The following is a 571,300-nucleotide window of genomic DNA, read 5'->3' as shown; positions in this document are numbered from 1 at the left end:
AAGATATACAAAGCCCTCCGTTATATCTCCTCCTCTTCTCTCTCCAATCTCTTCAACAGCCACTTCCCATTTCCAAACAGACACTCACGCACTCCCCAATCACTTTCCACCCCTAAATTATTCCTTGCTCTCCTGGACCTCCTTATCTAAATCCATGTTTTTCTTTCTGCCTTGAATATCCTTTCTCTTTTTGTGTTTCTGATTGATTCTTGCACATCCTCAACAATCAGCTTAGGAATCACTTCTGTAAAGTTCACCCAACCCCTGTCCCTGTCCAATTCTGGGCTTGTTTCCTTTGCAACTGTCTACAGTAGTACCTATCATCCTGTTGCTGCTGCATCTGACAGCCCCAAAAGTATTTATTAAATTTCCCTGACTCCTCACATTCTCATTATGCATCTCTTCTTTGTTATCGTGAAAAGCAAAAATCAGTAGCACATATCACAAAATTTAGCATTTAAACATAAATGATAAAGCATATGAAAACATATTACATATTTACAAATTAGATAGTATGAATATAGATATAGATAACGGATACTGATATAGACTTAAAGTCTTAGATATCTAAACACAGAAAGCAATTGTAATCATCCATCAGAATCATTTGCAAGTGATTGGTGAACTGTAAATTTCTGTAGAAATGATAATTATTATCCCTTAGGTTTACTAATAGTCTCATTATCTAGTTTTTTTAGGAATAAATCTTTAGTTAATAGGATCAGTCTAAATTACTGAGGAAATCAAAGCATAGCCTTGGAAGGTTTACTTTGTCTACAATAAAAAAATTAAATTTCATTTTTTCCTTAAACATAATATTGGTGAACTTGTTCTATTTTGTAATGAGTAGCTTGAGTCTAATAAAGGAAATTTTAAAATTTTGGTAGGTTAAATAGAAAAATAACATAAATGATTAAAAAAAGAAAATCAATGATTCAAACTATATCCATTTACATACTTGAATATAGTGAACAACATGTGTCTTGTTTGTCTCTGTTTTCTAGAACACAGATTGGTACATAGAAAATACGTAATAAATACTGGATGAAAAAATTTTGCACCGGGTTCTAAAGGAGAAAAAATCACAGAGTAAAATTATTTAAGTTAAAAATAAATCTATTTCCCCAATCATGATCAAGTACTTTGCTATGTGTTTACCTTGAGTTTGGATAAGTTTAATACATTATTAAATATGCATTTTATTTTACAGGAATCTTGCATCATAGATTAACTTGAGTAAGCACATTAATGATTTAATGTACAAGTAAAAGCACCAGTGGGCGGTGGAACAATTCATTTAACCAGCTAAGCCTCAGTTTCCTCCTTAATAAGATCAGGAATTTGGATGTGATATTTCTTTTGGCTCTGACATTCTAAATTTCTGTGATTCTACATTTTACTTAAATAAAAACAAGTTCATTAGACAACCTGGGTTATATTGGTTATAAATGGGAAAACATATACTTAGTTCACAGTACCAAATAATAAAAATAATTTATTTGATTATGTCCTTTGTGGTTCATTTTTAATCTTACTTTCCAGAAAGCATGCATATTTTCTTGGTATTAATTTTATTTTTATCTTGCAACTATAGAAGAAAAAAGTGCCAATTACTTTTGTAAAAGGTGTAAAAATGACTGTGTAGGAGACTTGCAAGTTATAACAATGTGGGAATTTCTGTTTCTAAATTCAGTGTCTGTTATGGTTCCCAAAGGATTGGGAAGTGTTTTAAAACACTGTGAGAGTTCTTCTTCATGACTAATTGCTATGAAGAATATTGTGCTCATATGGTATTAGTATTTATGATACAGAAAATTCAAATCGACATTTGGTAGTAGCCATCTCACATTTTTTAATTGTAAAAAAAATTTAAATTTGCTGATGCACGGTTTCTGTGGGACTACTTTTCTGAGCTTTATCTCAAACGTTGCAAACCACTGGGAATAGTATTATCTGCTCCTCACATAGTCAACAAATCTAGTGTTGGGCTAATTTCAAAAAGTTACACACACTAAAGAAAAAAATTGGTAGAAAATTAAAGGGAAATAGGAAGCCTTTTTTATTTTGATAAAAATAATAAGTGCCTAATAATTTGAGATTTTATTTTTGCTCATCTATGCAGCACAAAAGATATCGGGGAGGGGGGTTGCTCTGTTTATTTAAAATGACATTTGGTAGGCACATAAACCTTATCAGGATGTATTTTAGTTAAATTCCTTAAAATAATTCACTTCTGGGAAAAAAGCAAGCAAGAAATTTCAGCCCCCAAAAGTAATTTTTTCACGGCAAGTAACTGAAGCAAGGATTTGGAAGGAAGGTGCCATCTGAACTCAAGTTGTAGCACTGATAATTTCAAGCCCGAGGAAAACTGATTAGTGTTTGCTCATCTTGGAAGACAGGGAAGTTCTAGGTAACAGAGGGAGGAAAAAATGTAGTTTAAAAATCTAAATGTCTATACTTAAAAATAAATAACACAAATTACAAAAAGACAAAGAGGTTTATTTTCATTATCATGCAATCATATGTTTTAAAGTCTGAATTGGAACCCCTTGAAGTAATAGAACTTACTTGAGGAAATTCTAAGTGCCTCTACTGCTACAGAAAGTCCTAGTGTGTACACAGCCAGAGACAAAAGTCCTAGCTGAAAACTAGACTGAAAGTGGCTCTTTAGATTGTTGCATAACTTGACAAACGTGCTAAAACACAGAGCAGCATGCCTACAAGGATATAGTTGTTCATTATTATGCATACTTTAACTAAGCATGATAAATGAATTTTTTTTCAGAAATGCTGAAAACTTTCTAAAACATGGAAAACAGAACGTTAATGCAGGAAACAAAACTCAGTGACATTTAATTACTCTCCACTTCTTACCTCCCTTTTAAAGATTTGGAAACTGAAGCTTTGGAAGGATAAGTGACCAGATCAAATATTTCTTTTAGTCTACCACGGGGCTGGAATTTAATCTTACAACACTCGGCTCTTGGTTTTTTCTCTCCTCACTGTACTGACTCCAACACTCAGCTTTCCCTTTTTCTCCTTATATATTTTATGTGATTTTTTTTCTCTTCATTGTTCACTGGGTAGCAAGATTAATTAACCAAGCATGCATGTCTGGTTTCCCAGACAATTCTCAGTTGGTATGATTGTGTCCAGGATGTCAAGGTTTTACATAGTCCCATGAGTGTTGCGAGAGGAACAAGCAAAAGCCAGATGCCAGATGCCAGGACCTGCTCTTTTGTCTTCCTCCAGCCTGACATAGTCACTTTCTCTGGGATTCATTTTCTCTGGGATTCCCATACCTTGGAATCCATTTCTGCTTAGTACTCAAAATGATAAGAAAACTCAGGTTGAATTTCTCTCCTTGGGGATTACCTCCTGATGTTTTAATTGTTGACATCTTGGATTGCCTTTTCATATGTGATAACTTCTTGCTATAACTTCAGTCATGAAACATTAGTGAATGAAGTATCCCCAACCAATGGCACTGTGGCCCAACTGTGCAGTCTAGGGGTCAGAAGATGGGGCTCTGGTCCTTCACCTGATTTCTAATCCATCACCATACATAGACCTAGGGTGACAGATGGCTCTGGAACATAGTTGTCAAGAGTTCAAACTCCGAGTTCAAAGTTAGCATGTTTTTAGAAAATAAAACATGCTAAGAGATTAACTTAAGTGTTAATTTTAAGGGAATAACTTGAGCGTTCTGTGCCAGTTTCCTCATCAACCAAAAGAGATAATAAAAAAAAACATAAATCGCACAATCATTGTGATGAAAAAAAAAAAAAAACCCAGCAATTTACGTGAACAGTTTAGCATGTGACAAAGAGCAGCATTTGATAAAACTTATCTATTATTGTTATCATTATTGTGGTGGCTGTTTCAATATCCATACAATAATTGCTACCACTGTCTCCTCCCTCCTAGAAAGAGTTTATTGAAATCTGCTTGTACGAGCTACTAGATATATAAACTCTGGATCAGTTATTCACTCTTTCACAGGCTGGTAGTCCTCATCTGAAAAATGCAGACTGTATATGATAATTGCTTTTAAAAAATAATACTATGTGACAGTTACTAAGAGGGTGTGTGCCTGTTTTTTCCGGCCTGGTGGTGGTGTGAAGGTAAGCATTATGGAAAAATGTGTGCAAAGCAGGAGCCAGAGGAGGCAATGGGAACTAACAGGGAATTCAGAATCCTGAAAAGTTCTTAAGTAAATAATTTAGTACTGGGCATAATTGTGTATTTGGCAGTACTTTGGGAAGTTTTGTATATGTGACTTAGAAAATCAAGTGACCAAATGAAAATATAAGATATCTGTGTTACCCTGTTTAATGTAAAACAGCATCCATGGCAGTTTGCAGCTGCTTGTGGGTTTGGTATGTATTAAAAGCCCAAAGGTTTTTGGAAATTTGAATCCTCATAGCTAATAAAGAACACAAATTAAAATGATAATGTTGCAGTTTCAGTAGGCTGGGTTTTGGATTATTTTGTAATTACAATGTTATGGTTTTCTGTTACGAAAATAGCAACAATTCACTAGGCCAGTAAAGCCTAAAGTTGGTGGCTTGCCAATTATGGTGATCACATTGTTTGATTTGCTCCTGTGGTTGCATAAGAGTTTGAGTGTTTCTGAAGGAGAAACAGAAGAAAAAGAAAGCTTATTTAAATAATATTATCCAGAAGTGGAAGAAGAAGAAGAAGGAGAAGGAGAGGAAGAGGAAGAAGAGGAGGGGGGGGGGAGAAAGGGGAGAAGAGGGAGAAGGAGGAGAAGGAGGAGAAGGAGAAGAAAAGCCTTTCCTGTTGTTCGGGGCTGGTATGTCTATGGTCTATAAAGGTTCCTTCCAGAAATACAGCTCACTTGGGAGATCTGAAATGACACCATCAGTGATTACACTTGTCTTATGTTTGTTTTTCAAAATACACATATGTCTCCAAAAGATAGTATATCAAGTTGCTTATATTGTGAGTCAGTTTCTTACTAATTGTTTTTTTCTCCCAGAGCTAAAGAAGTGGCCGAGAGAGGAAGCAGAGAAGAAAGGAGGGTGTGGTACATTATATTATTGTTCAGAAATATTTACTTACTCTTGCCTCCCCCACTTAAGAAGTGGAGTATATTGCCCCACCCTTGGATTTTTTTGGGTTTGTCTGTGTGACTTGCTTTGGCTAATAGAAGACAGTGAAGTGATAGTTTGCCTAGTTTGAGCCTTGGTCTTCTAGGCCTTCTGTTTTCCTGTTTGCAGTCTTGTGCTTCTGCCATTGCCATGAGAACACCTCTGAGCTAGTCTGTCAAATCAACAAGGAGGAGGACAGATACACTGAGCAGAGCTGCTCCAGCCAAACCCAGCCTACATTAGGTGAACCCAGCTTATGCACTGAGGGATAAGAATTCGATGCGTAGTGTTATGTGTAATCTAGATTTTGTATTTGTTATATAGTGTATCATAGTGATAGATAACTGATACAGTGGGGCATGCTGAAAACCAGTTTTGCCTACCATCTCCAATTTTTCAAGTTCCTTTCTCCTTATGTTAGGTCTGGGGAAACTCGATGAAAGCAGTGTAGTATAGATATAACTCTGCTAAAGTCATTAAGCATTTTCCGGGCCCAAGTAAGACAGCCATGATTACGTTTCCTCTTGTGTTGCGGGAAGTCAGAGACCCCAAATGGAGGGACCTGCTGAAGCCAGGGCAGAAGAACATAAATTGTGAAGATTTCATGGACGTTTGTCACTTCCCCAATCAATACTCTTGTAATTTCCTATGCCTGTCTTTACTTTAATCTCTTAATCCCATCATCTTTGTAAGCTGAGGATGTATGTCACCTCAGGACCCTGTGATAATTGCGTTAACTGCATAACCTGTTCATAAAGCATCTGTATTTGAACAATATGAAATCTGGGCACCTTGAAAAAAGAACAGGATAACAGCAATGTTCAGGGAACAAGGGAGATAACCATTAGATCTGACTGCCTGGAGCCAGGCAGGACAGAGTCATATTTCTCTTATTACCGAAAATGGGTAAGAGAAATATCGCTGAATTCTTTCCCCTGTGAGGAATATTAATAATTAACAGCCCTGGGAAAAGAATGCACTCCCAGGGGGAGGCTTTTAAAATGGCGGCTCTTGGAGTGCCTGCCTTACACAGTTGTAGATAGGGATGAAACATGCCCTGGTCTCCTGCAGCGCCCCCAGGCTTGCTAGGATTAGGAAATCCCAGCCTGGCAAATTCAAGTCAGACCAGTTCTCTGCTCTTGAACCCTGTTTCCTGTTAAGATGTTTATCAATGACAATGCGTGCACAGTGGGACATGAAACTTCATCAGCAATTCTAGTTTCACCCTGGCCTTGTGACCTTGCCCTGCCCATTTGCCTTGTGATCTTTTATTGCCTTTGAGGCATGTGATCTCTGTGACCCACACCCTATTCATACACCCCTCCCTTTTGAAAATCGCTAATACAAACTTGCTGGTTTTGCGGCTCAGGGGGCACCACGGAACCTGCCAACATGGGATGTCACCCCCGGACACCCAGCTTTAAAATTTCTCTCTTTTGTACTCTTTCCCTTTATTTCTCAGACTGGCTGACACTTAGGGAAAATAGAAAAGAACCTACTTTGAAATATTGGAGGCTGGTTCCCCCAATACTCTTGAAGTATATCAAATTGCCTCCTTTAAGTTTGATGTTTTTTAGTTGTGTCTATTGTTTTTATTCCACATCATTCCATGAAGAATCTCTTAAGGCAGATGATCAGTGAGGGAAGTTTTGCTCATCTCTTTTGCTCTAGTTTTCTTGAATCTTCTCATGGTGATTTATATAAGCTGACTCTCTCTCTAAGATTGTCTATTCAAATTCCAGATCCTTAGTCTTAATATTTTCTTCTTTCACTCAGTGCTACTTGTGATTTTGTATTGTGTGGAGGGAAATATAATTACTGGGACTTCAAAAAAGTATATGACAAGGAAACAGAGTTAAGCACATTTATCCTTTTTTATCCTTTCAGACATGCTCTTTCACTAACCTGTGAAACTTAACAGAAAATTGGGCACAGGGTAATCGCATCTTGAAACTCTTTTATTCATGTGCACATGCATGAGTCATTAAGTAAACACAAAGAACTGTAAGTTAAAACATTAACTTCCTTCTTCTCTCTTTATCCAGGTGAACCCTGCCACAGTTTTGTAAAGGGGAGACCCTAGAATTTAGTTCTTTGATAAGCTATAAAGTTTTAGTATGTTGAGTGTGTTACCTGCAATAAAAAAATCTGACTTTCTAAATGTCCTCAATGTTTCAGTAGGAAAAACAGAACTTGAACAAGACTTTTCTACACATCTCTGGTATTTGCATGGTTGATTTAAAAAGAAGACCACTTGTCAATTTTGGCTTTTGTTGCCATTGCTTTTGGTGTTTTAGACATGAAGTCCTTGCCCATGCCTATGTCCTGAATGGTATTGCCTAGGTTTTCTTCCAGGGCTTTTGTGGTTTTAGGTCTAACATGTAAGTCTTTAATCCATCTTGAATTAATTTTTGTATAACGTGTAAGAAAGGGATCCAGTTTCACTGTTGGTGGGACTGTAAACTAGTTCAACCATTGTGGAAGTCAGTGTGGTGATTCCTCAGGGATCTAGAACTAGAAATACCATTTGACCCAGCCATCCCATTATTGGGTATATACCCAAAGGATTATAAATCATGCTGCTATAAAGACACATGCACACGTATGTTTATTGCGGCATTATTCACAATAGCAAAGGCTTGGAACCAACCCAAATATCCAACAATGATAGACTGGATTAAGAAAATGTGGCACATATACACCATGGAATACTATGCAGCCATAAAAAATGATGAGTTCATGTCCTTTGTAGGGACATGGATGAAGCTGGAAATCATCATTCTCAGCAAACTATCACGAGGACAAAAAACCAAACACCGCATGTTCTCACTCATAGGTGGGAATTGAACAATGAGAGCACATGGACACAGGAAGGGGAACATCACACACCGGGGACTGTTGTGGGGTCGGGGGAGGAGGGAGGGATAGCATTAGGAGATATACCTAATGCTAAATGACAAGTTAATGGGTGCAGCACACCAACATGGCACATGTATACATATGTAACTAACCTGCACGTTGTGCACATGTACCCTAAAACTTAAAGTATAATAATAATAATAATAATAATAATAATTAATAAATAAATAAAAAGAAGAGCACATTGTTATTTTTCAAAACATAGTTTTCTCTCATTCAGGTCTCCTCCCTTTATAGTGTGATAACTTGACAATTCTGAATTACAGTGTTTTTCCTTCCCTATTATTCACTATTAATAACATTAGAGAACCTTTATATGTTCTAAAAATTATTTTTTACTCCTACTTTTAATTTTGATCCATTCTTCACTTAATAGTCAAAGTGATATTTTAAAAATTAAAATCACATTGTCTCATTTTTTCACTAAACTTTTCAATCATTTCCAATTGCACTTGGAAGAAAATTTAAAGTCTTAAACATAGTCCTAAATTCTCTATTTCTTCTACTTATGTCAACCTTCCTGTCTTTTACCATATGCTCTGAAAATCCCTTTTCTGAAAAAACTGTTTTCCCATTGCAGGCTTTAGCCATTCATCTGGCTAATTTTCTTCCAGGTCTCAAGTTAAATATCACTTCTTCATAGGGTCCTTCCCAGATGTCTCTCTAATATAAATTGGGCTCACCCTATCCTTTCTGTACATGTCCTTCATGGTGTTACCAAAATTCAGGATGATATATTTATTTGTGTGAGGTTTAATATCTGAATCTCTTCCATATCAAAAGCTACATGGTTTAGGAATTTTATTACTTTCTTAAAGACTCAATTCAAGGCAACATTTCTTACAGAGAAGCATCCTTTTATGCTGGTCTTTGTTCCTCATATCAGTCTCTGTTCTTATTTCATCTCAACATTACTCAGATTAACCTTCTCCATTTTGCAAACCTTTACACTCTTGTATCAGCTCTAAATTGTTCTGCTACTCTGGCCCTGATGATGCCTTGTGTTTTTTTGTTTTTTTTTTTTTTTGAGGTGGAGTCTCGCTCTGTCGCCAAGGCTGGAGTGCACTGGTGCAGTCTCAGCTCACTGCAACCTCTGTCTCCCAGGTTCAAGCAATTATCCTGCCTCAGCCTCCCAAGTAGCTGAGATTACAGGTGCCTGCCACCATGCCCAACTAATTTTTGTATATTTAGTGGAGATAGGGTTTCACTATGTTGGCCAGTCTGGTCTCAAACTCCTGACCTCAGATGATCCACCTGCTTCAGCCTCCCAAATTGCTGCAATTACAGGCAGGAGCCACCACACCTGACTGAAGATGCCTTCAAGTTAGAGAAAATTCTATGCTCCAGAGCTTAATATCTCACCTCAACTCCATCACCTCCATCATCCTTGCCCAGACAACCTCAGCAACTAGTGGGGTTTAGATGGGGAATTGAACATTCAACCTCTAGCCATCATTGCCCAGCCTCCTAATTATTTGTGAACAGCTGGATGGCATTCATCTCATCCTATCCTTTCCATGCCTAAAAAGTATGAATTTTCCAGATAAAAATCAGAGGTGAATTAATAATAGACCAAGGCAGAGGGGGGTGAGAATCAACCTTTCCCTCTTCCTACTTGTAATAACAACATTTCTTCAGCAAAAAAAAGAAAAATGTAGATGCTTCCAAGCTTGAAGTTTTATGGTTGTTTTTTCCTCATATCACATCTATCATTAAAGGAAGAAAGGTGGAAAATATCTCTTCTACCCTGTAAAGGGATTGCTGGGGTTTGCTAATGTCCCTACGGCCTCTACCTTTCCTTCTCCACCCCCAAAAATGTGATCATGACAATCACTCCTATCTGATCTTGCCAGCAGGAGAAAGGAAACAATAATCTAATAAACTTCCAATTTCTTTCTATTGGTTCAACAAGTGAACTGAAATAATCCAACATTTCAGATTCCAGGGTGGCCCATGCATTTTTTTTTTTTTAAGATGGAATCTCACTCTGTTGCCCAGGCTGGAATGCAGTGGTATGATCTTGGCTCACTGCAACCTCCGCCTCCCAGGTTCAAGCGGTTCTTCTGCCCCAGACTCCTGAGTAGCTGGGACTACAGGCACATGCCACCACGCCTGGCCATTTTTTTTTTTTTTTTTTTTTTTTTTTTTTTTTTTTTTTTTTTTTAGTGGAGACAAGGTTTCACCATATTGGCCAGGCTGGTCTCCAACTCCTGACCTCGTGATCCGTACCCCCAAGCCTCTCAAAGTGCTGGGATTACAGGCGTGAGCCACCACACCCTACTGGCCCATGCTTTTTTAACCAGAGGCTGTGAACCTGCAATAAAAACATCTGACTTTCTAAACATGCTCAATGTTTATTCTTTAGTGTATGCATATGTCTGTATGTTTGGTGTTGGGGAGGGAGGGAGAGGAAACAAAGAAGTAGAGCACCCCACCTGAGTCAGTGAAAATGGAATTTTGTAGGGTTAGTTTATCATGATGCACCAAGGACATCCTCTTCAGCAAACTAACACAGGAACAGAAAACCAAACACCACATGTTCTCACTCATAAGTGGGAGTTGAACAATGAGAACACATGGACACAGGAAGGGTATCAGGGGAACTAGCCTCCAGTATCTCAAAGTAGGTTCTTTTCTATTTTCCCTAAGTGTTGGCTGGCCTGAGTAATAAAGGGAAAGAGTACAAAAGAGAGAAATTTTAAAGCTGGGTGTCCGGGGGAAACATCACATGTCGGCAGGTTCCGTGACGCCCCCTGAGGCACAAAACCAGCAAGTTTGTATTATGGATTTCAAAAGGGGAGGGGTGTACGAATAGGGTGTGGGTCACAGAGATCACATGCTTCAAGGGCAATAAAATATCACAAGGCCAATGGGGGCAGGGCGAGATCACAGGACCAGGGAGAAATTAGAATTGCTGATGAAGTTTCGTGTCCCACTGGGCACGCATTTTCATTGATAACATCTTATCAGGAGACAGGATTTGGGAGCAGACAACCGGTCTGACTAAAATTTACTAGGCAGGAATTTCCTAATCCTAATAAGCTTGGGGGCACTACAGGAGACCAGGGCTTATTTCATCCCTTATCCACAACAGTATAAGATAGACACTCCCAGGGTGGCCATTTTAGAGACCTCCCCCTGGGAATGCATTCTCTTTCTCAAGGCTGTTCCTTGCTGAGAAAAAGAATTCAGTGATATTTCTCCTATTTGCTTTTGTAAGAAGAGAAATATGACTCTGTTCTGTCCGGCCCCGCAGGCAGTCAGGCCCAGTGGTTATCTGCCTTGTTCCCTGAAAATTGCAGCCATCCTATTCCTTTCGGATGCCCAGATTTCATATTGTTCAAACACACATGCTCTACAAACAATTTGTGCAGATAACACAATCATCACAGGATCCTGAGGCAATGTCCATCCTCAGCTTACAAAGATGACGGGATTAAGAGATTAAAGTGAAGACAGGCATAGGAAATTATAAGAGTATTGATTGGGGAAGTGATAAATGTCCATGAAGTCTTCACAATTTATGTTCAGAGACTGCAGTAAAGACAGGTGTAAGAAATTATAAAAGTATTAATTTGGGGAACTAATAAATGTCCACGAAATCTTCACAATTTATGTTCTTCTACCATGGCTTCAGCCAGTCTCTCCATTCAGGGTCTCTGACTTCCCGCAACAGAAGGGGAACATCACACACTGAGGTCTGTCGGGGGGTGGGGGTGGGGGAAAAGGGCAGGGAGAGCATTAGGACAAATACCTAATGCATACAGGGGTTCAAAACCTAGATGATGCATTGATAGGTGCAGCAAACCACCATGGCACATGTATACCTATGTAACAAACCTGCATGTTCAGCACAAGTATCCTAGAACTTCCTAAAGTTAAAAAAAAAAAAAACAGCTAAATTTTTGAGTACAGGTAACATAAATGCCAAAAATCAGATGGGGGGGACTGAATACCGATATAAGACTTTTGGACTAAAAGAGTGATGGCATTACCCAAGAAAATATGTTATATATTAAAATAAAGTGTCAGTGGAGGGGATGCTGAGGAAAATTGACATTTAAAGACAAGCAAAGGAAACAGAGGGCTGAGAGGCAATTCCCCCTTTGTCTTTTTTGCTTCTGTATAACTTGAAAGCACAGTCTCTGACTGATTTGTTCTAAATCATCTTTTCAAGGATGTTTGTACAGCAAACATCCTTGGAAGACAGAAATGTTTCTGGAGCAAAAGGCACGCAGGCTTACTACCCAGAATAAAACGTTTGGGCTTCCTAAGCTCAGGACTCCTTTCATACTAATGCAACCCACTTTTTGTGTATGCTTCACCTAGCCCTTTTCACATCACTCTGTGGGAAGCTAGGCTCAGGGAACCAACACAAATGATTGGCTACTGTTATTGCCATTGGTAATAAAGTCCTTTGATTATGACCTAGGAGTCTTGTGTTTTCTGCCATCATCTATACCAAAATGCCAAAACTGAGATGGGGGGACTGAATACTGATATAAGACTTTTTAAAGCTAATTTGTTAGCTTGAAGTAGGATAAAAATCTCAGACTCTTGACCATTCTTGGTAAGGTACTCATAGGAAAACTAAGAAGCTAGATAAGTTGAATGGAAAACAAGAGAGAACTCTATAATATTAAGTATAATACATTGACAATAAAAGGAACATAAGAATATAGATAAATGAATTTCACTACTGTCATACTCCTACATTGTCAGCACCCAGATCAGGAAACAGAACATCACTAGAAAGTCAGAAGCCTTCCTAGTGCTTTTCCCCTACACTTTGAGTAATTCGTCTCCTGACTTCTAATAGTGTGAATTAGTTTGTTTTGGTAAAAATGGAATCATATACGATGTACTTTGTGTTAGACTTCTTTTCCTCAACCTTTATTGTTTGAGTTTGATCTAAAATTGTTGAGTGTGGTTGAATATCAGTAACTCTATTTTGTTGGTAGCATCTGACTGGATGAATATATTATGATATATTTATTCTTTCTGCTATTTATTGGTATGTTGATAATTTCCAGTTTTGAGCTAATGTAATAATGGGCATTTTGATAATTTCCAGTTTTGAGCTAATGTAATAATGCTTCTTTGAACATTTAAATATATATCATTTAATGAGCAAGTGCACATATTTCTGTTGGGTTTACACATGGAAATGGAATTTCTGACCCACAGGTAAGCATATGTTTGAATTTAACTGGTACTGCCCATCAGTTTTCCAAAGTAAGTTGAATAGATTTACATTCCAACCAACAGTCAATGAGAGACATCTTTATTTTCTATGTTCATACCAACAGGTGGTATTGTATGTCTTTTTTTTTCATTTCTGCCATGCTGGTAGGTTTATAGAATAGCCATTAACTTTTAAACATAATTATATGCAGATTCCTCTGAAATAAACAGAGGAGGATCTGACATTTATTGAACACATACTATGTACTGGTCATCACCCTTAAGGTTAAAAATCAAAGACAAATAAAATACATAATAGCCTTCAAAAAGACTATAGTGTGAGGAGAAATGAGAAAATGCCAGGGAAGCTTTCTTAAAGGAAGTGATGTTTAAGCTGTAGTTTAAACAAGAAGACATAGGCAGACAAAGTGGGGGCTGGACATAACACACCAAGCAAGCAGCATTTGCAAAAACATAAAAGCACAAGAAGGTATAGAAAACTTAGGGAAGGAAAAATTGTTCTTTATAAATGTGGCATAAGGGGTAGGTGAGGAGTACATGCAAAGATTAGCTCATGTTTGTTCATATGCTACAGAATGCATTTGTGTTTTCATTTGCGTATGTGTGATAATATACGCATTATATAAATGCATATAACATGTTTTTCTTGGTAAGTCAAGATTAAGTGTTATAAATTCAAGTTTGCAAGTATGATTGAATGTCTCTTACAATATAGGTGATATAAATCATTTAAGCTCTCTGCGCCTCAGGTTTCTTATCTGAAAAAGAGAATAATACTTACAGGCTTATTGTATTGTAGAGATTATTTTTCGTATGGCCACACTAAGCACTCAGCACATTGAAGCTATTTTGTACACATCAGGGAGTTAACTGCAGTGAGGAACATTAAACACAAAACATAGATTTTACTCCCAATGAGATTATAAGCTCCCTCAGAACAGAAATCTTTAAAGGGTAAAAGGGGTAAGTACCCATTAACCTACTCATCTTTTCATATAATGACTGAAAATAGTAAAACTTTTTGGATCAAGAATTCCATTTCCCAAATGCAGACTCCTGCCACGAGGTCATTAAGGAAAGCTTTGATTGTGAGCATTGACCTCAAATATTTAAACAACTAAATTCACCATGATGTGTATCCAGGACCCATTCCCCTTTAGGTTCAACTGCCATATATTTCTTTCTGATTACTACACACTCCAATGTTAACTAACATCTTAAACTTGATTACTTCTTGCTAAGCAAAGCTTCCACAATTACCTCAACAAGCTATATCATTCAGGAAAACAACTTAAAATTACTACACTAGTTTAGTTTAAAAAATATTATGAGCAAGTCAGGTAATAGAGACTACTGTAATGGCCAAAGGAAAATGAATACAGAGAATGTGTGAAAAACAAAACAAGTTAAGAAATTCATAGTTTATGCATTACTTTGCAAAGAGCTCGAAATTTTAGACTTGAAAAAAATAAACTGAACCTTGTTATTTACAAATTTAGGTGAGAAAACTTACAAGGATACATTTTTTTTTACCAGATTGCTAATGCCCCTGGTAACAAATAGAACTACTTTTTTTTTTTTTTTTGAGACAGAGTTTCACTCTTGTTGCCCAGGCTGGAGTGCAATGGCACGATCTCGGCTTACCACAAGCTCCACCTCCCGGGTTCAAGAGATTCTCCTGCCTCAGCCTCCGGAGTAGCTGGGATTACATGCATATGCCACCAGGCCTAGCTAATTTTATGTTTTTAGTAGAGACTAGTATTTTAGGGGTTTCTCCATGTTGATCAGGCTGGTCTCGAACTCCCAACCTCAGGTGATCTGCCTGCCTTGGCCTCCCAAAGTGCTGGGATTACAGGCGTGAGCCACCATGCCTGGCCAGAGCTACTGTTAATGTAACTTATATTGTAACATTCTGACATTCAATAATTTTATTTGGGTCAGAAGCCATAATTGGAGAAAAAGATTATTAAAAACAAATTCAACTTCAAAATGTTGAAGACCCACATTGATATTAAGAGGGAGAGGCCTAACAGAATAAAATGCAAATATTAATCAGGACTTTATAAAGAAACACAACCAATAATAATTGCATCTTATGGAAACTTTTGTTTTTGTTTTTAATTTAGTTTATGCCCAACACAGGACTTGGTCCTAGGAATTTTCTTTTTTTTTAATTTAGAAAGTTTATTTTGCCAAGGTTGAGTATGTGTGCCTGTGACACAGCCTTAGGAAGGCCTGAGACATGTGCCCAAGGTGATCAGGGCACAGCTTGGTTTCATATATTTTAGGGAAACAGACATCAATCAATGTATGTAAGACGTACATTGATTCCATCGGTAAAGGTGGGACACTTGGAAGCAGGGAAGGGGCTTTCAGGTCACAGGTAGGTGAGAGACAAACGGTTGTATTCTTCTGAGTTTCTGATTAGCCTTTCCAAAGGAGGCAATCAGATATGCATTTATCTCAGCGAGCAGAGGGATAGCTTTGAATAGAATGGGAGGCAGGTTTGTTCTAAGCAGTTCCCAGTTTGATTTTTCCCTTTAGTTTAGTGATTTGGGGGCCCCACGATTTATTTTCCTTTCACATTTCCCCCCTTTTCTTTTAAAAATCTTTTGGAGAAAGCATTTTAGAGGAAAATGAGTCTTTGGTCTCAGGCTTCTTCTGATCTCTCATGGCTAGGATGGTTTATTCCCAGATGGGTAGGACCTGAGTTATTAGGAAAGCTGATTTTTAGCAGTTTCTGAAGTCTCATGTTCTACAAAGAGAAAATAGGGGGAGGAAGGGAGAACAACAACAACAAACAAAGGAACAATCCTGGAAAATCAATATAGGCCACATTACTCTGAAGTCCATAATGCATCAGTAGGCAGGTATGAAAGTGGCTTATGTATGTAAATAGGTAGCTGTTATTTTCTTCTGAAGTTTAAGTTGTCTAGCTTCAGTTCATAGGGCTTAAAGAAAGCACAGCTTAGTTTTCAGTGCTTTCAAATTAGGAAAAATGTGGGGGAAAGGAGAAGAAAGAAGAAAAACATTGAAAACATTACATTATTTTGGAAACTTGTAACCAGGAAAAATTAGAATTCAATCCAAGCTTTAGAAAATAATAAAAATAAAAAAAATAGGTAAGACATTAAGGAGTTGTTTAATGCTTCAAGAAAACATTGTTAATGTGACACAGGGGCCCATATGCTGATCTTGCATCAGTGTGCCTTTGACATTAGCAGTGAATTTATAGAGAAACTGAACTTTTTTCATTCTCAAAATGGGCCCTTACAATCTCAACTCTTCTTACAATGCCCACTTCTTCTGTGATAATCCCCGGGGCCTTGAGTTGATTTTCAGAATAACCTGATAAGTAAGTTTTGTATCACTTTCAACAAGTTACTATGAAGAAATTCATAACAAAATGGTATGTTTAAGTTTTTTAATTTTATAAAGCCACTATATAGTGAAATAATTTTTAATAACATTTAAAAATCTAAACCTCATGAGATATTTTATTTGAAATTTTGGTGTGCTCGGACTTTGCTGTAATTTATAATTTATTCAAGCTATTTTGACAAAATCTTTTAATGCCTGCAAAGATTTTGCTTTCATATATGCTGTAGGCAAAAAATATCATATTGAGATTAAAATGCTAGATTTTTTTCATTTTCATATGTTGGTATAAGTTTATTATACTGATTTTATGGCATTAATAAAACTTGTGTATCATTTGGATATCTGGACAGATAGACCTGGAATTGTCGTAAACAGCTGCCAGGTATTCTTATATTTTATATAAAATGTATTGGCTCCAAAATTTCTTACTATATTATTCACTTCTTTTGTTTTTTTTAGACAGACTCTAGATCTGTCGCCTAGGCTGGAGTGCAGTGGCGCTATCTCAGCTCACTGCAACCTCCTCCTCCAGGGTTCAAGCGATTCTCCTGCCTCAGCCTCCCAAGTAGCTGGGATTACAGGAACCCACCACTATACCTGGCTAATTTTTTTCTGTATTTTTAGTAGAGATGGGGTTTCACTGTGTTGGCCAGGCTGGTCTCAAACTCCTGACCTCGTGATCCACCCGCCTCAGCCTCCCAAAGTGCTGGGATTATAAGCGTGAGCCACAGCGCCCAGCCCACTCATTTTTATTTAGAAGCAAGAGTGAACTGATAAAAATGAGTAGTTACCTAACTGTTAAATGACAGTATCCAAAATAGAATGGACTGAAAATATCACAAGATATAATGTAATAGGCTCACGTTAGGTAGTCTCCAAGCAATGAACAGTTATTCACTTTGCCATCTCAGAAGAAGGGCAAGCACAAAAGGTGGTGAGTGAAAACTGTAAATCTTTGCAATACTTCATGTACTAGATAAGTCATACCTAATTTCTCTGATATTCAGAATAACAAAGCATAGGAATTTTAATATAATTGTCTATAATATAGAGATATTTGATACAATAATAAGTAACTTCCACTGAGAGAACATAGTAAGAAAATAAAAGTGTTAATCAATGAAGGATAAAAATAAAATGTCAATTTCATTGGCAATATAGAGAACTAAATAACCTGGAAATTCCCCTGCTATAATAACCTAGGGAGACATGTTTCTTATCCTTAAGCTACTTATTATTTCAGCCACTATCTTCAACATTATTTTCAGCTACTTATCCTCAACAAAGGACACATGCTATTTCCACAGATAAAGCCTTGATGAACTCAGCACACCAAATTAAAAAGCACATGGGAAAATGATATATTATGAGCAAAATTTGGCAGACACACCCACAAAAGAAATGCTAAACACTGGAAAACTCTAGATAATAGAACAAGCAAATAGCCACATTTAAATACATATACTTGAATATTTTAAGACATAATTATGTAAATCAAAAAGATAAGTAATGAATATTTTTGTTGCAATATTATTCACAATACCCAAGGTAGAGAATTAACCTAAGTGTCCATCAACAAATGAATGGATAAAAAAAATGTGGTATGTATACACAATAGAACACTATTTAGCCTTAAAAAGGGGAAGGAAATCCTGTCATTTGTTATAACATGGACGAACTTGGAAGACATTATGTTAAGTGAAATAAGCCAAGCACAGAAAGACAAATGCCACATGATCTCACTCATATGTGGAATCTAAAAAAGAGGAACTTGTGGAAGCAGAGAGTAGAATGGTGGTTACCAGAGACTTGGGAGGGAGGATATTGTGCAGATGTTGTTCAAAAGTTACAAAAGTTTAGTTAAATAGGAGGAATAAGTTCAAGAGATCCATTGTATCACATGGTAGTACATGGATTATAGTTAATAAAAAGGTTTTATATTCTTGAAAATTGCTAAGAGAGTAGATTTTAAGTGTTCTCACCACAAAAAAATAAGTATGTGAGGTAATGCATATGTTTATTAGCTTGATTTAACCATTCTACAACTTATACATATATCAAAATATCATGCTGTACACCAGATATACAGTATTTATTTGTCAATATAAATAAACTTAAAAAGAAAAAGAAAAAAGAATATGATATTCTTTTAATAAGAAATAGATATTGAAAATAATGGCAAAAAACACACACACAATTACTTTTGCACCAACCTAATAGAAGATCTGGAAGTGAAAGAATAAACTAAAGTTCAGACAGAGTTAAAGAAAGTGTCAGTGCAATAGAAAATAGGTCTGAATTTCACATGAAGACATAAAGATATGGGAAATAAGAAAAATATGTAAAGATATGTAGAGATGTATCAGTTTCCCTAGGCTGCCATAATAAATTACCACAAACTAGGTGGTTTAAAAAATCCCAGAAATTTATTCTCTCATAGTTCTAGAAGTCAGAAGTCCAAAATCAAAGTGTCATTAGGGCCATGCTCCCTCCGAAGGCTCTAGGAAAGAGTACTTCTTTGCCTTTTCCAACTTTTGGTGGCTTCAGGGATCCCTTGACTAGTGGCTGCATAACTACAATCTCTCTCTCCATTTTCACATAGCTTTTTCTTCCTCTCACTGTGTGTCTCTCCTATGTGGGTCTCTGATAAGGACCCTTGTCGTTGGATTTAGGGCACGCCAGGATAATTCAGGATGATCTCATCTAGAGGTCCTTAATTACATCTGCAAAGAGCCTTTTTCCAAATAAGGTCATATTCACAGGATCTGCTGGTTAGGACATGGATATGTCTTTCGGGGGGCCACCATTCAACCCACAATAAGGGAATATAAAACTAAGTTCTAACATTATTTTTAGTATGCAAATTTTTATGAGTTAATATTTATTAGTTAATATAGCTTCAGCTATTTGTAAAGCAAAACTTCAGAAAATATGGGAAATAGACAGAAATATCACAAAATAGAATGTTTTCACTTATATCCTTTAGTCCAAGACAAAGCAAGCATATAACACATTTGTAGAGAATTTATCTGGAATAGGGAGTCAGAGGATTTCCAGAATCATCACAAAAGCTTACCCAACAATTTTGAGCTACAGAATACCCTTCCAAATGTTATTTGACACATGAACAAGTAGAAACATAAATAACTATTAGAGCAAAGAGAAAGCAATAAAATGTGTCATAGCTAGAAAATAACAAATAAAACATTGGCCATTGAAATCTGTGATATTTTGGCTAAACCAACTTATTTTTAATAGAAGTTACAAACAGAAAGAATTAAGAAAATGGGGGGAAGGAAATATTTCAACTGGTAATAGCTAAGAATTATCCAGAATTGAAGAAAAACATGAACGTATAGATTCAATAAGAACAAGTCCTAAGAAATACACACCTATAGATACCATTGTGTAAAACTTTAGAACTTCCTAAATAAAATAAGAGTATCTTAAAAGCAACCATGGAGCAAAATATGTTAATTTCAAAACAATAAAAATTATATTGAAGAAAATTATTGAACATTATAAGCTAGAATACATTGGAATAACATCTTTAGACAATAAAGAAATGTTAATCTATATTCAGAAGTAGGATTAAAATATCATTTCAGACTAAGTTAGAGGGTTTACAACTGAGGAGTTCTTGTTTGCATACACACTAAAGGATGTACATATAAAACAAATAAATAAGGACAACAAAAATAACCAAAAGATGTTTTCCTACGTAAAACAAATGGCAGGCAGTGAAGTAGTAAACACATGTGTACATTTAATTAGGCATTCACTGTATGAAACAAAATAAATATAATGACTAAATTGGAGTTATAAAATCAATATGAAAACTAAAAAACTTTATGTAGACGTTTTTTCGTAATTGTATCTTGAATGAAGAGAGATCTGACAGGATTCATTATTTTATAACAGAAAGTCTAAATTTTTCTTGGCTATGCTTACAAGTCTCTTAACTGATATTTCACTATCCTGCCTCTACTGGAATAGAGGCTAGTGTGCACAGTTGCCAGCCATTTTCAGCCAGATTGCAAATACAGAAAAGGCAGAGCATTCTACTAACCTTGGACCTGTTAGGAAGGTAAAATGGTAGGATAATGGCAGAAAAATGCATTATGGAGATTGCTGATGAGTGATTAAAATGTTAAAGCATATATCTGAAAGTGGATATGGAAAGATGATAGTGGGAATCAGGTGCTTATGAGAGGTGCTGAGGAAGCAAATAGGTCAAGTAGGGCTCAATGAGGTCTAAGCATAAAACTAATGAAATTTATTATGGTTATAGTAGATATAGTGGGTATGTAAGTTAGTTAATAGAAGATTTAATTGTAAGATTTCAGTGCTACAGCACTGTGAGGAAATATTCTTCCATTGGAGTGGATAGTTGAAGTAATGATGAGTTGAAGGTTGCTGGAGAGAAGGAGATTAAGTACTTGAGAGCCTAAAGTTTTGATAGTTAGACATTGAAATCACCAATGATAATAGCAGGATCTGGGATAAAGTAGGCAAAAGTAAGGCAGGTGTTAAAGTCTTTAATAAATAAGACAGATTTACTGAGATGATGGTAAATGGTAGTATAACAGATGACATGATTGTCAAAGGGAAAGAGGCATTGCTTGGTATTTGGGGACGTCTATCCTGAAAGTAGTGGTGGAATACACTGTGTTCTCTGAAATACACGAGATAGTGGAGCATAAGCAGTATGCCATGAGGAGGTATTAGAGAATAGCTGGGCTTTTGAAGTAGCCCAGATATAAGGCAGGGAAGTGGATGGCATATTCAGTGAAAGGAATGAGAATTTAAAGGCATTTCTCCATAACGAAGGGCTCGGAGAAAAGTCCCTAGAGGTACAGACAAAGTGAAAAGGAGAACCAGGTGAGAAAAAACATCATGGGCATACGAGTCTTAAGGCAGACAGATAACAGGAGTGGCTAATATTTTGGGCTGTGACCAAGGATTGCAGGCATATAAAGCATGTTGGGGTTGGTTATTTTAGCAGGCATCCAAATTGTTATTCTCGGCAGCTCAGTGGTAGAAAGGGACCACAGCAGCCTCCAGGTCATGAGATCAGAGATTGCAGCTTCATCACATGAGAATTACTGAAAAAATTCCCCCAGGTTATGGCACAAAGTTCTCAGAGTGTTTTAGTCTTTGGCAGTGATATAATCTTTTTTTCATCTTTTGTGAATACGTCTTCACGATATTTTAGAGGCAAATTGGGACATATTGCATTGGGACCTGGCTGCTGTATTAAGCTGAATTTCAATCTAGAAATTATCTAGCAGTCCTTTTCATAGGACTGGATCAATAGCTCGGAAATAGCAGTTCAACAAATCTTCTCCATATAAAAGCTGAAATCCAAAGAATTAAGTGTAGTTTGTCCTGGGATGGTCCTGACAAAAACTCTTTTTCTAGAGTGACAATGGGTACTTTATTTATTATTATAGTAGTCCCTAGTATAGAACAAGATAGAAATAGAATATCACCTGGCTCATGCCTGTAAGCCTAGCACTTTGAGAGGCCAAGGCGGGAGGATCACTTGAGCACAGGAGTTCGGGACCAGCCTGGGCTACATAGTGAGACACTGTCTCTGTTAAAAAGAAGGAGAAGGAGAAGAAATAGAATGCCACTTTGTACAAAAATGGAGATTTGATTTGCTAATTTTGGAAATAATTATTTTTAAAGAAGGGTTTAGATTGTTTGAAGACACCAGTGTTGTATTACTGTTCTCGTCACATGCATAAGTGCTTCATCTAATAAATTTGGAAGCTAAAGGATGAGGCACTCACTGATGACAGTTCAGGAAGTTCAATCTGAAGAATCTACTGCTAAATAAAGCCAAGGGACCTTCAATATCTCAGAGCAGTGTCCCAAATAACTTATGCTGGCTCCAGTGTACCTACAACTTCCTCAGGTAGATTATAGTACAGAGAATTAAACATTAAGGAGCATGATAGGAGCAGTCATGTAGGAGCTTGGAATAGGTGGATAGAGAGCGTACAGTTAAGGATGGTGCTTCTTAGTGGACAATTCTAGAGAGAAAGTAGTAAGATCATACCTCTTGATTATCCTATTTCAGCATCACAATGGCAAATAACCATAAAGATTATAAGATAAATAATTTATTAAAATGACCTTGGTGTATGGAGTACTATGCAGCCGTAAAAAAGAATGAGTTCATGTCCTTTGCACAGACATGGATGAAGCCGGAAACCATCATTTTCAGCAAACTGACACAGGAACAGAAAACCAAACACTGCATGTTGTCACTGATAAGTGGGAGTTGAACAATGAGAACACATGGACACAGGGAGGGGAACATCACACACTGGGGCCTGTAGGGGGGTAGGGGGCAAGGGGAGGGAGAGCATTAGGACAAATACCTAATGCATGCAGGGCTTAAAACCTAGATGACGGGTTGATAGGTGCAGCAAACCACCATGGCACATGTATACCTACGTAACAAAACTGCACATTCTGCACGTGTATCCCAGAACTTAAAGTAAAATAATAATAAAAAAGTGACCTCAGTGTTAGAGGATGCCAACTTTGGTAGAGTTATCATCATCATGGTGAAACTTTCTTAAGCGCTTAGATTAACCAGGCAGTTTTCTACGTATTTTTAAATTTGGTGCTTCCCTAAGGACCAATCTTCAATTAGACAAGGACCTTGTGCTAGAATGAAACTCAATGCACCGCTTCCTTCATTGAGAAAGTCTCACTGTGAAAAACAAAAGTTAGCTAAATTGGATACTGTGCTTAGTGATGTAGTTGGTTCACATTCTGGCATAAGCTCCTTGTAGCATTGCAGCCTGTAGTAGTAGTTCATGGACAGACAGCCAGTATGTGAAGTTGGTGTAGCATAGTTTTACATGTATCATTTAATTTAATCCTCAAATCAATGTAGTGAGGAATAATTATTAACCCTATTTTATAAGGAATTGAGATCCAGGGAGTTAGTGTAATTCACTCAAGTTTCTGCACTTAGAAAGTGCTGGTTGAAGATTTTCAATGCAAATTGACTCCCGTGTCCCCTTGTTTAATTATGGTGCTTTACTGATATTCAGGATATTAATGGGCTTTAGAAGCTTTTTCACAATACTTTTTAATGAAATATCATGTATATACAAACATATAAAATACATAAAAGTGGATATGCTTGGTTTGATTTGAGAAAGGAGGGAATTTGACATCTTACCTACTAAGACTCCATGACAACCACTTGCCTTATCCTGTGTCTCTAAATACGGCTTGGAACACTCCAGACGAGATAGCCTGGAGAATGGCATCGTTATTAGAGCCAAAACATTTTATTTTATTCATTTTATAACAGAACTTGTATACACGTTGTTACATGTGTGTACACACGTACATACACGTTGTTACATGTGTGTACACACGTACATACACGTTGTTACATGTGTGTACACACGTACATACACGTTGTTACATGTGTGTACACACGTACATACACGTTGTTACATGTGTGTACACACGTACATACACGTTGTTACATGTGTGTACACACGTACATACACATATATACACACACACACATATATATATATATCAGAGTGCACAAAATACAATTCCATTTTGCGGATGAAAACTATAGAGAACAGAACAAAAGGAAATACATATTTAAAAGTCTGGGGGAACATTGACAGAACCTACCCCAAATCCTGTCTGGGAATATCTTAACTCCCTGTGGCAATGGATCCTGTAAGTCGCTTTTTACCATGTCTTTATTGGCACAAGGAATCACTGGGAAAGCTCAAATGTGATAGAAGAAGCGTGATTCCTCAGTCTATTGCCTCTGGCTAAGTAGGCACCTGTTTATTCCATTTTTTAAATTTTTTTGGAGGGTGTTGAAGGTATATCAATATTTTTACCACTTTATTGAGAACACCATGTTAGGGTCAGTTGCCTCAGGTTTTTTTTTTAAGTGTAACTATGTTGTTTCTTTTACTGAAATGAGCTTTTCTTAAGGCCCAGAGGGATAAAGTCCGAATTGCATCTGTGATTACCGATGCTCCTAAATTTAAGTTTGCATACACTTAAGGTTCTACATTGTATTAAAGGAATCATCAACAAATCTGTTAAGTTTGCATTTCTTCCAGGCAAAAGTTAAGAATAAAAGTTTAGAGTTAACAAAGAGACATTGCAGTGTGAACATGTTTTATATAAAAATAAACATATAAACCAAGTAAAATCTTTACATATCATAACCTTGTTTTCAGTAAAATAATTTTATACCACAGGTGTGACTATTCTTAATAAGTGATCAAGCAAAATAGAATATTGATGCTAATTATTTGGCTTATCCCCCTCAAAATATTTCTTACAGTATGCTTCCACTACTAAAACCTTAACTGAAAAAGCTACAATATCATTCAAATAAATATTCCTGATTATGCAGTTTGCCATCAAAAGAAAATGCATTATTAAATATCAGAGCATTTACTAGCTCCAGTCACATTCTGCCGGATAGTAGTTACTGCCATTTGCCATTACATAATTTACACCCCACTCAGACCTAACTGCTTGTAGCTTCTAAAACAAACAAAACTGTCTAAGTCTCGGGTGCTTGCTGACACTGTTCTTTTTCTCTGGGAACCACATTCCACTTCTAATAGAGTAATTAATACTGCCTGCTGTAACAAAACAAAAAAAAAAATCTCTCATAATCTTATTGTCTTAACACATGAAAATTTTCAGCGTTTCATCAAATCTGCCATTTATTGTAAGATGCATCATTTTGCATAGACTTAAGAAAAAAACAAATTATTCTAATTAAGCGATGGCACATTGCTTTCTTATCACCTTCATTTTAAGACATACCCTGATTACAAAAAAAGTGAAAGTGTGTGTGGGGAGGGCCGGAAAGCACCTGAGACTCAGTACAATATTGCATTCTCTTTTTGCATTGTCTAGGAGGATCATGTAAAGAGCTCCACCAGGCTGTGTGTAATTACGGCATCCAGGCTCTTTCCATCTTGAGGCTCAATTGTCTCTTGGGAACTCCTCAAACCTTTCCATAGGATCCCTTCCATCTGGATTGACAAGAAACCAGGAGAGAAAGAGGGAGGTGAGGGAAGAGAGAGGGAGAGAGAGAGAGAAAGAGAGAGAGAGAACATAGAGGATAGCAGTGGTTGTTTCAAGAGCCAGCCATTTATTTTGGTTAGAATGTGTTGTCAAAAAAAGCTAAAATTGATTACAGAACAGTGAACAAAGGGAAATGATATAAACAGTACTTCACCATACAGTTAGATGTTATCAACAGTGGTGAGTTAATACTGTTAATTTTGAGACTAGTTATGGTTGGTATTTTTAGAAAAATAGATTAAGAAAACAAAAGAATACTAATTTATTTTTCTAAGTGGGAGGAAGTTAAGAAAACATACAAATATTCAAATGAAAAATATATAACTTTAGATTTGCAAATGTTTTAAAATATATTTATTTCTCTGTAATTACAATGTTTGGATCTTTCAAATGATATGTCTCTGTAGAAAGGCAGGAATTGAAGATTTTAAACTATGTCTCATTTATCTATCTAGCAAAATTTGGGTACAAATCAAAATAAAAAGGCTGTATATATACATATTAATATATTTACTACATAAAAATGTGTGTGTATATATATAAAATTGTATATATATATCACCAATGATCATTAGCATTATTGGGCCACACTATATGTCATGCAACATACTCAGTGATTTGCAATAATATCACAATAAATGTTCACATCAAGCAGATAAAGTAGGTGCAATTAACATATTGTTTCATAAATGTGGAACCTGCGGCATTGGAATTTCATGCCAATATTATGCAATTATAAAGTTGTGGAGCCAAAACAGTTTGGCTCTAGGATCTGAGTTCTTACCCTCCACAATACTAGATTATTTCTGATAACATTGGAGCATCAATTATGTGATTCATATCTAGAGAAAATAAAGTCTTGATAAATGTCATACCTCTTGTGTGTGGATGTAAGTAACTTTTTATAGCATATAATTAAGAATAGATTAGAAACACTTTATTTCTATTCCTGCCACAGATGTACAAACAGAATATAGCCATAAAAACCAGCAGACAAGTACTCTACAGAATAATTGTAGTTTTCCAAAATGTCAAGGTCAAAAAATACAAAGAAAGGCTGAGGAGCTGTTCCAGAATAAAGGATAAGGAGACTAAAGAGGCATGACAAGTAAATGAAAGCATGACGTTGATTGGATTCCAGACTTGGCGTGAAGGGGATAGATAAAAAGGAGATTATTGGGAAAATTGACAGGAATAGAATATGAGCTGAGGTTTAGATAATGGTGTTGTATCAATGTTAAATTTCCTGTACTGTGGTTACATAAAAAAATACACTTGTTCTTAAGAAATGGACACAGAATAATGTGTATATATGTATACATATGTATGTACATATACTATATATATATACATACGTATATGTGCATACATATATACACATTTGTATTATGTTTTATATATATAAAATGAGAATGTTAAAGCAAATAGGGTAAAATGCAGATATAAACAATTGAGAAATGCAGTGATGGGAATAAGGGGATTTTCTTGCAACTTTTCTGTAAGTGTGAAATTATACCAAAATAAAACACTAAATTAATGGAACAGAAGAATGTATGTTATCAATTATTTAATTCCTAAACATTAAAATATAGATTAATAAACCATCAAACACTACAGCAGGCACTAAGGATCAAATGAAATTGAAAATAAGTATCTACATCAGGAATGTAATTATCTGAGAAGAAATGCTTGAAAGTAATGAAAACCTTCAGTTAAATAGAGAAATGGGATTTATTAGTTTAATTGTTTTTTAATGAAAAAAGTATCAAGAGAATAAAAGAGTATTTTCCAACTAATAATATTATTAAAATATGTTGGCTTCATTCACAGAAAATATCCATTTTAACCATAATGTTTCCTTTCTTGTGGATTTCTGCTTTGGTAACATTTTTGAATAATTTTTTTATTATTAAAAAATATTGTTTTATTATTTAAAAAATTTACGTAATCATTCTGAGTTGTGTTATTAGCTCCATTTTGTAGATGAGTAAACTGAGGCTCATAGTCATTAAATAATTTGCTCAAGGGGATACAGGTAGCATGCTTCTTGGATTTCACACCTGCATCAGCATGATTTTAATCCCATATTTTTTCTACCATAGCCCTCTGGCACTTAGCACAAGGTCATTCCTTAAAATATATTAAATTAAAATAGGCAAGATCATTTTCAATGAAAAATGAAATGAGATTCTTCTGGATGGCAAAATGGATTTTGAGCTGTGCTTTTGTTATAAAATGCTACCCCTTTACAAATTAGAAGTTTGATCTTTAAACAATGGCTATTTTCAGTCTGTTTACTGGAGGAAATAAAAAGACTGAAAATGGAAAGAAAGAATACAAGGAATAAAGCTCTTATCCAATAATGTCCTAGACATGAAGGTGGCTGATTAATTGAAAATTTTCACTTCTCACATAGTTGGTCTGATACTGAACAGCTTCAGACACAGTTGGCTTAAGACCAAATGATACCTTCGAAGCCTTTTTCTACCCCCAAAGCAGCAATGCACCTTAGGAAACCCTCCTTGGCAGGATTCTGAAAGCTGCTGCAGCGTTTTGTATGACAAAATATCTGACAGGAACTCCTCTCACTGGGACAACCTTTAGGATCCCAGGAAATATGCCAATAGAATAAGCAACCCATCAGCCTAGAAAGATGTGCCTCCTTGGCTTTTTCATTCTATTTTACACATAATCATAAAATAAATGTGAGTCATTGATATCTGAAATACTTTTGAAGAACTACATAATTATTTACTTAACTATTTAGTAAAGACAATGACTTGTGTTCAATGATAATTTAATACACTTATTGCTCCACAATAGTTATTTTCAAAAGTGCATTAGAATCACCTGGGAGGACTCTTTAAAGGTAGATTGCTGGACTCCCTACTTTCAAATCTCTGGTTTAAGTTTTGAGTGAGGTTTGATAACTTACATTTCTAACAAGTTCCTAGAGGATGCTGCTGCTGGTGGTCTAGGGACCACCCTTTGAGAACCATTGGCCCAAAATATATGTAAAATTTTTAGATTTGTGAAGTAAGATTCTTCATAGATTTTCTATAATCACCTAAAATCTTTTGTATTCAATAAAATATAAATACACAAACATAACTATCTTTAAAAGACTAAATCTCCAGATTTCTTAACTAACCCTTGGGCCTAGATCTTCCCTGTTCGATACAGTGGCTCTTAGGTACATGTGGCTATTTAAATCAATTAAAATTATGTAAAATAATAAGTTCAGTTTCTCAGTCATACTAGCCACATTCAAGTGCTTACTAGCCACGTGTCGCTAGTGGCTACTAGATTGGACAGAGAAGAACATTTTATTCATCAAAGGAAGTTATTCTGGATAGTTAATAGAGTCTTCCTTTACTTTTGTAAGTAGCTTAAACCCAGGCCAGCCTTTTGCATCAGCAGGGCAGGCAGATCCATCTGTAGTGTGATTTCAGGCATTTGGCCTTCCTCGCCATCCCCCTCCAGCTTGAAGCATCTGTGCATAAGCACACACATATGCACACACACACACACACACACACCACACACGCACACACGATTTTTTTTTCTCATTCGGTAGTTAATATCTAAAAGCTAATATTTGTGGCTTCAATCCAGTTTAAAGACTTACAAACTGGAAAAGATTGCCTCCTACACATTCTAATCTGTGAGTTATGCTCTGTGAGTTGTAAGAGTTTCATAAAGTTCTCATTTGAGGGTACAAATAATAGAAAAAAAACATATTTTGATCCCTGGATGTTGCAAGGGGCTGACAGAAAACAGGAGAATATACCATTTATGAAGCAGTAGCAGCTTCAATTTAACTTCATTTTCTTCTAAATCAGCCTGGGTATTACTTTGCAACTTTTCTATGGTGCCGGTTGGGCTGTGAGGAGTGGAAAGCAGAGGGCTATGAGTTCCTATAAGGAATACTGTGTGCCCATGTCCCCACTCTACTACTCTTCTGTGGTACTGTGTGACATCTTTGGATCTCAGTGCCTTGTCGATAAAATAGAACCAATTGGAATGTTGTGAAGAGGACATGAAGAAAGTGTGCTTGAATATACTTAGTACACTGTCAAGACTTATGCAAATTATGTGTATTGCATTTCTCTAATGCTAAAAGTTGATCTTCCGGTTGTGAAAGAAAGCTGATAAACAGCTTCACAAGAGAGTATGGCAGTGCAACCCAAGAAATTCTCATCTTCTTCTCTGTGAAATAGACCTGTCAACTCAATGCTCTTCACAGAGCTGTGCAAAGATAAACAACAAAGTATTTCAGCCTTTTAAAGCTTTGCATATTTTACTTAGAAGCATAAAATCAATGTGTTGAGTAGGGTTGTCAGATGACCCTCAATGTCATTCATCGGCCCTTGTGTGATCTTCTGCCCATGAGTGTGAGTGGAACCCTTGAACATAAGAAGATATTTCTTCTATGATTATATTAGATTACACAGCAAAAGGAATTTCACAGATGTCATTAAGATCTCAAGTCAGTTGATGGTAAAATAGGGAGATTATACTAGATGAGTCAGACCTAATCAGATGAACCCTTAAATGACACTAGGGGCACCAAAAACATAGTTAGAAAGAATGAATAAGACCAAATATTTGATAGCACAACAGGGTGACTATAGTCAATAGTAATTTAATTGTATATTTTAAAAAATAACTAAAAGAGTATAATTGCATTGTTTGAAACACAAAGGATATATGCTTGAAGGGATGGATACCCCATTTTCTAATATGTAATTATCATATCTTGTATGCCTGTATCAAAACCTTTCATGTATTCCATAAATATATACAGTTACAATGTACCCATCAAAAAAATAAAATTAAAAAAAAAGGCACTGAGCTCTTCCTAATGCAAGAAATTTGAAATGTGAGGGACAGTCTCTGTTGCTGGCATTGAAGATGGAGGGGGCTACATGGCAAGGGTTGTGGAAGGTCTCTAATAGCTGAGATTAGCCCCAGATGATAGCCAACAATGGAATGGGGACCTCAGTCCTACAACCACATAGAACTAAATTCTGCTAACAACCTGAATGAGCTTGGAAGAGGATCCCAAGCTCCAGGTGAGAATGTAACTGGTCAGCACCTTGAGCTCAGCTTTGTGAGATTCTGAACAGAGAACTCAGTCATGCTATGGCAAACTTCTGACCTCAGAAACTGTAAGCACATAAAGATGTATTGTTTTAAGCTGCTAAATTTGTGGTAATTTGTTATAGAACAATAGAAAACTAACATTGAGGACAATCACTTGGTATTCTGAGAGAAGACAGTTTGTAACATTTTTATATTTAAAGTATTTGAAATAATAGAATGTTATTAATATTCAGTATAATTCAATTCCTCAGAATTCAGAGGGGTTAAGGGGAAGAGAGTACATAGTGAGTAGACAATAATTCCTGGGCTCTAAGTCAATAGGTCTGAGGATGTGGCCTGTAGATAAGGCTATCCAGGAACATCTTTCAATGGTTCTTGGGAAAAAATTAAAGTCAAGACCACTTGGCCCACACAATGAATTTCATGAGATTCTATGGATATGCAGCATGAAAATCAGTAATAGCCTTCCAAAACTGACTTAAAGAGAAAGGCAAATGTACAAATAAACTAATGCATTTGTGATTACCAATGTGTCAACAATATCTTAAGCTTTCTTATAATTCTTCCATTTTCCATTCAAATAACATACAATGTTCTGGAGGAGAGAGGGTGGAGAGAGCCATATTGAGAGGTGTCTATGTTCTGGAAAAATCTAACATTCGAAAAAGGCCTTGACCAGGCTACTTGTCACCTTAGGCTACACATCCAATATTTTGATTCTATGTTATTATTATTTCTTAAATAATTACTATTATTTTAATTAAGGATAGCCAATTATCCTAACATCTATCTTTGGTATTCAACTCAGTTATCTGCAAAGCCAAGAAACGAAAGACTTTGCTTATTAAAAGCCATCCTGTCTTAACATCTGAGCCACAAAAATGATCAAAAGATTGAACATTTTCTACTTTTTCTCAGTTAACTGCAAATTTTCCTCTGACATTAATATTTGACTTTCAAATGTTTAATTATACTATTTCTCAACACCAATGAATCCATATTTTTAGTAATTCTCCAATCTGATTCTATTAAAGCTGGTTCATTGATCTACCTTTGAGAATCAATCAGCAGCATCACTGATAATGAACACTAAGAGTGGCTGAGAAGTAGTTTGATCAGACCTGAGAAAGTTACCAGGTTTGCCTATGGAACCAATGTTGACAGTGAACTCCTGGTATAGGGATTTCTATAGCTTGAAAATGATCTCATAGACATACATAGTGGTGTTTCTGAAGTTTGTTTCATGAACCACCCATATCAGAATCACCTAGACAGCTTGCTCAAATGCACATGTCTTGGCCTCACCTCCAGCCTACTCAATTATAATTTCTGGTTTTAGAGCCCAGATGTCTGTATTTTAAAGAATCTCCCTACAAGATTCTTATGAACATCCAAGTCAAACAAATAATAATAAATGGAGGATAAGACTTGGAGTTGTTTGGTTTCCTTACGAGGGAGTGCCTAGACCCTTTCAATCTCAGCATTCCTTCTCTTATGAGCTTCATGAGGCTTATTTTCCTGGACTCTGCTCTCAGTTTTAGTGACAAATCTTACCTCGATATTGAGTATATTTCTACCTTCTGTCAATAATATATTTCAATTAAGAGACCATTTCCAACTTCTCTCAAGTTTTGTAAATTTCTTCAATTTCTCTCAGCTTTATTCAGAATAGCAGATCACCTAAAAGGTTTTTGAATATGCTATCACTATTTTATCCCAGGTAAGTTGAGAAGCTAGGAAGTCTGTGCTTAAGGGCTTCGCATTGTTATATTTTACAGCAGCAGAAGAAAAAATGGTAAAATTTTAAAAAGTGACTTTTCAGTACAAAGCAAGTTTCATGAAAAGTTCTATTAAGTCAAGTCATGAGATTACGTGATCAGAATGAAACTTCTGGGAACCTAAAGAGGGATAATTAACTTGTGTAACCATGGATAAAAAAGAGCCCCCCAAAAGTCAAGAGGTGACTTTTCACCTATATTTTTCATATGAAAAAATATATATGAAAAATATAGTTGAAATACACACACACACATACATGTATAAATCAACAAATTAAGTCTAGAGAATTTCTGTGACATAAGACAGTGGAGTAGGGTAGAAAAATTGGGGGCTTTGGAGATGGATAGACCTAAAATTGAATTCTGATACTGCTACAGTGTTACATTCAAACCCTATGTATCTCCATTTTGTCATCCGTAAAATTCACCTGCCTTTTATCATAGGGTTTCCAAATAAAACATAGGATGCTCAGTAACATTTAAGTTGCAGTTAAACAATGATTTTTTTAAGAATAAGTGTGTCCTATAGAATATTTTGGATATATTTACACCAAAAATTATTTATTGTTTATCTGAAAATAAAATTTAGCTGGGCATTCTGTACCTTACGAAGTTTCCTAACTCTGTCTTAGAGATAAAATTGCATACCTCTAAGGATTTTTGTAACAGTTAAATGAGCTGGCACATACAAAATGCATAAATGAATGCTTGGCAAATATTTGTCACTATTGTATACCATTCTACTATTTCTTTGCCTTAACTTCTGCCCCAGTGTGAGCACTCTGTATAGGTAGAAGCGTTGATACAGAGAGCTCTACTGGCCTTCAAATTTTCCCATCTGATAAAACACAACTTTTATAGCTAAATTTCTATTAGTTTTCATAGCTTAGCGATGAGTAAATTAATAAGAAAATAATTACTTTTCTTAGAATAAGTACATTCCCATATTTTACCTTAAAAATTATCCAAACAGAAAAGGTGAACTAAACATTCTTTTATTTACTCTAACAGGTTAATATATATATCTAATAATTATCAATGACAAGTCCTTCTTATTAATATGAAATATCTAGGTTAGAAGTAGGGTATATTACAGAGAAAGTTATTTCCTATGGGTCTATCTTAACAATTTCTGAAAAACTTTATGCAATTGCATAAGCAGCTTTTCTCATAATGCAGAAATATTTCAGGAAACCAAAACAGTAAGCCAATTTCTGTATTACTTCTTCATAAACTAAAATGATCTTTCAGCCTGAATTCTAGTTGTGATTTTGTTGACATGAACTTCTGTATAGAAAGAAAACGTTTTTGTTTTTAAATTTCTTGTTAGATACTTACATAAATAAGTCCAGATTTACTTAGTGCAATGAAAATTGGAGATTTGTTTATTATCTTTCACATCGAATTGACGATTTGATTTTCAGATGGGCTCTATTCAGCAGGTCCAATTAATTTGAACTTCCCAGCACAGTTCAGCAAATACAGCTAAGTGATTTTCAATTGTCCTCAGGCAATGATTAGGAGGATGGTAATTTTTCTGGCCTTTTTAGATCAAATATCCCAATATTTCAGATTGAATATGTCTAATAGTAAATAGACATGTAGTACTACATGCTAAAGTATCCTATACATGCTAAAGTATACATACTATAGTATGTAATAGTACATACTGTAGTACATACTATAGTAAAAACTATTTAATATTCAACACAGACAGAACAAAGGAAAATGAAACAGGGTGCCTCTGATAACTTATAACTCATTGTGGAGATAAGTTTGTAATTACTTATCTTTCTGGAGTTTTGATAATATTCTTTTATTCAAGTTCCATATTGGTTTCTCAAATCTCAAGAGATTTTCATTTAACAATTATGTCAAATTTTGGTAGAGATACTGTATTATTGATCACTGGACCGTGTGGTCCCCAACTTTTTCCTTCTTCCAAAGTTCAGGGACTTTCTTGTAAGGGGGAGGAGAATTAATGTGAAACAGATGGCCTACTCTGCTAAAGGAAAAATGGTTCCCTCAACAATTGACCCTTTCAAATTGCAATGTGGATAGTTGCAATTCATTTGTGATCTTTCTTTCTAATCCTATCTCTCCAACAGAAAAGACCATGTCTTCTAGTAGTAGCATAATTCCCACTGGGTCATATCCCTTGAAAATTTCCAAGCTTTTAGACAAAGATTGCCCTAGGTATGTGTTAGAGAATCACCTTGAAAAAGAACACAAACAAATACGGTTTATTGTAAGCTTAATTGACTCTGGCAATCTGCCAGGCACTTTTCTAAGTACTCTACATATATTGGCTCTGTTTATATTCTCCACAAACCTGTGAGATGGACATCACTATCATCATTTAAAAGATAAGGTAGGCGGGGCACGGTGCCTCACGCCTTCGGGGCGCTTTGGGTGGCCAAGGCGGGTGGATCACGAGGTCAGGAGATGGAGACCATCCTGGCTAACACGGTGAAACCTCGTCTCTACTAAAAATACAAAAAATTAGCCGGGCATGGTGGCGCATGCCTGTACTCCCAGCTACTCGGGAGGCTGAGGCAGGAGAATCACTTGAACCCGGGAGACGGAGGTTGCAGTGAGCCGAGATCGCGCCACTGCACTCCAGCCTGGGCGACAGAGAGAAACTCCATCTCGGGGAAAAAAAAATGGTAATTGGAGCATAGAAAACATAAGTAGCAACCTAGTATCACACGAAAATGAACTAACTAGTGGAAACAAGGTATGAACCCAGGCAGTCTGATTTCAGAGCCTCTGCTCTCATTATTTTTATACCACATAATTGTAGAGAGATGGTTACTCCTTCTTCATAATTCAGCTTTCTCCAATCATGAAACTACTACTATTGAGTAGCACCCAAGTTAAATCTGGTATCAAAAATGTTAGCCTAAATTATTGTTTTCCTTATTGTCTGTCACATATCTTTAGTTTCTCAGCACATTCTGCCATTCAACAAATATTTATAGAGCATCCACTACGTTTTGGGGATAACTTGAAATTTCAAGGTAAGGATGCAAATAAAATAGAGCTTGTGCCTTTAGGGAAATAACAGCCTATTAGGAGAAGTCAATTATTTAAAAAGTAAGGTCAGGGAGGTATCAGAGACACCATGTATAATATGAAGGTTTTTCATATTATAAACAAATAAGAAGGGTTTTCATTCTACCTGGGCCCCTAAGAAAGCCTTCCTTCAGATTTCCTCTTTAAAATTATATGGTGTTAAGGGCAACATTAACATAAAAAGATTTTGATTGTGAACATCAGAGATCTACAGCAATCACACACTGCCTTTACTAGTCATTACATCAAAAAATAAGCCATACAAAATATGATCTATTTATATAATTTTGATAATGCGGAGCATGTCCTACCAGTTCTCACTCATAGATTCTGCTGAGCAAACACATAAATATACATCTATGGTATCTAGTAATGCTCAGAATCTTCTTCATGTAGAGTATGACATCTTGATATCCTTCTGGTGCTCTGCCCATCTACACTAGGAAATAAATTTTCAAAAGTTACTTGAACTTATAACATGGCCATTTCTCTGCCAATCCTCTCTGTAATGATGTCTTAGAATCTTCATAAGATGTTTAAAATTATTCCATTTAAATAGACATGTTTTTACACCAGTCTAGGTACTACTAGAAATATAAATAAGTAAGCCAGCATGTTTGCATATGCAACTGTGTACATATATGTATAAATATGCATGTGGATGTGGTTTCTGAACTTTGGGAAACAGGGAAAAGTTTTATGTTGTTACTTGAGGCTATAAAGTTACCTGAGTTACCTGGTATTCCTATGCCTGATTTAAGATAATATAGTAAGTTGGTACAGAAAAAGTATCAAACCTTGAATTATATTCATAGTATAATATATAATCCTTATTTCACAAGCATATTTTTATGTACAGGTGGTTTAATCTTTTCCTATTGAATCATCTGTACATAAGAGAAAGGTAGAAATAGTTATAATAAATCATGTAATAAGCGATTGAATTTAGGGGCTATGGAAAACTTACCATAATAAATGAAGCTTATCATAGAGACTTCTGGTGCTTTCCCATATCCAGTTCTCTTTCAAGAACACAAGAGGTCTATGCATACTTACTCATCTACAGTTATGTTGGGCTATAGTGAATTAAAATATTTGTCTTGAATCACTTCTAGTCTGAAATATTTAACTTTCAGAGTAAGACTCTAGTGCTTTTCTTTCCCTATTAACCAAGTAGACTGCATGTTCCAGATGGTACAGCAAGAAGATAACAGAGCGTTCATAAGCTTGGACTACTATGTCGCCACATGAAGTATTGCTGACCTGAAGAGTTGCCCAGGACTGCAAGGAAATTTGCGTGCTGTGTTAAGCCACTGAGATTGGAGATTGTGTGTAATGCAATCCTGTTTAATACATATTTCAAGGGATATTATATAATTTTGCAATAACATGTTTTCAAATAGTCTTGGCCACTGGGGATTTTTCATTTATTTTGAATGTCTGGTAAGATTTAAAATGAAGCAACTAACAATTATGTTACAGATGTATCATTGATTACAATTCTGCAAAATGATTTCAAAGATTTTATGCCATTCGATCCTCAGTCTTTATACAAATTTAGTGAGAAAACTGAGGCATAAAAATTTAAAAGATTTTGTCAAAAGGCTCAGCAAGAGGTGGAGTACAGATGATTTTTCTTGCTTCAGCATTCCTTCTATTTTACTAGCATTGATAAATGTAGTCTTATTTTTATATGAAATAACCATATCATAGTAAATCTGATCACAGGTGGAAGAATGAAATATAGTTTGACACATTTAGGTCTTCAGTAATTCTTTAAATAATCCCATAACTGTTTTTCATGGTATTAATCTCTTACATTTAAATAATACAGAGATTGTTCTTATATCTTTGTTATGCATTCCACGTGGTTATTTGGTGTGTCCACCAAAGCAGATGGTTGGAACCCCAAATAGTCCTTCTGGGAGAGTTTAATTTGGGAAAATGGGTTCTGATGATCATAAAACCTCAGGATCATAGCTATAGCAATGATGCCTATATTACATCAACTTGACTCTATACGAGATTATCATTTTAAACAATGAAGCAGTGAGCAATTAATTATTTTCAGGAAAAATGGCTGTTACCTTTAACACTAACTAAGAGAAGAAGAAAAAGAAATTCCCCTTCCTATTCTTTTTTATCTGTACAGTTTTTGGTGGTTAAATTACAGATGGAGTATCATAGCATTTAATAAACACATTAAATGTATACACTAGCAAACGTGCTTCCTCTTCCTCCCATAATATATGCATACACACACTAATACACACTACACACACACAGGAAAATACAGACTCAGCAAATGTCCATTTATCTTGCATTTCATATACAGCAGAAAAATACTCATATTTGTTTTTCTCCTTTCTAGTTTGCTTTTCTAAACAATTCAGGATATATGACAATGAGATGACTTAGATATATTACTCCGTGGAGATATGCGCTTTCACGACATTGGCAAGTGGTTTGAGATTGATGACACAAAACTGCTCCAGCAGTTGATTTGGCATTGTATGCTCTTCTCCTCTAATGAAAGAAAGAGCTACACATGGATCATAATTATCAAGAACTATCTGTTACTGTCAGTGACAGAAGAAAATCATATTCAGTTTCACTGGGTGTATTAGATATTACTGCTGAAGATTAAATAAAGGTAATACGTTGTAGATGCAGAGGGAATACATTAAAAATTAGCTGAGATATTTATAAGATGCCACAATAGGAAGCAGAGTTTATGGCATTATCCAAGGTAATGATGTTTTGGCATTGAACGTGACTTACATATTCATGCAATGGTAAAGGTTTTTCTGTTTCAGAAGTTTCTTTTTATAGAAAAAGGAAACAAGCATGTAATCACTGGTATTAAGTGTATTACAGGAAGTAACTAGGCAGATGAAACCTTTCTGAACAGTCTCCAGTGTTGCAAAAATATGCTTAACTCATGGCTATATCATTGGGTACATGACCTATTTTTTTAAAAATCTAAATATGAAGCACAAATACCTTAAAATATTTTCAGTGTTAAACGAAGCAAAAACAAATACTGAGTTTTTGGTAAGAAATAGAGATGTATGAAATGTTATCTAAGTTCTATAAATTAGAATGACTTTACTATGTTCTTTAGTATGTTTTTAAAAATCTCTTTAAATTCAATATTATTTAACTTTGAAATGGAAATGAGATACAGAAATATCATTTACATTACTGGATGTAAATTTTCAAGTATTCATAATAATGGAGGGGAACCTGGAAAATACTGGTCTCAATTAAATTTGTATTTAGAGTTGTAGTTACCTATTCACAACCCTAGCATGCAGCTAACTCTGTTTTTCTACTGCGTTGTTAAATTATATTGGCTATACCTATGCAAATATTAGAGGACTTGAGAGTATAATAACTTAACAATTTCCTGACTGAGGAGAAAGTGAGTGATCTTCTATCACATTAATCAATTGCTACAATTGATGACACTGAGCAGAAAGAACAATCAGAATGAAGAGCCTCAGAATTCCCAATGGATACAGTATGGTTTCATTGCAGCAGCTGTTCTACTTTGTCTGTGTTTCTGCAGTGGTAGAACTTAGTCTCCCTAACCACTCTTGCACTTGTGTATTGATGTTATGCTCTGAAATCCACTTTCAGAGAGTCTATTAGGTTTTTTTTTTGCTTGTTTATTTTGTTTATTTCACTAGTGTGATAAGTAAGAGTATGTTTCTTATAAATCCAGCCAATAAGTTCATGCAAAATTGGTAGTTAGCTGTAAAGACAGAAGAGCCATCAATACGTATCCTATAGAGAAATTCCAAAACAGAAGTAGAGTTGTCTGGTGTAATTGACTTGGAGTTTAACAGGGTATAATAATAATTATAATAAATGCTATTTTCTGGTTTGTTGTTTTTTTTCACACCTTTTTCTAACTGGACAAAGTTTCTTTACATGTTTTTCTTTTTCTCTGTCATTTAGAAGGCAAAAAACTTTTTAAAACCTCTACATTTGGATGACTAAAATGTTTGACATTATCAAGAGTTAGGGATATGGAGATATTAGAACGTTTACATTGCTTGTGATTATTTAAATTTGCACAGCTGTTTTGGAAAAAAATACCTAGCAGTAAGAACTTAAGCTAAACAGCAACTTCAGCAACTAATTTTACACCTGGACATATACCCAACAGAAATAAGTGTTTATGAATGTGCAAGAAATGTACAGGAATGATTACAGAATTTGTATTCATAATAGCCGAAAGCTAGAAACAACTCAAATGTCCATCAAAAAATGAATGGGTAAATCGTGATATATTTATGCAATGGAATATTACACAATAATGAAAAAAGAAAGCTGTCATTACGTGCAACAATGTGGCTTAGTTCCACAGACATGATGCTTAAAGAAAGAAGTCAGGCAAAAAAGAGTATACACCGTATAATTCCATTTATATGAAGCCCGAAAAGGCAAAATTAATCTGTGGTAGTAGCAATCAGAATAGCGTATATCCTCGTAGGGGGAGGCTACTGGCCGTGTAGGGGCACAAGAGAGTTCTTCTGGGGCGCTGGAGTTGTTTCATAACTTGATCTGGATAGTGGTTACATATGCGAACAAATGTAAAAATCCACAGAAATTAAGATTTGTACATTTTAATGTATATCCTCAATTAAGAAAAATCTACTGGTGACTACATAAACTTCAAGAATTACTGAGTTCATACTTCTTTATTCGACAATGTTAAGAATTAAACTAGACCTTCTGGAGTTGTCCATCCCTATATATGAAAATAAATTGGTACCTTTTCTCTAGATTTTGTTTGTATAGATTGGTATCTTCATTTTAAACATTATTTTGGTTCCTGTTTTTCTTGTTGATTTAAGACTTATAGATGCTTTTTATTTCTCTTTGTGGCCACATTTTAAACAATTATTTAAAATTAAATTTTTGTTAAATGGTTTTAATTACTCCCATCAGTCTCCCTAGTTCTTGAGTTGTTTTGATTCATTTCCGAATACTCCTTCAAAGTTGAGGGATCTATTTTCTAATCCTTGTTCACATGACATTTCAGATGTAAACAAAACCTCTTCTCGGGATAGAATTCTTTTTCATCCAAAACTGTACTTATTCTTTAATTTCTTGCTTTTAATTTAAAACAGGAGGAGACTGATAGCAGTAAGGCTTTCTTTCTTTAGATGAAGTATTTTTTAAATTCTCTCTTTCTGCCTGTATGGTTGTAGATATTTTTATCATATTATTGAAAATTATATATTTCAAGCCCATATTTGGAGGTATTTCCCTTTTCAACAACTTTGGAAATCAAGAACCTGGCTTTAGACCAAAGTTTTATGTCTATATTCACATTAGAATTGGGTTTCTTATCATATTTTATGGCATTTGTTTCAATTTTTCTGGTCGCTTTATGTGATCACAAATTTTCTATATATTGGATTTTCCTTTCTCTATTTCACATTTGTCATTTTCTCTTTTTTTAACATTATGAACTGAATATTTGTGTCTCTCCAAAATTTGTATGTTGAAATTCTAGCCCCCAGTGTTATAATATTAGGAGGTGGAGCATTTGGGGGGTAATTAAGATTAGATCATAAGGATAAAGCCCTTAAGAATGGAATTCGTGGCCTTATAAGTCAGGAGAGAGTGAGCCTGCTTCCCCTCTCTGCTTTCCACCATGTGAGTATATAACCAACAGACAGCAGTCTTCCACCTGAAAGAGGGCCTTCACCAGAACTTGACCCTGCTGACACCCTGATCTCAGACTTCCAGCCTCCAGAGCTGCGAGAAACACATTTCTGTTATTTATAAGCCACCTTATTTATGGTATTTCAATATAGCTGCCCCAGGTGACTAAGATAATTTATATCCTCTTGACTTTTCCCTATTTATTTTTGAAGAGATTTTCAGATTTGTCCTCCATATTGTTGTTTCCATAATTTTGGAATTATGATTTTTGCCCTTGCCCTTTCTTATGCAATTTAATTTTTATAATCAGAATTATATTGGCCTTACTTTCCTTATGAACTAGAGCTTCCTAATCTTTGCTTCTGCATGTTACCCAGTCTCCTTTCTGGATAACTCTGTTGTCTCACTATCTCATTGCCTAATCTTACTTCAGAAATCCACATCTTCTTGAATTTAGTTGAAATGACATAACAATTGATTACTCTATTTTTACATTTCTCAAATGTTTGTTTTCTTGGCTCTTCTTATGTTTTTATATTATAAAACTTAATGTGTAAACTCCATATGTCTTTAGATTCTGTTTATTTGAACAATGGAAATTATGAACAGGCCTGGTATTTGTTTTCCCAATGTCGCAAACAAGGGCTACTTTCATCTTTCCGCTTTCTACCACTATTACAAGGCTCCCATCATTTACTAAGCTCTAGAGCTGCTTGGTAAATAGTTATCCATCAGCTATGAGACAAAAAGGGGCAGTGAGGTCTGTAGGACATCTAATCAGGGAACATTTACATCACTCCCTCTTCTCTGTGTTTGATGAAGATGGCAAAGTATAGTGTGACTTGCTTGGCTCCTTCCTACTGCTGTCCTTGTAATCAGGTAAAATACATATTATTTGAGTGGTATCATCCTCACTACACCTGCAGATGAATTTCGATTTCCTATTGCAGCCCCTATCCTGAGTCTAACATCTATCTACTCCAAGTACTGCTGATCTACTGCAGTAAAGAGGCCACCACATGGTGTCTTCTTCCTCTGCCTAAATAGCCAGCTCTTCCCTTCTGCCTTTACTCTTTTAGCCTTTTTTCTTTTGAATTTCTATTTTCACAGATCCTTACTTTATAAGATAAGCAGAAAGTTATTTCTTGGTCTCTTTCTAAGATTTATTATCATCTGCACCACATTTAACAGAAATACTTTTCATGTTCTTTCCATGTGTATAACTCTTTCCCATAACTCACATGATTCCCAGTACCCATAAAACAAAAACAACAGTTGCTCAGAAATAGCAAAGTTTTTTCGTGTCAGAATAAGAGTGATTTCTCTCAAGAGTGACCATAAAACACTGTATTTTTTCCTTTGCTGTACAATACACTTGACTTCTTAATCATCAATAAGTGAACTGTTTAAAATCTCAATTTGAAGCATAAGACATTCTGACCCCATTTCTTATCCTTCTAGGTCACTTATATCAGTACTCTTAATTCAGTGGCTATTTTTCTTTATGGAGGCCTCTCACATACAGATGATGGATTATCCATTGCCTGTGGTTGTCTATATCCCTTTCTTACCCAGCTAAGGGTCCTTGATCCATCATTAAAATCACTCCTTTGCAATTATCTTTAATTTAAATATTCTTGCTCCACTCTTTCCCTATTATACATGCCTGACTAAAGGAATCTCTCCAAATATTTTATGACTTCAGCCAGGAAGTTGCAATCAGCATAAAAATGCACACAAATATTCTACTTGGACATACTTTACATTCATGATCATACACTTCAAATACACTCAACATTGCCAGACGATCTTCTTTTACTTTCTTAATTTGACTGATTGCCCACTCTATATTTTCATAATTTGCCCTCTTTGCTCAAATAGCCAATATTTTTACATCTATCCTATCTCTCAGCTGTATTCTTTTTTTTTTTTTATTTAAAGAGGTCTTTTATTTAAATCATCTTGTATCATGTCTGACACATTTTTTTTTTTATACTTTAAGTTTTAGGGTACATGTGCACATTGTGCAGGTTAGTTACATATGTATACATGTGCCATGCTGGTGCACTGCGCCCACTAACTCATCATCTAGCCTTAGGTATATCTCCCAATGCTATCCCTCCCCCCTCCCTCCACCCCACCACAGTCCCCAGAGTGTGGTATTCCCCTTCATGTGTCCAGGTGATCTCATTGTTCAATTCCCACCTATGAGTGAGAATATACGGTGTTTGGTTTTTTGTTCTTGCGATAGTTTACTGAGAATGATGATTTCCAATTTCATCCATGTCCCTACAAAGGATATGAACTCATCATTTTTTATGGCTGCATAGTATTCCATGGTGTATATGTGCCACATTTTCTTAATCCAGTCTATCATTGTTGGACATTTGGGTTGGTTCCAAGTCTTTGCTATTGTGAATAATGCCGCAATAAACATACGTGTGCATGTGTCTTTATAGCAGCATGATTTATAGTCCTTTGGGTATATACCCAGTAATGGGATGGCTGGGTCAAATGGTATTTCTAGTTCTAGATCCCTGAGGAATCGCCACACTGACTTCCACAATGGTTGAACTAGTTTACAGTCCCACCAACAGTGTAAAAGTGTTCCTATTTCTCCACATCCTCTCCAGCACCTGTTGTTTCCTGACTTTTTAATGATCGCCATTCTAACTGGTGTGAGATGATATCTCATAGTGGTTTTGATTTGCATTTCTCTGATGACCAGTGATGATGAGCATTTTTTCATGTGTTTTATCTTACTCTTCCGTGATCAAATAGAAACTTTAAATGAGAAAACTCCCTCAGCTTCCGTTGACCAAATCTGGCATTGTGACTTCTTTTGTACTCACATTCTCTGCATTTCTTTCTTTGCAATGCCCCTACTTCTAAGGCCAGCCTCAGCAATTGCTACTCTTGATCTCAGACTTTATCTTCTTAAGCATGATATTCTTGCAATTACATACTCTTTCTTCTGCAATATCAAATCTGTCTACTACGCAGTTTCTAAAACATGCAAAATAGTATTTTATCAACAATCTTAAAAAACTGCTGGGGTATTAGTTGGGATAGGCTTAGCTCTGATGAAGTAATACATGCACCTAGATAACTCAGTGGCCAAACACAGCAAAGGTTTGTTTCTTCCTCATATCACAGTCCAACATAGGTAGCTTGGCTCTTCTTGCTGGCTCTCCTCAAAATGGACTCAGCAACCCAGGTTGCTTCCACTTTGTGGTTTTACCATCTGGAACACATGACTTTCCAGTTTGCCATTGGAGGGAAAAAATAAGTGGAAGATTGCATAGAAGACTTTTAAAACTCCTTGTTGGAAATGGCATGCATAATTTCTAACGACACTCCATTGTCCAGATGTAACCCCATAATAGAAACTTAACTGCAAGGAAAGCCGAGAAACTCACTCTTTCTATGCTCAGGAAAAGAAAATGCTGTTGTGAGCACATAACGTGTTCTCTGGCATGGTAGCGCTGAACCCACATATCACAATTAAGCTATTGCTTTATGCCTCTGTTCTTCCTAAGAACAAAGATTTTTAAAAGTTTTGTCTTTATTCTCTATTTCAACATCCTCAAATTCTTTTTTTCTCTTCAACATACAGAGATCCATTTTTCCACTCCACTAATTCATGCTCCTCTTATCAATGATCTGAAAGGTGACAAGTACAATGGTTGGATTTCTATCTTCCTCTTAGTTGTACTCCAACAACAGTCCACACAGTTGGCCACTTCCTACTTCCTGGTATTTCTTGATAAGAATCATTTTTGGTGTCCATGAAATATTAGTTCTTGTCTTCCATCTATTCTGCTGACTTCCATCTACTCTGCTGACTTCCATCACAGTTTGCTTTATAGCTCCTTTAACTCTCCTCAAGTTTTTTCCTAGGCTCTCTATTTTTTACTCCTAAGGATAACATCTGGTTTCATGTCTTTAAAAATGTATCTTCAGTATAAACCTTCTTTCCATCTCCACTGCTCTTCACTAAGAGAAGCTTATGTATTTTTTCTCACCTAGCCCAGTACAGTCGTTTCATAACTAGTCTTCTTGCTTCCTTCCTGTTAAAGTTTGTAACTCTTGTCTTCTTAAAATCTATTCCTTCTCCAAATAGCCAGAGTTACTTAGAGATCAAATTACATCAGTCCCTGGTTTACAGTCTTACAAAGGCTGACTATAAGACTGAACTCCTTAATATATATACACATTCCTGTAACACTAATATTTTACTTGCCCCTTTGACCTCATTGCATACCACTCACCACTTACTCTACTCTAGCCACTCTGGCTTTAGTGCTCTTCATTCTCACCTCGGGGCTTTTGCAGTTGTTCTTGATTCCACCAGGAACTATCTTCCCCACATCTTCTCATGCATGGTAACTTCTTGCCATTTAGATCTCATTTCTAATATAACTATCTTAGTGTGATTGTTCTTAATCATCCAGTTAAAATATTCTATATCCCCTTCCTACTATCTTACTTTCAGTTTTCCTCAAAAGTAAATCTTGAGACAAGGATTTGAGTGTAAGTTGTTTATTTAGGAGGTGACACCAAGAAACAAAAATGAAAGAGTAGGGAAAATGAGACAGAGAAGTGAAAAAAGCCTAAAAATATGTCTTAATTGGCAGGTTGCTGCTTTGAACAACTAGGAGAAAATCTTTCAGGGAAACTCTAAGAAACCGTAGAATACACCTTAGAAAGAGAAGGAGGCTATGATATTCGTATACTAACTCTCATCCCCCATTGGTTAAGGGTTGAGGTCAACTCTTCCTGCAATTCTGAGTTGTGCCTGGTCAACCACGTTCCTGTGATGCCAGAGACAACTCTAGAAAATGAGGCAAAATATGTAGTACTTGATAATTCCAGAACTACAGTCTACCATAGCTGCAGGTGATCTCAGATGTAGGCCAAGGAGATACAGGGCAGAACATCAATAGCATCTGTTACACATCCTTGTCCCTCAAACACACATGCATATCACAGGTCTACACAGCTTGTCACTTATTAGCACATTTCTATTTCTTCTCATTTATCATTATCAAAATCATCTTCTTTACATATTTGTTTGCTTGTTTATGTTTGTTCTTCCCACAAAGAATGTAAATTTTACAAAAACAAGTTCCTCATATTTTTTATTCACCATGACTTCCTTGAGTGCCTTGGACAGTGATTGAAATGCAAAGAGCAGATATCTTTTAAATGAAGGAAAAATAATATTCTTAGCAAATTTCTCACTGAAAGTACTGGGATCTTTTTCTAGAACACTCTGAATTAAGGTCTACCTTCTCATATTCTTAGAAGTTTATGATTTTCCTTTTCTTATAAATGCAGGAACTGTGCTTTCTAAACCATGACTGTCTTGCATTATGTACTGCTGGAGATGTCAGCATATTTTGAGCAGCTGATGATGCTTCTTCTAAAAAATGCCATCTGTCAGCTATATCAATCAGCAAGTGACAAGAGATATATAGAAAAATGTCTTTAAGCTCAAGTGACAGGAACATATAAGCAAGCATTACCAACTGCATACAGCTGTCCCAAGAAAGAACTAAATGTTGTACATAAGATGAATTGGAAAGAAAACTGAGATGAAAAAGAGAGAGGAAAAAAATCATTAAAATAATAGGAGTGATACATCTTAAGTAGGTTCTGACATAACATAAAAGGGAGATACATTGAAGTAAAATTTGAAGGAGCATAAGGACATGGGTTTATAGAGAAAGTACATCGGGGAAAGGCATACATATTTCCTCAGAGGTGAGTAAGAGTGAATTGAAGATGAGTAAAGATCTTAACATTAATTGTGGAGAGAACAAACTGGGCTGTGGCTGGAGTGGAGATCAATGCTGTGAAATATGACTCATTCGCTAAGCTCTTTAGACACTAACATATATGTCTGTAAGTGCTTACACCTGTGAAATGACTTCACTTGTTAGATAACTTTAGTGGGGAGATAATAGCTTAGAGTTCAGCACCTATAGCTTTTCCTCCCAAATCACTACCATGGTATTTTTATTTAGGATGAGTTGCTATGGTGATTCACGTCTTCAATGGTCATAGAGGGTACTACGATAATGCATGATTATATGGGATGGGTACAGTGAGTTAAACAAAAGCTATTTCTGAAGCAAAATTAGCTTATTACTTAAGTACAGATTCCCATTTTTGCAGATTACTCCTCAGCTTTGTTTCTTCCTTTTGTTTCCAGATCAATCTTTAATTCGGAATCTTCTGCCTTTATTTAAAGCATGAAAGTATTTGACACACAACTTCTTTAGAAAGAAAAGAAAATGTGGATGAATACCTTCAAGTTTTTTTTTGCAATATTTTAGAAATCATTCAAGGTGAATATTGTTGACAAAATGCCTAAAAGGAAGATGGGAACATTTTTAAAGGAAATTAACAAAATAATATTTTTGCTCATTTCTATCCACATACATGTACATTCGTTTTGAGGCATGGAAATAAAAACATTTAAAGGGAAAGGAATTATTTTACTATATACTTTCTCAAGTCACTGACATCAATATCTGTTTATATATTATTTTCTCTTTACATGCATGTTAAGAATTGGTGTGCAGCATGTTCAAAGCATGTCATAATCAAGCAGAAAGGGCACTCAAATCTATTCTAGTATCTACCATATTACAGCCTCACATGGTGTGACATGACTGCAGAGGGAAAGGAAAACTACTATAACCTGCTTTCTTGCTTCCTGGACTCTTTTAATCCAAGAAATTCTCTGTTTGAGAGCAGATGAAAACGCAACTGAGATGTGAAGAGGGGGAATAAAATCATTTGCTGCTTTTCCAGAGAACAGCTACAGACTTGAATGGGGTAAGATATTTCAGTGGCCCTCAGGGTAGGAAGTCATTGATCTTGAATTGTTCATGTTAGAATTTCTCAGGCCACACATAGATTCTTATCACTGAGAATAGCATTAAATTAATAATAATAGAGGTTGATAATAAATGTATGAAGTGGCGGTGGTCCAGCGAAATTCAAACCCACAACTAAAAAGGCTCTTCCAAGTGTTGGCACTGCAGCATTCGGATTGGTTTGGGGTCATCATTCCCCAGAGTAAAAATCACAATAGAATAATCTAATTTGGGAAGGTGAAGAGAGGTAGGCACAGTAGAAATTATACACAAGCAAGAAAATAAAGAAAATGAAAATAAAGGGCAGCAGTAGGATATAGGAAAAAAGAGAGAGAAGGAGAGTGGGTGGAAGGAAAAGAAGAATCAACATTCTTGGGATGATCACTAAGTTTTGACTCTGTTAGGCATTTTATATAAAGCAATTTAAAGTTCTGCTTACAACTTTATACATAACACTCTAAGGTATCTAATTTTATTTATGCATTCACTTGTCTATAATTGGACTTCTCTTCTAGTTAAGTGAACTCCATAAGGGAAAGAACTTTGTCTTTCCTATTCATCATTGTATCCCCTGAATCTAAAACTGAGTCTGACTCATGGAAGATATCTATGGGATATTTGCTAATTAAACAATCAGACAAGGTAGGACTTTTTTTTTTCAGAAAAGATAATAATTGAAGGCTGAGCTGATGATGGGAGGAACAAAGAATTTTTCACCAAAAACTTTTTTCTTATTAAAGACTGTTTTCAGATGCCTGATGTCCTGTCCAGTTCAGGGTTCTATTATCCCTGTAATGACAAGGTTCTTTTGTATCTAGGCTGTAGTTATATTTAATTCTACTATAAACTCTTACGATATTATTTCATTTTTATGCCTCCCCCACATATTGAGAACTGAGAGAGCATTTGAAGGCAGAACTATTCCTCCTTTTTTTTTTTTTTTTAACAAATAGTAGCCTCTTGGCTGTTGTGCCAATTAAAATTCCTCCAATAATACAATAATATTTGATAGTGCTTTTAATAAGTAACTTTTACACGTTGTCAGAGAAAAAGGTCCAAATTGAGTTATATTTAGAGAATTTCAATGGTTAGATTAAGAAGATAAATAAAATTTATATAAATATTTGATAAATAGGAAAATCATAATGACCTTATCAGAATAGCCATTTTATTTTTGTGTGGGGATAATTTGAGTGAAATTGATGAAAATTCATTTGATCATGTTAGCTTTTTATTCATTACAAAAATTCCATTTAACCCTGAATTGTCAAAAGCAAAAAGCTTGCTTAAATTTTACACTTCAAGGGATAATTCAGCCCTCTACTTTGTCACTTTAAACTCGGCTGCTTACACATATCAAATTAACTTGATGCTTTACAAACTTTTGTGTGTGCTGGATAAACTTGGTCTATACCTGACAAATTACTTTATCATCTCCATATCGGTTTGTAACCTGCTTTGAACTGAATTCTAATTTTCACTTCCCTATTCCTAGTTATTGATTATTGCACATTGCCTATCAATAATTTTCCCTTTTAAGCCTGTGCTGTAATTGACACATATTTATCTAGTTATTTTCCTCTTTTATAGGACATTTTGTCAGTTAATTCTGTAGCCTAAGTACCATTTTGTAAAGAAATTTTACTTAAATTGCTTATAGAATAATATCCTCCTAAAATTCGATTAATCAACCCCTTGTTTTTCTAATTAGTTATTACAGTGGTTCAAACTGCTTACTGGAATCATTCTATTCCTTTCTGTTTAAAATCTCTGTGCCATGTAGTGATCTTACAATTTTGTTTCCTTAACTCTGCCAGTCAACTCTGACTAATCTGTCTTTACAATGCATACCCACAACGCTGAACTATTTCTGTGCCTTCTGATCCAAGCTTTTCAGTCACTACTATCCTTTTCCTGGCTTAGAGAGACTGGAGGTAAGCCTGATATTTCAAATATAATACTACCTTCTTTCAATGGGACAGATCTAATAATGTTGTTATAAAGTACATTTTATGTTCTTTTTCATTCATATGCTCAGTTTGAAAATATTTTGGCTTTTGTTTGATCCATTGTTGATACACTAAAACAAAATAAGCTATGCTTAATAAATTTGAAGCTGTTACATGATACAATGTGTCATAGTTAAGATTTAATAGTAACTGATAACAAATTATAAAATTGTTTTATTCTTAAAAATTTTTTTTTGTTACACACAGCAGAGTTCATTCTTTATGGTATACAATTTTATGAGGTTTTACAAATACACGAAGTCTTGTACCTATGATCAAAGTCATGATACAGAACAGTTCCATCAACTGAAAAACTTTCATCATCCTTTTCTTTTGTAGTCAGTTCTGTCCCCTACCCCTAGTCCCTAGTAACCATTGAACTATTTTCCATTTCTATAGCTTTGCCTTTTCTAGAATGTCATAAAAATGGTTATATGACATTTATATGTCACATAAATAGTTAGAGGCCTTTTGATCTGGTTTCTTTCAGTTGGCCAAATGCATTTGAGGTTTATCCATGTTGTTACTTGTATTAATAGTTTGTTTTCTAATCAGTGTTATTGCTGAATAGTGTTCCACTGTAAAGATATACTACAGTTTGTTTATCCATTCACTGATTGAAGGACATTTGGGCTGTTTCCAGTGTATGAATAAAGGTGCTATACACATTCACATAGAGGTATTTGTGTGAATACAAGTTTTCTCTTTTTTGGGGAAAAGTGGAATTCCTGGGTTACATGGAACATGTATGTTTACTTTTATAAGAAACTGACAAACTGCTTCTGCTTTCCAAAGTGACTGTACCATTGTGCAGAGTATGTTCCAGTTGCTCTACATGCTTGTGAGCAACTGAATTTTTTAGCCATTTTACTAAATATGTGTTAGTATTTCATTATGGTTTTAATTTGAATTTGTCTAATGACTACAAATGTTGAGCATCATATTATCTGCTTTTTGCTAGCCATATATCTTGTTTGACTAAGTGACAATGAAAACCTTTTGCCTATATTTTTATTGGGTTGTATATTTTCTCACTGATGAGTTCTGAAAGTGTTTTATATATTCTGGGAACAGATATGTGATTGACAGATATGTGTTTGACAAATATTTTTTGTCCTGTCTGTGGCTTGTCTTTTCATTTTCTTGACAATGTGTTTTGCCTTCTCAGGTCTTCTACCAATCTGTGTGTTTTGGGGCAAGGGATGGGGAGTCCAGGTTGGCCCAATAAGGTTAGGTTCTAAGAGTGGGTTTGCATTCTCCCTCTGTAACCCCCAGGGGCTCTACACTGTCTTGCCAGTCCGCATTTGTCCTTTACCAATTTGTCACCTGAATTCTTTTTAGATTTTGGGCTAGTTGGTTGACCTGTGACTGAAGCTCACTTATACATCCAAATAAAATTGTAAACTTGTAGTTTGTTCAGCTTTTGCTGTTATGGTAAGGGTGAGGATTAAAGCTCTTTCTAGTTCTCTACTTCCCAAGTAGAAACTAGAAGTCCCTTGTTCTGTTTTTAATGTACATTTTCATTTATCAGTGTTGGGAGAATATAATTAAAAACAAAATCTCCTGCCAAGTCAAAAAACTTATCCACAAAGTTAAAAGTGAAAGAAAACAGTTTGATTACTATTAAATAAGCATAAAACCAGAATCTGATGCACATCATGGGCAATCTCTTTAGATTGTGAAAACGGAAAGAAAGCTTAACCTTTTATACGTCCAAAGAGATGCAACCAATTATTCTCAAGATAAGTGATAACTAGTCCTTAAATAAGAAGACTTAACAGTATTCTTTGTCACACATAATTCATCTTAAATTCACCTAGTAATTGGATTGACCATTGGTGTTTCTAATTGTCTTTATCTTAAGGAAATATGAATTTCTCAAATCTTTATGACAGAAGTTAGCTTTGTAATTTAGAACCAGGCCTGAGCCAAAGTTAGGTTTCTACCTTCCCATGGAAACTGGGAGATAGGGGTGCTATATTCCTTAATGATAACGTATCAAAAAGATGGCTCTTGGGTCCTTGAAAAGACATTTTTCGATTTAAAATTGGCAAGAGGCATATTTAGCTTTCGAAAAAATTTATGTACATTTCAAATAGGCAGAGAAAAATGATATAATTACAAGTTTTTTGCAGTAAATGTGCTTTCAAAAAAGGGAGAAGAGAAAAGCCTGTTTCCCTGTTGGCATCAGGGAGAATTAATTTTTTTCTTATTTTAAATGTGTATTTTCCCTTATACCGGCAAACATCAGGAACACTCCATTTATACAATATATTTAAATGCCTTAGTTTACTTAAATTTCACAATGTTTCCATGAGGTAAGCCAGAAAGTAATTATTTCTATTGATCTGATTTAAGAGATGAGGAAATTAAAACTCAGAAAAGCCAGTTGACTTGTCCAACTGAACACTTCTAAGAAGAAATAAAACCAAGGCCTCAAATCCAGCTTCTCTGGCGCCATCTCCAGACCTGATTGTCTAGGCTGCCGTCTCAAAAGCACATATATTGATAATTGAGTTTCTGCTTAGGGACAAAAAAATACATACATGTATACTTTGCAGTTCACAACAAACTTTTAGGATATATAATCTAGTTACATTGAATGTGTCAAAGATTGGTTCAGTTGAAACATCATTACGTTAAGAGCAAAAGGGCCAGCAGAGAGTCAATACTTACTGACATATTTATCATCATTATGTATCATCTAACCTTATTCTTTCCTTCAGTGAACATTTACAGAAAATCTGTTATGTACCACACATCACTCTAGGGGCTGGAAAAGCAGTACTATCCAAACTGATAAAGTCCCTGCCCACAGGAAGCTTATATTCTAGTGGGTGGTAGAGAGAATAAATTTTAAGAATAGATAAAATGTCAGCCGTTGATATATACAATGCAGAAAAACAAAGCAAGGAAAGAGGAGCGAAATGTGTTAGGAAGAGGATACAAAGCTTGCTTTGTTGTTGTTGTTTTTAGTTTTGCAGAGGCCTGAAGGAAGACAAAATTGTGCCATGATGATACTGGGGAAAGAGCATATAAATAGGAGAAGAATAAGTAAAAGGTTCTGAGGCAGAACAATGTCTGTGTATTCAAGTAACAGTAAAGCCAGTATGTGACTGGAGCTAAGTAGAGGAGGAAAGAGAGGTCATGGGGCTAGATGATTAAGGTCCTTGAAAGTGAAATCAGAAGCCTTTGGGTTTTGAAGATGAGTGATATGATCATTTTAAAAAGTTCACTCTGTCTCATAAGACACTGTAGTGGGACCAAGGCAGAAACAGAGAGACCAGGTAAGAGACCACTGCAATTCAGCTGAATTACTGGTACTAAATAGGGAGAAACTTCCCTGCTTTGTCTAATTTTTAAGTTTTGAAATTCCCTTTTCCTCAAAATTATTTCAATTTTTTTACAGGAGTTTATGACACCGTGTGAAGAGAACACGCTGACTTTGATACATCAGAAATGCATTTGTTTAGAAAACATTTCGTTGACATTTCTTGTAGAAAATAGCTTCACATTAGCGTAGGATAGGCTGAGACTGTGACAGTATGAGTCAGTAAGAACTCTCTGAGTTTCGTTTTTCAAGTAAGAATTTACTGGATAGTTTAACAAGTGGACAATATGTGGGGTGAAAGAGTTTACACATTTGAATTTATTTTGTTATAACATTTGGGATTATTACTAAGAGAGATACACTGAGGTAAATTCCAGTTTACTTAAGAACTGACAAAACTTGATTTAGGTTGGTCGTCTTCTCAGATATTACTGAAACATCTACCGGTCTATTAATAAACATTTGCAGAATATCTTCCATAAATTCAAGATCATTCTGCATGGTGTCTTTGTTTTTATCAAGTGACAATATAATACGTGATTCTTCAACTTTAGAATAGTCTTCAAATTCCTTTTTATGTTAAGTAAAAATCTATCCCAGTTCTTTTTAATTTTTTTATAACTTCACTAAGGTCTGAAATGCAATTTCTCTGGTCTCTCTGTTAAGTTTGAAATGGGTAACTGTAAACTTTAGATGAAAAACAATATTTATAAATGTTTTTCCATGTTTAATGTTAGAATAAAAGAAAATAAGTAATGAGAGCTCTTTTTTCACCTTTAGATTTCTCATTACCCTCAAAGCATTCCACTGTTTTATGCTGCCTTAATTGAAAGCCTCATGATCATAAATGTTAGCACACTCATGTAAATTAATGTACTTCTTGTGTGGTACTTGTTTCTTAAGAAAAAACTTGCTTGTTATTGTTTATCTTATTTCACATTAATGGGTGCTTGAGAAGCAGCATCTGTTCTCTGTTTTTTTCTTTTCTTTACTAAAAGCGCCTACCTTTTCTTTCTCTTTGAATTTATCCTTATTATTTTTAATTAATTATTATCATTTTTAAGAATCTAGGTCCTAACCTTAGCTTTTACATAGACTTAACAATAAGAATGATTAAAATAAAGGTGTCATTGACTTCTCTAGGCCACAACATAAATAAGCCCAGTCTAAATTAAAAGCCATCATCTTCCAGGCGTCCATTTCTTTGACCTAATGCCTAGATGTTTACCTTTCTCATGTAAGTATGCAAAATCAGTTTTCTTCATTTCCATACTCTTTCTAAGATCATAGAAATGTAAGTCCTTATTCTATTAATTCCCTTATTTGACATATATGTACAGCATGTAGACCTATTAATATCAGAAAATGCAAAGGAATATGCATTGTATGTTAAACTCAGATATAATTTAGAACTAGAATGAAGCTTCTAGATTATTTTTAGCAGTTCTTTTATTTGTAAGCAGAGCAAAGGCCTGAGAAGTTAAGTGGTACATTTCAGGATACACAACAAAGGATAAGTGCTGAGTTGGACTGTTTTTATCATGACTGCTGTTTGATGTTTCTGCTGCTATGCCACAAAGATCTCACCTTAATAAGTAGTCATAGTAACAGTGAAACAATATTGGAAAAGTAGGAGAATTAAGATTACATTGACGATGATAATTATGTTATTAAGCACCTCCTTGAACACGCCATTCCTCTTTCTTTCATCCTTAATTACTAAAACAGAATATAAAGCACTTAGATACAATTACTGTCTTATAGCAACTTATAAGGATGATGCTGCTTATTATATAAATAAGTTCCATAAGTATATCTAATTATGAAGCATTTTTGTTTTATAAAAAATAAAGTGGCAAAGTTTTCTTTGATCTGAAAGAGAAGAAACCAAAGGAGGGTCAGGTAAAGTTTAATACGCCCTTTTATTATTTTTTAAGAAGAGTAAAAATTTTAAGTGATGATTTCTATGTGAATTTTACAACATAGAAAGTCACAAAGGCATGAGAGGTTCTAAGAAAGAATCAAGAAAAATAGTAATTCAACAATAAACCCTATTTATTGCGTTCTTAATATGTTCCAGATGTTTCCTGGTTCTGGGCGATGAAAGAAAGTAAGACTAAGTTTTGTCTCTTAGGGACTTCAAAGTCCAACTGGAAGATGAATATTGAAATGAATAAATAATATTTAATAAACTAATTACTACAATATAAGTAGAAAACATGACCCAGAGCACAAATGAGGAAGTGGTTTACTCAACATATTAATGTCAAAAAAGGCCCTGCCAGGAAGTGATGACTAATATGGATGCCAAAAGGTCAGAGTTCTCTCGTGGAGATGCGTGGAGTGTCGTATCTTAGCAAGAGAAGTAGCAGTCTGTTTAGTGGTGCAGAAAATGGAGGCCTTGTTTGAGCAAGGGCCAACATGTTTTTTTATGAGTTCTGCTGACTAGTTTCAGGAGATGGGGATGTAGAATTAGACAGAGGACAGTACCTGAGAAATCTTGTACTATATATGTATCAAATGACTTTTTCATGAGAAGAGAAACATACACATGGATAAAGGAAACAACAATAAAAATGAGAAAACCTAGATTTGTTTCGTGGAAAATTGTTGAATCAAAAGCTCAGGATTATGGATATAATATATAGTGTAGTGTAAAGTATTGTTATAGCTTCAGGTAATACAGAAAGTGGTCCACAATTGCATCATTTACCTGACCCTTTTGAAAAGTAGTGGCATCACACTCCCCTCTACGTGTCCCTTTTCACTTGACATTTCCACTAAGAGCTTCAGTATTCTTCCTAGACATCTAGGCTCTTTGCTGTCATCATGCCCATAACCTCGTGACCTGAGGAGATCATGGGACTGTAAAGTAATTCCTTAGCAAATAACAGTGAAGCCTCTGATTTCAGAAAAGGAAGAATGTTCAAATCAACTAATTCAGAGGAGAAAATAGTTTGGTTAAAGGCAACGGAAATGGAATGGGAGGCTGATGTTTGAGTTGACAAAAAATGAGGACGAAGAAGATGTAGTGATTTGTATGAAAGGTACTAGAGACTAGGGCCTATACTAAGACCCTTAGAGCTGTATGTTAGATTAAATGTACAAAGTGATAGTAATTTCAAGCGAAGCTATTGGAACAAAACATAATAAAAAATCCAAATTGACTGTGCCTTTTCATAAGCAAAGACCATGATTTAGTGGCATTTTCTTTGTAATGGGTACTCTATAGGAAATCTAAGACCAATGCCGGATATAGATTTACTTGCATTAAACGTGCTGATTCTATGCTATTTTGAAAGGTTAAGAAAATATTTCAGGAGCCTGATGAAATGAAAAGTGTTTGCTTGAATTCTTTTTTAACTTCAACAAGTTGAATTAAACCCTAAAGTGATTCTGTAAAATAATACTTGTAGCAGACATAGTGGCATCCCCCCTGTATGTATCATCTTACCCTTACCATCTCTGTTCATGCCTGTGGACTTCAAAATTCACCCAGCTCCTGAATTTATACTTTTTTTGGGCCCAGGGGCTTGGTTTGTAGCTAGGTAGCAGGCCAGAAATGATGATCAGTTATTAGCTCCCAAGAACACCCCTCAATCAATGATTGATGGAAGTCAGTATAAATATTCCCACTTTCTTGCCTCTCAAGTGGGATAACTATGAGATATGTGTCTTCATTAGAAATAAGCTTCATTCACTCACACTGGTAAATTGCTTAATAATCACCCTTTATTGGCTAACTTCCCTTTCCTTGCTCATTTTCCCAATCTTTTATTGCTATATCTTTAATCTCCAAATTAAATTTATTTTCACTCAATCCTTACACTCAGGATCAGTTGGTTTCTAGTGGAATTCAAAGTAAGACTATATAATTTCCTTACAATGAGACATATCAAAGGAAGATTGTACTACATTATTGAATTTCTATGGTAAACTTGAGGAGACATGTTATATGTCAAATAGTGCAAAATACATAAAATAATAAAGACTATCCTAAGTATATTAACCCAGAAACTAAGTGTCTACATGCAAATGATAAAGAACAAATAGAATATCTGTTGTTACGATGATTGCAAACTCTGAAAGCTTCTTTTTTTATTTTCCATCTTTTACAAATTAATTTCTAGTTTTTTTTCTTTGTTTAAAGGGTAAGAGTAAAGTCATTGCTGGTATCGGTTTTGTAGGTTACTGTAACTTCTTATCAAAGTTATGGCATTATCAAAATTGTGTGCACCATGACTTGAATATTTACATCTGAATCAGTTAGTATTTGCTGCATGATAAACCATCCCAAAACTCAGTGGTTTAAAACAAAGACCATTCATTTATCTTGCAATTCTGCAGGGCATCAATTAAGGCTGGGATCAGCTGGTCACTTCTGATTTCAGCTGGGCTTCTTCCTAGGTTTGTGATCTGGCAGATTAGCCATAGGCTGGAAGGCTAATGGTGCCCTTGGCTGGGAGTACATGTCTCTACTCCATGTCTTCCAGAAGGCTAGTTGAGGCCTGTCCTTGTAGCTGTGGCAGGGCTCTAACAGAAAGAGAGCAGGCACACAAGGCTTCTTTGAAGCCTAGGCTTGGAAGTAACACAATGTCCCTTCTACCACATTCCATGGGTCAAAGCAAGTTAGGAGGCCAACACAGATTCTAGAGATGGGATACTAGGCCGCATTTCGTAATGGGAAAAACAATGAAGTCACGTTCAAAGGGTATGCATTCAAGAAGGGGAAAAGAATTGGGTTTCTATTCATAATCTGTTTATACATTTTCAAATTAAAACTAAATGATGATCAACTTAAAGCTGAGAAAAAGGAAGCAAAAATATACTTATGTGTTTTTTAAAATATTTCTATATTTTATAACAGTTATATATTAGTTACGATATAATACAACATATTTGTCAAAAGGAAGCATAAATTTAGAATATTTTTCTATGGATACGTTTGGAATTACCTAGGGAGGGCAGTGTTAGTCACAGTTAAGAAGAAACAAAGCCTTTGATGTAGAAGGTAATCTCACTTAACTACATGTTATAAATGACCAATGTGCCACCAACCAAATTTGTTAAGAAGAAAATGCCATTTAAAATGACTTCAAATATTTACTATGTGTCTGAGAGATTATTTTATTTTAATATCTAAATGTTAACCCCTGGAAAGGAGGCAAATTGTGTGAAAATAGTGACAGGTCCTTAATTCTGGTGTAGCTCTGCATCGTCTTCAATGACAAGTCCAATTGGCCTATTACAATAGAAAAAATTGATTTTATTCATGTAACTGATTATATCTTTTTTTCTATGAATGTCGATCACTGAAGTTTGCAGTTCTTCCAATTTCCCAAACATACTCATATATTCTAGACAAAGAATAAAGATCAGTTTAGCTTTGACATTCCTAAACTAGCCACCCTAAATCAAAATTCTACCACCAGGGTAAAAAAATGGAGGTGATAGGATGTTTGTAACGGTAATTTAAATTTTGCAATGTAGAGATGTTTCTGGCCTCTTCTTTAATTCTTGTTATGCCCCCAGATAAATTGGTAGATCTTGGAAAATTAATACTTTCTTTAAGTCATAGAGGGTCTCCTGTAAAAATGAACACTACCCTCCCAAACACATACACATACACTAGTTTCACATAGAGATCACTCTGTTAGGCATTTTGTGGCATATTTATGGTCATTAAGTATTTTTCTAGTATGAAATGAACTTCCATATAGAAAAAGGGGGAGAAAAATATAGTTGTTGGGCAGATAAGAAGTCATAATAATAATAGATACCATTTATGGACCACTATACACAAAGGTCACAAAGCTGAGAAGTGGTAGAACAGAATAGAATACATTTTTTATCTAATCTGTGTTATCCAGAGTAATCAGAGATCTTAGATATTTTTTCTTTATTCCTTAAGAATATAAAAAATTATATTGGAAGAATTAAATCTTGTAGTTTGTACAGAGATTTTTTACTTCTTTGATCATTAAGATATGACAAATTTTATGTATATTAAAATTATTATTTTTCAGATCTTAAATTTTGTAGAAAATACACGTATCTTTCCTCCTTGCACTTTTGCTTTTCCTATGCTTCAGACGTCCTCATTTCTCTCCTTTACCTTCTTACTTTAGAAAACAAACCAACGCAAAATTCCCAGGATAGCCAAACATTCTCATCAATTGGCAAAAACATGATTAGACATTAGTTTTGAAGATCTATAAGAGCATACAGGACAAAATAATCAATCACTAGATAAATGTCTGTATTTTTTACATCATTTATTATCTTTCCATTTCTGCATATATGAACACACACATACATACATACATATAGAGAGGGATTTGCTTTATAACTCCTGCTGTCATAGCTCATGGACGATGCAATTTGAGTATATAGTGTTGGAAATTCAGAGTTATTTATTTGTTCGTGGAAATAATCCAATATGGATTTGTGTGGGATTCATTTCTAAATCCAATATTACATGGTTCACCATTACTTTGGAATGTCTTTATTTACCCTTTGTTCACAACTATTATTTTTTCCTTGAGGTCTTACATTTTGTCTAAATTCTTGCTACTTAAACTGTGGCCCACAGATCAGCACTATTATCATTGCCTGGAAGCTGTCAGAAATGTAGAACCTCAGACCTCACCCCAGACACTGAATCAGAATCCGTATTTTTAAAAGACCCTCTCCTTGGATGAGTCATATGCACACTAACGTTTGAAAAGCACTGCTCAAAAATATTTCCTGAATTGAAAAAGAAAACTTCACTTGGTCATCCTAATTTGCAGATAATATACTCACTACTTTTCTCAGGCCTAGACCACCATGGGCAAACACATCTTTGCCTGGATGCTGACTGTTCAAGATGTCTCAAAATATACACTTTATTTTTTCAGACACTAAATTGAAAAGGTACCATTTTCATGAAAATGCTTTTTCTACATTAACATGTGGCATTTTATTTTCTGAGTCAAGAGCTTCACTAATCAATAACACCACACAATACCCACATTTGGCTATTTAGAGTTAAATTAACTAAAATCTAAATAAAATTTAAAAATATGTTCCTCAGTCACTCTGCTTGCATTTAAATACAGATTCTGTATTGGATAGTGCAGATATTGACCATTTACATAATCACAGAAAGTTTTATTGGACTGCAATTGTCTAGAGGCTACTACATTCTAAGTTGGGCTTTGCGACTGTCGGTTGCAACTGCTTCCAGATCAGACTGGCAGCTTCAGTGAACCAGAATAACCAGTTGAAAGAGAAAAATCTAGTTAACTCAAGGGGTTATTCCCAGTGCACTTGGTCTATTTCTGAAATATCAAGCTATTTTATGCAACTTAGGAGTGTAGGAGGAAAGGTAGTAGAAAATGCCCCATCCTCACATTCCTCTACCATTATAAGGACATCATGGCAAGAACATCCCACTGGAATGGGGACTTAGAATAAGAGCATAGACTCCAGTTCCCAATCAATCACTGAATGTGTGATACCGAGTAAGTCATTTGACCTGTCTAAGTATGTGTTTGCTCATCTGTACAATGAGGGTATTGTGTTCAGTGGCCCTTAGGATTCTATCTGTTTCTGTAATTCTCAGTCTGTGTATTAGAAACCTCTAATTCTGCTACCTGAAATCAACCTATAATTATCATGAATATCATTTAATGAAGGATGTGTGTTTGCTCTGCATCAAACACAGGTGCTGGAGTTACAAATAATTTTTCACAAAGCATCTTCTCTCAAATAAATCATTATATTGAGAGGAATTGTCTGAAAGTAAAGTCCCTTATACCTCAGGAGGATCCAGACTGAATCACTGAACTGAAGGAATGGTATGTTAAAACTTCTTTCTATTTTCATTGTTTATTATAAAACAAGTCTTGGAAGAATTTATTATAAGGATTAGTAGTAGTATGCATATATATGAGTGAAATATTGTCAAAAAACTTACTTATCAAGAAGTATACATATAAACATAGATCTCAGAGAGCACACATTTATTAGAAGTGCATGTTCATATATTTTTAAAGTTTTAGAGTAGACAGTCATAGAAGTTTGTACAGTACTTGCCTGGTGGAGAGATAGACAGGAAAACAATAATAGTGTGAGAAAACTGCTTTAAAATGACTATAGGATTCAATAAGTGCACAAAAGAGAGCACGTAACCCTGAGTGGGGGTCAGGGGCAGGACAGCTTCTTGGAAAATGTGGTTCTTGAATTGAATCATCAAAGTGGAAAGCAAACGTGATCCACACAGAACCAATAGCATGTGTGAAGACACATATGAAATAATCGGCATGAAAAATGTAGGAACTGCAACTGTTTTAATGTGGCTAGTAGCTACATTATGTCAGGGAGAGATTAGAGACAAGGACGGAGAGGAGGACATAAGCTATGAACATCAACCTATATCTATACCTATATACACCTATATCTATCTATATATGGCTTTCCAGAATAACAATTTCTCAAAGTATTTCAGCTATAATGCTTTGGCCAAAATTAATTTTTCTTCAAATAGTTCTCTTCAAAATTGGGGTAAGGTAACTTTTAAAAATAATTTGAATGATTGCCAAATCATTATAGAGGAAAAAAGGGAGCATTTTGATAATTTTGCAGGTTTCCATGTTTTATTAAAATAGCTTAAGCTTAGTGCAAACACTGAAGCACTTAAGTAAGACCTTTGAAAGTCTCTAAGAATTTTCCAAATGCTTTCAAAGATTTGACCTATTCTAAGCAGCAGATATTGTTTATCTTTCTAATTTCCAATGTTTAGCACTGTTCTTATTTTGTCTTTTTATTATTTTTTTCAAGCCTAATATTTACAGAAACATAAATAACAGGGGAATATGACTTTGATTTTTCGCAGGAGAAAAAGAAAAATATTATTTTTCTTTTTGTTTTTTTGTTTTTTTTTTGGTTGAGACGGAGTCTTGCTCTGTCGCCCAGGCTGGAGTGCAGTGGCATGATCTGGGCTCACTGCAAGCTCCACCTCCCGGGTTCATGCCATTCTCCTGCCTCAGCCTCCCCAGTACCTGGGACTACAGGCGCCCACCACCAAGCCCAGCTAATTTGGTTTTTTTTGTTGTTTTTTTTTTTTTTGTATTTGTAGTAGAGACGGGGTTTCACCGTGTTAGCCAGGATGGTCTTGATCTTCTGACCTCATGATCCGCCCGCCTCAGCCTCCCAAAGCGGTGGTATTACAGGCATAAGCCACCGCGCCTGGCCAAAAAATATCATTTTTCTAAAACACATGATGCTACTTACAGTCATGGAAATGGTTGAATGTTTATCAAACTGATAAATACCCCAATAAGTATACCAATAAAGTATAACAATTATCCAGCATAATTTTCTATATTAATCTAATTACTATAAATGTATTTATTTAACAATTACCTCTGATTAATTACAGATGCTACTATTTTTTGCTAGAGTTATTTAATGAAGAAAAATAGGTTCATGCCTGTAATCCCAGAACTTTGGGAAGCCGAGGCGTGTGGATCACTTGAGGCCAGGAGTTTGAGACCAGCCTGGCCAACATGGCAAAACCCGTCTCTACTAAAAATACAAAACTTAGCCGGGCGTGGTGGTGCACACCTGTAGTCCCAGTTACTCCGGGGGCTGGGGTGGGAGGATCACTTGAGTCCAGGAGGTGGAGGTTGCAGTGAGCCCAGATCGTGCCACTGCGCTCCAGCCTGGGTGACAGAGAGAGACCCTGTCAAAAAAAAAAAGAAAAAGAATGTGAAAATCAAAGAGACTTCAAAATAGATCTATGTTTACATTATCTTATAGGAAATAAGTATTTTACTGGGAATATATTGCCTACCCACCTGAAATACTTGAGTTTATTCAAGGCATAAGGGCACTAGACAAATTAACTTTCTTCTGCCAGGCCATAAATAGTATAAGAAACACCATTACACTTTCTTTTTTATATCTTTCACTGATTGCATATCTCTTGGCTTGGAAATGTAACTATAAAATACATAATAATAATAGGGTTAAGACTTAAGTTGCTCTAATTTTTTTGTTGGCTGGCCAATAGCATCAATTCACTCCTAGGTTTGCATTGGAGAGGAATTATGGATATCTAAAAACCCTATTAGGAAAACAGCCACTATTTATCATTTCTAATTTTCAGGTAGATTAAAAATAATATTGATTAACTCTAAATATTCAGCATAATAATGAGATTCCATAAGTTTTACTTTAACATTAAGGAAGACATCTGTACTGTAGGCTAGAAGTTAAAAAGTTATATCAATTTGCATCTCAGTAGAAGACTCTTTTTAAAATCTTTTTAAAATTTTTAAAAAAGATTCCCTGTGAAAGCGTTTCATTGAGTTTTATCACCTTAATTGACCATGAAAAGCAAGTATTTTTGTGATGTTTTCAGTTAATAACATTTAAATTACAGTCAGCAAGGCAAAATTTCCTTTCAGAAATTAAAGAACAGTCACAACTTTACTACTTATACTATTGATTCCAGGAATGGCAAAACTCTGAAAATGCTGAGAAGGAAAAAATTCTTTATATTAATATTTTGTTTTTTATAGTATATTTCTTTGTTCTCCATCCTATACAATTATTTTGTAGTATCAAAGCATTTTCAATAGGGAAACAGGAGAACAAGATGCTTTTTAAAAGACATTTTCACTCTCTGTTAACAATAGATGGATATTTGGGAATATAAAATTTTATCAAATTCACTTTTGACTATACATGACTTAGAGGACAAGCTCGAGAGACGAAGATTTCATCAACTGTGATATATTGACATCAACAATGTGAAAATTACAAATTAGCAGTAAAATATTTTTAATTCACATAATATCTTAGGATATTGAAAACTTAAACTTATGTTTAATAGAAAACATTTATTACATACTATGCACCAGTCATTGACTAAGCCATTACTTAAAATATCTTTTTTGCAGACTCTTTAAAAAATTATGTTACATCTTTTTAGCAATTAAACAAACCGAGTTTCAGAAAAAACATGGTGCAGAACAATGAGCAAATAGATGGTAAAATATTATGTGGATTTCAAAGCCAGAGTTTCTGAGCTCTGGTATACTCAAAGCCTCCTCTGTTTATTTGAATGGACATTCAAGTTTTGACTTGTCTTCCTTCCCAAATGATTAAGTTGATTATAATTTGTGGATGCCATATACACATACCTATATAAGAAAATAAATTTCTCTATCAAAAATAATGTATTGGTCAAGGGAATAAAGTACTTGGACTAAATAAGAACAGCCAGGTTTAAAATCTGAGTGTCTGTTGACTTGCTATGTAGCCTTGAGAAAGGCCCTTTTCTTGCTCTGCATATCAGTTTCCTCATTTCTTCTTGTATCCTTTAGTTCTCTGCTACAATAATACTGCAAAAACAACTGCTAAATCCCAACTGCTTACAACAATAAACCAATAAACGTTCTTTTTTTTTTCTTTTTTTTCTCACTGACAAGTTTGCAGGTCAACCAGAGGAACTTTGTTTCAGACTGTGGGCTGGGTCTAGGCCTTATCCACATGTCTTTCATTGGAAAGGAACAGTTATTTCTGGTGCACACATAGAAGGACAAGAGGCCAAGCCAAACCACACAAACACAGTTAAAGCTTCCACTCACATTATATTTGCTAACTATTCATAATCCAAAGCTACTCAGATGTTAAAGCTCAAAGTCAATGGAGCAAAGAAGAAAAATCTACCTATTGGATTAATAGACAATACCAAGTTTCAGGGCAAAAGGAATGTGTGGAGAATTCAGTTTCAGGGAGAGAGTAAAAAGTGAAGAATGACAATTCAATCTACTCTGTTCCTTTTCAGCCACTGGATATGTAGCTGTGCTTTGATATATGAAACTATTTCAACAAACCTCATTTCAAGGAGTTGCATATTTACATGTAGCTTTAGAAATGATGTGCATGTGCAAGAATCCTTTGGTGGAATTATGTTATATTATTTACAGGCTAATAAAAAATTCACATTAGAACAATATGCTTGCTTTTAGTGGATTAAATTTTAAATACATACTATGAGGCTCTGATAGCATTAATTATTCATTTCATCTACATTGTTGTTTTGCTTACATTATTTCAAGAAATAGAAATCTTATGGAAGCTCAGCAATTATATGAGTAGAAATGTGATTTTTAATTTAGTTTTACATATTTCCTTTGTTAAGTAGGGCATGTAGTTTACCGGACATTGCATAAAACGCAGCTCTCCCTATTGGTACCAAGTTGGCAGGCAATTTGGTTTTAATCCTGTCCAGAGATTGCTTGTGCGTTCCCATACATTTCAACTCTGATCTTCTAATGGTCATTTGTTGTGCTGTGATTACATGGATGAACTGCAAAGAGATCATTTGACTAAATTGTCAACTTAAGTGCACAGTATCTGTACAAGGGAAAAATGCTGCAATTCAGAATAATTTTGGTTTTGGTTTGGTTGACCTCCTACCATGTTTAAACAGTCTGAGGCCTTCGCCACATGTAGATGCCTAGTCTTAACATTTTCAACCACCAGAATCATGAGCTAAATAAACCTCTTTTTTATATAAACTTTTTTATATAAACCTCTTTTTTATATAAACTACTCAGTCTCAGGTATTCTGTTATAGCAAAACAAAATGGACTAATACGAGTGCTTTTTAAAAAGTGCCCAGAATATAGTAAAAAACTAAAACAATGTATTTCCCATGGTAGGAGGTCTTAGTGGGAGGTGTTTGAGTCTGACTTTGTTGTTTTTTCTGTTTTGGTTGACCTCCTACCATGTAAACTCTGTGCATGCTGGCTCCCCTTCTGCTTTCCTCCATGAGTTTAAACAGTCTGAGGCCTTCGCCACATGTAGATGCCTAGTCTTAACATTTTCAACCACCAGAATCATGAGCTAAATAAACCTCTTTTTTATATAAACTACTCAGTCTCAGGTATTCTGTTATAGCAAAACAAAATGGACTAATACGAGTGCTTTTTAAAAAGTGCCCAGAATATAGTAAAAAACTAAAACAATGTATTTCCATCCATCCACTCAACAAATATATCACAAATATCTGCAACATACCCATACATTGTTCTAGGCACTGGGAATTCAATTTTGAACAAGACAAATAAGAATCCTATTCTCATGGAGTTGATATTTCAGTGAGAAGGTACAAACAATAAACAGATAAAATAAACAAGAAAGGTACTAGTAATGAAACCATTTTATAAATGAGGAAATTGAATCTGAAAGAAGATAGGCAACTTGCTGAAGGTGGTAAAGCCAAGATTAGAACCTAGGATTATGGTACTTCAAAACACAGGCTTTAAACCTGCCATCATCCCAATGCTTTTATGCTCATTATGATCCCTGAAACAGTTTCCCACTGCAGCCTTCCTCTTGTACCCTTTCTACTTCCTACTTTAAAATCACTGTAACGTATTTTTGCCTTTACTGAAACTTGATTCTCGTTTGAATTGATTAAACCATTATTACAGTGGTTCTCAAACTTCACTGCATATTGGATTCACTTGGAAGTCTCTGATACAATACTGATGCTTGGGTTGCTGGCATAGATTCTGCTTTAATTATTCGGGGGTATGGACCAAGTGATTCCAATTTGCAGCCTTTTAGAATTATGGCTGTTAATACTTCTACTTTGCATGTATCTGAAAGGGTTATCATAGGGTCACTTACTTTTGAACTTTACTTTCTTTTTTTTTCCTGGGAAACTTTCCTGTAGTCTTTGGAAATCCCTGTCATTAGGAATCATTCCTGCAATTCCTTTGATACAAGTAGATTTCTCTCTCTTCCAAATGATTGCTTGCAACTTTTTTCAAAGGTCCAAGTATTCAAAGTATTTCCAGTTACTTGATGATGGTGTCTGCTTCCCACTATATGGCCTTGTTGGATAGTCTCTCAATCTCTTCATTTTATTCCAATCTCTTTACTAGCCCAATCACAGCCACATTTCTGGGAAGTGTCTCTCCATTATGTCTACATTACTCATCTGCAAGTCATCTTCACTAGTTGCATTTCTATCCAGTCTGTGCCTTCATGTGTTACCAGAATATGGAACGCTCAACTCGGGATATGAGCACAGTACAATTTTTAGTCTCATCTTGCCAATTTTATTCAGTGGTGTAATGTAATACTATTAATGAACAGGACTCAAAACAAACTCATCATTTTTCTCATATCTAGTCCACAGAACACACTTGAACATTTCATGCTCCCAAAGATTTTAGGCTATTCCCAATGTAACCACCTAAATCTGGTGATTACAAATACTTTAAGCTTGCTCAAACAGAAGTCAAGCACTGGTCCTCCATGTCTCATTACTGCAGATGTAGAGCTTTCTGAGTGTCCCTATGGAAGTCTCCTTTTAAAGAGGAAGGTGGTGAATCATAAATGTCCAAATAAATCTCTTCCCTACCCATTATTTGACTTATTTTTATAATGAAATGGAGTGGAATGCAATCCATATTTAGAACGGAATACATCCTCAACAATTTTTCCTTCATTTCTTCACCTGAATCCATTAAGATCAATCTTAGCATCATTTTAACTGGCACGAAAAGACATCATGTGCCTTACGATGTGATGGAATGAAGTATTATTGCTCTAAAAATTGAACCTAAATCAAATTATCTTCTAGATTTAACTCAGAGCTTACAGGAAATACATGGCATAAATGAACAAGGTAAATTATTAAGAAAGCACAGAACTAAAAATACGTAAGGACACGTAGGCTAGTTTCTCCAGAAAATCAATGACAAAAGGAAGAAGTAGGAGTGGTGAGCTCTTATAAAATAAAAGAGACTTAAAGGACAAAAGAGCCAAACATGAGAGGCAGATGTTTGGAATCTAATTAAAAAGAAAAAAAAAAACTAACTGCAAAAATCATCTTTGAGAGAATGAGTGAAATAACTAGAAATATTGTCTGGTTTTTACATGGCATTAAGAAATTATATAAATTCTGATAGATACAAAAATAGCATAATTGTCATGTTAAAAATAAAAATATATGGCCGGGCGCGGTGGCTCACGCCTGTAATCCCAGCACTTTGGGAGGCCGAGGTGGGCGGATCACGAGGTCAGGAGATCGAGACCATTCTGGCTAACACGGTGAAACCCCGTCTCTACTACAAATACAAAAAAAAACAAATAGCCGGGCGTGGTGGCGGGCACCTATAGTCCCAGCTACTCTGGAGGCTGAGGCAGGAGAATGGCGTGAACCCGGGAGGCGGAGCTTGCAGTGAGCCGAGATCGCGCCACTGCACTCCAGCCTGGGCGACAGAGCGAGACTCAATCTCAAAAAATAAATAAATAAATAAATAAATAAAAATAAAAATATTTGTATCATTTATGCATGCACAATATTTGCATGTAAAGAGATACAGTGTCTGAAATCTATTTAAATTTTTTCACCTCCTAAAATTTTGGAGAACAAAAAGTGCACAATTGTTGATTTAGGGAGTAGATGTAATATATTAGTTTCTCTAATTTTGTGTATACTTAAAATTTTCTGTAATGAACTTGTAATATCAAGTTTTGCTTTCTTAATTTGAGTTCCTTGTTGTGTTGTTGAGTTTTGTTGATTCTCTCACATCTTCAGGGATCTGTACATTTAAAACTCCCCCCAGGTGAGTCTGCCCATTGGCTAGATGTAATTATCCATGCAAGTGATGATTCCCAGCTGGATGTTCAGCGGCAGTTTCTCAATAGCTCAGGTGTCATATTCATCTGAAATTAGACCTACTTAAATCTTTAGCATTGGAAACAGATCTCCGGATGTGTGGCTATGCAAATCACCCTACTTTTATTTTTGAGCAATTAGAAAAATGTGGCTATTTTGGGGTTATCCTGACACTGTTGTTTTTAACTTTTAATTGATACAGACAGTAAACAAATCATAAGTGTTATGATCTATCTGATTGTAGTTTTAATTTGCATTTCCACAATAATTAGTGATGTTGAGCATTTTTTCATACATTTGCTGGCCATTTGTATGTCTTCTTTTAAGAAATGTCTATTCAGACTCCCTGCTCATGTTTTAATTGTTTTTTCCTTGCTATTGAGATGTTTTAGCTCCTTATATATTTTGGATATTTATCCCTTACTGGATGTACAGTCTGCAAATATTTTCTCCAAATTCATGTATAGTCTTTGCACACCGTTAATTGTTTCTATTGCTGTGCAGAAGCTTTTTAGTTTGATATAATCCCATTTACCTACTTTTGCTTTTGTTACCTGCACTTTTGAGGTCAAATCTAAGAAATCATTTACCCCTCACTGTACTGTCCTTTTTTTTCCCTATTTTCTTCTAGGAGTTTTACAGTTACTGTTTTTTATAGTAACTTCTTTTAGTAAAATTTTCAATAGTTCCCCTAAAAGAAATTAATCATGTTGGTTATCTCAGGCTTGCAAAGATTGTTAAAGCCTAATCAGAATATGGCATCCTGTTTGCCTTTTGATTGTATGTATTAGCATTACATCAAAGTCACCATATTTTAAAGAGGGTAGACTTTATTCATTTTCCTATGTGATAACAGGATGTCCTTTTGGAAATACAAGATATTGAAAGTCCAAGGTCCTAATCCATAATAGTGATTCTTACCAGGCAGTGTCTAGCAAATATGCCTTATCATAAGTTTCACCTGAGATACTTGTTAAAAACTCAAGCTGTGGGCTCCTTTCCTGGAGATCCCTAAAGATTTTTATTCAGTGGGTTCTGAGTGGGCCGCTTACTGTATTTTTAACAAGCTCCCCAGATGATTCTTATGAAAACCTAGCTTTGAGAAGGATTGCTCTAAACTAATGTAATTCACTCTAGGTATGGGATATGCAGACATCTTTTTACTGCCACCAGCGAGCACTGCTCCTGGGAGATGGCTTGTGCAGAAAGTGTACAAAATATCCAGCTGCAAAGACATAGCTAAAATAGTTACATCCCTGCCCAGGTTTGTTCAGCCTGACAGACTCAGCTTGCAGTAGGTCTGAACTCCATACTATACTCACCCGGGAAACTAGAAAAATGCTAGTACACAAGACAAAACACCAGATGGATATTATTTCATTGCTACATAGTACGGCTCCCGTATTTTTATTTTTAAGCCTCCTATGTGGTTCTAAAATAAAGCTAAATTTGAGAACCACTGATGTTGAGTTACATAGTAATCAGTTGCAATTTTAGCTAATACTGTGCTTCTTAAAGAGCATGAGTTTAACAGCGATGTCACTGTCCCAGGAGGTATAAAAGACAATAGCTCAAATTCCAATCTCATTCTTCCCCAAAGATTTATGTTGTATGTTCATCTGTGTTGTATGGGATGAATAAGGTAGGTTTGGACTTAACTTCTTGGTCACCTTTGACTAAATTTCCCCTTTGGTGACTTTTGTTCTGTATCCTCTGCATTATATATATATTTTCCTTTTTATCCAGGCATTCAAATTAAATGTGGAATTCAGTCTCTTTCCCCATTCAATAAACCTTTATTAAATAAAAGTAGACTGGACTAAGAGGAGTTTAAGTAGTTTGTTGCTTAATGACATACACACACATGCACACACACGCACACACACACTCATGCACACACACGCACACACACACTCATGCACACACACACACACACACATATTTAAAAATATTTACTGAACGGTCCTAAAACACTCAGCTACTCTGCCACATTACATGAATATTGCAACTCTTCTCTGATCTTGAGAGTAGAAAACAAAATACAGAAAACCAAATTTGGAGTTGCCCCATTGCTTTAAATATAATATAGATTAGCTCAAAACACCACTCCATGGTATGTAGAAAGTCCAAACATTTGTATAAAGCTTCTCAAGGCCAATGTTATCATGCGTACTTCTGACCATAAACTGCATTTTCCCTTTAAATTGGTCCAGTTGATGATGATCTAAAGAGTCATTCATGTATTCCCTGTTCTGCACCATGCTGAGTTAGATATAGAACTCAGTTCATTTCATTCGTCAGCACAAAAATCCATTGGATAGCAAAATTTATTGAAATATGGGGCAGATGGGGGGATTTGCAGAGCTGCAATGTAAAAGTAAAACCAAATAATGGAATATCTGTATAAAAGAAAAGTCTTTCCATAATTTCTACAACTTAAGCTTAAACCTTGCAAGTTTTGTTGCCTATAGAATACTGCAAACATTGGCCTGGTGGTGAATAAGTTTACCCCAAATATACTTTATTTTATATATATATATATATGCACATATATACATACATATAATGTATATAATATAGTTAAAATTGCTATGTGGCAAATTTTGACTTAAATTTTAAATTTCAACATTTTCTAAAATGTATAGGTTTCAAAGACTAAAATGCCTTTTGTCTATTGAATACTTGTCTATTGAAGATTAAAGAATTGTGGACAAAGTTGAAATTGATGTGTATGAGCAGGATGAGGAAATAAGTTATTTGACATTCAATAATTTTTTTAAATGTAAAAATGTTCATAAACAAAATTATGTACAAATTCCAAGATGGGACATTTACAAAATGGGAACTCAGACGGCCAATAAACATACAAAAAGATGTTAAAACACACAAGTTACTGAGGAAATGCAAATTAAATCCCAATAAAATGCAAATTATAAGCACAGTGAAATACTATTTCATATCAATTATGCTTAGAAAAAAATTACTAAGTTTTATCAAAGACGTGAAGAGCACAATTTAGTTGACATGAATTTCTCTCTAAATTAAAACCTTTTAAAATTATCCACTGGATTAATTCCGTGTCAAGATAAGAAACACCACCGAATTCAATAAGCACTACACAATTTATATATTACATTGCATTGACCATGTATCTTGTTTCTTTGTTTCTTTAATTGTTGACAGTCTTCCCCTTAAGTATGTAAACCCGCTCAATGAAGTCAAGAATCATATTCATCATATCCACTGGATCATAAATATATTCCTATCACTTAGCAGAGAGATCCACATGGTTTCTGTCAATAATATTTTTGAATTGATAAATAAATATAATTTTTAACATTTAAAAAATTCATTATCTTATGGTAAATTGACAATTTATAATTGTTTATATTTATGTGGTACAAAGTGATTTTATGATGTGTGAATACAATGTGGTGTAATTGAATCAACCTAGTTAATATATACATCACTCCAAATATTTAATATTTCTTGCAGTAAGATCATGTGAAATGCACACTCTTAGCAATTTTGAAATGTACAATGCTCTATTATTAACCATATACACCATGCTGTGCAATAGAGCTCAAAAATAAACATATTTCTGCAGTGCAACTGAGATTTTATATCCTTTGACCACCAGTCCCCCTTCCTCCAGCCTCTATAACCACTATTTTACTCACTGCTTTTATGATTTTGATTGTTTTAAATTCCACATATAAGTGAGAACATTCAGTATTTGTCTTTCCATGCCTGGTTTATTTCACTTAGCATAATGTTCTCCAATTCCATCCATGTTGTCACGAATGACACAATTTACTTCTTTTTAAAGGCTGAATAGTATTCCATTGCATATACATATTTTCTTTATCGATTCATTTGGCAATGGACACTTAGGTTGCTTCCATAACTTGGCTATTGTGAATAGTGCTGCAATGAACCTGGACGGGCAGACATCTCTTCCACAAATTGATTTCTAATCTTTTTAGTAAATAACCAGAAGTGAGATTACTGTATCATATGGTAATTCTATTTTTAGTTTTTTGAGGAACCTCCATACCATTTCTTATAATGACTACACTAATTTACATTCCCAACAACAGGATATAAAAGTTCCCCTTTCGGGGCGAGGTGCGGTGACTCACGCCGGTAATCCCAGCACTTTGGGAGACTGAGGCAGGCGGATCACGAGGTCAAGAGATCAAGACCATCCTGGCCAACATGGTGAAACCCTGTCTCTACTAAAAATACAAAAATTAGCTGGGCATGGTGGCGCGCGCCTGTATTCCCAGCTACTCAGGAGGCTGAGGCAGGAGAATCACTTGAACCCAGGAGGTTGAGGTTGCAGTGAGCTGAGATCATGCCCCTGCACTCCAGCTTGGTGACAGAGCGAGACTGCATCTCCAAACAAAAAAAAAAAAAAAAAAGCAGTTCCCTTTTCTCCATATCCTTGCCAGCACCTTTTTGGCAATAACCATTTTGGAAGGTGTGATGTGATATCTGATAGTGGTTTTAATTTGCATTTCCACAATGATTAGTGATGTTGGGCATTTTTTTTTTCATGTATTTGCTGGCCATTTCTCTTGAGAAATGTCTATTCAGACTCCTTGCTCATATTTTAACTGTTTTTTCTTGCCATTGAGATGTTTTACCTCCACATATGTATTTTGGATATTTACGCCTTATTGGATGCATAGTTTGCAAATATTTTCTCCCAATTTATGGGTTGTCTTTGCACACTATTAATTGTTTCTTTTGCTGTGAAGAAGCTTTTTATTTTGATGTAATCCTGTTTGTCTATTTTTACTTTCGTTGCCTGCATTTTTGAGGTCAAATCTAAAAAATCATTTCCCAGACCACTCTCCTGTAGGTTTTCCCCAATGTTTTATTTTAGGAGTTTTACAGTTCAGTTACTGTTCTTATGTTTAAGTATTTAACTTGTTTTGAGTTGATTTTTGTATGTGTTTTGAGATAAGGGTCCAATGTCACTCTTCTGCTTGTAGATATCTAGTTTTCCAAGCACCATTTCCTGACAAGACTATTCTTTTCCCATTGCATATTCTTGACACTTCTGTCAAAAATCAATTGACTGTATATGCATGGGTTTATTTCTGGGCTCTTTATTCTGTTCCATTGGTTGATGTGTCTGTTTTTTTTTTTTTTTTTTGCCAGTATCACGCTGCTTTAATTACTAGAGCTTTAAAGTATAGTTTGAAAAGAAGTAGTGTGATACCTCCATCTTTGTTCTTTTTGCTCATGATTGCCCTGGATGTTTGTTTTTTTTAGTGGTTCTATGTGAATTTTAAGGTTGCTTTTTCCATTTCTATGAAAAATGATATTGGAATTTTGATAGGGATTGCATTGAATCTGTAGGTTGCTTTGGGTAGTGTGGTCATTTTAACAATATTAATTCTTCCAATTTGCTAAAGTCCTGAATATAATTTGCCATGAAAAGTGTATTATTTGGGGAAAGGATGAGGCTATTGGGAGGCTGAGATGGGCAGATCACGAGGTCAGGAGTTCCAGACCATCCTGGCTAACACGGTGAAACCACGTCTCTACTAAAAATACAAAAAATTAGCCGGGTGTGGTGGCGGGCGCCTGTAGTCCCAGATACTCGGGAGGCTGAGGCAGGAGAATGGCGTGAACCTGGGAGGTGGAGCTTGCAGTGAGCCGAGATCGCACCACTGCACTCCAGTCTGGGCAACAGAGCCAGACTTCGTCTAAAAAAAAAAAAAAAAAAAAAAAAGATGAGGCTATGCTGAGGTCTGTATTAAAGCTAGTTAAGGAACTAGCATTACATTTCTGTTTCAACATGTACACCAGAGTGGTTAAGCAAAAATACAGCTCAATCAAATTCAGTTCAATTAATAAAATATTTTATTTTTGTCAACTTCATAACTTTTTAAACTATATTTGGAACCACATCCCTCATTCCAAATAATTCTTCTTGATCTTATATAAGAAACCACCACCTTAAGGTCACCCAATAAAAATGTGTTTTATATTCAATGGCAGCGACAGCAACCCACCACAATATCTTGTTAGCCTCAGGTAGAGGTAAAAATTAAAAAGACTACATATATATAGTTCAACATGGATGAACTTTGAAGACATTATACTAAGTGAAATAAACCAGCCCAAAAAAGACAAACACAGTTGTCCTCTCAGTATCTGTGGGGGATTGGTTTCAGGATCCCCTGTGTATATCAAAATCCACAGATGCTCAAATCCCTTATGGTGTAGTATTTGCACATAACCTACTCACATGCTCTTGTACACTTTAAATCATTTATAATACCTTGTAATACCTAATATTAAATATTTGTTATACTGTATTGTTTAGGGAATTATCAAGAGGAAAAAAGTCTATATATGTTCAGTAGAGATGCAACCATCCCTTTTTCTGAGTATTTTCAATCCATGGTGAGTTGAATCCACAGATGTGGAGTTCACAGATACAGAGGGCTGATTGTACTGTATAATTCCACTTGTATGAGGTACTCATGTAGTCAAATTCATAGAGACAAAAAAGTAGAATGGTGGTTGCCAAAGACTGGGAAGGGAAAGAAGAATTGGGAGTTTTTGTTAGAATGTATAACCATTCATGCCCAGTTTCAGTTTTGCAAAAGGAAAAGAACTCTGGAGATTGGTTATACAACAAAGAACAAAGTGAATGCAATTAACAATACTGAACTATATACTTAAAAATGGTTAATATAGTAAATTTTGTGTTCTTTCTATTTTACCACAATTTTAAAAATTATTTAAAAATGCTCCATCATTACTGACTGAAATGAATTACAAGGTTGAGCATCTCTAATCTGAAAATCTGAAATCTGTAGCGCTTTAAAATCCAAAACTTTTTGAGCATCAACATGATGCCACAAGTGTAAAATTCCATACATAAATACTTAGCACAAACTTCGCAAAAAGTCATTTAAAATATTGTATAAAATTACATTCAGGCTATGTGTATAAGTTGCATATCAAAAATAAATTTTGTATTTAGACTTGAGTTTCATCCCCAAGACGTCTCATTGTGTATTTGCAAATATTCCAAAAGAAAAAAAAAATCCAAAATCTGAAACATTTCAAGTAAGAGATACTCAATTTGTATTGTTATGGTAGTTATAACTATTATATTATATATATATCATTACTACTTATATATCTTACATTATAAATGCATAAATTTCATAAAACATTAATAGTTACATTAAATATTTGAGCTATCATTATAGCATTGAGGAAAAATCAAAATAAAGGACTAAGTAATTAATCTGAAAGTTTAGTTCAATGATACAATTAGCTTCTGCTTTCCTATGGCCTTTCTCTGATACCAGTGATTCTAAAAAATTCCGAGTGAAAAATTATCCAATGAAACAGTTCTGAAGACTATTGTCAATTAAATATTTAGTATCTTTTCTAATTTTGTTTTATTTTAAAATTGGGATAATCTTTTTTTTAAAAAAAGTGAGATGTTTATTATTTCTGAAGAATTTTAATTTGCAGACTGATTACATTGCAGAGACAGCCTACTAATTCCCTGGTAAAAGGCTTGTTTGCACCAAAAGCCTCTGCCACCAGGAAGGAATGATATTTTATATATATATAGGAACCCTACAGAAAGCAGAAAAAAAATCATAAGCCAATACTCAAATCTCAGTCTTAAAATGTCCAACATTCTTAAAAGACAAAGCTGTTTTTAAAAGTACATTGAAACTAGTACATTTTGAATGGTTTCTGCTCTAAGTGTGATGGTTATAGATGTATATGTACATTTTTTCACATATGCCACTGCTGTTACCTGGGTCCTACTATATTTGCTCATATCTTCCTCCTTAGACAGAGGAATTTTGGTTAAACTTGGTTTCCATGGAATTCTTAATTATATTTTTCCTAAATTTGAATAAAGAACTAAATGTGTAAATACAGAATCAAAAATATTTTGAAAATATAAATATTATAAAATCCACAATAATTTAAAGTGTGGGTTTATTTAATGAAAAAGTAAAATATAGACATCAGAATATATTTATCAATAAAATTCTACAACAGTAGTTCGCAACTGGGATCACTTTTATCCCCAGGAGATATTTGGCAATGTCTGGAGACATTTTTGGTTGTCAGAATGATGTATGAAATGGTGATAGAGGTTGCTACTGGTACCTAGTAGGCAGAGGCCGAGGACAATGCTGAATATGCTACAGTGTGCAGGACAGTATTGCCAGCAACAAATAATTATCCATCCCCAAATGTTAATAGTGCCAAAGTTCAGGAAGCTTGCTCTGGAGAAGCTTCCCATTACAATGTACAAAGGCCAACACATGCAATCCATAATAAAGCTACTGTAACATAACTTGGAAACTGTCTCTGGAGACTATTGTACGGCTTGTGAGCAGTTCAACCTTCTGTGGACTAAAAACAAAACATAATGTACAATCTCTTTGATTGGCCCAATCACAAGGATGTCCCACTTGTGATCCTCACCATTCATAACACAGTGGACCTATTAGAACAAATTATGATGAACCAGGTGTCTAGTCTACTGGGTCTTACAAGGATGTCCTTCCAGTGCTGTACACAACAGCCAAACTGCAGCATAGTTCAGTGTCCTGACTCAAACATTTAAAGGCTTTTGAGGATGGTGCCTCAAGGTAGTAGCCCTCTCTGGAGATCCATGATGGCTATGTGGATATTTACAGGCATGCCACAGAGATCTATGAGTGTTCCCAGCAGAAGCCTAACTCCTCTGGCTTGGTCACTGTAGCCAACTTTATCAACGCTGTGGATCAGATATTTTCATTTGCATACATCACCGCCGTAAAAATTTCCTCAGTTCTCCCTGAGAACTATCCTAACAGTGTTCTGCAGATCAGGACTGGAAGCAGCAACATTTCAAAAGGTATACAATAAGCACATGGCTCTATGAAAAATAAAGGGACTGCTGCACCCTACCATGTCAGAGACCGTGACTGTGTGTTCATGCTTGGTTTCCTGTCCCTTCTACTCGTGGAACTTATTAAGAACAATCTGTTTCTTTGTGTGCAACTCAGCATCAGCCAGAATGATATGCTGTATATCCTAAAATAAGCAGTGAAGGGCTTTGAAAGGAAGAACTATGACTTTCTGTTTTAAAAGAGCTTGACGTCTTTTATCAAATGCATGGAATTATTGTAGCAAAATATACTGAATGGAAATCTATATGTCATGTATTTTGAATGCTCCATTAAATAATGTGCTTTTAAAAGAAGAAGCAATTAAATATAGTTACCTCTCTATGACAGCATGTACTTCTTTGGAGCATAGTTAATCGCGAGGCCATCTCCTAAATCTCAATCCCAAAGCATCCGTTTGTTCACCTGAAAACTATATATTTAAACACTAACTAGTATCATTATGTTGGGAAAGTCAAGATCAGTTTTCTGGGCTTCAGTTTTATCATTTCTAAAACTGGAAAAAGGAAAGAAGCTGAAAATACTGGAATCCTATTATATAACATTTTTTCCACCTATATCACTCTAATTCGTATGGCAAATGATAATAATTCTTAAGTATATCTTATTACCCAGATTATAAATCCCAGAGACATTGGATAAACATTCTCTTATTTTTTTATTTCTTCAACATCTACCACAGTGCCTGGCAAAACATATGGTGAAGTCAACTAAACAACAACAAAATAATCTTACAATGAGTCTGCCAGCATATTTATATGATTACAAAAAGCTAAGCAAATCAAAGGTTAATTTTTCCTTTTTTTTTTTTTTGAGACGGAGTCTTGTTCTGTTGCCCAGGCTGGAGTGCAATAGCGCAATCTCGGTTCACTGCAGTCTCTGCCCCCCAGGTTCCAGAGATTCCCCTGCCTCAGCCTCCTGGGTAGCTGGGATTACAGGCGCACGTCACCACACCCGGCTAATTTTTGTATTTTTAGTAGAGACGGGGTTTTGCCATGTTGGCCAGGATGGTCTCGAACTTCTGACCTCAGGTGATCTGCCCGCCTTGGCCTCGCAAAGTGCTGGATTTACAGGTGTGAGCCACCGCGCCTGGCCCAAAGGTTAATTTTCTAGAATAATAAAACACACACACACACACACACACACACACACACACACACACACACACATCGGGGTATAGCAAATATTTAAATTGAAGATGACAGTGAGAAAATAAATAGAAATGAAATGAACAGTGGACCTTCCACCTTGGTCAGCCAGGTTTTGGTTTAAAAGTAGGCAGAACATGACACAGAGCTAGCCTGGATTGAGGACATATGACTACAAATGTTTTGTTTCTTCACTTCAATGATCTACTTCTTTGGACCTCTTTCTCTAATATGATTTTCCATTCTTCACTCACTACTTTCTCAACTCTGGAAATATCTGTTGAATGTTGAAAATATTTAGTTGTTTACCATTCACACACTGCACTGCATGCAATGGGTCCATTCACTGTCATGGTTTTACCCTGACCATTAGGCTACACAGATCTCTCCTGGAGCTACACACTAAGTCCAGCTGTCTGCAGGCACTTTCACTGTAGCACATAAGAACACTGCACTAACCTTTCCTCAATCAAATTTTTTTCCTTCTGGATTATTTTACATCTTGTTTAGTTATACCACCATCCACCCAATTATTCCAGCTAGATACCTGAGGCTTATCTTTTTTTCAGCTTTACTGACATATGAATGACAAATAAAAAATGTGTATGTTTAAGGTGTACAATTCTGTTTTGCTACATAAATATATTGTTAAATAATCACCACTATCATATTGTCTGACAAAATTCAAAACTCATGTTTAAAAATTCTCAAAAATGTAGAAGCAGAAGAAAAATTACCTCAACATGATAAAGGCCATATATGAAAGACCACAGCTAACATCATATTTGATGGCGAAAAACTGATAGGATTTCCTGTAAAATCACAAACAAAGCAAGGGTACCTGCTCTCGCCACTTCTATTCAACATAGTACTGGAACTCCTAGCTAGAGTAATTAGACAAGAAAAAGAAATAAAAGGCATCTGGATTGGAAAAGAAAATGAGGCTCATCTTCAGATCTCTTTTTCTCTCAACTCTGACATCTCATTTGTTGTAATATGCTGCCATTTCACCCTCTAAATATTTGTAAAATGAGCTCACTTCTATTCGTCTACATAACTTTTTAATTTCAGGTTTTAATCTAACTCTTCAGTATTACAACAACATCCTAAGTATGCTTGTTGGGTGAGCAATCAATAATTAATGTTCCCTCTCACTCGACCTGTGTAAACCCACCTTGCAAAAAGCCACCAACATGATCTATTTTAAAAGCAATAAAGCAATATTGCAAATAATTCATCGCTTAAAACGCTTCCATGGGTCATAATTTCTCATAGAATAGTTCCAAAAATTTTAAATTATCATATGATTTGGCCCAACTTCCTTTTTTGTCCCTGTTACTGGTCATTACCTATTTTAGACTTCAATAACCCAGAGTGGCCATTGTTTTCTTCATACACTATATAATTTTGCTTTACAAAGACTTTTATTATAATGCACTAATGATCAAGAATATCCTCTTCCCAATCTCTACCTCATCTCTTTCCTGTCAGCATTCCTACAGCCAATGCTGACTCATACCATGACTCAGTACATGGGTTATTTCCATGCTGAATTCCTCATCTTAAATGATATTATATGCTTCTCCCAGGCATGCGATAATATTATGTACACATTTTTATTATGTCATTTACTATATTGTTTTATTATTTGTATTTCATCTCCAGTGTTTATCACAATAAATTATAATTGCTACTTAATGCTTATTGAATGCATACATCGTCAAATGAAGAGAAAAGGAAGGAAGGAAATAAAGAAGAAAGACTGATAAAATCAAAGGAAGGAATTCTTTTGTAGGCTATTTTTGAAATTAGAGTCTCTTTTCTCTCATTTGTGTGGTCTTTTCTCATTCTTAGATTCTACCATTTGGGGGAGGATAGAGGAGACTCTAACAATGGACTGATATTTTGCTTTTTGTCCCACAAATACCTTATGTCTAGATATGTCAGATAGTTTGATACAGACCTTATATAAAGTTATTTTCTTCCCAGTGTTAAACATTTGTATTCAAAATGCTGATTTCTAAAATCAGAATCTTCCTAACTATTACTTTTCTCTGGTCTCTTGATTGAAAATCAGTAATGCTTTTCATGGCAGGTAGGTTTGCCTATTAAATTTATTGTCCAGCTTTATTATACTTTAACTTGCAAATTGGACAGTGCTTGCAAAGAGAGATTTTTCTAGTCCTCACAGCTCTGTAGCCAGGTCTTCTTTTATTCAGGAGGTAATACAGCAGTCCCCTGCAGCCAGACAGAGGGAAAGTTGAACACTCAGGGCTTTTGTTTCATGTCCCAAGCCTCCACTGTTACAAAATATGCAGTCTCACGGCCTATTTATTGCCAACCACAGCCGTTATTATGCATTTTTCTATCATCATAGACAAGTATAAATAAAATTAAAAAGCAGATAAAAATGGAAAATGGCATGACACAGATAATTTAAATGAAAAAAATAAAATAAATTCTGAGAGTGGAAATGAGACATAAATGTCATTTCTATATTTTGAAGAGTCCAATTATACATTCTGTTTTTATACTAGATATATTATAAAATTATAAAGCTACTTTAAATCCACAAAAGCAGTGAAATTTAAACATCAAGGTTGACAGTCTTATTATGTAGTACATTTGCCCATCATCAAGATTGCTTCAGAGATGACCAAAGAAAATATATTCCTACCAACCATGGAAATTTCTGGTCCCCAAACACTTCTCTGAAGATTCTACAGTCCAGAATCTATTTATTTAACGAATCCAAGAAATTAAGCTTCACATACCAAAAAAAACAAAAACAAAAACAAAACGAAACAAAAAAACCCCGAAACAAAAACAAAAACCAAAAAAAGCAAAAAACAAAAAAACTGTCTCTGGATTTCTGCTGCACAATTTCCATCAAAATTCTTACTCAAGCCAGGTCTTACATATCCCACTTATCCAGATTTCAAAGGACTGTTCTGATATCAAAACAGGACAGGACAGGAAATTCTGATAATCAAAAATTCCCTAAGTATTCAAAGTTCTACTTTCAAAATTTGGTATCAACTTTTAGGAAAAAACCTTCATTAATGCTGTGCATTTTCAGTTTTTACTAATTAACATTTCCACAGTGAAGGAAAAAGTAGCAATGAAATCACCTCAAGTTAAGGAACATATTAGGGTATAAATTTTTTTAAGTTATGTAATAGTGAACTCTACCACACTTCATGATCTTATTGAGCATTCAGGTTTTTTTTTCAGAACTGGAGGCAATCAGAAATTAGTCCGCTCTTCTGATTTGAAATTAAATGGTTTTTACAAAAGTCAATAACTAAATCTTTTAGTTCTTTTCACCTCAGCATCTTGTCCCAATATTTATTATTTATTTGAAGAGATACATCCTCCTTTCCCTCTAACCAAAATAAAATTCTCTTGTACTCCAGAAATCGATTTGGATCTGAACACCCTAAATGAAATGAAGTGGTATTCTCTTACATAAAGCCACATCTCTCTACCCCTTGTCATCCATCCATCTATCCCTCTATTAATTTAATTAAGATATGGGTATATATTCAACACTTGCTTCATTTCCAACAATAAATAGGAGACAGCAAACTTTTGGGGCAAAGGGCCAGATAGCAAATATTTTAGACTTCACTGGCCATATAATCTTTGTCACAGCTATTCAACTCTGTTGTTGTAAAATAAAATCAGCCATAGATAATAGGCAAATAAATGGGAATGGCTATGTTCCAATAAAACTTTATTTAGAAAAACAGGTGGTGGGCTGGATTTGGCCCTTAAGAGGTACTTTGTTGGGCCCTGCATAACAAGACAGACACTACATTGTGTATTGTAAGCAAATATAATCATAGGGATGTAAGTGATAATAGGAAAAGGTAAGAAAATACAAAAGCAAAGCTTTTGGAAGTTGGTTAAATATCCTAGCCATTTGGATATGGGCTGTTAAGGTAGTATATTCATATTTCATCCAGAATTACAGAGTAAGAGAGAATGAGAGCAAGAGTGAAAGCAAGAGAGTGAGATGGCACTCATGTACTTGGGAGAGGGGTTGGTTAATACAATAATATTGTGGTTTTCTCTAAAAGTTAAAATATATTATATAATTTATTAAGAACAGAACATTAAGCATTCAGTTTTTGTTTTAGAAACAATAACCTCAACATATACTACAGTATCCTATAATAATGGAAACATTATTTAAGCAAAAGTAGGACTTTTCAGAAAGAATAAAGAACTTAAACCAATAAGCAAAAAACAACCCCATTAAAAATTGGGCAGAGTTGGGAGACCGAAGTGGGCAGATCACGAGGTCAGGAGATTGAGACCATCCTGGCTAACACGGTGAAACCCCGTCTCTACTAAAAAATGCAAAAAATTAGCCGGGCGTGGTGGCGGGTGCCTGTAGTCCCAGCTACTCGGGAGGCTGAGGCAGAAGAATGGCGTGAACTCGGGAGGCGGAGCTTGCAGTGGGCGGAGATCATGCCACTGCATTTCAGCCTGGGCAAAAAAAAAAAAAAAAAAAAAATTGGGCAGAGGACTTGAACAGATGCTTCTGGAAAGAAGAAAACATACAAGTGGCCAACAAACATGAAAAAATGCTCAACATCACTGATAATTAGAGAAATAAATCAAAACCACAATAAGACACTATTTCACACCAGTCAGAATAGCTATTACTAAAAAGTCAAAAAATAACAAATATTTACATGGATGCAAAGAAAAGGGAAAGCTAATACACTGTGGGCGGTAATGTAAATTAGTTCAACCTCTGTGGAAAACATATGCAGATTTCTCAAAGAATTAAAAATAAGACTACCATATGATGCACCCAGTAGATACTGGGTGGTATCTACTCAAAGGAAAACAAATCATTTTATCAAAAAGACACCTGCATGCATATATTAATCAAAGGACTATTTACAATAGCAAAGCCATGGAATCAACCTAAGTGTCCATCAATGGTAGGTTGGATAAAGAAAATGTGGCATATATACACCATGGAATACTATGCAGACATTAAAAAGAACAAAATAATATGTTTTGCAGCAACATGGATGGAACAGGAGGCCATTATCCTAAGAGAAGTAACTCAGGAACAGAAAACCAAATGTGTCAAGTACTCAATTATAAATGGGAGCTAATCAGTGGGTACACATGGACATAAAGATGGAAACAATAGACACTGGGGACTCTAAAAGTGGGGAAGGTGAGAAGGAGGCAAGGGTTGAAAAACTGCCTATTGGGCACTGCGTTTACCTTTTGAGTGAAAGGTTCACTAGAAGCCCAAACCCCATCATTATGCAATATACTCATGTAACAAACTTGCACATGTACTCACTGAAACTATATTTTTTAAAAAGAAAGAAATACAACAATAAATCCTGTATAATTTAAATTGCCTTACAATTATTTTATCAAACCTCTGATTTCTTGAATGCAAATGATGTACCCAACATATAGTAGTCACTCAATAATGTTTCTTGTTTTGTTTTGTTTTGAGACGGAGTCTCGCTCTGTCGCCCAGGCTGGAGTGCAGTGGAACGACCTTCGTGCACTGCAACCTCCACCTCCCCAGCTCAAGTGATTCTCCTGCCTCAGCCTCTGCAGTAGCTGGGATTACAGGCATGCACCATCACGCCCTGATAATTTTTGTATTTTTAGTAGAGACAGGGTTTCACCGTGTTGGCCAGGCTGGTCTCGAACTCCTGACCTCAAGTGATCCGACCGCCTTGGCCTCTCAAAGTGATGGGATTACAGGCGTGAGCCACTGTGCCTGGCCTAATGTTTTGAACTTACTAATGAATTAACTCTCTTTTTGCTTATCTTGAATAACCTTCAGATTTTTAATATCTACAATGCTAACAGAAATTTTAATAAACATTTTCATGATGTTTCATTTTTGAAATAGAGTTTTTTCGAAAAATAAAAAAATGAAAGAGTATTTGATCATCTAAAATAGCTTGGGAGGCCAATATTTTCTGTATGACAAATAGATTGTTCCTAAACAATTTTCATAAAAGACTTTTCAGGAAAAAAATTTTGGTCAAAATCTTCTCATTTTATATTAAAATTAAATACACAAAATTAAACTTGAAATCCCGTTTTCAAAAAAGTTTGAGTAACTCCAAAATATTTACAGCCAAATTACATGGGATTATAAGATCTGATGCAGATTTGAACATTATATTACTACATTATGCCAACTGGTGAGACAAAAGAGTAAATGTAAAATATTATTTATTCTGTATATCATCATTATTTTTTTGAATCCTTATTATAAACAAATGTTGGCTGGTAGTAAACTATTTGAAAATGTAACCATGATGATGATAAACATTACATAGTGTTGAAGTTCCAAAGAGCAGCTTCTATGAGTGTGAAAATAAATAAGAAGCAGTCAGTTTAAGTTTACTAAATACCTGAAGAACCTCAGCTACGAAAATCATCCAATTCAAACTTAAAGGGTAGGGTAAGGTTTTACGGATAAGGTTCAAACTGTCATTTTCCATTCTCTTGGTTTTCATTAATATTTGCTAGCTACGCTTCTCAGGGTAAATCTTAATCAATTTTTTTTTACTTTATTAAATACATTATATAGAGTGTCTAAGTATATTAGTCATACAATACATTTTAGTTACACAGTCTCATTTTTTCTTATGTCTCATTTCTAGCTCTTGTTTTCATTATTATACCTTTTTTTTAAAAATCCAGAAGTTGTTTCTTCCCATTATCAATGGAAATACACACCAACCCTACTGGCCAAATATTTTTAAATGTTCTTTAAAACGGATGTGGTACATTTAGATTATGTTACTTTTATCTATAAAATGTTTCATTTCGAAGTAAATGGGGGATTGAGTTTATCTTCATCTTGAAATTTAATTACATATATGTTATGACATAAAACATATGGATAAAAATCCATGGTCATAGCTTACAAAATGCTCAATTGTGGATTGTTTTGAATACTTATATTGTTTTTAGTAAACAGATTGCATTTTGGAAAATTTTTTAAAGAAACATCATGAGGAGTAAAAGGAATTTACCTGTCAGTTTCTCAAAACCAAAAAGTTTATTACACAGTGTCAATATGTTTTAAATAATTATTTAATATTTACTCTTGGTCAGGTGCTAGACTAAATGAAGTGGCTACCCTTGTCTGGATACCTGGGGTTCCTCATCTTGCACCAAGAAAATGTACGAGATGGACACACATGAGTTTAGGAGTGGAGGTTTAATAGGCAAAAGAAAGAGAAAGAAAGAGAAAGGAAAACAGCCCTCTCTAGTGAGAGAGAGGGGACTTCTGAGATGGCCTGTGGCAGATGGGCCCTATTTTATAGTCAGGTTTGAGAAGGGGGTGTTTAATTTACATAGGGCATCAGGTATGAAGTTTACATAGTGCTCTGGGAAGGCTGGCTGCCCCACCCTAATCTTAATATGCAAATGAACTTTCCCCTTGGCCAGCGCCGTCTTGTCTGCTCCTTACTGTATACCTGACTGACAAAGAGAAGGGACGTTAGAGCCGCCATCTTGATCATGATTAGCATAACTGTCAGCATCTATGTCAGCAGCTTGTTTTACAGGCTGCTCTTTGTTAGAAAGGAAAATGATTTCGGGCTGCTTTTCATTAAAATAAAAACTTTACTGAGGACTTCCATACCCTCACTATCTGCCTAAGTAATTTCTTCTTAACTCCTGTGTCATAGAGACACAGCAATGGAGAAGTCAGCTATGAGCATTTATGCACTGTGGAGTTCACAAACAACTAGGACAGGTCATTTAAAAATAAACAGTTATGCAAATATTTAAATAGTTGCAGTTGTGAGCGATGCTTTAAAATACAGAGTGTTATGAACAAATGAAACTGGGAGATTTGCCTTATTCTGAAGAGAAGTTAGAACTCACACTGTTGGGTGTAAGGGAAGAGTAGCATATGAGGTTGAAATGAAAATATTATTTAGAGACAAGGAGATCCTGCATGTATGCCCCATGCAAATTGTCTTTGAGATGACCAAATTGCCTATGAACTCACCTCTTCCACCCTGTGAACTCCTGAAATTGAGACTTTGTCTTCAAATATGATTCACTATACCATTGCTATGCACTGAGAAGTTACTGTTAGAAAATCTGAAAATGAATGAATCTTCTTGTAACAATTTGGAGTTGGTAATTAGGTGCAATTGTCCTTACTACTTTCCACTCCTTCTTTTTTCCATTCATCACTATTGAGTTTCTTGAAGTTGATAACCGAAAAAAAAAAGCACTAATTTAAGCCTCAGTTAGGGTGATAAAATGTGTAATTGTGTAATTTGGTTACAAAAGGGGAGTACAAGATATTGCTGAATGGAATATTTATTTTTCTGACTGAAATTCAAATCAGAAATTACTATTCTCAGCAGTTAAGTTTCAAAATGACATAGTTCACTGTGCATTAACCAAGACGGCCCTAATGTTCCCTTCAGCTTGATTAAATATGAGACAGGTTTCTTCCTGACTACAGGCCCCGTCCTTATTTTCTTAGATAATTTTCTTTAGAAAACTTTCAATTGTAAATTCCTTTCTCTGGCTCTTTGAGATGTAAATCTTTTACAAACTAGGGATATCTTCCTCAAGAACCTGTGAGCCATCCCTTTGAAATGTAATCATCCAGAAAGACAGAGCCTTGGTCTCCCAGACTCTGTGGGAGAGTAAGAACCTAACTTAGATAAGTGCCAATTAGCAAACACAGATAGCCTAATCATACAGACACACCTCCCCCATTCTATCTTACTTTTCTATTAGCTCTCTTTAGCATTTAAAATCCTCTTGCCTTTTGTTGAGTTCAATCTCCCTTTCCTATTGCAATAGTCTTGAATAAATTTTTCCTTCCCCGTTTAATTGGTCTGGTCTAATTTTTCTTTTACAGTATAAAAGAAAAGCTGTTCCTCTTTAATGTTATGTAAAATAAGATCAGTTATTGCACCTATACCAGGGACCATAATCGACATTACACTAAACATATCAAAAGAGGTGCTATGCTTTTTGTACAGAGAAATTACAACATAGACTTTATTATTAAAGTCCATTCTTGGAAAACCCAGCAAGGTCTACACAATCAGAGCTTTGAAAAAAGATATATATCCCAACGAAGATTTTGTGGAGTGGAACCATAGCAGCTTTTGACACTCAGAAGAGAAAGCCAACTGCTTAACTATTATTCTAATTCATTGATTAAGAGGGAAATAGAACATTATGCATGCATATTAAATTGTATACAGTTTAAATTCTAGTTTGGCCTCTGTCATTCTCAAGAAATTTTAATTTTATTTTCTGTTATCTTGCTCAATTTCTCTACTCTAGATATTTTTTTGTGGGTGCATGAGTGATCATTATAAAAGTAGATAAGCTTTCTTACATCATCTCCCCCACACATATGAGATATCACTGTGTCAACAATATTTCACTTTCATTTTGTTAATGTGTGGAGTCTCTGGATTAGCACTGTGCAACAGGACTTTTTCTAATGATGGAAATATTGAAATACAGTAATCCCTAGCCACATGTAGCTATTGAGCACTCAAAATCTGGCTAGTGTTACTAGGGAACTAAATTTTCAACTTTATTCAGGAATAATTTTAATTTAAATGTAATAACCGCAGGCCAGGTGCAGTGGCTTATGCCTGTAATCCCAGCACTTTGGGAGGCCGAGGTGGGCAGATCACCTGAGATCAGGAGTTCGAAACCAGTCTGACCAACACGGAGAAACCCCGTCTCTACTGAAAAAAACAAAATCAGCCAGGCGTGGTGGCACATGCCTGTAATCCCAGCTACTCGGGAGGCTGAGGCAGGAGAATCGCTTGAGCCCGGGAGGCGGAGGTTGCAGTTAACCGAGATCGCGCCATTGCACTCCAGCCTGGGCAACAAGAGTGAAACTCCATCTCAAAAATAAATAAATAAATAAATAAATAAATAAATACAACCACAAGTGGGCTAGTGACTACTATACTAGACAATGCACTAGATATATATCATAGATCTTTCTCTTTGTCAGTAAGTTAGAACTTGCTAGAATGTTAACTATGCAAAGCTCTCTACAACACTATCATAGTAGAAAATGAGATACATACCCATATAGATCAGTGTTTCCCAATATTAGCACTATTGACTTTTGGGGTAGGATAATTCTTCAGGGTGTGTATGGAGGGAGCCTGTGCATTAAAAAATGCCTAGCCTAGCAGCATCCCTGGATTCTACCACTGAGATGACAGAAGCACCTATCATTCAGTTATGGTAACCAAAAATGTCTTCAGATATTACCAAATGTCCCATGGGGCTTTAAGGAGCTTCCACTGGACCACTACCTTTAAGTCTGATTATTCTTGGTAGAATTCTGGCCCTTCTTCAGGGACTCTTTCTCCAAAATTACCTGGCTCAGTTAAGGAAGCTTGTTGACATGTCCCCTGGGCCAGATATCTGAATATATGATGGTGTAGTCACAGTTGGAAAGAAAATACTGCAGGAAAAAGGGAAGTGGAGAACTAATTCCATTACAGACATAAGAAAACACTAAATTTTAAATTTAGATACTTTTTTTACACTTTTGACTTTGCAAAATGACCTGGTCTGAATTTCCTAATGTGTTTGATTACTTGGAATTACCATCCATTTATAGAGTTTCTAATTTCATATTACTTTGGCACATTTAATTTAACAAGTATTTAAACAGCCTTCTTAAATCTCACCCCTGTGAGACAAGAATAGAAATAAAAATCTCTTCTAAATCTGTCTAGGGTCAGCGTCACATTTACAACCTGAAATGAAAGCAAATTAGCTCAGTACAAGTGAAGAGTCCATGTGTATGGCAGCAGCTAGGAGGGTGAGGAAGATATCATCTATGGGCATAGACCTGGATATAAAAATTCTAGAACAATCATATGCAGCCTTAAAAAGAAGAGGCTCTCAACCCAGAATATGTGTGTTCTAGTCTGATCTGGCATGCTCAAGCTGTGTAATCTTTGGCAATTATGCTCCCTTAGCATGAATTTTCTTATCTAATTGCATAAAGCAAACCCTATGCAGGTCCTTCATCTTTGATTTAGCATTGAGAATAAAATGAAATGTTGTGAGTGTTTGTAGCATTGTGAATACAACTAGATAATTATTTCTTTACAAGCTCACCAATGTAGTCTGGGCTGCAATAACTTATAGTTATATTCGTAATGAAGGCCTACGACAGTATAATAACTACCCATGCTTTCTTGTAGTACATAGTACATTTTCATTTTCAGTAAGATATTTCTCACTTATCTGAAAATTTCAACTACAGTCTACTAAATCGGAATTGATTGCACGAACTACCATTTATCAGTGTGCTAGTGTCTTATTTTTATTTTTCATCTGAAATATATGATACCTTTGGTAGTTTTTAACACAACATTTTAAACTTTTTTTTTTGGAAACAAATCAGCATGTGTTTACTAATGACTTAAGCACACATCTCACTGTACTAATTCCCACAGAGCGTAGCAAATGCTTCTATGGTTTGTTGGGACTCACCTTAGATATAGGGCTACATATGATAATAAGGAGAATATAATTCAATTAAACAATTATCAAATGCCCTTCATTTGCAGGTGATTGTTAAGAAAGCAGTATAAAACAGGCCACAATTATATTCAAAAGATATTTAATTCTGCAGATATTCATAAATACATTTCAGATTTGAAGTTAGTTGTTCCCCTATATCCAAAACAAAATATGAGAAAGGAAAATACACATAACTTAAGCTAAAAGAAGGTTTTGACTTGAGTTGAAGAATGTCATTTTGAAAATTGTGATGCTTTGAAATTAAAAACAAGAATGCATATTTTTGGAGATGGAAAAGGGTTTGTGAAAAAATGTGATTAGTTTAAATAAAATCAAGAACTCAAGTTTTGGGGCAGTAGGCTAGGAATTGTGCATTATAGATGAAATTGTTACACAGTGGTAAAACATGATATTTGAAATAAAATACGTGTTTTGAACCTTGAAAAAGTGGGCTACTTTTAAGAAAATGTGGAAAATAAGTTTATAGCTATCATTTCAAAAATAGCACTATATTTTTCATTTATAAAATTGGTATCATATATAAAGCAGGGCCTATGGTATGAATGTTTCTGTTCCTCCAAAATTCATGTTGAAACTTAATCCCCAATGCAACAGCATTAAGAGATGGAGCCTTTAGGAGGTGATTAGGCCATGAGGGCTCCACCATCATGGAAGTGAGTAGCGTCTGTATAATCGGGATTGAGAGAGAAAGTTTGTCCTTTTTTGCCCTTCTGTCCCTTCTGCTATGTGAAGACAGCATTCATCCACTCCAGAGGATGCAGCAACAAGGAGCTACATTGGAAGCAGAAAGTAAGCCTTCACCAGACATCAAATCTACTAGCACCTTGATCTTGAACTTCCCAGCTTTCAGAGCTGTGAGAAATAAATTTCTGTCATTTATAAACTGCCTAGTCTGTGGCATTTGGTTTCTATGGATATTTTTTGAAATGACTGGAGAATAAGTGAGCAAAAGAGTTGACTTAGTTATCTTCTCCATTTATTTGGATTTAAAAAGTTTGACTGCCTTGATTAAGTGTACTACTATGATGCACACGTAGATTGAGTCTGTTAATAAACAAAATAAAAAAACAAAGGATTTCCCACAGAGTTTAACATTTATTTACTGTTACGTGAATTTAAAAATATTAACATAAATATTTTGATAATGCGATAATTTAAATTAAATGAAGTACATCTACAATGGAATACAATACCCAAATTCTAGGATTGATATAATTACGAAAACTTTTACTTCATTGTTATTGGAAGACACCAAATATTTGCATTAATAAATGCTGGCCAGCCTTGGAAAGTAATTTCATATGTTGGGAAGACAGAAAATAACTGTAAGGTATGAAGTTACTTGAATTAATGCAGTTTTATAGAAAAGCTTTTATTATAATGGCTAGAAGACTTCTTAAAGATGGGGAAGAAGTCAATCAACTGGGAGTTTGAACTTTGCAACAAATAGAAATCTAAAATCTGCACATTCTAACCAAACAAATGACAGAAAATCTTTTTTTTCCTGGTGTGGGTGGAGGAGTAATTATAGGATAAATATCTAACTTTTACTGAATATCCACTTTATGTCAGAGACAATACAGATACATCATATGCATTGCTTTACTTAAAGTTTATGAAGCAAAGGTGACCTGCTTCTGGCACTTGGAATTACATAAAACTTTATGTCCTCAAATGCTGATGTCAGCAAGAACCTAACTCTTGCTTCTTGAGTTGAATAGCCCTTCTCCCAATATAGAGTCTAGGTCTGCAACTTTTTTACTTGTTTGTTCATGGCACATATAACCTTGTGCTTGGTGGCCTTTTGTGCCAATAGATATTCTCCATAAACATCGCAGAATATCACTGGGTTTCTAATAATATTTGACTTCCAATGGGATGTTGCCTTTTCCTCTTAGGTTGTACATTGGCTCTTAAGCACATTTATTTGTCCGCTCCCTAGTAAACAAGCTCTGTAACCAAGTAATATTGAGAGGAGCCTTTCTTGCTAGGCTAATATCCTCAAAAATTACAGATATGTATATCTCCCAAGGTTACAGGTGCCTCCCTTTTCGTATAGGCATAATTGATAAGGAACATGTAAGAAGAAGGAGGAGAAGGTGAAGGTGAAGAAAAAGAAGACATAAAAATAAACAAAGAGAAGAGAAATAAGGAGAAGGTAGATTTCAAAGATGAATTGCTTTATAGAAGTATTTGGCAGATTTTTCTTAAATAAAAAATCTAATATGCTTTAAACTTAGTAGATCCATGCAAGGTGGATCGAGTCTTCTCAGTTTCCAATATTCTTAAGGCTATGCATAAGGCTATACAGTGAAATACAGTGTTATGACACATATTAGCCATACATCATTTTAGTGACAATAGGAATGATATCTAGTAAATTCTTCTCAAAATAATTTTATTCGTATATCCCTAAAAATTTGCTATTTTTTGTTTGTGTGCTATTGATTTAAAAATAGATGGCATGGCTGGGCGCGGTCTCATGCCTGTAATCCCAGCACTTTGGGAGGCCGAGGTGGGTGGATCATTTGGGGTCAGGAGTTTGAGACCAGCATGGCCAACAAGGTGAAACTCTGCCTCTACTAAAAAATACAAAAATTAGTGGGGCATGGTGGCTCGTGCCTGTAGTCCCAGCTACTCGGGCGGCTGAGGCAGGAGAATCGCTTGAACCCGGGAGGCGGAGGTTGCATTGAGCCGAAATCACGCCACTGCACTCCAGTCTGGGCAACAGAGCGAGACTCCGTCTAAAAAAAAAAAAATAGATGGCATATGATGTACCAGAGAAAAACAAAAGAAATGAAATATTTTTTCTGTAATAATGGAAAAACACAGAGCCACATCACATATGTAGAGCAAGAATGAGGCACTATATGAAAATTTAGAAAACAAAAGACAAATATATCAGTAACAACCAGAAAAAAATCCACCCTATGCATTTCTATTATAGAGAAATTACACATTTACACAAAAGTTAGAATGGCTGATACAAAGGTAAGGAGGCAAAAAATTTACAATTATTATCTCAGGTGTAGAAATTACAGAGACCACAATGGAAAATTGGAAAATGTAAATTAACACAACTAGATACCACTTTATTCCTTTCTGAAGTTTTGGAAAAAAACTAGAGAGTGTGAAAGGCCTAGTATTGGTTAAGAAGATTTATAGATTGTTAATGAATACACACATCAATGCAATTACTTTAATCATCAAAATACTTTTTGGCAATGGCTGGCTATTGAAAATGTCTTAACCTGGCTACAGCAATTCCACTTACAGAGAAACTCTTTCTCATATTTAAAGGACATATGTATAAAGATGTTCATTGCCAATTTATTTCAAGAGTAAAAACTTTGAAACAATCTAAATGTCCATAATAATAGAAGAAATTAATAAATGGTAGTGAATTCATACACTGAATACAGCTACTGGAAATGAATATCAGCATCGATAAATTATTAAAATGTGACTGAAAAATTTAAAAGGCAAAATAATATATACAACATACTACCCATTGATACATGTCGAAACAATATCACATATAAAATCAATATGATGAGTCTTACAGCACCAGCGTAGATGGAGTAGCCCCATTCCTTCTGGGTCCCCCCTCTTAAAACTAAAACAAACTGTAAACATACAACAAGGAAGCATAGGACAACTCTGAATGGTGGAAAAAAGAAGGTGGACTTTTTAGGAAACTTGGGACTTGAGGACCGACACTGTGGTAAGTTCCCTGGGTTTCCTTATTGCCTCCCATATATCCAAGATGGGCTTTCTAGGAGCCTCCAACCCAGAACCACCAATAGGCACAGACAGAAAAATCTTCAAGAAAAACCTGCACTGCTTAGCCAAAGGACTGGAAATGTGAGACCTAATGATAGAAAACATTTTTGGCAATACCAGCCCTACTCCATCTGAACACCAAAGAGAAAACTGTACATCTCCTTTTAGGGATTTCAGGGAAGCCAACATGGAAGAGATCTTCTACCCGCATCCTGCAGAAACAAGTGGTTGTGCTCTGATTCCCTCACTCAGAGGTGTTGGTGAGACTAAGCAGAGTTAAAATTATACCCATGCCTAGTGGAAGTGGGTAGAACTGCTGTGATTTACCTGTCAGGGTAGTGTTGGTAGAACTGATCTTCCTTTGCCCACTAATGGAAGAAAACAAATCTCCAATTTCCCTGTGCTGATGTATTAAGAGTGGGACCAAGCAAGGGGTTATTCCTATAATCCCCATTTGGTGGAAACAGATGGGAGTTTTATTCCCCTGCCAGGATAGTGTTAGCAGGGGCCAGTGGCAAGATGAACCTCCACCCCTATTTAACATGAAGACTGAACAGAGCAGTACAAGACAGGACTAGTGAGCACTCTACTTTCTCTCCATTCATGGTATCATGGGGGCTTAGTGAGGATATTTACCTCCACGTCCACCCAGTATCAGTGAGGCATAATGAGGCAGTGGGAAGCAGGATCACTTGACACTCTGCTCTCCATTATCCCCTTTCCTGGTATCAGCTGGAACCATCAGGGAGCTGAATTTCCACCCCACAGCAATGAAATGGTGTTACTCAGCCCTCTGCTTAGCTCCTCTCTTGGTGATGTAAAGCCCAGTTGAGAGATGAGCTTACATCTCCACTCAAAGGCAACAAGGGTGCGCAAATCAGTGCTCCCGTTTCATAAGGCAGGTGTTGGAAGCGCCAAAATGAGAGTTGAATTTTCGCTCCACTCATCTGAAAAAGTTGTTAGTAAACATTCTGTATGAAAACAGCTCAATAGAATTTACCAAATTTAAAGAACAAAGGCAAAACTGACTTTTAAAAAGTGAACCAAGTCTCAGGGACACGTGGGACAATAACAAATGAGCAAACATTCATATCACCAAAATTCAAGAAGGAGAAGAAAGACTGTGACAAAAAAGCTTTCAAAGAAATAAATGGCTGAAAATTTTTCATATTTGGCAAAAGATACGAACTTACAGACTCAAAAGCTCAGTAATTCTCAATATAAACCCAAAGAAATCCATGCCAAGACATATCAAAACTAAGCTTCTGAAACCTTTTCTTAATGCGTTTTAATAAAAGTTTAATTTGAAAATCTTCAAAGCAGACAAAAAGAAATGACATATTACTTATAGGGGAATACTACTTTGAATTACAGTGGATTTCTCATCTGAAATCATGGGGACCAGAAGGAAACGGCACAATATTTTTCAAACACCGAAACAGCTTTCAACCATGAATTCTACAACCAGAAAAAGTGTCTTTCAATAAGTAAAAGGGAAAATAAAGATATTATTAGATGAAAGAAGACTAAGAGAATTTGTTGCCAGCAAAACTACCCTTAAAAAATGTCTAAAGAAAATTCTAGGCTGGGCACGGTGGCTCACGCTTGTAATCCCAGCACTCTGGGAGGCCGAGGTGGGTGGATCACCTGAGATCAGAAGTTCAAGACCAGCCTAGCCAACATGGTGAAGTCTCCATCTCTACTAAAAAATACAAAAATTAGCCACGCGTGGTGGCAAGCACCTATAATCCCAGCTACTCGAGAGGCTGAGGCAGGAGAATTGCCGGAACCCGAGAGGCGGAGGTTGCAGTGAGCCAAGATCATGCCATTGCACTCCAGCCTGGGTCGACAATAGTGTGACTCTGTCTCAAGAAAAAAAAAAAAAGGAAAATTCTAAAAGCAGAAAAAAAATGATAACAGAAAAAGGCTTTGAATTTCAGAAAGAAAAAAACAACAGAATGAGTTAAAAAGGCATAGATGAAACTAACTTTTTAAATCATTTCCTAAATAATCTTGGATTGTTGAAGCAAAAATTCTAACACCATTCTGTATGATCTTTAAGGTTTATAGTGGAAAGACTTAGCAGCGGCTCACGCCTGTAATCCCAGCACTTTGGGAGGCCGATGCGGGTGGATCATGAGGTCAAGAGATCGAGACCATCCTGGCTAACACGGTGAAACCCCATCTGTACTAAAAATACAAAAAATTAGCTGGGCGTGGTGGCAGGCGCCTGTAGTCCCAGCTACTCTTTCTATATCTGAAAGATATAGAACTGTAATAAAATGAGATATATATATACCCATTCATAGCCATAAAACAGAACAGCTTGTAAAATACAATTTTATCACAAAACCTGCTGTAGATAATGATGCATCAACATCTTAAATATTATCAATCTAGTAAAATATACAGCTCGGGAGGCTGAGGCAGGAGAATGGCATGAACCCAGGAGGCGGAGCTTGCAGTGAGCCAAGATAATGCCACTGCACTCCAGCCTGGGCAACAGAGCGAGACTCCATCTCAAAAAAAAAAAAAAGAAATTATACCTTAAAAGTGAGGGTAGTAAAGGGATATGAGTGATAAATTTGACTTAACAAAAATTTAAAACTTTGCTCTGTGAAAGATCCTGTTAAGAGGATAAAGAGACAAGCTATCCAACAAAGAACTAGTATCTGGAATATGTAAAGAACTCTCAAAACTCAACAGCAAAAAAATAAAAAATGATCTGATCAGAAAAATGGACAAAAGACATGAAGAGAAATTTTAGACATTAGGGAAATACAAATTAAAACCACAATGCTACAGACCCACTAGAATGACTAAAATAAAAAGTCTTGATAATACCAAATGCTGGTGAGGATGTGGAGAAACTAGATCACTCATACATTGCTGGTGGAGATGTAAAATGGCACAGTCATTCTGGAAACAGTTTGAGAGTATTTTTTCTAAATAAAACCAAATTAGCAATTACTATACAACCCAGCAATTACGTTTTTAGAAATATATCCCAGAGAAATAAAAACATGTTCACACTCAAACCTGTAGACTGATATGTTGCTTATAGCAGCTTTATTTGTAATAGCCCCAATAGGATCAACCCAGACATACCTCAATGGGTGAATGGTTAAACAAAGTGTGCTATATTCATACCATGAAATTACTATTCAGCAATAAAAAAGAATGAAGTATTGATATACAAAACAACGTAAATGAATCTTCAGATAGTTATGCTGATTGACAAAAGCCAATATCCAAAAGGTTAAAAACTATATGAATCTATTTATATAACATTTTTGAAATGACAAAATTATAGAAAGGGAGATGAGACAAATAGTTTGCAGGAAACAGGGAAAGGAGCATGGTTGTTATAAAGACAGCATGAACATGAAGGATTCTTATGGTGATGGAATTGTTCCACATCTTTTTTTTTTTTTTTTTTTTGAGATGAAGTCTTGCCCTGTTGCCCAGTCTGGAGTGCAGTGGCACGATCTCGGCTCACTGCAACCTCCGCCTCCCGGGTTCAAACGATTCTCCTGCCTCAGCCTCCTGAGTAGCTGGGATTACAGGCACCCGCCACCACGCCCAGCTATTTTTTGTATCTTTGGTAGAGACAGGGTTTCACCATGTTGGCCAGGCTGGTTTCGAACTCCTGACCTGGTGATTTGCCCACCTCGGCCTCCCAAAGTTGTTCTATATCTTGACTGTATTAATGTCAATATCCTGGTTGATAGGTAGCATTAATGGTTTTCAAGATGTTTCCATTGGGGGAAACTGGGTAAAGGATACACAAAATCTCCCTGTATTGTTTCTCATGGTTGCTTGCGAACCTATAATTACCTTAAAATAAAAATTTTAATTTAAAAACCAGTATAATTCATGGTTAAAATTCCAGGATCTCGAGACAGACTACCTGGGTTCAAATTTTGACTCTACAAATTCAAATTCCTAGTAGTGTTATCATAGGCAAATTTATTTAGTCTTTCTGTACCTTAATTTCCTCGTCTTTAAAATAAGAATACTAGAATTAACCTCATAAGGACTTACTTACCACAGCTTAAATAAATTAATGTTTGTAAAGTACATAGAACAGTGCTTCTTACAGATTTATACTCAATAAGTGTCAGCTATATTTACCATGATTATTATGGTTATACATGTTTATGCATATGAATGAATGGATATTAAAAATTTTTGAAAAGCTTTTATGGGATGGGTGCATACCAACTATAATATGAGTTACTTTTTGTGGTAGAAACTGGACTGACATGAAAGATAAAACTTTATTTGTGCATATTTTATATAAAAAATTACACATATAAAGCAAATATGGCAAAGTATTCAGTAAAAAATACGTTTTAGTTATTCTTTATCTTTTTTATATGATTATATAATTTACAAATTTAAGTTTTGCTCTTGAAAAACAGGTAAATATATCTTATCTTTGACATAAATATTGTATATTATGTATGTATTTTAATTTATTTTATATTTTATATGTCTTAGGACATCATGTAATGCATAAAAAACACATTTTTTATAAGCTCATTGCATGATTAAGTCTTAAACATTTTCCAGAAATAAACTCTTTTCATTGCATTCTCTTGATTTTCAGTTACTTTATAACACAGAGTATATTACATCTAATTTTACTTTTTATTAATGACTGAAGAAACATTACTAAATAGATTTATTTTATGGCTATAAATTAATAGTATTCCCTGACCTGAATTATTAAATTTTTCTGAGCTTAAATTACTTTCTGAATTATCCGAATTGTAATAATTTTTGACATAGTTGTTGAAATCTGATTTATCCCTCTTTGTCAGTTGTCACCCTCAACTGAAGGTATCTCTCAGTTTTTTCTTTCATCTACACCTATGATATTTCCCTTATAGTACCAAGATCTTAAGGTTGAAAATAATAAGAAAATAAACCAACAACCCTATTTAATATTTTAGACATTTTTCTGAATTAATGGCCTGACTGCACTTGCATATATCTTTTTTTCTTCTAGAAAAATGTTTCATAGGATTAGTTATTGCTATGGTCTCTGAATATGTCCCCCAAAATTCATATGTTAAAATTGAATCACTTACATTATAGTATTAAAAGATGCCTTTGGGAGATGATTAAGTGATGATGGCTCCGCCCTCATGAATGAATTAGTGCTCTTATAAAACAGTCTTCAGAGAGCTGCCTGACTTTTATGTTCTTTCTGCCATGTAAGTACACAGCATTTGTCCCCTCTGGAGGGCACAGCAACAAGGTGTTATCTCAGAAGCAGAGAGCAGCCCTTACCAGACACCAAATCTGTGGGCACCCTTGTTCTTGTACTTACAGCCTCCAGAACTGTGAGAAATAAATTTCTGTTCTTTATAAATTACCCAGTCCCAGGTATTTTGTTATACTAGCAGGAGTGGACTAAGACAGTTATGCTTATTCTCTCGCCTTCTATACACTGATGTCACTAACTGCCATTTAAGTGAAATCAATAACTGTCTTTGTCAACCATGGTCAATATCATTAACATTTTTTGCAGACCTAAGTCAAATTCAGAGTAACATTTATTAAAATATGATATTTTAGTTACTTAATGTGTATTTTTTCAATAATTGTATAACAACACAAGTAAACCTTAAATGAATGATAATCTACTCATGCTAGCCCACATATAATGTGTTAATGTATTAGTAATATCATTGTCCTTTTTGATCCAATTCTTTCCTGTTCTAACAATATGTATAGGGTGTCTAGTTAAGACCAGGCATTTTTATAGGCACTAAATGCACAGAAATAATTCACATGATCCCTGAAATTCAGGTGGTTACCATTTTGGACATCAAGTCTCATAAGCATTGTTTATTTTAAACTGATAAACAAATGGGAAAGTACAATTATATTTATTGTTGAACTTAAAATGCTAAAATTATTATTACATATCTCATTCAAAAATAACATAAATTTTAGATAATATATTCTGATTATGTCAAGAGTGCTGTCAAAAAAGGCAAGTACAAAGAGGTAGAGAATAAAATAGTGGTTACTGGGGGCAATCATAAGGGGAGAGAATGGGGAGATGTAGGTTGGAGGACACAAAGTAGTAGATACATAGGATGAACACATCTAGAGATCTAATGTATAATATGAGGACCATAGACTATAGTTAATAATATTATATTGTATTTGGGATTTTTGCAAAAAGAGTACATTTTAGGTGCTCTTGCCACACAAAAAAAATGGGAAACTATGTGAGGTGATGTATATGTTAATTTGCTTCACTATAGTAAGCATTTCACTATCTACATGTATATCAAAACATCATGTGGCACACCTTAAATATGTACAGTAAAAGTTTAAAAAGAAAAGACCATAGAAATAAATGTATTTAAGATCAAACCATGCATAATCTATTGCATTAGTTATAAGAATCTCCCTATGTTGCCGGGCATGGTGGCTCACACCTGTAATCCCAGCAGTTTGGGAGGCCGAGGCGGGCAGATCATCTGAGGTCGGGAGTTCGAGACCAGCCTGATCAACATGGAGAAACCCCTGTCTATACTAAAAATACAAAAAATTAGCCAGGCTTGGTGGCACATGCCTGTAATCCCAGCTACTCCGGACGCTGAGGCAGGAGAATCACTTGAACCCGGGAGGCGGAGGTTGCAGTGAGTCGAGATCGTGCCATTGCACCACAGCCTGGGCAACAAGAGTGAAATTCCATCTCGGAAGAAAAAAAAAAAAAAGAATCTCCCTATGTTTAATAAGTAGTAAAAGAAAAGAAGATTTATAAATGCAACAGTTTATTAATGCAATCTGGCAAATCATGGTTGTTACAAGAAATATTTTTTATTTACTTATTAAATGTTTCTTTCAGAAATGTAAATTGCTCACTTAGTATATAAAATAACCCACTGGCCTTGTATTAATTTGATCCACACTATCTTTATCTCTATTTCTATATAAGTCTGTCTGTCATCTCATCTCTCTCATATATATATATATATATATATATATATATATATATATATATAAAACTTCTGTTGTTCAGAAAACCTCAGTCTCCTAGGTCTGTCTGTTCCATTTGGAGACTTGCAGACTACAACTAAATAAAGCATGCAACCAGTAGATTTCTATTCAAAAACTATATGAAGCTTTGTTCTTTCACACATAGTAGCAGAAAAAAACACTGCTTAAGGAATTTTATTATGATAAAGTACGTGTTATGATAGAGGAATGTGAATAGTACTTTAGGTCAACAAAAGGAGAATAGTTAATCTGCCTTCCAGGAGTTATGGAAGTCTACTTGGAGGAAATAATTTTTGAGTTAGGTCTCAAAAGTTGATAATGAATTAGTCAGGAAAAAGACAGGGGGGGTTCTAAAAAAAGCAAACTCAGGAGAAATGACACATAGATATGAAGCTGCTGGTTATCAAGGTCTAAAGCGTTCAGTATTTCTATTGCACAAAAGTGAGTGCTGAAAAGTTGCAAGAAATAAAGCTGGAGTGAAAAAAATAAAAAAGGTTTCTGATTACCTAAGACTTTTTACATCATGGCAAGTACTTTGCTTTTATCTTTTGAAGAAAAAAGAACCACTGAAGGTTTTTAAGTATAAAAGAAGCTTGGTTAATTTGAATTCCACATAAATCACTTTGAGAGTGGAATAGCAGGATGGATTTGCAAAACACCACACTGGAACAAGAGATCATTTTGAGGGCCACTGAAGTAATTCAAGCTGGAGGTGATAATGACCAGAACAGTAGTGTTTAAAAATGAAAGAGTAGTTTCCAGAAATATTTGGGTAATAATATTGACAGAAATTGGTGATTAGTAAAGAATAAGAGAAACAGAATAGTTCTATTGGCTATCCTAGTAAATTACCCAAAACTTAGCAGCTATGAAACAACAATAAACATTTATTATCCCATACAGTTTCTGTAGGTCTGGATTCTAGAGCAGCTTACCTGGGTGGCTCTGACCCGAATCTTCTCACATGGTTGCAATCATGATGTCAGCTAGTGCTGTATGTCAGCTGGCTTGACTGGAGTTGGAGGATCTGCTTCCAAAATAACTAATTCACATAGCTGTTAGCAAGAGCTTCAGTTCCTTGCTGGTTACGGCAGGAGAACTAATTTCCTTGCCAATGAACAGCTCCATAGTGTTGCCTGAGTGTTCTTATGAAATGGCAGCTGGCTTTGCCTACAACCTGTGATTCAAGAAGGAAACGGTATAAGCTGGAAACCTTTTTACAATCTAGCCTCGAAATCATTTGTGCAATATCTCGCTGGTTATACAGGTGGGAGGTGACTACACACAGCATGAATACCATGAGGCAAGACTCTGCAGACACAATGGTCAGTAATGAACCCCACATTTTTTTCTTGGGTGTTTAGGTGGATTATGGTGACATCAACAAGATAATCAACAGAAGAGGGGCAGGGATATTGTGGTTGGTTGCTTGGTTTAGTGTCTCTGTGTGTGTGTTTCTGGAAAGTATAAGGTAATAAGTTAGATTTTTGAAATTATACAGCAAATGCCTAGTTATATGCTTAGGAAATGTAAGAATACATTTAGTGATGGAAAATTAATTTGGGTACCATCAGCATTTAAATGGAACATAAAATCTTAAGTTTAGCTAAATACATCCAAGTAGAGCATAAAAATAAGATGTGAGAAAACAACATTGTTTTTAAAAATTGAGCATGAAAGGAATTAAGCAAAATGATTAGGGGGTAGAAACAAAAAAGAACACTGTAGAAATAAATGAAATAAATAATTTATGAAAAAGAGTAGTCAGCAGTGTCAAAGAAAGCAGAAGTATCCAGTGAACTAAAATATACCCATTGGATTTGGCAATACATATGCTATTAATAATGTTGTCAGAGCAATTTCAGATTTGGGAATGTGGGGACAGAAAACAGATAATCGAGCGTTAGGTACAGGTAAATTAAATAAAACTGTGCATAATTATGTATCAGTTATGTTCCAGTCTGGAATCAGAGATCCTTCAGAATACTTAAGACAGAAGAAATTTAATACTGGAAATTGATTATGTAGGAGAAGGAATTGCTGAAAAACCAAACAGGAAATGATGAGGGAAATCAAAGATTAGCCATCTCAAAAGCTACTACAACACCTTTGCTGAAGAGATAAAGAGGCTGGGGTTACTAAAGCCCAGTAACCAGGATCTCCTGGAGGAATTTTGAATCATTTCCTGTAGGAACTGGAGCCATAGAGAAGCAGCTAGTGTTGAACATGCCTCATTGGCAGATTGTGAAAAATACCCTTTCTTCTCCCTTAATTCTCCTTTCTTCTGATAGTGTCTCCAATTGGCAAACTATAGTTAAAACCAGCTGACTCAGGAATCTGGGAGAAGTATTTCTCCTGGGGTCAGCCCCCATGTGATACAAAATGGGAAGAGGAGAGAAATATATATGAGAACAAACAGAGGAGCAACTAACAAAACTTTGTTTTTAACTAGCCAACCTTGTAAAGACAAACCAAATTGGAAGCCCCATGTGAGAAACTTAGTAGAACTTTAATGCATAATGAAAAATAAATTTCACTGAAAATATTTCAAAGACCAAGGCCTATGCTCTAGGTAAAATACCTATAAATTGAAGAGTTTTTATCTCAGCACATTCAATGTAGAAAGATTTAGCCTAACTTGAAATAATTGGGCTTGATATTATCTCTCATAATAATGGAAAGCATTAAGAATTCCCTGCACAGAATACATTCATGAAAGATTTAGAACTCATTTTATTTCTAATTAAATATTGCCTTTCTTTTTGATTCAGTGAATTTTTCATTTTTTAAAGATATAGAACTGTAATAAAATGAGATATATATACACATTCATAGCCATAAAACAGAACAGCTTGTAAAATACAATTTTATCACATAACCTGCTGTAGATAATCATCCATCAACATCTTAAATATTATCAATCTAGTAAAATATACAGCAGTGTACAATTGTAGTGGTCATTGTTGAAGGTCTCATAACATGCATTCTCCTCTACCTAAATCCTGACAGAATCTTGATTTAGATCAAACATTTAATAATCTCATGTACTTCAGGAGAATCTGATCTCATAAGACTCAGTGACATGAGCCTGACTGGCTTACGCTAATTAGTACACAGGGGATACTGTACAAAAGTGGACAAGTGACATAAATGGATAATCAGGAGAGGAAATGGTCTTTTGGAGTACTGGAATGCAAGGGTTGTCTCTCGTCCTTTGCAAATTGTTACATGCTTTTGTGGGGGCCAGAACTGCCTCAGCCATCTTGCTACCAGACTAAACATGGAGAAAGAGCATGGGTAAAGTCAAGATAATTTCAAGTAAATGAAGCATAAGTTATTCGCTTAAACCAAATCTGAAGCCTGACGTATAATTTTATTGTCGGTTATGTGGAAAAAAAAGTGATTTAATATTTAGGTCAGTTCAGTTTGAGTTGTGTTTTCTTTCACTGGCTGTGGAAGACACCTTAAATCAATGTATAAAGTGTATGTGTGTGTGTGTGTGTGTGTATTAGTTCCTAAACTTACATCTACATTTCATTTTTTTTTTTTTTTGAGAAGGACTCTCGCTCTGTCACCTAGGCTAGAGTGCAGTGGCACAATCTCGGCTCACTGTAAACTCCGCCTCCTGGGTTCAAGCGAGTCTTCTGTCTCAGCCTCCCAAGTAGCTGGGATTACAGGTGTGTGCCAATACTCCTGGCTAATTTTTTTTTGTATTTTTAGTAGAGACAGGGTTTCACCATGTTGGCCAGGCTGGTCACGAACTCCTGACCTCAAGTGATCTACCCACCTCAGCCTCCCAAAGTGCTGGGAATACAGGCATGAGCCACTGTGCCCAGCCTATTTTATTTTTAATTGATGAATAATATACATATTTATGGGTACACTCTGATGTTTTGATGTATGTATATATTGTGGAAAAATTAAATCAAGATAATATATCTATCACCTCACCTATTTCTCATTTTTTGTGGTGAGAACAATTAAAATCTACTCTTTTAGCAATTTTGAATTATACGATACATTATTATTAACTATAGTCACCATGCTGTGCAATATATCACTAAACTCTTTTTGTAAATATAATGAAAGGTGCTGGCCCTTTTCTAAGTAGGAAAAATATATAATACATCAATACACACAACAACTTGTATGCAATATTAGATTCTCAGACTGAGTAATGTCAATAGGGTATCATTTATTCAATACCAAGATACAGTTTAAGAGAAAAATCACTAGAGTTAATGAACATCATTAAAAAATTTTGAAATAGGTGAAACAGATATCCCTATTCTTCAGTGAGGGAAAATATATCATCAAGTTCTTGGTCTGAGACACTGGCTTGGAGAGATGAAATGTTAGTTCAGAGATGATGACTATAAGCTCATTCATTCCAGTATCCCTGAACATGTGACTCGTATAAGTTTTGTAACTGATTTTAATGCTGAATTTGTTTTAATTTTGCATACTCAATGTTAGAACTTTTCAAAGATACTCACATTGTATATATTAATATATGATTTATGTAAAAGAGTCTATACTTAAATACCCTGAGGGAGGGGAGAATTAATTTGCATTCATCACACCTAAGACAAATAGTTTTCAGTTACTTTTGGAAATACTGTATCATACATTTGTTCAAGTTTCTGATAATAAAACTGCACATGGATACAGATACTAAGGCCAGATTAACAAAATGAAAGACACATAATTGAATTGTGAGCATGTTGCAAACTTACAGTTTTACATCTACAATAAAAATTAGGAGAATTTGATAAATTTTGTCTTTGATATCCAACAAATGTTTGTTTTATAGGTGAATGCACTGAATGTTATAGACAGAACTCCTTTTGTAAGGTGACCAGCAATGAAAATTAGCATATATATTCAGACCACATTGGACATTTTTTATTGCCCAAACTCTTCTTCTAAGTCTTTGAATCCCCCATAATGTTTTCATATATAATTTTATACCAGCACGGTGTTATACTATTTTGAGGAAGAAAACCAAACCTTTTGGCTTTGTAATCTGTAATAAGGAGTTAAAATGTATTAAGGAAACAAAAGCTTTTCTTGTGATAAAGAATTGTCTGCTGCTTCTCTGGTGTTGTTATGTAACAAGAACACGAATAATAAAAACATTAATAAATCTGACTAACTTATTTATAGCGCATTAACAACTGGACAATTGGAGGGAAACACATAAATCAGGAAAAGTGTCCTCTAGCTATTTTCTCTATAGACTAGCATTCCTTTTTTTTTTTTTTTTTTTTTTTTTTTTATCTAAGAAATTTTATTGCTCAGAACCTTCACTCCCTGGGCAATGGCAAGAGCTTCGGAGACCAGCCCTTGGGGACAGAGTCAGAGGCACTGGGTGGAAAAAAGAGCAAGCGTGTGGCACATTTGGTCCATTGTCGTGTGTGGGTATGGCAGAGGGAGGGAGGACTCTAGATGGCCCTGCATCTAGGGCCTTCTAGGGACCCAGATATACCTCCTTGGGCAAGGCTCACATGCCAAAGCAAAGCAGACGAGGCCAGCCTGGCTTGAGGTGAGGGCTCAGTACCTCTTAGCCTTGCCCTGGGGTTCTTGGAGCTTCCGGAAACTGAGCCACATCAGGCCCACGTTGATGGCATAGGTGGTGATGCAAACGATGCAGCAATCATAGAGCACGAAGAACAGAATTCAGGCCAAGTAGACAGAACCAGCGAGAGACAGCAGGGAGCTCAGCAGCCGCAGGACAGAGGCCCAGCGCGTCCGCAGGCAACCTAACAACTGTACTGTGTATAAGACGCAAGGGAATATGTTATCGGATTGATTGAGGATGCTGTCCTGTCCCAGCACGTGCTCCACCAGCCCGAAGCCCCTGCCCTACCTGGAGGAGAAGACGCGCGGACAGCTAATGGCGGTGCCCACGTCGCAGAGAGCGCGGTAATCCCGGTCCCGGGCGCGCGCCGCCTTCACGTGCAGCGCGCATAGAGCGACAGCACTAAGCCAGGCAGAGCGCGAGCCGCACCCACCCAGCCAGGGTTCCCCCAAGTACTCTCCATATCTAAAGGTCCCGCCCGAGGTGCCCGCGGAGAAAACCAGCCGCGGAGCAGGGGCGGGGTGGGGCCTAGCATTCCTTTTCTTATGATTAACAAATTTGTACATGAATGAGAAGAATAGTTAAAATGTTTAGAGCTCTAAAGTATTCTCATTCAATGCTGAAGTTTAGGTTTTTGGTATTAGACCGCCTACTTATAGGGAATTTTTAAATGGAGAAGGAATAATTTTAGCTATTCCTGGGAAAGGCTGTCAGTATTTTTTAATCGACAAATTAAAATTGTAAATATTTATGATATATAAAATAATGTTTGGATATATGTATACATTGTAAAGTGACTAAACTAATTAACATAATCATTACTCACATATTTATCATTTATTGTGGTTAGAACATTTGAAATCTACTGTGGTAGCGATTTTTAAGTATATAATACATTGTCATTAATTATAATCACCGTGTTGTATAATAGATCTCCTGAATTTATTCCTCCCATCTAACTGAAATTTTGTACCCTTTGACCAACCTCTCCTCAATACTCACCTCATTCTTAGCCTTGGGTAACCACCATTCTACTTGCTACAGCTGAGTTTAACCTTTTTAGATTCCACATATAAATGAGATTATGTGGTATTTGTCGTTCTGTGCCTGCCTTATTTCGCTTAGCATAAAGTCCTCCAGGTTCATCCACATTGTCACAAATGACAGGAATTCCTTATTTGTTAAGGATGAATAGCATCCCATTGTGTATATGTACCACATTTTCTAAATCCATTCGTTTTGATGAACACTTAGGTTGAATCTGTGTCTTGGTTATTGTGAATACTGCTGCAATGAACATGGAAGTGCAGATCTCCCTTCAACATACAGATTTCAGTTACTTTGGATATATACCCAGAATTGGAATTACTAGTCATATGGTAGGTGTTTAGTTTTTTGAGGAACCTTCATACTGTTTTCCATAATGGCTGTGCTAATTTACCTCCACACCAACAGTGTAAAGGGTTCCTTTTCTTGACATCCTCACCAATACTTGTTACCTCTTGTCTTTTTTAAAATAATAACTATTCTAACAGATGTGAGGTGATATCTCACTGTAGTTTTAATTTGCATTTCTCTGATGATTAGTAATGTTGAACGTTTTTTCACATAACTGTTGGTCATTCTCATGTATTCTTTTAAGAAATGTTTTTCCAGGTTATTTGCTCATTTTTAAGTGGGTTTTAAAAAGATCCCAAATAACCAACGCAATCTTGAACAAAAAGAATAAAGCTGAAGGCATCAGATTACTGCAATCTAATCAAAGACTTCACAATCTACTGCAAAGTTATAATGATCAAAAGAGCACAATACTGGCACAAAAACAGACATATAGACCAATGTAATAGAGAGCCCAGAAATAAATTCATGAATTTACAGGGAATTGATCTTCAGGAAAAATGTCAAGAACACACAACTGGGAAAAGGCAGTCTCTTCAATAAATGATTTTGGGAAAACTGGATAACTATATGCAGAAGAATGAATGTATACCCATATCTCGAACCTCATACACCATAGTCAACTAAAAATGGATAAAAACTTAAACATAAGACCTGAAACAGGAAAGCAGAAAAACTACCAGAAAATAGAATGTAGAGAAAAAGCTTTTTGACATTGGTCTTGGCAAAGATTATTTTGGATACAACCCCAAGAGCACAGTCAACAAAAGCATAATTAGACAAATCGGACTGCATCAAACTAGAAAGCTTATGCACAGCAAAGGAAATAATCAACAGAGTGAATAGACAACTTATAAAATGGGAGAAAATGTTTATGAACCATACATCTTAAAGAGGTTAATATCTGGAACACGTAGGGAACTGAAACACCTCAATAGCAAGGTGTCAGTATTTTTTAGCACGTAGATACATTTAAGGGTGAACATGTGCTTTAAAGAGGGACACATCAAGTTTTGCTGTACATCTTAAATTCCTGTAGTATGCTTTGCTTGTTTATTATACAGTTAACCCTTGAAAAATATGGGGGCTAGGGGCACCAAACCCCATGCAGTAAAAAAATCTGAGCATAACTTTTGATTCCCCCAAAACTTAACTGCTAATAGCCTACTGTTGACCAGAAGCCTTACTGGTAATGCAGTCAACTAACACATATTTTATATGTTATATGTATAATATACCATATTCTTACAATGAAATAAGCTAGAGAAAATAAAATGTTATTAAGAAAATTGTAAGGAAAAGAAATATATTTACTATTCATTAAGTGAAGTGGATCATCACAAAGGTCTTCATATTCATCTTCTTTGTGTTGAGTAGGCTGAGGAGAAAAATGGAAAAGGAACGGTTGGTCTTGCTGTTTCATGGGTGGCAGAGGCAGAAGAAAATCCATGTATAAGTAGATCCATGCAGTTCAAACCCAAGTTGTCTAAGGGTCAACTGTACAGAAAAACATATACATAAATGGTCTATTAAATAATAGAGCAAGTTATGTCTGACTATTAACAAAATCTGAGACATGATGATAAATCTAAAAGCATCAATTTCTAAATTTCCATGTTATATGAAAAAAATTCTTACTTGTAAAAAGGGGTTAAATATTAGATGAGAGTTTAAGTCAGTGATTTTATTCTTGGGGAAATCACTGTGGAATACTAAGAAGACGTGTTTTGAAAGAGCTTAGTATCTGTGCTTCCATGAACCTCCATTTTTCATAGATTTGAGCTACCGCTATTATTTTACCATCTGATACTTTTTTGACATTCATGTGGCAAATATTTCAAATGGGACATTATGTCTTAAAAGGATAGATAGCTAAAAAGGAATATGAGATATCCTCCTCTCTTCTTTTCACAGTAATCACAACTTGGCCTTTGATCTGACTTGAGATTCTTCATCTTCTCTACAACACAGTGGGAGGAGGCTTCTTCTGTTGGAATTAAGTAGGGCAAGATGCCATGTGGCAGTAATAACTGCTTCCATCTCTCCTAATGTGGAGTCTTTAGATACCAACTATTTGATAAAGACAGGTGTATAATACATTTTCTGGATTTTATCTCCATTTTTTTTTCTGAGTTATCATATTTTTTTTTTTGAAAAATTTCATGTCAGTGAACAGGAACAGAATATTTACAGAAAAATTTCAGAGTTTTTTTGTAAAGATGCACCCCTAGTGATGAAGTGTTTGTGCCAAGAATGATAAGGGTAGTTTCCCTATTGTTCACACAGCAGGTTGTCATCTTTTTCTTCTTAATAGGGAAAGGCCTTATCCTTAGCAATGCTGCATGAGTTGTTCAGTTACTTGGCAACAATAACAAAAAAGACACAAGCAGTAAAGGGCTCATCATCAACATCATGACAAATAGTAGTGCCTCAGCTGGTTTTAATGGCCATATGGAGGCATTAAATTTCTTGTTTTCAAGTATTAAATCCATTGCATATGATCAGATTAAGCCCTGGTATGTGCAGACATTTGAAACATTTCAGCTGTTGTATTTGAACTAGTATATAGAAAAAAGTGAATAAGTATGAGGCACTTATCTGAATAAGCAAAGCACCCCACAATGTACAAGACAGACATAGATTTTTTCCAATTTAAATACCAAGATACATATTTCAGGCACATTCTTACAATCATGGCCAGCTAATATTATGAAGCAATATACTGTATTATGATAATGCCTGTTGTTAAGGAATTAATAAATAAAAAGAAATACTTTCTTAAAAAATACTGCCATTAATAAGCAAAGAGTTAAAACCAATTAGAATGTGGGGGAAATCCAATATGGCATCCAAACACTAACAAATGAAAATACCTGTAATAAAAGTGAAAAACATAACCATACTGAATGCAGGAGGGAAAAGAACTAACCTAAATAACTTTGGAAAATGGGAAGTTGACTTTCAAAAGAAAGAGACATAGGTGACAAGGAATCCCACCGTCCTCTTAAATGTTAAATGGATACTAGGTAAAGGGAGTAGGAGAGGTCTCTTTCCCATAGGAGAGTTTGAAACAGGGCTACGAAGGGAGTGGAGACAGGGATTGGAGTCAGCATGAAGGCAAGGCCTGTGCAAGTTACTAATGAGGACAGTGGGTTGAAGAGAGGGCAGCCAGTCCTGTGCTGAAAATGGAAAAGAGATGAGTGGATAGGAGGACAGAATGTGCCTGTATGTGTCCAGGTGGGAGTGGGGTGGGTAATGAGGGGTTTGAAAACAAGAGAAGGGATGGCAAGGTAGGCTAGGCATGCAGAGGTATGTGACCACATTTCTGCAGTGCTGGAGAGCTAAGCGACAAAATTGGGATACAGTGTATTGGGCAGATGGAATCCACACAGATAGATGCTTGTGCAGGAATGTCAAGTCCATGTCTGAGGAAGAGTCTTCTAGCACCAAGATTTCCCAGTAGTGCTTAGGGAACCCCAGTGATGTGTGGGTTTAAGTGGCCTCAGGCCTGAGTGGGATGAAGGGGCACTGAATAGACAGGACAATTGGCTTGCAGTTCCCCCACCCAGACTTCTCTGCCTTCAAGTCAGATATTTGATTTATGGGGAAGGCTTAAGTTGGAATAAGAGGTCCCACATCTAAAATATTGACAACCATGTTATAACAGTTATATACAGAATATATCATGGAATCCTGGCCTTTGGGGGACCTGTGCTCTATAAACTTGATGATCTCTCTCCCCAGGTCTTCCTGATTTTCCTCACTAGCTGAGAATATCCTGTATAGACCCATTCCCTAGCACCTGGTGATTCTGATCAAATCTTTCTTCCTCAAAGTAAAGGGAACTATCTTACTGACATTTCAGAATTTTGAAGCATGCCCAGGAAAATCCTGGTACCCAAGACATCACTAAAGGAATCCCACTTTCTATAGATGAGAGATTAAGTTAATTTTCTGCTCAACCTTCTTAGAAAACAGGGAAATTAAAATAACAGTGAGATCATATATTATCACCCCAAGGTTTGACCAAAATTTAAAAGGTTGATAAAATAAAATGCCTATGAGAATGTAGATTATCAACATACATTAATATGCAAGAATATGAATTGGTACAGCTTTATTAGAACAGAATTTCAGAAATATTAATAAACATTTACAATCATCACATTTTTTCCACTTTAATCCAATTTACACTTTGCTATGTCTTTCCTGTAAGAAAACACGCATATTTGCCCCAGAATTCATGGTCAATGATGTTGATATCACTTCTACAAATGATAGCAGCAAATGAGAAACAACTAATGTGTCCATCAGGAGGAGATTGGTTAAATTAATTATAGCACATACACACTTTAGAATTCTAGGGGTAGTTAAAAGAGTGAAGTGGATCTATATGTACTCTCACAGAAAGATTTTTGCATTCATTTCATTCAGTGACAATGGCAAGAGGGAAAAACAATATGTACACTGTTATCCATGTATGTTGTATGTTAAAAACTCACAATGTACTTTTTACAGCACATTATGGAAGGAAAAGCCTAGAATACATTTTAAAACAACAAACATTATTAATTGTGATTACTTCTTAGGAGAGGTATGAATTTTGATGAAATGTACTAACTAAGGGGAATTGTGATTTATGCATATTGTTAGAATTTTGGGACAGTGAGAATATCTGCACTATTACTTAAAACCAAAATTTTCCTTAGGAGTAAACAGAAAGACAAGGGGCAGTGGAAGAATGCTGAATTATTTCTTCTTTTCTTATCAAAGCCACCACATCTGCCATGGAACCATTTTCTAATCACCTAGAAAGACTCCTGGGTTTTTAGGGATTTAGCCACAGTAGATGTTTGCTTACACACTGATTCCAGTGGTCTTTCCTCACTGACTGCCTATAGAGGAGGCTTTGATTTTAGACTACCTAGGTAAGTTTACTAACTGGTGTATGTGTTCAGAGGCCAGTCTCAAATAATTAACCCCATTAAAATTCGACCTCAAACCTCAGGATGGTTTCCAAAATCTTCTCTCTAGTCTCCGGCTTATAAAGCAAGAACCAGTAGATTCTGTGCCAAATCAGACTCTCCCATCTAGCAGATTTGAAAACGCTTTGAGTGTGGTGGATGCGTGTAGCGAGATGAAGAGGTGTCCAAGCTTCACTGCTTTAAGTGAACAGTTACAATACAAGAAAGGGGCTGCTTCTGTCAAGGGGGTCCACACTTATGAGAGGTGAAGCCGGCTGGGTTTCTGGGTCCGGTGGGGACTTGGAGAAGTTCTCTGTCTAGCTAAAGGACTGTAAAGACACCAATCAGCACTCTGTGTCTAGCAAAAGGTTTGTAAATGCACCAATCAGCACTCTGTAAAAACGGGCCAATCAGCACTCTGTAAAATGGACCAATCAGCAGGATGTGGGAGGAGCCAAATAAGGGAATAAAAGCTGGCCACCCTGGCCAGCAGCAGCACCTCATTTGGGTCCCCTTCCATGCTGTGGAAGCTTTGTTCTTTGCTCTTCACAATAAATGTTGTGGCTGCTTACTCTTTGGGTCCACACTACCTTTATGAGCTGTAACACTCACTGCGGATGTCTGTGGCTTCACTCCTGAAGTCAGCAAGACCACGAACCCACCGGGAGGATAAACAACTCCAGGGGCACCACCTTTAAGAGATGTAACACTCACTGTGAAGGCCTGCGGCTTCACTCCAGAAGTCAGCGAGACCACGAACCCACCAGAAGGAAGAAACTCTGGACACATCTGAAGGAACAAACTCTGGACACATCGTCTTTAAGAACTGTAACACTCACAGCGAGGGTCCGCGGCTTCATTCTTGAAGTCAGCAAGACCAAGAACCCACCGGAAGGAATACATTCCAGACAGAGTAAGGGGCAGGACTTATAGGCAGTTGGAATGTCAATTAAGTCTTGGAGAAGGCAGGTGAGTCTGGGCTGTGTGTTCCTCTAGGAGCAGGTGCAGGCTCCAGAGAAGGATGCAGTGCAGCTGACCAGCAGGTCAGTTCCATTTTGGACAGGTGGGCACACTGGGGAAGACCCAGGGGAAGGGCACAGTAATGTGAGAAAGTGCTGGACTGAACCCATGTGAAGGGACCAGGGCAGAGTCAGCTCTGGAAGAATCTGGGGCCAAGGGAGGGAGGACTCCAGGCCAATGAACCTCACAGACAGTCCCAGATTGTGTCTGAGTCTCACTCTCATCTTACTTTTTTTTCAGGCCTGCTTTTAGTGCTTCCGCCATAGGATCTTTGTTTTGATTGTCTGAGAGACATCTTGGAGTACTGAGAAGAGAAATGAATTAGTAGACCCAAGATCTGCCTCAGGCTGGGAGGAGTGGAACAGTGTGAGCTCTAGAGGAATTCAGACCAGGAGTCTAGTCCCATCCTGTCACTTACTAGCTGTGTGAAGTAGACGCATTACCCAATTCTGTGAGCATTGAGTTCTTCATTGGTGCAGTGGATTTGATAAGCCCAGTCCCCTAGGACTGTTGGACTGTGTGTGATGCATGTAAAGTACCTGGTACAGTGACTGGTGTGCATTGAGACATTAAAAAGTGACATTTATTACTATGATTTTGTTTTTACCCTAGGTGATACCACCCCTTCAAATGGGATATTTTTGGTTTTGGTTTTGTTTTTTAATCCACGAGAAATAAATGTCCATGAATATGCAGTGCTGTAGGACACAGAACACCAAATTAGCCAAAAATTCTCCCTAGCAAGAAAGAAAGAAAAAAAAAACTTCAGTAAGTCTTCCTCCTTGCAGGGTATATTTAATTTGGATGTTGGGGAATCCTCCCCATCTGGATGCAACTCAATGTTTCTGGAATGTGTGTCAAAATCCAACTGTTACCCTCCCTCCCACTTGCTCTTTGATCCAAACCACCCCTATTTTCATTCATTTAACCCCTATCAAAATACAGCCCTCCCTTAATTTTCCAAATTATACTGAAATTAACCTAGTTAAAATGCTCTTCAAATGCACTCCCCAACCCAAGGCAAAAAGTGCCAACACAATGGCCTCTGGGCATCCCACCTCCCTTGAGGGCATCACCCTTATTTCTCAGAAACTGGATGGAGATGAAACACGTAGAACACCTAGTTTTTGCACTGGGACAATAGCACAGGGCGTTTTCCATCCCTGCACTAGGTGGAGAACTGCCAAAAGCCAAAAGCTAAAGGCAGTTCTCCATTCCAGACTGTCTCTTAACTCTGAGACACACCACCAAGGATCCTGCCCCTCTCACCACTCCCATACCCTCCTCTGATCCGCCACCCAGCTTAACTTAAAATTATTTCCCCTTGAGGGACTTAAAAAAAGCCTCTTAACTCTAAAGTGTCATAAACAACATTAAATATGTAACCAATATTATTCATACAGCTAGATTCTAAAGCTAATTAACCTTTTTATAAAATAAATAACATTTGAAAACTTTCAACGAAAACAAAAGATAAGTGTACAAGTTACTCACGTAGAACAGGAATACAGATATAATACGTACTATGTTCCCTCTAACACCGCCAGGGTCCCCCACTAATTAAAAGATTGAGTGTTCTCTTCAAAGTGAGGAAAGTGCTTCAGACTTCTCTAGGGGTGAAGCTGCTGGAATTGACCCTGGAACGTGCACTGGCCCTGGCACTAGTAGGAAGCATAGCTGCAAATCTGCCTCGGACTCTCTCTTCTTCATCTCGCAAAGCTTCTTCATACAAAGATGGAAAGGAACTGGGGACAGTATCATGGATCTTGGCCAAAAACTCAAGGATTCTCATCTTACTGGTTTCTGCATGGGCTCTGGGACCCCGCAGAAATTCATACCGCACAGGATCACTGTTGAGTACCTGCCGGTGCTCCAGGTGTCTTTCCTTTACACGAAATTTTGGGTGATGAGCTTCTTGGGCTCCCCATAGAAATAGTGGTTCTTTCTGGCATCTATTCCCATTACATTAAGCACCTGCAAGATATCTTCCTCAGTGGCACAGTTGCCCTTCATAAAGATCACACACAGGATAGTCATCAGGAGGCCAGTCTTGGGCATGATCTCCTCACCACTCAGCCTTGCCTCACAGGTGCGATTCAATTTGCTGATAAGGGTATAGTAGTGCCTGGTTGGATGGACTTCCTTCACATCAATGCCAAAGGCCAGCACCATGACCTCAGAGGTTTTCTTGAGGATCTCATGGAAGTGTGCCTTGTCCTTTTTGATGACATACTTTAGCATGTTATGCTTTGTTATGGGCTCCTTCATGTTGTACTTGCGCAGCAGGAACTGCACCAACAACATTGCCTTCTGGTCTAGAGGGGTTGTGCTCAAAAGATCAGTGGTGGGTGGTGCCTGGGAGGTGCTTGGTTTTTCCTCTTCTTGGCTCTTGGCACCTTCATCAAATTTTGTGCATGAAACACTTGCAGAAGTACTAGTAGTGGATGGGGCTCTCTGAGGGCCCGGAGATTTCCTACTTGGCCCAGCACCAGGGGAGCTCTGGAGATTAACACCATAAAGAGGACAGGAGGAAGTAGAGGGCCTTTCTTCCCCGGCTGCAGTGGCCTAAGCACCACAGATATCCTGGGTCTCACTTCGAGCCTGGCCGCGTTTGTCACGGGTACACAGCTTACTTTTCTGACCCCGAGGCATGATTACTCTGGGCAGGAAGTATAGGCAAGAGAGCAAGTAATTCACACACCTTGAAGAGGGAGAATGAGATGGTGTGTACACCTTCAGCAGGGAGAGACCAGGTGGGTTTTAACCAAAACCACCTCTACAGGCTCCTACTAGGGCCTGCCAGAGCCAATAACAAGAAAAGGATTCTATGGGACTGCGCCTCTATCCTAGATTATTAGGATTTTCAGCCCCACCCCCATTAGACTAAGGCTCCCACCTCCCTAAGATCCCCGGTGGCAAAGAAGTGGCTCTTCAGCTTGAAAGCCCTGCCTGGGGCCTCCCAGGGTAGACTGCAGGGGTCTGACATCTGTGTGACCACCCTCTGTTGTGAGGTTGAGATTTACTGGACTGGGATTTCTCCCTTTGCTTACCGGAATCCACCAGCTTCAGATCAAAGTCTTCACTTCCTGAGACCCCAAAGCAGAAATGAGAGTGTGGTGGCCCTAACAGCCATGCCTGGAGCTACTTAGCTTGGAGGGGTGGGGTCAGGGCGGAGTGGATTCCGGTTCTGAGTCCTTCCTCAGGCCCAGGGGAGATTTGCAACTTGGCCCAGTACTAGGAGAGCTCTGGAGATTAACACTATAAAGAGGAGGGGAGGAAGTGGAGGGCCTTTGTTTCTCCAAATCACCTCTCTCCTCTGAAGAGCCTAGGCTGGCTTCCTCAGACTACGGGTCTCATCTTCCTGAGACCCTTGAGGTGGAAGTCAGAGGGTATCTCATGCTGATAGCTCTGCCCTGGGCCTCCCAGGAGTGAAAGCAGGGCTGGGGCTCAGCACTAGCTGGGCTCCTTGCCTCTGGGGTAGGTTGTCCTATCAGATTTCCACCCTGGGTGTTGGGGGAGGGGAGGAGTAGGGAGTTCTCCTGGCTTTTTCATTAAAGGCTTTGTGGGAAATACCTACTCCCTGAAAGCTCTGGGTCGTTTCCATACTGAAAACCTTGAGAATGGGTCAAAGTCTCAGGCTAGATACATATGGGGAAGCTGCACCACAAAACAGCATCCCAGTTTTGGGTGGTTATTAAGCACAGCTTCTAGAATCATGCTGTTCAGCCAACCCAAACTTTTGTGCTGTCGTGATATTACCATATGGTACTGACACACAGGGTCTGAGGCGCCATCTCAGATTGTATTATTCAGTGAAGCAGTATAAATTCATTGTCTCAAGGCACACACTGGGAAGAAGCAAGGGCCAAACTTCAAAATCTTTCCTCCAACTAATTCTGTCATCTGCTTCTATTTCCGGCTACGGACCCTGTTTCCACTTGAGGGTATGCCCCCACCTGTTTCCCACACATAAGTAATGGTTCAACCCAGACTTCTTGTCCCTCAGGAATTTCTCATTTTTGCTTCTTTCCTGTTGTTGATACTGTTATCTCATTCTTTCTATAGTTTCTCCAGGGTTGATTTTGGAAAATACTAGCCAAATTCTGGTTGCCATCTTGAATGCTACATGTAAGGTAGTGCATTGGTCTGCTCAGGTTGCCATGACAAAATAACATAGACTGTGTGGCTTAAACAACGTAATTTTTTTTTAACCTAGAAATTTATTTACCTCCAGGTTCTGGAGGTTAGAAGTCCACGATTAAGGTGTCCTCAGGGTTGGTTTCTGCTATGGATTCTCTTCTTGGATAGCAGACAGCTGTCTTCTTGCTGTGTCCTCACATGGATTCTTCTCTATGTCCTTGCAAAAAGAGAACTTTGGTTTCTCTGCCTTTTCTTAAAAACCAGTCTTTTTGGATTAGGGCCCCACCCTTATGACCTCATTTAAACTTAATTATCTCCCTAAAGGTCCTATTTCCAAATAATGTCACATTGGGCATTAGGGCTTCAACATATGAATTTTGAGGAGGATACAATTCAGTCCACAGCTGGCAGTAAATCTGTACATAATTTAAGGAGGATTGGCTTCTTTGTAATATTCTTTTCCCCATAAGTAAACACAGGACACTGATCTATTTATTTGGGATTTTTATAGTGGCCTGCAAAAAGACTGTGTGCATTTTTGTTAGGTTTCTTTTTAGGCAAATTTGGATATTTGCTGCTATTATGGTTGAGATATTTTCAATTATTTGTTCTTATTACTTAGTGATTTTGTATGTCAAGGCTCCTGAGTTTGCCATAGTGATATATACAACAGCTTTCTGAAGTCTGTTATTTGTTGAGTATTTTGTGCACTGGTTCATCTGGATTTTCTAATTAGAAGAGCATATTGTCACCATTTATTATCTCTGTCCTTTCAATATTCGCACCTTTTATTTTAATATTTTTATTGCTCTGGTTATGTATTTCAGTTCACTTTAAAACAGTAGAGACGCTACCATACATTTGTGTCTTGGTCCTCATTTTAATGGGGATGCTTTTAACATTTCACCTTTCTGTAAGTTTTCTGTAGATTTTAGGAAATGGAAATCCTATTCCAATGTTATTTTGTTTTTTTTTTTGTACCATGAATCAGTGTTAAATATTTTTTTCCAAAGGCTTTTTCTGTACCCCAGGAAATGATCAAATGCCATTCTCCTCTAATCTATCATTGTAGATAAATCCCAATCAACCATTTTTTCCTAATGTTATATCATTTTTGCATTTCTTGGATACAGCCTACTTATTCACTCTTACATTAAATATGTTATGAATTTATTTAGGATAGATGCCTCTGTGTGAGTGAAACTGGCTCATGTGATCTATTCTTGGGGTGTCCTTATTTAGTCTTTCTATTCAATAAAACTATACACCAAACAAAAGAACATAAAACAACAAAAGCAATGATTACATGCTAAAAGTGTTTAAATCCAAGTTAGACTTTAGATTAGTTAATCATATTATACCAATGTCATTTTCTGCGTTTTCATAATCGGACTATTATTATGTAAGTTGGTATCGTCAGAGGAAGGTGGGAGAAAGGCGCGTAGTAACTCTCTGTACTATGGTTGCAATTTCCACTAGTGTAAAATAATATCAAAATAAAGGATTTAAGGATTTCTGGTTTTAGCACCAACATACAAAGGGCTTAGGAGTTATCTTTTTTATCTTTACAACAAGAAATAGCTGGAAAAATGGAAAACCAATGACTTTCCTTGGACCTAACAGAGAAGTGAGGTCAAAGAAGTCACAAAGCAACTTGCTACGCTGAAATCTGAAGAGACAGGCACATTCAGATAATTACAGTTATTTGCTTACCTGGAGCAGAAGCTACTGAAAGCCATAACAGTGGAACCAATTAGTTCATTAGTAATATTGACAAATTGCTATAGGCTGAATGCAGACTAGTGTGAGATTGCAAAAAAACACCTAGGGGTTGCTATCACAGAAGGGACCACACTAATGCAGCCTTTCCCTCCAGGAACTCCACCAGGTTCTCACAATGAGGACCTGAGAGAAATCCCCTGGTGGTTCTGGCAGGGGGAAGGAGAAGAATAACCATTATATAATCTTTCCAGATCCTTCCATATTACAGAGGTCTATTCTCCAGACTAACACAGAAACCTTATCCCACTTAAGGGAATTAATTTCCACCCCACTATAGCTCCTTTCAGCCTTCCTGTCTTATGTAATAAAAAAAAAATAACATAGTCAACATGTGACGAGGATAAAAAAAAATAGATTGGTAATGATGCAACCAGGTAAGGAAGCAAAGGGCTGGAGTGGGTGGGTGGGGTGTTAATACTCTTGGAGGAGGGACGGAAATATTTGTGATCATTCCCCCTAAAAGCAGGATTACTAAAATACTAAGATTTAATTTTTTAAAAAATTATAGAACACTTTCTTTTTCCCACATCCTACCACCACAGAAACAAACCTCTAGTATACTAACAGTGGATTACAGCTGAAAGATCTGCAAAACACAGCTGCTCTCTGAGGACCAATACAAAGAGAAACCCTAAAGCAAAGAGAGGATAAAAAAATCAAAGACACTAGAGGAATGTGAGGCCTCTAGTACCTATACTATAACAAACATTAAACACAAGCCAACTCCTAACCATGTTAATATCAATCATCACACTAAAAGCATATGTTCCCTGGTACCTAACACTGACATATGTCTGGCTTTCAACAAAAAATTATAAAGCATACCAAAAAGCAAGAAAGAAAACAATCTAAAGAGACAAAGCAGGTATCAGAACCAGACTTAAACATGATACAGACGTTTAAATTATCAAACAAGAAAACTTAAATAGGTATGATTAGAATTTTAAGGGCTCTAATTGAAAAAACAGATAACATGCAAGACCAAACGGGGATTATGTTGGCAGAGAGATGAAGACTATAGGAAAGAATAAAAACTAAATGCTAGCAATCAAAAATACAATAAGAGAAATGCAGAGTGCTATTGACAGGCTTATTAGTTAACACGACACAGCTGAAGAAATAATTACTAAACTTGAAAATAGGTTAGTAAAAACCTCACCAAATGAAACAGAAAGGGGAATAAAAAGAATTAAAAATTAACAGGATATCCAAGAACCATGGGATAATATAAAAAGGTATAAATACAAGTAATTAGAATGTCAGAAGGAAAATAAAGAAAGAATGGGGCAGAAAAAAATACTTGTCATGATAGTGTCAAAGGATTTTCTATCATCAGTGACAGACAACAAAGCATAGACGACCCAGTCAGCTCAGAGAACACCAAGCAAGATAAAGAGCAACTGTAACAGATTATACCTAGGATATCATATTTTAACTGCAGAAAAAAAAGACAAAAATTATGAAGAAAGTGGACTGGAATTACTTTCCTACAGAAAAGAAAGATTAAAATTATAGCAAAATTCTCATCGGAAACCAGGCAAGCAAGAACAGAATAACGTGAAATCCTTAAAGTGTTAAAAGAAATAAAAGTTCAAACCAAGAATTCTATAACTAACATAACTATCTTTCAAAGGAGAAGAAAAAGTAAAGACTTTCTCAGACAGACAAAAACTGGAGCAATTCATTGCCAGCATACCTGCTCTGCAAGATGTTAACTTCATCATGCAGAAGGAAACTGATATAGGTCATAAATGTGGATGAACATAAATGAGCATCAGAGAAGGAATAAATGCGGGTAAACCGAAATATTTATTTTTTTGTCAGTCTTTAAAAATTATTTCTTTAAAGCATTAATAGTAACAATGTATGGGTTGATTATAGCATATGGATAAGTAAAATGAATGACAACAGTGTTACAAGGGATGGAGGGAGAAACTGGAAACATACTGTTATAAGGAAGGTATACTACATGTTAAACAGTGTAGTGTTATTTGAATGTGGGCTTAAATTATTTAAAAACATATATTGTAAACCTTAGGAAAACCACTGAAAAATTTTAAGTATGAAGTATTTATCAGGAGAAGAGATTAAATAAAATCATATAAAATGCTCAAGTATAACCAGACAATGCAAAAAAAAAAAAAAAAGCAGATAGAAAAAAAATGCAGCAGATAGAAAACAGACATAAAAGAACAGATTTTAAGGCTGGGTGTGGTGGCTCACGCCTGTAATCTTAACACTTTGGAAGGCTGAGGCAGGCAGATCACTTGACCTCAGGAGTTTGAGACCAGCCTGGGCAACATGGTGAAACCCCATCTCTACAAAAAATAGAAAAATTAGCCGGGAGTGGTAGTTTGCACCTGTAGTCCCAGCTACTTGGGGGGCTGAGGCAGGAGAATCGCTTGAGTCCAGGAAGCAGAGGTTGCAGTGGGCCAAGATCACGTCACTGCACTCCAGCCTGGGCGACAGAGTGAGACCCTTTTAATACAACTATATTAATAATCACTTTAAATGTGAATGCTCTAAACACAATAGCTAAAAGGAAAAATTTGTCAGATTGGATACAAAAATATAAAAGATTCAACCACATGCTGTTGATAAATCTACTTTGTATATTAACACTCAGGTTAAAAGAAAAGGGGTAAGGGATTTTTAGGGGAGTGAAACTATTCTGTATGATACTTTAATGGTGGATACATGACATTATGCATTTGTCAAAACCTGTAGGACTGTACAACACAAATAACGGATCCTAATGTAAATTATGGACTTTAGTTAATAATCTATCAATATTCATTAATTAATTGTATCAAATGTGCCACACTAATGCAAGATGTCAATAGTAGGAAAAACTGCGTGTGACAGGGGAAGGGGTAAATAAATGGAAATGATATTTCTGGCTCAGTTTTTCCATAAACCTAAAACTGCGCTAAATATAAAATGTATCAGTTTTTAAAAAGCAAAGAAAATCCACATATATGGTGGGCAAATAGCCAGCTTACAGTATTTGAACTAAATTTGTACTATAATTGAACTAAAACACATTGGATTCACAAATTTCTTGTCTTATTTTTAGCAGAGTCCCTGTACAATGGTTATTGCCCACAAACTAACAGCTCCAGATCATCTGCCACACCTTCCTTGTCCAACATTCAAGGGTTACCTTAGAACACCCAAGATCAGGCCAACAATTTAGAGGTGATGACTAGTGACATCTATTTAATGTTCCACAATGCTGTCTCCTTCAAGAAAGTGTCCAATGACCTCCTCACTTCAAAAAAGGGTCACCTGCAGAAAAGGAAGGAGTTTTGAGATGATGTGATAGATTATGTTGTTAACAACATACCTCTCAACTGGCTGGTAGGTTCCCTTTATTCTCAGCTGACTGAGTCTCAGAATGCTCAAGACCAAGGTGCAGGGAAGAAAAGGACAAGCCAGGAAATATATCAAGCTGAACATAAAACACAGCAAACTTGTCCCGTTAGCCAATGCATGGTACAGCCAGCCAGATGACTTTCTTTGATGTTGAAATTAACCTGCTAGGCAAATATGATAGGTAGCTAGAAATGGGTCTTCAATTGTAGTCATTTCCAGCTACATAAAGATCTTTAACGTTTTTTGATTAAGCAATTAAGTTCTGTTGCTTATCCGGCTGTCAAGAAAAGAATGACAGACTTGTCAGAGCCTAGTCAGAACTCACTTATGACATTTATGATTTTATTCTGTGATCATTGTGTTGCTACTGTTAGTGTATGACTGTAATAAATAGAAAAACATGGCTGGGCGCAGTGGCTCACGCCTGTAATCCCAGCACTTTGGGAGGCCAAGGCGGGTGGATCACGAGGTCAGGAGATCGAGACCATTCTGACTAACACGGTGAAACCCCGTCTCTACTAAAAATCCAAAAAAAAAAATTAGCCTGGCGTGGTGGTGGGTGCCTGTAGTCCCAGCTACTCAGGAGGCTAAAGCAGGAGAATGGCGTGAACCCAGGAGGCGGAGCTTGCAGTGAGCCAAGATTGCGCCACTGCACTTCAGCCTGGGGGACAGAGCGAGACTCCATCTCAAAAAAAACAAACAAACAAACAAACAAAAAACAGAAAAACATTCATATAGGCTGTGGTATGAATTGATGTCTGTTCCAGCGTTGTTCATGGTTTGTCTTGTAATGCATGCTTGTAAAACTTGATTTTAGCTTTTAAAAAAAATTCTCATGTAGGAATGCTACTTTGAAATTCAATAAAATATATTTCACAGTAAGTCAGTTTAAAAAAAGTAAAGGGATGGAGACAGATATACCATAACAACACTAATCAAATAAAACCTAAAATAGCTACAGAAATTTTAGACAAAACAGATTTCAAAACAAGGGAAATTATCAGGGACAAAGAGGGAAATTATGTAATGATAAAGGGGTCTATTCCCCAAAAGGACACACCAACTCTAAATGTGTATGCATCTAACAGAGCATCAAAATACATGGAGCAAAAATTGATTGAAGTAAAAAGATATAGTATTATAGTATATTTAATACATTTTCAGTAATTTATAGACGGCAGACAGAAAATCAGCAAGGATATAGATGACCAACGTGACTTAACTGACATGATAGAGTATTCCAACCAACAGCAGCAGAATACACATTATTCTTAAGCTCACCTGTGACATCCACCAAGTAGACCACATTCTAGGCCATAAAACACACAGTAACAATTTTTTTTAAAAAAATACAAATTGCACAAAGTGTGTTCTCAGATAACAGTATAATTATATCAGAGATCAATAACAGAAAGATAGCTGGAAAGTTCCCAAATATTTGTAAATTAAACAACGCACTTCTCTACAACCCAAAGGTCAAAGAAGTTTCAAGAGAAATCTAAAAATATTTTGAACTAAATAAAAATGAAAATCCAAATAACCAAGTCTTGTGGATTGCTGCTAAAGTAGTTTTTCTAGAGAAATTTAGAAGATCAAATTCATGTATCAGAAAATAAGAGATATCTAAAGTAAATAACCTAAGCTTCTACCATAGGAAACCATAAAAAGAGGAGCAAATGAAAAATAAATAGAAGAAAGTGGATATTTGTTAAAAGAAGCAGAAGTAAAACAAATAAAAATACAGAGCAGAAATAAAACAAGAAAACAATAGAGAAAAGCGATAACATCATCAAAATAACCTAATAAATTATTGGCCTCTAGCCAGGATGATCAAGAAAGATAGAGAAGAAATAAACTACCAATATCAGGAATAAAAGGGGGTCATCACAACTCACAACTGATCTTATAAACATTGAAAAAATATTAATGGAATACTACAAACAACTCTGCTTACAGATTTGATAACTTAGACAAAATGGGTTAATCCCTTGAAAGACACAAACTACCCAAATTCACATGAGTTGAAATAAATAACCTGAACAGTATTGTATCTATTAAAGATATTTAATCAGTAGTTTAAAACTTTCTTTAAAAATAATCACCAGGTGCAGATGGTTTTCTTGGATGAATTCTACCAAACATTTAAGGAAGAGAAAATACCAATAATCCACAATATCTTCCAGTAAATAGAAGAGACAAAATTCTCAATTCTTTTTATGAGGCTATCATCACTCTAATACCAAAGCCAAATAAATACATTACTAGAAAAATAACAACGGCCCAATATCACTCACGAATATAAAAAATATCTTTCATAAAATATTAGCAAATAGAATACAGAAATATGTAAAAAGAATGAAACACATCATGACCAAGAAGGGCTCAGTCCCAGAATGCAAGACTGAGTCCATATTTGTAAATCAATCAGTGCAATTCATATTAACAGATTGAATATAAAATAAATGTAATTATATCAATACATGCAAAACAATAATTTGAAAAATTTAATACCAATTTATACTTACCACATCTAAAAATTAATAATACAAGGGAATTCCCTTAATTTGATAAAGGGTATATAAGAGAACTTATCACTAACACCATACCTAATGATGAGAAAATGAATATTTTCCACCTAAGATTGGGAATGAGACGAGGTTGATTTTTCATTATTCCTATTCGATATAATAATAGAAGCCCTATTTAGTACAAGACAAGAAAAATAAGTAAATAAAAATTATATATATAGGAGAAGGATAAATAAAAATTGTCTTTTTTGCAGAGGAAATGATTGTCTATGTAGAAAACCCAAAGAATCTAAAAAAAAACCCTTTCTGAAACAAGTAATTATAATCACTTTGCCATTTACCAACAATAGAGAATTGGAATCAGAAATTAAAAAGCAAAAATATTTACAATCACACAGAAATACTTAGGTATAAGTCTAATAAGATATGTATGGAATCCATATGCAGAAAACTACAAAACGCTGATCAAGGGAAATTTAAATAAATGGAGCAGTATTTTCTGTTCCTGGAATGGAAGACTCACTATTGTTAAGATGTCAATTCTTTCTAACTTGATTTATAGACTCAATGCAATTCCACTAAAAATCCCAGCAAGTTTTTTGTAGACAGCAACATACTGACTCTGATATGGTATAACAAAGATCTTAGAATAGCCAATGCAATACTGACTAAGAACAAAGTTTGAAGACTCATACTATGTGATTTAAAGGCTTAATATAAAGCTATAGTAATCAAGACATTATAGTGTTAGTGAAAGAAAGAACAAATAGAATGGCGAATAAGATGCCCAGAAATAGGCTCACACAAATACAGCAAACTGATTTGTCACAAAGGTGCGAAGGCAAATAAATGGAAAATGATCATTTTTTTCTCAGCAAATAGTGCTAGAACAGTTGGATATTCATATGGAAAAAAATTAACTTAGACACTAAACTGAGACCTTACACAAAAAATTAACTCAAAATGGATTATAGTCCTAAAACAAAATGCAAAACTATAAAACTTCTAGAAGAAAACATAAGAGAAAATCTATGAGTTTGGGTTTTGGAATGAGTTTTATTAATATATACAATACCAAAAGCATAGTTAATAAAAGAAAAAACACTGATAAGTTGGACTTTATTAACGTTAAAAAGTTTTGCTCCGTGAGAGACACCGTTAAGGGAATAAAAAGACAATACTGGGAGAAAATATTTGCAAATCATATCACCGATAAATGATTGGTATCCAGAATGCATAAAGAACTCTACAACTTCAAAAATAATAAAACAAGCAACCAGTAGTGGGTTGAATGGTGACTTCAAATAGATATGTCTATCTCCTAACTCCTGGAACTTGTGAATGTGACCTTCTTTGGAAAGTTTGCAACTGTAATTAGGTTAAGGATCTCAAGAAGACATTGTTTTTGATTTAGGTTGAACCATAAGTCCAATGACAAGTGTCATAGAAGAAAGATCAAGGGAGATTTGAAACACAGACACACAGAAGGGAAGGCTATATGAAGGTAAAGACAGATGCAAGTGATGGGTTTATAAGTCAGGAATGTGAAGAATTGCTGGGTAGCCATCAGAAGGTAGGAGAAAGGCATTAAATGGATTCTTTCTGAGAGCCTCCAGAAAGAATCAACATTTCTGACACCTTGATTTCAGACTTCTGGCCTCCGTATCTGCGGGAGAATATATTTATTTTGTTGTAAGTCACTCAGTTTGTTATAGTTGTCCTAGGATACTGATACACAACGTTATTTTTTAAATAGGTAAAATATATGAAAACATATTTCACAAAAGAAGATTTTTCTATGGCAAACAGGCATATGAAAGGATGCACAACATAGTTTTTCATTAAGGAAATACAAACTAAGACAATTATTTACTAGTACACACATATTAGTAGGGCTAAAATATCAATTACTGGTGAGGATGCAACTAGATCTTTCACACATTGATGGTAGGGATGCAAAATGGTACAGCCACTTTGGAAACAGTTTGGCAACTTCTTATAAAGTTAAACCTAGTCTTACATGGTCCAGCTGACCAAACACGTGAAAACTTAACGTCAACACAAATAATTGCACAAAAATGCTTATATCAGCATTATTCATAATTACCAGAACCCAAGATGTCCTTAATACGTGAATGAATAAATTGTGGTGCATGCATACAACGGAATACCATTCAGCAATAAATAGCAATCAACTATAAATCCATACAATAACATAGATGAATCTTAAATGTATATTGGTAAGTGAAATGAGCCAATCTGAAAATATTACATGTTGTAAACTTTATGTGACACTCTAGGAAAGGCACAACTACAGAGACAATAACAGATTCAGTAGCTTTCAGGGGATTGTGGGGAGTGGTTGAATAGATGAAGTACAGGGAATTTTTTATGATAGTGAAACTATTCTGTATGATACTGTAATGATGGATATGAGACGGATTGCATTTTTCAAAGCCCATGGAACATTATAATACAAAGAGTGAACATTAATGTATACAAATAAAAATCAATTTAAAAATCTGGGTATCGGAGCATGGAATGCAGACTGCAACAAAAGAATCTAGCTGTATTAAAAGTGTATAAAATGATGTCACTGAAAGTAATAGGGAAAAAGAAGTGCTGACCTAAGTAACTTAGGAAATGAGTGGAGACTGTAAGACTAAAGAAAAAAAAGGAACTGTACAAAGACATTATACTTGTTTCTCACAAGGCCAACAATCTGAAATCAATATTCTAGGACTATATAAATAATTATGTATACAGATGCTAGACAGTTGGGGCCAATTTTGTTATGGAGGTAAGTAGAGGAGATGGCTAAAATGAATTATGTGATACTAGAATAGAGCTAGAAACATCAGTAAGAGTAATGTTCAGCTTAATATAGGTACAGATGGATAAATATTGAAATAATTATAGATCTATGTTCATATACATTTAGTATACAGAAGTTTTCCAATATCTAGCTGCTAAGAAGGCTTAGAAGTAAGACTGCAGCACCAATGAAACATTTTGATCTAATAAAGTAACCTAATACTGGATTATAACCTGGGGTATAAGATAAATATCCACAAGTTCATACTGATATAAATAAATGATTGAATAAGTAAATCAAGGAGAATATGCAATTTTTTTTTTTGAGACGGAGTCTTGCTCTGTTGTCAGGCTGGAGTGCAGTGGTGCTATCTCGGCTCACTGCAACCTCCACCTCCTGGGTTCAAGTGATTCTCCTGTCTCAGCCTCCCGAGTAGCTGGGACTACAGGTGTGCGCCACCATGCCCAACTGATTTTTGTATTTTTAGTAGAGACAGGGTTTCACCATGTTGGCCAGGATGGTCTTGATCTCTTTACCTCGTGATCCACCCCCCTCAGCATCCCAAAGTGCTGGGATTACAGGTGTGAGCCACCGAGTCTGGTAAATCTTTTCTAAAGAAGAATTCCAAATAATTTGTGTGGATAGTCCACCCTCAATGACAATAGGGGAAAGTGAATATTGAGTGTAAGAGAACTCTGTCTTATCTTTGCAACTTTTCTCTAAATATAAAACAATTTTAATTTTATTTTAAAGAAAGGGTTTAAGCATTGCATGAATATTGCAACTTGTGGCACATTTAACTACTGTTCACCAGTGCCCAGTTCTCCCACTCAGCCCCCTCTGCTTGGGGGCCTCCCACGGCTGACAGCAGGGGCAGAGTTCTGTGGAGTTTGCTGTTCTGATGTGGGAAGTTCCTTCGGACCTTACTCAGAATCCTTACCTTAACGTGTGGCAGAGCCTGGACGCCTCCATCTGCTGACTCTCAGCTCCCAGAGTCCTCACTGAGGGAATTCAGAAGGTACTAAATCAAATGATCCCTGTCTGGGATCTAACAGGGCTGAAATCAGGGGTTGGACTCTGTGGGAGTCCCTCCAATCTGTGGTGGGTGGTTCCCTCAAACTTCACTCAGAGTACTTATCTTGCCTAGAACAGGGCCTGGACTCCTCCATCTGCTGACCCGATGCCTCCTCACGCATATCAAAGCCTTCACTGCCCTGAGGTGTCAGAGGCAAGGTGGAAGAAAAGAGAAACTACTTCCTGTGTCCCCTGCTTAGTGCCTCCCAGGGCTGATGGAAGGGGTGGTGCTCCAAGCTGACCTCCTCTGTTCTAGACAAGGAAGTACCTGCAGTACTCATGTTTTGAAAGAACTACTGGACAGTACTGTGCTCTCTCTGTTGAATTGAATGAGCCAGCCTTAGACAAAGGCTAACTCCCCGTCTTTCTAATCATTGTCATTTCCCAACCCCCTGTACTTAGTTTAGTTAAGGGGCCCCTGTACTTAACAATCATGCCTGGAGCTCCTGAGGCTGACCCCAGGGGTGCAGGGATGGGGGGGTTGGGGGGGCCTGTGGGCGGGGCAGTATGTTCCAGTGTTAAGTGGTTCCCTCAGACCTTCCTCAAGGTCCTCATGTTTATTTCTGCTGAGGCTTGGAATTCTTCCCTTTGCTGACCTGAAGCTGATACCCTGGCCCAGTGCTTTCACTTCTCAGTAAAAGGTAATAAAATTTATTACAGATCTTTTGAAAATGTTGAGAATGCCTGGTACAGATGTTTTTTACATTTTAATTCAATCAACTCCACAGAACTCTGCCCTCTGTCAGCCATGGGAGGCCCTCAAGCAGAGGGGGCTGAGTGGGAGAACTGGGCTCTGGTGAACACACATATCACCATCACCCCCAGTCAGTTTGACAATGAACTGCATCATCTGCAGTAATTCTCCACCCATCCTGCAAGATGTTTATGCCTGGGGCCAGCCTCCTACCCTAGGCAGTATCTGGTGGCAACACAGACCACTTAACAGAGCCACAGGACATATGCCCTGTGGCAGCAAATAACTTGAGAACCAAGGGAGACAGTCAGAGGTAGGGAGAGCATCGAGATCTTTTTCTCAAGACATATCCACATTGAAACCTTTATTTGCAGAGTCACTGAGGTACTTAGCCTCAGGGAATTCCCCCTCCAATTTTCCACTGCTTGCAGCTACACACCCTCTCCCATTATTCTGGTACTCCCTGGCCTATTTCAACTGTCATCATTTGCCGTCTTTCCCATACACATAGCACCAACCTCAATGGTGGAAGGGTACTGTGTACAAGAGAAGAAATGCCCTTCTCCAGCAGGAATCAAGGCAGCTCACAGCTGCAGTACAGTGGCAAAGAAGTACAGCCCACCAGAATAGTGAAAAGCTCTCCCAGTTTCCATCAAGAACGTTATTCAGTGACACAGGGGAGCTAGCTATACTTTGCCTGACAGTGAGTAGGGCAGATTGTAAGTTAGGGTAAGGTATCAGGCATGCCTGTGGTGATTTTCTACAATAGATCTTCCCACTCAGATCACTCTACAACTTCAGATGGGTAAAAATGATTCAGAAATTTGTCAAGCTGCTCACGTGAGTTGTTCAGGACCCTCCAAGATTCCACACCTTTTCATTTTCTGATTCATTCTCAACGAAATGCGGAACTCTGCATACAGATCCTTGACTGTCAGTCTGCCCTAGGCTCCCTGAGCTTGGTTTAGCATGTGGTCTTTCTCATGGACTCTGGAAATTATTCTGTCTCCCTCCTGATGTTTCTCACTAACTGAAAGTGCCCTCTCTGGACATTTCCTGGGACTTAGTCATTCTGACCAAAGCCGTGCTTCTCAAAGTAAAAAGAAATTTTCATTGACATTTCAGAATTTTAAAGCTTGCCCAGAGGTATCCTAGTACAGAAGACATCACTGCAGAAACCCTGCTTTGTAAAGATAGGGGGTTGAATTAATTTTGGATTACCATAATTAGAAAACATGGAAATACAAAATAACAGTAAGAATGTATTTTCACCCAAAAGAATGAATAAATTTAAAATTGATCAAGTCAAATTCCTGTGAGAGTATAAGATATTCACATACATTAATACACGAGAATATAAATTGGTATAGCATTATCAGAATGGAATTTCAGCAATATTCATAAAAGCTTACAATCATCACACTATTTCCACTTTAATTCAATTCTCAGTTTTCCATGTCTTTCCTACAAGAAAACACCCACATTTGCCCAATAATTTATGTTCAGTGATGTTGATATCAATTTTATTAGTCATAGCAAAAAATGGAAAACAACTTACATGTCCATCAGGAGGAGAATTTTTAAATCAATTATGACACATACACATTTTAGAATTGTAGGAAGTAGTTAAAAGAATGAGACATATCTATAGGTGCTCTCACAGAATGATTCAGCATTTATTTCATTAAGTGACAAGTGCAAGAGGCAAAAGAATATGTACATCTTTGTCCAGGTACATTAAAAACATACAATGTATTTTGTCTAGTATATCGATTTAAGGAAAAGCCTAAAATATATTTTAAAATAATATGTACAAGAATTTGAATTGTGGTTATTTCTGAGGGGAACTGAATTTTGGAGGAATGCAGTAAGGAAAGGGGTTGTGATTTAGCCATATTGTCAGATTTTTTTTTGTATCATGAATGTATGCACTATTATTTTTGTAATTAAAATGTTTCAATAAGACAGAAATAGTACCTGTGTATTGTTCATATACGATAACTGCAAGAGGATTTAATGGAAGAAGCCTAAAATCTGAAAGCCTTAGCACAAGAAAAGCTTTTGTCTCATGCACTTAAAATCTGATGTGGGTTAACAGAGGGATTCCACTGTTAGGCAACCCAGGGATCCAGGCTGTTTTTATTGTAGTTTCGCCAATGCACTACAATGTAGCAGCACTGTTTCTTTTTATATGTCAGTTGCAAGGGTAGTCAAATAACTCTTCCTGACTATAAGTGAACTGGGAATGTAGTCTCCTCCTCCCAGGAAGGACAACACTTGCAAACTTTCCATAAACAGTTACATAGTGGGTGATCAGCGAGGTGTAACTTTCACAATTTGTATAAAAGTCTTCTTCATTCATGGAGAAGTTTCTGAGAAGGCCAAAATTGCGTTGCAACTGGCTAAGTTTTTCTAGTGCCTACTATGTAATAGATCTTTTCATGTTTTATGCTATTATGCTAACTTTCTTTTTTCTTTTCTTTTCTTTCTTTCTTTCTTTTTTTTTTTTTTTGAGACAGTCTTTCTCTGTTGCCCAGGCTGGAGTTCAGTGGCATGATCTCGGCTCACTGCAACCTCTGCCTCCCAGATTCGAGCGATTCTCTTGCCTCAGCCTCCCAAGTAGCTGGGATTACAGGCATGCAGCACCACACCCAGCTAATTTTTGTATTTTTAGTAGAGGCAGGGTTTCTCCATGTTGGCCAGGTTGGTCTCGAACTCCTGACCTCAGGTGATCCGCCCGCCTTGGCTTCCCGAAGTGCTGGGATTACAGGCATGAGCCACCGTGCCCTGCCACAATTATGCTAACTTTCTAAAGGACTCTTTAAGAATTACCAACAACTATGGTTTACCCTTCTTTACTCAGTAGCACCGTTCTCCACTTACCTTTACAATAGTCTCAGTATACTGAGCATTTCTTTCTTCCTTTCACTACATGATCAAGATCATAATTTCGGAGTGTCTTCTATCTATCACTTGATGAATATGCCTGAACACTTATACAGGTGTCTTTACACATAGTGAAAAACCAGGATTTTCCCTTGGGGCAGATGCAGACAAGAGTTAGCTGAAACATGGAGATTATTTTTACATTTCTCATAAACTCTAGAAGGCTAGGGAAACATTTTCTACAGTGTTGGTAGACTGAATAATTGCTACAAAAGTATATATATGCACTTATCCCTGAAAACCATGTGTATGTTATGCTACGTGACAAAGGCATTTTGCAGATCTTATTAAGATTATTAAACTACTTTTTATTTTATTTTTTTAACTTTTATTTTAAGTTCGGGGATACAAGTGCAGATTTGTTACATAGGTAAACTTGTGTCATGGGGGTTTGTTGTACAGATTATCTCATCACCCAGGTATTAAGTCTAGTACCCACTAATTATTTTTCCTGATCCTCTCCCGCCTCCCACCCTCCACTCTCCAAAGGCCCCAGTGTGTATTGTTCTCCTCTGTGTGTCCATGTGTTCTCATCATTTAGCTCCCACTTGTAAGTGAGAACACGTGGCATTTGGTTTTGTTCCTGTGTTACTTTGCTAAGGATAATGACCTCCAACTCCACCCATGTCCCTGCAAAGGACATGAACTCATTCTTTTTCATGGCTGCGTAGAATACTATGGTATACATGGTGCATAGAATATCATGGTGTATATGTACCACATTTTCTTTATCCAGTCTATCATTGATGGGCATTTAAGTTGATTCCATGTCTTTATTATTGTGAATAGTGCCACAATGAACATACACGTGCATGTGTCTTTATAATAGAATGATTTATATTCCTTTGGGAAACCACTATTAAATTAGGTACATTATGTTGAATTATCAAGGAGGGCTCAATCTAATGATATGGGCTCTTACACACAGAGGATGTTCTCCGGATAGAAGTAGAAAAGAGATACAGCAGAGGAGGAAGTTAGAAAGATTGCAAGTGTAATAAGGATTCAACCTGCAATTGCTGACACAAGATAAATGCAAAGAATAGAGAAAGGTCTCAAGAAATTATGGTTGCCATAGACGAATGCAGTCAGAAAGTAGGGCCTTTGTCTTAGAAGTGCAGGAAATTGAAATCTGCCAACAACCTGAATGAGTTATAAAGGGGATTCATCCCAGAACCTTGCAATAAGAGTACAGGCTCTGAGAGTTCGGTATGGGCCTTGTGAAACCCAGAGCAGAGAAATCAGCAGAGCCAACCTAGATTTCTCACCCAGAGATGTGACATAATAAAGGTGTGTTGTTGTAAAATGCTAAATTTGCAGTAATTTGTTACTGCATTGAGAGAAATCTACCACAACTTCCTGGAAGGACTACAGGGTTCATTACAGTCCAGTCTTTTTAGATGGTTGCTAGACAGTGACTTCCTTGATCCTTCCTCATTTACCACTTATATGGGAGGTTTTGGTTTTTGGCCACTTGGTTAAGCTCATTCATCAGTGCCTAGTCTCAAATAGGTCACCAGATTAAACTCTCCTGTCTTTGTCATCCAATTTTCTGTCTAAAATCTTTAGCTTCAGAGTTATATGCCAAGAACCAGCAGATTTTGTTTCAAATCTGACTCAACTCACAAGCAAATTTGGAAAAAAATTTGGTTGGAGTGGAAGCACCCAGAACAGATAAGCAGGTACGTAACGTTCACTGCTTAAGTAAACAATTACATGGAAGGGGCTGTTGTTATCAGAAGTTGCAAGCTGAGTGATGTGGCAAACAGAGGACATCTGCAGGGAGTTGGAAAGCTCTAAGTCAGGAGAAAGGAAGGAAAGTTATTCTGGGCTTTCTTTCCCATAGCGAGCAGGGTGCAGCCTTCGTGGAAGGAAGCAGGGAAGAGCTGGACAGCAGGTAAGGATCCAGATTTGGGCACAAGGACTCACAGGGGCTGACTCAAGGAAAGAACAGTGTAATTTGGGAAGTGCTGGATCTGGTCCCATCTGCCAGCACCTGGGCAAAATCAGCTCCCAAAGAACCCTGGAGCTAGGGGTGGATGGGCCCTATGAAATGAGGCCCACAGGCAGTCTCCAAATGGTGTTCAATTCTCATTTTCTCCATTATTTATTACATCTGGATTTAGTACATTGGCCCCAGGTTCCTTCTTTTCATTGCCCAGAGACATAGTGTGGTAGTGAGAAGAGAAATGAATTCAGAGACACAAGTCAGCTTAGTCAAGGAGAGGGAACAATGTGGACTCTAGACGAATTCAGAATAGGGGTCTGGTCCCAGTATTATCACTTGCAAGTCAGGGAAACTCGGGAAAACTGCAGTTCTATGAGCCTCAAATTCTTCATCTGTGAAGTTGGTTTGATAAACAGTCCTCTTGCTCCCTGGCTCATGTATTTGGCTTCTCAGTATACCGTACTGTAAAGTACGAATGTTGGAATGTATCTAACTTATGCAAGGCATCTGGCACACTACCTTATATTGGATTTTAATAAATTACGGTTATTATTATGTTTATATTGACCCCAAAACCTACCAATTTTCCCTCTTTTTGTTTGCTTTGTTTTATCCAGGAATTGTCAGATAATTTGCAGCCCACTAGCATATAGCACAACAAATCAGCCAAAATGTTGCTTAGCAGGTTAAACTAAGTTACACGCTATACAACTTTTTTGAGGTTATGTTATTTGTTGTTGGTATGGGGGAGTCTTATCCAGTTTCATGCAACTCAGAGCTCCTAGAAATTGTGTCAAGGTCTACCTCAGTCCCTCCCTTCCAACTGCCCTTCGCTCCAAACCACATGTATTTGCAATTATTTCACCCCATAAAAATCCAGTTTTAGTTTATAGTTTGCCAAATTATATACTAGATAACCTAGTTGAAATGCCCATTTAATGGATGGGCTGTGCCTCTCCCAAATCACTGCAGATTGCCAGCACAGTGGCTTCTGAGCTTCTTATATGAGTATCACCATTATTCCTGAGACCCTCCCTTGTGGTAATAGGTGTAAATCACATTTTCGTGCACCTTGTTAAATCATCTTTTTGTGCATTGCGTTCACCCACACTGAGATAAGAGCACAGGACGTCTTCCATTTGTGCACTAGGTGGAGATTTCTCTCTGGTTTATTTGTGACCTAAAGGTGACTACTAAAAGCAATTTTCCATTCCAGCCTTCTCAAGTCTGAGACACACCATCTGAGGTGCTGGCCTCTGCCCACCGCTCTCAGAGGCTCATCTGACCCACAACTCAGCTTAATTTAAGATTATGTCACATTGAAGGACTTGCAGTTTCCCAACCCCAACCCTTTGCCACAGGGCATTTACACTCAGCTGCTCATCTGAAACCCCAAAGTCCTCACACCTTCTTTTGACTTGTCCTTTTGGTTAGATTGTCTCACTGCTATGGATGGAATGATTGTGTCCCCCAAAAATTCACATGTTGAACCCTGAATCCCCAATGTGATGGTATTTGGAGGTGGGGCCTTGGGGAGGTAATTAGGTTATGAGGGTAGAGCCTTCATGAATGAGTGCTCTTATAAAGGGATGAAGAGACCACAGCTTTCTCTACCATGTGAGGATACAAGGAGAAGATTGTTAAGCATTGAGAGAGCCTTTACTGAGAACCTGACCTGGAAACTCGATCTCAGACTTCCAACTACCAGAACTATGAGTAATAAATGTTTGATCTTTAAGCCACCCAATCTATAATTTGTGATAGCAATCTGAACTAAGCCGTTCACCATCTTCCTTTCATGTTAGCTACTCCAAGGCTGTTCATTTCTATGGGTATAGATGATTCTTGTTTATCTTAGCACTGCAAGTACTAACACAAGCCATCCAGAGCAGATGCTCAATTATTATTTGGGGAAAAAAATAAACCCCTGAGAAGGAGGTCTGATTTATTATGATTTAATTTCTCCTACATTGTTGAATAAACTAAGTATATCCAGGTATGTATATACAAATGGATTTTACCAAAAAAAAAAGACTAAAGGTGATAAATGAAACCAAGAATTTACAGTCTTTTATTTTTTCCCCACTTTTGATCCCAACTATTACAATTCTGCGTCCTTTCACATTTCCGAAAAAAAAATACCAAATTTACTGCCATATCTTGTTTCAAACAACTAAAATGGAATGTTCCTTATTTGTTTCACAAAATAATAAAACTCTTACTCTTACATTCACAGCAATGTTTAAGTAATGTCATTCATAAACTTAGTTTCTAAAGTTACTCAAACCTTCTGATAAAAGGAACAATATTTTGAAAAAACTATCCAGGAACTTATTACAGAACAAGAAAACAAACATGTTATACACTGTGTTGCCTCCAGTCCCACCCTGACCTTCCACAGCTTAGAATGTGGACTTTTCCTTTCAACCACAAGGCGAAAAATGTCTTGAGTTCTACTAGGGGTGGGAGAATCTGCTAAATATGGCCTTGGAACGTGCATTGGCCACAGCCCTAATGTGAGCCCTTGCTGCAAGTCTGACTTGAGCTCTTTCTTCCTCATCTCTCAAAGCCTCTTTATACCAGGTTGGGAAGGCACTGGGGACAGTATTGTGGATCTTCGCTAAAAACTCTAGGACTTTCATCTTGGTGGTTTCTACATGAGCTCGTGGACCCCATAGAAATTGATGGCGCGGAGGATCACTGTCGGGCACTTGCTGATACTGCAGGTAATTTTCTCTCACAAAATCTTGGGTGATGATCTTCTTGGGTTCCCCAAAAATGAAGTGCCTCCTCCCCTCATATAACCCCATCACATTCAATACCTGCCAGATTTGTTCCTCAGTGGCACAATTACCATTTGTGAAGATCACACCCAGGATAGTCATCAGCAGGCCAGTCCTGGGCACACGTCTGTCATCACTCAACTTTGCATCATAGGTTGGTACCAGTGTGTTGATAAGGAAATAGATGTGCCTATCTGGATCCATTTCCTTCAGGTCAAGTCCAAAGACCATCTCCAGGTGATATGAAACTTTCCCCAGATCTCACTGAAGTATCTCCTGGGAATTTGGACTATATCTTTCAGCATAGCTGCCTTTATAATAAGCTCTTTCATTTGATACTTGTACAGAAGGTAATGCACCAAAATAAACACCTTCTCATCTAGAGGGCTTCTGGTCATGTGCTCATTGGCAGCCAGGGCCTGTGAGGATCTTGGTCTTTCCTCCGTTTGGTTGTTGGTGCTTTCATTAGATCTTACATACGAAACAGCTGCGGCAGTAGTGGTGGTGCATGTGGCTCTCTGAGGCCCGTGGGGATTGCTGGTTGTCTTGGCAGCAATTGAGCTCTGGATGGTACTCCTGAAATGAGCAGAGGAAGAGGAGGAACATTCTCTTCCCACTCTTGCAGTGGCTTGAGCACCCATCAGAGGCTCTGGCTCTTCTCGAGCCTGACGGCGTTTCTCACGGGCACGAAGCTTACTCTTTGACCCCGAGGCATGATGACTTAAGACAGGGTAGTAGACAGTTAGACACGTGAGCTCTGTGACCTAGAGGAAAGAGGATGAGATGGTTGGGTCACTTCAACTGGGAGACACCTCCGTGACTTTATTGAAGGCCACCTCAGCAGTTTTCCTTGAAGTCACTGCTCTAGGAATCCCATAATGCTCCTATTCCCTGATCTGCTTGTTCCCTAAGAACATGTGGAATTAACTAAGACTTAGGTTGTCACTACTTGCCAGATATGCCTAGGACTTACTGGGATTTAGAGAAGTGGCTCTGTTCTGGGGCAGGAGTTCATTCTCTCAGTTCACATTAAGGATCATTATCTCACTTCTGTTATGACCTGGGGTCCCTCTGATCTACTACTTTGATGCTGACCCCTCACTTCAAAGCCCTCATCTCTCTGTGATCCCAGAAGGTGAATTCAGGGAAACCTCATCTGACCACACCTGCCGGAGACACAGAGACAGATGAAAGCACAGGCCAAGCTCTGTGGGACTCTCTATCCTGGGGTAATTAGGGTTCTCAGTCCTCACTTAGTGATCTCACCTTTGCTTTTGCTAAGGCGTGGGACTCCTCTGTCTGCTGACTTTAGAGCGATCTCCTCTGGGCAAAGCCTTCACATCCTTGAAAGCCCTAATGAGAATATTTGGCAGACCACAGCCTAATATATCTCCTTCAGGTTCACTCAGGTTTGAAGGTCTGGATAGGGCTCTGTGACTCCCTGCTGTTCCGGGGTGGGTAGTCCTCTCAGTCCTTACTCAGTGTCCACACACAGACTTCCAGAAGACTATGGGCCTCCTCCCTCTAATGCCACAAAGCTGCCCCTCTCAGACTAAAGACCTCATCTCCCCGATCACCCTCCCACCCAGCCCCCGATAAGTACAACATGAGGGAGTGCCTTGCCCAAAGCCTCCCAGGGCTGACAGCAGGGGTGCGGCTTTGTGAAGCTCCCTTTGTTAGGGGTGGGTTGTTCCCTGAGACCTCACTCAATATTCTCACTTTAACCCCTAACAGGGTCTGGAAATCATCCTGCTACTACTGACTTGACATCACTCTGCTCCCATTCCAAGGCATTCACTTCCCTGAGACACCAGAGGCAGAAGTCAGGGTTCCTTGCATCAATGCACCTTCATTCACCTTAGCTTTTCAGGACTGAGTGTATGGCGAGGGCTCTGTGAGGCCCCTCTGCTCGGGGGTTCGGGGGTCCGCTCAGATCTCACTCAGGGTCTTCCCTTTCACTCTTATTAGAGGCTGGGTACTCTCCCTCTGCTGGTCTGAAGCCCGCACCCAGGTCCAATACCCTTACCGGCTCAGTCTCCTTGGGGGGCATTTAGAAGGTACTCAGAGGTCGCTACCTCCCACGATTCCTGTCTTTGTTCTATCGGAGCTGAAAGCAGGAGAATAACTCTCTGGGAGCCCCTCTAGTCTGGGGTGGGTGGTCCCCTCACACCTAACTCCGGGTCTTTACCTTAATTCTAGGCAGGGCTCAAAGCTCCTCCCTCGACTTAAGTGAGTGATGCTACCCGGCCTCACCCCAACACTTCCCTCAAACACAACAGGCGAAAGCCCGTGTGCCTCAGGTCCTTCCGCCCCCATCTGGGGCCTCCCCAAGGTTGACCGCAAGGGCGGGACTTTGCGAGGCCCCTCTGTTCTGAAAACGGGGCGGACGAGGGGGACTCCCTTTACTCCTGTTCTTTCAGGGTCTTTGCCTTTACTCCTGTTAGGGCCTGGGAACTCTCCCTCTGCTGGTCTGAAGCCCACACGCTAGTCCAATACCCTCACTCGCCCAGTCTCCTCAGGGACTATTTAAAAGGTATTCAGGGGTCGCTACATCAGAGAGTCCTGTCTGGGTTCTATGGAAGCTGAAAGCAGGGACGGAATTCTCTCAGAGCCCCTTTAGTCTGGAGTGGGTGGTCCCCCACACCTAACTCAGGGTCCTTACTTAATTTCAGGCAGGATCTGGAACTCCTCCCTCAGGCGACTGGACGCCAGCGCTCTCAGACACTTTCACTTCCTGCGACCCCACGGCTGGATATCGGGGTGCAAACCCTTCCGGGAAAGATTGGGGGTTTGTGGGGCTGGCACTGGGGCGAGGCGCTGTGGGGTTAACTGTTCTGGGTTGCGCGATTCCCTTAGAACTCACATAGGGGCTTTTTAGTGACTCCCGGCCAGGTCGCCTTCTGGTTACCAAGTTAACCAGCCTTAAACCAGCAACCTACTCACATCACCCTCGTTTCCAGAAGGCGAAGTGAAGGGGTTCCTGAGCCTCACAGCCATGCCAGTGCCTCCCAGAACTGACAGCAGAAGCCAGCCACTGTGCTGCCAGTCTGTTTTCAGTGGGCGGTTTCCTCAGAAATATACACAGAATCCTCACCTTTACTTCTATTAGGTCTAGGATTCCTCCTTCTGCTGGCCTGAGTCTGACACAGTGGTCCACAGTTTTCACGTCATAGTTTTAGATTTTATTACATTTGCTGCACATCAGGGACTTTTTTCTTTGTTTTGTTTTGTTTTGAGACGGAGTCTCGCTCTGTCGCCCAGGCTGGGTGCAGTGGCGTGATCTCGGCTCACTGCAACCTCCTCCTCCAGGGTTCAAGCGATTCTCCCACCTCAGCCTCCCGAGTAGCTGGGATTACAGGCACTCGCCACCATGCCCGGCTAATTTTTGTAGATATGGAATTTCACCATGTTGGCCTGGCCAATTTCGAACTCCTGACCTCAGGTGATCTGCCCACCGCGGCTTCCCAAGGTGCTGGGATTACAGGTGTGAGCCACTGTGCTTGGCCCAGGTGATGACATTTTGAGAGTGGCTAGTACAGAAACTATTTTTTGTTTGTTTGTTTTCAATTTGTTCAGGTTGGGGTAATTACAATAATAAAGAGATCTCTTTGTGTCTCACATATACCTGTCACCCCCAGTCAATTTAACACCATTTACACTGCTTCTCCATTCACCCTCGAAATGTTTGCATAGCAAATCAGCCCCCTACACCACTTGGTATCTGGTGGGAAAAGGCCACCAAACACAGCTGAAGGATATATTTATTCTGGTGTAAAAAGAAGGCAGGAAAAGTGAGAGGCAATCTGAGCTAGGGATAACATGTGGATCCTTTTTCAAGACATGTCCACATTCAACCTTTTACTTATAGAGTCAGTGAGGTAGTTAGTCTCAGAGAACTCCCCCTCCAGTTTCTTTTTCCTTGCAGTGACACACTCTGTGCCACTACTTATTGGTAGTACTTGCCCTGTTTTAACTGTCTAATCGCCAATCCCACCCACTTGTACAGCTTCCCACCCACTTGTAGCAGGGTTGAGAGCTGTCTTGATGACTGAAAAGAAAGATTGTATCTTCCCTTACAAGATACAATCTTTCTTATTCTCACTGGAAAGGGTGCACTGAACCACCAGAGTAGTGAAGAGAGCTTTCCCAGAATCAATTAATATCGTCACTGGGTGATGCAGGGGAGTAAGTCATACCCTGCCTGAGAAGTGGGAAGGGGAAAGTCTAATAGAGCATGCCTTTGGGCCTTTCATCCAATAGATCTGCGTACTCAGATCACCCTACAATTTCATGCGGGTAATGATTCAGATTGCCAAGCCTATTCATAAAAGTTGTCCGAGACACCACCGGTTTCCTCACCTTCACTCCTTCTGGTCCCATTACTATCCCATGCTGAACTCTGGATGCAGATCCCTGACCACTCCCTACCCTGAGTTCTCTGGACTTGGTTTAGCTTGTGATCTCTCTCATGGGTTCTGGAAATTGTTCTAGTCCCCGGTTCTCTTGATGTTCTTCACTAACTGAGGTTTTTTTGTCAGGGCACATTTTTCTGGACCCTGGTCATACTGACCAAGTTCTTTCTTCTCAAAGTGAAGAGAAATGTTTTCTTGACATATGAGAATTTTAAAGCAAATGCCCAGAGAAATGTTAGTGCTCAAGACATCACTACCGATGTCTCACTTCGTATGGATGAGGGATTAAGTTCATTTTCTGTTCAACCTACTTAGAAAATGGAAATTAAAATAGAAATAGCAGTGAAACAATACAACTTGGCTAAACATTTCTCCCAAATTTAAAATTTATCAAAGAAAACACCAGTGAGAGTATACAACATTTTTGGAATGAAAGTTCAGTAATATTCAAAAAATTGACAATCACCACATTCTTACCATTTTAACTGAATTTATACTTTTCTACATCTTTCCTGTAATAAAACATCTACATTTACCCAAGAAGTCATGTTCAGTAATGTTTATTTCAATCTTATTAGTCATAGCAATAAATGGAAAACACTTTATACATCCATCAGTAGAAGAATTGTTTAATTAATTATGATACATATGTCCCTTGAAATTCTTGGTAGTAGTTTAAACAGTGAGGTGGATCTATATGTGCTCTCATGGAAAGTTCCTGCATCCATTTTATTTAGTGACAAATGCAACAGGTACAACAAAATGTACATCAGTATATATATATATATGTTAAAAGTTCACAATATATTTTCCTACCACATGTATATAAGAAAAAAGCCTAGAATATACATAAAAATAAAAGACTCAAGGTTTTTAATGGTGGTTACTTCTGGTAGGGAATAAATTTTGGAGGAACAGAGTAAGGGAGCAGAATTGTGATTTATCCATAGTGTTAGAATTTTCTTAAGCATCAAGAATATTTGAGTAATTAATATATTTGAGTAAAACTAACAACAGAAATAGTAACTGTGCAATATTCTGATAGTCACTGCTAATGGATGTAATGGAAGAAGCCTGAAATCCTAAAGTCTTAGCACAACAAGTTTATTTTTCACGCACATAAAATCTGATGTGAGTTAACAGGGGGTCTTCACTGTCAGAGGACCCAGGGATCCAGGCTACTTCCATCATGTGGCACCACATCTCATCATGAGAGCTCCATATTTGCTGCTGAATAGACCAGAAAGCATAGAACTGACATACTGACTCTCAAATGCCTTGGCCTGAAAATGACAAGCATAGCTTCTGTTTATATTTCAGTGGCCCTTTCTAACAACAAATGGACTGGGGAATATAGTCTCCCCATATGCCCAGGAAGGACAGCAAAACAAGTGGATGGAAACTTGTCTCTCCCACAATCTATTACCTATTAGGTGCTCAATAAAAAGCAAATATGAAACTTTGTTTTGACAACAATCTCTATTCTTGGAAAAGTTTCTGAGAAGGCCAAAATTGCCTTGCAATTTGGGAAATTTTTCTAGTGTGTATCATGTGACAGTTGTTTTCAAATATAGGATCACACCAATTTTCTAAAGAGCCATGAAAATCTCAGCAAGGATGATCTTTTGTCTCTCATCACAAAATAGTACCTTTCTCTACTGACCTTTGCAATAATCTCAAAATATGGAGGATGTTATTCTTCCTTTTAGTGCATGGTCTAAATAATACCTTGGGAGTCTCTACTACCACCTGATTAACACACCTAAACACGTGTGCAGTGTGTCTTTACACACACTGAAAAGTAGGATTTTCCCTTGGGGCAGATAGAAACAAAAGTCAGGAGAATTATGGTGAATTATTTTATTCTTTTCTTATCAAAGCACTGCCAAAGACACATTGTCTACATCAATAGTAGGCTGAATAATTAATTGCTCCAAAAAGATGCTTATACAATTATCCTTGAAAAATGAATATGCTTTGTTATATGACCAAAGGCACTTTGCAGAAGCATTAAGGTTATGTAACTGAACTTAAAATAAAAATATTACACTAGGTTATTCAGGAAAGTCCGATATCATGACACGAGAATTTACAGGCAGAGAACTTTCTCTAGTTGGAGGCAGAAGAGAGATGCAGCAGACGGGAAGTTAGAGAGATTACAAGTGTGAGAAGAATTCAACCTACAAGTGTTGACTCAAAATGTATGAGCCCACATTCAAGGACTGGAGAGACGCCTGCCAACTCCAGCTGATGGTCAGCTAGGAAATAGGACCTCAATCTTATTACCACAAATAACTGGATTCTGTCAACAACCTGAATGAGTTCAGAAGGAGAATCTTCTCAGAGTCTCATAAGAAGACTGCCAGCTGAAAGCTTGATTTGAGCCTTGTGAAAATCTGAGTACAGAATCTAGCAGAACCATTCCATCCTTCACACGTACAGAAATGTAGACAATAAACCCTACAAAGGTAATAAATGTGTGCTGTTGTAAACTACTACATTTGTGGTAATGTGTTACAGCTACCATAGAACTACTACAACTTTCTGGAAAGACTACAGAATTTGTAAGAATTCACTCTCTTCAGATGGTTGCTACACAGTTATTTCCTTGGTCTTTCCTCATTTAACACCTAGGAGGGAAGCTCTGAGTTTTGGCGCTTAGTTGAGCTCATTCATCAGTGTATAGATTCGGTGGCAACATTCAAAAAGTCACCAGTTTAAAACCTCTTCTTTTTCTAATCTCACCTGCTTTCTAAAACCTCTTCTCTACTTCAGGATTATATCTCTGCTTCAGGATAAAATATCAGTTGATTCTATCCCAAACCAGACTCTCCTCACCAGCAGATTTGAAAACACTTTGAGTGTGGTGGAGGCACCCAGAGATGAAGAGGTATCTAAGCTTCACTATTTGAAGTGAACAATTACACAGAATGGGCTGTTGCTGTCAGAGGGAATCCAAGGTGAGGGGTGGGGCTTCTAGGCAGTTGGAAGCTTCTATGTCCAGGAGAAGGCAGGCAAGTCTGGGCTGTCTATTCCTCTGGGAGCAAATGCAGGCTCCAGAGAAGGACACAGTAAAGCTGGCCAGCAGGTCAGTTCCAGTTTGGGCAGGAGGGCACAGTGGGAAGACCCAGGGGAAGGGCACGGTAATGTGGGAAAGTGCTGGACTGAACCCATTTGAAGGGACCAGGGCAGAGTCAGCTCCGGAAGAATCCAGGCTAAAGGTGGGAGGACTCCAGGCCAATGAACCCCACAGACAGTCCCAGATTGTGTCTCATTCTCATTCCACCTTCCTTTTTAGAGCCTGCTTTTAGTGCTTTGGCCACAGGGTCTTTCTTTTCTTTGTCTGAGAGACATTGTGGAGTAGCGAGAAGCGAAATGAATTAATAGACCTAAGATCTGCCTCAGGCTGAGAGGACTGGAACAATGTGGGCTGTAGAGGAATTCAGACCAGGAGGTCTCATCTCAGCCTTGTCACTTGAACTCGAAAATTCTGTGAGCCTCAAGTTCTTTGTGAAGTGGGCTTGAAGAAGTCATTTTGTTCTTTGGCTAGTGTATACCTTGTGAAGTCTGACTTTTACAATGTAAGTTATTTGTGTAGGGCAGCTGGCACAGTGTTAGTGTGTACTGGGTTTTTGATAACTAACAGTTTATTCTATTATATTTTAGATTGCTAACACTACCAACCTTCCCCTCTTGGAAATTTTTAATTTATTTTTCATCCTGGAGATATTAAGAGAATATGCAGCCCTCTAAGACATGGAAAACCAAATCAATCAAAATGCTTCTTACCAAGAGGAAGTTACTTACTTGATAAGAATCTTTTTGAGGATATACATTTTTTACATTGTGTGTTGGGAGAATCTACCCCAGCTAGATGCAGCTCAGCTGGATGCTCCTAGAAAATGTGTCAAGGACTTCCTCCTTCACTCCCATCAAAACACCTATCCCTTGCTTTAAGTTTGCCAAATTACACTCAAGATAATCTAGTTTAAATACCCTATTAATGGAATGGACTCTGCTGTGAACAGGAATGTGTCTCCCAAAAGGCACTCCAACAGTATTGTGAGGTAGGACCTGATGAGAAGTAATTAGGCCGTGAGAGATATGCCCTTATAAATGGATTAATACCTTTATCACAGGAGTGGGTTTGCTTCAAAAAGTATGTTTGGTCCCCTTTTCTCTTGCTTTCCCTCTCTCACTGCCTCACTTTCTGCCATGGGAAGGCCCAGCAAGACATCCCTCCCTTGATGCCACCAAACACCTTGATCTTGGACTTCCCAGCCTCCACTACTGTGAAAAAAATTCTTTTCCTTAAAAGTAACCCAGTCTCTGGCATTCTATTATAGCAACACAAAATAAAATAACACAGGCTCTGTCTTTCCCAGGCCAGAGCAAAGAGTGTCAGTAAAGTGGCTTCTGAGCATCCCATGTTAAGATAGTATTACCCTTATTTCTCAGAAACTTGCTGGAGATGATGTGTATAGAACACGTGGTTTGTGGTCTGTGATCAACTGCACTGGAGTTAGGAGAGCACAGGAAACCTTTCATTCCTGCCCCAGGTGAAGATTTCTTTCTGTTTTATCCATGAGCCCAAGCAACTGCTGTAACTACCTGTCCATTCCAGACCTTAGTGTTTCAACCCTGGACATGTCTTCAGACAGGATGGCCACTGCTCACCACTCTCAGAGCCTCATCTGACCAAGCAAGCACAGTGGCTCACACCTGTAATTCCAGCACTTAGGGAGGCTGAGGCAGGCAGATTGCTTGAGTCCAGGAGTTGGAGAACAGCCTGGGCCACAAGGCGAAACCCTGTCTCTACTAAAAGTATAAAAAATTAACCAGGCACGATGGCGTGCACCTGTAGTCTCAGCTACTCAGGAGGCTGAGGTAGGAGAATCACCTGAGCCCAGGATGTTGAGGCTGCAGTGAGTTGTGATTCCCACCACTGCATTTCAGCCTGGGTGACAAGAGTGAGGAAAAAAAAACCAAAAACCAAAAAAACCACACAACTGATTCACACTGAAAGACTTTCAATTTCCCAAACCTCCAATCCCATTTGCCTTAAGGCATTTACATTTGATGCTCTCATCTAGATAACCCTCTTCCTACATTCTCACTTTGTTTGACTTGTCCTCTAGGACTTAGTGGGTATCTCACCATATTCCTTATGTAACATCTTCTCCTAGATTCTAAAACCCAATGAGCACAGGTAGATCTTCCTTATCCTGACATCCTAGCACAAGGCCATCCAAAGAGCAGATGCTCAATTAATGTTTAAGGAACAGATGAACCAATGTGCAAAAGGTCTAATTTATTACAATGTAATTAATTATATATTCTTGAATAATGTAAGCATATCCTGGCATATATCTTTTAATTTTACATAACAACAGAATAAAAGTCAATAGGGAATGTAATAATTAGCCATCTTTTACTGTTTTCTCTATTTTTTTTTTCTTTTTTGAGACAGAGTCTCGCTCTGTCACCCAGGCTAGAATGCAGTCGTGTGATCTTGGCTCACTGCAAGCTCCGCCTCCCGGGTTTACGCCATTCTCCTGCCTCAGCCTCCTGAGCAGCTAGGACTACAGGAACCCGCCACCACGCCTGGCTAATTTTTTGTATTTTTAGTAGAGACGGGGTTTCACTGTGTTAGCCAAGATGGTCTTGATCTCCTGACCTCATGATCCGCCTGCCTCGGCCTCCCAAAGTGCTAGGATTACAGGTGTGAGCCACCGCACCCGACCCTCTTTGCTCTATTTCTTGATCCCATTTATTACACTCCTAAATTATTTCACATTGAATTAGGAAATGCCTAATTTACTACCATGCTATCGTGTTTCGATCACTAAATAAATGGAGAGTTTCCCAATTAGACTTATAAAGCAATAAATCGCTTACTCTTAATCTCACATACAGAAAAATTTGAGCAATGTCATTCATAAACTTAGATAGTGAAGCTACTTTAACCATCTATTAAAGGAACAACATCTTCAAAAATTCCAAGCCATCACATAGAACATTAACACAAACATATTATTCACTGTGTTGTCTCCAGTCCCACCCTGACCTCCCACAGCTCAGAATGTGCATTTCTTTTCAAACACAAATGAAGAATCTCCCTCAGACTTTACTGCAGTTGGGAGGACTTGCTGGACTTAACCTTGGAACGTGCACCGGCTGTGGCACTAACGCGAGCCTTGGCTGCAACTCTGGCTCTGGCTCTCTCTTCCTCATCTTGTAAAGCCTCTGTATACCAGTTTGAGAATTCACTGGGAGCTGTATCATTTACCTTGGCCAAAAACTCAAGAACTTTCATCTTGCTGGTTTCAGCATGGGCTCTTGGGCCCCATAGGAATTGATAGCGTGGAGGATCACTGTTGGGCACTTGCTGGTACTCCAGGTAATTTTCTTTCACCAAATCTTTGGTAAGGAGCTTCCTGGGCTCCCCAAACATGAAGTGCTCAATTCCGTCATATAACCCCATCGTGTTAAACACTTTCCAGACTTCCTCCTCAGCGACACAATTGCCATTTGTGAAGATAATACCCAGGACAGTCATCAGCAGGCCAGTCTTGGGCACGCCTGTTTCATCACTCAGCTTTGCATCACAGCCTAGATCTAGTTTGTTGACAAGGACATAGATGTGCTTATTAGGCTCCACTTCCTTCAGGTCAAGACCAAAGATCAGCTCCAGGTGCTCAGAAGCTCTGCTCAGGATTACAGGGAACTGGCTCTTGGACATTTGGGTTACATTTCTCAGCATATCTGCCTTTGTAATGGGCTCTTTCATTTGGTACTTGTACAGCAAGTAATGCACCAATATAATTACTTTCTCATCTACAGGGCCTCTGGGAAAGCTATCAGTGGCTTCTAGATCTTGTGTGCATATTGGCCTTTCTTCCATTTGGTCGTTGACTCCTTCGGGATGTCTTGTGTGTGAAGCAGCTGTAGCAGATGTGCTGGTGGATTGGGCTTCCCGAAGTCCATGGGGATTGTTGGATGCCCCATCAAGTGAACTCTGGAAAACATCCTTCAAACAAGCAGAGGCAGAGGGGGGAGATTCTTCCTCCTCTTCTAAAATGTCCAGAGCATCTATCAAATCTTCCAGCCCTCCTCGGGCCTGACGGCGTTTTTCCCTGGCACGGAGTTTACTCTTCTGACCTCGAGGCATGATGACTCTGTTCAGGTGCAGCAGCCAAAAAGGCAGGTGATCCCGTGACCTGGAGAAGAGAAGATGAAATGGGGTGTGCCCATTCAGCAGAGAGATACAACTTTAGCTTTATTGACGGCCACCTCTGAAAGTTTTCTTGGTGCATTACTCAAGGAAAAACAAGGCCCCTATTCTTTGATTTGCCTGCCCCCTGAGTACTCTGTGAAATAACTAGGATGTGTTTTAGGTTGCCACTTGCCAGATCTGCCTGGGGCTTACTGGGTGATGACAGCCAGGCCTGGCAGGTCCAGGCTTTGTGGAGGCCCCTTTGTTCTTGGGTAGGGACTCTTTTCTTAGTTCACATTCAGAACTGTCCTCTTGATTTCTGGCAGGTTCTGGGATCCCTCTACTCTACTGACCCCTCATTTCAGTCCCCTCATTTCCCTGCTACCCTGGTAGAGAAACTGAAAGGGAAACTCATCTGACCACACCTGCCTGAGGACATCCAGGATGACTACAATAGAAAAGCTCTGAGGGACCTTCTATATTCTGGGATCCTTAGTGTTCTCATTCTTCACTCAGGGTTTTCACCTTGGCTTCTGCTAGGCCCTGGGACTTCACCCTGTGATGGCCTGAGACCTATCCCCTCAGAGCAAGGCCCTCACATCTCTGAGTTACAAAAGGAGAAAGTGAGAGAGACCTCAGCCTAACATATCTACCCCACAGTCCCTCAGGGTTGACAGCATAGATGGGACTCTGTGCTGTCCCCTTTTGATCTGGGGTGGATGGCTCCCTCAGAACTCAGGATTCTTTTTACTCTTCTTAGGGCTTGGGACTCCTTCTCTGCTGACCAGAGGCTGACACTCTGGTCCAACGCCCTCCCCTCCCTGAGTTCTCACCAGAATTCAGAGGGTGCTTCATCAGGCCCTGTCCTGGACCTGTCATGAATCCATGGGGCCCGTCTTTTGGAGTGGAAGTCCCCCTCAAACTTCACTCAAGATCTTTGTATTCCCTTTTGGCAAGGCCTCAAAATAGCTCCTCTGACAACCTAAACCTCTTCACTTCTTTGAGAAAGCAGTAATGGAATTCAGAAAGTGTCACAATAGCCACTCCAACCTGGGACCTCCCTGGGCTGAGAGCAGGGGCAGACTCTGTTATGAACCCCTCTCTTTTGTGGTGGGTGGTTCCTTCTGATCTCACTCAGTTTCCTCACCTTTACTTCTGTTAGGGCCTGGGACTCTTATCTGCTGGCCTGAGGCTGTAACCTTGGTCCAATGCTGTCCTCTCCTTGAATTTCCAAAGAGGGAATTCAGAGGGTGCTATATAAGAGGTTTTTTTTTGCCCAAGGTTGGCTACCACTAACAGCAAGGGCATGGCTATTACCCTTACACCTCACAAAGGGTCTTTATCTTACCTCCTAGCAGGGCCTGGAACTCCTCCCTCTGCTGATTTAACACCTCCCTCTGGCACCAGTTTTTTAACTTCCCTAAAAATCCAGAGGTGGAACTCAGAGACTTTTATATCTGGCCACTCCATTCATGGGCTTCTCAGGCCTGAAAGCAGAAGCCTGGATGCTGTGGAGCCCTTCTGATCTGGTGTGGATAGTTGCCTCAAATATTAGGGTCTTCACCATCACTGCTGGAAGGTCTGGAACCCTGCTCTCTACTGGTCTGATGCCAAAGCATGGTTCAATGCTGTCACCTCCCAGGATCCTGGGAATTCAAAGGGCACTACATCAGAGGATCCCTGTCCAGGGTCTCCCAGGGCTTACACAGGGCTGGGATTCTGTTGGTCCTTCTCTCTTCTGGTATAAAGAGTCCTCAGATCTCAGTTAAGGTCTTTAACTTAACTCCTGACAGGACCTGGAAATCTCTGGAACTCTCTTTTCTGCTGATTTGAGGCTACCCTGCTCAGACTAATGCCTTCATTCTTCTGAGAAGTTAGAGTCAGAAGTTGGGGAAGCCAATTCTAGCCACCCCCATATGGGACCCAGTGCTGAGAGCAGGGGTGCAGCTCTTAGAAGTAAGGGGGTGGCTTGTGTTTTGTGGGAGTAGGGAATTCTGACAGAAGTTGCATAGGGGTCTTTCATTGACTCTGGGGGGCCTGGGACGACTCCTCCTCCTGATCTGAGTCATTCAGCTTTAAAACAAAGCCTTCGTCCCCAACCACTTCACCCCACAGTCCCATATCCCTGGACTACAGAGGGTGAAGTGAGGAGGCTTCTGGGCCTAACATCGAGGCATTGGCTTAGAAATGTTAACAGCAGGGGTGGTCTCTGTGCTGAGCAGTCTGTTATGGAGTGGGTGACTCTTTCAAAACTTCATCAGGGTCTTCATTTTTATTCCTTTTAGAGACTGGGACTCCTCCCTCTGTGGATCTGAGAATGACACCCGGTCCAATGCCCCTACCTCACAGTGAGAAATGATGTAAATTTTACTACAGATCATGTAATAACTTTGCAAATGGCTAGTGCAGAATCCCCCTTTATAAAAATTTTCAGTTGATTCGAATCAAGTCAGGATTATAACAGTAAAGAAGATAGAGATTTGGACTCCACCTATACTTGTTACCTGCAGTCCATTCAATAAGGAGCTGCAGCATCTGCAATGGTTCTCCATCTACCCTGGAAATACTTGCCTTGAAAACCAGCACCCTACTACAGTGTTTGGTGGCAACAAAGGCCACCAGACACAGCAACAAAAAATCAGCCCTCTGTTCTGCAAAGAAGTCAGTGATGTTAGGAAGTATTCGGAGTTGGGGATAACATCTGGATCCTTGTTTAAAGGCATATGCACGCTCAGCCTTTTAGTTACAGAGTCAGTGAGGTAGTTCGTCTCAGGAAATCCCTTTTCCAATTCCCCCCTCCTTGAATCTACACTATGCCACTACTCATTGGTACTATTTGCCCTGTTTTAACTGTCATTAATCACCAATCATGTCTATTTGCACAGCTTCAACCTCAGTGGTAGGAGGGCCACATACTCAAGGGGGGCCACATATACAAGGGCCACATACATTCTTTCTTATAGGCATCAAGACAGCTCTCAACCCTGCTACACTGGAAAGGGTGCCCTGAACGACCAGAGTAGTGAAGAGATGTAGCTCTCCCAGGATCAATTAATATCATAACTGGTATTAATTGACGCAGGGTAGCAAGCCACACTCTGCCTGAGAAGTGGGAAGGGAAGACTCTAGCAGAGCACGCCTCTGGACAGCTCAGCCTACAACTTCATGCTGGTAATGATGATTCAGAGATTGCCAAGGCTATTCAGAAAAGTTGTCCAAGACACCACCAGTTTCCTCATCTTTACTCCTTCTTGTCCCATTGCTACCCCACGCTGAACTCTGGATACAGATCCCTGACTACCCCGTGCCCTGAGTTCTCTGGACTTTGTTTAGCTTATGATCTCTCTCGTGGATTCTGGAAATTGTTCCAGTGCCCAGTTTTCCTGATGTCCTTCACTAATTGAGGTTTTCTTGTTAAGGCACATTTCCTGGAACCTTGTCATTCTGAGTAAATCCTTTCTTCTCAAAGTAAAGAGAAATGTGTTATTGAAATATCAAAATTCTAAGGCATATTGTGGAGCAATATGTAAACAGTTATCAATGTATATTTAAAACTCACAGTAACCAGGTACAGTGGCTCCCAACTGTACTCCTAGCTGCTTGAAAGGCTGAGGTGGGAGGATTGCTTGAGCTCAGGAGTTCTAGGCTATACTGAGTTATGATCACACCACTGCACTCCAGTCTGGGCAACAGAGCGAGGCACCGTCTCTAAAAGAAATAAATAAGTAAATAAAAATTAAGAAGAAAAAGGAGCAAACAAAAGCAAAAAAACCCTCACAGTGTATTTTTGTTGCACATGTATATAAGAGAAAGCCTATAATACATTTAAAAATACTACATGCAGGATTTAAAAAATGTGGTTACATATGAGGAGGTATTGAATTTTGGAGGGACATAGTAAGGAAGCGAAATTTTGATTTATCTGTATTAGAATTTTTGGCAACAAGAATACATACACTATTTTCTTGGTAATTAAAATATTTAAATAATAATAACAATGGAATTAGTAGTTGTGTATTGTACAGATAAAGTATGTATGAGATGTAATGGCAAAAGGCTGAAATCTCAATGGCTTAACACACTAAAGGTTTATCTCTTATGCAAATAAACTTTGATATTAATTAATAGGGATTTTTTGCTGTCAGGTGTCCCAGGGATCCATGCTGCTTCTATACTGTGGCTCCATATCTCAGCATGGAAGAGAAGGCATGGAGGTGGCAGACTGGCTCTCAAACACTTTGATCTGAAAGGGAAAAGCATGCTACTGTTCATATTTCAGTGTCAAGGGGGGTAGTCACATGACCTTTCCAAACTACAAGTGGACTGGCAATGTAGTCTCCATATGAACCAAGGATAGAAAGCAAGACACAAAGTGGATGAGCACTTGCAGTCTGTCCAATTAACTATTATAATAGTAAAAGCTCAATAAAAGCTACTACTATAAATTTGTTATGAAAACACCCTTCTTAAGTCTTGGAGGAGTTTCTGAGAATATCAAATATCTTTGCTAAACAACAACATTTTCTAGTGTCTATATGTGACAGGTAATTTCAAATCCAGAATCACACTAATTTTCAAAACGATCCTGTAAATCTCAGCAAGGAGGGTTCACCCCGCTGCACTCAATAACACCTTTCTGCACTGACCTTTTCAATGACCTCTATAATCTCAAGAGACTGAAAAATTTCTTCCTTCTTTTGATGTATTGTTAAAAACGTAACTTGTGAGTCCTGCTACCCACCACCTGATGAACATGTACACCTGAGCACATGTACAGGTGCCCTTAGGCGCAATGAAAAACCAGGATTTTCCCTTGGCGCAGATACAGACAAGAATCAGGAGAATGATGGCGAATTATGGTTTTTCTTTTCTTATCAAAGCTGGCATGTCTGCCAGAGAGACATATTCTACCTCTGTGGTAGACTGAATAATTGCTCCACGAAGATTCACATATCCTCATTCCTGAAACCCATGAATATGTTATGTTACATGGCCAAAGGCACTTTGCAAATATAATTAAAATTATGAAACCGACCTGAAAATAGAGAGATTACACTGGATTGCCTACATGGGCCAAATCTAATTAGATGAGCCCTTACAAGCAGAGAAGTTTCTCCACCTGGAGGCAGAAGAGATATGCAGCAGAGACAGAAGTTAGAGAAATTCCAAGCGTGAGACAGGTTCAATGTCCCAAGTCTGACTCAAAAGTAGAGGCCCACATGCAAAGACTGGACACAGGCCTGGAGAAAATATGGCAGCTCCAACTGATAGCCTGAAAGGAGACTTACTCCTCACTCTTCTTACAACCACAAAGAACTGGGTTCCTCATATAATGACCTGAATAAGCCTGAAATGGGATTCTTCACAGTGTGTCCCAATAAGAAGCCAGGCTTTGACAGCTTGATTTGGGCCTGTGTAACCCTAAGCAAAGAAACCAGCAGAACCAACCCATACTTCTCACCTACAGAAGGGTGATCTAATCAATATGTTATTTTAAGTGTCTTACTGTATGGCATTTGTTATGTCAGCATAGAAATCTACTACATGCTCCTAGTACACCAGGATTTATAGGAATCCAATTTCTGGACATGGTTGATACACAGTTATTTCCTAGGTCCTTCCTTATCCACCACTTGAGACAGAGGCTTCGATATTTTCACCATTCACTTAAGCTCACTAGTGTATGGATTCAGTGCTAGTCTCAAATAAGTCACCAGATTACATTCTCCTCTCTTTCTAACTTCATCTGCTTTCTACACCTCCTCTCTAACTTCAGAGTTATCTTTCAAGGTTAGATTCTGTTCCAAGTCTGACCTGACTCACAGGCAGACTTGGAAAAAATCTTGAGTGTGGTGGAATTACTCAGAGCAGATGAGCAGGTATGTAGTGTTCACTGCCAAAGTAAACAATTACATGGAAGGGGCTGTTATCAGAGAAGTTCCAAGTGAGTGATGTGACAAAACAGAGGACATCTGCAGGGAGTTGGAAAGCTCTAAGTCAGGAGAAAGGAAGGAAAGTTATTCTGGGCTTTCTTTCCCATAGGGAGCAGGGTGCAGCCTTCATGGAAGGAAGCAGGGAAGAGCTGGACAGCAGGTAAGGATCCAGATTTGGGCACAAGGACTCACAGGGGCTGACTCAAGGAAAGAACAGTGTAATTTGGGAAGTGCTGGATCTGGTCCCAGGTGCCAGCACCTGGGCAAAATCAGCTCCCAAAGAACCCTGGAGCTAGGGGTGGATGGACCCTACGAAAATGAGGCCCACGGGCAGTCCCCAAATGGTGTTCAATTCTCATTTTCTCCATTATTTATTACATCTGGATTTAGTACACTGGCCCCAGGTTCCTTCTTTTTATTGCCTAGAGACACAGTGCAGTAGTGAGAAGAGAAATGAATTAAAAGACAGACATGTGCTTCATGCAGGAAGGAGTGCAACAGTGTGGGTTCTAAACAAATTCAGACTATGGTTCTAATTTTGACACTTAATGAACCACGTGAAGTCAGGAAAATTGCAAAGCTCTATGAGGCTCAGGCTTTTTGTGAAGTGACCTTGATAAGCCTTGCCTTGTAGGATTTCTGGGTTGTATGTAATGTATGAAAACTCTGGGAAAAGTGCCTATTATTTATTGCATATTTAATAACTAGCGTTTGTTACTATTATTAGTTTGACCCCAGGCCCTATTGAAATCTCTGTGATTGTTTTTAAAGCAAGAGATGTCCGAAAATATGCAGCACTCTATGATACAGCACACAAATCAACCAAAAATGCCGCTTAGCAAGTAAAACTCAGTTATTTACTTTGCAAATTTGAGGATTTCTTATTTATTGCGGGTGTGGGGTAGTCTTCCCCAGTTGGATTCAAGACTCCTATAATTTATGTCAAAGACTAATTCCTTCCATCCCTTCAACTATCCTTCCATCCAAACCACCCCTATTTTCATTTCTTTCACTCGCATCAAAAATCTAGCCCTCACTTGAGTTTGCCAAATGATACTAAAGACAACCTAATAAAAATGCCCTTTTAGGAACAACACACACCGGGTCCTGTTGGGGTGTGAGGGGCAGGGGGAGGGAGCCTAGATGATGGGTCAATAGGTGCAGCAAACCACCATGGCCCATGCATACCTATATAACAAACCTGCACATTCTGCACATGTATCCAGGAACTTAAAGTACAAGTTTTTTTAAAAGCCCTTTTAATTAAGTGGGTTTAGTGGGCTCTTGTTTCTCCCAGGCCAGAGCAAATAATGCCAGCACAATGGCTTTTGAGCACATTCATGTCAGGTCACCCTTGATTCTCAGAAGGTCCCTGGAGCTGATGTGCATAAAACATAGTTTGTGGACTGTGCCCAACTGCACTGGAAAAATGACACTGGAAAAGGATGCAAGACACCTTCCATTCCCATCTTACAATTATTTCTGGTTTATCTATTACCTCAAAATAACTGCTAAAAGCACTTCTTCATTCTAGGCATTAGTCTTTTTGAGGATCTGGCCCCTGCTCTGTACTCCCACAGCCTCAACCAACCCACTATCCAGACTAACAAAATTGACTGACACTGAAGGGTTTGCAGTTTCCTAAGGCCCCAAACCCACTTGCCTCAGGACATTTTCACTTGACTGCTCTGATCTGGATCTTCCCACCTTCTCTTACTCATCCTTTACTTCTTAGGGTATATCTCACCATCTTCCTTACATGACAGCTGCTCTTAGACTCTACAATTCAGTGCGTGCCCTTGGGTCTTGTTTATCCTGACATTCCCAGTACCAGCATGGCGCCTTCCCTCCAAAGAACAGATGCCCAAGTAATGTTTGAGAAATAAGTGAGCCAGTGTGCAAGAAGTCAGTTTTATTATGATGTTCCTTCTCCTACATTGTTGAATAAACTAATCATATCTAAGTATCTATCTCTTAATTTTACAGAACAGACTAAACATAACGGAATGAAAGCATTTATCATCTTTTACATTTTACCTCTATTTCTTCATCCCAACTATTTTACTGCTTTTTTAAAAAAATATTTCCAAGGAAATGGCTAATCCACTACTATGTTATCTCATTGGAGATCACTAAATAAGATGGAAATTTTCCCATTTTTTTCTATAAAATAGTAAAACTCTACTCTAAAACCTCACAAACATCAATAAATGTATGACTTACTATCACTTATAATCTTGGATTCTTAAGCTACTTTAACCTTCTATTAAAAGGAACAACGTTTAAATATCCAAGTTACCCAGAACATGTTATGTACTATGTTATAACGAGACACAGCCAACCCTCCACTAGTGAAACACTGACTGTCCTCTTCAAAAACACAGTAAAGCATTTTCCTCAGCCTTCACTTGGAGCAGGCAAGGCTGCTGGACGTGGCCTTGGAACGTGCACTGGCCATGGTGGCAGTACGGGCCCTGGCTGCAATTCTGGCTTGGGATCTCTCTTCCACATCTTTCAAAGCCTCTTCATAATGGGATGGGAAGGCACTGGGGACTGTACCATGGATCTTGGCCAAAAACTCTAGGACTTTCATCTTGCTGGTTTCAGCATAGGCTCGTGGACGCCACAGGAATTCATAGCTTGGAGGACTGCTGTTGGGCACTTCCCAATACTCCAGGTACTGCTCTTGCACTAAATCTTTGGTGAGGAGGTTCCTGGGCTCTCCATAGATGACGTGCTCCTGTCCCTCGTATACCCCCATCATATTTAGCACCTTCCAGACTTCCTCCTCAGGGGCACAATTCCCCTGGCTGAAGATCGCACTCAGGATGGTCATCAGCAGGCCATTCTTGGGCAAACTTCTGTTAGGATTCACTCTTGTGTCATGGCCTAATTCTAGTTTGTTGACAAGGACATAGATGCTCTTGTTGGGATCCACTTCTCTCACGTCAAGGCCAAAGACCAACTCCAGGTGATCAGAAGCTCTCCTCAGGATCTCAGGGAAGAGGCTCTTTTACGTCTGGATTACATTTTTCAGCATATCTGCCTTTGTAATGGGCTCTTGCATTTGACATTTGTACAGCAGGTAATGCACCAACATAGCAATCTTCTTATCTATAGGGCCTCTGGGCCACTGCCCAGTGGTAGCCTGGGCCTGTGAGGCATTTGACCTTTCCTCAACTTGGCTGTCGATGCCTTCATTAGATGCTGTGCATGAAACAGCTGCAGCAGTGGTGATGGCTAGAGCTATCCCAGGCTCTTGCTCATTGCTGGGTGTTTCGACAGCAGATGACCTCTCAGGACTATCTTTGAAATGAGGAGATGAAGTGAGGGACTCTCCTTCCTCTGCTACAGTGACTTGAGCACCTTCCACGTCCTTGGGCTCTTCTCGAGCCTGGCGGCGTTTCTCACGGGCACGGGGCTTACTTTTCTGACCCCGAGGCATTATGACTCTGCTCAGAGGTAAGTAGTAGTGTGAGACAGATGGCAGGTGATGAAGTGACCTCAAGGAAAGAAGGTGTGATCCTCCAGCAGGAAGATATCACCTTGACTTTATGGAAGTTGCTTCTGTAGGTTTCTTTGAGAACACTGTTCAAGGATCCTATGAGGCTACTCTTCTCTGAAGGGCCTTTCCCCTGAGGAATCAGTGGAAGTAACTAGACTGTACCTTTGCTGAAGCCTGCCAGTATTACCTGCATCTTACTGGGACTGATACAGTGACTGGCAGGTCCAGACTCTATGGAGCTTCCTTTTTTTCTGGGGTAGACGATGTTTCTTTCAATTCACATTCAGGGCCATCACCTTGACTTCTGGCAGGACCTGTTATCTCACTGCTGAACTGTTTTGATGCTGACTCCCTCATTCCAAAGCGCTCATATCCTTGACTCCCCAGACAAGAAATTGAGGGGGAATCTCATGTGACCACATTTGCAGGGGGACATTGTGGAATGGCAGCAATGCAGAGATCGGTGAGACCCTCTTTATCTTGAGGTAATTAGTTTTCAGTCCTCAGTCTTTACTTTTGCTTCTTGGAGGGTCTGATTGCCCTCCTTTTGCTTACCTGAAACCTATCCCCTCCAAGCAAGGCCTTCACATCCCTGACATTCCTGATAAAGATATTAGGGAGGCCTCAGATGTATCTTCCCCAGGGACCCCTATCAGGAAAGACAGCACTCTTAGGGCTCTATGAATCCTCTTTTACTTCTGGAAATTCAGGTTCCTCCTAATGACTCCTCACCTTGACAGCCTCATACCTTCCCCTCTGAGGACTTGAGGCCTATACCAATCAGAGAAAGGCCCTCTTCCACTTGATATCCCAGAGTATGCAGTTGGAGGGAGGGGGTGGGGTGCGTTCAGAATGACAAATCTGCCCAGGGCTTCCCAAGGCTGACCACAGAGGCAGTGCCTAGCCCCATCAGTCCTCACTTTGACTTCCATAAGGGCCTGAGTCACCTCCCTCTAATGACCTGCCACTGACTGCCCTATCAAATCTATGTCCTCATCACCCTGTGACCACTAAGGATAAATTGAGGGATACCTTAGCCGAGAGTCATGCTGAAAGGCTACCAAGGCTCATAGTAGTGGTACTCTGTTGGGTCCCCTTTGTTCTGGGAAGAAAATCCCTTCAGTCTTTGCTCTGGGTTCTAAACTAAACTCCTGGTTACCCCCAAAGACTCCTTCCACTGCTGACCTCAATGCGCTAGCCTTAGTTTGTACCCTTCCCCACGACCACCACCAGAATATGAAGCGAGGGGTCACCTGGGCCTTACAGCCACGCTAGGGACCTCCCAGAACTTACAGGAAGGGCAGGATTCTCTAAGGCCGCCATCTTTATGGGAAGCTAGTTTCCCCCACAGCCCACACTGGGGCATTTCATTAACACGTGGCAGAGCATAGTGTGTCCGGAATTGGTGGGTTCTTGGTCTCAAAAGCTGCGGACCCTCGTGGTGAGTGTTACAGTTCTTAAAGGTGGCGTGTCCGGAGTTTGTTCCTTCTAATGTTCGGATGTGTTCGGAGCTTCTTCCTTCTGGTGGGTTCGTGGTCTCACTGGCTCAGGAGTGAAGCTGCAGACCTTCGCTCGTGGTGTTACAGCTCATAAAGGCAGTGTGGACCCAAAGAGGGAGCAGCAGCAAGATTTATTGTAAAGAGTGAAAGAACAAAGCTTCCACAGTTTGGAAGGGGACCCCAGCGGGTTGCCAAGGCTGGCTCGGGCAGCCTACTTTTATTCTGTTATCTGGCCCCACCCACATCCTGCTGATTTGTCCATTTTACAGAGAGCTGAGTGGTCTGATCTGACAGGGTGCTGATTGGTGCATTTACAATCCCTGAGCTAGACACAAAGGTTCTTCACCTCCCCACTAGATTAGCTAGATACAGAGTGTTGACACAAGGGTTCTCCAAATCCCCACCAGAGTAGCTGGATACAGAGTGTCCATTGGTGTATTCACAAACCTTGAGCTAGACACAGGGTGCTGATTGGTGTGTTTACAAACCTTGAGCTAGATACAGAGTGCCGATTGGTGTATTTACAATCCCCTAGCTAGACATAAAGGTTCTCCAAGTCCCCACCAGTCAGGAGCCCAGCTGGCTTCACCCAGTGGATCCCGCACTGGGGCCGCAGGTGGAGCTGCCTGCCAGTCCCGCGCCATGCGCCCGCAGTCCTCAGCCCTTGGGTGGTCGATGGGACTGGGCACCGCAGAGCGGGGGGCGGCGCTCGTCAGGGAGGCTCCGGTAGGACAGGAGGGGGGGTGGGTGGGGTGGGGGCGGTGGGCGGGGCGGGGCGGGGCGGGGGCCGGCGGCGGGGGGGGGGCGGGCGGGGGGGGGGGCGGGCGGGGCGGGGGGGGGGCCGGCGGGGGGGTGGTGGTTGGGGCGGGGGCGGGCGGGGTTGGGGGGGGCTGGCGGGGTTGGGGGGGGCTGGCGGGGTTGGAGGGGGCTGGCGGGGTTGGGGGGGTGGGAGAGGCTCAGGAATGGCGGGCTGCAGGTCCTGAGCCCTGCCCCACGGGAAGGAAGCTAAGGCCTGGCGAGAAATTGAGCACAGCAACTACTGGCCCAGGTGCTAAGCCCCTCACTGCCTGGGCCGGGGGGCCTGCCAGCTGCTCTGAGTGCCGGGCCCGCCAAGCTCATGCCCACCGGGAACTTGCGCTGTCCCGCAAGCACCACGTGCAGCCCTGGTTCCCGCCCAGGCCTCTCCCTCCACACCTCCCTGCAAGCTGAGAGAGCCGGCTCCGGCCTTGGCCAGCCCAGAAAGGGGCTCCCACAGTGCAGCGGTGGGCTGAAGGGCTCCTCAAGTGCCACCAAAGTGGGAGCCCAGGCAGAGGAGGCACCAAGAGCCAGCGAGGGCTGTGAGGGCTGCCAGCATGCTGTCACCTCTCAATAGGACTCCTTCCCCTGCTGCCCGAGGCAGACACCGTGGTCCAATACCCTCATCTCCTTGAGAGGTTAAAGGTGGAAATTCCAGCTACCCCTACTTAGGATCACCCAGGCTTGAGAGCAGAGGCTGGGCTCTGTGGGGACCGGTCCGCTATGGCAGAAAGGGAGTTTTATGGAACTCACCCTTTATTGACTCCTGGAGGGTTCTAAGACCCTTATCTCAGGTGGCTTGATGCCAACACCTTAGTCCAATGCTATCACTTCCCTGACTCTCCAGAAGAATAATGCAGAGTGCGATACCCAAGAGGATCCCTGCCCGGGGTTTTTTCGGCTTAAGGCAGAGGCTGGACGGCATGGCGTTCTTTCTTTTGCGGTAGGGGTTCCCCTCAAACATTATTCAGTGTCTTTGCCTTACCTCCTGGCAGGGCCTGGATGCCTTCCTCTGCTGACCAGATACCAACCGCCTCACTGCAAGGCCTCACCTCCCACGGACGGCAGAAGCGGAAGTGTGTGTGACATCCGGGCATCCTGCCCACGGACCGAAGGGCTGCCAGCAAGGGCGGTGTGGCGTGACTTTCTGTGGCGCCCCCTTTGTTATGGAGTAGTAGTAATATTAAGTCCTCCTCTAGGAAGTATATCCATGTTTTCGCTCCTAATTCATTGATTAAAGGCCCCTTAGGGAAATAATAACCCTTTATTGACTACTGGAGGGTTCTAAGACCCCAATCTCTGGTGGCTTGATGCCAGCACCTTAGCCCAATGCTATCACTTCCCTGACTCTCCAGAAGAATAATGCAGAGTGCGATACCTAAGAGGATCCCTGCCCGGGGCTTTTGCGGCTTAAGGCCGAGGCCGGACGGCATGGCGTTCTTTCTTTTGTGGTAGTGGGTCCCCTCAAATGCTATTCAGTGTCTTTGCCTTACCTCCTGGCGGGGCCTGGATGCCTTTCTCTGCTGACCAGATACCAATCGCCTCACTGCAAGGCCTCACCTCCCACGGACGGCAGAAGCGGAAGTGTACGTGACATCCGGGCATCCTGCCCACGGCCCGAAGGGCTGCCAGCAAGGGCGGCGTGGCGTGACTTTCTGTGGCGCCCTCTTTGTTATGGAGTAATAGTAATATTAAGTCCTCTCGGAAGTAGATCCATATTTTGGCTCCTAATTCATTGATTACAGGCTCCTTAGAGAAATAATCACCAAACAATAAGCTCTGGACAGTTTTGCAACATAAACCGTTACGGATAATGGGTTTGCGTTCCAGGCTTGATGGGAGAAGAGAGGCCGCAGCACAAAGGTAGGGTGCCCAAGACAGATTCTGAGATGTTGGAGTAAGTGCATTATAACTATGGGGTCTCTTCACTGGCGAAATGTAGACATTGCGAACTTTCTGTTCTAAAAGATCTACTTTCTATAGAGAAGCCATAGATGTACACAATTTTGTGAGACCCAGATCTCTTGACTTTATCTAACATTGCATTGTATTGTGCAGTGAAATTCATTTTAATTATGGTCTTATTTGTTCCACCAAATATATTATATGCATGTTCTATTACTACTGCTTTGTGTGGCAAGGCTTTTGATTTTGCTACAGTGATTTATACACCGCTTTTCAGAAGTCATTTATTGATTTGGATTGGGTGTGGTCTTTTCCTTTGGATTTTCTAAAATGATGATCACATTTTCACCAAATAATTTCTATTTCTATTAAATATTTCCAAGTTACATTTGTTTTTATAGTCTTATCCTCTGGCCATGTATTCAGCATACATTTATGTCTGGTTCCTTGCTTTAATGAGAATGCGTCGAGCGTTCAGCATTTCACATTTAAGTTTGTTTGCCATAGGTTTTAGGAAATGAAAGTTATCTTCTGATGTTAGTTTGTGGAATGTTATCAAGCATTTGTGTTGAATTTTTTGTTGAAAAATTTTTCTGTACCTCAGTACATGATCGAATGCCCATTTAAAAAAATGTAATGGCCGAGCGCAGCTACTCGGGAGGCTGACACATGACGATTGCTGGAGCCCAAGAGATCGACACCAGTCCGCAACATAGTGGGAGTCGGTCGCTATAAAAAATTAAAAAAAAAATTAGACGGGCACGGTGGCGCACGCCTGTAGTCTGAGCCACTCTGGAGGCTGAGGCCCAAGGATCTTTTGAGTCCAAGCAGGTCGAGGTTGCTCCAGTCTGGGCGCCAGAGCAAGACCCATCTCAAATAATAATAATAATAATAATCTAATCTGTTAGTGTGAGAATATTTTAGGCAATTTTTTTCTAATGTTGTATTATCTTTACATTTCATGGATACAGACTTTTTTTCCATTGAATTAACTGCAATATTGGACCTGCTATGTGTTTATTGAGGATCTTTGCCTCTGTGTGGGTGAACTTGGCTCAGTTGTTCCCCTCCCCGCACCTAGGTTATCCTCAGCTGTTCTTTTTGTTTTGTTTTGTTTTTTTGTTTTTTGTTTTTTTAATCAAAGAAAGCTAGCCTGGGAAAGTGAGTTGAACATCATAAGATGGTGGTTATTTTTGTGTTTACATAAGATGGTCAGCTTTTCACTGCTTATTTGGTAGAACTGGTCCCAAAATGCCTGGTCCCAAAACATTTGAGGGTGGCTGGAGCTTTGATCAGTTTCATTTTGCGTTTCGCAATTACAGATTTTTATTTCTATTTGGATTAATTGGGCCATTCATATTTTCCTAAATAATGGTCTGTTTTCATTTGGGGTTTCAAATTTAATGATTATATATATTCTTTTTATTGTAGAAATTCTCAAATATATTCTACTGTAGAGAGAATATACCTGGAACTCAGAATCATCAACACATGGCCAACCTGGCTTCGTCTATACTCACACATAACACCATGTCTGCCAGTGGAATAATGTGAAACAAATCCTAGGCATCACATCATTTCATCTTTAAATATTTCAGTATGTGTTTTTAAAGACAGAAATATTAACTGATAACACTACCCCACCTTATAAAATTAACTCCTTCATGTAATTAACTGTTCAGTTATTTTCACATTTACCCACTGACATCATTTAAGTGTGTTTTTTCTTGAACCCGGGTCCAAATAAATCTAATCATTATCACTGCATTTTATGACCATTAATTTATACATTCTTCCCCCCAACACACATACATTACTTCTTTATCCCTGCAATCTTTGTTTTTACAAAAAAACAGATCTTATGCTCTGTTCAGTTTCACATGGTCTGGCTTTTGCTTTGTGCAACATTAATGTCATTCTTCTCTGTATTTCTTTCAATTGGTAGAGGTTTTATCATATTAAAATTTAATTTTTATTCTCTCTCGTTTTATTTGGAAAGATCACTTTACAGGTGATGTGAACTTTCATTACGAGGAAGTAACTTCCATTATGAGGGGGACCGAATATTTGTCTCCCTTTTTGTTGATGTTGGCAGTCTTTGAAGATTAGTATATTTATCCATTAATTAATTAGGGTTTGCAAAATGTTAATTTTTCTAATTCTACCATTCCTTCTGATTTCATTAGATGAAATATATCTTTCTGTAGAAATCATCCCTTGTCTATCATTTGTTAATGATATTTACAGTGTTCTCTTATGGTATTCAAGTTCCTTCTGCACCTATTTTTGTACAGTATTTTAAAGCTACTATCAGTTTTCTTTTGTAATTGAAGATGACTATAAAATTGTCTCCTATATAAATCTTTTAAAAGAATAGGCTTTTGTTAGTTGGCTCCACTGTCTTAATTAATCATTTCTGCATTTATCTTAGTTATTTCCTATGCTTTATTTCTTTGGGTTAAATATGGTTTTATTTCTCTAGCTTCTTGAAGTTTTGCATGTTTAAAATATTTCTGTTTTTTTCTAATCAGTTTATTTAAGGCTGTAAATATTCCTTTGTGTACCACCTGATTTGTTTCCCACAGGTAATGCTATAGAGTTTTATGTGCAGTGCTTGATTATTTTACAAGCTGAATATATCTCTGTATTCCTTATGCTCTTAGAATTTTTTGAATATGTGTGCGCAAATGCTAGTGAGTGCAAAAATTATTTTGGGGAAGGATGTGAAGAAGAGAGACATAGTTATTTAGAGGAGGTTTCAGTCTCCCAGGGGTGTTTTGTTTTGGTTACATATAATATAAAAGACTTGAACACATTTTACTGCTAGTGACTCAGTTGAGGCTTTCCTGTGAATGAAATGGTCTCACATTAGAACAATCAATATAATTAGCCAAGTATAACTGTTAAAGATTATCCAGGAAAACAGAAATTACTTTAAATACATAAGTCAGGTTGAATATGATGCACAAAATTGGTTACTCAAGTGATGGAGAAGCCAAACGGGAGAGGCGGGCAAGCCAATATTTGGCAGCTTAAGAAATTTTCTTCAGTCTCTAGGATAGAAACAAATAAAGGAGATAATGTTAATGGAGCCTTGGAGTTGGGGTCAATAGGATCTGGAACTAAGGTGGATAAGTATGATGAGGGTGAGAGCCATGGAGAAGATGTAAACCTTGAAAGCAGTTGAAGGCACCTGATGCAGAGAGAGAAAATAAAATATAAACTCTAGCTGCTTCTGTCCTCCTGTACTGTACTAACCTGCTGGTGCCTTCTGTTGCTTGAACCATGATGGCAGCCAAATGTTGGAGAACATAGGAAGTGCAGCCTACAATCATCTCCTGAACACTGGAGAACAGAGCAAGGAAAGAGAGAGAAAGGGATCTGAGGCCAATCAGGTCAAGGACTGGCATATTGCCTTGACATATTGTGAGAAAAATCATATCTAAATTGATACAGAAAAGTATTTTGTAAAAATCAGCATTAATTCATGATAAAAAGAGATGTTATCAAAGTAGATAAAGGATATCTACCAAAATCTATAGCAAATATTCTACTCAGTAGAAAAACATTGGCTATTGGAAAATAGATAAGAATAGCTGCTATCACTATTTTTATTCCACATTATAATAGGGGTTCCTGCCAATGCAGTAATGGGAAACAGATGAAATAAAAGGATTGGAAAATAAGATGATTTAGATGTCAGTTCTCAAATTATCTTTAATCAAAATCCCAGAAGGATTTTTGTAGAAGTGAATACACTGACTGTAAAATTAATATGGACATGTGATCGACCAAGAATAGCCAAAACGACTTTGCAAAACAAGAACAAAATAAGAGGACTAATACTACCCAATCTCAAGACTTATTATAAAATTCAAGTAATCATGACAGTGTGGCATTTTTGTAAAGACAGGCAAATAGATCAGCGAAACAGAATAGAAATACCAACAATAGACTTCAGCATATAGAAGCAGCTGATTGTCAGCCATGGTGCAAAGGCAATTCAGTGAAGAAGGGATAATCCTTTCAACATAGGATGATGGAACAGTTGGAAATACACACACACACAACACAACACAAAACAAAGCAAACAAAACAAAAACTTTCAGTCCACTCCTTTCACCATATAGAAAATTAGCTAAAAATGGACCACCAACTTAAATGTAAAATCCAGAGCTATAAAACTACTAGGAAGGAAACATAAGATAAAACCTTTGTGATCTTTGGCTGGGCAAACATTTCTTAGGCACAACTCCAAAAATACAATCCATAAAATAACAAATTGATTAATTTGCCTTTACCAAAATTGAAAACATATTTTCTTCAAAAGGCACTGCTAAGAGAATGAAAAGACAATCTATAGAATGGGATAAAATTTTTGTAAAGCATATATGTGAGAAAGGAGTTGTAATCCAGCACTTAAAATAATTCTCAAAACTCAATAAGAAAATAAACAACCCGATATAAATGGGCAAAAGGCTTGAACAGACAGTTCAAGAAAGGACAGTTATAAATGTCAAAGAAGCACATAAAATGCTCAACATCATTAGGCATTAGGGAAATAAAAATTAAAACCCCAGTAAGATACTATTACACACCTATTAGAATATGTACAATTAAAATGACTGACTGTACTAAGTATTGCCAAAGATGTGAAGGAACTCTCACACCTTGCTGGTGGGAATGTAGATTGGACATCCACTTTGGAAAACAGTTTGGCAGTTACTCAAGAATTTAGACATACACATGCAATATGACCTAATTGTTATACTCCCAGGAAATAAGGGCATATGTCTGTGAAAAGATGTGTATACAAAAGTTCATGGCAGCTTTATTTGTAATAGTGAAAAACTGGGAATAACCCAGATGTCCATCAATAGGTCACTAGATAAACTGTATTATATACAATAAAATATTATTCAGCAATAAATTGAATGAACTATTGATACACGCTATAACATGGATATATTTCTCAATAATTATTCTGTTAGCCAGATAAAATAGTACATACTATGTTATTCCGTTTTTATAAACGGAAGATGAAAACTAATGCATAGTGACAGAAAGATGATTGCCTGTGGACAGAGAGGAGTGCAAAAGAGCTTACAAAGGAACATGAAAAAAGTTTTGGGGGTGATGGTGATTGACATATTCATTGTCTTGAATGTGATGGTGGTTAAATGGATGCATAGATAAGTCAAAACTTATCAAATTGTATGCGCTTTATTGTATTCCAATTGCATCTTTGAAAAGCCATTACAAATTCTGGAACAAGCAAATCTAATGTACAGTTGAAATCAAAACTGTAGAAGAGGGGTCATGTGGAGGTGTTCTATTGTGATTAGCTTGGAAAGACGTGATTGATCTTTATGATGCACTAACATTTTACTCTATATTTTGATTGGGGATGGTTTACACACATGTATGCATACGTACATTTAGGTTCTGGCATATGTCCTATTAATACTATTTCATAATAATAATAATACACATATTGTATCAGAATAGAATCACAAGGATCTTTGAGGAAAACAAATATCCAATAAGCTGTATATGCGTTATGCTTAATTAGGCACTTTATTTAATTTGTTAATAAGCACAGGTCAAATATTACTTATTTTTAGCTTTTTTTTCTTTTTATTATTATTATACTTTAAGTTTTAGGGTACATGTGCACAATGTGCAGGTTTGTTACATATGTATACATGTGCCATGTTGGTGTACTGCACCCATTAACTTGTCATTTAACATTAGGTATATCTCCTAATGCTATCCCTCCCCCATCCCCCCACCCCACAACAGTCCCCGGAGTGTGATGTTCCCCTTCCTGTGTCCATGTGTTCTCATTGTTCAATTCCCACCTATGAGTGAGAACGTGCGGTGTTTGGTTTTTTGTCCTTGTGATAGTTTGCTGAGAATGATGATTTCCAGTTTCATCCATGTCCCTACAAAGGACATGAACTCATCATTTTTTATGGCTGCATAGTATTCCATGGTGTGTATGTGCCACATTTTCTTAATCCAGTCTATCGCTGTTGGACATTTGGGTTGGTTCCAAGTCTTTGCTATTGTGAATAGTGCCACAATAAACATATGTGTGCATGTGTCTTTATAGCAGCATGATTTATAGTCCTTGGGATATATACCCAGTAATGGGATGGCTGGGTCAAATGGTATTTCTAGTTCTAGATCCCTGAGGAATCGCCACACTGACTCAGACTGCTGTGCTAGCAATCAGCGAGACTCCGTGGGCATAGGACCCTCTGAGCCATGTGCCCGTTGGAAAAGCGCAGTATTAGGGTGGGAGTGACCCGATTTTCCAGGTGCCCTCTGTCACCCCTTTCTTTGACTAGCAAAGGGAACTCCCTGACCCCTTGCGCTTCCCGAGTGAGGCAATGCCTCGCCCTGCTTCTGCTCGTGCATGGTGCGCTGCACCCACTGTCCTGCGCCCACTGTCTGACACTCCCTAGTGAGATGAACCCGGTACCTCAGATGGAAATGCAGAAATCACCCGTCTTCTGCGTCGCTCACGCTGGGAGCTGTAGACCGGAGCTGTTCCTATTCGGCCATCTTGGCTCCACCCCTCTTATTTTTAGCTTTGTAGATGCCCAAAATTTGAGTAATTTCATTAGATTTTCAATTTCATATAACCGTGATAGTATTGTATATTACTCAACTGATTTTTGAAATCTCAGACATTTTAAGACTCACTTTATTGCTTAGTCTATAATTGATTCCTAATATTTTTGGTCATAATTAACCAAATTCCAAATTTCACAATAACAAAAATAACAGGGTGAAGGTGCTTTGTAATTAATGCTAAATAAGTTCTAGGTGAGTAACTTTTTGAAGCCAGAACTATTATAAGACAATCATATAGGTGGCGTAACCATGTAATGTTACTAATAAACATCCATTAATACCATAATGGGGCCAGGAGCGGTGGCTCACGCCTGTAATCCCAGCACTTTGGGAGGCTGAGGCAGGTGGATCATGAGGTCAGGAGTTCAAGACTAGCCTGGCCAAGATAGTGAAACCCTGTCTCTACTGAAAATACAAAAATTAGCGGGGCGTGGTGGCGGGTGGGTAGGAAAATCATAGCTCACTGGAATCTTCAACTGCTGGGTTCAAGTGATCATCCTGCCTCAGCCTCCTGAGTAGCTAGGATGACAGGTGAGTGCCACCACACCCAGCTAATTTTTTTTAAAAAAAGTTTTTGTAGCGATGAGGTGTTGCTATGTTGCCCAGGCTTTTCTGGAATGCCTGGTCTCAAGGGATTCTCCTGCCTCAGCCTCCTAAAGTGGTAGGATTACAAGCATGAGCCAGTATACTGGGTCTAGAATTTACTTTTATCATGATTTCTTAACCTCAGTGAGCTTGGTGTTCTGTTAAAATGCAGTACTATAAGCAGACATGTTAAAATAGTTGTAAATTCAGTTTGATAACTGATGTCAAAACCGTATTCCTTGTTTTACTTCTACTCCTCACTGTATTACATATATCAAATTTTAATGGGCTATTTTAAGCCAGTTAATTGGCTTGAAGTTTGAACTGGTAATACACATTAAGTTTATCATAAAGCAAAACAGGAGAAAAATGAAAAAAAAATTAAATGTTATCTATGTTTACATCTTCTAAAGTCTATTAATAGATTTTCGTTTACAAACAGGAAAAACAGAGATATGTACTTGCTGTCAAGAGCTGTAAAGAGTCTGAGACTTTGCCCTTCTTGCCACCTAACAAGTTAGCCTGTCACTGTTTCATTTATGCTGGCAGAAGACACAAAGCTCTTGGGTAAGAGACAAAAAAACTGTATTAACCATAGCAGTAGTACTAGCATTTTCTTCCACCTATCCCTTAAGCCACAGTTCCCATAGGGTATCAGCATTTTTCAGGGTATCAGCATTTTTCAGAGTATCAGCATTTTCTTCCACTGATTCCTCAATCCACAGTTCCCACAGGGTGACGTGAAAAGGTCTGGGTGACACAGGCACATGCGGTAGATTGCGTTACAGGAGAGGAATCCTGAGCCTAGGAAACCTGATTTTGTATAATGGGCAGCAAATGTAGTTTCCCTGTGATCTGGAGATGTTATATGTATTTTCTTTTTCTTTCTTTTTTTTTTCACAGTACAACATGTTACTTTTAATTATATGATAAACACATGTAAATCAGTAGTTATCCAAAATTGATCATTTACTTCATCCAAAAACATATTTAATTTGCATTCTTTTTTTATTATACTTTAAGTTTTAGGGTACATGTGCACAACGTGCAGGTTTGTTACATATGTATGCATGTGCCATGTTGGTGTGCTGCACCCATTAACTCGTCATTTAGCATTAGGTATATCACCTAATGCTATCCCTCCCCCCTTCCCCCACCCCACAACAGTCCCCGGTGTGTGATGTTCCCCTTCCTGTGTCCATGTGTTCTCATTCTTCAGTTCCCACCTATGAGTGAGAACATGCGGTGTTTTGTTTTTCATCCTTGTGATAGTTTGCTGAGAATGATGGTTTCCAGCTTCATCCATGTCTCTACAAAGGGAATTAGATTGTCTCACCTAATTCATTTTCTAAACATCCATATGAATATCATAGGTTTGGGAGAAAAGAAACAGCAGGACATCAGTTAAAATTCACATAAAGAAATTGGTTTGAATTGTTATATGTTTAAGTGACAAGTTGCCAAATGCATTTATTATTGTAAAGCTTATTTCAGATGAGTTTCTTCAACAGAAAGTTATAGCTTAAGCAAATTGTAATAAGGTCCCTTCTTTTTCCATTTTATATATAAAATAAAATATTTTGTGAAAATATGGGTCACTAAATGAAATGAAGCTATAAAGGACAGATAGGTGAATATAATGGAAGCAGTAGGGTTGGGAAAACTTCCTTCATCTTACATTTTACATATAATTATCATTAGTGTGTGACAGATAGATGTTCTTAATTCTTCTTACCTCAAGGTTCTAAAATTTTCAATGGCACAATAGTAAGCATTCATTCTCCTCCATAATGAAATATATTGCATGGTCTCTAATATTCTATGAAAAAGTAATCAATGAGGTATCATGATACGTGACTCCTTACCAGTTTTCTAATGGGAGTAACTTCTGGTTACAGGGAGATGAGGCATTAAATATAAAATTTGATGTAAAGATTTAAAGATTTACAATTTAACATTCTAATAAGCATTGTGATAACCTCCTTACAAAAAAAATCTGAGTGGTCGTCATTACTTAGAATTCAAAAGAAAATTTCTCTATTTGTATTTTTGAACCCACTAGTGACTTTAACAGATAAAATTTCTTATTATGGAGGTTGAGGGGATGCTTCTGGAGCAAATAGTCATCAGATCAACTCAAATCACAGGTACACACAAAACTGCTAAAAATCTTCTGGTTATTATGTCACTTATCAGAATGTGTTGAAGCTATGTTTCAAAACCAAATATAGTAACATTAAAACTGCCTATAAAATTGTCCACAACATATCAGCTCTGCTGCTAAAAATCCAAAAGAGTATAAAAATAAACACTGAGTATACCATGTTAGGTTGAAGATCCCTTATGATTACTTTTTATTTCTTGCTACAAGTTTGTAAACATGCCAGTAATTACAGCACTAAGTGAAAAAAAATCTCTTATGAACTGACCATGATCAAACAAATACAAAAGTCTACATTTTTAAAATATCAAATCAAATTTCTTTTTAGCATTGACATAAAAACAGGCAGTGACTAGAGTTGCATCAATCCTTCCCAACTGTCTGAAAAAATATGTGCACTGTTACAATAAAAGCAGTTCACCAGCTGTTTATGTAAAAATTATTTGATGAAAAACAAGCATGGCCATATGGTGCACTAGCTCTGCTGTGGGAGCATGAAGAATAATTTTGTAGGCTGTAGTACATAATGGTCATGCTAAGTAGGGTGTCAACTATTGCAGGCACATTACATTAATAGTTAATCTGTCCTTTTATCCTCTAAGTACTTACGTTTCTTAATAGCTTGTAGTTTGGAAACAAGTTAACAACTCACTGATTAAGAATTAAAATTTTGGAGTTCATGACCAGCCCGACCAATTTGGTGAAACCCCGTCTCTACTAAAAATACAAAAATTAGCCGGGCGTTTTGGCGCATGCCTATAATCCCAGCTACTTAGGAGGCTGAAACAGGAGAATCGCTTGAACCCGGGAGGCTGAGGTTGCAGTGAGCTGAGATTGAGCCATTGCACTCCAGCCTGGGTGACGGAGCAAGACTCCGTCTCAAAAAAAACCCAGTAAAAATAAAATTAAAAATAAAATAAAATTTTGGAAATGACAAAATATTTGATGTAATGTCGACATACATAGTATTCATTTGTTAAATATATTGTTTAAATCATATATTAACTGAATGATATGAATGTGATAAGGGCAGCTGGTTCTCATTTCTAATGAGAAGTTCCAAAAGTATGAAGGTACTACGCTGATTTAGAAAAAAAAAAAAAAACCTAGTTAGAAGAGGTACTTCATGTAAGAGCCAAATTAACATACACCCTAGAGTGTTAAGAATTGTACCTTACTCACCTGTATATATCTATTGCTGTGTCTTGCACATAGTAAACATGAAGTAAATATTTGCTAAATAGAATCCTTTTAGAAATAATGAGATATAAATGCCACCGGCAGACCCTTGAGCCTCATAAGTTTATTTTGAAATTCTGGAATACATCCGAGAACAACTCTTATCCATTACTTACACTGCGCACGTGAGTATTTATTAGGTTATGAAATCCCAGTATTTAACTCTCATATCAATATTTCCTTCTTGAGTTGTTTACATATTGAGAGCCAGAGTCAACTGAAAAAGAAAAAAAACTGAAGAGCCCAGCTCTCATTCAGCAAATCAGCGTACTTGACTTAAGATCCTTTAAAAGAGGATGGAAACCAAAATGGAAAAGGAAAAAGTGAGGCTAGAATCCAGTCACTTACATTTGTATGCTTTGGTCAATACCCTGACAAAAAGTTCGTTGACATGTGGCACTGTCATTAATAATTTCAAAATGTCAGTTGAGTGTCATGGTGACATTAATAACTGAGAAAGAAACCACAGCAGAGATAGTTCTGTAAGAAAGATGTTGCAGATGTGCCATCTATTTCTAAAATGCTTATTCTCTATGGTTTTCATGGTTCATTTGATACATGAATATCTAGTTTAAACTCATGATCGATGTGATTTTTTCACTTACACCAATTCCAAGCCAAATGTATTAATTTTTAATTTCAGAGAATTGGAATGCCACATTAAAGAATTTCAGATTGGTAGTAATATCCTTGTTTACAAGTGGCAAACAAAACTAGTGTGTAGGTGATTATGACTCAAGATTTATGATAAGAATGCTACAAACTCTGGTATGGATACCTACCTAGTATTAGTTCATGGAATATAACAGTCATAATAAGGATGTATTAGGAAAATCACTTGAAAGAACATTTTAGGGAACAAAATAATTAAGTTGATAGAGACACAGATAGGGAGCTCTCAAGGCTTAATATTTGAATGATGAGTCAAATACTGGAATCACAGAAGTATCAGTACTTTAGTAAATGACAGTAGCAATGGAGCAAAGCTCACAAGATTAGAAGAGACTGTAAGATATAAAATTATTATCTATGATATTAATGTTTAAGGAAGATTAAAGTTTTTTAGTTTAGTTTGTTTTATATATTACAAAAACCCTATCAAAAAGACAGTTTTCCTGGAGTGCACATCTTTTTATTGATTTTTACTATGGTATGTGACTAGAGTGATTTTTATCACTTTACAATATGTTTTTATAAAACAAGAAAGCCTGCTGTTTATTTGTTGACTATGAGAAATAATATCTTTAGTAAAATGTTAGATATATATTTAAGATTTCAAGGGTACACAGAAAAGTTGAGAAGGCAACAGTTTGAATGTTAAAATATATACTCACCCAGAATGGAACAATATGGGTAGTGTGAGGTAATGGGTGATATTATATGGTGAAGTACAATTCTAATTAGTGAAATAAAAGTCATCTGGTATTAAGAAATAAAAATACATTTGAGGTAGTGGTTGAGATTTCTTGATTTATGAATATATATTTTTAAATATTCATTATATGCTATTCAGATATTTATACTTAGATGTTTATTTTTAAAAGTAAGGAATTGTTCAAAGAAGAAATAAAAATTATCATAATTTCCCAACAAGAGATAGCCAATATATGTATTTTAAAATTTATTAACAATATTTTAAATTTTCTGTCATATTAGTTGCAGATACTTTCCCATATATATTTTTATATATGGAATTTTTATTTATATTTATATTTATTATTATTATTATTTGAGATGGAGTCTCACTCTGTCACCCAGGCTGTAGTGCAATGGTGCAATCTCCGCTCAATGCAACCTCTGCCTCCCGGGTTCAAGCAATTCTCCTACCTCAGCTTCCCGAGTAGCTGGGATTACAGGTGCCTGCCACCACGCCTGGCTAATTTTTGTATTTTTAGTAGATTTTTTTTTTTTCTTTTTAGAGATGGGGTGTTGCATTGTTGCCACGGCTGGCCTGGAACTACTGGGCCCAAGCAATCTTCCTGCCTCAGCCTCCTGCGTAGCTGGGACTACAGGTGCACCACTGCACTCTGCTTCCATTTTATATGATTTCTGTATTTGAGGTCATAAAGGTTGTTCTTTCTTCCAAATGTTCTTTACTATTATTTTAAGACTTTTTTAACCTTTAAATTTATAATACATTTACCAGGAAAACATCGTAAACTGGTGGTCTGCAGGCTGGATTTGGCCTGGAATTTTTTTTTTTATTCACACAGTGAAGTTTTTGTGGTTGTTGTCATTAGTTTGCCTTAGTTTTTTAATGTGTGTGCTTATACACTTATTACTCAAGTATAATGTACATAGGAACAGAAATGTGAATAAATCACAAATATACAGCTTGATGAATTTTCATAAACTGAACACGCTCATGTAACCATCATCCAGATCAGGAAAAAGAACCACATCACAGTACTGTAAAAAAAAAAAAAAAGAAATTGTGCAGACATGCCATCTACTTCTAAAACTCAGGACCCTCCACACACCTCCTTCCAGTTGCAACTCCTTCCCAAAGATAACTACTATCCAACTTCTTAAAGTTCTAAAAGATAAATATGCCAGTTGTAAAACCTTATGTAATTTGAAACGATGGAAGTTACTGTGTTTAATATGATTATTGGCCATTTTGATATCCTCTTTTGTGGAGTTGTTAATCAAGTCTTTTGTTCATTGTTTCTATAGGGTAGTCTCCCTTTTACTTATTGCTTTATAAAAGTTATCTATGTATTTTGGAAATAAGAACTTTGTTGGAAGTTTATAGTCAATCTATCTCCACTTATGCCAATCTTAATATATTCTAATTGATCAGTTTTTACCATTTTTGATTATTTTTTGTCCTAGTTAAAAAATTGTTGCCAATTCCATGGTTATGAAGATGTTCTACCACATTTTCTTCTAGACACTATATTGTTTTACCTTTCACAGCTAGATAGAGAACTCATCTGGAAGTCTTTTTTATTATGCTAATTAGAAGTCAAGGTTAATTTTTTCCTCATAAATATCTAGTTGATCCAGGACTATTTACAAAAAAGACAGTTCTTTCCCTACTGCATTCCAATTTTCATAAATCAAGTGACTATATATGTAGGTATATTTCAAAACTCTCTAGCCTTTTCCATTGGCCTACTTGTCTATTTTTCCGCAAATATTGTATTGTCTTAATTACTGTAGTTTGGTATGTAAAATAGTATCTGATAATTAGTGACAATTCATAGCCATTTATTTTTTTTCTTTTGAAACCTTATGTCTCCACTTACAGTATATAAGTATTTTTTGCCTCATTGAACTGGCTGGAACAGCTTTTAAAATGATAAATAGAAGCGATAACAGTATTATTAACATGCATATTTGTCTTGTTTCTGATGTAAGAAAGAAAACTTTCAATGATGTTTGCTGTGGTAATTTAGATGTTCTTCATTAAATTCAAGGCATTTTATTCCTTTTCTATATCAATAGCTTTTATCAGTAATGAGTACTAAATTTTGTAAATACATTTTCATCATTGATATATATGATTTTCTTCTTTTGTTCCAGTTCAGTTTATGAATTAAAATGTTTGATATTTTTAACGTTAAATAAATCTTGTATTCCTGCAATAAAACCCTCTGGTCAGGATGTATTATCTTTTTATTTATCTTTTAATCTATATTTAAATTTTATTTATCTTTATTTACATCCGCTTGGTCATGATGTATTATCTATTTTCCTTTCTTTTTTATTATTTAATTTTTTATTTATCACTAGATTTTAATTTGCTGATAATTTGTTTAGACTTGTATCTGTGCTTATGAAAGGAATTAATTTTAATACTTTTTCATAATGTCTTTTTCAGGGTTTGATGTTATAGTTATACTGCTATTATAAAATGAGATGGGATATGTTTCCTCTTTTTCTGCTCTTTAGAAGTACTTTTGTGTAATGTTGGTTTTGTTGTTCCGAAGCCATCTAATTCTGGAGTGTGCTTTGAGGGAATTTAAGTTATGGATTCTGTTTCAGAATTTTAAACAATGAAGTTGTAAATTCATTATTACACATCTTTTCTATTTCTTTTTTTTTGGTCAATTTTAGTTAGGTGTGCTTTTCTAGAATTTGGTTTAATTTTTCAAGTTTTCCATGATATTGTTGTTGATGCTATCATATAGTATTTTCTATGTGTGTTGGATCTGTAGTGATATTTCTTTTTCATTCTGACAGTGGCTTTTTCAGCGTTTATTTTTCTTGATCATTCTTGCAAAGAGTTTATTTATTGAATTTATCCTTTTAGAGAATTAACTTTTAGTTTGGTGATACTAAGTTATGGATTTGAACTCTATTTCATCAATTTTTGTTCTTATTATAACATTTTGCTTTATTTTCTTTGGGTTTATTTTATTTTTCTTTTGCTATTTTCTTTTCTTTTCTTTTCTTTTTTGTCTTTTTTGTCTTTTTCTTTTTCTTTTTTCTTTTTTTTTTTTTTTTGAGATAGAGTCTCGCTCTGTTGCCCAGGCTGGAGTGCAGTGGCTGTGATCTCAGCTCACTGCAACCTTAGCCTCCCGGTTTCAAGTGTTTCTCCTGCCTCAGCATCCTGAATAGCTGGGATTACAGGGGTGTGCCACCACGCCTGGCTAACTTTTGTATTTTTAGTAGAGACGGGGTTTCACCATGTTGATCAGGCTGGTCTCAAACTCCTGACCTCGTGATCAGTCTGCCTCGACCTCCCAAAGTGCTGGGATTACAGGCATGAGCCACTGCGCCTGGCCTGCTATTTTCTTAATATGGGTATTATTTTATTGTTAGTTCATCAATTTTTACCCTTTCTTACTCTCTAACATATGGCTTTTAAACTGTAAACTTTCCTCTAAGTATATGTTGAACATTATACTCTAAATGTTATGGTGTATTTTATTTTTCAGTCATTTCAAAATACATTCTACTTTCTGTTTTTTTTTCTTCTTTTCTCTGTGGTTTATTTAAAGTGCATTTATCAATCTCCTAAGTTCCTAAGTTAGGGAGATTTTTAGGTATTTATTATTGATATTTACATTTAATTACATTGTGATTAGTGACTGTAATTTGTAATTTTCAATTCTTTCAAATTATCTTAACGTTATTTTATGGCCCAGAATATACTCGATTATTTAAAGTGTTTCCTGTCTGTCTGAAAAAAAAAATGTGTGTTGTGCATGTTTTGGAGAAAGTGTTTTGTATATATAGTTTACATCAAATTTGTTAAAACTATTAAAATATTCTCTATTTTGTGTTTTATTTGATCTGCTTGATCTACCAATTCAGGTAGGTATATTAAAATCTATTATTATTATTATTATTATTATTATTATTTTCTGAGACGGAGTCTCGCTCTATCACCCAGGCTGGAGTGCAGTGGAGTGATCTTGGCTCACTGCAGCCTCCACCTCCTGCGTTCAAGTGATTCTCCTGCCTCAGCCTCCTGAGTAGTTGGGATTACAGGTGCCCGCCACCATGCCCAGCTAATTTTTGTTTTTTTAGTAGAGATGAGGTTTTACCATGTTGCCAGGCTGGTCTCATACTCCTAACCTCTGGTGATCCACCCTCCTCGGCCTCCCAAAGTGCTAGGATTACAGGCGTGAGCCACCGTGCCCTGCATCATCATTATTTAAAATTTTTCTTTGTCTACTTGTAATTTTGTCCATTTTTGCCTGTGTATGTAGAGTCCATTTCATTTGAGGTGCAGTAATTTAGAATAGTTATGGCCTTCCAGAGAATTACATTTTTGATCATTCGGAAGTAATTTCTATATATCTATTATTGCTTTTTGGCTTTAATATGTATTTTATCTGTTATTAAGATAACTATACTAGATTTGTTTTGATTAGTGATTACATGATAAAACTTTTCCTATACTTTGTCAACCTTTTTATATCTTTTTATTTCACATAATTCTCTTGTAAATAGCACATAGTTGATTTTAAAAATCAAGTCTGAATTGTTTTCTTTATTTTGGCAGAGTCATTCTATTTCCTTCATTAGCTAATGTGTTCACTTTACAAATACTAGTTATTATTTGCATTCTTATTGTCCCACTTGTTTTAGGAGTCCCTTTTTCTGCTTCCTTGCATTATTTTGAATTGCACATTTTTATTATTCCTTATCCCTCTATGATGCTTTTAGTTTTATATTCTTTGATTCCTCTATTCATTTTTCTCTAGAAACTACAACATGCGTGATAAAATTACCAAAATCTTTTATTTGTTGATTATTTCACTGTTCTCTTAGAAAACACTGGAAATGTAGACTCTTCATTACAATTACTTCCTTTGTTGATTTACATACTATTATTTTTGTGGATTTTAATTGGTTAGTAATGGATTTTTTTTTTTTGGTCAGTCTATGTCTTTATTTCACATCCATCATTGAAGGATACTTTTGTGAGAAATAATTTATGTTGGTAGTCATTTTAACACATTGAAGTTATAGTCCTTCAGCTTCTGGATTTTATTGTTGTTGTTGTTGCAAAGGCAGCTGTCCTTTTGACTGTTGATGCTTTAAATGTGATCCCTTCATTAGCTATTTTTAAGATGTCCTTTGTATTTTGTGTTGGTTTTTTGCAGGTATATTATAATATGCCTATGTCTGATTTTCTTTTGTTTATCTTTCATGCAATTTGTTGTGATTCTTGAATGTGTGGATTGATATTTTCTGTTAGTTTTGGAAAATTTGTAGCCCTTTTTTGTTTCAATTTTTTTCTTTCCTTATAAACTTCAATTAAATGTGTTTTAGAACTTTTCATTTTATTCTCTGTTTCTGTCTTTTTTTCTGTATTTTCTCCACTCTTTTATCTTCATGATTCATTCTGGGTAGTTTCTTCTGACCCATCTTTCCAAATCATAAATGTTTCAGCTATATTAAATATGCTGTAAAATCCACCTTCCATGTTCTTAATTTTCGTCATTGTATCTTTCAGTTCTATGATTTCTGGTTGGTTCTTTTAAAAATTGTTTTGTCAGTTTTTACACTTTCTTATTTCTTGGTAAATATTTTAAGTTCAATACTTACCTCCATGATCATAGTTAGCATAACTATGTCTGTTAATTATAATATCTATGTTCATTGTGAGTCTGTTTCAATTATCTTGTCCCCTCATGTGCTAGGTTATGATTATGTATTGATCATTTCTGTACACATTTTTAGATATTTTATTGTGTTCTGAATATGAATTTGATGCCTAGATTCAGGTATTCGTCCTAAAGCCTCTAGGGAGGATTTTTTTTCTGCCTAGTGTTTGGAGGCACTAGCAATGTATTATCACCATAATCCAACTTCAGGGTTTGAGATTTTCTAGAGACCAAATGACCTGAAACTGAGCTTCAGCTCATGCGAGGGCTTATTTCCTTCTGTTTCACACTTATTCCTGTATGCAGGTTTGCAGGAACTATTCTAAATAAAGTATACCTTACAAGACTGCTCTCCATCTTGGCAGGACCTGGAATTCATCTTTTGATCACCTGCCCTTTGAACCTATCACAGGCATTACTTGGCCCCTCAATAACCTGTGAAAACTGGCATCAAATACTGCAAGTACTGCTTCACTTCTGTGGGTTTCTGTCTTCCCCAAGATATTGTCTCTTCACTTCCTCATCATTTTGCTACTTTCTTATTATATATTTTTCTTGTCCATACTTTTAGTTATGTAATTGGGGTGGAGGTTCTCAGCTATGTAATCCATCATTTCAGTAAACTTTATTGGGCTTTTCTCAGTCATCATTTTATACTATTGATACACAAGGGTTGGAAATGAGTGTATGTTCCACCTCCAGTAAGGTTTCCTCTGCCTCTAAATTTGTTAGGGCAAAGACTATGTATGAAACTTTCTCTAGAAAATACAAAAATTGGTACATATTTAGCAACGGTTATATATAGAATGTGCAAGAAAACTTTTTGTCACTTTCTGTTAGCCTTTAAATTCTGTTTTCTGTTTTTAGGCTTGAAAAGATACATTATTATCACACTAATTCTCTTTAATGTAAATCTTGAAATATGTAACAAAAAATTAAGCACAAAGCTTAAACACATTTGGCTGCTGGCAGGATGGATGATTCTCCTTGTTTGCCTCTAGAAAATCATACTGGAACAAACTGCAATAAAAAAAATACTGATATACTTGGCATCTTGAACCATGCTGCATTTCTCATCTGGGCATTTAATCACTTTATTTAACAACTTTTAATAGTAGCTATCATGTGAGGGTATAGAACATGCAGTTCCTGTTTTCAAAGATGCCAGAGTCTCGTGGTAGAATTGTTCAGTAAAGAGATACGTGTAAAAGAGTGTAGTGAGTTACCTGGTAGGGGCATTGACAATCAGTTCTCAGAGTCCTGATGATAAAAGAGTCAATTGACAACAGCACAGCTTTGAGAAACTGATGTATCTTTCCGCTTATCCTAGCTAAGGATGTGCCTAAAAGCTTATTCCAAAGCCAATCCCTCTTTATCCCCTCTCTTCTGCTTTCCAAGGGAGAATGGCATCATTTCTAGGCTTTCTTTACTACTGCATGCCACATTCACAAGTAGAATACTAAAAATATTTAAATAAAAATCATGAGCAAAAATGGCATATAAAATGTGGAAAAAGGGGACAGAAGTAAAAGTAATCAAACACATTGTTTTTGAAAAATTATCAAAGAAAAAACAACGCATTAAAGATATAAAGCAATTTTTTTCTTTGATGACTTTACAATCTTTAAGGTAAATTTTAAATACTTTTCTGAAATATTTCAGATCTTATTTCCTTTTATGCATTAATTTACTGGCAATTGTAATTGTAGATATTGAGTTTATTACCATACATAATATCATGAATTTCAAATTCCTTCAAAAATGAACCTTCAAATAAAAGTGAGTTTTTTGAAATAAACTAACTCATGGCATCACTTCAACTCAGAGACTTATAAAGTCTGTGGTAAGAATTATTTTGATTACTTTTAATTAACTTTGGGCCTATGCAAGTTAGATATATTAACAAAAGGATTTGATTATTTTAAAAAAGATAAAGGGCCACCATTTGGAGGAAAGTACAGATTCAAAACAAATCTTCTTCAGTAAATAAAGGGATATGAAACCAAATTATTTGGACTCTACACTGCAATAGAAAACAAAGAAAAGTAATAAAATGAATTAACTTAGATCAATGCTGATACTCCAGTTAGCCATGTATTCTTACATATTAATTTCTTTCCATTATTCCAAAAGTGTTAGCAAATGAATCTCATTTTAAAATATACTTGCATATGTTAATTTCAGTCTGTCTTCCAAAAATATGAAAATTTGCCTTTAAAAATTAACATGACTAATCTAAGAAAAGTATGTTAAAAATGTAGGTTCATATATTAAATAGTACAAAGACAATATGGTTGAGGATTACTTCTTTTTCATCATATAACACTTCTGTGTTTACTTATATACCCTGATGACTTTTGATGAAAATATAGTTTTAAAGTAGGAAAGCTTTTCTAATACTCATGCTCATGGCCTCATAAAATTTCCTTTTGGTACCACTGATTATATAATATTTATCAAATGTAGATAGAATTAAGCTCATTGATTTCATGAGCATGTGAGGAAATTCACTTTGTACATCTATGCTGAGAATTAACATATACAAATCAATATATACAAACTGTTGCATCTCTCTTTTGATAATGTTATTTCATTTAGTAGATATTAAAGTCCTTTTTAAATTGGACGATGGAGTTATTAGGTAAAGGGAGGAGCAGAAAGAAATGTTAATATCTTTGTTTCAACCTACATTTTAATTTTTGTCTTATAATTATGACTTTTGGATGATATGTGCCTTGTCACCTACGTGTCTGATTATTAAGTAACAATTTTAATTAAAAATATATGTATCAGTCAGGGGCCAGGCATAAAGGTAATTTAAGCTATGGAGTTCAATAGAGGGAATTTAAATTGGGAATATTAATGTCAAAAAGTGTTAGAAGAACTGAAAGGGCAAAAAGAGGACCATGAGGCAATCTGGCTGTCAGCACTGAAGGAAACAGGCCCTAGTGCTAGAGAGGCAAAGATGTGAGGTGCTGTTACCAGGTGATGTTACCAGGTAGCGAACAGAAGTAAGGGCCTTCTGGTAGGAGCCAGAACTTAAGAAGGGGGAGGGCCTCTGGAAGCTAGAACCACATGGGAGAAGCAGCCATAGCCAAGAAGGCCATCTGAAGCAGTGAGAGGTGGGAGAAATACCTTAGATTCTCCTCCCCATTCATCCTCAAATATCCTGCCAGTAGCTTTCAGTGGCAGAATTCAGTCAGAAGCTAATTGGTAAGTAATTGGTAAACTAATCAGTAAGGGATATGTACTTGTGGGGCTCGGTCACCCAATACACACAGTAGAGCAGGAGGAAAGAAGGACATGGCTCTAAGTGCATGTTGGCCGACAAACAGAACAGTATATTCAAAATAGTCAGTAGAAAAGAAAAAAATAGCATTATATAATATTATTTATATAACGTTATTTATAACATAACATAATCTCAAATTTAGAGAAGATTGGAAGAAATCAGACTAAAAAATGACAAACTTTAAATAATTGCATGGCTTTGAGGTAGTAGGAAAAGATTTTTAAATAAAAAATTTAAACAGTGTACCAAAAGGCACTTGATAAAAAGAAATGTTAACCTCTTCTGAAAAATTAATAAATATAAATATAAGGATTCTTGCTTATATGTGATAAAGAATACCTTTGTAACAGCTACATTGTGAAGCACTGAATTTACATTTAATTCTGAAATTAGACAATGCTGATATTGCTACTGTATTTCTTGGTATTGCTCTGCTAGTCCTGGCCTATGGAACAGTGTGGCAAAACAAAATGAGATATAGTTATGTGAAGGTAGTGAAGAAAATTACCATTATTTCCAAATAATGTTATCTACATAAAAACTCAGAAGCTTATATGAAAAAATATTTCAACTTAAAGCGCATTTGATTACTGAGAACAAAAAATAAATAACAGTTGCTAATAAAACTTTTATGTATTATCACAATTAATGTGGTGGCTGGGAGCGGTGGCTTATGCCTGTAATCCCAGCATTTTGGGAGGCCGAGGCTGGCGGATCACTTGAGGTCAGGAGTTTGAGACCAGCCTGGCCAACATGGTGAAACCCCGTCTCTACTAAAAAAAAAAAAATACAAAAATCAGCCAGGCGTGTCTGTAACCCAGCTACCAGGGAGGCTGAGGCAGGAGAATCTCTCGAACCCGGGAGGCGGAGGTTACATTGAGCTGAGTTTGCACCACTGCACTCCAGCCTGGGCGACAGAGTGAGACTCTGTCTCAAAAAAAAAAAAAAAAAAAATTAATGTGGTAATATAATGAAAAAAAAAACCTCCATTCATAACAATAACAAAAAGTAAGTACCTAACTACCTATAATACGTTGGAATAGTCATAAAAAAAGAATATAAATTTCATGGAAAATTTTACATAACTTTAGATGAGACCTAAAATGTTAAGTAAATAGAGACTTATGTCAGGTTTTTGGATTAGAAATCTTATTTTAAATATCAGATTTCCTCTTAAGTTAATGGGTTGGTTTATTACAAGTTTATTCACATTCTCACTGGGATATTTTGGAGGGATAGTATTGAAAATGATGCCAACTCGTATTTAGAAAATAAGTTAATGATTGAAGCCAAAAATATTTTGAGAAGGAGAAGTATGAAATTTTAAAATGTAATATCTATTTTCAATTCCACATGACAGGCTGAGCAACTGTGACTATCACCCCTGGCTTCCCATATCCACTTAAAATTGCAGACAGCATATTGGTGCGTGTGTGTGCATATGCAAACAAAAGAACATAATAAAATTGTCAATTAAGAACATTTTATATATGTAAATAAGAGAGTTATTGGTAGATAGAAAGTTGATGGGTTCGGATTGAAAGGAAATTTAGAAGTGCCAAAAGTGAAGCAAATACCGGAGGTTAGCAGATTTTCTCAAGGAAACCCTGGGGAAAACAAAGCTGAGAGTGCACAAATATCAAAGCCAGACTAAGCAGTAGGTCAATCTTCAAGATAATTGTTGTAAGAAATTTTATTGAGAATAACTGGATGTTTGTGCCCCCGTGTCTCCCGCTCATCAACAGAACAGCTGGTTGTAGTGAATTTTGTACTCAAAATAAAGCCCAAGAAATTCCTCTGGATAAAATAGTCTGTTCTAGGGCGGGTAGTAAGGGGATTGTAGCTTGAGAAGGAAGCCAAGCTTGAGTTGGGACAATCCTCAAGAGATTAAAAAGCAAACAATGTTGAACAAAAATAAAGAGAAATATATTGGATATGTTTCTTTCCAAAGTAAAACTCTTTGGTTTGGCAATTATTAAGACTTTGAGCCTACCTTCTTGCCTTCTCACCATTCACACAAAGGTCAATACCTGTCCCAGAGTGTAACTTGTTTACTTACGTAGAATCTGTGGTCAGGCTTAATTACAGAAAAGTCTTGTTGGAGAAACACACCCATGACCATTGTGGAATCCAGCATGCTATGCTGTACTTCATTTGTAAATATTAATAGACCAACACATAGGATAAGACATTTGAGGAAAACACCGAGTGTGAAGAAGGGGGACAAAAAAGAACAAACAGAATAATATAATTAACAGATGAAAACATTCAGAAGAAAAATAATTCAAGGAGAAAATAAATTAAACCCGAATGAGATCATGAGAGAAAATTATGACGAATATTGTTTCCATGAAACAAGAGTGATTGTCCATGCAAACAGAAGAAGATACAACAATTAGAATACGTTTTTTGAAATGTAAAATTCAATAAACTGACTAAATTACAAATGTATGTAAGTTATGGCTGAATTGCAGATCTAGACAATATCCCAGAATAATCAATACAAAATCAAGGCAAAATATGAGACTGGTGTACAGATTCAGGTAATTCCAGAAGGAAGAGGAACTAATGAACTAAAAATGTCTCTGAACTATAGAAACATGTAAACTTTCAGATTTAAAGGATTCATTTACTGCCTATCAGGATAAATAAAATAAGTCCACGCTTAGCAAATTTCATCACCAAGGTCAAAATAAAAATCCAAAACATTTCATAGAGGGAAAAAAAGTTTGTTTACAAAGAAAGGAAAATTTCAGGGAGGTAACTAGCATTCTCATAAAAATACAAACTCTTCAAAGAAAATGATACAATAGCTTTGTATTTCTATGAAAAATAACATTTTAAAACTACAAGTATATACTCAGTTATATCATTAATAAGTCAAGAGTGTCAAATAAATATGCTTTCAGACACTTAAGAGCAGAGAAACCTAATGCCTATGAAAAGTTGCCCAAAACATATTCCAACACAACAAAAAAGGTGGCGACATGTATTATAAGAATAATTGGTATCATAGTATGGTCTAAAAACTAAAAAATGCTGAAGTTCACTTCAAAGAAAATCTATTATATGTTTAGAGTATTTTTTCACTTTCAGCAGGAAATAATGATTCAAGGTCTAGTGAATTGTACTACTTAATTCTATGACAGACATGATTTGGCTAATTGAATAGAAAGTGCTGTTTGTTGCTTTTCACGGTTTAATGTCAGCATATAGAGGAAATCTTTAAAAATTGCAGATAGAGAAAAGAGTATAAATATTACAAATGTCACACCATACATATATGATGAACAGAAACGGAAAGTATGGGAAAGGATGGTATACAGAAGCATGTTAATTCTGATTTCTTCTTTGAATAGCAGAGTTATGTTCTAGAAGTGAGATCAAGAAATGCAAGTTTAAGTACATTGTTTAAATTTTACAAACCAATCGTCAGAAAAACTGAAAAGAATAAATGCAATACATTCCTCTCTTTACCCAAAGAAGAGACAATAAAAACTGTTTTATCTTTGGCAAGTAAAACTATTTACAAAGATATAATTATCATAAGAATTAAACTCAAAAACCATATCTGTGAGTGACTCTAAATTGTGTGTGTGAGAATGTGAGTGATGCAGGAAAGAAGAGGCTGTGACTTTTTTGCTTTAGTTTCTTCTATAATATTTTATTTTTCTTAAAATTTACATGCATTATCTTCATAATGAAACATCATTTCATAAGGTTTGAACTTTCTAATAATGTATCAACAAATTATTTTAATTGAAAGTGTTACCAGTCTGAGGATGAAAAAAGAAACTGTTAAAAAAAAAAAAAAAGGAAAAGGGCCTGATATAAAATCTAAAATTTCTGTAAGGAAAGGAAGTATTTGTTAAGTAAACATTGCTAGACTATTTAGAAAAGTAATAAATACAGAGCCATTTCTCATGAATCATATGTGCATATTTATATTTTTATGTGCGGAAATATTTTTATTTTTCTGTGGTATATTTTGCTTTATCATGCATTAGCATAATTATAAGGGCAGATGAAAATTATTTAAAGATTTTGGTCATCTGTAATTCTTATCTTGTGATTACCCTTTTTTAATGAAAATAATGATTTATAAATTTTATTCAATCTAAAACAAAGTCAGAATGTGTAGGCCATACATAGGAGAGAAGGCATCCCCCCAATACCCCAATAACTTATGGAAAAATAAAATAAAATAAAAGAACAGCTGTGGAGATAGGAAACACTCCTGTAGGTATTTCTTAAAATATTCAAATAAAGTAGAACCTTCTTTTTTGTTTGTTTAGTTGTTTTTTCAGCTTCATTGAAGTATGATGGACAAATACAAATTTTCTGTGCATGAAGACAATGTTAGGTGACAGAAGGTATATATTGTCAAATTTCATTTTTTTTAAATACCACAAACAAAAATATACAGCAAATACTAAAATAGAGAGCAAATTAAGTAAAATATATTTGATCAAAGTTACTAAAGGATGCTGTCATTAAGGAACACTTTATAAAGCAATGGAAACTGACTTTCATATAAATAATTTATGAGTTTACATTTGTAAAAGAATATGGATGGTCAGTAAATATATAAAAAAATTAAGTCTCGGTAGTGCCCACATAGTTTTAAAATACCATCTAGGATAATCAGATTAGCAAATGTTAAAGTTATAAACACATTTTTGGAAATGAGCATTTTTTTCATTTCTTGTAGGGGTATGTATAATCATAACCTTTCTGAAAACCCATTTGCAATAAATGTTTAATAGCATTAATAGGGCTATTGCTCATCAGTATAGCAAGCATTTATCATCAGTCCTGTGAAATACAAAGAAATACAGTCAAAGACATGTGCAAAATGGCCATTATATTATGCTTTATATAATAGCAAAACAATGGCAAAATAAACTTCTCCAAGTAGTGAAAAAGAAATGTATAAATACATTAAGAAAAACACTATTTTCTAAAAAAAAAAAAAAAAAAAATCTGAAGCAAGGACTAAGTTGCTTGCATTTCAATTAGGATGTGCCAGCTCAGTGCTGTGATGATGAGGACAAGAGGGAAATGAGTTAAGATCCAAAGCAGTGTCAAACAATGTATCGCTATATTTGCTACTGCTTCAGACAAGCCACTAAGAGAGTTCACTGTGACAGAACAGATCACTCAGGAAGCATATTCACTTAGCATCTGAGACTTCTCTGGAAGGGTAGCCAGTCCTGAGAGTAGTCCACAGGAGAGAGAAAACAGGGGTACTTGTCGGCCCTTCTCTCTATTGTTTCTTATTTTCTATTGGCCAAAGGCTATCTTGGGATAGCTAATCCCCCAATACCGATTTGGTGGTCACTCTGGAAGCCAGATTCTGCCCTTAACAACAAACTGTACTGTTCCATCCGAGTCCAAACAGGGATGACATGATCTGGAATGGCTTGGCCACCAGCCAAAAAAGTGAAAAATTAAAATAGTCAAGGAAATATGAAAAGGCTTACAAGATTGGCATACCAATAAAATATAGTTGAATAATTATCATAGAACCTTTATAATCAACTTTTCTAAAAATGAAGAATGGCACAGAAATCTTTATGAAATTATGTCAAATTTTAAAAAAGCAGGAATGTTAGCTATGAACCCAAGATCGTGAGATAGATATGTGGGTAGATAGATAGGCTGATGGTTAAATTGATAATCTAGAAATAAGTTTATTACCAGTGTGTTGCTTTCTGTGTAAGGTATTTTTACTTTAGGTTCATTTTTTCCAAATAGTGACTGTGATATTCTAAAATTTCACCATGATTTTGTATTAATTTTATAATTCTAGTAAACAATAACCATTAGCACACATGAAAAAAAATACAGCTGAAGTTGTTACAATGGGATCTAGTTTTACTAAATTTTAATAAGCTATTCTTCAATATACATATAAAACTTCAGGAAACTTCAGACACATGAATATAAACTCCATGGGGATGCATAAAATATGGAGTTTAAAAAACTAGTTGATGTGACAGATGTTCCTTTTCCATCCTGTCAGATAAAAGTACCATTATACCATTTTTAGAAATAATTTTTTTAGTAAAGTTCACTAAACAAATAAGCTACATTGATTTGGCATACTAATAGAAAAAAATAAAAAAAGATTCACATTTATGGTCCCAAGAACCCTTAGAGACATAAAATAAAATTATCAGTTGTAGTTCAGCCTTTATTAAACTAATCTCTGGTACTTTGAATCTAGAATATGTAAGGAGATTGGAGAAAATTCAAAGGCATTTAATAAAGGGGGTATCATGATAACAATTTACTTTTGGATGATGGATGGAAAAGGAGACGTAAGCATTTTAGCCTTTCTGTAGTTTAACCAAATCTATATTCTTCCATCTTTTTTGATCAGATTTACACAAAACCACCAAAATGAATGTTTTCAAACAAAACAAAAGCCAGCCTTCTGTCTAAATACTTTTGGAATTAGATGGTGAGAAAATCTTACAAATGTCAATAAAATCTTCTAAAGCCCAATTATAGATATTGTTTTAGTTGTGCTTTCCTTTCTATTACTTTGTTTGTTTGTTTTCTGAAATGTTCACCAGCACGCTGTGAGCCCTAAGTAATGCTCCTGTAGCAAAAGAAGAAAAACGAATGGGTAAAAAAAGAGGGATCATAATCATAATAGCAGATATTTAATGAACATCTTATAATTGCCAGCTATAATTCTCAGTGCTTCACACACATTATTAACTCATTTAATATTGACAAAACCTATGAGGTATATGAGGTGAATATTATTATTGTCATTCCCACTTTACAGATGGGAAACAGGCAGAGGTCAAACAGGCAGATCCAGGATTTGAACTAAAGAAGACTGGCTCCGGAGGCTGTGCTGTTAACCATTATAGAACATGCTACCTCTCATGGTCACTTAGGTACTTGCTGAAAAAAACAAATTATGCATTACATAGAAGATAATCTGCCACAAAGAATCTCTTTGGCTTCTCTTTGGTGCAGATGCCTAATTATAGCTGACCAAGAATATGTTTATGGTACAGATATCTACAGAGCTGAGATCTTACATCTGCTTTCCTGGTCCTTCTTTCTCTAAAGCACTTGCCAACCCATGAAACAGAAGTAAAGTAATCATGCTGATTTGTCTAATTGCTCTGTTTTATTTCTTAGTACACTTCCCATGAGTAATGACTACTAAATATTATAATCCTTTAGTCTATTGATTTTACCATTCCAAGGTTTAATTCCAGGAAGTATGACATTGAAGTAGGCAAATTTAGCAACAGCATATTTATAGTTTATACAAATCTTGAATTTTCAATTTATTATTAATTTCAGAGAAAGAAAAATTATAATTTGTTTTCTTAGTCATATATTTTACTACCAATAACATGTAAACCATTAAGAAAGTATGTAACTTTCATTTTTGCAACAAATAAATTTATAATTATAATTATAAGTTACTAAATTATAACTTTATCAATGGTTAAGCTTCAGAAATGAATGTTTGGTTATTCCTTTTAATTTAAATATGGGGAGAGGAAAATATAATAAAATTCAAATGAATTGATAGAAGTAAAACAGTACTTCCAGACTGGTATGGCACTCACATCTTCAGTATAAGGCTGACTGTACACCCGAAAAAACATCTAAAAATTAGGGAAGATCCAATAATGAGCTCTTGAAAGAAAAATTCTATCGTTTAAACAGAAGGAAGTAGACTCAAAAAATATGTGGCCTTGACATGCTCTTTGGTTACATATATAAATGAATGTAGAAGGAAGGACAGGACTAATAATATATTTTCCTTTAAGAGGTATAGGAAGTCTTGTCATTGCTTACTCAGCTTTCTAACTTTTAAAATGAAATGAAATACATGTAGATAAAAATAACCCAAGATCTATCTCAAAGGACTCAAAGTAAAGTAAATCAGTGAATGGTGTTTGTACTCCTTAAATTAAGATTAATAATGATAACACTGGCAAAGGCAAACATTGGACTTGTCAAATTAAAAGATGAACTTCCTGAAGAATCAAACATGGCATCTTGGTGTACCACAACGGGAAAAAAATACTACAGCTAGAGAATATTTCATTCTTTCATTCTATAATTAAGAATATTGAATATTATTGAACATCCATTATTGTGGTACTATTTCATGATAAAAAGTACAATACATTAATTATTGCCTTATTGTTGGATATTTAGATTTTTGCCAATTTTTCTTTTATTGAGATAGGATAAATATCTTTAAACATCCCATAGTTCTGATGATTTATTCAGAATACAGCACAAGAGGTTTACTGGGATAATTTTTATAGGTGATGTAAAAGTAATTTCCATTGACCTGTTAGAGGAATAAGTTGTGACATAAGTTATCATTTTTTGAACACAACTCAGCCATGAAAAGAAGTGTTATCTAGTATTTTGGTTATCACTCCACTTGAGTTATGTAACTTGGAAACCCTTACACAGTTGGATTTGCAATTTCCATTTGAAACATATTCACAAACATTTCTGTATGACACCAACACTGACTTCACTAACTCAAAAAGTGATTTTTTAAAATATGTTTTAAAAAAGTTTTTTATTACATTTTTTACAGGACATGACTTGTCAAGAATGAGATGAAAGTCAGGAAAAATTGCCTGTTTGCTTGATTGATATATAGATCATGGGACAGTGCAAGCTAAAAACATGTTTGTGGCCAAATGTATGTAATATAAACTGCTAATCCTAAGAATAATATTATATATTTTATTTATATTTCCTTCTGTTTTGCTTAAATTTAGGATGCAAATATGACCTGGTTATACATCAGTATGTATGCCTTAAAAGTAAGCTGTCAGTCCTAAAAGTAGTTACTCTGTGCACTGTTTACTAAAATATGACATACTGATTAAAAGAAACAAAGCTAAGCAACAAAAACAAAGAACAATTCTCAATGGCCCAGCACACTTACTGAGAATAAAATCCAAAGCTCATACCCAGGCCTACAACACTATACAAGGCCTCATGCTCTGGCTCCTGGACTCCTTTCCAAGCTCATCTCCTGTCACTCTTCCCAGTACCACTACCTTTATCACCATCCCTCTTTCACTTGTTGTTCCCTCTATCAGGAACCTTCTTGTAGATTTTCTTATGGTTCAACCTCTTAAATTTTTCAGAGCTCTTGATAAAGGGCTTCCCTAACTATCTCCATCATTCCATAAGCCTTCAACTGCCTTGTTTTAGTTTTACAGCATTTACCTGTACCTGGCATTATGTTATGTGTATGCTTCTTTGTCATTTTCTTCTTCCAATGAAATCTAAGCTTCATTAGGACAGAGGCTGTTTTCTTAACCACTCGCTTCTATTACATTGAACATTGTTTGTCACAAAGTAGGTTCTCAGTGAATATATATCCAAGGAGTAATATAACATATGATCTACTGGGAGTCAAGAGAGACTAGGTAAAATATTTATGTTTTCCATGTGAACTCAGCTTTGTGAAGTGGAGAAAGAAGTCAGCAAATTATTGCATAAATTAATGTATATAATCAAGTGATAAAATTTTAAAAATGAATTGTGTGTTTTGTATAGTAATTATTTCATGAAAAGCTATTATTAAATCAATGTCATGGCATTATAATTATGACATCTTTTATATGTTGAGCACATTGTTGGGTTATTTGTTAAATTTTAACTATTTTCCTGATAAGTATCTACTACTTTCCTCACCATTCTCTCCCTATAGACATTCCATTAAAATGCCTCAATTCATTGTTTCAGGAGAGGGCTCAGAAAGCAGAAAAGAGACTTTAAGTCTCTTCTAGATTTAGACACATAAAAGATAAAGTTCTTACATAGAGAATGTGTTGAACATTGACAAAATGGAAGAAAAATCACAATGAGCAGCGTTTCTTCATTTTCTTAATTTTCTTTACACAAAAATATGTTCCAATTTTTAGGGTAGGAAGAAGACAGTAAGTAGAGTGATATTCAAAATATAGAATAACTGATGTTGGTCTGCTGTTGACCTACCAGGCACATCTGTTGGTTGTATACAATCTGTGTTAGCTATTTTGAAGGTAACCTGCTAGACAAGAGTCTACATGTTAGAGTGTCTCTGAGAAAAGGGCAATCACTGGGAAAGGAGAAAGTCCGCAGGGAAAAGAATGGCTCCAGAAAGGGCCTAGACACCCTGAATCTTCAGTAACCTAACCAATAACTGTCTGTTGTAACTTTTTAGCAACTTTAAGTACCCAGGAACTTTGACCAAACCTCCAGGAAAGAGGATAAAGCCCCAGTTGACTGAGAACAAGTTTCCACTGCTCCAGGAGAATGGGGATCTTAAATATAAAATAAACTGGTAAAAGAAAAAAATTAAATAATTGTATTTTGTGCTCAGCTATACTCTATACACTGGCTATGCACATTACATATACCCAGTGGCAGATCTGCCGCAAGAGTAATGAAGCTTAAGCTTCAAGGCCTCTCCTTTGCACCTGTTTCTAGTAATTCTCTGAATTGTAGTGTGTGTGGGAACCAGTTTGCACGAAAAGCATTTCTCTACAAGCATTTCAGACCTCAGATGAAATGAATCTGAATTAAGTCTCCAGCCATTTTTTAATTTCTTTCCTTATTAACACACACACACACACACACACACACACACACTTCCTAACCTAATTATAAATGTATAATTTTTTAATTTCTTATTTTTTAGTAAGGTCCTAAAATTGTATAAGTTTTAGATTCCACCTAACCTGGACCCACCCTTGTATATACATAGAACTTTTGAAGGATAGCCACCAGGTTGATAAGTGTATTGACTTTGGAGAAGTAATTGTGACAGACCAAGGAGGGACAGGTTTTTCAAATTTTACCTCATATGCTTTCACAATTTTTGACTGCATCGTGTTTTATATCTCTCCTTTTAAATTCTCTGATAAAGAGAAACAAGATTCTCATTTCTTCAAAATAACTTAGCTTCCAATAAAAACTGCCAAAACAAACCAAAACAAATGAAATAAAGTATTTGAATACGTAAATGAGAGAAACTGATGCCACAACTTCCTCATTTTATCTAGAGCCAAATTTTTATAAAGGTTGCTATTATTTTTAGCTTTATTATTGTATAATTTATATATAAATTATGTTTATTATTCACAAAATTTTATGAATTATGTCAATTCAATGGGCTTTTAAGTGAATGTATAGACTCATGCAATCAGTATCACAATCCAGAAACACTCTTATCATCCCCCCAAAATTTCCTTGAGCCAGTGTGCACTCCATAAATTACTATTTTTAAAAATTTGTTTTTATTTAAGAGCTATTGTCTTCACTTCTCCTTATTTAACTCCTTTTGACTTCTGCTGCTTCTCTCATTGAAGCGTTCCTTGCCATGATCAGTAATAACTTCTATTGTTATTGTTAAAATTAGTGGATGTTTTTCAGCTTTTATCTTACTTGATCTTTCAGTTATTCTTGTATTGTTGGGAATTCTTTGCTTTATAAAATACTCTTAGATTTTGTGGCAGTAAGTCATCCAATATCTATTGTTTCTTTCCTTTCTCCTTGCTAATAGAAACCGTAGGTTAGATGTTACCCAGTGTGGAGCTCAAGTATATAAATTACAAAGAACCCTTGCATTTGGCGGGGTGATGTAAGAAATTGACTAACCATTTCTGGGAAAGATTATGATTTCCTGATATAGATGCCACCTCTTCTTGCTTCCCTCACTTTCTTCTTCTTTTCTGGAACAAAATAGCTTATCGAAGTTTTATAGATCATCTCCCACCACCATCATAAGAATGGCTGAGCATAAAACTAGAAGCTCCTTGGCATATTGAGGTCATCACGTAGCCTTTATAACAGTCCTGAACTGCTTATCTATAGACTTGTTGAAATGAGAGAAAATAAACTTGCATCGTGTGAATCCCCTGATATTTCAAAATTATCTTACTAACATCTGATTGCATTCACTAACTAAAATAGCTTAGATGGCTTTTTTCATTTTGAACCTATGGGTAATAGTGCCACCTGGAAGAGTCTTTATAGAGAAAAACCAGGGATGTTATCTGATGACTATTTCTGAGAATATCCTGTCATGTGAATCCTCTTCTACTGAAAGAATGCAGTTTCAACATTTGGTTGTCCATGTCTAGTAGCTAAATATATGTGAGACCATGGATTTTAAGAACTACAATTTTGTACATAAGAACAGACTGGTGTGCTAAGTCAGTAAACAACTTTGTTTAGAAAATCAAAGGTACCATTTGCACATTAGCATTATAGCCCTGGGGGGAAATATCGTTTGGCTATCCAAGATACCAGGATGAAGTTCTTTTTAGAACGATTCTCTCTCTCTCTCTTTCTCTCTCTTCCCTCCCCCATTAATAAGCCCAAAAGAGGATATATGGGGATGACTAAAAGACGACCAATACTCATTTTTCCCACTTTGCGATATGGATTCTTTTCACTGTTTTAAATCCAATGAAACAATATATTTTGGCTATTATAAACATACAGACAGAAACAAAAGGCTAAAGAGAGTATCATAAGAAAATTTCAAAATAGGATTTTCATGTTTATGTAGTATATACTGTGTGAGGAAACCAGCATGCCTTAAGTTGTCGATGGGAGTTAAAACTGAAACAAATGCATATGAGGACATCTTATACAGGAAAAAAAAAACCCTTAATCTTTTATATATCATTTAGCCCAGCAATGCTATTTCTGTGTATTTATCCTAAAATAATTCTGCAGAAGCCTATTTGGAGCAGAACTTGGTATTAAAGTTAAGATCTTGCTTAGCTATCATTCTTATGCACCAGCCAGGCAGTGAATGAAGCAGGATGGGGGAAGAGCACTCTCTTTCCTTAAAACATAGCAGATCTCTGTTTTCCACAATTAAAAGTTTTTATGAAACTTTTTATTTTGATGAAAGCCCTTAGCTACATCCTGTATTTTTCTCTATACCTACTGCAAAGTGGTTTGTTTGTGACCTAGTTTGATAATTAAGGTCAGGGACAAATTGCTTCCTATATTCTGTACAGTCATTATCAGAATGGCATGCCATACTAATTTTCCTAGGAAAATGTTTAAGATGTCAAATTTAATAAATCTGAAATCCTGTTTTTATTAACGATATGGGAAAATCCACTACCTATAATTAAAGCCAGAGGGAATATTTGAATTGAAAATTATATATTTTTATTGATCATAAAATCACTCAAGGAAATACTTAAGTACTTATATAACTTATAAACATTTTTTCAGGTATTTAAAATATTCGTGTTTTGTGAACGAGACCTCTGAAAGTGATTCATTTTACTATCTTCACTTTTTTTTTTTTTACCAAGAAGCCAAGTAAGAAAATCTTTCAATGCAGCATGATCGGGGACTTTCTTTTTGCCCCGTGTAATGAAAGTATGTATGGACATTTATTCCAGAAAACCATTACTTATAAACACCAATCAGCTTCCTTCCACCTGATGTGAGATTCTTCGGGGAAGTCTTATCAGCCACAAAAACAGAGGATGTAGCCTTCCCAAAGCTATAGGACTCAGCAGGTTTTAGAACTACTGAACTGTATGACCCTCTGGGATTTTCAATTCTTTTTCATTGCCTTTTCTCTATTCAAATATCTTATTGGGGTCTTTATATAAAGGTGATACCTCAGGGTGAATTGCCAGAAGCTCAGCACCTCACTCTTTCATTTTGGCTATTTAATCTAGGAGATCAAAATCCCCTAGAACTTCCTCAGCCTGGGATGCCCAGCCTAAATCTAATTTGTTCTTGAGCACACTGAAGCCAGATGATTTGCACAGTGAAGGTTAACCCATTTTTCTCTGCCCACCTTCCACCGTGCTTCCCCACTCAACAGTAATAGGGAAAGTTTATGCCTATCTTTTATTGGCCATGACCATCACATCCCTTAGATTTGTAAATATGTTCTTCCTCTTTTTAAAAATGACCGGAATAGGAAAACAGTTATAAATATGTTTTCTGTAAAATTTTAAAAATAATAAATCAAGTGCTCAAAAATCATTTGCATATCTCAGTGTGTTTTGATGAAAGGATAATGGAATTTCAAAGTATCCTAATATGCACCTGGGGAGGGCAGTGTTAAGACTTATGCAAAATTTCACAATTTAATGTGGTAACGTTGCTAATATGAAACTTCTAAAAATCCCAAAAGGAGAAAGGAATGTGAATGGTTATGGCATAAAAGATAAAAAGTCTTCTGCCTCTCGTGCGAATTAGTCTATTTAATAGAAGAAAAGACTTGCAAAGATGGTACAGCAAACTATTGAAGTTTTATAATATGGGTCTAAAGGTTACTAATAAAATGCTATGAATAAGAAAATATGTATAAAATTACAAAAGAAAACGACATTTCTCCTGGAAAATATGTGGAATGACTGGTGAAACAGAGTCAGTAAAGGAATACTGAAATACATAAGACAAACTGCATCATATGTGCAAGGAAGACTGCTACAAAGGGTGGAAATTAATCCAAGGATGTTCCTTGATTAGAGAGGATTGACAGGGAAGAGTAGAAAGCCTTGCATAAAACAGTAAGGTGATTATTTGGCATAGTGTAGTAGAAGCTGAGTATTGAATACATGTTCTTCCTTGTTGAGACCTCATTCTCCAACTTGAGCTAGGGAATGAGGAAACAGAAGTATGTGCTCCCTTATGATTTCAAGTGTTTTGTTGTTGTTGTTTTTAAAAAGAACAGCGCCTTCCCATAAGAATAATTACCTTCATACTCCACCCTGTTCCATAACCTATCACTGCTCTAGAAGCAGGGAATGATAACCAGGTATCTTACAGAGAGACAGAAGATTAATTCAAGATCCTAAAATTACAAAATATTGAGAAGGATAGTAGAAACAGTAAGAAAAGTAAGAGGAGATAATTAGATGTTTCAAAAATACATCCAACAGAAATTTCAGAAAGAGGAATAAGTCAGCAATAATAAAATAGCATCTGATCAAAGTGAAGAAAGTCATGAGTCCTTAGTTGGAAAGGGCTCATTCTATATATGAGCCCTGTTTACCTCCATCCTATCAATGAGAACTATGAAATAATGTGGAAAAGTACACCTGGGAAGTTCTTATGCCCTAGGTCTGGGAATGGAATATATATTTCCACTTACATCTCTACTGTCACATGGTCATACATCACTGAAAGGGAGGCTATGAAATAAAGATGAGCTCTGTGTTCAGAAAAAAAAGAGAAAATTTAGTTTTGGTAAACCATTGGCAGTTCCTCCCATATTCTATACTTCAGACTACTAAATATCCATTTGGACTCTTCTGTTTTAATAGGAGGAATACTTTTGCCCATTTGTCTCTGTGTCCCTTGGCTCTAACTTCAGGAAGATCTTGCAAGTCCATTATCCTACTTGGCCAAATCTGAAATGGATGTTGGGGCACTGGGGATTACACCAATAACCATACACCTTACACATATGCTAAATAATTATACTTAAAATATTTACCATACCAAGTCCTTACTCAGTCGCTTTATTTACATATTTTTTGCTTGCTTGTTTACAGTTTCTTTACCACCATCCCATCAGTGATTGAAAAATATTAGATAATGATATAAAAGGATATTCAGAATATCTTTGCGGTGGATAAATGCCTAATATGAACCTGTGGTAGGCAGCCTCTGAGACAGCCCTAAATGATATCCTCCTCTTGGCATTCATGCCTTTGAATGTGAGTAAGGTTTAGTGACTCACTTCTAGTGAATAGAACGTGGCAGAGGTGATGACTTGAGAGACTAGGTTACAAAAAGACTGCAGCATCCATATTTTGCCCTCTTCCACTCACCTGTTTGCTCTGAGGGAAGTCAGCTGTCATGTTATGAGCTGCCCTATGGGGTGGCCTACTTAACAAGGAACTATTGTCTTTAGCTGTCAGCTAGTAAGGACCAAAGGCCTGCCAACACCCACATGAGTGACCTTGGAAGCAGTTCCTTCCCCACTTGAGCCTTGAGATGACTGCAGCCCTGGCTGACACTTTAATGGCAGCCTCATGAGATACTCTGAGTTAGATAACTCAGTTAAGCCATATGAAGATTCTCGACTCATAGAAAATGTAAAATTAAGATTCAAATGTTTGTTGTTTTAGGCAACTAAGTTTTGGGTTAATGTGTTATGCAGCTATTGATAACTAACTCAGACCCTCTTTGAGTAAAATTTTATAAAATAGATGTGCTCTTATATCCTTAAATTATGTTTCATGAAAAGGTTCAAGAAGTTGTCAACACTGCTTATCTTCAACAACAGAGAATGGATAACTGGGGAATTAATTTTACTTTACACTTTATATTGTTCTCCACTTTTTGGATATTTTACCATGAAAGTGGATTACTTTTTAATCATCATATAAAATAACTAGTTAAAAGTAACCTTTGTTTTAATGAGGAAATAATAACTACATCACATGCTTTTTAGAAAAAAATTAGGACACTATATATTAAAACCTATGGAGTGTGCTCTAAATCACACTCAGAGGAAATTTTATAGAGCTGAACGGATTTGAAATAAAAAAGAAAAATTAAATATAAAGAACACAGTTTTCTGTTTAAGAAGAAACAAAAGAAATAAAACTTGGATGATTTGAAATAAAGCATTAATAAATATAACTGGAGAAATTAATGTGGTAGAAAAGAAACTGTCTGAAAAAAAAACACACAAACCAGTAATCTTGACCAGTAAAACCAAAATCTGCTGCTGAGAAAATACTGATAAGATATATAAAATATTGACACACACAAACAAGAAAAAAGAGATAAGGCACAACAAATTTACACCAAGAATGAAAAAACTCCAATGATTGCAGATTAGAAGTATTCCCATTAACATTAAGAACCAACAAGGATGTGTGCTAACACTGCTACCATTTGACACTGCTTAGGAAATCCCAGTAAAAATAGGAAGCAATAAAGGAGAAATAATAGTATAAATATTGCAAGAGAATAAATAAAAGCGTAACTGATTAGAGATGATATGATAGCACATATAGACAGTTTGAGATCACACAGTTAATAAATGATTAGAACTAATATGAGAGTTTAACAATGACCATTTACAGAAAGCTCACATGTGATTCCTACACTTAAGAACAATTCCTTATTGTTTTTGCTCTTTAACTGTCTCTAAAATAGCAATTACCCTGATGTGGTTTCTGATTCCAGTGGACAATTCCAGCCTTTAATAATGATCCTATTAGACCCATTCTGTCCTTTAACAGATATCTGTACTCACTTAGACATCGAGGGAACTATTTTGCTGAACTTTTTCTTTATATATCACTCTGCACTATATTGGAATGGTCATTTTCTTATGTCAGGGCATGTAATACTCATTACAGAGATTTCTTAGGTTGTACTCCACTGTGTTTGAGAGCCAGTGTTAATCTTACCGTGTTTCTAAGAGTACTAGAGCACTGCTATCTACTATGGTACTCTGCAGAAGGCTTCTTTCCTGATGACCCTGGGAAGGGCCTGGATTTGTATATCGCTGGAGTTGTGAGCACTCTGTCAGTGTACATGTGTATGCATAATTAACAGAGCTCTTTAAGCATTTTGGTGGGAAGTTCCAATTCCATATTGAATTCTAAACGAAGCTGATTTGATATGCACATGGATACCATATAATGTCTGTTTCCTACATCAGACAGACACCCCTCCCCTGTCTCTAGTGAAGCGAAGTTTTAATGCACTTAAAATCAATTTCTAAGCTACATCTGTATTTCAAATAAAATGTCCTTAAGGTGATGGCCAAGGCAAATTATTTGTTTTGTTTTGTTTTTAGAGACAGGGTCTTATGCTGTCGCCCAGGCTGGAGTGCAGTGGTGCAACCTTGGCTCACTGCAGCCTTGACCTCCTGGGCTCAAGCAATCCTCCCATCTCCGGCTCCCGAGTAGCTGGGACCACAGGCACACACCACCACTCCTGGTTAATTTTTGTATTTTTTTTTTTTTGTAGAGATGGGGGTCGTGCTATGTTGCCCAGGCTGGTCTTGAACTCCTGAGCTCAAGCGACCCACCTGCCTTGGCCTCCCAAAGTGCTGGGATTACAGATGAGAGCCACCATGCCCGGCCTGGCAAATTCTTTTAGTTACAATTTTATTTTGAAAATTATGAATTCCTTGAAAATATATTTTCCTAGGAAGTCCGTTTTCCCACTTTCTAAGAAAATTATGTCCAAATTTTATCCTCTTTTCAAAACTTTTTTTCAAGAAAATTCTCTCCCCCACAGAAGTCTAAGCCAATGGTCCTACCTCATATTTTACTGGACATAAAGCAATAACATCAGTCTCCTAACACCCATCTTCCCACCACCAAACCTGTCGACTCACTTGACTGAATTTACTTTGTCTGGCTTGATCCTAGGAAAGGCCATTATTCCACTAGTTTCTAGATCATATATCTTCTCAAGAGCTGGAATCCTGGAGTTTTCCACTCCTTCCTACATCAATGATATCTCTCTCACATTTAGATATCTACTATCAACAACTTTTTTTGCTAATATATTTCATCTTAAAACTTCCCTAATTCTACATGTTGTTCCAGCTGTAACTCCATTTTTCTTTTCTTCTACATAGCTAAACTTCTTGAAAGATTTGCCTACACTCACCATTTTTACTTCCTCTCCTATATACCCTTCAACCAACTCAAATCTGACTTTCACTCCACTTCTATGCTGAAGATATTGACAACATTTTACAAACTGCAAAAATACATATGTTTTGTGGTAAATGATCAGTGTTTTTAAAAAAAGCAGTGATGTGTGAATATTTTCTAAGTCCTTATTTAATAAGTACTTTACAATTTTCTTTGGTGATAAGTCTCCCTTTAAAGAAATTTCTTTTAGGAATTTACTAAACATTGTCCTTTAAAAATTTCATCTTTATTTCAATTTACAGCTTTTATTTGACTTTTATTAGAAGCAGCTTACCAGAAGCACATCATTGAACAAAACAGTCAGAGTGATAAAAGAAAGAACATTTTCAAAAGGTCACAAATAATGAAAATTACTCAGCATGAATCACAAAATAAGTAGAGATTTCAAGAACCAAAGGAACTGAATTATTTCTACTCATAAGATAAACATTACTAGAATCATGATAGCTACTATAGTTAGGGAGTTTTTCCATGGATATTTTTTGCATGTAATAATTTCTTACTGCTTTGAAATAGTTTTAGATTTCCAAAGATTGTTCCCACATATCCCTCACCCAGTTTCCTCTAATATTTATGCCTTACATTACCATTGTATGTTTGTTAAAACTAAGAAACCACCACCAGTTCATTACCATTAACTAAACTACAGACTTTATTCAGAGTTTACCACTTTGTCTACTAATGCCCTTTCTGTATTCCAGGATCCCATCCAGGCTACCACGTTGCATTTAGCCATCATGACTCTTTAGACTCCTCTGATCTGTGATAATTTTTCAGCCTTTCCTTGTTTCTCGTAACCTTAAAAGCCTTAAGGATTACTAGCCAGGTATTTGTAGAATGTTCTTCAATTTGGAGTTGTTTTGTACTTTCCTCACGGCTAGACTAATGTTATGGTTTTTGCAGAAGAATAATCATAGAGGTTAATGTCCTTATCATTATATCATATTGGAGGCATATGATATCAACGTGACTTATCACTGGTGATGTGAACCTCTATCACTTGGTTAAGTGGTGTTCATCCCATTTCTTTACATAAAATGACTACTATTTCCTCTTTTTATACTCAGTGCTTTAGACGCAACACACTAAATTCAGCCCACATTCAAACGGGGAGGGGAATCAAACTCCGTCTCCTGAAGAAGGGATTATCTACTGTTATTTCAAATTATTCTGTAGGTAGATTTGTCCCTTCTCCCTTATTTATTTATTTATTTAGTACCAGTGTGGACTCATGAATATTTTATACTTCGGGTTGTAGTCTAATGCCACATTATTTGGGATTTTTTTGTCAATTTATTACAGCTTTGGCCATCGAGAACCCTTTCAGTTGGTTTATGTGTCCTTTTGATATACTCTCATCCTTTTGTTTTATGAGAATTTTCTGGCTCTCTAGCACTACAAGACGCTCCAAGTTCCTCTTGTATATTCACTGCCCCAGCTTTAAAATCAGCCATTTCTCTGAGGATTCCTGGTTCTTTTTATCGAAGAATGGAGTTAGAAATCAAGATCTGGGTGCTGGGTGTGATCATTGCTGCTGAAGTGTCACTGCTCCCAGAGCCTCTCAGTAGAGAGAACAAGAAAATATATATATGTACTCTAACCCACGTATATACACATTTCTATAATTATTTCTGCATCTGTCCATCTCTATATATATAATATATAATATATATATGCCAGATATATATATGAAATGAGAGGAGATATATATTATATAGATAGATATATATCTTCTATATAATATATAATATATATAATATATTTACATATATAATATATTTATATATATTATATATATAAATATACCATCTATCTATATATATATACTAGGGCAAGAACCTCGGGATACAGAAAGCCCTCTGTCCTTGTGATAAGGCAGAGGGTCTAATTGAGCTGATTAATACAAGCCACCTGCAGATAGCAAAACTGAAAGAGCACACTGTAACACACACCCACTGGTGCTTCGGGAGCTGTAAAATGTAAAACCTCAACCTTAGACGCCGTTGTGGGGTGAGAGCCCAAAAACACTCCCCGCGACCTGCCCTTCTGCATGCTCCGCCTAGGGGGTTGAGCGGTGAGACGCCAAAGAAGCAAGCCACACCCGTGTCACATACCCAGCGACGGGATAAGGAAAATCTCCTCCCATTTCATATATAAAGCTAATTGTGAGTTCATAGTGATATCTCTAACTCTAATCTGGTACTACAGAGTTCATTTCACCTTTATTCCTTGCTCATCTGGAATTTCCCTCTCTGACAGTGAGAATCCTCGTTCTCAACATGCATCATCAATTTACTTATTTATTCAACCCCAGACATACATGCAGGTTGAGAATTAGTGACCACAACCCCAATGAAAAATAAATTCAGCAACTAGACTTCAGTTTCTATGTACCATTACTTTTGTCTTCAGCTTTCAGTTTCCTTCAAAACAGCATTCGGCAAAGTTATTTATGCCAGCTTCTTTTCCCCCACCTGCTTCGGTGAGGTTATGTCAAACACTGTAATAAAGGCAGATTTAGTTGTCATAGTCTATATTCCATCTTGAGATCCCCTGATATCCTGCTGAATTTTTTTACTATGCATACATTAAAGTGTACTCTTTTTTTGACGTACAGTTCTATGAGTTTTGACAAGTGCGTTGAGTCATATATCCACTCAGTGTTTTCAGTAACATACAGATCAGTTCCACCATCCTAAAATTCTACAGATTTTTGTTGAGGGGGGGCTACTATGAGAAAACACTTGGAACAAAATCTGTTTTCCTTTAAATGCTTGGTTTTATGTGATGATGTTAAGGTCAGTTTATTTCCATATTTCCAAAAACATGTTTAAAACTTTTACAAATATCCTTACTCACCAATAGTTCCTAATTGCAAACTTTTAAAAAATATTTAAGTGTGACTATTAATTATCAATTATGTCTTTTTTAAAATTGTGTTATTTCATTTTTATTCAAAGATAATCTAGTTTTACATATGTAAAAAAATCTACTGTAAAGTGTTAATAAGGGTTACCTTTGAGTGATGAGATTATAGCTGATTTTGCTTTTGTGTGTGTGTGTGTGGTGTCTTTTCTATGCAAGTATAGGGTGGGGGCCGAAAGCTCAGATTCTGGAGTGGGAATATGTACTTGGCATTGTCCCTTGTGTGAGTCACCTCTGTGAGTTATTTATTTATTTATATATTTATTTATTTTTATTTATTTTTTATTTTTTATTATTATACTTAAGTTCTAGGGTACATGTGCACAACGTGCAGGATTGTTACATACGTATACATGTGCCATGTTGGTGTGCTGCACCCATTAACTCGTCATTTGCATTAGGTATATCTCCTAATGCTATCTCTGCCCCCTCCCCCCACCCCACAACAGGGCCCGGTGTGTGATGTTCCCCTTCCTGTGTCCAAGTGTTCTCATTGTTCAATTCCCATATATGAGTGAGAACATGTGGTGTTTGGTTTTTTGTCCTTGTGATAGTTTGCTGAGAATGATGGTTTCCAGCTTTATCCATGTCCCTACAAAGGACATGAACTCATCCTTTTTTAGGGCTGCATAGTATTCCATGGTGTAAATGTGCCACATTTTCTTAATCCAGTCTATCATTGATGGACATTTGGGTTGGTTTCAACTCTTTGCTATTGTGAATAGTACCACAATAAACATACATGTGCATGTGTCTTTATAGCAGCATGATTTATAATCCTTTGGGTATATACCCAGTAATGGGATGGCTGGGTCAAATGGTAATTTTAGTTCTAGATCCTTGATGGATCGCCACACTGTCTTCCACAATGGTTGAACTAGTTTACAGTGCCACCAACAGTGTAAAAGTGTTCCTATTTCTCCACATCCTCTCCAGCACCTGTTGTTTCCTGACTTTTTAATGATCGCCATTCTAACTGGTGTGAGATGGTATCTCATTGTGATAAAGGCAGATTTAGTTGTCATAGTCTATATTTGATTTGCATTTCTCTGACGGCCAGTGATGATGAGCATTTTTTCATGTGTCTGTTGGCTGCATATAAATGTCTTCTTTTGAGAAGTGTCTGTTCATATTCTTTGCCCACTTTGTGATGGGGTTGTTTGTTTTTTTCTTGTAAATTTGTTTGAGTTCTTTGTAGATTCTGGATATTAGCCATTTTTCAGATGAGTAGATTGCAAAAAATTTCTCCAATTCTGTAGGTTGCCTGTTCACTCTGATGGTAGTTTCTTTTGCTGTGCAGAAGCTCTTTAGTTTAATTAGATCCCATTTGTCAATTTTGGCTTTTGTTGCCATTGCTTTTGGTGTTTTAGACATGAAGTCCTTGCCCATGCCTATGTCCTGAATGGTATTGCCTAGGTTTTCTTCTAGGGTTTTTATGGTTTTAGGTCTAACATTTAAGTCGTTAATCCATCTTGAATTAATTTTTGTATAAGGTGTAAGGAAGGGATCCAGTTTCAGCTTTCTACCTATGGCTAGCCAGTTTTCCCAGCACCATTTATTAAATAGGGAATCCTTTCCCCATTTCTTGTTTTTGTCAGGTTTGTCAGAGATCAGATGGTTGTAGATGTGTGGTATTATTTCTGAGGGCTCTGTTCTGTTCCATTGGTCTATATTTCTGTTTTGTTACCAGTACCATGCTGTTTTGGTTACTGTAGCCTTGTACTATAGTTTGAAGTCAGGTAGCGTGATGCCTCCAGCTTTGTTCTTTTGGCTTAGGATTGTCTTGGCAATGCGGGCTCTTTTTCAGTTCCATATGAACTTTAAAGTAGTTTTTTCCAATTCTGTGAAGAAAGTCATTGGTAGCTTGAGGGGATGGCATTGAATCTATACATTACCTTGGGCAGTATGGCCATTTTCACAATATTGATTCTTCCTATCCATGAGCATAGAATGTTCTTCCATTTGTTTGTGTCCTCTTTTATTTCATTGAGCAGTGGTTTGTAGTTCTCCTTGAAGAGGTCCTTCACATCCCTTGTAAGTTGGATTCCTAGGTATTTTATTCTCTTTGAAGCAATTGTGAATGGGAGTTAACTCATGGTTTGGCTCTCTGTTTGTCTGTTATTGGTGTATAAGAATGCTTGTGATTTTTGTACATTGATTTTGTATCCTGAGACTTTGCTGAAGTTGCTTATCAGCTTAAGGAGATTTTGGGCTGAGACAATGGGGTTTTCTAAATATACAATCATGTCATCTGCAAACAGGGACAATTTGACTTCCTCTTTTCCTAATTGAATACCCTTTATTTCTTTCTGCTGCCTGATTGCCCTGGCCAGAACTTCCAACAGTATGTTGAATAGGAGTGGTAAGAGAGGGCATCCCTGTCTTGTGCCAGTTTTCAAAGGGAATGTTTCCAGTTTTTGCCCATTCAGAATGATATTGGCTGTGGGTATGTCATAAATAGCTCTTATTATTTTGAGATACATCCCATCAATACCTAATTTATTGAGAGTTTTTAGCATGAAAGGCTGTCGAATATTGTCAAAGGCTTTTTCTCCATCTATTGAGATAACCATGTGGTTTTTTTCTTTGGTTCTGTTTATATGCTGGATTACGTTTATTGATTTGCATATATTGAACCAGCCTTGCATCCCAGGGATGAAGCCCACTTGATCATGGTGGATAAGCTTTTTGATGTGCTGCTGGATTTGGTTTGCCAGTATTTTATTATGGATTTTTGCATTGATGTTCATCAGAGATATTGGTCTAAAATTCTCTTTTTTTGTTGTGACTCTGCCAGGCTTTGGTATCAGGATGATGCTGGCCTCATAAAATGAGTTAGGGAGGATTCCCTCTTTTTCTATTGATTGGAATAGTTTCAGAAGGAATGGTACCAGCTCCTCTTTGTACCTCTGGTAGAATTCGGCTGTGAATCCATCTGGTCCTGGACTTTCTTTGGTTGGTAGGCTATTAATTATTGCCTCAATTTCAGATCCTGTTATTGGTATATTCAGAGATTCAACTTCTTCCTGGTTTAGTCTTGGGAGGGTGTATATGTCCAGGAATTTATCCATTTCTTCTAGATTTTCTAGTTTATTTGCATAGAGGTGTTTATAGTATTCTCTGATGGTAGTTTGTATTTCTGTGGGATTGGTGGTGATATCCCCTTTATCATTTTTTATTGCATCTATTTGATTCTTCTCTCTTTTCTTCTTTATTAGTCTTGCTAGTGGTCTATCAATTTTGTTGATCTTTTCAAAAAACCAGCTCCTGGATTCATTGATTTTTTGAAGGGTTTTTTGTGTCTCTATTTCCTTCAGTTCTGCTCTGATCTTAGTTATTTCTTGCCTTCTGCTAGCTTTTGAATGTGTTTGCTCTTGCTTCTCTAGTTATTTTAATTGTGATATTAGGGTGTCAATTTTAGATCTTTCCTGCTTTCTCTTGTGGGCATTTAGTGCTATAAATTTCCCTCTACACACTGCTTTAAATGTGTCCCAGAGATTCTGGTATGTCGTGTCTTTTTTCTCATTGGTTTCAAAGAACATCTTTATTTCTGCCGTCATTTTGTTATGTACCCAGTAGTCATTCAGGAGCAGGTTGTTCAGTTTCCATGTAGTTGAGTGATTTTGAGTGAGTTTCTTAATCCTGAGTTCTAGTTTGATTGCACTGTGGTCTGAGAGACAGTTTGTTATAATTTCTGTTCTTTTACATTTACTGAGGAGAGCTTTACTTCCAACTATGTGGTCAGTTTTGGAATAAGTGCAATGTGGTGCTGAGAAGAATGTCTATTCCATTGATTTGGTGTGGAGAGTTCTGTAGACGTCTATTAAGTTGGCTTGGTGCAGAGCTGAATTCAATTCCTGGATATCCTTGTTAACTGTTTGTCTCATTGATGTGTCTAATGTTGGCAGTGGGGTGTCAAAGTCTCCCATTATTATTGTGTGGGAGTCTAGGTCTCTTTGAAGGTCTCTAAGGACTTGCTTTATGAATCTGGGTCCTCCTGTATTGGGTGCATATATATTTATGATAGTTAGCTCTTCTTGTTGAATTGATCCCTTTACCATTATGTAATGGCTTTCTTTGTCTCTTTTGATCTTTGTTGGTTTAAAGTCTGTTTTATCAGAGACTAGGATTGCAACCCCTGCCTTTTTGTTTTGTTTTGTTTTCCATTTGCTTGATAGATCTTCCTCCATCCATTTATTTTGAGCCTATGTGTGTCTCTGCACATGAGATGGGTCTCCTGAATGCAGCACACTGATGGGTCTTGAATCTTTATCCAATTTGCCAGTCTGTATCTTTTAATTGGAGCATTTAGCCTATTTACATTTAAGGTTAATATTGATATGTGTGAATTTGATCTTGTCATTATGATGTTAGCTGGTTATTTTGCTCGTTAGTTGATGCAGTTTCTTCCTAGCGTCGATGGTCTTTACAATTTGTCATGCTTTTGCAGTGACTTGTACCAGTTGTTCCTTTCCATGTTTAGTGCTTCCTTCAGGAGCTCTTGTAGGGCAGGCCTGGTGGTGACAAAATCTCTCCACATTTGCTTGTTTGTAAAGGATTTTATTTCTCCTTCGCTTATGAAGCTTAGTTTGTCTGGATATGAAATTCTGGGTTGAAAATTCTTTTCTTTAAGAATGTTGAATATTGGTCCCCACTCTCTTCTGGCTTGCAGAGTTTCTGCCGAGAGATCCGCTGTTAGTCTGATGGGCTTCCCTTTGTGGGTAACCCAACCTTTCTCTCTGGCTACCCTTAACATTTTTTCCTTCATTTCAGCTTTGGTGAATCTGACAATTATGTGTCTTGGAGTTGCTCTTCTCAAGGAGTATCTTTGTGGCCTTCTCTGTATTTCCCGAATTTTGAGTGTTGGCCTGCCTTGCTAGGTTTGGGAAGTTCTCCTTGATAATACCCTGCAGAGTGTTTTCCAACTTGGTTCCATTCTCCCCGTCACTTTCAGGTACACCAATCAGATGTAGATTTGGTGTTTTCACATAGTCCCATATTTCTTGGAGGCTTTGTTCATTTCTTTTTACTCTTTTTTCTCTGAACTTCTCTTCTTGCTTCATTTCATTCATTTGATCTTCAGTCCTGATACCCTTTCTTCCAGTTGATCGAATTGGCTACTGAAGCTTTTGCATTCATCACATAGTTCTCGTGCCATGGTTTTTAGCTCCATCAGGTCATTTAAGGACTTCTCTACACTGGTTATTCTAGTTAGCCATTCGTCTAATCTTTTTTCAAGGTTTTTAACTTCTTTGCGATGGGTTCGAACTTCCTCCTTTAGCTCGGAGAGGTTTGATCATCTGAAGCCTTCTTCTCTCAACTCGTCAAAGTCATTCTCCATCCAGCTTTGTTCTGTTGCTGGCGAGGAGCTGCATTCCTTTGGAGGGGGAGAGGCGCTCTGATTTTTAGAATTTTCAGCTTTTCTGCTCTGGTTTTTCACCATCTTTGTAGTTTTATCTACCTTTGGGTCTTTGATGATGGTGACGTACAGATGGGGTTTTGGTGTGGATGTCCTTTCTGTTTGTTAGTTTTCCTGCTAACAGTCAGGACCCTCAGCTGCAGGTCTGTTGGAGTTTGCTGGAGGTCCACCCCAGACACTGTTTGCCTGGGTATCAGCAGTGGAGGCTGCGGAACAGCAAATGTTGCTGCCTGATCGCTCCTCTGGAAGCTTCATCTCAAAGGGGTACTCAGCTGTGTGAGGTGTCAGTCTGTCCCTGCTGTGGTTGCCTCCCAGTTAGGCTATTCGGAGGTCAGGGACCCACTTGAGGAGGCAGTCTGTCCTTTCTCAGATCTGAAACTCCATGCTGTGAAAACCACTACACTCTTCAAAGCTGTCAGACAGGGACATTTAAGTCTGCAGAGGTTTCTGCTGTCTTTTGTTCGGCTATGCCCTGCCCCCGAAGTGGGGTCTACCAAGGCAGGCAGGCCTCCTTGAGCTGTGGTGGGCTCCACCCAGTTCAAGCGTCCTGGCTGCTTTGTTTATCTACTCAAGCCTCAGCAGTGGCAGGCGCCCCTCCCCTAGCCTCGCTGCTGACTTGCAGTTCGATCTCACACTGCTGTGCTAGCACCGAGCGAGGCTCTGTGGGTGTGGGACCCTCCTAGCCACGCACGGGATGTAATCTCCTGGTGTGCCGTTTGCTAAGACCACTGGAAAAGCACAGTATTAGGGTGGGAGTGACCAAATTTTCCAGGTGCCATCTGTCACAGCTTCCCTTGGCTAGGAAAGGGAATTCCCTGACCCCTTGCACTTCCCTGGTGAGGTGATGCCTTGCCCTGCTTTGGCTTACGCTCAGTGGGCTGCACCCACTGTCATGCACCCACTGTCTGACAAGCCCCAGTGAGATGAACCCAGTACCTCAGTTGGAAATGCAGAAATCACCCGTCTTCTGTGTCACTCATGCTGGGAGCTGTAGACTGGAGCTGTTCCTATTCGGCCATCTTGAAACCCTATTTCCAATTATAAGTCTTAACAGAGTAACACTGAAGGCCCAAATACTGTGTCTTAACTTGGTAACTCTCACTACAAAAAAGAGGAGCTTGTCTACAGGATGCAAGCTCTTAATGGTTACCTATCATGAATCTCAGTCCCTCACAGTGTTTGTTATACCACTATCTAGCAAAGAAATATATATTCAGCGTTCCATTAAGACGTGAGATCTAATTTTGAAAATTCAACCCTCTCATTTTACTGTTGAGATTAAGATTGAGAAAATTTAAGATAGTGAAGTTCCTAGAAGTCAATCAGAGGATGGCTAAGATTCAGTCTATTGTGAATTTATTGCATTATGCTTTTGGCTCACAACATGGTAAAATAAGCACTGCTGACAGTCACTGTTGGACTTTGACAAATATTCAAAAGTTTTTTGGCCTACCGTTTAGCAATTATGCTCCATTATATATTTTTTTTCATCTCTATTCTTTTCCACACCTGTCCCCTTAAGAAATGGCTGCCTGAAGATTTCTTTTTAAAAGTATAGTTTGGCATCTCTCACAACTTTATGCAGATAAATACTGTGCATAATTAGGAGACAATTATAATATTTCATAAAGGTCATGAAGACCTACACAGCACTGTCCTGTAGACAACCCACATTGGATGAAAATAATTGGTGTTGAAAAATTAAAGCTAAAGGGGCAGCTTCGCCTGCTTATTGAACTGATGGAATTGTTAGTTTTGCCCAGTATCTCATAGCTGTCTGGTGGTTGTATTCTATTGCTTTCTTCTGTGTGCTAATAGGAAACATACATGCATAAATTAAAACCATAACAATTACTTCGTTTTCTAGAACCTAAAATGCATATCTCAGAGATATTGCACGTTCAGTTCCACACCACTGCAGTAAAGTGAATATCACAATTAAGTGAGTCACACCATTTTTTTGCTTCCCAGTTCATATGCATGTTATGTTTATACTATACTGTAGTCTATGAACTGGGCAATAGCATTATGTCTTAAAAATAATGTACATACCTTAATTAACAGTATTTATTAATAAAAATGCTAAAGATCATCTGAGCCCTCAGAAAGTCATAATCTTTTTGGTGGTGGATGGTCTTGCTTTGTTGTTGATGACTGCTGACTGATCAGGATGGTGGTTGCTGAAGATGGGAGTGGCTGTGGCAATTTCTTAAAATAAGACAACAATGAACTTTGCCACATGAATTGAATCTTCCTTTCCCAGAATATAGTGCTTTCAAAAAATGTGATGCTGTTTGATAGTATTTTACCCACAGTAGAACTTCTTTCAAAATAGGCATCAATCTTAAACCCTGGCACTGCTTTATCTGCTAAGTTTATGGAATATTCTAGATCCTTCATGTTCATTACAACAATGTTCACAACGTCTTCGCCAGGAGTATATTCTGCCTCAAGAAACCATTTTCTTTGCTCATCCTTAAGAAATAATTCCCCATCTATTCAAGTTTTATCAAGAGACTGCAACAATATAGTCACATACACAGGCCCCACAATTAATTCTAGTTATCTTGCTGTTTCCACTACATCTGCAGTGACTTCCTCTACTGAAGTGTTGAACTCCTCATAGTCATCCATGAAGGCTGGAATCATCTTCTTCTAAACTCCTGTTAATGTTGCTATTTTGACCACCTTCCATGAATCATGAATGTTCTTAATGGCATCTGGAGTGGCAAATCCTTTCCAGAATAACTTCAATTTACTTTGCTCAGATCCATCAGAGAAATCTCTGTCTATGGCACCTATAGCCTTATGAGGCTTATGTCTTAAATAACAAGACTTGAAAGTTGAAATGGCTCCTTGACATAGGGGCTGCAGAATGGATGTTGTGTTAGTAAGCATGAAAACATTAATCTCCTTGCACATCCCTATCAGAGCTCTTGAGTGACCAGGTACATTGTCAATTATCAGTTTTATTTTGAAAGGAATCTTTTTTTCCTGAACAGTAGGTCTCAAAAGTGAGATAAAATTCTCAACAGTGAATAAACCATGCTGTAAACAGGTGTACTGTCATCCAGGCTTTGTCATTCCATTAACAGACCACAGGCAGAGTAGATTTATCATAATTATTAAGGGGCCTAGGAATTTTGGAATAGTAAATGAGCATTAGCTTTAACTTAAAGTCACTAGTTGCCTCAGCCTTTAATAACAGATACAGCCTGTCCTTTGAAGCTTTGAGGCCAGGCATTGTCTTCTATTATCTATCTATGGAAGTCCTAGATGGCATCTTTTAACAATACAAGGCTATTTTGTTTACACTGAAATCTGTTTAGGATAGTCACTTCCATCAAGGGTTGATATGGTTTGGATGTTTCTCCCCTACAAATCTGATGTTGAAATGTAATCCTCAGTGTTGGAGGTGAGGCCTGCGGCGAGGTATTCGGGTCATGAAGGAAGATCCTTCATGAATGATGGCTTAGTGACATCCCACTGGAGATGAGCGAGTTTTCCCTGTGAGTTCACATGATATCTGGTTGTTTAAACATGTGTGGCACCTCTCCCCTCTGTCTCTTGCTCCTGCTCTTGTCATGTGACATGCCTGCTCCCACTTTACCTTCTTCCATGAGTAAAAGTTTCCTGAGGCCTCACCATAAGCCCAGCAGATGCTGGCATCATGCTTGTACAGCCTGTAGACTAATGAGCCAATTAAATGTCATTTCTTTATAAATAATCCAGCCTCAGGTATTTCTTTATAGTGACATAATGGACTAACACAGAAAATTGTACTGAGGGCGTGGTGGCTCATGCCTGTAATCCCAGCACTTTGGGAAGCTGAGGGGGGCAGATCAAGAGTTCGAGACCAGCCTGGGCAACATGGTGAAACGCATCTCTACTAAAAATACAAAAATTAGCTGGACATGTGGCACATGCCCATAATCCCAGCTACTTGGGAGACTGAAGCAGGAGAATCGCTTGAACGTGGGAGGTGGAGGTTGCAGTGAGCCGAGATTGCGCCACTGCACTCCAGCCTGGGCAACAGTGAGAGAAGAAAGAAAGAAGGAAGGAGGGAAGGAAGGAAGGAAGGAAGGAAAAGAGAAAATTGTACTGAGAAATGGGACATTGCTACAAAGATACCTGAAAATGCAGAAGTGGTTTTGGAACTGGGTAATGGGAAGAGGTTGGAAGAGTTTGGAGGGCTCAGAAGAAGGCAGGAAGATGAGAGAAAGTTTGGAACTTGTTAAAGACTGTGGTTGTAATGCTGATAGAATTATGGACAGTGAAGGCCATGCTGATGAGGTCTCGTTTGGGAATGTGGAAGTTATTGAGAACTGCAGTAAAAGGTAAATCCTGTTACACCCTAGCAGAGAACTTGGCTGCATTATGTTCATGTCCTAGAGATCTGTGGAAGTTTGAACTTAAAAGCGATGACTTACCATATCTGGCAGAAGAAGTTTCTAAGCAGCAAAGTGTTCAAGAAGCCTGTTAGAAGACTGGATGCTTTTAAAAAGCTAAATCAGATGTAGGAGCAAAGGAATGACTTAACACTAGAACTTGTATTTAAAAGGGAAGCAGAGCATAAAAGTTAGGAAAACTCACAGCCTGGCCCTGTGGTAGAGAAAGAATCCAGGCAGGCTGCAGAGCAACCACTTCCTAGACACAGTAGCATGACTAAAAGGCAGCCAAGTACTAATATCCAAGACAATGGGAAAAAGGCCTTGAAGGCATTTCAGAAGTTTTTAAGACAGCCTCTCTCATCACAGGCCCAGAGTCCTAGGAGGAAAGAATTGTTTCAGGTACCAGTCCCAGTGTGTTACTGCCCTACTCAGCCTCAGGAAACTGCTCCTCACATCTTGGCTGCTCTGGCTCCAGTCTTGGCTCAAAGGGGCTCAGGCACAGCTCAGGCCACAACTCTGGATGGTGCAAGCCATAAGCCTTGGCAGTGTCTACGTGGTGTCAAGTCGGTGCATGGAATGCAAGAGTGAAGGAGGTTTGGAATCTTTCCCCTAGATTTCAGAGGATGTATGAGGAAGCCTAGGTGCCCAGGAAGAAGCCTTCCACAGAGGCAGAACCCTCACAGGGAGACTCTACTAGGAAAGTGCAGAAAGGAAATGTGGAGTTGGAGTCCCCACAAAGAGTTCTCCCCACCAGTGCACTGCCTAGTGAAGCTGTGAAAAGGGGGCTGCTGCCCTCCAGACTCCAGAATGGCATAGCCATGGGCAGCTTGCATCCTGAGCCTGGAAAAGTTACAGGTACTCAACTCCAACCCGTGATAGCAGTCACAGGGGCTGCAACCTGCAAAGCCACAGGGATAGGGCTGCCCAAGGCCTTAGGAATCCAACCCTTGCCCCAGTATGCCCTGGATATGGGACATGGAGTCAAGGAGATTATTTTGGAGCTTTAAGATTTAATGCCGATCCTGCTGGGTTTCAGACTTGCATGGGGCCTATAGCCTTTTTCTTTTGGCCAGTTTCTTACTTTCAGAATGGTAGTGTTTATCCAATGCCTGTACCACCATTGTATCTTGTGAATAAATAACTTGTTTTGATTTTATAGGCTCATAGGTGGAAGATGAGTCTCAGATGAAACTTAAGACTTTGACCTTGATGCTGGAATGAGTTAAGACTTTTGGAGACTATTGGCAGGGCGTAATGGTGTTTTTCAATGTGAGAAGAACATGAGACTTGGGGGACAAGAAGTGGAATTACATGATTTGAAGATTTATCTCCTCTAACTCTTATTTTGAAATGCAATCCTCAGTGTTGGAGGTGGGGCCTGGTGGGTGGTGTTTGGATCATGGGGGAAGATCACTCATGAATGGTTTAGCGCCATCCCCTTGGTGATGAGTGAGTTTTCACTCTGAGTTCACATGAGATCTGGTTGTTCTGGTTGTTTAAAAGTATGTTCCCCCCACCCCCTGCCACCTTGTTCCCCTTTTCGCCATGTGATGTGCCTTCTCTGGCTTCACCTTCTGACGCTAGTAAAAGCTCCATGAGACCTCACCAGGAGCTGAGCAGATGAGACAGTGCCATGCTCTTACAGCCTGAAGAGCCATGAGCTAATAAAACCTTTCTTTACAAATTACCCATCCTCACATACTTCTTTATAGCAATGCAACATACAAACACAATGGTTTTAGCTATATTTTCTGGATAACTTGCTGCAGCACTTGTTGCTTTACTTTGAACTTTTATGTTATGGAGATGCCTTCTTTCCTTACACATAATGAACCAACCTCTGCTAGCTTCATAATTTTCTTCTGCAGCTTGCTTACCTCTCTCAGCCTTCATAGAACTGAAGAAAGTTAAGGCCTGCCTGACTCTGGATTAGGTTTTGGCTTAAGGGAATGTTGTGGTCGGTTTGATCTTCTATGCAAATCACTCAAACCTTCTGCATATCAGCAATAAGGCTGTTTCAGTTTCTTATCATTTATGTGCTCACTGGAGTAGTACTTTTAATTTCCTTCAGAAACTTTTCCTTTTCATTTACAACTTAGCCAACTATTTGGCACAAGATGCCTAGCTTTTGGCCTATCTCAGGTTTTTTGATGCTTTCCTCACTAAGCTTAAATCATTTCTAGCTTTTGATTTAAAGCGAGAAACGTATGACTCTTCCTTTCACTTGAACACTTAGAGGCCATTGTTGGGTTATTGACTGGCCTAATTTCCATAGTCTTGTGTCTTAGGGAAAAGGGAGGCCATAATAGAGGGAGACGGACACAGGAATGGCTGATCGGTGGGGCACTGAGAACACACACAACATTGATTAAGTTCATCATGTTATAATGGGCACAGTTCATGGTGTGCCAAAACAATTACTATGGTGACATCAAATATCACCAATCACATCTTGCCTGTAATCCCAGTTGCTCAGGAGGATCACTTGAGGCCAGGAGTTCCAGAACAGCCTGGGCAACACAGCGAGACCCCACCTCTAACAAAATTGTGTAAAAAATAGGCTAGCCAGGTGTAGTGGTTCAGGCCTATAGTCCCTCCTACCTGGGAGGCTGGGGTGGGAGGATCCCTTGAACCCAGGAGGCTGCAGTGAGCTATGATTGCACGATTGCGCTCCAGCCTGGGTAACAGAACCAGACTGTCTAAGAAAAAAAAGAAAAGATCATCAATTACAAATCACCATAACAGATAAAATTATAAGGAACATTTGAAGTATGGCAAGAATTACCAAAATGTGGCAGAGGCATGAAGTAACCACATGCTGTTGGAAAAATGATGCTGATAGACTTGCTTATTGCAGAGTTGCCAAAAAACTTCAATTTGTAAACAAAACAAAAGCAATATCTGCAAAGCACAATAAAGTGAAGTGCAATAAAACAAAGTATGCCTATACTACATCAGATTCATTGAGAGAGACAGAGACAGGGAGAGAGAGAGAGTGAGGGAGAGAGGAAGCCAAGGAGGATGACTAAGAGGAAGTTGCCCCCCGGCCAGGACTAGGATGAGGTGTAGAGGCTGTGTCCCCCATCTCCAGGGCTGGGCTGAGGACTGGGCGCTCCTGCAGCAAAGCCAGCCTTGCCAAATAATGTCTCTATGAGACCAGAGGACTTTCTTTTCTTCCAGGCAGGTTTGGATTTGGGGTGGATTTTAGTTTTGTTTCTCTCCTCTCTTCTTTTTTAGTGATGTTTTATCTTTGTTATTTTTATTTTATTTTTTGAGACGGAGTCTTGCTCTGGAGTCGCCCAGGCTGGAGCGCAGTGTGGCGATCTCGGCTCACTGCAACCTCTGCCACCCAGGTTCAAGCGATTCTCCTGCCTAAGCCTCCCAAGTAGCTGGGATTACAGGCACGTGCCACCACGCCCAGCTAATTTTTTGTGTGTTTTTAGTAGAGACGGCGTTTCCAGCATCTTGGCCAGGCTGGTCTTGAACTCCTGACCTCGTGATCCACCTGTCTTGGCCTCCCAAAGTGATGGGATTACAGGCATGAGCCACTGCGCCCGGCCAGTGATGTTTTATCTTTGATTCACTTTTAGCCCTCACCCCTGGTTGTCATCTTTCTTGATCAACATCTTTTCCCGATTCTCTCCCCTTCTCTACCCAGATCTCTTAGCTACCCTCCAACCCAGGGAGCAGCAGTGTAGACAGGAAGCCACAGGCCTGAGACTCCATCTGCTCTCCTTCCTAGAACCTGGAGCAGGCCAGGAGAAGGAGGTGGTGTTCTCCAGCTCCCCAGCACTGAGGAAGAATGGGATTCTTACCATGTCATCCTTCCCTTTCTCTCCTGCTCCCAGGACTGGGCCACTTCTGAGTGATTCAGCGGGTCTCAGCTCAGCTCACACTGAGAATATAAGAGTGTGTGTGTGTGTGTGTGTGTGTGCGCGTGTGTGTGTGTGTGTGTGTGTGTGTGTATCAACTTCAACTTCTCCCTTTAGGACCCATAATTCCTCCAGATGGCAAATATCCAAGTTTAAGTAACCAGGGGATTTATTCAGTCCAAAGTATGTGGGGGAGGTTGCATCAGTCAGGGTTCAATCAGAGAAACAAACACTCTGATTGAACAAATATAAGATGATACACACATAGGGGTGATACACACATAAGAAGGGACTTATAATAGGGTCCAGGCCTTATTGAATTGTGGAAACCGCTTAATCAGTCTCAGCGAGGCTTTTGTCTTTGCATCATATGCTGGAACCTGAAGACAGCAGGGAAGTCAGGAAGAGGAGATGATGCACAGTAGAGGAAGCAAGGATAAATGGAATCCATGAGGAATATCTGGGGCTCACAAGGACTGACTGGGACCCATGTTGATCTTTCACTGCCTCCAAACCTCCAATTTCAATGACATGAATGTCCTGCCAAAAAAAAAGTGGGCGTTCTTTTTTATGGAGCTGGTGAAGAAGGAGGAAGATATGAGGGAGAACTGGAGCAATTGTGGGCCCAGCTGCTGCCCCACACCAAGGTAAGTCAGGATATAAGCAAAAATATTCATGAGCTGAGGCAGCACCTTTCTGAGCATAAAACAAATGTGGCTACTACTTTACCTTTGCCTCCCAAATCTTTTACCAAATGCCTCTGGTAGCACAAGCAATCTCAGAACCATTCAGGGAACTCTGAGTAAAGTTTTAGTTTAGTTAAGTGAGCAGGATATAAATCCCCCAGAGGCAGACCTTCTAAACAGCAGGTGGAAAAAGAACTGCGTAATTTATCTGCTTTCACTTTTGCTCACACTGTCACTTGAAATCCCAAATGATTTTTTAAAAATGTTTTGTTAATATTATTGCTGGTATGTATCCCATGAAGTTATACGGGGTGTCCCAAACTTGGAATTCTAGTTTATAACACTCTTCTTACTGCCCATAAATTCTCTTTTGGGACTCTTAAGATCCTTTCCTGACAGCAGACCTTGGTAGGGGCTTCTTGAGGCTCCCAGACCCCCGGGCAGTTGTCCATAACTTTGGATCTCAGTGAGCAGGAACTTCAGTCATTACGTTCCTTTCTAAATTCTAATCTCATTATGCAAATTACTCTACATTTTCCCCAAAACACAGAGATAATACTCATTTTGAGAAGTATTATCAAAGAAAAGCCATTGTCAGGACACAGGATGTTTCATTACATCCTTCTTTCCCAAAAGTCTGCAAAGAATGGTGTGGTATAGTTCATGGGTGTTGGGGGCAAGGTGATCTTCTGAATTCATTCACACAAATAACACATATAAAATAAAAACAAATATTTTTATTGAGCAGTAATTGGACATCCAGTACCCTTATTTAATTTATATTAAATGAGGCATAAAACAATTTTTAAAGCAATTTAAACAGCAGAGAGAATTTTAAGCAATGTGAGGATGTCAAATAGGATTTTTCTACCAATTACACCAAATGGTTATGTGTAAGTATAAACAATCTTTATTGCAACTTGTTCTTAAAAGTTAATTAGAATGCGTTTTCAAATATGAGAGATTTTTATATCAGTAAGCTGGCATTTATAGGACATGCTTGTCCCAGGAGGACTTCCTGGAAGGTAACCCTGTGGGAGTTCCCAACCTTAAAACTTCAAGAAAACTTAATGCACAGAGTAAACAATGTCATGTGATCAAATTTAATTTAGTTCTTACCAGCTACAGTGTACTCAAATTTTTCAAAATTATTAATATATGGATTCAGAAAATGTAGGCAATCCCACGTTATTTATTCTAAGGAGATGAATTATCTGGTTAGGAATTAATCTACATAGTACCTCTCCTCTTTTCCTTTTCTGAGACTGTGTCTGCGTATGGCCAAGTGTTAAGAATTAATCTACACACTACTTCTCTTTTCCTTTTCTGAGACTGTGTGTGTGCGGCCAAGTGTCAGTATCGACAGAACAAAACTGTAGTTTGTCTTATTTTCTAAAGAAGAAACACATTTCTGAAATTTTCAGGTCAACTGAGGAACTCGATCTTCAGAAAAAATTGTTAAAGATGAAAAAAAGTAAAAAGGTAACCGTTTTCAGACTGTCAGATTTGAGTAGATGCATCTAATAAGGGTATTAATTCTTTCAGCAAAATTCAGAAAATTTAGAGGTCAACTATAAGGGAACAAAGGAAAAGAGGCATAAATAAGTTGTGTATGCACTCATGTAAGAATAAGGGGTAACAAAAGAGGCGTAAAGAAACCAAGAGGAAAGGAATGAGAGAAAGAATGTGTGGAAGAAAGAAAGGAAAGTAGAGAGGAAGGAATGGAAGAGACGGTTTTCAGCATATATTATGGAAAATAGAAGACAAAAAGCAAATCTATTAATCTATTGACAATTCTAAATTAGTCAAACTGAATTTTAAAGTCCAGTGTACTTAGGTGGCATGTAGCTGGACTGGATATGAGGCCTTCAGGATGGCATGCACTGCACTCGGTCTTGGACCTCCTCCTCAGATGTCTCTGAAGTGCTGGAAGACTCATCCGATTCTTCATCTGGAAATTCAGCTTCACCACTTCTCCAGTCCTGGTGACGACCTCTCTGCGTCACGTGACGCAGGAGGAACCAAAGCATGTACTGGTCAAACAGGCTGCCATGGTGCAAGCTGTCTTCATCTCGTTCCCACTTGTTCTTCTTAATCACCTTCTTTAACCCAGTAAGCTCAGTGGCAGCTTTAGCTGTGGGTGTCCAGATCTTGACATCATGATCTAGGCCACTGCACGCCAACACAGGTAGGTAAGGGTGGGGTTCAAGACAGTTTATTGTACCTTCTCTGCTCCCCTTTAGGAACTGGATGATTTGGCAGGATGATTTCTCCCAGAAGAAGATGTGCCCGCAATCACTACCGCTCACTACAAACTCACTCCTGGGGCCATAGAAATTAACACCTTTGACTGTGGTATTATTTCTGTGTCCCTTAAATCTCTTACTGTATTGAGCACCATCACTGTGAGAGGAGTTGAAGAGGTAAATATCGTCATCATTGTAGCTGGCTAGCAGCTCTGTGCCATCGTGGCTGTACACAACGCAGGTGATGTTTGTTGGGAAATCACAATTAACCAGATGATGAGGAGTGAATTTCTTGAGCACGCCATTGTTTTCTTTCTTATCAATTTTCCTCTGGTCATAAATCCTTACAAACTGATCTTGTCCACCCACTGCAAATTGGTAGGTATTGGCGGGATTCACAGTAATTGTATACAGTCCCACTTTCTTATCATTTTCTCTTGTTACCACAACTTTTGAAGCTGGCCGGTCTTGTCTGAGGTCAATGGTGAAGACAACAGCATCTTCACCTGAAGTGAGGAACTTATAAGGAGAGTCAGGCTCCAGAGCCAACTTGTGGGCAGGTCCCCTGTGCTGGGCCACACACTTAGTATTGTTGAAATATGATGCATTAATTAACTCTGCTACCCGTACCTGCCCATCACGGGCACACATGGCCAGAGTGGAATCACCACAGTTAGGAAGGAACTTGGCCTGGAAGACATTATTTGTGTGACCACTTTCAAAGTTCAGTACTGGCCTCTGCCGCACCCAGTCCCACACTATCACCTTTAGGTCATCACCGCTACTGGCCAGCCGGGTGCCACGCTGGTTAAAGTGTACAGTATTGACACAGCCGACATGGTCTGCAAGACGATATTGCAGGCGGAAACGCTGCACAAAGGCTCTTGCCCCACAGGCCTCATATACAAAGCGGGGACGTGAACCCAGCTGCCGCTGGTGAAGAGCAGTAACGACCTGCCAGCGAGGTCGGGGCAGGGCAGATGTCTCTGAGGAAACCCACTCCTCCAGCGCCTGATCCTCCTCTAACGAATACTGCTCATGGTTGCCGCCACTGCCTTGTGGACCCGCCCGAGGCTGTTCTTCTTCCTCCTCCTCCTCCTCCTCCTCCTCCTCCTCCTCCTCCTCCTCCTCTTCCTCCTCCTCCCCTCCCTCCTCTTGTATCTCTTCGTCTTCCTCCTCCCTTTCTGTCTCCTCCTCTCCCACTAAAGGGTAATGGAATAAACTTTCACCACTCATGAGGAAATGCTCAAAGTCCTCCAAGCTCTCAAGTTCGATGTCTTCACTTGCGCTTTCTTGGTCTGAGCTTCGATTTTCTGTGCTGGCATCGTTGGGGAATCCACCATCCCTGCTATCACTGCCATCTCCGGTCACTGTCACACTCAGCTCTGAGGTCGCTATGTCAATGTCTGAGGAGGCCTCTGTCGCCGCCACGGCTCCAGACTGCTCCTCTGGGCTGCTGAACAGGCTTTCAGTCCCTAAGTCTGGTAAGCCGTCTGTGCTGCCTTCTTGGTGGGACATCTTGAACGATGTTTGCTGTAGTAGATCTGGAACTGCAAAGGCCAGGCCCCTAAAAGCTCTGGGAAGAAAGTTGGCCTGCGGTTAGGACTGATGGTAGTGAAGGAAGTAAGCGCGTGGCAATCAAACAGCAATCTGATTGGCTAAAGGAGACTAAATAAACTATTCTGCCAAGGCAGTTGCCAGTATGGGATCCCATGAGGTTCAAAAAGCTTCTTACCTGCTCGCCGCCTCGCAGCATCCAGACTGCTCTAGTTTTTCCAGGCCCAGAGCCCCACCCCGACAGGCATCTTACACTGTGAGTAGCTGCGGGTTTTTGAAGATCGAAACTTGCTGCACCTTGGAAAATGTTCTTATTAGAGAACCATGAGCAAAAGTGATCCTCCTTAAGCAAAATAGTTTTTAGAAGCCTCTCAGTGTTTTGCTTGAAGGTAATGTACTCTATAAAATGAAGATGTAGGCAAGAACAGTGAAAAGTCAGCTAAGTGTCCCATAGCTAGTGACTTTTTGACATACAAGAAATATCTTAAATCGAACAGCTTAAGGGAAACCTTGAGTGCTCTAACTAGTAGAATCGATATAGGGTTGCCAGATAAAATACGGTATGCATAGTTAATTGCATTTCAGATAAAGGATGAATACTTTTTTTAGTATGAGTAGATCTCAAATGTTACATTAGATATATTGCCACTAAAATTTTATTTATTATTTATCTGAAATTCAAATTTAACATGGTGTCCTCTATTTTTATTTGTTAAATCTGGCAGGCTCCTTTAGTGAGAAGAATTTAGACCCTCAGTGTAATGAAGGCTGAAATCAACTGATCAATTGAAAGTGGACACTGAAATGAGTAATTGCTTCACCTATTTGAGATAGAAGTAGTACTTCCTTTTTTCTTATTCCACCAGAGTTCCTATATATTTATTTAGAGTTAATTCAATTTAAGATACTTAGGGAACACCAACACAATTTTGTGAAAAAAGGAAATTATGTGATGTCATAGAACTATAAAGTCTTTTACATATCACCCAGAACATGTCCGAGGCTTCTGTGGGGCCTCTAAGGAACAGAAAACAGCTCTACAGAGACAGTTAATTGGCATTACTGTGTTAATTTAATAGTTTCTCTGAATGAATTATCTAAGGTGATATCAGCATATTTTCAAAGGGCTACAGTAAACTGCTAACTAAGAAGGCCAGAATGAGGAAAACAAAGTTTCCCTCAGAATAATTGCAAGATAAATGCAAAATTGATTAAAAATAGAAGTATACAGTCTTCTAAAGAAAATGGATGGTTCCAAGGCCAATAGTAACAGAAAGATATGTAAACAGTATTCATAGCAACTTGTAAAGTCTAGCGCAGCAAACTGAAAACCACTGAAAAGCCCATCAAGAATAACATGGATAAATAATGGAATAATGTATGGAAGTGAGAATGACTAGACTAGAATTAAATACATGAGCACGGATGAATCTTTAACACAATGATGAGTGAAAACACAATTAACAAGGATAGTCAATAATTTCAATTTTTTGCAAGTCTATATTGTTTTCATATAAAATAACATCATTTAAAAAGGCAAGGAAGTAATTGATTCACAACTCAGGATAATGATTAAATTTCAAAAAGAGAAGAAGGTTGAAATCTGAGAAAGATGTAACTTCAAAAATTCTTGGCAATATTTATATCTTATCCTGAGTATAGGTGTCCAGTTATTCTTTTTATTATTTATTGCTAGGCATATACATTTTATGTGTATGATATATTGCATAGTAATTCTTTAAAAGAATTCATGTTCATAAACAAGGGGTCTTGCTCAGCCATGGAACACAAAAACAGGAAACCTAGAGCATCAAACCCTAACATACCCATAAAGGAATTGTCCAGGAAAGGAAGTGTCTTAGTCCATTTCGCTTTGCTCTAAAGGAATAGCTGAGGCTGGGTAAGTTAAAAAGAAAAATGGTTTACTTGGTTAAAAGGTCAGCAGGCTGTACAAGAGGCAGGCACCAAGTTCTGCTTTTAGTGAGGAACTCAGGAAGCTTTAATCATGGCAGAAGGAGAAGGGGAGCGGGAGTGTCACGTGGTAAGAGAGGGAGCAGGAAAAGAGGAGGTGCAAAACTCTTTATAACAATCACATCTTGTGAGAACTAATAGAGTGAGAAATTACTCATTACCTGGAGAGAAGGCACCAAGCCATTCATGAAGGATCTATCCCCATGATCCAAACACCTCCCACCTGGCCCCACTTTCAACACTGGGCATCAGTTTTTTTGATAGCTTTTAATTGTGCTTTTCTTCAACTTAGTTCATTAAAATATATTTATTTTAAGCATCCTATAAATAAAGTGACCACCAACTAATGTGGGATATAGGTCACCCCTCAGCATGATATTTGTTTTAAGCAGTGTTTCTTATAGGAATTTTATTGATTGTACAGTAGTTACAATAATGTCAGATATAATGGTGTATACAATTTAAATGAGATAGGCCTGTTAAGAATTTACATAATATAAAAATATACATATTAAAAGTTAGCCAAGTGGACAGATGCATGTAACAGGGAGAGCAGGTAACAGGAACCCCTTTAATTATCAGTCAAGGGCCCAGATGCAGGAATCTTATTTTCCCCTCTATGACAGTAAACAATGTTCATTAACAGATACAGGTCTTCCAGATACACCTAAACACACAGGAGTAAGTTGTGAATTGCTGCGTGTACAGTCTAAAGTGGTGTAATTGTGATCTTCCTGTGATACTCCCGAGAAAAAGTAAATAGTGAACCCCATGCAAGTAGTAGGAAGCATTGGTCTTTTATCATAGGTTGGACTTGAAGATGTTTAACTCCTGACATTAATATTTGTAAACAGGCCAGGCCTGGTGGCTCACGTCTATAATCCCAGCACTTTGGGAGGCTGAGGTGGGCATATCATTTGAGGTCAGGAATTTGAGACCAGCCTGGCCAACATGGTGAAACCCCATCTCTACTAAAATACAAAAAATTAGCCGGATATGGTGGCACACATCTGTCATTCCAGCTACTTGGGAGGCTGAGGTGGGAAGATCGCTTGAGCCCGGGAGGTGGAGGTTGCAGTGAGCTGAGATCACACCACTGCACTCCAGCCTGGGCGACACAGTGAGACCCTGTCTCAAAAATAAATAAATAAATAAATAAATAAATAAATAAATAAATAAATAAATAATAAAAGCCAGGCATGGTGGCTCATGCCTGTAATCCCAGGACTTTGGGAGGCTGAGGTAGGTGGATTACTTGCAGTCGGAGTTTGAGACCAGCCTGGCCAACATGGCAAAACCCCCTCTCTACTAAAAATACAAAAATTAGCCGGTCGTGGTGGCGTGAATGTGGTCCCAGCTACTCGGGAGGCTGAGGCACAAAAATCGCTTGAACCCGGGAGGCAGAGGTTGCAGTGAGCTGAGGTCGCGCCACTGCACTCCAGACTGGGTGACGGAGTGAGACTCTGTCTCAAAGAACAAACAAATAAAATATTTGTAAACAGCACATGTCCCCTTTTGCTATGTTTTCTCCAAAACTGGCATGGACTTAGGGTGGGAGAATTCTGATGGTCATTTGACCTAACAGTGAACTACTGAAATACTGTTTAAAATGTGAGAACCTTTCAAAAGAATTAGTCAGGTGTGATAGCATGTGCCTTGTAGTCCCAGCTACCCGGGAGGCTGAGACAAGCGAATCCCATCCCTTGGGCCTGGGAGATCGAGGCTGCAGTGAGCCGTATTTATGCCACTGCACTCCAGCCTGGGTCACGGAGTAAGACCCTATCTCAAAAAATAAAATAAAATGAAATAAAAAATAAAAGTGTGAGAACCTTTTAATACTATTTAGTTACACACTTTAAAAAATGGGTATCATCCATAGCTATAAGCCAAAAGGTAGAAGGGAGTGCATCTTAATTTTTATGCTTTTAGTTTTACTGTTTTATGGTTTCTATGGCTGTCCTAAAGAATGACACTGGTACACTGCTGGTTTGTTTACCAATGCAGACACTAGTTTGAGCACTTAGATCAGACAAAACCCGAAATAGAAGAAATGCCACTCTTTTTCTCTGGGATCTTCTAAGAAACTAGACTAAAATTATGAATTATTAAAGTTTCCTGTTGAGTGGTGGTGTTTTTATGTATGTAACTATCCAGAGAACAAATCAAATAGCTGTCTAACACTTGCAAGAGCATAGACTTTTAGTATACTTCTGATAGGAATCAGGAACCTTGAGCAGCAGTTCACAGTCAGAGTTGTTTTCTTTTTCTTTCTCTTGGTTTTTTTTTTTTGTTTGTTTTTGTTTTTGTTTTTGTTTTTGAGATGGAGTCTTGCTTTGTGGCCCAGGCTGGAGTGCAGTGGCGTGATCTGGGCTCACTGCAACCTCTGCCTCCCGGGTTCAAGCGATTCTCCTGCCTCAGTCTCCCGAGTAGCTGGGATTAGAGGTGTGTGCCACCCCACCTGGCTAATTTTTCTATTTTCAGTGGAGACGGGGTTCCACCATATTGGCCAGGCTGGTCTCAAACTCCTGACCTCAGGTGATCCGTCCACCTCGGCCTCCCAAAGTGCTGGGATTATAGGTGTGAGCCACCATGCCTGGCTAGAGTTGTTTTCCTACACACCCCATTTACCCTGCGCTTGTGCCAACTACTATGGCATATGCATTTTGACGGATTATGCTTCACAATGTGTGCCTAAAGATCCTCTTAGAGAGATTTCTCTAGTTGAGTAAAAACCCCTCTAAAAAAGGTGGCAAGTTCTGTGAACCTAAAGAGAAGACTCAGTGTCTCTCTGAATACCTTTAAATTACTGCTAGAATTGGAAGTTCCTATTTGGGGGAAAACAATATTAAAATAACGAAGATCTATTTTATTGGTAACTTAGAATACAAAATATTTTATTTTAAAAATTCTAAAATTTGAAAGCAAGCTAGCCTAGGTTAAATAATATAGTTTCTAGACCTGAGTGTGCTCATCTGGAGCTCAGTTTTTCTGTTTAAATACAAGAACAACTTCCTAACTTCCTAGGTGGGAACACTATGTTTTGATGATCTGTGATTAGATAAACTGATCCATCTCAGTTGGTAACACTCCTTTTTTTCTTTGGTAATGGTGTAAACTTCTAGAATAAATGCATTTTTATCTAGTTTTACAGTGACAATTTCCAAAATCTATTGGGAGGCATATACCGTATATAGGAAGCCATCTTCATCCTTCTCACTCCTCATACACCTCTGAAATCAGCGAGGTGGCGCTCATCATTCTGTGCCCAGTCACCAACAGGAAGAAGGCTTGATTAGCTAGCACAAGGAACTTTGTTTTATCCAGAACAGGCAGCTGCTCCTCACTCTTGTATCCTATTATCACTGGGATTCTGGTTGGATGCTGCTCTCCGATAAGTGAGACATCTACTCTTTGTCTTAAGGTGCAGGCTGCTTGAAGGTCTCCTAAGCCATGGTGCTGGGGCATGGGGGTGGGGGCAGGGGCGGGCTAGGCTAAGGAGGCAGGCTGCAGAGACCCTGAGGGTCTGGTGGCTCTGGGGAGGGGAGGAGAGGGAGAGCGGCAGTGGCTCTGACTCTGTTGGGGATCAAATTTTAACAGAAGATTTGAGGGGACAAATATCCAAATTATATCAGGAAATCTTAATCGGCTTTGGATATATCTTGACCCATTGCAAAGAACAGTTCCAGTGTTAGAGGATGAATCAGGTTACTTTAACCTGATGCTATTTTATCAATCTGCTTTTCATATTTGCTTATTAGGCAAATTTGGACTATAAATTGGCTTTTCATTTAAGTTTTTGTTTAAGTTTGGCTTTACATATCATCGATTCACTTTATATATTTCCATTCTCATTCATTAATCCACCGTGCATTTATTTAGGACTTCTATGTGCCATGTACTAGTCTAGGTACTGATAATACGGTGGTGAATAAAAGTGGCATTCCCTTCACTCATGGAGTATGTAGTATAGTGGATGAAAGAGAAAACAGACAAATTAATATATAGATAGACCAGATGAAGCAGTAATGAATATTATGGAGAGAATTAAAGCTGTGTAAGTGCATATAGAATATGGGTTGTTATTTTAGATAGTACATTCAGGAAGGACTTCTTATTGGGGTGACATTTAAGTAATTTAAGTAGAGGGCAAATGAAAAGAGAAATAGATCCTTAAGTACCTAGGGTAAGAACATTCCTTATAAAGTGATATTGAGTGCAAATTATCTGAAGTAGGATCACAATGTGAGTGTTTGTGGAACTTCAAGGAGGCTGTGATTGAAGCAGTACAAGCAAGCTTTAGGGAGAGTGACAGGCAATGAGATTGGAAGAAGCCATGGCTAACTAAACAGAACCTTGTTGACCATTATAAGGAATTATAGTGCTTTATTTTATTCTAAGTGTGCTGGAAAACCTTTGGGAGCTTGCCAGTAGGGGAATGCATTGTATGAGTTACTTTTTAAAAGGATGACACCAGCTATTGTGTGGAGAATAGCATGGGAGGAGAAGAGAGAGCAGATGTACTAAACTGTCGCTCTAATCCAGGTGAGAAATTAAACTGGCTTAAACTGGTGTTGGAATGGTGGAGGTGGAGAAAATTAGTTAAGTCTGGAATATATTTTGAAGTGGAAAAGGCAGCATTTGCTGATGAGTTCAATATGGGTGTGAGGTGAATTAGGCTATTGGCAAGAAACACATACCAGTTGGGTAATTGCAAGCAGTTCAGCAAGTGGGCTCCTTACAAAGGTGAGAGCAGGCTAAATCACAAGGTAAGCATACGGACATCATTGCTATTACGAACAGGAAGACATTATACCCCTAAGCCAAAAGGTATAGAAGGCAGAGAGAAGTTATCAAAAACCTGAGACGAAAAGGGGAGTGTGGAGAGTCTGGCGTGACATTAGCCATCCGTCTGTGAACCCACAGAGAGGCAGCCAGGGAAATAAATTCCCCAGATTTATTCTCCTTTCTCTGCTCTCCTGCTGGTGCTTCCCACTCAATCACATTAAGAAGGGAGGAGAAGGAATCCGGATGTGTAAATGTAAGCTATCCAGCCTCTGGTGGGCAGATAGGAATCAATGGTAACTCCTAAGTATTTGACAGGAATAATGGGTTAATGGTGGTGACATTTACTACAGTGAGGATTAGGGATGAGGATGGGGAATCAAGAGTTCTGTTTTATTTACATCAAGTGTAAAAATGTCCACGAAACATTGAGAAAACAGAAGCACTGAGTTGGCAATTGGATACACATGTCTGGAGTTTACAGGAAAGATTATAAATATAGATATAAATTTAGAAGTCATTAGCCACTGGGAGTAAAGGAGATCACCTAGGGAGTGAATATAGTGAGAAAGCAAAGGTCTGAGAACTAGGCATTGGAAAACTCCAACATTTATTTTAGGAAGAAAGGAGAAAACAACCATATGGAGCAGAAGGAGCAGCCAGTTATGTAGGAGAACAATATGAGAATATGAAGAAAGTGTAGAAATTATTTTACAAAGTTGAGTGTGATTGACTGTGCCAAATATTGCCAAGAGGTTAAAATAAAGCCTTGGAAGTGACCACTGAATTTGGTAACAGGGAGGTAACCAGTGACTTATTGTAACTCTTTTATAAGACTTATGAGAAAAAAGCTTGGCCAGGAATGTTTGGGGAGAGAAAGGAGAGGGAAGAAGTGATGATGGTGAGCGAGGAGAGACAACTCTTATAAAGGGTTTTGCTGCAAAGAGAAGAGAATTAGAGTGACAACAAAGGGAAATGGGGTCAATAGATTTTTTTTTAAATCAGATTTATCACACGATGTCATATACTAATGATAATGATTCAGTAGTGAGGGGGAAGCTGTAATGCAGGGAGGACAGGAGAAATTTCTGAAAGTCTTAAATAGGGGAGAGAAAACAGGATTCAACGCACAGGTGGAGGGGTTGTAGCAGGAGAGGAGATGAAATATTTGGCATGGAGGCAGGCAGGTTATTAGATCTGGTGGTGAAAGAATATGCACATTATCTTCTAACTGTTTCTGTTCCTGAAGTGAATAAAGAAGCAAGGAAATCAACTATGAATGAGGAGGAATAAATCTATGCTGGAGCTTTGAGACAGAAGAAGGTTTGGAAGTGCCAACTCAGAGAATGAGAGAATTAGTCCAATAGAGAAATGGAGATTTGTTGCCTGGAAGCAGATCAGGCCACTTGTAGTTTCATGACACAAACATAAAGTGAGACAGCATTGCTATTTGTTTTTCTCTAAACATTTCAGATACTTGAGGACAGGAATGGTGTAGGCAGATACCTGGATTGAAGTAAATTCCAAATTCTTTTGCTAGTTGAGGATGACAGAGAGTTGGGGATGGGGGACAAAGGAGCTTAGATTTTACATAGTGAAATTTTATAATAACAAACCATGAAATTTAACTATATTTAAAAGGGAATTAAGGACATGAGGAAGAAGATGGAAATGGCAAATATAATAGGGTCAGCAGATTGGAGGTCCTAGAAAAGTCAAAGTTTGCTCTGATCAGCAAATGTGTTCAACTAGGCCTGCAAGTACATATGAAGCTTAGGAGGATAGGATGATTCAGAGCACTATCATGTGTACTCAAGCTATTAAGGCAAAACAATTTGATTAAAAGAGTAAAGTAGTTCACTTTAAGATGTGACTCAATTTTCTTACAAGCTATTTCCTTAATCTAAGGGGAACTTCCTATTCTGGGGAAGATGTTTTTTAGACAAAACCTTCCAGTGCCACTTGAATATCCCAGGACATTACCGTAACTACTCTTGGAGACCAGTAGTATGGCAGCCTGATTCTGAAAATATCAATCAAAGAAAAAGATGGGTTATTAATCTGATTGCCTTGGTGGGTTTAAGGATTTAAAAGACAATCATTTCTAAAATGCTGTATCGCCTTCCTTATGCAGTGGGCTTGTCGTGTTTTCTGCCCTCACGGAAGTAACATCCTAGTGGGAAAGATACATTTGCAAACCAGTAATGATTTTGAAGTGCAATGCATACTAAGATTAGTAGAATTTTTTTGTGTGAAGATTTCATAAGGTGTTGGCAAAACTTACATTTAAATGTGCTTCCTAGATTTTAGAAACACTTATTCAAATTTCTGGGAAGCCCATTAACTTCAGATTGTCATTTGGAAACAAAAGAGGGCAAAAAAAAAAAAAAAGATTCTCTATATTCTAGAACAATTTCTATTAAAAACAATTAAAATAGCCAAATGTATGCTAATTGAATTATTAACAGAGGGTCCTGTGAAAGTGCAGTGACAGGGGATACTGTTTTGGGGTAGACATAGTGTTTAGATTGGCTTCCAGGAAAGATATTTGAGCATAACACTGAAAGCAAGAACAACAGAGCAGCACATAGCCACCTAATGTGAATTTTCTTCTGGGCCCTTGTGTATGCATTCCCGTGCTCCTCTGGCTCAGACTCACTTTGTTTCAGTCCCTTTTCTGTCTGGTATACAACAAGGTGGGAAGCAGGTGGAGGTTGACACATGGTCTGTGACAGGAGGGAGGAGAGAGCATGACATATTTTGGAAAATGGGAAGTCTTAGTATGGTTGGAACACAGAGTAAGTGTAAGCAGCAATACAAGACAAGGCCAGCTCACAACTTGGCGTGTTTTAATGCAGCATTTCTCAAACCTTTTGGTCTCAGAGTGCCTTTACACTCTTAAAAGTTATTGAGAATCCCAAAGGGTTTGCGTGTATATGAATTATATCCATTTATATTTGCCGTACTAGAAGTTAAAGCTGAGAAACTTTTAAATATTTATCAATTTATTTAAAACAATAATCAACCCAATACATGTTAACATAAATAATATATTTTATGAAAGATTTTTTCCCAATGAACCAAATTTAATAAGGAGATTGGCATTGTTTTACAATTTTGCCTATTTTTATTGTCTGGTTTAATAGAAGACATCTGGATTTTCATATCTGCTTCTTCATGCAATCTGTTGCAATATCACACTTTATGCAGTGTCTGGAAAATTCGACTGTACATTTGTGAGAGAATGAGACTGGAAAAAAAAATATTTTAGGCTTACCATAAAATAATTTTGACCCTGCAGAGCCACTAAAAAGGTCTCAGAGACCACCCTCAAGTTCCCCAATCACACTTTGAGAACTGCTGCTTTCTTATAAAGGCATATTGATAAGTTGAATTTTAACTAATGCACAGATAATTTAGGCAAGGGATTACCTGATAGGATTTGCATTTTATAATTATTGCTTTCAGGGTGGGAAATAAATTGGAGACAGGCAAGGCAAGATGATTGGAAATTAATTAAATTTGAACAATTTCTCACATTCTATCTGAAGTAAGTATTTTTACAAACTTTTATAAAATGCCGGTAATACTTTGTATGTGTCTAGTTTGCTTTGCTCAAGAGAAAGTTACTTGAAAGCAGGTATTGCTTTTGATTCATCCATATGACTATCGCTTTTGGTAATGTGTACAGAGTAGGCACCAAGTAAAGATTTGTTGAAAATAAATGAAAGAACCAACTAAGTGGCTATCAGAATAGTGCAGATAAAAGATGATATAGTCCTGACCTTAAGGGCAGTGGCAAAACAGAGGAGTAAATTCAAGAGATGTACTGAATTCATTGTTGACTGCCGGGAAATGTCATTGACCTGCTTGATAGATAAGGGCTATGAAGGAAAGAGAAGGTACACCATCATGTCGGCCATCTGTCTGCTTCATGTGGCCCTGATTCAGGAAATATTGAAGGGACAGAATGGGGTGGAGTATGAAGGGGTGACTTTTGGTTTCATTTTGAATATGAATTCCAGATGCCTATAGGACTTGAGCCACCCGTATCACCTGAAGCTGTTTTAAAGTTACATAAGTGCCTTATCTAATTAAGCCAAGATCATAGTATATTCTAATATTTGTTTTCAATACTTTAATATTTTAGTATTTGTTTTTAGTACTTTTGATGTTTTAGTGTTTATTTTTAATGTCTTAATATTTTAAATATTTAATCAGAATTCTTGGATTTTTGCTGGCCTAAATTTCCGATTCTATTAGTGGGTGCCGATTTACTGTCAAACACCTGGGATTAATTTGGCTGCTACACAGTGGATGCTATTTTGCTTTCTGATTCACTGTAATGTGCTTCTAGATTCCATCCAGAGTTTGGGAAGCTGAATTCTTCCTACAACTGTGTGAAGGAATCTGCAGACCCCATTCTTAATATGCATGTATGGTAGAAAGTAGAAGACACAGCATTTGACTTATTTACAGAAACTGATCGAGTCTCCTGTCACCATCCTCCCACTTTGCAAGTCCTAGTTAAAGTTGATGACACATTTAAAAGTACAAATATCAGCAAGTATGGATTTTAGTAGTTCACAATTCATTAGATAGACAACATGTGATTGAAAATAAAGAAGCATTATGCAAAGAGTATGTTTTGAACAACTTAAAATGAGTTCAGAAGGTAGCAAAACAAACTGGCTTTATGTTTCCAAGAGAGTAGCCCCAACAGACAGAAAGGAAGCCTTTAAACAGTAAAAGAATTTAGTTCTCATATCCTTTATTGCTGCTTATCTTTTCATCTGGTTGGAGTTGCTGTTTTATCTAGTACTTCACTATTTAGCACCATCCTGTCTTTATATTTTGATTCCAATCTACTCTGCAAGCCTAATTGTTGCCCTGTCCCAGGAGAATGTGAATCATTTTAAAGTTAGAAAGAGAAGCATCTACATAGATAGAAAATAATTGTAATTTCATTATAATTACTCTATTTGTTTTTCTCTTAATTATGCTGAACATGTATCAATATCTCCAAAGAATGAGTGATTACCACCTGTCATAAATGTGGAAGGCAGCCCCCAACTCTAATCACTTTCATCACTTCAAATTAAAACTATAGTGTTTATGAAAGTTTGAACTCTTGATATTTCTATTGGTTGCATAATTTAGTGCGTTACAGAAATTGTACCATTTAAGAAAAATAAGATATACTTTGAAAAGTATATTGTGTTTGCTTTTCGCCAGTTATTGTGTGTTTCATAAAGCACATATTGAACACATAAAACTGGACACTCGTGAATTTCATTAGAGATATTAATATAATTTAAATGGAATACAGGACATTATTTCTAAGACTGTATAAGGATACTCATGGTAATATATGAAATACAGATATAAAACTAAAACACACAAAAGTTTCTGGTGTCACCTAACAGAATTTTTATGCTCCCCAGTAGAAAATTAGGCAGATTAGTTTAAAAAGTAACCAAAGGTATATTTATCAAACATGTTATTATTATTGAGAGTGGTGCCACAATTTCTTTCTCCTCTCATTTACACGCTGAAAGGAATTTCTGCTCTTCTCTGTTTTGGAAATTCTGTCTTTATTCCTAATGTGATACTTCAGACTTTGAAATATGGTGGGCGACATTTTACTCTTGGACAGAGTCATGGTTCACATGGTACAGACCCTGTTGCTCTCTCATTTGCCTCAATGCTCAGGCATGAAGAGCACTCTTGGGTTTTTTGTTAACGTGCTTGGACAGTGCCCAGGATCTAGTAGGAATGCTGGCTCTCCTTCTTACAGGTACTCTCTTTCACCACTGATTCTGTGTGTTAGTTGGACCAGGCATCTGCAAACAGCGATATTTTTACTTCTTTCTTTCTGGTTTAGATGGGGTTTAATTTCTTTTTCTTGCCTGATTGCCCTTGCTCGTGCTTTCAGTACTATGTTGAATAGAAATGCCAAGGGTGGCCATCTTTTCCTCGTATGGGATCTTAGAGAGAAAGCTTTCAGTTTTCCCCCTTGATTATTATGTTAACTGTGGGCTCTTCATAAATGAGTTTTATTGTGTTGAGAAAATCTCCTTCTATACCTATTTTGTTGGGATTTTTTTTATCAAAAAAAGATGCTTAACTTTGTCAAATGCTTTATCTGCATCTATTGAGATGATCATGTGGTATTTATCTTTTATTCTGTTAATGTTGTATATCACATTGACTGACATAGACAAATGGAACAGAATAGAAAGCTTAGAAGTAAATCCAACCACACATGATCAACTAATTTTTGATAAGGGCACCAAGACCGCACAATGGGGAAAGGATATTTTCTTCAATTCATGGTGTTGGGAAAGCTGGATATCCACATGCAAAATAATGAAATTGAACCCTTATCTTATACTATACACAAAAATCAAATGGAAATGGATTAAAGGCCTAAATATAAGAAATGAAATTGAAATTTCTAGAAAAAAATACATGGGGGAAAACTCCTTGACATTGGCCTTGGCAATGATTTTTTGTGGCATATCATACTACAAGCTCAAGCAACAAAAGCAAACATAAAAAGTGGGATATATCAAACTAAAAAGCATCTGTATAGTAAAGGAAACAACAAAATGGAAACACATCTTATGGATTAAGAGAAAATATTTGCAAACCATATATTTGATAAAAGCTAATATCCAAAATATATAAGGAACTCACTCTAATCAATGGCGATAATAAAAATAATACCGAATTAAAATATGGCCAAAGGACATGAATATACATTTTTTCCAGACGTAACTAAATATGGTCAACAAATATATCAAAAGTGCTCAATATCATTAATCACCACAGAAATGCAAATCAAAACCACAGTGAGATATCACCTCACACCTGTTAGGATGGATATTATCAAAAAGACAAGAGATAACAAGTGTTGTTGAGGGTATGGATAAAAGGGAAACCATGGCCGGGCACGGTGGCTCATACCTGTAATCCCAGCACTTTGGGAGGCCGAGGCGGGTGGATCATGAGATCAGGAGATCGAGACCATCCTGGCTAACACGGTGAAACCCAGTCTCTACTAAAAATATAAAAAATTAGCCGGGCATGGTGGCACACACCTGTAGTCCCAGCTACTCAGGAGGCTGAGGCAGGAGAATCGCTTGAACCCGGGAGGTGGAGGTTGCAGTGAGCCGAGGTTGCACACTACACTCCAGCCTGGGCAACAGAGCGAGACTCCTTCTCAAAAAAATTTTTTTTAAAAAAAGGGAACCTTGCACACTGTTGGTAGGAAAGTAATTTGGTATAGTCATTATGGCAAATAGTATGGAGATTCCTCAAAAGATTAAAACTAAAACTATCATATGACCCAGCAATCCCTTTTCTGGTTATATACCTAAAGGAAGTGAAATCAGCAACTTATGGAGATATTATTGCAGCATTTTTCATAGTATCCAAGATATGGAAACAATCTAAGTGTCTGTTGATGGATGAATGCTTAAAGAAATTTTGATAGAGTGTATATATGTGTTTATATATATACATATACACATATTTTCTGCTATGTGAGGACATAAAGAGGAAGCTAATCAGCTGGCACCTTGACACACACACACACACACACACACGCGCACACACACAGGAAAATTATTAAGCCTTAGAAAAGGAGATCCTGCCATTTGCAGCAACATGGATGAACCTGCAGGACATTATGCTAAGTGAAATAAGCCAAGGACAGAAAGAAGAATATTGCATGATCTCGTGGATATGCAGAATCTAAAAAAAGCGGAATACATAGAAACAGAGTAGGATGGTAGCTACCAGGGTAGGTGGGAGAAGGAAGTGGGGAAATGTAGGTCAAAGGGTACAAAATTGCAGTTATGTAAGAATTCCAGAGATCTTATGTACAGCATGAAGACTATAGTTGGTAACATTGCATTGTTTACTGGAAATTTGCTAAGTCAGCAGATTTCTGGTGCTCTTATCACAAATAAGGGTAACTATGTAAGGAGACACATACGTTAATTTTCTTAATTGTAGTAGCAATTTCACTATGTGTATGTAGATCAAAACGTCATGTTATACAGCTGAAATATATACAATAAAAACAACAACAACAACACAGGACCCAGGACCGGGGTTTGAATCATGGTCTTGCCCGTTTCCAGTTGTATCATCTTGGGCAAGCTGTATAACATTTCTATGTTTCTGTCTCACTGTATGTAAAGTGATATCAGTTATACCAATTACTTCAGAGAGAATTGTGGGATACATAAATTAATATAAACTGATTAAATTATTTAATTAACATTAAATAAATTAATAGTTTTGAAATGCTTAAAACATTTCATGGTACATAGTGAGCACTATGTAAAGGTTAGCTGCCATTATTAGTGTCAGCCTGTTATGTACTGTGTATTTGTGTCTTCCTAAAATTCATATGTTGAATCCCTATGCCCTAATGGGATGCTGGAGCTTTTGGGAGGTGATTCGAGTCAGATGAGGTCATGAGGATGGAGCCCTTATTTGGTAATGCATTTATTAAAAAAGAAGGAGACCAAGGATATTTCTCTCTTTCTGCCATATGAGGATATATTCAGGAAGAGGGTCTTTGCCAGGAATCTAATCAGCTGGCACCTTGATTTCAGACTTCCTAACCTCTAGATCTGTGAGAAGTAAATGTCTGGGTTTTGTGTTTGTTTGTTTTTTGTTTTTGTTTTTGAGACAGAGTCTTTCTCTGTCGCCCAGGTTGGAATGCAGTGGTGCAATCTCGGCTCACTGCAACCTCCGCGTCTCCAGGTTCGTGCCTCAGCCACCCGAATAGCTGGGATTGCTGGCACGTGCCACCACGCCCAGCTAATTTTTGTATTTTTTTTTTTAAGTAGAGACAGGGTTTCACCATGTTGGCCAGGCTGTTCTCGAACTCAGGAGTTACACCTCAGGAGTCTTGACCTCAAGTGATCCACCCGCCTCGGTCTCCCAATGTGCTGGGCCTACAGGTGTGCCATGCCCAGCCTAAATGTCTGTTGTTTAAGTCACCCAGCCCACAGTATTTTTATTACAGCAGCGCAAACTGGCTAAGACACAGCCAGAGCAAGTTCTGTGGTCACAAAGTTCAAGATACCGTACTTGATTCTAAATATTTTAACATTTGTGTCAAAGGCTTGAACAGTGATATTAAAGGCCTGTGATACGAAATTGGGAGCTCTATCTCTGACGCTAGGCTAAAGTCAATGAAATGAAATATGTTTAGGTCCCCCAAAACAAAGGTTTACATGCCAAATATTTGCCAGCATTGTGATATATTTATTTTAAATATATGAGTGCCATGTTGTGATCTGTTTCACAGCTTGCATTGCAAATACAGCTAAACAAACTTTAGTAGTTTTTTTTTTTTTCAAAAATAAAATATGTGGCTGTGCGCAGCTGTAATCCTAGCACTTTGGGAGGCCCTGGCGGATGGATCACCTGAGGTCAGGAGTTGGAGACCAGCCTGGCCAACATGGAGAAACTCCGTCTCTACTAAAAATACAAAAATTAGCCAGGTGTGGTGGCGGGCACCTGTAATCCCAGCTACTCCGGAGGCTGAGGCAGGAGAATCGCTTTAAACCGGGGGGCAGAGGTTGCAGTGAGCTGAGATTGCACCACTGCACTCCAGCCTGGGCAAAAGAGTGAAATTCTGTCTCAAAAAGCAAAATAAATATGTGATTCAGTGATATAAGATGAATAAGTTCTAGAGGTCTGCTGTACAACATTATCTGTGGTTAACAATACTGTATTGTGTACTTAAAATTTGTTAAGGGTAGATCTCATGTTAAATGTTTTTACTACAATATATAAATAAGCAAGCAAACAAACAAATAAATAATATATGTGATTTCAAATATCATAGGACCAAACTAGCAGAAAATCCAATATCTTTTCTCCTCTCACCACCTTCACCTCCAACTTGTTGAAAACTTAGGACTTATAGAGAACTAAATATCTGCAGGTGTCATGGGAAGGGTGGGTCATTCCAACTTCTACACCCACACGAGGATTATGTAGTAAGTGCCTTAATGTTTTGTCTTATCATTGCTACATAAAGACATTTTTGACAACCAGTCCTATAACATTATGAATTCCACCAGTAAGAACCTCTGAGGGAGACTGATCCATTCCTGCAATGCTTATCTCAACCATGAAGCCTCTTACTTTGAGTACCCATGGATACATTTCTTAGGACTCAGTATTTTTCATCTCATGTTCAGCTAGGAGTACAGCATCAAAATTGGTTTAGGACTGCAGTGGACTGAATGCTTGTCTTTCCCTAAATTAATATGTTGAAATTCTAACCTCCAAGGTGATGGTATTAGGAGGTAGCAGCTTTAGGTGGTGATTAGATTGTAAGAGTAGAGCCCTCATGAATGGGACTAGTGCCCTTTTAAAAGAAACTCCAGAAAGCTAACTTTTCCCTTCCACGATGTGAGAACTGAGATAGAAAATACCATCTATGAACCAAAAGCAGGCCTTACCAGACACTGAATCTACCTGCACCTTGACCTTGGGCTTCCCAGCCTCCAAACAGTGAGAAATAAATTTCTGTTGTTTATAAACTACCAATTTTATGGTATTCTGCTACAGCAGGCCAAATGGACTAAGATGGGATGGCAATAGGAAAAAAAAATTAAAGATCAGTTATTTGCTGCCATATGGCTGTGGTCAGCAGAGAGGACTGAGTGCAAAGGAGCATGAAGGAACTTCTGTGCACATGATGGAAATATTCTATTTATATCATAATTGCCTTGATAGGTATATGACTGAATACATTTCTTAAAATTCATCAAACCATACAATTAAAATGAGTGGATTGTATTGAATACAAATTATACCTCACTAGAGCTACTTCCCCCATGTCTTCTTCATGCCCACATCCTAAAGAACTGAAGACTCCCCACTTTCGTCTTGCTAAACATGAAGTGTCTTATAGTACTCCCTCTCTCTCTCTCCAGGGAGCTTTATATTCCACCTATTTTTTAACCTTATGTTTTAAGTTTAATTTAATAAATTATTCTTTCAATGGTTATTTCAAACATTTTCTTGTTTTACTTTCTTTTTACATATGTGGAGGGATGTCCTTTCCTCTTAAAAAAATTCACTTGAGAAGATATTTAATGAATCCTTACTAAATGTCAGGCAGTTTTATAGGCACTATGGATACAAGAGTGAGGAAGACAAATAAAAACCCATGTCCTGATATATTAATATTAGATGATATGCTAAGTAGAAAAGTAAAGCAGAAGATAAGGATAGGAATGACTGGATGGGGTTATGTTTGTTGCAATTTTTTAAAGTCTGGACAAAAAAGACATCACAGAGAATGTACTGACTGAACAGACTTTAAGAAGAAAAAGGAAGGCACATGGAGATATACCTATGTATCTATATCTATATCTAATAGTCCACGCAGAGAAAGTAGCAAACATGACTTTTCTGAGAAGAGAGGATGTCTGGAGTGATTGAAAACTAGCACAGGGGCCGGAATGGCTGGAGCAGACTCCAAAAAGGGAAGTGTAGAAGACATGAGGCCTGACAGGTAGCAGGAGGCCATATTATTTACAGCCATATGACTCACTTGAAAGGGTTAAGGCTTTCCCTTAAATAGGATGGTGAGATGTCTTGCCAAGAAAACTGACTTTGGAACAAAGGTTTGTGTGTGAGTCACTTATTGGAGGAAATGTGCTCAGAAAGCAGCAGTGAGGTCCAAAGGAGATTCCAAGCAGGGAAAAGAGGAAAGCAAAACAACAACAACAACAACAACAACAAGACATTGAATTGGCCGTTGCTACAAGTGACTAGTGGTTCTATCCATGGGATCATGTAAAAAAATTGTGTTAAATGTGCCCCAGGAACATTCACGCAGGGGGTAAAAGGGAGGAGTTTTTATCCTTGAGATTCCATAATTTTGTTGAACCTCCCTAAGGTGCATTAACTCATCGGCAGTTCTGTGTTGCATATTTATTGTAGCACTTCACACCCGAATTTAGTAGGCAAGCCCAAAGCAGGAGGTGTGAGACATGCAAAGTAAGGTTGAAATGTAATGTTCTCAGGATATTACCCCATGAAGTTGGTCAGAACCCAGGTAGAACTAGTCATTGCAATTGTATTTCTATAGACAAGATACAATTGGAATGTGAAATTTATAATAATGGTGCATTTACAATAGCATCAAAAGATGCCAAATGCCTAGAAATAAATATAATTAAACATATCCAAAATCTCGTCACAGAAAACTATAACTGAAGGAAACAGTGCAAAAAGAGATTAAAAATACAAAAGTAAATGAATTTATATACATGTTCTTAGATTGGAAGACTCATTATTGAAAAGATGCCAATTTTCCCAAAATTGATTAGTAAATTCAATACAATCTAAATAAAAATTTTAGCACGGTGTTTATATGTGTGTTTTGGGGCTAGGAAAGGAAATTTGAAAAATTGTAAGTGATTCTAAAATTTTAAAAGAATACAAGTACAGATAAAATATATTTGAAGAAAAAAAGTTGAAGAATTTGTAGGCATCAAAATTATGATTAAGATAGTGTGCTGTTGATACAGAGACAAACAAATAGATCAACGAAATAAAACAGAATCCAGAAGCATGCCCACACACATAAGGACATTCAAATGATTAAAAAATGGGCATAAATGAGTCATAGAAGAATATCTTTATGAGCTTTGGGAAGAGGAAATATTTCCCAAAAGATAACGGGAAAGATTGACATATCGGATTATTTTAAAAGGAGGAACTTCTGTTCATCAAATGATACCATTTAAGATTTTTAAAACCAGTATATTTGCAACCCATATACACAAATGAGACATATAGATTAATGAAAAAAGTTGGAAGACCCAAGTGAGAAAAGGGACAATAAATTTTCAGTATCCTCTATAAAAATATAAAAATAGTTTATGATCCTATGGAAAGATGCTCAACCTGTTTATTAACCAGGGAAATTCAAACTAAAACCACAATGAGATGTCCACTAGAATACTACAATTTAAAAGACTGAAAACATCCAATATTGTTGGTAAAGAGCTTTCATTTACTTCTTATTAGGGTGTGTGGTGAAAAGAACTATTTTGGAATATTGCTTGGCAGTATCTATTAAACTTGCAGATATGCAGATCCCCTGATCCAACAATACCACTATTCAGTATATACCCAACAGAAAGCACACATATGCGCATGAAAAAACATAGGAAAGAATGTTCATACAATCATTATTCATGATATCCTCAACTTGGAAACAACCAAAATGTCATGCAAGAATGAAATGGATAAGTGAGTTGTCTGTACATACAAGGACACGCTATACAGCAATGAAACAAGGACTGCTACTGCACAAAACATTATGGATAAATCTCACAAACACATAGAGCAAAAGAAGCCAGATAAAAAAGAACTCAATTATGTGACTGCATTTGTAAAGTGTTCCAAAACAGGAAAATAATCTGTTGTTGGAAGGCAGGACAGTCATTACCTTTTCAGAGAGGGGAGGGAGTATGATGGGGCCTCTGGAGCAACAGTAATATATTATTTCTTAGTCTGAGTGCTTTATGTGGGTGGGTTTACTCTGTAATAACTAATGCTCTACACATATGATTTGCTTAGCTATGTATATATAATACATAATATTTAAAAGCTTATAAAATTGTTGTACCTACCTTAATGTGTTCCTAAAAATAAATGAGACAATACATGTCTCATGACTGGCACATAGTAGGTGCATAATTGATGTTAGCTAATGGCATAAAGAAAGGAACTACATAATCTTTGGTTTTAAGTAGAACTGTAAATTAGTCTAGAGAAAGAAAGAGTTGTTAAGAACTGATCTCCCAAATCCCATTCAGATTACGAGGTTATGAGAACTGAGAGGGGGGAAAATAATCACTTTGCCACTGAGAATATTTATTATGGGGAAAAGGACTAGAGAGAAATGCCCTGAAGGGCACGGAAACCTGAATAATAAGTGGCAGTTTTTGGTCTATGTTGTGATATAAGTTATCAAGCTTGTGTTAGACCAAGTAGGGTACGCAAGCAAGAGAGTATAGCTATATAGATTTAGATAATACCAAACCATTAAGATAGGTTGCTAACTCATTTCTCTTGTTCTTTTCAAAGATAGCTACATTATTGTCAGAAAATAAATTGAAAGAACATTTGTATTTGCAGTGTTTTATTTTTTAACAGCGGTTCTGATTTATATTTATAGATATATTTATTTCATATATTTATCTTATATATTTACACTTAAAAGATGAGCAACCGATTTCTTGTTCTGAGTATTTTCATAACATACTTTGAATTATTCTGATAAACTTATGTTTTAGCTTCAAATATTATTTATTTATAATTTAATTTGCAAGTTATATTATTCTACTTGTAACACTATCCTCTTATATGTGTTCAATTACATTTAAAATGCAATTTATAATATTTATCTTTACAATTTTTAACCATGTATATTATTGGACCCATCTAGATCTTTATAAAACATAATATATTTATATTTTAACTCTGAAAATAAAGACTTAAAATATAAATATATTATGTTGTTAAAATGCCATCATCTATATTCAGCAGGTCAAATTTATTATCTGTCATTATCACAAATAAATCTTTTTGGGGCAGATAAAAACAAAATTCTCCAATTCTAGCTATTATTAACTCTCAATGCAGCCTCCATTTGGGGATTGCTGAGCTAAGAGTCTATCTTAATACTTAAATAGTATTTGCAGTATTTTTGAAGGGAAATGCATTCCTTGGGCATTTTGCATGTCCTTGGAAATGAGATTAGTATTTGATTTTTGTTTTCCTAAATATGACCAATGTAACCATCACTGGGGATGAATCTTACAGAGCTGCATGCTGAAAGATTCAGCTAAAAATTCTGACTTGGCTTATATAGTTTTCTCTTGTGGATGGAGTCTTTCTGTCTTGCAATTAGAATGTACCACAACTTACTATCATGTCTCTTATTTTTAAAAAAAGAATTTATAAATATGGAATTGCCAACATGAAATCTGGATGCAATACTTGATATGAGTCTCATAACAATATTATATTTTATTTGTTTTCTGTAATAATTATTTAGAGTCAAATATGTTTAAATATTCAAGCTGTTAGTCCGTTTTCTCAGAAACGGAATATATACACTTACTTATAGTAATGTCATATAGGTAGTTCTTCTTGGCTAAAATATGACTTTTTTCCCTCTCACTTTAAAGTATATGTGAGATGGCTGAATTTGAAATAAAAATATACCTAGAATATACAAACAGGCTGTATTTAGTTAAAAACCTGGCAACAATCTATCAAATTGTTAATAAATGTGAATATAAATCTGTTACTTGGAGAATTGATTCTGTAGCTGTGAAGAATTGAATGTGCTTACATCTTTTGTATTTTAAAAAAAGAATTGACAAAATAGATTTTTATAACATTTCTTTTCTGTTGCCTGATAAATTTAATATATTCCACTAAAGTTAGTATACAGGTAACCCAGTACAGTAATGACTTCTGGAGTAAAAAGGTTTTTTTCCCCTTGTTCTTCCTAGCAGAAAATTAAAGAATTTTTATATTCCAAACAGTTACAAACTCAGTTTTCCAGTAGTTTATCCCAGTCTTCAATGATATATGAAGTAAACAAGGGATACTGTTCCCCCACGAAGAGGTGGAGACAATAATTAACGTTTATTAATTACTGTTTTTTGTCTTATAGTTGAGAAATATATAAAGCCTCTTACATCAAATGTATCCAGTAAATCTTATTTTTCTTCATATGTAATCGTATCATCTAAAACCAAGTAGAAACATAAATTTAATCTACTATTTAAAATAATTCTTCAAAATAGAGAGCAGGGCCATATTCCTATGATTATTTTTTAAGAGTTAATTTTTTGAGTAGATAATATATTTATTCAAAATCATACAAGATGCATGTTTGGAAGTCTTGTTGCTATCCACCCTCTTAACCCATTCTACTGCACTGTGTACTGATAAATATTTTTATTGCATTTTTTCTTATCCTCCTAGTGTTTAATACAAATATATGCAAATATGAAAATATATTCACTAGCTTCATTTCTTAGGAAAAAAAAGGTAGCACACCAAACAATATTTTATCTTGTTTTTTTTACTCTAAAATGTTATTGGAGATCACTCTATCTTGGTACATAAACGCTATACTCATTCTTCTTATTGATGCATAATATTCTATTATGTAGATATAGCTCCAGTTATTTCATAAATTTCCCATTGATATACACATGGTTTATTTACAGTTGTTTACTATTACAGTGTCTCAATGAGTAATCCTGTTCATATATCATTTAGAATGCATGAGCATTTTTGCAGGACAAATACCTGGAAGAGAAGATCTGTGGTCAAAGGGGAATTGCATTTGTATTTTGGTAAATAATGGCAGATTGTCCTGGATAGGATTTGCACCATTTTCCACTCTTAGCACTAATGTATGAGAATGCTGTTTTCCCATAGTCTCAACAGCCATGCTTTGTTAAAAATTTGGAATATGATAGGTAAGGAAAAGCTTCTCTATAGAGTGTGTTTGCATTTTTTAATTTATAAAAAACTCAGAATCATTTTCTATTTTAAAATTCAGTTTGTATTTGTTTTTCTAAGAATTATTGGTTCATTTCTTTGCCCATTTTTCTGTTGTGTTGTTGGTCTTACTATTCTTGATTTCTAGGAGTTTTTTTTCTATTCATTAAGCAGGTTAGTCTTTTGTCTGTGGTACAAATCGTAAAGATATTTCACAGCTCTTCATTTGTCTTTTGACTTTGCTTTTGATTTAAAAAATAATTTAGAAACATTTATTACTCTTTTCATTTAGGCCTTCTGGATTTTGATTTTTGGTTATTTATAAATTTTATAATTTATAAATTAACTTTGGGGGAATGGACATCTTTATATTGTTCAGTCTTCCTAGATAAAACATGGTATAGTTTTCCATACAAGTATAATTCTTGCATCCTTCAGAAAACCTATAGTTTTATTTCAGATTTGTTTCTCTATATATTTTCCTGTTCTGTTGCCATTGTAAATGAATAAAATCCTTTTAATGATTTTTAATGGATTTTGTTTGTGCAGATGTCTATTGATTTTTGAATACTAATTTTATAACCCAATAACTTATTTTTTTTCTAGTAGCTTTTCAGATCATTCTCCTGGGATTACAGTTACGCTTTCTTATTATCTGTTACATGAAATACTTTTACCTCCTTGTTTTACATTGTTATATCTCTAATTTCTTTCCCATATTAATCTCATTAGCTAATGCACCTTATAAAATGTTAAGTAGCAGTTGTGATAGTGAGCATTTTGTTATCCTCCTGCTTTTATCTGGAACACAAGCAGTATATTATAATAAACATGTGCTTTAAGATTATACACATGCACACATACACACACACACAGACAATCCTCAACTTACAATGGTTCAACTTGTGAATTTTTGACTTCATGATGTTGTGAAAGTGATACACATTCAGTAGAAACCACACATCCAATTTTGAATTTTGACTAATTAAAAATTCAAAATTTGAAGTATGCTTTCTACTGAATGTGAATTATACATTCTTAATTATAGAATAATATTTGCATTAGAGGGTTTTGCCCAATTTTAGACTAATGTAAGAGCTTCGAGCACATTTAATATAGACTGGGCTAACCTATGATCTTCAATAGGTTCGGTTTATTAAATGCATTTTCAACCTACAATATTTTCAACTTATGATGGGCTTATCAGAACGTAACCACATTGTAAGTCGAGATTCATCTGTACATAAATCATTTTAGTGAAGTATCTGTTGAATTCTATTTTATCAAGGTATTTTTATTTTGTTTTCTTTTAAAAAAGGACAGATTTGAATCCAGTAAAAATGTCTTTTCAACATTGTTAGAGATCAATCATAATAATTTGCATTAAATTGCATAAATGAGATGCCTCAATGAGAGATAAATGAAAATGTTCTGTGGTTTTCCTTTTTGTGCATTTTTCAGGTTATGGATAAAATGTCATTCATACTTGATGAAAATAATTTTAATATATTTCAGCTTTCTATGTACTCATGAATAGGTGAATTACCATCAGAATGATCTGTTCTTTATGGATTTGGTAGGATTTCATGTGAAACCATCTGAGCTTGGTGTTATTCACAGGGAGGAGGGCATTATTTTATTTACAAATTTCTCCAATTATCTAGGGAAATTATCTGTTTCAAATTTCTCTTCTGGTAATTATTCTTCTGTTGTATTTTTCTAGAAAATTATCCATTTAATTTAGATTTTTTACATAGGGCTGCATAAAATAGTTTGTGAGTGATTTTTTAAAATTATGAGTTACTTGATTGCCTCCTATTATTTCTTATTTTGTGTTTTAATGCTTTCTTTTTTCTTTCCTCTGTGAGCTAATCTACTTTATTATTTTAAACAATCTTATGTTTTCTTATTTTGCAGATTTTGTTTTCTAACTAATTTCTCTTGTCCATCAATTCATTTTCAATCTTTGTTTTATTCCATAGATTAGAATTAGGTTTGCTTTGTGTTTCAATCCTAAACTAAAAAATTATTAGGTGAATTATGTCCATTTGTATTTATTTAAATACGTTTAGTATTTTGTAGTTCTACGATATTCAGGACTTTAAAAATCCTTGTTCTATATATATTTATATGACATCCTTAGTCTTTTCTTTGTTTAAACATTATGTATCAGTACCTTATTATGAGCAACAGTGAAATTAATTAGCTTTTAACTTTTCCTTCTTTTTGTTCTCATGCACCATTTTCTTAAATTGGATTAGCTTTAAAGTATTTGCTGCCATTATATTCAACATTATACTGGAAGTATCAGACAGTGCAAAAGGATAAATGGAATGAATGGATAAATAAATGAAAGGCCTACAATTTGATTGAAAAATAAAAAAGCAAAGCCATCTTGATTTGCAGATAATCTAATTATGTATGTGGAAAACCCTTTAAAATCTGTAAGATAGTTATTACAATTAACAATCACACTTTTCAAGCTTACAATTTATAAGACCAATACAATACAAATACAAAGACCAATACAATATAAACAAATTAATCGTATTTCTATAAAATAAAAATATTTAAGAAATAAATTTTAAAACTCAAATTTTAATAAAGTAAAAAATAAACTATTTATAAATGCATTTAATAAAATATATGTAAGGTCTGAACACCAAATTACAAAACATGGGTAACATTAACTTAAAGAACACACACATAAATACATATAGTTTTCATAAATTAGAAGACTAAATTTTTTTGAAATGTCAGTTCTTCTCAAATTGATCTATAGATTTAATGGAGTCTTAGTCAAATTGATAGGTTGATTATAATAAATATATGAAAATAAAAATAATCGGCAGGGCGCGGTGGCTCACGCCTGAAATCCCAGCACTTTGGGAGGCCGAGGCGGGTGGGTCATGAGGTCAGGAGATCGAGACCATCCTGGCTAACAAGGTGAAACCCCGTCTCTACTAAAAATACAAAAAATTAGCCAGGCGCGGTGGCGGGCGCCTGTAGTCCCAGCTACTCGGGAGGCTGAGGCAGGAGAAAGGCGTGAACCCAGGAGGCAGAGCTTGCAGTGAGCCGAGATTGCGCCACTGCAGTCCGCAGTCCGGCCTAGGCGACAGAGCGAGACTCCGTCTCAAAAAAAAATAATAATAATAATAATCTACAATAGCTGAAATAGCTTTGAAAAAGAATAACTTTGGGGAACTTTTACTGTCTGATTCAAGACTCACTATAACGATAAAATAATTAATGCAGTGTAGTATAGGTGTAATAGACATTATCTAAACGAAACAAAGTCAAGATTCCAGAAATAGACCCACATATATATGGTGAAGTGGTTTTTGACATAGGTATTAAGGTATTCCAATAGGGGAAATATACATTTTTAAATAAATATTATTGGAACAATTGGATATCTGTATGGTTAAAAAAAAACCCTTGACTCAAAATCATATATAAAATTTAGCTTAAATGAATTATAGACCTATATGTAAGATAAAGATACAAAACCACTTGAAGAAAACACAGGAAAAAAATCTTTGTCATATTGACTTTGACAAAGTTTCTTAAGCAGGATATAAAAAAAGCATAATCCATAAAAGAAAAAAAAACACAAATAGACTTTTGTTCTTTTACAGACATGGTTTAGGAAACAAAATTGATTGCCATACACCGAATGGAAGAAAATATTTGTAAATCATAAATTTAACAAAGGCCATGTATCCAAAAAATATAAAGAACAAATTTAATTCACTATCAAGAAAATAAAATTTTTGACCTGGCACAGTGGCTCACGCCTGTTATCCCAGCACTTTGGGAGGCTGAGGTGTGCGGATCACTTGAGGTCAGAAGTTTGAGACCAGCCTGAGCAACATGTCAAAATCCCACCTCTACTAAAAATGCAAAACTTAGCCAGGCATGGCGACATGCACCTGTAGTCCCAGCTACTCAGGAGGCTGAGGCAGGAGAATCGCTTGAACCCAGGAGGCGGAGGTTTCAGTGAGCCAAGATCGCACTGCACTCCAGCCTGGGTGACAGCAAGACTCCGTCTCAAAAAAAAAAAAAAAAAAAATTAAATGGGTAAATGATTTTAAGAGGTACTTAACAAAAGTACCTCTTAAAATACACTTTCTTTATATATGTTTTATATTTTAACATATTTTCTTTAACAAAACGAAATAGATCTATGGCCAATTATCATAAGAAAAAGTGTTCTATGTCATTAACCATGAGGAAATTAAAATTAAAGCCACAATGATATATTCACTAGAATTGCTAAAATCTAAGAAATGGAAAACACTAGGTTTGGACAAAGATATGAAGCAACTGCATTTCTCATACATTGCTGGTGGGGATGCAAAATGTTGCAGCCATTTTGAAAAAAATTTGCCAATTAAATATCACTGTTATATGCACTTTTCATGACCCAGAAGTTCCACTCCTAGATGTTTGCCCAAGATAAATTAAAAAATAGGTCTACAGAAAGACTTTGTACTAGTCAAAATTCTTCAGAAAAACAGAAGCAATAGGATATATGTGGGTGTATATGCGTGCCTGTTTTATGTATACATATATAATATACATACATACACACACATACATATGTAATAAGGAATTGTCTGAGAAGCACCAAGACCTGCAGTTAGCAAGATAGAGGCCCAGAAGAGCCAATGGTGTTGTATTAGATTGAGTCTGAAGTCCGAAGAACCAGGAGAACCAAGATTTTAAATTCCATTTGGAAAGCCAGCAGGCTTGAGACCCAAGAATAACCAATGTTTCAGTCATGGTTTGAAAGCCAGAAAAGAGTAATGTTGCAGCTCAAGCAGTTAAGCAGGCAGTGTTCCCTCTTGTTCTCAGAAAGGCTGGCTGTTTTTTTTTCTACTTAGGCCTTCAGTTGATTGGATCAGGGCTCCCCCAACATTAGGGAAGGCAGTCTGCTTTACTCAGTCTACCGATTGAAATGTTAATCTCATCCAGAAACACTCTCACAGGCACACTCAGAATAATGTTTGACCAAGTAACTGGGCAGCCTGTGGCCAAGTCAAGTTGACACATAAAATTAACCATAATAGGCTTATACACAAACTAGAAGTAGGGGAAGTATCCTAAAAGTGGTGATTGAATAAACAAATTGTGCTATATTTATACTATGGAACAAAACGACCAAAATATTGATATACACAAAAACATGAATGAATCTCAAAAACATGATGCTATGTTAGAAAATGAAACATGAAAGACTGCATAGTACATGATTCCATTTGTATGAAATTCTAGAAAAGGCAAAACTATAGTGACAAAAAGCTGATCAGTGGTTACCTGGGATGGAGGATGAAAGGAGGAAATCTAATTCAAAGAGTCACTATGGAATTTTTGGATCTATATCATGTTTGTGGGAATGGCTACACAAATACATACAATCACCAAAACTCATAAAACTATACACTTAATATGTGTTGGTTTTATTTTATGTAAATTATTTCTCAAAAGTTAGGAAAAATGATGTTAATTATAACATTGTTAACAATAGTAAAATAGAATATTTTATAATAGAGAAATGACTAAGTTATGGCAATTCAACGGAATAAAAAATTATGCTCTCATGAAAATTATAGGATTGAAAATGCAATCAGAACTGTACATGGTTGGTAGACTATGCTTGTATGTACTTTAAAAATTTCACATTTCTCTAGAGACTGAAAGGAGAACATGGGTATTTTTAAATAGTTGTTCTAGGGAAATAAAACATTATATATCTTAACAAAAGCAAAAATTGACAAATGATATCTAATTAAAGAGCTTCTGCACAGCAAAAGAAACTATCATCAGAATGAACAGGCAACCTACAGAGTGGGAGAAAATCTTTGCAATCTGTCCACCTGACAAAGGTCTAATATCCAGAATCTGCAAGAAACTCAAACACATTTACAAGAAAAAAACAACCCCATTAAAAAGTGGGCAAAGGACATGAACAGACACTTCTCAAAAGAAGACATTCATGCAGCCAACAAACATATGAAAAAAAGCTCATCATCACTGATCATTAGAGAAATGTAAATCAAAACCACAATGAGATACCATCTCATGTCAGTTGGAATGGCCATTATTAAAAAGTCAAGAAACAACAGATGCTGGTGAGGTTGTGGAGCAGAAGGAAACTTTAACACTGTTGGTGGGAATGTAAATTAGTTCTGCCATTGTGGAAGACAGTGTGGTGATTCCTCAAAGAGCTAAAACCAGAAATACAATTTGACCCAGCTATCCCATTACTGGGTATATACCCAAAGGAATGTAAATCATTCTATTAAAGAGATACATGCACACATATGTTAACTACAGAACTATTCACAATAGCAAGGACACGGAATCAACCCAAATGCCCATCAATGAAAGACTGGATAAAGAAAATGTTGTACATATACACTACGGAATATTATGCAGGCATAAAAAGGAACGAGATCATGTCCTTTGCAGGGACATGGATGAAGCTGGAAGCCATTATCCTCAGCAAACTAATGCAGGAACAGAAAACCAAGCACCACATGTTCTCACTTGTAAGTGTGAGCTGAACAATGAGAACACGTGGACACAGGGAGGAGAACAACACACACTGCAGCCTGTCGGGGGTGGGGTGCGGGGAGAGAGTATTAGAAAGGATGGCTAATGCATGCTGGGCTTAATACCTAGGTGATGGGTTGATAGATGCAGTAAACCACTATGACATACCTTTACCTATGTAACAAACATTCACATCCTGCACATGTCCCCCAGAACTAAAAATAAAAAAAGAATAACTGTAATCCTAAAGCAAAATAAAATACTTGGATATCACAAGTTTTACAGCTCAGAAATACATACAGTCTCAGTTTCCCCTGTTTTTAAAATTGAATGACACATTTCCTATGGGAGCTGATGAGAAGGCTTGGAAAGCCAGTGATATAGTGACAGTGGCACATTAAACTCTTACAAAAGTGAAGATTTTATAAATATGAGCAAGTTGTAAACATAAAGAAAAGGTTGTTTGCTTTATTTCTGATTATTGTTGTGTCATTTTATGACAAGATTTCTTTTTGTGCTTTTCAATTGCTTTGTATTTTTCATGACCTATTATAGTTAATGGGAAAATGTATCTGACACAAACTAATATTCAAGTACTTTTATTAGGTACACTATTATTTGTAATGCCTTCACAGTTTTACATTTTAGTTAGATTCTTCCTGTGCCTAAATCATTCTCTGTTAATGACTTAGGCACTGGAGGCACATTAAAGCTTTTTAACCACTAAGCAATCACAGGTCTTCTAGGAAATTGCTGCTGCCATGCATAATTTGCTACCCATGCCACTCACCTGTGTCAGTAGCAATTAGAGATTTCCCCACTGATTCCACACCGTCCTGAAAGAGTTAATGGACCTCTGCAACAGTGCAGCTTCCTAACAGGATAAAATAAATTGTTTTAGTGCAAGTCTAATCAGATTTCTTAATAAGGATAATAAACAAACCAAGTCATTGGATTTTAGTTTGTCCAATACTGATGAAGGGAGAACATAACAAATTTAAGTTTAAGGTTATGCAATGTGTAGTTCAAACATATTTGACAATAATAATGTTAAAAGCTCTGAGATAGAAAAGCAAAAATATTTATATCCATTCTGAAGAAAGGACTATCATTAATTTAGCATTAGTCATCTCTGAAAGTCTTATGTACTTGTAGTTAAAGTTATTGAGGCAGAAATGACCTGGGAGCATGAATACTTAGTTTTTATTATGACATAGCTTGACGCAGTGATGCCCCCAAGCTCTTTTCCTGGGCCACTTTATTTTGCATCAATAACTTCCCCTCATGCATTATTTATTTAGTTTTTATTTAACTGACACTTATTGTGCTAGGTACTGTTCTACGTTTTTGACAAATATTAAAACATTACTTCTTATAATAACCCTATGAAGTGGGTATTACTGATTTCTATTTTACAGATGAGAAGGCAGAGATCCTGAGGTATAAGTAACTTTCTCCAACTTGTAAGCCTGGATCCTAAATCTGTGCTCTTAACCATTGAGTTAAAGTGTCATGACGTTTATTAGTTTTTCCAAATTCCACCACAGATTTCAAGAATAGATCTAGTCTCAGTTCCTTTTTTTTTTTTTTTTTTTGAGACGGAGTCTCGCTCTGTCGCCCAGGTTGGAGTGCAGTGGCGCGATCTTGGCTCACTGCAAGCTCCGCCTCCCGGGTTCACGCCATTCTCCTGCCTCAGCCTCCTGCCACCAACCCAGCTAATTTTTTGTATTTTTAGTAGAGACGGGGTTTCACTGTGTTAGCCAGGATGGTCTCGATCTCCTGACCTCGTGATCTGTCCACCTTGGCCTCCCAAAGTGCTGGGATTACAGGCATGAGCCACCGTGCCCGGCCTACTCTCAGTTACCTTTGACTCCCATTTCCACTCAAATATTATTTTCCCTACAAATTATTGTACACTGTATCTTGTGAAGGGAAAAATATTAGTGTCATAGTAAAACCATTTTAAGTCCTCAACACACAGGTGAGAAGCTATTTTCTGAAAATTATGTCTGAACCCAGAACTACTTGTCTTTAACTAAAAAAATAAAAATAAAAAATAAAAAAATCCATGTGGTTTCTACTTTAAACATGTTTTATAAGGTGGCTGCAGGGTTCTTACTCAAAAGACTGAGGCAATATGGCCTCAAACCTGATAGAATCCAGGGCACTGACATTTGCAATTACTTCAAATTTTGGAAGAGTAGGGAAAATGGGGAGGCTAGAAAGACCTGTCAATATATTCAATCTCAGAAAACATGATTTTCTCAAATATCTGTATGCTTGTTGCTATTACTTTTGCAATCACTGTAGTTTACAGCACCTTCTGTAATGTAATGTTGGCTGCCATAGAAGTAATCCACCAAAATAGAATACCTTCTAAATCTTAGTGGTGTTAAAATGTAGTCATTTTATACAATGGGAATAAACATTTCTCTACTAAACTAAGCATATTTAGAGAAAAGTTTTTGAAGTTAAAAAATGGCTGGGAAAGAAATTGCTAAGAACATTTCTTTGCCTTATTATGACAAACAGGAAAAAGATGTTTTAGGTGCACTTTTAGAACAGTCTCAAGTAAAAAAAAAAACTCACAATGAATTACCATACATTTAGAATCTGGTTTGGTAAAATTAAAGGTTAACAATAATTCTAACCCCTTGATTTCTTAGACTGCTCTATCGTTTTAGGTGTTTAATGAATGAGAAGCAGAATTAGTGTTATTTGAGAAACCATTAAAAATCATTTTGCATTTTCCTCTCTTTTTTTCTATTATAAAATGATTCTGTTACTGTAAGCAGAGCATGGAATAGGGGTAGGCAAAGCTGAAGATGTTTATCAGGGATGGGTAGGATAATTAAGATCAAGTGGATGATTTAACATTTCCTAACATGGAAAAATAGAAGAAATCTAAAGGAGAGTTGTATATGCTTCTACACCACCATCTACCATTCTACCTATATAAGGGTCATACTTCACCCTAAATTCTATTAAAATGGATGAACTTTCTTTTTTGATCAACTGATAATCTCTATACTTGTATATTGGATCCTCTCAAGGCTTGCCTACTCAAGAATTTAATTTCTGATATTACCCTCTTTTCTCTTAATATCAGTGGCCAGCAAACTAAGGCCCACAACCCAACCCTGCCTTTCATCTGTTAGTAAATCAAGTTTCATTGGAACACAGCCATGCCCATTAATTTACATGTTACCTATGGTTGCAGTTATGACAGAGATCATATGGCTGACAAAGTTTATAATATTTAATATCTGTCCCTTTAGAGAAAACGTTTGCCAACTGATGTCCTACATCTTCAATTTTCTTTTCCCTTGGTTAGATAATTTCTGCCAGCAAATAAACAATGTATAATGTTACTTCTAACATTAATACCTTTTTTACTCCAATTTTCTCCTTCAATTACTGCCCCATTACTCTGTTCCCCTTTACAGAAAATCTCCTCAAAAGGTTTGTGTATGTCCTAGGTATTTCTGCCTCTTATTACCTATTTTTTTCTTGAATCTCCTGAAGAGTTTCTTTCAACTACTTCATACACACTGCTCTTTTAAGGTAATCAATAATGTACATTAATCCAATTTTACCAGCCAATTTTCAGTCCTCATCTTATTTCATTCATTAGCAACATTTGGCATTATTCTAATCCAATTTTCTTGAAGCATTTATTTGATTCTCCTCATACCTTCCAAGTCCATTATTTTATTCTCAGTCTTTTTTCCTTGTTTCTTCTTATTTTCCTGGCTCCTAAAGCTGTGAAATGTCTCCTTTCAGTCCTCAGACTTTGTTCTTCTTTACATAAAATTATTCCCTTCATAGTTTAATCCAGTATAATTCACTTAGATGCCATACATTCTATACACTGGTGATTGCCAAAATTCTCTTTCCAACTCAGACCTCTTCCTCAAATTCTGTACACTGGTCTGCCTCAGCATATCTACTTGGATCATAAATAGGGATTTCACTGTTAATTAATTCAAGACAGACTCCTTACACATATTTTCTGATGGGTCCACTTTACTGAGGCTCATGCCTTTGCTCAATCCCAAGTGAATACAGTCTATCTCTATAGAAACAGACAATTATCTATTTTAAAGCTTCCACTAGTGGTTTCTGCTTCCATTTTGGAGAAGCAAGCGCCTAACATATTGATCCTCCCACAAATATGAGCTATAAACATTAGACAAAAATAAACAAATAAACCCAAATACCTGGGGCTCTAGAAACTGTACAAATACAAACATTTTTAGAAGGGACCAAGTGACCAGCACTGTGCGAATACCCTGTATTTTTACAGTTTTACCTGAGAGTAGCTGCAGTCACAGAAGCATGGAAGCGGCTAAAACTCTGATGGTAAACTAGAAATGTTTCTGGTAGTCAAGTGAACACAGAACCCTGGAAGGAAAATAATCAAAGAAGAGAAACCCTAAATTTTGTGTTTAAACTCACTTCAACCTGTGAAACATGCATATGTAGGGAAAACTGGAAACAGCTTTCAACAACTGAAATTTGAGCCACTGACCCCTTCAGTTAGGATATTTTGCAGTTTGGGTCTAACTATTTTAACTACTTACTGGAAGAGAAACAAATTGGTACTGTTCAGAGCAATATAACATAATTCAGAGTGTCTACAACATGAAATTCCTAGTGGCCATGACACGATTTGAAATTATGTGACATACAAAGAACCAGGAAACTTAGACCCCACTTCAAAGGAAAAGACAGTCAACAGATGCCAATTCTGAGATGACTCAAATGACAGAAATATGTTAATTGGATTAAATACTCCAAAATAAAATAATGCCAAAATCCGGTTCTTGGAAAATATCAACAAAATTCACAACCCCTAGCTATATTAATAATAAAAAATGATAGAAAGAAAATCCCAATATCTTGAAGGAAATAATGAATATTACTGCAGATCCTATATCTATTAAAAGGATAATAAAGGAACATCATGTACAACTTTATGCAAACAAATTCTAAAACCTAGATGAACAGAGAAGTCCCTTGAAAGATTCAAGCTACCAAAACTCACTCAAGAAGAAATAAATAACCTGAATAGTGCTAGATATATTAAATAAATTGAATTCATAGTTAGCTAACTTCCCCCCAAAACCCTCCATGTTTCTGGTGGCTTCTTTGTTGAAATCTAGTGAACATTTGAGAAATTATACCAACCTCAGACTCCTTAAGAAAATTCAATGGAGGGAACACTTTTCACCTCATTTTATGAGGCCAGCATTACTCTAATACTAAAATCACAAAATGATATTATAAAAAACTGCAGATCAATATTCCTTTTTAATTATTTTCTTTAATTTTTATTCATTGAAATCAATTTTATTGTGTATATTTGAGGCTTAGAACATGATGTTATGGGATATAAATAGTAAAGTGGTTGCTATAGTGAAGCAAATTAGCATATCCATCATCTCACATAGTTACTTTTGTGTGACAAGAGGAATGTATATATATACACATATAAGCACTTCTAAAGAACAAAGTCAAATATATATATATATAATACACACACACACACACACACACACACGTACACACACACACACACACATATAGATGTAGGAAAATTATTCACCCATAAAAAAGAAGAAAATTCTGCTCTTTGCCACAACAGAGAAAGACCTGAAAGACATTATATTAAGTGAAATGCGCCAGACACAGAAAGAAAAATATTGCATGGTCTCTTATATGTTGCATGGTCCAAATGTTACTGAATCTAAGTCCACCATATATAAAATAATAATACAACCTGACTAAGGAGGGTAATTTATCTACAGAATTCCAGTTTTGTTTAATACTGAAGTAATCAGTTAATGTAATTAGCAAACCATATTAAGAGAACAAAAGGAAAAATAATTTTGTCTTTTCAAATTATTTTCAATTTTTATATTTTTAATTTTTGTGGGTACATAGTAGGTGTATATTTTGTCATTTTACGAGATGCAGAAAAATCGTTTTACAAAATCAAATAGCCATTCATGATAAAAATATTCATCAAACTAGTAATAGAAGACAACTTCCTCAATTAGATAACGGGCATCTACAAACAATGAAAATCCTACAGCTAACATCATACTTAATGGTGAAAGAGTAAATCTTTTCTTCTAATGTCAGAAACAAGACAATGTCCCCTTTCAACACTTCTCTTAAACTTTGTGTTGGAGGCCCTAGCCATAGCAATGAAGGAAGGAAAAAAATGAAAGTGATAAAATGTTAAAGGAAGAAGTAAAACTATATACACATGCAGGTGAAATAATTGTTAAAATAGGAGAATGCTGAGGAATCTGCATATAACTTCTAGAAAAAATAAGTGACTTTATCATGGTCAGAGACTAGATTAATATACAAAAATGAATAAAATATTAGTTTGTATTTACAATAGTACCTCAAATCATCAAGTACTTATGATTAAATTTAACAAAAGACACGAAAGACAGAAGAATTGAGACTAGAGAACACTGACAAACAGATTAGAGAATATTTAAATAAATTAAGAAAAATACTCTAATTCTGGATTGGATGACTAAAATAGATAATATACAAGTTACACCCAAATTTATCTATATATTCAACACAAAACCAACCAAAATTTCAGAAGTTTTAAAAATTTATAGAAATTGGAAAATTGATTTTAGGATGTATATGGGAATTGAAAAGACCAAGAATGCCTGCCCAAAGCACTTTTAAACTGAGGAACAAAGTCAAAGGACTTACACTACTTGATTTGAAGAGTTACTCTAATGGTGCAATATGACATTGGGCTGCAGGATAGGCACATAGTCAATGAAACAGTACAATGTACAGAAAATGGATAGAAAATCACTGGGAAAAGAATCTTCAACTACGTTTGAACAACTGAACATCTATGTGGAAAATAATTGAGCATAGGCCCTTAATGCAAACCATATACAAAAATTAACTCAAAATACATTTCATAGAAATGTGAAAGCTAAAAATAAAAAAAACCTAGAAAAAGTAGGGCATATTATTTGCAACGATTTATTAGATAGGACACACAAAAAGCATAATCATAAAGCAAAAAAAAATAATTGGGCATTTCCCACATTTAATCTTTTGCTTTTTGAAAGACATTGTTAAAAAAAAAAATGAACATGCCAGCCACAGAAACAGTCCATGAACATGCCAGCCACAGAAACAGTCCACAGACAAGGACTGGTGAAGAGACAAGATTTTGGCCCCCATGATCTTTAACCCCTTTAGCCCATGGTGTTACTTCTGTGATTTTTATGTTACATGGCAAAAGAGACTTTGTAGATGGAATTAAGATTTGCTAATCAGCTGACAATAGAATTGAGTGGTTATTCTAGATTATCCAAGTAGGCCTAACGTAATCACATAAGCATTTAAGAGTGGAAAGGGAAGGAAGAAAAGTCAGTCAGAGAGATACAGTGTGAGAAGAACCCCATCACGGTTGCTAATATTTTATTGTTTGTGGTGTAGTTTAAAATCAACTGGTTCCTTGCCTTATTTTTCAGATAGACCTTGAATCAACTGTAAAGAAGTTCAATTTTTTATCTCTCACTATGCACTAATCAACAAAATAAGTTAATATAATGTTATAAAAAAAGTGTTACAACAAAATGTACGGAAAATACAAACACAAATGAAAGTCTTTAAGGTCCAGTGAAGAGAACTAGCCCAGAATCTAATAGAGTGGAAAGGTACCAACTTAAGAAGCAGGTGGAACTGGTCGGGCGCGGTGGCTCACGCCTGTAATCCCAGCACTTGGGAGGCTGAGGCAGGTGGATCACCTGAGGTCAGGAGTTCAAGACCAGCCTGACCAACATGGAGAAACCCTGTCTCTACTAAAAAAATACCAAATTAGCCGGGCGTGGTGGCACATGCCTGTAATCCCAGCTATTCGGGAGGCTGAGGCAGGAGAATTGCTTGAACCTGGGAGGCCGAGGTTGTGGTGAGCCGAGATCACGCCATTGCACTACTCCAGCCTGTGCAACAAGAGTGAAACTCTGTAAAAAAAGAAAAAAGAAAAGCAGGTGGAACTAGAACTATGAGAAACTCAACTGAGCTAGTGAAGAAAAGAAAATGAAACACTAGAGGCATTTTCCAGTAATGGAAGAGTAAATGGGTAGTAGAAAGAAATGCTACTTGAGATTGGGAATATTAAATAGCAGAGATAGCAGTGTTTTGAGGAGAAGGGGAAGATACTGGTCCTCAATAGATCGGTAGGGGTTTAACCTGAAAATTCTTCTGTAGCAATGCCTTTGGCATCTACTAAATATCAGTCTATGTAGACTGAAACAAATGGGTAGACAATAGTACAAATATTCCTTGAAACATCCTTGAAAGAAGATTGCATATATATAAACCATTATAAAACCAGAGACAGTAGATATAGCTAAGATAATACAAGATTGAAAATACATCTTATGAGAGTTGAGTGTAGCACTATGTGACAGAAAGGCGAAACTCCCATCCAAGAACTAACCAGGCATGACTCTGCTTAGCTTCTGATATCAGACACATTCAGAGTGGTATGGGTATAGATGTCAATGGTGGACTGGATAAAGACAACGTGGTATATATACACCATAGAATACTATGCAGCCATTAAGAAGAATGAAATCATGTCCTTTGCAGCAACATAGATGCAGCTGGAGGCCATTATCCTAAGCAAATTAATGCAGGAAACAATAGCGCATGTTCTCATTTGTAAGTGAGAGCTAAATACTGAGCACATATGGACATAAAGATGGGAACAATAGACACTGGTAACTATTAGAGAGGGAAGGGAGGCAAGGGTTGAAAAACTAACTATTGGGTACTATGCTCAGTGCATGAGTGAGGGGAATCAATTGTACCCTAAACCTCAGCATCACTCAATATATCCAGGTAAAAAACTTTCACATGTACATCACAAAACTAAAATAAAAGTAGAATATTTTAAATAAAGTAAAATAAAATAAGAAATGTGAAACAGAGAAAACACATACTAAAAGATTTTGAAATTGGTGGATAGGAAAGAAAAGCACCTCTAATAAGATGCCATTTTTATTTACCCTAACTTCCATAATCACAAAATTCTACTTTGTCAAAAAAGCCACAGTGTTTCAAATAACACTCTCAGTAACTAATGTATCTATAGTTTTATTTTCCCTCCAGATATTATAACCCCCTAGTGCAAATATTAACATATTATGGGAACACAAAGCCCAATTTAATCCTAAACTCATAGACCACGGATTCCAAGCAACAGTAATAGGCTGATTAGCATCCTAGTGAAATGAAAGCCAAGATGATTTCCATATATGCTCCTTTCCCTAGATATTACCGAGTCTTCATTCTGGGTTGCAACACTCGATTCTAGTTTACAGAACTATAATTTAGCTTCAAATTACTTTTTTGGTATTTTTCCATCATTATATTTGAAATTTTTCAAACATATAGAAATGCCATATCCATATAATCACCACCTAAATGTTATGATTGTTAAGATTTTGCTGTTTGCTTCATCATATATCTGTGTCTCTAGCCATCTACCCATTTATCCAATTATCAATCCACAATATCTTTGATCAATTTCAAAGTCAGTTTCAGATATCAGGAAACTTCATCCCTAAAAACTACAATATGCACATTATTTATTTTTAAACAGGATGATTGAGATATTAACATTCAATAAAAATCATCCATTGAAATTATACAAATCAATAGTTTTTAGTATATTCACAGAGTTGTGCAGCCATCACCACAATCTAATTTTAGGACATTTTGCCACCCGAGAAAGAAACCCCATGCTCATTGGTAGTCACTTCCCATTTCCCCCCATTCACCTAGCCTTAGGCAACCACTTTCTGGCTCTACTCACTTGCCTATTCTAAACATTTTATGTAAATGAAACCATACAATATGTGTTCTTCCGTGACTGGCTTATTTCATTAGCATAATGTTTTCAAGGTCCATTCATATTGTAGCATGTATCAGTACTTCATTCCCTATTTTTGCTGAAAAGCATTCCATTTTATGATATACCACATCTTATTTATCCATTCATCAGTTGATGGATATTTGGGTTGTTTCCACATTTTGGATATTATGAGTAATGTTGCTATAAACATTCATGTACAGGTTTTTGTGTTGGCATATGTTTCCATTTTTCTTGGATACATAAATAAGGGTGGAATTGCTGGGTCATATGGAACTCTATGTTTAACTTTTTGAGGAACTGCCAAACTGTTTTCCAAAGCAGCTGTACCACTTCACAAACCCATCAGCAATGTATGAGGTTTCCAATTTCTCCACGTCCTTGCCAACACTTTTCATTGTGCCTTTTTAAATTTATAGCCATCCTAGTGGGTGTGAAGTAGCATCTCATTGTAGTTTGATTTGCATTTCCTTAATGACTAATGATGTTGAGCATCTTTTCATGTGTCTATTGCCTATTTATATATCTTCTATTGAGAAATGTCTATTTAATTCCCTTTCCCAGTTTTTAGTTGGTCTTTCTTTAGAGGAAGAATCAATAATGTTAAAATAGCCATACTGCCCCAAACAATTTACAGATTCAATGCTATTCCTTTCAAACTACCAAAGAAATTCTTCACAAAATTAGAAAAAAAAAGTATTTTAAAATTCCTATGGAATGAAAAAAGGAGCCCAAATAGCCCAGGCAATACTATGCCAAAAATAATAATAATAATCATAAAGAAACTGGAGGCATCACGTTATCCAACTTCAAACTATACTACTGGGATACAGTAACCAAAACAGCGCGGCACTGGTACAAAAAACAGGCAAATAGACCAATGGAACAGAATAGAGAGCCAAGAAATAAGGCTGCACACCTACAAGCATCTGGTCTTTGACAAAGCTGACAAAAACAAGCAATAGGGAAACGAGGGTCACCTATTCAATAAATGGTGCTGGGATAGCTGGCTAGCCATATACAGAAGACTGAATCTGAACCCCTTCCTTATACCACATACAAAAAATCAACTCAAGAAGGACTAGAGACTTAAATGTAAAACCTAAATCTGTGAAAACTCTGGAAAATGCCTAGGCAACCTAGGCATTCTGGACATAGAAACTAGCAAATATTTCATGACAAAGATGGCAAAAACAATCGCAACAAAAACAACAATTGACAAATAGAATCTAATTAAACTAAAGGGCTTCTGCACAGCAAAATAAACTAGCAACAGAGTAAACAGGCAACCTACAGAATGGGAGAAAATATTTGCAAACTATGCATTTGATAAAAGTCAACTATCCAGCATCTATAAGGGACTTAAGTAAATTTACAAGAAAAAACAACCCCATTAAAAAGTGGGCAAAGGACATAAACACACTTTTCAAAAGAAGACATTCATGCAGCCAACAAGCATATGAAAAAAAGCTCAGCATCACTGATCATTAAAGCAATGCAAATCAAAACCACAATAAGATACAAGTTTGCATTCAGTAGGATGGCTATAATGAAAAAGAATGAGAATAGTAAGTGTTTACAGGGATGTGCAAAAACTGAAACCTTCATATTTTGCTTGTGGAAATGTAAAATGGTCCAGTCACTTTGGAAAACAGTTCTTCAAAAAGCTAGTCATGGAGTTACCATATGATCCTGTAATTTTACTCCTAGTTATATACCTAAGAAATGAAACATATTTCTATACAAAAACTTGTATAGAAATGTTTATTGCAGCACTAGTCACAATATCAAAGACATGGTATCAACCTAAATGCCCATAAATGGTAGATTGGATAAAGAGAATTGGTATATATACACCATGGAATAGTATGCAGCCTTGAAAAAGAATGAGATCATCTCCTTTGCAGGAACGTGGAGGGAGCTGGAGGCCATTTTCTTTTGAAAACTAACACAAGAACCAAAAAACAAATATTGCATTTATAAATGGAAGCCAAAATGATGAGAACACATGAACACTAGGAGGGAAAGAAGAGACACTAGGGCCTATTTGAGGATGGAGGGGAAGAGGGAGAGGATCAGAAAGAATTCTTATTGGGTACCATGCTTATTACCTGGGTGACAATCTGTACACCAAATCTTTGTGACATGCAGTTTCCCTATATAACAAACATGCATATCTACCCCTGAACCTGAAATAAAAAAATTAAAAAATTTCATGTCTTAATTTTTGAAATTTATTTTATTGCATATATTTAAGGTGTTTAACATGATGTGTTGCTACACACATACATAATGAAATCATTACTACAAACTAACAAATTAACACATTCATCATCTTCTATAGTCACTTTTTTAGGTAAGAGCACCTAAAATCTACTTTCTTGGAAAATTTTCAGTATACAATAAAATACTCAACTATAATCCTTATGCTGTACATTAAATCTCCAGACTTATTTATCTTACATAAAGGAGTGTACGCTTAGACATGCTTCTTCCCATTTCCTCCCCCTCTTCATACCTGGCAATCACAATTCTACTCTAATTCTATTTATTTGACCGTTCAACAAAATTCCACATTTAGGTGAGATAATACACTATGTTTCTTTCTGTGTATGGCATATTTTATTTAGAATAATATTCTCCAGGCTCACACATATTGTCACAAATGGTAGTATCTCCTTTATGAGGCTGGATAATATTCCATTGTGTATATATATACACACACATATATATGTATATATATATGTACATATATACGTATATATACGTACATACGTATGTGCGCACGTGTGTACACGCACATGTGCGCGCGTGTGTACATGTGTATATACATATGTGTGTGTGTATATGTATATATATATATATATATACTGCAGCACTATTCACAATAACCAAGATATGGTAATAGCCTAAGTGTCCATCAATTGATGATGTGTATCTTGATTTATACATATATATATATACACACACAATGTGTTATCTTTACATTATGGAGTCATAAGAGTTCTTTATGCTGATCCAAGTCCCTTATCACTATATGATTTGCTAATATTTTTTCTCATTGTGCGAATTTTCTTTTCACTTCCTTTATGGTGATCTTTGGGTGCAAATATTTTTAATTTTGATGAAGTTCAATTTATTTTTCCTTTATTGCTTAGATATGTACTTTTGGTGTCATATCTAAGAAAACATTGCCTATTTTTCTAAATACAATACAAATAAATATAAAGATTTATTCCTATGTTTTATTTTAAGGCTGTTATTGTTTTAACTGTTAAATTTATGTGTATGATGCATTTTGAATTATTTTCATGTGTGTGCATGGTGTGAGTTCAGGGTCCAACTTCATTCTTTTGCATGTGGATATCCAGTTCTCCCAGCACCATTTGTTGAAAATAACATTATTTGTCTATTGAATTGTCATGGCGCTCTTTTCAAAAATCAACTGACCGTGATTGATTTTCAAAAATCAATTGACCAAAAATAAATTGACCATAAAGTAAGGGTTTATTTCTGAGCTCTCAGTTCTATTCAATTAATTATCATGTCTAACCTTATGCCAGAACTTTACTGTCTTGGGTACTTTAGCATTGTAGTAAGTTTTGAAATTGGGAAATAGTGTCCTTTGTCTTTGTTCATCTTTATCAAGATTGTTTGGGGTATTCTGAGTCCCTTATATTTCCATATAAATTTAGGATCGGTTTGCCAATATCTGCAAAAATGCCAGCTGCGATTTTGATAGAGATTGTAGATTAATTGGGAAACATTGCTATCTTAAGAATATTAAATCTTTCGTTCTGTCAACATGGGATGTGTTTTCATTTATTTAAATCTTTCATTTCTGTCGAACTGTTTTGCAATATTCTGTGTACAATTCTTGTACTTCTTTTGTTAAATTTATTCCTAAGAATTATATGATTTTGATTTATTGTAAATGTAATTGTTTTCTTAATTACATTTTCAGATTGTTCATTGTTATTATATAAGAATACAATTGATATTTGTGTATTGGTTTTGTATCCTTCAGCCTTGCTGAACTTGTCTATTAGTTCCTATAGTTTTCGAGTGGATTCCTTAGGTTTCCTGTACACAAGGTCAGGTCATCTGAAAATAGAAAGAGTTTTACTTCCTTTTTAATATGAAATATTTTTATCTATTTTTCTTACCTAATTTCCCTGGCTAGAACTTCCAATACAGCGTTTAAGTGGCAAGAGCAGACATTCTTGTCTTGTTCCTTATCTTAGGGAGAGAACATTTAATTTTTGACTATTAAATGTGATGTTAGTTATGGATTTTTATTAGATGCTTTTTATTAATTTGAAGCAGTTATCTTTTATTACTAGCTTGTTAAGATGCTTTATCATGAAATGTTGTTGAATTTTGTGAAATGTTTATTCTGTATCTATTAAGATGATTATGTGTTTTTTGCTATTTTTACCTATTAATATGATATATTAAATCAATTGCTTCTTAGATGATAAACCAAACTTGCATTCTTGGGGCAAAACTTTTTCAGTGATGATGTGAAGTTATTTTTTTATGCTCTATATTCAGTTGTCTAGTTTTTTTTTTTGAGGATTTTGGATCTATATTCATAAGGAATATGGTTTGTAGGTTTTTTTTGTTGGTATCTTTGTCTGGTATTTGTATCGGGGTAATACTGGACTCAAAGAATGATTTGGGACCTGCTCCATCTTCTATTTTTTTTTTCAAAGAATTTGTGAGGGAATTGGTATTAATCTTCTTTCATTGTTTGGTAGAATTTACAGTGGAGCCACTGGACCTGGGAATGTTTTGTGTATTAGTGGCAGAGGAGTTAATTACTAATTCAATCTCTTTACTTTTTATGTCTACTCAGATTTTCTATTTCTACTTGAGTCAGTTTCAGTCATTTATTGAAAGCTGTCTATTTCATCAAAGTCATCTAATTTGTGGCATGCAGTTATTCACATTATTTTCTTAAAATTATTTTCTCGTATCTAAGGTCGGTAGTGGTATATTCTCTTTCATTCCAGATATTAATAGAAGACAAGTCTTCTCTTTTCTTGATAAATGTAGCTAAAAGTTTGTCAGTTTCTTTTTCTCATTTCAAAGCACCAACTTTTGGTTTCATTGATTTTCTTTGCTTTTTTTTCTCTAATCTCTGCTTCATTTATGTTCACTCCAATCTTTATTATTTTGAGTCTCTTGCTTTATCTGGATTTAGTTTGCTCTTATTTTTCTAGTTTCTCAATGTGGAAGTTTATGTTACCGATTTGAGAGTTTCTTCTTATTTAATAAAGGCATTGCAGCTATAAATTAAGCACTACTTATAGCTTTTCTTTGGACACAAGTTTTGGTATGTTTTTCCTTTTTTTACCTAAAAGTATTTTCTAATTTCCCTTGTAATTTGTCCTTTAACTTATTGGTTATTTAGAAGTATACTGCTTAATTTCCACATGTTTATTGATTTCTCATATTTCCTTCTGTAATTTATATCTAATTTAATTCTTTTTTAGTAAGAGATCATATATTTTATTAATTTCAGTCCTTTCACGTTTATTGAGGCTTGTTTTATAGATTGGCATATGTTTTATCCTTCAGTGTATGCTTGAGAAGAATGTATTCTGCTTTTGTTGGGTGGAGTGTTCTCCAGATGTCTGTTAGGTCTAGTCACTTTACAGTATTGCTAAAGTCTTACATATTCCTGTTCTTTTAACTTGTTCTATCCACTATCAAACTGTTTGGATTACTTTTCTCTCTAAAATTTGTAGCACTGGATACAATGCCATGATAATCTTCCCTGTTCCTTTACTTTAATTCATTGTTTCTTTGGACTCTTTAAAAATTAAAGCATGTTAGGATCTTGGTGTTGAATTAATAAAAACTCTGCCCTGAATTATACTCATCTCAGTAAGAAACATCCCATAATGAAGCTTCCAAATGAATTTTAGTTTGGAACTATCATGAAGAAGCCTCCTGAATGAGATTTTTGCAGGATGAGAAATTGAGAATATAAATTATGGATTTTAATTTCTTTTAAATTCTTCCTCATGAGAGGAAGGTGATTTTATTTGTGGGGTTTATTCAGGACTTTAACTTACAAGGAATTTTAATCTGTGGACTCTAATTTCTTCCCAAGAATTTTATATGGGAGTGATGTGATTTTTATTTAAGTTTAGGGTGGCTTTATATTGACATTTTATTATTAGAGTATTTTAATATTGTCATTTTATTCTGTTGCAGAACGTTTGGCAATGTGGCTAGAAATAATGTGCAGTGAAAAAAGAAAAATAGTGAGTGAATGTTGGTCTTGGCTACAAAGTAGACTTAGAACATAATAAACGTAATATTCAGTTCCACTTCAGGGGTTTCAGGTGGCAAAATTCGTATTTCCCAGTAATTCCCCTGGAAGGATAACCAAAGAAGCAGTGATCGCTATGCAAGAAATAGTCTCATAAAAGTGAGAATCAATTTTCACTTTTGTTTGAATCAAAAGAATCAATCAATTCTAACAGGAGAATGCAAAACTGTTGCTTGACTATAAGTCAATGGTTTTCCCCAATGGTAAATAAAGCAAAGAGAAAAAAAATATTAAGGGCAAAGGTTCTTCCCTACTCCTTATATATCCTTTCCCCTCCTATGAGGATGGATTTTTTTTTTTCCTTAACACTTATGACCCATTTCCAGATGTGTTAATACTCCTCAACACATAAAATGCTTTAATTTTCATTCCTCCTTTTTCAGTTAGTTTCATCTATCCTGTCAAAGTTACAGCACTCAGGAGAACTGGTCCGTTCTCCAACTTGGGAGTGAAAGGCAAAGATTTAGATACATTGGTCTGAAGGCACAATCTTTCATTGGATGGGTTGATCCAAGGTTTAGACTAGGGGCCAGGAAACTATCAGTCCATTTTGACTCTTATGGTAGGCTACATGCTCCAGCCTAGATTTTATCAGTATAAAATAAATATAGGTAATATTTTGGCCCCATGTTCCCTTTTCTTTTCTTTTCTTTTTTGGACAGTCTGTCACCCAGGCTGGAGTGCAGTGATGCAATCATAGCTCATCTCGATGTTGAACTCCTAGGCTCAAGCCATCCTTCTCCCTCAGCCTCCCAAGTAGCTAGGACTACAGGTGCACACCACCATGCCCAGCTATTTTTTGTTTTATTTTTATTTTTGTAGAGATGGAATATCCCTATGTTGCCCAGGCTGGTCTCCATCTCCTGGCCTCAAGCAATCCTTCTACTTTGGCCTCCCAAACAGTGGGATTACAGTTGTGAATCATACACCCTGCCTATATTTTGGCCCTTATCTGCTTAACCTTTTCATTTATTTCCCAGTGGTCTCAGAACCTGAGCATGGAAGCAGGTGCTATTTAATGGATTACCTTAACACTTCAGAAACTCACTACTTTGATGCTACCACTTCGCTTGAGACATCATCGTCTCTGGCCTGGGTAATTGCAATAACCTCACAATCAGTTGTTCTCTATCCACATTTGCTCCTCTATAGACCCACTTTTTGCCATGGAAACCAAGTCATATCATTCTGTCAGTGCTCAAAACTTTACAGAGATTTATTTTTCTTAGAGTGATAGTCATATTCCTTAAAAATGCCTATAAGGCCTTTCCTCTCTCCTGAGTCATCTCTTACTTTTCCCTCCCTTGCTGACTGTATTATGCCCACTTTAATATCACTGTTATACTTCGAATGAGACAACAACATTTCTGTCTAAGGCATTTGCCCTTTTTGTGCTGTCTTCCTGGAACATTACTTTTCTGCAAATATCCACGTGGTCCCTCACATCCATGAATTCTTTTCTAAATTATCCCCTTAACATGGGAGGCTTTTATAAAGACACTATGGAGTATAACATCTTTTTCCACCCCCAGCACTATCTTTACACTGAATCACATTTTTTTCAAAACATTTCTTGCTTTGCTTATTAGCTATTTATTTATTAGTTTTCTGCCAATTTTTGTTATAATATAATCACCATGGCTTTTTTGTTTGGTACTTTTGGCCTAGTCCCCAGACCAGAGCCTGAGATTCCATAACTCCTCAACAAATATTTGGACAATGAAAACCCTTTTGATAGATACTGTGCTGAGAAAAAGGTTTTAATTAGAAAAGGGACATTTAAAATAGTCAAAAGAATAAATGTAGAATATTTTGCACAGTGTCTGCCCCACAGTAGTAGCAGGTTCTCAGAAAGTGTTAGTTCCAGCTTTCTCTGCATCAATTCAATTGTTTCATACATTTGAGAGTTTGAGTTTTCCTAGACATAAAGCAGAAAGAAGTCATTTTTTTTAAAAGTCAGACGGTGTACAGTTAAGATTCATTCAACAGCAAGTGACCAAATATGCAAATAATAGTGGCTTAACTACTACAAACATATTTTTTAAGAAAAAGTTTAAAGTAGATAGTCTATGATTAGTCCAAGGCTCAAGGGCCCAAGTCATTATCTCTGTAAATCTCTTGGTGAAATGGTAGCAACATGACTGTAGCAAATATAACATCTTCACACTGAAATGTCTCAAACTGGAAAGAAAGCAGTTGTTAAAAAATGAAGATCCTCTCATGTGTCCTCTCCATTTGTATGGAGGAGATTCAGTCCTACAAGTTCTCTGGTAGCCAAACCCCCATATGCCAAAGGCAAGAGACATTGGTAACTTGGCCCAGTAGGCTCAGGAAGTGACTATCTGATATTTTTGGCCTCTATGCTGGGAGACAAATCAAGACAGAAAAGGGATGCAACAGTTGTTGCATCAACAAACAATAGTGCCTTCCAAATTAATAACATATATAAATAAAACAAAACTTTTCTTTGCATTTCATGCCTCAATATTAAAGAAAGTTTATCAAATAAGGAAAAAAATCAAGATAAGCATCATATAAACATTTTCTTGAATTTAAATCATTATGAATAGAATTCCTTTTTTCCCACCATACACACTGGGAAAAATGTATCCTGCATAAATGACAAGGAAACTGTAAGGATAAAATCAAATAGTTAATAAAAAAAATTTTAAATTCATAAAAATTCAACTATAAGGTTTTTTAGCTCTTTTGCTCCTGAATGCCAAGAGTTCTTATATACACGTATACTTATGACAATTGTATGATTCTTATATATTTATGCGAATATCATTGTTCTTTCATTCTTTTTCTTTCTCTCTTTCTTCTTCCCTTTCCTTCATTTACTTTGTTTCCTTAATTGTATTAAAAACAATATTCTCCCTCATTGCCTAGTAGATAGCCTGATTATAAAGAGTTATTCATTGACTGACTAATTAGACAATGATTCATTCTAGTCTACAAAGTAGCTAGCTTACCTAGAGACAGTCTATTTTCAAAATTTGAAGAGTCTCTTTTTTAGACATTAAACATTAAGGGAAATAGCTAATATTTAATTGTGTTAGTAAAAAAATAAAAAGAGTAGAATAATTGACAAACTAGGTAAAATTTATCTATTTTGTTGGGTTTCTGTTGAATTGCTTTGTAGAGTTCCTGAAAAATGTTACAATCCTCCAACTCTGCACATTTTAATATATAAATTTAACGGAACACAAAGAACACTTACTGAAGGTGTACAGAATATGTGTGTTTCTAATTTTATCACACATTATTGGACATCATTCTCATTTCCCCAATCCCCAAAGCTATTAGGAAACATAAACAACTTTATGTAAAGGCTATACATATCCAGGCATCTGGTTTGAGTGAGAGGATTATATGAATATTGAAAAATACTATAAAATAGAAATATTGAATTGACATAAGTAGATTTGCTTTAAGATTTAATAACTTAACTGTAGCACATTTTTATCACCTCTATAAAGTTCTTTCTAAGCCTTTCCCTGTCAATCATACTGGTGAAAATCTATGACCTCTGTTTACTTTGCGGAAAATTTTTGCCTGAAAAGAAGTACCCTTCTGCTTTTACCCAAGTACCAGGGGTTAGGTCAGGTTAAAAGAATATTGTATACATTTAAAAGAAAATATGTTAAAACTCTTCATGGCACATGCAGTAGTGCCCTCTTCAGCCCCTTCTGACCTGATAAAATGATAATGCCAGATTGATCTTCCCAATTTAGTTGTATAAATAACCTTTTGGGGATATTATTCTACAATAAAAAAAATCTGCTGCTTTAAAGGACACACGGTTTTCCAACTTCCCTCTAAGTGTCTTCACTGCCATTGTGTTTTTTGTCTAGGCTGCCCTATGGAGTCTATTTAAAGAGAGATTCAAGAATCAAACCCACTGACAGTCTTTCAGAAGGATTTGCTATTGCACTTGACAGGAAGAGGCTTGTCAATCATTTGAAGACCTTTTGCTTGAAAAACTAATATTTTGGAGGAAAAGTAAAGCAAATCTTGAGGGCCATTTACTCACAACTTCTTCACGTTTATATGCCTTAAATTATTCCTCCTGCTAAAGGAGTATCTGTATACAGACTTTGGAAAACTATGAGTATTTATTAAATAGCAAATATGAGGACTAGGTATCATAAAATTATGGAATTAAAACAAAGTGAATTGTGCAGGTATCAAATCTAAATGCTCATTTATTTCATTTTATTAAAAACATAGCTGAACAGGTGTATCATATTGTTCAAGAAACCACAGTTAGAGTCAGGCTTGGCTGTATTCTTTCTAGCATGCCATCCAATGCCTTCCATTTCAATTTTCTTTCTCTTTCTTTCTTTTTCTTTCTTTCTTTCTTTCTTTCTTTCTTTCTTTCTTTCTTTCTTTCTTTCTTTCTTTCTTTCTCTCTCTCTCTTCCTTCCTTCCTTCTTTCTTTCTTTCATTCTTTCTTTCTTTTTCTTCTTTTTTTTTTCTTCTGACGGAGTCTAACTCTGTCCCTCAGGCTGCAGTGCAGTGGCATGATCTCAGCTCAGTGCAACCTCTGCCTCCCAGGTTCAAGCGATTATCCTGCCTCAGCCTCCCGAATAGCTGGTATTACAGGTGCGTGCCACCACACCTGGCTAATTTTTGTATTTTCTTTAAGTGCAGATGGGGTTTCGCTATGTTGGCCAGGCTGGTCTCAAACTCCTGATTTCAAGTGATCTGTCTGCCTTGGCCTCCCAAAAGTGCTGGGATTACAGATGTGAGCCACCACGCCTAGCCCCATTTAAATTTTTGATAGTAATATTAACCTACTTATATTGAAGTATAAAAATTTACATTTACATGTGAATTCAAATGTAAATGTTAAAATGTAATATTTGAAATTTGAAAAATAGTTCCTAGTACACTGCTGAAGATAAACTGGAGAGATTCTATTATAAATTCATATCTATAGGCATTAAAATACCTATATTAATCAGGACACACGTGTTGGTTAATTTAATTATAGAGAAGGTTATTATATTTATAATGGTTATTCACTATGATACTATTTTATGCCAGGCACTATGCTAGCCTGTAAACGTTTTATTTTGAGAAGTAGGTATTGTTATACACATATTTTAGATGAGGACATTGAGAATCAAAAAGGTAAAGGGCTTGTCAAAGATACCCATGTAATGAGTGACAGAGGACTGATTCCATTTCAAATCTGCCTGATTTCAGATTCCAAGCTCTTATCCATTTTGATAACTCCAAAATACCATTCTGCAGCCCATTCCAATAGTGAATAAGAACTTATTTTGTTCCTGGTTTAATTTTAAACTTGTTCATATACTTTTGTTTTCTATTGGCAAGTAAAGTTGCTCTGCATAAATTCTTATATATTACCATAAATGCAACCTGCAAAAATAATAGTAACCTTCATAAAAGGTCACCCTTAGCCTTCTCTTAACAGAACACAGAATGGTATAGCAAGGAAGAATCTTATACTTTATGAAGTAAACATCCAGTAATTTTCATAAGTGGAAACTGAGGCCTATTACTGTGAAGGACCATGAGGTTAATTAAGTTTTAGGAGGGTGCAAGCTCACACAGAGGGCCAGATCTGAAAACCAAATCTCCAAACTGTTCTGTCTGCTCTGTGTGCTGCACAAACTGATGTGGTTGAGGTAGAAAAGAAGAAAGAAAAGAGCAATTTAAAACCCATTATGTAAACAGAATTCAACTCTATGAGGTGGTCCTTCTTGAATAAAAATATCCTACAGTGTAGTTGGAGTGTTATTATACAAGGCATGTTTACGTTTCAAGTGCAGTCATGTTTCTGTTGTCATTATAATGAGAGACAAGACTGGCATGCAATGCTTAAAACCTCATAGATGTGTGACAAGAATAATGTATATGACTATCTCCAATCTAATTCATATCCTTGGATACCTGAAAGTTTTCTATGAATATTATTTTAAAATTCAAGTTTGTTTTCCCTTATTAATAGAATTACCAATGCACAAAAAAGAAAAATATGATCTTAAGTCTTTAATTAGGTAGACAAAAAGAATCTTTTCAAATAATTGAACTTTCAATGTTAACTTGGCAGTAGTTATTACTTGATATGTTTTAAAGAAGCAACAGTAACATCATCTTTCACATATGCATCAATACTGAACTGCATACTTGATAAGAAACATTGCTCATCTAAGATTTAATTACCTACCAACAAGATCAGTTTGATAGAAATGTTAATATTTTTAAAGTTTTCAAATAAATATAAGCATGGTTAAATGGAGATAAAGATAAAAATAGAGGAAATTATTATTTTAAAAAATAATTTCCATTTTTATGTTAGATTCAAAGAGTACATGTGCAGGTTTGTTACAAGTGAATATTGCGTGATGCTGAGGTTTGAGGTATGGATGATACTATCACCCAGGTAGTGAGCAGTAAGTGGTTTTTCAGCCCTTTCCTCCTCCCTGCCTTCCCCCATCTAGTGGTCTCCAGTGTCTATTGCTCCCATCTTTATGTCCACGTGTGCTCAGTGTTTAGCTTCCACTTATAGTTGAGAACATGCAGTATTTGGTTTTCTGTTCCTACATTAATTAGTTTGGGATAATGGCCTCCAGCTGCACCCATTTTGCTGCTAAGGACATGATTTCATTCTTTTTTGTGGCTACATAGTATTCCATGGTGTATATGTACCACATTTTCTTTATCCAATCCACCATTGATGGGCATCTAGGTTGATTCCATGTCTTTGCTATTGTGAATAGTGCTGTGATGAACATATGAGTGTATGTATTTTTGGTAGTTTGATTTATCCTCCTTTGGCTATATACCCAGTAATGGGATTTCTGGGTTGAATGGTAGTTATGTTTTGAGTTATTTGAGAAATATCCAAACTGCTTTCCACAGTGGTTGAACTAATTTACATTCTCATCATCAGTGTATAAACGTTCCTTTTTCTCTACAGTCTTGCCAGTATCTGTTATTTTTTAACTTTTTAATAATAGCTATTCTGACAGATGTGAGATAATATGTCATTGTGGTTTTGATTTGCACTTCTCAGATTATTAATGACCCCATTAAAAAATGAGCAAAGGGCATAAACACATCTGAAAAAGGAAATTATTAAAAATATGATAAAATTATAGAACAGGTTTCTATATGGACAGGAACATAATAAATGAAGGAAAATGCTTATTTTAAAATTAAACCATTTAACTAAGGTAAAATAGGAGGGGATAGAAGTTATATATCAGGTGAGAAAACCTGAATCATTCTAATATGAAGACTAGTAAAAGTATAAATTAATAATTTATGAAGAGCTTGCTTTTCTTTTTTTCAATAATATTTAATTTTTAGTTAACTCAGAAACTCATAGATATGCACTAGTGGCTACACTTTATAAATTTCCTGATTCAGAGAGCTAAGTTTCTGGTTTTTGTTAATGAGCTCCACAGTTTTATTGATGAAACAAAGCATGAGGGAGTTTAATGTCCATTAATTTTAAGCAGCTTCAAAAATATCCTTTCAAATATCCATGTGTGCTCAGTATTTTTAAGAGATAGAGTCACTTACTGTTAGAATATTCTACTAAAATGATACAGGCTTTTCTTGGCTCATAATATAATTCACACGCGAATTAATCAGTAATGTGGTTAAAATAATTGTTTTATACACTGGCACATATATTGCATAACAAAATATCGAAGTCTCTTTCTTTTATATTATCCTAGAACTCTGCAGGGATTCAGGCAAGCTTTCTCAGTTTCAGCACTATTAACATTTGGGGCCATATAGCTCTGCTGATGGGGGACTATCCAGTGCACTGTAGGATGTTTAGCAGACTTCCTGGCCTCTACCCACTAAATGGTAGTAGAACTCCTTCTCCCTATATTATGATAATCAAGAGTGTCTCCAGAAACTTTCCAGTTGTCCCCTGGGTGACATAGTCACCACAGTTGAAAACTACTAGGTTAAGGATATAAAATATCTCACCAAAGTAGATAAACAACTTTCTCTAAGTCTCTGATTCTTCACTGCTTAGAGTCATGAAACCTTTGAGAATCAAACTAACTCTTTCAGAAAAATTTCACAGAGAAGCAACATTGTGCTTATTACATCTTGGTGATAAGGACCTTTTAAACCCATCCATGCTCTTTTGTTTAAAAGTCTTCTCTAGATAATATTTATGAATAGATTTGAATGAAAATAAAGAATAAATTGTGAAGATTAGAGAAAACACATTGTTTAGGCACTTAATACATTAAATTCTTTTACAAAACCCATTGGGACACCAAAAATTCATTTCAACTGCCAATCTTATCATATCCTGCATGTCTGTAAGTGAGTAAATCCTGTCTGTCTCATGATACTATGAAAAGTCCATGTCAGGCTATTATTTTTCCCTTGACATTCACATTAAGTTAATATTTAACTGTAAGTACATATCTCCAAGAAGCCAGAAATCTGAATGTAACATCTTCAATGACAAGCAATTTTGTAGTAAACGTAGGTAGGTTCATACACATAAAGTGAAAAGGAGAGCTATGTTATCTGGAAGATATTTGGAAGATGCCAGTCACTTTTTGAAATAAACTATACCTCTTTCCACCCAGAATAATATTCTACATCACTACTCTTATGTTCCTAGCTGCTTAAAAATATATTCAACCACATCAAATATATTGACTGTATGTTCAACAGAAGCACGTTATGATCAACCTCTTCAAAATGGAACTAGCATTTTTCAAAACTCGAATCTAAATCCTTGTCCTTATTTCTACTAATGACATCTTCACATTTTTAATCTCCTAGGCTTCAAATGTGAAGAGAATTCCATTCACTCTTTCTCACTAAGCACCACCTATCCTCCTTCAGGCTGTCCACATAATAAAATGGGTTTTAAATTTTGACAATCTTAGTGTGAATTCAATCTCTGCCACTTGCTGGTATGCAATTTTTGGCCAATTATGGACACAGCATTCTGAGGCATCCCTTGTTTATAAAATAGAAATAATAGTACATATATCATAAGCTAATTCTGATTATTTTCATTACATGCAAATCTTTGGATATTCCATCACTCAATATCTTCATAATAACATCCACACTTTTAAGGAAAATAGGACAGAGAAACAGAAATAGATGTTTCAATGAAAATTAGCTATCATCATTAATTTTTTGGTACCTCTCTTACATACAACCACATCTTTCCATCAAATAACCAATAGTCTAGCAGTGGCACATATAAAATGATTTAGGTGGAATTTTAAAACTGTGTTTTATTTCTTAATGAATTGCAATTATGTCTATTTTTTATCATCTTGACATGGATTTAAATTTGCCATATAAGTGTTTAGGAAACAGCATTATCTCTCATCTATATTTCTCTTAAAACAACTTTTCAGAAATAAGTGAGACAAAAAACCCACATCTATTTAACATAAAAAATAATTTATAGTATAAAATCAGCTATTTTATGAAGAATTATAACCTTGTTAGATTCACATGTTAATGAATTGCTGCAATTTGATTTAGATCTTAAATGTTTGATATTTTGTTAGCTTTTTTCCTCAATATATTAAATGTCATTCTGATAGAACGATAAATGTGCATATATCTAAAGAAGTTTCAGGTAAATGTGCAGAGAAATACAGAAAAATTGCTTGGCACAGGGAAATGTGTTTTCATCCCTCATTTTAAAAAATGCTTATTTCAGTGGTATTTGATGACACATGGGAATATTAATAGACATGAGCCTTTATGCTCTCAATTTGTAGTTCTCATCTCAGTCAAGAGAAGCTTCAAATTATTTCTAATTTAGGGATATTAGTTGTTCTAAAAAATGACTTTTTGTGTCGATTCAATTGAGTTGTAAATAGTTTATACCAGAGTGACTACTAAATGTGTAGGTACAAAAGAGAAAAAGAGCAAAACTCAGTTTGGTATGCCATAGCCAGTGAAGGGCACGGTAGAAACAATGAGAAAAGAGAGGAGGTAAAGGCCAGATTAGAGGATTTGTAAGCCATTATAACGATCTGGCATTTTATTGTGCTTATAGTAAAAGGCTGTTTTTTTTTTCTCCTTTTAGTGGTGAGCAATTTGATGTAATTCATATGTCAGCAAGATCACCTTAAAAAGATCTGGTGGTCAGACCTTGGTGGGCAAGAGTGCCGAACTCTGGTAAGATAAGGCCAGAGAAATGAAAAATTGTATCTCTTTCTACACTTTGAAATGTATTTGTCTGAGAAAAAATTAAGAGCCACAGTCAAGACATGCATTCTGTAGATCATCACATGCTCTTTAATTCCCCGTACTTTTTTTAGCCAGCCTAATTTACACATTTTTGTTATTGAAATGACTAAGGATGGCATTTGAAGTTGCAACCCAAATAAATATTCAAACTAGCAAAGACTATACTATTGCTCATTAATTGCATGCATCCAAGCTCTTGACCTCCTCTAGTTTATCTTCTTTTATTATTTAAAAAATAATGTATGTGGTAAAAAAGTAAAAATGTACAAAATTTACACCACAGAAAGTCATAATTTAACAATATTAATATCTTAACATTATTTTCTGTCATGATTTAGTCCCTCCGTCTCTCTTCAGAAGTATCCCCTACTGACAAACAGTGTCTTATGTATCCTCCAAAAAAGTCTCTTGAATATATGCATATATAATTATATGGAATATATATGTTTTCTTTACTTTTAACATGAATAGGACTATAATAGCCTAATTCTATTTCTTTATTTTTACTGAGCAATATATACTTTTGTTCCTATTTTCTTATTTTTCTTTATGGCACTTAATCACTACGTTGCATTATATGACATTCATTATGTGTTTGTTTTTCTGGTTAATGTCTGCTTCTCTCACTACATTTTGAAATCCATAAAGACAGGAACATTGTCTTGTTCATGGCTGCATCAATAATGCTTGGAAAGTAGTATGAACTCATATATTTGCTGAATGTATGAATGAATGAATCATTTATATTGTCTGCTGTCAGCCTGTATCCTATTCTTCCTAATGGCTACATGGCATTCCATTGGACAAGTAACAGTAATTTATACAACCATCTTTCAATTGCTAGTTATAAAGGCTATAATGTGGCAATGTATTCTTGTACGTATATCTTATGGTGGGCTGGGTGCGGTGGCTCACGCCTGTAATCCCAGCACATTGGGAGGCTGAGGCGGGTGGATCACCTGAGGTCAGGAGTTCGAGACCAGCCTGACCAACATGATGAAACCCGTCTCTACTAAAAATACAAAAAATTAGCTGGGTGTGGTGGTGTGCACCTGTAGTCCCAGCTACTTGGGAGGCTGTGGCAGGAGAATCACTTGAACCTGGGAGGCGGAGGTTGGCAGTGAGCCAAGATCATGCCACTGCACTCCAGCCTGAGTGACTGAGCGAGACTCCATCGCAAAAAATCAATCAATCAATCAATCAGTCAATCAATCTTGTGGTGTATATGTGAGTACATTTGTTATATATGTATTTTGTGTACATTCATTCAATAAAACCCTAAAGGAAAATTGATAAATCAAGGTACATGTGCTTTCAAATTTTGCAGATATGGCCAAATTGTACTGATAAAAGGGGGAATGATTTAGAATCATAGCAAAACACTTTTCCCATATACTTTTGAATCATCAGTCTGGGGCCTCTGATGCCAGGAATAAACTGAACACATTAGGGAAAACATTAACAAGATATTTCATCTTTTGGAGATTTGAGTTTCTTATCTAGAAAGTGGGGTGATAATAAAACCTACCTTGAGTGTGATTTCAAAAAGAGGAACTTATTTTTGGATTAAAAAAATAGCAAATGAAAACAAACAAACAAAAAAGACCTCCATGTAGTTACTTATCAAATATACTTAGATATTAATAATTTAGTCACAATTTTCTCATTGTCATCATTAGAGACTGTACATTTTCTCTTATGGGGAAAATATACTTTGAACATTTTAAAGTTTTCTAACTGGACTTTTACAATAAATATGGCTCACAAGAGATAGTTATAGAATATCCTTTTTTTGTTATTGTTAGACAACATATTTTAGAAGAAAAAGCACTAGGCAATAATAATAATACAACAAAAAAGCTACTATTTTTTGAATAATTATCATAGATGGTCATCATATTAAATGTTTTGCAAATATTTATTTGATACTCATAGTTGTCCTTTTGGGTTGTACATTATTATTTCCATTGTATGAATACAAAATAAAACAAAGCAATGCACAAAAGCTTTAAATAGCTTATCCAAGGCCACAGACCTAGCCTTCAAGTTAAGAACTGTGAGCTCAAGTCCTACATTTCCCTTGACTTGCTTAGGTGAATTAAGCAATTTAATTTCTGTGTTCATATTTTGTGGTCTCAAAAATGAAGAGGAGAGATTGGATGGTCATATATGTTCCTTTGCAATTCTAATATTTATAAATGTGATTGCTGTAAAAAAAAGATGCTAAACTTCATCATCATGAGCCCATTCTATTTTTTATCAATTAGATAATTAACCAGTTTTTCATGTGACTGAAATCTTTCTCTATTTTATCTAAGCCCATTTCTTTTTATCTGATACTCTACATACAGAACAGTTTTCCACTCAAAAACAATAATTAATTCACTCTTTTTATTCTATTTTTTGAAGAGGCAAAAACTTTATTTAGCCATTTAATACAACCAGATTTCTCCCTTTCAGTATTTAAAAAAATTCTTTGGCATACAATTAAATTTCTTCATATTTTTAATTAAAATATAGACTCAAATTAAATCTAAAACTCTAATAACAGTTTCAGCTAGAGAACTAAAGACAGATACCTTTATAAAGACAGAAGGATCTCTTATTCTTTTCAGAGACAGGGTCTCAGTCTGTCACCCAGGCTAGAGTGTAGCACCTCCTGGGTTCAAGCAATCCTCCTGCCTCAGCCTCCCAAGTAGCTGTGACTACACACATGCACGACCAGGACCAACTATTTTTTAAACTTTTTTTGTAGACGGGATCTTCCTATGTTTCCCAGGCTGGTCTTGAACTCCTGGCTTCAAGTGATCCTCCCACCTTAGCCTCCCAAAGTGTCGAGTTTACAGGCGTGAGCCACTGTGCCCAGCCCTGATTTCTTAATGCCTTAGTATTGTTGTATTTTTAACACTTCCCAGATTCGTGTGGATTTTATTATTATAGTGCTGATATAGTTTAAGGATGACTCTTAGTTGCCTTTTGCTATTTAAAAAGAATTTCAGTACTTGCAACTAGTTGTTGATATTAGTTTCTCTTGCTACCTTATTTTGAAGTTTTGAATATCTGTTTGTATTTTTCCTCATTCAACTTTATTCACTGAACAGGTTTTCCCCCCTAATTGCTTAAGTACATTTTATTCTAAAAATAACAATGTGATCCAGAACTTTGATAAATATATTTTACTTCATTTATACAGTCATTTTCCCTCTGTGCAAAGATTTTATTTTATTTTCGTGGACACATAATAATTGATACATATGTATAGGCTACACAAGATATTTTGTTATATGCATAGACTGTGTAATGATCAAGTCAGGGTATTTGGGGGTGTCCATCACCTACAACAGGAGTCCTCAATCTCTGGGTCATGTACTGGTACCTGTCTGTGGCCTGTTAGGAACCAGGCCACACAGCAGGAGGTGAGTGGCCAGGGAGCATTACTGCCTGAGCTCCGCCTTCTGTCAGATCAGTGGCAGCATTAGATTCTCATAGAAGCGTGAACCCTATTGTGAACTGCACACGCAAAGGATGTAGGTTGTGTGCTCCTTATGAGAATTTAATGCTTGATGATCAGAGATGGAAGAGTTTCATCTTGAAACCACCCCTCTACCCAGTCCGTAGAAAAATTGTCTTCTACAAAACCGTTCTCTGGTGCCAAAAACGTTGGGGACCACTGACTCAGAGCATTTATCATTTCTATCTGTTGGGAACATTTGAAGACTTTTCTTCTAGATATGTGGAAAAATACAATACATTGTCATTAACTATAGGACCCCTACTCTGCTTTTGAACACTAGAATATATTCCTTTTATTTAAGTGTACATTTATGGCCATTAACTAACCTATCTTCATCCCCTACCCCTTCCCAGCCTCTGGTAACCACCATTCTATTCTCTATCTTCATGAGATACACCTTTTTTTTTAGCTCCTACATATGAGTGAGAATGTGCAATATTTGTCTTTTTTGCCTGGATTATTTTACTTAATATAATGACCCCCAGTTCCATGTTGCTGCAAATGAAAGGATTTTATTTTTTTTATAGTCAAATAGGATTCTGTTGTCTATATATATCACATTTTCTTCATCCATTCATCTATTTATGGACACAGGTTGATTTCATATCTTGTCTATTGTGAATAGTGCTGCAATAAACATGGGTATGCAAATATCTCTTTGATGTACTGATTTCCTTTCTTTTGGATATATAACTAGTAGTGGAATTTCTGGATCATATGATACATCTATTTTAATTTTTTGAGGAACCACCATGCTGTTTTTCATGATGGCTTTACTACACTGCGCTCCCACCCGCAGTGTACTAAAGTTTCCCTTTGTCTGCATCCTCACCAGCATCTATTTTGTTTTTGTCTTTTTGATACTAGCCATTCTAACTGAGGTGAGATTATATCTCATTGTGGTTTTGATTTGCATTTCCCCGATGATTACTAGTGTTGAGCATTTTTATATGTTTGTTGGACATTTATATGTCTTCTTTTGAAAACTGTCTATTCAGATCTTCTGCCCATTTTGAAATCCTATTATTTGATATTTTTTGCTATTGAGTTATTTGAGTTCCTTATATATTCTTGGTATTAATCCATTGTCAGATGGATAGTTTGAAAATATTTTCTCCCATCCTGTAGGTTGTCTTTTCACTCTGCTGATTGTTTCCTTTGCTCTGCAGAAGGTTTTTAGCTTGCTGTAATCTGATTTGTCTATGTTTGCTTTTGTTGCCTATGCTTTTGAGGTCTTACACAAAAATATATTTGCCCAGACTAATGTCCTGAAGTGTTGCACCAATGTTTTCTTCTAATACTTTCAAAGTTTCAGGTCTTACATTTAAGTTTTTAAACCATTTAGAGTTTATTTTTGGTGTGTAGTGAGCGATAGGGATCTAGTTTTATTCCTCTGACTACGAATATCTAGTTTTCCCAGAACCATCTATGAAAGAGGCTATCTTTCCCCAATGTATGCTCTTGGTATCTTTATCAAAAATAAGTTGGTTGTAAATGCATGAATTTATGCAGTTATTGATACAGTAATTGAATGAAATTGTCTTATGGTAGAAAGTCTTGTCACCCACAAATTATTTCTTTACCCCAAATTATTATTAAACTACTGACAGATATTCTGTAAGGGCCTGCCCATAGTGTTCTCCTTTCTTAAGAATGATAGAGGCAATATCAAACTTCTTTGTCACTTAAATTTTTCCCACCTCGATTATTTTTTACATATTTCTTTCAGATAGAATTGGAAAACAAAAACTCGTCTTGATTTATTCATGAGGTATCAATGTCAAAGCAAGAAGTTTCTTTATAATACTCTAAATTGGAGGGGATATACCATGGAGTCTAAGTTTAGTGCACAATGCTGATGAGAGGATATCACATCCTGTTCTTAAACTGATTGGTTACAGTGATTCCCAGGAATATTGACCAAAAGGGTCTCATCATAAACAGAATGTGAAAGTAAACATGAGTTGACATTCTAAGAAGGAAAAATGTAAAGATAGATATAAGAGATTAATGGAGGAAAGTCACAATGTTTGTAACTGAGCTGGCCTACAAAAGATCAGTAATATCATGAGTGAGTGAGCATTGGGTCACTAAAATGCTAAAAACAAGTCTGCAGGATCATATGTAAGAGCTCATATCTATGTAGATGGATAGCTTGGACTTGATGGCCTATACAATTGTATATATTTAGTTCACATCAAAGATGTCCTACCATGTAGAACATTATATTAAGCGGAGTCATATGAAATTGACTTTTAGCCACTTTTGACATACATTCATGATACATGGTTCCATCTACTGTAATAGGATTCACCACACATTCTGAATGCCCTAAATATAGCATATTTATGGTTCTGATATTCATTAGGGAAGTTGTATATGCTATCAGTCTCTGGACTAGTCTCAACCTCTTTTTTATCATCCACCTGTATATTTTACCTATTTGTGCCACTACGAAGCCTACTTTTGCTGGGCATAAGCCAGTTTCTGCAATTTAAGCCTGCAACAATTTATTGAGTTTTAATACATGTAAAATTCTGCTTTAGTCTTTTTTGATGAAAATAGATGCTGGGATAGGACCTATAAGTGTCTAATGTATCTCAGATGATGAGATCCTGTGACTCTGATGCTCAGAAAATGGCCCTCCTTCCCATACTGCTTCCCCTTTGTTTCCTAATGACAGCTGTGCAAATCCTACCTGTGGTCATGTTTGCTGTCACTTCTTCTCCTTTGGTTCCAGACATCGTTAGCTCTTTGAGGGTAGAGATAATGGCACTGTCTTCTTTGGATACCTCTCACTACTTCACTTGGTATTCAGTGCAAAGTATTCAATGAAAAAAGGTATTCAATGAAAAAAGGTATTCAATGAAAGGTCATGCAGTTAATGCAAAGAACTCTGATATTCTTAGTCTTGCCACTAGGCGGCGGTATTTTGACATGACAGTGAGGTCTCCACTATAGGTGTATCCTAAGTTAGACATAGGCTCTGAGATGAGGATGTATGTTTGATTAATTTAAGAAAATGATCCAAGGGGAGGTAGTGGAAGCCAAGGAACAGTGCAATCTCAGGTGAACACCCCTCAGAGGATAGCTTCAGCACGATCCTCCTGGGGAACTCTGGAGAGTAAGTTACGTCTGAGTTATCCTTACACCAGGCAAGGGAGTGAACTTTCATACTCCTACACTGTTCAGCCCTTGATTAAAGGCCACCCTGGGAGGGATGAGCATATCAACTCCCAGATGTCCCAGATGCTTTAAAATCTCTTCACCTGTGGGCAAAAGCCCCTTCAGCAGCTTGAGGACTAAAGAGCTGTGCATTAGTACTGATGCTTGGAAGGGAAAGGGAAGTAAATGGTACAAAAAGGGATTTGAAAGGATCTTGCAGGAGCATGAACATTAACAGCCACAAGGTAGCTAATACAGCGACTATCAGAAAGGGCTTCGTTACTACTGTGTATGCTGATGAAAGAACAACTTAAATAAAGCTTTAAGAAGTGTATAGAAGCCTAATTTGGAAGGCGAAACTAAAACTAAAGTTATGGTGAGCAAATACTATTCACTTCCCATATCTTGTTAAATGATGGTTCGAATCCCACAGCCACCATACCCCTCTTCATGCCACTTGAATGAATAATATGGAGCAGAATGGTGAAGAGCAGAGATTGACAGTGGGAAGGGCATTTGAAGCTCTCAACAGTGACCACCGGCAAATTAGCACAGATAAAGCCAATTATTTTTCCTTTTGTTTCATGTCATAAAAAGAAAGATTTGCCAGTATGAAATTGAAATTTAGATTAGGAATGCTCAAAGCTAGGAGGACAAAACTTTATAGAAGTACTCAATGTTCAGCTACTAATTAGTCCTTTTTGAAGATATTAGTTTCAAAGAAGCCTAGTATGTGTTTATAATGATCTCTGGACAAACTGTTACATGTTTATGTGAAGTGTGGCTGGGTATCATTGTAATAGTTGCCAGCTACTGCTTGTTTGTGAGGACTAAAGTTTTAAAGGATTATTCAAATGGAGCAGTGACCCAACTCAGAACCTCCTATTCAATATCTTGTGGCTCTAACAGGAACTATTAAATATGTCAGAAAGACAAAGAGTCAATATAAAGCACATAAAACTTTACAGGATTTTTTTTTTCTTGAGAAATACAGTCTTCTTCCTTTAAATAAAGGACTCTAGGAAGACTCTTGGCAGCTTAAACAACATATAAAAATACTCATTTTGCCAACATCGTGAACTTGCATTGACTTGAATCACAATGACCCATAATCTTTTGTCATATGGAAATTTAATCTCTATTAATCTACAACTATAAACAATATAATTCCATTATATAAATGAATTTTATTGACAAATGTAAGGTGTTTACTCATTAAATAGAAGAGTTTTATCAAGAAGGTCTAAACCAGATAAAATAAATTACTCTAAAGTAAAAGGGAATAATCTGTCATTATTGGATACTCTTTAAAACAAATTATTGTATTTTGCTTTCTCATATATCCTTTACAATATTTGTGTTGTCCTTCCCTAATTTCATAAGAAATTCCTACATTCAGAGACCATTCTTAAAATTCATTTACTAAATATATCATCAATTTGACCTTAAAAAAACTATTTTAAATGTCTGGAGAGTCTCATTGTAAAATTAAAACCAGCTGGGCACAGTAGTTCATGCCTGTAATCACAACACTTTGGGAGGACGAGGCAGGAGGATCACTGGATGTCAGAAATTTGAGACCAGCCTGAGCAATATAGCAAGCCCCTGTCTCTACAAAAAACGAAATAAATTAGTTTGGCACGGTGGTGCATGCCAGTAGTCCCGGCTACCTGGGAGGCTGAGGTGGGAGGATTGTTCAAGCCCAGGGCTACAAGGCTGCAGTGAGCTATGATCACACTACTGCACTCTAGACTGGGTGACAGAGCGAGACCTTGTCTCAAAAAACAACAACAAAAAAAATGAAAACCAAGAAACGCGACTCCGTTTTATTTTGATATTCTATGACCACAAATAATTCTCTGAATTTCTGCAATATGTTAGTAATATAATAAAATTAATTTTTGTAGCATAAAAATAGGCTCTGGGAATTTTGAATTAGAAAATATGTAGTATCTGAGCAATCATATAGTTTAGACCACTTATAATAAGAAATCTGGGGTCCAGAAAGATTCAGAGAGTAAATGCTTAAAATGTTGACTATTTCTGAAAGTTATTTTAATAGCAAATTGTTCATAGAATCGATATATTACTTCAGCTACGACAATATAATTTTAATCCAATCACATAAGGTAAATATAGAGCTCTTAAGCAAAATGTATTACTACTGACTGATATATTTTATGTAACAAAATATTGTACAATAAATAATTGACCTGATTGAAATAGATGTACTGTATATTTTTGTTGCTTTAGTGTGTTTTAGTTAGTGAGATATCATTTTAGAGTGGACTTCCCAAAGGACTTGAATTACATTTAGGGCGGTGCAGCTCTAATGACCTGGTTACTTTGTCACCCATTCAAGAGAAGAGACCTAATATCTCACAGTCTAGAGATAAAATATTACGTCAGACCTATTCCCTGTCTCTACTTCTACTTATTGTTTCTACTTTTGCCACCACTTTACCCTCTTTCTACACTTACCTTTATTGTACAGTCTATAATGACTCTGCTTACTTAACATGTGGGGTGTGTGTTTGTGTGTGTGTGTGTGTGTGTATTTAATTTCTGCCTTTGCTATAAACTGCTGTGTCAAGCCCAAACTTACACAGAAGACTTGATTGCTTCTTTTATTCACTGCTGAGTAAAAGGCTTCTCCATTAGCCCAGCTCAAAGGCATGAGCCAACCTATAGATATCTACCTCTAAAACAGTACTCCACCTTTGTTCAGTAATCGTTGGCTAGAGAACCTCTTGATTTTTCTCTAGCATTATCTTCAGTCCAAGCTTCAGCAAAGTTATCCCTGAATGACTTCATCTCCCCAGAGTGTGCTACTAAGTGAACAAGAATGCAGATTTAACCTTCTGAATCCAGCTATCCAATCACCTAAAACTGACTAAATCAAGTTTCTTTTCATAGACAAAGAGTTTTCAAACATATCAAGATCTCAAATGTATCTCCACTTGCTTGGCAATGCTTGAATTCCTTTAACTATAGGACACAGCTTTTCACTTAACAATTGAAAGTATTAAAGTGCCAGTTCTTGGCTGAGGTAATGCAAGAAGGTCAATTAGTCAGTTGTTCAACTATTGTAAAGGCTTGAGTTTTGATACTTTCCAGTTTCAGAGAAAAACTGGACACTGGCATTGGATGGGCAAACAAAAAAAAATAGAGAAAGGGACAGATAACCTGTGAAGTATAGAAAAAAATGTAGAAAGGGAAGGCCAAGCCTCAGTGAATACAATTTTCAGTACTTAAGATATTTTTTAAAATTATTATTCTTTACTTCTAACTTTGTGCAAAAGGAGAGAAGTGATTTACAGAGTGTTTTTATTGGTTTTTCTCATACACATTCATACTCACGCTTACTTTAACAATGCTATTGTGATCCTGCGTGACTGCCAACAGTGGTTGACATGCTTTATGAAGTCTTTTTTTTCTAACTCAGCTACATTGTAGAACGGTTTTATTACCTTGGGACTTGCAGGGCAGGAGCAAACTTTCACAATCCTGCCATAGAGATATGACGACTCTTAGGCTCTGTGCTACTATTCAGTCCATAGGGACCCTGACAAACTCACATTCTTATAGGTCATTCTGATGAACCTCTAAAGTGATGACTTTTTGCAGTAGGATCTAGGAAGAAAGAAGTAAATGGCACCCTAAATGTTTGACTGTGGTGCCAGGGATGGATAGAGAGATAGTTTTTTTACTACCCCAGGAATTTTTTTCTGGAGTCTTGTTGATCTGATACAAAATAAAGGATATATTTACACATCTTGATTTCCTTACCCACTTAACATTCTTGGGGGACCCCTTGAGATATTTGAGAAATGTACCATTTAATGTTGTTCTAGCTAGATCTATTTGCTGGATAAAGCAAAAGCCTGTCCATTTTAGTGGGGCTCAGAGCAAAGAAAGCCACTCTAGCTGGTCTAAGGTACAGGACAAATAACTTTGCCAACTGATCCTTATAAAACAGCATATGCTGTGGTGCTTGAAGTGTCAGAGGCAGGTGGCAATGTGCAATCAAGCCTACTATAAACCTTGAAAGAAGAATAGTGGATGAGGACCCAAGACTTCTGTAGCAAAGTCAGGCCTGCTTTACCAAGTTTATTTTCTTCTTGAGAAGGAGCTCTGGATCAGCTCACAAAGGCTGAATATTTGGCCCGGGGAACAATGGGGATATCTGACCCCAGCTGCTTGTCATGAACTGGATGCAATCTATTACTCCTAGCCATAAAATCTGGTATACTCAGAAGCTCTTAAATATCAAGTGAAAACAGCACTGAGCCCAAGCAGGTTCTAAAGGCATTAGTAATTTGCACAGGCAGATAGCTCATACATCCAGAGTGCCTTACTCCTGCCAAATTACTTCCCCTTCTTCAAACCACATCTGTGGCTTGATGGGTAATTTCCTATGACAAATTAAATAGGAAAAAAAAAAGCTCAAACTGGAATTACAGAGAGCTTTGCTTTACAGCAAAAATGAACTACCACAGCATTACAGTACCAAGGAGGACCCCTCAAGATAAATGAGAAATAGAATCCTTCCACCAAGAGGGATTCAAATAGCAATGAAACACTATTGATCTTTGGCTCCTATAAATATTTGCTCCCTTTAACTTATCTGACATTATTCTCTTTTCTCTTTTTGTCTTCCTCTCACATTTCTAGCCATCCCATCCCTGTCCTTTCTGAAGACCAGTCCTCCTCTGCATAGCCATTATTGAGTTCATCATCTTTAGTTCTAAACTCTCTTTTCCTTTCATCACACATTTCCGTCCACATACATTCAAACTAGGCAATTTTACATGACTTCACTTGTCATAAACACAATGATGACACTTTCATTTACATCTTTAGCCTAGGACTCTGAGCTCCAGATCTACATACATTTTTCATTATGGAAAAATACATATAATATAAAATTTACCATTTTAACCACTTTGAAGCATATAGTTCAGTGGCATTAAGCACATTTACATTGTTGTGCAACCATCAGCAACATCCATCTCCAGCACTTTAAAAAAATCTTCCAGAACTGAAACTCCATACCCATGAAGTAACGCCCTTCCAGCCCCTGACAACCACCATCCTACTTTCTGCCTCTACAAATTTGCCTGTTGTAGCTTCTTCAGATAAGTGGAATAATACAATATTTTCTCTTTAGTGTCTAGCTTATTTCTCAAAGCACAATGTTTTTAAGGTTCTTTCATGTTGTTTCCATGTTGTAGCAAGTATCAGAATCTTATTCCTTTTTAAGGATGGATAATATTCGATTCTATATATACCACATTTTGTTTATCCATTTATCTGTTGATAGACATTTTTGTTGTTTCCACCTTTTGGCTACTGTGAATAATGCTGCTGTGAGCATTAGTATACAATTATATGCTTGAGTCCCTGCTTTCAATTCCTTTGGGTATATACTCAGAAGTGAAATTTCTGGATCATATGGTAATTCTATGTTTAAGTTTTTGAGGAACTTCCATATCATATACTTTTGATATATTTACATTCCCTTTATATTTGAATGTGACATAGACACTTCAAAATAAAATAAAATAAAACGTTTTGTCTTTCCTCCAAAACATAGTCTTTCATTAGTGTTCTCTTGGAGAATGGCACTGCCAACCAGGCACAGAAGCAAACCAGAAAATAAGAAGTCACCCTTGATATAACCCTCCTTCTCACCTTTCATATCATCATCTTGTCAGTTTTAACTCTGAAATATTTTTGAATGTATTTATTTCTATCTCTATAATCATATGTCTAGAAATAAATCTCATTATGGTTCATCTGATTATTTTAACAACCTCCTAACAGATTTATCTACATCCACTCTTACCTCCTTATTAGCACCGCTCCACAGTATGGTCAGAAAGTTCACATGTGATATGATTTTCTTCAATTAAGAAAACACATCTGCAAAAGCAGCAACAGTTAGAGTCAGTGTCTCATTAAGGTTATGATAATCTACTGTTCTTCAAGTCCAATAAATATTCTGTTACCCACCTGCTAAAAATGTTCAGTAGTTTAATAATGTTAGGATAAAGAGCACGATTCTTAATCTGGCCTGCAAGGTCCTGCATGACCTGGCCTCCACTTTTTCCACTTTTCCTACTTTTCCTAAGCTTTATTTCTCACAAACCCCTGCCTGATTTTCTGATCTCCCATCATACTAAGCTTCCTTAGGTTTTTAATTAATTGTTTCCTACTTGGAACAGGGCCATAGTGAACAATATTCTCTTCAACTGGGAAACTATCCTCCATTCTTCATCACCACATGGAAGCTATCCTTTACTTCTAAGATCAGGTGAAACTCCTCTCACAGGCTCTCAATACATTTCTCTTTTTCTTAGCTTATCATAGAGACATTTCTACATTTTATTTGTTTGGGGTTTTGATTAAAATATATTTTTCCTATTAGAAAATAATTCTCAGGAGTGCATCAACCATGTGTACTTTTTCAAACCTTTATATGTCTAGCAGTAGAATAGTTCCTGGCACAGAGAGAACACACAGTGTTTGTGGGATGAAGGAATGAATCTGTTTATGTCTCTGTGTTGCTCACCAGAACTCAACCGCCTTTATCAGAGAAGAGCAAGCCATTGATTTATTCACCTTGTTATCTCCAACATCTGGCATATTTAGCGTTGAACTGAACACCATAATTTCAATTTCAACAGGGTTTTTCGAATTAGCCATGACATACCCTTGTCAACAGTTAGGTTTCTGCTCCTCTCATAACAAGGAAAATCCTACAAACTACATCCCTTTTCCTTTGTAGAGTAGTTGGCTCTCTCTTCTTTTTCCTAGAGGAAGAAGACAGCATTTTGTTTAGGCAAAAAAGTAAGATTAGCAAAGAAAAGTCTGGAGAGAGCTGGTAAAGAGAGCCAGTCTAGGCAAACTTGTCCCCGGGGGATGCAAACTACTTCTAGTTGTCTCAATTTGTTGAAATAGAGAAAAATGCATGCACGAAATCGATACATGAATACCGAATGCCAAGAGCTACAATAATTTTCTCCAGTTAAGAAAACACATCTGCAACAGCAGCAACAGTTAGAGTCCTTGCCTCATTAAGGTTATGGTAATCTACTGCTCTTCTTCAAGTCCCATAAACATTCTGTGCTGACCAAACTGCTGACAATGACCACTCCTACTTATTTGGACTCTTTCTTGGTGGTTCCAACCTCTGCTATTCCTCCAGGGATGTCTTATTCACTGTTTTGGCAGAAAACATGAGGTTCAAAGCCTATTTGAAATTTCCTAAGGTAACATAGTTCCATTGTTAAGATTCTAATATTGTATAAGTAGACATACATTTATTCATATATACATATATATGTACACAAATACTTACATATACTTGCATATCAGACCATGTAAATTCATGTTGAAACTTCCTTTGAAATTTCAGCACTTTAAATTGCTATTCAAGACTATAGTGACATATGTGTCTTCAAAAATTAATGTTAATCAATGCCTTTTATAATTGTACCTGAAATATTTGGATTTCCCTGCCTCAGCACCTAGTAACTCAGGTGAGTAAGCATAAGTTACTATGAGACGCCTACAAAGAGATACAGAGTACTCAATTGTGGTATTACAGGGGAGACTTCAGTGGAATTGAGGACTGATTGCTCTGGGCTTGGGAACTGACTCAAGATTAGAAATGGGGTGATAAACTGTGACTCTCTTTCATGTTGGCTTAAGGCAGGACTAAAATTTTGTTTTCTTTTGGTCTACATTTAGTTATGCAAATTAAACCAAAACTTAAGGTACTTTATGATTAATTAAGCATAGCCAGAGATCTTTGCAAGTCACAGCATCCCTTGACAGCGGATTACTCTGCTTTCTGTGCTACCTGCTGTGATAACTATGTCCACTTTGTTTCTAGTGGTTTACTGTGCTCTACAAACTTATGATCCCATGAAGCTCAGGAAGACAGTCAAATTGCATTTCATCCTACCAGCATTCCTGGCCTAAAGCCAATAAAGCACTCTTTAAATCTTTATGTGTTGTCATCACCTATGTCTTTCTCAAGGCTTTGGTGAAGCAAGACTCTTTGGGTGTGAGAGTGGCTATGTGAGTCACACAGCATTCTTATTCTTAAAGAATTTAACTACCTTCTATACCATGTCAATATGATTTAAAGTGCTTAACATAATGACATTCAAGTTTGCACTAGTCAACTAGAAAACCATTAAAATTTCAACCGGCTAACCAACTAGCACACTGAATACATAGCTTCTACTAAATTAATACATGTAAAATAATCAGTCTGGTTTAGAAATACATTACACCTTCCTTTGTCCGGCATTTTCACAATCTGTTTTCATGATTATTTGCCAAAATTTTACAATGTTTTTTAGCAAAATCCCTCAAATAGCTTTGCTTGAATGCTTCTTTTAACTATTTTTGCTCCGTACTTCAGTATCTCTCCCCACCAGGTCATGTTGAATTTGGATGCTGATTCCCAGTCAAGCAACCATTGTGACAAAAAGGGACATGTTATCTTCCTCAACCAAGAGATGGGGGACAGTTTATGGAGGCAAAGGTGATATAATGGAATTTTAGAGAGTGTTTTGGATATTTCAATTCTTCTGTGTCTTCTAAATCTAACCATTACATTTACTAAAATATTACTCCTTTTCAGATCAAGATTCCAAATTTCACATTTTTAGAGTTTGACTTTAAATGATAAAAAAAATTACTTGGAACAAGAAAGAATCACATGGAATATTCATAAAAGCAATTCCAATTTCATTCTCTTCAGTACCTATGAGTGAGTGTAGTTCACTTTCCATTGGGTGTTAAAAAGGGCAGGTCCCTTGATTTCTCAGCTTACTCTTAAAAAGCAGAAAGTCCTATGTTCACACTAAGTCACAAATAAAGCCTCAATTCTGAATTGAGAGCACCCGGTCCAAAATACTGTTCAATCCTTTCATCTCAATTTGTAGATAAATCTTCTTTGACCTTTCTACAACCGCGGCCTGCTGCAAGTGGAAACCTGTAATTTGAAAAAGGGAGTATGGGTGGCATCATTTTCTCTCCCTGCCTAACATTTCTACTCCACCTTCAGATTCCTGAACCCCTGCCAATGTCAAAGCATTGGGAGAGATGAACAGTAAGGGAAATAGGAAAGTTCTCTCTTGACTGACATTATTGTACAACGGCTTCATGCTCTCTGAACATGAACATGAGAAAGTCAGTGTGCACATCTTTATAGGTTTTTCAGAGGTACTAACTACTGCTGGGCTCTCTATCTCTCCTTGGCAGAGGTGATGCATTCTATTTCTCCAGCTTCTATTCAACCTTTAGGCCCTAGTTTTCTAGTATTTTGCTTTTTCTAATTTTGTCTAAGCAGAAAAAGCCCACATAATTAATATTATTGACTAATATGAATTTTATTTTTACTAGAAATAGGAAGGGGGGCACAATAAGTAAAATAATACCATCAGTATTTATTTTGGAAATGTAATAAGTTACACTCATACACACTTTCACACTTTCTTTAATCTCTTAATAATGACAGGTCTGTATTCCAGTTTTACAGACAATTAAACTGTTAAACTGAGGCATAAGAAAGTTAACTTGCCAAATGTCACTCAACATAATAAGTGGAAAGTATGTCTGACATAAACATCCATGCTTTTAACTACTATGTTATTCTAATTCACTAAGCCAATAATTAATTTGATTCTGATAATGATCCACATTTGGAAAAGTTTGGAAATTTGTGAGTTGTGATGGGTGATTTAAGGGTGATTAACCCCATTAATATATACATGTACTATATACGCATAAAATAAAAAATAAAAGGTGCAAGCTGCCTGGTCTGGTATTTCAAATCTTCTACTTTCTAGCTGTGCAAACTTGGACAAGATGCTTAAACTCTGTGCCGCAGCTACCTTATCCATAAAACACTGACACATATACACTATTGTATTTTATGAAGGGTTGTTATGAAAAATAAATGAATTAATACATGTGAAGTACTCAGAAAAGTGCTTGACATATACATGTAGTATATGTGTGTGTGTATATATATATATACACACAACCACGTATATATACACACACATATGTATATTATATATGCATATATGTGCATGTATACATATATATGTATATATAAGGTAGCTCAAAAAGTGTTCTACATATAGAAGGATTCAGTAGAGGTTAAAAATTATTATTATTATCCTTACTAATATTATACCTAACCCCAAATCTTTTTTTTTTTTTTTTTTGAGATGGAATCTCACTCTGTCACCCAGGCTGGAGTGCAGTGGCACTATCTCGGCTCACTGTAACCTCCGCCTCCCGGGTTCAAACGATTCTTGTGCCTCAGCCTCCTGAGTAGCTGGGACTACAGGCAACTGCCACCACGCCCGGCTAATTTTTGTATTTTTAGTAGAGATGGGGTTTCGCCGTGTTGGCCAAGCTGGTCTTGAACTCCTGACCTCAAGTGATCTGCCTGCCTCAGCTTCCCAAAGTGCTGGGATTATAGGGGTTAGCCACTGTGCTTGGTCCCCAAATCTTGTCTAAAATTCGGGTTGATATTTGGATTCATTAGAAGTTTTCAGAAAATAAAGTATAATAATATAAATTTAACATAAGTATTTAAAAATACTTCCTAGCCAGCTTGCTTTAGGAGTAGTGTGTGCATATTACTGTGTGAGTGTGTGTTTGTGTGTGTGTATGTGTGTGGTGGGGTTGGGATGATAAAGTTACCCAAAACTTCTTCAGGGCTTGTGGGGACTCTGATAGGCCTCAACTGTGCATTTAAGTGAAGATGTCCTAAGGAGAAATTTCATCTTTCTTCAATGTAAAGTAGTATAGCAGCAGTTGCTGGCTTCGTAACTAATTCAAATAATGTGCAGACATTTTTTTCTTATCACTCCAACTGGAAATTCAAATTTGACACGAGAAAAGGCAATGTGAGAGATTTTGAGCAAATAACTGTGAATTACACTTTATCTGAAATTGAGGGATTTTATTTATCAAATATAAAGTTTCGCCCTGTAGTTGTCTTGGCCACAAGTCTTCAGACTGCATTAGTCAGAAATAACTTTTTGCCAACCTCTTTTATTCCTGCTATAGGTGAAGGCCATTTTCTCAAAGTGATTAACTGGCAGTAGTACTCAATCCATTTATCCTTCTTAGGCTTTCCTATTGTAATGCATTGCAATACTCGCCTCTCTCTGTGAAGCTACAAAGAGGCAGTGGCTGTGAAAACTTGAAGGTGGAGTTTCTTAAAATGAAAGTCGAAGACCTAATGAAATTGTTCCAACATTATGTTGGGAGTGTGTAGGAAAACGTAGTGTTCTTCATCTTCTTGAGTGGTATGCTTGGCAAATGTTGTATTTTAACTGATGGCAAGCCAGGGAAAATCATGCGAATATCACTGAATAATTAATTAGTATAGCCAAAGGAATGTTTAAAAACGATTACCCAAATGGCCCGGGCCCTGTGCTTGGCATTACCTCAGTCCTTTGACTACCTTTAGATAAGCTGATCTGTACAAACTGTTGCCCTCATGGAACATTTCCATCCTAATAATATTGACAGATTATTTTACAGTAAATATATTTGCTTAGAAGCAAACACTGTTTGATATGGAATCTTTATATATGTGAAAATTGCTTTGATATATTTCAGCATGCTTCTCTCTAGTTTGTCAGTTTCTAACATTGTATACAGAATTTTGTTTTCCCTTAGGAAGGTATTTTCATTCTGAAGATTTTCATCCTATATTAAGATAGGCTGTTTATGAGCTTAATTAAAACCACTTTTAGTATAGCCTGTACATTTCAATACTTCATACTGGGTTCACTGTTTTAAAAATTGACATGCCTTGAGATTTCAGTGAACTCAATTCATGACTTATTTTGAAAATGATGCTCCCTAATTATATTAATACTACTGAGTAATTGTGTATTTCAGTTAGAATTATTTTAGTTGAAAGTGACAGAAAACACAGACAAAATTATATTTAGCAAATGGGAATGCACAGTCCGAGAAGCTGTGAAGACCAGGTATGGCTTTTCAAGATCTCGAAAATATCTCTGGGTCTTGGATTTCTTCTGTCTCTTGGTTCTCCTTCCTCTGGATTGACATCATTGAAAGTAGGTTTTTATCTGACTGAGGATGGAAAACTATTATCAAAAGAGAGTGGAATCGATGCTGGACAGATAAAAATGTTCACTATAATATTTAGAAATTGATTCTTTTTGTGTATTCAAGAGCGCTTCCCCTTTAAGGATGTGAATTTGGAATATGGCAGAGAAGAGAGTCCTAAGCTTTAAAGCACATTAGAAATTGCTGATAAAGCATTCTTACTAATGTCACAGGAAATATTACTTAATAGTACTTAAGGATTTAGTAAATTAAATGAGAAGTATATAGCAGTTATTTGAGGCAGAATAAAGATGAATTTGGTGAAAAAATAAAAGTTATCAGAAAAATCAGAAGGTTTATTTTTTAACAGTTACCAGACTGTATGTAGAAAGGTACTCAGTAGCAACCAACTACTGGTAGAATTTACCCTGTTATTGTGGTAGGCACAAATTAGTATGACCACCTGGATTACAGATTGTTAAGCGGCCATGCCTGTGATTATGTTAACATAACAGAATCCTCTGTATTTTGGACAAAACATAACCCACATTGGGTAATCTCAGAACCTCATACCACCCCCTCCCCAGTGTGTTTGACCTAAAGAATGGACACAGAACCTGTTTTAGTCCATTTGTGTTGCCATAAAGGAATGCCTAATGTTGAGTAATTAATAAAGAAAAGAGATTTACTTGGCTCACAGTTCTGCAGACTATACAAGAAGCATGGCACCAGCATCTGTTTCTGATGAAGGCCTAAGACTGCTTCCACTTATGGCAGAAAGGGAAGGGAAGTGATGTCAGAGCGATGAGAGAGGAAGGAGGAGACAGGAGGAGGTCAGGCTCTTTCCAATAACCAGTTCCTGTGGGAATTGAGTGAGAACTCACTCACTCCTAGGAGGACAACACCAACCCATTCATGAAAGATCCCTTCTCATAACCCAAACACCTCCCACCAGGTCCCCCTCCAACACTGGGGGATCAGATTTCAACATAAGACTTGTTGGGGCCAAACAAACTATGTCTGAACCATAGCAAGACCCAAGCTGGGTTATGTAGATTCTTTCCTTGATATTCTTTAAACGGTGATGAAAGAGCTAAACCAATTCTATCAGCACCCGTCACAACACTAAAAGGATGTAAGCTCAAAAGAGCCTGCAGCAACAACCCACTTCATGGGAAGATATTGTTTTGAGAGCATAATTTGGCACTTGAAGACAAGCAGAGATGAGAGATAGAGGGGAATGCCCCATAGCATTTTGCTTACTAATTCCGGTGCTCTTTCAGGCCAGCTCCAACTCACCCTCTCCAGATAGTCCAGTCAATAAGCAGGACTTTAGCATAATTGAGTTCAGCTGTAAGTTTGTTACTTGAAATCGGGGCCCTGACTGAACCAATCTCTTAGAAATAAATGAAAACATCAGGGAATATTTTAAGAAGCACTAAACAAACAAACAAACAAACAAAAATAAAACCAAACAAAACTCAGGAAGTATGGTAGTCACAAACTAAAAAAAAAAACAAACAAAAAAAACACTATAAAACAAAGATTATGTAATTGAGACTAGAGAAATTTGTTTCTTGCTTTCTTTTTAGAAATATTGGGTAGGTTATAGAACTAGAAATACCATTTGACCCAGCCATCCCATTACTGGGTATATACCCAAAGGATTATAAATCATGCTGCTATAAAGACACATGCACACGTATGTTTATTGCAGCACTATTCACAATGGCAAAGACTTGGAACCAACCCAAATGTCCAGCAATGATAGACTGGATTAAGAAAATGTGGCATGTATACACCATGGAATACTATGCAGCCATAAAAAAGGATGAGTTCATGTCCTTTGTAGGGACATGGATGAAGCTGGAAACCATCATTCTCAGCAAACTATCGCAAGGACAGAAAACCAAACACTGCATATTCTCACTCATAGGTGGGGATTGAACAATGAGAACACTTGGACACAGGAAGGGGAACATCACACACCAGGGTCTGTCATGGAGCGGGGGCGGGGGAGGGATAGCATTAGGAGATATACCTAATGTAAATGATGAGTTAATGGGTGCAGCACACTAACATGGCGCATGTATACATATGTAACTAACCTGCACATTGTGCACATGTACCCTAGAACTTAAAGTATAATAAAAATAAAAAATAAATAAATAAATAAATAAATGAATAAATAAGAAATATTGGGTAAGTTATTTAGACTAACCAAAACTGGGTAAGTAAATAATCATTCTCTGAGGAAAAAATATAATGGTAGAGCTCTGTGAATGAAGCTTGTCTTAGAAAGAGATTCTAACAGTCAGTGATAGTTTTGGGGATTGGAAAGGCCGAGACCAGGGATACTTTTCAACAGAAAGCTCCATAATATTAAAAAGCAATAAATGTTTTATATTATTAATTTGTTAAGCATGTGATCATTTTCCCTTTACTGTTTGACAATACCCACTTTTTATGATGGAGTGAGGCAACATGAATATTATTATTTTAAAAGATAGGCATTTCTCCTACGATCTTGTTTTGTAAAATTGGGAAATATAGACTATTCTGTGTTATGCTCACATCCTATTGGGCCCTCTTTACTATCTGTGTGCACATGTCTTTCCAGTGAGCTCTTCACTCTTATCAGCCAGTACCTATGTCTGTCTGAAAAATCCCCTCTGGCTGTAGAATTCTTTTTTTTTTTTTTGAGACAGAGTCTCACTCTGTGTCAACCAGGCTGGAGTGCAGTGGCACGATCCCGGCTCACTGCAACCTCCACCTCCCGGATTCAAGCGATTCTCCTGCTGGGATTACAGGCGCCCACCACCACGCCTGGCTAATTTTTGTATTTTCAGTAGAGACGGGGTTTCGCCATGTTGGCCAGGCTGGTCTCGAACTCCCGACCTCAGGTAATCCGCCTGCCTCGGCCTCCCAAAGTGCTGGGATTATGGGCGTGAGCCACCGCGCCTGGCCAGAATTGCTTTTTCTGAGTAGAGGAAACCAGAAATGTCTGGTAATTTATGATCTCCAAGGCGTAGTTCTTAACTAACTGACAGCTGGTCAGCTGTTTGCAGGGTTATAAATATTCCAGTCCCTTTTTCCTCTGGTTGAGACAACTCTAGGTGTGAGCCACACTGTGTCCAGAAAATGGTAACTTTAAGACTAACTCAGTGTTACCCTCTGTAGGACTTTGCTTGACATGCTTCTTTCTGGCATTTTGTTTTCCTCTTTCCTATTTCTTTCCCATTCACCTACCATCTTTTTTCATTGTTCGTTTGCTTGTTTGATTTCCCTTACAAAGACTGCCTGATAAGCCACTTTCATACGAATCCTCATCTTCGAGTCTGTTTTTGAAAAACCACACTGAGTACAGGATGCATCTTATATGCTGACAAACATGTTAGCTGGCAGGATGTATGTAGGATTAAGTCTTATTTCATTTTTTTCTCATTTCTATAGGCTATTTGTCCCTGGTAGAGATACTTTTTCCCCATGCCCAGCAATCTTGTGATTTGCATGTTGGTAAAAATGTAGTGATGGCTTACGTGGAAAGGGACTTTCCTTGCTTGGGAAGAAGCCTTACTGACTGGAACTACATCTTTATCTTGAAAGCCTTCAGAACCATAGCCATCACATTAAGAAGGAGCACTCTAGACTGATAACATATGCCTTGCAAATCTATTCTTTATTAGTGAAAGGACATCATGGTTTCTATCAATTCAGTTTGTATACTTGAGATCAAATTCATGCTATAGAAGTCTGTACCTTTTATATGTAAAATAACAAAATAGCAATATTTGAAGTGAAATGTGATAAATTAATCAGTATGGTAATGATTATTCAAGAAAAGAATTACTGGGCATTATCTTTCATAACATAAAATGCTCACAGAAGAATAAAGATGATTTGCTTTCTATTTTTAAGTATCCTGATAAGCAGTTATTCTCTTTTTCAATCTTCCTTATTATTTAGTATTTTTAAACAAAGCCATAACTCCTAATAACTGCTTACTAACAACATATTTGAGTCAGCCAGAATTTGATTTGCTCAAGCTGACCTTGACTTTTGTGGCTTCTAGTTTGTCTTTGTTCTCTCACAGTTACATATAAGCTATCTAGTACTGTGTCCTTCTCTGCCTGAATCTCCTTGATATTATAAAACAGACCTCTAAAACCACAGTTTGACTTATTTTTCCCAAAATAAATCTTACTTTTAGCTTTATTTTTGCTTAGTACATTTCTTTATTTATTTGGGGGTTATTAAAAAGATGGTTTGCATATTTACTCATTGAACTTCCTGTACAACCTAACCTAGTTGTAGCTTAACAGACAAGAAAAGGTGTGTTTCTACTTATTCTTAATAATCAAAGGATTAACAACAAAATAAAGAACCAACCAGTCACTCACAGAATGAAAATCAGTAGGTCAACATCTGTATCTGTCAGGTGAAACCTGCAACATTTTTTATGGGTTACCTTGTATCGTTCCTTTAACACCGCCCCCCACCCCACCCCTTTCTCTACTCTCCCTCCCCACACACATCATGAACTTTTTAATTGTAAAGGCTCACTATTCCAAGTGTGGTTCTTGAACCAGCAGTATCTGAAAGTATCATTAGGAAGCTGGTTCAAAGTTCAAAATCTTTGGTCCCTACCTAGATATACTAAATCAGAATCTGCATTTCAACAAGTTTCTTCCATTGATTCATATGTACATTAAAGTTTGAAAAGCACTAGTCTAAAGGACAGGGTCTAGTCTTCATTGTGGAAACAAATGAGCCCCTTTAATCTCTTGTGTGGATAATATGTTACAATGAAAGGAAATAGCATTGGACTTGTATTCATTTTAAAATGACATTAATGTGTAAATATGCCATAGAGATAAAAGATGGCACATGATGAAAACAATTCTGTTACAAATTGTCCAGGGTTTTTGCCTTACATCACAGAAGCATAGAAAACAAAATTATCTTTCAAACCAGAATTCAAAAAAATTATAATCTTTCAATTGCTTATATAGCACATTCTACAAAATAATATTGAAAAACAAATATGCTGTGTTACAGGCAGGTTTTTCTGAGTTAGAAAGATCTAAATTATTCAGCCTATCTTGACACTTTTACACCATAGAATATTTTCCATCCAGGTTAAAATATGGTATCTGTTACTTGGATAGATCTGACTTAAAATCATGTAAGCTGTTTACTTGGAAGGTTAAATGGCTCTTTCTTATACTATAATATAAAGTAGTAAGTGTCTCTTATAGCAACTACATGTATTCAAATATAATATTGGCCTTTCCAGAAGAAACATTTGTGAAATAAACCTCCCAATTTTCTCTGAGGTTCCTTATTAAATAAAAACTGTATTTGCTTTATTGTCTAAAATGTTAGAGGCTTTGCAGAGGTTGCACACAATTTAAGAAAAGACTGGTTTCTTATTTTTACTGCAAACTTGCATAAGTAAGTAATATTGTAAACATACACAATTTTAATATTTGTTTTAAGAGGAAATTAACGTCAGAACACAAAAAATATAATTATTGATGAAAGAAGCTATCACTCATTTTTATTACTATTTAATTATTTGGAAAACATGACACATGAGCTTTTATTTCTTAATAGTACATATACAGGTATATGTCAGATATATTGCAGGTTAGGATCCAGACGACTACAATAAAGCAAATATCACAATAAAGCAAGTCACATAGATTTTTTGGCTTTCCAGTGCATATAAAAGTTATGTTTACACTACACTGTAGGCTATTAAGTGTGCAGTAGCATTATGTCTAAAAAATGTACATACCTTAATTAAAAATAATGTATTGCTAAATAATTGCTAATGATCATCTGAGCCCTCAGCGAGTCATGATCTTTTTGCTGGTGGAGGGTCTTGCCTTGATACTGATGACTACTGACTAATTAGGGTAGTAGTTCCTGAAGGTTGGGGTGGCTATGGTAATTTCTTAAAATAATACAAGAAAGAAGTTTGCCATGTTGATTGACTCTTCATTTTACAAAAGATTTCTCTGTAGCATGTGATGCTGTTTGATAGCATTTTATCCACTGTAGAACTTCTTTCAAAATTGGAGCCAATACTCTCAATCCTTGGCACTACTTTAACATCTAAATTTATGTAATATTCTAAAGTCTTTGCTATCATTTCAACAATGTTTAGCCATCTTCCAGGAATAGATTCCATCTCAAGAAATCACTTTCTTTGCTCATCCATAATAAGTAATTCTTCATCCATTAAACTTTTATGATGAAATTGCAGCAATTCAGTCACATCTTCAGGCTCCACTTCTAATTCTTGTTCTTTCTATTTTCACCACATCTGTAGTGACTTCCTCCAATGAAATCTTAAACCCCACAAAGTCATCTATCAAGTTTAGAATCAATTTCTTTTAAATTTTTTGGTAATATTGATATTTTTAAATCCTCCCATGACTTATGAATACTTTTAATGACATCTAGAATGGCGAATCCTTTCCAGAATGATTTCAATTTGCTTTGCCCAGATTTATCAGAGGAATAATTATCTATGGAAGCTACAGCATTATAAAATATAAAAGTAATAAGAATTGAAAGTCAAAATTACCCCTTGATCTATAGGCTGCAGAATGGGTGTTGTTAGCAGGTATGAGAACAATATTAATCTTTTTGTATATTTCCATCAGAGCTCTTGGGTAACTAGGTGCATTGTCAATGAGCAGTAATGTTTTGAAAGAAATCTTGTTTTCTGAGTAGCAGTCTCAATGGTGGGCTTAAAATATTTAGTAAACCATTCTGTAAATAGGTGTTCTACCATGCAGGCTTTTTTTTCTATTTATAGGGCACAGGCAGAGTAAATTTAGCAAAATACTTATAGGCTCTAAGATCTTAGGAATGGTAAATGAATTCTGGCTTTAACTTAAAGTCACCAACTGCCTTAGCCCCTAACAAGAGAATCAGTATGTTCTTTGAAGCTTTGAAGCCAAGCATTGACTTATTCTCTCTGGCTATCAATGTCCTAGACGGCCTCTTCTTCCAATAGAAGGCTGTTTAATTTACATTAAAAATTTTTTGTTGACTGTAGCCACCTTCATCAATTATTTTAGCTAGATCTTCTGGATAACTTGCTGCAGCTTCTCCATCAACACTTGCTACTTCATGTTGCACCTTTTATGTTATGGAGATGGCTTCTTTCCTTGAACCTCATGAAATAACCTCTGTTAGCTTCCAGCTTTTCTTCTTCAAGTTGATCACCTCTCTCAACCTTCACAGAATTGAAGAGCGTTAAAGCCTTGGTCTGTATTAGGCTTTGGCTTAAAGGAATGTTGCGGCTGGTTTGATCTTTCCAGACCACTCAAACTATCTCCATATCAGCACTGAGGTTTTTTCCCCTTTCTTATCATTGATACGTTGACTAGAGTAGCAGTTTTAATTTCCTTCAATACCTGTTCCCTTGCATTTACAACTTGTCTAACTATTTGGCAAAAGAGGCCTAGGTTTTGGCCTATCTCAGCTTTTGAAATGCCTTCCTCACTAAGTTTGATCATTTCTAGCTTATGACTTAAAATGAGAGACATGTGATTCTTCCTTTCACTTGAACACTTAGAGGCCATTGTAGGGTTATCAATTAGCCTAATTTCACCCAGGCATGGTGGCTGACTCCTGTAATCCCAGCACTTTGGGAGGCCGAGGTGAGTGGATCACCTGAGGTCAGGGGTTTGAGACCAGTCTGACCAATATGGTGAAACCCCATCTCTACTTAAAAAAAAAAAAAAAAAAAAAAAATTAGCCAGGTGTGGTGGCACACACCTGTAGTGACAGCTACTCGGGAGGCTGAGACAAGAGAATTGCTTGAATCTGGGAGGTGGAGATTGCAGTGAGCCAAGATCAAGCCACTGCACTCCAGCCTGGGTGACAGAGCAAGACTTCATCTCAAAAAATAAAATAAATAAAATATAATTAGCCTAATTTCAACATTGTTGTGTCTCAGGGAGTAGGAAGGCCCAAGGAGAGAGGGAGATAGGGGGAAAAGCTATCAGTGGATAGCTATAGGGTAGAGCAGTCAGAACACACACAACATTTATCTATTAAGTTTGGTGTCTTATATTGTTGTGTGTGGCACTCCAAAGCAATTACAATAGTAACATCTAATATCACTGATAGCAGATCACCACAACAGATACAATAAAAATGAAAAAGTTTCAAGTATTGTGAGAATTGCCAAAATGTGACACAGAGACACAAATTGAGTCCATGCTGTTGGAAAATGGCACCTACTTACTTGCTCAATGCAGAATTGCCATCATTCTTCAATTTGTAAAAAATATAAAACAAAACAAAAACTCTCACAATATCTGCCAAGTGCAATAAAGCAAAGCACTATAAAATGAGTTATGTCTATATACAGAGAATCCTTCCCTTTAATGAGTTTTGGTTGTTGTTATATTTTCTTTAATTGCATTACTTTCACTCTATGGGATACCATTGTGAACTGCTGGTAGATTGCCACTGTCTGCTATAATTTATTTTATGCTATGTCTTGAAGCTCAGGTGACCAAGATTATTTTCATGTGCCATTTGCTAATATTACTTTAACAAATATTGCAATACCTATTATATGAAGAATGTAAGTTTGATAATAGGAATGCAATAGGAAATAAAATATCTCTACCCACAACTCATATTCTAATTGGAGATGAAGGTCAAGTAAAAATATAATTATTTTTATATATTATAAACCTTGAATCATCATAGGCAAATATGAAAGGTACACTGAACTTCTGTGCATCAGATCAATTTTTTATTGCCCTATTTTCTGCAACACAATGTTAGGAATAATCTCCTAACACTCTTATATGGGTCATCTGGATTATAAATTTACATGGCTATTTTGTAAGATATTTGGCCACTTCACAAGTGTTTTGAAATGAGTGTTAAATCATTTATTTTGAAACAATAGTTCCACACCTAGGAATTTCTAGAGGTAACAATTAGACATGTGCACGAAGAGATATGTAAAAGAATATTCACTCCAGTATTGTTTGTGATAAAGAGAAAATGCCACAGCTACATAATGCTATGCTACCATTAAGATGATGTTGTAGAACATATTTAATGGCATTGAAAGGTATAAATAATATATTAAATGATAAATTTACAAAAGAAAGTGGATAATGTTATCTCTCTTTTGAAAGAAAATATGTGTGTATGGATGTGTCTAGAAAACTTCAAACAACATATGTATCAAAATACCTCTAGATGGTAATATTTAGAAAAAATGGAAAAAATATCCCTATTTTCTTTTATATGTGTGCATATATATTCTTCCTAAGAATAAATAGACTAATTTTTATGATTTGATGCTTCACAGAGGACATTTTGTTTCATATTTATCCCTATGGATAACTTCTAAAATTATTTATAGATCATCTCCTGCACAGACGCAAATCTTTACAGACATAATATCTATATTTCTCTATCTCTTGCTCTTCTTTCTTCACTTGCTACACCTCTCCCCTGATCTTATCATCCCAAGAATGGATTATAATATTTATCCCTAAGTGTCCTAAATATTTCATTAAAGTATTTTGAAATTGCCGAAATTTGAAAATATTTATTGATTCTATTTCTAGTATATTTAAAACATTTCCATATCTGTTCTCATTGCATTCTATTTTCCCAAATTGTCTTAGCTAAAAAAACACTAAGTTTATTTCAGTGTAAGAAAAACTGAGTCTCATATAAGTTTCCAGACATCCCAGGAAGTGGTTATTTACTCAAAATCTTCACAGTATTTTTGTGACTCTCTTGCCACAGCATGAGTGAAATATTTCTCACTGATATTTTCCTCTATCATGTGAGAAAGGCGTATTACTGTTTCTCTGTATGCAGGACATACATTTTTCAGTGTCAAGTTGGGTGGTTAATGAAACTTGTTCATTCCATTTTCCTAAAAGCTAAGCACTTATAAATATTTTTCATGATTCTCATTATGATTTACTGTATCTAAATATTCTTTTTAATTCCAGTAATAATATAGACTTAGATAACATTAAGTTAACAAGCATATATTAATCCCCTACTACAAGATAGCATAATATCAGGAACATTGGGAAAACAAATAAATATGAAAAAAAGAAAACACTGGATTAGAGCTCTGAGAGGTCTTCAAGGTGGCTGACTGACTAGAAGCAACCAACACTCATCTCCTCTACAAAGAAGTACCAAAACGACAGATCGATAACCACAAGTCAAATGGAAGTTCTAGCAGAGAACACTGGAATTCACCAATAAAGTGATAGAGACCCTCTGAGGCACAGAAATGCAAGATGGCAGCATAGAGAAGGGAAGCAGCCAACCAGGATTAGCTCAAAGCCAACAAACTCCTCATTTTGGGGAAAACTTAAACTGTAGATCTCCAGCAATCCACATTTCTACCACAGATGCCTGCAATCCTAACTAGAGGAGAGCCCCTCAGCAGTCACAAGCCCTAAGCCTATTACAGAGAGCTGCCTGGAGTCCACATGACTGCATTATCCCAGACAGGGAATTCACACTGGGTCTGACTCACACCCCAGCACCCAGGCTGCAGCAGCACAGTGCCATTTTGAGAGCAAAGCCACCACCAGGTGACATCATGCTCTGGGCCAAATAGCCCCTGCATTTCCACATGCCTAGGTCCACACTGACATCTTCCTACATCCACTCAGAGGGCTACAGTATAGGAAAACCAGCTGGAATCAATAATACTGCTGTCTCCCCAGCATCTGAACCCATGCTGTTTACTACACCCCAGGAAGGAGAATGTTTGGCACATCAGGGAGGCTGCCCTCAGGATACAGGGAACTAAAGTACATGCTCCCCGGCACCTGAGACTTGCCTGCCTGGGGCAGCAGCCACTGACATTGACCCGGCCCAGTCCAGCAGTAGAACCACCCTACATCTGTGCACTGCCCAGAAGGCCAAGGACTGGCCCATCCAAGGCCCAATCCCTCCATCACCAGTGCCCACGTGCACTAACCAGTGGCCTGAGGACTGCACATGCGACATGCCCATCCCCAGAAAAATCACTCCACAGCCTCCACAGGAAAACCACACCTTGAGCCACTGAGGAATTCACAGTAACCAATGTTAATTACAACTGAAGAAATCATACAGAGACTACACTACTTCAGGCACTAGAACCCAGAGCCAAAGCACCCTACCCAACTGAAGCTACAGACAAATCTACAAAAAAAAACACAAAAACCTCCTTCTCTATAAGCTACTCAATAAAATTAGAAGAAGCAACTGTTAAACCAGATACACAGATAGCAACATAGGGATAAGCTGGGCATGGTGGCTCACACCTGTAATCTCAGCACTTTGGGAGACCGAGACAGGTGGATCACCTGAGGTCAGGAGTTCATGACCAGTCTGGCCAACATGGTGAAACCACATTTCTACTAAAAATACAAAAAGTTAGCCGGGCGTGATGGTGGGTGCCTGTAATCCCAGCTACTTGGGAGGCTGAGGCAGGAGAATCACTTGAACCCAGGAGGCGGAGGTTGCAGTGAGCTGAGATCGCGCCGTTGCACTTCAGCCTGAGCAACAAGAGCGAAACTCTGTATCAAAACAAACAAACAAATAACATAGGGACACAAGAAACATAAAAAAGTAAGGAAACATGCCAACTCCAAAGAAGGACAATAATTCTCCAGCAACAGATCTTAAAGAAAAGGAAATATATTAAATGACTGAAAAGAAATCCAACGTTATGATTTTTTAAAACTCAGTGAGATACAAGAGAACACAGAGAGATAATACAAAGAAATCAGAAAAACAATTCATGATCTAAATGAGAAATTCAACAAAGAGATAGATACTAAAAAGAACCAAATAGAAATCTTGAAACTGAAGAATTCAGTGAATGAAATTTAAAAAAAAATGGAGAATTTTAACAACAGACTAGATCAAGCAGTAAATGTTCTGACCTTGAAGAAAGGTTTTTTGAAATAACCCAGTTAGACAAAATAGGAAAAAAAAATGAAGAGAGCTCACGTGACATATAGGATATAATTAAGTGAAAAAACAGAGGGTCTTTCCCCACCAAATATCACATTTCAAAGGGTTGTGATTGGCAGCAAGACATAAGCGAGTTTCCCTCTCTCATATATGTGAAAATCCATTCTATAGGAGGATGGAGATAGGAGGTAATATGTGCATGTACATGAACATGTGTGTGAATTCTCCTGACAAGATGTAGGTAAAAGCATAGTTTTTGTCTCAGATAATGACCCCTACCCCTAGCTCAGCAAGTTGATTTGTAACTGAGCTTTAGAGTTAGAGGGGCTTTAGGCTAAAAGACAAGGATCATCCTTTGATTTGCACATTGAATACATGAGTTTCATGTAATTGAGGTCTTCAGCTAAAGCAGTGCCCTTTAGGTACTCTGAGAAGCTCCAACATCAGGAACAGGAGGTAACAACATAGGGTTCAGTATTAGCACAGCCATGTGGGAGAAAGTTCATTCTCTTGCACTGTTGCAGGCCATAAGCATTAGTGAAAGGATTTCAGGTGGAGAAATGGAAGAGGGCCTCTCAGGGGTACATTTGAGACTCCCACTGGGGGTATTCAAACATATATCAGAGAGATCTAGGGGAAAGGAGTTGGAAGTTCAGCCTCAGCAGGTGGGGGCGAGAATTATTAAAAACTGTGTTAATAATAGGATTACATTTTAATCCATCAGTTAATGACGGTTGAGGAAACGGTTAGAATTAAATGTTTTCATTTCTTTTTCTAAATACTTTTGTAATATAGGTAGATTTTATCCCCATTTTTACAGGTAAAAACCAAATAAAACTGGCCTCTGTAGCATAAAATAACTTGACCAAGGTCATTCTGACTGTTACAAACCCAGTGCTGTTGTGCTGTTTGAATACAGTGGTGTAAAAGCTCATAATACTGCATTCCTTAAAAATAATTATTGAGCATTTATTACATATGATGCTCTTTCCTCAACAGAACAAACACACTCAGCCATGCTCTCAGTTTCCTAGCATCCCGTTTGCATTCAGGTTTGCATTTAGCAAGATTCTGAAATGCTTTTGGTGTGAGATAGGGGAAGTGGACCAAGTGTGAGATTCAATACAATTTTTAATCTTAAAAAACATAACAGTGTCTATCTAAGAAAAGGCTTATACATTTTTTCAGATAAGCTACAAATAGACATTCATTTTGAAATTTTAGTATTTCAATTTCTATGGCTACTAATCTTACCCCCAAATTAAACATGTCTGTTCTCTGTGTATGGCTTAACCCTGGGGAAGAAACTTGTGACATGGAGATTAAATTGATATCAGTACCTATCATATTTAATTTTGCCCTGTTGTTTTCATGTGTAGTATAGAATATTATGCTCTTTTAACAATTTGTGCTATTTACTAAGGCACACTTTAAACAATGAGGAACAATATGAAAATAATTTAAAATTAGCACTAATCCTGTGGTACACACTTACTTTTCGGATTCAAGTAAACCTCTTCAGGTTTCTGAAAACAAATGTTTCAGAAAAAAGAAAATATGCAAAACTATGAAGCCAACACAAACATACACATATTCTAAGACCACATTGCTGTGATTGCCAAGAAGGCAACAAAAAATGCACGGATTAGGGGTCTGCTTATATTTCTACTGCCACTGGAACAATTAACTTTGTTCATTAAAGTTCTCTGTCATTATTACAGCTATTTGTGGCTTTTGATTAATGGTATTTGATGTTACAAAACTACATCCGGGGGTATATATATTTAATAAAATAGAATCAGTTATAATTTTTATATGTAATGTTTGTTGTCAAAGAAGAGGGTCTTCCTTGTTCCGAGGAATAATTATTGATCACAAAAGAACTATAAATGGAAATTTAATTCATTAATTGGCCTATGGTTCTTCCCTGCTGAGGACATTATCCTTATTCTGTCTCATGTATAAATGAATTTTAAGGATGAGATGGCTTAGAAATGAATAGTATTATTTCAGCAGAACTTTTGTTATGCTCTATCCTTACTCATTATCATTATGACTGAAAATTATATCCCATATCTTTATAATCTCTTTACTAAATATAGAAGTATTCTTTTAAACCAGGTAGACTAGAGTATTTGAGAAAAATTGCATAGTACTTAAAATCTCTTTAGGTGTCAATCATTGTTTTATCCCTTGCTGGTAGGGTGATACTAGACAAGTTACTTAACCTCTCTGTGCCTCAATTTCTTGATTGTAAAATAATGATAACAATAATACATGGGGATGCTCCAAAGATCAAATGAAATGATGACTGTAACACGCTAACAAAGGAGCATAGGCCATAGTGTGGATAGTAGTTTACGTTATTGGTTTCAATTTTTCACCCCTCCTTTCGGCGTGTATATGCGTTAGGGTTCTCTAGAGGGACAAAACTAATAGGATATATTGGTTTATTAAGTTAATAAAGGGGAGGTTATTAAGTATTAACTCACATGATCATATGGTCCCACAATAGGCTCTCTGCAAGCTGAGGAGCAAGGAGAGCCAGTCTGAGTCCCAAAACTGAAGAACTCTCTCTTTTCACATTTTTCTGTCTGCTTGTATTCTACCCAGGCAAGTAGTTGATTAGATGGTGCCCACCCAAATTAAGGGTGGGTCTGCCTTTCCCAGCCCACTGACTCAAATGTTAGTCTCCTTTGGCAACACCCTCACAGACACACCCAGGGTCAATACTTTGTATCCTTCAATCCAATCAAGTTGGCACTCAGTATTAACCATCACATCATGTAACTTTTCAGTTCCTCCCACTAAAGGGATAATGTATATCTTCCTTCCCCTTGGCTTTGACCCATAGAATAAACAGAAAGTTAGTGTTCTGGATCTTAGCCTAAGCCTTGAAGTTTCGTATGTTTCACTTACACATTTATGCCTCTGCTAATCCTAAGAAAAGAATATTATTTTGTTAATACAGCTAATGGAAAAGAGTTACTCCAGCCAACCCATTACCTGCAGTGAGAAATAGGGCCACCCTAGCTCCCACAGACTGAAAAAGAAATAAATTGAACCTACCTCCAGATTAGGCAGCACCCATGAAGCCCAAAACACATGAATAATAATAGTTTATTGTTTTAAGCCACATGGAGGTAGTTTTTTTATGCAGCAAAAATTGACAGATACAGTATACAATCAATTAGATTAGCTATTGTTGTGGTTATCATTTACTATTGTTTGAAAGGGAAGCCCAATAAAAACAAATAAAGCAAAGCAGTATGATCATTAGTAAGGTACAGAACTCTGTTTTCTAAACATGAGGTTTTTAAAGAAATAATGTTTTATCTACTCTCGTTTGTTTTCGGATACCGCTGTTGGCAGACAGCACCTTCTTCAGGAAAAGGAAATGTAAATGCTTGGGAGAGTTTTGTCCAATCTGCTACTTCTCCAAGGAAAATAGAATCCTATAATAAACAATCTTGTGATCACAGATGTATAAATGTAATGGCGATGCTACAAATACATCACACATGCAAACTTCAAATACATATCTCCCTCCTACATATTCTTCCACAAATATTCTGCTGCATCTCTCAGAAGGAATTGCAAGCATTTCATCTGGAAGCCTCAGTGTGTAGCTCTCCCCAGTGAAACCAAGGCAAAAAAACCCATTAGAGCTGTAACAAAGGGTAGGGTCAGGAGACAGAGGTTTTTTATAAAAAATTAAAGGGCAAAGGGAGAAGAAAAATGAAGGCAGAGGTACTTAACTATTTGAACTCACAAATTTGAAGTTTTAAAAGCATATAAAAATAGATGCCCTTCAGCTGAATGCGGTGCCCAACTTGGGTTTCTCCTTCTAGGGTGGGTACTGCTTAAGTATTTAGTTAGCATGTAAGCTGGAATAGTTAGTGAGTTTTGGTATCAACGACTACATGATAAAACTGGCTTAAAATACAGATAAAATATTTACTATAATCCTGAGCCATTGTGACTAAATTCTCCAAGAAATGTGGAACAATCTTATCATAAGAGATAAAATAATAATAATAATAGTTTAACAATCAGTCCACCTTTAAGTTGAATTGTGTATTCCAGAGGAAATTGCAGTTTGTTTCTATATATTGCTTTGCCCTTCAGCTCAGCTGTTGGCCCTGCATTAATATTCAGGCAGCATCAGTGCCAGTCTTGGTGATTCACTGAGGTATTATGAATATGCAAATGAGCAAGAGCTTTTTATGTCGATGGTTTGTCTTTCTTACATGTTTGAAGAAATAATTGGAACCAATCAGCTACTGATAACTTGCATATAGATGACTATTGCTTTGGAAGCTAAAACCATTTAATAATTTGTCTTATTCCAGCCCAAAGGTTTGATTTTAATCAATCTCTTGAAACAGTACTCCTAGTATCTCTTAAACTGACTGAGAGGTTAAAGTGTCATATTATTTTAACTTTCTGGATTATAGTGACAGTATTTTGGAGTGAGCACTGTACAAAGAGTTTAATATGCATACTTTTTTACTTGTACTTTTAATTTTTCCCTACATCTTTATCTATTTTCCTTGAGTATTTAAAAACCAGAGGAGTTTGTGGAGTATACTAGGTAGATGAACTCTAGAGCTTCCGAAATGTGGAGATAGAATAGATAGATAGGAGAGAGAAAAAATAGTATGTAGGCTGGACCTTATCTACCTGCCTAGTTTCTCGTATTCATCAATAATTAATGCTTGATTTTAAAATCACATTAATGTTACGTTAATGACATATATTAATAAGAAAAAATAAACGTTAACAAGATGTATAATTCATTTTAGATAGAAAAATAATAACATTTATGAAGAAAAATCAAAGTATAAGTAAATGAACTAGGTGAATTTTAATATAAATCTTGTTAACATATTATATCTTGATAGAGATTTGTCATGCAGTTTAACAATTTTAAATTTTTTTCTGTAGCAGTGTGACACACTGAAAAAAGTCACAATACAATATAGAATATTTCTATTATTGTGCCCTGCAAGTGACTAAAACATTTGTGATTATTTTCTTTTGATGTTCTAGCACTGTCTTGTTTCCACGAAGAAATAACCTTCTAGTTGCCACAGCTTGTTGATTGTCTATAGAGAACTTATTTATGACTGTGTGAAACAACCTGCATTCTGCTAACATGTAGTCATTTTCATTTAATGAAGAAATTATTTCAGATATAGGAAATACTTTTGAAAATAAGATTATATAGTTATTTGATTCCTCTCTATCTATAAAAATGAGTTACATGTTTTATATTAAAAGGCAAATACCAGGTAGTTCATGTTAGGTTATGTTCTGGTTTTTGTTGTTGTTTCTGCTGTTTTTTGTTTTTTAATCTCTGTTTGAAACAACAAAGGTTTAATTATTGCACATGCTACGTGTATCACAGGTTGGTAGAGGAGCTCTATTCATTATAATGTTGAGGGCCCTAGGCTGACAGAGGTTCCCAATTGGCACATACTCCCCTACTTAATCATGCCAGAGAGGAGCAGCTCTGGAGGTTCTTGAACCAGCAATTCAATGCCCAAACCCTAAAGTGACACATATCATTTCTGACTACAATTAATTGATTGAAATGGTCACATGGTCACACCAAGCTTTAAGGGATGGAGAAGAAAATATATTCCCAAGTGCCTGGAAGGAGAGGGGAAACGGAATATTTATGCACGTTAATAATTTCAGTCCCATGACACTGCATTTGTATATTTGTCCCATAATTTGCAATGTCCAAGTCATTTGGACATTGACCAAATGATTTGCTAATGTCATATTTCTAATTAAAGGAAGAAAAAACATAATCCTCTCAGGAATATTCACTAACTGGCAGAAAATGAGACATTAAAATCTTCCTGGAAATATATGTTGTGTGTGTGTGTGTGTGTGTGTGTGTGTGTGTGTGTATACATATCTGTGTGTTATCACTGCATGCCCCATGATTGACTAAAAGTTCTATATATGTATATATTATTTATTTGGAGCTGGATTGAGTTGAGGCTAGATATACGTGTACTCAGTAGGATAGTTTATTAAAAGAGGACCTTAAAATTTAATGAAAATATAAAGTATTGGAGAAAAACATATTTTCCAGAACCGCTTTTTAGAAGAATGTTAAATACAATTACAGGGCTTATTTTGTTTTAGGAAGCTACTTGGGGGGTGACTACTGTAATGAATTTTTAAAAAATAACCATAGGTGATCACTACATAATTTACTAAGAATGTGGAACCAATGAACTAGATCTAGCTGCTATCAGCCAGTGGGGCATGGTAATTTAGAGCCAGGGATTTTTGACAAGCAGATTTGCCTTTCTTCTGACCTATGCCCACATAACAGTCAACTTGCCCTACAAATAAAAACTGAACAAATATTAAAAGAGTAGTGGTTTGTATCAGTCAAATTGTTCATCCTGTGGCTGAGGTATTATATTGCCCATTAATCTCCAGAATATGACTTTGCTGATTTGACTCTCTAAATAGCAACTACCTCCTTCCTCACCATTCCACGCAGTGCATCCCATCAAATATCATACAGCTGGTCTCAGACAAAAGAACAACATTGTTAAGTCAATTATACTGTGAATTAATGCATTAGGTCTATATAAGAAAATATAGCTACATAAAAAGAAAAATGCAGTGAATATAAATGGTCTTACTCTCTAGCCATTTATCCCTCTCTTATTTTCCATTTTATAGGGACTGAATTCCTAGTAATCATAATTAAACATTTTTATGATGGTTGTAATTTGCCTAAAAAATAATTCAGTATAGATAGTTTGTGTATTTTAACCAGGAATTCCCATTCCAGGGACAGTCACATATCACTTTTTCATTGAGGATACCCTCCTCCACTCCAGAGGCAATGATCACAAACACATTAGCTCTCTTTGTCTTTGGTCATATCCAGAGGTTTTAGCAATTACCATATTTCATATCAGAAGTGGGTTTTCATTGATTGAATTAGTGGCTACCTTATTAATTAGCATGACATGTTAGTAATGGTTTTTCTTTGGTAAAATTAAAAGCTTTCATCTTGTATGAATTGTCTAAATTAGTGTAAAGACACTCCTCAATCTCATATAAACAGGACATAAAAATCCGGCAAAGTTAGCAGCTTCTACCCTTAGAGTTTGTGCCAAAGATTTGGTCTGTAAACTTCTCTGTATCAGGTCTCTGCTTTAGAGGATTTTTGTTGCTTGATGCTGTTAAGAGTAACTGAGTCCTACTTCTGGGACGCTGTTCGGTGTTTAGTCAATCTTTCTTGTAAGCTGAGAGGGTCAAAGCTCCTGAAATAACAGACAGCTGGGACTTCATCAAGCTTATAGAACAAGCTGTATGAACCATGTTTTCCTCTTTGCTAATAAACACCTCTATGATAATAAAGCTTGTTCTAGGACTTGACTTCATACAAACCTGGTTGCAATGTTTGAGGGAAGTAGCTAGCTTTTATTCATATAGAAGATTCAGTTGGCTACTGTTATTTGTTAAAAGTAAATGAACAAAATGAAACTCCTAAGAATTCTGCATGTTCAATTTTTCTTAGGTTCATGCCCAGCATACTTAAATATAAATTAATATTAATATTAATATCAATATTAATTAATAGTATCTCCATATTTACTACTTGACATAGAGTAGTAAAAGTTGACTTCACTTATTAGAGTGGTCTTTAAAAAATATGTTGTTGTAGTAGTTTACATTGACTAAATAACTCCAATGGCTAATCATTATCTTCATCTCAGAACATGAGCTTCCATGAAAAAAAGGAAATGAGCAAGTTATACTAGAAGATCGTATTAATATAGATCATAAGATTATCTGCCAGGCGTGGTGGCTCACGCCTGTAATCCCAGCATTTTGGGAGGCGGAGGCGGGTGGATCATGAAGTCAGGAGATTGAGACCATCTTGGCTAACACGGTGAAACCCCGTCTCTACTAAAAATACAAAAAATTAGCTGGGTGTGGTGGTAGGCTCCTTTAGTCCCAAGCTACTCTGGAGGCTGAGGCAGGAGAATGGTGAGAACCTGGGAGGTGCAGCTTGCAGTGAGCCGAGATCGTGCCACTGCACTCCAGCCTGGGCGACAGAGCAAGACTCCGTCTCAAAAAAAAAAAAAAAAAAAAAAGGTTATCTACTTTTTCATTTTTATTATTTAAAACAAATGTATCATCTGAAAGATCATTTTACATGCAAGAAGCCATTGAATTAGGGTTTTAATGAAGGACATACACATAAAAATGAATAAAGTTTGTAAAAATAATGAAAAATCACAAATTCTTAGATACCTGTATAAAATAAGGACCACTTCCATAACTCATTCTATGAAGCCAACATCACCCTGATACCAAAACCTGGAGAAGACACAGTGAAAAAGGAAAACTACAGGCCAATAGCCCTGATGAACATAGAAACAAAAATTCTCAGTGAAATACTAGGAAAATTAATCCAGCAACACATCAAAAGGTTAATTCACCATGATGAAGTAGGCTTCATTTCTGATATGCAAGTTTGGTTCGACATATGCAAATTAGTAAATGTAATTTACCACATACACAGGATTAAAAACAAAAATCATATGATCATCTCAATAGATGTGGTAAAAGCTTTTGATAAACTCCAACATCCCTTCACAATAAACACCATCAATAAATTAGGCACTGAAGGAACATACCTCAAAATAATATGAGTCATTTATGTCAAACCCACAGCCAACATCATACTGCATGGGAAAAACTGGAAGCATCCCCCTTGAGAACTGGAATAAGACAAGGATGCCCACTTCTCACCACTCATATTCAACATAATACTGGAAATCCTTGACAGAACAATCAGTCAAGAGAAATAAATAAAAGGCATCAAGATAGAAAAAGAAGAAGTTAAACTATATCTCTTCATGGAAAATATGATTCTATACCTGGAAAATAGTAAAGACTTCACCAAAAGGTGCTTGGAACTGACAAACAAGTAAAATTTCAGGATACAAAATGAATGCATGAAAATCAGTAGCACTTCTATACATCAATAACATTCAAGCTGAAAGCTAAATCAATAATGCAACCAATTTACGATAGATGCAAAAGATAAAATAAAATACCTAGCAATACATCTAACCAAGGAGGTAAAGGATCTCTACAAGGAGAACTGCAAAACACTGCTAAAATTAGTCATAGATGACACAGTCAAATGGAAAAACATTCCATGCTCATGAATTAGAAGAATCAATATCATTTAAATGGCCATAAGGCTCAAAGCAATTTACAGATTCAACATTGTTCCTATTAAACTGCCAACATCATTTTTCACAGAACTAGAATAAAAACTATTCTAAAATTCATATGGAACCCTAAAAGAGCCCTAATAGCCAAAACAATCCTAAGGAAAATGAACAGAGCTGGAGGCATCACATTATCTGACTTCAAACTATACTACAGAACAACAGTAATCAAAACAGCGTTGTCCTGGTACAAAAACAGACACATAGACCAATGGAACAGAATGGAGAACCCAGAAATAAAGCTGCACCCCTACAGCCATTCGATCTTCAACAAAGTGAGTAACAAGCCTATGAGGGAAGTGCTCTCTATTCCATAAATGGTGCTGAGATAGCTGGCATATGCAGAAGAATGAAACTGGACCCCTACCTTTTGCCATATGAAACAATTAACTCAAGATGGATTAAAGATTTAAATATAAGACCTCAAACTATAAGAATCCTGGAAGAAAAATTGAGAAGCACCATTCTATGCATCAGCCTTGGGAAAGAATATATGACTAAGTCCTCAAAAGCAATTGCAAACAAAAACAAAAATTGACAAATAGGACCTAATTTAACTAAGGAGCTTCTGCACAGCAAAATAAATTATCAACAGAGTAAACAGAAAACCTACGCAATGAGAGAAGATATTTACATACTGTGCATCTGACAAATGTCTAATATTAAGAATCCATTAGGAACTTAATATAACAAACAAAAACCAAACAACCCCATTAAAACATGGGCAAAGGACAGACGCTTCTCAAAAGAAAACATACATGTGGCCAACAAGCATATGAAAAAATGCTCAACACCACTAATCACCAGAGAAGTGCAAATCAAAACCATAGTAAGATATTATCTCACACCAGTCAGAATGGCTATTAGTAAAACGTCAAAAAACAACAGATTCTGGTGAGGCTGCAGAGAAAAGGAAACATTTACATACTGTTGATGGGAATGCAAATTAGTTCAGCCACTGTGGAAAGTAGTTTGGAGATTTCTCAAAGAACTTAAAACAGAACTACCATTTGACTCATCAATCTCATTACAGGGTATGTATCCAGAAGAAACTAAATCATTCCTCCAAAAAGACACATGCACTCGTATGTTCATTGCAGCACTATTCACAATAACAAAGACATGGAATCAACTTAGGTGCCCAACACTGGTGGATTGGATTGGATAAAGAAAATGTGGTACATATACACTATGGAACACTATGCAGCCACAAAAAAAGAATAAAATCATGCCCTTTGCAGCAACATGGATGCAGCTGGAGGCTGTAATCTTTAGCAAATTAACACAGGAACCAAAAACCAAATATCACATATTCTCACTTATAAGTGTCTGGGCTGGGGCCCAGACATCAGTATGTTTTAAACATTTCCGGGTGATGTTAATATTAATACACAGCTAGGTTCAAGAAACTTGGTTCCAATATGAGCCAATATACAGTACTAACCCACTTGCCAGCCAGTAAATATAACTTTCATTTTATCTTCTAGGACAAAGATGTATGAAATAATAAAATCATTTGATTTGAAAGTTCTGAACAATTCCATTTTACATAAATCCTACTTCGGCTTATTATACTAACAGTTGTGCTTTGTCCACCTTGTTCTACCTGTGTATCAGTAACTGCCTCGAACACCTGAGACTTGTAACATCAGTACTGTGTCCAATCAACTGAAAAAGACAGATTGTGAAAATTGTAAGAAAACTATATTCATTGTGCAATTCTAAATTCCTCTTTTAAAATGTTTGCATATTTTTGTTCATGATATACATTTCCTGATAACTGTATGCAATTCCAAAAAGTAAAGCAGATATATACATATATATATATATATAAATAATACATATATATATATGTTTGCTTAACTAGGAAATGTTACTACTGACCTTTGAAATCAGTTCTAAAATAAAAATCATGCCTCTATTCTCTTTTCTCCCTGCCTCTATTCTTTCACAGAGGTATCATAATCCTGAATTTAGTGCTTATAATAATATTTTTTCATTTTCTTTTTCCCATATTCACATATCCCTAAACAACATAGAATATTATTTTGTATATTTTTATGTTGTAATTCCCAAATGTGATAATAATGTTTGGAATGTTCTCATTTTTATTTCTTTAAACATCTTATACATACTTATTTTATAATCTTTATCTGCTAATTTCAATATCTAAGTTTCTTGGTCATTAAAAAGTATCCTTTTTTCCTCCCTCATTTTTGCTTATGGTACTTTTTTTCTTCTGCTGCTGTGTAACTTTGGATCCTGAACTTTAATTCAGGGAATCTTGATATGAAGTCAGCCTGTGAATTCTTTTTTGCCATTACCTTCTTCTAGAAAGGCAGTGTATTTACCTCTGTCATGTGGCCCAAGTTACAACCAATTCAGAATGTCTTCAAGTGAGTTTTGTGGTATAGAATTTTATGGACTATGTGGGTAGCAAAAAATAGGAACTCATATCATAAGCAAGGGCAGGAATGAAGTTATGAGATCTCATTGTTAACTTTAGAAAAAAATTCTTCCCTGAACCCAAGTCTAGAAAGACAATTTTCCTTGTCATTGGCCTCTGACAGGAGGTTTGTTTTTGTCCAATTCATCTTTTTTATAGAAAGTGTAGATTTTGCCTTTGTATGGGGTCTTTCCTGTTCCATCTTTGCCTGTTCCCTGTTCCACTCCTTTCTGAGAGCTAAGGACTTATCTCCTTCTCCATTCCCAGCTGTAAAGGTGCCAGTCTCTTGGATACTAAGAAAGAAAAAGAATTTTTCTAATTTTTTAATTTTTTATTATTTTATGTTTTTAGGTTCTGTGGTACATGTGGAGGATGTGCAGGTTTGTTACATAGGTAAATGTGTGCCATGGTGGTTTGCTGCACCTATCAACCCATCACCTAGGTATTAAGCCCAGCATGCATTAGTTCTTTTCTCTAATGCTCTCCCCACCTCCACTCTTCCCCGACAAGTGCCAGTGTGTGTTGTTCCCCACCCTGTGTCCATGTGTTCTCATTGTTCAGCTCCCACTTATAAGTGAGAACATGCGATGTTTGGTTTTCTGTTCCTGCGTTAGTTTGCTGAAGATAATGGCTTCCAGCTTCATCCATGTCCCTGCAAAGAACATGATTTCATTCCTTTTATGGCTGCATAGTACTCCATGGTGTATATGTAGCACATTTTCTTTATCCAGTCTTTCACTGATGGGCATTTAGGTTGATTCCATGTGTTTGCTATTGTGAATGCTGCTGCAATGAACATACATTTGCATGTATCTTTGTAATAGAAAGATTTATATTCCTTTGGGTATATAACCAGTAATAGAATTGCTGGGTAAAATGGTACTTCTGGTTCTAAGTCTTTGAAGAGTCACCACACTGTCTTCCACAATTGTTGAACTAATTTACATTCCCACCAATAGCATAAAAGCATTCCTATTTCTCCACAACCTCGCCAGCATTTGTTGTTTCTTGACTTTTTAATAATTGCCATTCTGAGTGGCATGAGATGGTATCTCATTGTGGTTTTGATTTGCATTTCTCTAATGATCAGTTATGTTGAGCTTTTTTTCATGTTTGTTGGCCGCATGTATGTCTTTTTTTTGAGAAGTAGCCTGTTCATATTCTTTTCCCACTTTTTAATGCGGTTGTTGGTTTTTTTCTTGTAAATATGCTTAAGTTCCTTATAGATCCTGGATATTAAACATTTTTCAGATGGATAGATTGCAAAAATTTTCTCCTATCTGTAAGTTGTCTGTTCACTCTGACGATACTTTCCTTTACTGTACAGAAGCTCTTTAATTAGGTCCCATTTGTCAATTTTTGCTTTTGTTGCAATTACTTTTGGTGATTTCATCATAAAATCTTTGCCCATGCCTATGTTTTGCATGGTATTGCCTAGATTTTCTTCTAGGGTTTTTATAATTTTGGGTTTTACATTTAAGTCTTTAATCCATCTTTAGTTAATTTTGGCATAAAGTGTAAAGAAGGCATCCAGTTTCAATTTTCTGCATATGTCTAGCCAGTTCTCCCAGCACTATTTATTGAATAGGGAATCATTCCCCCATTGCTTGTTTTTGTCAAGTTTGTCAAAGATCAGATAGTTGTAAGTGTGTGGGCTTATTTCTGGATTCTCTATTCTGTTCTATTGATCTATATGTCTGTTTTTGTACCAGTACCATCCTGATTTGGTTACTGTAGCTTTGTAATATAGTTTGAAGTTGGGTGGCATCATGCCTCCAGCTTTGTTCTTTTTGCTTAGGATTGTCATGGCTATATGAGCTCTTTTTTGGTTCCATATGAATTAAAACTTTTTTTTCTAATTCTGTGAAGAATATCAATGGTAGCTTAATGGGAATAGCATTGAGTCTATAAATTGCTTTGGGCAGTATGGTGATTTTCATGATATTGATTCTTCCTATGCATCAGCATGGAATGTTTTTCCATCTGCTTGTGTCCTCTCTGATTTCCCTGAGGGATGGTTTGTAGTTCGCCTTGAAGAGGTCCTTCACTTCCTTTGTTAGCTGCGTTCCTAGGTGTTTTATTCTCTTTGTGGCAATTGTGATGGGAGTTCATTGATGATTTGGCTCTCTGCTTGTCTGTTGTTGGTGTGTAGGAATGCTTGTGATTTCTGCACATTGATTTTGTATCCTGAGATTTTGCTGAAGTTGCCCATCAGCCTAAGAAGCTTTTGGGCTGAATCAGGGGTTTTGTAGATATAGGATCATGTCATCTGCAAACAAAGACAATTTGATTTCCTCTCTTCCTTTATTTGAATACCCTTTATTTATTTCTTTTGAGTGATTGCCTTGGCCAGAACTTCCAACACTATGTTGAATAAGAGTGGTGAGAGAGGGCATCTTTGTCTTGTGCCAGTTTTCAAGGGGAATGCTTCCAGCTTTTGTCCATTCAGTATATTGGCTGTGGGTTTGTTATAAATGGCTTTTATTATTTTGAGGTATGGTCCTTCAATACCTGGTGTATTGAGAGTTTTTATCATGAGGATGTTGGATTTTATTGAAGGCCTTTTCTGCGTCTATTGAGATAATCATGTGGTTTTTGTCTTTAGTTCTGTTTATGTGATGAATTATGTTTACTGATTTCCATATGTTGCACCAGCCTTGCATATTGGGAATAAAGCTGACTTGATAGTGGTGGATAAGGTTTTTGATGTGCTGCTGGATTCAGATCACCAATATTTTATTGAGGATTTTTCCATCAATGTTCATCAGAGATATTGGCCTGAAGTTTTCTTTTTCTGTTATATCTGTGCCAGGTTTTGGTATCAGGATGACACTGGCCTCATAAAATGAGTTAGGGGGCGGGTGCGGTAGCTCATGCCTGTAATCCCAGCACTTTAGGAGGCTGAGGCGGGCAGATCACGAGGTCAGGAGATCATGGCCATCCTGGCCAACATGGTGAAGCCCCATCTCTACTAAAAACAATACAAAAATTAGTTGGGCGTGGTGGCACGTGCATGTAATCTCAGCTACTTGGGAGGCTGAGGCAGGAGAATCGCTTGAACCTGGGAGGTGGAGGTTGCAGTGAGCCGAGATTGCGCCACTGCACTCCAGCCTGGCGACAGAGCAAGACTCCATCTCAAAAACAACAACAACAAAAAAGAGTTAGGGATGAGTCCCTCCTTTTCAATTGTTTGGACCAGTTCCTCTTTGTACCTCTGGTAGAATCAGCTGCCCTAAATAGCAGTACTTTCAGTTTTATTTTATCAGTTGGTTTCCAGCCTCCTCTTCATAGATCTATGGCTCCTGTGGCTTCCCCTTAGCTTCCTGAAAGCTGAGCTATGTAATTAAATACCTGTTGGTCATATTTATCCAGCATATCTCGGTGATTTGTAACAAGAGGTTTTTTCAGAGGAGTTAGCCTGATTTATCAATGTAAACAGATGTGACCTATATTACTGAGGGTCTTGATGATGAAGCTTCTGGTAATTAAGTGTATCATCCACCTTTTCATCTATTCATTCACTTGACATACAGTAATTGAATATCTCCTCTGTGTCTTTCCTGTGTACCCTGGGGATAAAGTGATCATTGAAAACTGTTGCTACTGTCAAGGAGCTTATATTCTAGTGAAAGAGACAAACAACAAATTAAACGTGTATGTGTGTATATGTGTATATGTGTGGTACACAAATGCATGCTATACACTATACACACATATACATGAACATACAATATTTTCAAGTAACTGTCAGTTCTCAGAAGAAAAGGAAATCAGGGTCATGGGTTAGAATGTGGCAGGTGATATTTTAGACATGGTAGTCTCCTCAGAGGAGGAGACATTGATCAGATAGAAAAATAGTGAGTGAGCTAAGTAGATGGAGATGGGTAAAATGAATGCTTCTGGCAGAAGCAATGTTAAGTGCAAAGACTTCATGATAGGGATTGGGACGTTTTTATGAGGTTCAAGAAAAACTCTGGAGAATATAGATCCTTTTATAGGAAATATAGTTTTGGAACACTATATTAGCATGTTAGTCACCAAGTAGGTAGAGATGTCCTGGTTATTTCACTCATAGTCCAATCAATTCTTCAGCCAAAAAAATCAAACACATATTAGGTATTGTATGAGAAATGAAAGCTAAACATCAGGAACACGATGTGTTCATAGTTTAATTGGGAAGAAGGCAAAGGATAACCGTGTGGAAAGTCACAACGTAATCTCAAGAGATACTTTAATTACTATTATCCTATAATTTTCAGGAAAATAACGTTGGACATTATGTTTTACTCTTTTGAATTTATTAATAATTTTAAGAGCTTTAAAATTGTAGCTATATTATATGTGTATGTAAGCATTAATTGGATGTATTTTTATCAAACTGCTGGAATTTACCAAAAATTACTGGGATTCTTTTATCTGTCTCTATTGGTTTCTGACCACTACGACATCAACACAGATTAACTTTTTTCTCAAAACAAGAGTACAAAAAAAGAATAGCTCTTTTACAACAAACATACATAGACATTTTGCAAAAGAAGACATACAAATGGCCAACAGGTATATAAGAAGGTGCTCACCTTCACTAATCATCAGGGAAATGCAAATCAAAGCTGCAATGGGTTATCACCTTACACATGTTAGGATAGCTATTATCAAAAAGTCAAAAGATAACAACTGTTGGCTAGGGTGTTGAGAGAAGGAAACCCTTGTGAATTGTTAGTGGAATGCAAATTGGTACAGCATTTGGGAAAACAGTGTGGAGATTCTTCAAAAAATTAAAAATCAAACTACCATATGATCCAGCAATCTCACTACTAGTTGTATGTCTGTAAGGAATAAAATGATTATCTTGAAGAGATATCGACACCATTCTGTTAAAATGTAACAGAAGCACAGTAAAGGTGTCTGCATATACATAGCAAAATATCATATTAAAAGGTAAAATGGTGAAGACATCTCTTGACTTAAAAACCAACAATATGGTAGAGTTAATAAATGATGGCATGGTTTTAGTAACGCTATGATGCTTGTCATATCACCTGCAACGTCCAAGTTGTACATCACTATTATTGAGAATATATGTTCTTTTCAAAATGATTACATGGTTCTGATAGTGTATCAATTATATTTGGAAAATAACTGAAAGCTTATTCTGCATATCTTATTATTAAAAATAAAAAGTTATACTAATTTTAGGGGATATAAATGTACATTTTACCAAAGGGTGAGGAAACCTGGGGAAAGCCCAGCAGTGTCCTTGAGTTGAAGAGATAGACATGGAAATATGGGAAGATGAAGGTATCTGGCGTTTTGATGGGAGAGTAGAAAAGAGAGAATTGCAGTGAAAGAAAGCTCTGAGGATCTGCAGAGTCCCATCTCCCTGAGTCTTCATCTGTGTTCTTATCAGAACATACATGTGAGAAAGCTGCCTGAAGCCTAGGAAAGAATTATCTGAAAGAAGCAAGTGGAAAAATCTCCAGGGCTCAATCGGAGCCAGAAAAAAAAAATTGCTGTTTTCACAAGCCAGATTAGAAATACACTATAATACATGAGATATAGGGTGCACTTGTCAGAAGGATGTTGACTCAGTTGAGAGGCAAAATTAGATCTAGACTAAAGGCTTATGTGGTCCTGCATAAGAAAGTCAAAAACAAGTTTAAAAGGATCAAACCTCGGAGGAAAAACTGGAGAAAACTTTGTTAAGATGTACCCTTATCAGGCCAGGCACGGTGGCTCACGCTTGTTATCCCAACACTTTGGGAGGCCGAGGTGGGCGGATCACGAGGTCAGGAGATTGAGACCATCCTGGCTAACATGGTGAAACCCCTTCTCTACTAAAAAAAAAATACAAAAAATTATCCCGGCATGGTGGCAGGCACCTGTAGTCCCAGCTACTCTGGAGGCTGAGGCAGGAGAATGGCGTGAATCCGGGAGGCAGAGCTTGCAGTGAGCCGAGATTGTCCTACTGCACTCCAGCACGGGCGACAGAGCGAGACTCCATCTCAAAAAAAAAATTTAAAAAAAGTACCCTTATCAAACTGCTTGAAACTAGTGATAAAGAGAAAAATTTAAAAGTGGCCAGAGGAAGGGCAAACACACGTTATGCAGAGTAAAACAAAGATAGAAATACAGCATACTTGGCCGGGCGTGGTGGCTCACGCCTGTAGTCCCAGCGCTTTGGGAGGCCGAGGTGGGTGGATCACCTGAGGTCAGGAGTTTGAGACCAGCCTGGCCAACATGGTGAAACCCCGTCTCTACTAAAAATACAAAAGTTAGCTGGGCATGTTGGCACACACCTGGAATCCCAGCTATTCGGGAGGCTGAGGCAGGAAAACTGCTTGAACCCAGGAGGTGGAGGTTGCAGTGAGCTGAGATCAACCATTGCACTCCAGCCTGGGCTACAAGAGCAAAATTCCATCTCAAAAAAAAAAAAAAAAGAAAAGTAAAGAAAAGGAAAGAAAAGAAAAGAAAAGAAATATAGCAGGCTTTATGTTGGGAACAGTTCAAATAAGAAGACAGTGGAGCAATATCTTTAAATTACTGAAAAAAATAGCTATCAGACTTAGTTTATAATCAGCAAAAATTTCAAAAATAAAAGTGAAATAAAAGCTTATTTCAATATACAAGAAGTGAAAGAATTCATCACCAGTAGATGTGCAATTTTAAATGAAATCCTTTAGGTAGAAGGAAATGTTAACAGATAAAAATCTGCATCTACACAAAGGAGTGAAGAAACCAGAAATGGTAAGTATGTGAGTAAATATAAAATGATGTTTCCTTATATTCTGAAGTACTTTAAAAGATAATCAAATCTTCAAATAAAAATAATAAAAAGATTGTGTTATCTATAACAGCTATGGAAATAAACTATATGACAATAGCACAAAGGCAGGGAAAATGGAAATAAATTGTACTATTTTCAAGCCCTTCTATAAATGAAGTAATATAATATTAATTGAAGGCAGACTGTTATAAGTCATCTCTACTAGAAACCCTAAAGTAAAATTTCACCAAACAAGATGTACATAAATGTATATGAACATCATTAGTCATTAGAGAAATTCAAATTAAAATGATAATAAAATACTCCTACACTTTTTATTTTTTCTTGTAAAATACCACTACATATTAAAAAGGCTAAAATAAAAACAAATTAACTGAAAATATGAAGGGCAGACAAAGATTTAGAGTAACTGGATCTCTCATACATTGCCGTGAAAATGTGAAATGATAGAACCAATTTGGAAAATACTTTAGTAGTTTTTTATGAAGTTAAACATACACTTGCCACATGACCCAGAAATCCCACTATTAGGATTTACCTAAGTGAAATGATGATATTCTTGAATATTTATAGCAGCTGTATTCATAAGTGCCAAAATTGGGAAATGATGACAATATCCTTCAACTGATGAATGGCTAAACTAGTGTAGTATATCCATACAGTGAAATGCTGCTCAGCAATACAAATGAATAAAATACTTATTTATACACATAAACATGGATAAATGCAAATGTATGTTAGTAAGTGAAAGAAGCCAGACTCCCAAATCTACACACTGTATGGATTCATTTATATAACACTCTGGAAGAGGTAAAAGTACAGTGACAGAAAATTGATGCGTGGTTGCCAAGTGCTGGGGATGGGAGAGGTAATGAATCAAAAAAACTTTAATAACAACAAGTGTTCTCATTGTTCAATTCCTACCTATGTGTGAGAACATGCAGTGTTTGGTTTTTTGTCCTTGCGATAGTTTGCTGAGAATGATGGTTTCCAGCTTCATCCATGTCCCTACAAAGGACATGAACTCATTGGTGGGAGGAGGGGGGAGGGATAGCATTAGGAGATATACCTAATGTAAATGACCAGTTAATGGGTGCAGCACACCAACATGACACGTGTACATATGTAACAAACCTGCACGTTGTGCATATGTACCCTAGAACTTGAAGTCTAATAAAAAATAAAATTAAATAAATAAAATTTTAAAAAGTGATAAATAGTACAACGCCTGAAACATCTGAAAAAATCAGTTGATACAGTGTTCAATGAAAGCCAGATGTAAAATAATATGTATTACGATTAAAAATGAGAAAAGTTCTATGAAAAATGCCAGTACAGTTGACATCCAAGTGGCAGCTATAACAGAGCCTGTGGATGTTACTTTTCTCTTACTTTTAGGCTTAGAGTTAATTTCATAATTTAAAAAATGTAAATTGAAAAAAAATTAATAAAAACAAGAAAACAAGCCCAAGAGTCCCAATTTTGAACCCACACTTGCTTGATACCAAAGCTACTATGTAACCTGTAATTATATATATAGTTGTAGATACTTAGTAGGTGTATATATTTATGGAGTACATGAGATATTTTGGTACAGGTATGCAGTGATGCAATGTGAAATAAGCACATCATGGAGAATGGGGTATTCATTCCCTCAAGCATTTCTCCTTTGAGTTACAAACAATCCAATTACACCCATTAAGTGTTTTAAAATGTACAATTAAGTTATTATTAACTATAGTCGCCCTGTTGTGCTATCAAATAGGTCTCATTCATTCTTTCTACTTTTTGGACCCATTAACAATCCCTACCTCCCTACCAGCCCCTCACTACTCTTCCCAGCCTCTGGTAATCATCCTTCTACTCTCTATGTCCATGAGTTCAGTTGTTTTGATGTTTACATCCCACAAATAAGTGACAACATGCAATGTTTGTCTTTCTGTGCCTGGCTTATTTCACTTAACATGATCTTCAGTTCCATCCATGTTGTTGAAATGACTGGATGTCATTATTTTTATGGCTGAATAGTACCCCATTGTACATATGTAATTAACAGAGATCCCGTGATGATATAAGTTCAAGACTAATTAAGGAGAGGGAAGTATGAGAGTAATTATTTGGGTAACTCATATTCTAACAACAGAGTTTTTGTTTTACTTACTTGGTTCTCCTATAGTGCTACTCAGACCACCATTAGCAGCACCTGGGAACTTGTTAAAGTTGTGCATTCTCAGGCTCCATCCCCAGATCTATTGAATCAGAAACTCTTTGGGTGGGGGTGGATTCAATAATCTGTGTTTTAGCGAGTCCTCCAGATGATTCTGATGTGCACTAAAGTTTGAGACCTACAGATCTACATTAATGCATTAGTCCTCATTATTTAAAACAATAAATGCAAATGATTGGGCTGTTCTTGACTGTTCATCTGTAAAGCCACTTGTGAATTGAAAACTGAAACCTCTCATTTCTCCCTGCCCCTCCACAATACATTGTTTATACCTTTATTAAACACACATTTCCTCCACCTTGTATTATATTTCATTCCTGACATGTCTATAACCTTCACTAAAACACCAGCTCCATGGGGCATGGATTCTCATATTTCAAGATTTATAAAGCTCATAGCCAGCATAATCTGAGTAAGGGCAAATCCAGCTGGCCATGAAGGTTAAAATAATTGGGAAGTGTCGGTTTCCAAGGTACATAAAGTTCCAGGCTTGATTCAAGTAAATCAATTACATTTAGTAGCCATCATCTTTCCACAATCACCAAAATGAGTGTGGGAGTGTGGCAGCAATGAAAATGTTGCTCTCAGATCTTCTGCTGTGGGGAGCATAACTGATCAATGACTCCAGCTGTTGAGATCTGAGTCCATTACCATACTTTTCACAGGCTCTTCCTAGCCAATGATGGTATGTACCAGAGTACTAAAGCAGGGATATTCCAGCAAGATACAAGACTTCTCTAGTGAGCAACTTTGGCTCAAGGATTTCTCATCAGCCTTGCTAATACTTTCCTTAAATTACCATACAATCTAAGACTTTTCCTACCTAACCTTCCTTCCTTCCATCTCTCCTTCATGGTGTTGAAATTGTATTGTGGTCTGATAGCTCCCTCCTCCTTTCCTTCATATCCATTTTTTTCCCAATAAATCTTGCTTTGTTTAATCCTGTCTTAGTGTCTACTTCTCTGAGAATGTGAGCTAACTTTGAGAGGATCGTGTCTGGTTTGAATTCCATTAATAGTTGTGCTTCCCTAAGCAATTGTATTGTTTTTAATGTATGGGGAATATTACCTGGAGAAACGACTACTTCCTCTTTGCAGGTTGGCTGCTAGAAAGTTGAGAACAAAAGTATGACTCTGTGTTATGAGCCAGTTATTGCTTTTCATTAAATTTTGAGCCCCCTTTTATTCATAAATGATTTTATTTCATTTTTAATTTAATTTTACAGATTTTTGTAAGCTGCATTAAATAATTTCTGAATGAAGCCCGAGTAAAGATAATCCAATCAATACTCAAATTTGAAGAAGCTGCCATGTTCATCCAGTTTTATGGGCTATGTACTCCATGGCTTGAGCTGGATGCTCAAATCGAATGATGCCATCTGAAGTTGTGTGCTGGTCCTGGTTGGCACATGCCCAAAGGTGGAAAGAACATCCTAATGGAAAACCCACATAGTGACATGTGGAAATTCAGTCAAGCAGACAATCTGATTGGGTAAGAGCATATATTTGGGTAGTGGTCACCATACTAGAAAATTAAAAGTTAGAAACCCACTTCTCAAAGTTAAGCTAGTGTGATCTGGAGATCCCTGAAATAGGGATGCCACAATGGAGAAAATTTCAGAAGCCCTGAGTACTGGTGGTAGGAACTCCATAGGACATAACAGATAAACCTGAAACAAACTGGCTTAAACCAAAATGTTAATTTAATAAGCCATGTAATCAGATTGTTCAGGAGGAGACAGGCTTTAGATTAAGCTCTGCATATGACTCAAACAATGTTATTGGGACTTTGAGAATGTACAGATGTCATTTTTTGCTGCTCAGAAAGTGAAATGGCTTTCTAATTTCGGAGAACCTTTAAACTGAGATTCTCAGTAGGTGATAGTGCATCTCCCAATGACAGGTGCTTAAAGGTAAAATCTGTCCTCTTCTCGTCTCCTAGTGGCCAGAGCATGGAAATCAATACTCAGATATTATCATCAAGGATTCTCTTTTTTAGCCTAGTGACCTAAAGGAAAATGATTTTATGATTTGCTTTTCTGCATCTAGCTATGGTGCCTGTGTGTCATGGAGGAGATTGTGGACAGTGGCAGCAGATACATTTGTAAATAAGATTTTTTTTCTGCAACATTACTCAACTCTTTAGTTCCTTCTCATTTCCTGGGCCTGATTCTCTGGTTCTCCCCTCAACTCTTTGAGCTACTAGTAATATTCTTCCAGTAAAATTCTTCTCTATTTAATTTTCCAGAATTAAATAGAGATGTGTTCAGGTTTGAGATGCATTCAGACCACCTGATATACCTGGCTCTCTATATCTAGTTTTCAGTCTCTTTTCCTCAATATTAGAACCAATGCAACAGCCATTACATCCTGGGGATACACACTTCCTTGTTCAGGTTTAGCACAAAACATGTCTGATTTTCTAGGGAGTTACATAAATGAATGAATAAACACAGTTTTTAATTCTTTATATCTTTGGATCAATTTGAAGTAATGTACTGATAGCTCAATGTTAGCAATTGATTTAAAATGCAATTGTAGTAGATTTTAGCTTATAATGAAATGGGTTTAATAATAAATTGTTATTATAAAATAAATGCTTTAGAACTCAGAGGAATATGTTGATTCTAAACATGAAGATTGGACCATGAACACAGATAAAATGTAAGGTCCAGGTGCCTAAAGGAATTTATTTCAGCACTAGGCTTTTCATGCAACATAGCTCTTAAGAAAATAAAATATGTCAAACACTATGAGCTTTTATTGACATTAATAGAAATTTCTGGCCGGGCACGGTGGCTCACACCTGTAATCCCAGCACTTTCGGAGGCCACGGTTGGCGGGCAGATCATCTGAGGTCAGGACTTCAAGACCAGCCTGGCTAACATGGTGAAACCCTGTCTCTACTAAAAATACAAAAAATTAGCTGGGCGTGGTGGCAGGCGCCTGTAATCCCAGCTACTTGGGAGGCTGAGGCAGGAGAATCGCTTGAACCCGGGAGGCGGAGGTTGCAGCGAGCCAAGATGGCGCCAGTGCACTCCAGCCTGGGTAACAAGAGCAAAACTCCATCACACACACACACACACACACACACACACACACACACACACACACGTAAAAGGAAATTGCTTTCATACGTTAGGTGTTGACTATTGCCCAAAAATATTAAAATAATACTACTTCAAAAAAAGTGTCACTTTCAATTTGAATTATTGATAATTGAAGCATTTTCTTTTTCTTGTAAGTGTTAAACCTGGAAGTAGAATGGCTAGTGGGAGCAAATGTTGAATTGGCCGGAAGAAAGCTGTTTGCCATATTCTTGAATACTTTTATGGCAATGAAAAGAATTACTTGACTCTTTTGTGTCTGGGCCTCCTCAAATCTTAATAGCATTTTATTTAGTAAGGTTGGTTTTGAGGAAAACATTAAATTGAGTACAGTGAATGCTACTGCTCCTGGGACTGATGCATGATTACTATCAACACAGCTATATTTAGGTATGATACTTTAAAATCATCATGAAATTCCTTGGGCGGGTATTAAGAACTACTCATTATAAATGTTGATAGTTTCATTGAGAAGATATTTCAGCTTAGTCACTCACTCCAAATAATATTTATTTTGCCCTATTGACTATTAAACACTGTACTAGGTCCAGCAGTTGACTAAGTAAAAGTATCTCCACTCAGTCAACTCATGGTATGGTCACAAGGTAAAAATAATTAAAAATCAATGTTAAACAGCAATGATAAAAATTATGTAATAACTCAGCTTAAGGGACTAGAGTGATAATAAAAATAACAATGTCAATATATCTATTACACTACGCATAAGAGCTAACATTTACTGCATGCTTACCATGAAACAGGTACTATTCTAAGAGCTCTCTCTCTCTTTCTCTCTCTCTCTCTATATATGTGTGTGTGTGTGTGTGTGTGTGTGTATATACATGGTTTGTGTATCCCTTATCTGAAATGCTTGAGACCAGAAGTGTTTCAAATTTCAGATTTTTGGAATATTTAGGTATACATGATGAGATATCTTGGGGATGGGACCGTATTCCAAACATAAAATTCATTTATGTTTAATATACACTTTATACACATAGCCTGAAGGTAATTTTATGCAATATTTTGAAATAATTTCGTGCATGAAACAAAGTTTTCATTGCATTTTCACTGTGATCCATCACCTGAGGTCAGGTGTAGAATTTTCCACTTGTGATGTCATGTTAGCACTCAAAAGGTTTCGGATTTTGAAACATTTCAGGTTTCAGATTTTTGGATTGAGGGTGCTCAGTGTCTATCAGTTTATTTAATTATCACAACAATCCTATGAAGATGTTCCTATTTTCTTTACAGTTAGGAAACCAAGGCACCGAGAGGTTAAGTAACTTTCCTGAGGTTATGCAACTAGTAAGAGGCAAAATAAACCAACTCCAACAACCTCGTTTCAGAGTCTGAGCCCATAACCACAAGGCTATATTGCCACTCTGAGGCATCAGAGATGCCTTTGCAAAGGAGGTAACATATGAACTGAATCTGGAAGGATATTTAGGATTGAACCAGGCAGATGCAGGTGAAAGACATTTCAGGGAGAGAGAGTAGCATGCATATGGGTAAATAGAACAGGTTATATCCAGACTACTTACAAGTAATTTATTATGTCTGTAGCCCAAGTAACGTTTGAAGAAACCAGAGGTGGGGAGACAAGTTAGGACGTTATAACTCTAATCCAGTTAAGAGATAATGAAGGACCAGACTATGTTAGTGCTAGCATATAATATGTGGAATGGAACACATATTATGTGCTAAATTCTGTAGAAAATACAAAACTGAATGGGACATAAACTTGTCCTCGAACAGTTTATATTCATTTGGATATAGAGATGGGATATAGTCGATTCATCAAATTTTCATGGAAATACTAGCTCTGACAAGGTTGTCAAACAGCCTCTCCAATAAAACAAGAGGGAAAATTGACCTTCACCAGCAGAAAGAGAGAAAAATATGCTAATTTTAACATTGATAAGTGTAGGATCATTTTAAGGATAAAACATGATTTCCATGACTACACAATCAGAAATAACCAGCTTTGAAGCGGTTGCCAGAAAAAATTTCCAAGATTTATTATGGACTCAAAGTTAAATTTGTCAGCAATATAATTCTTTTAAGAAACGAGGGATGAAAATGGGATATGTACACTGAAGCAGAGGCTCTAAAAACAGCAAGTTTTCTTCCCACAGCTGTTAGCAGTGGTCAGATATTATGAGAATATTATGTCTGCCCTGGGGATTTGAAATTGGTATCGGCAATTTGGAAAGGGTACAGAATGTGATAAAGGTCTTAGGAAATAGGTGCACCGAGCAAGGGTTAAAGGTAGCTCAGAAGCTACACTGACCCCTGCAAATGTGCCAAGAACAGCCTCACATCTAGAAAAGACACAGGCTCTATTGGCTTATATTCTAAAAGTTTCAACTAGTTTGACTGGAAATTGCTTTGAATATACATTCTTCTTTTATGCTGTACAATTTCCTGGAAAATTAAATACAGCATGCATTTTAATGAAGTGCCGTAAGTATTAAAATTAAAGATGGAAGGGCTTGGGCATCAAGAAAATTATAATTTTTCTCCAATATCATTATCTCAACCCAATTGAACACATCTAGGATTTTATATCACTATTAAAATACTTTGAAACAAATTAACATTTACTAAAGAAGCTTTATGACCTTTCATTTAGAAAATTCTGACTTTGCAATTTTCATGTTACACTAACAATCAAGTATGTTTACTCACAGAAGTTTAACTCATTAAAACCATTCTATACATACATATGCATATGCATACATATACACTTTTACATCATAGATATACGGACTTCATTAACAAACATTGGCTAATGTTTTCAATATACTTTTATAAAGTGTTTATTGTATGTTAGGACACCTTCAAGGTGTTTGGGATATATCAGTGAAAAAACTAGGCAAAATTTACTGCCTTCCTGGAGTTGACATTCTACTAAGATAAGGTAGACACTGAAAAATACATACAGTAAATAAATAAATGATCTAGCATGTTACAACTGATGATTGCTGTAGTAAAAAAAAGAAACCAAATAGAGCAGAGTTAGGGAAATCAGGAGAGCTGGCTATGCTGAGAACAAGGTACAGTATTAAATACAGTGGTCAGGAGTAGGCATCTTTGGGGAGGTGGGACTTGAGCAAAGACACAAAGGATAGGAGAAAGACAGACACAAGGGAAGTACACAATACTCTTGTGTAAGGATGTTCTAGGCAGAGGAAACAGCTAGTGCAAAGACCCTCAGGCAAGACACAAGTGCAAAGACCCTAAAATGCCTCGTGTTTGTGAGCAACAGCCAATGTGCCTGGGACAGAGTGAACAAGGAGTACACAAAAGATGAAATCAGAGAATTAGGGGATGAAAACCATGTAGGGTCTTGCAGGCCATGGTAAACCTTGACCTGTTCTGAATAAAATGGAGCTGCTGGAGGGTTTTGAGCAGAGACATGACGTGATTTCTGTTTTAAATGGACCATACTGGGGAGAGACATCAGCAAAATGGCAAAATAGGACTTTCCTGCACTTGTTTCTGCAAAAAAACTTCCATTTGAACAATTATTCATGCACAAAAATACCTTTACAAGAGATTGGGAAACCAAGGAAGAGATTACAGCACCTGGGTATAGCACATACATTTTTAAAAGACACAATTAAGAAAAGCTTCCCTCAACCTCCGGCAGCGCAACATGGAGGGAGAAACTTTCTGCTTGAGGGAAGAAGAGGGAAGTGAGCACTTTGCTGTGAGGTCCAACACTGGACGTGCCCCATTAAAACCCAGTACTGGGCAGGCCCCTATGACCCCAGACTCCAGGCTTTACCTGAGATTGAGCTTCCCAAGGTCTGTCACAGGAACCAACTAGGATCCTGCAGCCCCAGGCATCAGATGAGCTGCACTACCACCAGGCTGACACCAGTAGCCCCAGGCTCAGTATACCAAAACCTGTGGGACAGAGAAAAAGTAGTTCTGAGAGGGAAGTGTATACCAATAATTGCTTACATTAAAAATGAAGAAATAGTTTACTACGAATTTAAAGGGTACATGAATATTTGGGAAATTTGACTATAACCACTGTAGGGATAAGTCAGCTATTCTGATTAGTAGGAAGGAGTCACATTCTCAGTGCTACAAAATTGTCCTACTTTAAGTTATTCACTGTGGGAGGAAGATACCTTTCTTCCAAGGTTGAATAATACATATAGTCTGTGCTGCCTAAAAATGTGTCTACTGGCCACATTTGGCTATTTAAATTTAAATGAAAATTAAGTAAAACCAAATAAAAATAAAAATTTAGTTCCGCAGTCAAAATAGCCATATTTCACTTGCTTTATAGCCACACGTGGCTAATGACTATGCATTAGATGGAGCAGATAGAGAATAATAACATTTTAATTCATTTTATTTCTTTCTCTTTCCTAAATTGCTCTGGTTGGGACTTCCAGTACTATGTTGAATAGAAATGGTGAAAGTTGGCATCCTTGTCTTCTTCCTGATTTTAGAGGAAAAGCTTACAACTTTCCACCATTAAGTATAATGTTAGATTTCAGCTTGTCATCTATGACCTTTATTATGTTGAAGTACATTCCTTCTATACCTAGTTTGTTGATCAGTTTTATCATGAAATAATGTTAAATTATTTCCAATGCTTTTTCTACTCCTATTAAAAAGATCATGTGATTTTTAGTATTAATTTCGTTAACGTTGGGTATTACATTCATTGATCTGCATATATTGAACCATCCTTGTAACCCCAAGGATGATGCAATAGACGAATGTTTGTGTCCTCCACTCCCCAAATTTCATATGTTGGAACCTAATCCCCAATTTCATGGTATTTGAAAGAGTGGTGTTTGGGATGTGATTAGGTTATGAGAATGGAGCTCTTATGAATGTGATTAGTGCCCTTATAAAAGAGACACCAGAGACCTCTCTTGCTCCTTCTGCCAAGTGGCGAGGCAGCAATAAGACGGCCATCTCTAAATTGGGAAACGGGGCCTCACCAGACATAGAATCTGCTGGTGCCTTGAGCTTGGACTTCCTAGCTTCCAGAACTGTAAGAAATTAATTTCTATTTTTTTATAAGCCACTCAACCTATGGTATTTTGTTATAGCAATTTGAATAGACTATGATGAATAAACCCCACTTGATCATGGTGCATAATATTTTTAATGTACTATTGAATTTTGTTTGCTAGTATTTTTTGAGGATTTTTGAATCTATATTCATCAACGATATTAGCCTTTAATTTTCTCTTCTTGTAATATCTTTGTCTGGCTTTGGTATTATGTAATGATGGTATCATAAAATAAGTTTGGCAGTCTCCCCCTCTCTTCAGCATTTTTGAAGTGTTTGACAAGAACTGGCATTCATTCTTCTTGAAATGTTTGGTATAATTCACCAGTAAAGCCATCTGGTCAGGGGCTTTTCTTTTTCAGAGGCTTTTGATTGTTGATTCAACCTCCTTACTCATTATTATTCTGTAAAGATTTTTACGTCTTCATAATTCAGTCATGGCAGGTTGTATGTATATAGAAATTTACCCATAATCCTAATAATAAAGAAGTAAAATTATTTCTCTTTTCAGATGTTATGATCCTATATACAGAAAACCTAGACTCCACAGAAGAATATTAGAACTAGTTTTTAAATTCAGTAAATTTGCAGACTACAAAATCAACAGAGAAAAATCAGCTTTTTACACACTAACAATGAACTGTCCAAAAAGGATATTAAGAAAACAGTCCCTTTTACAATAGCATAAAAGAAAATAAAATACTTAGGAGTAAACTTAACCGAGGAGGTGAAAGACTTTTGCACTGAAAACTACAAAAGATTGATAAAAAAAATTTACAGGAAACAAGTAAATGGGAATATATCCTATTTTAATAGATTGGAATAATTGATGTTAAAATGTCCATACTACCCAGTGGCCTACAGAGTCATTGCTATTCCTGTCAAAATTCCAATGGCATTTTTTTACAGACATAGGAAAACAATCCTAAAATTCATATGGAGTGATAAAAGACACAGAATAGCTAAAATAATCTTGAGAAAGAACAAAGCAGGAAGCATAATACGTCCTGATTTCAAAATATATTATAAAGCTAGAGTAATCAAAACAGTTTTGTACTGTCATAAAAACAGACATACAGACCAATGGAACAGAATAAAAAGCCCAGAAATAATCCAATGCATATAGTCAAATGATCTTTGACAAGGGTGCCAATAATGCACAATGGGGAAAGGATAGTCTTTTCAACAAATGGTGTTGTGGAAACTGGATATTGATGTGAAAAAGAAAAGAAAAGAAAGAGAGAGAGAGAGAAAAGGAAGGAAGGGAGAAAGAAAGAAAGAAAAAAGAGAGAGAAAGAAAGAAAGGGAAAGAGAGAGAGAAAGAAAAAGAGAGAGAGAAAGAAATTTAACCTCTACTTTAAACCATACACTAAAATCAGCTTAAAAAGAAATACTGAAATGTAAGGGCTGAAAATGCAGAACTCCTAGAAGAAAACAGGAGAAGAGTTGCTACACATTTGTCATGGCAGTAAGTTATTGGCTATGACACCAAAAGCACAGGCAACAAAAGGAAAAATAGACAAGTGGGCCCACATCAATCTAAAAAGCTTCTGCACAGAAACAATCAACAGAATGAAAAGTCTACAGAATGGGAAAAAATTTGTCAACTGTATATCTGACAAGGGATTAATATCCAAAATATATAAGAAACTCATACAATTCAACTGCAACAACAACAAACAACCCAGTTTAAAAAATGGGCTAAAGTCTTGAAAATATATTTCTCCAAAAAAGACATACAGATGGCCAACAGGCATATGAGAAGGTAATCAACATCATTAATCATTAGGGAAATGCAAATCAAAGCTACAATGAGATCTATCACTTCACACATAATAGGATAGCTACTATCAAAAAGACTCACACCTGTAATCCCAGCACTTTGGGAGGCTGAGGCGGGTAGATCAAGAGGTCAGGAGATCGAGACCGTCCTGGCTAACATGGTGAAACCCCGTCTCTACTAAAAATACAAAAAATTAGCCGGGCGTGGTGGCGGGCGCCTGTAGTCCCAGCTACTCTGGAGGCTGAGGCAGGAGAATGGCGTGAACCCGGGAGGCGGAGCTTGCAGTGAGCCGAGATCGCGCCACTGCACTCCAGCCTGGGCGACAGGGCGAGACTCCGTCTCAAAAAAAAAAAAAAAAGACAAGAGCCAACAAGTGTTGGCAAGGGTGAGGAGAAAACAGAACCATTACACACTGTTGGTGGGAGTGTATATTGGTACAGTCATAATGGAGAAAAGTATGGAGGTTCCTCAAAATTAAAAAATAGAACTATCACATGATCCAGCAATCTCACTTATGTGCATATACACAAAGGAAATAAAATCAGTATCTCCAAGAGATATCTGCATTCCCATGTTCATTGCAGCATTATTTCAAATAGCCCATATATGGAAAAAACCCAAGTGGGCATCAACTCATGAATGGATAAAGATAATGTGGTTTACATATCTAGTGGAATATTATTCAGCTTTAAAAAAAAGAAAATCCTTTCATTTGCTAGATCATGTAGGAAATGAAAGGACAATATGCTAAGTGAAGTAAGCCAGCCATAGGACAAATACTGCATGATTTCACTTATATGAGGTATCTATAATAGTCAAATTCATGGAAGGAAAAGTATACAAAGTGATTGGCAGGGTTGGAAAGTGGGGGAAATTGAGAGTTGTTCAATGGGTATAAAGTACGTTATGCTAGATGAATAAGTTCTAGAGATCTGCTGTACAACATGGTGCCTATAGTTAACAATATGGTATTTTATACTTCAAAATTGAAGAGAGTAGATCTCATGATGTTATGTATTCATTGTTTTTTTTTTTTTTAGATGGAGTCTTGCTCTGTCACCAGACTAGTTTTAGATGGAGTCTTGCTCTGTCACCAGACTAGAGTGCAGTGGCACGATCTCAGCTCACTGAAACCTCCAATTCCCTGGTTCAGGTGATTCTCCTGCCTCAGCCTCCCGAGTAGCTGAGATTACAGGCACGCACCACCACGCCCAGCTAATTTTTGTATTTTTGGTAGAGACAGGGTTTCACCATGTTGTCCAGGAGGGTCTCGATCTCCTGACCTCGTGATCCACCTGGCTCAGCTTCCCAAAGTGCTGAGATTACAGGCATGAGACACTGTGCCCGGCCCATATTATGTATTCTTAACACACACACATGCATACACACACACACACACACACACACACACACACACACACACACAACAAAAACAACAATCAACCAATGAAACACACACAAAGGGATGCAACAAAACTTTGGGAGGTGTTGAATATGTCTATTACCTTGAGTGTGGTGATGGGATCATGGGTGTTTGCATATGTCCAAACTCATCAAATTTTACACATTATATATGTGCCATCATTTGCATATCAATTATACTTCAGTAAAGCTGTTTTAAAAAGAAAAAAAAAAGGAATATTTCACCATGCCAGAAAATTCTATTGGATAGCACTGGCTAGGTACTTTTAATGAACATAATATATTAAACATTTGCCGGATGTGCCTAATATTCCTCTTTCTAGATTTTATAGGCTTGGATAATTGTAGAAAAATAATAAGAGAGAAAACACAAGCTTCGTACTACTTATGTATTCTAATGAAATACCAGCCTGCATTTTTCCCATTTCTTTTGCATTTGTCTTTCACAGCTTTTTTTTTTTTTTTTTTGGTCTTAACATTTCTTGGTGCTATTTTTTTCCACCACCTAGAATTAGAAATCAATTCTTTTGTTTCAAATGTGAATTCCCCCTCCCCTAATTATAAGCTGCTACTTCATGTAACAAAAGAATTGATTTCTGAAAGCTCTAATCAGACATTAGCAAAACTAACAATTGGAATTAACATTCAAATTTATGTCCCTTATAAGCTTTAATGGCCAAGACTAAGATATAGACTTAATTTTAGACTCTTATTCACATTTATCTACTTTTTGCCTTTAAATCAATCCTATATGATAGCAGGAATCTTTCTTTGCCTCCTATATTTCAGCTTGCTTTCTCATCCTTTGTGTGCAGTGTTACTTAGACTTCTTGATAACTGAAACAAGTATGTATTTATTCATGTTACATGGTGACTTATCTTCATAAGAAACAAATAAAAATATTACATATCAAATTAATTATTTTAACATGAGTCTGTTTAGATACTTTAGGTAATTTTTACTCAACATCATCTTTTGGGGCTGGGATAATTTGATGTGGCCTAGAAAACTAGCTTTGTGGTTTGATCATTTTCCTCTTTACTCTGAGATCCACCTCCTCTTCCTTTCACGTGCTATGCCCTAAACTACAGATCACAGAAGGATGACTCCTGCAAACTACATTCCCAGATTCCTCTCAAATTGCTTCTTTTGGGCTCACCTAACAGGGAAGCACTGGCTAGAGATTGGAGGTGAGAAGCCAGGGTAAGCCTTCTTCTTGGCTTCTGGAGGTATCTCTGTCAGTGTGTATAGCAATTCTGTGGTTGCAGAGCCCACAAGGCAGCGCCTTCCTCTGAGGTCCCAGCTCCCGTCTTGCAGCTCCTTCTATGATTCTAGCTCCCGTCAGATGAGCACTTCTTCATGTCTCCAAATTCCCCTTGGTAGCTACTCCTGCTGCTCCCTCAAAAAGCCCTTCTTTTAAGTTTTCAGCTCCTGTGAAGGGAACTCAGATCTTGGGCTCTGGTAACATCAGCTACTTCTCTTTTATTTATTTACTTATTTATTTTTCAAGTTATTTTTTTTTAACTTTTATTTTAGGTTCAGGGGTATATGCACACGATTGTTACATAGGCAAATTGTGTATCACAGGTGTTTGGCATACAGATTATTTTGCCACCCTGGTAATAAGCATAGCACCTGATAGGCAGTTTTTTGGTCCTCACCCTCCTCCCACCCTCCACTCACAAATAGGCTCAGATGTCTATTGTTCCTTTTTTTGTGTTCATGTGTACTCAGTGCTTGGCTCCCACTTGAAAGTACGAACATGTGGTATTTGGTTTTCTGTTCCTGGGTTGGTTTACTTAGGATAATAGCCTCCAGCTGCACCCACGTTGCTGCAAAAAACATGATCTCATTCTTTTTATGGCTGCATAGTATTCCACGGTGTATACGTACCACATTTTCTTTATCCAGTCTACTGTTAATGGGCATTTAGGTTGATTCTGTGTTTTTGCTATTGTAAACAGTGCTGCAATGAACTAACATGTGTGTGTGTCTTTATGATAGAACAATTTATATTCCTTTGGGTACATACTCAATAATCAGATAGCTGGGTCAAATGGTAGTTCTGTTTTAAGTTCTTTGATAAATTCCCAAACTGCTTTCCACAGCGGCTGAATTTATTTACATTCCCACCAGCAGTGGTGTGAATAATGGAATAAGTGTTCCATTTTCTCTATAACCTCACCAGCATCTGTTATTTTTTGACTTTTTAGTAATAGCCATTCTGACTGGTGTGAGATGGTATCTCACTGTGGTTTTGATTTGCATTTCTCTAATGATTAATGATGTTGAGCACTTTTTCATATGCTTGTTGGCCACCTGAATGCCTTCTTTTGAAAACTATCTGTTCATGTCATTTGCCCACTTTTTAATGGGGTTTTCTGTTTTTGGCTTGTTAGTTTGTTTAAATTCTTTAGAGATTCTGGATATTAGACCTTTGTTTGACGCATAGTTTGCAAATTTTTTCTCTCATTCTGTAGGTTGTCTGCTCTGTTGATAGTTTCTTTTACTGTGCAGAAGCCCTTTAGTTTAATTAGATTCCATTTGCCAATTTTTCTTTTTGTCACAATTGCTTTTGGCATCTTTATCAGAAATCTTTGCCAGGGCCTATATCCAGAATGGTATTTCCTAGGTTATATTCCAGGGTTTTTTAATTTTAGGTTTTACATTTAAGCCTTTAATCCATCTTGAGTTTTTTGTATGTGGTGCAAGGAAGGGATCAATTTCAATTTTCTGCATATAACTAGCCAGTTATCCCAACACCATTTACTGAGTAGGGAACTCTTTCCCCGTTGCTTGTTTTTGTCAAGTTTGTCAAAGATCAGATGGTTGTAGGTGTCCAGATTTATTTCTGGGTTCTCTATTCTATTCTACTGGTCTGTGTGTCTGTTTTTGTACCAGTAGCATGTTGTTTTGGTTATTGCACCCTTGTAGTATAGTTTGAAGTTGGGTAATGTGATGCCTCTGGTTTTCTTCATTTTTCTTAGGACTGCTATTAAGGCTCTTTTTTGATTCCATATGAGTTTTAGAATAGTTTTTTTTTTCTAATTCTGAGAGGAATGTTCTTAGTAGTGATAGCAATAGCATTTACTCGGTAAATTGCTTTGGGCGGTATGGCCATTTTAAAACATTCATCCTTCCTATCCATGAGCATGGAATGTTCCTTCTATTGACTCTCCAGCCCTAGTAATGGAAGCAACTTCTTGCATTTGATAACCTCTGGGCTATCTCCCCTCACCCTGTTATTCTGTGAGGTCTTCTAACAATTTGGTACTACCTTCCCATATGAAACTCCCTTTGTTGAAGTACTTGACATGAGTTATCTTTTCCTGACTCTACTGTGACTGATAATCCCTGATATTAGTATGGTATCTAAAAGTTGCAGGTAGGCACAATAATAATTGGTCTTAGAGTCAGAAGAACTATGTCTAAACTCTGACAATTCTAATTCCTTAGTATGTAACTAGAGAAAATACATGTACTCTGAGCTTCAATATCTTCACCTGTAAATCTTAGAAAATAATTCCAATTCCATTGGTTGATCATGCATATTAAATGAGATAACATAAGTAAATGCACATAGAAACTACCTAGTAGGAGGTACTTGATGAACATTAAGAAGTTTGTGAAAGTATTTTCTTCCTTCATTTTAGGAAGCAATTTCAATGTTGTAGCTTTAGTACTTGGACCTTTATCTAATTGGCAGACCTCAAACAAAATTGGTGTGAAAGGAAATCTAATTCTTTCCATTCACACGTGTTTAAATCTGCATTGCTATTTTCTTGGAGGTTGTGTGAGGTGTATCTTGCTGTTTTAAAAAATGGTGTCTAATTAATCATGAAATAAATCATACTCGGGCTGCTATGCAATCTTTTTTCTTTTAAATATAAATTTATTTGGTTTTCTTTGCCAGTATTGATTTTTTTTTGTAGGCAGTAAGTAGAAAGTTGTAACACAAAACTTTCCCAAATTTTTTTTACCCTTTTCATTTATATTTAAAACCTTGTTGTTATAAATGTTTTTCATTGAAAAACCCTCAAAAACTTCTCTTTTAGGACTTTGATTTGTAATATATATTAAAAATAAAACAGGTATATTTACTAAAAGCATTCCAGTTTTTTTTCCATTTATGCAGTATTTCCAGTATGACTTTTTAGGTTTACAGTAAATTAATACAGCCTTTTCCATCTTCTCTGCATTCATATTTCCTCTCCAGTATGGATCATGTTTCCTAACAACAAGCAATCTTTTACAATAAACTATATATTCTAGGATTTTTCAGTTTTTTTTCCCCTGAAGGGCAGTGAGAGAACTCTATCCTCAGTTCTATTAAACTCTCTCTTCTTACTGTGACCAAACCAGCCCTTTCTGGTAGCCCAAAAGTAAGTGGTGTGAAATGTAGACTGTATTATGATCAAAAAGTTTCCAGCAGTGAGCTCAGTTTACAGCCACCAGTCATTGAAGTCTATCTCTTGTCACCAGCAAATACATTTATAACTTCCTTGTTCTAAGCAAAAGTGTTTCCTTATAATTGGAGCAATTCCAAGTATTACAGAATTATGTTTTAACCAACTACTTTGCATTTTAATTAAATTTTATGGTGGACTACAATATACATGGGGGAAATGCACAAAGTAGAAATATACAGTACAGCCCTTTCTCATACAGTGAACTTCTGCTTGATGACCCTCAAGCTTAAGAAATAAAGTCATCAACCCAAATAACTCCCATACACCCTGTCAAAATCACTATTTCTCTCTGCCAAAGATAACCAGAATTGTATGGTAGTTATTTCCTTCTTTTCTTTGTGATTTTATTTCCTCAGTACATATCATTAAACGTTATTTAAGTGTACCTGATTTTTAAATGTTACCTGAATGGAATAATCCAGAAGTATCTAGGTTGCTCTAGTCAGCATTATGTTAGTGGGAAATATGAACGTAGCACTAATTCACTTATGTTAATGTTTCCTAGCATTTCATTGTTTGACTTTCTACAATTTATTTATCAATTTTACTTTTAAATGAGTTTGAGATTATTGCCAATTTGAGATATTACATGTAATGATGCTAATGATGTTCTTTTTATATATTTTTATTTTTTATCTTTTTTTTTGTAGATGGAGTCTCGCTCAGTCGCCCAGGCTGGAGTGCAGTGGCGCGATCTCGGCTCACTGCAAGCTCCGCCTCCTGGGTTCACGCCATTCTCCTGCCTCAGCCTCCCTAGTAGCTAGGAATACAGGTGTCCGCCACTACGCCCGGCTAATTTTTTTGTATTTTTAGTAGAGACGGGGTTTCACCGTGTTAGCCAGGATGGTCTCGATCTCCTGACCTCGTGATCCGCCCGTCTCGGCCTCCCAAATGATGTTCTTATACATACTGCTTGGTGCACAAATGCCTACACTCTGTTGAATAGAGATGTAAAAGTAGAATTTCTGAGTAACAGGTGATGTACGTCTTCAAATTTGGTAGATAATACCAAATTTTATTTCAAAATACTTTAAACATATATTCTTACTAACATCTTTTTTTTTTGTTGTTGTTGTTGTTGAGATAAGGTCTTACTCTATCACCCAGGCTGGATTGCATGGTGCAACCTCAGCTCACTGCAGCCTTGACCTCTCAGTCTCAGCAATCCTCCCACCTCAGCCTCCTGAGTAGCTGGGACTACAGGCATCTGACACCGCATCTGGCTAATTTTGTTTATTTTTTGTAGAAACAGGATCTCACTGTGTTGCCCAGGCTTGTCTCGAACTTCTGGATGGAAGCTATCCTCCTGCCTCAGCCTCCCAAAGTGTTGGGATTACAGATGTGAGCCACAGTGCCTGCCCCAGCATCTTAATAGAACTCCTATTGCACACATCCTAGCCTACACCTGGTATCTTATACACGCTGTATGGGTGTGGGGGTGTACGTTTGCGTTTCTTAAATTTTAGTGACATCTTACTATAATTTTAATCTGCATTTTGTTGATTACTAATGATTTGAGCCTATTTTATATATGGCTATAGGCCACTTTTTTCCTTTACTGTGGTGGGTGGGCAGGAGGAGTTTAAAGTGTTGGTTCAATTTTTTTTCCTGTTTTCTATTAGGTTATCAGGATTTTGCTTGCTTATTATTTTTTCCTATTTTTGTTATGTTAAAATACACATAATATAAAATTTGTTATCTTAACAAAAAATTATTTTCCTTCTCCAATTTATTGGTATAGACAAAGTAACCATTTTAAGCACAGAGCTAAGTAATCTTAAATACCTTAATAACATTGTGCAACCATCATCACCATCGATCTCCACAACTCTTTTCATCTTGTAAAAGTGAAACTCTATAGCATTCTACTCTCCACACATTAAAAAATATCTCCCCATTCTCCCCTCTCCCCAGCCTCTGGCAACCACCATTCTACTTTTTGTCTCTATGACTGTGATTACTTTAAATATCTCATATAAGTAGAATGGTACAGTATAAGTATTTTTGTGACTGGTTTCTTCCACTTAGTATTATGTCTTCAAGATTCATCCATGTTGTAGCATACGACAAAATTTCCTTCCGTTGTAAGGTTGAATATACTATTGTATGTATATATCACATATTGCTTATCTATTCATTTATCCACAGACACTTTATATGCTTCCATATTTTAGCTGCTGTTAATAATGCTGCTATGAGCATGAGTACATAAATAGCTCTTTGAAGCCCTGTTTTTAATTATTTGGGGTACATATCTAGAAATGGAATTGCTGGACCATACATCAATTTTATTTTTGACTTTTGAAGGAACACCAGTTTTCCACAGCAATTATACCATTTTACATTATCACCAAAAATGTACAAGTGTTACAATTTCTCCACAGCCTTGCCAATACTTGATATTTCTTCTTGTTGTTGTTTTATAGTAGCTACCCTGATGAGTATGAAGTATTACATCATTGTAGTTTTAATTTGCATTTTCCTAATGATTTGTGATGTTGAGCATTGTTTTGTATGCTTCCGGCCATTTGTATATTTTCTTTGGAGAAATATTTGTTCATCCCTTTGCACATTTTCTTCACATTATCTTTCATCAGATATATGGTTTGAAAATATTTTCTCCCATTCTTTGGGGTGCCTTTTTACTCTGTTGATGTTGTTTGTTGATATACTAAATTTTTAAATTTCCACAAAGTTTAATTTGTCTATTTATTCTTTTGTTACCTGTCCTTTTGATATTATATTTTTGGAGTGTATCCTCTGGCTATATTTTTGAAAGTGGTACTACCGAATCAAAGTTCAAAGGCATTTTTTAGATTTTGTCAAATTTTTCAACATAATTACACTATTGTACTATTCTGTAGTCCCATTAGCAAGATATGAGAGTGTCTGTTCTCTACAGTCTTGCCAACAGAGGGTGATATTGAGCTCTCAAATTTTTGTCAATGTATATATGAGAAATTTTGTCAATTAGCTTGAATTTACATTCTCCTCATTATAAGTGAAATTTAGCATCTTTTAATAAGTTTAATAATTTTTGTAACTTTAAAATTGTTTTAAAATTCGAAATTTTTCATGTCTTTTTGCCAATTTTTCCATAAGTTTATTTATTTAGGTTGTTAAACTTCATCTTTTAGATTATTTATTAAGACATTAATCCTTTAATTGTAGCATGTATTGCAAATATTTTAGTCTTTTTTTTACTTTACCTATATTTCTTTTTCTTTTTTTTATCATGCAGTTTTTAAAATTTTAAGCAGTAGAAGTTATCCTTTCTTTTACTGCACCTGGACTTTGAGTCATAGTTAAGATAGTTGGTTTTTCAGGAATTTGAATAGGCTACTAGTGAATTATTTCCTCAAACATTTTTATTGGAAGGTGGAAAGGAAGCAGCTGCCATTTTGTAGATAACATGTAGTGATCAGCTGACAGATCTCATTAGCATGAAGCAGCGTCTAGACCTGAATTACACTAGCTTCTTTGAATTTCCCTTTACTTTTCCTGACTTCTGTGCCAACTTGTGCTGGAGTGTCAGGTCTGCTTATGCTCCAGCATCAGATGTGGAGGGAGAACCTTTAAAAGACTGTTTACCCAGTTCCCACAATTGGGAAACCCAGATCCCTGTAACAAATCTCTCTGTCTCTGTCTGTCTGTCTCTCTCTCTCTCTCTTTCTCTCTCTCCTATCTATCTATCTATTATTTGTCTGATCTATTTCTGTGCTTTTCTGGATGAGGCCTCACTTATAGAGAAACGGTTTCTATTGGTAAATTATTTTGTGGAAAAGCTGAAAGGCTTATCCCTGTTTGGAGATTTACAGTAGCTATTGTATTAAAATCTCTAAGATAACCTGGAATAAATAAATCTTATGCTATATTCATCAAAACATTGTCATACTTTCTTGACTTATTACCAAAACCACACCTAAAATTGTTTCATATCTCATAGAGCTAGTTTTCCAAATAAAATTTTTGTGGAATATAGGTAGATGGATAGGTAGGTAAGTAAATAGATAGATAGATATAAGATAGATAGATAGATAGATAGATAGATAGATAGATAGATAGATTAGATATAGATATAGATAATATCCTGAAGCTATATCTTAATCCAGAAGAGATCGGCTTAATTATAAAAAAATTGAAACATAAAGGCCATACATTTTGCATAGTCTTTGTTATTTAAAAAAAAACTAAACCTTTTCCCAAAGCTTTACTACTTTTGGTCTATGATCAATAAAGCTTAAAATCCAATCATTATTAATTTGCCTCTCACTTTTCCACTAGTATTAACAGAACTTACAATAAATAGGAGGACTGAGTTTTGAACACGTATTCAAGTTGATCACTTCACATACACAACCAGCCAAGAGGGCGCATGGGGGTTCAAATCAATTTCAAGCTCTTCTAAATGTTTTTTGCTTCACGGGGCAGAGCTACATCTGCCTGGAGTAAGGAACATCTTTTGTAATTAGTACAAAGGCTCCATCTGCACTCCAAGATGAATGACAATGGGGATGTGCATACCTGGAGAAGCGTCTATGTCTAATCTGAACAAAGGTGCCATAGCTACTTGTGTCTAATGCACCTAAAAAGTCTATGAACGTTTTCTCATTTTCATTTTGCCAAAAAGAAAATTGTGTTTTGAAGAGGATAAGTAATCTATTTATAATCCCAAGCTAGTAAGCTGAGTCCAATCCCCATTTTTTTCTTTTCCACTGTAATAGACTATCTTTTTACCCGTGTGTTACCCCCATGCAGCATTTCTTCCTGTGTTATGTTGTCTAATTATTTCTAACTGCCTGCTTTCTTGTGCATTCTCTTAAAAATCTAGATTATGATTCCACTGTGACAAATGGGAAATGAATGTTTTTCATCCTACTGTATATTGTTCAAATGTTTTCTATGTGTATGTCATTTTGAAGTTAATTCTGTAATTTTATTTTGCAAATTCATTTTGCATATTTTATTGAGTTTTCTCTAAGCTCCTGTGTTTTTCTAGCAGCTTTATAACTCTCTACAACCAGTCATGGAATAAAAAAATATACCTAAGCATCCTCTAAGAAGTTTCAAAGCCATATGATATGATAACATAGAATGCTTCCATATGTTAGAACCATAATAACAGAAGTTGCACACTAAAAATTGTTTTACTTTTGAAATAGTGCCCATTTATATTCCACATTATTGAAGTAACATTATACTTTCAATAAACATCTCTAGACATAATTATCTAGTTCCTCTGTCCCATAAAGGGTGGCAATCACTTTATTTATTGTCTAAATCATAAAAGGCAGTGATTTTTTAAAAATTCCCTAAATAAAAAATATCTAATAAGTGAGCAGTTAACAGATGCACTGACTAATCACTAGGTAGCTGACAACTGGATATTTTGGGAATATGTAAATATCAGTGGATCATTTGTAATAAAAAACAGAAACTTATAAAAAGGGATAATAATAATTAAAGAGGTAAGATAATGGAAGATTCTTTTTCAACATGTTTTCATTTTCTTAAATATGTTGTGATCCTAAATAAGCAAATTAGGGAACCAGGTTGATTACTATGTAAAAATCCTTGAATCATATGATTCATTTCATAGCTTTTAAGACTCCATGAAGGATAATGTTTAAGACATGTTAGGCAGAACACCAAGTGGTATAGATTTAAAACAGGATCTATTGGGAGAAAACTTACAAGCAGAGAAGTGATAGAGCACATACATTTCCCTCAGCTCTACCTATCCCACAGTGAAAGCTGAGCACAGCTCTGCACACAACACAATGTACTAGATAGGAGGAATCTTCCTCCCAAACCTCTAAATATCTATATATTTATAATGAAGGTCAGGGCAAATCTATGTAACTAAGTAACAGAGGAACTCCTTCGTCAGGGAAATGGGCTTCTTAGAAATGAGGAGTTCATGAAGCCCCATAACTGGTAGCAGCTTGTTATTTTGATGAGTTAAATCAGACTACTTGGACCATTCTTCTAATCTATTAAAGGAGGGAGTGATATTAACCCAAGAACCCTCCAGATTTGTTGCTTTTTATGTATTTAATCAGTCTAGCTTGAAACCTCAGTAGGGTAGTTCCATGGCTTACAAATAGAATGGTGTATTCAAAATGCAATGTATAACTTTTTCCACAAAGAGAATGTATTTTCCCTCTTGGGAAAATCCATTTTGTATGGTTTTGATACGGCTAATCTTGCCCCCAATATTTTCTTCCTCTACTTTCTGGGCAACAAGAATTGAGCCAGTGATTGCTGCAAGATCCTGTGTTCAATCCGTTTTCCCTAGGACAATTACCCCCAGAGATATCATGGACAAAGAGCCTCTCTCTGATGGGGATGTTAATCTGTAGACTATGGGTCTAGGGCAGCAATTCCTTCCGCCTTAAGAGAGAATCAACGTAATACGATAAGTAGTGGCAAGAGTTGGAGGGAGAAAGAAAAACTAATGACATTGTTTAAGCTTTATGTTTAGTTACGACTGAACCCAAGTCCACATTCTTTTGTATATATAAATAAATTCCCCTATCAGCTTAAATTAATTTCAATTGAATTGCTCTTTTTTGAATATAACTGGAGTAATAATTTTTTAAAATCTGCTACTACCATTTTTGCTATCAGAATTAATTATTCCAATTCTCATAGAGACTATGAGACTTATATTTCCAATTTTCAGGTAATTGATTTTTTTATTATAATAACATTATGACTGATGGTCGATATTTTGGAAGTCAAAAAACTTAATGTACTTTCTAAGAGAGGATTATTCACTATTGGAAAGGCCAAAAAGAGCACTGTATCACAACACCTGAGGAGAGCATAAAAAAACAAACTGAGAGAATACCATAATACAATGATACTAGAAATAACAGCAATAGTATCTTTAGCCACAAAATAATCTAGAAATTTCATATCTATTTTTTTATTTGAAGAATATGATATAAAGCAAGGATTCAACCATTTATGTCCCTAAGAGGGGAAAAAAGAGTATTGACAAGGTATTCAGTTTAGTTTCACAAAATATTCTGGCTGAAAAAAATTTAAATGTCTTAGTTATATTGCTATTCTTTACTCCATAAATCTAATATATCTTCCATCTATCTATCTTATTATCTTCTCTATTTTTTAAATAAAAATATTAAAAAACACTGCCATACATGTGAAATATGAAGGAAAAAGAAAGGTTTCTAGTGCCATTTATTTTATTATTTATTTCTGAAGTTCATAAACTTTAAGAGGTTTTAATGACATTGTAGATCTTTGAATATTGAGGATTTAAGTGATTAGGAACTTAGTATTTTAATATTCTCCTCTGATCTATGTTTCACTGATTCTGTTCAGAGTTAATTAGAAAAAGCTTAAAATTGATAATGAACAAAGTTTTATTTTTATTAGAATTATGCTGAAGAGTTAGCATATAATGCAGACTTCTTGAATTGCAAAGTCTTGGTGAACAGTGAATCTATTTCCAGGTCACTTTTTCAAGTCAGAAAATATAGATAGATAGATTAGATAGATAGATAGATAGATAGATAGATTGATAGAATCTACTATTATTTTTTGTGCGTTTAATCATAATGCAAAAAAATTCAAAAATATTTATGGCTTCTGACAAAGCAAAAATTTGAAGGTATTCAAGAATATAGTCATTTCTTCTTTAGTATTTCATGTTTTAAAATTTATTGATTATAATTATAAATGTTTATAAAATTACATTGATTCATTATGTTCAAATGTGTTCTAAACTTTAAACGTGTTCATTCAAAAGAAGTGTGACTTTTTAGTTCTAAGGCAAACAAGAATCAGAAGTCTTTTTCAAAAAAACTGCAATGACTACAATAGGGATGAGTTGGATATCTGTTTGGCCTCTCATGTCCAGCATTCATTAATTCCTTTTTAGAGTAACAGCACTACAATTCCCTTTGGGCAAGGGGCACGTCTTCCTTTTCTCTCACACATCTTTCCCCACCACTGAAACCTCTAGCATCATTGGATCTAGCAAACAACATGACCCAAAAATGCAGAGATGCTTACATTATAACTTAGACTTGCTACAGAGCACTTCTTTGCTCTGGGACTAACTCAAAGCTAGCAGCCTTTTGTATCATTGTGTATATGGGCTAAAGCAGTGTCTCGGGGTATGGAACGTTTCCTATAGAATCTGAACTTATTCCAAAATTGACCACATAGTTGGAAATAAAGCACTCCTTAGCAAATGTAAAAGAATGGAAATCACAACAAACTGTCTCTCAGACCACAGTGCAATCAAATTAGAACTCAGGATTAAGAAACTCACTCAAAACCGCTCAACTACATGGAAACTGAACAACCTGCTCCTGAATGACTACTGGGTACATAACGAAATGAAGGCAGAAATAAAGATGTTCTCTGAAACCAATGAGAACAAAGACACAACATATCAGAATCTCTGGGACACATTTAAAGCAGTGTGTAGAGGGAAATTTATAGCACTAAATGCCCAAAAGAGAAAGCAGGAAAGATCTAAAATCAACACCCTAACATCACAATTAAAAGAACTAGAGAAGCAAGAGCAAACACATTCAAAAGCTAGCAAAAGGCTAGAAATAACTAAGATCAGAGCAGAACTGAAGGAGATAGAGACACAAAAAACCCTTCAAAAAATCAATGAATCCAGAAGCTGGTATTTTGAAAAGATCAACAAAATTGATAGACCGCTAGTAAGACTAATAAAGAAGAAAAGAGAGAAAAATCAAATAGACACAATAAAAAATGATAAAGGGGATATCACCACCGATACCACAGAAATACAAACTACCATCAGAAAATACTATAAACACCTCTATGCAAATAAACTAGAAAATCTAGAAGAAATGGATAAATTCCTGGACACATACACCCTCCCAAGACTAAACCAGGAAGAAGTTGAATCCCTGAATAGACCAATAACAGGCTCTGAAATTGAGGCAATAATTAAGAATCTACCAACCAAAAAAAGTCCAGGACCAGATGGATTCACAGCCGAATTCTACCAGAGGTAGAAAGAGGAACTGGTACCATTCCTTCTGAAACTTTTCCAAACAATAGAAAAAGAGGTAATTCTCCCTAACTCATTTAATGAGGCCAGCATCATCCTGATACCAAAGCCTGGCAGAGACACAACAAAAAAAGAGAATTTTAGCCCAATATCCGTGATGAACATCGATGCAAACATCCTCAATAAAATACTGGCAAACCGAATCCAGCAACACATCAAAAAGCTTATCCACCAAGATCAAGTTGGCTTCGTCCCTGGGATGCAAGGCTGGTTCAACATATGCAAATCAATAAATGTAATCCATCACATAAACAGAACCAAAGACAAAAACCACATGATTATCTCAATAGATGGAGAAAAGGCCTTTGAGAAAATTCAACAGCCCTTCATGCTAAAAACTCTCAATAAACTAGGTATTGATGGGCCATATCTCAAAATAATAAGAGCTATTTATGACAAACCCACAGCCAATATCATACTGAATGGGCAAAAACTGGAAGCATTCCCTTTGAAAACTGGCACAAGACAGGGATGCCCTCTCTCACCACTCCTATTCAACATAGTGTTGGAAGTTCTGGCCAGGGCAATCAGGCAGCAGAAAGAAATAAAGGGTATTCAATTAGGAAAAGAGGAAGTCAAATTGTCCCTGTTTGCAGATGACATGATTGCATATTTAGAAAAACTCCATCATCTCAGCCCAAAATCTCCTTAAGCTGATAAGCAACTTCAGCAAAGTCTCAGGATACAAAATCAATGTGCAAAAATTACAAGCATTCCTATACACCAATAACAGACAAACAGAGAGCCAAATCATGAGTGAACTCCCATTCACAATTGCTACAAAGAGAATAAAATACCTAGGAATCCAACTTACAAGGGATGTGAAGGACCTCTTCAAGGAGAACTACAAACCACTGCTCAATGAAATAAAAGAGGACACAAACAAACGGAAACACATTCCATGCTCATGGATAGGAAGAATCAATATTGTGAAAATGGCCATACTGCCCAAAGTAATTTATAGATTCAATGCCATCCTCATCAAGCTACCAATGACTTTCTTGACCAAATTGGAAAAAAACTACTTTAAAGTTCATATGGAATCAAAAAAGAGCCCACATTGCCAAGACAATCCTCAGCAAAAACAACAAAGGTGGAGGTATCACGCTACCTGACTTCAAACTATACCACAAGGCTACAGTAACCAAAACAGCATGGTACTGGCAACCAAAACAGAGATATAGACCAATGGAACACAACAGAGGCCTCAGAAATAACACCACACATATCTACAACCATCTGATCTTTGACAAACCTGACAAAAACAAGAAATGGGGAAAGGATTTCCTATTTAATAAATGCTGCTGGGGAAACTGGCTAGCCACATGTAGAAAGCTGAAACTGGATCCCTTCCTTACACCTTGTACAAAAATTAATTCAAGATGGAATAAAGACTTAAATGTTAGACCTAAAACCATAGAAACCCTAGAAGAAAACCTAGGCAATACCTTTCAGGACATAGGCATGGGCAAGGACTTCATGACTAAAACACAAAAAACAATGGCAACAAATGCCAAAATAGGCAAATGGGATCTAATTAAACTAAAGAGCTTCTGCACAGCAAAAGAAACTACCGTCATAGTGAACAGGCAACCTACAGAACGGGAGAACATTTTTGCAATCTACCCATCTGACAAAGGGCTAATATCCAGAATCTACAAAGAACTTAAACAAATTTACAAGAAAAAATCAAATAACCCCATCAAAAAGTGGGCAAAGGATAAGAACAGACACATCTCAAAAGAAGACAGACACATGCAGCCAACAGACACATGAAAACATGCTCATCATCCCTGGTCATGAGAGAAATGCAAATCAAAACCACAATGAGATACCATCTCACGCCAGTTAGAATGGTGATCATTAAAAAGTCAGGAAACAAGAGATGCTGGAGAGGATGTGGAGAAATAGGAACGCTTTTACACTGTTGATGGGGGTGTAAACTAGTTCAACCATTGTGGAAGACAGTGTGGCGATTCCTCAAGGATCTAGAACTAGAAATACCATTTGACCCAGGGATCCCATTACTGGCTATATACCCAAAGGCTTATAAATCATGCTACTGTAAAGAACATGCACACGTATGTTTATTGCAGCACTATTCACAATAGCAAAGACTTGGAACCAACCCAAATGTCCAACAATGATAGACTGGATTAAGAAAATGTGGCACATATACACCATGGAATACTATGCAGCCATAAAAAAGGATGACTTCATGTCCTTTGTAGGGACATGGATGAAGCTGGAAACCATCATTCTGAGCAAGCTATCGCAAGGACAGAAAACCAAACATCGCATGTTCTCACTCACAGGTGAGAATTGAACAATGAGAACACTTGGACACAGGGCAGGGAACATCACACACCGGGGCCTGTCGTGGGGTGGGGGGACGGGGGAAGGATAGCATGAGGAGAAATACCTAATGTAAATGACGAGTTAATGGGCGCAGCAAACCAAAATGGCACATGTAAACATATGTCACAAACTTGCACGCTGTGGACATGTACCCCAGAACTTAAAGTACATATATATATATGGGTCAGATGGGTAGATTGCAAAAATGTTCTCCCGTTCTGTAGGTTGCCTGTTCACTATGACGGCATATATATATATATATATGAATAAAAAGAATCTGAAGAAGTTTGCCAGGCTTCGCACTTTCTTCTTCATGATAAGAGACCCATGATGTAATGTTTCTTCTTTTATTTTGAAAGGTATATTCTAAAGCTCAGATCCATAAAAATCGCTTAGATATGGCAGTCCTGTGAATATTCCTTAGATTTATATCCCATCCCCGTAGTGTACCTGTACTATCGGTACTATTGTCTCCGTTGTGATAGATACCTCTTGATCATCCCACCTGATCAACACAATATCATTGAATCAATGTTCAGACAGTCCAAAGCTCTTCAGACACATTATAATAGAGAACAGTACAGTTAACATAGCCCTGAGGCTAAAGTGTTAATGAATTCATTTGTCTGTTCCACAGGAATTCAAATCGTTACTGATGTTTTTTTTCCGATTAAAAAAGAAAGAACACCTTTTCCAAATCAGTGGTCTCACACCATGTACTAGAGGCCGTATTAATCTGCTCTAACAATGATACCATGTCCAGCACAGCACCTGCAATCACGGTTAGTACTTGTTGAAGTGTGCCATAGTCTACAGTTATTCTCTTGGATCCATCCAATTTCTGCAGCAGCCAGGTTGGTGAATTAGAAGTACAGTGGGGACCACAATCCTTGTAGCTTTAGATCCTTAGGAGTAGCCTTACTTTCTAGCATTCTTTCCAGATGCGTTAGTGCTTTTGATGTACTCTCTTGGCCAGAGAGGAGGCAGTTTCAGAAGCTTCTGTTTGGTTTTCCTTACTCTGATAGCACTTTCCTCAAAAATGTTCTAAATTCAAACTATCAAAATATGGACAAATTCCATTAAATAAAAAATATCATTGCCAATGAATTAATTGCAGCACTGTACATTGTGGATTTTTGTCAAACACTCTAACATCATGATGTTTCCTTCGTTAAAATAAGTATTTATTATATATATAATTTGAAAAACATCACGCACACACACACACACATGCACACACAGGCACACATATACACACATCCAGTCCTGAACTGGAGAATAGGCCCATTATAACACTTGCTATGACACCAAACTTACCCAAAGGATATTGGGCACTTATTAATGTAGTTTCGAATCCCACATTTAGGCATATGGGTGTAGGTTCTTAGGTGTTTTGTTCAAGTATTTCGTCTTAAGAGTACATACTTATTGTAGGTATGATTTTTCTCTTATTTGATCATTCCAGAACACCTGGAATAACGTCATGAAGCCTAAAGGCATTCAATGAATAGTTTTTGATGGTAGGCATTATTTGAAACAGTTGAATATCTGGTCTATGCTATCCACCCAAACACTTTAATATATATGGCTTAACAATATAGCAAGCCTGATTTCATTTTAATGGTGCATTATCTGGGTGATTGTGATTTATTGTAACAGAGTGTAAATTCAACTATTGAGTCTTTAACAATAAATAACGAAGAGGTTTGTAATAGAGAAAATAAAGCATTATGTTGATAGAGGCAGAATTGAAATGGTGACAAAATACAGCAATCTACTATCAGACAACATAATTAAAGTTTAGCTGTGGGGTGCCAGAATTCTATTATTTTAAGATGATTTGGGTGTGTGAGTGTGTAAGCTAGAAACAGTTGTTCTCTACTGGAAAACAGTATTTTGGTTTCTTATTATAAAATAATAACTATATACATTTTCTATAAGAGCATCAGACATATGTAATAAACTTTAGCACTAAAACCAAGAGGCGTTTGGCAGGGAATCCAGTGACCTGAGAATGGGAACACTGATGATGACCTGTAAAGAATTTGAGGGGCCTGCCAAGAGACGCTTCTGGAAAACTGGCTTTTGCTTCACCTAAACGTGCCCTGGACACACAGGAATTATTGTGGTTTGTTTTATACTAGCTGTTTTATATCTAGCTAATAGGTTGAAATGTAGCCAGAATTTTCAGAATAGACCATTATCATCAGGGACCTGGAGGATGTAAGTGCTGTGAGAATAATAATGTTAATTCCAGTGGTGCCTTCCACAGCTTTACCTCCTATCAGGGACTTCGGGAGACCTGGAAAGTCAAATCTTTTCCCAGGATTGTTTACTATTCTGTACTTTTGGTAAGCTTGTATCTTTTCTCGATTAAAGAAATTTATACCCCATAACATTTTTTCACACCATCCTGACAGCTTCAGTGCAATATTTAACTTCTGTTAATTTTTAGTTTCTTCATCTGTAAAATAGAGATAAGGCCCTTGTGAAAAAGATACAAGATAATGGATGGGAGGCTTTGCCCATAGTTCGTGATACATGGTAGAAGCATAATACATGTTAAGTCTCCAGTATCACTTGTTCTTCGGATAAACAACCAAATAGAGGCATAATTATAACTTTTGGGATGTCAGCTAAGTTTAAGAGAGTCCCTTTTCTCCACGAAGTATTGCCTCAACCCCTCTATCTAGTTGTGTGTGCGGCTGAAACCATGGTAATAGTACGCAATGTCATTCTATGTACTATTGATGGGACCAGTGTTGGACACCAGGCCTGAGCTGAATTAATCAGATTCTCTCTCCTAGGAAAGTGAAATTGCCATGCAGTTTGGCTCTGTGAAAGGCTGGAATAGAGGGACTTATAAATCTTAGCCAGAGAAGGAACCTTCTTCTGTCTTATTTGCAAAACATCACAGAGAAAAAAAAAAAGATGTTCAGGATAATAAGACTGAAGAAGATAGAGACGCAGAAAAAAATGGAATGGAAGAGGATCAACTACATGCCTATAACTTTCCTAATTATTGGTTCTGGTCTTCCCTTACGTGCAGACTCCCTTTGAATTTTAGGAGAAACTGCAGTATCCATTCTGTAAATATGCATTGTTGCTTAAGTTAGCTGGAGTTATCCTCCATCATGTGTATTCAAAAGAAATTTAACTAAAGCAAAAAGTAAAATGATGCTCACCAGATTATATTATTTACCAGTATAAATATTTTAAATTACTTCTTTTATTTTATTTTATTACAATACGACATCAAAGTCTACATGATCAGTATGTAAAGGACTTAAATAAAACATTTTAGTAACATTCCCTATTTAATTGGTTATTTTTATATCTAAGTAAATGACAATTTTTAAAACATTTTCAGCAGTGAAAACTGTTTAATTTTGAGTCCAAAATAAAGTCTTTTACTTGAAATCTAAATAAAAGTAAATTAGAATTGCTTCGAAAATATGTTAGCACTCTTGTTACTATAGAACAAGAGAAATATAACTTTATATATTTACCTAACAGAGAAACATAACAAAGATTTAAATTAAATCGTTATCTCTAACATATATCATATAAACACTGTCATCTTTTCCTTTAGAAGCAAAGAACTATGTCATAACTTCTTAGTCATATTATTACATATTAACTATGTCATAACTTCTTAGTCAATTTAGAAAGCTAAATTATTCTTCAATTTCTAACACTTTTTTCCAAGTTGTAGTCAATTTCATAATCCATTATCTTGATATAGCTACTGGAGTATTTAAATGTTGGTTAACACAAAACAAAGAGAAGAGGGAAACAGAAACTAAAACTAATGAAGTTAAAGAAATAAAGAAATAGGTCTTGGAAAAATCACCAAAAATAATACAGTGAAAGAAGTACTGGAAAGAATTTCAGAAGAAAATTAAATTCAGTGTAACAAAGAAAATCATGGTTATTTGTGAAAATATGTGCAGAAGATAACGTCCACTGAGTTAAAAACCATGGTTTGCGTGCAGCAAGAGTGCTGAATCTTGCATCTGTGTCATGGTAGGTTAGTATTCAAAGTGAAAATGCCATGAAACACAGTTGGAGATTAAATAATTCTCTGTTAAATAGTCATAGATCTTGTTTAAGAGACTCAGCCCGTCTTAGAAGACTCTATGAAAAATAATGACAACCACTGAGACTACTGAAGCTCTGTTCTCGAAAATGTAAGAGCAAATCTCAGAGGAAATTGGATATCCTATACAGGAAATGATTCAAGAAATAGCTACTTGAAAATAAGTCATATTTCATTATTTCTGGTACCATTTGGTAATGCAGGCTCCACAAAACAGAATTACTGAAGTTTGCTTTTATCCAAGACATAAGAACCAAACCCACATTATTTATTTTCCATTCTGCTGTATGGTGTTCTGAAATGTTTAATTCTTCCTCTGTACCTTCATAAACAGCATAGTAAGCAAAATAGTATTTTGTTATAATTTATAAACATTATCAGTTGTATTGATTTTACATGGCTATGTTTTTTAAGTTCCTAATCTTGTTTTTACTATATTTCTAGCCTCCTTCCTAGATTTAACATTGTCAACTGTCACATTTTTTTGTACAAGTATTCCTGCTGCTGAAATTTTCTTTACTCTAATTTGATGTTTCTAATATATTTATAGTTCGGGGAATCAGAAAACCAAACTATTGTAACTGGATTTTGGGTAGGATATGAATACAGGTAACTTCTTTTAGCACCCAAGAAGTTTTCTAGAGTTAAAGTGCATTAAAACAAGCAAACGGGCTGTATTTTGACTGTTCAGAGGAAATTTTTAAATTTAATTTCTCTATCACAGATTGACTAGGAAAAGTTTACCAAAAAAATCAGTCACTAGAAGTGTGATGTACTCATGTAGGAAATAATTAACCAAAATTTAAGGAAGAAAGTGACACCAAATATTTGAACTCAGAAAAATATACTACTAGGAATTGGCCAGGCACGGTGGCTCACGCCTGTAATCCCAGCACTTTGGGAGGCCAAGGCAGGCAGATCGCCTGAGGTCAGGAGTTCGAGACCAGCCTGACCAACATGGTGAAACCCCGTCTCTACTAAAAATACAAACATTAGCTGGGCGTGGTGGCAGGCACCTGTAATCCCAGCTACTCGGGAGGCTGTGGCAGGAGAATCGCTTCAACCTGGGAGATGGAGATTGCAGTGAGCCAAGATTGCACCACTGTACTCCAGCCTGGGCGACAGAGTGAGACTCTGTCTCAAAAGAATATATATATATATATATATATATTCCTAGATATATATATAATTCCTATATATATATATAATTCCTATATATATATAATTCATATATATATAATTCCTATATATATATAATTCCTATATATATATATATATAATTCCTATATATATATATATTTGTATCTAGGAATTAAAAACAATGTACAGTTCTTATCTGTGAACTTCTCAAGGTCCGCCTTCCACACCATAGTAATGCCTGTAATACACATGACTTCATTAAGTTTTTAAGACAATCAGTACTTCCGTGGCTCTTCCCAAAAAAAAAAAAGTGCACTGTCTCTTTGTGACTTTGTTTATATCAAGCCCACACCCACTCTTCTTCATCTATTCAACAGACTCTTTCCCTCAAGGAAGTGGTACCAAATTAAGTCAGTCTGTGCTAATCAGTGTTAATTCTACCAAATCAGGAAAAGGATTGGAAAATGCACCTAACCTCAGACCCCTGGGACTGTCCAGTTTCAAGAGGTTAAGATAGAAAAGTCTCATTCCCTGTACTTCAGTCTCCTCTTGCATTTATTTCACTACTTGTTTTTCTCAGAGCACTACACACTATTTTATTCTTCATTTCTGATTAGCTCCACTGACAGCAAGAAGTCAGGTATGTCGCTCTTTTTTGAAATGAAGTACAAGATTATTCAGTAAGTCTTCATTGTAAAAAGCACCTGCAAAAACCTAGTCCACTAGAACCCTTTTCTAATGCCTGTGGCAAACATCTTAATGCAGTACTTACTATTATCTGAATAGATGAGAGCAGCACTTTCACTATTTTGGTAGATGCACAAAGATGAATTTAACCCACATATTTTATCTTCAGTGAAGCACATCTTCCCATAAAAAGGGACGTGCTTCAGTGTTGCCAAAGTCTGCAGGACTCCAAATCTCCAAATCCCCAAATATTAATACAATATATAATATTATATGTATATATGACTTAAGAAAAATAATTTTCAAGTTCACAAAGACATTCACAAAAGTTTCTTCAATTTAGTGCCTTCACATAGTTAGAGCTGAAAATTTTCATTTAAGCCCAAACATTCTTCTCTATCAGTTATACAATATTATTGCATATTGATTGTATCATTCAAAACATAATAGTTCAAAGTTCTTTGAAAGAGTAGGATGGTAAGAGTGACTAACGAAATCTTGGCTCATTTTGGTGATTATATATCTTTATGTGCAGTGAGGTTTTGCATATTACATCCAACTTCCAGATGACAGCTTCCCAAATATATCCCAGATATATAACACAGGTCCAACCTCATAGCCATCTGACTCTAGACACTTGAACCAATGTGTATCTCTACTCTAAAATTTCTGAAAGGAAGCTATGTAGGAGTTTCAAAAAATATTTCACAAATAAAATACCCTAGAAATACTGATTTGACATCATTCCTTCTTCCTAAAATTTTACACTCATTTAGTTGCTAAGAAAAATATATCTTTACCTTTGTAGCTACTCAACATTCTCCACTGAATTTGTTCACCATCAGACTGCCTATTATTTCTTCCTCCATTATCCACTGTCTTACAGAAGCATGTCTTGAATTTTTATGTCTGCTTACCAGCCATGTAATATGCTGGAATGAATACTTGTAGAGGGAAGCAAAGGGAGGTCTCTACTTTCACTTCAACAGTTTCCCATAATATTCATGGAAAAGTTGGTGAATGGAATTCTACACTTTGTCACACCAGTTAGAGACAAAGATTTTTGTTAAGTGATTTTTCTTGTGTTTTCCAAATTATATCATATATATAACATTCTTCATTCATTCATTCATAAGATATTTACAGAGTTTCTGCAACGTCCATACCTCCATACTAGTCACTAGAGAAAGTGAATATAATAAGGTGGAAGATGTAATGTGTGGTCTGCATCCTTCATGAATGTATGGCTGAGTATGAAGAGACAGTAACAGCTTTCTTAGGTAAGAGTGATATGATATGAGATCTGGAAATGGCCTGCTACCATAGTTTACACCTAGAAAATCTTCTCCTTGGCTGGCACTTTAATGCCCTAAAGTATGTAATTTATTATTGTGCATTGAATTTCATCTCCAAATGTAGTAAAAAGGAACAGTTCACTGTTCATGGCAAGTAAAGATATAAGGTAATGCTTTAGCTACCTTAAGAAAGATCAGGCCCCCAAAGTCCCATATCTTCATAGCTGATGTTATTAGAGAGTGTGAAAAGCTGAAGGGAGAAAAAAACCTGTTGCTTGTATGTGAATGCAAAAGGCTGTTATGTTGCTTGTTTCTCTGGTGGAAGGATTCAGTAAAAGTGTACTGCTGCTGTCAAATATGAGATATCAGAGAGTGTCATAAAACATCATTGTGTAGTTATTAAAATTATTTTAATCAATCAGTGGAAAATTGAGGAAGAGTATTATTCTATAGCCTTGTGAAAAGATATGAGTGCCAATAGCTACTCAGTTGTTTTAAGTGCTACTGTGTGAAAAAATTTTCAAGATAAATCTCTCAACATGTCAATGAGTATAAAAATACATTACAAATGGTTACAGAGTGCCTTTAAATTGCTATAGCTTTTAAAGCTATCTAACCTTCCAAGTCCCCAACTGATAACACACATTTCATATTCAGTTGAAACAAAATAAAAATGTGCACCTATGGCTATCAGTGTTGACTGAAATATAGTTGAAATACTTCTGTTCCAGCACACCATGCTTCAGAAATATGCTTTATATATGTTGTAGGTTTGTTATATCAGTTCTTGTTTTATTATTTTTGCTTCTAGCTCTATGAAAACTTCTTAGCTAAATCTCCACTAAGTGATATACAACCGTAGTCCCTTTGCTTGAATTAAAGTGTCAAATGTATTTAGTGCGATTTTATATTTTGAACTTTATAATGCAGGCCATGAATAATTCACTTTGGTTGAATAAGTGGAGAATAAAGGTGAATAAGTGAATAACTAAAATGATGCTTTTAAAATAGGGTCCCCGGGCACTTAAAATTCTTAAGCCGTTTTGTAGGCCAAAAATATAGTGTAAAAAGGGTACTCTAAGGTTTAAATGATTGTGATAAAGATCTCAAAAATGAGCACAGAAGCTTAAAGTAGAACAGTTAAACAGAAAGCAATCACTCCAATAGAAAATATATGAAATAATACATGTACGGTAATAAAAATGTCCAAATATGCTGATGATAACATAAAAAGTTAAAACAAAAAGACTGCATTTCCCTTAAAGACAGTAGGAAGGCTGCTGTCCAGGGACCTACAGAGAGTTCCAAATATCACAAAGCAAAACAAACGTTTCTTAGAGGACATGTAATTGTCTCTGTCACTTGTAATTTTGTCATTATAAAGAATACTTTATAAAATGTAATTGTTTTCAAAAATATAGCTGTTTTAAATTATTTTGCACATTAGCAAATGAAAGGATTGTGTTGTCTTTTATTTTAATAGACAATACTGAATTTATTGGTAGAAAAGCATTTTTCAAATCATAAGAAAATAATTTTAATTTTTACTTTTACATTTCCTTATACTCATGTTTTTTTAGTGAAGAGTTCAAATTATTTGCACTTTGAACGCAATTATATTTTTTAATCTTTTAGATCACTTAGTGTAACACAAATCATGTGAATTTCAGTCATAACAACACAACTAGCAATTTTTCTAACATAAAAAGGACAAAATTAGATGAGTAATAAAGACATAATTTATAAATTGTATATCTATTACATAAATTATGATTATTTCATACAACTCTTTTTTTAGGAGTTGTGATCAATTTGTTGAGACTTTCTTAGGACAATAAAACATGTCTTGTCTTGCTGACAATAAGGGTCTGATAAAATAAAGGTACATAGAGAAATAAGATGATGAATTTTGATGCCAGAAATTTCTATGAGACTTAGAATCATATTAGGTGTTACAAATATATTTTCAAAGCTGTTTCTTTAATTTTAAGATTAGAAAATTTAAAGAACAAGTTTTTCAGAAGCTTTCATTCTTAACCAAAGAGCTTTCAACACTACTAAAAACAAAAGTTCAGCCAGGCGCGGTGGCTCACTCCTATAATCCCAGCACTTTGAGAGGCTGAGGCGGGTGGATCTCCTGAGGTCGGGAGTTCAAGACCAGCCTGACCAATATGGAGAAACCCCGTCTCTACTAAAAATACAAAATTAGCTGGGCCTGGTGGTGCATGCCTGTAATCCCAGCTACTCGGGAGGCTGAGGCAGGAGAATTGCTTGAACCCGGGAGACTTGCGCTACTGCACTCAAGCCTGGGCAACAAGAGCAAAACTCTGTCTCAGAAAGAAAGAAAAAAGAAAGCAGGCCTACATATCTTTTTCTCTTCTGGTATCTGGTCATAAGCAACTCCCCAGGAATCCGTAAGTGTTATTTGAAAGTGAGGTAGCAAAACAGCAGGAAGAAACATTAGAAAAAATAAATTTCTCCCTTCCTGAACTGCAGTTTCTTTGCTGGTGCCTTCCTTTAGCTAAACCCTACCAGAATACACAGGACTTGGTACCCCAGGAGATGAAGTCTACAGGCATCCCCTTGGCAGAGAAGGATGGGGATTTGTTGCAAGTGTAGAGGGGGAAGAGCAAATAACCATCACAAATTGAATATGTTAAACTGGGTCCTGGGTCTTACAATGACTCAAATTGTTTTTTTTTTTTTTTGAGACTGAGTCTCACTCTGTCGCCCAGGCTGGAGTGCAGTGGCACGGTCTCTGCTCACTACAACCTCTGCCTCCCATGTACAAGTGATTCTCCTGCCTCAGCCTCCCGAGTAGCTGGGATTACAGGCATGTGTCACCATGTTCGGCTAACTTCTGTATTTTTACTAGAGACAGGGTTTTGCCATGTTGGCCAGGCTAGTCTTAAACTCCTAACCCCAAGCAATCCACCCGCCTCGGCCTCCCAAAGTGCTGGGATTACAGGCATGAGCCACCACGCCCAGCCTAATAACTCAATTCTTAATTCTGCATCAATGCAAAATTAGAGAGGGCATATTTACCTGGGTAATATTTAAATAATATCGTTCCTACATATGTGGTTCACATAATATTTCCCTTTTTTCAAAGATTACTGGCCTATATGAGTGAGGGTGTGAATTTGATAGTAAGGGGAACTGGAGAAAGAAAGATGATTTCACTGTGTTCAATCCATTTTTGCCAAAGACTCTTGGAAAAATATAAGCAAGTACCACGTTAAAATTTCCAGAGCCCAGCCTGGGCAACGTGGTGAAACCCCGACCCTACAAAAAATACAAAAATTAGCCAGGTGTTGTGGTGCACACTTGTAGTCCCAGCTACCTGGGAGGCTGAGGTGGGAGGATTGCTTGAGCCCAGGAAGTCCAGGCTGCAGTGAGCTATGATCACGTCACTGCATTCTGGCCTGGGTGACAGATGGAGACCTTGTCTCAAAGAAAAAAAAAAAAATCCAGAGCACTGTAACATGGGATGGCTGACTCATTATATTTCATAAAGAACAATGAACTTTCCATGATTAATATTCTCCCATGAGATGACATATTCCTTCACTATTTGGTTAACCACCTAGTTAATATAATCAGAGCTTTTGATTTCCATGCACCCTAGAAGCAATTCTTAGAGCACCATTAGCTTAGAGCTTTAGCTAATGACAGATTGCTTCGTATAATTCTCACAAAGCTAAATCAACTTGTTGGTTGTTATACAGGACAGTCTGAACAAATACAACTCTGCACTCTTTTCCTTTAGTGACCATTCATTTTTGTCTTATACTTTCTAGAAAGTTTCTTTATGTCATAAACTCTTTCTTTGAAGATAAAATTTTCGGAACATGCTCCTGAGATGCTTTAAATTTATTTTCAATGCCTTGATCTGATATCTACAGTGTGACATTTTTGTTTCATGCAAATTAAATAAATCTCTCATGCTACAATTTATGAAATACTGAGATGGCCATATTTTTATTATAAAACTCAAACAAAGTTTGAGACGTCTTTCTTTTGGTCACTATACCCTTGACAAATGAGTAAAAGTCATTTTCTAAAAAGAAGGATATACAGATCATTTTATCTAATATTGTACATTTTAACATTTTAATCCAACACATTCTTCAGCCTTCATTCAGTGTCTTCTTGTCAATTTATTTTGTTTTACTGTATTTAACTGTTTTATTCTGATACACACACACATCGACACAATGATGTACAAATCAATGATTCATCATAAAGTCAACAGTCTGTAACCACTGACCTAGATAAAAAAATATAACACTGCAGCACCATAAAAGTTTCTCTTGTGCCACCTTCTGGTTACAACCATCCTTCCTTATAAAAATAACCACTCTCATGTCATTTAGAATAATCATTCATTTGCTTTCTTGCATAATTGTACCGAATAAACGACCAATCTTAAATACTTAGGTTTAAACTTGGATTTTTCTTTTCGTAAAGATGTTATTATAAGGGATCTTTAGTTTGACATTATATTCCTGAGAAGTATCTATGTTATTGCACACAACATGTTTTATCAATTTTCATTGTTTATAGTTTCATTGTAGCAATTTGTATAATAATGAATTGTTTCATATAATTCTTGATTTGAAATTTGGATTAACTATGGTTTGGATTTTATAAATAATGTTAAGACCATTCTTTTACATGTCTCAGTGCACGGGGCGGGGGCAAATTCAAGTATTGAGCTGTCCAATTAATTGTGTGTACTATTCTATGAAATTTAAAACCTGTTTATAATGTAACCACCACCACCATCTGGATGCAGAACATCTCCATCACCTCCCAAAATTCTCTCATGCTATTACTTTATAGTTATACTACTAATTCAATTTTTTTCATGATGTAAAAATACCTAACAGGAGATCTACCCTCTTAACAAATTTTTAGGGGCACAATAAAGTATTTTTAACTCTAAGCACTAGATTGTGCAGCAGATCTCTAGAATTTATTCATCTTTCATAACTTAAACCTTACACCATTTGAACAGCTCCTCATTTCTCCCTCCTCCCAACCACTGGCAACCACCATTCTACTCTCTGTTTCTATGAGTTTGACTCCTCCAGATAGATACCTCATATAGGTGGAATCACATAGTATTTGTCTTTCTGTGTCTGTCTTATTTCGCTTAACATAGTATCCTCCAGGTTCATCAATATTGTCACAAATGACAGGATTTCCTTCTTTTTAAAGGACGAATAATATTTTATTCTGTATATATACCACATTTTTTTTTATCCATTCATCCATTGACAGAAATTTCTGTTGTTTCCGCATCTTGGGTATTGTGAATAGTTCTGTGATGTACATGGGAATGCAAATATCTCTTTGAGATCTTAACCTCAATTCTTTTGGATAAACACCCAGAAGTGAAATTGCTGGATCATATATATATATATATATTTTTTTTTTTTTTTGAGAAACTTTCCTATCGTTTTCCATAGTGGCTGCACCGTTTTACATTCCTTCCAACAGTAGACAAGTGTTTCCTTTCTCCACATCCTTACCAACACTTATCTTTCATTTTTCTGATAATCATCAGCAAATCAGGAATTATTAATAATTACCAAGGTAGTTATGTTGTTGCAGGATAAATCAGAGATGGGAGATACCGAGCAGAGTTAAGGAGAACCTTTAATTATTAAGGTGATCACTGGCTCAGTTGGACTAGGGTCCAGAAAGTCTGAGCCCCGAACAAAGGGATCAGTCACCTTTTAAGCAGTTTGTGGCAAGGGTTACGTGCTGCATGCAGGAAGCGTACTTGCAGAAGCGAGAACAAAGGCAGTTATTTACTCTTTTACATTTGTTACACCATATGTCTTACAACCTTGGGAATACATGCTTTTGTAGCAATTGCTTATCAACCTTGTGACTTTACAGCCCGGCTAGCGGGGGAAGCAAGAACTCACTGTGCCTCAAGGAATGTAGAACAATGGAACATAGATAAGCCTCTCTGGGCGTAGAGGAGGGATAAGCAGCTAATGTTCTCTCTTAACCCGCCCCATCCCCTCGGGGGGGTTGGGTGGGGGGGGTTATATTACATTCTACCTTCAAGAAAAAGAATAAATTTTTCGACCATTATACTTATAAAATTCATAATTCCCCCTTCAATGTAACAGTGTCACACTGACTTTTTTATGATTGAAGTTTGTTGTTTTAGAAGGAAATATTTTTTCAGCCAAAGTATATTGTTCTTTTCAGCCATTTCCACCTTCTCTAATTCCTACATCCTTCAAATTTTCCAATTCATTTACTCCTCCATAGGGAGAATATTTTATTTTTCTTTGAGTATACCTTGTACAATTTTTGCAGTCATTGATAGTATAATTAATAATTTATATGAAAATAAGATTTATAATTTGAATATTTGAAGGTTTGTTTTTAGAATCAAGTACATACCCTTAAATCCCAGCTTTGAGAAAGAGTCACATAAACTTGCCATAATGCATGAGCAATATAAAATAATGTCAGAGGAGAGAATACTACTTTCTGACCTTCACACAAATTCTCCTTATGCACCATTGCTAGAGGGCTGAGAGCCCTTCAAACTTTCTGACCTAAGTAGCGTGGCTGTAAATGTCATTCTTATTCATAGCAACATTTAATGCTTTCCTGGGTTTTGCTAAACTATTTACCACAGTGATATATTGCAGAATTGAATTCCACAGCTTGATGGTGTACTGCATAAAGAATTGTATTGTTCATCAGTCTAAAATGGAATGCGATTCATTCTCATTGAGAGTCAGTTTGTTTCCATGGTATGAAAATGGGAGGAGAAAACACCTTATGTTTTCAGTAAAACATTCATTACTTTTATAGCTGTTTTCCTTTTCATAGTTTACTTCTCTCCATTACTAAGTAAATCACACTATAATGCCTCCCAGACATAATTTTTATATTTATTTTGGCCTTTTTACCCAGCTTTAACATTTGGCCTGATTTTAATCTGTCACATTTTACATAATATTCCTTATAAATTGACTACTGAGTGAAACAGTGAAACCGATGCTCAAAAGAAATCTACAAGCACCACAAGGAAAAGTCATCAGCAATATACAGTTAGGAATAAATCAGAATTGAAAATTCAGAATTTTTAAGTTCTGTTCATGTGAATGCTCCATGTTATTTTTCCCTTCCTATATCTGCTAAAAAGTTAGAAGGAATTTCTTCCACCAGTTTAAATACATTGTAAAATGTATATGATTTTAAACAAATATTTATATATAATCATCATTGTAATAAGCTCTTAGATAATATTTATTTTACATATGTGAAAGTCAGTAAAAATATTTCATGTTAACTCCAAATCCAAATGGCCTTCAGTGAGTATTCTTTGCAAAGACATTTAGACTTAGCACTTATGCTCACAAAAATGTTCCAAGAGCACTTTTCTAATAACAACAGAAAACAAATACAATTATTTTAGCTGCCAAAAAAATTGTTGTTGATAAGATTATTTGTGCATTGATTTTAGAACCAATGGTATAAGAAAATCTTAAAATATTTCCTATATATAATGTCACTGAAAACAATGTTTAAAAAGGATTAAAAATAAGAGACATATCCCAATTGATAAATAATGTCCATAATAATATTGATACTCAAAAAATTAACTTGAATATTTAATTTTTGTACACAAGTTTAGATGGTAATGACAGTTCATTACTAATGAATATAATTGTTTTTATGGGATTCTTCTCATGTATTAGTTCAGACCTTCTTAATTTAATCTTTGTTATCAGAGATAATTCTATGACTGCTAAATTTGGAAGGCTGCTAGGTGAACTTTTTCATAGCAAATATATTGTTTTTCACCCGTTATACAATGTAATTGCTAAAACAGATCAAATGTGTGTATATTAATAATCATATCAAGATCTCTAACCCCTCCAGACTACAATGATATAGTAATTTAACAAGAATTGCTTTGTTCTTCTACAAGCCTGTCAGATCTAGGTTTTAATTATCTTCTCACCACCTCTAGGCCTTTTCATATTCAGACGATATGTAAATTAATGTAGTCTTTCATTTTGAAAGAGTTAAGGGATACGAATTTCTCTAGAATATTGCTCTCTTACCTGTCTTAACCATACATCTGCCTTCCTGTATTCATAATGAAAATACGGAATCCTAATTCTGGAGAGTAAAATCAGTAGGAAAATAAATCCTGCTCTCAACAAAATAAACATTATTAAAACTTAAAATCTTCAAAGTATAATGGAAGAAAAATTAGTTTACAAATTAACTTTTTTACAAATTTCAAAAAACCCCACAATATTATGTCTTCATTCAAATGATTTCTGTGTTCAAGAACCTTTTTTTGTTTGTTTTTGTTTTGTTTTGTTTTTTTGGAGATGGAGTCTCGCTGTTGCACAGGCTGGGGTGCCATGGCACAATCTCACCTCCCTGCAACCTCTGCTTCCTGGGTTCAATGATCCTCCTGCCTCAGCCTCCCGAGTAGCTGGGACTACAGGCACGCACCACCATGCCCAGCTAATTTTTGTTTTGTTTGTTTGTTTGTTTGTTTGTTTCAGTAGAGATGGTGTTTCACCATGTTGGCCAGGCTGTTCTCAAACTCCTTACCTCAGGTGATCCACCCGCCTCAGCCTCCCAACATGCTGGGATTACAGGCATGAGCCACCGCACTCGGCCTCAAGGAACATTTTTAAAGCAGTGTTCTAAACTTGAGGCTACAACCCTGAACTAAAAAGACAAAGCTCCTGTTTTTGTCTGATTACATCTTACATGCTAAGAGAGGGAAGCATAATAAATTATGAAACACATGAATTTATATATAATAAAGAAAATGAAATGGAGTTATGACAGGAAATGAATGAGGAGCAAATCTAAGGAAATCAGAAAGGGTTGCTCTTACATGAAAGTTGAGCAGAAATCTGTAGCAATGCAGTGAAACATAGATATCTCTGGGGAGAACATTCGAGATGGTCAGGGCTAATTCCAAAATTTAGAGTCTGACTAAAATGATGGAATTACCATTAACTGAGATGAGAATGACTAGAGAAGAGGATTGGCAAAAATCGAGTTTGGAGTTGGCCATGCTGCTTTTTTTAAAGTGTCTATTAGACTTCCAAAAGGAAATAAAAAATAGACAGAAAGAATCTAGCATTCTAATGAGCGACCTATATTGCATTGTAACTTTGCCAGTCATCAACATGTAGATGGTATTTGAGGCCAGGAAGCTTGATGTGATCAGTGAGGGACTGAGTAAATATGGAGAAAAGAGGCCTGAAGACTGAGTCCTGGAGCTTTCTGATTGTTGGAATCAAGAATAGGAGGAGAATAGAGAAATAGAGCCTAAGAAAGAGCATTCATGTGATCAGAGGAAAACCAAGAGAAAGTGTTGTCCTGGAAGCCAAGTGAAGAAAAATTTTAAACTAAGAGAGAGTGAAAAATTGCATCATATGCTGTTAACTGTCAAATAAATACATAGTAAACTATATGTATTTTAAGTACATATAAAAAAGTAAATTATAATAATATTGCATGGTACATCATTTTAGTCATAATTGTAAGTATAGGTTGCTTTGTATTTTACTTTGAAATTGACCTAAATATTTAAATTTAAAATGCTTGCCCTGTTATTGATGTTACCATATTACAACTTTGGAGAACGTGACCAAATGAAACTACAATTAAATTATAGGTTTTATAAGCAAGACAAAGTAAATATGACTATTTAGAAATTTTTTAGCAAATATTAACAGTAACTGGTACTTAGATTATCCTCATTTTCTCTTAAGGAAATTTTTGAATATCTCAAAGAGTTAACGTATACATTTGATAATTTTCTACCAAAAATAATTTTATTTGATTTAGAAAGGTATTTACTGATAGTATGCACTGAAGAATATGCTAAATTGTTAGCCATTTTAATCTAATTAGGTGTGAGAGTCTGTACGTATATATATATATTCTCAGTATTCTTTCAAGATTCTGAGTAAAGAACATATTAAAATTTAAAAATAAGCTACAAAATGACTGATACCATTTGTCATGTCTTATCTATATGAATTTTATTTTCTTAAAATCATTTAGCCAAAATAAAACTCAGAAAAATGCTGAATTATGGAGCTAGAATGATAAACTGACTGCAATTGTTATCCTTTATGCCAATTTTGTAAGTTATTTTTATCAGAATAACCCTATATTTTATTGCCTGACTTTGTAAAAAAAGTTATAGATGTGTACTTATACATTAATACTAAAAATATATCAGTTTTAAACATGGTGGATACACATGAGGTTTCATTACAATAAGTTTGAAACTACTTTCTTTTCTTTCTACTTCCCTTCTGACCTTTGACAAATCTATGCACTTATATTTTGACATTTCAAGTGACTTTATTATAAAAAAATTTAAGGTATTTCTTATGTGCAGTAATGTCTGCGTCTAGCTAAGCACCCAACAAATAACAGGCTTTCAAGCTTTTTTAATGAATAAATGGTAGCACCATTTTACACATTTTGTTACCTTTAGCAATTAGTCAGTATTAAACCATTAACATGAGTGATGGAGCCCAGGGTTCTGTCTTCTAGCATCTGAGGTCCCTTGCCTCAGAACTCTGCACCCAAGTGGGATACATGCCGCTCTCTCCATTCTGCACAGCACCTTGGCCCTGAGGCAGCCTGCCTGTACCTCGCATCGCCCAGGGTCCCTGGAGCAAGCATCTGTTTTCTGTAGTCCTTCTCTACATAGGCCTGGACAAGCAATAGGCCTATGAAGTCCTCGGGATTCCCTGATTCTGGAATCCAACACTGAGGACCCTGCTCCATGCAAAAGGCAAGTGTGAGGCTGCCTCACCAAGACAGCCACCCTAACAGCCCCTGGTCTTCCATCAAAACCAGCACACTCCACAACAACCAAAAGGTGGAAGCAACCCAGATGTCTGAATAGATAAACAAAATGTGATCCAGTAAACACAGGGAATATTATTCTGCCTTGAAAAAGGAAGGACATCCTGACACATGCTATGACATGCATGAAGCTTGAGGACATTATGCTAAGTGAAGTAAGCAAGTCACAAAGGGACAGACACTGTATGAGTCCACTTATAGGAAGCACCTAGAATAGTCAAATTCATAAAGTCAGAGAGAAGAATGGTGGTTGCCAAGGGTGGGAGGAAGGGCAAAGGGAGTTGTGTGACGGGTACAGATGATGAAAGATGAAAAGAGTTCTGGAGGTGGATGGTGGTGATGGTTGCACAACACTGTGAGCGTAGTTAATGCCACTGAACTATGCGCTTAAAAATGGTTGAGATGGCTGGGCACGGTGGCTCATGCCTGTCATTCCAGCACTCTGGGAGGCCGAGGCAGGTGGATCACCTGAGGTCAGGAGTTTGAGACCAGCCTGGCCAATATGGTGAAACCCCGTCTCTACTAAAAATACAAAAATTAGCTGGGTGTGGTGGCGGGCACCTGTAATCCCAGCTACTTGAGAGGCTGAGGTGGGAGAATCGCTTGAACCTGGGAAGTGGAGGTTGCAGTGAGCCAAGACTGTGCCACTGCACCCCAGCCTGGGCAACAGAGTGAAACTCTGTCTCAAAAAAAAAAAAAAGGTTGAGATGGTTAATTTCATGTTATGTGTGTGTTTTACCACAATTAAAAAACAATGCCCACTGGCCAGATGCGGTGGTGGCTCACACCTGTAATCCCAGCACTTTGGGAGGCTGAGGCGGGCAGATCACGAGGTCAGGAGATCGAGACCATACTGGCCAACAAGGTTGAAACTCCATCTCTACTAAAATACAAAAAAATTATCCTGTCATGGTGACATGCCCCTGTAGTCCCAGCTACTCAGGAGGCTGAGGCAGGGGAATCGCTTGAACCCAGGAGGCGGAGGTTGCGGTGAGCCAAGATCATGCCATTGCACTCCAGCCTGGGCAACAAGAGCGAAACTCTGTCTCAAAATAAATAAATAAATAAACCAAAAAAAAAAAAAACAAAAACAAACAAAAAAAAACAATGCTCTCCTGCACACCTACCTCCTGGGGAGAATGGCAGGGCCAGCACCCTTGACAGGAACGTGCCCCGGCTCCATGCCTCTGGATGTGGTGCGGCAGCACATGCAGTTCCCCAGGGGGACGTGAAAGGAGGCTGTGTGAGGATGCCAGATGGCAGAGCTGAGGCCCAGGTACTATGACGAGGCAGGAGGAGGGGGCCCCACAGCTCATCCTGCCCCACGCACCTCACTCAGCCCTGGACGGGGCCAGGCAGCAGCAGGCGCTACTCCTCCTACCCATCTGCATCGCCCTCGCCTTCTCTCTCACCACGGTGGTCAGCAGCCACTGGTGTGAGGGGACCCGGTGGGTGGTGAAGCTGCTGTGCCAGGACCTGCCAGGAGGGCAGCACTGCGTTCACTTCAAATGGGACAAAAGCAGCGATGGCAGGATGGACGACAACCAGGCTGTGCTGTACATTTGGGAGCATTTTCCTGTAGTTAATATTAGTGTGTCTGCATACTGAAAGTTAGGATTTAAGCTATGTTGATTGAAATTTTCTTCCCACTTAAACTATTGTCTTCTTAAAGACAGGGAACATGTTAACATTTCAGTCAGACATAGTTAAAAAGACTAATCTAAACAAGAACAAGACACTTTCCAGCATCACTACGGTATGATACAGTTTCTTAACTTCCCTGAGCCTTCGTTTATTGTTTTTTACCTGTATGCAGAGAAATATAATGTATGCTCTGCTTTCCAGATATAGATATTATAATGATAAAATAAAATAATACATATAAAAGAACTTTGCTACCTATAAGATACCATGAAAGAAAGATGTTTGTTTATTACTACGCTTTCAATAGCAGTTTCTAACAAGATGAAAAGGAGAGTGGGGAGAGAGAAGGGAAGAGGGAGAGAGAGGTAGAGGGAAGGGGGAGAAGCAACAACTTACTGCCTTATTTTTATAAATGTAGAGAGCATCATAATTCTGTAAACCACTGTTCTAAGCCAGTCTCCTCAATGGGGTAAAAGAGGATGATCAGGGAATTGAAAATGTGGGAGGTTTTGGTTATCATAGTATCTGGAAAGTGTTATTGCATTTATGGGATTGGGTAGCTGCTATGCTAAACTTTCTGTAGCCTGCTGGATACTAACACACACACAAATTACCCCACCCAAATGTTATTGGCAAATAGCTAAGCCTAGCAAACATTTTTTGAAAAACTTTTCTTTTCCTATTTGAATTAAATAAGTTGAATCACACACCAGTACATGTATTTTCAAATTCAGGATGAAGAAAAACCCCCAGCATTTATGATATACCAAATATAGTCCTACTGGTATGCTTATATGATAAAGTATTTTATAAAATGTAATGTAACCTATCAAATTATTTATTTATATATATATATATATATATATAAAATGTAAAGGCTTTTATAAACATTTAACATAAATGTGTTATGGTGCTGGCAAAGTGTGGTGGCTCATACCTGTAATCCCAGCTCTTTGGAAGGCTGAGGTGGGAGGATAGCTTGAGGCCAGGAGTTCGAGACTAGCCTGGGCAACAAAGCAAGACCCCATTTCAATTTTAAAAATATGAATTTATTATGGTGCTATGTAGGTCTAACATTATAAGATGAATTATCTCTATTCCGTCTTAATATTTGAGATAGTGTAGGAATATTTTCATATCAATGTATTAGAAAGTTCTGGTGAGAATATACTTTACTAGAAGTGCAGCATTGTGTTTAAAAAGAGAAAAACAAGTAAGATTTCTCATATTGTGCCCCAGGCAACTGTAAAATTTTCTGTAAAATTAAGAAACAAGACTATTTCCGCTCAGTATTATTTAAGGTAACTTTCAATCACAGAGGGATGAATCCAGTTGTCTTCATACTAGAAAGATCTCTGCAATTAAAAATTAACCCCACTCCCAAAATCATTGTTGAAATCAAAATATTGATTACATACCATAGACTCGAGTCATTCGCCTTCCTCTGCATTTGAACAGTGCAAGACGTCTTCTAAATAACCTTGTGGGGAGGATGTTCAGCTTTTGCGACTCCACAGAACAAAACTATCTCTCATGGTTCTTATTGCAGTTTACGTGAGTCTTTCCCACGCTGTAAGCAAGTAAAGTATCCAAATGCACCATTTTATCAAGCGCTCCATGGTCCAGAGGCAGGATATTTTGAAAGTTTGTGGCTAAAGTTGTGGCTCTCTAGTTCCATCCTAATCTAATTTTGATAATAGGACCTTACAGTTTCTAGTACTTGTAGAAAAAAAACCTAAATTAATTCATTTTCTTCTTGGATTCCAGTAATTGTTTGGGATTTGTCTTCTACCAGTTGCTTTTGAGAAAGATATTGATTTCTGGATTTCTTTAACTAATCATTGCTTTCAAGAAAAGCACTGCTCATGTCCATGCAGTTCACACCTATTTTTACAGTGATTCAGTCTGGAAAGTGAAGAGGCAGAATATAAATGTTAAAGAAATATTACTAATGGTAGATATGGTAATATCATCAGTTCAGGAGCAACTTTGCTTAGTTTGTCCTTTATGTGCTCTACAGGTTCAATTTAATTGAAAGGGGGAAAGGAGTAAGAATCAAAGTTTTGAATTTACACACATGGTTTATTCTTTTAATATATGACATTTTGATTAAAATACTTTCATTTCTGTCAAATCCAACATTACTTAGAGCCAAGTTTAGTTTTTTGGAAAACTTGCAAAATCAATCTTCTTCCTTCCTTTTTTATGTGCAAATCATGGGAAGATAAAATTCAAATAAAATGTTTCTAGACATAGTGACTTGATAATTTCTTTCTGTTTGGTAAATTGATCTTTCATGTTTCCCCACAGGATATAAAATTTCCAGAAAAATATATAAGATGGTATGAAGCTATGAAGCTGATTAAATATGGTATGTAGCAAATAAATTTAATTAATTCAAAATAATATTCATTTCACCATATCCAAGGCTGGGCCTACATGGTAAGTGCTTGCTACATTTATTCTCCAAATTCTTTCTTGCAATGCATTTGCCTTATTTACTCCTTTCCTTCCCATATCCACAAAACATAGTTTCTCTGTGGATAGCACATTCATGGCCTGATAAACAGCTTTCTAATACAATATATAACCTCTCTGTAAACATTTTCTTAAGCCCATGACCACTCTATAACATTGTAAGTTCTCCAGCTGATAAATGGGAAGTTGTTTAGTATATTCAAGGCATAGTTAAGGAACCAACCATAATCTTTGGTCTGAGAATTGCATTCTCTATCATGGATCTCTACCACTAAATGAGTGACACTAAGAACTTGTCCTGATTGAGGTAATTTCTTTCATTTCCAAAATGTGAGTGATTAGCCATTGTCTTTCCAATGCTTACAAGTAATCTGGGTATATACTTTTGAAAATAAGAATTTTCTAGGAATCTCAATTTTGATATTCAACATACAGATAAAATGTGTGATGTGTTTTATATTACTTAAGTCATTTCTATAAGTTATTTCAATAAACTCATTCTCGGTGTGTGTAAATGGGAATAACAGGTTATATTGTCTTAGAAGCTGGTTGGTGGGGAGGGATGAATTCAATGAACTCCTCTTCCCCATCTCCACTTACTTCCACAAATCATAGTTTATATGCATTGGTGTGTAAGTTGCTCTTTCAGGTAGTTTAAAATAGTACTTCTCATAATGCCTTTTTCTACTGGTCTCACACCTGTCAGAATGGCTACTGTTAAAAAGTAAAAAAACAACATATGCTGGTGAGGCTGCAGATAAAAGGGAAGGTTTATACATTGTTTATAGGAATGTAAATTAGTTCAGCCACTGTGGAAAACAGTTTGGAGATTCCTCAAAGAGCTTAAAACAGAACTGCCATTCAACCAAGCAATCTCATTACTGGGTACATACGCAAAAGAAAATAAATTGTTCTACCTGCACCCTATGTTCATTGCATTACTATTCACAGTAACAAAGACATGGAGGGAACCTAGATGTCCATCAGCAGTAGATTTAATAAAGTGGTACGTACACACCATGAAATACTATGCAGCCACAAAAAAGATAGAAATCGTGTCCTTTGCAGCAACATGAATGCAGCTGGAGGCCATTATCCTAAGTGAATTAATGCAGGAACAGAAAACCAAATGCCGTACCTTCTCACTTATAAGTGGGAGCTAAACATTGAGTACTAGTGGACATAAAGATGGCGAAAATAGATACTGGGGACCGAGGGAGCAAGGGTTGAAAAACTAATTATTGAGGACTATGTTCGCTACCTGGGTGACGGGATCATTTGTATTTCAAACCTCAGCATCATGCAATATACCCATGTAACAAACCTGCACATAGACGCCCTGAATCTAAAATAAACTTTGAAATTATATATATATATATATATATATATATATATTTTTTTTTTTAATGGAAGTACTGAAGTCACTTCAGTAATAGAATAGTTTGGGTTTCCCAAATTCTCCCAGAGCACATAGTGCTTTGCTGACTAGTTATACGACTGAGGGCCCTAAGGACATGCTGGATGAATGGGGAGAGGGGTAGACCCCATATTTTCAAGATTTATCCACTGCCCTTAGTAACACATTGTGTGGGTAGGAATTTCAAACTACTTCTTATTTTAACCTGTGATTTTGACCACAGTGAAAAAGCAGTACATATACTGAAGTCCCTTTGGGGAAGTCAGTTTGTCAACCCACTAACTAGCCTCTTGTTATATATTCCTTCATATATTAGTTCAATTTTGGATCCCTGAGTGTTAGTTTTCCAACAATATTGTGCATCCTAATAAAATCAAAGTATTCTAAGTTATTTGCATGTCCCTTTATGTCTACATTTTAACTATAACATTTCAATGTATATTCCGTAATGTATAAATGAACTGAACTGAATGTGTAAAAGAGAAAAATACCAAGAGATACAAAATATTTAAGGTGAAGAGTATATTGAAAACCACCCCAGGGGCCTACTAATTCTTTCTTCAAAAGCCAAGCCAAACATTCTCTTTTATGATTTTATCTTTATTGTTGCTACGTTACAACCCATAGTATCTTGCATTTCACCTCTTATATTCTCTCTAAAATGAAAGCAATAAACACAGTAAAAAGGAACTTCTTGTATGGTTCTTTTATTGACACTTTTCTAAGGATTTTGCAAGTATGTACTACATATTTCTTTAAATGTAACTATGTATTTTAATATAAGGAAAGCATGTGAACAGGTTATTATTAAAAATCCTTCATAGATATTTAAATAACATAATTTTCAATTTTTTTTTCTGTTGGCAAGACATTTTAAAAAGTTTAATTCAGGGTTTTATGGTGTGGTGATAGTGATAAGTACATGTTTTTATTATGTGATTTAATTAGGTTTCGGAAAAGATAAAGTTGAAAATAAAAAAAAATCTTGAAACACAGGTCATTAAGAACATGGAAATCAAATGATATTTCCAAAAGCTCAAGAAATATTTAATGGCAAGTTTGAATGTCATGTCCAGGAAAGAGCAATTAGAACAGGACAGGCCATCATCATGTTAAGGTTAAATTGTCTAGAAACAAACTCCCCATGATCTGCAGGAATATATTCTATTCCTGGTTGCTAAAACCAGGAATTTAAACCATCTAAAACTTGGTATTTTTTTCAACCCTCCTTTTTAGCACCAAGAGCAAAGGTGAAAAGTGAGAATAAAACCACAAATAATACTAATACACTCCTCACCTTCAAAGAACAGACAGTATAAACAGGCATACAATTTAACAAGCAATTTCAGGAAAGCACGTTAATTATGAAAGGACACGGCAGGATAATAAAGTGAGCCAGGATGTGAGAATGGGTGGCATGTCAGAAAAGCTATCCTGGAGGAATTGCTGTCCAGTGGATAATAGAGGAGTGAATAAACCATACCATTATGTTGGTGCAAAAGTAATTGCATTTTTTGCATTAAAAGTAATGGCAAAAACCACAACCACATTCGCATCAACTTAATACTATGAACAATCTTATTACTACCTTTAGGTGACAGACATAAATACTGACGCTGGGTTTTTATAAAACTGAACATATATATATATACCTATGACCCAGTTGCAGTACACATATGTTCAACTTTAGTAGATACTACCTAACAGATCTAAACACGTTTGTCCCAAATTACACTCTTTCCAGCAATATATAACAGTGTCATTTGTTCTACAACCTTGTCACTACTTGGAGTGGGGGGTGAAATAAGATAAAAGGAGGGTGGACTCTGTTAGCAGTGGAGTTTGGAGCTGAATAGAGTGTTCCAGGCTGAGGGACAGCACATGCAAAGGCCTGTGGAGAGGGGAAAATGAGGTTTATTTGAGCAACCAAAGATACCCTGATGGTGTGTGTTAGTGGATGAGCACTGATAGAAAATAAGATTAAATAATAAGTAAGCATGAGATCATAAGAGGCCTTTCATGTCACATGAAGAGATATAAAACATTTTATAATGGCTTTATATTGGCTTCCTTAAAGGTAACAGAAGCCAATGAGAGGTTTTCTTACTGAGAGTTCACTAAAGGGGTGAAGATGGGAAGTGGGAAGGTAAGAACCACAAGGACCATTTAAATTGAAACAGTGATAAATACAGGTGAGAGTGATAATGAGACCCTGCACCAGAGTACTGGTAATTGGGGATTTGGTAGCTATATAACAGGCAAAATAAATAAAATCTACTAGATTTGGCAGAGAAGGAGTTTGAGTATTGCTCATGTTGAGTTTCATGTGCTTCTGTGATACTTAAACAGAAATATCCCTTCTATAGAGGTAAAACATGACAGGGCTTGAGGCCCAGGAAAGGGTTCAGCACTTGTGATTTTGACTTGTGAGGCATCAAAATTTAGATGGTGGTGGAAACCATGGGAGTTAATGTAGATGCTGATGGAGTATGAGTGAGAAGAAAAGGGAATCTAGGACAATCTGGGAAACACTACCAATACAGAATCAGTAGACAATAAGAATGGGGAACCCATAGAAGATATGGATGTACATGCAGTGGTGTAGTAGACAGTTAAGAGGTGAGCTGTCTTGGATTCCAAGGAACAAAATTGATTTCACAAGAGTGATATGATGGACAATATTAAGACTGAGACTACAAGTAAGATTAGGACTAAAATAAAGCCATAAAACTCCATGAAATTAAGATTATGGGGGGCTATTATGAGAGCAGTTTCATAGACGATGAAATAGTAAGAGCTAGATTTGGCATGAAGGAGACACGAGGAAGAAGAGACAATAAAAGTAAACCAGGGTTTGCCAAATGCTCTTCTATATATTTTTTAGTTCACCTCAAATAATTGAAAAAAAAAACAATATTGTTTTTCATAAAGTTCACCAGGGTTCTCAACCTCAATACTATCACCGTTTTACACTGGATAATTATGTACTGTAGGAGGCTGTCTTGTGCATTGTAATAAGTTTATCACTATCCTTGACCTCTATCCATTAGATATTAGTAGCACATTCTGCTCAGCGTGACAAACAAAAATGTCTCCAGATATTGCCAAATGCTCCTTGAGGGGCAAAATCATTCCTCATTAAGAACCACTCAGCTAAAGTGATTCCAATTATAGAACGATACCATTTTTATGTTAATTCTTTTTATGAAATGACAATAGCATATTGGACATGTGTGGGTCTGTGCACATGTGAGTGCCTGTGTATTTAACTTCCTTACATAGAATAATTTTTCAAATGAAGTTGGTGTCTGAGTTTTCTTTTTGAACATTTACTGTTTATATAAAACTCAAAATTCTAAAGATTACTAGTGTAGTGCAAACAATGTATTTCAAAACTTTAGTAATAAGAGTTATTTTGAGTAGGAATTGGAGAGGCATATGAGATAGTGTTTTTTTTAAATATGGGATTATTGAGCATATTCAGATGCTATTTGGAGGAATCAAGCAATATGTAGAGATTGAAGTTATTGAATATGAGAGGCGCATCAAAGACAGCAGAATATCCCTGAATCTGTGAAAGGGTGAATAATAATGGGATTCAATAGTCAGGCAGAAGTATTCAACTTAGGAGGAGGAAATGGTGTGTGTATATGTGTGTGTGTGTGTGTATAAACAGACTTGATTTTCTGTTTGGTGAAATGAAGTTGAAATGTAGGCTACTCAAAGGTTCTATTGTCTTCATGAAGTAGCAAATAGTATCTTTTGCTGATAACAAGGCAGAAGATGAGAAAGCTGTGGTTTTAAATGATTGATGCGAATACATGAAGAATGAGTTACTCAGAAAAAATGTAGTAAGATTACCAAGCAATTTAAAGTTGGTAATCATAAATCTGTAATGAAGCCAACTTACAATGTTGGATGCTTTTTCAAGGATACTCAGCTGCTATAGTGCAAGCACAGAGAATGTAGATCACTGAGTTCCTAGAGGTTTGGGGTCTTTACAGATCCATACTTAACATACAGGGACAAAATATTTAAAAATGTTACTGGCTACATGGAAAGAATTTTAATGTATACACAACTTAAAGAGCCAGATATTATTTAGAGCAGCACTCCTCAACCATTTTAGCACCAGGGATCGGTTTCATGGAAGACAATTTTTCCATGGACTGGAGCAAGGTGGTTGGGGGATTGGGAAGGCATTACATTCTCGTAAGGAGCGTGCAACCCAGATCCCTCATATGCACAGTTCACAATAGGGTTTGTGCTCCAATGAGAATCTAACGCTAATCTAACAGGAGGTGGAGTTCAGGCAGTAAAGCTCGCTCACCTACCGCTCACCTCCTGCTGTGCAGGTGCAGCCTGGTTCCTAACAGACCATGGAAGGGTAACAGTCCATGGCCCGGGGCTTAGGGACCCCAGATTCAGAGGGCCAGGCACACAATTTGAAAGCAAGACTTCATTTCCTAGCTTTTCCCACTGAGAGGGCCCAAAAAGAGGGTAAAGAAACAACAGCTTAAAATTGTCCAGATCTTGGTTTCTAAACACCATCCCACAACAAAAGGAACTAGGTATCCTTGGAAAAGCAAGTGATTCTAGGGCTGAAATAGGAAAAATACAAGATGAGTCTTGAAAATCTTGTGACATTATGAAGTAACAAAATGAACAAAAGGGAACGGGGGATTGTTGAAAGAACATAGTAGCCAACCTTTAAAAAGATCCTAACTGAATCTGCCAAAGACAGAACCATTTGTGCACACACACAAAAATGATAGCACTGGATTTTAACCTACAGGAGAAAATGAATACCCAGAAGTCTATCTGGATATAAATAAATCACCAAGTAAATAAATAAATAGGGAAGAAGGCATAGAAAGAAAAAGAGAAATAGAAAATTCACTTTTAAGCACACACCACAGTAATAATTGCTACAGACGAGATCCAATAATGAATACTAAAAATAGTAAGTGAAGTTTGATGAGAAACAGAATTTGCATAGACTCAAAATATCTCCACAAAAAATAGTTACTAACTACAGAAAGATCTTAACTTTACAGTGGAGAAACCTGGCAAAAACTACCTTAACCAAATGATCATGGTTAACATAACCATGTTGATATCATGGTTATGTAATTTTTTTAAAATATGGGATTATTGAGCACAATTGGGATGCTACTTGGAGGAATCAAACGATACTTAGAGATTGAAGTTACTGAGGGTGAGAGGCACATCAAAGAGAGCACAATATCCCTGACTGTGAAAGGGTGAAAAATAATGGGATTCAAAACTCAGGCAGAAATATTCATAAGAAGTATTCATAAGAAATGTTGATATAATGAGCCCCACTGATGTGATGCACTTCTGAGGCACAATATCATGTTTGTGGTATTCTTGCCAAAAGTGCATAACTTCATTCAAATCATGAAAAAACATCTGAGAAACCCAAACTGAGGGCCAGCTATAAAAGAACTAACCAGTATGTATCATTAGTACCGAGATTATAAAAAACAAGGGAAGACTGAAGAACTGCCAGACATTGGAGGAGATGAAGAGACACAACAACTAAATAAAATATGGGATAGTACATTGGATCCTGAAAAAGAAAAGGGGCCATTAGTGGAAAAATTGGTGAAATTTGAATACTATGTATAGTTCAGTGAATAGTATTGTACCAATATTAATTTACTGTTTTTGGTCATTATTATGTAAAATGTTAACTTTAGGAAAAGCTAGATGAGAGATATTTGGGAATTGTACTTTTTTTGCAAGTATTCTGTAAGCATGAAATTAGATAAGAATTAACAATTCAAAAATATAATTGATTCTTCATGGTAGGAAAGGAAGCAAAGACAGTCATTGCCTGAAACATAGTGACCTCAATAAACAATTTTGGAATGAATGAATAAATAAAATAATGAAAGAAAATTACCTAAATCCTAGAGTACTACTTCAAGTGAACAACTACATCTTTTAAAATTAGACCAGTGACTCAAAATAAAATAAACCCACGTCTTTCCCAATAATTTATTTCAGAACAGAAAATCTAAGTCAAATATTAAATTTAAAAGTGTATTAAATCCAGCCAGGCACAGCGGCTCACGCCTGTAATCCCTGCACTTTGGGATGCCGAGGTGGGCGGATCACTTGAGGTCAGGAGTTTGAGACAAGCCTGGCCAACATGGCGAAACCCCATCTCTACCAAAAAATACAAAAATTAGCCGGGCATGGTGGCCGGTGCCTGTAGTCTTAGCTACTCCCAAGGTGAGGTAGGAGAATCACTTGAACCCGGGAGGTGGGGGCTGCAGTGAGCCAAGATGGTGCCACTGCACTCCAGCCTGGGCGACAAAGACCCTGTCTCAAAAAAAAAAAAAAAATTGTATTAAATCCAAGCTGCTAGAACAAGAAAACTAATAGAACAAATGGAACAGCAGCTTTTACTTTGGAGAAAGGCAGTACCATTTTATCACGGAGGCCTCAACAAATGAAAATACCCAGAATCAACTAATAGAGGAAGCAGTGATATTTAATTCCCAAGTAAAGATATATTAGAAAAAGTCACTTTAATACTTGTATTTACACAACACATGGAAACAGAGATATTAAAATCCAAGAATCACTGCTAGTGCTAACCTAATATACCCAGCAGAGAGGAAAGTAAAACTGAGAATTTTGACATCTATGTATTTTGTTAGCACTGTGAGAAGCAAGAAAATGAAAACAATAAAAAACATGAAGAGTACTTCTAGGTTCCCAAGTTAATGCTGCTGATGGACATCTGAAATTATGGCTGTATAGAACTGAGTTGCCCAATATGTTTGCCATAAGCCGTATAAGGTCACTGAACATTTGAAATGTGGTTAGTCATTGAATTATGTTGTAAGTATAAAATACATACCATATTTGAAGACTTACTATGAAAAAAAGAGTGCAAAATGTTTTATGAATTTTTATATTGATTACACATTGGAACCATAATATTCTGGATATATTGTGTTGATAAAAAAATTAATTTCACTAATGATTTTACTTTCTAAAATGTGACTACTAGTAAATTTAAAACTATTTCCGTGGTTCACATTTTATTTATGGCTGTATTATATTTATATTGGATAGCACTGGTGTAGAAAATGAAAGAGAGCTAGGTAGGAAAACAGTATTTTTAACAGCATTAAAGGGTTCTATCAGTAAAACTCTAACATTTCTTTTTAATATTTATTCTAACATTTATATTTCCTTTTAAATTTCCACTGGAACCACCTTTTCACCTCAGAACTGAAGTGTTCATCAATTATGTATTAAGCCCTTAATTCAAAGACATGATGTTCTAGAAGAACATGTTGAAGCCGTTGCTAATGTATCTGATTATGTACCCTGGCAGTCCTTCAGGGCACGGGATAATCTGGCCCCTAGGGATTGACAGACTTTATATGGCACTTTTTTTGTTTGTCTTTTTCAGTGTCCAGCACAGAATTATGTTTGAATGTCTCTTAAAAGATTCCGTCACTTCTACTAGACTCACCCAGTTTCTGGGGGCTCTGGGACAAAAGGAGCAGAAGGGGGAAATAGCTTTACTCTTCTCTGTGTTTAAACCTCATCTTCCTTACTGCTCTCAATCCAAATGAGGCAAAAAACATACCCATCTCATTGCCTGTCTTTTTCCCCATTGAAACCAGGGCACAGATAGTCCTGATTAACCAACCCTCTCTTGCTCCTTTCACTTGACACGACTTAGCCCTTCTGTGACAAGGGCCTTGTAAGGAAAAGACATTTAAATCTAACAAGCCATAATTAATACACCTCACTTGAGTCCTAGATTAGTCATTAGCAAACTCTTTGCTCTCATGACTCCTGTACTCTGGTCAAAATTACTGAAGACCCAAAAAAGCTTTTATTAATGTGGATTATAACAAACTATAGTTAGCATATTAGAAACTAAAAGTGAGTGATTTTAAAAAAACATTTAAGTATCAATTCATTTAAAATGATACTTACAAACCCATTTAATATATTTATAATATATTTTATAAGAAATATTAACTATATTATTTAATATAATAATTATATCATCTTTAAAATAACTATATTAAAAGAAAAATTAGTGAGAAGAGGGCACTGCTTTATATTTTTAAAAATCTCTACATCTGGCTCTGTAGAAAACAGCTGGAACTTCACATTTGCTTCTGCATTTAAGCTGGTGCAATGTATAGCTTTAGCTGATGTATATGAATAAAATATAGCCTCACAGATAGAAAGTCTGAAAAGAGAGGAGTACTTTGGGTATTCAGTCTGTTTTGGTATATTTGTGTGTGTGTGTGTGTGTGTGTGTGTGTGTGTGTGTGTGTGTGTGTATTTCTCTGAAACTACATCCAAATAGGCAAATAGCAGTTTCTTTTTTATTTTATTTTAAGTTCTGGGGTACATGTGCAGGACATGCAGGTTTGTTACACAGGTAAACATGTGCCATGGTGGTTTGCAGCACCTATCAACCCATCACCCAGGTATTAAGCCCCACATGCATTAGCTATTTATCCTGATACTCTCCCTCCCCCTACACCCCCAACAGGCGCCAATGTGTGTTGTTTCCCTCCCTGTGTTAATGTGTTCTCATTGTTCAGCTACCACTTATAGGTGAAAACATGCAGTGCTTGGTTTTCTGTCCCTGTATTCATCTGCTGAGGATAATGGCTTCCAGCTCCATCCATGTCTCTACAAAGGACATTATCTTGTTCCTTTCTATGGCTGCATAGTATTCCATGGTGTATATGTATCACATTTTCTTTATCCAGTCTATCATTGATGAGCATTTGGGTTGATTTCATGTCTTTGCTATTGTGAATAGTGCTGCAATGAACATACATGTACACATATCTTTATAATAGAATGATTTGTATTCTTTGGGGTATTATACCCAGTAATGGGATTGCTTTGTCAAAAGATATTTCTGGTTCTAGGTCATTGAGGAATCGCCACTGTCTTCCACAATGATTGAACTAATTTACATTCCCACCAACAGTGTAAAAGTGTTCCTATTTCTCCACAGCCTCACCAGCATCTGTTTTTTTTTTTTTTGACATTTTAATAATTGCCATTCTGACTGGTGTGAGGTGGTATCTCATTGTGGTTTTGATTTGCATTTCTCTAATTATCAGTGATGTTGAGCTTTTTTTCATACGTTTGTTGGTCACATAAAGGTCTTCTTTTGAGAAGTGTCTGTTCATTCCCCTTGCCCACTTTTTAATGGGGTTGTTTTTTTCTTGTCAATTTGTTTAAGTTCCTTGTGAATTCCAGCTATTAGACATTTGTCAGATGGATAGATTGCAAAAATTTTCTCCTTTTCTGTAGGTTGCCTGTTCACTCTGATGATAATTTCTCTTGCTGTGTAGAAGCTCTTTAGGTTAATTAGATCCCACTTGTCAATTTTGGCTTTTCTTGCAATTGCTTTTGATATTTTCTTCATGAAATCTTTGCCCATGCTTATAAATGGTATTGCCTGGATTTTCTTCTAGGGTTTTTATAGTTTTGGCTTTTATGTGTAAGTCTTAAATCCATCTTGGGTTAATTTTTGTATAAGGTATAAGGAAGGGGTCCAGTTTCAATTTTCTGCATATGGCTAGCCAGTTCTCCCAGCACCATTTATTAAATAGGGAATCCTTTCTCCATTACTTGTTTTTGTCAGGTTTGTCAGAGATCAGATTGTTGTAGATGTGCAGTCTTATTTCTGAGATCCTTATTCTGTTCAATTAGCCTATGTACCTGATTTTGTACCAGTACCATGCTGTTTTGGTTACTGTAGTAACCAAACCTTGCAGTATAGTTTGAAGTCAGGTAGCTTGATGCCTCCAGTTTTGTTCTGTTTGCTTAGGATTGTCTTGGCTATACAGGCTCTGTTGTGGTTCCATATTAATTTTAAAGTAGTTGTTTTTTGTAATTCTCTAAAGAATGTCAATGGTAGTTTAATGGGAGTAGCACTGAATCTATAAATTACTTTGGGCAGTATGACCATTTTCATGATGTTGATTCTTCCTATCCATGAACATGGAATGTTTTTCCATTTACTTGAGTCCTCTCTGATTTTCTTGAGCAGCAGTTTGTAGTTCTCCTTGAGAAAGTCCTTTGCTTCCCTTGTTAGCTGTATTCCTAGGTATTTTATTATCTTTGTAGCAATTGTGAAGAGGAGTTCATTCATATTTCCCTCTTGGCTTGTATACTGTTGGTATGTAGGAATGCTTGTGATTTTTGCACACTGATTTTGTATCCTGAGACTTTGCTGAAGTTGCTTATCAGCTTAAGAAGCTTTTGGCCTAAGACGACAGGGTTTTCTAGATTAAGATCATGTCATCTAAAAGCAGAGACAGTTTGACTTCCTCTCTTCTTATTTGAATGCCCTTTCTCTAATTTATGAAGTTATTAATTACCTTCCTCAATTCCTATTTTATGTCTTTAATATTTACATATAAATCTTGCTTTTAATGTTTTTATTATATTATGTAGTAATCCTAACATTTGCAAGTTAGCATTTTGTCTCCACATTTTCCAGGGGAAGGAAGAATGCAGAGCCAATATGTTCTTCTATTTGGTCCCTCTGTCAGGCACAACTCCGTAAACTTTTCTTTGATTTAGCAAAGATTTACAGAAGGTTCACTGTGACCCTGCTATTGGCTGGCAATACCAAGAGACATAGCTGCTTTGTACCATCATATTTGAGTCATCCAACTAACTCCCTCACTAGGCTTTTCTAATTGTAATTGACTTCCTTTGGAGTTTTTCCACAGGGAGGATATCTGCTGGTCTGGCTGACCTGATTCTCCAGTTAGCTTGACATTTGTATTTCTCGTTGCAAATTAATAGATCAGTATTCAGATTTACCCTGAAATATCCTGGGAGTTGCATAGCATGGACCAACATCCCTACGTCTGATCAACACTAAAGCAGTTTCTAAATGGAGATCATGATAAATGTATTAAGAAATTTCCACTGGGTGAGAGCCTTCTAGCAGCCAGTTTTCTCTGTTAATATGCTTATATGTCACAATGTCATTTGTCACTTTTCACAGAGCTCTGACATAATATTCAAATAGTTGAGATATAATAGATAGTTTGAGTTCAATGTTACGTAGAAAAATCACTATTTCCTCATAATGGACAGTTTATTTCTTTATATAAAGCCATTTTGAATAAGCTTAATGTATTTTTAATATAACCAGGAAGCCAACCTAATTGCTATTTCCCCAGAAATTACTTTTTATAACTCACTATTAATGCAGTAAGGTTTTTAAAAGTTTTTTTCTTTCTATATTTTTGCACTGGCTTATTTGAGGTAAATTTTAAAATTTTGTGTTGAAAAATAAACCTACAGTGATTATTTTTTGCTGAGATAAAATATAGCCAGGTTTTCCAGATGTGGAGGATAATCCAGGGGTTACATAAAATGAGATAATGTTTTCCTTTTTAAACCATCACCACTAAAGACTTAGTATTAATACTGCATAGCACTTTTCAGTGCACAAATACTTGTAATAAATATTGTACCACATTTCTCTTAATATAGCCGGATGTATGAGTAGAAAAAATGTTATTTCCAATCTAGAGGTAAATGAAGATAGGTCCAAATGGTTCCATGACTTGCCCAAGTTCACACAGCTGGTAAGACTCAAGTTGAACTGTGTCTTTAACCCTGCATATCCAATTTCTCTGTACCTTCTACTATTGGTACCTGGAATTACTAATAGCAATACATTAGACAAGTTGAATACGTTATATATTTTTGAAGGAAAAAGCCACAGATGAACAATTCAAATGCATTTTAAAATTGCAGCTACATTGCATTGAACTAAATTAATGGGTAATCAAATTACTACACATACTTTGACTTATTAATGAAGATGTATTAGGTGCATTGTCAATAGAACACTTGTTTTTTACTTGTTGCTGTGCTTGTGGCAATTTTGTGTACTGTTTCACCCAGATCTTTCAGAATTTGTTCCAACAAATTCAAGATGCTTTGCTGTTTCATCAGAATGGATAATATTAAGGTACAATCCAGTGTATTGAATACATAAAGCATGCAACTTTCCAAACATTACTAGCTGTTGGTGATGTTACAGGTCCCACTCACCACCACCAACCTAGTTCAGATAAATTCCTTTATACATGAATCCCATGAAAACAGGAAAAAACAAAGCATGATACATATATAATGGCATGTACTATATTACCAAATACATTTCTGACTGGAATTTCTGCTTTGACAAGCTTCAATGGAAACCAAATCTCCCATTACAATGTTTTATGACTCATAAGTGGTAGAACTTCCCAAAGACTAGCTCCTGGCTTCATATATTTCAAATCTTGCTTCTCTTCCCATATCCACAAGCCTTCAATGCTAAGTTCTTTAGAGCACATTTATATCACAGTAATGATACGGGAGTGCTGGGAAGGGAAGAGTGTGGTCCCTTTAAGTGATATGGGGGTGGACAGGGAAGTGCTGGGTAGAGGAAGGCATAGTCCCTGGCTAGGACTCCACCTCCACTGACCTAGGTGAGGATAGGCACTCCTACTTTCGAGCCCAAATGTTGCATTTTCCAAGACAACTCTGGCCCTCCACACCCCCATCCTGGGCCTGTAAAAACCCGAGACCCTAGCAGGCAGACACACAGGTGGCCAGACATCGAGATGAGCACATCAGCGGAAGAAGACACAAATGGCTGGACGATGAGAGGACATCGAGGGAGCACGTTGGTGGAAAAGCACAACGACAGATGCTGGCATGCCAGCAGGCCATCAACCAGAGGGATGAGGCCAAGTTTGGCCTGGCTGGAGCAGTCAGAGGAGAGCCGGGGCCGTCGAGTGCCCCAACTCCAGGGGAAAACTATCTCTCTTTTGGTTCCTCCATCGCCTGAGAGCTACTTCCACTCAATAACACTTTGCACTCTTTCTCCAAGCCCACGCGTGATCCGATTCATCCGGCATAGCAAGGCAAGAGCCAAGGATACAGAAAGCCCTCTGTCCTTGCTACAAGGTAGAGGGTCTAACTGAGCTGCTTAACACAAGCCGCCTAAAAGAGCACCCTGTAACACATACCCATTGGGGCTTCAGGAGCAGTAAACATTCACCCTTAGACATTGCCGTGAGGTCGGAGCCTCACAGCCTGCCCATCTATATGCTCCCCTAGAAGTTTGAGCAGCGGGGCACTGAAAAAGCGAGCCAGACCCCCATCGCACACCTGCGAGAGGGACAAGGGAAAATTTCCCATTTCAGTAAGACCTCTGGTCCTGCATATACCTGTCACAACACTAAATCGGTCAGAACAGTGGACTATAGAAGTTTTCTTGGAAGCCATTGCTACACTACATGGGATGGCTAGAAATAACTTTACTTGGACATGACTAAAAACCACAAACATGTATCACAGTAAACCCAAAGTAAATGTTTTTCAATTCACCTTCACCTTAGCCATATCTCAAAAGTTTCTTTGGCCACACCAGTGGCACCTGAGAGAAGGAAAATGTAACAGGAAGACATGTTACACTGGAAAGAAACAGTGAACTGCATAAAATAACCTTAATTTGCAAACTGTATAAAACACATGGTCATGTGAACACATTGCTATAAGCTCTCATGGGCCTTGGAAAAGTCAGGCAAGTTCAGGGCCTTAAAGTTGCAGCTTTAGATTCAGGGAGATTTTGCTGCTGCCACATGCCCATATTTGTTCTTCCTGTACTGTCGATATGTAACATGACCATGAGTAGATTTTTCAAAATCTACCTCATATTCTCTCTTGAGCTAAAAGGTTCTTTATACCAACCTATTGGCTCCTCAGGAAGCCCACTGAAGCCAGGCATGGTGGCTCATGTGTGTAGTTCCAGCTACTCAGGACGCTGAGACAAAAAAAAAAATCACTTGAGGCTAGGAGTTCAAGATCAGCCTGGACAACACAGGGAGACCTTGTTACTATAAAAATTTTAAAAATTAGCCTGGCATGGTGGCATGCACTTGTAGTCTCAGCTACTCAGGAGGCTGAGTCAGGAAGATTACTTAAACTCAGTAATTTGAGACCAGCCTGGACAATTTAGTGAGACCACAGCTATAAAAAAAAAAAAGAGAGAGAGAGAGAGAGAAAGAAGTGCATAGTCTCCAATAATTATGTAATACAACGTTTAGCATACATACCCTTAGGTGACCCAAGGTTCAAATAGCCCTCCCAGGCTAAGAATATCTTAGCGCTTGCTGATTCCTGAAATGCAGTGACTGGGGTCCTTTCCAAATGTGTTTCCCTCACTCCAATGCATCTCCTACATGCTGTATTTTAAAAGTTCAAGGGTTGGTGAAAATCTATTCCCCTAGTTTAAGAAAGCCTAAAGATTGCTTCATTTTCAAACATCCTCTATCTTCTGTCACCAATGGCTTAACTGATCTGCTCTTGATGACTTTTTGGTTACTAGATCTGCAGACCCTGAGCAGGCATTTCCATAATCCTAGCCATATATTTATTCATCCAGGGCCTAAAGATTGGCTTCAAATGTGTTCCTCAGCTAGGGCAACATTGCTGTCATTCTACCAGAAATACTCTCTGAGTAGCCAGAGGCCAGCTTAAGAGAGTGGATTAAAACACTGAGAAATTCACATCAACTGTCCCCTGTCACTGTCACTCTACCTGCTGATGTTTGTGTATGTCTCTCTCCGTGTGTGTGTGTGTGTGTGTGTGTGTGTGAGAGAGAGAGAGAGAGAGAGATTTCTTAAATACCTGTTCTTTTATTTTAACACCTTAAGAAATGGGCAAAGAGTACAGATATCAACCATGTTTGGGGTAATTAAGTGAAAATAATCTTGTACTCGTGACTTGTGATGCTGAAAGTGTGTTGGTAGCTATATTTACATATTTCTAAAATTTTTTTTTTCAAGTTGGGTCCATAGGAACCAAATCTTTTGCTTTCCTGACCTTAGACAAGTAAACCAATAGGAAATAAGACCCTACTTCTGATGTAGTAACACTGGGAAAGATTGATCCCAATAGAGGAAGATCATTCTAGGAGAACTTAGTCTTTTTCATTGATTAGAAATAACGCAGTATGTAACCTGCTTATTCAGATCATGCTTTGAGACTCACAAAATTTTTTCAGAAAATGTAACCAAAGTGGAAGGTCTAAGTAGACAAGCCACGGAGAAAGAAGAGAAGGGTTACTACCAGTGACATGTCACAGGACTCTTAATAAATAGGTCTGTGTCTCAGTACCCTGAGAATTATGAATCAGTATTCACTGACCCATATGAATGGGCTAAGAAATACTGGGCTATACTCCATTTCTGCCCTTTTCCCTCCTGCACATGTCCGACAACCTTCTCCATCACAACACTGTAGCTTTATTCTTGTAAGAAAACTAAATCAGGAATCATTCTTTCACATAAAGATATGAAACATAAGACTTACCTTTTTACTAAAAACAGGTTGTGGCAGAACTCTTATTTATCCTATGATGATGAAAAAATTGCATTTTAACTCCACATGGTCTCTATAGCATGGTGTGGTCATACTTCTCACATGGAAGCAAAGGGCTTCAAAACAAAAATAGCAGAAACTGCCATAAAGAGACGAAATTGCCCTGTTTAGCATTTTGGTCTTTCCCGGTGTCCCTGGCTGAGCTAACTATGGTGGACAAGAAGCCTGGAAAATACTTGGAAAAATTATTGGAAAAATACTTAGAATTGCTTGACTGTATGATAACAATCAGACCCTCTACATTAACCCCAGAAGCTATAGCCACAGCCACAAACAATTAACCAGAGTACTCAAGGACACTTACAGGTTAAAGGAATACTGAGGAGCATACAGAAAAAGTAGTAATGTGAAAGAAAAGGGGATTGTGTTTCCTTCTTCTAGTTATTGATGGCTACAAAAATAATTACACAACTAGTGACTTACTAAAACAATTTATTATCTCTTACAATATTATAGGTCGAGAAATTGGGCAGGGCTTGGTGAGACAATTTTTCTCCTCTACATAGCACTGATATGACCAATCCATCTTATTTAGCGGGTTGACCAATCCATCTTATTTAGCGGGTGTGTGGACTAGTTTGGGGGATTCAAGATGGCTTCACTCACATGCTACCAACTTGGCAGGATCACTGAAAAGCTGGGCTCAGCTGGGTCTCTCTCCATATCTATGTAGTCTTTGCATGTGTTTTCCCAACAGGATAGTTGGATTTCTTATTATGGCAGCTCTGGACTTCAAGAGGAGGTGGTAATTGCTACTTCCCTAAAAGATTAGGCCTGGAATAAGCCATAATATTACTTATTCCATATTCAGTCAGTTAAAGCAGTCACAGACCAGCCCAGATTTAAGGGGAGGAAATCTATACTTGACCTCTTCAATATCTGCAATATCTGGCCATTTTTAACCTACTACATCTCTCTTTGGTAAAAGTTGCTTAAGGCCAAATGTTAGCTGCAGAACTCGAAATCATGATGTCAGAACCATTCGCAATGCCAGAATTATTGAGGATAGCCCTCTCACCAAAAACTTCAGAACTCTAGCACTGATTATAAAAGTCTTAGTTAAACTCCACCACACCCAACACCTATAAACAAAGGCATTGTTCTAGTTCTGAAGAGAGCTGACCTTTGACAGAGGGAAGTAGGTGATCATATGGCTTTTGCCTGGGGACCTTTGGAGGCAAAGGTCAAATCTTTCCATCTATAAAAATATATGGGAGAAACCAGAAAGAATCTAGAGATGATCAACTGAATAGATTAAAGGATAGGAAATTACTTCCCTCAACAAAAATAAAGGAGTCTAGGCTATTGAGCCACAACAAAGCAAGCTATCCAAGATTAATAGATGTCTTCAAATATATGAGAGGATTTTCTCAGTAGGAAATTAAGCAGTTGTTCCACTTAGAAAGAGCTGTAGTAAGAGGAAATGACTTATATTGAAATGGATAAGAGAGAGGTAGGAGCTTTCTGTCTATTAGAGAATCAAAGAACATGAAACCAGATATTCCTAAAGCAAAAGAGGTTTTATTGGGTTTTGGAGTTAGTGTATTATTATTGAACTCTAAATTTATGAGAAAAAAATAAGTAACAGACTGAAAGGAGAGGGAGGATAATACATACAAATGGGATGTGGCTCCTGATATTAAATTGCTTACAGTCTATTTGGGAAGATAGTAAATGTGCATTAAGTAAATATTTAAAAGTAACAGAGAAAATTTGTAAACATACATGAGCTCCCACCTGAGGAGAGCTGCCCCGAATAGGCTGCTCCAGACCTCTATGGAATATTTATTCTGTCTTTCTTTTGGTTGCTGCAGAGGCTTCCCTTGCCTTCAGTTGTAGGAAGAGTTATGGAAAAAGGAAAAAGGGAGAGAGCTTCCCCTGAATTCTTCACAAATGCTCTCCAGTAATTTACAGGACACTGCAAAACATCCACATGCCAGACAGAAACTGCATGGGAGGGAGGGTTGTCAGTTGTTAATATTGTAACAGTTATGGAAATAGTAAATAGGAAGAAATGGGATAGAAGTGTCCAATAGATATCCCTCTCCCAAAGTGCTGATTGGTTGCATGTTCACAACTGAATGTGCCCAAACCTCTCCTCACTCAATACTGATCTTTCTTTCATTCTTAGCACATCTTAGTTCACATCCTATTTTTAAGTTTTTAGGTCATAGTACTGTCCACTTACTTTTCTACTCCTTCTCCCCTAGCCCCTGCCCAAAAGATACCATTGAACTACCACCCAGAAGCATACATTAGGGAAATCATAACTTTTAGAGGTAAGGAATGGAACAAAGCAGATGTTCCCTTCCCCTACCAAGTTTCTGGAGGTGCAGAAGGAGGTGCGACAGGAAGAGAGGCACTGAGCATACCTGTTTTTCCAAAGAAACGAGAGCTATCAGATATTTAATGGTTTCTGTGTATAAGGGGCTTTATATATTTTAGGTTTAATCATAAGAAAATTGTCCTTTTTTAAGCTTCAAAAAGTTGAATCTTGGCAATTTTTATATGATTCAACCTAAAAATATTACATTATACTTTAATCCTTATAACAACTCTGGGAGAAGGATATTATTAACTTTCTTATACATAACACATTTAACAAAACTGAGGCCCTGAGAGTCGAAATAACTTTAAGATCACACAGATACTGAGAAAAGAAGCTAGCGTATTAACAGAGTTTTATTCAATTCCAAAACCCCATCCACTATCCCTATTATGTTTGTGTCATGTTGATACCCATTCACATTTTAAGTCAGGTATCTTTAATTTTGCATACTTTTTGAAAGGCTTATCCCTATATTAAGCATACTTTCTACATTATTTTAAATTAGATAATCTTACTGGAGTTAAACAGCTGTATTCTAAACAGTCTTTGTCAATACAGCTACCTGAATTAGACAATCCCTTATACAAGAAAGTGTATGGATCTTGCCAAATAAGTCCCATCAATAATAAAGTCAATGAAGAATAGAAACAAAACAAAACAAAAAAAGGTATTGGCCATGACTATTGAAAATCTGGATTCTTGCCTGAACTGGGATATATGATTATAAAATAGAAATACATCCTGTTGGGACTCAGATTCAAGTTATCACTTTGTTAGGTCAAATTGATGTTTGCAGGTGTCTGGGTTGTACCATTTAGAAAGAGCCAGAGAGATCCAAGGTACAGGCAACAGAAACAAGCCTGAAAGATATCTGAGAGCTCATAAAAATATATCTCATTTTTAATATAAAAGAGGAACACATTCTTGGGGTTGGTGGTGGTAAGAGAATGGTTTGAACTATTGGTAGTATGTATTATAGAAGTCTAGTCAGGTATGATTTCCTTAGGGCAGGGCAATATCCTCTTCATCTTTGAATCCCTAACACAATGGTTTGTTCATAATGGGCATTTAATACATGGATAATGAATTAATTGGTTTCTAGGAAGCAAACTCTTCTCACAGCAAAGGTTAAAAATTAACTCTGTGTGTGTGTGTGTGTGTGTGTGTGTGTGTGTGTGTGTGTGTGTGTGTGTTTGAGTTCCAAAGGCTTGGGGAGCTATGATAAAGAAGAAAGAATTAGGTGGGAATTGAACAATGAGAACACATGGACACAGGAAGGGGAACATCACACACCGGGGCCTGTTGTGGGGTGGGGGGAGCGGGGAGGGATAGCATTAGGAGATATACCTAATGTTAAATGATGAGTTAATGGGTACAGCACACCAACATGGCACATGTATACATATGTAACTAATCTGCACATTGTGCACATGTACCCTAAAACTTAAAGTATAAAAAAAAAAGAGTCAGAAAAAAAAAAACAGAAATGGAGTGCCAACTAGTTCATGTATCTGGTACTTGCTCTACAAACTTCTTAATTGAATAAAAATATCACAAAGACATTGAAATTAAAAATCCAGATTCTAGCTGTTATAACTGAGTTTTAGTTTAAGTTACAGTCCTGTCTAGAGAAAAAAATAGATTTGTAGTATCATTACTCAGAAATAATGACTTACTAATTTAGATAATACAGTTTTTAAAATTATTTATTTAAAGATAAGACTTTGATTCATGTCATGCTTTCAGGCCTAGTTATGCTTCTCAAAAAATGTTGCCATGGGCAGAGGTAAAACAGATCAGCTAAAAGCTTTGAAGCTTGATTTGAAGGTAAAAGTTTTACAGAAAAAAAACCTGTCTCCAAGACAAATCAGCAATATTACTTTAGGGAGTTTACTACTCCTGTCTATGACATATACTTCCATTTCCAAAAAAAAATTTTAGGTTATAATGGGTGTTTAATAAAAATTATAGAAGGCCATTGTTTTGGGCTGATTTTCTGCATTAGGCTCCAACAGACCAGATTAAAAACCAAAATGCAGTTACCCATGCTAACATTCTATGTCACCAAACTCAAACTAAGTTATTATCTGACCTTCCCAGAAATCAGGAGAAAGAAAACCAGCCAATGTCCTAAACAGGCCAGATTTTTTGTTGTTGATAAAAAAAAATAATTTACATATTTATGAGGTAGATGTATTTGTTACATGCATAGAATGTATAATAATCAACTCAAAGTATTTTAAATCTTTAATCAGCATGATAATAAAGTTCCTTCTGTTTTAATACTTAACTAATCAGCTATTTTTCTATTGTTCTGTCTCCCTGTCTGTCTTAAAACAAAACTAGCTTTGAAATCACTAATACACTCTTTATTCTTTGCTTCTGCTTTCTTCAGCCCCTCTCTGTCTATAAAGCCAACCCTTTCTACTCAATTCATTGGAGCACTTATTCTATTTTATGGAATAAAGTATCATATAATTCTAGAATTGCAATAAAGTTAATTTAGGTCTTTAAATAAAATCTGTTATAATTTTGTCCTTTGACACTGTTTTCATATATATATATATATATATATATATATATATATATATATGCTACAGTGGTGATCCTTAGACAAAATAGATTTGAAGTCTAACACTGTCTCTAGAGGGAAAAAAAGGTCATTATATAATGAAGCAAGGGTCCATTCAGTAGGGACTTATAACAATTATAAATATATACCTACCCAACATCAGAGCACCCAAAATATAAAGTAAATATTGACACATCACAAATAATAAATTGACAGCAACAAAATAATAGTAGGTGACTTTAATAACCCACTTACAATAAGGGATAGAACATCCAGACAGAAAATCAATAAAGAAACAGCTGACTGGAGCAACATTATAGAGCAAATGGAACCAACAGACATATACAAAACTTTCCACCTAAAAGCAAAATAATACACATTTTTCTCAAGTGCACATGGAACATTCTCCAAGAACCTGTTAGGTCACAAAACAAGTCTTAACAGATTTAAGAAGATCAAAAATCATTCCAAGTATCATCTCGGACCACGGTGGAGTGAAACTAAATTAAATTAACTAAATTAACAGTAGGAAAAGTGGATATTCACAAATATGTGGAAACTAAACAACACACTCTTGAACAACCATTGGGTCAAAGAGAAAATCAAAACGGAATTTGAAAAGTACCTTGAGAAAAACAAAGTGAAAACACAATATACCAAAACCCATGGGATTCAGCAAAAGCAGCACTAAGAGGGAAGTTTATAGCAATAAACGCCTACCTTAAAAAAGCAGAAAGATCTCAAATAAACAACCTAACTTTATACCTCAAGGAACTAAAAAAAGAAAAACAACCTAAGTCCAAAGTTAGCAGAAAAAAGGAAACAATAAAGAGTAGAGAAGAAATAAAATTGAGAATATTAAAAAATAGAAAAAATAAAAGTTGGTTTTTCAAAAGATAAATAAAATCAACAAATCCTTGGCTACACTAACTAAGAAAAAAGAGATAAGGTTCAAATAATTAAAATCAGAAATGCAAAAGGAGACATTACCATGTATGTCTCAAAACTCAAAAAGGATTTTAAGGGTCTATTATGAATAATTATATGCCAACAACTAGATAACCTAGAAGAAGTGGAAATATTCCTAAAACACATAGCTTACTAAAACTGAATCAAGATGAAATAGGAAATCTGAACAGAACAATAACAAATAAGGTGATTGAATCACTAATCAAAAATTTCACAGCATAGAAAAGCCCCGTGAGAAAGGAGAAAGTAAGGAAACAGTTAGGCAGATAGTTAGAGCAAGGTCCTTGGTAGAATTCTTTCTAACAAAAGAGCAGCCTGAAAACTCAAGCTGCAAGCACAGATAAGGAGGCAAGGTCCAACATAAAACATTTTTGTTGTAACCAATAAGTTTCACATACACACAGTGGGCTCCAGTGGATACATTCCTTTCCTTTTTTGGGCATACTCAGATAAGAGAACTTCCACAGGGTCGGGGGGGCGGGAGTTGGCTAAGACATGCTCGCAGCTGCACAGATAAGAGGAGTTGTACAGAACTAAACGTATCTGCAATAGAAAATTCCATCTCCTAACACATGCACAGTAAGGGAAACAGAGTTACTTAGAACAGTAACTCATGCTAAGGGTCCACATGCACACTAGAGGGATGGGGTGGAGCTGTCAGAAATCCACACCTTATACAAATTAAGACACCCAGCCCTAACCTGTCTTTTTGTGCCTTATGCAAAGAGATCCCCCGGCCCCACCAAGTCCCTCAAAAAAACCTTTGTAGTCAACTCTGAAATGGCATCTCTCTCAGGCCCCCTCTCCCCAGTGGAGAGCTTCCCTCTTTCGCTTATTAAACTTTCACTCAAACTCACCCTTGGTGTCCACACTCCTTGGTCGTGAGACAAAGAGCTTCAGGTAATACCTCAGACAATGAGACTGCTTCACCAGGACCAGATGGCCTCAGTGAAACACTTAAAGAAGAATTAATACCAATCCTTCTTAAACTCTTCCAAAAAAACAGAAAAATGAGAATAATTCCAAACCCATTCTATGAAGTCAACATCACTCTGTCATAAAAATCAGGCAAAGACACTACAAGAAAACTACAGACCAAAATCCCTGATAACATAAGAGTAAAAATCCTCAATTAAATACTAGCAAACTGATTTCAACAGAATATTAAAAGGATCATACACCATGACCACATGGAATTTATCTCTGACATGTAGGATGGGTCAATATATATACACAAAGCAATCAATGCAATGCAACACATTAAAACATGAAAGAAAAAGAACCACATAATCATCTCAATAGACTCAGAAAAAGCACTTGACAAAGTTCAACATCCATTTATGATTAAAACTCTCAACAAAGTAGGCATAGAAGGAACTTACCTCAGCACAATAAAAGCCATATATGAAATAACCCACAGCTAATGTCATAATCAATGGGGGAAAATGAAATCTTGCCCTCTAAGGTCTGGTACAGGGCAAGTGTATTAGTCAGGGCTCTCTAGAGGGACAGAACTAATGGAATGAATATATATAATATATAATGTATTGTTAAAACTATAGTTTTAACAACACATTAATTGTATTGTTAAAAAATAATTGTTAAAACTATAGTTTTAACAATTGGGAGTGATTCCTAATGCCTATAATCCCAGTACTTTGGGATGCTGAGGTGGGAGGATTGCTTGAGGCCTGGAGTTTGGGACCAGCACATAGGGACACCCCCGTTTCTACAAAAAATTTTTTTTTAAAATCACCTTTCTGCAGGGTTTTCCAGGATTGAAGAGAGTTTTAAAGGAAGCATGGCCCAAAATTACTAGTTGTTCATTATAGACAGCTGTATTCTTACAGAGGAATTTTTTTTTCATTGACAAAAGGTTTGTTCCAGACTTACAGGGTCAGACATAAGCCTATTATTCCAGTATGTGAGATGGACCCATTGACCCATTTCCAGTCTCGCCATTATCCACTCCAATACATTTTACATGGTCTATTCAAATAGACTCCCAGATATGCTGATGTGGCATAGAAGCCTACGTTCTGTGTGTGTGTGTGTGTGTGCATGTGTGTGCGTGCACGTGTGTGTAAGAGAGAAAGAGAGCACGTGCACCTCAACTGTTACATAAGCACTCATTCTTTTTGATACTTAAAATTCACTTTCCTTTACCTTTCAATTCACTGAAATTCAAAATTTTCAGAAAATATGCTGATATGGTTTGACTCTGTCCCCACCCAAATCTCACCTTGAATTGTAGTTCCCATAATCCTCACGTGTTGTGGGAGGGATCCTGTGGGAAGTAATTGAATCATGGGGTGGTTATCCCCATGCTGCTTTTCTCGTGATAGTGCGTTCTCACGAGATCTGAAGGTTTCATAAGGGGCTTTCCCCCTTTTGCTTGACACTTCTCCCTGCTGCTGCCATGTCGAGAAGGACCTGTTTACTTCCTCTTCTGCCATGATTGTAGGTTTCCCAAAGCCTCCGCAGCCATGCTGAACTGTGAGTCATTTAAACCTCTTTCCTTTATAAATTACCCAGTCTCAGGTATATGTTTATTAGCAGCATGAAAACGGACTAATACATATGCACAAACATTGAAGTAAAAGCATTGAAAGTACAGCCAGTGTAAATTACTTAAGAGTAAGAGACAGCCACTGGACCTTTTTTAGCTTAACAAATATACAAGCTATTAAATATTGAAGCTATTAGAGCAAATCAAATGAAATGTCTACTTATTGCGAAAAAATCAAATACATACTGTATGAGAAAGTCATTTCCTAGTAAGCAATATATAAGTGTGTATTAAAATGATCTATTATTATTCACCTCTACATAAGCATATTTGAAAACTACTTTGTATTAAGTCTAAATGGGGAGTGTATCTGCCATTTAAGGTAGAAATTAAAATTCAATTTGCCTTTCATAAGTAAATGTATTTCTCTGTAGCAATATTGCTTAAATTGACATAGGTTCTTCAAAGAGCATATTGTATTACATTTTATGTCAGGTAACTCTGCACCAAAGAGGGAATGCCCAAGACATGAAAAATCAGTGCATTTGACATATTTGGATTGAATATTGAAAGAGTCATATCCTAATATCAAAAGGTCAAATTACAGAAAAGGCTAGAAAAATGTGAGAAATATGTCTATGGTCCCCCCTCAAGGCTAGTGGAACTCTGGCTGAAATTTTACCTTTCATTTTGCAATAAACTTTTTTGGCATGAAATTAAGTGACTGTCACAGACAAGAGTTATTAAAGGACAAAAAATCATTTTAAACAATACCTAAATTTAAGAAAAATGTTAAACAATAAAAACCAGCAGGCAAGAAAGAAAGAAAGATGGATAGGTGGATGGATGGATAAATATATTTTTTTTTCTATTTTTTTCATTCAAGGCCAGGTGAACCTCTCAAGCTATACAATTTTATGTTTCATCCAGAGAAACCAGTTCGTACTTCTATTTGTAGAGAATAATAAAAAGGCAGCAAAAATATAAATATATGCAAATAAGAATATAACCGAAAAGAGAAAATTAACCCTGCATATGTTATCTATCAACACTTCATATTCATGCCCCAATTGTTGAATGTTTGGAGACTATTCAACATGACCACAAGCTACTTAATGAAATATAACAACTATTAAGAAGGCCTCTAAATTGCATCAAAATATAACATATGCAATAGACATGGTGATGAGACACCCAGATTTTATGGAAGGAAAAATCTGATGCTTAGCTTTCGAGAGAGAAGTAAGAAGACAGACTAGCTATCAGCTCTTTCCACTTTTGCTTCCGAGGCAGAGAATACCTTTATCAAAGTCGCATACTTCTGAGGGCAGCCCACATCTGGTGGCTGGGTCAGTGGCAGGCATAAAGGCCTGACCATTTTGGCCCAAATCAGGACAGTATGATAAGCAATTGTTGCTCCAGAGCTCCCCGCCAGGTTGGAGAATGCTGTCAGGCCTGCATTTCAGTTTGACTTCTCCCTCTGCCTCATCTTACTCTTTCCACCTCCTTTAACAGAGGTTGATTCCTAATAAATATTTTGTACCTCAAACTCTGTTTCACATCTCCTTCTGTAAAACCCAATCAGCAACCGTTGGTACCAGGAGTGATCTGAGAAAGCAGGCAATAAGATGGTGTTTTAGAGCTGGGTCACTCACCACCCTACTGGCTACGAGGAGGACTCCTGGTGATAAGTGATGATAAGTGGACCGTGGTGAGCTTTTGGCACAAGGTGGCTGTTAAATTGTTAAAACTTTCACTAGTGGCAAATCAGGAGGGTACACCCTCCTAGCAGGTGCAATGCACTAGAAATGCCCTAGCAGGTGCAATGTACTAGAAATGGCCTAGCAAGTGCAATGTACTAGATGTGTGTTACTTATGGAGAAAATATTAGATAAAAGGATAGTGGAGCACATGAAAATATGCTCAACATCATCAGTCATTAGGGAAGTGCAAATCAAAACCACAATGAGATACAAGTTCACACTCAGGATGGTTATAATGAAAAAGAAATACAATAGTAAGTGTTTACAGGCATGTGAAAAAACTGAAACCTTCATATTTTGCTTGTGGAAATATAAAATGGTCCAGTCACTTTGGAAAAAAGTTCCTCAAAAAGCTAACCATGGAGTTACCATATGATCCTGTAATTTTACTCCTAGTTATATACCTAAGAAATGAAACATATTTCTACACAAAAACTTGTATTGAAATGTTCATAGCAACATTATTCATAATAACCAAAAGTAGAATCAACCTAAATGCCCACCAACTAATGAATGGATAAATAAAATGTGCTGTATCAATATAATTGAATATTATTCAAAAATAAAAATATATGAAGTACTGAAACATACTACCACATGTATGAACCTTAAAAATGCACTAAATGAAAGAATCCAGTCACAACCCCCCCATGCATATTGTATTATTTTATATCCAGAACAGATATATTCATAGAGATAGAAAGCTAATTAGTGTTTTTTTAGGGTACAGAGTAGGGGTGACTGCTAATGGGTATGGGTTTCTTTCAAGGGGAACAAAAATACTATAAAGTTAGATCATGGTGATGGTAGTGCAACACTGCGAATATACTAAAAAACACTGAATGTAGACTTTGAATTGGTCAATTATATATAACATAAGAATTATATCTCAAAAAAGCTGTTAAAAGATTAAACCCACCCTGATCCTGGAATGGGGTGAGGATCCCTCATTTAAAAATAAGATAATGGGATTGGGTGGCTATAGCTAAATGTGATTGATGCGGTACAATAACAAACAGCTGAGAGCAAGTAACAGAATTAAAAGCCAGGTGTGAAAGTCAGCTGACCTTTTTGAGAGTAGAGAAAGAAGCAAGAAATGGCTAGCACATAGAAGACTTGGAAAGACACACAAACTCGAAAGATAAGAGGGAACCTCTACAAAGATTCAGGGCCAGCCATGCCCTTAAAATTGTAGGAGTCCACTAGTCCCGTGCTGGGACATTCCCTCCAAAGTAAAGGACAAGTTGGTCTTTTCAAGTCTAAAAGCAGCATATTTCACACTTTGGAATACTATTCCCACCCAATTATTTTGTGACATAAAAGGCTGCCAGCTTTGAAAAGAACTCAGAGGATAAAAGGGCTCTGCAACAGTTCCATACTGTAGTGCAAGCAGTCTTACTGCTTAGGCCATAAGATTTGGCAAACACTTCATGTTGAAATCATCAACAGTGGGAAAAGGTGCTGTATGGAAATTGTGGCAAGCCCTAGTAGAATAATCACAATACAGGCTCCTAGAGGTCTGGAACAAGGCCATGGCATCAGCAACAAATTATATTCGTTTAGAAAAACAACTTCTAGTGTGTTACTGGCCCCTGATAGAAATGGAACTATTTCCCATAGAACACTAAGTGTCCATATAGCCAGAACTACTGATCGTGAATTAGAGCCTGTGAACATCATCAAATCTGACTGAGTAAACCCAGAAAAAACATGTAATGTGGAATGGCAGTGGTGCATCCGGGATAGAGCATGAATAGGAGTAGTAGCCACAAGTAAGCTGCATAGTAGCTATCACCGTTACATCAGTATCACTCCCTCAGCTCACAGCTATGACTACATGGGAGAATTCTACATTACCAGCTGAAGGAAGAGAATAAAAAGCCACCACAGATTTGTTTACTCATGGACTGGCTTAGTATGCGGGCGCAAGTTGATAAGTGGATTCTAGTGGAATTATAGACTCACACATAATGACCTTGACAGACAGGGGTAAAGAAAAATCCTCCCAGTGAACAGAGGTTAAGGCAGTTCACCTTGTCATCTTTTTTTTTTTTTTTTTGAGATGGATATCTTGCTCTGTCGCCCAGGCTGGAGTGCAGTGGCATGATCTTGGCTCATTGCAAGCTCTGCCTCCTGGGTTCATGCCATTCTCCTGCCTCACCCTCCCAAGTAGCTGGGACTACAGGCACCCACCACCACGCCCGGCTAATTTTTTGTATTTTTAGTAGAGATGGGGTTTCACCGTGTTAGCCAGGATGGTCTCGATCTCCTGACCTCGTGATCCACCTGCCTAGGCCTCCCAAAGTGCTGGGATTACAGGCATGAGCCACCGTGCCCGGCTGTCATTTTTTTTTTTTAACGTGGAAAGAGAAGTTGCACAAGTTTAAAGTATATACACACTCATGGACAGTGGCAAATAGTCTGGCTGATGGTCAGAGACCTGGAAGGAGAAAGATTGGAAGATTGACAAAAGTAAGTTGTTAGGTAGAGATGTGTGGATGGACACACAGAGTGGGCATAAAGTATGAATTGGAGCTTTTTGTATCACGTGTTAACACCGAACAGAAATCATCCTCCATGGCAGAGGCATTAAACAGCAAAGTAGACAGTGACCTACCTGACTAGTTGAGGTCAGACTGCCACTGTCATTAGCCATCCCAGTCCTAGAACTATGGCCACGTGAACGATGTAGCCACGGTGGCAGAGGTGGAGGCTATGAATTTGCCCAACAGCATGGACACCCACAGATCAAGACTGTCATTGCTACTGCAGCCAATGATTGTTCAACATGGCAGCAGAAGCAACAACAACAAACAGGTTATTAGCCTTGATATGTTCTCATACCTCTCACGGGCCACAAGCAACTTGTTGGTGGCAAGTTGACTACAGTGGGCCCCTTCTAACCTGGAAAGGCCAGTGGCTTGTTTACATAGGAACAGACACTTATTTTGGATATGGGTTTGCCTTTACTGCCTGAAAGGTCCTCAACTAGCAATCCTTGTTCAAGGGTTTATACAATGTTTGATCCCCTGGTGTGTAGCTTCACATAACATAGAGGCAGACTGACCATCTCTTTACAGCAAAGGTCGTGTGGGATTGGGCCTGTATTAGTCCCTTTTCGCAATGCTATAAAGAACTACCCATGACTGGGTAATTTATAAAGATGAGAGGTTTAATTGACTCGCAGTTCTATGGGCTGTACAGGAGGCATGGCTGGGGGAGGCCTCAGGAAACTTAAAATCATGGCAGAGGCTAAAGGGGAATCTGGCACGTCCTACATGGCTACAGGAGAGATCCATGATCTAATCACTTCATACCAGGTCCCTCCCTTGACACATGGGGATTACAATTTGAGATGAGATTTGGGTGGGGACACAGAGCCAAACCATATCAGGCCCTTGAGCATAAGATCTACTGGCCATATTACATATTTTATGATCCAGAATCTGCAAGTCTAATAAAGTGTTGGAACACAGCCTGATGAAAGCACAGCTGAAGCAGCAGCTCAGACACATGGACACAGGAAGGGGAACATCACACTCTGGGGACTGTTGTGGGTTGGGGGGAGGGGGGAGGGATAGCACTGGGAGATATACCTAATGCTAGATGACGAGTTGGTGGGTGCAGCACACCAGCATGGCACATGTATACATATGTAACTAACCTGCACATTGTGTACATGTACCCTAAAACTTAAAGTATAATAATAATAAATAAAAAATTTAAAAAAAGAAGGAATACTCCATCCCCCAGCATATTTTATATGCCCAAAATTAACAACCTTTATATGATATTGTGTTCCCAGTAAACAAACTATCTGGAAACTAAGAAGTAGAATCAGGAGTTGTCAAACACTTATTATACCCAATGACCACTGGAGGCTGTTATGCTGTCCACTCCTGCAACTCTAGGCTCTGCCTGGTTAGACATCTTTTTTCCCAAAAGAGGGCACAATTTCCCCAGGGACAAAGCAAGAGTGGCATTGACTTATAAAGTACAATTGCATACAAAAGGAGCCACTGTCTTGGCAGGAGAACCTGACCCTGATCCTGAGGAGGAAGTAAGGCTGCTTCTACAGTGGTAGCATTAGAGGAATGTACATGAATTCGAGGTGATCCACTTGAGTACTTCTTGGTACCCCCTTGTGCAATTGTGACTGTAAAGAGGCAGTTTTTACAGTCTGTTGTGGCCACACTTTTACAGGAAGGGCAGAGTGACCAGGCACTCAAGGGTGTCAGAGTGAGGATCTGCGTCATGCCAGTGCATAAACCACTAAGCCCAACATATATGGTAGTTGATGGTGGGGTTATTTAAGATGAAAGTGGAGGAGGGAAATGAACAGCAGTTGTGGTCCAGAGTCCCAGTGTAGCAGCAGAGACTCTAGTTTGTCTCACTAACCTCCTTCATCTAAGTTCCTCTTAGAGATGGCCACTGGAATTTTCTAGGCGCTCTTTCCCAAATGTGCATAGAGAAGTATATGTATGTGGAATAAAGTGTGAACTCTGATAGACATGGAAATGCAATACCCGGATCCACTTATAAGGAAGGGCTTGCTGCTCTTCCACGTGGAAGCCCATACAGGGTTGCCCTCAGCTACATAGAACTTTTTCGTCAGGTCACGTCCTTCCCAGAAGAGCCCATATCTCTCACTGAGCAAAGCGGGAATGTGAAGGCACAACCTCTACAGCCCAACATGAGATACTCTGAAAAGCATTACTCCAAAGCTTCCAGCATCACAATTCAATTTCTTCCTCTCATCTTCACTAATAAGCATCTTGTTTCCAAACTCTTTCTCAGCAACTACTCTTATAGAATCTAACCTGGGACAATAAATTTAATAGCTATTTTTACTCGGATTGATGTATTTATGGTAGTAATGCTTACCATTGTATTCCTTTCATTTGGTGAGATAGTCTCCTAGAATATGAAAATGACATTATTTTGACGAAATTAACCTTTAAAATTTAAATAATTAACATATTACCAAGCTAAACATTTCAATTTTCACATTTGTATTGTCTTTGTGGTGTCAGAAAGGACTACACTAAAAGTTGTTGGATCAGATCCTGAAAACAAGATTATCTAATGAAAATTATCTGTAGTATTTTGATCATTCAAACTGATAGAAATAATTTTGGCACAAAAGAATTTACATTGGAGCTTTTTGTCTGTTTCAATTATTTTCTACTCCTTTTACCTGAATACCTAGAAATATTTCTAAATCACTTGCACAATTCAAACAGAACAAATTACATTTCAGTTTGTGGAACCAACTTTTATATATTTTTTCTATACTACTGATGAGAATACTTGAAAATATTTCAAAGCCATTTACTATGTGAAAAATAACACCAAGTTAATATATTTAGGTGTTATTTAGGCCTGAGTACTTTGAAAGATAAGATAAAGTTAATGTTGGTGTTTAAATTATCCCTGTTCCTATTCTCACCAATATTTACCAAGCATTCCCTTTAAAGGATGCATTTGGCAGGTGAAAAGCACGGATGACCTGTCCCACAGCACATTCCTAACAGCTGCATCTGGAGCTGATGTTATTTTCCTGGCTGCATTAGCATTCAGCTGTGTGATAAATATCAACTGCTTGGGATTTCTAAGCTTTATACACTTGCTTGGGTGATTTTGCACTTCTAGTCTTCGACTCTTTATCATGTTCTTATGGCACTTCAGTTAGAATTCTTCCTTTAAGTAAAATTTTATGATAGAGAAGGGGATGTTTCATCACATCACAGCTTGCATTTTCAACTTTTCTGCATGAGTGAGAATCATAATTTGGAAATAATCCACAAACAACTAGACCATTTTTCAGCATCAGGAATGGTGGTGGCATAAGAACCAAACACTTTTATCAATAATCAGATAGTAAGTTTGCAAAGTCAATCATTTAACACTATTATAATATAAAAAATGGCTTGTGTTTATATCGCACATTACACTTAATGAAATGCTGGTACATACATCATATAAAATGATCCTCAGAAATAACATGTGAGCTTTTGGGGTAGTCTTTAGTATCTCTGTGTTATAGAAGGAGGTGCTGGGGCCCAGAGAAACTGATTTAATTAGGGACAGTTTAATATAAATAATTATTAAGCTATAATAAAAGAGTGATTTATAAGACGTAAGAGAACTCTATATGGTAACCTAGGGCTGGGAGACAGTACCCAATGAGCGACAAACTTGGAAGGGAACCACTTTCCCAAGGCTAGCATGCAGACTTCATTGGAGAAGGTGAAGTTTCAGCTCACTGAATGGCAGAAAAGTACACTTGTCTCTCCGGGCCAGAGCTGGTCAATAGTCACTGATCAAGTAGGAAGCCAACCACCAGGGTATAGGCAAACCACATCTGGTGGGTGGGTTCATGGGTGTTCAGAGAAAGTGGGGGTGTCAGTGCTGAAGGGAGATTCAAGCACGTGATGTTAGTGTTTTAAGGGCCGAGGAAGGTGATCACCAGGCAGGGCTAGAGCTGTGAAGTCACCTAGGGACTGCACACTGTGGCATGTGGCTGTGGTAGAACACCACTGGATGCTCCCAAACTCACACCTCTCACCAACAGCACAGCAGCTGGAATCAATAGAAGCCTCTTCCTCCTGCAATGTCACTACAGCGACCTCTAGTGAGAAAGTTTAACATTGTATTCACTGCAAAAGAGAAATCCTTACAGGAATTCTATCCATTATTGCAGAGTAGGTATTAAAGGATAAATCTGGAACTGAGATGGAATAAATAACAATCACAGAAACCTATCAGGAGCTCAGTGTTGGTCTCTTAAGCTGTCAGGTTTGATATTTGACAACAACAGTAGCTAAATGATCCATGTTGAATGAGACCCATGCATTGCCTTGATCCCAACCAACATGTCTACTTTTTTCATAAGCCCATTGTGCCAACATTTGAAAAGGCCAATGTCAGAACCTGAATGAGTGGATGATTTTATGGTAGATGTTCTCTCTTAGGGGTTGACATGCAAAGCAAAGATATTCACATTTTGTGCCCACTCACACGTCAATCTGCATGCCTCTATACCAAATGTCTTGGCTACATCTTCTAGCCTTTTTTTCTGTTGGGCCTCTGATCAACAAACCAAGTTATTCACAATTGCCATGAGTCCATATATTTTATCTCTGGACACTTATATTTTATTCAAAGTGAATGCCCAGTTACAGCATCTCAGCCATTGCCTGTCAGGTAGATTTTTTCCTTACTGCAATCTTTCAAGGTTACCCCTGCGTTAAGATGCGTGTAGCACAGTCCATTTTCAGCCTGTATGCATCCACAGACTGGGATTGGCTGATTCATTCTCTATCAGGTGTTCATATGGGATCCTCTGTGTGGCCATAGATATAAACAGAAAGAAAGTTTCTGGTGCAGCTATGGTGTGTGATTCAGAGGTCTGGCACAACTGAATGTGTAGTTTTCTTGTGCCCTCTGTTCTGGTGCATGTCTGCTCCTTGGTGTATTACTTCCTTCTTAATTAATTGCAAAAGAACCCACCTGACTGTAGGATTTTGCGGGTCTGACAGATCCTTCTCATGATTGGCAGCTGTAATCTCGTGGTAAGAAATTTGATGACTAAAAGTCAGATGCTCCCTCTCTAACCCAGCAACACACGAGGAGCTGTTTTTCAAATGATGCATGATTTTATGCTGCAGACTGCATGGCTTTCCTCCAAAATTAAAGGGTTCTAAATTGTGATTCTCTTATTGGAGCTTGCTCTAGAATCCATACCATATCTTTTTACACAACACATGCTTCTAGTACAATAGGGTTTGTTGAATTGTATAGCACGACCGCTTGTACAATGGTTTCGGCCTGCTGCAAAGCCCTTTCTTGACCTGATCCTCACTTAAAGCTGCCAGCCTTCCTTGTCACTTAGTAAATGAGTCAGAACAGTCACAAATGACCTTGGGGTAGCAAATGTGCCAGGGTTGGAAAATCAACCTTTTCTGAAGCTCTGTTTATGGTATAATTAAGTCTTGGACATAATCCTCAGTTTTTTCTGCCCCTAGGCTACAGGAGATGAGAATCTTTATGTGCTGTAAGGGAGATCCTCTGGTTTTCACAACTCACTTTATATAGGTAATTGATCACCTTCATCCTTTCTTTCAGTTTTTTAATGCAAGGGTCAACAAACATTTTCTGTGAGGCGCCGGAGAGTAAATATTTTAGGATCTGAGAGCTACATATGGTTTCTATTTGAATTTTTTCTTCTTTTAAAACCTTTTAAAATGTAAAAACATTCTTAGCTTGAGGGCTGTAACTTCCTCTAGTGTAACAATGGCCCCTAGCAATAGCCATCTGACTCCAATGTCCTTATAATGACTATTTCCCTTGAAACCCTTACATGCCAGAGGCATTGCATCCACTAGTGCATTCTGTTCAACCAATATTTCATTGCAGTTTTTCACGAGTGAAAGTTTTAACAATTTTTCTAAGCCTCATAGTAACCACAAAGCAAAAACCTATAAAAGATAAACTAAAAATAAATAGCATGGAATTCAATCATACTACCAAAGAAATCACTTAATCACAAAGAAAGACAGAAAGGAAAAAAGGAAGAAAGTATAATGGCTGTAGTAAACCCTTACCTATCAATAACCTTGAATGTAAATGGATTGAACTCTCTAAACAAAAAACATTGAGTCAAGAAATTCACTTCACTTATAAAGACAGGCATAGACTTTATGTGAAGGGATGGAAAAATATTCCATGCAAATGGAAACCAATAAAAAGCAGGATTAGCTGTACTGATATCAGATAAACAGTAAGTCATCAAGAAGATTTAAAAAAAAAGACAAAGAAGGTCATTATATAATGACAAAGGAATCAATACAGCAAGGGGATATAGCAATTATAAACACATATGCACCCAACACCGGAGCCCAGAAATATATAAAGCAAATATTAGTAGACCTAAAGGGAGATCACTTGCAATACAGTAATAGTAGGTGACTTCAACAACCCACTATAAACAATGAACAGATCATCTTGATAGAGAATCAGCAAGAAAACATCAGAGTTGAACTGAACTCTAAACCAAAAGGACCTAGCAGACATTTAAAGAATATTCCATCCAACAGCCATAGAATACACATTCATCTCAATAGCACATGGTCATATATATAGAAAATTCTAAAGACTCTACCAGAAAACTGTTAGAACTAACAAATGAATTCAGTAAAGTTGCAGGACATAAAATCAACATACAAAAATCTGTAGCATTTTTATACACCAATGGTGAACTAAAAAAGAAATCAATAAATCAATCCCATTTACAATAACTACAAAAGTAAAATAAAATAAAATACCCAGGAATAAGTATAACCAAAGAATTGAAAGATTTCTAAAAGGAAAACCATAAAATACTGATGAAAGACACAAATGGATGGAAATATATTTATGTGCATAGATTGGAAGAATTAATATTATTAAAACATCTATACTACCCAAAGCAATCCACGGACTAAATGCATTTTCAATCAAAATACCAATGACATTGTCACAGAAATAGAATTAAAATTTATATGGCCTTGAATAGCCAAAGCAATCTTGAGCAAAGAGAACAAAGCTGGAAGCATCATGCTACCTGACTACAAAATATAATACAAAGCCATAATAACCAAATCAGCATGATATTGGCATAAAAATAGATGTATAGACCAATGGAACAAAATAGAGGGACCAGAAATAAATCCATGTATCTAGAGCCAACTGATTTTTGACAAAGGCACCAAGAGAACACATTGGGGAAAAGATAGTTTCTTCAATAAATGTTGCTTGGAAAACTGGACATTCATATGCAGAAAAATGAAACTAGGCCATTATTTCTCACACATATGAAAATCACCTCAAAATGGATTAAAGACTTAAATGTAAAACTCAAAATTATAAAACTACTAGAAGACAACATAGGGGAAATGCTATATAAATTTGTCTGAGCAAGGATTTTTTTTATAAGACTACAAAAACACAGGCAACAAACACAAAAATAGACAAATGAGATTACATCAAACTAAAAACATTCTGTACAAGAAGGGAAACAATCAACAGAATAAAGAGACAACCTACAGAATGGGAAAAATATTTGCAAATTATGCATTTAACAAGGAGTTAATATTTAGAATATATTGGGAATTCAACTCAGTAGCAAAAAACAAACAAACAAATAATCTGATCAAAAAACAAATAGCCAGTAACTATGTGACAAAATGCTCAACATCACTAATCGTCAGGGAAATGCAAATCAAAAGCACAATGAGATACCACTGCACCCCAGTTAGAATATCTAGCATCAAAAAGAAAAAAAATATAACAAACACTGGCAAAGATGCGGAGAAAGGGAAACTCTTAAACACTATTGGTAGGGATATAAATTAGTATAGCCATCATAGAAAACAATACGGAGATTTCTCCAAAAATTTAAAATACGACTACCATATGATCCAACAATTAAACTATTGGGTATATATCCAAAGGAACTGAAATCAGTATGTCAAAGAGATACCTGCATTCCCATTTTTATTGCAGCACTGTTCACAATAGCCAAGAGATGGAATCAACCTAAGTGTCCATCAATGGATGGATGGATAAGGAAAATATGGTGTATATACATAATGGAATACTATTTGATATAAAAAAAGTAATGAAATCCTTTCTTCTGTGGCAACATGGATGACTTTAGAGAACATAATGTTAAGTGAAATAAGCCAGGTACAGAAAGACACATAAAAGCATACCTCAGAGATATTTGGGGTTCAGTTACAGACCATTGCAACAAAGTAAATATTTAAATAAAGTGAATAACATTTTTTTCGTATCTCAGTGCATATAAAAGTTATGGTTTCACTTTACTGTATTCTATTAAGTTTAAAATAGCATTATGTCTAAAAAAACACATACTTCAATTAAAATGCTTTATTGCTAAAAATGATAATGATCTTCTCAGCCTTTGGTGAGTCATAATCTTTTGCTGGTGGAAGGTCTTGCCTTGATATTGATGGCTGCTTAGTGATCAGCGTGGTGGTTGCTGAAGGTTGGGGTGGCTTTGGCAATTTCTTACAATAAAATAAAATTTGCCACACTGATTGACTCTTCCTTTCATTTGAACAGTTACAGGTCTTTGTAGAGTGATTAATATGCCTAATTTCAATATTGTTGTGCTTCAGGGAACAGGAATGCCCAAGCAGAGGAAGAGAGATAGGGGAACAGCCAGGGGGTCAGTGGAGCAGTTAGGACACACACATTTATTAAGTTCATTGTCTTATATGGGTGTGGTTTGTGGCACCACGAAACAATTCCAATAGTAACATCAAAGACAAATGATCACAGGTCACCATAAGAGATATAATAATAATAAGCTTGAAATATTTCAAGAATTACCAAAATGTGACACAGAGACACGAAGTGAGCACATAATATTGGAAAAATGGCTCCAATAGGCTTGTTCAATGCAGAGTTGCCCCAAACCCTTAATTGTGTAAAAAAATCACAGCATCTGCAAAGCACAATAAAATATTGTTATGCCTGTACCACATGATCTCACTCATACATGGAATCTAAGAAAGTTAATCTCACAGAAGTAGAGAATAGAATAGTAGTTACCAGAGGATGGGAAGGGGAGAGGGGAGGGAAGATGGAGAGAGGTTGGTCAATGAATACAAAGGTGCGGTTGGATAGGAAGAATAAGTACTAGTGTTCTATTACATGGTAGGGTAACTATAGTTAATAAAAATATATTATATATTTCAAGATAGCTACAAAAGAGGATCTTGTAAGCTATCACCAAAAAGAAATGGTAAAGGTTTGAGTTGATAGGCTGGGTGTAGTGGCTCACATCTATAATCCCAACACTTTGGAGGCTGAGGTGAGATGATTGCTTGATGCCAGGAGTTTGAGACCACCCTGTCTCTACATAAACAAATTTACAAACAAGGTTTGAGGTGATGGACATGCTAACTACTCTGATTTAATCATTATACAATGTATACATGTATTGAAACATCACATACACCCCATAACATTCACTATCATGTGCCAATTATTAACATAATTTAAAAGTAATAAAAAGTTTTAACAATTGTACTTCAACCAAAAAGAGACTATCAGGCCTTCATTTATTACAAGCTACTTATTGCCTGCCAACTGGCTGACAAATGATCCATTTCTAAAATCCCACTTTAGAGTTGCTTTCTAGGACCATTCCTGATGCTAATTATCATAGAATGAGTAGAAAACAGATTCTGTCACTCTAAGATTTGTGAGGAATAAGGGCATCAGCATTGGAGAGAAAGGGAAATTGAACTGCAATAAAGTTGCAACAGAAGCATCAGCCAATGTAGTGGGGAGCTCTGGAGCTGAGATGGACCTTCAATCTAGAGGGCAAGTGCTTTATATCCCAGTTAATGGATGTGGGCTGCCCCATGGGAGGACTCATGACCTTGGGTGAGGCAGCTTTCTTTGGTTAAGGGTAGCTTCTGGAGAGGCACTTGGATGTCTCTGTAATGCTTAGGTCCCCTGGGGGAATGAGTGCCTTGGTTCTAAAGGGAGAATTTGAGCGGTTTATGACAGCAGCCATTACAATCATTTATCTGTAGATCAGTGGGAAGAAGCTGTCTGAATTGTGCAATATGTATGTATAACCCCTTTTACTAAGATATATTAGTGAGTCTTTCATTACTCTCCTCAGTGATGTTTTCTCATTCATTCTCTTATTCATTAAGGTTGTCATTAAATCTATAGCCTGGATATGGAATGCATTTGACTTTAATAATAATACTAATAATTATCAAGCCAAATATCTTTTGTCCTGGCAATCTCTATATTTTATAAAAAGAGTTCACTCACATTTCCTTATTTAAAGTTTACTTCCTAGAGAAAACTTAGTACAGCTATCATAGTACTATAGACTATTATTTTCAACTGACTGGTATGAATGGCAGTTAGTTAAATATCATTATGAAAATACTTTCAATGTACTTGTGATCAATAATTTTATTTCACAAACTGAAAAAGCAACCACTGCATGTGTCTTATGCATTGGAAGTGTCCTAGTTCATCTACTTTTCAGATTACAGAAAAAAAAATTTTAAGAGTGATTTATTTCATAATTAAAATAGAATAAAATAAAGGGATATTTCTCTTATATACTAATTCATGCAATTGCCACTAAATAATGCTACCTCCTACTGATTCTACAATAAAAATACTTACCTGTGTTCATTCCTAGAACTACTTCTACAGTTACTGAGAGAATTAAGAACACTTTCTATACTGCAAATGTGGAGCTACAGCCTTGTATTTCGCTTCTGTTGTGGGTCTTTTTTGGTGTACGGACATATATAGTGTAAAAGAAATAAAATTTCAAGACCTTCCAAATTTATTACGCTAAAGGGAAAAATTAAGCCCCGAAAGCTGACTGATGTAACAGGACTGTTTTTCTTCTCTGGGGCATGACCATAGCTTCCTGATGTTTGTGTTGAGATGTTATTCATTAACTAGACTCCCTATCCTTTATTCAACCTAGATGAAATGACATGGAGATAGAGATTATTGTGATTGTTATCTCTTTATAGCAGAATGTTAAACAGCCCCCTTAGAGTATAATCAATAATAGCCAATCAAACCTTATATCTGTATGTTGACCTTTGTATGGAAAATGTTGTAACACTGTTCAGTACCTCTGTTTTGCTTACATAAATTATCCTCATTTTTCCCCACACCTCGTGTACCGATCACCATTCTTTGGTGTAGCTCTGCTCCAGGACCTGATGGCCACCCTCACACTTTGCACTTGAATAAACTCTTTTAACTGGATCCTGAACCTTTTGATTATTTTAGATTGACAATAGTATAGCTATTTCTCTCTTCTATTTGTACAATAACTCTTCTTTGGCTAAAATCCTTAATGCCTCCACACCATTTTGAAGAAAGAGTCCAGACATCTAAGCATACTTTTTATTAAAAAGGACTCTTTTTAGTTAGGGGATATTTTTCAGTTTTAGCTCCTCAAAAAACTCTTTATTACAATCATTGGTAGACCCTGAATATTTACTAACTCCTTTAGACCTCTACACAACTTATTGCTTCTCTTTGGAATGACTTCCGGTATCGGAAAAATTCATACATATATTCAATAATCAGCTTCATTATTATGTCCTTTATGAAGTCTGTCAATTCTCCCTTACTCCCTGCTCCCCACGGTTCCCATGGCATCTCTATTAGTCCATTCTCACACTGCTATAAAGACATACCTGAGACTGGGTTATTTATAAAGAAAAGTGGTTTAATTTAATCACAGCTCCACAGGCTGTACAGGAGGCATGCCTGGGGAGGCCTCAGGAAGCTTATAATCATGGTGTAAGGTGAAGAAGAAGCAGGCACATCTTCACATGGCAACAGGAGAGAGAGAGAGAGAGAGAAAGAGAGAGAGAGAGAGAGAAAGAGAGAGAGAGAGAGAGAGAGAGAAAGAGAGAGAGAGAGAGAGAGAGAGCAAATGGGGAAGTCCCACACAATTTTAAACCAAAAGATCTTGATATGTTTTGGTTCTGTGTCCCCACCCAAATCTCATCTCGAATTGTAATCCCCACATGTCAAGAGAGGGAAGAGACTGGATTATGGGGACCACTTCCCCCATGTTGTTCTCCCGATTTTGAGTGAGTTCTCATGAGATATGATGGTTTTATAAATGGTGGTTTTTCCTGCACTCTCACATGTTCTCTCTCTCACCTGCTGCCATGTAAGATGGGCTTGCTTCCTCTTCTGCCATGATTGTAAGTTTCCTGAGGCCTCTCCAGCCATGCAGAACTGTGAGCCAATTAAAACTCTTTTCTTTATAAATTACTCTGTCTTGGGAAGTTCTTTATAGCAGTGTGAAAATGGACTAATACAGTAAATTGGGACTGGTGGGGTACTGCTGTAAAGATACCCAAAAATGTGGAAGTGACTTTGGAACTGGGTAGCAGGCAGAGGTTGGAACAGTTTGGAGGGCTCAGAAGAAGACAGAAAGATGCAGGAAAGTTTGGAACTTCTGAGACACTTATTGAATGGTTTTGACCAAAATGCTGATAGTGTTATGGACAATGAAGTCCTGGCTGAGGTGGTCTCAAATGGAGATGAGGAACTCATTGGGAACTGGAGCAAAGGTGACTCTTGCTGTGTTTTAGCAAAGAGACTGGTGACTTTTGCCCCTGCCCTAGAGATCTGTGGAACTTTGAACTTAAGAGACATTATTTGAAACTGGAACTTATGTTTAAAAGGGAAGCACAGCATAAAAGTTTGGAAAATTTGCAGCCTGACAATGTGATAGAAAAGAAAAACCCATTTTCTGGGGAGAAATTCAAGCCTGCTGCAGAAATTTTCATAAGTAAAGATAAACCAAATGTTAATCACTAAGACAATGGGGAAAATGTCTCCAGGGAATGTCAGAGATATTGGTTATAGCCCCTCCCATCACAGGTAAAGAGGCCTAAGAGGAAAAATGGTTTTATGGGCTGAGCTCAGGGCCTTCCTGCTCTGTGTAGCCTCAGGGCATTGTGCCCTGTGTCTCAGCCACTTCAGCTCCAGTAGTGGCTAAAAGGGACCAAGGTACAGCTCAGGCCATTGCTTCAGAGGGTAACAGCCCCAAGCCTTGGCAGCTTCCACATGGTGTTGGGCCTGTGGGTGCACAAAAGTCAAGAATCGAGGTTTGGGAACCTATCCTTAGATTTTACAGTATGTATGGAAATGCCTGGATGTCCTGGTAGAAGTCTGCTGGAGGAGCAGGCCCCTTATGGAGAACTTCTGCTGGGGCAGCACAAAAGGGAAATGTAGGGTTAGAGCCCCCACACAGAGTCCCCACTGCAGCACTGCCTAGTGAAGTTGTAAGAAGAGGGACACCGTTCTCCAGACCCTAGAGTGGTAGATCCACTGACAGCTTGCACCATGTGCCTGGAAAAGCCACAGACACTCAACGCCAGCCCATATAAGCAGCTGGGATGGGGGCTATACCCTGCAAAGCCACAGGAGCAGAGCTGCCCAAGACCATGCATGCCCACCTCTTGCATCAGCATTAACTGGATGTGAGACATGAAGTCAAAGGAGATCATTTTGGAGCTTTAAATGATTGCCCTGCTGGATTTTGGACTTACATGGGGCTTGTATCCCCTTCGTTTTGGCCAATTATCCCATTTGGAATGGGTGTATTTACCAGAATGCCTGCATCCACATTATATCTATGAAGTAACTAACTTCCTTTTGATTTTATAGGCTCATAGGCAGAAGGGACTTGCCTTCTCTCAGATAAGACTTTGAACTGTGGACTTTTGAGTTAATGCTGAAATGAGTTAAGAATTTAAGGGACTGTTGAGAAGGCATGATTGGTTTTGAAATTTGAAAAGGCATGAGATTTGGGAGGGGCAAGAGGCAGAATGATATGGTTTGGTTCTGTGTTCCCACCCAAATCTGATGGTTTTATAAATGGTAGTTTTTTCTGCACTCTCACGTGCTCTCTCTCTCACCTGCTCCCATATAAGATGTGCTTGCTTCCCCTTCCACTATGATTGTAAGTTTCCTGAGGCTTCCCCAGCCATGTGGAACTGGGAGTCAATTAAACCTCTTTCCTTTATAAATTACCCAGTCTCAGGAATTTCTTTATAGCAGTGTCAAAACAGACTAATACAGATCTCATGAGAACTTACTCACTGTCACAAGAACTTACTCCCTATGATGAGAACAGCAAGGGGGAAATCCGCTCCGATGATCTAATCACCTCCTACCAGGTTCCTCCCCCAGCATAGGGAATTACAATTCAACATAAGATTTGGGTGGGGACACAAAGCAATACCATATCAGCATCTAAAAAACATTTCTGTCATAGCATTCCTCATGACTTTTTGTAAACTTGGCTGTCTCTTCTACTAATTTCTAGTCTCTGAACACAGGGTATAGCATATTCTTTTGTTGTCGAGATTGCCTTTAATGATAAGTGCGCACAGCCAATTGGCTTCCATTATTATTCACTGGAAGAATGGTTTTGGTTAACTGAAGCCATCACACCTGAAGACACTAGGTTATATTCCCTCTTCCAGCAGCTCTAGCCAATGACTTGTTGATGCAGGGATATGATGACTAGAACCATCCTCACCCCCAGTCTGTACACTGGAAAACCTCTGTGTTTTAGTTCATGCACCTTAGCTACTCATGGAATCAAGCCGAAGCTAAATGTATCCTGAAGCCATGTTTTTTCCAGCTTCTTCATCCCAGCTATCCCACTCCCATCTCTCCCTTTCATTCATATTGTGCTGAGACAGAGATTTTAAACTGCTAAAATTTTTAAACTCTAGACCTAATATAATGCTGTTAAGGCATAGGACATTCAAGAAATGTTGGCTTAGTGGAAGGAACTGAGTAATTAAATCGAATATGTCTAATTACTCGTGTCTTTACTGCTTCATTGCCATGATGCCTGGCTTCTCTCTCTGATTTCCTGGTCCTGAGAAAATAGTGATATCTCAGTGGGCTCCTAATAAATACTCAGTTTCAGTTGATGTTTTCTTATCAATCTTTGAGCCACATTTGTGCTTCACAGGTTTTGAGTTAATAATCTTCTTAACTCTTTTTCTATCAATTAGGCTAAAGCTATCTGGATTATATGACCAACATGTAAATCACATATAAGGGATCATCTTTTAGAAAATGCAGAAAAGTAATGAAACCATTATATTGGAAATGGTTTTACATCAAAAATTAAAATTGGTTATCTTAAGGTTTTATTCACTCCAAAAATAGGTTTTATTGAGTTCATACAGTGTTTAAAGATGTTTTGACCTAGTTACCAACACTTAAAAATTCAAACTTCAAGATGTTAAGTCACACATAAATTGAAAGATCTAATATTATTACTCTTGTATGGTGAAGGGCAAACTTTCCTTTTGCTCTCTGAAGGTTCACTAATAAATTAACTGACTAAAATAAAATTAATAGAAAAGGCATGCAAATGTATTAATGTGCCACAGAGTCATACAAAATATAAGAACTCAAAGAAATGGCCAGATAGTTGCTTTTCTATCATCTTGAAGTTACAGAAAGAATGGAGGCTTGGATCCTGGCAAAACAGTTTATGGTGGCAAAAGAGGTTATAGAAAGGAGAGAAGAGGAGGCCTGACAAGCAAAGGTGGTCTTGTGATGTAGAGGCAACTTCACAGGTAGCAGCTCTCAGAGACACTAAATGATAAAAATTACTTTCAGGCTTTTAAAAGTGCCAGACTCTCACTTAATTTTTCATAGATCAGTAAAAAAGGGGGACCATAGAGAAAACCTGGCTGTATCAATGCAGATTTTCTCTACAGATACAAATCTCTCTCACAAAAGACAGCTTTGTAGAGCTACTTCTGTTTTCAGGCCCTCTGAATAGCCATCTCAAAATATGTCAAAGAAGTATATTGTTGGGGGTCAGAAAACAATACCCCAAAATGAAGGCCTCAGAAGTAACCTTGGAAGTTTTTTCTCTGACCATCTCTTGCCCTCCTGTCTCAGTCCCATTCTCCACAGAGGCTAGCCATAGAAACTAGAATCCCTGTTCTTCAAGGCAGGTCATAGACACCAGAGCTCCTTTTCCCCAAAGCCAGTCATAAAACCTAAAAATACTATTCTAAATTTCCCTCTGCCTTTCTGTGCTGAACCTGGCCATAAAGAAATTATCTGACCTACCCTGTTTGACTTTAGGTTGTAAGACCCCCATTCCAAAGAGGGTCCCTCCCATACCCAGAAGGATAAAATACAGGCTCAGAGAGACCAAGAATAATCCAGACAGGCCATTTTTTTTCACGGAATTAGAAAAAAACTGTTCTAAAATTCATATAGAATCAAAAAAGTCTCTGAATAGCAGTCCTAAGTAAAATGAAGAAAACAAAGCCTCATGCTACCCAACTTCAAACTATATTACAAGGCTACAGTAACCAAAACAGCATAGTATTCATACAAAAACAGACATGTAGACCAATGGAATAGAATAGAGAACCCAGAAATAAAGCTGCACACCTACAACCATGTGATCTTCAACAAAGTAGACAAAAATAAGCAATGGGGAAAGGACTTCTTATTCAATAAATGGTGCTGGGATAGCTGGCTAGCCTTATGTAGACTGAAACTTGATCCCTTCCTTTCACCATATACAAAAATCAACTCAAGATGAATTAAAGATTTAAATGTAAGATCACAAACTATAAGAATCCTAGAAGAAAACCTAAGAAACACAATTCTAGGCATTGGCCTTGGCAAAGAATTTATGACTAAGTCCTCAAAAGCAACTGCAACAAATACAAAAATTGACAAGTGGGATCTAATTAAACTAAAAAGCTTCTGCACAGCAAAAGAAACTATCAGCAGAGTAGACAGAAGACATACAGAATAGGAGAAAATATTTACAAACCGTGCATCCAACAAAGGTCTAGTATCCAGAATCTATAAGGAATTTAAACAAATGAACCAAGTGAAAAACAAATAACCCCATTAAAAAGTAGGCAAAGACTTTGGGAGGCCGAGGCGGGCGGATCCCGAGGTCAGGAGATCGAGACCATCCCGGCTAAAACGGTGAAACCCCGTCTCTACTAAAAATACAAAAAATTAGCCGGGCGTAGTGGCGGGCGCCTGTAGTCCCAGCTACTTGGGAGGCTGAGGCAGGAGAATGGCGTGAACCCGGGAGGCGGAGCTTGCAGTGAGCCGAGATCCCGCCACTGCACTCCAGCCTGGGCGACAGAGCGAGACTCCATCTCAAAAAAAAAAAAAAAAAAAAAAAAAAAGTAGGCAAAGGACATGAACAGACACTTCTTAAAAGAAGATATACCTGCGGCTAACAAACATATGAAAAAATGTTCAACATACTAATCATCAGAGAAACAGAAATCAAAACCACAATGAGATACCATCTCATACCAGTGAGAATGGCTATTATTAAAAAGTCAAAAAACAAAATGTGCTGGTGAGGCTGCAGAGAAAAGGGAAGGCTTATACATTGTTGGCGGGAATATAAATTAGTTCAGCCACTATATAAAGCAGTTTGGAGATTTCTCAAAGAACTTAAAACAGAACTACCATTTGACCCAGTAATCCTATTACTGGGTATATAGCCAAAGGAAAATAAATCATTCTACCAAAAAGGCACATGCACTCATTCATTCATTGCATCACTATTCACAGTAGCAAAGACATAGAATCAACCTAGATGCTCATCAACAGTAGATTAGATTAGATAAAGAAAATCTGGTACATATGTACTATGGAATACTATGCAACCATAAGAAGAGAATGAAATCATGTCCTTTGCAGCAACATGGATGTAGCTGGAGGCGGTTATCCTAAGTGAATTAATGCAGGAACAGAAAACAAAATACCACATGTTCTCATTTGTAAGTCAGAAGTAAGCACTGGATACACACATGGACATAAAGATGAGAAAAACAGATATTGGGGACTACTAGACAAGGGAGAGAAGGAGGGAGGCAGGGACTGTAAAACAACCTATTTGGTACTGTGCTCACTTCTTGGGTAACGGGACCCTTTGTACACCAAACCTCAGCATCATACAATAAACCCATGTAACAATCCTGCATATGTACCCCTTGTATCTAAAATAAAAGTTGAAATTATAAAAATAAAATAAAATTTTGGCCAGGCACAGTGGCTCATGCCTGTACTCCCAGCACTTTGAGAGGCCGAGGCAGGTGGATCACCTGAGGTCGGAAGTTCAAGACCAGCCTGACCAACATGGAGAAATCCTGTCTCTACTGAAAATACAAAATTAGTCAGGCATGGTAGCGCATGCCTGAATCCCAGCTACTCAGGAGGCTGAGGCAGGAGGATGGCTTGAACTCGGGAGGTGGAGGTTGCCGTGAGCTGAGATCGCGCCATTGCACTCCAGCCTGGGCAACAAGAGAGAAACTCCATCTCAAATAAATAAATAAATAAATAAATAAATAAATAAATAAATAAAATAAAAAATAAAAAAATTTATTTCAGTGCAAAAAATATATATAGACAGGCCTTGCTGGGTTTCCCCACTCAGTCTGTTAGCATTTGATCATACTCTTTTTGTCAGATCATATTTCTACATGGCTGTCCGTGCTTTGTTGAAACCAAACACAAAAATTGACAATTTCCCCTGTGCCTTTGGGTCTTCATTCTGAAAGGTCCCATGTATACACATTAAATAAACTTGTATGCCATTTCTCCAAATAATCTGCCTTTTGTGAGTTGATTTTTCAATGAAGCTTCAGAGGGCCAAGAGGAACCTGCAGCCCTTGGCCCCTACAATATTTTGGGATGAAATATTTTGGTTTCCTTCACTCTGATGACAACAATGGATATCTGTTCCCTGGTTCACCATAGTCCTGGATATTCTTTATTGTCTTACATTCAATCTGTTTCTTCGTGTGTGTATTATTTTTCTAAATTGTTATTATTTTTTAATTAACACATAATAATTGTACATATGGGGGACTTAATGTGTGATATTAATATTTCAGTACATGTACACAATGTGTAATGATCAAATCAAGGTAATTAGTATATCCATCACCTCAAACATTTATCATTTCATTTGTGTTGAGAACATTCAAAATCCACTCTTCCAGCAATTTGAAAATATGCAATAAATTTTTATTGTAGTCATCCTATAGTGATATAGAACACTAGAACTTATTCCTCCTATCTAATTGTACTTATATATCCATTAACCATCCTCTGGCTTTTCCCTTCACCCCCACACCCTTCTTAGCCTCTAGTAACCACTATTCTACTATCTACTTCTATGAGATCAGTGTTTTTAGCTTCTACATAAGTGAGAACATGCAGTATTTATCGTTCTGTGCATGCCTTATTTCACTTAATATAATGTCCTCCGAGCTCATCCATGTTTCTTTTTTAAGGGACCTGTTTGGCTGCTTCTGCATTAGAACCCTTAAGATATACTGGGAGCATATGGACAGGGATCATATTCCATCTATTTCCAAATCTTTAGCAATTAGCGCAGTATCTGCCAAAATAGGTGTGCTGTAAATGTTGTTAAATTTACCGTTTAGAGGGAAGGAAAAATGTCTTTTGGAAAATAATGTACTTTTCAACTCAAGTAAGAGAAGCCTATAAAATATCCCAACTGCAGCAGAAAACTAGGCAGCAGTAAAAAGGATGGCACAATTGAGAGTTGTAACAGACAAGAGGTTTGTGGCTTCCAGTGTCAGTGTCAGTTCTGGTATCACACAAACAAGTGAAACAGCGATTAGGAAGAGAAGTAGTAACAGTGATTGACCTAGTAGCACAGCTGATTAATTCTGTATCCAGGAAGAGAGATTTTAAGGACTGAAATGAAAGCAACTGCAAGCAGAAGGACACTGACAAATGACCACAATTAACATTTCTGATAGCCTAAAGGAACTAACACAGCATGATAAAATGTGGAACACAGAAGGTACAACAGGTGAGAGCTACAGGCTTCAATACAGGATTGAGACCTCAATCTAGATAAAGGCTCTACATACAGTGCCTTCTGGATGTTGGCAACACCAACATCCCTTAACAAAGAAGAATTTGTTTAAACTTTACACTGGATATATATCACATAATTTTCTGCACTTAACTAAGATTAACTTTACTAGCTAACTGTGTCTGTGTGCATACACACAGACACAGAATGTAGATTCTCTCAAAAAAATTTTGATGATTTAATCTTCAAATAAATATTGGAAAGATTGCCTTCAAGCATTGTTAGAAAGATATAGTTTAAAAAGATGAAACCACATGTATGTAGTATTCAATATTCAGGTGTTAAATAAGATAGGTTAGGAAGTACATCACAGACAGAAAGGCACCATACTATTAGTCCATTGATTGTCTCTCCCTCTAGTTTTTGCTTTGTATTTTATTTTCTCTCTGCTTGTACTGAATTATTTTCCTTTTATCTAATAATCTTCTGCCATAGGTCAATCAATGTTTTCAAGTTATAGCCAAGACCAAGTTGCCTGTTTAGTTTTCTATTAATTTTTGAAGCTCTTCTTCCCCCCAAGAAAACCCCATAAATTTCTTAATCACACACATGCAAAAACATTTTTGATATAAATCAAATATATTTTCAATTTAAGAGGAAGTTCATCACTATAAATAACAGGTATGGGTAGTACAAAAGTCACTGCTGGCGGGGCATGGTGGCTCATGCCTGTAATCCTAGTACTTTGGGAGGCCAAGGCGGGAGGATAATTTGAGCCCAGGAGTTCAAGACTAGCCTGGGCAACAAAGCAAGACTTTATCTACAAAAGCAAAACAAAACAAAACAAAAGTCAGTGCAGTTTGATCAGTATTGGTATACTTTCAGGTACACATTAGGATTACATTTCCCTGACACTGCTTAAGTTCGGCATAGATTTGTGCATTTATTTGACCAGTAAAATGTGAAATGTAAATGAAATATGTCTCTTCTGTGGCGGATTTAAGGGACAATAAGTGATTTTCAAAAGTCTCTTCTCTCTGTCAAGTCTATCATGGAAGAAGTTATTGAGAAAGTACTTTTATCAGCCTGGGTCCCTGAGTGTATAAATATGAGCAAAGCCTTTAGTTCCCTGTGTCATATAGCATGAGTAAAAAATAAATTTTTGGGCCGGGCACGGTGCTCACGCCTGTAATCCCAGCACTTTGGGAGGCCGAGGCAGGCGGATCACGAGGTCAGGAGTTTGAGACCAGCCTGGCCAACATGGTGAAACCCCATCTCTACTAAAAATACAAAAATTAGCCGGGCGTGGTGGTGCATGCCTGTAATCCCAGATACTCAGGAGGCTGAGGCAGGAGAATCACTTGAACCTGGGAGGCGGAGGTTGCAGTGAGCCAAGATCATGCCACTGCACTCCAGCCTGGGCGACAAAGCAAGACTCCATCTCAATAAATAAATAAATAAATAAATAAAAATTTTTGTTGTCTCAAGCTACTAAGGCTTGGGGTTTGTTTGTTACAACAGCATAATCTACATAATCTAGCCCATTCTTACTGGTATGACTAATTAAATTGCAAAGAGTTGTGGTACTAAAACTCCACTGTGGTATACAGGTAATTAAAAATATTATTTGATAGCTCAGAATTTCTGCATGACAAATAGGTAAACTAGAGGGAAATTTGCATACAAATAATATTGGGCCAGATGACCCAGGAAAGTGAATTTCAAACTGTTCCAGGGTGATGTTTAAGGGTTTCTTTGAATCTCTTCAGAGATCACCTGAAGGGACTGGGGAGGTGGAGGGTTTTTTGTAGACCCTAATCACACAAAACATCTGTTTCTGGGATTATCTGAGATAATTTGTTCAAAAATAGGGTTTCCAAGTATTATTATATTTGAGCAAAGGATCATATGGTGAAATAATATTGGGAAAAACATTCTTTTGAGGATAATGGATAACATAAAATGCTGTTGGTAATACATATCAATTTCTCACCAGTTGCTAAATATGCCAAGCTTATCCATACCTCAGCGTCTTTGCATGAGCTGAAACATATTTCCTCTCCTCACCAATCTCTGCCTTACATATTCCTTTGCAATCTTTAATATGCAGAAAAAATTCTGCCTTCTCTGTAAAACCAGCCCAGATGCATGTGTGGAAATACATGTGCACATACAGTAGAATATATGCCACTTTTTAAAATCCCCTGTCATGTTCCTTCATCAGTGCATTTACCACATTATGGTGTAATCAGTTTGTAAATCTCTCTCCTTTGCCAGATTATGAATGGCTTACAAAGAGTCTAGAAAGATATAAGTAGTTTGAAATGGCTAAAATTGTATTTAAACAATAAAACACAATTTAGCTTCTCAATTCATTTTGCTCCATTGTTTTAACCAAATTGTCAAACTTTAACTAGAATTTCCAACTCTTTACCATATTCCGTCATTAAATATTTAACACAAAATCCTCATAGGCTGTAAAATTAGATGTTATGTAAATGATTTACTACCACACTTTTATAGTTGATTTTTTTCTATTTCTGTGCTTAAACTGTAATTAACAAAGGAAATAAACAATCTGAAATAACATAAAGTGAAGACTTTATTCTTTATGATTTCATATGTGCCCTACCCTTTCCTACCAACAGAAAGACTTCTAACCAATGCTCTATTCACTTTTGTTTTGACTTTTACATGTTGTTGCTCTTACTGTAAATTCATTTTTTATATGTTCAGTAAAAACACAATTTTTAAAATATGCCAACTATACAAACTGTCACATTGATTCCATTTACAGAACACCTCTACCTGCCAATAAAAATGTTTACAGTTTGCAAATAGCAATTAAAAAAACCTCTTATTTTGGGAGAGGGTACGAGAAATAATCATAAGTTTGATATGTATTTATCAAATGAGAAAGGCAATAAACAGTTTTGGTTTTTATTCCCAAGTACTTACATGGGAAGAAAAGGCATGAGGGTTCCCTCAAAGTGATAGATGCAGGTGGCAGATAAGGTGGAGGGTCCCCAGATAATCTCTGACCCGCCTGTGCACCAGGAGAACGGGGTGGAGCCATGGGACGTTCATGCCTTGTGCAGGGGGCTTGAGCTGGGCCTCTTCGGTTCATGTATGGTGGGCTGGAATTCAGTCTGTGAGATGGGAGCCCACTGGCAGGATCCCCTCTCACCTTGCTGAGAGTTTTTTTTTTCCTATTTTTCCTTTTTGCCCAGTCAATTCTGTTCTACTCACCCTTCAATGTGTCCACACGCCAGGTCTTCCCTGGTCGTGTGACAAGAACACAGTTTTAGCTGAACTAAGGAGTAAAGTTCTGCAACAAAAGTTTTATTTTCATTTCAAAATATAACAACTAAAAATAAGGTGGCCTATACCATATCCTCCTTAGAGGTGATTCTGTAAGTGGTGGATTTTTTTATATTCTGTTATTTCCATAAAGAACTAAGAAGTATTAAAAAGCTATATTTTAACTCTTAGTTTCAAACAGTAACTAACCATTCCAAAAGAAGAACACTAGAAACCTAGTTCACCTTATAAACAGTCCTGGCCAAGGGCCAAGCTTGAAGTACATTGGTCAAAGTAGAGAGTTTAAAAACATAGTTAATTAATTTATTGGCTCATTTATTTATTAATTAGTTGGGTTTCGTTCCTCAGTAGAAGTAAATAGAATGTTAAACGAATAAGAATTTAAAAGGTGATAAGTACATTTTTATAGAAGGTAATAGTCTATCTGGGATGCCATATTTATGGAGGTAGTATTTTTATAGCATAAAACCAATGACAAAGACGACTTTTAGTAAGAATGTTTAAATTATGATGATATTGGAGATCAGTAATTATATATGTCCCTCAGAACAGAATGCAAATTTTTCCCAGTAACAAATTGCAATGACAAAATTCTACAGTTCAAAATATTACATCTTATTTGTTCTTTATATTAATGAATAATACGTAACTGTGTTTTTATTTCATTATTTCAATATATATTTGTGGACTCCTACTATGCCTCAGGTATGGTAAATATTGGAAACTTAAAGATCAATAAGTCTCTTTTACTTGCGTGAGCTCAGTAAAGAAAGATAAATAAATATCTGAAATTTGATGTTATTTGCTTTATAGTAAATACATGCACCAGGTCCAATGGTATCTCAGCAGAACATACAACAGTATAGCACTCTGGCACCATGAAGTTATTCAGGATGGCTCCGAAGAATATGAGGAAGAGGAGGGGTGAGAGTAGGACAAAAAAGCAAAATGTACCTTTAGGTAAGCAGAGGCAAGGCTGTAAACAGCTGTGAAGCCTTGCCAAGGTGTTAGAGGTTTTCCTATAGCCAGTAGTGGGCTACTGAAGAATCTTAATCAGGGAAATGGTATGACATGATCAGAACTGCTTTTTAAAGCCATCACTCTGGTGACAGTGGCAGTAAATGGTAACAGTAAATGTCATAATTATGATGGCGATGTGATAAGAGATGATTTAATTTTTCTTTTTTACCCTAGAGTTCTCAGATTTTTGACACTGAATCTGTTACTTGGTAATATAAATAGATGTGTTCTTTGAGTGAAAAAGATGACTTACATCTAATTGTCTACTTTTTCCAATAGAAAGCAAGCATAATCAAGACTGAGCATAAATACATATAATTATGATTTGCCAATTAAAAATATTAACAGAAAAAAGACCGAGCTACATACATCTTGTTCACCGCTCTAGTCCCAGTGCCAAATACATAGAAAATAAATATTTGTTGAATGAATGAATGTTAGTGTAAAGACTAGAGAGTTTAAAGTATTTTCCGCATAGAATTTGGTGAATACAACTTAGGATGCTGCTGTGTTTTTTACTGCAGTGACTGATGTAATCAATAAGTATAGGAACACAAAAGAAGCAATTGGGTTTCAAAAGAAAAATAATATGTACAGCTTTGAACATTTCAGTATAAACTCCCTATGGAAAATTGAGAAGAAAGCATCCAGTAAGAAATTGGTTAAAAGAGTAAGGAGCACAGGGAAAAATCTGGACTTGAAATATAAATTTGGGAATCCTTAACTTCCTATGTGGTAGTGTAAGCCACAGAACTAGATGTTATTATTTAGGGAATGTGTAGACCAAAAAGACCAGAAACCCTAGGGAAAATCAGTGTCTTCGAAATCGCCTGAAGAAGTGCTTCTAATATCACAGAATTCAGTATCATCAAATTCAAGAAATACGGTTTCTCACGAGAAGAACTGGTGAACAATGTCAAATGTGAAAGAGAAGTCAAGTAAAATAAAGGCAGAAGATAAAACTTTGAACTTGGAATCATTTTGTCATATAATTCAGGCTTAGAGCAAAAAGAATGTGTTACCCAAACCACCTTTACCTGGATTTCCCAAATGTTAAATTTGGTGAATAACAACTACTTCGTTATTCTCTACTTATTTGTAAGTATGTATGCATGCACGTATATATGTATCTATCTACATATTTTTGAACTATCTGGGACTTTTGAGAATAAGTTGCAGTTATGATGCTTCTAAATACTTACAATGTGTTTTCATAAAAACAAGAACATTCTCTTACATAAACAAAGTACAATTATCAAAGTCGAGATATTGACATCAATGCAAAAACACTTTTTTTTTTTTTTTTGAGACAGGGTCTCTCTGTAGCCCAGGCTGAAGCACAGTGGTGTGATCACGGCTCACTGCAACCTCCACCTCCAGGGCTCAAGTGATCCTCCTGTCTCAGCCTCCCCAGGAGCTGGGACTACAGGCCTGTGCCACCACACCTGGCTAATTTTTGTGGGTTTTTTGTAAAGAAGGGTTTTTGCCATGTTGCCCAGGGTGGTATTGAACTTCTGAGCTCAAGTGATCCACCTGCCTCGGTCCCCCAGAGTGCTGGGATTACAGGCCTGAGCCACCATGTGCTGGGATTACAGTGCTGAGCCACCACGCCCAGCCTGTAAACACTCTTTATTCAAATTTTGCCAATTGTTCCTTAACATCCATTATAAAAAATAAAATTCAGTCCAATATGCAATTCAGAATTACAATTTGAACTTAATTGTTCTGTCTCACGCATTTCCTTTAATCTGGAAGAGTTTCTCAAGCTTTAAGTATGTTGATATTTTTGAAGAGTATAAACTATTTTATACCATGTCAATCAGTTCAGGTTTTTTGTCTTGTTTAAATTGACCTTGTGCATTTTTGTCAAGAATACACCAGATATGATATATCACTGTCAATGTATCATAGCATGAAGTACACAATGCATATTTGACTCACTAATGACAAGGTTAACATTAATTATTTGGTGAAAGTGATATGCATCTGGCTTCTTTATTATAAGGTGGATATTTTGTAATTAATAAATATCTTAATACTATGTAAATACATTTCCCCATTTTTACTAATCTAATTTTTTTTTATTTTAAAAATGTTTTCACTAAATTTTTTGTAGAGATGGGGTATCCCATGCTGGAGTGCAGTAGCATGATCATACATAGCTCACTGCGGCCTTGAACTCTCGGGTTCAAGTGATCCTCCTGCCCCAGGCTCCCGAGTAGCTGAGATTAAAGGCATACACCACCAGGCTTGACTTTCTTTCTTTCTTTCTTTCTTTCTCTTTCTTTCTTTCTTTCTTTCTTTCTTTCTTTCTTTCTTTCTTTCTTTCTTTCTTTCTTTCTTTCTTTCTCTCTCTCTCTCTCTCTCTCTTTCTTCCTTCCTTCCTTCCTTTCCCTTCCTTCCTTCCTTTCTTCCTTTCTTTCTTTTTAACTTTCTTTGAAACAGAGTCTCACTCTATTACTCAGGCTGGAGGGCAGTGGTTCAATCTCGGCTCACAGCAACCTCCGCTTCCCAGGTTCAAGTGATTCTCATGCCTCAGCCTCCCAAGTACCTGCAATTACAGGCACGTGCCACCACGCCCAGCTAATTTTTTGTATTTTTAGTAGAGATGGGGTTTTGCCATGCTGCCCAGGCTGTTCTCGAACACCTGACCTCAAGTGATCCTCCTGCTTCAGCCCCGCAAAGTGCTGGGATTATAGGTGTGAGCCACCAAGTGCGGGCCCTGGCTTTGCTAATTAAAAATAAATAAATAAATAAATAAATAAATAAATAAATAAATAAATAAATATGGGTCTCACTATGTTGCCTAGGCTGGTCTGGAACTCCTGGGCTCAAGCAATCCTCCTGCCTGAGCCTCCCCAGTAGCTGGGATTACTGGTGCAAGCCACTGCACCTGGCTCCTTCATTGATTTTGGTATCTGTTTATAATTCCTAACAGAAACAAGTGCTGCTATGATAGCTGCCAAATAGTGATTTTCTACTTCCATCATCTCTTATATTTATAACAAAGAGCTTTGCTTTCTCAGTCATTTATTCATTTACTCTTCCATTAATAGGACTCATGGGTTATTTTTCTCTATGGTTTATAATTCACTGCTATCACCATTTATTTGGCTTCTCAAATTGTCTCAGATTTGGCTAGTGGAAGCCCTTTCAGATTGGTGCCTGTGTCCTTTTGATATGTTCCTTTCAATTCTCTGAGCATTTATTTACTTTATGGCATAGCGGGATGTTCCAGGCTCATCTTATACTTTCCCAGTTCCAGCCCTGCAATCTGCCATTTATCTAAGGAGCTCTTATTCCTTTTAGTAAAGAATAGTATTTAGAAACCAAGATATGACTGTAGGTGCACTCATTGCTACTACCCTGAGTGTGCTTATTGCCCCACTAGAGCAGTCATTGCTTTAGACTCACTCAATGAAAATTATTAGGAAATATATATATATATATATCGATATCAATTTATCTATCCATCCCTCTATCTGTATTAAAATCATGTATTTATAATTTAACTTCCAATTCTTTGATCAGGTTAGCAATATAACATCTCATGATAATTTTAGCAAGGTTCAAAGCTTTTTAGCTAGTGGCTCATCCTTTGTGATTAGAATTCCTTTTCGATATATGGTGCCTAGAGACATCTAGGTACACAATGCCTGTTATCTATCCCTAGCACATATCCCTGAATGTATGAACTGTAACTTGAAAATAAGCCTCCCATTATGGCTTGTACACTTTTTATGGCCTTAAGGACCAGAATCTATTCTCAAACACATAGATGGAAAACAGATGTAGCCCCTCAAATACTGGATTGTTTATCCTTGTCTTTTGTTTATATCTCTTTGATTAAAGCAATGTTCCTGTGGGTATAATGTTCTCTATTTCTCAGACAGTTTTTGGCACCAGGAAATCAAGGAAACACACTTATTTACAGATTATTTTGCATAAACTATTCAAAGTTTCTAGTGCTTTTATATTTCCAATTTTTATTGTTGGTGTAGTAAAAGAACATTTTCTATATGGCCATATTTTAATGGGATTAATTCAACATATGTGTTCTGATATGGTTTGGCTTTGTGTCTGCACCCAAATCTCACCTTGAATTGTAAGAGTCCCCATGTGTCATAGGAAGGACCCAAGGCGGGTAATTGAATCAGTGGGGTGGGATTTTCCCATGCTGTTCTCATGATAGTGAATAAGTCTCATGAGATCTGATGGTTTTATAAAGGGGAGTTCCCCTGCACATGCCCGCTTGCCTGCTGCCATGTAAGACATGACCTTGCTCCACATTCGCCTTCTGAATGATTGTGAGGCCTCCCCAGCTATGTGGAACTGCGAGCCAATTAAACGTCTTTCCTTTATAAATTACCCAGTCTTGGGTATGTCTTTATTAGAAGTGTGAGAACAGACTAATACATGCTCATTCTTACACACTTTCAGAATCAGCCACTACATGTCAGGTTATGCTACTGTAACAAAAACTCCACAAATCTTTGTGATTTAGCATAAGAAATTTTGGTTCTTGTTTACGATACATGGCCAATACTGGTCATCAGGGGAGAAATGGGAAGTCTGCATTCACTAAGCAAACCAGACTTCAAGACTCTCCCTCTCATCCTAAGCTTTCATGATCACCTCTGCAGGGAGGAGAAAATGTCTAGAATGATAGACTATTTCTTGTCTTCTGCCCAGGGGTAGCATATATCACTTTCACCTACTTTTCATTTGCAAAGCAAATAATATGACCGTACCTCAATTCAATGAGTGAGTGTAATTCTACAATGTACCTGTAAGGCGGACAGCAGGAAATATTTGAACTGCTCAGGTGACTACCACAATCCACGTTCTGGACAAAACATCAATTTGTCTCCATCCTGTAGGCAAAGTGAATATACTCTTTCCTTGAGGCACCACACAAGAGTTTTTTTCAAGTCCAGTAAAACTTAAATACAATTACCTCTGGCTGAAGATCAGTAATCTCCACTACACCAGATGACGTGCAGTAGCCCACATCAAATCTGCTTGCTCCTCTTGATTTGAAAACTTATGACCAAAGGTAGGATTATCTGCTCTACACTCAACCAATATATACTTGTGGAACAGGGACAAGATATATACAATAAGTTCTCCTGTATAGAAAACAGAAGAATGGCGGGGTTTGGGGGGGGAGTATACAGCAATCATTTATGCATTTTAGTTCTATGATCTTGCTGGGAAGATCTTGCAAGGGACTTCTGTACATTGGGTAGATAATGTTTTTTTTGTTGAACTCCAGTTCTGCTCCTTAGGATATTGTCCTTCCCAGCAATTGGTTCTTCCCCTGAGAGGCCCTTCCTTTTCTATTATTCACTTTGTTCACACCTACATTGGGCATCTAAGAATATGTTCTCTTTATCCAGTTATTTTCAAACTGCTTTCTTTTCATATAAAATTGGAGAACCAAATGTGATTTTGTCTGTTAGTCTCTTTTATTCCAGGCTCTTTCCAAAAACAATCAGCAAGCTTCTATTTAATTTCACTAAGCTGTGTGTGCCAATGGTCACACCCATTTTTTGCTTAACAAAATTCTTCTATTTGTTATTGTTCCTTGATTTTTAGACTCTGTCCCTATACCCATGAACTTAATTCTGTGTACCATGAGACTACAATGTTATTCTCTTTTTCCCAAGATATTTTGTTTAGCTGAAGGGAGTTTCTTTGTATCACAATCTTTATTGTGAGGTTCAGATACTTACTGTGATATAATTTGAACAATTCATATGTTTCAACAATTTGTGTGATGACCAATTCTTGATTTAATCCTTCATGCAATTCACTTCTGAGTTTTAATCAGCCCTTTGTTGCTCAAAGTATTGCTTAAAAATATCTATCACTAATTGGTTTTGAGAATCACTTGACTTTTCAACCCTACATGTCCTTAAATTTAAGGATTTTCTATACTTTTTTCATTCTTGCTTGCAAATCATCTGATTATTTTGTGTGCTTACCAATTTCTTGTAACACCTTGTAAACATAACCAACAGCAACCAACACTCATTACTAACATTTTATTCTTTCTTTTCTTTCCTTGGGGCTGTAAGTTCATTAGGTACCTGATCTAATTTTTATGTTATTGCAGTTGAGAGTTTTGCCAAATATTACACTGATGCATATTATCAATCAGCTTCCTTTTTTCTTTCAGTAATAATTTCTTAGCCCTTCACTGTCTTGAATGTAGGCTATTTTAGGGGTTTTGCTATAGGAGAGTCATACTCTTTGGAGTAGTTCAGTGCCATCCAGGATGGGCAAGATTATACTGCAATAACAATAATCCCTGCTACTGGAAGAAAATAAAGTTTATTTCTTACATATGATATATGTCAAATGTAAATTGACAGGGGGTCTTGGCTTATTGTTACTAAACAGGGACCTGAGATGACAGAGGCATCATGTACTTTTATGATCACTTTAGCAAGAGAAAGATAATGAGGCCTATAATTCCCTAGCCCTTCAAGCTTTCACACTGAAGTGTCACATGTCACTGTTATATTTCATTGACCACAACAACTCACGTAATCATAGGGCAGGAAAGTGAACCTACTACAGGATCAGAAATTAGGTAATAGGATACAATTGCACTAGTTGTTATAGCACTTTCTTCCACTAGTGAATTCAGTTTTCAAACTCAAATTCTTGCATATACATTGACACAATCCTGCATAGTATTATACCTAACTGAATGACGCTCAGTTTATTTAAAGGTGATGAGAGGTTAAATGTAGTCACTAGGTTGATCAAAATAAAGCAATGCAGTTCAAAAACTGGAAAAACAAAGAGTGTTGTTAAAAGATCCAAGTGTCATTTCCTGAAAAATAAAGAATAATACTTGTTTATTACTGGGGTGCTAACTTATTATTGCTAAGACATAAGATATTTTTCACTTCAGTTTTAAATTCAATTTCATTGTCATTAAAGTTATAAACATTAAACTTGTACATATACATAAACATATATGTGTATGTGTGTGTGTGTGTATATATATATATATATATATATATACACATACACATAACCACACACATATATGTATATATACACATACATATATATGTAAAACAGAATTTTATAAGAATCCTTGAGAGGAAGAATATTGTCGAAATTAATGTTTTTAGAAATCAGAATACTATGATGTTTAATACCATCTTCCTGTGTGAGAAACATACATTCTGGTATACACAAGAGCATAGTAAACAGAGAATATGCTAAGGTGAATAATAAAGATGAGCAACGGTCTCAATAATTTCTCAACCAATACATTGTTTCTTGTAGTAAATTACATTTCCATTCTTCATTTTTTAATCAGAAGGAGCAAGTGACTGCTTTGAACCACAATTTAATAATTTAATTATAATTTAATAATTAATTAAATTAAATTAAAAATTAGTCTAATAATTAATTTAATTAAATTAAAAATTTAATTTAATAATTAATTAAATTAAAAATTTAATTTAATAATTAATTAAATTAAAAATTTAATTTAATAATTAATTAAATTAAATTGGAATTTAATAATTCCAAGCACTAGACCTGGCACAGTGGCTTATGCCTGTAATCCCAGCACTTTGGGAGGCCAAGATGGGCTGACCACCTGAGGTCAGGAGTTTGAGACCAGCCTGACCAACATGGTGAAAACCTGTCTCTACTAAAAATACAAAAATTAGCCAGGCATGGTGGTGGGCACCTGTAGTCCCAGCTACTTGGGAGGCTGAGACAAGAGAATTGCTTGAACCCAGGAGGCAGAGGTTGTGGTGAGCTGAGATCGTGCCACTGCACTCAAGCCTGGGTGACATGAGCGGAAAAAAAAAAAAATCCGGAGGTTCCAAGATGGCTGAATAGCTCCAGTCTACAGCTCCCAGTGTGAGCGACACAGAAGACAGGTGATTTCTGCATTTCCAACTGAAGTACTAGGTTCACCTCACTGGGGCTTGTCGGACAGTGGGAGCAGGACAGTGGGTGCAGCCCACCGAGCGTGAGCCGAAGCAGGGTGAGGCATTGCCTCACTCAGGAAGCAAAAGGGGTCAGGGAATTCCCTTTCCTAGCCAAAGGAAGGTGTGACAGATGGCACCTGGAAAATCGGGTCACTCCCCCACAATACTGCACATTTCCAATGGTCTTAGCAAACAGCACACCAGGAGATTATATCCTGTGCCTGGCTTGGAGGGTCCTACACCCATGGAACCTTGCTCATTGCTAGCACAGCAGTCTGAGATCGAACTGCAAGGTGGCAGCGAGGCTGGGGGAGGGGCACCCACCATTGCTGAGCCTTGAATAGGTAAACAAAGCAGCCTGGAAGCTCAAACTGGGTGGAGTCCACCACAGCTCAAGGAGGCCTGCCTGCCTCTGTAGACTCCACTTCTGGGAGCAGGCCATAGCTGAACAAAAGGCAGCAGAAACCTCTGCAGACTTAAATGTCCCTGTCTGACAGCTTTGAAGAGAGTAGTGGTTCTCCTAGCATGGAGCTTGAGATCTGAGAACAGACAAACTGCCTCCTCAAGTGGGTCCCAGACCCCTGAGTAGCCTAACTGGGAGGCACCCCCCAGTAGGGGCAGACTGACACCTCACACAGCTGGGTATCCCTCTGAGACGAAGCTTCCAGAGGAACGATCAAACAGCAACATTTGCTGTTCAGCAATATTCGCTGTTCTGCAGCTTCCGCTGCTGATACCCAGGCAAACAGGGTCTGGAGTGGACCTCCAGCAAACTCCAACAGACCTGCAGCTGAGGGTCCTGACTGTCAGAAGGAAAACTAACAAACAGAAAGGACATCCACACCAAAACCACATCTGTACATCACCATCATCAAAGACCAAAGGTAGATAAAACCACAAAGATGGGGAAAAAACAGAGCAGAAAAGCTGAAAATTCTAAAAATCAGAGCACCTCTCCCCCTCCAAAGGAAAACAGCTCCTCGCCAGCAATGGAACAAAGCTGGATGGAGAATGACTTTGACGAGTTGAGAGAAGAAGGCTTCAGACGATCAAACTTCTCCGAGCTAAAGGAGGAAGTTCGAACCCATCACAAAGAAGCTAAAAACCTTGAAAAAAGATTAGATGAATGGCTAACTAGAATAACCAGTGTAGAGAAGTCCTTAAATGACCTGATGGAGCTAAAAACCATGGCACGAGAACTACGTGATGAATACACAAGCTTCAGTAGCTGATTCGATCAACTAGAAGAAAGGGTATCAGGATTGAAGATCAAATGAATGAAATGAAGCAGGAAGAGAAGTTTAGAGAAAAAAGAATAAAAAGAAATGAACAAAGCCTCCAAGAAATATGGGACTATGTGAAAAGACCAAATCTATGTCTGATTGGTGTACCTGAAAGTGACGGGGAGAATGGAACCAAGTTGGAAAGTACTCTGCAGGATATTATCCAGGAGAACTTCCCCAACCTAGTAAGGCAGGCCAACATTCAAATTCAGGAAATACAGAGAATGCCACAAAGACACTCCTTGAGAAGAGCAACTCCAAGACACATAATTGTCAGATTCACCAAAGTTGAAATGAAGGAAAAAATGTTAAGAGCAGTCAGCGAGAAAGGTCGGGTTACCCACAAAGGGAAGCCCATCAGACTAACAGCTGATTTCTCGGCAGAAACTCTCAAGCCAGAAGAGAGTGGGGGCCAATATTCAACATTCTTAAAGAAAAGAATTTTCAACCCAGAATTTCATATCCAGCCAAACTAAGCTTCATAAGTGAAGGAGAAATAAAATCCTTTACAGACAAGCAAATGCTGAGAGTTTGTCACCACCAGGCCTGCCCTGTAGGAGCTCCTGAAGGAAGCACTAAACATAGAAAGGAAAAACTGGTATCAGCCACTGCAAAAGCATGCCAAATTGTAAAGACCATTGACACTAGGAAGAAACTGCATCAACTAATGAGCAAAATAACCAGCTAACATCATAATGACAAGATCAAATTCACACATAACAATATTAACCCTAAATGTAAATGGGCTAAATGCTCCAATTAAAAGACACAGACTGGCAAATTGGATAGAGTCAAGACCTATCAGTGTGCTCTATTCAGGAGACACATCTCACATGCAGAAACACACATAGGTTCAAAATAAAGGGATGGAGGAAGATCTACCAAGCAAATGGAAAACAAAAAAAGGCAGGAGTTGCAATCCTAGTCTCTGATAAAACAGGTTTTAAACCAACAAAGATCAAAAGAGACAAACAAGGCCATTACATAATGGTAAAGGGATCACTTCAACAAGAAGAGCTAACTATCCTAAATATATATGCACCCAATACAGAAGCACCCAGATTCATAAAGCAAGTCCTTAGAGACCTACAAAGAGACTTAGACTCCCACACAATAATAAAGGGAGACTTTAACACCCCACTGTCAACATTAGACAGATCAACGAGACAGAAAGTTAACAAGGATTTCCAGGAATTGAGCTCAGCTCTGCACCAAGCAGACCAAATAGACATCTACAGAACTCTCCACCCCAAACCAACAGAATATACATTCTTCTCAGCACCACATCGCACTTATTCCAATATTGACCACATAGTTAGAAGTAAAGCACTCTTTAGCAAATGTAAAAGAACAGAAATTATAACAAACTGTCTCTCAGATCACAATGCAATCAAACTAGAACTCAGGATTAAGAAACTCACTCAAAACCGCTCAACTACATGGAAACTGAACAACCTGCTCCTGAATGACTACTGGGTACATAACGAAATGAAGGCAGAAATAAAGATGTTCTCTGAAACCAATGAGAACAAAGACACAACATACCAGAATCTCTGGGACACATTCAAAGCAGTGTGTAGAGGGAAATTTATAGCACTAAATGCCCAAAAGAGAAAGCAGGAAAGATCTAAAATTGACACCCTAACATCACAATTAAAAGAACTAGAGAAGCAAGAGCAAACACATTCAAAAGCTAGCAGAAGGCAAGAAATAACTAAGATCAGAGCAGAACTGAAGGAGATAGAGACACAAAAAACCCTTCAAAAAATCAATGAATCCAGGAGCTGGTTTTTTGAAAAGATCAACAAAATTGATAGACCACTAGAAAGACTAATAAAAAAGAAAAGAGAGAAAAATCAAATAGATGCAATAAAAAATGATAAAGGGGATATCACCACTGATCCCACAGAAATACAAACTACCATCAGAGAATACTATAAACACCTCTATGCAAATAAACTAGAAAATCTAGAAGAAATGGATAAATTCCTGGACATATACACCCTCCCAAGACTAAACCAGGAAGAAGTTGAATCCCTGAATAGACCAATAACAGGCTCTGAAATTGAGGCAATAATTAAGAATCTACCAACCAAAAAAAGTCCAGGACCAGACGGATTCACAGCCGAGTTCTACCAGAGGTAAAAAGAGGAGCTGGTACAATTCCTTCTGAAACTATTCCAATCAATAGAAAAAGAGGGAATCCTCCCTAACTCATTTAATGAGGCCAGCATCATCCTGATACCAAAGCCTGGCAAAGACACAACAACGAAAGAGACTTTTAGACCAATATCCCTGATGAACATCGATGCAGAAATCCTCAATAAAATACCGGCAAACGGAATGAAGCTGGAAACCATCATTCTCAGCAAACTATGGCAAGGACAAATAACCAAACACCGCATGTTCTCACTCATAGGTGGGAATTGAACAATGAGAACACTTGGACACAGGAAGGGGAACATCACACACCAGGCCCTGTTGTGGGGTGGGGGGACGGGGGAGAGATAGCATTAGGAGATATACCTAATGCAAATGACGAGTTAACTGGTGCAGCACACCAACACAGCATATGTATACATATGCAAAAATCCTGCATGTTGTGCACATGTACCCTAGAACTTAAAGTACAAAAAAAAAATTCCAAGCACTATAACATTTAACCATCAAATGTTAAATATATCTATGATGGGAAATTATATTGCTTTAATTATTGTAGACTCTAGATTCTAAGGACTATGTTTATCATACAAAATTGATCTTTTTCAATATTCTTTAAACAAATCATTAGCCTTTGGATAATTAACCCATTGCTATACACACACACACACACACACACACACACACACACACACTCAGTAGACAGAAAGCTAGCTAGATAGCTAGATGATTGACAGAGATATATTACACATTTATATATTGTATATTAATTTGTAAGCATAATTTAGATCATCTTAAAGGCTGTCTAGTCCAGCAACATTTATTAAGATTTAAAAGCAGAGCATCTGGAAACAAACTGCCTAAGTTCAATTCTGATGCCATTAAGTCTTAGCTGTGTTGTTATCCTTCTTGTGGTTCAATTTCCTTATCCGTATACTTTGTATCATAACATCCTTTATTTCACTTTCGTAAGGAGCAATTAGAAAAATAATGATTTCACAGGAAGCATTCAATGTCTGTTTGCTAATATCATTATTATTTATGCAAATCCTACAGGCAGTTTATGCCTATTTTTCTTTGAAATTTTCTTAAAATAAAGGATGTCTTTAGTATATTCAGTGAAAATACACTGAAAAGCCTTGTTCTTCTATGCTTTTCACTTGTTAAGGTCGATGAGTACATGAACGGGCTAGTAAGTGCAAACATCAGTCATGAGTCTGCTCCCTATTTCATCATTGTTCATGAGTACAGGTTAAGCTTATCTACTTGCTTCATGTCAATACTCAATGGATTCTACTAAAAGAAGAAATAAAATGAAAAATGCTACAGACTACTAAGAAGAAGGGAATTCTGTCATGTACTACAACATGGATGACATGTTTTGAGGACATTATGCTAAGTGAAATAAACCAGTCACAGAAGCACAAATGATGTATGATTTGTCAAATTCATAGAAACAGAGTAGAATAATGGTCTCCAGGGTCTGGTAACAGGGGAAATGCGGAATTGCTTTTTGATGGCTATTAAAATCCAGTTTATTTAAAATGAAGAAGTTCTAGAATTTTGCTGCCCAACATTTGCCTATAGTTAACAGTACTGTAATGTACACTTAGAAATTAAGAGAGTAACTCTCATGTTATGTGGTTTTCTTTCCACAATAAAAAAATTATAACAATAACAGAAAGAGCAATAAAGTATGACAAAATGAAATAAGAGGAAAAACAAAACACATGCACATACATACACATACATATACACATACAAAAGTACACACTGGGGGCCGGGCACGGTGGCTCACGCCTGTAATCCTAGCACTTTGGGAGGCCGAGGCAGGCGGATCACCTGAGGTCAGGAGTTTGAGAGCAGCCTGACCAACATGGAGAAAACCCGTCTCTACTAAAAATACAAAATTAGCTGGGCCTGGTGGTTCACGCCTGTAATCCCAACTACTCGGGAGGTTGAGGCAGGAGAATTGCTTGAAGCCAGGAGGCGGGGCTTGTGGTGAGCCGAGATCGCGCCACTGCACTTCAGCCTGGGCAACAAGAGCAAAACTCTGTCTCAAAAAATACACACTGAGTTCCAAACACTAATGCTTCTGAAATATTTATTAGGTGAAGAGAAGCATTATTTGGCAAATTTGCATAAAATATTTCCCAAACATATGTCCCCCTTTCAGCAAAACATGTCTACAAGGAGATTTCTTGAAATCTATTATCTTGCATGTATCAGTAGCAACATTAATCCATTTAATTTACAAAAAAGGCAAATAGGATGCTTAGTATATACATATATACCTTTTTCGTTCTAATAAATATAGACGCATTTTCTAATTCTAAAGTTTTACTCTTTTTAGAGGTTTTTGTGAAAAATAGCAAAAGTATGTGTAGCTATGAATGTCAAAAATAAGACATTAGTTTTTCATTTCCTACAATTGTGAGATGACAAAAAATCAATTTATATATAAATATTTTCATGGTGTATACTGTGAATATATTTATAAAACTCCACAAAACATCAGTCTTTAACTAAATAGTGAAACCACGTATTCCAATATTTCACAGCGTTCTCCATAGTTTTCTGTGCAACTGTTGAAGTGTTCCTTCTTTTACCTTCTGTTGAAATGCTTTATGGAGATTAAAGCTTAACTTCAGAACTTCAGAGTAAGCAGCAGAGAATGAAATAGCTTGGAAGAGACAGAGATGTGTAAAATCCTAAGCTGTTTCTAAAGATGTATGGCAAAGCACAGGATTGAAAATTGAAGTTGAATGTGGCAACTTAACAGACACAGAAGAGTTTTTCTTTATACAGTACAACCAAATTTATTTTAGAAGATGTTTTTTGAAAGAATTCTGGTGACGGAAAAATTATTTGAAACTTGGAAATAAGGCAAAAATATGGGCAGCAAGTCTACTTGATGTCACATGGTGGTAATGGCCATCTGAAGATTATGTAAAGAAATGTATTTAATTTGTATTAAATCTTAATTGAATTCATGTGTATATATAAGAACAAATGAGTTTAATAAAGTTTACAATTATCGTTTTTATAACTTAATAATTTCATAAAACACTTGAATGTATCTGTTGGAAACTTATACTTACACTGCCAACTGTTACAGGATATTGTGAAAATATTCATATGGAAATAAACTGTTTTCCCCTGACAAATCCAATATATTCTTAGAAATGCACATATCTGCCTGAAAGTTCTCATATTTTGAGAACAAAATCTGACTGGATTAAATTCACATTCTCTCCAGAAATTTCTAGGAAGAAAATGGCCTACAATTCTTGACACCTTTATTTCTGAATTTAGATAGATAACAATAGAGACGTATTATTCAGCTATTGACACAATTTCTTAACATCTAACTTTATCAGGGCAAGAAGTATTTCTTTATTATTTAACAGATAGGATATTGTTATATACAGCCTATCATACACTTGCAAGGTCAGAAATGGACCTTTGTATTTTATTAATGTTTTGGACATTTTTTATTTGAAGACAGAAGAAATTATTCATTCTGTCAACTTAAAAGGCATAACACAGCAGTACTGATTGAAAATAGAAGATATTTGATGAAAGATAAGAGTTAAAACGATTCTTACCTTAATTTAGCCATTTATGAAACTTTCAAAATGCACTAATATTATTTGACAGAAATCATTTAGTTCTGCACTTGCCATTGATTACATTAAGGTTATGAAACTTTCAAAATGCACTAATATTATTTGACAGAAATCATTTAGCTCTGCACTTGCCATTGATTACGTTAATGTTCTCTACAGCTTTTTAAATCTCTCAATGTAATTCTAAATATAAACCTGCTAAATAATGAATATTGGGGTTTAATATTCATGACGTTAATCTTCTCCCAAAATCAAACCTTGAAATCAAGTTGTCTCTTTTAAAAAATATTATTAGGAAGTTAAAAAATTGACTAAATTAAATAAATTGATTTTTGAAGACAAAATAATGGTCAATTTGATTGAAGTTTTACATTAAACATTTGTTTTGTTGTATTGATAGAATTTTCCAAGTGAATATAATACATAAAATAGAGAAATAGTAACTAAATGGGAAGAATGTTATATTTTTAAAAACCAAATTTTACATAAACATTGGAATTTTCTTTCATCTAATTTATCAATATTTTAATGCATCCTACATTTGACAATTTGGTTTTACCAATTTAATATTTCAAAAAAAGTATATAATTAAAATATCATAAGAAAAAATTTATTCACACATCCTTTTTCATTATTTTTTGAAATTTATAGATGACATGATAATTGTTCGTATTTAACCTTTAAAAAAATCAGATTAAAAGCCTCAAATTGGTTTCATCTCTGGCTTGGGCTAATTCTGAACTTAATGCCTGAAGTTGCTTCTTAACACGCGCATTTTTCTGTGTTTCTGTTACACGTTCTTCCTCGCTTCTATGGTTCATTACCCCTTCATTTGATAATTCAGCACTAGCCTCAGCATTATTCTCATCATGTTCGTTTTCTGTCGGAGGAATGACTGGTGGTGGAGGTGGAGAGAGGGTAGACATCACAGTTTTTAACTCTTCTTTGGTCTTTTCCAAGTCTTCCTGGGTTGCAAAAGCTTTGTGTTGCAACTCAGTAGCTTCCTCTTCCTTTTTCTTCTTGGCTTCTTCTAGAAGTGCAATCTTGGCAGTGAATTCAGCAAGTGCTGCTAGCTGCTCCTGATTCTTCATCTGGTCGGCAGCTTGTTTTGCTACGGCAGACTTCGCCTCTTCAGCAGCTCGACGCTCCTTTTCAAGCCGCTCTGCTTCTTCTTTTGCTCGTTTTCATTCTTGATCCAGTTCTAGAGCTTTTTGAGTCTGTTCTTCTAGTTATTTCTGGGCTTTAATTGTCCGTTCTTCAATCTGTCTTAGACGTTCCATTAGCTCTTCCTTTTCACGTTCTATTCTTTCCTTTTCCTTTTCTGCTATTTCTCTTTTCTTCTTTTCATTCTGTAATTGTGCCCTTTCCAACTGCTTCTGATGTTTCCCCTCCCTAGCCTGAGACTTCATCTGTTGTACTTCAATAGTATCAGGCTTCCTTCTTCGCATGTATAGTTCATGGTTTCCCATACATAAGGCCAAAATCCCCTTATGGATTCTCAGATGAGGTGCATAAAAAACAAAATCAGGTGCCTTTTTGTCTATTGGCTTTATAGCAATTTTTTTGTCATTAAATGAAATATTTCTGATTTCACTCCAGGGAAAACCAATTTTAGATGTCAACTTGTCATCATGCTCATAAATATTCAGACTCAAAGCATCAACACCTAGCCACAATTCAGTTCCCTTTTTATTTTTATTCTTATATTTATTTTATTACTTATTATTATTTTTTTTGAGATGGAGTCTCGCTCTTGTCACCCAGGCTGGAGTGCAGTGGCACGATCTCGACTCACTGCAACCTCCACCTCCCGGGTTCAAGTGATTCTCCTGCCTAAGCCTCCTGAGTAGCTGGGATTACAGGTGCAAGCCACCAAGCCCGGCTAATTTTTTGTATTTTTAGTAGAGACGGGGTTTCACCATGTTGGTCAGGCTGGTCTCGAACTCCTGACCTCGTGATCCGCCTGCCTCGGCCTCCCAAAGTGCTGGATTACAGGCATGAGCCACCACGCCTGACCCCCTTTTTGTTTTTCATTTCAAAATAGTTGACACCATATATTTCTAGATCTTGTGCAACCTTCAGGTTTTCCATCATAGAATCCTCCCTTAGCATTCCTCTATGTTCTTCATGCCAGTTCTGTATTCTTTCTTCCCACTGTTCTTTTGTTAGTTTGTGTTGTTCCAATAAACACGCTGGGGTAGGATTCTATCATTAGCCAGGTAGCCTGGCTTATGAATCTCTTTATTATAACCTCCATACTTGGCTTGGACAGCATAGGAAGCCAAAAGAACTGCAGTTTCTGGCGGGCAATATATTTCATCCTTTAAGATGGCTTCTTAAACTTGCAAGAAGAGTCTCTGGGTTATTTCTTGAATTAATTCCTCAGAAACATCTTCAGGAAAGAATTTAGCTCTAAACTAGAACTGTAAAGGATTCACTTTTTTAACATCTTGCTGTGTCACCTTTTTATTTAGTTTAAGCCATGTAGGATAACCTTTGCTGTCTACATACTGCAGCCCAAAAAAACCAGACCTCACGCAAACCAACTGTTTTCACCATCTGGTCAAAAAGTTGTCTGCCAGTTGTATTGGGCACAAAATGATGTTCTTCATGCTGAGAATGTTAAAGCAGGCCGTGATAAGTACAAGACTCTGCGACAGATTCGACAAGGCAATACAAACCTGTGTATCGATGAGTTTGAAGCAATGTGAGAGCTGTTATTTTGCATATATGTTCTGCATAAGCTGAACCACCAACAGAGAAAAGCAGGCCTTTGCGGATACGGTGGAATGCATCCCACCTCGCCAAAGCACTTATACCAGTTTGACTGTGCTAGCTAAAAGACAAATTTAAGGGGAGCTCTTCAACATTAAGGAAGTATGATATCATGCTTGGTTTTCTTTTTCTTTTGGTCCAGGGAATGGAGAATGGTGTTCCATTGCTTCCTTTCACATTCTTTCTTTTCTTTTTTTTTTTTTCTGTTGAAGGTTAACACTAATTAGCATGTCTGACAAATGCGTATGTGTGGTTTCAGTTCTATGCACATTTTAAATGATAATGGTGAACATTTTAATGGATTTCCCTTGCCTCTTCCATATTTAACCTGTATATATTTCCACATTCTCTCTCGCTCACATTTTCTCAGTGTGCCCTTCTCATATCTGCCATGCCCATAGCCATAATTCCACCATCATACAGATCAGGCAGTGTTTAAAATGATGGTAAGCAGCACAGTAGACAGTCTTGGATCATTATGTAGAATATGTTTATGAATAATGAAAAAGATTAGAACATTTAATAATGTATGTACAGCTGGTGGTTAGTTTTTTTAATCCAAATTTAATTACCTAATTGGATATTTGACATTTGGTTATCTAATCACAGTCATCTTTAACAGCTACATTGATTGGTGTATTATCTCCTGTAATCCTTTGATGGCTTTTTTTGCCTACCATTTCACAGAGGTTTGGACAGCAGTAGTAGTTCCCTAGGAGAGTTTGTTGATGAAACAGTCTCTGCATGATTTTAAAAGTCTTGTTCTTTTATAGACTGATTTAGAAAAACAGATTATTAATAAAACAAAGTATACATTTGTTGGTAACTGATTTTAATTATTTTTTAAAACCTGGACCTTTCTGGAAGGGCAGCATATAAAAACGTCAGTCCTGAGGAGGGGATGACAATACTACCTCACTACTACACCTCTGATGACTGGTTGTTCAAACACAACGGAGTGTGTAAGCTATATGTTTTATAATTCATAACGATAGTCTCAATCATCGAGAAATACTTTTGAAATTTCATTTTCCCTCAGAATATCTTAAAGTGCCAAATGTTTAACTGCCTTTTTATTGAGCCAAACTGTGGGATTCTGATTTGTATTAAAATTGTAAGCTCCTCACTGGTATACTATCATCTTGGAGGGGTGTCGTATGGCTGAGGAAGAGTGAGAGAGAGAATAAGAGAGAGAGAGAGTATGTGTGTGTGTTTGTGTGTGTGTGTGTGTGTGTGTGTGTGTGTGAGAGAGAGATGCTAACCTTGTAGCATATGAAGAATGTCTGTACCTTGATATGATAGTTACATAATCATTTTAGTATATTTGGTTTCTAGATCACTGTGCTTATTTTTTTCCAGTATCTAACTAAAAATACTTAAATTTGGTTTGTTAATTCTATTTTAGAAATTATAATTTTAGTTTATATTAATTTCCATTATATCTTACTGAAGAAATCTTTCCAGTTAGGAGGCTCTAATATTCACATGTTCTAATACTTTGTTTACTGTAAAACAGCTAAATTTGGAGATAACGTAAAGCCTTGTTTACTCTGTGGGGTTCAGCTACTTTCCATTTGGTGTTACACACTCAAATTTACATTTATCTATTAAAATTGCCATTTTATTAAACATTTTCATACACAGTAGATTCAAGTTGTGTCTGAAAATAACTCTTGTACTTTTTTGATTTTGCTGACTTTAAAAGGATTAATCTGGGCAGACATTATGAAAAAGAAAGGTTGCATTTAATATATTTTTTGAACTTTGTAGGACAAAACGTAGCTGGTTAACCTTGAAGTGACTGTTGTACCATAGTTGTGCACATGCTTCAGAATCCTATGGAAGAGAATGTTCCTACCTGCAGTACATCAAAGGAATGGATGGTGGACCCTTACTATTCATGTTTTGAAACATAAATGTTCACTTTAAAGCAATTGCCATAATACATAAAAACCTGAACTTTCATTGGATTTCCTCATTTTGAATTATGTGCACTACCATAGCTTGAAAAATTATCAGATATATTTTGCTGTTTATGATCTATTTGTAGATTAGGATTAAAATGGATTTAATCCATTTTTAAGATTGTGTGAATTTTTCTAAACAAGAACCATTTGCAATATGGATTTCCTTTTGTTTGTTTGTTTGTTTCTTTGAGACTGAGTTTCGCTTTTGTTGCCCAGGCTGGAGTTCAATGGCACGATCTCAGCTCACTGCAACCTCCACCTCCCAGGTTCAGGTGATTCTACTGCCTCAGCTTCCCAAGTAGCTGGGATTACAGGCATGCACCACCACGCCTGGCTAATTGCAATATGGATTTTCAAAGAGATTAAACCAATTATAACTTATCATTAGCAGTCTTGAGCACATGTTCATATAGTCAATGTAAAAATACACTTATGAGTATTTGGTAAATCCCAGTAGGCTTTGACCATTAGCATAATTTTGTGTTGTACAATTAAGTTACAATTACATCTCTAATTTTGGATAATATTCATTGGTTAACAATAAAGTGACAAAAGCTCATGCCAAAAAAGCCTCAAATTAATTGTAAATATTTATGGTGTACAGTATGATGCTTCAATGCATGTATATATTATATAACAATCAAATCAGGGAAATTACCATATCTGTGACTTTAAACATAAATTTTTTGTGGTGGCAACATTCAAAGTCTTCTATCTATCTTGAAATATATGCTAGATTATTATTTGCTGTAGTCACCCTACTGTGTAATAGAACACCAGAATATTCTTCCTAACTGTAACGTTGTACCCACTGACCAACCTCTTCCATTCCCCCTCTCCTTTCTACCCTCCTCAGCCTCTAGTAACCACTATTCTACTTTCTCAATCTATAAAATCAGCCTTTTTAGATTCCACATATGAGTGAGATCATGTGGTATTTGTCTTTTTATGACTGGCTTATTTCACTTCACGTAATGTCCTCCATTGTTCATTTGTGTTGCCACAAATGGCAGGATTTCACTCTGTTTTTTTTTTTTGTTTTTTTTTTTTTTTTTTTTTTTTTTTGAGACGGAGTCTCGCTCTGTCGCCCAGGCTGGAGTGCAGTGGCGGGATCTCGGCTCACTGCAAGCTCCGCCTCCCGGGTTCACGCCATTCTCCTGCCTCAGCCTCCCAAGTAGCTGGGACTACAGGCGCCCGCCACTACGCCCGGCTAATTTTTTGTATTTTTAGTAGAGACGGGGTTTCACCGTTTTAGCCGGGATGGTCTCGATCTCCTGACCTCGTGATCCGCCTGCCTTGGCCTCCCAAAGTGCTGGGATTACAGGCGTGAGCCACCGCGCGCGGCCGATTTCACTCTGTTTTATGGCTGAGTAGTATTCCATTGTGTGTGTGTGTATGACAAATGAGGGAAATTACCATATACACATATGTGCACATATGCACACACATATGTACATATGTGCACATATGCACACATATATGTACATATGTGTACATATGCACACATATAGGTACATAGCACACATACATGTACATATGTGTGCACGGGTACATACATGTACATATGTGTGCATGCACACACATACATATACATATGTGTACATATACACTTTTCTTTACTTATCTATAGATGGGCATTTATGTATTGGCTATTGTGAATAGTGCTGCAACAAGCATGGGAATGAAGATATCTCTTCAACATACTGATGTCATTCCCTTTCGATATATACCCAGTAGTGGGATTCCTGGATCATGTGGTAATTCTATTTTTAATTCTTTGAGGAACTTCCATCACCAATGGTGATTCAGAGTTCTCCTTTCTCAATGGCCCCACCAGCATTTGTTATTATTTTGTGTTTCAGATAATAATCATTTTGACTGGGGTAAAGTAATATATCAATGTGGTTTTGATTTGAATTTTCCTTATGTTTAGTGATGCTGAAAATTTTTTCATGCATCTGTTGGAAATTTCAATGTATTATTTTGAAAAATGTCTATGCAGGACTTTGTTCCCTTTTTTTTTTTTTTTTGAGACTGAGTCTTGCTCTGTCACCAGGCTGTAGTGCAGTGGTGTGATCTCAGCTCACTGTAACCTCCATGTCCCAGGTTCAAGTGATTCTCCTGCCTCAGCCTCCCAAGTAGGTGGAACTACAGGCGCACGCCACCACGCCCAGCTAATTTTTTTATTTTTAGTAGAGACAGGGTTTCACCATGTTGGCCAGGATGGTCTTGATCTGTTGACTTCATGATCCACCCACCTCGGCCTCCCAAAGTGCTGGGATTACAGGTGTGAGCCACCATGCCCACCCTGACTCATTTTTTAATAAGATTATTTAGTTTTATACTATTGAGTTGTTTGCATTCCTTATATATTCCAGATATTAACCAAATACATAGTTTACAAATACTTTCTCCCATTCTGTAGGTTGCCTCTTCACTCTGTTGATAGTTTCCATTGCTCTGAAGATGCTTTTTAGTTTGATGTAATCCCATTTGTCTATTTTTGCATTAGGTGCCTGTGCTTTTGAGGTCTTACACAAAATATCCTTGCCCAGCCCAATTTCATGAAGAGTTTCCTCTATGTTTTCTTTTAGTAGTTTCATAGTTTTTGTTTTACATTTAAGTATTTAATCCACTTTGAGTTGATTTTGTGTATGGTGAGAGATAGGGGTCTAGTTTCATTCTTCTGCATGTGGATATACAGTTGTCCCAGCACCATTTATTGAAGAGACTGTCTTTTCCTCCATGTCTGTTATTGGCATTTTTGTCAAAAACAAGTTGGCTGTAAATGCATGAATTTATTTCCAGGTTGTGCACTCTGTTTTATTGGTCTGCGTGTCTGTTTTTATGCCAGTACTGATCTGTTTTGTTTACTGTAGCTTAGTATATTTTTAAGTCAGGTAGTGTGATGTCTCCAGCTTTGTTTTTTTTTTTTTTTTTTTTTTTTTTTTTTTGCTCAAGATTGTTTTGGCTGTCTGAGGTCTTTTGCATTTACACATGAATTTTAAGATTTTTTTTTCTGTTGCTGTGAAGAATGTCTTTTTTTTTTTTTAACAGAGTCTCACTCTGTTGCCCAGGCTGGAGTGCAGTGGCATTATCTCGGCTCACTGCAACTTCCGCCTGCCAGGTTCAAGGGATTCTCCTGCCTCAGCCTCTCGATTAGCTGGAATCGCAGGTGCCCACCACCACACCCAGCTAATTTTTGTATTTTTAATAAAGACAGGGTTTCACCATGTTGGCCAGGCTGGTCTCGAACTCCTGACCTCAGGCAATCCACTGGACTCGGCCCCCCAAAGTGCTGGGATTACAGGCATGAGCTGTCATTGGTATCTTGATAACGATTACATTGAATCTGTAGATTGCTTTGGGTAATGTGAGCATGTTAATAATATTAATTCTTCCAATCCATGAACACGGGATATCTTTTTATTTATTTGTGTTCTCATCATTTCCTTTATTTTCTGTGACAGTATCTCACTCTGCCACCTATGGTGTAGTGCAGTGGCATGATCACAGCTCACTGCAGCCTCAACTTCCAGGGCTGAATCAATCCTCTCACCTCAGCCTCTTGAGCAGTTGGAACTACAGGTGTGCACCACTATGTCCAGCTAATTTTTTTTTATTTTTTATGTTTTTGTGGAAGCAGAGTCTCATGTTGCCCAGGTTGGTCTCAAACTCCTGGACTCAAGCAATCCTCCACCTCAGCCTCACAAAGAGTTAGGATTCAATTTCTTTCATCAATGTTTTATAGATTTCATTGTAAATATCTTTCAGCTCCTTGGTTAAGTTTATTTCTAGAGGTTTTTTGTTGTTGTTGTTGCTATTGTAAATGGAATTGCTTTCCTGATTTCTTTCTCAGATAGTTCACTACCGGCACAGAGAAAAGCTACCACTTTTTAACCACTCTTGTCTTCACTTCACAGTTGGCAAATAGTTTTTACATTCATTGACTCCATTTTTATCTACATAAGTTGCCTATTAGATAGTTTGGACAGGTAAAATTATCGCCACTTTTACATTTTGGATAAATAATCTCAGGCACAAAATATATAAATGACTTTCCTCAAGGTTGCTATGCAATCAAGTGGCAGAGCCAGAACTTATTCTCCAGTTCAGATCTTGAATAGAAGGCCCTGGAACACATAGTTTATGTTTAGAAATAGTTTGTTATCATAACACATTACCTTCTTTAAAGCATTGATAATTTAACTTTCTTCTAATTTATTAGAGCATGCAGTTTTTCTATTTTATTCAATTTAGTAAAATATTTCATAAGTGATAACTAAGATTTTATATGGAGCCAAACTGTTCTGTTCCTCTAATGCTTGGAAATATGAAATATGAACAGCTGTTTGAATGTACACATGAAAAATTTCAATCTGTGTATAAGGGAAAATTCTAGTGATTCCAAGGATGAGATAATTAAATCAATTTACCTTTGCAAAGGGAAACTGCTCTGGGAATTATTTAAGGTGGTTAAATTGCCTAGCTTTCCCTCCACAAGCTGTCAACACTAAAGAGATTAAGACTTCATTTGCAAGCTTTATTTTTAATGTAAAATGACAGTAATTGACATTTTAAAACTGTATGGTACAGTACTCTACATGACACAAGCAGAAACTTGTACAGCTTTGGAGCCTAGCTGTTGTACATATTTGCTCCACTTGTCTATTACAAGATCTGGGGTTTTTTAGTAGCTGAATCTTCTGAATATTATCTTCTCTATTAGAATGCAAAAACACTGCTTGTGATGATACTAAGGAAAATCAACTTAAGGACACAGAGTACACATTACTTCTGACTCCTGATCTTCCTTTAAAACTGAAAGAGCTAGTACTCTTGAAGTATAATATTCTATGAACCACTTGCCTATTTACATAATTTGCTTTTCAGTGCAAAGTATTAGGCCCTGACCCAGATTATCTCAAAGTGAATTGTCAGCAAGCCAATAAAATATTGAGCAGATGGATGTCATTTTTCAAAATTAGGCTTTCTTTGACAATAATCATTCTTGATGTTCTATGATAATAAGAATTCAGTAGGAAGAATTCATCAGGCATTTCCTTATGTAGACAGGTATATAGCTTACATAGAAACCAAAAGATGACTGACAAAAAGCAGAAAAACTGCTTCTAATTTCAAAAAAGAAATTTGGCTACATATATATATATATAGTAATACAGCTCCTTGAAGTCCAAGAAGACTTCAAGATATATATATATATTCAAGATATATATATATATATTTCTCTTTGTTAAGCATATTACAAAATCCTTCCTTTTTATTCTATATGTGAGTCTGGGAAGTTTTCATGCCCATTCTCAGTTTCTATGTATTGTAGTTTTGAAGGCATAAAAAGATAATCGTATTTTATAAAGAACAATCTGCCTCTTCAATTAATGCCCCATGCTAAATTTGAAATTTACATCCTACACACCACTCTGGTTACAAAATAATTAATTTGATTCAGATGTTTAATTAAGCATGACAGGGAGGCTTTAGTTTTAAGTTAAGAGAGAAAAAAAAAATGAAAGAGTTGCCTTGGAAAAGCCTAGAGCATATTTTGCAGAGCATCTTGGAACAAACAGTTTTAACTGAAAAAGTTAGCCTATTCCTTTGATGACTTCATTAACAAGTCAAAATATTCAGACCCATGAGGCCTATGACAGAGAATACTCTAGTAGCTGGATGTAGGACACATAGAATTTGGGCTTTTTGATCAAATTTTAATAAATATATTTAATTAAGTAGGCTTTGCATGGGGAATTAAAAGAAAGAAAAGTGCCTCTTATTTATTTTTTGAACCAATGTTTCCTCATTCTATGTTAACTGAAAGGATCTTTTATTTATAGATATTATTATGACTTCCATAAATAGTAAATACATCCATTATACACATATTCACTTTCTTTTTGCTCTATTTTATTGTACAATCTCTTTTTATTGATGTTCAAAACGGTAATTAAAGCCAAGTCTTCATGTTTTCCCCTTTACTAACACTTACATTTTGTTGTAAGCAAAAGAACAAAAGAGTAAATCTTATCATGGTGATTTACTTGATTCTCAATTTTACTGACATTTACATCTGTACCCACATAGAATGGGAAGAAATAAGTGAACATTCACAGAAATGGCATAAATGCAAAGTTGAATTTTTAAAAATGCAATGTTCATTAGACAACCTGCAATTGTTTTCGTATTTTTTAAATTTTCATTTACAACAATATTTCCTGTAGAATTATAGTCACTATTTATAAGTCACAAAATGTCAAATTGGCTGACGAATGTTCTCATATCTCAGATTTACAACAATAGCTATGCTCAAAGTTGAAAGAGGTTTTTAAACAGACAGCAGTTTTATACAAATCCTTACAAATAACTCATGGATACAAAGTCAGGTGCTGAACTTAGTTTAATAATATTCAACTGAGGGAAAGGAGGGAAATCCATGGTAGTCACACAGGTACATGGCATGATGTTGAAATCTCAGCTCTGGGGAAGATGTTTCAAATCCCAAAGTTTCTGATTTTCTCACATGCTCTATATCTCCTCTCCAGCCCTCCTAAAGGCCAGTGAAAAGCCACCACTGTTACTAGTGACAGAATGTTGTATCTATCACCTAATATCTGATAGAAAAAAACCACTTGAACTATTGTTCTATTGACACAGTATTCCTGATATAATAGTAGGTTGTGTGACCATTCTCTATCTATCTTCAAAAATGTCTTAGGATTTGAATCTAGTCCAATCTTACTTGCAACATTAATTCAAGGAATTATGGGTGTGTGTTGGATTCTATTAAGTCCTTCTGAGTACTGGGAACTAGACTAAGCACCTACACTTCATTGTCAAAGTGGTTTATCAAGTAATGAGTAATTAGTATTGATGAGATGCAACTGCACCAGAAAATAGATACTAATTTTGTACTCTGAAGGAGCTATGTGATTAGCAAGGTACAAAAGTCGAAGAGACTTCAGAGCCACTGAGTTTCTGGAACTGAAGTGGTCAGTGCCAATCCAATCTCATCTAGTATGAGACTTAGCCTATTCCTTTGATGACTTCATTAACAAGTCAAAATATTCAGACCCATGAGGCCTGTGACAGAGAATACTCCAGTAACTAGATGTAGGACACACATGTTCTAAGGATGGAGTGACCGGGGCATGGGAATTTGTGCTTATGAATCACAAAATGATGATTATGTTGTTGCTGTGCATGCTGTGTTGCTGTCTGTCCTGTATTCCTTCTTCAAGTTAATAAACTTTATGTTGGGTAAAGTCTAACATGTCTCATGAGTTTGTCAATCCGGACTTAGTGCACTCTCTCTGGTTGATCAGAGTGGACACTGTATACATCTATTTCACTGAACTTCTACTTCATATTAAAAGTGTATCTTTGGCTTTCCCATTTGATTCTAGTTTTTCCTGCTTCTCATGTTATTCTTTTGTTTCAATTTGAAAGCCCCTGCTCCTTCTCCCATCCCTTAAACTTGTACATTTAGCACTGAAGTGAATAGATCAAAATTGTTAGACTTACACACATCTGGATTTGCATCCTAGCTTTGCAACTCAAGGGCAGTTTTAGGTGGTGAAAATTAGTTAACCTTTGGAGTTTCAATTTCTTATTGGTATACTAGGTCCTATATATCTCATAATTTTATTCAAATTGTATAACACATATAAAGTTATTTTGAATGTATAAATGGCTTAATGAATGAGAACAAACCAGTAAATATGCTTACATGAACTTATATGTTGCAAAAATTAAGAATAACTGCCATCTATCTTTGTATCTTACAGTACCTGAGGCGGAGGGGCCCTGTATCTATTAAGGATATACACTGTGTCATATATTTACATAGATTATATTATACAAACTGTCAGTATAGACACTATATTCATTTTATATAGGAAAATTAGAAGCTTTGAATTTTTTAATACTCTGAACTTTATTAAATATAATTGCTAGGAATTGAGGGCAATTTATCAATTTTATCAAGAGCATTGTGTCAATATAATCATAATTAATTTTCAAAACAACTCTGTAATTACTGTTATTATCCCATTTCACAGATGAAAGAAGTGGATATTTAGAAGAATTATTAGCATGTAATGAAGCAAGTATTAAAATTCAAGTGTGTATGACTCTAAAGTCTATAATCTTTTAATTAATAATGCTGCTACAAATGAATTCAGTGACTAGAACATAATATGGAAATAATATATATTTGATGAATGACTACATAACACTTTTATAGTTTGCGCTTTAGGAGAAATATGATTTTATTCTCATTCTCTAGTGGGGGTGCCACTTCAATCAACCTGTGGATGACACAAAAACATCTGGCTGATATTCCAATCACTTTATATTAACATTATTTATTATAGAGAGTTTTCAGCACCTTGAACCCCTAAAATAAAATTCAGAATGTCCTGTGTTTGTCTAAGACCAGGTATAACAAGGGAAAAATATTCTGATTTTACATGTGAGATTTTTAAGTGCTTCTTTTGGATAGAGATGAAACTGTTATTTTAGCGAATTATATTTAAAAACACTGCTACAACATTGATTATAATATCTTGAAGAGTACAAAAATTCAAATATTTCAGGTAAAATAGGATAGTAGACAATTACGTTACAGAAAAGTGTGGGAGGACAGAAAGTAGAGTTTCTTTTATTGACATAGAAAACTTTGAATGATGTAACAAAGCCAAAGATAGATGTTTAAAAAAGATTGTATAAGACAAAGGGAAAAAAAATGCTATTTGTCATAGGAAGAATTGTGTCCCCCCAAAAGATATATGAAGTCCTAACCCTAAGCACCTTGGAATGTGACATTACTTGGAAATAGAGTTTTTGCTGATGTAATCAAGTTAAGATAAGGTAATTAGGGTGAGCCTTAATCCAATATAACAAGTGTACTTATAATAAAAGGGAGAATCGCTTGAACCCGGGAGGCAGAGGTTGCAGTGAGCCAAGATTGCGCCACTGCACTGCAGCTTGGTGATAGAGTGAGACTACTTCTCAAAATAAATAAATAAAAAGAAAAGGGAAATCTGGACACACACGCACACAGAAGAATGCCAACTGAAGACAGATACATGAGAGAAGACAGCCATGTGAAGATGAGGTAGATTGGAGTTATGCTGCTACAGTGAAGAAAGGCCTAGGGCTACCAGAAGTTGAAAGAGGAAAGGAGGAATTCTGACCCAGAGGCTTCAGATAGAGTGTGGCCTTGCTAATATCTGATTTCAAACTTCTGGCCTCCAGAATTTTAAGACGATAAATTTATCTTGTTTTAAGTCACCAAGTTTGTGAGACTTTCTTACAGCCACCCTAAAAACTAACACAATATTTAAAAAATCTTGTTTGTAAAGAAAAATATCTCTACACTTATCTTTTCATGGACGAGGGTGTACAAAGTTCTTTTGGAGTGGAGAGTTGTGGAACTCTCAATTTGCACTCTGTAAATATCTTAACATGGGTATGTTCTCATTTTTGACAAAGATTTGAAGTGAGAATGAAAATTTTTTCACTGATTTATAAATGTGTGATAACATTTTTCTTTGTCTTCAATGATAAATATTTTTTTCTCATTGCTCTGTTTATTCGAATATTGATCTACTAAGAGCAAAGAAAGGTTATGCTAATCTATATATTCCTCTGAATTACCAAGGTTATTTCAGGCCTTAGCCTCAGTTATTTGATGATTCTTTTAAATTCACATTTCATTTTGATGTGTGGTCCTGACCAGAGCATATGACCAGAGCACAGTGGTTTAAATAGCATGAATAACTTCTTTGTGTAAGTTACTTATTGCTGTGTGACAAATTACCCCAAACTTTACTGGCTTAAACCAACAACATGTATTGTCTCACAATTATTGTTTCCCTGACATGAGGACCTGTCTTTAGAGCATCTCACAACATGGCCATTTGCTTTATCATCAAAAGGGCAAGAGAGAATAACAGCAAAATACACAGTTCCAGCAAGATGGAAGGAACAGTCTTTTGTAACCTAATCGACTAGTGACAACCCTTCACTTTTGTCATATTCTGTTCATTAGAAGAAAGTCACCAGGTTCAATCCATATTCAAGGAAAAGAGATTGCACAGGGATATGAGTACCAGGAAACAAGGATCACTGGGAGCCAAACCTACCATACTATTGTGTGATCAAATGATAAATATGCCTAATATGATTAAATGATGATATATCTATGTATTGAAATAAAAGATAAATAATAAGAAATAGCTTTTCATAAACTGAAATCAGTAAGTAGGTATACTTTTCTTATAGAATACTTTTTAATAAGTAATAAAGGAATTACATAAATTGCAATGAAAAAGTGAAAGAGACTGAATAAGAATTGCAGGTTGGAATTCTGGCAAATCACATATCAACGCCAAGTATTTAGCCGTGAGTTTTATATGTTCTGTATTGGATGACAGCAAAAGCTTTTAAGTCATACATCTATGGGTTCGTATCTAGGGTCAACCACCACTTACCAGTTGTTTTTTCATCTGTAAAGTGAGGGTCCTAATTCCTACACATCAGATATTTAAATCTGACCTCACATATAAGGTACTTAGCCTGCTTAAATAATTTCATGAGTAGTATTATTTTAAGATGATCATTTGCTCTATAATAAAAGACTTGGGAGAATGGAGTTATTTAAACAGAGGAGGTGTTTTCATATCAGTGAAAATAACTATTAATGTCAGGAGTAACACTGGGCAGAGGTAGAAGCCTCATTTATGTCAAACAAAGATGCTAAAAATCATTATACAGGAAAAAGTTCTGCCAGAAACTGAAACAAAATGGAGCTTAAGGTAAGGACAGGGAACAAATTTGGGGAGTTGACAGTTCATTCAGGTGTAAAGAGATAGAATCATGAAATATTGTAGTGATCCTGACAATGATGTCTTTCTACCTAGGGACTGGTTTTATGGATGTTCAAATACAAGACAGTTTTTGGCCTATTTCATCCTAAATATTCACCTTGAAATCAGGTAGATTGTTTGCTACTATGAGTCAGTCCAATTTTTCATTCCTCCCATATCCACTCCATGAGTGGTTTCTTTCAATGGTAAGAAGTGGAACAAGGGGGATGCAATAAAAATTTGGAGTGATGAGATAGTGCCAGAAAAGGACTTCTATCCATTTCCCTTCAAATGTTTCCCTTATTTTGTTTTTCATGGACTGATTGGCCCATGGACGTAAGACATATGGACATGGACATAAGACTGATTGGCCCATGGGCATAAGAACAATAAGTACACATGTCCTACTATTTGTCAGGCATATTCATGAATAACATGTGTACCATATTACTTATGACTTTATGAGTCAGTGAGTATATCATTTGTATAAAAGCGAAATCTGAATATGAGAGGAGTTAGGAGATATGCCTAAAATCACAGAATTTGTCATTAACAAATATTGGGATTAAAAATAATTTTTCTTGCTGCAAGGAATGTGAGTTTCCACTACAATCCTTGTACTTATAAAATGCTAGAATTAGGGTCAGATTTGACTGATTAAAGAGATAACCAAATCGTTTAGGTTAAAACAATTTTATTCACTTAGCGTTAATTTGCATTTGATTTATATGTGTTTCCACGTTGCAATTTTTTCCACCCAACACAATGTAATTAATATCACACACTAATTTTTGCAACTTGCATGGCAAAGCCAGAAAATTCAAATTTATAAGCACCATCAATCACCAGGTTGATGTTTCCTTATGTACAATACAATAAAGAAGAGAATGTCATCATATTCTTTTTAATTTCTGAATATGTTAAAACTCTAAAGAAAATAAATTACATTTTCTCTTTTTTATATGTCTAGTGTGTTCTTTTAGTAAAACCACGAATGAGGAGTCTATACTTGTATTTAATCTTATAAAATGGCAAGGTAGATAACCCACAAGCACATAGTTACTGGAGCTAAATAGATAAGCTAAAGATAACTAGAATAGCTAAAACAAGTCTGAGAAAAGAAGTAGCTTAGAGGACTCATACTACCTGATTTTAAGACTTGCTATATAAATATAGTATGATATTGAGAGAGATAGACACATAGATAATGGAACAAAACAGAGAACAAAAAAGTAGACCCACACCAATATGTCCAATTGATTTTTTTTTTGCAAAAGTGAAAATGCAATTCAATGGAGGAAGGATAATCTTTTCAACAAATGGTGTATGACATCCCGAGGCAAAAAAATAACCTCAACCTAAACCTCAGACCTTATACAAAAATTAATTCAAAATGCATCACAGATGTAAATACACAAGGTAAAACTATAAAACATTTAAAACAGAACATCAGAAAAAAATTTATGACCTAGAGTTAGGCAAAGAGTTCTTAGACATGACACCAAAAGCACAATCAATAAAAGCAAAAAAATGGATAAATTGGGCATCACCAAATTAAATTTTTTGGCCCTGCATATATCCTGTCAGTAAGATTAAAAGAGAAGCCTCAGACAGGGAAAAAATGGGAAAATCATATTTCTGACTAGGACTATTTAAAAAATATATAGGGAACTCTCTGAACTCAACAGTAAGAAAATGAAAAATCTAACAAGAAAATAAGCAAAGGCTTGAACAGACACTCCACCAAAGGAAATGTTAGACATGGACTTAACTGACTAATGAAACAGAAGATGAGGATTTCTAGAAAATATTTGTTTTACTGATATGAGCACAACCCTCTTCTTTCTCCTCTTTCTTCATATTCCTGCTCAGAAAATGTATGCAATGTATGGAAGTACAGTATCCACCTTGAAATCAGAAAGACAAAACTCACTTGATTAGGATGGTGGACCAAGAAGACAAAAGGAAACTGATACATTGATGATATCAAGTTATTGTTTCCCCTATATTTCCGAGTTATTTCCCCTATATTTAGAGTTAAATTTCCTCTATTTCCCTTGAATATCTTTCCCAAAACTGTAGAAAATAAATACATTGGCAATGTGAGTTTTCTGTATTGTTTGAGAACATTCAATTCTGCTATAGGGGACAAGAAAACAAATGGAATAGATGAAACTTACATGAAGTTTTAAACATAGATTTTAAGTTAAGCAAGTAGCTTATGAAACTAGGTGAAGATCACAGAATTTGTTAAGAATCAATAAATAAGCGTCTTATAAGCCATCAGCAAATTGCATAAGATGTGTTAACTTTAGATATTAACTTAGTAACTGGTTGAAGAGTCCAACCCCTGGTAAAGAACACATCTGTAATTTTTCAGGTCTACCATAGGCAATTATAAAGGCTTTACCTGAAAGGCCTTGCTGGGGAAAGCCCCTCTCCCAACATGAGACTTGCTGCACATGCACAGCCAATATATATATATATATATATATATATATATATATATATATATTTTTTTTTTTTTTTTTTTACAGAGTTTCACTCTGTCACCCAGGCTGGAGTGCAGTGGCACGATCTCGACTCACTGCAACCTCTGCCTCCCAAGTTCAAGCAATTCTCCTGCCTCAGCCTCCGGAGTAGCTGGGATTACAGGTGCCTGCCACCACGCCAGGCTAATTTTTGTATTTTTAGTAGAGAAGGGGTTTCACCTTGTTGGCCAGGCTGGTCTCGAACTCCTGACCTCAAGTGATCCACCCATCTTAGCCTCCCAAAGTGCTGGGATTACAGGTGTGAGCCACCGTGCCCAACCATATTGCCATTTTTGAAGGTAGTTGCAGTCAAGGTTTAGGCCCTTCTGCAGGTCATGCTCTTTCACATATTTATATTCCTTGCCCCAGTGCCTTCATTCCGAGGTCTCCTTATCTACGGCCTTGGGCAAAGACCTTCTTTAGTCAGCTCTGCCAAGGCCTCCTTATGGGGGTATATAGAAGGGAAATCTTGAAAACACGATTCTCCACTATGACTCAGTACTCAGAACTTTCCACTCAGCCCTTCCCCCTTGCTTCCTCTCAACCCCATGCCAGGGTCCATAAAACTGGAACCTTCTGTCCCAGGCTTCCTCAACAGTGAGATGATGCCCACATTTACTCCCATTCACCTGACCTTTGATTGGTGTGCCAATCACGGAGAGTTGGTGATTTCTCCAGGTTTGATCTCTTGCTTATACCATCACAGGAAGCGATTAAAGAGCTTAACTCTCATTTTGGGCTTATTTCTCTAATCAGCTACTTGGACACCTAATCAGACACCTCAATGGTCAGCACTCTCTTTCTCAGCTCAGTTGAGCTCCTAACACTGGTAAAACATATACACATGGAATATATAATGGAAACAAGAAAGTTACTTATAGATAGAAAGGGATGGAAAGGCAAAGTCATAATCATGTCGAATTTGAGCTCATGTATGTGTTATCCCTAAATCAATCACCCATCGGTCACCCAGTATGGCCCCATTCTGGCTCCACATGACATCTCCTTAAGCAACACACACACACACACACACATACACACACACAGCAGAGGAGGGGAGGAGAAGAGGGGGAGGAGGAGGGGGAGGTAGGACGAGGAGCTGTGGGGGGCAGGGAGAGAGAGAGAGAATGCCTCTTTATAAGGCTAATTGGTGAGCTCTAGCTGATGGCCAGGTATATGTATCTGTCCTTACATAGCTTCTATAGAGCAAGCATGTATTTGTCACAGGAAATTTCTTTTAACTCATTTACTCAAAACTCAATGATTGTCCTCATAACCAACTTTCAGAGGAAAGGAGATGCAGTAGAGATAGAGAAAGGCATATGAACATTGCGCAAACCATGATTCAGGCAGCTTCTGAAGGTGGAAAGCCGTCGTTCCTCTCCCATTTCATATCAAAAGTATCTTAAACAAACTCCCTTCTCTCAATGTTAACTCTGTTATTTAAATGAATTTACTAAAATGTGATTCAGGGACCATAATTTGGTCTATTAATCTTTTGCTTCTATGGGACATCTGGTAAAGCTAGCCTGGTATGTATGTGGATGCAACTGTTGCACCAGGGCTATTTCCCAGGTAATAACAGTTAATACAAGAAACTTTCCTTTGAGACTTACCTCGTTTTTATATGTAGAATATTAACTGCCACTCATTAAAATTTTTTCTGCAGTTACGGTTTTAATAAACGTTTTAGCCCAAAAGTAAATTAGAAGACTGTGTTTCTCTCCTAATTCCCAGGGAAATATATTGAATTTTGCTCTTTTTTTGAAATGTCCAGGTTTCAGATAATCATCGTCACAAAAATTGATATATCTACTACTTGGAATTTATGTCAAAGCCCTATGTGACATGCTACATGGCCGATCTGTGAAAATTCCAACAGTGTATAAAAAATTATTTCCTTTTCTAAATACTATTTCTCTCTCCTTTCCTTTATTTCTCTCAATAAATGAAACAATAATTTATATGATCTGTATCTTTCCTATTTTTACCAATTGGTATATTGATTTCTAAATATTGATGCTTCCCTTGATTGCTTAATTTTAAATTTCTTGCTGTATTTGTAGCAGATTATTGAGGCACAAGTCTTTTATTTTTTGGTGGATTACACTATTTTAATTAAAATTTGTATTACGAGACAATTGTAGATTCACAAGTATCTGTAAGAGATAATACAGAGACATCCTATGGTCCCTTTACCTATTTTCCTCCAATGTTAACATCTTGCAAAACTATACTTTAGAAGAACACATAGAGGAAAAAGCCCATGAAATTGGATTTGCCAAGATTTCCTGCATATGGTATCAAAAGCACAGGCAACAAAAGTAAAAATACACAAATTGGACAACACTAAACTAAAAAATTTATCCACACCAAAGGAAACAATCAACAAAATGAAAAGGCAACCCACAGAATGTGAGAAAACATTTGCAAAGCATATATCTAATAAGGGATTGATATGGTTTGGCCCTGTACCCCCCCCCACCACCAAATCTCATGTTGAATTGTAATCCTCAGTGTTGCGGGTGGGACCTGATTGGACATGATTGGATCATGGGGGAGAATGTGTCCCTTGCTGACTCATGATAGAGTTCTCAGGAGAGCTGGTTGCTTAAAAGTGTGTAGCACTTCCCCCTTCGCTCTCTCTCTTCCTCCTGCTTCGCCATGTGAAGAAGGCGCTTGCTTCCCCTTTGCCCCACTGCCATGATTGTAAGTTTCCTAAGGACTCCCAAACCATGCTTTCTGTACAGCCTGCAGAACTGTGAGTCAATGAAACCTCTTTTCTTCATAAATTACCCAGTCTCAAGTAGTTCTTTATAGCAGTGTGAGAACAGACTAATTCAGGGGTTAATATCCAAAATATACAAGGAACTTATACAACTTGATAGCCAAAAAATAAATAACCTGACTTTAAAAGGGCAAAAGACCTGAGTAGTCATCTTTCCAAAGAAGACATACAAATGGCCAACAGGTATATGAAAAGGTGTTCAACTTCACTAATCACCAGGGAAATGCAAATCATAACCACAATGAGATATTACCTCATAACTATGAGGATGGCTGTTATCAAAAAGTCAAAAGATAACACGTGTTGGTGAAGATGTGAAGAAAAGGGAACCCTTGTACACTGTTTATGGGAATGTAAATTAATGCAGCCTCTATGGAGAACAGTATAAACATTCCATAAAAAATTAGAAATATAACTACCATATGATCCAGCAGTCCCACTCTGGAATATATGTCTAAAAGAAATAAAGTCATTATTTTGAAGAGATTTCTGCACTCCTATGTTCATTGCAGCATTATTCACAATAACCAAGATATGGAATCAACCTAAGAGCCTGTTGATGGATGAATGGATAAAGAAAAGATATACACACACACACATATATAGTGTACACACATACACTGGAATATTATTCAGCCTAAAGAGAATGAAATCCTGCTAGTTGTGACAACACAGATCAACCTAGGACATTATACTAAATGGAATAAGTCAGACACAGAAAGACAAATACTACATGATCCCATTTATATGTGGAATCTAATAAAGTCATACTCAGATGCAGAGTAGAAGGGTGGTTACCAGGAGTAGAGGATAGGGGAAATGAGTAGATGTTGGTCAAAAGGTACGAACTTGAAGATATGAAATGAACAAGTTCTGGAGACCTAACATACAGCATGCTGGCTATAGTTAATAATAATGTGCTGTATGTTTGAAATATGCTAAGAGAGTAGACCTTAAGTATTCTCACCACAACAAAAAGAGTAACTACATGTGTTGTTGATGGCTATGTTAATTAGCTTGATTGTTACAGTACTTTTACAATATATATGTACAGCAAAACATCATGTTGTACACTTTGAATATATTTTATTTCTTTGTCAATTTTACCTCAGCAAAGCTGAAAAAAGCACAATGAGATATCACCTCATACCTCCTAGCATAGCCATTATCCAAGCAAACAAATAAACAGAAAATAATTGTTGGTGAGGATGTGGAGAAATTGGAAGCCTCATGCACTGTTGATGGAATTTTAAAATGGCACAGACACTATGGAAAACGTTCTGGTGCTTCCTCAAAAAATTAAAAATAGAACTACTACATGATCAAGTAATTCTTCTTGTAGTTATACACCCAAAAGAATTGAGCAAGGTCTTGAAAAGATATTTGCACACTTATATTTATAGCAGTACTATTTACAATAGCCAAAAGGTGGAAGCAATCCAGTGTTCACTGAGAAATTAATGAATAAACAAAATGTGATATGTATATATATACACACACACAATGGAATAGTATTTAGCTTTAAGAAGGAAATAAATTCTGACATATGCTACAACATGGATGAACCTTGAGGACATTATACTGACTGAAATAAACCAGTCACAAAAAGACAAATTCTGTATGATTTCACTTACATGAATCAAATTCATAAAAACAGAAAGCAGAGGCCGAGTGCGGTGGCTCACGCCTGTAATCCCAGCACTTTGGGAGGCCGAGGCGGGCAGATCACGAGGTCAGGAGTTTGAGGCCAGCCTGGCCAATATGGTGAAACCCCGTCTCTACTAAAAATAGAAAAATTAGCCGGGCGCGGTGGTGCGCGCCTGTAGTCCCAGCTACTCGGGAGGCTGAGGCAGAAGAATCGCTTGAACCCAGGAGGCAGAGGTTGCAGTGAGCGGAGATCGCCCCACTGCACTCCAGCCTGGGCGACAGAGTGAGACTTCATTGGAAAGAAGAAAGAAAGAAAGAAAGAAAGAAAGAAAGAAGGAAGGAAGGAAGGAAGGAAGGAAGGAAGGAAGGAAGGAAAGAAAGAAAGAATAATGGTGTTTGCCAAGGGCAAGAAGGATGGGAAATGGGGAAATGGGGAGTTTTCTAATGGTACAGAGTGTTAGATTTGCAAGATGAAAAAGTTCTGGAGATTGTTTGCTCAATGATGTGAATATATTTAACACTACTCAACTAACACACTTAGGAATGATTAAGAAGGTACAGTTTATTTTATGTGTTTTTCATCATTAAAAAGCCCTATAGTACAATACCACAACCAGGATCTTAGGAAACCAACATTGTTACAATCCACAGTTTTACTTATACTTCAGCAGGGGCGAGTGTATTTAATTGTGTATAATTCTATCGCGTGTAGCTTCATGCATCTACTAAGAATCAAGATACAGGACAAAATAATCATCATAGATATCCCCTATTTTGCCTTTGCATAAGCACACCCACCTCCCTCCCAAAGAAGCTTCCCTCAGTTCCACAACCTTATCTCACTCCCATGGAAATCACTAATTTATACTCTCCTCCTGAAACTTTGTCTTTTCAAAAGGTTAAAAATGGAAACTTACAGAAAATAACCTTTTGACATTGGCTTTTTCCAGGCAACATAATTCTTTAGATACGTATCCAAGTTGTATGCATCAATAGATTGTTCCTTTTCATAAATGGTAACTTTCAAGCCTTTCCAGTGAGAACGAAAAAAGTTGCCGTCACTTTAACAGGAAGTTTTTCAGTTTCTTAAGATGTTAGTCATTGACTTAGCATAGCACTCAGCCATTACAAAACTAGATTTCTACAGAAGAAATGTGAAACATACTTCCATCTAAGACTTGTAAGTTAAGGAGCGTAGGATCATTATACATAATAAGTAAAAAGTGGGACGATGGGGGTGTCTTTCAAATTCTGAATGGTTAATCGAAAGGTGATTTGCAGACAGAAAGGGCTATTGAGAAGAAACAATGTTTTGATACATGCTGCAAGACTAATGATCCTCAAACACATGCAAGCGAAAGAAGCCAGCCAAAAAGGACCACATATGACATGAATTCCCTGTATAAGAATTTTCAAGAAAAGGCACATCAATAGAGGTATAAAGTAGATTAGTGATTGCCCAGAGTTAGAGGTAAGAAGGAAATGTGGCAGGGAACAGGAACAAAATTTCTCATGCAACGACATAATTTCTAAAAGTTAGATTCTGCTGAGCGTTTCACAGCTTGGTGTATTTACCAAAAAATCATGAAATTATACATTCAACATGAGCAAACATAATGCAAATCATCCCATTAAAGTTTTTTAAAACATCAATTGCATTTCTATATAATAACAATGTATAATCTGAAACTGAAATTGAAAAAAATTACCATTGTCAATAGCATGAGAAGGAATAATTGATTTAAAATTAATATCAAATGAGGAAGACTTGTACACTGAAAACTACAAAATATTACTGAAAGTAACAAAAGATGATATAAGTAAATGGAGTATCATTCCAGATTCATGGATTAATGACATGGCATACATATCAATACTCTCAACTAGATGTACAAATTCAAGGTCATCATTTTCAGAAAAGCTATTATGCAAATGACCAAGACACAGGAAAATATGCACAGGAAATACAAATTTAAAAGACAATGTTAACCACTTTCACACAGAAAAATTGAAATAATAAAAACCACAAGAAATAAGTGTGGTCAAAGACATGGAGTGAATATCATCCTCACAAAGTTGTGATGGGGAAGAAAATTATAGAAATAATTTGACAATTTCTAATAATGCTAAAAAAGTTGTCTTATAGGAAACAGCAAGAGCACAACTAATAATACATACAAAAAAATGAAAACAATTCCCATGATAACATGTAGACAAAGATCACAGCAGCATTATTCATGATATCTGAAAAGAGAAACCGCTGCATGTCCTTCAACTGGGGATCAGACAAAAAAATAAAATGTATATTTATAAAGTGCAATACAATACTATGGAATACAAATTCATGTTAATGGATTAGAAAATTCAATATCGTGACGATGCCAACAGATTTAGGTATACCTACAGATTCAAAAACATTGCTATTAAAATCTCAGCCTCACTTTTTCAGAGAAATGGAAGAGCTGATATTAAAATTCATATGTAAATGCAAAGGTCCTAGGAGAGCCAAAACAATCTTGATTTAAAAAATAAGTGAGAGGATGAAAAATTCACAATTTCAAAACTTAGTACAAAGGGACAGTAATCTATAGGGCACAGTATTGACATTAGGATGGAAATATCAACCAATGCAACAGAATACAGAGTGCATAAATACATCTATTCATTTTTGATCAACTGAGTTTTGACAAAGATTCCAAGACAATTCAATATAGAATGTTAATCTCTTCCACAAATGATACTGGGACATTTGGATATCCATATGCAAAGAATGAATATAGAACTTTAGTTTAACCATGACACAACCATAGATAAAAAACAAAAAATACATATAAAGGTATACGTCAAAACTCCAAAACCATAAGAATAAAATAGAGCAGTACGTCTTTGAGCCCCTGAAACATGCAATGATTTCTTACAAAACACTAAAACAACTCATGCAAAAAAAAGATCAGAATTCCAAAATTAAAACATTTTGACCTTCTAATGGCCACATTGATAAAGAGCAATAAAATTAATTTAAATAAAACTATATTTGCAAATTATATGTGAGGTAAACAATTTATGAATATAAAGAACCATTTCAATGCAAAGAGAACAGAACTAAAACTGTATGTAAAGGATTTGAGTAGACATTTCACTTAAGAATATACCAGTTGTGAGCAAGCCCAAGAAAAAATGACCAATAGCATATATTTTTAAGAAAATGCAATGACAAATGCCAAGTCATAACCACAAAAGCACAATTATTTTAAAAGCACACATGCACATACTCTTAGAGCATAGAAAATAACAAGTATTTTCAAAGATGTGGAGAAACTAGAACTCTCATATCTTTCTGGTGGAAGTGAAAAACGTAGCCACTTTGGAAAACAGTCTGTCAGTTTCTTAAGATATTAAACTATTAAACATCAACTGTGCATAGGATTGAACAATAGCAAGAGTCTTTTTTTTTAATTTTTATTTATTTATTTATTTTTGAGACGGAGTCTTGCTCTGTCGCCCAGGCTAGAGTGCAGTGGCTCAATCTCGGCTCACCGCAACCTCTGCCTCTCAGGTTCAAGCGATTCTCCTGCCTCAGCCTCCTGAGTAGCTGGGATTACAGGTGTATGCCACCCTGCCTGGCCAATTTTTGTATTTTTAGTAGAGATGGGGTTTCACCATGTTGGTCAGGCTGGTCTTGAACTCCTGACCTCATGATCCGCCCACCTTGGCCTCCCAAATTGCTGAGATTACTGGCATGAGCCACTGTGCCTGGCCGCAAAAGTCATTTTCTATACAAGAGAAGTGAGACAAAATTCCACCCAAAGACTTGGAAAGTGAAGGTTTATAGAAGCATTATATGTAGTAACCAAAAAGTGGAAAAATTTGGGATGTCCTTCAACTGGTGAATGGATAATCAAAAGTGGTACATAAAAAGAAATAGGATTCTACATTAGAAAGGAACAAAATTATGAGACATCTTACAGTGCTAAACATCCTAAAAAATCCTGCAAATGAAAGAAGCCAGAAACAAAAGCCCACAAACTGCAGAAAAATCAAATTAATACAAACAGAAAATAGATTAGAGGTCACGTTGCCAGGGGCTAAGAGTGGGAAGCATGAGGATGACTACTAATAGATTGTAGGGTTTTCTTTCCTTTTCTTTTCTTTTTTTTTTTCTTTTTTTTTTTTTTTTTGAGATGGAGTTTCAGTCTCCCAGTCTGGAGTGCAGTGGTGCGATCTCAGCTCACTGCAACCTCTGCCTCCCAGGTTCAAGCGATTCTCCTGCCTCAGCCTCCCGAGTAGCTGGGACTGCAGGGGAGCACCACCACACCTGGCTAATTTTTGTATTTTTGGTAAAGACAGGGTTTCGTCACGTTGGCCAGGCTGGTCTTGAACTCCTAACCTCAGGGGATCCACCTGTATCGGCCTCCCAAAGTGCTGGGATTATGGGCATGAGCCATTGCACCTGGCCTAGAATGTAGGGTTCTCTATGCAATAACAATTCTAGAAATTACCTCTTGGTGAGGTTTCACAACTGAGCATATTCATTTAAAATTGTTGAATTGTACATTTAACATGGGCAAACTTTATGTTATGTAAATTATCCCATAAAGGTCATGTGAAAACATCAATCTCGTTTTAATTTAATTTAATTTATTTTAGACAGGGTCTTGCTGTGTCACCCAGGCTGGATTGCAGTGGTGTGATCACAACTCACTGCAGCCTTGACCTCCTAGGCTCAAGTGATCCTCCCACCTCAGCCTCCCTGAGTACATGGGACTATGGGCATATGCCACCATGCCTGGATAATTTTTTTATGTTTTATTTTTTTGTGCAGACAGGGTTTCACTATGTTTCCCAGGCTGGTCTCTAACTCCTGGGCTTAAGAGATCCTCCCACCTCAGCTTTCCAAAGTGTTGAGATTACAGGCGTGAGACACTGCACCTGGCCTAAATGTTATTTTAGACTAACCAAAAAGTTAATAATAAAAAATATAGAAAACAACAAGTGTTTTCTCAGGATGTGGAGAAACTGGAACTCTCATACTCACCTGGTGGAAATGAAAAGTTACAGCCATTGTGGTAAATAGATGGTCATTTTCTTAACATATAAAACATGGAACCGGGCGTGGTGGCTCACGCCTATAATCCCAGTACTTTGGGAGGCTGAGGCGGGTGGATCACCTGAGGTCCGAAGTTCGAGACCAGCCTGACCAACATGGAGAAACCCCGTCTCTACTAAAAATAGAAAAAATTAGCTGGGCATGGTGGCGCATGCCTGTAATCCCAGCTACCTGGGAGGCTGAGGCAGGAGAATTGCTTAAACCTGGGAGGCGGAGGTTGCAGTGAGCCGAGATCATGACATTGCACTCCAGCCTGGGTGACAAGAGCAAAACTCCATCTCAAAAAAAAAAAAAAAGAAAGAAAGAAAAAAGAAAAACATGGAGTTAGCAAAGGATTCAGCAATTGCAAAATTAGGTTTCTACAGAAGAAAAGTGAAACTTAGGTCGACCCAAACATAGTAGGTGATGGTTTATAGAAGAATTATATGTAATAGTCAAAAGTTGTAAACAACTGGAATGCCTTAAACCAGTGAATAGACAAACAAAAGTTGGTGTGCCCATACAATGGAGTATGCATCCACATTAAGGAGAAAGAATGTTGTGATAAAGGCTACAGGGATGATGATCTTCAAAACCATCATGATAAGTGAAGGAAGCATGAAACAAATGATCATACATTGTATAGCTCTGTTTAGAAGAACTGTCCAGAAAGACAAAGCAATTGAGAGAGAAAATGGATTTGTGGTTTGCTGGGCTATAGGTGAGAACAGAGTGCCTGGAAACAGGCCCAAGGTTTCCCTTTGTTATAGTGGTATTTTCGAAAATCAGATTTTGGCAATGGTTGCACAACTCTGCATACTACAGAAATATGTTGAATTTTTCACTTAATATGGATGATTTTTTGCTATGTAAATTGTATTTCAATAAAGTTGAAATTTTAATTCCATTTCTCTATACCAGCAATGCTAAATCAGAAACTGAAAATCAGAAAACATTATCACTGTTAATGACATGAAAAAGAAGAGAAGTATTTGGTAGAAAGTCGATATCAGAAAAGCAAGATTTGCACAATGAAAGGTTAAAAAAAAACACTGAAAGTAACTAGAGATCATCTAAGTGCATGGAATAACATTCCACGTTCATGGATTTGAAGAGTGTTTTGTTAGAAGTCAATACTCCTCAAAGAGATTTGCAGTTTCGAAATCATCATTCTCAAAATGCCTGCCACAGTGTTTTACAGAAACGGACAAGCTAAACATTGGACAGAAATGCAGAGTAGGCAAAATGGCTAAAATAATTTTAAAAGGAAAACCAATGATAGAAGAACATTCCAGATTTCAAAAGATACTACAAGACTACACTCATTTACAGAGCATGGTACTGGCACTAATTTAGACATATAGCTCAAGAGAACAGAATTGAGACTGCTGAAATAAAAGCCATGTTACCAAAGAAATTCAATGAGGAATTGGTAGTCTTTTACAAACCAAAAGAATGCCCCACTTGAATATCCACATGCAGAAAGATAAATATGGACAGTTCACACTGACAAAATATTAATTCAAAATAGATCATAAACAAAATGGAGGAAAGTATCTGTACAATATTCAAGAAAATCACCGAGTAAATGATTTAGAATAAAACAAAAAAGTACAAATCAAAAGTAAAATGCAAAACATTTTTTAATAAAAGAAAATACAAATCAAAAGTTAAAACATACTTTAGCAAAATTAAAAACTTTTGACCTATAACAGTTTACACAAAGGAAGTTCAAAGAAAAGAAATTCAGGGGAAAAAATATCTGCAAAGCTCCTAACAGGTAATAAAAGTGAGTCCAGGCTATATGAAGATTATTTTCATAGCTCTTGAAGGTAATCTTTATATAGCCTGGATTTATTTACTGCCTGTGTTCACTTCTAAGTGAGATAAACAATGAATACACATGATCATACAGACAGGAACAGTAGACATTGGAGACCAAATGGTGGGAGGGTGGAAGTTGCTTGAGGGATGAAATACCAACTATTGTATGAAATATCTAGTATTTGTGTGATGGCTACACTAAAAACTAAAAGCCTGGCTGGGTGCAGTGGCTCACACCTGTAATCCCAGCACTTTGAGAAGCCGAGGTGGGCGGATTATAAGGTCAGGATTTCGAGACCAGACTGGCTAATATGGTGAAACCCCATCTCAACTAAAAATACAAAAGTTAGCCAGGCGTGGTGGCCGACGCCTGTAGTCCCAGCTACTCGGGAGGCTGAGGCAGGAGAATTGCTTGAACCCAGGAGGTGGAGGTTGCAGTGAGCCGAGATCACACCACTGCACTCCTGCCTGGGCGACAGAGCGAGACTCCGTCTCCAAAAAAAAACAAAAAACAAAAAACAAAAAACAAACAAACACACAAACAAAAAAACCTAAAATCCCAGGTTTCACCACTATGCAATATATCCATGTAACACAACTACACTTGTACCCCTACATCCATTGAATTATTTTTCTTAAAAAAGCCAAATTATGGTCAGAAACACCCCACCTCAACAAAAGATTACTTTCAATTGAATAAGTGGAACACAACCAAATTTTATAAATTGGCAAAATTTGAAGAGACATTTCATAAAAGCACAAAGATAAATGACAAAGAAGCACACAAAATGTCCAGTCATTAATTAATACCAAATGCAAAATAAGGCCAGGAACAGTGGCCTTCCCAAGGTGGGAGGATTGCTTGAGCCCAGGAGTTTCAGACCAGCCTGGGCAACATAGTGAGACCCCCTCTCTACAAAAAAATTGAAAATTAGCTGGGTGTGGTGGTGCACACCTGTAGTCCTAGCTACTCAGGAGGCTGAGGTGGGAGGATGGCTGGAGATCAGGGATTGAGGGGACAGTGAGCTATGATTGTGCCACTGCAATCCAGCCTGAGGAACAGAGGGAGACCCTGTTTCAAAAAAATAATAATAACAATGCAAAATAAAATGAAAGGAATATAACATTTTTGCTCTGAAGAGCTACTATAATAAAAAACACAAGACATAAGTGTGGACAAAATATGGAGTCACAGTAGCCCTTCCACACTGGTGAGGGGAATGTAATATTTTACAGCTGCTTCAGAAAATAGTTTGGCAATTTCAAATAATGATTTCAGACAAGATACAGGAAAAGCAGGATTAGTAAACTACACAAAAGATGTGAAAACTTCACCCAAATAACATGGACATGAAGGTCATGGGAGCATTATTCATAGCATCAAATAAATGAAAAGAAACAAATGCCATTCAACTGGAAATTATATACATATTTTAAAAGGTACATCAATACAGTGGAATATAATTCTGTGGAATGCAAATTCATGTTCATGGATTAAAAAGTTTACTATTGTTAAAATGTCAACGGAATTGAGCAGCTCTACACATTCAAAACCATCACTATTAAAACTCTACTTGAGGTCGGGCGTGGTGGCTCACGCCTGTAATCCCAGCACTTTGGGAGGCCGAGGCGGGCAGATCACGAGGTCAGGAGATGGAGACCATCCTGGGTAACACGGTGAAACCCCGTCTCTATTAAAACTACAAAAAATTAGCCAGGCACGGTGGTGGGCGCCTGTAGTCCCAGCTACTCGGGAGGCTGAGGCAGGAGAATGGGGTGAACCCAGGAGGCAGAGCTTGCAGTGAGCCAAGATCATGCCACTGCACTCCAGCCTGGGCGACAGAACGAGACTCTGTCTCAAAACAAACAAACAAACAAAAACCTATTTGAATTTTTTGCAGAAATTGACAATATAATGTTAAAATTAATATGGCAATACAATGGTCCCAGAAGTGCCTAAAGAATCTTCAAAAAGGGTGGGACACAGTGGCTCATGCCACTAAAACTAAAAACCTGGGCTTTTCATTTTTAGTGTATCCATCACACAAATCTCAACACTTTGGGAGGCCAAGGTGGGAGGATCGCTTGAAGACCAGCCTGGGCAACATAGCTAGACCTTATATCTACTAAAAACAAAAAACAAAAAAAAAAATTAGTGGGACATGGTGGCGCGTGCCTGTAGTCCCAGCTACTGAGGAGGTAGGCAAAGAGGATAGCTCGAACCTGGGAGATGGTGGCTGCAGTGAGCTGTAATCATGCCACTGCACTCCAGCTTGGGCGACAGACTGAGACCCTGTATTCAAAAACAAAACAAAACAAATCTTGAAAAACACCAAGTGGGAGGACAAATATGCGTGTACATCTTTATTCCCCTGACATTGCAAAGGCTGCTTAAACACAATATGAAAGCGCACACACACACACACACACACACACACACACACACACACACACACAGAGGTAATTTTGGCTTCACAAAACTTTGTAAAAAAGCCTTTGTGTTTTAAAAGCATACATCAAGAAAGTGCAACGGTAATTTACAATATAGATACAGCATTTACAAATCATATGTCAAATAAATGGCTTGTCTCCAGAACATGAAAATAACTCTTTTGCCTCAGGAAGAGCACAGATAACTCAATTAAATATAGGCAAAATAATTTAGTAGACATTTTGCTCAAGAAGATACACAAATGGGAAATAAGAATATGAAGGAATTTTCAATACCATTTTTTAGGAGGGGAAATGCAAGGTAAAATGCCATGGAGATACCAGATAATACACACTAGAATGGTAATAATAAAGCACTAAAAATAGCCAGTATTGTTGATGATATAGAGAAACTGGAACCCTCACACATTGCCAATGGAAATAAGTTACAACAACTTTGGAAAATTGTTTGGAAAATTGATTCATAAAATATTAAACAAATATTTAGGACAGGATTTAAAAATTGAAAAACTTAAATTTCTATCCAAGTTAAAGACTTGTACCTGAAGTTTTATAGCAGCTTTATTCATAATAGCCAAGTCCAGAAAAGGCAAATCACTAGAGTTGGAAAGTAGCATGAAACTACCAGAAAAACATTGAGATAAGTGACTGAAGTCACTCAAAAATAGAAATTGCATGAAATGCCTAGAGAAGGAAAATATACAATGGGTTACTGGTTGGCTAAGGCTGTGAGTGTGAAGGAGAAGTGACTGCAAACAGGTTCAAGTTTCTCTTTGCTATGGTAGTATTGTTAAAAATTAGATTTTTGAGATGATTTAAAACTTTGTATATTTATTAAAATTTAACACTTAAAAACAGTGAATCTTATGCTATATAAATTACATATCAATAAAGTTGCTAAAAATCAATTCAATTTCTCTATATCAAAAATGTAAAATCAAGGCCGGGCGCAGTAGCTCACACCTGTAATCCTAGCATTTTGGGAGGCCAAGGTGGGCGGACCACTTTAGGTCAGGAGTTCAAGACCAGCCTGGCCAACATGGTGAAACCCCATCTCTACTAAAAAGACAAAAATGTAGCAGGGTGTAGAGGCACCTGCCTGTAATCCCGGCTTCTCGGGAGGCTGAGGCAGGAGAACCGCTTGAACCCGGGAGGCAGAGATTGCAGTGTGCCGAGATCATGCCACTGCATTCCAGCCTAGGTGACGGAGCAAGACTCCGTCTCAAAAACAAAACAAAACAAAACAAAACAAAACAAAAGTAAAATCAGACATAGAAATTGAGAAGACATTGTCCTTGTCAATAGCAAGAAGAAGAAGAGAATAACTGGTGTAAAATTAATATAAGTATAGCAAAATGAGTACACTGTAAACTTCAAAATGTTACTAGAGGAAACTAATGATTATCTAAATAACTGGAGAGACATTCTATGTTCATGGATTCGAAGAGTCGCTATTGTTTTGATAGCAATAATCCTAATAGAACTAAAGATTCAACCCTACTGTTACCAAAATACCAGTTGGCTATTTTGCAAAATTTGACATGTTGCTACTAAACTTATGGCAATATAAAGGGCACAGAATAACCAAAACAATCCTGAAGACTAGAATGAATTTAGAGAACTCACTCTAACCAATTATAAAATTTAGTATAATTCTACAGTTATCTAGGTAATATAAAACTGACCTTAGGATAGATATATAGATTAATGGAATAAAATTGAGAGTGACAGCCTGGGGAAAATATTTGCTAATCATATAGTAGATAAGATAATTGAGTCCAGAATATATAAAAACCTTCCAACAATAAAGGAAAATCACAAATAACCCAATTAAATGTGGGCAAAAGGCTAGAACAGACATTCAAGAAGATATACAATGGACAAAAAGAACATGAAAAGGGGACAATGGCTATGTTCAAAAATGAGATTTGTGTGATGACTTCAAAACTTCATTAATTTATAAAAAATCATTGAACTGAACATTTAAAATTGGATAATTTATGGTATATAAATAATACCTCAATAAAATTGCAGAATGATTGCATTTTTGTATACTAGCAATGAAGAAACTTAAAATGAAATTGAGAAAACACTGAAACTTAGTATTAGAAATCTCTTTGTTATGAAACACATTCATATCTGCTACTTTCATTTCAAATATTGAAATCCTATTTTTGACTCTATGTATCCTTCTTTTATTTATTGTTTAAAAAAATCTGGCTGGGTGCAGTGGCTCATGCCTGTAATCCTAGCACTTTGGGAGGCCGAGGTGGGTGGATCACCTGAGGTCAGAGGTTTGAGACCAGCCTGGCCAACATGGTGAAACCCCCTCTCTACTAAAAATACAAAAATTAGCCGGGCATGGTGGCTCATGACTATAATCCCAGATGCTCGGGAGGCTGAGGCAGGAGAATTGCTTGAACCTGGGAGGTGGATGTTGCAGTGAGCCGAGATGGTGCCACTGCACTCCAGCCTGGGCGACAGAGTGAGACTCTGTCTCAAAAAAAAAAAATCTAGAGTGGAACATAATACGATATTATTATAACGGTCTAGATTTTTGCTAAAGAATTTCTACCACAAAAAAAAAAAAAAAAAAAAAGAGAAAAAGAATTCCTGCTCAATTGAATGAAGGTAATGGAGGGTTTATCCTACTGTCAACACATTCATTTTAATAGAATGCATTATTTTTGAAAACCTTGTAATATTTCCTAATTGCCCACATATCCCTTTGTGACTTCAAATATTAAAATATGAGATAATGCTTAATACATGCAGTTCTGATTAGCAGTAAACAATTAATATAGGATTTTTTGTGTCATATAATTATGATTTAACATTGCCTAAAATTATTCGTGTAGAAAGATTAAGCTAAATTAAGGATGACCAGAAGATTAATCTTTAAAATGGTTTATTGATTCAATCTATTTTATCAACTTGTTCATTTGTATTTTTAATCATACTATAGAATAATGAGACATTTTGAAGTATTTTTACTTTATTATTTGGATCCCAGATGATGATATAACCACTAAAGGTATATGTAATACAGAAGGATACTTAACTTCAACTCTAATTAATTTTTATATCAACTACCTAAAAATGAAAGGACTTAGCTAAAGGAACCTCTCCCATAATTTGCCTTTTCAGTGGTTATGTTTTCTTCACCATCCCTTCTTCATTGTAGCTCACCAGTACCCAAGGGCCATAATGTAAATTTTACTAAAATATGTGGAACTTTTGTTTGCAACAACATGCATGCAAACAATTGAATGCACTCAAATATTAGCACGAGAGTTTTATTCAGCAAAGCTTTTAATGTAGTTTTACTTTTCCAGTTCTAATCCCAAGATTGAGAATACCTATGTCTATGTCATCTCGCAAAAATCAAACACACAATATACTATATCATAAAAGCCTTGGTAATTAAGGAAATCGTGTGATCATTTCCATTGCAGGTTCTACACAATAATTTCAATTATTTTCTCATTATGAAAATCCTAAGTGTTCATGACTTAAAACCCTTCAAATATAAACTGCCTCTCTAGTCAAATTAGGTTGTATCTCCATTTCAGTTCTCTTTGTAAAGATATAACTCAAACTCCTACTGATATCCTTTTTACAGTTGGATTCTTTTTCAATGTTTTTACATTCATACCTTTCTAATCATTTTGCCTTTGTTCATACTTTCTCCCCTGCCGCCTTGTATGAGTTTCCTCTCTTCTTTCTCCTTCAATACATAGTTCACTACAGGTTAACATTTCTTAGAATTGCTTTTATATATAATGCACACACTGTATGTCTGTGTGCCTAATATAGAAATATTTCTTGCACAAAAGGGAATCATCTAAAACATACACATAATTTGAAAATAATGTTTTATGAAAATAAAATATAACTTGCACAGTATTCTCACCATATTTAATTAGGTACTCATTGTTTCCAAATAAGACTGATTTGATTCTAATTATTAATATCTATAAAGAATACAGGAGATATTTTATTTAGCAATTTAGAAATATTAGTCTTTGACCATCAACTTAGGGATGAGGAATTCCTAATTTCAGGGATCAAATTTTCTAATATTTTCAAGTTAACACTAAAAATTTTACAACTTTTATTATTATTATTTAATCAGCTTTCTCAGGTTGAAAGATTTTACAACTTTTAAATATAAAAGGATTTGTGAATCACTGAAGAAGGATTTGAATTTAATCTGAAAACCACCATGAGAACAAAAATAATTTTTAAATGTTTGAATTTTATTGAATACTAGTTCAGGCATTGTCAAGAGATGTGTATACACTATACAAATGCCTTCCTATATCTATCAGCATTTTTGCTTTTTTGCTGTAACTGATAGACAAGTAATGTTTAATAATCCTCCAACTCTATTTGAAATTGCTAATGCTTGGTGATCTGCAATGCTAAGATACTCAAATCCTTTAATACCGTTATCAAAAAACAATTTTTAAAAGAATGCACCTAGATGCCAACAATATGCCTATACCCTTGAAATAACATCTAGAAATGCCAAACATCAGAAAGATCTGCTTGAATTTTCCTATACACTCATTTAAAGTCTAACATATTCTCAGTAATGTTTCTTATTCTGGAGTATTCAACAACAGAGCTTCTAAATCCATGAAGGCCACAGTTCTTTTCCTTCACAACCCCTATGCATTTTTCTACTTGACTTAGGCCTATCCATTTGAAGGAGAAATACACTGTTTCGTGGAGGTGAGATGACATCTCAAAACTTAAAATTGGTGTATAAATGGTGTATAAATGTGTGTATAAAATAAATGTATAAAATTGGTGTATAAATGGGAAGGAAGCAAGGAAACCTTTATTGTTTGTAGCTAGCCACACCTTCCACTCAGACACCCAAACGATGTCTGTGCACAATAACATTTCCTGTCAAGCTTTAAACCTAAGTAAACAAAGCCCAACTGGACAAAAGTAAAGTGGAAAGAAAGCTATTCAAATATTGATAAAGATTAATTTTTCAACTAAATTTCCTAATTTGATGTACTATAATTTAACACCAAAGTACCTCTTAGTTTCGTTAAAATTTTTTGCTACTTAAGCCATTCAGTTAAGCTTTTCTTCCCCATCACAAATTATACAGTATTTTACAAAAATGTAAACTACTTTTATTCATTTACTACTTGAAAAATTACCTTTTCATTATATCTTGTATTCATAAATTGTGAACATTCCAGGCCCATGTACATGTTTTTCTTTGTAACAGGACGTTATTATCTTGTCTTATGCATAGAGATGGTTGGGCAGTTTACTCGCTTCTGTTTGAGGTTGAGGTTGAACACTATCTTTTATTGATATGATTTTGCATTTGACATCCATAAATTTTTACCAAATTTGATATGTTAAAGTGTTATAAAATGTTTAGGGTGAAACAAGTAAAGACGTTCGGGTAAATGCAATGTCGTTTTAAATGCTCTCTACAAAAGCAATTGCCAGCTTATAGATGACAGCTATTTGTGGTTTTATGTTACCACTGAATTAATGAAAACACAAACATAATGAAAATACACAAAAAAACACACAAGCAAACACAAAACAATACAATTTTGAATTACTCTTTCAGGCATGGGGGCTTGCTTGGTACATAAATGAGAAGCTATTGTAAATATGGAGTGGTAATCTCAAAATAACAGATTATCTTATCTTGACAGATATTGCTTTTGACATAAAGGAAAGAGAAAAGAGTTTAGAATGTTAATGAGGTGAAAATGACGTGAATTTATCTAATAACTTGCAGTCAAGGGAAGTTATCCTCTACATTTTCAAGTTCTTTCTAACGTTCCAAAAAACCAAAAATAAGATTGTTCTAAAATAACTTGTAGTATTTTTTGTAAAGGAGCATTCTCAAAGTACCAAATACAACATATTCAAAGATCAGATTTTCTTTTCTGGTATTGTGGAAGTTGTTGAATATCTCTAGTGACTTGATTCAGATGGATGTCCACATTTACATTCCCTACACTTTGACAATATTACAATGTCATAATTTAAAGGTGAGTTTTGAAGGAAGAATAAGGATAAGAGGAAATTATGTCAAGAACTTTAAAAGAGCTCTTTCTTAAATGAGCTTTAATTAGCTCATTTCCATGGAATCTAATGGAGGTCATATTTTCTGAGCACTTAAGTTTGGAATTAGCATTTGACTCACTGAATTACCTCTAAAATGTAAAAAAATTTGATGTTCTCTTCTCTGTCATACCAAAATTTTAACATAGGACCACATTTACCACCACAACCTAAAAGATTTGTTACGTTTCTAAATTCATTCAATTTGCAATATGATTAAAAAGTTTAGTCTGGGAGGGGAAAAATTTGGTATCATTTAGAAAGGCATAACTCGATTTAAATTTCCTAAACATTATGAAGCATCTAGTAAATGTGAAGGAATGTGGGAAATAAAAACACTAAGATGAATAATAGAAACTCATAGACAACTAAGTTTTCAAAACTAAGTTATTTTAAAGATTTTAGAATGGAAATGCTTATCTTACCAAGAAAGCACATTCATCTAAACAAGATCACAAATGACACATCTATAATATGTCCAAATCAACTCTTTGCTAGTTGATCACCCAACTGAGCAAAATTAAAATAAATCCAGTTCAGGTTATTATGAATTATAAATCCAATCCAGTCATCCTAACACATAGACTTTCCCATTATTTTTCTGAAGACATCCAAATTCAATAGATCCAAAATGAACTTTTTATCCTTTTCCCAAATTCATTCTTTCTCTAGTTTTTCTAGCTCAGTGAATGAATAATAATTCACCTTTTTGACAAAGACCAATCATTTATGTCACCTTCCGTTACCTGACCTATCCCTTATCCAAGCATCACTAAGTCATCTGAATAGCTTTAAAATTTTACCCAACATTGCCCAAACTAGCATCGCTTTTTTATTACAATAGCCTTTTGGCTATTATACCAGCATCTACTTATACTTCTTTCTAGCTCATTTTCCACATGTTAAAAATGTTTAAATACATATTTAAAAATACACACATCTGAACATTGCTCAAAATCCATGAAAGGCTTCCTATTGTTCTTATGATAAAGATGAAAATTCTTTAATTAAATTAATTAATTAATTAATTTTTTTGAGACAGAATCTTGCTCTGTTGCCCAGGCTGGAGTGCAATGGTGTGATCTCAGCTCACTGCAACCTCCATCCCCTAGGTTCAAGTGATCCTCCTGCCTCAGCCTCCTGAGTAGCTGGGATTACAGGCGTCTGCCACCACACCTGGCTAATTTTTGTATTTTTAGTAGAGACGGGGTTTTACCATGTTGGCCAGGCTGATCTCTAACTCCTGACCTCAGGTGATCCGCCCGCCTTGGCCTCCTAAAGTGCTGGGATTACAGGTGTGAGCCACTGCACCCGGCCAATACCAAAATTCTTAACATGGACTAAAGCCCTGTAAAATTTGGCATATTATGTACTTCTTCTCATGCCATTCTCCAAATTGCTCTCCAAACTTCAACAACATCGACCTTGAAGTTTTGGAAAATCACAAGCACACATTCTTCCTGAAATGTTCTCTTGTTTGTCTAACCACATTTTGACTTAGTTAATACATATTCATATTTCAGACTTCAGCTCAAATCTAACATCTTCGAGAAAAGCCTTCCTGACACATCCCTTCCTTAACCAGTTTGAGTGGCCTGGTGTATCAGTTAGGGTCCAGTAGGTCAACAGAAGAAATGTAATATAGAAGGCAAGTTATGAAGGTGTTAGATGAGCTGAAAGAATAAATAGAAGATGAAACACTCATGGATTTGCACCTGCAGAAATTTGCCACCATGACTAGACCTAGAATAAAGTCTAGGGAAGTAACAGTGTTACCAGATGTCAGGAATTGAGGCCACCAAAGGGATATCTGAAACACAAAGGTAGTAGCTGCCCAGTCGAAGCTAAAGCCCAGGAGGAGACAGAGCCACCGCCAAGAGACCCACCTGAAGCAGAGAGAAAATTATCCTGGCCTGTCTCTGCCTCAGACTCTCCAATTTTCTGCCCATGCCTTCCCTTAGGCAAGCTCATAAAGTAGCCAGATAGCAAAGGAGCATGCATGATGTTGTTTGCAGGATCAACCTTCGTCATGTAAACCAGAACAAGGAAGGAGAGAGAATGGATTTGAGAGCAAACAGGCAAATAACTGGCACACCCACTTATATGCTTCCAAGCATTCTCTAATTTTCTCAGAACTCTTCATGATTAATATCCATTTTCCTACTAAAATATAAGCTCCTTAGGAGAAGAATCATGAATGTCTTTTTAGTGTTGTACCTCTAATGTCTTGCATGGTCCTCAATAAATGTGTTGAATAAATATATTTAAAAATCATTTAACCAATCAACTAACTGTTGTTATAGTCAAAACAATGGTTTAGCCACTAAAACACAGTTAATGTGGTGGTGTGTTCCAGGTACTCTTAACATGTTTGGAGACCATGAGCTTTGTTTAGTGTCACATGAAAAGTCATGAGCTCTTTCACCAGAAAAATGCACATAAGCACAAAACACTTTACATTGATTTTTTGGCTCATAGGCCATCCAGAGATTTCTTGTACTTCTAATCCAGAAACAATGTGACCCTCTCTAGGTGGGTGTGGAATTGTTTGGGTGTATTTTTGTTTTCACAAGGTCTGAGACCCACTGCTGTCGTATAGTGAAAGGGGACTGGATAATATAAACTTTTTGCAGAGAAATGTTCTCCTATCCAAAATGCTAACCATGAATCCAGGAACCTCAGATTAAAATTATGCTGCAGAGGAAAATTACTTGTCCATCAAATTCAAAATTATGTTTCCTCTTTGGCGACAAAGAAATTCACCATGAATACCACTTCCTTTTAAATTGGCTACTGGAATTATATACAAATTCCATATTTATAAGTGTTTAATTTATGTAACAAATTTCACTGAGCTTTGATAAATTTACACATAATGGAAATGTAAACACAGAAAATGCATATAGTAGTGAAGATTTGTTTAGGACTTTATTAGTTACCTATTTCTCCATAGTGAATTACCCCAAATCTTAGTGCCTTAAAACAATACACAATTAATTGCTCAAAGTACCTGTGGATCAGGAATCCGGGTGCAGCTTATATCTATCTGCTGGCTCAAGGACCACTAGGCTAAAACAAAGGTGCCAGCGAGAAATGTGACTTCATGTGAAAACTCTACTAGAGGAGGATCTGCCATCATGCTCACTTACATTATTGGACTCAGGATGCAGTTCCTCAGGAGAACTGTTTGACTGAGGGCCTGTTTCTTGTTGGCTGCTGGCCAGAGGCTACCTTCAATTTCTGGCTACATAGTCCTCTACATGGCATCTTGATTCATCAGAACAAGCAGGAGAGAAAAACCAGAGAGTGCCAGAAAGAGAGAGTGAAACAGAGAAACATAGAGAGAGAGAGAAAGACAAAAGTCACAATCTTTTACAGCTTCACCTTGAAAGTGACATCCCCTCACTTTTGTCATATTCTATTCTTTAATCACTAGGTTAAGCCCATACACAAATAAAGGGGATTATACAAAGGCATAAATACCAGGAGAAAGGATCACTGGGAGCCATTATAGAAGGCTCTTATCACAGTGATGAGACCACAATAGCAAAAGGAAATAACTTCTTGAAAAAAATGTAAAAGTTGTCTAATTTTAGTTATCTTTTAGATGCTAAACAATGTTTTTATTCCTAATTTTTTAAATATTGAATTTCCTCTTCATCAGAAAACAAAAAATGTAAAATATCACTTAGGATTTATTTCCACTTTGGCTCTAATAATTCCTAAGTTCTCTATATATCTTGGCATTATTCTCATGGTACATTTAAAAAGAGGGGATTATGTTTAACATTTTATGATAAAATAAACTTGAATGAGTTATTACAGAATAGTTTGACTATTTTACCCCTGGGAGTGATAATACAATTTTACTTTTGAGAAGTCCTTTACAACTCATTAGCTTATGAATTATGTATCTTTCACACAAAGAAAGCAAATGTAATCCAAACTCTTTATGGGTGAGACATTCTTTATTTCTCTTAAACCTAACTAGAGATGCCTTCAGATATTTCATTATCCTTAAACAATTAAATAGCTCTAGTGAAAGTCAACTTTTTCTTCTTAGCAGGCAAATTAAAAAGCACCTTTTATGTATAAATCTACTCTGCAGCTTGTATATGCTTTAAAAACAAGAGGGTTACATTTACATTTTAAAAATAATCTTTAATCGTTTGCATCCTACATAATTAGAACTGCTACTGTTCAAAGTAGAGGTGAGTGTTAATACTTTATTTTAGGATGCAATTTCTGCCTTACCTGGAGGTATAGAGTTAACAATATTTTAAGCTCTGCATAAAGCTGGGAGAGAAACTGCTTTCTTGGATATCAAGCCTAAAAATATCCATCCCCAAAATAACAGAATGACACAGCAGAATTGGACACATGAGACTAACGATTCATTGAGAATCTTAGTTGGGAGTGAACTCAATTAAATCAATGGGGTCATGGCAACCAGACCACATATCCCTACTTGATGAGCTAACAATCCATATTCTAGGCATTTTCATTCTAAAAAAAACGGAAAGATATAGTAGAGAATGCTTACTTGAAGTTTAAGATGAAGAACAATTTTTAGGCTTGTTAGTTGTCTTTGAATGACTGTCCCCTCTCATTTCGCATTACTTACAAAAAGCCCATAGAGTTTCCTCCTCCCTCTCTATACACTGTATCATCCCCTAAAATACAGTAGATGCAGGGTTTGATGGCAAAATGGGTTTGGAGAAATTCTAGAGTAAGGGTTTAAAAGAGCATTGGGTTAGCAGTAGAGGACTGGGCAAATGCCTGCACAGAAAGAAGTCAAAATAAAGTCCAAGTAAGGCAGCTAAAGAGGCCGGGCGCAGTGGCTCACGCCTGTAATCCCAGCACTTTGGGAGGCTGAGGCGGGTGGATGACGAGGTCAGGAGATCGAGACCATCCTGGCTAACACGATGAAACCCCGTCTCTACTAAAAATACAAAAAATTAGCTGGGCGTGGTGGTGGGCGCCTGTAGTCCCAGCTACTTGGGAGGCTGAGACAGGAGAATAGCATGAACCCGGGAGGCAGAGCTTGCAGTGAGCCGAGATCGCACCACTGCACTCCAGCCTGGGCAACAGAGCGAGACTCCGTCTCAAAAAAACAAAAACAAAAACAAGAGAAACACACAAACACTCTAAATAAGCCTATTATCCATTTTGCCTAGAATCATTCTTGTTCAGAACAAGGAAATCAAATTCCAGACCTGTCCAGGTCAGTCACCATGCTATTTTAATTCTACTTAATGAAAGCAGGAGGTGGTATAGTATACATCTATTCCTTTCCGGAAAAGAAAGGCAGGAGATCTGGGGAAACAAGTTCAGCTTTTGTTCATCATTATTTCTAGGAATTGAAAAGTAATGAGAGAACACAAAATCTATCATCCTTCTTTCAATGAGTTACCTACTTTCAACTTGTCCTAGGAAGTAACACTGTATGCAGTAGAAGAAAGATGAGTGCAACAATTCTCAATTTGGCCATTCACAACTTATAAAACACAGTCTTTATCTGTTCATATATTGGTAAAGATTTTCCAGAATTAAACAGAGACAAATCTAAAAAGAAAGAAAAACAATGCTGCAAGAAAAAAAGTAGCACAGATGGTAAAATTAAAGTGACTTGCCAATTTTGCAGTGTTTCTTTCTTATTGGGCATTGATAACTCCCCTTTTAGCCTTGAGAGTTACCTTAAGCTTTTCTGGTGAAACAGCTCCATGGCATGAAAATATTCAGTCCATCATTTCTAAAGTCCTTCCAAATGCTCTCAGCAGATCATCATTAAGTCACATTCACATAGAGTGAAAAGATTAAATAATCATTGTACTCTACCACACCTCTATTATTATGATATTCTGTGTATGTACCTCAATCTCAACTCATCCAAACTAAATTAGTCTTTCCCCCTAAATATGCCCTTTTCTAATTGAAAGGCATCAGCATGCACCAAGTTGGTAATTGCTTTGTTTTGTGTGTCTACTTGCCCTGCTCACCCTCTTTCTAATTAATCAGGAAGTTCCGTTAATTAAAACCTTTATATATTTCTTGAATTTATCAACTTCTCCTTATCCTTACTGCTAACATTGCAGTTCAGATCACAACCATTTCTCACTAAGATTTCGGTAACTTTTTTTTATTAAGACCCCAGCTTGTTTTCCTTCTCTATTCACCACACAGTGCCCATAGGATACTGCCATACTCATTTTTTCAAGTAGTCTCGGTTACATAATTTTTATGATCTAGTACCTGTTTTTCTTTCCTCTCTAGTTGCAATCCTTTCTCCTCTTGTCCCCTTTATACCCGCCTCCCTATCCCACACACATCTGTAATACTAATTATTATGCTTCAAGTCACAACTTAATCATTATTTTCTCTGGGAAGACTTCCCTGATATGTTTAGGTTGTCCCATGTGCCCCTATAATGTGCTTAATTGTTTCCCTTCCCAGGCATAAGATTTGAGAGGGACAGAGGGTAGGCATTCATCTTTGCATTCACCAATGAGTCACCAGCAAATTTACTGGCTCACAGGAAGTAGTCAACAAATACTCACTGGATCCTTGAAATAACTTCATTTAACTTTCATAAATATCAGTTCCAGCTTTAAATGTCTAATCACTGACAATGTGTTGGTTTGCATTTAAACACTACTGCAATTAATTTCGTTAGTTGAGCATGAAATCCATTTTCTGATATTTTCAGTACTTGTATGGCAAAATTTAGATGCAAAAATATTTTAAATTTTATTTTCCAAGTATGGTTTCAAAAAAGAAGTCGTATTATTATTCCAGCCACATCACAAAGGAAACTGAGGTAAAAGAGGAGTTAGGTGACCTGTTCAAGCGACACACTAATAATCCAAAACAAATCCAGGACTAAACCTCTGAGTATTACAAGCCCAATATGATTGCTTAGCTGCTGATCTGTGCTCTTTAACCTTCATGGGGGAAGAATGTACTTTGCAAAACTGTTAGACCCTTGAAAATGAATGTGACTTTTGTTTATAAAAGACATGTAAATATCTTCAAATATAAATTGGCTCTAGTCTGGTAACAATTAGCAAAACTATAAAATTTTGAAAAGTGAATTAGTAACTAAAAAAATTATATGTGATTTGGGAAACTTAACTTTGGTGATCAAAATGTCCTTGCAGGAAATTTCCCAACTCAAAGTAGAGTACTTACCTCTAAGGGAAGTGAGTGACATAATCCTAGTGTCCTCAGCAATTTAAAGTCATTTTGCTTAAATAGTAACTCATGAAAAAATCGACTCTGGCCCCAAGCTATAAGTGAAATCAAGTGACTTGACCTATTTTCACAAGAAAACCAATTAAAATAAGACACTGAGAAGTGGCAAGATCACCTGGAGTGCCATGATTTCTTGAGGAGGACTCCTATTACACAACACTCACTGTCTTGCTCTAAAAGGAACCTTAGAGCAGCCCCTCTTCCAAAGCATCCAAGGCCCAGAGCAATTCAGAGTCCCTTTTTTTGAGGTTCTCCTTTACCGCCTTCACTTCATATAGTGCCTGGGCCAGAGAAGTAGGTAGGAGTCACTCGTGTCTTTTGTGTCACTCTCTCAGAACTCTAAGCAGTGCATAAACACATCCCAGACTTGATAAATGTGCATTTAATACCTAACCATTGAGCCAATAAGAACAAAAAGCCTATCATTTCTTGGACCCATTTGCCTTTAAAAGGAGCATAATATGTTAAAGAACATTTTTTGTTGCTATTCAGGTGTAAGATTTTAACATGAACCAACATGTTTAAATAACAACGTCACCAGTAACCAGTGTTTTATACCTGTTACCTCTTCTAATCCCATAACAACTAAATGAAGTAGGTAATAGTTCCACTTTAAAGATGTAGAAATTGAGGCCAAGACATAGTAAGAATATTGTTCATGTCACATTACTAGTGCCTGATACAGCCTGAGTTTCAACTCAAGGTATCTATTTTTGTGTTTGGGCTCCTAACCACCAAGCTTGCATCCTCTCACAGACACAGATAAGGACAGAAATGTGGATCTGGATATGTACGCATATGTGGGTGGGATAAAAATATGGATGCAAATGTAGAGATAGATGACTATAACTATATGCCACTATATCTGTATTTATCTTTTGAATATAAAATAAATAGTAAATATATATCATTGCACTTTTTGCAATGTACTTTTTAATTTTCATTTCCTTGTAAGCTTTCTTCTTTCGGTCCTTTGTTTCACTAACTAGGTTTCTTCCTTTCTTTCTTTGAACTATTTTCTGCGTGGGGATAATTGCTTCTTGTACAATGAGCAACTGACACTTCCCTGAAATAACTGAGAATACCCGAGGGACACATTTATAGTCAGAGGCTTTAGGTGTTAAAATACCCTCGGGACTCCAATTGAGCCTGAACATTAGAGCCCTAGGGAATGGATATGTCTTATCATTTTTTTTTGCTTTCCTTTGCTACTTATTCTTAATAAATGGCAAAGACTCCCATAAGTATACGCCCAGAGCAACCTCAAGAATATTGCAAAAAATGCGTATTCTTCCTCTCTTATTTCCATTGTTGAATTAAAATGAAAAGCAGGCTAATATTTCTGAAGGCAACAGAAGTACACATGACATTGATATTGGATAATTAGACATGTATAATTTTAGCATAATGGGGGATTTCTGTAAAGATATTTAGAATTACTGTATATTAGAATGATATTTCTCTTTTAGATATGCAACTAGAGTTAGTTGTTGTGAAGATTAAAAAAAAAATGCAACCCCAAAAAGGTAGATTAATAGTCAGTTACCAAAGAAATTATAAATGCCATGGTAAGGTCAGATATGTTTGGCCTGGGAAGACACGCACTTAACTTCAGATGAAAGAAAGCAATTTAGCATATATGTGAGCTCTCATTTTCTGACCCTGCCATTGAAAAGAGAATAGGAAGAAAGTAAAACAGGAAGGTTTATTTAAGAGAAAAGGCAAAGAAAAAAAAAAAGAATCTCACTGATGTAAGTTGAAGGATATTAGAAAATGCCATCTGTGGAAGTTGTTACATCTTCATACCCACAGGTCTTTAAAATTAAAGCAAAAAGAAAAACTGTTCAGGATAATAAAACCAGTTTAGGCAATCCAGTTATAGCTGTGGATGGCATTTGCTTATATGTGTGAAAGCAAGAACAAAGTTATCAGTTAGATAATATCAAATGAAAAAATTTAGAAATGGTTTTTCACATACAAAATTTTTAGAAATGGTTCTTCCTATGCATTAGAAGTGATATTGTGTGAGTGAATAAACTGACATGCTCCATAATGTGATTATCACAAAGAATAACCCTATCAATGAATGCAAGGAACAAACTGCTATGAAAACTATGTCTACAAAGACTTCTTATGAGTTCAGAGTGGGAAAAATCTAGAAAGAAAAAAATGCATTTGGAAAGAAAAAGTGTTGCAAAAAGCGAAAGGGTCAAGATAGTAGTACTGAAGGTAAATTAAAGTAGCACACAGTTGTAAAACTAATGTTTCAAATAAAGCTTATCACAGTCAGAGGCATGAGAAAAAAAGGAGAATAAAATTTAAAGTTAGTTCACCTCTATTTAAAGCAAACATAACTAAAATGCCCATTAATGATAGACTGGATAAAGAAAATGTGGTACATATACATAATGGAATACTATACAGTCATAAAAAGGAATGAGATCATGTCCTTTTCAGGGACATAGATGAAACTAGAAGCCATCATCCTCAGCAAACTAACGCAGAAACAGAAAACGAAACACCGCATGTTCTCACTCATAAGTGGAAGCTGAACAATGAGAAAACATGGATACAGGGAGGGGAACATCACACACTGGGGCCTGTCAGTGGGGAAAAGGGGAGGGAGAGCATCAGGACAAATACCTAATGCATGTGGGGTTTAATACCTAGGTGACGGGTTGATAGGTGCAGCAAACCACCATGGCACACGTTTACCTATGTAACAAACCTGCAAGTTCTGCACATGTATCCCAGAACTTAAAGTAAAATTTAAAAGAAAAGAATATTTATACTTTGAGGTTAAATACTTTAAGGGAGAGAGATCATGAAGTAGAAGCACTTTATATCTAATTGTCCTCTATGTGTACTATTAAGAAGAAAAAGAGGGGGATGGGGGATAAGAAGAGATCTATGGAGACATATATTGCCTGTCCAAATGCTTAAGAGTCTAACTTGATGATTTTATAACGTAGACATAAAATGTGACTTCTGTACCTATTTAAAGAGAAGGGAAAGAGAATGGTGATGTGTCTTGTAGCAAAGAGCTTACATACACAGATTCTTGAGTCTGACTACCAGGGTTCAAATCAAAGCTCAGAATATTTACTCACTGTGGAAATTCAGACAAGTTTGTTAACCTCCTTATCCTCATCCAGAAATAAGTTTAGGAAAGAACGTGAAAAAAAACAGGTTAATGAAATCAGATACCAAATTGATAGATTTTAATAATATGAGGAGGAATTGAATTTTTTATCATGAAATGTTTCCACTATAAGAAAAGGGTGATTTTTACACATTCTTTGATGCATTCATTCATAATAGTCACTGAACACCTATTGTCTTCTAGATAATGCAATGCAGAAAAAAATAAGATGGGCCGAGACCTATCTTTGTCTTTTTTGGGCTGGGGGAGTGGGATGAGAGCAGAATAAGACAATAAAAGTAACTAAATGTGGTAATTCTAGATTGAGAAAGTTCTGTTGAGAAACTGAAATAGGGTAATGTTAGAGTATGAAGAGAAGTGGTTGCTGCCTCAGATTTTGTGGGCAAAGAATTTTTTGAGGGACTGCTTTTTTAAATGGAATGTGAACCATGAGGAAGGAGATATGAAAATATAGGGGCGTGGAGGTCTGGTCAGCAACCCTTAGAAGGGAAAAAGATATGCACGAAGGACAGTGAGCTGGAACAAAGTGCGGGAAGAAAGGTGAGATGGGGTGAGGCGGTGGGGCCTGGTAGAATGCTAAAGAGTGTAGATTTATAGAAAGTAGTATGCAAGCTCTGGGTGCTGTGAGAACGGACTGCAGGAAAACAAAAGGGAATTGCTAAAACAACAAATTCACTTCTTCATTATTTTTCTGGAGAAGGGCCTGATGATAAATGCCACGTATTGTATTTACTGTAAATATGAAGAAATCCTGATTAATAGAAATCTTGAACCACAAAAATTCAAATAAGCTGGTTTTACTATATCAGACATGAAAAGACGACCATACAACTTGTCTTTTGAGATTTACTATTTGCATTTTAAAAACTTAGTAGATGATAAGAACTGAAAATTATTTCTGGTAGTCATTCTCAACCAACTGTGATTTTGCCTCCTTCACCCAGGGTATATTTGGCCCTGACTGAAGATATTTTTGGTTGTCACAAGCAGGGAATGTGGTGTTAATGACATCGAATGGGTAAACCACAACTACCCTGCTATACCTACTCTCAGTAATCAACCAACCAATCAAACAACAAGCCCACAAATACAGGCATTTTTAAGGCATAAAATCTTCATTAAAATTCACTTTATAAGGTCACATTTTGTGATAAATATAATGCTTAAGAGGCATCTAAAACATAGGGAACCAATGCAGTTATTGTTCTTAAAAGGTCATGCAATATGTATGAGTACTAAGAATTTTTATCTTTGTTTTACATGTTACTGTATGTATCACCTACATGGCCCTGAAAGAGCCAATCTATCAAGAGGAATCCTGAGTGGCTAACTAGTCCTAAATTTAAAATAGAGCCAAGTGGCCATTTGCTCACTATAGACCCCACACATACTCTTTGAATTCCCAGAAAACCCACATGTCTGTTTAACTTTGGGACTTTCATAGCTGACTGTTTATGTTCACATGGCCTGAAACTACCAGTAGTATATGGCCGGCATCAACGGATCAAACTCAGCAAACATTGACCAATTAGAGCTCAGCAGGGATCAATCAATCAGAACTAAGCAAGTTGGAATCCTTCATTTGCATAAAGGTCCTGAATAGGAACCTGGGTAGGAACTTTCTCTATGAAAGCTAAATCCTCCCTTGGTTTTCTACAATGCAATTTCATTTTACATTGAAGGCTGTATCTCCCTGGTTTGCAAGTTGTTCTTTGGAATAAACTCTCTTTCCTCTAAATTCTCTTTTAGAGAATATTTGTTCTCACCTACGTATTTGATAAACCCCTTATATTAGAAGTTTTAAAAATTATAATTTTAATTAACTGTAAACAAATGTTTGATTTTTTTTTCTGAATGATTTTAATGTGTAATTCAAAAATACATTCTTACACTATGTCAGCCCTCCTGCTTAAGAAAGTGATAGCAGATCAGGCCAGGCACAGTGGCTCACGCCTGTAATCCCAGCACTTTGGGAAGCCGAGGCGGGCGGATCACCTGAGGTGAGGAGTTCGAGACCAGCCTGGCCAACATGGAGAAACCCAGTCTCTACTAAAAATAAAAAATTAGCCAGGCAGGGTGGCGCATGCCTTTAATCCCAACTACTTGGGAGACTGAGGCAGGAGAATTGCTTGAACTCAGGAGGCGGAGGTTGCAGTAAGCCGAGCCATTGCACTCCAGCCTGGGCAACGAGTGAAAACTCCGTCTCAAAAAAAAAAAAAAGAGAAAATGATAGCAGATCAGCAAGCGGTAACAAAACATAAAAGGTTGTTTTTCAGGAAGAATGAACTAGATCTTCACACAAGTAGTAACGTGTCCAATATCAAGACTAGCCAAAGTGTTTAAGATTTCCCCTATTTATCATGAAATTTTTGTTTCTGTTTCTGACTCAATTCAATTTTCTCATCAGACATCAAACATATTCAAGGCACCCCTTTAAATGTTAATTGAATTAAGGCAAAAATGTTAAGACGAAATAGACTGCTCCTTATAAAATGAAAATATATATTGTATGACGTAAATATATCTTATACTGTACTGAAGAAATGAAGATGATTCTATCTCTAGGCAAAAATTGAGCATTTTTAACTCCAAATTATGCTCATTACTAGTACTTATACAACATGGCTATAGGGTAATTAGTAAGCAGAGAGCTAATGTTATTCTTGATGATCAAGGTAGGAAGAGGAAGTAACATAGTCTATTCAAATAGAGAAGAAAAGATCTATGAATTACAGAATTTAAAACAAAACTGGAAATGAGTCTGGAAGTAACTATTTGAACAGAATTAAAAAGAGAGAACATGGCACTGAAAGTCAGTGCCTAAAATTTACATGAGCTTAAAAGAACATTTTCCCCTTTTTCTTTCCTCTGCTTAATTCATGAGGTGTGAGCAGATTTTGGAGCTTCCAAGGAAGCCATGCGCACAGCTAGTACTGAGAATGTACTAATGCTGACAGAAACTGCTTATGGATCCAAGAAAATACTTGCATGATTCTTACCTCTGAGACACTGGGAAGACAATAACCAGGACTGCTGCAGTGTACACATAACAGGATGATGTTTTCACCTGAGAATAAAAGAAGATTTTAACTGTCCACACATTCTAATACTCTCTGTATAGAGTAGTCATACATCTCTCTTTGCCCAGGGAAGTTCTTGGTTGTACTTGTCCAAGCTTATGAAAGAATACAACATTGTTCCCAATTCTTCATTCTTCCCTCTACCGACGCCCTTTGTTATATAAGTTTGCTATGATCTCCCTGTCTAGGTGGAGTATACTTTTACACCTCTTGATTCTGGTCTTGTCCATGAACTTGATTTGGTCAAACAGAAGTTTGAAATGGGTTGAACGTTTTAATACTAGAAAATAAGGGTTCTTTCAACACTTGAGAGTGGATGGAAAAGCTGCAGTTTCTACCTGAGATTTCTCTCAGGGTTGGGGAAGAAATATTCAACAAAACTTAGAGGAAAACATCCACCTTATTCAATACACGAGTTTTCATGCAACTAAAAGGAGAGTATTGTTTCCTAGTTTACCATCAATAGAAAGAAAACTATCGAAAAAGATGGAATTTAGGTATCAGAAGAAATGACATATGTATTTTGTAAATTAAAAATATCTCCTGATAAGACTATCTAGCTATTCCATAAGAGGACTGAACATAAAGTTCAAATTCACTGTTTCATCTCCAGTGCCTGGTATAGGGCCTGGCCATAGGGGTTTCTCAATCTGTGGACTATCTGTGGAATAAATAAATGGATTATTGGAAATCATCCTATACATAATGCTTATTTGTTCATGCATTTATACTGCAAATAATTACTGAGAAACTATGTGTACCATGCCTATGGTAGATGCTAGGGACACAGCAGTGTGCAAAATAAGGAAATTACCGCCTTCATGTAGTTGATAGTCTGGTTTCAGAAAACAGAATAAATGAAGTTCAAAATGATCACATGATGCTAAGAACTACGGAGAAAATATACATCGAAGAAAAGTGATAGGTGAATTGGAATGGGAGGCCCCTGCAATTTTAAAGAGGGGGTTAGGGAAGGTGTCACTAGAAAAACAAGAACATTTGAATAATTTTTTAAGAAAATGAGCATGTTAGTCACATAGATAATGAGAAATAGAGTGTTCCAGGTAGAAAGAAGGACAGATACAAAGGTCCTGAGGCAAGTGTGCCCAATGTACTTCAGACACAGCAAGATAGCTAGTGTGGCTGAGGCAGAATAAGGAAGAAAGAGACTACGAGGTGAAGAGCTCAAGTAGATCAAGGGGGCCTGATCTTATTGGGATGGATAGACTATAGTTAGAATGTTGGCTTGTGTTCTAAGGTAAAAACATTAATTTTTAGCGAAGAAGTGGGAGAGTGTGACTTCTGATTTAAAAGAATCATTTCTAGCTATTGTGTTGAAAATACACTAGTGTAGGGAAAAGGTGAAAGCTAAGAGAAGAGACTATTAAAAATTTGCAAACCAGAGATGATGGTGGATTTGACACTGGTAGTAATAATGATAACAAATGTGATGAGAAGTGGCAGGATTCTGAACACGTTTTGAAAGTCAGACAGACAGTATATATTAGAAGACTGAATGTGGGGAGTAAGAAAAAGGGAAAAGTCAAGAATGACTTCATATTTTTTACCTGAGCCACAGGAAAGATGGAATTGACACTGCTTGCCTTGTGTTTCAGATATTCCCATAAGAGATGCCATAAAAGGCAACATTCCACAGAATAAGTTAGCTAGAAAACTTGTAGTAAACATGTAGGTGTGTTTTACATTAATTATTTTGATGTTGAAAATTTTAGATGAGATATATTTGAATAACCATATTTTAATGCCATTTCATAAAATCAAAAATCACTTTGTTTTTCCCACTATGAAATGCTCTCTCCTCTTATAGATAGAATATTTAGACATCAAAATATTTCATATATAGTCATGTGTCGCTTAATGACGGGGATATGTTCTTAGAAATGCATCTTTAGGCAATTTTGTCATTGTGTGAACGCCATAGAGCATACTTACACAAACCTAAATGGTATAGCCTACTACACACCTAGGCTATATGGTATACCTTTTTGCTCCTAGGCTACACATCTGCACACCGTGTCACTGTACTGAATACTATAGGCAGTTACAACACAATGGTAAAATTTATGTATCTAAACATATCTAAACATAGATAAGGCAATGCATTGGGCTGCAATGTTATGACAGCTAGGTGATAGGAATTTTTAAGTTCCACTATAATCTTATGGGACCAATGCCATATATGCGGTCCATTGTTGACCTAAATGTCTTTATGTGGCTCGTGACTGTATAAACATTTCATAGGATTTTACTGTACCTAAAATTCAGAAATGTGTGACTCATTCCTTTTTTTGTTTTCTAAAGAACTCTGGAAATATAAAAATTAAACCCATCACTTCTCGGACTTTTGGCTAAGATCAAGTGTAAAAATTAAACCCTAGTGGTCTTAAGATGTGGATGAATTACAAGATCCTTTTGTAAAACTATTTATTTTCAGAACAGAGTCATGAAGAACTAAATCTTACTACCCTATGGTCATGGGGAGGAAATGTGAGAGGGGCAAGCATGCAAAACAAAAGAGGAATTCTTAATCTTAAGACTCAGTCTGCACATTTTTATTTTGAACTGGCCTCAAATATTTTTCTTCACATAATAAAATGAAGAAACACCAAATAACAGTCATAGTTGGAATAAAAACTACATTGTTGTAAACATCTGCTATAAAAATTTATATACTGTCTGAGAGAGAGCACTGCATATTGGGAAGAGCAAAGTGCCGAGTTGGAACTATAAAAGAACTGGTTTCAAGTTCTGGCATCATCACTTACTACAGGGGTTTGAACCAAATGTTTAACTCAGTTTTGGAGTTTGAAGCTTTTTCCTCTCTAATAAGGTAGTAATAGTATTTTTCTTAGGTCACTTTTTATGAGGACTAAATGAAAAAGTAAATAGTGTATATTTAAAGGATTTACACAGCTCCTAGAATATTTTATTCTTATTACTTTGCTCCCTGTAAGACAACAGTAAAAATAAAAAATAATAATGTTAACTGATGAAGAAAACAGGACATTGCTCTACTTATCGCACCAAATAAAGACAGGAACTGAAAGAAACTACTGCAGAAATAGCACTAAGAAATGTGAATATGAGACTTTTAGATTGTAGAGACTTTAGTTAACCTAATTAAGATGAAGGAACCTTAGTTGGCCTAAGGGAAACTCCCAGTGACGAAATTGTGAGGACACAGAGATTTGTGCTGAATGCCTCTCAGAGAATGGAACTTGAAGGCATATTCAAGGGATTGACAGTATTATAATTGATTTTGATAGAGACTTCAATATAAACACAGCAGAGAAAAATTAGACCATTAGCATACATGTCAGTATTATTATTGTGTATTTGCACATACTGTCGTGTTGAAAGAAGATTTGTTTAGTACACATATCATTCTCATATGTCATTTATTAATTTTATGTTTAAATATTATTTATAATTTGTAAATGCTTCTAAACCAGCAGTTTCCTGGCATTGACTTAAATTTTCCCATGAAATAATTGTCATTTTGTATTCAATTCCCCAAGTGCCTTAGCTGTACTGTCATAAGTAATATTCTTGAACTATACTCTACTGTAGGCCACATTGCAAAAGAGGTGTGTGGAAATTTTTCTTTTCTACTTGAGAATTATCACATATCTCCAGTGCTATGTAAAATGAAGTGATTGCTACAAATGGGACTCTTCAAGTCCAAATGTGCTTGATGTGCCCCAATTCTTGCTTTCCCTTGCAATAACAGGGTTAATGTTTTGGAAAAATATATTTTAAAAGAAAACTGCAAAACTTGCTGCTACATCAAAAATCAACTTGGCTACTATTAAAATTATATTTAACAGAGTTGCCATATCCAAGCTTCTATTTTTCAGTTGGCTATACACAGATGTGGATCTAAAGGAGGAAGTGCGTGACTTCCATCTTGTCTTGATAATTTTATGTTGATTACAAATTATATAGATGGAAGAAATGTGAAATAAAGTGTAATGACGGCCAAGAAAAGAAGGGGATAGCATAGTTCAATGGCTGAGAAAACCAATTTTGGAAGCAGAAAGACATGTTGAACACAGAGTTCCTCAACTTATTAGTGTGTGACCTTTGGCAATTTATTTAACTTCTCTAAGTTTATTTCCTGATCCTAAAAAGATTACTAATACTTCTATATCATTGGATCATTATGTAAACTAAGTAAGAAAGTAACTCCAACATTCTTGTCAGTGTCTTGAACATAATAAGCATTCAAGTATTATTAGACTTGATCAGTTATGTTATTACCTTTCTTCATAATAATAAGTAATCAAGTATTATTAGTTGTTGTGGTTATTATTATCATTATTAAGAAAAGAAAATAATTGATCTGTGATGGCCAATACTTTCTCGGCTAATTTCAACTCACAGTTTTCCTCTGGCCCAGTCCTTACCTACGAATGACGAGTGTCCTTATGGAGTGGGAAAATTTGGGGAAATGTTTTCCCCATTGTGCTAAAAGATAGAGCTTTAGGATGAGCTAAACAGACCAGAGGAGTTAACCAACTCCTTCTTAAAACAATCCTCCCCAAAGGATGTCTAAGTGAATGATACAGATTCATGCCAAGCCTTATTGGGAAGATTGAATACCATTTCTCTGATTTTTGCTAATGGTCTATAGGCCACTTGCTCCTGCTTCTTTTTTGGACCAGCCTTTTCTTGACATAGAATGTGAAATAGGAACTTTGTCAGGACACAGGTGATTACAGTCTCTTTTATCAAAGTTCCTAAGTTTCCATTCCCAAATACCTGATGAGAGAAAATGTTTCAGAGAAACAAAACCCTTTATAAAAAAATCATATTCTAATTTCTAGGCTTCCATTTGTAAGCTGGGTGGCAGCTCCTTTTAACAAGTATAGTAATGGTTACATAGGCACAATCTTTTGGGGCAGAATTCTGGGGAAATCACAAGATTCCTGCCAGAGCGACGCTTTTCTAGACAATGGAGAACAGTCCAAGAGACTCGCTTTTTTTTTTTTTTTTTTTTTTTTTTTGAGACTAAGTCCTACTCTTGTTGCCCAGGCTGGAGTATAATGGTGCGATCTCGGCTCATTGCATCCTCTGCCTCCTGGGTTCAAAGCATTCTCCTGCCTCAGCCTCTCGAGTGGCTGGGATTATGGGCACCTGCCACCACGCCCAGCTAATTTTTGTATTTTTAGTAGAGACAGGGTTTTACCTCTTTATCCAGGCTCGTCTCGACCTCCTGACCTCATGTGATCCACCCGCCTCGGCGTCCCAAAGTGCTGTGCTGAGATTACAGGTCTGAGCGCACCGCGCCTGGCCTGAGACTCGCTTTTTAAGAGACAGTAGGGGATGGGGTGTTGGGGGGCAATGGAGAGAAGATTCAGTGTGCTTGAGGTGGGGGAAAGTGAGAGGTAACAGGGCCTCCAGAGGGAATAGGAGGGAACCCTGCCGCCCTCTGGCCTCTCCAGAGCCTTGGCTCCGCCCCTCTAGCCACTATTGATTGGCAGTCTTCTATCAGGGGTGCCCTCTCGGCCACCATCGTTTTCAAAATAACAGCGGCTTCCATGCTGTACCGGAAGCAGTGCCGTGGAGAACAGACCTGACGGGGCGAGGCCAGAGGACGCTATGGCAGGCCTGAGGTACAGTGTAAAAGTCTATGTCCTGAACGAAGACGAGGAATGGAACAATCTAGGCACCGGTCAGGTCTCATCCACCTATGACGAGCAGTTCCAGGGCATGTCGCTGCTTGTTCGGTCAGATTCAGATGGGTCGGTCATCCTGCGGTCACAGATACCTCCAGACAGGCCCTATGGGAAATACCAAGAGACACTAATTGTTTGGTATGAAGCTGAGAACCAGGGTTTGGTGCTAAAATTCCAGGACCCAGCCGGCTGCCAGGATATTTGGAAAGAAATTTGCCAAGCTCAAGGTAAGGATCCGTCTATCCAAACCACAGTGAACATTTCAGATGAACCAGAGGAAGACTTTAATGAAATGTCAGTAATTAGTAATATGGTTGTGCTGCCTGACTGTGAACTCAATACACTTGATCAAATTGCTGACATAGTTACCTCAGTTTTCTCGTCACCTGTTACGGATAGGGAAAGACTGGCTGAGATCTTGAAAAATGAGGCTTATATTCCAAAACTACTGCAACTGTTCCACACTTGTGAAAATCTAGAGAATACTGAAGGTTTACACCATTTGTATGAAATTATTAAGGGAATTTTGTTCCTCAACGAGGCATGTCTGTTTGAGATAATGTTTTCTGACGAGTGTATCATGGATGTGGTGGGATGCCTTGAGTATGACCCTGCTTTGGATCAGCCAAAAAGGCATAGGGACTTCTTGACCAACGATGCGAAGTTCAAGGAAGTTATACCAATAACTAACTCTGAACTTAGGCAAAAAATACATCAGACATACAGATTACAGTACATTTATGACATTCTTTTGCCTGTGCCTTCCATATTTGAAGATAATTTTCTTTCTACACTTACAACTTTTATTTTCTCCAACAAGGCTGAGATAGTAAGCATGCTGCAGAAAGATCACAAATTTTTGTATGAAGTTTTTGCACAGTTAAAGGATGAGACTACACATGATGATAGACGGTGTGAATTGCTATTTTTTTTCAAGGAGTTATGTTCATTTTCTCAGGCATTACAGCCTCAAAGCAAGGATGCACTATTTGAAACGTTGATACAGTTGGGAGTTCTTCCTGCTCTTAAAATCGTAATGATCAGGGATGATTTGCAAGTAAGGTCAGCTGCTGCAGTTATATGTGCTTATCTAGTGGAGTACAGTCCATCCAGGATCCGAGAATTTATAATTTCAGAAGCTCACGTGTGCAAAGATAGTGACCTTTTCATTAATGTAATAATTAAACAAATGATCTGTGATACTGATCCTGAGTTAGGAGGTGCTGTTCATTTGATGGTAGTTCTGCATACTCTACTTGATCCACGCAACATGCTGACAACACCTGAGAAAAGTGAAAGAAGTGAATTTCTACATTTCTTCTACAAACATTGCATGCATAAATTTACAGCACCACTTTTGGCTGCCACCTCAGAACACAACTGTGAGGAGGATGATATAGCTGGATATGACAAAAGCAAAAATTGCCCCAATGATAATCAAACAGCACAACTGCTTGCTTTGATATTAGAGCTACTTACATTTTGTATACAACATCATACATTCTACATAAGAAGCTATATCTTGAACAAAGACTTGCTAAGAAAGGCCTTGATATTGATGAATTCAAAGCATACTCACCTGATTTTGTGTGTTCTTCGCTTTATGAGAAGGATGATTTGCCTTAATGATGAAGCTTATAATAATTACATCATCAAGGGAAATCTTTTTGAGCCAGTTGTAAATGCTCTTCTAGATAATGGAACTCGGTACAATATGTTGAATTCAGCTATTCTTGAGCTATTTGAATACATAAGAGTGGAAAATATCAAGCCTCTTGTTTCACATATAGTTGAAAAGTTTTATAACACACTTGAATCGATTGAATATGTTCAGACATTCAAAGGATTGAAGATTAAATATGAAAAAGAGAGAGACAGACAAAGTCAAATACAAAAGAATTTACATTCTGTACTGCAAAATATAGTAGTTTTCAGAGGTACCATAGAAGAAATTGGGCTGGAAGAAGAAATATGTTTTATGGAAGATGCAGGAGAAGTAGTTATGCCACCACTGGAAGATGACGATGAATTTATGGAGACCAAAAGAACCCAAGAAGGAGAAGCAGTTATGCCACCACTGGAAGATGACGATAAATTTACGGAGACCAAAAGAACCCACCAAGAAGGAGAAGCAGTTATGCCACCACTGGAAGATGACGATGAATTTATGGAGACTAAAAGAAACCAAGAACATGAAGGCAAGGTAGACTCTCCCAAAAGAACATCTTCTGGTGACTTCAAATTCTCTTCATCTTATTCTGCTTGTGCTGCTATTGGAACAGGTAGCCCAAGTGGTAGCAGTGTGGTTCGTTTAGTGGATCATCCAGATGATGAAGAAGAAAAAGAGGAAGATGAAGAAGAAAAAGAGGAAGATAAAGAAGATGAAACATCCCCCAAGAAGAAACCTCATCTTAGCTCCTAAAATCTATATGGGGCACCCTCAAAATGTGGCTCAACAAAAATTCTATAAACGTCCATAAGCTAAAAAGACTGATTCCACAAGCTTTTTCATGTGAACTTATAATGATAAATCACAGATATAACGAGTTAAGAGGGTTTAATTCTGTAAAAACAAAATTTCTCATAATCTTAAAAAAAAACAGTAACCAGAACCTGGGTGATAAACTTTTTAGCAAGAAAGTCTTAATTTGTGTCACGATTTGGGGGAGGAAACCATCTTTGGGAAGGAAAGTCTTAGTTTGGAATGGGGAAGAACCAGGTCGATAATGTTAATGTAGTTTTGTTCTAGAGGTATATATTAGAAATAATAACAGTTCAGTTAAAAGCCTACAAATTACTTGTATAATGGTACTAGCCATGGTATTCTTTCCTTCAGTTACCTTTTTAACACAAAAGTTTATGTTTATATGAAAAACAAAGTTAACTATAAAAAATGTTAGTCTCTTCAGACATTTCTATAAAGATATAACAAAATTTAAGCTTATAAGTAATTGGAAGGAAGTAGCTTTCAGAGTGTACTTTCATTCATTAAAAAAGCAAGCTGGATTTACAATGTGTGGTTATTTGTTTTTATTAAAACAATAGAAATGTATTCTCTCACTGTTCTGGAGGCTGGAAGTCCAAAATCAAGGTGTCAGCAAGGCCATGACCCCTCAGACACTGGATAGCATCCTTCCTTGCCTTTTCCTAGCTTCCTTCCATGGGTGGCCATGGATTCTTGGAGGTGATTGGCTTGTAGGTGTATTAGTCCAAACTTTGCCTGTGTGGTCACATGGCATTCTTCTTGTGTCTATGTGGTTGTTTATATAACTTTTTTTTTTTTGAGATGGAGTCTCACTCTGTCACCGAGGCTAGAGTGCAGTGGTGCAATCTCGGCTCACTGCAACCTCTAGCTTCTGGGTTCAAGTGATTCTCCTGCCTCAGCCTCCCACATAGCTGGAACCACAGGCATGCACCACTATGCCAAGCTAATTTTTGTATTTTTTTGTGGAGACGGGGTTTTGCCACGTTGGCCTGGCTGATTTCGAACTCCTGACCTCAAGTGATCCACCCGCCTAGGCCTCCCAAAGTGCTGGGATTACAGGCATGAACCACTGTGCCCAGCCTATTATAACTATTTTAGATAAGAGATGGCAAACATCAGTCCAGTAGTATTTGCAAAATTTTCTTTTTTTTGGAATGAGAATTTCTTTTTTTTATTTTTTATTTTTTAAAATAATTTTATTGATCATTCTTGGGTGTTTCTCAGAGAGGGGGATGTGGCAGGGTCATAGGACAATAGTGGAGATAAGGTCAGCAGATAAACACGTGAACAAAGGGCTCTGGTTTTCCTAGGCAGAGGACCCTGTGGCCTTCCACAGTGTTTGTGTCCCTGGGTACTTGAGATTAGGGAGTGGTGATGACTCTCAACGAGTATGCTGCCTTCAAGCATCTGTTTAACAAAGCACATCTTGCACCGACCTTAATCCATTTAACCCTGAGTTGACACAGCACTTGTTTCAGAGAGCACGGCGTTGGGGGTAAGGTTATAGATTAACAGCATCCCAAGGCAGAAGAATTTTTCTTAGTACAGAACAAAATGGAGTCTCCTATGTCTACTTCTTTCTACACAGACACAGTAACAATCTGATCTCTCTTTCTTTTCCCCACATTTCCCCCTTTTCTTTTCGACAAAACCGCCATCGTCATCATGGCCCGTTCTCAATGAGCTGTTGGGTACACCTCCCAGACAGGGTGGCGGCCAGGCAGAGGGGCTCCTCACCTCCCAGATGGGGTGGCTGGGCAGAGGCAGTCCCCACCTCCCAGACAGGGCGGCCGCCGGGCAGAGGCGCTCCCCACCTCCCAGACGGGGCGGCCGCCGGGCAGAGGCGCTCCCCACCTCCCAGACGGGGTGGCTGGGCAGAGGCGCTCCCCACTTCCCATACGGGGTGGCTGGGCTGAGGCGCTCCTCACTTCCTAGACAGGGCGGCTGCCGGGCAGAGGTGCTCCTCACTTCTCAGACGAGGCGGCCGGGCAGAGGTGCTCCTCAGTTCCCAGACGGGCCGGCCGGGCAGAGGCGCTCCTCACTTCCCAGACGGGGCGGCCGGGCAGAGGTGCTCCTCACATCCCGGACGGGGCGGCCAGGCAGAGGCGCTCCCCACTTCCCAGATGGGGTGGCAGCCAGGCAGAGGCACTCCTCACCTCCCAGATGGGGCGGCCAGGCAGAGGCGCTCCTCACTTCCCAGATGGAGTGGCCAGGCAGAGACGCTCCTCACATCCCAGACAGGGTGGCGGCCGGGCAGAGGCACTCCTCACTTCCCAGACGGGGCGGCCGGGCAGAGGCGCTCCCCACATCCCAGACGATGGGCGGCCAGGCAGAGACCTCCTCACTTCCTAGACGGGATGGCGGCCAGGCAGAGGCGCTCCTCACTTCCCAGACTGGGCGGCCGGGCAGAGGGGCTCCTCACATCCCAGACGATGGGTGGCCGGGCAGAGACGCTCCTCACTTCCTAGACAGGGTGGCGGCCGGGCAGAGGCTGCAATCTCAGCACTTTGGGAGGCCAAGGCAGGTGGCTGGGAGGTGGAGGTTTTAGCAAGCCGAGATCACGCCACTGCACTCCAGCCTGGGCAACATTGAGCACTGAGTGAGCAAGGCTCCGTCTGCAATCCCGGCACCTTGGGTGGCCGAGGCGGGCAGATCACTCGAGGTCAGGAGCTGGAGACCAGCCCGGCCAACACGGCAAAACCCCATCTCCACCAAAAATACAAAAACCAGTCAGGCGTGGCGGCGCGTGCCTGCAATCCCAGGCACTCGGCAGGCTGAGGCAGGAGAATCAGGCAGGGAGATTGCAGCGAGCTGAGATCACGGCAGTACAGTCCAGCCTCGGCAACAGAGGGAGACCGTGGAAAGCGAGTGAGGAGAGGGAGAGGGAGGGGGAGGGGGAGGGGGAGAGGGAGAGGGAGAGGGACCAGTATTTGCAAAATTTTCTCTAGGATCTTGGGAGTGAGTAGAACAGAGTGCATTCTACTTCCTAGATATGTGACTGATAACTTCGAAGTCATTTCCTGATTCCTTAATGAAGTTTGTCCTTCTTCCCAAAGCAGCAAGTAAGTTTTAAATTGTAATTTATAGAGTAACATATACAAAAAAATTGTGCTGAATGAAGCAGTATTTAATATCTAGGAACCATTTTGGACCATGAAGAAGTTATCTAAGTGTTAAAATCACCACACCGTACATAAAGTTTTTTCTATAAACGGGTATAACATGAAAGGTGCTTTACTAAAGAGTGTATGCAAATATATTTCTATAAATAAGTTGTAGTAAAGGATTAATAGATTTTATTTTTAGAGGAGCAATTTAACCATGTCTGTTTTTCCTGGAATCACTTAAACTGAAAAGCAGTTTCTCCCATTTTGAAGATTTAGAATTAATATTAATTTGGGCTATTGTTTGAATGAGATGAGCTGTCTGTTTAGATAGAAAATGTAGTTTTCCATAAAACAGACATTTATTTTGTATTTTAAAATACCACTGTACTTTTTTTTTACCATTTGGTAAGATTTATACTGAAATATAAAATTCAGGAATTAAGTATGACCCTGTAATTTCAAGAATAAAAGAGACCATATTGTTTACTGTTGTTCCAATAGGAGACACAGCTTATGCAAAACTAAAAGATTCTTCGGTTAAAGCTACAAAGGGAGTATATTCCAAAAATGACAAACAATAATTGCATCAGATATAAAGTCTACTAAAGTCCATGACCTCTGGAGATATACATTGCAGAGAACATGATACAGTGGGGAAACTGCATTTTCACACTTCTCAAGCCATGCTAGTTAATTTAAATATTGTAATAGGATTATTCATGTTGCAATTATATGTCAGAAAAGGTAGTTTGTTAGAAGAGCATTTCATGTTTTCTATCTGGCTAGACTATCAAGGGGATGGTTATCCCCAGTACACACATAGACAGAGTTTCGTTTTGAGAAAATATATACTTAAATCTTTATTATGGTGGAAGTAGCGCTGGTTCCTTAATAAAGCAGCTAAGTACAACTAGACAGAGAAGAAAATTTCTGTGTTTTTTGTTTGTCTTTGAGACAGAGTCTTGCTCTTTTGCCCAGGCTAGAGTGCAGTGGCATGATCATAGTTCACTGCAACCTCAAACTCCTGGGCTCAAGTGATTCTCTCGCCTCAGCCTCCTGAGTACCTGGGACGACAGGCATGTGCCACTGTGCCTAGGTAATTTTTAAATTTTTTGTAGAGATAGGGTCTTAATATGTTGCCCAGCTGGTCCTCAAATTCCTGGCCTCAAGTGATCCTCTCACCTCAGGAAAATTTCTGTTTTGATGTTATTTCTGTTTATTCTTCTCCTATCAGCTAGTTTTAATGTGCCATTTAAAAAATTGACACTGTAGGGGAAAAAAAGAGAATATTTGCATTTTTTGCTCTCTTTTTCCCAGTGAGTTTGTAAGGAAAGATGAAGGAGGACATAAATATAATGGGATGGAAAAATGAATAAAATGTTTTTGAAAAAAGAAGAAGAAAAGAAAGAGAAAAGGACAGGCATTCTATGGAGCTGTGTAACCTCTATGAGCCCTTGTCTAGTCTTAGCTACTTAATGTTAGGGAAACCAGCATGACAAGCAAAATGGTGCATAAGCAAATTGGCCGTTAGATGGCATAACCTGCTATTAAGGGAACATTTAAGAGGGCAACAAAATGCAGAAGAGCAATCCTTACTGTCTACACAGTTAATGAAAAATTAACCAAAATGTTCAGTCTCTCTAACCATGGTGAGTGAGAAGATACCATGTCAAGAAAGTTTAATTTCATCTTTAAATTTTCTAGAAGTAACTTCAAAAGGAACTTTAAGTAGGTTATTGATGATATGAAAAGAAGAAACACTTTGAAACCAGTCCTGTATTTACCATAAAATCCAGGTGAGCATTTTTGAAGAGGTGTTCTGGACTCATCAAGGTTTTAGCTTTGAACACATGACTTCTAGTAACTTTAATGGTTTAATGACTTTCTAAACAACAAAAAGGGAGAGGGTGATATAAAAGATAAAGCAAAAGCCTCATATTCAGACAGCCCTTGATGATAATGCAAGCCCTGATGCTTACCAGTTCTGTGACCTTAGACAATTTACTTATTTTCTCCTCTAGCTACAAGTTCTCCATCTTGTTTTAAAAATTAGAAACTATATGTAAATTACCTGGAACATGTTTAGCACTCAAGAAATAGCTGTTAAAAATCATTAGCAGCCGCAGCAGTAGTATAATTATTTCTAAGAAGATGAGGGATAAAGCCAGCTATAACCACTTATATCACAAGTTATGCTCATAAATTAATAATCTTATATTCTGGATGAAATTGACAGCAACATAACAAATTAAAAATTAAAGAGTCAGTCCTGGTTGGAGGATAAGTCTGTGTATGTATTGTGCCCTGCTGAGACAAAACTGAAATAAAAACATAAATGCAGAAAGAAAAATAAACTCTCATATAGCAATGAAGACACTTGGGTAGAGTGATGTCTGGCATGTTAACCAAGGAATGGGTGCTAGATGACAGGAGTGAAGAGTGAAATTGAAATTAGAGGAGTAGGAGCAGAAGTGGGGAGGGAATTGAACATTTGTAAAAGTGACAAGAGTCACTAAGCCTTATTCCCTCCATGCTTCACCCCAGCAAGCAGAGCAGTCAACTAGAATGTATACCTAGATAACAGACCAAATGTCCTTTCCCTAAAGCAAATGAAATAACAAAGCTGAGGGCCCTGATATGGATGTTGCCTCAGAGTTAAGCCCTTTTCTTTAAGGTGTTGGAAGGTCAAAAATGCTGAAAGTTTACCACCCTTAAAGAACAAGTCACAGTGTTTTCAGGAAAGAGCCACATTAATGCCTGGCTCTTACCTGAGAAGTACAGTCTGAGAGTATAAATGGTGCCCTTGAAAAGAAAGTTTTTACAATTGGTAGGGCAGCCCTGTCCAAGGAAAGCAAGTTGAGAATGCTAGCAGCTAAACCTTAAGGTTCCCAGTTCAGTTAAAATAATTGAGGCTAGTCCTTGTTTGGGAGATTTATTAAAGTGCAGTCAACCCAATATGCTTGTTTGTCCATGCTCAGCTTGGGGACATGACATTAGTCTATTCCAAGGAATGACTGAGACTGAAGGTGAGGTTGACATCAAGGCGTGCACGTGTGTGTGTGTGTGCAGGAGCTGGGATCATCTCCTGTTGCTTCTGACAGACCTCTCTATAAGGTAAAGGGGAAAGGTGGTTAGACTTACCTGGTTGCAAGTGGCCAGCCCAGCAGTTAGTTAAATTGAAGGTCCTTGCAACTGTTTGGGAAAGCTGCACCAGAATGTTTTCCTTGGGGAGGAAGGCTCCTGAGGCAGTCCTGATAAATGAAGATCATTAATGCCCGTCCTTCTCCTGTACAATCCCAAGTACTAGGTTGTTGCTCTTCCTCTGTCTCCACAATACCTGATTCTCCCATTCCAGTAACTATAACTTTGGTCTTTTTTTCAATCATATCCTACACTCACCCAAACCTTTCATCTAGAAGGATCAGGTGCAAGAGGGACAAGGACATTTTTATAAAAGGTAACTAGAATTAAGTTTGAATCTCATAGGTCCCATTTTTGCTAGGTTGCTCCCCACAGGTATACGAATAAGGTTGGCCTGGGAAAAGAAATGTGCTCATGTCCAGGAATGGTCAGGACAGAATTCCAAATTTTCAAAATAAGTCTATATAATTTCCCACACCTTCAGTACTAAACCATAGCCAGTAGATGGCTAAAAGAAGGTGATCTCCTTGCGATAGTTTGCTGAGAATTATAGTTTCCAGCTTCATCCATATCCCTACAAAGGACATGAACTCATCATTTTTTATGGCTGCATAGTATTCTATGGTGTATATGTGCCACATTTTCTTAATCCAGTCTATCATTGTTGGACATTTGGCTTGGTTCCAAGTCTTTGCTATTGTGAATAGTGCCGCAATAAACATACGTGTGCATGTGTCTTTATAGCAGCATGATTTATAATCCTTTACGTATATACCCAAGGACAAAAAACCAAACACTGCATGTTCTCACTCATAGGTGGGAATTGAAAAATGAGAACACATGGACACAGGAAGGGGAACATCACACACCGGGGCCTGTTGTGGGGTGGGGGGAGGGAGGAGGGATAGCATTAGGAGATATACCTAATGTTAAATGACGAGTTGATGGGTGCAGCACACCAACATGGCACATGTATACATATGTAACAAACCTGCACATTGTGTACACGTACCCTAAAACTTAAAGTATAATAAAAAAAAAAGAAGGTGATCTCTTTCTGAGGACAGCCACATTCAATGAGCAAGTTGTCTTACTCTGACCTAGAGTTTCTTAAATTTACCAGTATTGATATTTTATCCTAGATAATTAGTTGTGGGGACTGTCCTATGCATTGTAGGATATTTAGCAGCATCTATGACCTCTACTCACTAGATGCTAGCAGCACAGCCTCAGTAGTGACAACCAAAAATGTATCTAGAAGATGTTAAATATTTCTTGAGAGGGCAAAAATCATCCTCAATTGTGAACCACTGATTAAAAATGTGTGGAGCTCTACTTACGAGCTTTTCTTACTATGTGGGTGTTGGGTCCAATTCCACTAGCCTGAGTCAACTTACCTCTTTTCCCTCTACTTGCAAGGGCCAAGTACACACAAAGGCCAGGTTCATAATGCACTTTTATTAAAAGAAAATGAAACTTGCTTAGGAATATAGAGATCCTGATCCTGCCTTTCATTAAAAGAGTGACTGAGACGTATTATTTGACACCTGTGATTATCAGCTTTCTTATTAGTAAAGTATGGCAAATAACACTGTTATGGCTAAATTGTGTCCTGATAAAATTCATTTGTTGAAGGCTTAACCCCCTTATACCTCAGAATGTGACTGTTTGTGGAGGTAGAGCGTTTAAAGAGGTAATTGAGATAAGATGAGGTCATATGTGTGGGCCCTAGTCCAATATGACTGATATATTTAGAAGAAGAGGAAATTAGGACACAGACACATAGAAGGGAAGGGACATACAAAGACACAGGGAGGAGGTGGCCATCAACAAGCCAAGGAGAGAGGCCTCAGAAGAGAGTAACTCTGATGACACCTTGATCTGGGACTTCTATCCTTCAGAATGGTGAGAAAAATAAATCTCTGTTGTTTAAGCTACCAGTGTGTGATAATTTGTTATGGCAGCCCTAGCAAACTAATACAAACACCTGGTAGGAAGAAGTTAAGAGTATATATCCTATGAATACCACAGAATAATTATGATAAAGTGTTCACAAATGAGATATGACAATAGCCATTCTTTATTGAGCATGCATTGTATGTCAAGCACATTGTCCTAGGTGATTTTCCTACATTACTACTAATTTCACAATAAACGTGCAAGGTAGATATGGTGGCCATGACAATGTGCCTTTTAGAGAGGAAGTATAATTGACTAAGGACCCCAAGCACTGTGCTCTGAAGTCATTGCCTTATTTCCTCCCAAATCATGCTTCCTAGAGGCTGCTCCCATCCAGTGATTAGCATGGCAGGAGTACTACAGCAGGCACATTCCTGGGAGTTGAAGGGCTTCCCTGACTGGATGTTTTAGATTGAGGGCTTTCTGAAGTTCTTCCTGAACTCCTTTTAGACTACACAGTGATTTAGGGTATTTCCATCATAACTTCATTCCTTCCTCTTGGAGTCAGAATGCATCCTGTCCTGATGACTCTCTCAGCCTCCTCTACCTCGCTCCCTGTTGCCTCTCACTGATATCCTCCCTGACAAAGTCCTTGTATGCTAAATTCTCACATGATGATTGTTTCCCAGAAAACCTTGACTAACACAACATATAATATGACAAGCAGAGGCACAAAGAAGTGTGTGCCCAGACATACGTAACTACTACTAGTGGGAGTATTCAGATATAAGTTTTTCTGACTCCGTAGACTGAGTTCTTTCCCCAGCATATATTGTGTCTCAAAATCTATAGTGAAAGTACATTAAATGTTTAAAGCATTATATGCACCTACCATATGTATTTATTAATAATAAGGTAGCAATATGAAATCAATACAAGGTCTATGAACAATCTAAGCACATAAATAGTAGGTGTCCCTCTTTCTGCTTTACTTGTGCTTCCAAAGGTCATGTTAAGCTAACACTGCTTGAATTCCCCTTCACAAAAACAGTACTTTGCAAACTATTCTCAGTACACTACAAAGAGGTAGCTGATGAAATTTTAAGCCTCTGAAGCCAACATAGGTAAAATAGCTAACTTTCATTACATCCCAAGCATAGTACCTTATATGTATGGTGGGATACTTTAATAATAACAATGGAAGTACATTTCACCATTTCTCTTCATATATCCCTCATGCTAGAGTTTAGTTGCTAATTTGAGAAAAATGCTGGGAATAGGGGTTTACTTAATTTACCGAGACTAAGTTTCAGCCCCATTGAAGAATGGTGGTGTGAAATAGAAATTATGTCCAATTTTATAAAACTTAAAATTAAATATCTTGCACGACTGAGAATCCTAGCCACTAGACATGCATCAATTCATGTTTCTAACTTTCTATTGAATTGACTGTTTGCTTTCCTTTTGCTCTTTATTGCTTTGGAAGTTATTCTTCCTATTCTAATCTAGTAGTTAGTTACCTTTAAATTGTAACATGTACACTTCATCTTACATGGACTAAATTTAATTAATAAGTCTATTCTTCTCTTGGATAATAAAGAAAAATATATTCATCATTCCTCTACAGTATTGGATATGATTGCTGTTTTAATATATCTGACATGTTTAGCTGTTGTATTAGTCCATTCTCGTGCTGCTATAAAGAACTGCCCAAGACTGGGTAATTTATAAAGGAAAGAGGTTTAATTGACTCACAGTTCTGCAGGGCAGAGGAGGCCTCAGGAAACTTACAATCATGGTAGACGGGGAAGCAAACACATCCTTCTTCACATGGTGGCAGGAAGGAGCAGTGCTGAACAAAAGGGGAAAAGCCCCTTATAAAACCATTAGATCTTGTGAGAACTCACTATCACGAAAACAGCATGGGGTAACCGCCCCCAAGATTCAATTACCTCCCACTGGGTTCCTCCCATGACATGTGGGGATTATGGGAACTAAAATTCAAGATTAGATTTGGGTGGGGACACAGCCAAACCATATCAACTTTTTTAAAAAAACAAACAAAACAAAACAAACAAACAAACAAACACAGAGTCTTGCTCTGTCACCCAGGCTGGAGTGCAGTGGCATGATCTTGGCTCACTGCAACCTCCACCTCCCGGGTTCAAGCAATTCTCATGCCTCAGCCTCCGGAGTAGCTGGGATTACAGGCGTGTGCCACCATACCTGGCTAATTTTTGTATTTTTAGTAGAGACGAGGTTTCACCATGTTGGCCAGGCTGGTCTCAAACTCCTGACTTCGAGTGATCCACCCTCCTTGGCTTCCCAAAGTGCTGGGATTATGGGCGTGAGCCACTGTGCCTGGCCCATATCAGCTGCTTTCAGTGGAAGGGTTTTAGTATCCAAACTGTTGGAATCAGAAACAAACCAAATTTGAGATACATTATTTCCTGCCCTACTGCAATGACTAAATTGAGCAATTATGTGGGTACTATTTAGAGAAAACTGCAGAAAACTACTTCTGTTGGACAGTTACTAAGGCAACTGTCTGGAAAAGAAAGACATATGAATGGGCTGAGAAGCCTGTAAAGCTATTCAATAATATTGAAATGTTTCTGCCATACACATTTTCAAAGATACTCTACAAAATCCAAAGACTGTTTTGATCTATCACATTTGACAGTGGAGAACATACAGTATTTTGGTGTATTTCCAAAGATTGTGAAATATAAAGAATTGCAGATTTATTTCATTCCTTAAATAAAATATCCTGTGAAAAGCTATTCATATTTCTTTCTCAGTTTTGAGGATTACTCCTTAAAAGTAATTAAATTTTGTATAATTTCTATTGATACTAAACATTATGATGTTTAAATGTATAATAGATTACATATTATGCGAGAAATCACACTATGATAGAGTTTTGAAAATACATCAGCTTCCTTTTGATAAATACATTTTTAATTGGTTTTATATATCTTCACTAATATTTTATACATTGGGAAAAGTGTATGAGACATGGATTTGGAATGGCTTTGTGTCATTATTGAAGGATTTTCTACCTATTAGGCTTTTAGATCATTCATATAACCTGTTTGAGTCTCAGTGTACTTATCTATAAGGCAATGCTAATGCTACAAATAAGAATGTAGATAAAATTACAGAATGTTAAAATAACACTGGGAGGTTGATTAATATTATCTACTTAGTTAATCTGACATTGTAACAGTTTCTTTTCTATACTTAACGACTAGTGCAGTTTCATTTTTATTTCTCACATAAAATATTATATTAGGCTATACGGAGATATAACCCCATATTGGTACCCTGAAATTAGATTGTAAACAAAGATTTATAGTAACTTCTATTTTTATTAGTGCAAAGTATTCAACTCAGATGTAAAAGAATTGGCACATTTTTCTTTGCTTTTTTTCTTCCTGTCTCTCTTTGGAAATTATACGATGATACTTAAGATATAAATATAACCTTCTTATAAAATACCTACTGGTCGGGCGTGGTGGCTCACGCCTGTAATCCCAGCAGTTTGGGAGGCCGAGGTGGGTGGATCGCCTGAGGTCAGGGGTTCGAGACCAGCCTGGCCAACGTAGTGAAACCCCTTCTCTACTAAAAATACAAAAAAACTAGCTGGGCATGGTGGCAGGCACCTATAATCCCAGCTGCTAGGGAGGCTGAGGCAGGAGAATCGCTTGAACCCGGGAGGCGGAGGTTGCAGTGAGTGGAGATTGCGCCATTGCAGTCCAGCCTGGGCGACAAGAGTGAAACTCCATCTCAAAAATAAATAAATAAACAATAAATGAAAAATAAAATACCTATTAATAAGATTAAAGTTTCCATTTAGCATTTCTGAAATCTAAGAACTATCATCCCTACATTTTGCTCAGCATCCATCCTTATCAGTTTGATGTACATGACTTTGGTGTTCCATGGATTTATATAAATGTACCCATAGCAAATTCATAATATAGCCATATTAGTAGATATTTACTTTTTGTCTCATCCATTCTCCCTCATCTTCCTTGAGAAGTATTCTAAATTTCTAATAGGAAATTCAGTTCCCAATTCTTAGCAAAGCAGTTTGCCTCTGTGACAGGCTGAAAAATATATTCCCTAAAAAAAAAAAAAAAATATATATATATATATATATATATGTCCTAATCCCTGGAGCCTGTGAATGTTTCTTGAAATGTCAAAGTCTTTGCAGGTGTGATTAAATTAAGAATCTTGAGAAGAGAATATTACCCTGGATTATGTGGATGGGCCCTTTATGAAATCACATGTATCCTTATAAGATGAAGTCAGAGGTAGATTTGATACACACTCAAGGGAGAAGATAATGTGAAGATGGAGCGAACAGAGATTTGAAATTCTAGCCCTGAAGAATGAAATGTTGTGGCCACAGCCAAGGACTGCCAGCAGCCACAAAAACCTGAAAGAGGCAAGAAACAGATTGTTCCCTGGGGCCTCTGGAGGGAGTATGGCCCTATCGACATCTTGATTTCCACCCAGTGATACTGACTATTGGACTTTTGGTCTATAGAAATCCAAAAAGAATTTTTTGCTATTGTTTTATACCACCCAGTTTGTGGTGATTTGTAACAGCATCCATAGAAAACTAATACATGATGTAACAATTAAAAATACAAATTAAGCCGGGCGTGGTGGCTCATGCCTATAATCCCAGCACTTTGGGAGGCTGAGGCGGGTGGATCATAAGGTCAGGAGTTCGAGACCAGCCTGACCAACATGGTGAAACCCCATCTCTAATGAAAATACAAAAATTAGCTGGGCATGGTGGTGTGCACCTGTAATCCCAGCTACTCAGGAGGCTGAAGCAGGAGAACTGCTTGAACCCAGGAGGCGAAGGTTATAGTGAGCCAAGATCATGCTGCTGAACTCCAGCCTGGGCAACAGAGTGAGACTCTGTCTCCAAAAAAAAAAAAAAAAGTACAAATTAAAGTAATGAGATGTTATTCTGCACTTATGGGTAAAGATTTAAAACCTTGATGAAATATGGTGATGGAATAAAAGTTGGGTACTTTTATACTATTCTACTGCAATTTCTAAGTATGCATAGAAATAAACACTTAACCTTTGATCCATATATTATCTTCCTGGAATTTTTCCTACTAACATATTAAAAAATTTTGAGGAGACAAATGTACCTCGATGTTTATTGCACTGTTGTTTAGAGTAGCAAAATCTGGAAGCAACTCAAGTGTCCATTGGCTGGTAACTAGAATTACACATTACAGCATAGTACATAAATATGTAACATCATTTTCCCTCAGTTTCAGCTAAGGTTCCACTATTGGAAAACAAAACGTAACAATATTTGCTGAAGTGAGGCACCAGTCCATTTATGCATATCATATAAACAAGTTATATGGCAGTGTGTGGTGGCTCACACCTATAGTCACAGAACTTTGGGAAGTTGAGGCAGGAGGATCACTTGCAACCAGGAGTTCAAGATCAGCCTGAGCAACATCGGGCGACCCCACCTCTACAAAAAGATAAAAAAGGGAAAACAAAACATAATAACGTCAGAGGCATTTGAACCAGAGTGACTCCATCTTGAATAGGGGCTGGGTAAAATAAGGCTGAGACCCACTGGGCTGCATTCCCAGGAGGTTAGGCATTCTTAGTCCCAGGGTGAGATACAAGGTCAGCACAAGATACAAGTCACAAAGACCTTGCTGATAGGTAAAGCAGGATGTGGAAAAGAAGCCAGCCGAAACCCAACAAAAACAAGATGGCCACAAAAATGACCTCTGGTGGTCCTCAGTGCTCATTATATGCAAATTATAATGCATGCTAAAAGACACTCCCACCAGACCACCAGAGCCATGAAATTTTACAAATGCCATGGCAACGTCAGGAAGTTATGCTACATAGTCTAAAAAGGGGAGGAACCCTCAGTTCTGGGAATTGCCCAACCATTTCCTGGGAAACTCATGAGTAATCCACCCCTTATTTAGCATTTAATCAATAAATAACTGTAAGTATACTCAGTGAAGCAGCCCATGCTGCTGCTCTGCCTATGGAGTAACATTCTTTATTCCTTTACTTTCCTAATAAACTTGCTTTCACTTTACTGTATGGACTCACCCCAAATTCTTTCTTGCATGAGGTCCAACAACCCTCTCTTGAGGTGTGAATCAGGACCTTCTTCTGGTAACAGTAATATTTGCTAAAGCCACAGTCCATTTCTAAACATCATATGAACAAGTTATATGGCCAGGCACAGTGGCTCACTTCTATAATCCCAACCCTATGGAAGGCTGAAGTAGAAGGATCAGTTGAGGCCAAGAGTTCAAGACCACCCTGGGAAATATACCAAGACCCTGTCTGTACAAAAGAAAAATATATTAAATTAGCTGGACACAGTGGCAAGCACCTGTAGTCCTAGCTACTCCAGAGGCTGAGGTGGAAGGATGACTTGGGCCCAAGAAGTTGAGGCTGAGGTGAGCCATGATTGTGCCACTGCACTCCAGTCTGGGTGACAGAGCAAGACACTGTATCTGAAAAAAAAAAAGTTATGAAGAAAATTTATGTGAACCTGAGCCTACACCTGAGACTATCAATGAGATTTAAATTGAAGTTAGGTGGCCAAGTGCTGTGGCTCACACCTGTAATCCCAGCACTTTTGGAGGCTGAGGCCAGTGGATCACTTGAGGTCAGGAGTTTGATACCAGGCTGGCCAATATGGTGAAACCCCGTCACTACTAAAAATACAAAAATTAGCCTGGCATAGTGGCATGCTCCTGTAATCGCAGCTATTCAGGAGGCTGAGGCAGGAGAATCATTAACCCAGAGGTGGAGGTTGCAGTGAGTTGAAATTGCACCACTGCACTTTAGCCTGGGAGACAGAGCATGACTCTGTCTCAAATAAAAAAAAGAAATGAAGTTAGGCAAAGGAAGAACTTATTTGTAGATGTTTGCAGTAGTACTCTGCTACCTTCCTCTTATCTCATGGTTACACATACCTCTTGAAAGGGGGTAGGGACAATGGTGCTTTTCATTGCTAGTCTAGTGAGAGGTGCTTTGAGAAAACTAGCCGGAGATTTTGCAATGTGCTCCTTGGAGTTTGGGGGACAGAGTGCTCCAGTGTTTGACTCTGTAGGTGACAAGGGAAAACTTGCCCTTCACCGTCTGAGGTTTCCTCAGACAAAAGGCAGATTAATAAGAAAAATGGCAAACAAACTTATTAATGTGCACAGGGGAGAATCACAGAGTGATTATCTCAACCCTCAATGAGATACAGAAGCTTATATAGTCTTTTTTCAGAGGGGAGAGGGAAGATGGGGAATATAGGTGTTTTTGTGGGCTAATGATTCCTAGGGAGAATGAATAGAGCAGGAAAGAGATTAACTTGAAAATGAGTATCTTTGGAAATTGAATGAGCATGAGAGACAGACATTATCTTGTGAAAGGGTCCATTCAGGTGTGGTTACAGTCTTCAGTTTTCTTTTCTGAAGTAGATAATAACAGGCAGGGAAATCAAAAACAAATGTACTTCTTTGTGGTTCCTTAAGATCTTTACATAGATAGGAGAAAAATCTCTCCTAGTGTTTGTTGATCACTAAGGGTCTTTAATTCAAAAAATACTCATTGTATCAGGAAACTGTGTTTTGGGGTGAAATATTTTGGTTTCTTTCAACTCTTACCTGAGAATTTTTAAAAGGCTGTGGAATTATCCAGAGAGAAACAGGGTCATATTACAAACAAACTGCACTTCCACCTACAGAATGGTATGTTGATATTGATGGAGGCAGGAGATAGCCAAATGCCTAGGCAGAGAGGGAAAGATCCTTGGAGAACCTGTAGCCTGCCCAGGTGATTGTGTACAGGCTGCTTGCCAAAACATGCCCACAGTGAAAAATTCTGTCCTTCAACACATGTGCGGTAAGGAAAATAAATCAATGTGGAGAGGCTCAGAATAAGGGCCCACATGCGCACTGGGAGAATGGGGTGGAACCACCAGAAATTTGCACCTTATGCAGGGGAGGAGCCTGGCCTCTTCATCTCATATGTGGTGGCCTGGTATTCAATCTGTGAGATGGGAGCTGGTTGGTAGGACCCCTCTCTTTGCTGAGAGCTCCCCTTTTGCTTAATAAATTCCATCCTCCTCACCCTTCAATGTGTCCGTGTGCCTAATTTTTCCTGGTTGTGAGACAAGAACCCAGATTTAGCTGAACTAAGGAGCAAAAAATCTTGCATCATTTTTGTGGCCTGTATGGGGACATGAGGGAGGGTGAGTAAGATGCAAACCAAAAATCTCTTTCACTTTCATTTCTGGGCCTTCTCATCCTTAGACTTTTTCTGAAGGCAGTGGAAACTGCCCCCCACACCCTGTCACTCTCAGGGGTCAGGAATGTCAGCCTCAGTCCAACCCAGTCTTTTCTATGGCATTTCCTTCTTTTTGGGGGGCTGTAATGGCACCCATCTTTTCTTTTACAACATTGGGGGCATTCCATCCCCACCCCAACAGCTGCAGGCATGTGCTACATGGGATGGGTGGGCGAGCAGTGGCTCCCCCTCCCCTTCCCTCCCCCCGGGACACATGGCCGTGTGTGCTGCATGTATGTGCAGCCTACAATGGCCACGCATGGCAGGACTGAGCCACAGCTGCTGCCTGGGCCCCAGGGCAGTCTTGGGGACCAGAGGCCTCATGCGGCTGGCTAGCCAGCGTTTCCTGTTCACCATCCCCTCCTGCCAGGCGGCCATGGAATATTTCCTCCCCTGGTTGAGCCAGGAAGGAGGAAGCAGGAATTAAAAGTTTCTCTCCCTGTTGGAAAAATCCATTGGCATAAGAATAAGGTGCTTCCCCCAGGCATCTTCTCTGCCCTACACTTAGCTGTTTTTTTTTCTTTTCTCCACCCTGTCAGGAGTTAACTTTTTTTTTTTTTTTTTTGAGACGGAGTTTTCGCTCTTGTTGCCCAGGCTGGGGTGCAATGGCGCGATCTCAGCTCACTGCAACCTCCGCCTCCCGGGTTCAAGTGATTCTCCTGCCTCGGCCTCCCGAGTAGCTGGCTTTACAGGCATGCACCACCACACCCGGCTTATTTTTTGTATTTTTAGTAGAGACAGGGTTTCACCATGTTGGTCAGGTTGGTCTCAAACTCCTGACCAGGTGATCCGCCCATCTCGGCCTCTCAAAGTGCTGGGATTACAGGCGTGAGCCACAGCGCCCAGCCAGGAGTTAACTTTTATGCAAGAGGTTTTTTTTTGTTTTTTGTTTTTTTTCCTTTTTGAAGGTGTCTTGTTAGGCTAGTACCCCAATTCAAAGGACACCCTTTTTCCCTCCCTTGTTTAAGAAGGATGCAATTCCACAGCTTCACCTTAGCATTTGGCTTATGATAAGGAGGCTGCAGCCAGTCTGGTGAGGGGTACCTGGGCTTTGATGAGTCCATGCATGTCCTTGAGGCAGTTCTTTTATCCCAAACTCAATTCCAAGTTTCAGGTTGAAGCCTTAAGATAGAAAACTGGATCTGAGGAATCCAGAGGCAGATGACAATGGAAATTAAAAGGCATGGTGAGGGTGAGCATGACTAATTCCTGCCGATTAAGCGAAGACTTCTGTTTTATGGATAGAGGTGGTGCTAGCATCCGTGGCATAAATGAGGTCTAGGGAACTCAAAGGCTACTGAGAGCAGGGGGAAAGGCAGCTGTGGGAGGCGAGCCACCCAGGTGCCGATGCAAGAGACCGAGGGCACGAGCTGTTCCAGTATAATAAAATATATAAAATAAGAATAGTTATACTAGATATAGATCTTAGATATGATTATATATGAATATGATTAATCATTAGTTTGTAGCAATTACTCTTTATTCCAATATTATAATAATCCTCGCTCTACAATCATAACCTAGGAAAAACCAGGCCATACAGAGATAAGAGCTGAGGGGACATAGTGAGAAGTCACCAGAAGACAAGAGTGTGAGCCTTCTGTTATGCCTGGACAGGGCCACCAGAGGGCTTCTTGGTCTAGCGGTAATGCCAGCGTCTGGGAAGATGCCCGTTGCCAAGTGCACTGTGGTCTAGTGGTAGCGTCAGTGTCAAGGAAAAACACCCGCTACTTAGCAGACCGGGAAAGGGAGTCTCCCTTTTCCTGGGGGAGTTTAGAGAAGACTCTACTCCTCCACCTGTTGTGGAGAGCCTGACTGATGTCAGGCCTGCCCACAGTTATCCGGAGGCCTAACCGTCTCCCTGTGATGCTGGGCTTCAGTGGTCACGCTCCTAGTCCACCTTCATGTTCCATCCTGTACACCTGGCTCTGCCTTTTAGATAGTAGTAGCAAATTAGTGAAAGTACTAAAAGCCTCTGATAAGCAGAAATAATGGTGTAAGCTGTCTCTCTCTCTCCCCTCTCTCTCTCTGCCTTGGCTGCCAGGCAGGGAAGGGCCCCCTGTCCAGTGGACATGTGACCCACGTGACCTTACCTATCATTGGAGATGGCTCACACTCCTTACCCTGCCCCTTTGTTTTGTATCCAATAAATATCAGCGCAGCCTGGCATTCGGGGCCACTACTGGTCTCCAAGTCTTGGTGGTAGTGGTCCCCCGGGCCCAGCTGTCTTTTCTTTTCTCTGTCTTGTGTCTTTATTTCTACCTCTGTTGTCTCCGCACACGGGGAGAAAACCCACCGGCCTTGTGGGGCTGGACCCTACAGGCAGCTTCTGGGTAAGAGTGGAGAATCTCACCCCCTAGGCCCCCGGTTAACATGGGTGAATGCCACATTGGCAATCATGGGCAGCACCCTGTCAAGGTTCCTGGGACTTGGGGATAAAAGGATGGAAGAAGGAAAGAGGACGTTTTTTCTTTCTGTCGCTCACATACCCCAGGTATTCACTAGGAAGAGGAAGGAACCAGGGACCTTGCTCTCCTCTTTCCAGAAGTAGCCATTCATCTTCAGTCTGTACCCCTTTCTAATGCATCCTGAACCCCTGGGACTCCTTTGAAAATGCTTTCTTTTTTTCCTTTTTTCTCCTCTGTCCTCTCTTCACAGATGGAGAATCATGTCTCTGTGCTACAGGACATTCCCCTCAGATGCCTCCTCCAAACCAGGAAGAGTTAATTTCCCAAACCTTAAACTGATTGGCTTAGAATTGAGCTCAGGGGAAGGGAACCCAGAAGCCTGACATGCTGGCAAAAGGGTAAAAGTTTTTCTACCCATCAGATTTTGGCCTCTCTCTCTCTGTACAAACTGGTAAAATGAATGATAAGGATCACTGTTTATATTCTCTGTGAAGTTTTGACTGATGAGATAGAATTTATAAAGTTGGCCTTAGGCTGTAGCCAATTCAATGTGCTTTGCATGTCTGTCTGTATGGTTCTGTCAGAAAGATGGGTACCTTGGAATGGGATACGGGCCTGGGACCTCATAAGCCCACTGATGAAGTCAGCCCAGCAAGTTGGCCAGTAAGAAACTTTGCTGCCGGCCTCCATCTTGTTTTATGTCCTTGGAAGTGTGTCCTGTAACCACGTGGAAGAACTTGGTTTTAGTTTCTGCCATTTGACAGTGATGGCCCGGGTTCAATCCTGGCATGGAAATGAGTACTTTTGAGTTGATATCTGTGTGACTTTTGCTATTTGCTGATTCTCTTCCCCTCCATGAACAACTTCTAACTTCTTTTCTTAAATTTTCCTTTCTCTGAGTTACCTTTAAAGGTTCTAGATTTTACAAAAACTGCCTACCACCTCTTTGAAAATACCTTGTACATTTGTGGTTAAGTCATAACCGTAATTGAGGCCTGCTGGTTTCACCTGTGAGGTTACTTTTGGTAAAGTTCCAACTCCAGAAAAATTGGCCACTTGGCATGGCTAAAGTCATGCAATAAGGGATTTAAAAGGATTTTCTTAAAGAGCCCTCAGATTGGCCAGGCACAGTGGCTCACGCCTATAACCCTAGCACTTTGGGAGGCTGAGGCGGGTGGATCACCTGAAGTCAGGTGAAAAATTCCGTCCCTTAACACATGCACGGTAAGAGAAATACATCAATGTAGAGTGGCTCAGACTAAGGGCCTGCGTGCGCACTGGGGGAATGAGGGTGAAGCCATCAGGAATTTGCGCCTTATGCAGGGGAAGAGCCTGGCCTTTTCAGCTCATGTGTGGTGGCCTGGTATTCAGCTTGTGAGGTGGGAGCTGGTTGGCGGGACCCCTCTCTTTGGTGAGAGCTCCACTTTCACTTAATAAATTCTGTCCTCCTCACCCTTCAATGTGTCCATGTGCCTAATTTTTCCTGGTTGTGACAAGAACCCAGATTTAGCTGAACTAAGGAGCAAAAAATCCTGCATCAATATGGGATCAGAGAGATAGAAAATAACTTGAAGCCATCTTAACAGGGACTTGGCCCAAAATAGCTACCTGAAAGAGAGATGGAGCTCCAGTCTGGAGAGTCTGTTGGGTGACCTAACAGGCACCAAGGAACATAGGAGCCATTACACACATCAGGTGAATGAATTTCTCAGAAATCCTTAAAATCACCCGTTGAGAAAACAAGCTATCTTTGAACAACTGCCAAACCCAGAGATTGCTGGCTGAATAAGCCTGTACTCTCAACCACTCCTCTTGGAGTTGTCAGAAACTATTATTAGTTAAGAAAAGAAGTGTTTGTGGGAGACAGACAGAGAGAGAAGAGGGAGACATGGAGTGGGCTGAGGGGGTGGGGAGGCTCCGGTTCTCTCTTCAGGTTTCCCACCTTAAAAAGAATCAAGCTGGATTACAAAAGCACTTTGGAGATTCATCTCTGGGAGTTCATTGTTCTGAACAATTTATTATTCAAATTAGATAGGTATATTGTCTAAGAAAATTATTACTATTACTATCTGAAAATAACTAGAAAAAGTTATAAATATTATCCAAGTGAAAAAGAGCAAGGAACCCTCAACAATAGCCAAAGAAGTTAGAGTCACAAGATGTTTAGTTTCCTGTAGAAACTTTAGATAACATCTTAACATATGTCCCTGAGTTGTTTTTCAGGAACCCAGACCTCAACGAAAGGGATTTACTGGCATGCAGACTTCAAATAAGGGGGAACTGAGGACTGGACTCTGATCTCCGTTCTTTCTTCTGAATTTCTTCCTGAGGAACCTGGAGGAAGTCACACCCACGAGCCAGAGTGAACATTCTTTTCCATTGTCCCCAAATATTGACCTGAAAGCCTCCATGTCAAGATATCCAGTCTTTTTAGGCCAAACCAATGTATAACCTCTGTGTATTGATTTATGATTTTGCCTGTAACTCCTGCTTTTCTGAAGTTTTCCCCTGCCTTTAAAAACGCTTGCTTGCAAGTCATCGAGGAGGTCAGATTTTAATTGTGGGCTGCCCTATTCTCCTTGCTTGTTGCCTTGTAAATAAATGCCCTCCTTTCTCCCGCTGAAAACTTCAGTGTAGATGTTTGGCCTTGCTGCCCCAGGCAAGCAAACCCCTGTTTGTCTTGGTTACACAAGACAGAGAAGAGAATTCATAAAGTAGGTATGAAGGCAACTTGGTAATGCTTGTACCATATTAACTTGTACCCTGAGCCTATTCAGCAAGACTGTTAAACAAATTACAGAATAAAGTTGATATAAACATGTACACCCAGGAAAATATCTCAAAGATATATTTTTAAGTAACAAAAATATAAAATAGATGCAGAAGAATGTGAATAGTAATATCCCATATATGTATTTTTATAGAAAGTCATATTTTTTCTCTAAAAGAAGATAGAGAGGATTGCAGGGAGGATAATGACAAAGAAAAAGATAAAAAGGGGGAAACTTTTCTACCCTTGGCTCCTACAAAGTTGGAGCTTGCACTGTGTTTACACAACACAGGGTTTACTGCTTCTGCTTTAAGTACCAATAAAAATAAAATTTGATCAAGCCCTCCATAGATTGAATACTAGGCACCATTCCCTCTAATCTTATTCAGTGATTCTTTCCAAGCCTTGGGTAGTGTGTTCTTACATGAATCTGCTGACCAGTAATTAGCAGAATACTTGAGGGAGACCCTCTGCTGATCTCCAAGGTTCTTTCTCTGTGCAGCTCTCTTGTCTCCGATATGTTTTTTGAAGAACAATAACCGTGTTGGTCTTTATAGATTGTCATCTCCATTCCAGAGAGCCTCCAGAGCCATGCCATGCCTGGATTCTCCCTCCACATGGTATGCTGTGGCCAGGAAAGTCTCTCCAGGGGATAAACTCTGGAAATCCTAGATTTCCCCTTGTTTGTTTCCAGTCTCTCAGGAATAGTTGTTCTTTGTTTCCTGATGTCTGTGTCTTCCAACTATTGTCCGTTTTTGGTTGTTTCACGTGAGAGGGTGAATCCAGTCCCTCTTATTCCACTTAAGTGACTCTGAAGTTTTAAAAATAAAACTAGCAGGCACATGTATTCAATAAAATTCCAAACAAAATGCAAAAAAAAAGTCAAATCAAACACATATGTCTTCCTTCTCATCCAGGAGGCTTTTGAAATGACAGAAAAAAAAAAAAAAGATACATCTCCAAAAGACTGACTCTCTTGTCTTCACCTAGTAGATGCCTTCTTAGATCTCAGCTAACTCTTTCAAGATTTATTTCCCTTATTTCTCACTTTCAAGACTCTGTATACCCACACTTCATACTGTATGCCTAGGGCACAACTTTATTTTTTATTTAAGTGACTGTTTGATTTATATCAATTTTACTTTTTAGACTGTAAGTGCTATGAGAATAGATGCCTAGGCTTTTTTTTTAATTATTACTTTTTACTTCCCACTCTCTTACCAGTGCCTTTTGTTATAGTGTTAGAGAATAAGGAACTGTGACTCCTAGGTATTTGAATTTCAGTAAGATAAAAAATAGATACGGTGACATTAATGGAGAAATTTGAAAGATTGTCTCAGGAAAAACAATCAAACCTATTTGCTAACCTTTTCCCTATAAGAATTTTTCAGCATAATGCAAAATTATTGTGAGGAATATAATTTCTGATATCTTGTAAAAATTATTATTTAAGATTAAACCATAGCATCACATTTTCAGTAATGGCAAATAAAACTTGAATATCATAATGAGTTTATATTCATCATCATTCACTGAAACAGTATAAAAACAAGATCTTTACATTAAGAGATTCTACATTTTTCTGTTTACTTCTTGAATATTGTCCTAATCTATTTTATATTTGAACATATTTTGTTGATTTCTGCTAATAGAAAGTTACCAAAAACTTAGAAATAAGACAAATTTATCATTGCATGTTTTCCTTTTTCATACTGAAGTAATGTCTAAAAGATTCACCTTGGATTATTTGTTTCTTTCTGAGATTGTACTTTGTTTGTTTTACTACTTATTATTTATTAGGGCCTTGGCTCTGTGAAGTTGGATGTTAACTTATAAATGGTATTCATAGAGATACGTGATTTATTTCAGGTAGAAAAAACAACCCTACAAGATTTTTTTTTTCCAGCAAAACATTAAACAGCTTTGCCTCAAACTTAGCAAATGTATTTCATCATGACTTTCTTAAACTGACAACATAACAACCATCTGAATTTTCCTTTGAACCAGCTTTACCACCTGTGGTTTTCCTCATTATTTCCCACATTATTGAGTTAAATAAATATTTGACGTGTGTTCACTTTATAACTTTAATTTTTGAAAGTTATTCTTGCATAACACCCTATCCTATGTATGAAAAACAAAACACTGGATGTATATGGACTGAAATTTGAACATGCGTTTTATGCATGTGGCCACAAAGATATAAGGGGTAAAAATTTGTTCTGTGGATTTATTTTTGTTGCAATGATGGTTCATATAGAACTGATCAATATAATATTGTACATTATAAGTTTTTATAATTGTTAAAAAGTAAAGTTTTCTGAAAATTATACTTTCTAATGAAATAAAATGTGATAAAATTACCCTTGTTATTATCTGACAGCTAACACATTACTTTTTGTTAATGGGTGTTAGAAAATATTAAACATTTTACAACATGAAATAAGAATTGATTGTAAAGGGAATAAATATTTCATAATATGAGTCAATAAAATAGGTTTTAACTACGTTATTGAAAGCTTATACTAAATCTGAAAGAAATCACATAAAACTTCTATTCTTAAATTTTATCCAGTATGTCCTGGAAGTTTTCTACTTGAAACCTTCCAGTTCCATATGACAGTGTAGCTATTAGGATCACTAACCAATATTGCTGTGGAAGGTGATTTTTCTTGTGGCTAATGACTCACTCTTAGGGATGAATATTGAGAAAAGCTGAAAAGAGTTGTTCATGTTTATATATGTGGAAAAATGGCATTTTAGACATTCATGATTTCTTACTAAATCTTTTCTCTCATAGGACTCTCATTCAAAAGAGGTGTGTTAATTAACAACAGTCTGATGGAGAAGAGACAGTCATTAAATAAAAATTATCATTACTTATACCATCTTATTTTTCCACATATCTGAAATCAGAATGTTACCAAAACACCAGGGGTTGAGTCTAGGTCCTGTTGCTCAGAGTCTGAGGTAACCTCAGATCTCTGTAATGAAGACGGATACTTGTTTATGATATACATGTTTAGTATTGCAATTTTACTAATGACGAACTATTATATAAATAGATTTCCAGTGTCTAAAGGACAGGAAGTTGGTCAAATACTAAGATTTAGACTTAATCTGTAGCCAGCTTTCAAATGGTAATGTAAATTTTATAGAAAATATGCAGTCTATATGAATAGACTAGTTTATGAGTCTATTCAGAGTCTTTATGAATAGACTAGAATAGTTTATTAATATGATATTATGGTTTATTTGTAAACTATAATCTCTTCTGAAGCATACGTAGGAGCTTTGCATAAATGGAAACTATTTTCTTATATGGGAAGATTCAATATTGATTATCAATTTCTCCTACATTAATCTATAAATTCATTACAATTTATAACAGGCTTACTTTTATTAATTAAAAATAATTGAAAAATATTATAGAAAAATTAAGATAGAAGAATTTCCAGGGGAAAATTACAAAATAGAAATGAAGAGAGAATTTCTCCCCAGATATTAAACTCCTAGTAACAGTGACAAAGGAATATGTTATTCCTTTGTAACTGTTGTCTCAGGAATAGACAGGAATAGATTGGAATACATTAATATACGACAATTTAGTTTTTATAGCAATTTTTATAGCAATATAGAAAACATGGATTTCTGGCATTGTCTTTCAAATATGATAAAGTATGAATCAGTATTCACTTGCTTACAGGAGTTTGAGAAACACTGTATTAAGAACTAAATGCTACAATTTTATATTTCCTGGGTGATGTGTGACCTCATAGAGAAAGATAAACAAGAGCCCTGAAATCAATAGATAACATTTGACACTAACATGGTCAATCTCAGACTGTTTAATAAATGGTGCTAGGAAAACCTGTTTGGTATATAGAGAAAAATAAAACCTGATCCCTGCTTTATCAAAAATAAAATGTTGACTTCCAGATGGTTTAGAATGCTACCTGTAAAAGACAAGAATAAGGTAAGTAGAAAACAATTTAAAAGAATATATGTGTTACTTAAGGTTGGGAGACAACTTCTTAAATAACGCTCAAAAGCATCAGTCAAGAAGACCAGAAAGGGACTGCTTTGATTGCATCATAATAAGGGTTTTTTTTTCCTGATAACGGACCCCCAAAATAAATTTAACAGACAGATAAAAGATGAGGAAAAGATACTTACAACACCTAAAACCAGTAACAACATAAACAGAGAATATAAATAGTTTAGCAAAGAGGATACCCAAGAGGTGGATAAATATATGAAGAGATCATCAAATTCATTGGTAATTTTAAAATGCAGTGAAAATAACAAGTACGTAATACTTTACATTGGAAAGTAAAAAGAAGTAGCAAATTGCAAGAATTGGTGCAGATGTGAGAAATAGGAGCCCTTGTGCCCCACTATTGGGTATATTGACTATTGCAAATCTGGATATAAATCTGTCAATACTTAATTAATTTAAGGTTGAATGCATTCTATGACGTAGCACTACTACCGGGCACATACCTGGAAAAAATCCAAATGCCCACCAACAGGTGAATGGATAAATAAATTGTGATATATCCACAAAACGGAAAGATATTATGTTACATGCTGTATTCGGTTCTTAGGGCTGCTGTAACAACAAAGCACCACAAACTGGATGACTTAAAAAACAGAAACTTACTGTCTCAGAGTTCTGGAGGCTAGAAGTCTGAAATCAAGGTGTTGATAGGGTCATGTTGCCCCAGAAACCTGCTGGGGAGAATCCTTTCTCAACTCAACTTTTTCCTGTGTGTGTTTTCACATAGTCTGTGCATGTCTGTGCATGTCTGTGTCTGTGTCTAAATTGTCCCTTTTTATAAGGACACAAGTCATATGGGATTAAGTCCCACTTTGCAGCTGCAGCACTTCAATCTTAACCTCTGCCATCACATGGTATCTTTCTCTCCTGTGTGTCTTTGTGTCTCTTTTCCTTTTCTTATAAGGACTCTAGTCATCGTGTATTAAGGTTCAAGCCCCCTCCAGTATGACCTCATCTTAAATAATTACATCTGTGTATTAGTTTGTTCTTGTATTGCTATAAAGAAATGTCCGAGACTGGGACATTTATAAAGAAAAGAGGTTTAATTGGCTCACAGTTCCATCGGCTGTACAGGAAGCATGATGCTGGCATCTGTTCAGCTTCTGGGGAGGCCTCAGGAAAACTTACAATCATGGAAGAAGGCAAAGGGGTAGCAGCACTTCACATGGCTGGAGAAGGAGCAAGAGAGAAGAGGGAGATGTGGTACACTTTTAAACAATCAAATTTCATGAGAACTCACTGACTATACAGTAACCATGGGGGGATGGTGCTAAACCATTCATGAGAGCTACGACCCCATGATTGAATCACCTCCCACCAGGCCCCACCTCCCACACTGGGAATTACAATTCAGCATAAGATTTGATGGGGACTCAAATCCAACCCATATAAATCTGCAGCAACCCTATTACAAATAAGGTCACATTCTGAGGTATGGGGCTGAGGACTTCAATGCATCTTTTTGGAGGATAAAATTCAACTCGCAGTACATACTAAAACATAAATGAATCTCAAAATAATCATTCTAAGTGAAATCTGACAATGAAGGATATATATTATATAATTCTACTTATATAAAATTCCAGAAAATTCAAATTAATATTTAATGGTGTAAAGCAATTTAATGGTTGCTTAGAAATAGGGTGGCTTTAAGAATTCAAAGGAGGGATTATAAAGGGCCATGATAAAACTTTTGGGGATGATTATATGTAATCACCTTGATGGTTTCATGAGTGGGTATATATTTTAAATTTTATTAAATTGTACCAATTAAATCTATGCAGTTTATTTAATGACAATTATACCTCATTATTGTTGTTAAAAATAAGTGCAAGTTTTTAATGTTCCTAAAAAGTATGAAGTATTATGCATTTCAAGATTCTAAGTTTTATGTAAGCTTTGAAACTGTCACATAAAGGGAAGAGGCATGATGATGTATTAACTCACTGTTTACATACATATATATATATATATATATATAGTTTTTTTTTTATTTTATTTTGCCCAGGTAGACAAACTTGCTGGAGGGATAGTATGTATTATTTTATCAATAACTCTAAGTACCATGTAATTTTTTATTAATAGTATAATAGTCTAAAATATAAATGCTTGGACCAAAGATATCCCTAACATATGTTCCCAGAAAAGTTTTAAACCAACTCTACCCTCATTAAATTCAAATGAATGCCAGCCACTTTAATTGATTTTGCCTTTCAAACAACAAAGCAGATTTTACTATGTGAATATTAATGGTTATCCTGGTTTAGAAATTAATTATTTTTGCACTCCTCATTTTGTGTATGCATATTCCATCACAGTATTAGTGCAACAGTCAGGTGACAAGCTGTCTATTGTGCAAACCTTTTAACCATCATGGCGGCAAAGGGATCCATTTATATTACAAAGCCAGAGAATGTTAACTTCTGTTGTTTTAACACAGGGCATTATTTGGCAGTAAGTTTGCTCTTGACATTTCTTTTTATCCACCCACAAGGACTCAAGAGAAATGGAGAAAAGGAGTTTCTTCAAATCTATCCCATCCTCTTCTGTTTTCTCCCTATTCTCCTCTGGTTATTTTGCTCCTTCCTTGATTTTTTTTTCTTCTCCCATTATATTGAGACTCCATTCTCATTTAAAAGCAATATTTCTCCTGATACGGTAAAATTACAAGAAAATGATGCATCACAAAATTTTATGTTTTTAATTTTTTTGTTTGTTCTTTTAAAAAAAAGTTTTTATTTTTGTAGATAATTTTTATTATTGTTTACGTTTTTTTTATTCTTTAAAAGATTATATGGCAAGGTAGAATCAAATGATTAAATTGACAGCTTTAAAAAAACACCTATCATTGGCCCCTTTTCCATGATCCAGATAAAACTGTTTGCTCTTATTTCAGCTTTCAGAGTTTATGTTCATACATGACATTTGTTACAGATAAACTCTATAAATGATAAGTTTGCATTTATAATAATATTGGATTTATAATAATGGGAATAAAATGTGTAGTTTTAGAACACATTTAATAACATGTTTTACAAATAAAAAATCCTTAATCACAAGCTAGGTTAGAGCTTAATATTTCATGTGAAAAATTATCATTTTTTGAGGTCAAAAACATCTAGCAATTTATAAAATAACCTAGTTATGTAGAAAAAGAGGAAAACTGTTCATTTAAGCTGATTATTTTTCTTACAACCTTTTATTTGGTAAGATGATACAGCCTTTATTCCTCATGAATCAAGACTAAAATATCAAAATAACTCAAAATTTCAAGAATAAAATATCTACTGAGCTTACGGTTATCTTTATCAAGTACAATATTTCTTATAACATCTCTCATATTTAAAATGTCTTATATAAAGAATCCAATTCTCATTCTTTAGGAACCCCTTGAATAGGTGTTAGTTTTTTTTAAGAGTAATTGATTTTTTAAAAAAGTTAACATTAAGTAGTTTGGCTGATGAATCTTTACAGATAGCGTGTTATATTTTATTTTAGAAGCCTTTTAGCTTTCTTTTATTTTCCTGGAGCATCAGGGAGTAGTTACTGAGCTAGTTATTTTTCCACTTTCTCCATAGCTATATTTCAGTCAGACTTGCATGATGCTTCATTCTTTACCAGTTTTTGCTTCCTTTTAAATTGATGCTTTATGGCCAACTTATTTTGTGGGCACTTCCCATGATGAAAACATACATAGTAAATTGTTATTGCAGAGACTTATATTGTGATTAAAATGGTGAAAGATCAATGTATGCATGCTTAAATGTCACCTCTGAAAAACCTTATTCTAGCATCCCTCCTCATAGGCTAGTCAGAATTATTTACTCCCTCCACTGAGCCCAAGTTTGTTCTTACTATGCATTTAATGTCTTTCATTTTTTGAAAATTAGTTTTATATATGCATGCCTTTCCTGTAGATACCAAGCTTCTTACAGACTAGGTCTAGATTTTACTAATATTTATATGCCTAACAGATAGGAGATCATTAATAAATATGTATTGAGTTAATACAGAAATACCCCCTTGGTCTCCATACATTCATATCCATTAATGACACTGTTTGACTATTATAAATATATTATTTTAATGCATATATTTTTTCTCCTTTCATGGAGTTTCAGTCAGGAGTTGGGAAGGTACATGTCCTGTGTCTGACAGTGAACATGTTTTCATAAAATATATTAGTAAAATAGAATTTTGCAAGGTAAATATTTTTTCTAGATTTATATTCAAAATACACGAAGGCCAGACATGGTGGCTCATGTCTGTAATCCCTGCACTTGGGATCCCAGCACTTTGTGAGGCCAAGGTGGGAGGCTCACTTGAGCCCAGGAGTTTGAGATCAGCCCGGGCAAGATGACAAGACCCTGGCTCTACAAAGATTAAAAACAAAATTAGCTGTGTGTGGTGGCATACACCTGTGGTCCCAGCTACACAGGAGGCTGAGGCAGGAGGATTGCTTGAGCCCAGGAGGTTGAGGCTGCCGTGAGCTGCGATCATGCTACTGCACTCCAGCCTGGGAGACATTATGAGACCCTGTCTCAAAAAATAAAATAAAATATATGGAATAGGGAAAGAAATGTATTTATAGAGAAAATATAAGTAAATATGACAAATGACTTCATAAGTAGTCTACTTTTAATTATTGCTAACTTGAATATGTCATTTCAGAGAATAAAATATGTGGTATATATCTTTGCAGATGCAAAGCTCATTCATGATATATGTAATCTTTTTCTTTTTTGTTTTTTTCAAGACAGGGTCTCACTCTGTTGTCTAGGCTGGAGTGCAGTGGTGAAATCATGGCACACTGCAGCCTAGACCTCCCGCGCCCAAGCGATCCTCCCACCTAAGACTTCTGAGTGGTTGTGACTACAGATGCACGTTACCATGCCCAGCTAATTTTTTTTTTTTTTTTTTTTGAGACAACTTTTCACCATATTGCCCAGGCTGGTCTCAAACTCCTGCTCCTGAACTCAAGCAATCCACCCACCTCAGCCTCCCAAAGTGCTGTTCTGGGATTACAGGGATGAGCCACCTCACCCAGCCTTCATGATGCATGTAATCTAATGAAAGTAGTGTTTGTGTTTTCATGTGTGTGCGCGTATAGTTTTATTTATGAATACAAATCAAGGAATTTGCAATTTTCCAGTAACAATGAATTACAGAAATTAATCATGCTGTGTTATGGCAGTTATAGTGTAATTTTGAATTACACACCCTGTTGCTTCATCATGTGCTTGAATAAAGAATATGACTATAGTCACATAGATATGCATTATTTTCTTATCCACTCCCAGAAGATAAGTATAATGTTATCATTTCACACATACATAACATTATATACTCCTTTTCTATAATCTCTTTTACCACACAAACTTCCTTATCCCGTGTTGTTTAAAATGGTGAAGAGTCATTTGAACCTTTGGATTTTTAGGAAAATACAGTGGTCATTTCATTCTCTTGTCCTAACCTCACTACAGGATACAGGGAGTCAAAGCTGTTCTTACGTCCTCTCCACAATTCCTTTCCCAGACACACCCTAACTTCCTTCTTACCCAGAATAGAAATAAAAACTTTTAGAATGTATTGGGATTGATGTTTAGAGCTCCCGTAGACTGGTGGACTTGTTTTCATTCTTCTCTTTTATTCTTTCTTTTTAGTACTTTTTATTTTTAAATCTTAAAAACCACATTATGCTTGCATGTAGGGAAATTGATTTGAAATGCCTGGGGAGGCTGGATATAAAACACATCAGGGGGGTTTTGGTGGTGGTGTTAAAGAGAGGTCTTGCTATGTCCCCAGGCTGGTCTTGAACTCCCAGGCTCAAGCAATCCTCCGGCCTCCCAAGTAGCTGGGACTACAGACACACCACCGCACCCACCTAAAACAATTCAGTTTTGTAGCAAATGAAGGAAATGACTAAATGATTTCTAAGTCAGCCTGGAGCAGAGTACCCACCTAAGAGGTGTGCCAAAGGAAAAATCCATATCACAACCAATTATTCTGTTGTCAAATGATGATTAAATTATAATGTTAATTCAGGGCAATCTCTAATATCACTTTTTGTTTGTTGTTTATAGGAAGAAAGGGAACTGTCATTTAATGATCATCTATTATGAAACATGATCTGTGCATTAGAAGTGTTGTGTGGCACTAATGTGTGGACTAATTTATGAAACATTTCCAGAAAATGAATAGCTCTGGCATGTGGGTGGCCACTGCCTCTTTGTGACATAGCTGGCTGCTGCATTACCCCCACCCCACCCCTTTTAGTCCACTTGGCCAGGATCCTCATGATTGGTGGCCAAGTTTGTCCTTTGCCCTTCACTCTAAGAACTAAAGGGTAGGCTTGTGACATATGCCACTTAAGGCGACTTCAGGGCTCAGGTAGTAATGGACCTGCTTGGTGACACACTTTCCCCTGTGCAGACTACTGAACTCTAGAAATTCCTTAATATTTGAGAACTTCCTATAAGAATGAATAACCTGGACACTGAGTAGCTGAATTGAATGTCAAAACATTTTACAAGCATTCAGACTGGGAGAAGGGTAAAGCTGAGTGCATTTATTGTCCATTGATTCAGTGTCACTGTATCGAAATAATGATGTTTTTTATTGGAGGCTCCTTTTATTTCCTACTACTCCTAACTTCATATTCAACTCACTGAAAATTTTAACTGGAGTGTTTTGAAGTAGATTTATGTTACTTTATATCCTTTCTGTCTATTTTTTAAAAAATTACATCAACATGGCTAGAATGAACCTCCCTGCTTCTGTGGACATTGCATACAAAAATGTGAGATTTCTTATTACACACAACCCAACCAATACCTACTTTAATAGATTCTTACAGGAACTTAAGCAGGATGGAGTTACCACCATAGTAAGAGTATGAAAAGCAACTTACAACATTGCTCTTTTAGAGAAGGGAAGCATCCAGGTTCCGGACTGGCCTTTTGATGATGGTACAGCACCATCCAGCCAGATAATTGATAACTGGTTAAAACTTATGAAAAATAAATTTCATGAAGATCCTGGTTGTTGTATTGCAATTCACTGTGTTGTAGGTTTTGGGTGAGCTCCAGTTGCTAGTTGCCCTAGCTTTAATTGAAGGTGGAATGAAATATGAAAATGTAGTACAGTTCATCAGATAAAAGTGACATGGAACTTTTAACAGCAAACAACTTTTGTATTTGGAGAAATATTGTCTTAAAATATGCTTGCACCTCAGAAATCCCAGAAATAACTGTTTCCTTCAGTAAAGGGTCAGGGGACTTCCTAATGCTATGGCCTTGAGAGTGAAACTTGAAATGGAACTTTATTCATTTTATACATTAGCTAATATGGAGGCTTGGTGAATACTAAGTCTAATGAAGCTTATATAAGAACCTTGAAAAGCAGTTTTAGAAGCTCCCAAGCCTGTCAGATTTGGAACCTCTGTATTTGATGTTATTTTGACACTTAATAAAAATTTCTAGCTTTTCAATATTTAAAAGGTGTTTTTCATTTGTATCAATTGTATCTTATCAAGATATAAAACATTTAGAGAAGTGAGGTGCCAAAATGCCCAGAAGAATACTCATATACTTTTTAGTCTCATAGACACCTTAGGTGATATATTCCTTCAGTCATTTAAACTTTGAAGGGAGGACCCATATGGCCATTTGCTCACTTTGTGTTTATATTTTGCACATTCAAATTGATATATAGAAGGGTTTGTACAACCATTGACTTTGCTGCATTTCTACAATGTCTTAGGTGATTAATTTGTTCCTATAAATTTCATTTTTGTTCTGTTATAAAAATTTCCGTCCTGAAAAATCACACTTACCTCTGGTTGACAATTCAATCTACATTGCACAGATGCACCTATCTTTAAAGTCTCCAGACAAAAACGAGTTATAGTTAATTTGAAGTTTGCACTTCGGGGTGCAACTTACAGAGAGGGGCTGAGAAAATAATGGGAGGGTACTACTAAATATTTCTAGTAAAATATTTTCTTTGTCACATATAGCAACTATTTTAGTAAATGTTTTAACTTTAGTAAGTATTTTTAAAAGGTGAAATACTTCATTATTGCAGCTACAAATCTTATAATAAATATTCTAGGAATCCTGTAATGTTTTATTCTACACCTATTAGAAGTTGTTTACCAAGTATTACTTGTATTGGAGCTGAATTAACTTGTATTCATTTATTTAATGGAATAGGGAGAAGAGTAATAAATTAATATCACACAGTGTTTGTTTCAAATAAATATCAATATTCATAATAATTCTCTTTAAAGTGATATCACATCATGTTGCTACCAATATTAGTAGGACAGCCAATGAAATATTCCACAATGAATATTTTTGTAAAAAAAGGAAGTCTTATTTTACTAGATGAAATATTATTTGTGTATTGAATAGTTTCTAAACCCTAAGCCAAAAGAAAAGCCTCAGAACCTCAAGGGAGGATACAATCATGTACTGACCTTCACACAGTAACATCTTATAAAGCATTAATACAACTTAGTGAAACTGCAAGTACAGCAATAAGTATAAACAACCTCAGGAGCACAAATGTGGAACTTAGCAATCACTCCTTATGGTAAAAAGAGTAATCAGACGATATTTACAGAAAAGGACAATACCAAGAAAGAATAGTGTAGTATGTAAAAATATCGATCCTATTGTTCATTTTCCTTTGATAGAAATACTATTCTACCCTCTTAGCAGGGTATCACAGTGGTTGAAGTGTATTTTCCTGCTTTATGAATTTGTCCTTGGCCATGTGTTTTGCTTTAGCCAATGGAATATTAGTTGACATGATGTAAGCAAAGTTTTGAAATATTCTAACAAAGTTTGGCTTGTCTTTCTTGACATTTCTGATCTGCGTGAGAAAAAATACCCTAGGTATCCGCTGTCCCTCTAGCTGGAGTTGCAGAATCAAACATGTGAAGCCTAATTAAACTTGGCCTATTACCTAGAACCAACTCCAATTGAGCTACAAGCTACTAGCTAAGCCAATCCTAGATGAGTCAAAGCCTACATCACTGAGAAATTGAAGCTTTTTGCTAGGAAGCACTATTGCAGCAATAGCTAAGTAGTACAGTTAGCCTTTCAACAACTTGAATAAGATTGTGAAATGCAGAAATACTAATTTATGAACATTTTGAAAATCCCAGGTTAGATTAATTTATTGCACTTTATTATTCCTAAAATTTAAAGTATGAAATGACTTAGTATACTTTAATACAAACTTTACATTTATTTGAATGTATTTGAAATTGTTTTCAAAAGGTCGAAGGTCATGTCTCAGTTTTCATTGTATGTCAACACTTCACACAGTGCCTGATATAAAGTAATGGCTTGAACTTCACTGAAATAAACTAATCTGGACACTCTAAAACAATAATCTATAACTGAGCTTTAATTTAAATTGATCATTGAACTTAATCCAGTATAAAATCTCTGAAATGAAAGATTTAATACTTTTTGGTCCATGCTATAGTCAGCAGGCTTTTGTTTAGTTTTGTTTTAATGTCAGGACCAAAATGCTTGCCAAACTATAGTGTCTGAATTGAAGTTGTATTACTATTACTCAAAATCAGAACACACTATGATAAATTAATCTACCAACATATAGTTAAAAAAGAACTAAACATAGGATTTCCTGGTGCATTTTTCTTCAATTTTTTTCTTCTTTTTCAACCAGAATGTAGAGTGACATGGTTTCCACCTAGTATGGGTTCCATATTTAATGACAAACTAAAAACTGCTCATATGTTTTTCTTCTTGAAGGCAAGTAAGCAATGTAAAGCAACATAAAAGTAAAAACTATTCCCAATTGATTCTAATGGTGGTGAAGTATGAACATATACATAAATGCTATTTTTGTCACCTAAATTAACATCAAGACTACAAATTGACACCAATGCAATAAACAACTAGACAAAATGGAGATTGTAAGAGTTTATTGTGTATACATTCTTGCTAAGATAGTCTTAGTTGTCTTATTGCAAATTTTTCATAATCTATTTTAACAATAAAAAATATGAATAATTCATTGAAAATAATGCCTAGATTTCAAATTTAATTCTGCTTGAAACATCCATATACTATAATTGGACATTTGATATACCTTAAGACTTTAAAAATTCATTTATTTTCTCCTTTCCTTATCTATCTTGGATTCCTGTAGACACTAAATTTGTTTGGTCTTTTTCTGATATCCTAAACTGATATTTCCTTCTGAATACAAATATTCAAGTTTCCAGAATTAAATATCAACTTGTATCAACTGTGCTATTCTTCCAAAATGTTTAATTGAAAGTTTATGTTGAAAATCAAATTTCAAGGGCAGGTAAGAACTCTTTCTGAATTTAATAAAAAGGTATACAAGTAAACCAAAATCATTGGTATATTACATCATCCAGAAATATATATGGAAGTATCTAAGAAAACATACATTTTTAATATATTTGGCTTGGTGTTTATGTTTGTGTGTATTTGTGAGTTTGAGCTGGAGCTTGTGTTACATAGGAGGTTAAAAACAGTAATTTCAACTACATTGATCTATCAAAATTGCAGTAAATTTGCTCCATTCAGAGTTTATTTTATAAGCTACAATGATGTAACAATAGAGAAGGAGAAGGAGGAGAAGAGGAGTAGTGAGGAATTCTGGAGTTATATATTCTTTTTCTGATATTTTATTCTTTTAGAACAATAATTGCGTTGAATTAAACTTAAGTTTAATTTCTTCAAAGTTGTTTTTGAAAATTTGTAAACCCTTCTGATTGAGTCATTAGCAGTTATTTTATCCTGATATAACTCTATTATGTTCAAGATTATTTACAAGTATAAGTAAGTAACTTTGGGACAGATAACTCTCCCTTTCTCTCTCTCTCTCTCTCTTTCACACACACACACACACACACACACACACACACACACACACACACAAATGACTTCCTTAAAATATTTTTGCCAATTCATAACACATCATAATGATCTATCGTTAGACAGCTTTATTGCAGTGCTTTACATGTATATAATATGCTGTAGCACAAAGGCAGGTTCAATGTTATGTCTGTTTTGTTTTTTAACTATGCAATTCCCTATTTATAATACATGAGCTGCAGAGCTAGCATCACTTTGAGGAACATAAACTTTCCTACTTCTTCTTTGGCAAGTTTAAATGCTATGATCAAAGCCAGCAACTATTCTTCTTTATTAAAATGTATAAAGGCCCTATCTGTTTCCATGTAGGTGCTTACTAAATTAATCTTGGTTTTATTAAGTGCCAAAATATGAATATGTTAGTGTCTTTCCATATTGGTACCTTATACAATTGAAGGGCTAGGTATAGTTCTTCCTGAGGAAAAGTGAAATGTAATTTAGGTAGAACTATCAATTTAGGAAATTAAGTCAGGTGTAAAACTAATGTAAGTTTGTGTTTGGTGCAGTTTGCTTTATTGGAAAAATGAATGCAATGATTAATTGAGCGAAAGTAATGGTTGCACCATGCAATATCACTTGCCTAATATTACAACTACCAAATACCTTAACAGAAGGACAAAATATAAGCAACATCACTCTGAAATTCTTTAATGCTTTATGGTCTGAGTTTTGCATAAATTAGGACAAACCTATTTATAAAGGATAGGTCAGGCTGCCTCCATATACATACTGAATTCTATATTTGTCTTCTGGATTAAGTATCAGAAAGCACTTGCTAATCAAAGTGTAAATTAACATACGTCCCTGAGAAGCCATCATTTTACATAGGAATAGTTGAATTGATGTGCACTCCCCTCTTCAGGGTCTCAGTTTTTTTCAATTTTTAATTTTTAATTTTTTTGAGGTACATAGTAGGTATATATATTTACAGGGTATATGAGATGTTTTGATATGGGTATGCAAGGTGTAATAATTACATCATATAAAATAAGTGTCCATCCCCTCAAGCATTTATCCTTTATGTTACAAACAATCCAAATATATTCTTTTAGCTGTTTTAAAATGTATGATTAAATTATTATTGACTACAGTCACCCTGTTGTGCCACCAAATACTAGGCCTTATTTATTCTTTCTATATTTTTGTATCCATTAACCATCCCCATCTCCCCTCAACCCCCTTCAATACCCTTCCCAGCCTCTAATAACCATCCTTCTACTCTCTACATCCCTGAGTTCAATTGATTTGAGTTTCAGATCCCACAAATAAGTGAGAACACGTAAAGTTTGTCTTTCTATGGCTGGCTTATTTCACTTAATATAATGACTGCCAGTTCCATCCATGTTGTTGCAAATGACAGGATCTCATTCTTTTTTATAGCTGAATAATACTTCATTGTGTATATATATACACATTTTCTTTATCCATTCATTTGTTGATGAACATTTTATCAAAGTTAAATGTTACCTCCAAAACTTGGTTATTGCGAATAGTGCTGCAACAAACATGGGCGTGCAGATATCTCTTCAATTCACTGATGCCCTTTCTTTGAGTATATACCCAGCAGTAGGATTGCTGGATCTTATGGTAGCTCTATTTTTAGTTTTTTGAGGAACCTCCAATCTGTCCTCCATAGTGATTGTATTAATTTACATTCCCTCCAACAATGTACCATGGTTCCCTTTTCTCCACATCCTCACCAGCATTTGTTATTGCTTGTCTTTTGGTGATAAGCTATTTTAATTGGGGCAAAATGGTATCTCATTGTAGTTTTTGGTTTGCATTTCTCTGATGATCAGTGATGTTGAGCACATTTTCATATGCCTGCTTGCCACTTGTGTGTCTTCTTTTGAGAAATGTCCATTCAAATCTTTTGCTCATTTTTTTGATTGGGTTATTAGATTTTTTCCTAAAGAGTTGTTTGGGCTACTTATATATTCTAGCTATTAATCACTTTTCAGATGGGTAGTTCCCAAATATGATCTTCCATTCCCATGTTTTTTGGTTTGAAGTTGCCATGAAGCTTGCAAATGCTATTTTATAATCCATTATTTTAAGCTGATGATAACACTGTCTGCATAAACAACAACAACAAACTTAAGAAAAAAACCATCAAAACTCTGTACCTTAATTTCGTTCCACTACTTTTTAACTTTTTCCTACTTCTATTTATGTCTTTTTTTGTTTTTTGTTTTGTTTTGTTTTGTTTTTGAGACAGCGTCTCACTCTGTCCCCCAGGCTAGAATGCAGTGGTGCAGTCTCGGCTCACTGCAACCTCCAGCTCCAGGGTTCAAGCGATTCTCCTACCTCAGCCTCCGGAGTAGCTAGGCCTACAGGCACAAGCCACCAAGCCCAGCTAATTTTTGTATTTTTTGGTAGAAACGTGGTTTCACCATGTTGGCCAGGCTAGTCTCAAACTCCTGACATCAGGTGAACAGCCCCCCTTGGCCTTCCAAAGTCCTGGGATTGCAGGCGTGAGCTGCTGCGCCCGGCCACTTCTATTGATGTCTTATTGTACTGTCTTGGTCTTGAAAAGTCATAGTTATTATTTTTTAATGGTTCATCATTTAGCCTTTCTACTTAGGATAAGCAGTTTACACAGAACAGTTACAGTGTTATTCTGTGTTTTTCTGTGTACTTACTATTACCAGTGAGTTTTGTGCCTTCACAGATAATTTTTTATTGCTCTTTAATATCCTTTTCTTTCTGATTGAAAAACCGCCATTATCATTTCTTGTAGGACAGGTCTGATGTTCATGAAATCCCTCAGCTTTTGTTTGTCTGCGAAAGCATTTATTTCTCCTTCATGTTTGAAGGACCTTTTTGCCAGATACACTATTTTGGAGTAAAAGTTGTTTTCCTTCAGCATTTTAAATATGTCATGCCCCTCTCTCCTGGCCTATAAGGTTTCCACTGAAAATTCTGCTACGAGGCGTATTGGAGCTCCACTACCACTGTATATTATTTGTTTATTTTCTCTTACTATTTTTAAGATCCTTTCCTTATCCTTGACCTTCAGGAGTTTGATTATTAAATGTCTTAAGGTAGTCTTCTTCGGTTAAATTTGCTTGGTGTTCTATAAGCTTCTTGTACTTGCATACTGATATCTTTCTCTAAGTTTGGGAAGTTCTGTGTTATTATCCCTTTGAATCATTTTTCTACCCCCTATCTCTTTATCTACCTCCTCTTTAAGGCCAATAACACTTAGATTTGCCTGTTTGAGACTATTTTCTAGATCTTGTAGGCATGTTTCATTCTTTCTTAGTCTTTTTTCTTTTGTCTTCTCTGTGTGTTTTTAAATAGCCTCTTTTCAAGCGCACAAATTCTTTCTTCTGCTTGATCAATTTTGTTATTAAAGGACTCCAATGAATTCTTCAGTATGCCAATTTTCAGCTCCAGAATTTCTGCTTGATTTTTAAAAATTATTTCAGTTACTTTATTACATTCATCTGATAGAATTCTGAATTCCTTCTCTGTGTTATCTTGAATTTATCTGGATTTCCTTAACACAGCTATTTTGAATTCTCTTTATGAAAGGTCACATATCTCTGTTTCTCCAGGATTTGTCTCTGGTGCCTTATTTCATTCATTTGGTGAGGTCATTTTATCCTGGATCATCTTGATGCTTATAGATGTTTGTGTCTTATAGATGTCTGTGTCTGGACATTGAAGAGTTAGGTATTTATTGTAGTTTTTGTAGTTTGGACTCGTCTGTACCCTTTCGCCTTGGGAAAGCTTTCCAGGTATTCAAAAGGTCTTGGGTGTTGTGATCTAAGCTCTATCTTCATTAGAGGGCACCTCAGCCCAGTAACGCTGTGGTTCTTGCAGATTCAGAGGTACTGCCAGAATGGTTTTGGGCAAAATCTGGGAGAATTCTCTGGATTACCAGGAAGACAGTCTTGTTCTCTTCCCTTACTTTCTCACAAACATACAGAGTCTCTCTTTCTGTTCCGAGCCACCTGGAGCTGGGGCGAAATGACACAAGCAGCTTTGTGGCCACTTGACTTTGCTGGGTCAGGCCTGAAGCCAGCACAGCACTGGGTGTAGCCCAAGGCCTGCTGTAACCACTCCCTGGTGTCACCTGTGTTCACTCAAGGCCCTGGGGCTCAGCAGGTGGAAAAGCCAGCCAGGCCTAAGTCTTTCCCTTCAGGGCAGCAAGTTCTCCAGGCCCTGGGTAGGTTCAGAGGTACTGTCTGGGAACCAGGAACTAGAGTCAAAAACCTTAGAAGTCTACTTGGTGTTCTGGTGTACTGAGACTGAGCTGGAACTTAAACCATGAGACACAGTCCTTCCCACTCTTCCCTCCCCTTTCCAAGAGCAGAGAAGCCTCACCCCTTGGCCACCACTATCACAGGCCCACAGGGAGTTTTGCCATACTATCACTGGCTGATGTTCCCTTAAGGCCCAAGGACTCTTCAGTCAGCTTGTGGTGAATGCTGCCTGGCCTGGGACTCACACTTCAGGGCAGTGGGTTCCCCTCTGGCTCAGGACAGGTGCAGAAATGCTATCCAAGAGTCAAGTCCTGGAATCAGGGACCCTAAGAGCCCACATGGTGCTCTACTTCCCTGTGTCTGTGTTGGTACCTGAAGCCATCAAGTCTTAGAGGCTCACACTCAAGGCCTTTGATGTAGTACCTGGGTATCACTGCTAGTTATACAGGGCCCAAGGGCTCTTAAATTAGCAGGTGATGAGTGCTGCCAGGACTGGGTCCTTTCCTTCATGGCAGCAGGCTCCCTCGTAGCCCAAGGTGTGTCTAGAAATGTCATCCAGGAGATAGGGCCTGGAAAGGTGACCTTGTAACTCTGACAAGTGCCCTATCCTACTGTAGCTGAGCTGGTATCCAAGGTGCAAAACAGTGTCTTTCCCATTCTTCCCTCTCCTCTTCTCAGGTGGAAGGAAGGAATCTCTTTTGGAGCCATGAGCTGTGCAGCCTGGAGTTAGGGGAGGGGTGATGCCAGCACTCCCTTAGCCACTGCAGCTGGTGTCTCAGTAGGTTGCATTTCCCCACCCCCCACCCACCATCCAACCAACTAGCTCTGGGACCAGTTCAGCACTAGGATTTACCTGGGAGTTGCAGTCCTTGTGCCTAGCCTGCCTTTCAAGTTTATTTAGAGTCACAGAGCACTTAACCTGTGGTGGGATGCTTACAGGAGCTCATGTTCTGACTGCTGGGACTGGCAATTCCCCTCTGGTTAGGGCTGGTTTAAATGCTCCCTCCCTGGGTGAGCAACAGCTGAGTTTGGTCTGGTTTTGCTTTCTGCTATAACAAAACAGCACTGAGTTCAATGCCTCACAACTGCCGTGCTGTCCCTCTCTCCAGTGCACAGAAACACTCTCCATGCCACATTGCTGCTACTGGGGAATGGGAGAGGGGTGGTGTTGGTGATTCCAGACTTTTTTTCCTACCTCTTCAGTGCCTCTTTCAGTGATATGAAGTTAAAACCAAATACTGTGAGTGCTCACCTGATTTTTGGTTCTCATGAAGTTACTTTTTTTATATAGATAATTGTTAAATTGGTGTCCTTGCAGGGAGGGATGAACAATGGACCTTTCTATTCTGCCATCTTGCTCTGCCCTCTCTTGTGGGGGGGGGGGTCTAAGTTTCTTTAAGAATTATTTTTTCTTACAGATTTATTGACATGTAATTCATATGTTATACAACTCACCCATTCAATTAGTATAATTTAATGGTTTGCTGTACATTCACAGACTTGTACAACCATCACCACAATAAACTTTACAACATTTTAGAACATTTTTATCACCTCCAAAAGAAAGCCTACTCTTTAGTGATCACCTCCTCCCCCATTCTTCTCACTCCCAGTCCTAAACAACCAGTTTCTATCTATATATTTTTGCCTATCCTGGATTTTTAATATAAATGGAATGATATAATATGTGGGTTTTTTTGCGATTGGCTTCTATCACTTAGCCTAATGTTTTCAAGGTTTATCTGTGTTGTAGCATGCATCATTTTTATGGCCAAATATTATTCCACTATAGGAACATTCCACATTTTGTCTGTCTATCCACATTTGATGTACATTGGGTTGTTTTAATATTTTTGCTATTATGAACAAAAATTCTTGCACATATTTTTGTGAGGGCATGCATTTTCATTTCTTTTGGGTATAAACCTAGGAGTGAAGTTGCTGGGTCAAATGTTTAACTTTTTCAGGAACTGCCAGACCATTTTCCAAAGTGGGTACACCATTTTGAATTACAAGCTGCAGTGAATGAGGATTTCAGTTTATCTACATCCTTCTAACCCTTGTTAATTATGTGACTTTTTTTTGTTATAGCCATCCTACTAGATGTTAAGTGGTATCTCACTGATGTTTTGATATATATTTCCCTAATGACTATTGATGCTGAGCATCTTTTCATGCTATTATTGGCCATTTGTACATCGTTTGTGAAGAAATATCTATTCAAATCCTTTGCCCTTTCTGATTTGGGTAATTTATCTTTTTTTTACTATTGAGTCTTAAGAATTTTTTAATGTATATCTTAGGTACAAGTTAGTTATTAGATATATAATTTCCAAATATTTCATCCTATTCTGTAGGTTGTCTTTTCAAAGCTCATAATATCCTTTGATGCACAAATATTTTACTTTTGATGAAGTTTAATTTATCTCCTATTTTTGATGCTTCTGTTTTGGTATATCTAAGAATCAATTGCCTGATCCACGATTGCAAAGATTACTCATGTTTTTTTCTTATGGGTTTTATAGTTTTAGCTTTTACATTTAGGCTCTTGAGTAATTTTAAATTAATTGTATCTGATATGAGGTGAGGGTCTAACGTCATTGTTTTGTATGTTGCTAGTCAGTTGTCCCAGAACCATTTGTCAAAAATTCTATCCTTTCTCCATGTTGACATACCTGTTGGAAAATATTTGTCATTAAGATATTTTAATTTTGTTAACATGTAGTAGGTTGACTATTGTTATTCTAAAATACATTAACAAATGAATATTACACAATTACTTGGTTTTAATTTTAAGATAAATAATAAATTATAGATATAATCTACATAAATAAAATACCTCTTAGGTACCCAGTAATGTTTGACTGTAAAAAAGTACTGAGAATAAAGTGGTTAAGAACTTCTAGTTTTGAAAAATGAGGTAGATTAAGAAAAAAAGAAAAAAAATTTAAAAAGAACTGCTGGTTTAGGTTATGGCAAAGGCAACAGAGTTCTGGAACCAGCAGCTGTAGCAGTGACTTTCAAATTATGGCAGAGGAAGTATGATTTGAGAACTGACAGATGTTAGGAGTTGAAGCTTCCCTATTGGACAGAAATCTTCTTAATTCTGCATGTCTGGACTTGTCAGGGTCTAAAGCCTCCTTGGTGGCCCATTTCTGCTTTGTGGGTTTGAATTTCAGCCTGTTTTGTATTTTTAGGCTTTGCCAGTTATTCAATAATACATTTAATGTTGTGTGATTAATCTTTTTCCTCTTAAAATAGCTAGAGTAGATTCTATCATCTGACAGAGAACTAGAAACAACATAAAAGCGACACCAAATTTCAAAAAGAACCATAGAGATTCTAAAACCAAACAAAACTGGAAGAACATTACAGAGACCAAAAATAAAAATGAAAAAGTACACGAGAAGGTAAAATAAATAGGATACAGTAAGAAATTGTGACATTATTTTAATTGGAGTCCCAAAGGAGAAAAAAAATAAATATTAGACCAAAAGAACTATTTGATTAGTCAATGGCAGACAACTTCAAAAATCAATTTTTTGTTTTTTATTTTTGAAAACAGATTTTTTAAATATATAGAGTAAGGGTCTTGCTATGTTGCCCAGGCTGGTCTTGAACCTGCTGGGCTCAAGCAATCCTCCTGCATCAGCCTACCAAAGTGCTAGGATTACAGGTGTGAGCCACTGAGGTGGGTGTAAAAATCAATTTTGAAAATGGATAAGGAATCCCTACAAAGTCCAAAGAATATAGATACATAGAAAGGAACATCAATTAAACAGAAACATTTCAAAAATCATTTTTTTATTTTTAAAAATAGATTAATTTTTTAAATACATAGAGTAAGGATCTTGCTTTGTTGCCTTGGCTGGTCTTGAACTGCTGGGCTCAAGCAATCCGCCTGCCTCGGCCTACCAAAGTGCTAGGATTATAGGTGTGAGTCACTGAACTGGGCCTAAAATCAGTCCTAAAAATTGATAAGTAATCCCTACAGAGTCCCAAAAGTATAGATACATAGAAAGGAACATCAATTATACAGAAACTTATTTTAACAGAAACAATGGAAATTTGAACACAGTGGAATGATACAGTCAATGTCCCCCATGTTTTTTGACAACAATGTTAGCTAGATTTTTTTTAATTTTAGCCATTAAAAAAGGTGTTTAAAAGTATTCTCCACTATGATTTTAATTAGTATTTTCCCAAATAATAAGGATGCTTAGAATCCTTATAAATTCACTGGCTTTTTAGGACTCTTGTGTGAAGTGCTTTTTTCACTCCTTGTCCATCTTAAATATTAGGTTTCCTTGTATTTGTTTATTGAGGAAAAATTGCAGAGTACACAGTCTTCCCAAGCACACAATGAAAATTTATAAAAGATGGACTGCCATATGATCATGAAGCAAATCTCAGCAAATCTCAAGGAAATGAAAACATATATAGCTTCTTATCTTTATCAGTATACAACTGCCTTAGAAAGCAATATAAAAAGATAACACAGCTCCTCATCATGTTTGAAATAATATCAATTTAACATTACCTGGAGAGGCAAGGCGCAGTGGCTCACGCCTGTAATCCCAGCACTTTCAGAGGCCGAGGTGGGCGGATCACCTGAGTCAAGAGTTTGAGACAAGCCTGGCCAACAGGGCGAAACCCCATCTCTACTAAAAATGCAAAAATCAGCTGGGCATGGTAGTGCATGCCTATAGTCCAAGCTACTCGGGAGGCTGAGGCAGGAGAATCACTTGAACCCGGGAGGCAGAGGTTGAGGTGAGCGGAGACTGCACCATTGCACTCCAGCCTGAGTGACAGAGTGAGACTCCATCTCAAAGTAAATAAATAAATAAATAAATAAAATTACCTGGAGGTCAAAAACAACATTATAAAGCATATTAGCAGCTCAATGATAATACATCATACTTATAATAAAGATGATTATAAAATTATAATGAAAATAGAACATTGCAAAACATACTAAACCCAAAACACGAGAAGAAAGGAAATAATATGCAATAGGAGATACTCAATAAAACCAAAATTGGGTGATCATCTTAGCTACTCAGAAAAGTAAAGAAATAAGACAGAATACCTACAAGCAGATAGGAATATCCTTTCAAATCCAGGATACCTCAGGAAAGATAATGAGACGATACTATGAATAACTCTGTAATAATGAAATGGGAAATTTAGATGAACTTGGCAGATTCCAAAAAGATACCCAAACTAGCTGAATAGTTCTCTATTAAATAAATTGAAACAATGTATTTCCCCAAGAAAACCTGAAGCAGAATTGACTTCATAGGAGAATTATAACAAACATTTGAGAAAAATGTAAAACTAAGAGTTTACACAAACTCTACCAGGAAACAGAAATAGATGGAACGATCTCCACTACTAGGAGAAATAATGCTTTTCTGTAAGCAAAGGACATTCTTTCTTATCACTGTCCCAGCTCATATAATCAAGGCTGGGTTTACCTCCATTTTTCTTGAAGTATTGCTTTACTATCAGTCTATTCTACAAGCATGGCTTTGAAAATATTCTTCATTACCTTGTAGCAGCCCAAGGAGAGATAAATAAGGAATACATAAGAGAAATAAGAGAACGTTAAACTCTGTTCATGCTCTTCCTTAGCCCTTTTTCATTCCAGTCTGATTTTTTTTTATTAGCTGGATTTACTATTGAGGGCATTTGTGCCATAGCTTTAAAGACTGTACATACATTCTGGTGATGGCAGGACAATACATATACATTGAAATATACTCTGATTTATTTTACACTCCCTAGTAAAAGTCAGCCAACAAAATTTTGAGATCATCTATAATTTACATAACTCCTTAAGTCTGTTTTGCTTTGAATATTCTTACAGAAGAGCTAGAAAAAATAAAATAACCTAATAATTAAGGTGTGTATCACCAGGACTCCTATTGTAACATCTAATGGAAGTGTTTTGTCCTGTTTTTAAGCCATTGCAATTTAAGAAGTAAAACTTAATAATCAACGTAAAAATGATTTTCACAGTTTTCTAAGGAAATAGTTGGAGCTAATAAGGGACTAACATGAAAAAATAGCTTGCTGTTTGTCACAATAACTTCTGATAAAAACAGTGAGGTCTTCAAATACCTGCTGTTATTAATCCCACAAGTTCTGACAATAAAATCGTTATATTGATGAATGGTCATTGTTAATGAAAATGAAGATTACACAGTAACTTCAACAAGGGAACTATTCATATAATAGAAAAAAATGACTTCAATGTAATCAACGAACATCAGGGTTTAGGTAGGAGTTAGGGAATAGAGGCTCATTTATAACAGTTATTTCACTTCTCAGGTCCCAGATGACGTTCCAGAGTTTTGTGTACTGTGACCCTCCAAGGATGAAAACAAAAACAAGATAATAAGGATTAGGAAACTAACTCTATATATGTCTATGAAAATAGTATATACAAATATATATTTTTAAAATTATACAGGATAAATTAATTTTGGAAAATGGTTTGAGTTTGGATTCATTTCACAATCAGAAGAATGGAATCTTTTAAAGAAGCTGTATAGAGAGTCATTCTATTATGTGATGTATAAAATTAGGAAATATGATATTTCAGTTGATGTTGACAATAAAGAGTATAAAAGCAATTCTTTCTCTAAGGACTTGCGTAAGTGATATTGAATCATTCACAGATTCGATCATTTTGTGATTCAATAAACCGGCTTTATTTTTGTTAGTGTGTTAATATAGACATCTGTTCTTCATGATTAAGATTCCACTGTCATTTATTTTGAAATAATAGTTTATGCATATTGTACATCAGGAAACCACAGGTTTTTGCTTTATTCTCAGTTTTATATTATTGTATTGATTCATATAAGCAAATTTTACAGAGGGGGAAATCATATATGGAATCAAGCTATGCAGTACCACTATTAATTATGTGTTCCAAATTGCTCTATATTTCACTTGTTTTTATTTGACTGTGTCATTGTATGGCTGACAACTTAATACTTTTTTTGTTTTTTTTTAAATTGACACATAATTTTACATATTATGGGGCATAATGTGATGTTTTGATACATGTATACAACATGTGATGATCAAATCAAGGTAATTAGCATATCTATCATCTTGAACACTTATTATTTAATTGTGGTGGGAACATTTGAAATCCTTTCTTCTAGCTATTTGAGATATATGCTTCCTTGTTTTTGAAGGTTAGTTCATACTGTAGTGAATATGCCCAAAGTAACAATGACTTGTTAAGAATCATAATACAATTAATTTATAGTAAAGAATGCATTTTATTGCTAGAGTCCTTGATCACACAGAATTAATTGAAATTTCATATTGAGCAAGTGAATTTTAGGTTGAAATCCATGAATATTGCTACTAGGAAATTAGTATAACATAGTAGGTGCTTAATAAATATTAAATGTGTGAATCAATTGCACAAAGCAAAACACCATCAGTGATTATGCCAGTTGCAATTGATAAAAATATATTTCATATGGTATAATACTTAATTCATAGCTGTCAAATAGCCATCCATGAATATGTATAACTTAATATTTAAAATTACAATTTTATAAATAATTAAGAATTGGTGCCCTATTTTCACATTAAAATATACTTCTTGGAAAAAATTACTAATCACTTAATACTTTCCCAAAGTAATTGGCTATCCAAGAGTTTTAAAATGTAAACTTCAACTGCTTGACATTCAAGACCATACAGAAACCACGTTGTAACTTCAGATTGAAAGGTTCATAAGGATTTTGAAGAAAGACATATTAATATATCACTTAATGTATAATTTGCAGGAGGTATGATGTTGTAAAGGTAGAAGGTTGCTTGATTAAGCACTCATTCCATGCTAAAAAGGGAGTTATTCTATTTCATGCTGAATAGAGCTGGCAATGGGTCAGCTGCTGGCAACTCAAGTGAGACTTCAATCCTATTACGAGTTCACTTTTGGATCTCAGCTCTGAGATATATCCCAGAGCACCATTCATAAACTGGAATAATTCCAAGTAAAAATAACCCATTATGTCACAGAGCCTGATCATGCAACTTGCTTAGGAACAAACCCTAAAATCTTTTTATGAGCTCAAATAAGGGTATCTTATACCATCCTGCAGTGTGAAAATTTCAATGCTATTTTCCCAGGAGGCATCTATACATTTCCCATTGCAAGAAACAGGCCTTGGTTAGTATCAGGCTTAGATCTGTGATGATTCTTCCGTATAAAATGCAATTTTATACTGGCTCTTCCATTTTGATCCATACTGATCACTTATGAATGTAAATTTCTGGGGATTGAAATAAAATAATGGCTTTATCACTTCACAAGTGAAATTATGGTCATAGCAGGAGGTGGGAGTTCTAAAGATTCATACATAAATATTTCTTGCATAACTACTGTGTTCAGGCATTCTTTTAGATATTGATTTTAGTATTCTTTTAATTAAAAAAATATGTCCTGGCACAGCGGATCATCCCTGTAATCCCAACATTTTGGGAGGCTGAGGCAGGAGAATTGCTTGAGGCCAGGATTTTGAGATCAGCCTAGGCAACACAGGGAGACTCGATCAAAAAAGTATAAAAAAATTAGCTTGTAGTTGCAGTCTGGAGCCCAGGAGTTTGAGGCTGCAGTGAGCTACGATAGTGCCACTGCATTCTAGCCTGGGTGACAGAGCGACACCCTCGTTGTCTCTCTCTCTCTCTTTATATATATGTATATAGATAGATATAGATAGATACACACACACACACACACACACACACACACACACACACATCTATATATGTATTTGAAATTCATTATGTGCCAGGGATTATTGTAGGAGCAATGAGTAAGTTAAGCTCAAATGCTGCCTTAACAGAGAAAAGGTTAAGTGGCAGAAGAGAAACTATTTAAAAAAGCAACATTTGATAAATGTTGTGACAGAGAGGTAGGGATATTTCAGGAGCACTTAACAAGAATACTCAACTTGATCTGGAGGGGAAAGGGAAGGCTTTTCATAATAAAATGATATAGACACTAAAATTGAAAGATGTATAGGATAGTGTTCAAGGCAAACAAAATCACAATTTGAAGAATAAGAAGAAAGACTTGGCATGGTGAATTCAAGTATTTATAAAATTTCTGATCATATATAAAGATGTGAGAACAAACTTTACGAAAAGTACATGAATATTACATTCTATGTATTTACTTTATTTATATACCGTATGTATGAGGAACACTGCTTATCTGCTAGTTTGGGATTGCCATAGCTTAGTATGTGCTATTTGCTAATACAAGAAAAAATATATTTTCTCATTTGTATTACTAGATGAAGTAATGGTCAATTAAATAATTATATATATGCATACACATATGTATATATATGTATTTATCAAGTTAAAATATCAGTATTAAACAATTAGAATTTTTTGCCCCTTTGGCCATATTCTTCTTCAGTAAAGTACATGATTTATTATTTTATAGTCAGATTATATAGTTAAAATCTTATAATAAAGGTTATAATTAATATTTGCAGATATTTCCAGTCTCTTTTGCTCCCCAGAGATTATTAAGGAAACTTGGAAGATAGCTTAAAAGAAATCTAGAAGCGTAGCTGTTCCCTAAATTTATAAAATATGTGTGCATTTACTCACACTTATAATAAATACCCTAGCTAAGTCTCAAGTAGTGTGGGATCAGATGGATTTAACTCCTACTCCCCTTTCTTTTTTCTTTTTTCAAGAGTATGTTCACTCCTTCATTAGATATGGTAACATTAAATTTAAAATAACAAAATGTAAACAATTATTTTTCAGATTATTATAAATTAGGTAGATGCATCAAGGTAATAGTATAACATAGTATAGCTGATCAAGATAGATGACATGGTGCATTTTATTAGCCAGTATATAAACAGGGTTTGCTGAATATTCTTTCCTATTGAAAGCTTAAAACTTTCTCAAAGAGAATAGATTTCCAGTGCAATAGTGGCTTGTACATCGATAATTTATGCAAGACCTAAATTATGTAATGTTTTTATCTAGGCAATAATATATGCACCTTTTCTAAAGAAACCATTATATCATATGGTATTAGCACTTTATATGACTTACAAATATAATTTTAAAGAGTATATACATCAGTCAAAGTCTCTTCATAAAGGCACAATGATTTTAATAAAAGGTTGTTCTTCCAGTCTGTTGCTTACTTGCTTGTTTTTTGTAGCTAGAGTTGGTTCTCCTGCTCCTGACCATAGCCAAACTTTACACATCATCTTCTTCCAACATGAGGCTATGGCAAATTTTCTTGCATGGTAGAATCAAGGGTGGTCCCACTGTCTCAGCATGTGAAAATTAATATGACATATTTTTTTTATTGGGGTGGCATATATTTATTCAATAAATTTTCAATTCAAATATTTTTCATTGTATTTTAACTTCAAATTGTTATTCTTGGTACAAATAGGATTAGACAAAGATTATTGTCTCTTAATTACTTGATCTACACATAATACATCTTAATACTTGCAGAAGTGGTTTTAATAAGCTATTTGTAATTCTAAAGATTAAAGGAAATTTTGACCCATAATTAAGGAGTGTCTCTTTTTTCATTTAGATCTCTAAAGTCTTAAGTCTTTAAGTCTTAAGTACTGTCTATAAGTCAGTGAACTAAAGGGTCAACATTCTTTTTTTTGGGGGGGGGGGCGGAGTCTCACTCTGCTGTCACCCAAGCTGGAGTGTAGTGGCATGATCTCAGCTCACTGCAACCTCCGCCTCCCGGGTCCAGGCAATTCTCCTGTCTCAGCCTCCCTAGTAGCTGAGATTACAGTCACCCACCACCACACCTGGCTAATTTTTGCATTTTTAGTAGAGATGGGGTTTCACCATATTGGCCAGGCTGGTCTTGAACTCCTGATCTTGTGATCCGCCCGCCTCGGCCTCCCAAAGTGCTGGGATTACAGTCATGAGCCACCGCACCCGGCCAATTGTCAAAATTCTAAGACATGGGCTCCCATTTGAAAGGGTTGCTTTATTTTCACTGACTGTGGAAAAGAAAGACCTAGTTCCATTTCCACAGTCTCAGGCTTATGTCAAAGAATACATTTTTTAACATTTTATTTAATAATTTGGTCAAGAACAGTAGACAACAGACAATGAGAGTTCATTAAGTTGTTTTCATTTATTCATTTACTCAGTGCATACTTATTATTTGTGTAGTATACCAAAAGTCATTTTTTTTTTAGAACAGGAATAAAGTCTCTGTCCTCTATGAGCTCTGGGTATAGTATCATTGCAAACCGATTCTTAACAAAAATCATTATTTTTTCCACAGTGAAGCCTGCATTTATGTAGAGATCAACAAATTTTAGTCTAGTGTCTAGTTTGTTTTCTGTGACCAATATTTGAATAACAGTTTGGACTTTATTATTCATTCCTTAAATAACTAAAATTTATCAGAATCCTGTTGTGTGCTCTGTATTATTGGAATACAGAGAAGAAAAACTTGTCACTACCTTTCACAAATGTTCAGAAAGTACAAAAATATTCAGAGATATCTAACTCCATACACATATATGTACACATACTCATATGCACACATGTATGTATATAGTAAATTCTCCTAGGATAAACATGTGTAACGGTAGGAGAGGAACCCACCGATTTGGCTGTTAAATCAGAAGTTTCAGGAAAAGTGCCAAGAAGAGAGAAAATTTTGGTTTTAAATCATAAAGTGTGTAGCAATTATCCAGCTGGAAATGTGGTTGAGGACATTCCGATTAAGGATAATTTTACGTAGAGACTTAAAAAATCAGAGAACTTTAACATCTTGTAGTATTGCTAGAAAGAAGAGTGTTTCGGCCACGTGGTGGAAGATAAGGGTGCAGATGTAAGGAAAGGCAGATCATGAGAAACTTTGTGTGACATACCAAGAAATTTCTTTTGAAGAGTTTTAAGAGAGACGGGGGCCCAGGCGCGGTGACTCATGCCTGTAATCTCAGCACTTTGCGAGGCTGAGGTAGGTGGATAACTTGAGACCAGGAGTTCGAGACCAGCCTGGACAACATAGCAAAAACCCGTCTCTACTAAAAATACAAAAAAAAAAAAAATAAATAACTGGGCGTGGTGATGTGCACCTGTAGTCCCAGCTACTCGGGAGGCTGAGGCAGGAGAATCACTTGAACTCAGGAGGCGGAGGTAGCAGTGAGCAGAGATCGTGTCACTGCACCGCAGCCTGGGGGATGGAGTGAGACTGTCTCAAAAAAAAAAAAAAAGAGAAGAAAAAAAGAGGGGGAAAACACTTTTTATTATGAAGTAGATGATGATTGGTAAGTGGCAATACTGGTGACAGGGGATGGTTAGAAAAAGCTTTATCATAATTTGGGAAAGTTACGAGGGCTTCAATAACTCAAAGGGGATACCAAGATGTGGATAGTTCTGAAAAATATCAAAGAGTATGGTGTGATGGAATTTTGTAACTGTTATCCTCAATTCCCCTGCCTGTATCTGCAACATCCCACTTACTCTATACCTGCACCCAATAGCTAAACATGTCTGGTAAAAAGACCCAGGGATGACTAATCTCCAACTAAATATTTCAGAAAAACCTTACATGGACTCTAGGCGGCTAAGAAATCCTACTTTATTTCTTAAATCAAGTCACTGATCCATTGTCCACGACTATGAGACAATGATTTCTTATTTAATGTAGCAGAGTGTACTGATGCCCTGCCGCATATCCCCTAGGCCCAACTGAGTTCACCAGTGGCAATGGAAGACAGATTCTAGCATGCTGAAAGCATTCCCCTTCTAGTGCTCGTATATCACTTCTCTGTCTCAAGGCTTTCTCCAACACCATGGGGGCTTGCTCTGTCATAAGGAGGTACAAACTGGGCACACGGGGAAGTTAATAAACTTCACTAGGAGCAAGGGATCCTGAATCAATGTGAGATGACAATCGGTAGATGAGTGCCTCAGCATTTGAATCCTCTGGTGGGATGATTCTGAGGTGGGTTCCATATGGTCTCTCAGAGGTTCTGCAGTGAGGGTACTGAGCTCATTCCAGTAGCCCAAAGTTGTCACTTCCCATTAATGTACCCTTTGTTAGTAGCAGTATGTTAATTTGAAGAGGCTCGAAAGAATAATACATGCCATAGGCCTACATGTGTAAAAGCCCAATCAAAATAGCCCTACTAATAGAATTCATACAAAAGAAATAAAGCAAAGTATATGTTTATTTAAAAAAATATTTAAATTTACTGGCGAAATTATTGTAACCACTGACTGAGTTTTATGAGATGGAAGGCATAACAACATATATTTGTAACTCTTTTCCCACTTTCTCCCTTGTGCTTCTTGGAATCAACTCCCAAATACACTACCTGCAACCAAGTCCTTTTTTCAGAGTCTTCTTTTAAGGAAACCAACAGAGCTGTATTGTCATTCTTCATGCCTCAAACATCCTCTCTTACCAAGAACTAACTGGTTATTTCATTCCAACTTCACAAAAGAAAAAGTTATCAAAATAATACCTTCAGTACTATACATATATACCAACCTACATGCTTTTGAAACCAAGTACTCTTTTTTTTCTATTATGAGGGATGAATTCTCCTCTCTTAACACCAACTCCTCCATTTAACCAGTCAAACTCATTCTCCATCATCTGCTTAAGGACTTTGCTCTTGCAATTATCTCCTACTTTTCCATAAACTGATAATGGTATGATTTATTTGTAATTCTCTATATTATCATTTCGATTAAAACATTTGAGGTATTTTTCATTTAGGGGGCAAAAAAGAAACCCTTCCTTGAGTTTGCGTTCTTTTTAGTTAAGTGCTTCTATCTTCTTCTCTGCTAAATAGAAACCTCCAGAATGTTGTCTGTGCTTTCTCTCTTCGCTTCCTCACTTCCATGCACTCTAGAATACACTCCTATTAGACATAGATTCTCACTATGCAACTGAAATCACCTTTATTAAAGGTACCTAATGACTTATACATTACCAATATCAACAGACAATTGTAAGTCTTCATCGCATTCAGTAACATCTGACTTACTTAATCACTCTTTTTTTTCTTCTTCACAGCACTAACTAATGTTTAATATTTTATTGGTAAATGTTTGTTTTCTCTTCTTGCACTAGAAGGTAAGCTCCATGAGGGCAAAACTATGTGGTTTTTAATTTTTCACTTCATCCCTAGTGCTTGGGACAGAGTCTGGAATCATTATTGAATAAATTGCTGAACAAATGAGTAAATCTTTTTTTTTTTTTTTTTTTTTTTTTTGAGACGGAGTCTCGCTCTGTCGCCCAGGCTGGAGTGCAGTGGCGGGATCTCGGCTCACTACAAGCTCCGCCTCCCGGGTTCACGCCATTCTCCTGCCTCAGCCTCCCAAGTAGCTGGGACCACAGGCGCCCGCCACTACGCCCGGCTAATTTTTTGTATTTTTAGTAGAGACGGGGTTTCACCGTTTTAGCCGGGATGGTCTCGATCTCCTGACCTCGTGATCCGCCCGCCTCGGCCTCCCAAAGTGCTGGGATTACAGGCGTGAGCCACCGCGCCTGGCCACAAATGAGTAAATCTATACAATGTGAATGGTGTAGAAAACTGTAAGATTTCTAACTTTAGTTACTTCATGATATTGAAAAAACCCACCTTGTCATCTTAGATTGTCATTAAAATCAGATGTAGGAAAATAATGCTTCCCCAATCCTTAACCAAACGAAAGTTCTTTAAATATTCAACAAAATATCAGATATTTTACAGAATCTGAAACTCAAAAAGGAAAAGTCATTTTTTAAACTTTTAAATAATATTTGATTTTCCTGATACAGGAGACATTAATTTGAAAGCTAATGTGCATTAATAGCTAATTGAAAACTGATAAACGGGAGCATAACATTAAGGACAATTTATCATCATCATCATTATCATCATCCTTTTTAGTTCAAGCTGGAAAGAGTAACTTGTATCACAGGCCAACATATATAAAAGCCCAATTACAAAAAGCTGATTAATAGCATTTCTACAAGAGAAATAAAGCAAAATATGTTTATTTTAGGAATGTATTTAAATTTACTTTCTGAACTACTTTAGCGACTGATTGATTTCTATAAGATTCAAGGAATAGTGGCATAGATTTATTTGCTAGGCTCCTAAAATAGCTACTCAACACGTATGAACTTTTTAAAAGTTAGCAAAAAGGATAAACTGTTAACTTATATGGAATGTTCATAATTTGAAGTAAGCAGGCATTTGGAAGTCCGCCAAAGTCGCTAGCTATAATTTGAAGAAAACCAAGAGGCAAGAAAGCAAATGCATCTCTTATCAAGTCTTGACAAAATTTGTCTCCTAATTTTCATTTTTCTCAATCAGCTGCTAACGGCATTCATTTTCATCTACTTGATTAGATACTGTAGTGACTGATTACTGGATTTAACAGTTTTTTTAATGAAACATTGTTATTTGCTTTACTATGATTACCTTAAAATACCATATTACACCCATTATTTTTTCTTCCTTTGCCCAAATTGTTAGTTTCTTTATTTATTTCCAACTTTTCCTCCACATATTCCAGCTCCAACCTCCAAACCCTTGATTTCTGCCAAATCATTCTGGTTGCCAGAACAATCACATTCAGCATTCCCTTGCCACTTACTTAAGCTTATGTCAAGTCCAGCTTGGGCCATAAAACCTTCCATTAATTTCTAGGAAGTAATAACAAATATCTACCTTTCTTAAAGCAGTTCATAACCCTTGCTACTCCTTAATATCTTTTGAATTTAAAAAATGGTGAAAAGTAATGTTATTTCTTCATACCAAGCTTTTTCTATTAATATATATTATATATAATATATATAATTATATATATTTTTATTTTATATATATTATATATTATATATTTTATATATAATATATAAAATATATACATATTACATTTATATATTATATATAATATATATTTATATATTATATATTATATTATATTATATATAATATAATATATAATATATATATATATTATATATAATATAATATATAATATATATATATATTATATATTATATATAGTATAATATACTATATATGATATATAATATATAATATATAATTTATATATTATATATTATATATCATATATAGTATATTATACTATATATGATATATAATATATAATTTATATGTATATAATTTATATATATATAATTTATTATATATATAATATATAATATATAGAATATATATTATATATAATATATGATATATAGAATATAGAATATAGAATATATAGAATATATTCTATATCACATATAATATATTCTATGTCACATATAATATATTCTATATTACATATAATATATTCTATATTACATATAATATATATTATATATAGTATATTCTATATAATAAAGAATATATATTATATATAATATATTCTATACTATATATAATATAAATTATATATAATATATTCTATACTATATATAATATAAATTATATATTATAATTTATATTATATATTACATATAATTATATATAATATATATTATATATAATATATATTATATATTATATATAATATAATATATATAATATATAATATATATTATATATAATTATATGTAATATATAATATATTATATATTATATATAATTATATATTATATAATATATTATATATAATTATATACTATATAATATATTATATAATTATATATTATATAATATATTATATATAATTATATATAATATAATATATTATATAATTATATATAATATATTCTATATAATTATATATAATATATTATATATATAATATACAATATATTATATATATAATATGTAATAATATATTATAATATATTATATATATAATATGTAATAATATATTATAATATATTATATATTATATTATAATATATAATTATATATTATAATATATTATATATAATATAATCTATACAATACTAATAATGGTTAACAGCTTTTACAGTATTAGTGGGTTCTATAGAGTCCTGTAATGTGGATAGGATTGGTATCATTTCCTTTTTCAGTAGAAGAAAATACAGGTCTTGAGAGTATAGAACAAAAGCTATTTATTTACTAATAATAAGTCCTTCCAGATAACTGTTTCTAAGTGATGATTTTCTGTGAATCATTGAAATGATTATTATTTTGATATAAGAGGGCTTTCTATTATCTGATATTACTGTTTTTAATTGTTATACATAGTTTCTTTTTTAAAAAATGTCATCTAAATAATGTTAAACAGTTACATATTGATGGCATTTTGTTTCTAATTATAAAAATTATATCCTGAATAAATTTGAGTCTTATTGTGAATTTTTTTTTTTTTCTTTTTGAGACAGAGTTTCGCTCTTGTTGCCCTGGCTGGAGTGCAATGGCACGATCTCGGCTCACTATAATCTCCACCTCCCAGGTTCAAGCGATTCTCCTGCCTCAGCCTCCGGAGTAGCTGGGATTACAGGCATGTGCCACCATGCCCGGCTAATTTTGTATTTTTAGTAGAGACGGAGTTTCTCCATGTTGGTCAGGCTGGTCTCGAACTCCCGACCTCTGGTGATCTGCCCGCCTTGGCCTCCCAAAGTGCTGGGATTACAGGCGTGAGCCACCGCGCCCGGCCCTTATTGTGAATTTTATATTCCATGGCTTTGCGGTCTCCAGTGAAAATTCAAATGTAATACATATGCCTTCTTTCTGAATTGAACTCTGTGACTGACATTTGTACAGTAAATATCATTTTCTACAACATGCGAAGGACAGTTAGCTGCAGAATGAAAAATTCTACATGGTCTTTAAAATAATAGAAATACATTTAATGACTTATAGGGATTAACACTCATTTATAGATTGTCTTTCTTCCCACTGTCAAATTTGATTCTCATAGCAGTGCTGCTTGGTGGGTAAGAAAATACCAAAGTTTTAAACATGAATGACTGAAGTTCTGAAAGGTTAGGTAACTTGCCTAAGGTCACAGAGTAGACATGGAAATATGAAAAATGAAAACCAAATTTCTCACCCATAGACCCAGTGTTCTTTCTGTCACATAACTAACTTTGACTTTTCGGAAGGGATTTCTATGTTAGTTAATTCCACATCTCTAGCTTTTTCAATGAGTAATGTATACCCAGGTAAGACAGATGTCTTGCCTTTTCTCTCTCCCAACCTCTCCATATATTAATGTTAATCATTTGAAAGCTTGTTTTTTTAATTCTGCATATTATTTCTTAATGTTTATCAGGTTTTTGTGTGAACTTTTATATATCATATATTTTTCTTGTCTCAGTCATCTTAAATCTTATTTCAATCCTTTCTCTTGCAGTTTCCCTTCTTCATCATTTTCCTCCTCCTTTTCTCTTCCTTCTCCTTCCTCTTCCTCTATACATCATAATACTCTCTATTATTGGAATCAGAGTTAATCTCTGGTTGCTACCTGAATCATAAACTGTGAATCTGTTTCTCTTAGTAAATCTATTAAGCCTGAATTGTTTTTAAAACTAGTTTTGGTTTGCTTAGGAGAAAATATTACTATACCTAAAAAGGACACCTGTAACATTTTGCTTTAATAAATACAAATTTTCATCAAAGCATAGAAAGTAGACACAAAAGTACATAAAATGGTTACAGTTGATTAATTTTTACAAAATAAAAACACATGCAGCTAGCATGCAGAAGAAATTTAACATCATTAGAAATTATGGGATTTGAATTCGATCAGCTTGAATCAGTGACTCTAAAATATGTTGAATCTATAATCCATAAAAGTCTCATACCATTCCAGTTGTTTATGTATTCATTAATACCTCTCAACAATTTTATATAGATTGCTGTGTACAGATCTTGCACATCTTTTATTAAACATATACTTTGAAATTTGATGTTTTTTGATGCCATTTTGAAAGGTATATTTTTTAGCTATGTAATTTTAAAAATTGCTTGTGATATCTAGAATTACACTTGATGTTTTTCTTGAGCTTATATCCAGTAGTCATCTTGCTAAATTAAGTAATTAATTCTAATATACTATCTATAGATTTCTTTTAGATAGTATAAATAAAGAATCTTGTAATCTGTAAACAATAGCAGTGTCTTTGTTGTGTTCTTTTTCTTGCATTATTGCTCTGGCTAGGGCATCCATAAAATGTTGAGTAAAACTGGTGATAATGGAAACCTTTGTCTTGTTCCTGATCTCAAGGGGACAAGTTTTCAATATTTCACCACAAGTTGTCATATTTACTTCAGTTTTCTGAGTTTTTAAAAGAATTATAAATGTGCAGTAAATTTTTTCCAGTGGCATTTCTGCATATTTTGGGATAATCATATGATATAATTCCTCTGTTCTGTTAACTTTATTTGCTTTACAAATGGTATGAAAC

General features: G+C 36.7%; 3 protein-coding genes and 8 pseudogenes across 12 annotated transcripts, besides 6 other annotated features; 4 read left to right on the top strand and 7 right to left on the bottom strand.

Annotated features, from left to right (window-relative positions):
- On the top strand, positions 77,699–78,135 carry ORC1P1 (ORC1 pseudogene 1; annotated as a pseudogene).
- Positions 86,663–87,164: an enhancer, noted in NCBI's record as "NANOG hESC enhancer chrX:27902680-27903181 (GRCh37/hg19 assembly coordinates)". NCBI's record gives its function as "activates a minimal SCP1, AML or CMV promoter by ChIP-STARR-seq in naive H9 embryonic stem cells {active_cell/tissue: H9 hESC(naive)}" and the evidence as "EXISTENCE:reporter gene assay evidence [ECO:0000049][PMID:30033119]".
- Positions 87,749–88,338: an enhancer, noted in NCBI's record as "NANOG hESC enhancer chrX:27901506-27902095 (GRCh37/hg19 assembly coordinates)". NCBI's record gives its function as "activates a minimal SCP1, AML or CMV promoter by ChIP-STARR-seq in naive H9 embryonic stem cells {active_cell/tissue: H9 hESC(naive)}" and the evidence as "EXISTENCE:reporter gene assay evidence [ECO:0000049][PMID:30033119]".
- VKORC1P1 (VKORC1 pseudogene 1) lies at positions 107,065–107,895 on the bottom strand (annotated as a pseudogene).
- Positions 116,373–117,535, bottom strand: LOC392436 (MAGE family member B4 pseudogene; annotated as a pseudogene).
- LOC392435 (MAGE family member B3 pseudogene) lies at positions 138,724–139,203 on the bottom strand (annotated as a pseudogene).
- Positions 148,713–163,737, bottom strand: MAGEB10 (MAGE family member B10). Its single transcript, NM_182506.3, has 3 exons — positions 163,691–163,737; positions 154,025–154,173; positions 148,713–150,469 (listed from the first exon to the last, which is right to left on the bottom strand). Exon 3 carries the CDS (start codon positions 150,418–150,420, stop codon positions 149,377–149,379), a length of 1,044 nt encoding a protein of 347 aa, NP_872312.2. The 5' UTR covers positions 150,421–150,469; positions 154,025–154,173; positions 163,691–163,737; the 3' UTR covers positions 148,713–149,376.
- LOC100420323 (MAGE family member B18 pseudogene) lies at positions 158,812–159,843 on the bottom strand (annotated as a pseudogene).
- Positions 169,999–170,510: an enhancer, noted in NCBI's record as "H3K27ac-H3K4me1 hESC enhancer chrX:27819334-27819845 (GRCh37/hg19 assembly coordinates)". NCBI's record gives its function as "activates a minimal SCP1, AML or CMV promoter by ChIP-STARR-seq in naive H9 embryonic stem cells {active_cell/tissue: H9 hESC(naive)}" and the evidence as "EXISTENCE:reporter gene assay evidence [ECO:0000049][PMID:30033119]".
- Positions 170,511–171,023: an enhancer, noted in NCBI's record as "H3K27ac-H3K4me1 hESC enhancer chrX:27818821-27819333 (GRCh37/hg19 assembly coordinates)". NCBI's record gives its function as "activates a minimal SCP1, AML or CMV promoter by ChIP-STARR-seq in naive H9 embryonic stem cells {active_cell/tissue: H9 hESC(naive)}" and the evidence as "EXISTENCE:reporter gene assay evidence [ECO:0000049][PMID:30033119]".
- On the bottom strand, positions 221,785–502,786 carry DCAF8L2 (DDB1 and CUL4 associated factor 8 like 2). Of its 10 annotated transcripts, none has more exons than XM_024452371.2 (8): positions 381,287–381,383; positions 344,269–344,375; positions 339,727–339,848; positions 294,682–294,781; positions 293,815–293,891; positions 259,078–259,169; positions 255,556–255,639; positions 221,785–224,889 (listed from the first exon to the last, which is right to left on the bottom strand). In XM_024452371.2, exon 8 carries the CDS (start codon positions 224,829–224,831, stop codon positions 222,936–222,938), a length of 1,896 nt encoding a protein of 631 aa, XP_024308139.1. In that variant the 5' UTR covers positions 224,832–224,889; positions 255,556–255,639; positions 259,078–259,169; positions 293,815–293,891; positions 294,682–294,781; positions 339,727–339,848; positions 344,269–344,375; positions 381,287–381,383; the 3' UTR covers positions 221,785–222,935. The 10 variants fall into 10 exon arrangements, 9 of the variants coding, with proteins under 9 accessions (XP_024308139.1, XP_024308141.1, XP_024308142.1 ...); XM_024452373.2 differs by lacking the exon at positions 344,269–344,375 and adding an exon at positions 291,437–291,599; XM_024452374.2 differs by lacking the exon at positions 344,269–344,375 and adding an exon at positions 225,049–225,269.
- RDXP3 (RDX pseudogene 3) lies at positions 451,960–453,844 on the bottom strand (annotated as a pseudogene).
- On the top strand, positions 453,844–456,556 carry RDXP2 (radixin pseudogene 2; annotated as a pseudogene).
- Positions 500,973–501,531: an enhancer, noted in NCBI's record as "NANOG hESC enhancer chrX:27488313-27488871 (GRCh37/hg19 assembly coordinates)". NCBI's record gives its function as "activates a minimal SCP1, AML or CMV promoter by ChIP-STARR-seq in naive H9 embryonic stem cells {active_cell/tissue: H9 hESC(naive)}" and the evidence as "EXISTENCE:reporter gene assay evidence [ECO:0000049][PMID:30033119]".
- Positions 508,273–509,472: an enhancer, noted in NCBI's record as "MED14-independent group 3 enhancer chrX:27480372-27481571 (GRCh37/hg19 assembly coordinates)". NCBI's record gives its function as "activates an origin of replication core promoter dependent on BRD2, BRD4, P300/CBP and CDK7 cofactors, and independent of MED14, by STARR-seq in HCT116 cells {active_cell/tissue: HCT116}" and the evidence as "EXISTENCE:reporter gene assay evidence [ECO:0000049][PMID:35650434]".
- Positions 508,386–511,520, top strand: PPP4R3C (protein phosphatase 4 regulatory subunit 3C). Its single transcript, NM_207319.4, has one exon. The coding sequence runs from the start codon at positions 508,431–508,433 to the stop codon at positions 510,927–510,929; it is 2,499 nt and encodes an 832-aa protein (NP_997202.3). The 5' UTR covers positions 508,386–508,430; the 3' UTR covers positions 510,930–511,520.
- On the top strand, positions 543,496–544,006 carry PTP4A1P5 (PTP4A1 pseudogene 5; annotated as a pseudogene).

The sequence above is a fragment of the Homo sapiens genome, chromosome X (assembly GCF_000001405.40).
Source record: "Homo sapiens chromosome X, GRCh38.p14 Primary Assembly".
NCBI classification, from domain to species: Eukaryota; Metazoa; Chordata; class Mammalia; order Primates; family Hominidae; genus Homo; species Homo sapiens.
The sequence above is the reverse complement of the archived record's forward strand: the minus strand, read 5'-3'. Positions and strand labels throughout refer to the sequence as shown.

What these genes read in the sequence shown, in the direction of transcription:
- MAGEB10 (NM_182506.3), bottom strand. Translation starts at nt 150,420, where the DNA reads ATGCCTCGAGGTCAGAAGAGTAAACTCCGTGCCAGGGAAAAACGCCGT.
- DCAF8L2 (XM_024452372.2), bottom strand. Translation starts at nt 224,831, where the DNA reads ATGTCCCACCAAGAAGGCAGCACAGACGGCTTACCAGACTTAGGGACT.
- PPP4R3C (NM_207319.4), top strand. Translation starts at nt 508,431, where the DNA reads ATGGCAGGCCTGAGGTACAGTGTAAAAGTCTATGTCCTGAACGAAGAC.